General features: G+C 43.0%; 7 protein-coding genes and 5 long non-coding RNA genes across 22 annotated transcripts in view; 7 read left to right on the forward strand and 5 right to left on the reverse strand.

The window, feature by feature from the left end:
- Positions 1–191,041: 191,041 nt before the first annotated feature.
- Positions 191,042–441,119, forward strand: LOC139535600 (cadherin-4-like). Of its 3 annotated transcripts, none has more exons than XM_071335181.1 (17): positions 191,042–191,342; positions 193,571–193,682; positions 306,433–306,456; positions 350,282–350,508; positions 366,246–366,428; positions 380,926–381,081; positions 393,779–393,923; positions 406,769–406,941; positions 414,004–414,141; positions 426,960–427,145; positions 427,378–427,631; positions 430,641–430,792; positions 432,050–432,286; positions 439,873–440,106; positions 440,228–440,367; positions 440,595–440,759; positions 440,899–441,119. In XM_071335181.1, exons 1-17 carry the CDS (start codon positions 191,286–191,288, stop codon positions 441,103–441,105), a joined length of 2,790 nt encoding a protein of 929 aa, XP_071191282.1. In that variant the 5' UTR covers positions 191,042–191,285; the 3' UTR covers positions 441,106–441,119. The 3 variants fall into 3 exon arrangements, with proteins under 3 accessions (XP_071191282.1, XP_071191283.1, XP_071191284.1); XM_071335182.1 differs by having other exon boundaries at positions 430,641–430,783; XM_071335183.1 differs by lacking the exon at positions 306,433–306,456.
- On the reverse strand, positions 418,856–422,390 carry LOC139535601 (uncharacterized). Its single transcript, XM_071335184.1, has 2 exons — positions 419,325–422,390; positions 418,856–418,896 (listed from the first exon to the last, which is right to left on the reverse strand). The coding sequence occupies exon 1, from the start codon at positions 422,368–422,370 to the stop codon at positions 419,740–419,742; it is 2,631 nt and encodes an 876-aa protein (XP_071191285.1). The 5' UTR covers positions 422,371–422,390; the 3' UTR covers positions 418,856–418,896; positions 419,325–419,739.
- On the reverse strand, positions 424,521–425,225 carry LOC139535603 (uncharacterized). The gene is made up of 2 exons (XR_011667160.1): positions 424,990–425,225; positions 424,521–424,561 (listed from the first exon to the last, which is right to left on the reverse strand). It is a non-coding gene; the product is annotated as an uncharacterized lncRNA (long non-coding RNA).
- A 10,324-nt stretch (positions 441,120–451,443) lies between the features above and the next one.
- On the reverse strand, positions 451,444–453,281 carry LOC139536566 (uncharacterized). The gene is made up of 2 exons (XR_011667327.1): positions 453,200–453,281; positions 451,444–452,688 (listed from the first exon to the last, which is right to left on the reverse strand). It is a non-coding gene; the product is annotated as an uncharacterized lncRNA (long non-coding RNA).
- Positions 453,282–469,829: 16,548 nt separating this feature from the next.
- Positions 469,830–473,165, forward strand: LOC139535604 (protein LSM14 homolog B-like). Of its 2 annotated transcripts, none has more exons than XM_071335185.1 (8): positions 469,830–470,056; positions 470,223–470,386; positions 470,507–470,642; positions 470,879–471,067; positions 471,526–471,603; positions 471,683–471,844; positions 472,072–472,210; positions 472,294–473,165. In XM_071335185.1, exons 1-8 carry the CDS (start codon positions 469,936–469,938, stop codon positions 472,451–472,453), a joined length of 1,149 nt encoding a protein of 382 aa, XP_071191286.1. In that variant the 5' UTR covers positions 469,830–469,935; the 3' UTR covers positions 472,454–473,165. The 2 variants fall into 2 exon arrangements, with proteins under 2 accessions (XP_071191286.1, XP_071191287.1); XM_071335186.1 differs by having other exon boundaries at positions 469,855–470,056; positions 470,885–471,067.
- Positions 473,166–473,196: 31 nt separating this feature from the next.
- LOC139535605 (uncharacterized) lies at positions 473,197–473,452 on the forward strand. The gene is made up of 2 exons (XR_011667161.1): positions 473,197–473,278; positions 473,321–473,452. It is a non-coding gene; the product is annotated as an uncharacterized lncRNA (long non-coding RNA).
- A 4,233-nt stretch (positions 473,453–477,685) lies between these two features.
- LOC139535606 (dysbindin-like) lies at positions 477,686–504,997 on the reverse strand. 4 transcript variants are annotated; one of them, XM_071335189.1, is made up of 5 exons: positions 504,612–504,947; positions 499,353–499,427; positions 479,964–480,116; positions 478,832–478,981; positions 477,686–478,663 (listed from the first exon to the last, which is right to left on the reverse strand). In XM_071335189.1, the coding sequence occupies exons 3-5, from the start codon at positions 480,082–480,084 to the stop codon at positions 478,413–478,415; spliced, it is 522 nt and encodes a 173-aa protein (XP_071191290.1). In that variant the 5' UTR covers positions 480,085–480,116; positions 499,353–499,427; positions 504,612–504,947; the 3' UTR covers positions 477,686–478,412. The 4 variants fall into 4 exon arrangements, with proteins under 4 accessions (XP_071191290.1, XP_071191291.1, XP_071191288.1 ...); XM_071335190.1 differs by having other exon boundaries at positions 478,838–478,981; positions 504,612–504,928; XM_071335187.1 differs by lacking the exon at positions 499,353–499,427 and having other exon boundaries at positions 504,612–504,997.
- Positions 489,693–490,655, forward strand: LOC139535607 (uncharacterized). Its single transcript, XR_011667163.1, has 2 exons — positions 489,693–490,024; positions 490,339–490,655. It is a non-coding gene; the product is annotated as an uncharacterized lncRNA (long non-coding RNA).
- Positions 504,998–521,587: 16,590 nt separating the features above from the next.
- LOC139535609 (bone morphogenetic protein 7-like) lies at positions 521,588–545,157 on the reverse strand. Of its 2 annotated transcripts, none has more exons than XM_071335192.1 (7): positions 544,565–545,157; positions 525,467–525,656; positions 523,977–524,125; positions 523,261–523,467; positions 522,932–523,008; positions 522,641–522,751; positions 521,588–522,399 (listed from the first exon to the last, which is right to left on the reverse strand). In XM_071335192.1, exons 1-7 carry the CDS (start codon positions 544,962–544,964, stop codon positions 522,250–522,252), a joined length of 1,284 nt encoding a protein of 427 aa, XP_071191293.1. In that variant the 5' UTR covers positions 544,965–545,157; the 3' UTR covers positions 521,588–522,249. The 2 variants fall into 2 exon arrangements, with proteins under 2 accessions (XP_071191293.1, XP_071191292.1); XM_071335191.1 differs by having other exon boundaries at positions 523,977–524,128.
- A 4,229-nt stretch (positions 545,158–549,386) lies between these two features.
- LOC139535610 (putative nuclease HARBI1) lies at positions 549,387–553,130 on the forward strand. 3 transcript variants are annotated; one of them, XR_011667164.1, is made up of 9 exons: positions 549,387–550,143; positions 550,231–550,407; positions 550,498–550,559; positions 550,642–550,728; positions 550,816–551,100; positions 551,180–551,215; positions 551,314–551,868; positions 552,150–552,261; positions 552,356–553,130. XR_011667164.1 is itself a non-coding variant. In XM_071335194.1 (8 exons), exons 1-5 carry the CDS (start codon positions 550,305–550,307, stop codon positions 551,091–551,093), a joined length of 462 nt encoding a protein of 153 aa, XP_071191295.1. In that variant the 5' UTR covers positions 549,387–550,304; the 3' UTR covers positions 551,094–551,215; positions 551,314–551,868; positions 552,150–552,261; positions 552,356–553,130. The 3 variants fall into 3 exon arrangements, 2 of the variants coding, with proteins under 2 accessions (XP_071191295.1, XP_071191294.1); XM_071335194.1 differs by having other exon boundaries at positions 549,387–550,407; positions 550,816–550,857; positions 550,926–551,215; XM_071335193.1 differs by having other exon boundaries at positions 550,816–551,215.
- A 6,895-nt stretch (positions 553,131–560,025) lies between these two features.
- Positions 560,026–571,741, forward strand: LOC139535226 (uncharacterized). Its single transcript, XR_011667085.1, has 2 exons — positions 560,026–560,225; positions 571,121–571,741. It is a non-coding gene; the product is annotated as an uncharacterized lncRNA (long non-coding RNA).
- Positions 571,742–576,277: 4,536 nt separating this feature from the next.
- Positions 576,278–576,716, forward strand: part of LOC139535611 (RNA-binding protein 38-like) — a 12,846-nt gene continuing 12,407 nt past the window's right edge. The window contains exon 1 of one of the 2 annotated variants that reach the window (XM_071335196.1): positions 576,278–576,716. This exon is cut by the window's right edge and continues 71 nt beyond it. In XM_071335196.1, coding sequence (XP_071191297.1) covers positions 576,575–576,716 — 142 coding nt within the window. In that variant the 5' untranslated portion in view covers positions 576,278–576,574. The other variant, XM_071335197.1, reaches the window with a different exon arrangement.

Here is a 576,716-nt window from a genome sequence, read left to right on the forward strand (position 1 = left end):
AATCTTTCAACAAAATAATGAGGATTTCTATCAACGTAATCGAGTTTCAGATTACATTTCATATTCCAGTGTTCGAACTTGAAAACAAGGCTGCATGGGATTTTTGTGTATGCGACTCCGTGCAGCCAATGGCAATATCCGCTTTAGGTATAATGCCAGCAGTGGCGTGTATTTATTGATACCAAGAGAAGCCAGGCTTCCCCAAAAAATGTACAAAAAAATAAATATGAATAATAATTTATCCTTCATCGCTCTGTGTTTTTATAATTGTCCCTCAATTTGAAGAGGCTGAATGTACCACCCACCACTGCGACCTGTATGCTCTAGTCGGCTGGCCCTCGCTACATATTCGTCGCCAGACCCACTGGCTCCAGGTCGTCTATAAGTCTATGTTAGGTAAAGCTCCGCCTTATCTCAGCTCACTGGTCACGATAACAACACCCACCCGTAGCACGCGCTCCAGCAGGTATATCTCCCTGTTCATCCCCAAAGCCGACACCTCCTTTGGCCGCCTTTCCTTCAAGTTCTCTGCTGCCAGTGACTGGAACGAATTGCAAAAATCGCTGAAGCTGGAGACTTATATTTCCCTCACTAACTTTAAACATCAGTTATCTGAGCAGCTAACCGGTCGCTGCAGCTGTACATAGTCCATCTGTAAATAGCCCACCCAATCTACCTACCTCATCCCCATATTGTTTTTATTAACTTTTCTGCTCTTTTGCACACCAGTATCTCTACTTGCACATCATCATCTGCTCATTTATCACTCCAGTGTTAATCTGCTAAATTGTAATTACTTTGCTACTATGGCCTATTTATTGCCTATCTCCTCACGCCATTTGCACACACTGTATATAGACTTTATTTTTTCTATTGTGTTATTGACTGTACGCTTGTTTATTCCATGTGTAACTCTGTGTTGTTGTTTGTGTCGCACTGCTTTGCTTTATCTTGGCCAGGTCGCAGTTGTAAATGAGAACTTGTTCTCAACTAGCTTACCTGGTTAAATAAAGGTGAAATAAAAATAAAATAAAATAAATAAATCTCACCGGAGAAAGCATCCGGAGAAAGCATCAGAGCAAGTGAAGGCCATCTATCTGATGCGGTCTATGATGCGGTCTAAAAAAGATGTTAACATAAGTTAATTGGTCGGCTAATTGCTCATTAGTTTGAATTTCTAGCCATTTTGGTGTTTCTGTACAGCAGCATGCAGAAGTGTTTTTACTGGGAGAACGTCCCAGTTTTTACTGGGAGAACGTCTCCTTCAATCAGACAGAGCTTTTCTATCACTGTGAGTGTCCAAAAGATCCCTTGTGTTTGGCTAATTGCAGTGAATACAATTATGTTTTTCAAAGAAATTAAGAACTAAACTGACAATTGAGTTTACTTATCTAAAGCAATAATATCAACAAGTGTTGTGTCTTCATTTTCGATCCCATGGAACAGCTTTAAGCAATTTAGAACATAGCTTTGGAATGACTATTACTGGCCCAACACTCTAACCTTATATAATTAATTGAGTGTTGGGCTAGTAACCGAAAGGTCGCTGGTTCGAATACCCGAGCCGACAAGGTGAAACATCTGTTGAGGTGCCCTTGAGCAAGGCACTTAATCCTAATTTGCTCCAGGGGCGCTGTTACTACTATGGCTGATCCTGTCAAACTCATTCCACGGAGGGTCGAGTGTCTGCAGTTTTCGCTCTTCCGTTGTACTTAATTGATGAATTAAGGTAATTAATTAGTAAGGCACTCCCCTCACCTGGTTGTCTAGGGCAGTGGTTCCCAAACTTTTTATAGTACCCCTTCAAACATTCAACCGCCAGCTGCGTACCCACTCTTGCACCAGGGTCAGTGCACTCTCAAATTTTTTGTTGTTGTTGCCATCATTAAGGGTGGCAGGTAGCCTAGTGGTTAGAGTGTTGGACCAGTAACTGCAAGGTTGCTAGATCAAATCCCTGAGCTGACAAGGTAAAAATCTGTCGTTCTGCCCCTGAACAAGGCAGTTAACCCAAATTTCCTAGGTCCTCATTGTAAATAAGAATGTGTTCTTAACTGACTTGTCTAATTAAATCAAAAAATTATAAGCCTGCCACACACTATACGATACAGTTATTAAACATAAGAATGAGTGTGAGTTTTGTCACAACCCGGCTCGTGGGAAGTGACAAAGGCACAAATAATAACATAATAATAATCAATAATTTTGCTCTTTATTTAGCCATCTTACATACAAAACCATATTTGTTCATTAAAAATTGTGAAAATTTCACCACAGGTTAATGAGAAGGGTATGCTTGAAAGGATGCACATTGTATTGGAGAGAGTCTGTCTTCAATAATTTTCCACGCGCAGTCTGTGTCTGTATTTATTTTTCATGCTAGTGAGGGCCAAGAATCCACTCTCACATAGGTACGTGGTTGCAAAGGGAATCAGTGCCTTAACAGCGCGATTTGCCAAGGCAAGGAACTCTGAGCGCAGCTCTATCCAGAAATCTGTTAGTGGCTTCTGATTTAAATTCAATTTTCACAGAAGAGCTTATTACATTTTTGAAGAGGCTCTCTCAGTAAGTGTACTGGAGGCAGGGCATGAAAGGGATAACGAATCCAGTTGTTTGTGTTGTCCATTTCGGGAAAGTACCTGCGTAATTCCGTACCCAGCTCACTCAGGTTCTTCACTACATCTTATTTGACATTGTCCGTAAGCTGGAGTTCATTTGCACACAAAAAAAAATCTAACAATGATGGAAAGACCTGTGTGTTGTCCTTATTAATGCAGACAGAAAAGAGCTCCACTTCTTAATCATAGCCTCAATTTTGTCCCGCACATTGAATATAGTTGCGGAGAGTCCATGTAATCTTAGATTCAGATCATTCAGGAGAGAAAAAACATCACCCAGATAGGCTAGTCGTGTTAGAAACTCGTCATCGTGCAAGCGGTCAGACAACTGAAAATTATGGTCAGTAAAGAAAACGGTAGGCTCGTCTCTCAATTTAAAAAAAACGTGTCAATACTTTGCCCCTTGATAACCAGCGCACTTCTGTATGTTGTAAAAGCGTTACATGGTCGCTGCCCATATCATTGTATAGTGCAGAAAATAAACGAGAGTTCAAGGGCCTTGCTTTAACAAAGTTAACCATTTTCACTGTAGTGTCCAAAACGTCTTTCAAGCTGTCAGGCATTCCTTTGGCAGCAAGTGCCTCTCGGATGCTGCAGTGTACCCAAGTGGGTTGTTTTTTGGCCTTTTCCCCAAGCATTGTCCCAGCCATATCCGCGGCAGCAGGAAGAATGAAGTCTTCCACAATAGTATGGGGCTTGCCTGTCCTAGCCAGCCACTCGGTAGCTCACCATATAAGACACTTCTAGCACCTTCTTACTATTGGTACAGTTGAAGTCGGACGTTTACATACACCTTAGCCAAATACATTTAAACTCAGTTTTTCATAATTCCTGACATTTAATCCTAGTAAAAATTTCCTGTCTTAGGTCAGTTAGCATCCCCACTTTATTTTAAGAATGTGAAATGTCAGAATAATAGTAGAGAGAATGATTTATTTCAGCTTATATTTCTTTCATCACATTCCCAGTGGGTCAGAAGTTTACATAGACTCAAATAGTATTTGGTAGCATTGCCTTGAAATTGTTTAACTTGGGTCAAATGTTTCGGGTAGCCTTCCACAAGCTTTTCGCCCATTCCTCCTTTGTAGGTGTCACGACCTCCGCCGAAGTTGGTCCCTCTCCTTGTTCGGGCGGCGTTCGGCGGTCGTCGGGAGCTGGCATGCAGGGACACCACCCTTACCCTCGACCAGCTGGTGGATTTATCCATCAGGCAGGATAACCTGTTGGCCACCCGCGGACGTCCGGATCAGGTCCCGTCCATTCCATCCCCCAGCACCTCTGATCCTACACCTATGGAGCTCGGAGGTGCTGCTCTGAGGGTGACCGGAGGGGGGGCCATCTCCTGCACCACATGTGGCCGCAGAGGCCACACTGCTGGTCGGTGCTGGGGAGGTTCCCCAGGAAGTTGAGGCAGCAGGCAGGGCACTGGTGGATCGTCCCAGGTGAGTAGGCACCCGACTCACCCAGAGCTCCCTGTTGAGCACATGTGTGTGTGTATAGAATTTCCAGCGTTTTCCCCGCAGTCCCAGCATAAGGCGCTAGTAGATTCAGGCGCACCTGGGAACTTTATTGACCGTTCATTTGCACTTAGATTAGGGATCCCTATTGTTCCTGTTGATGTGCCCTTCCCTGTACATGCCTTAAATAGTTGTCCTTTAGGGCCGGGGCTAATTAGGGAGGCCACTGCTCCACTATGTATGATAACGCAGGAGGGTCATGAGGAGAGAATTAGTCTTTTCCTGATTGATTCTCCTGCGTTTCCCGTGGTGTTGGGCCTTCCCTCGTTGGCCTATCATGACCCCACAATTTCGTGGCAACAGAGGGCTCTCAAGGGATGGTCACGTAAGTGCTTAGGGAGGTGTGTAGGTGTTTCCATCGGTGCTACTACGGTGGAGAGTCCAGACCAGGTCTCTACCGTGCACATCCCCTCTGAATATGCCGATTTGGCTCTCGCCTTCTGTAAGAAGAAGGCAACTCAACTACCACCCCATCGACGGGGGGATTGTGCAATAAATCTCCTGGTAGACGCAGCACTTCCCAGGAGTCACATGTATCGTCTGTCACAGGAGGAGACAGTGGCTATGGAAACATATGTCCCCGAATCTCTGGGGCAGGGATACAGTCGGCCTTCCACTTCACCTGCCTCCTCAAGTTTATTTTCCGTGAATAAGAAGCCCGTCTATTGACTATCGAGGTATCAATCAGATCACTGTGAGGTACAGTTACCCGCTGCCTCTCATAGCCAGTGCGATTGAGTCAATGCACGGGGCGCGCTTCTTCACAAAATTGGATCTCAGGAGAGCTTACAATCTGGTGCGTATCCGGGAGGGGCATGAGTGGAAGACGGCATTTAGTACCACCTCTGGGCACTATGAGTACCTCGTCATGCCGTACGGGTTGATGAATGCTCCATCAGTCTTCCAATCCTTTGTAGACGAGATTTTCCGGGACCTGCACGGGCAGGGTGTAGTGGTGTATATCAACAACATTCTGATATACTCCGCTACACACGCTGAGCATGTGTCCCTGGTGCGCAAGGTGCTTGGTCGACTGTTGGAGCATGACCTGTACGTGAAGGCTGAGAAATGTCTGTTCTTTCAACAGTCCGTCTCCTTCCTAGGGTACCGCCTTTCCACGTCAGGGGTGGAGATGGAAAGTGACCGCATTTCAGCCATGAGTAATTGACCGACTCCAACCACGGTAAAGAAGGTGCAGCGGTTCTTAGGGTTTGCCAACTACTACCGGAGGTTTATCCGGGGCTTTGGTCAGGTAGCGGCTCCCATTACCTCACTGCTGAAGGGGGGACCGGTGCGACTGCAGTGTTCGGCTGGGGCAGACAGGGCTTTTGGTCACCTGAAGGCTCTGTTTACCCAGGCTCCCGTGCTGGCTCATCCCGATCCCTCCTTGGCATTTATAGTGGAGGTGGACGCGTCCGAGGCTGGGATAGGTGCTGTGCTGTCTCAGCGCTCGGGTACGCCACCCAAACTCCGCACCTGTGCTTTCTTTTCGAAGAGGCTCAGCTCGGCGGAGCGTAACTATGATGTGGGGGACCGGGAGCTACTGGCTGTCGTAAAGACTCTGAAAGCGTGGAGGCATTGGCTTGAGGGGGCTAAACACCCTTTCCTCATCTGGACTGACCACCGCAATCTGGAGCACTCCCGGGTGGCGAGGAGACTGAACCCTCGCCAGGCAAGGTGGGCCATGTATTTCACCCGTTTTGTTTTCACCCTATCCTACAGACCAGGTTCCCAGAACACGAAGGCAGACACACTGTCCCGGATGTATGACACAGGGGAGCGGACCATGGATCCCATCTCCCATACTTCCAGCCTCTTGCCTGGTGGCACCGGTGGTATGGGAGCTGGACGTGGACATCGAGCGGGCGTTACGTACAGAGCCCACTCCCACCCAGTGTCCAGCTGGGTGGCTGTACGTTCCGTCTGCTGTCCGCGACCGTTTGCTCTATTGGGTCCACACGTCCCCCTCCTCTGGTCACCCTGGCATCGGTAGGACGGTGCGCTGTCTTAGTGGGAAGTACTTAGCTAAGGACGTGAGGATTTATGTTTCCTCCTGCTCGGGGGGGGGGGGGGGGGGGGGTGCAAGGCACCTAGACACCAGCCCAGAGGGAAATTACAACCCCTACCCGTTCCACAACGGCCGTGGTCACACCTATCGGTGGATTTCTTGACGGATCTTCCTCCGTCACAAGGAAACACCACGATCCTGGTCGTTGTGGATCGGTTTTCTAAGTCCTGCCATCTCCTTCCTTTGCCCGGTCTCCCTACGGCTCTACAGACTGCGGAGGCCCTGTTCACCCACGTCTTCCGGCACTACGGGGTGCCTGAGGATATCGTTTCTGATCGGGGTCCAAAGTTCACGTCCAGGGTCTGGAGGGCGTTTATGGAATGTCTGGGGGTCTCGGTCAGCCTCACATCAGGTTTTCACCCCGAGAGTAACGAGCAGGTGGAGAGAGTTAACCAGGATGTGGGTAGGTTTCTACGGTCCTATTGCCAGGACCGGCCGGGGGAGTGGGCGGCTTTCATCCCTTGGGCAGAGATTTCCCAAAACTCCCTCCGCCACTCCTCCACTAACCTGTCTCCGTTTCAGTGTGTACTAGGTTAACTTCTCTGGGATATGTGGGACGGTAGCGTCCCACTTGGCCAAATGCTAGAAAAAATGTAGCACGCCAAATTCAAATATATTACTATAAAAATCAATATTTCATGAAATCACACATGAAAGACACCAAATTAAAGCTACACATGTTGTGAATCCAGCCAACATGTCTGATTTCAAAAAGGATTTACGTGGAAAGCATAAGATGCTATTATCTGATGATAGCACAACACTAAACAAATAGAGTGTAGCATATTTCAACCCTGCAGGCGCAACACAAAACGCAGAAATAAAATATAAATCATGCCTTACCTTTGACGAGCTTCTTTTGTTGGCACTCCAATATGTCCCATAAACATCACAAATGGTCCTTTTGTTCGATTAATTCCGTCCATATATATCCAAAATGTCCATTTATTTGGCGCGTTTGATCCAGAAAAAAACAGCTTCCAATTTGCGCAACGTCACTACAAAATATCTCAAAAGTTAACGGTAAACTTTGCCAAAACATTTCAAACTACTTTTGTAATACAACTTTAGGTATTTTTAATCATTAATAATCGATCAAATTGAAGACGGGTCTATCTGTTTTCAATACAGGAGGACAACAAACTAACGCTACTTTTCTAGTCTTGCGCAACTCTCAAACAGTAGACATAACGTTACTCTGATTCAAGATGGCTGTACTTCTTCATTGCACAAAGGAATAACCTCAACCAATTTCCAAAGACTGGTGACATCCAGTGGAAGCGGGAGGAACTGCAAACAAGTCCATTAGTAATCTAGTATCCCAATGAAAACTCATTGAACAGACAGTGACCTCAATTTTTTTTATATCTGAATGGTTATTCCTCGGGGTTTTGCCTGCTACATAAGTTATGTTATACTCATAGACATGATTAAAACCGTATTAGAAACTTCAGAGTGTTTTCTATCCAAATCTACTAATAATATGCATATCTTATATTCTGGGGATGAGTAGAAGGAAGTTGAAATTGGGCACGCTATTTATCCAAAAGTGAAATGCTGCACCTATCCCGAAGAAGTTAACAGCCGGTCCTGGCACCGTGGCATCAGAGCCAGATCGAGGCACCTGCTGTGGATGAATGGTTTCGGTGCTCGGAGGAGACATGGGACGCTGCCCATGTGCACCTGCAACGGGCCATTAGGTGGCAGAAGGCGAGCGCCGACCGCCACCGCAGTGAGGACCGGGTCTGGCTCTCGACCCGAAACCTGCCCCTTCGCCAGCCCTGCCGGAAGCTGGGTCCGCGGTTTGTGGGGCCATTTAAAGTCCTGAGGAGACTGAACGAGGTTATTTATACGTAACAGCTCCCCCCTGATTACCGTATTAACTCCTCGTTTCATGTGTCTCTCCTCAGGCCGGTGGTGGCTGGTCCGCTCCAGGAGTCTGAGGTGCGGGAGGTTCCTCCGCCCCCTCTGGACATCGAGGGGGCCCCGGCGTATACTGTTCGAGCCATCATGGACTCAAGGCGTCGGGCGAGGGGCCTTCAGTACCTCGTGGAGTGGGAGGGGTACAGTCCAGAGGAGAGATGCTGGGTGCCGGTGGAGGACATCCTGGACCCGTCGTTACTGCGGGAATTTCAACGTCTACATCCGGATCGTCCTGCGCCTCGTCCTCTGGGTTGGCCCCTAGGCTGGTGTCGGCGCGCTGCTGGAGCCGCGCGTCAAGAGGGGGTACTGTCACGACTTCCGCCGAAGTTGGTCCCTCTCCTTGTTCGGGAGGCATCCGACGTCACCGGTTTTCTAGCCGCCACCGATCCACTTTTCATTTTCCATCATTTGTTTTGTCTTCATTGTACACACCTGGTTTCCATTCCCATAATTATGTTCCTTATTTAACCCTCTGGTTCCCCAGAGGGTTAAGCTGTTGCCACATTTTTGTGAGCTGGATTGTTTTCCCTGCGTGGAATTTATTTTGTTATCGTATTGAGTAAAGTCCGTTATTACTCATCCTCTGTGTCCTTCGCCTGACTCCGTCCCACCTGCTGCACATCGACCCTTGACGGTAGACCTCCGCTTTTTCAGTTCTGCCCACAAATTTTCTATAGAATTGAGGTCAGGGCTTGGTGATGACCACTCCAATACCTTGACTTTGTTGTCCTTAAGCCATTTTGCCACAACTTTGGAAGTATGCTTGGGGTCATTGTCCATTTGGAAGACCCATTTGCGACCAAGCTTTAACTTCCTGACTGATGTCTTGAGATTTTGCTTCAACATATCCACATAATTTTCCTGCCTCATGATGCCATCTATTTTGTGAAGTGCACCAGTCCCTCCTGCAGCAAAGCACAACTATGATGCTGCCACCCCCGTGCTTCACGGTTGGGATGGTGTCCTTTGGCTTGCAAGCCTCCCCTTTTTTCCTCCAAACATAACGATGGTCATTATGGCCAAACAGTTCTATTTTTGTTTCATCAGACCAGAGGATATTTCTCCAGAAAGTATGATCTTTGTCCCCATGTCTCAGTCTGGCTTTTTTATGGCGGTTTTGGAGCAGTGGGTTCTTCCTTGCTGAGCGGCCTTTCAGGTTATGTCGATATAGGACTCGTTTTACTGTGGATATAGATACGTTTGTACCTGTTTCCTCCAGCATCTTCACAAGGTCCTTTGCTGTTGTTCTGGGATTGATTTGCACTTTTCGCACCAAAGTACGTTCATCTCTAGGAGACAAAACACGTCTCCTTCCTGAGCGGTATGACGGCTGCGTGGTCCCATGGTGTTTATACTTGCGTACTATTGTTTGTACAGATGAACGTGGTACCTTCTCCCAAGGATGAACCAGACTTGTGGAGGTCTACAATTGTTTTTCTGAGGTCTAAGCTGATTTCTTTTGATTTTCCCATGATGTCAAGCAAAGAGGCACTAATTTGAAGGTAGGCCTTGAAATACATCCACAGGTACACCTCCAATTAGCTCAAATTATGTCAATTAGCCTATCAGAAGCTTCTAAGGCCATGACATAATTTTCTGGAATTTTCCAAGCTGTTTAAAGGCACAGTAAACTTAGTGTATGTAAACATCTGACCCACTGGAATTGTGGCACAGTGAGTTATAAGTGAAATAATCTGTCTGTAAACAATTGTTGGAAAAATGACTTGTGTCATGCACAAAGTAGATGTCCTAACTGACTTGCCAAAACTATAGTTTGTTAACCTCTAACGAGTCACAAACCCGGATCCGGGATCCCCCCCATCAAAAAAGCTGACTAGCATAGCCTAGCCTAAAGCCACAGGGATATCATATAATAAAATGTTCATGAAATCACAAGTCCAAGACACCAAATGAAAGATACACATCTTGTGAATCTAGCCATCATTTCTGATTTTTAAAGTGTTTTACAGGGAAGACACAATATGTATTTCTATTAGCTAACCACCATAGCAAAAGACACAACTTTTTTTTCCTGCATAGGTAGCTATCACAAATTCGACCAAATAAAGATATAAATAGTCACTAACCAAGAAACAACTTCATCAGATGACAGTCTGATAACATATTTATTGTATAGCATATGTTTTGTTAGAAAAATGTGCATATTTCAGGTATAAATCACAGTTCTACATTGCAGCTGCAATCTGAAATAGCGCCGAAGCAGCCAGAATAATTACAGAGACCAACGTCAAATACCTAAATACTCATCATAAAACATTTCTGAAAAATATATGGTGTACAGCAAATGAAAGACAAACATCTTGTGAATCCAGCCAATATTTCCGATTTTTTAAGTGTTTTACAGCGAAAACACAATATAGCATTATATTAGCTTACCACAATAGCCAGAAACACAAGCCATTTACCAGCAGCAAAGGTTAGCGATCGTAACAAACCAGCAAAAGATATATAATTTTTGACTAACCTTCATAAACTTCATCAGATGACAGTCCTGTAACATCATATTACACAATGCATAAAGGGTTTGTTCGAAAATGTGCATATGTAGCGGCACAAATCGTGGTTATACAATGTGATTAGTAGCCAAACTTCAAGCAATCTGTCCGGCGCCATCTTGGAGAGGCACCTAATCTAATCAATAACTAATCATAAACTTGACTAAAAAATACAGGTTGGACAGCAAATGAAAGATACATTAGTTCTTAATGCAACCGCTGTGTTAGATTTTTTAAATTAACGTTACTACGACATACAGCGTGCGTTAAAGCGAGACCGCACGGAAATTAATGGCGGAATAGTAGTTTTACATTTTTCAACAGAACAACGAATTAACATCATAAATAGTTCTTAATTTTTGATGAGCTTCCATCAGAATCTTGGGCAAGTTGTCCTTTGTCCATAATAATCGTTGCTCGGCTGTAGAATGTCGTCTTCAACCGTGTAATTAGCAGCAAACATTAGCTATGTGGCCCAGACATGCCCAACTCTTCAAAACGCAGGACAAAGAAAATTCAGAAATACTCATATAAACTGATATAACTCAGTTTAAAATAACTACGTTAAGATGTTTCTAACACCTATATCGAATAAAATCAGAGCCGGATATATCTAACGCCGATAACGTGAGCTTTTCAGAATGCCATCCTGAGGTCTGCTTTGCGCCATGACGAACGTTGAAAAGGGTGCACCCCTCGTGCCAAGCCCATTTATACTGCCTCAGATCTACCTAGCAACACCATTCCAATTCTCAACGCTTGCTGACATCCAGGGGAAATCGTATGCAGTGCTTGTCGACCAATAGAATAATTGCAAATTATTTAACTGACCCAGGAACAGAGTTCCCAATTTCAGATTTCTCACTTCCTGACAGGAAGATTGCTCCAACTCGAGTTCTGTTTTACTCACAGATATAATTCAAACGGTTTTAGAAACTAGAGAGTGTTTTCTATCCAATAGTAATAATAATATGCATATTGTACGAGCAAGAATTGAGTACGAGGCAGTTTAATTTGGGAACGAATTTTTTACAAAGTCGAAATGGCCCCCCCTATTGACAAGAAGTTTTAATAAGAAATTTGTGGAGTGGTTGGAAAATTAGTTTTAATGACTCTAACCTAAGTGTATGTAAACATCCGACTTCAACTGTATCTGTTGCTTTTATACATGTCTTACTACTCGAAAGTCGTCTTTATTCTCGCTCAAACTCCAGTGGCTTATTTTTGAAATTGTCATGTTTCTAAATGTCCGCGCAAGAGTGAAGGTTTCCCGCGAGAGAGTAACGGTTAATGTGATTGTATGTTAATTATTTGATTAGGCTACCTGTATTTGATATTGTGTTAATATTTCGCTGAACACTAGATAGTTTATTTGTATTTTTGGCCGTGAAACGAGGCTACTCAGGCGAGAAAAAAACCTAACCCAAATGTATAGCCCCGTTGGAAAATATAAATGTACTGTTCGAAAATGTGAAGAATTATTTATATTTTTAATTTTTTTTAAATTAAAATGTGAATCACATTTTTATTTGGTGTACCGCCGATGGCATTGCGCATACCCCAGTTTCAGAATACCTGATCTAGGGCTTAATTGAAAGGAAAAAACAAAAACCAGCAGACACTAGGCTGTCAATGGAATGAGTTTGACGGCCCTGCTGTAAATCAACACATTTCACTGCACCTATCTGGTGTATGTGACAATAAAACATCTAAAAATAATATTTAGGAGTTTGGAAGATAATAATATTTAATGAAACAGGTGAAGCAGACCAGTGTGTTACTGTGGGTAGAGGATTGACGCTCATCACTAAGGCAACAGGAGAGTTTGGGAAATGTCTCTATCAAGTGGTGGGAATGAATACTGCAAGTGAATAGGATAAATAAACAAATGTAGGCATTGTCAGTGGCATTCCCATTCCCTCTTTGAAGTTTCTGGATTAATGAAATGTTATGATGCTATTTTTGTTACACGTTAGATCTTTTGCCACAGTTGAACAAACAGTAGCACTGATTAATTCAATACCCTGTTTGAGTATAGTGTCTCTGACTACCACAGAGGAGGTGGCTGAGTTGTCTCCTGTTGACCTAAACATTGACAAAGTAGGACTCACCTATCTGTATCACTGTATCACACTATGTTTTATCATTATGTAGTTCTGAGGCCAGCCCAAATGATGCTTTTTTAATCAATCTGTTTCAAAAGTTGCTTCCTTGAATAAGGGAGATAAGGGCAGCACACAGAAATAACATTCATTAAACCACAGGTACTGACTGCACAGATAACAAATGCATCTCGCTCTTTAAAAATGAAAAGAATAGGGATGAAGAGAGGGGGACCCCTAAAAAGAGTAACTACAGTGGGAGATATGAGAGAAGAATTATTCATAGTTTTAGTTCACAGAAAAGTGCAAAAGATAGACACCAGAGTGATTTGTAGACTCAGTTAATCTTTCTAAATGAAGGAGTAGTCAGATCTGTACTGGGGACTGTGTACTAAATTATTCAGCATACTGCAGTTATGTTTCATTCTATTCATCTCTCTATCTCTCTCCCTCTCACTGTCAACTGTCAGGCTCCCTATTCATCCGGGCTGTAGTCGCTTCTCTGCTATGTTACGATGGCTTCACTTTTTACAGGCTAACGCTCATTAGCAATTGAACTTTGGGAATGGGGGGGTGACAAAAAAAGATCACTGTTGATGTCACATCATCCTTTTGCACTCGTTTAAAAGCTACTCTAGAACTAGAACAGAGCCCTGTCCCCCAGGGCTCTGTTCTAGGCCCTCTCCTATTCTCGCTATACACCAAGTCACTTGGCTCTGTCATAACCTCACATGGTCTCTCCTATCACTGCTATGCAGACGACACACAATTAATCTTCTCCTTTCCCCCTTCTGATGACCAGGTGGCGAATCGCATCTCTGCATGTCTGGCAGACATATCAGTGTGGATGACGGATCACCACCTCAAGCTGAACCTCGGCAAGACGGAGCTGCTCTTCCTCCCGGGGAAGGACTGCCCGTTCCATGATCTCGCCATCACGGTTGACAACTCCATTGTGTCCTCCTCCCAGAGCGCTAAGAACCTTGGCGTGATCCTGGACAACACCCTGTCGTTCTCAACTAACATCAAGGCGGTGGCCCGTTCCTGTAGGTTCATGCTCTACAACATCCGCAGAGTACGACCCTGCCTCACACAGGAAGCGGCGCAGGTCCTAATCCAGGCACTTGTCATCTCCCGTCTGGATTACTGCAACTCGCTGTTGGCTGGGCTCCCTGCCTGTGCCATCAAACCCCTACAACTCATCCAGAACGCCGCAGCCCGTCTGGTGTTCAACCTTCCCAAGTTCTCTCACGTCACCCCGCTCCTCCGCTCTCTCCACTGGCTTCCAGTTGAAGCTCGCATCCGCTACAAGACCATGGTGCTTGCCTACGGAGCTGTGAGGGGAACGGCACCTCAGTACCTTCAGGCTCTGATCAGGCCCTACACCCAAACAAGGGCTCTGCGTTCATCCACCTCTGGCCTGCTCGCCTCCCTACCACTGAGGAAGTACAGTTCCCGCTCAGCCCAGTCAAAACTGTTCGCTGCCCTGGCACCCCAATGGTGGAACAAACTCCCTCACGACGCCAGGACAGCGGAGTCAATCACCACCTTCCGGAGACACCTGAAACCCCACCTCTTCAAGGAATACCTAGGATAAAGCAATCCTTCTGCCCCCCCCCCCCCCCCCTCCCTTAAAAGATTTAGATGCACTATTGTAAAGTGGCTGTTCCACTGGATGTCATTAGGTGAATGCACCAATTTGTAAGTCGCTCTGGATAAGAGCGTCTGCTAAATGACTTAAATGTAAATGTAAATGTACTCTCCACTAGAAAAGAGAAGAGAAAAGATGGAACTGGAAAAGAGGTGCATTTTACCATTAAATATATTTGCACATTGATACAGTGCACTCTCTCTTCAATCACTTACAGTACACTGCTAACCAAGAACAATGGCATTTCCATGACTTCATTTGGAGAAAAACAACATCCAGACAGAAGTTTGTCACCAAGGCAAATATGAAATGTTTTCATACCAAGACAAAATGATGAGACCTTGACAACTAAGACAGAACAGAGATGGAGTTTGCTAAGGAATAAGGAATAATAACCTTAGGAGTTGACAGATTTATTCTTTGAGATTACTATTCAGAGATAAAAAGATCATATTGTACAGATGGTTCAGTCACACATCATGATAATATGCATGCATATAATAATACATGTCTATGCCATTTAGCAGATGCTTTCATCCAAAGCGATTTAGTCATGTGTGTATACGTTTTATGTATTGGTGGTTATTTATCCTCTGTTACGAAAGTACAAGTTTGTTGGCTCATGGAGTCACAAATCAATCTGTATCTACCCAAAGCACTCTGGCTACCTATATTTCTCCCTTTTTAATTTCAATACCACTTTATTGTTCGTATCAGACCATTTGTGTAACTGTCTTGTAATAAAGCACCACATAAAGGCTGTGTCACACACTGCAGTACATGAATAAAACAACAAATGATGCTCAACTGACAGGCATGGCCCACACTGCAGACAAACCAAACATGTTAACTTCTTCTGCATGAAACCCAGCTGTGTGACTCATAATGGATTTGGCAGTTTTGCATGCCATCCACTTCAGCATTAAACTGATCTCTCAGTTGTATTATTTTCTCCCCTACCACAAAACCCAGAGACATCTGAATCAAAGTTCTGCCAGAGAGACACAATCATAGTGGAGCCTTACCACCTGCAGAGAAAAGAAAGCTCCAGCTTCACTTTTCTACTAACAAGCCGAGAGACTATCAGCACGCAAAACTGTGAAAAATACACTTCTAAACTATAATTGTGTAACTTTTTTGATAGCTTCGTTTATGCTATTCAAAGCGTCAAAGTTGGCATATCATTGTCTAAACATCTGAAAAAAGACCCAACATTTAAATAACTGACTAAATGGCAGTAAAGGTTGGATGCTACTTGGGTGTTTGTGGGCTGCACTCTTTATTAGCCTGGTAAAAGAGCTTTGGTCGACACATATACCAAAAACATCTGCCCTGAACGAAAATGTATGGATGCTACTTCACATGGATAATTATTTGTTCTGATTAGCTGTGCAGCTTGAAAAAGCGAAGAGCTTGATGCATCATGAATCTTATATACAGTAGCTATTGTGCTTGTTACACTTGGCATTCATAGCATTGAAACAAACTGCTCTATTTCATATGCCAAAAGTTAAGATGATGGCTGAGTATAAATGATGTTGAAATATGGTAATAATAAATACTTGGACATGACTAATTAGCAGAGCATTGTGATGGAGGTATAGGACCCTCTAAGGGTGATTGAGGTATAGAACCCTCTAAGGGTGATTGAATAAAGAACTCATAGCCCAGGAGGTGTACCTGCATTCAGAGCATTGGAATGTTTCATTGATAGTTTATTGTTACACTCTCCTCTGTCTAAACCTCCATAGCTTCGTTCCCACATTCAACATAGCTTTGTTTTTTCATCAGGGGGTTCCCTATCTCTGGCATAACATCAAAGTGAGAGGGATGTTTGGTGGTGCTGTGCCACCAAGGCAATAACATGGTAATTAATAACAGGCTAGTTGATACAGCTGGGCTTTAGTTTCAATAGCGTATATAGATGGGAGAGAACTGCTATCAGATTCTAGATTTCCCTCAGTGGAGGAGAATGCAAGCCATGGGTTTAGCTGATTGCAGGCTTTTCTCTCTGTAACCAAGGGGCGGACGGGGACAAGAATTCAGCCCTGGCATTTTATCCACACCAGCCCACATCACGCCGTGCGACGCCGCCAACAAGCATTTCGCTACACTACAAGCATTTCGCTACACTCACGTTAACATCTGCTAACCATGTTTATGTGACCAATAAAATTTTATTTGAACACCAGGCATACACACACACCCCATCCCCACACATACAGCATCTTCTCTGCTGTCACTCTGTGCTTTTTATTGTTCTCTGTCTGTTTGCCTGTCTGCCTGTCTACTTAACCTTATACATTATAAAAGCCAAGCTAACGACTTAGGCTATATTGCAAATTAGTGCCTGTCATGTTTTCCTCTGAATCAACACCAAGCCTACCATAAGTGTTAATTACCATTACAGGGATCCAGGCTAACGTTTTCCCCTGGTATCACTGGCGCCACTAACTTTTACAGTTGGTGGCATCAGCCCATGATTTGGTCGGACCCAAAATCATGAGTAAAGTAATTCATAGTGCTTTATTTAGAAGTATAATAAATAGACTACTGAGGAATTCAAAAAAGACATTGTTTTATCTAACACGTCTAAGCAGGAATGCATGATTCAAGATATTTTGATGTGCAACCTAATCCAGTGATTGTGATGGATTTTGGGTTGACAATTCAGCTACTACTAAAAATAGAAAGACTCAAAACACCACAATTGTGTAATGAAACCATGAAAAGTATTGCACCTAACCAGAGATCTGGTGTTTGGAGTTTTATATTATGTAAACTTATGATACACAAAAAAGTGTTTTAAAGCAGAATAGAAGTTCTTTGAAACACCCAAAGTGGCTCTTCAATCTGAATATTTGTGCTTTTAAGAGATGTGAAAACACATGTTGGGGTTTCAGTGCATGTAAAAGGCAGCATCAAAACACTTTTTTTTTTACAGACTGTGTCTCTCATACAATCAAATGCAAATAGTTTATCGCCTAAATATTGATTGATGATAAGGGCCTGTGGAGAATATTTCTGGTGGAATTCCACCCTTTTCAATGGTTTATTTAGACAGATTAGAAACGGTCTGGGGATCGGAGGTGTCTGGTGTGAGAGAGGCATGTTGAGGTGGCCAGGGTCGGAGTAGTACAAGCATTTCGCTACACCCGCAACAACATCTGCTAAATATGTGTATGTGACCAATAAAATGTACAATTTGATTTGATTTGATGTCGTATGGTGAGGCAGTGAAGAAGGTAGTGGAGAGTGGATAAGTTGTGAGGGATTCTGAGAGGATCCCTGTGAATAGTAGATCTGTGCCAGAACAGAGGGGTAGGCCAATGAGTGATATATGTTTCAGTAAGGTTGGCTTCTTAGCATTCATAGAAAAGGTTATCCACTGTATCGCAGAGATGGAACATCAATCACAGAAAATAGATGTTGTGGTGGCAGCTGCTGAGAAGTACTTGAAGAGTTACAGGGTGTGTTGAGTGGTAGTGTCCCGTCTGGGGTAGAATCAGATAGGGTTAAAGTAGTGGAATGGGGTAGTGGGTTTTACTGAGTGTTGGGTTAGTTGTTAGGGTAATAAAAAATATATTGTTTTATTTTTATTACATTTTTCCTGTGTTGTATCACAAAGTGTAATGGATTATTACTATAGTTCAGTTGGGGGAGGTAATGCAACATGTTAGATGCCAAATGCCATGAAGAAGAAGATTAGAAACTGGAGGAGACAGATGAATGCACTAATCTTCCAGATCCTAAATGATATTTTAAGAAGAAAATATCCTGATAAAAATAGCCTAAATACAGCGCATTTAGAAAGCATTCAGACCGCTTAATGTTTTCCACATTTTGTTACATTACAGCCTTATTCTAAAATGGATTAAATAAATTGTTTCCCTCATCAATCTACACACAATACCCCATAATGACAAAGCGAAAACAGGTTTTTATAAATGTTTGCAAATGAATAGAAAAAACAGATATCTTATTTACATAAGTATTCAGATCATTTGCTATGAGACTTGAAATTGAGCTCAGGTACATCCTTTTTCTATTGATCATCCTTGAGATGTTTCTACAACTTGATTGAAATCCTCCTGTGGTAAATTCAATTGATTGGACTTGATTTGTAAAGGAATACACCTGTTTATATAAGGCCACACAGTTGAAAGTGCATGTCAGAGCAAAAACCATGCCATGAGGTCGAAGAAATTGTCCATAGAGCGTCGAGACAGGATTGTGTCAAGACAGGATTGTGTTGAGACACAGATCTGGGGAAGGGTACCAAAACATTTCTGCAGCATTGAAGGTCCCCAAGAACACAGTGGCCTCCATCATTCTTAAATGGAAGAAGTTGGCCTCCCGGCCAAACTGAGCAATCAGGGAAGAAGGGCCTTCGTCAGGGAGGTGACCAAGAACCCAAAGGTCACTCTGACAGAGCTCCAGTTCCTTTGTGGAGATGGGAGAACCTTCCAGAAGGACAACCATCTCTGCAGCACTCCACCAATCAGGCCTTTATGGTAGAGTGGCCAGACGGAAACCACTCCTCAGCAAAAGGCACATGACATCCCACTCGGAGTTTGCCAAAAGGCACCTAAAGGACTGACCATGAGAAACAAGATTCTCTGGTCTGATGAAATCAAGATTAAACTCTTTGACCTGAATGCCAAGCGTCACGTCTGGGGGAAACCTGGCACCATCCCTACGGTGAAGCATGGTGGTGGCAGCATTATGCTGTGGGGATGTTTCTCACCGGCAGGGACTGGGAGAGTAGTCAGGATCGTGGGAACGACGAACAGAGCAAAGTACAGAGAGATCCTTGGACTTCAGACTGGGGCAAAGGTTCACCTTCCAACAGGACAACGCCCCTAAGTACACAGCCAAGACAACGCAGGAGTGGCTTCAGGACAATGTCCTTGAGTGACCCAGTCAGAGCCCGGACTTGAACCCGATCGAACATGTCTGGAGAGACCTGAAAATAGCTGTGCAGCGACGTTCCCCATCCAACCTGACAGAGCTTGAGAGTATATGGAGAGAAGAATGGGAGAAACTCCCCAAATACAGGTGTGCCAAGCTTGTAGCGTCATACCCAAGAATACTTGAGGCTGTAATCGCTGCCAAAGTTGCTTCAACAAAGTACTAAATAAAGGGTCTGAATACTGATGTAAATGGGATATTCCAGTTTAATCCATTTGCAAAAACCTGTCTTTACTTTGTCATTATAAGGTATTTTGTGTAGATTGATGATGGAAAAAAACTATTTAATCAATTTTAGAATAAGGCTGTATCGCAACAAAATGTGGAAAAAGTCAAGGTGCCTGAATACTTTCCGAACGCACGGTATCATCTATACATTACTTTTGCTACATATGCATGGCAGCGTTGGATCAGGATCTTTCAAAATATGAATCTCTCTCTCCTCCGTCTGTCTGCCTCTCTGTCTGGCTTGAGCTTTCGCTATAGGCAACCTGCAACACGTGTTTCAGTGCCAATGATACGCTAGGGACAGACACAGCTGTATTTGCATAAGGAATAAGTGTTCAGGTAGCCTATTTTATGACCAGATTTTTCAAATACAGTGAGGAACTATTCACAATGGCTGTAAAACACTACTGACTTTTTGTGTGAGGTGATGAAAAAATACTTTGAGAAGCTGAACAGCTCAAGTGGTGGTGAGTTGATCAGAAATACTATCAGAAAAACAATCATCAGATGGGAACTTTTAGGCCTAAAGGACTACATTTGTGCACTGGCCAGGTAGGCTACTTCTATGTGTGCTCAAGCAAAATATATGTATCAAATAAACATTAACAGAAATGGTAAACAATTCAAACTATTCAATAATGAATGAGCATGAACTAGCAGGAGACAGAGAACACATTCTGGAGAGAGACGCACCTATGCGTCTCCGCCACACACCCCATCCCTTCTTCTTGTCTGGACATTCTAAATTAGGGATGTAATTAATGAAAATACTAAGCTGTAGTGTTGACAACAAATCAAGACTTGAGTTATTCCACATTTTGCTGCTTTACAGCCTGAATTCAAAACAGGTTAAATAGATTTTTCTCTCTCACTCATCTCCATACAATACCCCATAATGACAAAGTGAAAACAAGCTTTGAATTGTTCTTTTTTTCCTTCTTTATTTCACCATTGGCCTCATGGTGAAATCCCTAAGCAGTTTGGAAGGATGCCTGAAATATTTGTAGTGACTGGGTGTATTGATACACCATCCAAAGTGTAATTCATAACTTCACCATGCTCAAAGGGATATTCGGTGTCTGATTTTATCATTATTACCCATCTACCAATAGGTACACTTCTTTGTGAGGCATTGGATAACCTCCCGAGTCTGTGTGGTTTAATCTGTGGTTGAAATTCACTGAGGGACCTTACAGATAATTGTATGTGTGGGGTACAGAGAATCATGTTAAACACTATTATTGCCTGAGTGAGTCCATGCAACTTATTATGTGACTTGTTAAGCAAATATTTACTCCTTGTCACGCCCTGACCTGAGTATTCTTTGTTTTCTTTAAATATTTTGGTTAGGTCAGGGTGTGACGAGGGTGGTTTGTGTGTTTTTGTCTCGTCTAGGGTGTTTATACCGTCTAGTTTTTTTTTGTAGATTTATGGGGTTGTGTTCATTCTAGGTGTTTATGTAAGTCTATGGTTGCCTAGATTGGTTCTCAATTAGAGGCAGGTGTTTATCGTTGTCTCTGATTGGGAACCATATTTAGGCAGCCATGTTCTTTGGGTATTTTGTGGGTGATTGTTTCCTGTGTCAGTGTTTGTGCCACACGGGACTGTTTCGGTTTGTTCACGTCTATTGGTTTTGTATTTGTGTTCATGTTCAGTTTTCCCTATTAAAACATGGACACCTACCACGCTGCGTATTGGTCCGATCCTTGCTACACCTCTTCAGAGGAAGAAGAGGACGACAGTCGTTACACTCCTGAACTTATTTAGGCTTGCCATAACAAAGGGGTTGAATACTTATTGACGCAAGACATTTCAGCACAAATGTTTTATTAATTTGTAAAGATTTCAAAAAACATAATTCGACTTTGAAATTACGGGGTATTGTAGGCCAGTGACAAAAAAACTAAATGTAATCAATTATATATTCAGCCTGTAACAAAACAAAATGTGGAAAAAGTCAAGGGGTGTGAATACTTTCTGAAGGCACTGTACACCTGAAAATGTATGTGAAACATTAACTTTCACTGCCAGACAAGTCAACCTTTTTTGCATTTCTTATCTTCTGGATCCATTTGGGACCGATACAGATCCGACCCAATTTGGATCCGATTCTCTGGTACACCTCAATCTGGTACACTTCGGATCCAAATCGGATCGGGTATCGTTTTAAAAATTATTATGAATCTGTTCTGTCTGTCTCGGATGGGAATTCCCCAGATCCAATTCAGTTCGGATCTCAATTTCAGAATCTGAGAAGACCTCTACTCCATATCTTGGTCGTAAAATAGTTGCTATTGCGCTGAATATTGAGAGCTGAGAAAAAAATATTATACCTACAGAAAGCTGTGTGACAGGGACAAGGGGACGAAGCTTCTAAAGATGTGTTATTCCCGCAACTGCAATGTGAAATGGTATACGATCAGAACACATTTTTCTCTCAAGTGCATTGGGGGAGAAGAGAGTGGCTCGCTCAACACAGCAGCAGTCCCCAGTGAGGGCACAGGCACAGCGGCAGGGCAGACACTTTCATTACAGGAATCATGAAGATACTGCACTTTACTGCTTGACCAAATCCTGGTTTAAAAACAAATAGGACATTTTGAGGTGACAATGTAGAATGTGCTCATTCTACGTTCATAGGCACCCTGTCTGATTTTTACGATCCATGACCTTGGCTGTCTAACTGATGACAGAGTCAGAGCAGGTCTCTTTGCTCATGCCGCATTTGACTTTGAATGTGAGTTTGCGTAACCTTAGCTCAGCCTATCGGAATACCAGGTCAGCCAGCCCCTGCCCACTGATCAGCCAAAGGCTCATTATAGATTAGTATAACAGAGATATTGCGCAAGAAAACAATAATAATATTAACAGCCCCATGGACTGCCGACCAGGTTACCTTTTTCATTGTTTTATTTGTATATAAAAACATTTTTTTAAATTTTCACCCAACTATAAAGTGGTCCAGCCCATCTGGCATTTGCCAGAATTGCCAGATGGCCAATCCGCCCCTGATGTAACCCTATTGTGACTTGCAGACTCAGGGACTTCATGGCTCCCCACTGGCAGAGCAGGGAATGATGAATGATGCCATGCTGAACTAGTTTAAGAGGAGCATCACACAATCGCTCATTTCAAAAGGTAGTGATTCACCAAGACAGCCTAGGGAATGGCATGGAAAGTAATATCCATCAACAGCCAGTGAGGCGATAGCGCTATCAGCAAACACAATTTAGACCTCAGGAACATTATTGTTTTTCTTTACTCTTCTTCCTTCCAGCACAACAATGAACTGAGTGATCTGTGTACAATGAATATGATACTGCTATCAAAGTATTATGAACCTGCTCATCACCCAGGGAATGGCAAATTGGCATCCACTCTGCCAAAACAATTGTCCTTTCTATGATTCCTGCAATTGTATATGTCATGCTATGTCCTGTATATATTTTTGAATATTTTGTGCTTTTTGTGAAGTTGTGATTGGCATACTATCAAATGTCCAACCAACAGTGAATCTTAATGTGTGTGTATGCATAACATGCATTAATAAACAACCCCCCCCCCCCCCCCCACAAACGTATAGTGCAACACACACAGAAACAGGTAGGGGAGACTAGTAGGGGAGACTAGTTGATTTTCTTTGTAAATGTTTGAATTATGGGAATATGCACGAACAATTGTGTTTGTTGAAAAGTGAATGCTATATTCAAACCAAAGCTATACTTCTGAGTACCAAGGTCAAGCAATGTGGTAACTAGCATCTTAATTAGCATTGGGGAGGGGATGGTTGGGGATGATTGTCACATGGAATGTGGGGATGGTTGTCACTATTAACATTGCCACTGCCAGCATGTAATACATTCCAAGCTCTTTTGTTGTTGTGCTATAAAGAGGTCCCTTTGTTGCCTCTCTCTCACACACATCTCACACACATATTTTTTTCTGCCACACACCCACACAAGCATGTGCAAACACACATACACACACAAATGTACTCAAAATGTCATATGTGTGGCTTTCTCATGGATTTCTTCAGCAAAATAACTATGAATAAACTGACCTATTTTCAAATGAATGTAAAAATTCAACATCAAGAGTTCAAAATGTCCACTATTTATGTGTTCATATTTCCTGAAGAAGGCACAGTGATGCTGAAACATTGGTGTTTTATAAATTACTGGGAGTTTACAGTTGAAGTCGGAAGTTTACATACACTTAGGTTGGAGTCATTAAAACTCGTTATTCAACCACTCCACAAATGTCTTGTAAACAAACTATAGTTTTGGCAAGTCGGGTTAGGACATCTACTTTGTGCATGACACAAGTAATTTTTCCAGCAATTGTTTACAGACAGATTATTTGACTTGTAATTCACTGTATCACAATTCCAGTGGGTCAGAAGTTTACATACACTAAGTTGACTGTGCCTTTAACTTCTTGACGCTAGGGGACAGATTTTTTATTTTATTTTTTATAACGTTCCCAAAGTAAACGGACTATTTCTCACTCCCAGATCGTAGAATATACATATAATTTACAGATTAGGATAGAAAACACTCCAAAGTTTCCAAAACTGTCAAAATATTGTCTGTGAGTATAACAAAACTGATTCTGCAGGCGAAAACCTGAGGAAATCCAACCCGGAAGTGCTTTAAAAAAAGAAAAATCCCTGTTCTGTTGCCTGCCCCTCCTCCATTTAAAGGCGTATCAACCAGATTCCTTTTCCAATGGCTTCCTCAGGCTGTGACCAGGCTTCAGACATAGTTTCAGGCTTTTATTTTGAAAAATGTGCGAGATTTTTCAAAACGAGTCAGGTGTCCTTTGATTAGTTCTTGCGCGCGAGAAGGGTAGCTCGACATTCTCTTTCTCTCTTTTATTGAGTAGGTTATCGTCCGGTTGAAATATGATCGATTATGTATGTTAAAAACAACCTGCGGATTGATTATAAAAAACGTTTGACATGTTTCTACGAACATTACGGATACTTTTTGGAATTTGTCTGCCTTTCAGGAACGGAACGAGGCTGTGGTTTTCTGAACATAACGCGCAACCCAAATTGCGTTTTTTTGTTATAAAACTAATATTTATCGAACAAAAAGAACATTTATTGTGTAACTGGGAGTCTCGTGAGTGCAAACATCTGAAGATTATCAAATGTAAGCGATTAATTTTATTGCTTTTCTGACTTTCGTGACCAAGCTAATATAAGGCTAACTGTTCTAGCATTGACTGATACACTCACAAACTCTTGGATTGCTTTCGCTGTAAAACATATTTTCAAAGTCTGACACGATAGGTGGATTAACAACAACCTAAGCTGTGTTTTGGTATATTTCACTTGTGATTCCATGATTATAAATATTTTTAGGATTATTTTTGAATTTGGCGCTCTGCAATTCAGTGGTTGTTTAGGAAAATGATCCCGGTAACGGGATCCGTAGCGCCAAGAAGTTTTAAACAGCTTGGAAAATTCCAGAACATTATGGCTTTAGAAGCTTCTGATAGGCTAATTGACATCATTTCAGTCAATTGGAGGTGTACCTGTGGATGTATTTCAAGGCCTACCTTCAAACTCAGTGCCACTTTGCTTGACATCATGGGAAAATCAAAAGAAATCAGCCAAGACCTCAGAATACAAATTGTAGACCTCCACAAGTCTGGTTCATCCTTGGGAGAAATTTCCAAATGCCTGAAGGTACCACGTTCATCTGTACAAACAATAGTACACAAGTATAAACACCATGGGACCACGCAGCAGTCATACCGCTCATGAAGGAGACGCGTTCTGTCTCCTAGAGATGAACGTACTCCCAGAACAACAGCACAGGACCTTGTGAAGATGCTGGAGGAAACAGGCACAAAAGTATCTATATCCACAGTAAAACGAGTCCTATATCGACATAACCTGAAAGGCCGCTCAGCAAGGAAGAAGCCATTGCTCTAAAACCGCCATAAAAAAGCCAGACTACGGTTTGCCACTGCACATGGGGACAAAGATTGTACTTTTTGGAGAAATGTCCTCTGGTCTGATGAAACCAAAATAGAACTGTTTGGCCATAATGACCACCGTTATGTTTGGAGGAAAAAGGGGGAGGCTTGCAAGTCGAAGAACACCATGAAGCACGGGGGTGGCAGCATCATGTTGTCACAAAATAGAAGAAAAAAAATTAAATTAAAAATGACTTGTGTCATGCTCAAGTAGATGTTCTAACCCGACTTGCCAAAACTATAGTTTGTTAACAAGACAAGACATTTGTGGAGTGGTTGAAAAACGAGTTTTAATGACTTCAACCTAAGTATATGTAAACTTCCGACTTCAACTGTATATTGATGAGGGAAAAAAAACTATTTAAACCTGTTGAGGATGGGGGCGCTGTTGTGGCTATTTATGCTAATCGTGTAATTTTTTGAAACGGCTTCCCACAATGTTCTTGATCGTACAATATGCATATTATTATTATTATTGGATAGAAAACAGTCTATAGTTTCTATAGGAGTTGAAATTTTGTCTCTAAGTGGAACAGAGCCCATTCTACAGCAATTTCCCTGACATGGAGTCTTATTTCAGAAATTTTGGCCACTGTTCTGGAGTCAGTTAAAAGGGCACTGTTATTGCTATGACTATACGGACACTGCTTACGTCTTCCCCTGGATGTCTTTACGTGATGACGATTTGAATGGGGTCGATTGCGCGTTCACAGGCACTATAAATTAAAAAACCCTGAGGCTAGTCACTCTTTTGGAGCTGCGTCATGCGCCTAGAGGACACCGAACCGCACCTGTTCCAAGCATTAGTGGAGGGAGTAATATTACTCTGGTCATGTTTCTACTCGTTATGGGAGTTAAAAACATCATAAGGTAGTTAATTTAAAGCGTTTTATAGCAATTTATATCCGTTTAGTGCGATTTTGGGACATTTATTTCTGAAACGCTGTGAATTGCTGGGCACGCTTCCAGTTCATCCCGAACGCAGTTGGCATTTCCACATGGCAAGAGGACAGCTTTCCACCAAAAGACGATTGGACCCAAGAAAGGATCCTTTGCCCAAGATACTGATGGAAGAACAGCTCAAAGTAGGACATTTTTATTATGATAAATCGTGTTTCTGTCGAAAAATATTAGTGGCTTAGGACGCCATGTTTTTTGACGTAGCTTCGCTTGGCGCAAGCTGTATTGAAAAGTAAGGATAATTTAAAAAATGTAATTCCGCGATTGTATTAAGAATTAAATTGTCTATCAATCCCTGTCCACCCTATATTTTTTAGTCACGTTTATGAGTATTTATGTATAAGAGTAGATCACTGTCTAAGTGGCGCACAGACTTTTTCTGACCAGCTGAGCTACATTTCACATTGTCTAACCATGATTTTGGTGGCTAAATATAAACATTTTCGATCAAACTCTATATGGATTGTGTAATATGATGTTACAGGAGTGTCATCTGAAGAATTCTGAGAAGGTTAGTGAAAAAATTAATATATTTTGGCGATGTTTACTTTTATCGCTCACTTTGGCTAGAATCAATGCTGGGCTGCTATGTGCTATGTGCTATGCTAATATAACGATTTATTGTGTTTTCGCTGTAAGACACTTAGAAAATCTGAAATATTGTCTGTATTCACAGGATCTGTGTCTTTCGATTTGTGTATGCTGTGTATTTTTACGAAATGTTTGATGATTAGTAAGTAGGTAAACACGTTGCTCTAAGTAGTTTTTCTATTCCATTTGTGACGGTGGGTGCAATTGTAACCTATGCCATCTACCTGAAATATGCACTTTTTTCTAACAAAACCTATCCCATACCATAAATATGTTATCAGACTGTCATCTGATGAGTTTTTTTATTGGTTAGGGGCTATAAATATCTTAGTTTAGCCGAATTGGTGATAGCTACTGGTGTTGGTGGACAAATAAAAGATGGTGGATTATGCTAATGTGTTTTTAGGTAATAGATGTACATCTTTACATATTGTGTCTTCCCTGTAAAACATTTTAAAAATCGGACATGTTGACTGGATTCACAAGATCTGTGTCTTTCATTAGCTGTATTGGACTTTAATGTGTGAAAGTTAAATATTTTAAAAAAATATTGTTTTTGAATTTCGCGGCACTGGTTTTTCAGTGGGGGTGGGGGGGGAGTGCCGCTAGCGGCACTCTCATCCTAGACAGGTTAATCAATTTGAGAATAAGAAAGTAACCTAACAGAATGTGGAAAAAGTTAAGGCTTCTGAATACTTTCCGAAGGCACTGTATTTGTTCCGACGAAGAGGTTTTATGCGCTGACTGAATGGAAGCTGATAATTCTGAGTTTTTTTCTCCGCTGGTCTCGGCTGGTCTCTGGAAGAAAGTCCTCACTATCCTAGACCGAGTACAAATGTATCATACATGAGACAAGGCCGAGACACTCAAAACTGGACTCGAGACCCGTCTCGAGTACTACAACACTGCATCACATTAAACTCTAAGTCTAAGCCGTTGATATAATATAGAATTTGTCCTTTACTATTATATATATATAATTTACCCATAGAAACGCATTGAATAACACATTCATAAATGGCCAAAAAGACGGTAAAACTTTTTTATCATAAAGAACAAGGCTCTGGAAATATTTGTTTTTTTGTACACATATTTAACCCCTTATTTGTGTTGGCAAAACTACCTCCATACTTCCATACATTTTTATGGGTCCTCTGGCACTTGTGGGGGTCGTAGACCAAAAAGGAGAACATGAAGTGTTCGTGAGAGTCATCTTTCCATAGAGTGGTCATATTAGTTAGTAGGTCAATCCGTTCGGACACTACAGACGCTTTCGTAAGAAGACCGATTTTCGGGATCTCCTCGTCTGACAAAAAGCACTGTCACTTTCTGTCACTTTCCACCACAGATGTGGAGAGCGACATAGACGGCTGCGGTGGATTGAGACGCAGTCCATGCAAAAAAACATCTCTAGCTTCAACTGACAGGTTTTGATGAGGATATTTTTATATATTGTTCATTAGATTGACACACGGGTGCGTGACCTATGAGGAGAAAAGCATCTACCCAGATGTGATTGCCGAACTGCTAAAACAGAGGGTGACCTTCAACGAGGTGAGATCCGAGCTATGCAAGCTGTGGATTTATCCACCCGGCAAAACTCATCTTGACCTTGGGTGGGTTTCCCTGTGGGTCCTGCTTTTTGTTTCACATCCATGGGCTTACTAACACTAAAGACTACAATTACGTTATTAATAATAATACAAAATTAACTTCTTCAGGCTGCAAGCCCGACATCGGGATCAATATGACAACAGCCTGTCCAAGTGCAGAGCGCGAAATTCAAAATCTATTTTTGTAAAATATTTAACTTTCACACATTAACAAGTCCAATACAGCATTTGAAAGATAAACATCTTGTCAATCCAGCCAACATGTCCGATTTTTTAAATGTTTTACAGAGAAAACACCACATATATTTATGTTAGGTCACCACCAAATAAAAAAAGACAGAAAGACATTTTTCACAGCACAAGTAGGCTGCATTTAGCATGCACAAGCCAACCTAACTAACCTAGAACCAACCTAAATAACCTAGAAAAAACTACCTCAGATGACAGTCCTATAACATGTTACACAATAAATCTATGTTTTGTTCAAAAAAAATGCATATTTTAGCTATAAATCAGTTTTACATTACTGCTACCATCATAGCTACAGTAAGAAATCGCACGGGAGTAGCCAGAGAAAATACAGACACCAACGTCAACTACCTTATTACACTTCAGAAAACATTTCAGAGAAATATATGGTGGATAGCTAATGAAAGAGAAAGATCTTGTGAATACAGACAATATTTCAGATTCTTTAAATGTTTTACAGCGAAAACACCACATATATTCATGTTAGCTCACCACCAAATACAAAAAGAGAGACAGATATTTTTCACAGCACCGGTAGCATGCAGCTAGCATGCAGCTAGCATGCAAAGCCAACCTAACTAACCTAGAACTAACCTAAATAACCTAGAAAAAACTCCCTCAGATGACAGTCCTATAACATGTTACACAATAAATCTATGTTTTGTTCAAAAAAAATGCATATTTTAGCTATAAATCAGTTTTACATTACTGCTACCATCATAGCTACAGTAAGAAATCGCACGGCAGTAGCCAGAGAAAACAGACACCAACGTCTACTTCTAATTTCACATCAGAAAAGATTTCAGAAAAATATATGGTGGATAGCTAATGAAAGAGAAAGATCTTGTGAATACAGACAATATTTCCGATTTCTGAAGTGTTTTACAGCGAAAACACAATATATCGTTATATTAGCTTACTACAATAGCTAACACACAGCAGCATTGATTCTAGTCAAACGCTAGCGATAGCACAGTTCGACAGATATATGAAAAAGCATCCCAAATTGGGTCCTTATCTTTGTTGATTTTCCATCAGAATGTTCTCCAAAGGGTCCTTTGTTCAGAACCGTGTTCATTTGGACCTAGAACGAACGATGTCCCTGTTGAATTAGCATGACACACTGGCCATGCCATGCTAACCTCTCCGTCTTGACAAAATTCTTGCGTCGCATCACGTCTAAAGTCCAGAATAAATTTCAATAATATAATTAAAGTATATTGAAAAAACATACTTTAGGATGATTTTGTGACATGTATCAAAGAAAATCGAAGCTGGAGGTCATATTCACCTATAACGAGTGTTTTCCAGGAGCGCGGTCCAGTTCCTACTTCGCGCCCAGAAAAAATTATAAAGTGCGCACTTATCACTCAAAGAGGTTCCTTTCAGTCCCTGACAGAGATAATCAAGTCCTTTTTTCTCTCACTTCCGCATGACAACCAGGGGAAGATGTGTGACGTGTTTGTACAGTCCCAAGTGCCAAGGCCTTTTATAGAGAGTATCTTGAAGAGAGACATAGCTTCTTGGAAAATTCACTTTTTCCAGAAAATGGGCTGTAAAAAGAGTTATGTTTCACTTAGAGAAATAATTAAACCTGTTTTAGAAACTAGAAGGTGTTTTATATCCAAAGGTAATAAATAATATGCATATTGTACGAGCAAGAATTGAGTACGAGGCCGTTTGAAATGGGCACCTTTTTTCTGGCTACTCAATAATTTCCCTTGCAGCCATAACAGGTTAAACCACAATGGCAACACTAGCTATTCTCTCTTAGAATTAGAAGAGGCGACGTCAACTGCCGAACGCCGCCCGAACAAGGAGAGGGACCGACTTCGGTGGAAGTCGTGACAGTACCGCCCCTGATGCGCGGCTCCAGCAGCGCGTCAACACCGACCTCGGGGACGACCCGGAGGACGAGGCGCAGGGCGATCCGGATGGAGACGGTGGAACTCCCGCAGCAACGAAGGGTCCAAAATGTCCTCCACCGGCACCCAGAATCTCTCCACTGGACCGCACCCCTCCCACTCCACGAGGTACTGAAGGCCCCTCGCTTCGAGTCCAGTATGGCTCGAACAGCATACGCCGGGGCCCCCTCGATGTACAGAGGGGGCGGAGGAACCTCCCGCACCTCAGACTCCTGGAGTGGACCAGCCACCACCGGCCTGAGGAGAGACACATGGAACGAGGGGTTAACACGGTAATCTGGGGGAAGCTGTAACCTGTAGTAAACCTCGTTCAGACTCCTCAGGACTTGGAATGGCGCCACAAACTGCGGGCCAAGGTTCCAACAGGGCAGGCGGAGGGGCAGGTTTCGGGTCAAGAGCCAGACCCGGCCTCACTGCGGTGGCGATCGGCGCTTGCCTTCTGACGCCCTACTGCCCGTTGCAGGTGCACATGAGCAGCATCACAGGTCTCCCCCGAGCGCTTAAACCATTCATCCACCACAGGAGTCTCGATCTGGCTCTGATGCCAAGGTGCCAGAACCAGCTGATACCCCAGTACGCACTGGAAGGGAGAGAGGTTAGTGGAGGAGTGGCGGAGTGAGTTTTGGGCCATCTCTGCCCAGGGGATGAACGCCACCCACTCCCCCGGCCGGTCCTGGCAATAAGACCGCAGAAACCTACCCACATCCTGGTTTACTCTTTCCACCTGCCCTTTACTCTCGGGGTGAAAGCCCGAGGTAAGGCTGACCGAGACCCCCAGATGTTCCATAAATGCCCTCCAGACCCTTGACGTGAACTGGGGACCTTGATCAGACACTATATCCTCAGGCACCCCGTAGTGCCAAAAGACGTGTGTAAACAGGGCCTCTGCAGTCTGTAGGGCCGTAGGGAGACCGGGCAAAGGAAGGAGACAAGGAGACGGCAGGACTTAGAGAACCGATCCACAACGACCAGGATCGTGGAGTTACCCTGTGAGGGAGGAAAATCCGTGAGGAAATCCACCGATCGGTGCGACCACGGCCATTGTGGAACGGGTAAGGGCTGTAACTTCCCTCTGGTTAGGTGCCTAGGGGCCTTGCACTGGGCCCATACCGAGCAGGAGGAAACATAAACCCTCACGTCCTTGGCCAAGGTGGACCACCAGTACTTCCCACTAAGACAACGCACCGTCCGACCAATGCCAGGATGACCAGAGGAGGGTGTGTGGGCCCAATAGATCTAACGGTCACAAGCAGCAGACGGAACGTACAAACGCCCAGCTGGACACTGGAGAGGAGAGGGCTCTGTACGTGACGCCCGCTTAATGTCCGCGTCCAGCTCCCACACCACCGGTGCCACCAGGCAAGAGGTCGGAAGTATGGGAGTGTGATCCATGGACCGCTCCTCTGTGTCATACATCCGGGACAGTGCATCTGCCTTAGCGTTCTGGGAACCTGGTCTGTAGGACAGGGTGAAAACAAATTGGTAAAGAACATGGCCCACCTTTCCTGGCGAGGGTTCAGTCTCCTCACCGCCCGGATGTACTCCAGATTGCGGTGGTCAGTCCAGATGATAAAAGGGTGTTTAGCCCCCTCAAGCCAATGTCTCCACGCCTTCAGAGCCTTGACAACAGCCAACAGCTCCCGGTCCCCCACATCATAGTTTCGCTCCACCGAGCTGAGCCTCTTTGAAAAGAAAGCACAGGGGCGGAGCTTTGGTGGCGTACCCAAGCGCTCTGAGAGCACGGCTCCTATCCCAGCCTCGGACGCGTCCACCTCCACTATGAACGCCAAAGAGGGATCTGGATGAGCCAGCACGGAACCCGAGGTAAACAGAGCCTTCAGGTGACCAAAAGCCCTGTCCGCCTCAGCCAACCACTGCAGTCGCACCGGTCCCCCCTTCAGCAGTGAGGTAATGGGAGCCGCTACCTGACCAAAGCCCCAGATAAACCTCCGGTAGAAGTTGGAAAACCCTAGAAACCGCTGCACTTCCTTTACCGTGGTTGGAGTCGGCCAATTACGCACAGATGAAATGTGGTCACTCTCCATCTCCACCCCTGAAGTGAAAATGCGGTACCCTAGGAAGGAGACGGACTGTTGGAAGAACAGACATTTCTCAGCCTTGACGTACAGGTCATGCTCCAACAGTCGACCAAGCACCCTGCGCACCAGGGACACATGCTCGGCGCGTGTAGCGGAGTATTTCAGAATGTCGTCGATATACACCACTACACCCTGCCGGTGCAGGTCCCGGAAAATCTCGTCTACAAATGCCTGGAAGACTGATGGAGCATTCATCAACCCATACGGCATGACGAGATACTCATAGTGCCCAGAGGTGGTACTAAATGCTGTCTTCCACTCGTCCGCCTCCCGGATACGCACCAGGTTGTAAGCGCTCCTGAGATCCAATTTTGTGAAGAAGCGCGCCCCGTATATTGACTCAATCGCACTGGCTATGAGAGGCAGCGGGTAGCTGTACCGCACAGTGATTTGGTTGATACCTCAATAGTCAATACACGGGCGCAGACCTCCATCCTTCTTCTCCACATAAAATAAACTTGAAGAGGCAGGTGAAGTGGAGGGCCGAATGTACCCCTGCCCCAGGGATTCGGAGACATATGTTTTCATACCCACCGTCTCCTCCGTAATTGAGTCGCCTTCTTCTTACAGAAGGCGAGAGCCAAATCGGCATATTCAGAGGGGAAGCGCACGATGGAGACCTGGTCTGGACTTTCCACCGTAGTAGCACCGACGGAAACCCCTAAACACCTCCCTGAGCACTTTCGTGACCACCCCTTGAGAGACATCTGTTACACGAAATAGTGGGGTCATGACAGGCCAACCAGGGTATGCCCAGCACCACGGGAAACACAGGGGAATCAATAAGGAAAAACGAATTCTCTCCTTGTGACCCTCCTGTGTAACCATGCCCAGTAGAGCGGTGGCCTCCCTAATTAGCCCTGACCCTAATGGTCGACTATCTAGGGTGTGCACAGGGAAGGGCATATCCACAGGAACAATGGGGATCCCTAAACTATGGGCAAATGCTCTGTCAATAAAATTCCCAGCTGCGCCTGAATCTACGAGCACCTTATGCTGGGAATGAGGGGAAAACTCAGGAAATTTTATAAACAAAAACATGTGAGCAACAGGGGGCTCTGAGTGAGCCTGGTGCCGACTCACCTGGGGTGACACGAGAGTGCCCTGCCTGCAGTCTCGACTTCCAGAGGAACCTCCCCTGCACCGACCAGCAGTGTGCCCTCTGCGGCTACAGATGGTACAGGGAACGGCCCCTCTTCCGGTCACCCTAAGCGCAGCACCTCCCAGCTCCATGGGCGTCGGAGCGGAGGTGCTGGGGGATGGGACTGACAGGCCCCGATCCAGACGTCCGCGGGTAGCCAGCAGGTTATCCAGCCGGATGGACAGGTCCACCAGCTGGTCAAACGTCAGAGTGGTATCCCTGCAGGCCAACTCCCAACGGACGTCCTCGCGCAGACTGCACCGGTAGTGATCGATCAGGGCCCTGTCGTTCCATCCCGCACTGGCGGCCAGGGTCCGGAAGTCCAAGGCGAACTCCTATGCGCTCCTCGTCCCCTGCCTCAAGTGGAACAGACGTTCACCCGCCGCTCTACCCTCAGGCGCGTAGTCGAAAACTGCCCGAAAGCGACGGGTGAACTCTGCGTAATGGTCCAACACCGCTTCTCCTTCCCCCCATACGGCATTGGCCCACTCCAGGGCTTTCCCTGAGAAACAGGAGACGAGGGCGGACACGCTCTCACGTCCCGAAGGAGCCGGGTGGATGGTCGCCAGGTAGAGTTCCAGCTGGAGTAGGAACCCCTGGCATCCGGCAGCTGTCCCATCATACTCCCTCGGGAGCACGAGCCGAATCCCACTGGGACCGGGTGAAAGAGGGGTGAACGGTGGTGGCTCTCTCCCATCGGTCCATCGTCTGCAGCACGCGATCCATGGCGGTGCCGAGATGTTGCAACATGGTTGGACACGCTCCTCGACCACCAAAGGTTTTTTTTCTGCTCCTGCTGACTCCATTTAGACGTGAGTGTTTCTGTAAAAGGTATGGGTGTAGCTGGTGCAGGGGAGTCAGGCGCAGGACAGGAGAGATGAGTAATAAAAGTAACTTTACTCAAAATTACCGAATACATGTAGTAATACCAAGCCCACACAAAAGGACCGAAATACATAAAACAAACACGCACAAAAACCATGGGGAAAACAGAGGGTTAAATAATGAACTTGTAATTGGGGAATTGAAACCAGGTGTGTAAAACAAAGACAAAACAAATGGAAAATGAAAAGTGGATCGGCGATGGCTAGAAGGCCGGCGACATCGACCGCCGAACGCCGCCCGAACAAGGAGAGTGACCGACTTCGGCGCAAGTCGTGACACCATAATGGAAAGAAAATTGCCTTTATTAATGTGTACGCTCCAAATTCACATGATCCTATGTTTTTTGATTCTCTAAATAGCATATGTCGCAAGTCACAACTTCACAGGAGAGGCATTTGAAAGTTTATTTAAATTTTTTAATAAAAATTCTTGTTTTTTTGGCAATGTCTTCTGGAACTTTTGAACTTTCATGTGCCTCAATAACAAACTTGTATGCCAGCTGTAAATACGAATAAAGTTGTTCAATTATGAGCCTAGTTGGTTTAGCCACAGAAAAAGACAGGAACCTTCCCGCTGAGATATACACAAGACAAAAAAGTGTGACAATCATACCTTGTCTACCCTAGCCTAAATATAGGCCCCTTGCAGCTGAGGAGTAATTTATTCATTGACTATTTTCCCTTTTTGTCTCATTGAGATGGTGCAGATGTCTCTGAAACTGTAATTTCACAGATGATGGATTTCTAGTTATGTGCACTTGTGCTGCCTTGTTTTTCTGTGTTTGTTATGATTGCATTTATTAAGATGACAAAATCTAAAGAACGTTTTGTGCTCTGTAGTTGCTGGTTTGCATGATTGCAAATGTCACACACAATCTGTAAAATGTGATGCCAAAACCCTGCGTGATACAATCAATGTACTGTACAGGTAACCTATTACCAACATGTTTTACAATATATTACGACAGACACACTTGCAAATTTGAGGTGAACAAAAATGCATATTGTATAATGGGATGTTTGATTCAGTCCCTGGGAAGAGCACACAGGGTTTTCCTTCCAACAGAGAAGGTCTCCCTTTGGATAAAGAGATAGAGATCTGACCGTACTGTAATCCCTTTCGGATTGCTAGGAAGTGTTGTGTTTGAACAGAGAGCGCTGAGGCGTGGGAGAGCCTCCCGGATGGATCGCTCAGATTAAAATCCCCCGATCGCTGCGCTCAGATCTCACCCTGCCTATCAGAGAGGAATTAATTTACTCACACAGAGAAATTGAGCGACTGAGATTTAAAAAGGGGAAGCAAGGGAAGAACTGACAGCAAATGGAAAGTAAAACCTTTCTCGAGGCTTAAAAAAAAATGAAAGCAGTGAACTCCCCACAGACCTGAAGTAAAGTGGACATGGTTCAGTCCCACGTCTTGGGGCCTTGCAGGTAGAAGGCATACACAATTCAATCATATGAACATGCTTCCCCCTCACTGTAACGCAATACATTCTTAATGATAACAAAATTACTGTATGAAAAAAACTAAACGTGATAACGTGAAGGTGTAGCATTCTCTTGACCTGCTGAGCGGTCTGCAATGTCTTCTCAGAGGGAACTCAGGTGGTAGTATAATATAAGATAAGCACACTTTATATACCTGTGTAGGTGTGTCAGTAGAATGTCTGTCATCTCAAGGTATGGTACCAAGTACTCTCAGTAAGTCTGCACACTTGGGAGCCATGTTGTGGCCCTTACAGATACAAAGAGAAAAGTAAACACAGGAGGGATGCCCCTTTCATGTTCTAACTCTAACCCCTGTAATCCGCTGACCTTTTCACACCACTGAGTCTCTCCAGTTGTGGTTCAGCCTAGGCCCTCCACAGTCATCTCCCAGAATGTGCTCCCATTGGACCAATTAATGAATGAGCCAGTCAGACAAAAGGAAGAGAAGTGAGAGGATGGAGGAGATCTATCCTCTCACAGGCCAATGTCATCACAGGGACATCGATCTGAGCTGCTGGGTTAGAATGCCAAAGCACACAGTCCGAGGTGCACATGTGCAATCACAACCTCTTGGTTCATGGCATTCTGATCTTCCTGCTACGCCCCCATGTCTGTGTCAGTTCATCTGACTATTCTATTGACTTATTTCAGCAAGTTTGGGGTTGGTGGGGCATATTACTCTGTTTTAATGTAACTTCTAAATCACTATGATAAATCAAATAGTTTTTCTTGAGTGTACATTTAACAGAGCTGAGATTGACTTTGAAGTGCAAAGTGTAGAAATAAAGGTGAAATCAGTCAATGATACAGATATGATGACGTAGCAGGAAGATTGGAATTCCGTGAACCAAGAGATTGTGAGTTCAAATCTCAGGTGAGAATATGTTGAATAATAATAACAGCATAAATGAACATGCGCAATGCAATCACATACAGTATGTCAAAGTCTGTCAAATATGTAAGTTGAAAGCACTGTGTATGTGCGTGTCCCTAATCTTGCCAACAGACAGGGATCTGTGAATAGATCAGTGGTTCACCAATCATGTCCTTGATGGGCTGGGCAAGAGATGATGTGTAATGACATAACTTTTTTGGGAGAACGTCTTTACGGATGTCCTCGGAACAAGCCGGGAACTAAACAAAAACCTCCAGGGCCATGATCAAGCCGGGAACTAAATAAAAACCTCCAGTGCCACGATCAAGCCGGGAACTAAACAAAAACCTCCAGGGTACCCACTGAACATAGCCTCGTTATTGTTATGTAATCTTATTGTGTTACTTTTATTTTATTTTTTACTTTATTTAGCAAATATTTTCTCAACTCTATTTTCTTAACCGCATTGTTGGTTATGGGCTTGTAAGTAAGCATTTCACGGTAGGGTACCTGTTGTATTCGGCGCATATGACAAATAACATTTGATTTGATTTGAAGTGGATGGATATTTCTACAATGGTCTCAAAGTTATAGTGTGACATTATAACATGATGTTCCAAAAATGTTCCCTGAACATACTTCAGCAATTATGTCTGCATTCTGAAACATTACAGAAAGGTTCTGCAAACGTAGATGGAGACGTCACCCTAAACAACCAAAACAACATGTGGGGAACATTCCCACAAGACTCTCATAAAGTCTTCGTTTGATGTTATAACATGAATGTTCCAATAATGTTTTCTTAACAAACTTCAGCAAATATGTCTGGATTTAATACAAGTGGTTCTGAGAAAACATTACTGGAACGTTCTGCTAATGTTAGAGACAATCTCAAACACCCATGATAACAAACAGGGAATATTCCCACAATATTCATGAAGTTATAGTCTGATGTTACTGATGTTAATGTTCCAATAACATTCTAAGAACATACTTTCACTAGTAAAATTATTCTGAGAAAATATTTGAATTTTTTTATGGAGATGTTTATTAATTACACCTATAACAACAAACATTCCTGCGAATCTTATAAAGTTATTCTGTAATTTTGTGACATGATGTTCCAATAATGTTTTTGGAAATGATAATGGAAGGGGTTCTGAAAATGTTACTGCAATGTTCTGCTAATATTGATGTGCAATATTATTATATGAAGTCGCCAAACTTAGAAATGTATCTTACAAATGGCATTTCAATCGTCTTACGTGATTATATTTTATTAGGGTAAATCTTCATTTCTCTACCATAAATTGCCTCCAACGTTATTTTTTATAATTTCGCAGTACGTCCAACCGGCGTCACAACCGCAGACCACGTGTAACCACGCCAGCCCAGGGCCTCCACATCCGGCCTGTTCACCTGTGGGACCGTCTGAGGAGGGCTATGGGGGGTGCTGAGGAGTATTTCTGTCTGTAAGAAAACCCCTTTGTGGGGAAAAACTCATTATAATTGGCTTGGCCTGGCTTCCCAATGGGTGGGCCTGGCTGCCAAGTGGGTGGGCCTATGCCCTCCCAGGCCTACCCATGGCTGCACCCCTGCCCAGTCATGTGAAATCCATAGATTAGGGACAAAATAATTTATTTCAATTGACTGATTTTCTTATATGAACTGTAACTCAGTACAATCTTTGAAATTGTTGCATGTTGTGTTTATATTTTTGTTCAGTATACATTGCAAATTATGGCTAAATGTCTTAGTAAATATTTGCACCTCACCAAAATCTATTAGGCAATAATGTAAAATTATATGATTTCTGAAATCAGATTTGTAGGGAAAATAAAAGTCGAAACATTGGTGTGATGTTGATGGAATACTCTCCCAACCCTCAGAAAACTGAACACATTAATGTTCTTGCAACGTTCTAATGAAACAGAATGTTTGAAATTGAGGATACATATTTTCTATCCGCATCTATTCAATCCGCATCTTGGAAGATCAGCTTTACAGCATGATTGAAATTTAAAAGCAATGTTCCCGCTTTAGCGGAGACTGCATTCACGGTAAAAGCTGCATATGTCAATTCAATCAGAAATTACCTTTACATTTCTATTGCGGAATCTGTAATACTTCAGCTTTACTGATTGAGTAGAGCCAGAGATAGAACAACGAGACAGATATTTCACCAGATGTATAAATGTGAAGCATGCGGTTGGCGTTTCCACTCACTACCAAATATGAAGCCCAGTGTTCGGGCAGTTGGAGAAGATGGAGTGAGATGGATTCTGCAAATTTTCTCGTCTATGAAACATTTGATCTCAATACAGTTTTCTGTTTCCACAACTAGAACAGAATGGACTGCGTTTTGTGGACTTTATCCTTTGCCTAAAATTGTGTTGTTTAGAAGGAGTGCAAGGGTGAATTGAGTTACTGCACATGCACACTTCACATCGTAGGCGTTCCCTTACGGAAATATGCAAATACATGCTAGAACGTACCAATAGGCTCTCACTAGCTCGTGCTTGGCTCTGCCCACCTCCTTGCTTGTTCAGCCCACTATGATTCCTTTGCTCCCATTGGAAATGACAGGCTGTGGTCTATCTTGGGTTAATTATCAAAAATATTTGATAGAGCCCTAGTTATCCTAATGCTGCAAAGAAAATGTATGAACAGCTTTGTGTTTGTGTCAGTCTGTTTGTGTCAGTCTGTTTGTGTCAGTCTGTTTGTGCCAGTGTTTGTGTCAGGTTTAATCCCTGGATGGAGCTATCAATTTTTGGGGGTAAAACTATGTTTGCATAATAATAATCTGGTAAAATGTCACATTACTATAAATATTTGCCAATATTATAATTTAATAAAATGTCATGTGATTACAAGAAACTGCTGTGTGTTTCTACATGAGTTCTACACCAACAGTAAGATAGCACTAATACATGAAAGAAACACCCATGGACTGTTCAACTTAGTTTTATTGTTCTATGAACATAGGACTAACATTCTAAAAACATTAAGGGAATGCTGGGTATAACCTAAATACAATATTTCTGAAATCTTTAAAGAATACATAAAAATGTATGTGTAACTTCCTGCAACATCGGGGGAACGTTGTGCACCGTTAAAGAAACATTGTATGAATGTCAGCACAACTGGACAGATTTCGTGTTTTGGGAATCTCTTGTAATGTTCCCACACTGTTCCTACAACCTCATGAAATATTTAGGGAAATTTTAAACAGAAAATAACATGTATTTTTTTTTGCAACATTAGGGGAATGTTTTGTGTGTTGCTGTGCTTGACCTTCCTATGTTGAACACAATAAACGGCTCCCTATCCACCGGATGTGTACCAAACTCACTAAAAGTGGCAGTAATAAAGCCTCTCTTGAAAAAGCCAAACCTTGACCCAGAAAATATGAAAAACTATCGGCCTATATCGAATCTCCCATTCTTCTCCAAAAAATGTGAAAAGCAGTTGCGCTGCAACTCACTGCCTTCCTGAAGACAAACAATGTATACAAAACGCTTCAGTCTCCGTTTAGACCCCATCATAGCACTGAGACTGCACCTGTGAAGGTAATAAATTACCTTTTAATGGCGTCAGACTGAGGCTCTGCATCTGTCCTCGTGTTCCTAGACCTTAGTGCTGCTTTTTATACCATCGATCACCACATTCTTTTGGAGAGATTGGAAACCCAAATTGGTCTACACGGACAAGTTCTGGCCTGGTTTAGATCTTATCTGTCGGAAAGATATCAGTTTGTCTCTGTGTATGGTTTGTCCTCTGACAAATCAACTGTAAATGTTGGTGTTCCACAAGGCTTCGTTTTAGGACCACTATTGTTTTCACTATATATTTTACCTCTTGGTGATGTCATTTGGAAACATAATGTTAACTTTCACTGCTATGCAGACAACACAGCTGTACATTTCGATGAAACATGGTGAAGCCCCAAAATTGCCCTCCCTGGAAGCCTGTGTTTCAGACATAAGTAAGTGGATGGCGGCAAGTTTTCTACTTTTAAACTCAGACAAAACAGAGATGCTTGTTCTAGGGCCCAAGAAACAAAGAGATCTTCTGTTGAATCTGACAATTAATATTGATGTTACTCCAGTGCTAGCCTCTCTACACTGGCTTCCTGTCAAGGCAAGGGCTGATTTCAAGGTTTTAAAGCTAACCTACAAAGCATTACATGGGCTTGCTCCTACCTATCTTTCCGATTTGGTCTTGCCGTACATACCTACAAGTACGATACGGCCACAAGACGCTGGCCTCCTTACTGTCCCTAGAATTTCTAAGCAAACAGCTGGAGGCAGGGCTTTCTCCTATAGAGCTCAATTTTTATGGAATGGTCTGCCTATCCATGTGAGAGACGCAGACTCGGTCTCAACCTTTAAGTCTTTATTGAAGACTCATCTCTTCAGTAGGTCCTATGATTGAGTGTAGTCTGGCCCAGGAGTGTGAAGGTGAACTGAAAGGCACTGGAGCAAAGAACCGCCCATGCCGTCTCCGACTGGCCGGTTTCCCTCTCTCCACTGGGATTCTCTGCCTCTAACCCTATTACAGGGGCTGAGTCACTTGCTTACTGGTGCTCTTCCATGCCGTCCCTAGGAGGGGTGCGTCACTTGAGTGGGTTGAGTCACTGACGTGATCTTCCTGTGCGGGTTGGCGCACCCCCTTGGGTTCGTGCCGTGGTGGAGATCTTTGTGGGCTTGTCTCAGGATGGTAAGTTGGTGGATGAAGATATCCCTCTAGTGGTGTGGGGGATGTGCTTTGGCAAAGTGGATAGGTTTATATCCTGCCAGTTTGGCCCTGTCTGGGTGTATTGTGGGACGAGGCGACAGTGTCTCCCGACCCCTCCTGTCTCAGCCTTCAGTATTTATGCTGCAGTAGTTTATGTTTCGGGGGGGCTAGGGTCAGTCTGTTATATCTGGAGTATTTCTCCTGTCTTATCCGGTGTCCTGTGTGAATTTAAGTGTGCTCTCTCTAATTCTCTCTTTCTCTCTTTCTTTCTCTCTCTCGGAGGACCTGAGCCCTAGGACCATGCCTCAGAACTACCTGGCCTGATGACTCCTTGCTGTCCCCAGTCCACCTGGCCGTGCTGCTGCTCCAGTTTCAACTGTTCTGCCTGCGGCTATGGAACCCTGACCTGTTCACCGGACGTGCTACCTGTCCCAGACCTGCTGTTTTCAACTCTCTAGAGACAGCAGGAGTGGTAGAGATACTCTGAATGATTGGCTCTGAAAAGCCAACTGACATTTACTCCTGAGGTGCTGACCTGTTGCACCCTCGACAACCACTGTGATTATTATTATTTGACCCTGCTGGTCATCTATGAACATTTTAACATCTTGTCCATGTTCTGTTAAAGTCTCCACCCGGCACAGCCAGAAGAGGACTGGCCACCCCTCATAGCCTGGTTCCTCTCTAGGTTTCTTTCTAGGTTCTGGTCTTTCTAGGGAGTTTTTCCTAGCCACCGTGCTTCTACACCTGCATTGCTTGCTGTTTGGGGTTTTAGGCTGGTTTTCTGTACATCACTTTGTGACATCAGCTGATGTAAGAAGGGCTTTATATATACATTTGATTGATAAAAACATTAGGGGAATTGCAACATTAGGGGAATATTTTATGCATTATCTTATTAATTAGTCTATTCCGGGGTCAGCATGGAACTTTGGAAGGAAGTAAAGTGCATTCCAACTAGGGCTGTTAAGGTGAACATATTACTGCCACACTGTCGGTCACGATTCATGATGGCAGTCAAATTCCATGTGACTATTTAGCTATGATAATTAGGCTTCTCCAAGCTCTGATGCTGGTGATGTTCATTAGTAGTCTACCAAACTTGCTAACTGCCTGGAACTCAGCACTCTATTGTCCCTCTAATCACTCGACAATGCAAATATAATCTAAAATCTAATCAAACAAGAGAGCCCCATGAGCTCATGTTTTGCGCAACAATTCTGTAGGCTATGCAATTGCGTGAGAAAACAGAGTGAATGCCTCTATTACAAAGAGGAGGATCCCATCAGCTTTTTATAAGCTAGGCCTACTATATTTATTCTCAACCTTCATAATATTAAGCACATTGCTTCTCTTTAAAACAGGAGTACAGCCTACCTGGCTGGCATGAAAATGAACCATGGGAAAGCGTCCTCCATTCGCTATTTAAGTGCATAGATGACATGTATTTTTTCCCCCCACTGCCCCTGTTTTGAGACAGGTGCATGATAATGGTCCATTCTAAATCAAAACAAATTTCCCACATATATTATTTAGTATATGTTAAGACAAGATTAAATCAAGAATAGTCTGATGGGTGACACTATTAGCCTATCACTTGTGAATGATGCCAAACAGCGCATGCTTTTTTTGGTGACTTTTTCAAATCATAGTTGCACAACTCATGTAGCCTAGCCCATAGGCCTATATGTTTTGATAGGGTTGGATCATAACTAAAGCGGACAAATAATTTCTTAAAATGAAGCACATTAACTCGCTTTACAAGGGGTGTAGACCCTAACTGGCATACATATGTAGCGGGTGAGTTTCAAGTTTGGGGAAGATACTTTTCACCATAAAAATGCACCTTTACAATAAAAGCATTACATGCATAATCGTATTTGTGGAATGGAACATTCACGCTTATAGCCTACTACCGTGTGCGCATTGCTGAGGTTATAATGTGAAGAAATAGCCTTAATAGTATATCAACATTTTAGGCTAAATGTTTAGGCTAAACGTTTAGGCTAAGTCTGTTGCCTCAGGCTCATTAAAAACATTTTTTTAAACCACTTTTTCTCCCCAACTTCGTGGTATCCAATTGGTAGTTACAGTCTTGTCTCATCGCTGCAACTCCCATACGGACTTGGGAGAGGCGAAGGTCGAGAGCCGTGCGTCCTCCGAAACACAACCCAACCAAGCCGCACTGCTTCTTGACACAATGCCCACTTAACCCAGAAGCGAGCCAGAGGAGTAGCTAGTGCATGATGGGACAAGGACACCCCTGCCGGCCAAACCCTCCCCTAACCTGGACAACGCTGGGCCAATTGTGTGCCACCCCATGGGTCTCCCAGGTCGCGGCCAGCTGCAACAGAGCCTGGACTCGAACCCAGACTCCAGCCTTAGACCGCTGCGCCACTCAGAAGGCCCTAAAACTGTTTTTTTTAATGCTAGTCAAATTGTGAATGAGAAACTGATGACGTGTGTACAGCCTGCGAAATAAACAAAGCAGAGCTCATGCCTTTCATGCAACTTTTTTCAAATCATCATTAGAGTCTTACCATGCAGCCTTAGAATGTCTTATAAATCTTAACATATAGCCCAACATTTGTATCACAACTAAAGTTACATAAATAACTCTAAATTAAGCATATAGGAGTACCTGTTTTTTTGTTAACTGAATGAATAGCCACAAATCGTTTGGAGAAAATATCCTTTCCATTTTATTCAGCTTTGTTCAATTGTATTCTTCATATTATAAAATAATATAAAATAATGCCACGGAATTCTAAGCAAATCTTGTCAGCTAAATGAGCTAGTGTAGCACACAGCCATATGGCATAGCCAGATCAGGGCCTAACATTAGGACGTATCAGAGTAGGCTATTCATTCTTCTGAAATATACTACATGTTCTTCATATTATACTTCTTTAGACCTGTCTAAAATAATTGTGATGGTGTAGGCTATATTACATGGATTTATTAGACTTTTTCAAATGTAGATTTTCCAAAAGTCTGCATTAGTGGCTTGTAGGCTATGCGTGGAAGCCATCAGATGCTAAATGTGTTTATGTTAATTAACGGTCAATTATCATGAGACTGGCAGTTACTTGCTCGACAATCACCGGCTGACAAAATTTCATGACCGCCACAGTCCTCATTCCAACATTCTTACATGCTTCATCTGTTTTTGTGCCTCCACTCATAGAAGAGAGTAGTTTGCATCTCAACAGTCTTATTGTCACACATGCATCCTTTGAGTGACTCTATTCTCCCCAGACCAAAGCACATAAATCACAGGCCCACTAAAGTAACTTAAGCATTGGATAAAGTACACAGCAAGGGAAACGTTGGGAGTCATCCAGTACACCACAAACATACACAGAGTGGGCTGATCTCTGACAGGGTATAGACCTGCTCTGCTTCTAGGAGGACACAGTGGGTGTGCTGTGTGAAAACAACACTCTCTTCCTGAATAACGTGAGACATATTATTCAGCAGTCTGATTACTCATATGAGATATGAGATTACTCATGATGTTGCCATTTTACAATGCAACAGATCATGAGTTATTGAGAGCTTGTTGAAATCATGAATAATTGAGTGTGTGTAAGCTATTGTACAAAATGAAGGATTTGAATCTATTATTTACACACACATGTACACACACACACTTGAATGCACACAACTAGGCTACGCGCTGAGGCACTCACAGTCACACATTCCCTCCAAGGACCTTTAAAAGATTAACTGCAAAACGCTGCCACATCCCTAGTCTGTTGAATCCAGCATATAGAGTATGGTGCATTTATACAACGGGTGCGTATCATTCTGAATACTGATTGGTTAAAAGCGCATTTCAGCCGGTGTCTATCACACATATTGCCACCGGCTAAATCATGACGGTAAAATGCCTATTTACTCTGTTACATTTGACTGCGCAATCCACTGTCTCATCAGCCCAGCCAGGCAATTTATAAACTTGATCTCCACTATAAAAAGCATCTAGACATTATCTCACATTTCTTTTAGACTAACATTTCGTTTTCCACTGGAGATTTGTATAAAGTTTCCTGTCTGTCTCTCCGACATTTGCAACATTGTTTCAATATTCAAATTCAATCTCCTGCTGTCCCATAGTAATGAACATGTCAGGAATCGGGACGAGACAGAAAGGCAGTCAACGTTTCTCAGCCAGTCAAAATCATGAATCAGCTGGAATCATTTTTATGGATATATACAAAAAAAAGGACAATTGAAAAAGGTAAAATGAAACGCATCTAATTTGCAGTCTTTCCAGCTCCAGTTTGAAGTGATTGTGTTACTGTTGCTGTGTTGTTGGCTAGCTCCTCTGAACAACAGTGTCCTGACGAGTGAGCACATTTTCTATGCCAGGCGAAATCGCGCCTCATAGCTCATTGTTATGGATGTATCCAAATAAATGTCACTAGAAAACAGCTTAAGCAAATGCAAATGCAACTACTTTGCTGTTATTCTGGCTGCACTTTTTGACGTGACTGTAAATTAGTCGTAGCTGGCTAGCTATCAAGCAAGGGATAAGAATATTGCCAGCCACATTTAGAACGAACGACTGGATACAGAACTAAAAGACTGAACGACTGGGTCGCGTCTCTAGCAACCGTAGATTTGTGTTGGGACTATATCTTGTGGAAGGATGAAATAGTATGAATACATTCATCAAAATAACGTTTTTAATTAAAATAACCCGTTGTATGAAAGTGATAATGCCCTCGAAGCCAGTGTTTGGAGGATATATTGGCACGGTTTGCAGGCCCTCGACTAACACCCATGCCAATATGTCCTCCAAACACCGGCTTCTCAGACATTATCACTTAAATATGACCTGTGGTGGTGCTGAAAGGGCCCATTTTTGCTTTTTAATCAATCTCTTGTACATTTTCTGTAGGGATTAATTTATTATTTTTCCCCTGGACAGGCAATTCTCTGAACTTCATATAGGAGAATTTTCACAATGCTGTTCGCAGGTCCCAATGAATCCCAATCTATTGATCTTACTGCTACATTGGGAAAGCAAATCTGAGGCAGCTGCCATGTCAGCACTCTGCAACTACAGAGAGGGAACAAGATGGAGGGAAAACAGGAACCAAGGAAAGAAGATTAAAAAAGAGAAAAATCTATTAATCAATTCCTTTTTTAGCATATATTCAGTTTTATTGTTATTTTGTCTGCACTTTAATTGTAGGTACTAGAGTTTAGGTGTGTAGAAAGGTTTTGTTGAGAATTAAAGCTTTTATGTTCATTTATGGATGTCATTAATTGATAAACGCTTATAAAGCAATGGCCTGTGTGATATGTTTGTGAAAGTCACTAGGCAGAAATGTGCAGGTGTACACCTCCGATAACACTGTGTTGATAATAAAGGCAGTTGGAGGCTCACTTTATGGCATACACTTAAATGTCATCTATACAATTTCCCAAACATACAGCAATAACTCATGTGTAAATTATGGAAGTATTTCCACTGTGAGAAGCATCTTAGCATATATGTTATTTATGCCTTAGTATTGACACAGAACTCACAAAAGTGTCACAACAAAATGTCAGCAGCAAATATTGAGGATCTCCTTATTGATAGGAATGGACAATTATACTTGAACTCATCAAACTGGTTCCAATTCTAATTCTCAGTTTATTTCATTGCTATAATGATGTGTTTAAAATGATTTGATGTTATGTTGTGTTATATTTTTATACACAGATGTGCAGTTTCCCTACCAATCAAGACAATAGAAACATTTGTGTTAATGTGATTGTATCTACTTGATTATCATCATATTATGAATATCTTTTATTTGGCTGATCTCAAGGTTCAAATGAATAGAGTGGATAGTTGGAAGTTTTGTGCGTAGTACAAGGTCCTTGATTAGTTTTGTAAACATTGAAGACGCTTAAGGGTGGCAACAATCAGCTCTGTTTGTGAATGTCTGATTGGTTGTTTGAATAATAACAAACAGACTTGGTTATTATACATATTCTTTGTGAGTGCATGCATAGAGCACACAACATTTTTCTCAGTTAAAGTAATTGTCATCTCTCTTTAATAGCAGATTAATAATGTTGATTTATTGAAACCATGTAAGAGGATTTCCAATTTAAGATGTTATGTTTCATTAGCATTTTAGAAACGTAAGTCAGCATAAGTCATGAATGCGCTCATTAGATGGAGAGATTCTTCAATTCTGTATTCATTCGGGGTTCCTTTTTAAGAATCATTAAGATATAATTTGGCAACCCCCATACTCATGAAGATTGGCACTCCAGATTTTTCACTGATTTCCTCGAAGATTAGGAGAAGATGTGAAAACAGCTGTTCCATGTGAAGGAGCTTGGGGGAGTGGCTCTATGTTTTATTAGAGGACACTTGACATCCATGATTCAACAGACATCAGTGTTCCAAAGGGATGACTACAGTAGTCAGCAGGCAGCCAGGGGTGTGGTGGTAGCTGAACATAGTTGGACAGAGTCCAATCCTCTCCAAGTATTGCATTTGTGTTGTCATATTTGTGATTATATTAGTGCATGTCGAAAACAATCAGGTAACATAATCATTTTTGTATCGATCCTGAAAGGGCTGAGTATGAATGCTGGAATGTAAGCTATATGTCACGCCCTGGCCTTAGTTATCTTTGTTTTCTTTATTATTTTAGTTAGGTCAGGGTGTGACATGGGGGATGTTTGTGTGTTTTTGTCTAGTCTAGGGTGTTTGTATTGTCTAGGGGGTTTTGTAGAGTTCATGGGGTTGTGTTCAGTGTAGGTGTTTATGTAAGTCTATGGTTGCCTGGATTGGTTCTCAATCAGAGACAGCTGTCTATCGTTGTCTCTGATTGGGAGCCATATTTAAGGCAGCCATAGGCATTAGGTAGGTTGTGGGTAATTGTCTATGTGTAGTGTTTAGTGTCAGCACTATTTGTTTATGTAGCTTCACGGTCGTTTGTTGTTTTGTTAGTTTGTAAAAGTGTTTGTTTCGTCTTCATTATAAAGAGAAGATGTATCATTATCACGCTGCGCCTTGGTCCTCTCTTTCACCTAACAACGATCGTGACAGAATTACCCACCATACCAGGACCAAGCAGCGTGATAAGCAGCAGCAGGAGCAGCGAACACAGGATTCATGGACTTGGGAAGAAATACTGGACGGTAAGGGACCTTGGGCACAACCGGGAGAATATCGCCGCCCTCGTGAAGAGCTGGAGGCAGCTAAAGACGAGAGGCGGCGGTATGAGGAGGCAGCACGGAAGCGAGGCTGGAAGCCTGAGAGTCAAGCCCAAAAATTTATTGGGGGGGGATACAAGGGAGTGTGGCGAAGTCAGGTAGGAGACCTGCGCCAACTCCCCGTGCTTACCGTGGAGAGCGAGAGTACGGGCAGACACCGTGTTATGCGGTAGAGCGCACGGTGTCTCCTGTACGTGTGCATAGCCCGGTGCGGTACATTCCAGCTCCTCGTATCGGTCGGGCTAGATTGGGCATTGAGCCAGGTGCCATGAAGCCGGCTCAACGCGTCTGGTCTCCAGTGCGTCTCCTCGGGCCAGCATACATGGCACCAGCCTTACGCATGGTGTCCCCGGTATTCCACCTCCCCGCACTGGTCGGGCTACGGGAAGCATTCAACCAGGTAAGGTTGGGCAGGCTCGGTGCTCAAGGGAGCCAGTACGCCTGCACGGTCCGGTATATCCGGCGCCACCTCCCCGCCCCAGCCCAGTACCACCAGTGCCAACACCACGCACCAGGCTTCCAGTGTGTCTCCAGAGCCCTGTTCCTCCTCCACGCACTCGCCCTGTGGTGCGTGTCTCCAGCCCAGTACCACCAGTTCCGGCACCACGCACCAAGCCTCCTGTGCGTCTCCAGAGTCCTGTGTTGCTGCTCTCCGCACTAGCCTTGAGGTGCGTGTCCTTAGTCCGGTACCTCCAGTTCCGGCACCACGCACCAGTCCTACTGTGCGCCTCAGCCAGCCGAGTCTGCCGTCTGCCCAGCGCTATCTGAGCTGCCTGCCTGCCCAGAGCCATCTGAGCTGCCTGCCTGCCCAGAGCCATCTGAGCTGCCTGCCTGCCCAGAGCCATCTGAGCTGCCTGCCTGCCCAGAGCCATCTGAGCTGCCTGCCTGCCCAGAGCCATCTGAGCCGCCTGCCTGCCCAGCGCAATCTGAGCCGCCCGCCTGCCCAGCGCCGTCTGAGCCGTCCGTCTGTCCCGAGCCGTCAGAGCCGTCCGTCTGTCCCGAGCCGTCAGAGCCGTCCGTCTGTCCCGAGCCGTCAGAGCCGTCCGTCAGTCAGGAGCCGCCAGAGCCGCCCGCCAGTCAGGAGCCGCCAGAGCCGCCCGCCAGTCAGGAACCGCCAGAGCCGTCCGTCTGTCCCGAGCCGTCAGAGCCGTCCGTCAGTCAGGAGCCGCCAGAGCCTCCCGCCAGTCAGGAGCCGCCAGAGCCGCCCGCCAGTCAGGAGCCGCCAGAGCCGCCCGCCAGTCAGGAGCCGCCAGAGCCGCCCGCCAGTCAGGAGCCGCCAGAGCCGCCCGCCAGTCAGGAGCCGCCAGAGCCGCCCGCCAGTCAGGAGCCGCCAGAGCCGCCTGCCAGTCAGGAGCCGCCCCTCAGTCAGGAGCCGCCCTTCAGTCCGGAGCCGCCCCTCAGTCCGGAGCCGCCCCTCAGTCCGGAGCCGCCCCTCAGTCCGGAGCTGCCCCTCAGTCCGGAGCTGCCCCTCCGTCCAGTGGCGCCCTCTGGGATGGTCTTCAGTCCGGGACTCGCTGCAAGGGTCGCCGTTCCAGAGGCAAATGCAGAGCCTCAGTCTGACGCCATTAAAATTTGATTTACCACCTTCACAAGTGCAGTCTCAGTGCTATGATGGGGTCTAAACCCAGACGGAAGCATTTTGTATACATTGTCTTCAGGAAAGCAACAGCTTTTTCATTTATTTTGAGAGGAATGGGAGATTCGATATCTTCTTGTCAATAGGGGGCGCTGTTTTCACTTTGGAAAAAATCGTGCCCAAATTAAACTGCCTCGTACTCTATTCTAGATCGTACAATATGCATATTATTATTACTATTGGATAGAAAACACTCTCAAGTTTCTAAAACTGTTTGAATTATATCTGTGAATAAAACAGAACTCATTTTGCAGCAAACTTCCGTACAGGAAGTGAAAAATCTGAAAACGATGCTCTGTTCCAGGGCCTGCCTATTCAATTGCCTAATATTTATCGATATGCATGCACTTCATACGCCTTCCACTAGATGTCAACAGGCAGTGGAAGGTGGAATGGGGTGTCTAGCTTGATCTGAGGTCGAACAAGAGCCTTTGGAGTGGGAGGTCAGGAATTTCCTTTGTCTACCAAGGCGCGAGGCGGAGCTCGACATTGGCTTCTGAAAAGCGTTCGGTATACACGGCTAATATCTCCGGCTCTGTTTTTATTTGATACATATTAGAAAAACATCATAAAGTAGGTTTTTTTAACCGAGTTTCATCAGTTTATTCAACGTTTATTGGGACTTTTGGAGTTTTCCGTTATTTGCGTCGAGAGAAACTGGGAACGTCATCAACATTGGCTAGCATTATGGCACGAATTCGACAGGAGAAAAGGACATTCTAAAACCAAACGATTTATCCTCGACCTAGGACTCGTTGTACAAGATTCTGATGGAAGCTCAACAAAAGTAAGAACAATTTATGATGTTATTTCGTATTTCTGTGGAAAATGTTATTCCTATTCTCTGCCGTTTTGGCGGGCGCTGTCTTGCAATAACGCAAGCTGTTTGTTATGGAAAAGTTATTTAAAAAAATCTAACACGGCGGTTGCATTAAGAACCAGTGTTTCTTTCATTTGCCATACAACAAGTATTTTTATGTAAAGTTTATGAGTTCTTTGGTCAGATTAGGTGAGTGTCCAAACTAGCTCCGGACATTCTGGTGAATCGATGCTACATATTCACAATGTATAACCACGGTTTGCAACTCTAAATATGCACATTTTCGAACAAAACATAAGTGTATTGTATAACCTGATGTTATAAGACTGTCATCTGATGAAGTTGGTCAAGGTTAGTGATTAATTTGATATCTTTTGCTGGTTTTTGCGAATGCTATATATGCGGTGAATAAATGCGGTTGTGTGTTTGGCTATTGTGGTAAGCTAATATAATGCTATATTGTGTTTTCGCTGTAAAACACTTAAAAAATCTGAAATATTGGCTGGATTCACAAGATGTTTATCTTTCATTTGCTGTACACCATGTATTTTTCATATATGTTTTATGATGAGTATTTAGTTATTTCACGTTGCTCTCTGTAATTATTCTGGCTGCTTTGGTGATATTTTTGATGGTAGCTGCAATGTAAAACTATGATTTATACCTCAAATATGCACATTTTCGAACAAAACATAAATTTATTGTATAACATGTTATAAGACTGTCATCTGATGAAGTTGTTTCTTGGTTAGTGACTAATTATATCTCTATTTGGTCGGTTTTGTGATAGCTACCTATGCGGTACAAACATGGTGAAAATATGCGGTTGAGTCTTTGGCTATTGTGGTTAGCTAATAGAAATACATATTGTGTTTTCGCTGTAAAACATTTTAAAAATCGTAAATGATGGCTGGATTCACAAGATGTTTATCTTTCATTTGCTGTATTGGACTTGTGATTTCATGATATTTATATGCTATTATTTACTTGTGGCGCTATGCTAGGCTATGCTAGTCAGCTTTTACTGATGAGGATGCTCCCGGATCCGGGATGGGTGTTAAGTAGAGGATATAGGCCGATAGTTTTTTATATTTTCTGGGTCAAGGTTTGGCTTTTACAAGAGAGGCTTTATTACTGCCACTTTTAGTGAGTTTGGTACACATCCGGTGGATAGAGAGCCGTTTATTATGTTCAACATAGGAGGGCCAAGCACAGGAAGCAGCTCTTTCAGTAGTTTACTTGGAATAGGGTCCAGTATGCAGCTTGAAGGTTTAGAGGCCATGACTATTTTCATCAATGGGTCAAGAGATATAGTATTAAAAAATGTAGTGTCTCCCTTGATCCTAGGTCCTGGCAGTGTTGTGCAGACTCAGGGCAACAGAGCTTTGGAGAAATATGCCGTTTTAAAGAGGAGTCCATCATTTGCTTTCAAATGATCATGATCTTTTCGTCAAAGAAGTTCATGAATTTATCACTGCTGAAATGAAAGCAATCCTCTCTTGGGGAATGCTGCTTTTTAGTTAGCTTTGCGAAGAAATCAAGTATACATTTTGGATTGTTCTTATTTTCCTCAATTAAGTTGGAAAAATAGGATGATCGAGCAGCAGTGAGGGCTCTTCAATACTGCACGGTACTGTCTTTTCAAGCTAGTCGGAAGACTTCCAGTTTGGTGTAGCATCATTTCTGTTCCAATTTTCTGGAAGCTTGCTTCAAGGCTCGGGTATTTTCTGTATACCAGGGAGCTAGTTTCTTATGACAAATGTTTTTGTTTCTAGGCGTGCGACTGCATCTAGGGTATTACGCAAGGTTAAATTGAGTTCCTCAGTTAGGTGGTTAACTGATTTTGGTACTCTGACATCCTTGGGTAGGTGGAGGGAGTCTGGAAGGGCATCTAGGAATCTTTGGGTTGTCCGAGAATTTATAGCACGGCTTTTGATGATCCTTGGTTGGGGTCTGAGCTGATTGTTTGTTGCGATTGCAAATGTAATGAAGTGGTGGTCCGATAGGTGGTCCGATAGTCCATTGATTAAGAGGAAAGATCCACAACATTTATTCCAGGGAATAAAACTAGGTCCAGAGTATGACTGTGGAAGTGAGTAGGTCTGGAGACATGTTGGACAAAACCCACCGAGTTGATGATGGCTCCGAAAGCCTTTTGGAGTGGGTCTGTGGACTTTTCCATGTGAATATTAAAGTCACAAAAATTTGAATATTATCTCCCATGACTACAAGATCTGATAGGAATTCAGGGAACTCAGTGAGGCACAGGAGGCCTGTAAACAGTAGCTATAACAATTGATTGAATAGGATGCATAGATTTCATGACTAGAAGCTCAAAAGATGAAAACACAGTCGTTTTTTTTGTAAATTGAAATTTGCTATCGTAAATGTTAGCCTTAGCCAGCACCATCTTCAGATTTGCCTTAATAACGTCAGTACCCCTGCCCCCTGGTAAACAGTGTATGATCGCTGGATGATTCATTTTAAGTCTAATACTACGGGCAATGGAGTCGCCAATGACTCGGGTTTTCAATTTGTCCGAGCTAATGGTGGGAGGCTCCGGCGTCTCAGACCCTGTAACGGGAGGAGGAGAGACCAGAGAAGGCTCGGCCTCTGACTCCGACCCGTTGCTTAATGGGGAGAGCGACGCCGGTTGAGCATTCCTACAGCATTCCCTTACAGAAGCCATGAGAAAATTGTCCTGCTGTGAGGACTGTGTGAGGGCATTTATACGAGTATCTGTACTTATTGGTGGAACAAACACTGTTTCCTCCTTTCCTACACTTAAATTACCCTTGCCTAAGGATTGCATCTGAAGCTGGGCTTACAGCACGGCTATCCTCGCTATAAGGCAATCATTCGCCTGTATATTATGAGTATAGTGACTGCAATTAGAAGGCATAACGTTAATGTTTCTACTTAGCTTCGGATGGTGGAGGTCCTGATGAAAGTAATAAAGAATAACCCTTGAATTAATAGGTGTTCTAAAACTTTTGACCGGTAGGTAGTGTGTGAGAATGCTATTCAAAGTCTACAGCTCAGCGTTCAACACCTTAGTGCCCTCAAAGCTCAACAAAAAGCTAAGGACCCTCGGACTAAACACCTCCCTCTGCAACTGGATCGTGGACTTCATGACGGGCTGCCCCCAGGTGGTAAGGTAGGTAACAACACATCTGCCACGCTGATCCCCAACACAGGGGCCCTTCAAGGGTGCGTGCTCAGTCCCCTCCTGTACTCCCTGTTCACTCATGACTGCACGGCCAGGCACGACTCCAACACCATCAATAAGTTTGCTGATGACACAACAGTGTCATAAAAGGGTAAAAATAACCTGTCTCACGACGGTCTAATCCCAGCTCACGTTCCCTATTAGTGGGTGAACAATCCAACGCTGATCACCAACAATGACAAGACAGCCTATAGGGAGGAGGTCAGAGACCTGGCCGTGTGGTGCCAGGACAACAAATCAAATCAAATCAAATCAAATTTTATTAGTCACGTACACATGGTTAGCAGATGTTAATGCGAGTGTAGCGAAATGCTTGTGCTTCTAGTTCCGACAATGCAGTAATAACCAACAGTAATCTAACCTAACAATTCCACAACTACTACCTTACACACACACACAAGTGTAAAGGGATAAAGAATATGTACATAAAGATATATGAATGAGTGGTGGTACAGAACGGCATGGCAGATGCAGTAGATGGTATAGAGTGCGGTATATACATATGAGATGAGTACTGTAGGGTATGTAAACATAAAGTGGCACAGTTTAAAGTGGCTAGTGGTACATGTATTACATAAAGATGGCAAGATGCAGTAGATGATATAGAGTACAGTATATACATATGAGATGGGTAATGTAGGGTATGTAAACATTGTATTAAGTGGCATTGTTTAAAGTGGCTAGTGGTACATTTTTACATAATTTCCATCAATTCCCATTTTTAAAGTGGCTGGAGTTGAGTCAGTATGTTGGCAGCGGCCGCTAAATGTTAGTGGTGGCTGTTTAACAGTCTGATGGCCTTGAGATAGAAGCTGTTTTTCAGTCTCTCGGTCCCTGCTTTGATGCACCTGTACTGACCTCGCCTTCTGGATGATAGCGGGGTGAACAGGCAGTGGCTTGGGTGGTTGTTGTCCTTGATGATCTTTATGGCCTTCCTGTGACATCGGGTGGTGTAGGTGTCCTGGAGGGCAGGTAGTTTGCCCCTGGTGATGCGTTCTGCAGACCTCACTACCCTCTGGAGAGCCTTACGGTTGTGGGCGGAGCAGTTGCCGTACCAGGCGGTGATACAGCCCGACAGGATGCTCTCGATTGTGCATCTGTAGAAGTTTGTGAGTGCTTTTGGTGACAAGCCGAATTTCTTCAGCCTCCTGAGGTTGAAGAGGCGCTGCTGCGCCTTCTTCACAACGCTGTCTGTGTGGGTGGACCAATTCAGTTTGTCCGTGATGTGTACACCGAGGAACTTAAAACTTTCCACCTTCTCCACTACTGACCCGTCGATGTGGATAGGGGGGTGCTCCCTCTGCTGTTTCCTGAAGTCCACAATCATCTCCTTTGTTTTGTTGACGTTGAGTGTGAGGTTATTTTCCTGACACCACACTCCGAGGGCCCTCACCTCCTCCCTGTAGGCCGTCTCGTCGTTGTTGGTAATCAAGCCTACCACTGTAGTGTCATCCGCAAACTTGATGATTGAGTTGGAGGCGTGCATGGCCACGCAGTCGTGGGTGAACAGGGAGTACAGGAGAGGGCTCAGAACGCACCCTTGTGGGGCCCCAGTGTTGAGGATCAGCGGGGTGGAGATGTTGTTACCTACCCTCACCACCTGGGGGCGGCCCGTCAGGAAGTCCAGGACCCAGTTGCACAGGGCGGGGTCGAGACCCAGGGTCTCGAGCTTGATGACGAGTTTGGAGGGTACTATGGTGTTAAATGCTGAGCTGTAATCGATGAACAGCATTCTCACATGGGTATTCCTCTTGTCCAGATGGGTTAGGGCAGTGTGCAGTGTGGTTGCGATTGCGTCGTCTGTGGACCTATTGGGTCGGTAAGCAAATTGGAGTGGGTCTAGGGTGTCCGGTAGGGTGGAGGTGATATGGTCCTTGACTAGTCTCTCAAAGCACTTCATGATGACGGAAGTGAGTGCTACGGGGCGGTAGTCGTTTAGCTCAGTTACCTTAGCTTTCTTGGGAACAGGAACAATGGTGGCCCTCTTGAAGCATGTGGGAACAGCAGACTGGGATAAGGATTGATTGAATATGTCCGTAAACACACCAGCCAGCTGGTCTGCGCATGCTCTGAGGACGCGGCTGGGAATGCCGTCTGGGCCTGCAGCCTTGCGAGGGTTAACACGTTTAAATGTTTTACTCACCTCGGCTGCAGTGAAGGAGAGCCCGCAGGTTTTGGTAGGGGGCCGTGTCAGTGGCACTGTATTGTCCTCAAAGCGGGCAAAAAAGTTGTTTAGCCTGTCTGGGAGCAAGACATCCTGGTCCGCGACGGGGCTGGTTTTCTTTTTGTAATCCGTGATTGACTGTAGACCCTGCCACATACCTCTTGTGTCTGAGCTGTTGAATTGCGACTCGATTTTGTCTCTGTACTGAGACTTAGCCTGTTTGATTGCCTTGCGGAGAGAATAGCTACACTGTTTGTATTCGGTCATGCTTCCGGTCACCTTGCCCTGGTTAAAAGCAGTGGTTCGCGCTTTCAGTTTCACGCGAATGCTGCCGTCAATCCACGGTTTCTGGTTTGGGAATGTTTTTATCGTTGCTGTGGGTACGACATCGTCAATGCACTTCCTAATGAACTCGCTCACCGAATCAGCATATTCGTCAATATTGTTGTTGGACGCGATGCGGAACATATTCCAATCCGCGTGATCGAAGCAGTCTTGAAGCGTGGATTCAGATTGGTCGGACCAGCGTTGAACAGACCTGAGCGCGGGAGCTTGTTGTTTGAGTTTCTGTTTGTAGGCTGGAATCAACAAAATGGAGTCGTGGTCAGCTTTTCCGAAAGGGGGGCGGGGGAGGGCCTTATAAGCGTCGCGGAAATTAGTATAACAATGGTCTAGTGTTTTTCCAGCCCTGGTAGCACAATCGATATGCTGATAGAATTTAGGGAGTTTTGTTTTTAGATTAGCCTTGTTAAAATCCCCAGCTACGATGAATGCAGCCTCAGGGTGTGTGGTTTCCAGTTTACAAAGAGTCAGATAAAGTTCGTTCAGGGCCATCGATGTGTCTGCTTGGGGGGGAATATATACGGCTGTGATTATGATTGAAGAGAATTCCCTTGGTAGATAATGCGGTCGACATTTGATTGTGAGGAGTTCTAGATCAGGTGAACAGAATGACTTGAGTTCCTGTGTGTTGTTATGATGATCACACCACTTCTCGTTAATCATAAGGCATACCCCCCCGCCCCTCTTCTTACCGGAAAGATGTTTGTTTCTGTCGGCGCGATGCATGAAGAAACCAGCTGGCTGCACCGACTCCGTTAGCGTCCCTTGAGTTAGCCATGTTTCCGTGAAGCAGAGCACGTTGCAATCCCTGATGTCTCTCTGGAATGCTACCCGTGCTCGGATTTCATCAACCTTATTGTCAAGAGACTGGACATTGGCGAGTAGTATGCTAGGGAGTGGAGCGCGATGTGCCCGTCTCCGAAGCCTGACCACGAGACCGCCTCGTTTTCCCCTTTTTCGGCGTCGCACAGGGTCGCCGGCTGGGATCAGATCCATTGTATTGGGTGGAAGGCAAAACACTGGATCCGTTTCGGGAAAGTCATATTCCTGGTAGGAACGATGATGAGTTGACGTTAATCGTATATTCAGTAGTTCCTCCCGACTGTATGTAATGAAACCTAAGATTACCTGGGGTACCGATGTAAGAAATAACACGTAAAAAAACAAAATACTGCATATTTTCCAAGGAACGCGAAGCGAGGCGGCCATCTCTTTTCGGCGCCGGAAGTTATTAAGTTACAACTTCTACCTCAACGTGATCAAGACAAAGGAGATGATTGTGGACTACAGGAAAAAGAGGACCGAGCACACCCCCATTCTCATCGACGGGGCTGTAGTGGAGCAGGTTGAGAGCTTCAAGTTCCTTGGTGTCTACACCACCAACAATCTAACATGGTCCAAGCACACCAAGACAGTCATGAAGAGGGCACAACATAACATATTCCCCCTCGGGAGACTGAAAAGACTTGGCATGGGTCCTCAGATCCTCAAAAGGTTCTACAGCTGCACCATCGAGAGCACCCTGACTGGTTGCATCACTGCCTGGTATGGCAACTGCTTGGCCTCCGACCGCAAGGCACTACAGAGGGTAGTGTGTACGGCCCAGTACATCACTGGGGCAAAGCTTCCTGCCATCCAGGACCTCTATACCCCCCCCCCCCTCCCCTTTTACACCGCTGCTACTCTCTGTTGTTATCATCTATGCATAGTCACTTTAATAACTCTACCTACATGTACATATTACCTCAATTACCTCGACTAACCGGTGCCCCCACACTTTGACTCTGTACCGGTACCCCCCTGTATATAGTCTCGCTATTGTTATTTTACTGCTTTGTTACTTGTTACTTTTATTTCCTATTCTTATACGTATTTTTTTTTTAACTGAATTGTTGGTTAGGGGCTCGTAAGTAAGCAATTCACTGTAAGATCTACACCTGCTGTATTCGGCACGTGACTAATAACATTTGATTTGATTTGATTTCAGCTTTGTATAGTCAACAGACAGAACCTTTCCCTGGCCAGGCCAGGCAGAGGAAAACAAACTGACTTGCAGTGTCCAGTCAATCCAACAGAGGCACACGTCAAAGGAGAGCCAAAGTGAAAGGTCTGTCAGGGCCAGTCAAATGATTCCTCTGATGCAGTGTTTGACAGACAGACAGCACCCTCCACCTCACCTCCACCCACCCTCCCACCATCACATTCACATCTGTCCCACCTTTTAACATCCTCTGTCTCCCTGGTAACACTGCAAATGAAGTGATTGTAATGTCAACTATCTGTTCATCGTGTCTACCAGAGGTTTCTATCGATGACACAGTTAAAATTGGCTTTTCATCCCAGACATTACAATTCTCTCCGAACAAATGTCAGGGGTGTCAGTCCTCCCACATGTTTCCATTCTATAGAGGTTACTGAGTTAGACCAGGCCTAAATCCAGACAGAAATGAAAGAGCAGATCAGAGAGAATGCGTTGAATACTAAGGAGTTAGGCCCCACAGTGACATTTGAAAGCTCTCATTTTGTATCGGCCTCCTAGTCATTCAGCAATGACTCATCCGGCCCTGGGTGTCCAAGCTCTATGTCTGCTGAGCGATGTCAACACCTGCTGCAAGCTAGTCAGTCTGACAAAGCTGAGTGGAGGTTCGTCAATACTACAGCGGACATGTGATCGGAAAAGGAGAGAGACAATTGGTTAAAAACTAAAGGCTTCACCCTCAACAAAACAACCAATCAACCTCACATACGGGGGTGCTTTATGGGGTGCCCAGCTAAAATGTAGGTAACACAAAGCTGTAATTACTGTACTAACATTGTAATTATACAGTCATTGCATAGGATGTTCTATCACACAAATGGAATAATGACTGTCATTATAACATCTGGTAAAATGTTACAGTCCTGTAAATATACATGTTTCAATGGCACCATTCCCGTTCACCTCTAGGCTACATGTGTGTGAGAGTGTTGAAGACCAGTCAGTTATTACCATGCACCATACACTGTAAATATATTAGGGACAGTTCATTTTGCCCTGGTTTACATTCACCCGTTTCCTTCGAATAAATGTTAATTAATTAGTTTTACATGTTTTACTATATGCTGTAATTTCTTCCATGCTAGCCACATTTCCTCACCTGCTTGCATGTGCCTCCCCTATCAAGGTGTTTTGGTACTTCCCTTCTGCACTACACTTTTCCGCGCCATGCTTACTATACCACAGGTCAATATTGTCTACCAGTCTAACTGTCTACCCTGCCTTCTATCCACCTTTCATAGAGCGTAACCAGAAATTAAAATGATTTAGATACATTCACATAAAAAGCTGCAGTTCCTCTTTCTCTCCATGTGGGGGCATTCGAGTCATTTGGACCAGTGCCAGCTATCAAAATCCTCCTCCATCTCTCGGTTGCTCAAAGGCTTAAACCAGACAGAATATTAATACATCTCTCACTGCTACTGTAGGCCTATATGTCCACTTATTGCAACATTCAAATGTACAAAAATATATCTGAAATGCATCCATACACATCAACAACCGTCATTTTATATAGCTTAATAATGCAAGATGGATAGCCTATTGGTCTTCACTCCAACATACAAGTGTCAAGTGTATCCGAAATGCAGCTGTACAGTGGGCTACACCATATCAAAACAATTTCACACGTAGGCTATAATATCAGATATAAAGACAAGATGAAATGTGACCAGTTTCAGGAAACTAGGTGTATGCCGCTGGTCACTACTTCACAGGATAGCCGTTTGACCTTAAACATGTTTTTTTAATCAAAATGCATTTTTTGGAAGAAATGTCTTCTCAAACCTATGAACTTTCATGTGCCTTAATAACAAAACTGTATGCCATCTGTAAATACGAATAAAATTGTTAAATTACGAGCCTAGTTGGTTTAGCATCAGAAAAAGCCAGCAACCTTCCCGCTAGCCATGATTGGCTGAGATAATGAGTGGGCGGGACATGCCGAGAGATGAGTTTGGATTGGTCTGCCATATAGCACATTTCTGTCTATTTGAGCTGGTCAGTATGTCTAGGTAATCGTGTCTAACGCAGCTTTTTTTAATGTATCGTGTAGCAAAACTGCATAAGTGTTGCTCTCCACTTTCTGGAGGACCGAGTTTTGAAATCTGTGGAATTCGACTACGATAGCTAAGGAGATGGAGAAAACACCTGTCTCCAGATTACATCTTCAAACTAAGGGCAACCATGGCATCCGACAGGAGAGGCGCCCATCCATGAATGATGTGTGCGGGTAAAATAGTCTCGCTCTGTACATTTTTAGATATTACATGTTTCAAATTTTGACAGAAAGAGCCATTTGCTTGGATAGCTATAGCCTAATGTTAGCAACCTGCTGATTCATGCAGGGTAGTAATGTCATGAGTTGGGATTATGGTTCATTGTAAACCTAGCTAGCTAACGTTACGTTTATGTTCTTTTTATTTATATCTCAGAGCCATTTGCTTGGCTAGCTATAGCCTAATGTTAGCCAGCTAAAATTGAACCTGGTTGGTTAGCGACCTGCAGATTCATGCCACCCGTTGAATATGGCCGGTGTCCGTAAACGTCGGCAAAAAAACATAATTAAATTGTTGCCAGCAGCACAGGTACAGTCACCAACGCGCTGGATAACATGAAAGAAGCCTAACCAGCTCTGCTAGGGCAAGTGAAATGGTCAGAAGGGGGTGTTCTCTCATGTGTGTCTGGAAGTAGCTAGTCATTTAACTTGGGTGCTTGACTGCCGTTGTGAGGTCAGAATGTTCGGATCAACCCTACTCATCGGCCTCTGAACACTCCGAAAGTGAAACGCTCTGAATTTACAAACGGACAATCTGACCGCACAGTTGCAGTCACCAACGCTATGGATAACATAACAGCCTAACCAGCTCTGCTAGGGCGAATAATGTTCAGTGAGCTGTTCTCTCATTTGTGTCTGGAAGTAGCTAGCAAGTTAGCTTATGTGCTTGACTGCTGTTGTTTTTACAGAACGCTCGGATCGACCCCTTAAAGAGATGGGTGGGGCTAAAGCTTAAGAGGGTGTGAACGATGCTGAATGGGTGTAGACAGAGAGGGCTTTCCAATAGCAGTATAAAACATTCAAAGTAGATCAACTTTTAAAGCAGAATTACTTTCCCATTGTTCCTCAACTGTAGTGTATGATATACCATTTTGTAGCTCTTAGTCTCAACTTTTATCCAATGTAAAAAACACCATTTCAAATTTTGCTACATAAGACCGATTTGAGCCGATTGGTCACAAATTGAGAATAGTGAGGTAGAAAACCATGTAAAAAAACGCAGCCCACAATTTTTTGGATCTACAGTATATATTATCGAAAAAGAGGACATCTAGCGGTTTGTAATGTATCTAAGGTTATGAATCAACTGTTAAAATGTAGTTAACTTTTGGCCTGGGGTGGTTTAGTGGTTAGGGCTGCTGCCTTCAGCAAGGATATAGGTCTACTGTGTCGGTGTGGGTTTGATTCCGGTCCACGCACTTCTGGCACAAATAACTCAATCCCCCAATTGACTTAATGTAGATATACATTTAAAATATGGAGAGTCCAGGGTTATTTCACCCCCGATCTTGATAAGAAATGACCATACCAGACACTTATTTCAAAAACAGTTGTATTTAATGGATAACATAAATAGGAAACAAATAAAATACGTTTCCTTTCATACAAAGTGTCGAGTTAATTGCCACAGTAGATGTGACATGGTAAACGAGAAAATACTGTATTTCTATTGTAAGGAATGCTTGTTAAATAGAAATCGCCCTTAGTCTGTTCAAAAATACTAAATTGTTCTGATGATAATACCAACCAGAGGGCGTATATATCTTGAAAGACTTTGTGTCATGGCTGTCTTCCTCTTCTTCCTCTGAAGAGGTGTAACAAGGATCGGACCAATACGTAGCGTGGTAGGTATCCATGTTTTAATATAGAAAACTGAACTATGAACACCAATACAAAACAATAAACGTGAACAAACCGTAACAGGCCCGTGTGGCACAAACACTGACACAGGAAACAATCACCCACAAAATACCCAAAGAACATGGCTGCTTAAATATGGTTCCCAATCAGAGACAACGATAAACACCTGCCTCTAATTGAGAACCAATCTAGGCAACCATAGACTTACATAAACACCTATAATGAACACAACCCCATAACTCTACAAAAAAAACCTAGACAGTACAAACACCCTAGATGAGACAAAAACACACAAACCACCCTCATCACACCCTGACCTAACCAAAATAATAAAGAGAACAAAGATAACTAAGGCCAGGGCGTGACACTTTGGTAGCAAGCAGGACTAAGGTAACACCTACCTCATCTTGTAGGAAGTGGTAATGAGGTGAGATTTGCGGGTGAATTTAGTGCGTATTAATGGTTTAACGAGACATCAGATGATAATCTCATGCCATTGATGGTTTCAATAGGACCCTTGTTATTTTTTTATATTCCAAAACATGATTTATTGATATTATTTATTTAATTGTCATACACCTACCGGTGCCCAGCCCACATGAGCTTACAAGACACTAATACAAATGTCAAATTATTTCGCATACAATAATCATAGCTACCATCTAGCCACACTACACAAACAGTACATTTCTCCTCCAGGCATTGTCAATAAACTGAACAATCTCAAACACACCCTGTCTGAAACAGAACTTTGGATCCCCATGCCCCAGCACCATAGCCCATCACTGGACACACACACAGGATTTATACAGCTGAGAATAAGCACAGTAACCAAGATCTTTACATATTTTAATTTAGTTTAACACTAACCCCAAGGCTCTACCTGCAGAATCTGCCAGTTATCTAATGCCATCTTCAAAGGTCATGTGTTCATCCATAGTGAAACCAAGTTATTTATCAAGCCCAGCGTAGAAAAATGGGATTGTACCAAAACAAAAGTCGTGTGCACTTCTCTGCACACCCTTCTTTCTGAAAGGAACAATCTCGGTATTTTCTTGATTTATCACTCGTCCTCATTTAATACACCATAAATGAACAATATTCAACATACTCTCTGGGTAATCTTCTGTCTCGGCAAGGAGAACCATGTCATCAGCATACAACAAGATGCCCTGGAATATATCCATAACTTCAACACCGAGTTTAGCATGTTAGATTTGTAGGGCAAAATCATTAACATATAGTGCAAATAAAGTGGGCGATAGGACGTCTCTACATTATGTACGCTATCCATTTAGCCAATCCACATAATGAAAGGTGTGAAAACCCATAATACGTTACGGTTTGTTTCCCTGGCTGAGTTGATGAGCTGATTTGGACCATCAGTTGATTGACATACAGTATGTAGGCCTACTGTAGCACAAGAAATCTTCCTCCAGGGTCCATGCCTACCCACGTTTTATAGTTAGGCTATGTATTATTTGTCAATATAGTTATGTTCTTTGGTGTGGATGGCCCTTACAGTAGGTGAGATTTCCATTTTTAAGCTGTTATGCACTGGGTACAGTAGCATAGGCCTACTTTAAGTTTGATGCCGGCGTTTGAAGTCATCCTGGTTGTGGATTGAAAGTCTGTATTGTGTGGCTTTAATACATTTGGTATATCTGTCAGGATGTTTATGCATTTGAGCCTATCCAAAGACGTTGAGCTAAGACACATTTCTTTGATGTGTAAATTATCCGACTATTTGTTTGACTTCTTGAAAGTATTTAAATAAATGCAATTAACTTGTGGGCTTAATGTAGGCTATCTAAATTAATTGAAACAATTTTTGAGCATTTATTGAAGAGATAGAACAGTTTTGGAAAGACAGGGGCCCTTTGAGTCAAAGGGCCAGATTCGAACCCATGCCGACTCTGGCATACGTGTGCTGGGGACTGAGGCTGTAACCACTGGGCCACACAAGCACTGAGGCAACTAATTATTTATTCTGCCTATTGCTTGCCTTGAACAATAAAAAGATTTTCCTTAACAAAAAATATATCTACCCCTTACAAATATGTCCATATATTCACATCAAATCAAATCAAAGTTTATTTGTCACGTGCGCCAAATACAACAGGTGTAGACCTTACTTATCGGCTCTAACCAATAGTGCAAAAAAGGTATTAGGTGAACAATAGGTAAGTAAAGAAATAAAACAACAGTAAAAAGACAGTGAAAAATAACAGTAGCGAGGCCATAAAAGTAGCGAGGCTACATACAGACAGGCTGATTGAGGTAGTATGTACATGTAGATATAGTTTAAGTGACTATGCATACATGATGAACAGAGAGTAGCAGTAGAGTAAAAGATTGGTTGGCGGGTGGTGGGTGGCGGGACACAATGCAGATAGCCCGGTTAGCCAATGTGCGGGAGCACTGGTTGGTCGTGCCAATTTAGGTAGTATGTACATGAATGTATAGCTAAAGTGACTATGCATATATGATAAACAGAGAGTAGCAGCAGCGTAAAAGAGGGGTTTGGGAGGGCACACAATGCAAATAGTCCGGGTAGCCATTTGATTACCTGTTCAGGAGTCTTATGGTTTGGGAGTAAAAACTGTTGAGAAGCCTTTTTGTCCTAGACTTGGCACTCCGGTACCGCTTGCCATGCGGTAGTAGAGAGGCTGGAGTCTTTGACAATTTTTAGGGCCTTCCTCTGACACCGCCTGGTGTAGAGGTCCTGGATGATAATTCACATAAGAATTCACACGAAACACGCTGTAGCCTGCACATAGCCTGCATTTAGCCTGCATAGGCTACTTGAACTGGCGCCCAGTGGACCAGCAGTCTAAGATACAATGTAGGTGCGGTACTGCATTGCATACCAACACTGCTTCCAGCTGTCCCCTGGCAGCAATTCTAAATAGTTCTTCAGATATTCATATCCTCCTGCTGCAGAATTATTTTCCTCCTGCAACGAAGCAGGTCAAATTAAGATCTGACATCTGTAGGTGGATCGTTTGTCCAGATCTACAATAGGCTAACTAGCAACCATACCACACATACAATTATTCAAAGATGCACCAATTTTCTATATAATTTTCTATAAAATAACAAATAGGAATACTGATAGGCATGAAAGAACAGTAAAGACATGAGCCACACAGTTCAAAAAGCTCCCCTGTTGATATTGTTTACGGACAAAAAAAGTATCCAACCTAGACTAGCCTACAACACCACAAGGTAATGAATAATTGCATTATTGTTTTCAAGTGAGTACAAAATTATACTCTAGCCTGTAAACTGCAGTGAAAATGCCATTTGAATAACGACACAAAAAATGGTCTAGAAAGGCACAGTAGCAGGCCAGTCTAGCCATCGCCGTGGGAAGTAGCCAAGCCTTCTATACTGGGTACAAGGTAGAGAGGGATGTATTTTCTGTTTGTCAAGATTGACGGATTGTGGTGTTGAAAACGAAAACCATGTTGTTGAAACGCCCAAAATCGGTAATCATTATGGAGTTATGTTTGCTTATTTGGTTGTGTGGTGCATTGGCACAGAAACCTATTGATGGAAAATTTGTTGCATATATTTTATACAGTATTTATAATTATAAATATAGCATCAAAATGTTGAAAATCTGGGTAACACTTTACTTGACCCCCAGTGTCATAACATGTTATGACACAGTCATAACCAAACAGCTGATATAACTAGTCATAATCTGTCATAATATGGTCGTAACACTGTCATGACCTATATACAGTGCATTCAGAAAGTACTCAGACCCCTTGACTTTTTCCAAATTTTGTTACATTACAGCCATAATCTACACAAAATACTCCATAATGAAAAAGCAAAAACTGGTTTGTAGATATTTTGCACATTTATTAAAAATAAACAACAGAAATAACTTAGTTACATAAATATTCAGACCCTTTGCTATTGATCATCCTTGAGATGTTTCTACAACTTTATTGGAGTCCACCTGTGGTAAATTCAATTGATTGGACATGATTTGGAAAGACACACACCTGTCTATATGAGGTCCCACAGTTGACAGTGCATGTCAGAGCAAAAACCAAGCCATGAGGTCGAAAGAATTGTCCGTTGAGCTCCGAGACAGGATTGTGTCGAGGCACAGATCTGGGGAAGGGTACCAAAATATTTCTGCAGCATTGAAGGTCCCCAAGAACAGAGTGGCCTCCATCATTCTCCAATGGAAGAAGTTTGGAACCACCAAGAGTCTTCCTAGAGCTGGCTGCCCAGCCAAACTGAGCAATCAGGGGAGAAAGGCCTTGGTCAAGGAGGTGACCAAGAACCAGATGGCCACTCTGACAGAGATCCAAAGTTCTTCTGTGGAGATTGGAGAACCTACCAGAAGGACAATTACTCTGCAGGACTCCACCAATCAGGCTTTTATGGTAGAGTGGCCAGACGGAAGCCACTCCACATGACAGCCCACTTGGAGTTTGCCAAAAGGAACCTAAAGACTCTCAGACCATGAGAAACAAGTTTCTCTGGTCTGATGAAACCAAGATTGAACTCTTTGGCCTGAATGCCAAGCTGGAGGAGGTCTGGAGGAAACCTGGCACCATCCCTATGGTGAAGCATGATGGTGGCAGCATCATGCTGTGGGGGTGTTTTTCAGCAGCAGGGACTGGGAGACTAGTCAGGATCGAGGGAAAGTTGAACATAGCAAAATACAGAGAGATTCTTGATGAAAACCTGCTCCAGAGCGGTCAGGAACTCAGACTGGGGGCGAAGGTTCACCTTCCAACAGGACAGCGACCCTAAGTACACAGCCAAGAAAACACAGGATTAGCTTTGGGACTAGTCTCTGAATATCCTTGAGTGGCCCAGCAAGAGCCGGGACTTGAACCCGATTGAACATCTCTGGAGAGACCTGAAAATAGCAGTGCAGCGATGCTCCCCATCCAACCTGACAGAGCTTGAGGGGATCTGCAGAAAAAATGGGAGAAACTCCGCAAATACAGGTGTGCCAAGCTTGTAGTGTCATACCCAAGAAGACTCGAGGCTGTAATTGCTGCCAAAGGTGCTTCAACAAAGTGCTGAGTAAAGGGTCTGAACACTTCTGAAAATGTGATATTTCCTTTATAATTTATTTTGGGGGGGGCAAGAATGTCTAAAAACCTGTTTTTGCTTTGTCATTATGGGTTATTGTGTGTAGATTGATGAGGATTTAAAAAAATCTATTTTATAATAAAGCTGTAACGTAACAAAAAATGAAGGTAAGTGAAAGGCAGATAGGCCTATCACGTACATGCCCTTATATCAGTCATCAGTCAAAAAGAGGGTGTCTTGTCCTGCTCCTGAAATCTGCTCCTGCATTCATTCCAGTCATCAGACACAGAGCATCGGGGTAGGTGCATGTCTGACATTAATGTGTGTGCAATTACAATGACAACTGTATATGGTCAATGCATTCTATTTAAATATATAACATAATTATACTGTTTTATACGTAGGCTATGGTGTAATGGAATGTTTTGCCTTGTGTTGTAGGTTTTGTGGGTTTTGATACTCTTATGTAGGTGTCATAACCAGCCATAAATGTCACAACAGGTCTAAATATATGTCATGATAGTGTTATGACCATATTATAAAAGATTATAAAATGTTATGTCAGCTGTTGTGACATATTATGACATGATTAGGACCGTGACATAACGTGTTATGATGCTGAGTGTGAAGTAAAGTGTTACCAAATTCTGATTTCCCCCTAGCTGATCATTGTCTGCAGCCGGCTCGGATCCTAGTGTAATAAAACAGGCAGGGAGAATGAGCTAGTCCGTGGTGGTCAGCGAACACTCAACCTTCTGGCCCATAGCCCTGTGTGGTACCCCCCCCCCCCCCCCCCCCCGAGCCTTTAAGTCAATCGTACTCTCCCCCCCCCACCTCTTTATACCCCCTCCCTCCCTGTCGCCGGTGCTGTGCTCATATCCATTACACAGCACCACTCCCATGATAAATCTGTCTGTCAGCAGAACATCATAATCAAATTGTTTCAGAGGTCATTTAACATCGCAGAGGAGGGACTTCACTTTAGCCCTGGGAAAATCCGTCTCAAATACAATTTATGTGTCAGAGATGAATTGTGGAACGAAACATTTACTGAGAAAATGAACTGTCCTGCCGTCTGAAATAGCCTTGTTACGGCCAACTGTGTCACTCTATCTGCAATCTTCCATTAAAGGTATTTAGTTGCAGCCTCCAGCTCCTGTTATCTCACCACCACCCACCAGTGGTTTGCATAAATAACCCATCACATTTTAGCCACTTATAAAACTGTACAGAGCCATTGTGGAAAAGTTACCCATTCTACAACTCATACGAACAATGTGTTTATATCAAACTGTACTCATGTGTAATCATGTAGTTTAATTTCCATCATATCTTAACGTTTTACAAAGGAGACAGAGAGTTAACTAACCTCGGGGGTTTGTGGTATATGGTCAATATACCACGGCTGAGGGCTGTATACATGCACTCCGCATTGCGTCGTGCTTAAGAACAGCCCTTAGTCGTGCTATATTGGCCACCTTCTCTGGCCTTATTGTTTCAATGTACCACGCAGGACTAAATAAGATTGTAATTGTAGCTCACGGAACTAACATGCAAGTCACTCCTCCTTAAGTTTATCATAATGTGTTTTCTTCCTCAAATGATTCAATGATTTTGTTTCTGAGGTGAATTAATATTTTCCTTTAAACATAAACACTGGGAACAATAATTAGTATAATGGTTTTGCTGTTAATTTCAAAATAACATCAGTGATTATTATGTTTGTCTTGAATTAAGAATTAAAATGCTCCAAACTAAATTAGTTGAGTTTTAATTAATCAAGAATTTTTAAATAAACTTAATGGATTCCTTTTGCTTTCATTTAGTGTTCAATTAGTGTTCCCTTATGTCGTTACTTGTTAGCTCTATATTAGCAAATATCCATAACACACACTGTGTTAAAACAATTTAATGGAAAATCGAAGAACGCCGCATTAGCCCTTTAACTGGCACACCAAGAAATAATTATATAAATATATTCAAAAAAATATGTGTATTTATCCTTAATAAATTTATCCTTATCCTTAATAAATGAATATTTTTTATTTGCATGACTTAACACATCGCAAACATCCCAACCAGCCGGTTGATTTGCCCAATTTGTATTGGAATTTGCATAGATTATTTTTTATCATCCCCCCAAAAAAGACATTATGTCTGCTTCAGTTACTTATAATGGAAGACAGCCCTAGTTAAATGAGGACTAATATGAATAAAATATGATACATTTGTTTGTTAAATATGAATATAAAAATATACACACTACATGACCAAAAGTATGTGGACACGTGCTCGTCGAACATCTCATTCCAAAATGATGGGCATTAATATAGAGTTGCTCCCCCCTTTGCTGCTATAACAACCTCCACTCTTCTGGGAAGGCTTTCCACTAGATGTTGGAACATTTCTATTCAGCCACAAGAGCATTAGTGAGGTCAAGCACTGATGTTGGGAGATGAGGCCTGGCTTGCAGTCAGCATTCCAATTCATCCCAAATGTCTTCAATGCGGTTGAGGTCAGGGCTCTGTGCAGGCCAGTCAAGTTCTTCCACAGCGATCTCGACAAAACCTTTCTGTATGGACCTCGCTTTGTGTCTGGGGGCATTGTCATGCTGAAACAGGAAAGGCTCTTCCCCAAACTGTTGCCACAAAGCAAGATGGTACCAACAGATAGGGCAGCTCTGCTTCTAGCTCTTAAGCAACTTTGCATTTTTTTTTTTTGTGTGTGTTATTTCTTGCATTATTAGCCCAGGGAATTCATTGTATGCTGTAGTGTTAAGATTTCCCTTCCCTGGAACTAAGGGGCCGAGCCCAAACCATGAAAAAAGCCCCAGACCATTATTCCTCCTCCACCAAACTTTACAGTTGGCACTATGCAGTCGGGCAGGTAGCGTTTCTCCTGGCATCTGCCAAACCCAGATTCGTCCGTCTGCCTGCCAGATGGTGAAGGGTGATTAAGAGAACGCGTTTCATCTGCTCCAGAGTCCAATGATGGCGAGCTTTACACCCCTCCAGGCGACACTTGGCACTGCACATGGTGATCTTAGGCTTGTGTGCGGCTGCTCGGGCCATGAAACCCATTCCATGAAGCTCCCGAATGAACGGTTCTTGTGCTGACGTTGCTTCCAGAGGCAGTTTGGAACAGTTGATTTTTACTCGCTACGCGCTTCAGCAATCGCTGGTCCCGTTCTGTGGGCTTGTGTGGCCTACCAATTCGCAGCTTAGCCGTTGTTGCTCCTATACGTTTCCACTGCACAATAACAACACTTACAGTTGACCGGGGTAGATCTAGAAGGGCAGAAATGTACTAACTGACTTGTTGGAAAGGTGGCATCATATGAAGGTGCCACATTGAAAGTCACTGAGCTCTTCAGTAAGGCCATTCTACTGCCAATCTTTGTCTATGGAGATTGCATGGCTGTGTGCTCAATGTTATACACCTGTCAGCAATGGGTGTGGCTGAAATAGCCAAATCCACTAATTTGAAGGGGTGTCCACATACTTTTGTATATATGTAGTGTATGTAAATTCATGTGTTTACTGTTTATATGCTCATAATACATGTAAAATGACATGTACTGAATAATATTGTAAATCATATTGAAGATAAGAAGCAGACAGTAAATACTGATATGAAAATCAAAAGATTTATTTGCACAGACAAAACAATCCTATAACAATGTTTCTCCATTGTCCATAATAGCTAGCTTTGACTAAATTGCATTCCTTTAATTGGCAACTTGTCACACCCTGACCTTAGAGATCCTTTTTATGTCTCTATTTTGGTTTGGTTGGGAGTTGGGGTGGGCATTCTATGTTTTGTTCTATGTTGTCCTTTTCTATGTGTTTGGCCTGGTATGGTTCCCAATCAGAGGCAGCTGTCAATCGTTGTCTCTGATTGAGAACCATACTTAGGTAGCCTGTTCCCACCTGTGTTTGTGGGTAGTTGTTTTCTGTTTTGTGTGTTCACACCTGACAGGACTGTTTCGTGTCGTTCACTCTCTTTGTTGTTTTTTTTGTCATTCAGTGTTCAGTTTATTTGATTAAATTTACTATGAACACTTACCACGCTGCGTGTTGGTCCGATGATTCCTATTCCTCATCATCAGACGAAGAGGAGGAGCGTTACACAACTCTACCACCTAGTAGAGTATAGTTTTCAAAAGTTCCTAAAATTATAAAACAAAAACATTATAATAATTGAATAACTCCAATGATGTTTTAGAGGTCAACAAACATGTTACAGTCTTGTAATTTCCCGTTTTATACACAATTAGTAATGGGAATGTGTGATTAATGAGATTTGGTTTTGCTAACGTTCACTTCCTGGTTTTAAACAATCTTTGAATGTGTGTCCGATAATGAAAACCATATGATCATTTTACTAAATGGCAATATTTGAGATGATAAAATATGCCAAACTAAATTCATGTGTTTAATTTCATTTAAAATTATTGTCAAAATTTGCTCAACCGCCTGGCTGCCTGTTAAAGGGTTTTAACATGCTGCCCATAGTCCTGTCTGTTTTCCCCAACACCACCACGCCTCTCTTGGGAGGACCCTTTTATTTATATTCTCTTTCAGAAAAAGCCTTGTGGCACGTAGTATGCCTAGGGAAACAACTGTAGCATGACTACACTATCTCTTCACTGCCATCATTGTCACCAAAGTGATTACTCATCTGTCAAGCTGCAAAACCAATGAAAGGGAAAAGGAAGAAATGGAAGTAAGCCAAGCATAGAAAATAAGCCAAGTACACAACAAACTATTACATTGGACTATTTATTGTCCTGACCAATCAATATTTAGGGTGTGCCTGAATGTCTTAGAACCCTAGAGACTCATAAGCTTCTTCCTCTCAAATTGTTGGTGACTGTACTGTGTATGGGTTACTGTAGGAACATTTATCCAACCCTAAGGCCTGTGTCATACTTGTTTTGAAGTGAAATAATCTGTATATTATCTTAGGGATGGAAAATATGCATGTTTGTGATTCTTCAAAGGGAGGCTGGCATACCTAATGCATAAGTAATGTGGTTCACTTTCAAGTGTAAAGTTTCACTTTTGCCTCAGGAATATTAGTCCTCTGTGTTTGTATCGCTCCCATTCTCTGCAAACACATAAAATCAGGATGAAACTAGGAGGGGATGTAAGCCTATAGCACACCAAAAACAGCAGTAAGACACAGAGAACCTAATGTTTATGGGCAGAGACATAAGGAGGCTCAACTGCATGTTGATATTTCATGTTGACATTGCATATTGAGTTTCATTGTTTGCTTGTGTATGTGAAGATATTTATTTTTACACTCAGCCTCTTTTTCAGCTCTTCTCTTTTCAGCCAACAAACTGCATATGCAGTGTATTCTCTAGAGTCCTCTCATGTTGTGTGAAAGTATTTCTGTGAATGGTCAAAGTAAGATTAGCCAAAGTGGCTGGTTCCCTGTGGGCTGAGAGCAGGTGAGAAGGTATGGGGACTTTATGATGAAAATGTAATTTAGCTGAGGAGATTAGATTCAGCTGCTCAACTCCTCAGGTAAAGCGTAGCTCACAGCTAGACACATCTATTTGGACATTCATTGGCTCCAGTGGTTACCTATTTCTTTTAACCTGAATAATAATAAATTGAGTGTGGTCTTTCCTAATCGATGGCATCCTGAGGGCCAGACTAAATGGAAACAGGAAACAATGACAGAGACAATCAAACATACAGGAATAGATTTGTGAGACAGCAGCTTTGTTAAGCGAGTGTGGGGGGGGGGGGGGGGGGCATCGAGCCAGCTGCTGCCAGATTGAGAGCTTTGTGGCACAACAGAGACAGGCTGTAGCCACAGCCCTAACTACTACCCACTCGTATCAACTGATTTAGGATCAGCCATGTGCTTTCATGACTGACTTTAGATGTTGTGAGCCAAACAACATAGCTGGCCTTGATCCATAAGCGGAAAAGACTAACAGTAACCATGCAATAGCTACTTCATGGATAGTAAGCATGGATAGTTACAGTCTGTATCATGCTTGTTTCAGGGCTATGGACAGCTACATTCTGATCCAGGTAAACTTAGCTCTCAGTCTGAACTGGTCAGCTTTAGCTAGAGAGTGGCAAGACACACAGGAGAAGCTAGTTGCCAGAGGTACTGTGTCCCCCACCAAACAGAAGATGCCACAGGTTACTAACTCATGAAGCTGGTTGAGAGAATACCAAGAGTGTGCAAAGCTGTCATCAAGGCAAAGGGTGACTACTTTGAAGAATCTCAAATCTCAAATATATTTAGATTTGTTTAACACTTTTTTGGTTACAACATGATTCCATATGTGTTATTTCATAGTTTTGATGTCTTCACTATTATTCTACAATGTAGAAAATAGTAAAAATAAAGAAAAACCCTTGAATGAGTAGGTGTGTTCAAACTTTTGACTTGTACTGTATATCTGTCTCCCATTAACTTCACATGGATAGACAGTAATAGATTTAGAGCAGAGATAGCCATGCACGGTTTCCCCATGAGTCCTCTTAAACCTCTGGACATTCTGTATAAACCGTGTTACACACATCATTAGCTCAACAATGCATACTGTAAGTGCGGTAACATTTAACATGCCAGTTGATAAAGGGATAGGTGTGAATATGATACTAATGGTTAAGGCCTGAGGCCCAGCCCTAGGCCCAACTCGCTGGATACATTTCTCAGGACTGTGTCCAAAGGCTCACTTGAGGAGCCTCTTTCAGAAATCTATGATGGATTAACTAAAGAAATGCAACTTCCTAGAGGATTTACAGTGTTAGTTTAGATGAAGGTTACTTCTGGCACCAAATAATGTTAGATCTTTAAATCTCATTGTGTTTTTGTCATGAAAAATAGCCTGCCGGAAAACCTATTTTCATATCAGTTATTTGAGCAATTGCCAGCTGGCTGCATAGAGGGATTTTCAGTGAAAATCACAGTATTTCTAATTCCAGGTATTCATAATAAAACGGCAGTGGATTTGGAGCTATATTTATTGTCACTAAATCCAATTGTGGTTCAAGTGAAAGCACACATCAAAGTCATAATGGAAAACTGAGGTTTGAATTACACTGAACAAAAATAGAAAAGCAACATGCAACAATTTCAAAGATTTTATTGAGTTTCAGTTCATATAAGGAAATCAGTCAATTGAAATAAATTCATTAGACCCTAATCTATGAATTTTACATGACTGAGAATACAGATATGCAGAGAACCCATCAGTATACGGTCCGCCACCATTTGAATTATGCAGCGCGACACAGCTCCTGGCCACTGGCACACTTCTCCAGCGTGCCAGTGGCCATCGAAGGTGAGCATTTTCCCACTGAAGTAGGTTACGAGGCCGAACTGGAGTCAGGTCAAGACCACGCAGAGCACGCAGATGAGCTTCCCTGAGATGATTTCTGACAGAGCAGAAATTGTTCGGTTGTGCAAACCCACAGTTTCATCAGCTGTCCGGGTGGCTGGTCTCAGACGATCCCGCAGGTGAAGAAGCCGTATGTGGAGGTCCTGGGCTGGCGTGGTTGCACATGGTCTGCAGTTGTGAATCCAGTTGGACGTACTGACACATTTTCTAAAATGATGTTGGCGGCGGCTTATGGTAGAGAAATGAACAGTAAATTCTCTGGCTACAGTTCTGGTGGAAATTCCTGCAGTCAGAATGCCAATTGCACACTCCCTCAAAACTTGCAACATCTGTAGCCAAAGGTAATGGCTCACAACGTAAAAGCCCTTATGTGATCACAATTCCCGGACTACAATGCTGCAGTAAGGTGCTCAGTCTTTATTTAAATTCAACTTTACACCCATGACAATACTCTATACTAATGTATACGAGAGGGGAAATGTAAAACGATTGAGATGAGAGTGACACAGGAGCTGGCCGAGCGAAGCAGTGTATTTAGCTCTCTAAAGTGAGGCCAGAGAACAAACAGGAGCTTCACAACAACCACACAATGGACACACATGTCTAATCTCTGTTATTCTGGGAAAGTGTCAGTGCATCTCTGTCGCTTCACTCAATAGATCCCTCTCCCTCCAAACTAAAATATCCAAGTGAGATGGTTAGCCGAAAGAATGCATTGAAAGATTGTCAAACAATTTGACATCATTTCATATTTTAAAGTTCTCTTCAAAATGCATTTCAAATAGTTTTGCCCTAACAAAAGAAAACAGATTTTACATATACAATAAACACATACATAAAAACACAAATCATGAAGTTAAAATGTAGCTTATTGTATAACAATCTACTGTTGGAACACAAACGTTTCTGGGTAGACAGACAATGCATAAGCCAGACCGAGACGGTAAGAATGGAGGGGTCGTGGCCCCGGTGAGTTTCCCGCCCATAGGCCTAAGGAGGCCCAGCTCGCTGGTGTCTCTTTCTTATTATATTGTGTTATAATGAGGGGAAGGCTGGGAGGCCATTGAGCTCTGATAACCCTTATTAGTGACTGCCTGCCAAAGCCTAGTAAAGCACTAGTTTTGTGAGAACTTATTATTTAATATCTCCAGTGGTCTATTATTTTCCATATTTTGTTTAAGAAAATATCAATTCCAATGGAAACCCGTTGTCACGCCCTGATCTGTTTCACCTGTCCTTGTGATTGTCTCCACGCCTGCCAGGTGTCGCTGATTTTGAATACAGTGTATTTATCCCTGTGTTTCCTGTCTCTCTGTGCTGGTTCGTCTTGTATGTTTCCAAGTCAACCAGCGTTTGTCCCGTTCTCCTGCTTTTTGCATTCTCCTTTTTCTAGTCCTCCTGGTTTTTACCCTTGCCTGTTTCTGGACTTTGTACCTGCCTGCCTGACCATTCTGCCTGCTCTGACCACGAGCCTGTCTGCCATTCTGTACCTCCTGGACTCTGATATGGTTTTGACCTTTTGCCTGTCCACGACTATTCTCTTGCCTACTCCTTTTGGATTAATAAACATTGTAAGACTCCAACCATCTGCCTCCTGTGTCTGCATCTGGGTCTCGCCTTGTGGCATGATACCCATTTAATGTGAAACCTCATTTGATACCGTTGCACAGCAGAAAGTATTGAACAGTAATTGAAGCGAGACACAGTATTGTATTCATTTTTCTGGTTCAGTTTCTGTTTTCACAAGACCCATTTCAAACACGTAGTTTCATTCCTGATTATGTCCATATAAGGACATATTTCTGTGCCTCTTTTTGTAATTCTGTGATCGGTTAAAAAGAGAAATCAATGAAGACACGTCATGCTGTTAAAAGCTCCCATGCGGTGAGTCCATGAAAAACACAAGGTCATTAATTTACTGTGCTTAAGTCATGACTAGGTTGCCTTTTTTCTCTTCCTGCTTTTCCCTCTTGCTGCAAATTACACGTAGAGTCATTAGTGGGATGAACCGTCCGATGAAACGAAGAGACAACTACAAAAAATGTCTAACAGAAATAGAAGACAATCAAGTCTTAATCATTTATTGAATGCATGTTCAAGCCGGCACTAAACAAGGTAAAGTATCTCTGTCTTTAGAGAATAATGAGTCCTTTGGGATTGGAACATGGAAAAGGTAGATGGATGAATAGATCAAGGTCAGCTCACCTCTTCTCCCTCTCATCTTCTTTCTTAGAATTTCTACATGACGTTACATGGAAACCGAGTGAGTTAAAGGTTTCTTTGTACAAGCCAAACATCAGGCTTTCACAATTCACACAGCTTCCAGACAACCTTTTCTTATTCTTCACTCTCTCCCTGGAGCTTAGCCCAAAGCCAGTCGCACCCCCCCCCCCCCATTTTTTTTTTGTCAATAGCTAAATGCATGATTTTGGTGCACTTTGACATGAACATTGAGAGATTAGATATTTTTCAGGTAACTTGCACCTTCCCACCTGCCACAGCAGAAACTGCCAGTACTCAATTACAGTTGCTATTGTGGGTCTCTCTGCTCTGGAACACTCTCTACTCTCTACTCTGGAACACATAGATCTAAAGCAGTGGTCACCAACCTTTTCTGAGTCAAGATAACTTTCTAAAATCAAAATGCAAGATCTACAGCTCAGATTTGATTTTATACGTGACTTAAAAAATGTAAGCCTATGCGACATTAACCTATTCAAAACAGTAGTGTAGCAATGAGGTTTGTGCAGTAGGCTGTAGGCCCAATACCATAAAAAATTATGTAGTTAAGCTTTCACACCGTTAATAGTTCAATTGTTGTATTACTTGTGAGGCACAGCTTAGTGAGCATACATTTAAATAACTTGGTTTTTATTTGAATTTTACTGTGCTGATGGTGGGAGAGAGAGAGAGCAGCAGACTGAGGGTCTGCCTCTCAATGTCCCTCCATTCTCCCTTTCCTCCACTGACACGGACCAAAAAGGGACACTTCAGTCTTCCAGCTGATGGTGCACTCGAGTCGCACTTAAACAAACTCATTCATAAAAAGTAATGGTTTTAAAAGTTTTGATCTCACAGTATCAACTTTGCTGTAGTTTCTTTACTCCTGCTATGTTACAGCAGACGCGGTAATCTGAGACATCCGATTGGCCAGCACTAGGCCTATAGTGCACTTGACTTGCTCTCTGGGCCTGCCGGGAAGGCAGAGTTTGTACCTTCAGACACATGAAATGGTTCAAAATGGGAACACATTGCCTACCTGGCGCACAGAGCAGCTGCATCAGGTGCACCTACCGCCAACAGCTCCACTCACCCAAGTCATAGACTGCTCTCTCTGCTACTGCACTGCAAGCGGTAGAAAAGTCTCGGTCCAAAAGGCTCCTAACAGCTTCAGTCTGCTGTGTGCTCACCCTTCCTCTGCCTCTCTCCATCACTTTCTCTGTGTTGTCTTTTGCTGTCTCTCGTCTGCCCTCTTCTGCTGCCGTCTCTTAATCTTCTATGTTGTCTCTTTTGTCTACCCTCCTCTCTCGTCCTGTCCTGGTTTGTTTTCATAGTAATTTCACAGGCTTTTTCACCTCACCTGCAAATTCTTTGTAAACCATGTTATACTTTTTCACTGTATGTATTTCACCTGTTATAATCTGTGCACATAAATACAACTAATTAGAATCTATAGAGCAGCTAGAAGTGATACAGTCTACTGTGTACTCAACACACCTCTGTTCTCTCTTCATCTGCCCTCTTCTGTCTCTTTCTCTGTCTTGTCTGTTGCTGTCTCGGGTTATTCTTTGTTGCTGTCTCCTTTGTCTATCCCTTTCTCTTATGGCCTGTTCTGTTCTTCTGGTGTCTTTATACATCATATCCTACTGTTCTGTTCTTCTGGTGTCTTTATCCATCATATCCTACTGTTCTGTTCTTCTGGTGTCTTTATCCATCGTATCCTACTGTTCTGTTCTTCTGGTGTCTTTATACATCATATCCTACTGTTCTGTTCTTCTGGTGTCTTTATACATCATATCCTACTGTTCTGTTCTTCTGGTGTCTTTATCCATCATATCCTACTGTTCTGTTGTTCTGGTGTCTTTATCCATCGTATCCTACTGTTCTGTTCTTCTGGTGTCTTTATACATCGTATCCTACTGTTCTGTTCTTCTGGTGTCTTTATACATCATATCCTACTGTTCTGTTCTTCTGGTGTCTTTATCCATCGTATCCTACTGTTCTGTTCTTCTGGTGTCTTTATCCATCGTATCCTACTGTTCTGTTCTTCTGGTGTCTTTATACATCATATCCTACTGTTCTGTTCTTCTGGTCTCTTTATCCATCATATCCTACTGTTCTGTCTTCTGGTGTCTTTATCCATCATATTCTACTGTTCTGTCTTCTGGTGTCTTTTTCCATCGTATCCTACTGTTCTGTTCTTCTGGTGTCTTTATCCATCGTATCCTATTGTTCTGTCTTATGGTGTCTTTATCCATCGTATCCTATTGTTCTGTCTTATGGTGTCTTTATCCATCGTATCCTATTGTTCTGTCTTATGGTGTCTTTATCCATCGTATCCTACTGTTCTGTTGCGGTCTCTGTGTCCCTCTCCGTCATCTGCTCTTCTGTTGCATCTGCAAGGTAGAGGTGCAACATTTCATGAGTTTGTTTTATATTTACTGTCTACTGACACGACCAGGGCAACTCAACTGTAAAGAAAAATTAAAGTGTCTGCATAACAGAGCAACACAACTGCAAACATGACAGATAAGAAGCAACCCCTAGGCCATATGAATATAAAGAGACCCCAAAAAATACCTGTAGAATGGAATAAGTTATAAGATGTCTATGATTCATTTCATTTAGTCAGTTCTACCACCTCAACATTGCCCATTTTAAACAGGGTTAAATATCTAGTTGTAGTTCAGCTTCAGTCCACAGGGGGGCACGGTGTCATTCTTCAGTCAGAAAAACGTTCTCTCATCTCTTCGGTTTCAGTTAGCTAGTCAGCCAGTAGCTACCAAAGTGGCTAGCCAGCCAAGCTAGCTACACAAACGAAACCCATCAAATATACTCCCTGGAAATAAAACACTTTTCCTAACATGACTTATATCAACATCCTTAGCTTGCTCATTCACTAAATATACTGTTTATTAACTCTGACTGACACCCAATAGTTTAAGGATTTTTAGCACTAACGCTAGCTTGTTAGTATTAACCAACCCTTATGCTGAGGGAGACGACTTAGCTAGTAAGTTATCACCAACCTTACATAAAGCTGTGGCTAACTCTGCTGCTGCTGCTTCATTTGACTTTCTGACTGCTCTTCTCTCTCCACCTCATTCACTGCTGCCTGCTCGTGCACAACCTGCTTGCTTTTTTTCTCTCTCTTTTGGAAGAAGTTCCGGATATCCATATTTGCTCTGTGCTAAGATGCAGACTCTGACTGAGTGACAGGTGTTTTGCTGAGTGATGACAATGACATCTAACCGGCGCTGTAGGGGTGGGGGAGGGTCAAGGGACATGATCGGTCTACTGCCTTGTGAAATCTCGACCAATCACAGCAGGGACTCACTCCAGGGGCTTCCTGCAGTACCTGCTACTGCTTAGCACTGTGTATTGTATTGTTTATTCTTGTCATTCAAATTTGTCAGTAAAAAATAAAATATTATACTGCAGGTGATGCGTGGTTCTGAAAACTCATATCAGACTGAAAAGATATGTTCGTTGAACAGGTGTCCACATACTTTTGATCATGTAGTGTGTATATATATTTATATTCTGATTTTTCAGAGGTGCTCAGCACCCCTACTTCCCACAGCTATGCAGAGGAGAGTGTGTAATAATGATAGGTAATGTGGGAAACGACCATAAATGATGTCACCACTGAAAGCAGAGAGTGTAGGCTGCCAAAGCTGCCATGCATTTAAAGTAGTGCGGCTCTTTGAGTACACACAACACAGCACAAGGTGTAATTGCATTTTGACTGGGTTGTACTTCTGAGTCATTTTACTGGGGGAAGAGACAAAGGCATATGGGTAACCAGCTGGCTGCCTTCACAAAAGTGTGACCCTGTACTGAGAGAAGTGTGACAGGGTAAATTTAAGAGGGACCGCTGCACAGTTTTCACTGAGTAATGAGCCAGTAATTACTCTCTTAATTACAACCTGTGAATACAAACATGACTGAGAATCTACTGATCACTACTGGTCTATTTGGTTTCTTGAGTTTAAAATTAATCTCAGGTGCTAATTTGAAGTAAATGTGGCATTTATGGGATTTGTTTTATTGGGATGTAATGTCAATGTTATTGGGGTGTGGGTGAGATCATACCATTCCTCCTCATCCTCCATACTACTTCTGATGAATTTACCAATAAAGAGAGAAGATGCAGTCCTCTCCTACTATGAATTAATTACCATCTCATAACCAGAGGTTCCCCTTTTGGTGGGATAAGGGTAAGGGTTGAGCCAGAGTTGAACATAAGGCTAGGGTAAGGGTTATACCAATATTAGGGTTAGGGTAAAGGTTAGTAGTATTAGGCTTAGGGTTAAGATTAGGGTTGAACCGGGGTGTGGACATGAAGCTAGGATTAGGGTTAGTACTTTTATCCTAATTTCTATCTTACTCCTTTTTGGACCTGTAAGGTGCTTGAGCTCGGCTCTGATGGGCTCTCTCTTTGACCCGAGGTGCAGGAGCCCAGCTCCGGGTAGTTCCAGCTCATTTGAATCACTGCTTATAACCCTCTTAGACCTATCTGTGGATGGCAGAGGTTTTAATCCAGCTCAATTAAATAGCAGTGAAACAACATACATGAGATGAAAGAACGCAAACTTATCCTCAAATCCATTTCAAACAACTGGATATTCCAGAGAGTTATTTGGTTTTGGTTTGCGACAGCTCTCTGCAAACAGACGAAGAAGACATTGCATAGTGGCTTGGTGTCATTTTCTCACAAAAAAGTATAATGGTGGTGAATTACCTTGAAGAATCATGTGGATGTGGCAGACATGATAAAGTTCTACTCTACTCCTTTGGCTTGGCAGTGAACTGTTAGGGCCTTATTGATTGGAGTTTCATTAGTAGCCCATGACTCGCTGTAAATGCTGGAGGTTAGAATATTAGAGTTCCACCTGGGACCCAGTTTCTGTATGAACTCACACACTGGCTGGCTCAGGAGTCACAGGGAGGATGGAGATGGCATATCTGGAGAAGGGCAAGTCTCCCTAGCATCCCGAGAGAGAGAGAGAGAGAGAGAGAGAGAGAGAGAGAGAGAGAGAGAGAGAGAGAGACACACACACATTGTACTAGAATTTACTTGTTCAGTGAATAGGAATATTTATTTATATATACAACAGAAAGAATGTTAGCTGTTATCCTGTTTATCTCACTCTTAACAACTTATTAGTTAGTAGTTACTGTATTTCTGACTGCTATTCTTTCTTTTGCAACATGAAATCACTATCAGTTAGCATGTGGAACGTTCAGGGCCAAAACTCATCAACCTTTGGACTGAAGAGTTTAGCACTGGAGTTCAACAAAAATCTTAAAGATGTTGACGTCATCATTCTGCAGGAGACATGGTGTAAGGCTGACATTGTCACTCACTGTCCCACAGGCTACAGAGAGGTAATTGTGCCATCACAGAAACACAGCTATGTCAATAGAGGCAGAGACTCTGGAGGATTGATAATTTGGTACAAATCCGAACTACAAAATCTAATTGATCACCTCAAAATTGGTAAATATCACATTTGGTTAAAACTGAAAAAATAACTTGTACTGACAGAAAAATATGTGTTCCTTTGCGCAATATCTATCCCCCCTCAGAATCCCCATATTACTCAGAGGAGATCTTCCCCACCCTTGAGGAAGAGATGTGCCATTTCCAGGCCCAGGGAAATGTGCTCATCTGTGGGGACACAAATGCGCGCACAGGAACACTACCTGATCTAACGAGCACACGAGGGGACAGCTTTATTACAGGCCATACTGTTTCTAACTGTCTTAATCTCCCCCATAGAAACAACAGTGACCGCACCGTCAACAAAAACCGAAGGGATCTTTTGCAGCTCTGTAGAAGCCTGGGTCTGTACTTTGTCAATGGTAGGTTACGGGGGACTCTTTGGGGAGATTCACCTACTGCTCACCTCTTGGCCACAGTACAGTAGACTATATGATCACAGACATTGACCCTTTCTCTCTCAGCTCATTCACTGTCAAGCCACCAACACCTCTGTCTGATCACAGCCGAATTACGTTGTTCCTCAAAAGAACAGACATGGAAACAACCACACATTCACAGCCCAGTAAGCTGTACAACATCAGACATTCATACAGATGGGCCCAAAACAGCACAGAAGAATACCAGAAAACAACCTGTAACCAAAATATCCAAACACTCTTAGATAACTTTCTGGATACCACATTCACTCACAGTAAAGAAGGCATCAATCTAGCAGTACAAAACATCAACTATATATTCCGGCAAACGGCAAAAGAAGCACAATTGAAATTGATAAAAAACAAAACAAAAAAGATCACAGATGACAACTGGTTTGATGCAGATTGTAAAATTATAAGGAAAACAATTAGAACACTATCCAACCAAAAGCACAGAGACCCAAATAATGGTGAATTACGCCTTCATTACTGTGAGACTTTAAAACTCTATAAACGTACACTCAGAACCAAAAAAAGCACAGTACAACAGCAAGCAGGAGTCCATAAACACAAACAACTTCTGGCAAAATTGGAAAAAACTAAAAAAAATCTAAACAAGAGGAATTAGCGATACAAAATGGTGACATATGGACAACCCATTTTAAAACACTCTACAACACCGTTCAAATTGACACAAACGTAGAACAACGCCAAATGCATGAGAGGTTGAATGGATTAGAAAAAGCTATAAAGGACAATCAAAATCCATTGGACTCCCCAATTACTGACCAGGAGCTCTATAAGAAACTTCAGGCTCTCAAATTTCAAAAAGCATGCGGACCTGACGGCATCCTAAATGAGATGCTCAAGCTCACTAGTGCAAAATTTCAATTGGCTATATTAAAACTGTTTAATTTGATCCTGAGTGTAGGTTATTTCCCTGACATCTGGAATCAAGGACTCATAACCCCAATCTTTAAAAACTGAGACAAATTTGACCCTAACAATTACAGAGGCATTTGTGTGAACAGTAACCTGGGGAAGGTTTTCCGTAATATTATAAATGTAAGAGTTCTAAACTTCCTTAATAAGCACAATGTCTTGAGTAAATTGGATTTATACCAAAACATTGCACAACTGATCATATTTACACCCTACACACCCTGATAGATAAACATGTCCACCAAAATAATACCAAAATATACGCTTGCTTTATCGACTTCCAAAAAGCATTTGATTCTATTTGGCATACAGGGCTGTTCTACAACGTTATTGAAAGTGGTGTAGGGGGTAAAACATATGACATAATTAAATCAATGTATACTGGCAATACGTGCAGCATTAAAATTGGCAAGAAAATAACAGAATTCTTTAACCAGGGGCGGGGCCTTCGTTAGGGTTGTAATCTGAGCCCTGCACTCTTCAATATTTACATCAACGAATTGGCCACTATTCTAGAAAAATCCTCAGCCCCTGGTGTCTCCACAATTCAGAGGTTAAATGCCTACTCTTCGCAGATGACCTATGCCTGCTGTCACCCACAGCACATGGCCTACAGCAGAGCCTGGACCTGCTAGAGCAGTACTGCCAGACCTGGGCCCTGGCAGTAAACCCCAAAAAGACTAAAATAATGATTTTCCAGAGAAGATCCAGATCTCAGGGAAGTAGACCAAAGTTCTCAATTGGTACAAAATATATAGAGTACTGCACACACTACAATTACTTAGGTTTAAAAAAAGCTCAACTGGACACCTTAATGAGGCAGTGAATGAACTGAGAGAGAAAGCACACAGGGCATTCTACACCATTTAAAAGCAAATTAAAATTGAAATACCTATTAAAAGTTGGCTAAAACTAATTGAATATGTCATTGAACCAATTGCACTTTATGGCAGCGAGGTGTGGGGTCCACTTGCAAAACAAGATTTCAACAAATGGGACAAACACCCCATTGAAACCCTGCATGCAGAGTTCTGTAAGATTATCCTACATGTCCAGAGGAAAACTACAAACAATGCATGCAGGGCAGAATTAGGCAAATATCCACAAAAAAAAGAGCATTAAGTTTTGGAAACATCTAAAATACAGTGACCCCCTCTCATATCACTACCAAGCCCTGCAATGCCAAGAGCTGAGCAAAGAAAAGAGTCCCCTCATCCAGCTTGTCCTGGGGCTGAGTTCACAAACCTGTTCTACTAACACACTGAAGCCTCAGGACCAGAACAGCCAATCAATCAGGATAAACCAAATTACAACACAGTCAAAACAAAACTATATTGCTTATTGGGAAACACAAGCACAAAGCAGAATGCAGTGCTATCTGGCCCTAAATCGACAGTACACTGTGGCTAAATATTTGACCATGGTTACTGATCAAAACCTTAGAAAAACCTTGACAAAGTACAGGCTCAGTGAGCACAGCCTTGCCATTGAGAAGGGTAGGCACAGGAAAACCTGGCTCCCTGTAGAGGAAAGGCTGTGCAACCTCTGCACAATAGCAGAACCTGAGACGGAACTGCATTTCCTGACAAAATGTCAAAAATATAAAACAATTAGAGTGTCATTTCCCCAAATTTAAAACCCTTATTCAAGGTTTCAAAGACCTCTCTGATGAGAGTAGGCTACCCGTTCTGTTGGGGGAGGACGCAGAGAGCTGTGGTTTGGCAGTGCACTACATTGCTGCCTGCCATAAGTTGAGGGACAGTGTCTGACAAACCAATCAACCTGCACATGTACTCTACTGTATGTTTATTGTTGAATGTATGGTTATTTTGACACTTGGTTATTGTTGTTACTGTTGTCCGGTTGACAATTTCTATTCTCATTTTTACATTGTAAACATCCAAAATAAGCTTTGGCAATATGTACATTGTTACGTCATGCCAATAAAGCAAATTGAATTGACAGAGAGAGACAAAGAGAGACAGAGAGAGAGACAGAGAGAGAGAGAGAGAGAGAGAGAGAGAGAGAGAGAGAGAGAGAGAGAGAGAGAGAGAGAGAGAGAGAGAGAGAGAGAGAGAGAGAGAGAGAGAGAGAGAGAGAGAGAGAGAGAGAGAGAGATACAGCATATGCCCAGGGCCAGTGCATCCTGATGTGTCCACTTTAAAGGAGGGAAATTAGGGAGTTCATGGAGGGGAGATGCCACTCGCCAGGCCATGCAATCTCCTTATCACCAGGAGCAGATTATGGTTGGAGGGGTCCACACAGATGAGAGCAGTTGCAGGTTCAGAGACCACATGGTACAGACTGAGCATCCTCAATGTATGGATAATGTACAACATGTTGGGGGAGGGAAGGGGGGTTCAATAATACAATAGGCTCTAAAGTAGGCTCAACTAAACTCTTAGCTGTTAATGTAAGAAGTCTGACCGATCAGTCTGCTTCTGTTTTGAAAAGTCAAAAGGCTAATTATCTGATTCCAATCTCTTGGGCAGACACCAGGGACTCTATATTATGTTTGCTTCCACCAATTTGTATTTCATGTTGGACTGTGGAGGAATGAGAATCTTTCAGCACTCTCTCCTCTACAGACTGTTTCAGAGTGGGTGTAAGATATTACCACTGGCATTTCAATGCCGAACCAACCTATTTCAACATGCATCTGTTCAATTATACCTGAGAACCTCCAGATAATTACCTTTCTCCCCTCCGGCTCCACTGAATTACTATTGATCCAGGGAACTTAAGAGCCAACCAGAGCACATCTCCACATCCTTATAAGAGAGATGATGCAGTCACAAAACTCTTTCCTGCTTCTCGACTTTCTAATCTCCTGTCTCTGTCACAAACAGAGAGATTATTGAACTACCGGTACCCACTACGTGTGCTTGATACAGGTGAAACTGGTTTAAGTCATTATTGTTGTTACAAAGATTCTCAGATTTTTAAGTAAGGGCTGGATTCAATCAGTAGTGCTGAAGATTTTAAAGGCAATGTTTCCACGTTCGCGGAGACTGCATTCATGGTAAACTATGCATATGTCAGCTCAATCAAAAATTACATTTAAATTTCAATCCCGCTACAACAGCAGATCTTCAGCAAAAATCTGTTGTTCTGCAACCGAGCAATGCAGTTAACTCACTGTTCCACGGGCGCCGATGACGTGGATATCGATTAAGGCAGCGCCCCGCACCTCTCTGATTCAGTTAATGCGTTAAATGCGGAAGACACATTTCAGTTGAATGCATTCAGTTGTACAACTGACTAGGTATCCCCCTTTCCCTTTCCCTAAATCAATCAGGGAAGGGCCTCTATATAATAAACTGCAACTGCAGTTAATCACCTTCAACGTGCACAGCCAGCAGAGAGATCCAAAGAGACAATGCTGTGTTTATATTCTTGTTGGGTACATGGACAGTGGTCAAGCTGTTATGGAGAATGGAGAGGGGTAACATCTATTCTCTTAACAATGCATGTATGTGTTTATCAAGATGAGTGGTCCAGAGCATGGGAAATATACAAACAGGAAAACCCTATTTCAGCAGCTTCACAGAACATCCTCTCATTGCAGAATTAAAGACATGCTCCAGAACTTTGGCGACTAGTAAGCATTTTTTAAACCTCACACTTTGGGCTGGATGTGTCAATGTGTAGTCCATACATGCATAATCTATGAGCAGAATTACTGTTTTACATCAATGAGCCACGAAATCACCTAAAGATGGCGCCAAAGAAAATGGCTGACGTTTTACATTCTCCCAACCAATTGTGCAATTTTGTTATTTGTTTTGCATTTTGTTTAACTTATTTTTTTTTTTACTTATTGTGTACATAATGTTGCTGCTACCATCTCTTATGACCAAAAATACCTTCTGGACATCAGAAAAGTGATTACTCACCGCTGACTGGAAGAAACTTTTTCCTTTAACGAGTCTGACGAGAAGGATATCCTGCTTTCACTGGAACAGGCCCAGATCCACGCCTTTTGCGTGAAGAAAAGACGCCGGAAAAGGGGACGCAGATCGGGGATCCTTCTGAGAAGCCAGAGGCGAGCAAGTAAACTCCCAATGCCTTTCATTCTCTTGTTAACGTGCAATCATTAGAAAATAAAATTGATGACCTACTATTAAGATTATCCTACCAGCAGGACATGAAAAACTGTAACATCTTATGTTTCACGTGGTTGAATGAAGATTTACCACGACAAAGCAAAGCTGGCACTAAGACCGCTCGCAACCAACTCTATATAAGGCCATTAGCAAAGAAGAAAATGCTCACCCAAAAGCGGCGCTCCTAGTGGCCGGGGACTTTAATGCAGGCAAACTTAAATCAGTTTTACCAAATTTTTAACAGCATGTCACATGTGCAACCAGGGAAAAGAAAATCCAAGACCACCTTTACTCCACACACAGAGAAGCATACAAAGCTCTCCCCCGCCCTCCATTTGGCAAATCTGACCACAATTCTATCCTCCTGATTCCTGCTTACAAGCAAAAACTAAAGCAGGAAGTACCAGTGACTCGCTCAATACGGAAGTGGTCAGACTGTTTTGCTAGCAGGACTGTTTTACAGGACTGTTTTGCGAGCACAGACTGGATAATGCTCCGGGATTCATCCAACGGCATTGAGGAATGCATTACCTCAGTCATCGGCTTCATCAATAAGTGCATCGATGACGTCGTCCCCACAGTGACTTTACGTACAGTTGTCGGAAGTTTACATACACTTAAGTTGGAGTCTTTAAACTCATTTTTCACCCACTCCACAAATGTCTTGTTAACAAGCTATAGTTTTGGCAAGTCGGTTAGGACATCTACTTTGTGCATGACACAAGTCATTTTTCCAACGCTTGTTTACAGACAGATTATTTCACTTATAATTCACTGTATCACAATTCCAGTGGGTCAAACGTTTACATACACTAAGTTGACTGTGCCTTTAAACAGCTTGGAAAATTCCAGAAAATTATGTCAAGGCTTAAGAAGCTTCTGACAGGCTACTTGACATAATTTTTGTCGATTTGAGTTGTACCTGCGGATGTATTTCAAGGCCTACCTTCAAACTCAGTGCTTCTTTGAGCGTACTTTGGTGCGAAAAGTGCACATCAATCCCAGAACAACAGCAAAGGACCTTGTGAAGATGCTGGAGGAAAAAGGTACAAAGTATTTATATCCACAGTAAAACAAGTCCTATATCGACATAACCTGAAAGGCCGCTCAGCAAGGAAGAACCCACTGCTCCAAAACCGCCATAAAAAAAGCCAGAAATGTCCTCTGGTCTGATGAAACAAAAATAGAACTATTTGGCCATAATGACCATCGTTATGTTTGGAGGAAAAAGGGGGAGGCTTGCAAGCCGAAGAACACCATCCCAACCGTGAAGAACGGGGGTGGCAGCATCATGTTCTGGGGGTGCTTTGCTGAAGGAGGGTCTGGTGCACTTCACAAAATAGATGGCATCATGAGGCAGGAAAATTATGTGGATATATTGAAGCAACATCTCAAGACATCAGTCAGGAAGTTAAAGCTTGGTTGCAAATGGGTCTTCCAAATGGACAATGACCCCAAGCATACTTCCAAAGATGTGGCAAAATGGCTTAAGGACAACAAAGTCAAGGTATTGGCGTGGCCATCACAAAGCCCTGACCTCAAATCTATAGAAAATGTCTGGGCAAAACTGAAAAAGCGTGTGCGAGCAAGGAGGCCTACAAACCTGACTCAGTTACACCAGCTTTGTCAGGAGGAAAGGGCCAAAATTCACCCAACTTATTGTGGGAAGCTTGTGGAAGGCTACCCAAAATGTTTGACCGAAGTTAAACAATTTAAAGGCAACGCTACCAAAGACTCATTGAGTGTATGTAATTGTCTGACCCGCTGGGAATGTGATGAATGAAATAAAAGCTGAAATAAATCATTCTCTCTACTATTATTCTGACATTTCACATTTTTTAAATAAAGTGGTGATCCTAACTGACCTAAGACAGGGACGTTTTACTAGGATTAAATGTCAGGAATTCTGAAAAACTGAGTTTAAATGTATTTGGCTAAAGTGTATGTAAACTTCCGACTTCAACTGTACATATCCCAACCAGAAGCCATGGATTACAGGCAACATCCGCATCGAGCTAAAGGCTAGAGCTGACACTTTCAAGGAGCGGGAGAGTAATCGGGACGCTTATAAGAAATCCCGCTATGCCCTCAGACGAACCATTAAACAAGCAAAGCGTCAATACAGGATTAAGATAGAATCCTACTACACCAGCTCTGACGCTCGTCGGACGTGGCAGGGCTTGAAAACTGTTGCGGACTACAGAGGGAAATCCAGACGTGAGCTGGCCAGTGACGCGAGCCTACCAGACGAGCTCAATGCCTTTTATGCTCGCTTCAAAGCAAGCAACACTGAAGCATGCACGAGAGCACCAGCTGTTCTGGATGACTGTGTGATAACGCTCTTGGTAGCCGATTTGAACAAAACCTTTAAACAGGTCAACATTCAAAAAGCCGCTTGGCCAGACGAATTACCAGGACGTGTACTCAAAGTATGCGCGGACCAACTGTCAAGTGTCTTCACTGACATTTTCAACCTCTCCCTGACCGAGTCTATAATACCTACATGTTTTAAGCAGACCACAGTAGTCCCTGTGCCCAAGGAAGCGAAGGTAAATCATTACCGCCCCGTGGCAATCACGTCATTAGCCATGAAGTGCTTTGATAGCCTGGTCATGCCTCACATCAACAGCATCCTCCAGGACACCCTAGACCCACTCCAATTTGCATACAGCTACAACAGATCCACAGATGACGCAATCACAATCACACTCCACACTGCCCTTTCTCACCTGGACAAAAGGAACACCTATGTGAGAATGCTGTTCATCGACTACAGCTCAGCGTTCAACACCATAGTGCCCACAAAGCTCATCATTAAGCTAAGGACCCTGGGACTAAATACCTCCCTCTGCACCTGGATCCTGGACTTCCTGACGGAGTAGGCAGTAAGAGTAGGCATCAACATGTCTGCCACGCTGATCCTTAACACTGGGGCCCCTCGGGTGTGTACTTAGTCCCCTCCTGTATTCCCTGTTCACCCACGACTGCGTGGCCAAACACGACTCCAAAACCATCATTAAGTTTGCTGACAACACAACAGTGGTAGGCCTGATCACCGACAACGACGAGACGGCCTATAGGGAGGAGGTCAGAGAACTGTCAGTGTGGTGCCAGGACAACAACCTCTCCCTCAATGTGAGGAAGACAAAGGAGCTGATAGTGGACTACAGGAAAAGGCGGGCCTAACAGGCCCCCATTAACGTCAATGGGGCTGAAGTGGAGCGGATCGAGAGTTTCAAGTTCCTTGGTGTCCACATCACCAACGAACTATCATGGTCCAAACATACCAAGACAGTCATCAAGAGGGCATGACAAAACCATTTCCCCCTCAGGAGACTGAAAAGATTTGGCAAGGGCCCCCAGATACTCAAAAGGTTCGACAGCTGCACCATCAAGAGCATCCTGACCGGTTGCATCACCGCCTGGTATGGTAACTGCTCGGCATCTGACCGTTAGGCGCTACAGAGGGTAGTGCGAACGTCCCTGTACATCACTGGGGCCAAGCTTCCTGCCATCCAGGACCTATATAATAGGCGGTGTCAGAGGAAAACCCATAAAATTGCCAGAGACTCCAGACACCCAAGTTATAGACTGTTTTCTCTGCTACAGCACGGCAAGCGGTGCTGGAGCGCCAAGTCTAGGACCAAAATGCTCCTCAACAGCTTCTACCCCCAAGCCATTAGACTGCTGAACAATTCATAAAAGTCGCCACCGGACAATTTACATTGACAACCCCCCCTCTTGTACACTGCTGCTATTCGTTGTTTGTTTGTTACCTATGCATAGTCACTTCACTCCCACGTACATGTACAGATTACCTCAACTAGCCTGTACTCCTGCATACTGACTTGGTACCGGTGCCCTCTTTATATAGCCTTGTTATTCTTATTCTTATTGTGTTACTTTTTATTATTACTTTTTATTTTAGCCTACTTGGTAAATGTTTTCTTCATCTTGAAATGCACTCTTGGTTAAGGGCTTGTAAGTAAGCATTTCACGGTAAAGTCTACACTTGTTGTTTTCGGCGCATGTGGCAAATGAAGTTTGATTTGAAACCCCTAGTTTGAAAGCGACTGTTTTCTCAAAATTGTGCGACGCCATTGACCCTACATTTTTCCCCACGTGGGACAGCACCTAGCAATTCATGTTTCAGCCAATGAGCTTCAGCACCTCGCCATTTGAGTCACAGTTGTAAATGAGAACTTGTTTTCAACTGGCCTACCTGGTTAAATAAAGGTGAAATAAGAAATCCAAAATGAATGCAGGCATGTGCACACACACACACACACACACACACACACACACACACACACACACACACACACACACACACACACACACACACACACACACACACACACACACACACACACACACACACACACACACACACACACACACACACACACATCCTAAAACAGAGTGCTTTATTCTGACAGTAAATGAAAGAGGAGGTAGAAAATGAAACCTTCTTCTGAGACCATTGTTTTATTTTCTACTTGCCAAGTAAGACAGCCAGAGGACATATTTGTGTCAATTGTCCAACACTTTTAATTAAATCAGTGACGATAGAAGGAAAATATAGTTACATTGTTGGCTTTACAGAACAGATCATCAGATGCTCAGCTTCATCAGATTAATTCATTAATCTGGCAGAACATCATATTTCCCTGGAACCAAATATTTCCTTTTAATTTCTAATGCATTGAATTGGTACACCATCAAACATATGGCCAGTAACCATAGAAACTAAAATAATCTCATCTCACAAATAAAGCTTTTCCGATCATAAGCTGTTCAAAGCGACAAAGACAGAATGTTCCAGTCGAGCAGGAGAATCTTGGGATAATACAATTGCCTTCATGGGGAGAGAGCAGATGCAATGGACCAGTTGCCATAGCACCCTCCCTTGCTGAATGATTTTAATAGTACAGATAGGATCTTAATTTCAAATCAAATCAAATTCTATTCGTGACATGCTTCGTAAACAACAGGTGTAGACTAAGAGTGAAATGTTACTTATTGGCCCTTCCCAACAATGCAGAGAGACAAAATATAGAAAAAGAATAACACAAGGAATAAATACACAATGAATAAAGATAACTTGGCTATATACACGTATATAGCCAAGTACTGAGTCGATGTGCAGGGGTACAAGGTTATTGAGGTACATGTAGTATATACATGTAGGTAGGGGTAAAGTGACTAGGCAACATGATAGATAATTAACAGTAGCAGCAGCATATGTGATGAGTCAAAGTAGTTAGTGCAAGAAGGGTCAATGCAAATAGTCTGGGTAGCTATTTGGTTATCTATTTTAGTAGTCCTATGGCTTGGGGGTAGGAGCTGTTCAGGGTCCAGTTGGTTCCAGACTTGGTGCATCGGTACCGCTTGCCGTGAGGTAGCAGAGAGAACAGCCTATGACTAGGGTGGCTGGAGTCTTTGACAATTTTTAGGGCCTTTCTCTGACATTGTGTGGTATAGAGGTCCTGGATGGCAGGGAGCTCGGCCCCAGTGATATACTGGGCCGTACGCACCACCCTCTGTAGCACCTTGCCATACCAAGCAGTGACGCAGCCAGTCTAGACGCTCTCAGTGGTTTTATTATTATTTTCCTGCTGTAGCAAACTGGCTCAAATAAGATCCTATATCTGTAGGTGATAAGTTGGAAATTGACTGTTGTTGGCGAATAAATAAGTATTTTATGTTTACAGTATATTGTTGTAAATGGCATGAAATGATTGCAATGTTTTGTGTACCGTGCCAAGGTTATTACGAAAGAAATACAAGTGCACTCATATTCGTCTCTGTAAATTACAGGCTCACACAAAGACATGAGGGTCAATGTGGACATTACCAGAGACCCTGTTCAGCTGAGGAACATTTTGTTCCTGCAGAGCCACCATCCTCCAAGGTAACCATAAAAACAAATGTCCTTTTGATAATAGAGTTAGGGTATTATCAGTGACAGCTTTATACTGCTCTAATACAAGACCTGTGCTATGCTGGAGCTACGCCTGCTCATAAAATAAATGCTGTCATTCCTTTAAAACTTTACAACTGTTTAAAATCTTGATAACTTTATCCTGCTAACTCAGGAAGTAGATGTGGGCCTTACAGCTCATATTAGTGTAAATCTCAGAACTAGATACATGGACAGAGTGCGGCAGAGAAAGAATCAGGGAAATAAATCATAGTCAGTCCATTACCTTTTTTCCACGTATCAGAAGCTGTGACATTCCCCTTATGTAAAATCCACATGAATTTCACATGATCACATGTGATCTCGCGTGATCTCATGTGATCCCATGTGATTTAATGTGAAGTTAATGTGATAACATGTGACAACATTTGAGCAGATGTGAAAACATGAAAAAATAAATAAAAATAAAATGGGGATGCAACATTTCAACATGTGATACCATGAAATTACATGTGACATTTGAGCACAGGTGAAAGCCGAGATGTCAAATGTAATTTAGAAAACTTTACTTTAAAAGGCATAATTTACACTAATTCAATTTAAACAGTCATTGTCCCCTGCAGGTTTTGTCTAGTTCCCGGTTTGTTCCAGGGATGTCCCAAGGATATTCTCAGAAAGTTGTGTCATGGTCCCTTGGAGGTTTTTGTCTAGTTGCGGTGAAATTATAGTAAATCTACAAAAAGTTGCTGTATTTTTACATCTGAATTAAGGTGTTAATGTTAAAGGACAGTATGCTGGATACTTGGGACTCAACCTAAATTTGGATTTGAACTCACAACCTCTTGGTTGCTAACTATATGAAGTTCCTGCTGAGCCACAAGGTGTATAGACGTACGGCAGGTTGGCTATATATTTACTGCCAAGAATACATTTCTGCACTTTGCCTAAAGTTGCAGTAAAAATAAAGTAGATATATACAACAACTTGAAAGTGTTATTTCTATAAAAAAGACAGTAAGCTGATTTCAATTACTGTAAAATCTGTACTGTGAACAAAATTGTGACTCAGCCTTAAATAGGATTTGAACTAATAACCCCTCGCAACCTACCAACCTGTAACATGCAGCTACACCACAAGATCTGTGAGTAGAAAAGAGATTATAGGTGGGGTATTGTACTAGTTGGGGCTCATTAGCATATTTGGGGCGTGGTTAAATCTATGTGTATTTGTGCCAACCGTCAGTGGAAGTGTTGGAGCCGTTAAAGCGTCTGATGGTTATGCCTATGCAAGTGGAGCAATGCATTTGACACGGTTCTTCAGACTTGGCAAGGGAACGCGTCAGTAATGAGCTGCATTGTAAAGAGATTATTGTGAGTTTTCCAGTAACTTAATGCCAACTTGTTGATGTGAATTTGTTGTTCTTAATTGGAAGCTAATTGTCAGGAAGTTATTGAAAAGTCAAAATAACTTAGTGGCAAAATGTTGCCAGTAACCTACAAGTGCCAACATGCACATCACTAGCTGATTGGCAGCATACTGTAGCAGCGGCAGCCTATCAGAAGATTGCAGAAGTGACTTACTCAAGCCATGGCTTTGAAGAATCTGTTTTTGTTCTCCTATGAGAGGGAATGTCATCCCAGTTAATGTGCTCTGTTGTATTCTGTTCATAAACATTAAGCTTGTATATTGTCAGTTCCGTAGCCTTGTTAAAGGCTGACATAAGTTAATGCGATACAAGAGAGCCATACAATATTTCATTCATAGCTAGTCACCATGTTATTGTGATACTCACTTAGCTACCAGACCATCAGGTCAGTGAGTGTGACAGGTCAGTAAGTGCATTTTCAAGAACCCACTTCAAACTAATTGATAGTAAGTTATTGAAAATTAAACATTAACTTCCTGTGAACCAGGCCAAATTACAAAATATTTTAGACCATGGGAAGTGGAAATTTATCACATACGACTGAGAAAAATCCACTTGAACAGCCTTTCAACTGGAAATTACTAGTGGGATATGCATCTATCATCCCTGAGCTCTGACTTTTCCCACATACTGACCTCTGACATCACCTACTAAGTGAATGACCTTGGTAACAGTATTTTCGGCAGATAAATGTAACAAGACATTATTTATTAAAAGCAATCTATTAATATGGTTTATAAACTCTATAATGTATTTCAAAGCATGATAGTTTGTAAGGTAACCTAGTGGTTAGAGCATTGGGCCAGTAACTGAAAGGTTGTTGGATCAAATCCCTGAGCTGACAAGGTAAAAATCTGTCATCTGCCCCTGAACAAGGCAGTTAACCAACTGTTCCCCGGTAGGCTGTCATTGTAAATCAGAATTTCTTCTTAACTTGCCTAGTTAAAAACCTCTTGTCAATAGGGGGCGCTGTTTTCACTTTGGAAAAAATCATGCCCATATTAAACGGCCTCGTACTCTGTTCTAGATCATACAATATGCATATTATTATTACTATTGGATAGAAAACACTCTGAAGTTTCTAAAACTGTTTGAATTATATCTGTGAGTAAAACAGAACTCATTTGGCAGCAAACTTCCATACAGGAAGTGAAAAATCTGAAAACGAGGCTCTGTTTCAGGGCCTGCCTATTCAACTGGCTTTTATCTATCGATATGTATGCACTTCATACGCCTTCCACTAGATGTCAACAGGGAGTGGAAGGTTGAATGGGGTGTCTAGCTTGATCTGAGGCCGAATAAGAGCTTTTGGAGTGACAGGTCAGCCATTTTGTCAGTTTTCCACGGCGCGCGAAGGAGCTCCACATTGTCTTCTGAAAAGCGTTCGGTATACACGGCGAATATCTCCGGCTCTGATTTGATTTGATACAGAAAAACATCATAAAGTAGGATTTTTCAACCGAGTTTGATCAGTTTATTCAACGTTTATTGGGACTTTTGGAATTTTCCGTTCTTTGCGCCAAGAGATGATGGGAATGTTCACGCCACAATGCTAGCCAAGGTTGCTAATTCGACAGAAGAAATGGACATTCTAAAACCAAACAATGATTTATTCTGGAAATAGGACTCCTTGCACAACATTCTGATGGAAGCTCAGCAAAAGTAAGACAACATTTATGATGTTATTTCGTATTTCTGTGGAATATGTTCACTCCAACAGGGGGTAGAATATGTGAGCGCTGTCTCACAATAATGCTTTTTGTATGTTGTAGTAAAGTTATTTTAAAAAATCTAACACAGCGGTTGCATTAAGAACCAGTGTATCTTTCATTTGCTGTACAACATGTATTTTTTAGTAAAGTTTATGATGAGTTCTTTGATTAGATTAGGTGACTGTCCAAAATATCTCCGGAGATTTTGGTGAATTGTTGCTACATATTCACAATGTATAACCACGATTTGCAGCTCTAAATATGCACATTTTCGAACAAAACATAAATGTATTGTATAACATGATGTTATAAGACTGTCATCTGATGAAGTTGTCCAAAGGTTAGTGATTAATTTTTTCTATATTGCTGTTTTTGTGAAATCTATGCTGGCGGTGGATAAATAGCATTGTGTGTTTGGCTATTGTGATGAGCTAATATAATTCTATATTGTGTTTTCGCTGTAAAACACATAAAATATCTGAAATATTGGCTGGATTCACAAGATGTTTATCTTTCATTTGCTGTACACCATGTATTTTTCATAAATGTTTTATGATGAGTATTTATTTATTTCACGTTGCTCTCTGTAATTATTCTGGCTGCTTTGGTGCTATTTGTGATGGTGGCTGCAATGTAAAACCAGGATTTGTAGCTATAAATATGCACATTTTCGAACAAAACATAAATGTATTGTATAACATGATGTTATAAGACTGTCATCTGATGAAGTTGTTCAAGGTTAGTGATTAATTATATCTCTATTTGTGGGTTTTGTGAAAGCTACCTATGCGGTGGAAACATGGTGAAAATATGTCGTTGTGTGTTTGGCTATTGTGGTTAGCTAATATAAATACATATTGTGTTTTCGCTGTAAAACATTTTAAAAATCGGAAACGATGGCTGGATTCACAAGATGTTTATCTTTCATTTGCTGTATTGGACTTGTGATTTCATGAAATTATATTATATGATATCCCTGTCCCGTTAGGCTAGGCTATGCTAGTCAGCTTTTTTGATGAGGATGCTCCCGGATCCGGGATGGGTATGAAGTAAAGGTTAAACAAAAAAAGTCTTTCAGTTTGTGGTTGACGCAGCTTGTTGGCTATTAGCCATCCAACTGGTATTTATGACTTCACAACTGATAAATTCCCACCTACCACATGGCTACAAACGCACCATTATGTTGACTATATTGGGTAGAACATTTTACCATTATACTAGATAATCTGCACATGTATCCTGAAAGGTACTGACTTGTACCATCTGAGTTTCTATGTGTACCCCTGAAAGTACCTTATTGACCGTTTTGTACACCAGGGAACAACACTGTACCGTAATCATACTCTTATATTTGAGAGTGTGTGGACATACACTGAGTATACAAAACATGAAGAACACCTGCTCTTTCCATGACATAAGGTAGACTGACCAGGTGAATCCAGATGAAAGCTATGATCCCTTATTAATGTCACTTGTTAAATCCACTCCAATCAGTGTAGATGAATGGGAGGAGACAGGTTAAAGAAGGATTTTTAAGCCTTGAGACAATTGAGACATTTATTGTGTATGTGTGCCATTCAGAGGGTAAATGGGCAAGACTAAAGATTTAAGTGCCTTTGAACGGGGTATGGTAGTAGGTGCCAGGCGCACCGGTTTGTGTCAAGAACTGTAACGCTGCTGGGTTTTTCATTCTCATCAATTTCCTGTGTGTATCGAGAATGGTCCACCACCCAAAGGATATCAGGGGCCAGAATCACTGTGGAACGCTTTCGACACCGTGGAACGCTTTCGAGTTATGCACAGTTAGGGTTAGATTCTGTCAGATCTGCACCACCTATGCGGGTGTCGACAATCGTCTATTTATGCTTGATCTGATTCAATCTAGACCTTAATGTCAAGTGTCCCTTTGCACAGCTACTTTGTTGTTGGTGTTGCCAGAGAATTGCTAAATTATTGACATGACTCCGGGCAACATTTAGCAAAGTGCAAAAATCTATTCTTGCTAATAAATCTGTTGCTGATCACTGTTGCCACATACCTGATAGTTTAGCAGGAAATTCAGGTTGCTGGGATCCAAGAGGTTGCAGGTTGTAATCCTAGCAGTGGTTGCATCCCAAGTGTGCTAACCAGGTCAATTACATTAACGTTCCAATCAATTCAGAACGTGAAGCAAATTCAAATTCCAATTTGAATGGTTGTGTACGTTCTGAATGTAGTTGTTGTACAGTATATTTACTGTAAAAATACAGTTCAGCTGTAGAAATATATATTTTTTAAATCCACTATTTACACTGCAACTCAGTAGCCGGTAACTTACTATAAAATTAGACAACTATCCTTAAAGTTTAAATAAAATTGCAAGTGAGGCGTGCCAAGTTAATTTGCAGGACAGGCCAAAGAATATCCATGTGCATTGCGATTCAGAGTAAATATATAGCAAAACACTATTACTGTAGACATGTACCATAAAATGACAAAAATGTACTGCAAAATGAACAGCAACGGCTAACAGGTTATCACATGCTGAAGCGCATGTTATCACGTGGAAAACCACATGATTTCACACGTGTTTTTAGAACACTTCACATGTGACATTTCACATATAAATCGTATGTTTTTGGAACACTTCATGTGACATTTAACATGTGAAAACGTGTTTTTGGAACACTTGACATGTGACATTTCACATGTGATATTTCACATGTGAAAACATTTGTTTTTGGAGCACTTATCATGACATTTGTGCAAAACATGTGGAAATGTCACAATCGTGATTTTCCACATGTGAAATCATGTGGTTTTTCCATAAGGGTCCATTGGTTCTCTGGTAGAAATATATTGTGTATGTGGACAGCAAGCACCGAGAGTCCATGTAAAAACCTCTATAAGCTATGCAAGACCAGCTCTCTATATCCTGTTATACTGAAAATCGATTTGCACTCTTCAAAATGAACTGTGTCCAATCGCCATAGATATGTTTATTTCATTGACTCCAAATGAGATTATGGACACAAAGGAATGACCCAGAAAACACCTGTAGCAAATTTACTCCATTCAGGCATAGCAGACACAGCTTCAGCCTGTATATGCAGTAACCTCTATAAAACAGCCATAGTCTCATAAAGGGTGAGCTATTTTGTATATGAGGGGACATTTTTGGGGGGGTCACGTCCAACTGTGACCAGCTAGGTATCATATATACAGAGACATATTAATTGGTTATATTATCTTTGAATGCTCCCCGACTACATGGATATCCAGCGTTAAAGAGAAGAACACAGTGTTGAAAACAATGACTTCCACATTCAATGTCATACATTATATATATTGCACATTGGACAGATATTGATTCTCACTCTGGTAAACATTGAGGCCTATAGCTCTGAACACCAAACCATGCCTGGACTACTAGAGTACTCTCTCAATAATGACCTTCTGAAAGATCCCCTGTCATCAATATCCTATTGAAACCCAATATGATTAGTCTTGTATATTGAAGCTGACTTGCTTTATCCTTGCATCCATTATCCATTTTTGTTCTGTAGCCACTGATATTTTTACATTGTTTCCTTGCAATCAATACAACCCACATAACAATATTAGGCATAGGTATACTTGAGCAGAGGATTTTTTCAAAAGATAGCCCAAATCCTCACATACTTAACTACCTGTAATGTTAAAGGTATTGGTCAAAGAAGCAAATCTCTTATCCAAACCCACTCCAACCATTTCAGAGGCAATTTATGGTAAGTCCTGAAGGATGTGTGCTGCCAAACTTCCACTAATGACTTGAAGGCAGACAGACTGAGCCTCTGGCTACTCTGGCAGTAAACACATCCACCTGCATTTCAAATGGCTCTCTGAAAACCAAAGCTCCTAACCAATTTAGAGCAATTTCACATTATATTATGCCATGACCTGAGGCTTTTGTTGTTCTTTTTCATGCATGGAAATCATACTAATAAAGGTACATATATTTGATTGAAAACCAAATTTCATGATAAACATGAGAAGCACTGAGTGGAATCAGATATCTTTGTAAACAACTTGAATGACACGTTGACTAGAGTCTGAAGTCTATAGAATGGTTGAATAGGAACAACTACTCTCTGCCTTCAACCATTGTCGTGGATTGAAACACTTCTTGGATCAATGGTAAAGATTCTTCTGGATGGCTTATGTTTTCAATACAGAAATGCTACCCCCTCCTCCCTCTCCAGTCATGGGTAACTTGACCTTAATGACATGTGACTAAGGTAATAAACATAGCACAAACAGATATACTGCTCATGTGGTTGTAAAGATTGGCGTCAAAACTACATTAAAATCAAACAGGGCCCAGGGATCAATTCTCCCTTATTGAAGACCAATTTCCAGTCCCTCAGAATGATTCAGTTAGCTCCAGGGCAGATCTAAAGGAAAAAGTAATGAGATTCAGCCAGACTTCTCCCTCTTATCTAAAGCCACCACTGACATCGTGGTACATTTATCCTCTCTTCCTCCAACTTACTCCTACATCTTGTTTTTCTTTCCTGCACCACCCAAGAGCATTTCTCTTGTAAATGCTTTCTCTTGAGCTTATAGGTCAACATTGTTAACAAATTGAGAGCTACAGTCACCTCTGGCACCCTTGATAAAGATGAGCAAAAAAGAACGTACAAATAAATCATAAAAATACTTAACTATATTGTACGCACATTTGAAAATTATATAAATTTATACTAATACAATTGCTTTATAATAAGGTAAAATTCTCAAAAATATTTTTATTGCCACCCCTGTTTTCAATACCGGCACCCTCCCCTTGTGAAGATAACGGCAGTGATCCTTTTTCTATAATGTTTAATGAGATTGGAGAACATATATTAGAGCATTGGACTAGTAACCGAAAGGTTGCAAGTTCGAATCCCCGAGCTAACAATGTACAAATCTGTCGTTCTGCCCCTGAACAAGGCAGTTAACCCACTGTTCCTAGGCCGTCATTGAAAATAAGAATTTGTTCTTAACTGACTTGCCTAGTTAAATAAAAAAAATTATACAAGAATTCCTCCAAACAGAATCTTTTCAGATCTTTGATATCCTTCGTTTGCGCTTATGGACTGCGCTTTCAATTCAAACCACAGGTTTTCAATGGGGATCAAGTCCGGAGACTGAGATGGACATTACAAAATGTTTTTTTGTTTATGGTAAATTCAAATGTTTTTGTTGATATGATGTGTGATTGGGGTTATTGTCTTGCTGGAAGATTCACTTGCGGCCAAGTTTCAGCCTCTTGGCAGAGGCAACCAGGTTTTGGGCTAAAATATCCTTGTACTGTGTAAAGTTAATGATGCAATTGACCTTAACAAGGGCCAGGACCAGTGGAAGCAAAATTGCTCCATAACATCAAAGATCCACCACCATATTTTACATTACGTATGAGGTACTTTTCTGCATATGCATCTTTCTGTCGACGCCAAACCCACCACTGGGCCAAAGAGCTCTATTTTCATGTCATCTGACCATAGCACCGGTTCCAATCCAAGTGCCAATGCCATTAACTCGAGGCTTTTACATTTGTTGGATGACATGAAAATAGAGTTCATTGGTAGGTTTGGATAGAGAGAAAAATGCATATGCAGAAAACTACCTCATACCTACTGTAAAATATGGTGGTGGATCTTTGATGTTGCAGGCAATTTCACAGACACTTTGGAAAGCATTCAGTCGTAATTACTTGACCCAGAGCTCTGAAGGTGAGTGCATCCAGCCCACAGTCTCTCTCTGCGTTCCAATGGCACCACAGTATGTGGCGGCAGTGAAGTGGCACAGCTGGGTTAGTGTCACTTGGAGGAGTGTGGAGTGTGTGGTTTGGCTGCTTGAGGAGGGGGAAGAACTGAGCGAGTGTGTGATTACTGAGACCTGCTGTGAGCGCCCCAGTGCACCTGAGGGGTGGCAGGGGACAGATGGCAGGGAGGGACCCAAATGGGAGATGCCAACCATCATTAGACACACCCATTACTCATACACTGTCTTCTGGCTGACAACAAGTGACTGTGCCACAGACGTCTTCATACAAAGGGTTTCTCATTAACAACCTGTACGGAGAAAACACAATGGATGAGAGAGTGAGGTTTTTCTTGTATACTGAGTATATCATGGTCAATTATAATTAATATGCTTTGTTTAACTGATTGTGCAAACTTTCTTTTGTACTTATATTTGTGGTGTTGTTTTCATATAAGCCTTTTTGGGCTTCCAACCTCACCTGCACACCGTTTTTTACCAGTTTTTTTTATCAGTACTGTTTTGTCTTTTAGTTCTTTTCTTTGGTGCCTAAAACCTAAATAAAAGAGAGAGAGAAAGAGAGAGAGTGAGAGAGAGAGTTAGGAGTGGAGTGGAAGGAATGTTAAGGCTTCTGTGTGTCATGATCATCATCAAAATGATCTAGTTCCCCATGAAGAAGCACAAATCCATATGAACTGGAAACAACATGCCGTAACACATTTTACTAGATCATGGATAATTTTTGAAATCATATGTTTCAGAAGTACAAATTATTCTAAATAGTTAACCCTGCAGACTACAATCACATTCCACAGTAAGTGTATTTATTTCCAAGGGTCTATGAACAAACACTTTGTTTCTGACTCTTATCTGTGCTCTGGGAGGTGTTAACTGCGCTCAGTGTTAATTTCCCCTTTTAGAACCCAGCTAATGAAGTCACAAACAGGCTGACCCTCTGGGAGGCGTGGAACCACTGCAGGAGATGGAGGGAAATTTGAGGCCTAATTGGCAGCACACTTGTTTCCAGTGTAATCGCACTTATCTAGCGAGTCACCTTCGAGGGTCATTAAGGCCGCTGGATTAATTGGGCAGAGCGTGGCTTGGCCGCGGCTGGGAGGAGAGGAGCTGGAGACTGGAAAATTTGGCCCATTACTGATAGCAAACTTTCTCTGAGCCTGACACATCTGCTAATGTGGGGACGCTCCCAATGAGCCGGCTAAATCGCTCCTTGACTTTGACTAACAAATGCATGCCAAAGTTAGTATTTTTATAGAATTCTAGCGGTTATCTTTTTTCACAGCGATCTCCCTCAAAGATTCAGATACTCTCTTTATATTGCTCTTTATAATATTACAAGGATGCATTTAATATATTTATAGATAATATGGTAAAGATATTGTACACTGCCAGTTCTGGCAAGGCTTGTCAAGGCTTTGTCAAGGTTTGCTACAATATACAAGATGCCTATTACATATTCCAAAGAGGAAGCAAACAAATGACTATGTGGCTGTGTCAGCCTCTCTCAATGATATTACAGTATGTGCATTTGTGCGATTCTTTCTGCATTAATATCTTCACATTCAGTTCTTTCATCCCATCAAGGACTTAACAGCCAAACCAGAGTAATAGGAAATGTGAAGACATGGTGGATCATGGCAAACAACATCCTCAGGGGAGTGGCTCAAAGGGGTTTTCTGACTCCTTTTAATGATGCAGCCAGGAAGGAAATCATTCTTAAAGCGGCAATCAGCAGTTGAAACAATAACAAAGCGTACTCCCCACACCTGTTTCAGTAAAAAGCTGATTCATAGACAGAGCTATTGATGCAAGGATTGACCATCCATGATAATACAATTATAGTTGTAACCATGTTTTGAGGCCATATAATGTTTGTTTATATTTGCTTTGATTACATACCTTGGAGTAAAACCAAGCTTATATTTTGGGTTCTGATGGGGTACGGCAGTTGAAGTAAGCTCATGAATGAGTACATATCATTAATTTATGAGTCAAAAAATGGATGTAGCAACAGCTAATTGCCCCTTTAAGGTTACGTGTCATAAGGGATGGATATCTATATATAGCCAGCATTTTTCTTGTGCTTTATATATATACACAGCACCAGTCAAAAGTTTGGACACACCTACTCATTCAAGGATTTTTCTTTATTTTTACTATTTTCTACATTGAAGAATAATAGTGAAAACATCAAAACTATTAAATAGCACATATGGAATCATGTAGTAACCAACTATAATAAATATTTTAGATTCTTCAAAGTAGCCACCCTTTGCCTTGATGACAGCTTTGCACACTCTTGGCATTTTCTCAACCAGCTTTACCTGGCATGCTTTTCCAACAGTCTTGAAGGAGTTCCCATATATGCTGAGCACTTTTTGGCTGCTTTTCCTTCACTCTGCGATCTAACTCATCCCAATCCATCTCAATTTGGTTGAAGTCGGGTGATTGTGGGGGCCAAGTCATCAGATGCAGCACTCATTTTACTTTCCTTCTTGGTCAAATAGCCCTTACACAGCCTGGAGGTAGTGTATGTTGGGTCATTGTCCTGTTGAAAAACAAATGATATTCCCACTAAGCGCAAACCGGATGGGATGACGTATCGCTGCAGAATACTGTGGTAGCCATGCTGGTTAAGTGTGCCTTGAATTCTAAATAAATCACAGTGTGTCACCAGCAAAGCACCCCCACACCATCACACCTCCTCCTCCATGCTTCACGGTGGGAACCACACATGCGGAGATCATCCGTTCACCTACTCCGCGTCTCACAAAGACACAGCAGTTGGAACCAAATATCTCAAATTTGGATTCATCAGACCAAAAGACAGATTTCCACTGGTCTAATGTCCATTGCTATCTTGGCCCAATCAAGTCTCTTTTTCGTATTGGTGTCCTTTAGTAGTGGTTACTTTGCAGCAATTCAACCACGAAGGCCTGATTCATGCAGTTTCCTCTGAACAGTTGAAGTTGAGATGTGTCTGTTACTTGAACTCTGTGAAGCATTTATTTGGGCTGCAATCTGAGGTGCAGTTAACTCTAATGAACGTATCCTCTGCAGCAGAGGTAACTCTGGGTCTTCCTTTCCTATTGCGGTCCTCATGAGAGCCAGTTTCATCATTGTGTTTGATGGAGAAGTAATGGCGCCGACAGAGATGGTCGCCACGCTTCGAGTCCTTAGGAAACTATGCATTATTTTGTTTTTTTAATGTATTATTTCTTACACTGTTGCCCCAGGAAATCTTAAGTCTTATTACATAATGTCGGGAAGCGACGTCAACTTACCAACATTACGATCAGGAAAACTACTTTCCTGAAGTGGAAAGTCTCTTGACAACAAGGTAGATGAAATTCGAGCAAGGCTTGCCTTCCAGAGAGACATCAGAGATTGTAACATTTTCTGTTTTACGGAAACATGTCTCTCTCGGGATATGTTGTCGGAATCGGTTCAGCCACCGGGCATCTTCATGTATCACGCCGACAGAGATAAACAACTCTATGGGAAGAAGAAGGGCTGGGGTGTATGCTTCATGATTACTGACTCATGGTGTAATCATAACAACGTACAGGAACTCAAGTCCTTCTGCTTACCCGACCTAGAATTCCTTACAATCAAATGCCGGCCATATTACCGCCCAAGAGAATTCTCGTCAGTTATCGTCACAGCTGTGTATATACCCCCTCAAGCCATAAAGGAACTTCACTGGACTCTATGTAAACTATTGATTGCAGTACTCTAACTTCTGCGATGCATACAAGGCCCTCCCTCGCTTTCCCGTCGGCAAATCCGACCATGACGCCGTCTTGCTCCTACCGTCTTATAGGCAGAAACTCAGACAGGATGTACCCATGATTAGAACCATTCAACGTTGGTCTGACCATTCGGAATCCATGCGGAATCCAAGATTTAATTTGATCACGCGGACTGGGATATGTTCCGGTCAGCATCAGAGAACAACATTGATCTATACGCTGACACGGTGAGTGAGTTTATAAAGAAGTGCATTGGAGATATTGTACTGTGACTATTAAAGCCTACCCTAACCAGAAACTGTGGATGAATGGCGGCATTTCCGCAAAACTGAAAGCGAGAACCACCGCATTTAACCATGGAAAGAGGTCTGGGAATCTGGCTGACTATAAACAGTGTAGTTCTTCCCTCCACAAGGCAATCAAACAAAGTGGAGTCGCAATTCAACTGCTCAGATATGAGACGTATGTACAGGGTCTACAGGAAATCACGTACTACAAAAAAAAACAGCCACGGACACTGACGTCACGCTTCCAGACAAACGAAATACCTTCTTTGCGCGCTTTGAGGATAATACAGTGCCACCGTCGCAGCCCACTAACAAGGACTGCAGCCCCCCCCCCCCTCTCCTTCTCCGTGGCCGAGGTGAGTAAGACATTTAAACGCGTTAACCCTCACAAGGCTGCTGGCCCAGACGGCATCCCTAGCCGCGTCCTCAGAGCATGCGCAGACCAGCTGTCTTCAATCGCTCCCTATCCCAGTCTGCTGTCCCCACATGCTTCAAGATGGCCACCATTGTTCCTGTATCCAAGAAGGCAAAGATAACTAAATGACTACCACCTGGTAGCACTCACTTCTGTCATCATGAAGTGCTTTGAGAGACTAGTCAAGGATCATATCACCTCCACCTTACCGGCCACCCTAGACCCACTTCAGTTTGCATAGCGCCCCAACAGGCCCACAGACGATGCAATCGCCATCACACTGCACACTGCCCTATCCCATCTGGACAAGAGGAATACCTATGCAAGAATGCTGTTCATTGACTACAGCTCAGCATTCAACACCATAGTGCCCTCCAAGCTCATCATCAAGCTGGAGGTCCTGGGTCTCAACTCCAGCCTGTACAATTGAGTCCTGGACTTTCTGACGGGCCGCCCCCAGGTGGTGAAGGTAGGAAACAACATCTCCACTTCGCTGACCCACAACACTGGAGCCCCACAAGGGTGCGTGCTCAGCCCCCTCCTGTACTCCCTGTTTACCCCCGACTGCGTGGCCATGCACGCCTCCAACTCAATCATCAAGTCTGCAGACGACACAACAGTAGTGGACTTGATTACCAACAACGACGAGACAGCCAACAGGGAGGAGGTGAGGACACTCGGAGTGTGGTGTCAGGAAAACAACCTCTCACTCAACGTCAACAAAACAAAGGAGATGATCGTGGAAACAGCAGAGGAAGCGCCCCACTATCCACATCGAAGGGACAGCAGTGGAGAAGGTGAAAAGTTTTTAATTCCTCTGCGTACATATCACAGACAAACTGAAATTGTCCACCCACACAGACAGCGTGGTGAAGAAGGCGCAACAGGCTGAAGAAATTTGGCTTGTCACGTAAAATGCTGACAAACTTTTACAGATGCACAATCAAGAGCATGCTGTCGGGCTGTATCACAGCCTGGTATGGCAACTGCACCGCCCTCAATGGCAAGGCTCTCCAGAGGGTGGTGCGGTCTGCACAACGCATCACCACATCAAACTACCTGCCCTCCATGACACCTACAGCACCCAATGTCACAGGAAGGCCAAAAAGATCATCAAGGACAACACCCACCCGAGCCACTGCCTGTTCACCCTGCTACCATCCAGAAAGCTGGGACAGAGAGACTGAAAAACAGCTTCTATATCAAGGCCATCAGACTGCTAAACAGCAATCACTAACTCAGAGAGGCTGCTGCCTACATTGAGACCCAAATCACTGGCCACTTTAATTAATTGATCACTAGTCACTTTAAACAATGCCACTTTAAATAATGCCACTTTAATAATGTTTACATATCTTACATTATTCATATCATATGTATATACTGTATTTTATACCATCTATTGCACCTTACCTGTGCCACTCGGCAATCGCTCATCATATTCTTATTTACCCTTTTAGATTTGTGTGTATTCAGAAGTTGTTGGGTACTTGTTAGATATTACTGCACTGCCGGAACTAGAAGCACAAGCATTTCGCTACACTCGCATTAACATCTGCTAACCATGTGTATGTGACCAATAATATTTGATTTGATTTGGGTTTTGCGACTGCACTTGAAGAAACGTTCAAAGTTATTGATATTTTCTGCACTGACTGACCTTCATGTGTTAAAGTTATGATGGACTTTTGTTTCTCTTTGCTTATTTGAGCTGTTCTTGCCATAATATGGAATTGGTCTTTTACCAAATAGGGCTATCGTCTGTATACCATCCCTACCATGTCACAACACAACTGATTGGCTCAAACGCATTAAGAAGGAAAGAAATTCCACAAATGAACTTTTAACAAGATGACAAAGGGCTGTGAGACAGAGGTTTAATCCTAGACACATGAAAAGTAGGATGTATACAGAGGGTACGGGGCAACAGAAGAAGAACAGCAGAGGGGCTAAGGATTTTGGAGATTGGGAAAGGGCAAAACGGGGGGACAGTTTGCGGGACTCTACCCGGAGGGGCAGATCCCGAGTGGACAGTCATACCCTCTGCCCGAGATGAAAATGGTGAACCGGGGTCCGGTGGTGGTCCGCCTTTCGTCGATACCTGGAGGTGGTCTTGAGAAGAGCCGATCAGGCACTTTTCCAGGTATGGCAACTGCGGCGGACGGACATCTGGGCTGAGAGTATGCTGACTTCTTCCTCTTCCTCTGGGAAGAACGGGGGCTGATTTCCCAGGGAGCACTCAAAATGCGAGAGACCAGTGGCTGAGCAAGGGAGGGTGTTACGGGCGTATTCTACCCACACAAGCTGCTAGCTCCAGGTGGTGGGTTTAGCGGAGACCAGGCAGCGAAGAGTCGTCTCCATGTCTTGATTGGCTCGCTCCGACTGGCTGTTAGACTGGGGGTGGAACCCGGAGGACAGGCTAGCCGACAACCCAATGAGCGTGCAGAAAGCCTTCCAGAACTGGGACGAGAACTGAGCACCCCGGTCGAAGACCATGTCCACCGGAAATCCATGGATCCGGAAGATGTGCTGCACCATGAGCTGGGCCATCTTCATGGCTGAGGGTAGCTTGGGGAGAAGGATGAAGTGGGCGGCTTTGGAAAACTGGTCCACCACAGTGAGGAAAACCGTGTTGCCATCAGATGGGAGGAGACCAGTGACGAAGTCCAGGGATATATGTGACCAGGGACGGTGAGGGACGGGAAGTGGTTGAAGAAGGCCAGTCAGAGCTTGCAGAGGAGTCTTACCGTCACACACGGTGCAGGCTGTGACAAACGCGGAGACGTCAGGAACCAAGATGGGCCACCAAAAATGTTGTCCTACAAAGTCCAGGGTCCGACGGGAGGCAGGATGGCAGGCCAGTTGAGAGGAATGAGCCCATTCCAGAACCGAGTCCGGGACAAACATCTGGTTAGCCCAGATAACCAGTGCTTCCACTCTAACCAGTGCCTCCAAGTTCCCGGTTACCCATGTCGTAATTCCTTTCTGTTGGGTTGAGACGATGGGAGTGAATTTGTGTTTGAGGTCCAAGAACGCCTGGTCTGTAGCTGGAGACCACGTAAACAGGACCTTGGGAGAGGTGAGTGCTGACAGGGGGGAAGCCCGGGTGCTGTAGCCCCGGATGAACCGGCAGTAGAAATTGGTGAACCCCGGAAGCATTGCAGCTGCACTCTGGTGGTGGGTTGCGGCCAATCCACCGCTGCTCTCATCTTTTCCGGATCCATCTGGATGTTGCCTGCAGCTATGATGTACCCCAGGAAGGAGATGGTGGAGCGATGGAATTCTCATTTTTATGTTTTGACTTACAACTGGTTCTCCAGAAGACGCTGGTGGACTTGTCTGACATGGAGGACATGTTCTTGAGGCGAGTGGGAAAATACGAGGATGTAATCCGATGCGTTGTTGTGCCCGGGAGAAGGTCGATGGCACAGTCATAGGGCCGATGTGGAGGAAGCGCGGTGGGACCTGCCTTGCTGAAAACCTCCCGGAGGTCCATGTACTCCACAGGAAAGGCGGAGAGGTCCGGGGCTTTTCCCAAGCCCGCAGGAAGATGTTCCGGGGCATGCGGCGCCGACTTAAGGCACTGCCCATGGCAAAACGGGCTCCAACCCAGGATAGAACCAGTAGCCCAATCGATCAGGAGATTGTACCTCTGGAGCCAGGAAAACCCCAAAACCACGGGTGCATGGGGGATTCGATGGGCAGGAATGGCATAAACCCACTGTGATTACCCGACACTCAGGTTAATGGGACACGTGGTGTGGGTGACTCTGCCAATAGAGCGCACATCCAACGCTCTGACGTCCATGGGAATGGTAGCGTCCATAAAGCTCTCATCGGCCCCAGAGTCTATGAGCACCGGGAGAGATTTGGACCGATCACCCCACAACACAGTAGCATGGAGAGGGGTAACTCCCCATACGGCTCACCAGCATACTCGTACTAGTACCCCCTTGATGAGCCTGGTTCTTTAATGGGCAGGTAGATTAAAAAAATGTCCCGTAGTGCCACAATACAGTCAGCTCTGGGTGTTAAGTCTGCATAAGCGCTCAGCAGGAGACAATCTAGCCCTGCACAAGTTGCATGGGCTCTGGAGGAGACGACTTGACAGCCCTCGTGACCGGATCGACTCGGAAATGTGGGTTTTGGGGATTTCCGGGATTCCTCCGAGGTGAGGTGGAAATCGAGGACGAACGTCGGTGAAAAGGAACAAACTCCCTCTCCCTCCTTTCTTCCCGTAGCTGCCCATCGATCCATTTAGTCAAGGCTAAGAGGGAGTCAAGGTCCAGGGGCAGCTCCCGGGCCAAGAGCTCGTCTTTAATCACCTCCGACAACCCGTGAAGGAAAGCGCAAACTGGGCTTCCGGGTTCCAGGCACTCTCAGCCTCCAACGTGCGAAAATCCATTGCGTAGTCTGCCATACTACGGAAATCCTGACGTAGTTGGAGCAGCTTACAAACCGCCTCTCTCCTGGAAAACGGAGAATCGAACACTTTCTGTACCTCCTCCACAAACTCCTCCAAACTGAGGCAAATGGTGGATTGTTGCTCCCACACAGCTGTAGCCCATGCAAGAGCCCTCCCGGACATTAGTGTTATCACGTACACTATCCTCAAGCGATCCGAGGGAAAGGAAGAGGGCTGCAGCTCAAAGATAAGAGGACAATGGGAGAGAAACAACCTGGCAGGATCCAGGATCTCCAGCGTAGCACTCAGCATGAGGTAAGCAGGGTTCTTGGGAAGCCGTGGAGAAACGTCGCTTGTAGCGGGGTAATTGCCAGTCTGGGGGGTTACTGTAGTGGTGGGTGGCCTCACAGACAATCCACGGAATTGCTCCAGCAATGTGTTGAAGGCACGGTCCTGGTGTTGCGCCAAGGTCTGGAATCCTTCCATAAGACCTTGAAGTAACTCCTCGTGTCTTCCAATGGTGGCTCCCTGGGAGCTGGTCCGATTCTGCTGGGTCAGTCATGGCCAGTTCGTACTATCCCGACTCAGGATATGACCCAGATGCAGACACGGGAGGCGGATAATACAGTTCTCCTATTATTTATTAGAAACATGGGGCAGGCAAAGGGCAGGACAAGGGCAGGCAAAGAGTCGTGATCAGGTCAGAGTCAGGCAGGTACAGGATGGCAGGCAGGCTCGGGGTCAGGGCAGGCAGAATGATCAGAACCGGGAAAAACTAGGAAATAGAAATAGAGAAACAGGAATGCGGGAAAGAACGCTGGTAAGACCTGACAAGACAAGACGAACTGGCAACAGACAAACAGAGAACACAGGTATAAATACACAGGGGATAATGGGAAGATGGGCGACACCATGAGGGGGGTGGAGATAAGCACAAAGACAGGTGAAACAGATCAGGGTGTGACAAGATATATATTTTGATGACCTGTCAACTCTATTAAAGTCTTAAAGAGATGGCTCCAGGGTTAATAAGCTGGGTCTAAATGCTCAGACCTGGCTTTATAAGTCAATGTCAAGGGTTTCGTTACATCAGCTCTTTACTCGTGATGGCTCAGCATCTAGGACAATGTCCTCACCTGCAGGATTACCAGGTTACTGCTGCAGTATACAGAGCAACTCTCCATCACTTCCATAGTGGCAGGGTAAAAAGGGAATCTACCGTTTTCTTTATTCACGAATTCATGAAAGTGTAACTCATTTGGAGCAGATTGAGGGGCTAAACCCACTTCAGTGGTGACTAATAAATGCGTTTGTGTCTTTCCTTCCTCTCATGGGTGGAGGCTCTGCTGTTTGGATTGCAGATGGATGTTGATGTGCCTGACCTTTCATTTGTGTGCCATACCATGCATGTTCCACAAGCAGAGACTGCACACTGTGTCTCACAATCACTGACAGACATTGTGTGCGTGTGCGTGCGTGCGCGTGTATGTGTGTGTGTACGTTTGTGAGCAAGACTGTAATCTCTTAGTAACACAATCCTTTCTGTCATTGAAAAAAAGGGGAAAGACAGACGAAAAGGGCATTTTGGAATTCTGTCTCATCCAAGAGAAAAACCCCTAAAGGACAAAGCCATGAACAACTGCATTGAGAGAGAGGAGCAGAGCATCATCTAGCCAAATGTCAACATGATAAATCCAACCTTTACAAGCAATCTCTGATGTAAGCGCTCATGTCCCAGAATTAATAATCAGATCTATCAAATTGTTTTGGAATAATTAATGCCAACAGGGCTGTCATATATCTCCACTCCGGGGTATATAAATCCAGCCTTTAAAAATAAGTTATGGCTAATATATACCGCCAGCGCTGCCCTGTGAGCTGCCTTATGGGGAGAAAATGTTTTTTTTTTTATTGGTAGCGAGGATGGCGCTTGTTAAACAAGCTTCGCCAGAGCTCTGCTGCTGTCAGCCCCATGAGAAAGAGAGATCAATCTCTCCTACCCGTGTCAGTACTCTGATTGATGAAGAGGGAGAGGGAGAGGGGGCTGTCATTGTTTCAAATGATTTTACCTCTGTGTCATACTCCACATCCCCCCCATCGCCCCCACTGTGCTACAGTAACACGGTTCAAATGGATTCAGAGGGAAATCTCAGGAGAATGGCTACACATCTACTCTAGTCCAGTATGGGAAATGTCTATGACATGGGCTCAGAGGTGGTTAGGAATACCTGCTTTCTAACCTCTTAAATCAAGAGAAACCCACCAAAGGCTCTATGATTCAAAGCCTTGGGGTCATAGAGCATTGTAGAGTAATCATACAATATGTTGTCAATCTCTTACATCTAACTCAAAACCAATAAGCTCTATATCTTTACGATTCAAGACAAATCAATCAAGTATACAATATTCCACCATCACATTCCTCGTTCAACTATTTCACATGGGACAGTCCAAGGAGACCTCATCTCATACACAATACTCAATATACAATATACTGTGTATTTTAAATGAACACATTAAACAATTGGCTTTTGGTGAAATACAAAATCAGGCACAATCTGAAAATCTGTAGACCAATGTAAGATACTGGTAAATGGTGTCAAACGTAACATGCATGGTTTCTGAGAGAGCAAAATCAATATACGTTGTAATGACTGATCACACTAACTCAGTGTAGAGGGCAAATATTGATGGCTTTTATTGAGATAATGTCACGGCCGTCGTCGGAAGGAACTAGAATGCCCACCCTAGTCACACCCTGGCCTAACCAAAATAGAGAATAAAAGCCTCTCTATGGCCAGGGCGTGACAGATAAAGCATGGCCGGCTCTAGCTTTTTGGGGTCATGCCAAACAGTGTCCTCCTGCCATAAAGTGCCCCCCCCCCGCATCACAGTGGAATTCAATGAGTTCTAGCTTCTGTTGCTAGGGCTGTTGTAGAACAAAATTCTGACCGGATTACGTAATGAACCAAAGCGTCCGTTGCTATGCTGGTTGCTTGGCTCTATTTCACCTTATAAACTCTTTCTCAGTCCACACAAAATTATTACCTCAGAATTGCTCTCCAAGGACGGGGTTTTTGATGGTGACAACCTGCTGCTTCAGAGGACCGAAAATAATGGAAAGAGAACAATCTTTCTTTACCATATATTTGTCTTTATATAAGAAAATATTGTTAAATCATTTAAGCTGTTTTTATATTGACGTTTATATTGACGTTGCTATAAAACACTATAAAGAGTTTATATAATGTGTGATTACATACCTATTTGAAGGTTTGTGTCAAATTTGAATCGGGTTTTTAGGACGGTGCTAAAGTGATCTTCAAAGTAAACAGTTTTTTTGAGAGTCGTGATCGCTTAGTCTAGTTTTTTCATTTCTATGTTGGTCTGGTTATCTCAGATTGGGGATCATATTTAGGCAGCCTTTTCCCACTGGGTTTTTGTGGGATCTTGTCTATGTATAGTTGCCTGCGAGCACTACATTGGCTTCACGTTTCGTTTTTGCGCTTTATTGTTTTCTGTGAGTTTCATCAAATAAACATGTGGAACTCTATGCACGCTGCGCCTTGGTCCATTAATTAAACCAACGTTCGTGACAATCCTCCCCGCCACTGTCAATTTCTTGTTTTTAAACGATGAGAGAAGTGCTACACCTGGTGGAGAGAGATTATAAGACAGAAATAGTAGTTTTATGCGTGCTGTACGTTACGGCATGACACGTCACGATGTAACGGAGGGTCCGTTTTTTCAACTTTTCTCCAATACTATAGAGCCATTACCAATCAACGCTTGAATAGAAACGTAGTTCATACCCCAGATTTTGAAGTCAACACAGTCGCTACAGTCCCATTCATTTTCTTTGCAGCCTCGTTTGAATGTCGCGGTTGCGCACATTTGTACGGAATGGGGTGAGTTTATGTTAACGTTACGCAGTTAACTTCTATTAGATAACTGGACAGATTTAGCTATGTACAACCATATTTCAACAATAATTGTCCATCTAGCTAGTTGGCCATCTACATATTGCTAGCTATACATATAGTTCAGTGGAGGCTGCTGAGGGAAGGATGGCTCATAATAGTGTCTGGAATGGAGTAAATGGAATGGTATTGTCACGAATCCCGCCGAAGGTTGTTCCTCTTCCTGTTCGGGCGGCGCTCGGCGGTCGTCGTCGCCGGTCTACTAGCTGCCACCGATCCCCTTTTCTGTTTCAGTTAGTTTTGTCTGATTTGTTACACCTGTTTCTTGTTTGGGTTTTGATTTAGGCTATTTAAACCAGGTATGCCCGCCTGCTTTTGTGCGGCCTTGTTTTTCTGTTCATGTGTGTGTGTATTCTCGTGGACTATTTTCTCCGGACTGATTTTCTCCGGACTGTTTGGTCCTGCTTTTGGGCTGATTTAAGTGATGCACCATAGTGTTTGGCGTTACCGTTACTTGTTGTTCTGGATTAAAAGATCACGATTGAACTACCTCTGCTCTCTGCGCCTGACTCCTCCACCCACTACTCCTAGAAGTCGTGACAGGTATCAAACACATGGCATGTGGTTGATACCATTCCATTGACTCCATTCCAGCCATTATTATGAGACTCCTTCCATCAGCAGACTCCACTGATATAGTTATATGTCTGTCATATTGAGGTATGTAGCTATAACTTAAATCTAATAAATCAAATGTATAGGTGTAAGCAATTATGGCAAGTCCAAATGCCCTAAACTAGGTGTCTTCGCTAGACAGACACAGAGAGAAATAGGGAGGAGAGAGGAGAAGAAAGTGAGAAAGAAAGGATGAAAGTGTGTGATAGAGAGAGAGAGAGAGAGAGAGTGGGAAGAGTGTTTGTTGATTTCAAAAAGCGTTTGACTCAATTTGGCATGAGGCCCTGCTATACAAATTGATGAAAAGTGGTGTGGGGGAAAAATATATGGCATTATAAAATCCATGTACATAAACAACAAGTGTGTGGTTAAAATAGGCAAAAAACAAACACATTTCTTTCCACAGGGGCGGGGGGTGAGACAGGGATGCAGCTTAAGCCCCACCCTCTTCAACACATATATCAACGAATTGGCAAGGGCACTAGAACAGTCTGCAGCACCCAGCCTCACCCTACTAGAATCTGAAGTCAAATGTCTACTGTTTGCTGATGAACTGGTGCTTCTCTCTCCCACCAAGGAGGATCTACAGCAGCACCTAGATATTCTGCACAGATTCTGTCAGACCTGGGTCCTGACAGTAAATCTCAGTAAAACAAAAATAATGGTGATCCAAAAAAGGTCCAGTAGCCAGGACCACGAATACAAATTCCACCTAGACACCATTGCACTAGAGCACACAAAGAACTACACATACCTCGGCCTTAACATCAGCGCCACAGGTAACTTCCACAAAGCTGTGAACAATCTGAGAGACAAGGCAAGAACGGCCTTCTATGCCATCAAAATGAACATAAAATTTGACATGCCAATTAGGATCTGGCTAAAATGCTTGAATCAGTTATAGAACCCATTGCCTTCTATGTTTGTGAGGTCTGGGGCCCGTTCACCAACCAGGAATTCACAAAATGGGACACACACCAACTTGAGATTCTGCATGCAGAATTCTGCAAAAATATCCCCCGTGTACAATGTAAAACATCAAATAATGCATGCAGAGCAGAATTAGGCCGATACCCGCTAATTATCAATATCCAGAAAATACCCTTTAAACTACAACCACCTAAAATAAAGCGATTCCCAAACCTTCCATAACAAAGCCATCACCTACAGAGAAATTAACCTGGAGAAGAGACGCCTAAGCAAGCTGGTCCTGGGGCTCTGTTCACAAACAGACCCCACAGAGCCCCAAGACAGCAACACAATTAGACTCATCCAAATCATGAAAAACATTTTTTTTTCTCATTATTTGACATATTGGAAAGAATTTACAAAAACTAGAATGCTATTTGGCATTAAGAAGAGAGCAGACAGTGGCAGAATACCTGACCACCGCGACTGACCCGATATAAAGGACATCTTTGATTATGTACAGATTCAGTGAGCATAGCCTTGCAATAGAGAAAGGCCACCGAAGGCCGACCTGGCTCTCAAGAGAAAACAAGCTATGTGCACACTGCCAACAAAATGAGGAGGAAACTGAGCTGCACTTCCTAACCTTCTGTCAAATGTATGCCCATATTAGAGACACATATTTCCCTCAGATTACACAGACACAGAAAGAATTCGAAAACAAATCCAATAATGAGAAACTCCCATATCTATTGGGTGAAATACCACAGCGTGCAATCACAGCAGCAAGATGTGTGACCTGTTGTCACAAGAAAAGGGCTACCAGTGAAGAACAAACACCATTGTAAATACAACCTATATTTATGTTTATTTTTTTCCCCTTTTGTACTTTAACTATTTGCACATCATTACAGCCCTGTGTATAGACATATGACACTTGAAATGTCTTCATTCTTTTGGAAGTGTAATGTTTACTGTTCATTTTTGATTGTTTATTTCACTTTTGTTTATTATCTATTTCACTTGCTTTGGCAAAGTAAACATATGTTTCCCATGCCAATAAAGCCCCTTAAATTGAAATTGAATTGAGTGGAAGACAGACAGAGAGAGACAGATGGAGAGAGAAAAACAGAGACAGAAAGACAGCAGTGCAAATGTACTTAGACTTTATTATTTCAACAACTTTTATCTTCCAACTTGTTAGGCAATCATATGTACCTACGGGGGAACGATGGCCAGCCACACAGGAGGGGGATTTTTACTAAGGAGGAGAAGGAGACCGTTCTGACCGAGATGCATGCTGGCCATTTCGGAGTGAAGCTCATGATTGCCAAAATTAATCTACGCTTCTTCTGATGGGGAATTGTCAAGGAGGTGGACAGCTGGGCAAGTGAAATAACCTTTTGTTTATCAATCATATTATATCTGAAATTTTTATGATTTCAATTAATGTCATATCAGAGAGCACACAATGTTTCAATTTGTCACTTTTGTCTAGCCTGCCAGAAGTTTGAGAGGGCGAAGACTATGGCGTCGGAGTTGAAGCCCATCAAAGTTGCCTCACCATGGTACATGATCGGTAAGTGTCCCAATTCAATTTTTTTCCTGATAACTGGTTTTGTAATGGTTGCTTTATTTGACCACAGCAGAGGTCAACATTATAGCATGTGTGTGTATGTGTCTGTCAGTATCCTTACAAATATGAACATCTGCACACTGTATGACACAGATACAGGTAAAAAATAAAGTCATCTTCTCTCTAACACTTTAAATGTTAGGGGTGGACCTCATTGGACCCTTCACGAAATCCAGGAATGGCAACAGCTGGTGTCTGACGGTGACCAATGACTTTACCAAGTGGGTGGAGGCAATACCCGTTAAGGTCAGTTAAGGAAGAATACATGCTTAACTCTAAATTCCCTTCTGTAACCCATTAAAAAGGGTGCTTAGAACCAAAAATAGATTTTCATTTTGTATGATACCCATTAAGGACGAGACTGGCGAGGCCACCTCCAAGGCGATGATGGACATCTTCAACACCCACAGTTCTCCTGAGGTCATCTTGAGTGACCGAGGTCATGAACGCTGGAACAAGGTACAGATGTTATAAGTTATATTCTGTCACCAATGGTATGTTTTATTACTTTAAAGTACTACTTAAGTAAATGGTGCTGTCTGGTTTGCTTAATATAAGGACGTTTAAACTTTTACTTTTGGTACTTAAGTACATTTGAGAAATTACATTTACTTTTGATACTTAAGTATATTTAAAACCAAATACTTTTATACTTTTACTCAAGTAGTATTTTACTGGGTGACTTTCACTTTTACTTGAGTCATGTTCTATTGAAATATCTTTACCTTTTCAAGTATGAAAATGGAGTACTTTTTCCACCACTGAATATTTCAATATCTTACATTGTCAATAGATATCGCTTTCCTACCCTCTCCTTCAGGTTTGGTGAATGGACCAACCAGACCCTCAAGACTGTCATGGGCAAGTCCCTTGATTGGTACTGTACCAGGAAGGGTGGAAGACCAACCTGAAGGTAATTCTCTTTGCACACAACAGCAGCATCCAGGCCTCCACCGAGTACGGACAGGAGCCGCAGCTGTTTACTGAGGGAAACAATGCAATTGTATATACAATTATTGCATATACTGTAGTCTTTCTCATTTGTGATTGACTTAGTGTTGTTTGTCTATTGCTATTTTTGAATAACGTACTTTCAGATCCCTGAAACCCTACCTGATGTGGTGGAAGTTGTCGAACCAGATCAGAACCCCTTTGAGGACCACCTTCAGGCACGGACTGAGAAGGATGTGGAGGTTTTTGACCAGGTAAAAATTATTGTCCGCTTTTAATAGATTTTTTGGCCCTCAAATAGATACTGTATGTAAGAAATGTGTTTGAAATATGAAATATATTGATAATCGTGTTATCAATAAAGGTGAGACTGAACATCGAAAAGGCACAGGAGAAACAGAAGGAGAGCTAACGGAGCAGAATCAAGAAAGGGAACAAGTGCTACGACATCCTGGCAAATTACCTGGTTTGGAAGAAGGACGAAAGGAAGGCGAGACCTGGGAATCCTCGCTGCTCTTTCGCTCCTAGCTGAGATCACCATCTGTTAAGGTGAATATAAAAAAATCTCAGACATTAACTATTTGCATTGGCACACAAAATAACCTGAAGCTAGTTTCAGTTTCCCTAACACTGATATTTCTCTCTTAGTCTTCCTAGGTTTACCTCGGTGGAAGCCAACAATCTTCTCCAGTTGGAGCAGTTGGATGGTCGACTACTCAAAGCCCTGACGCCCTACACTTCGGTGAAGTCCAATAGACGAAGTATGTTAAGCTTTGGTTGACATTTGAGAAAGCAAGAAATGGTAGTTATGCTGAGCTTGTAAAAATGTATCTCTTCAATTTACCTCTCCAAATGACTTTAGGACCATTGACTGTCCAAGCCACCAAGGAGGTATCCCATCCACCAGAACCAGTGAGTTCGGATCAGTTTGATTCTCTGTGCTCTGAGTCAGAGGGGGACCAGCTTGAGGTAGGCTATACCTCTTAAAAGTGTTGAAAAGTACATACCTCCCATTTATAACTGCACTAATCCATCAAATTTTCTCACAGTAAAGTGTAACCTGTGTGTTTGCTTGTTTACGTCTCTGTCTCCTCCCCTGTTCCCTTTAACTTGGCTCCTGTTCTCCAGGACCTAGGGGGTTCTGCCCAACACCCAGACGTGGATCCACCTGATGTCCTCCATTACCAACCACCCTCCAACTTTTCATTACATCATCTACAGCTACTGTTATTGCCATGTTGTCATTATCTGCTAATAAAGTTTGCTAGCCTTATCATACTGGGCAGAAAATGTGTGAGATACACAGATGAACTAAAAACACTAGCACTGCAAACAGTCAGAACAAAGAGAGCAGCAGTGCATTGACTTCGTAGTCTCTCTCTTGAAGTCCCCCTTCCGAGACTGGCTGCCTGTTGAGAACAAGTGACAAACAGAGCCTCCCACCTACACAGCACCCACCTCCTCTCTATTCCACACACCAGAATTAAGTATTTCAGTCTGATTGCCATGTGAGTGTACAAAAAATTATCTGTGAAAATAAATTAATGACAAACCTGTATCACAAAAAGATAAATGTTTATGTATTAACATTTTAAATATTGGCAGGTTGGTTTTCACAGCTGTTTCACAAGTAAATTGTAAGGTATCCTTTGATGGTGTTTATTTGTTCCACATTATTCACTGTTGTATCCTAGGACCTACAATAGATACATATATATTCAACCACAAGGGTGCACTAAGGAGCTGTGCGAGTTATAAAAAAATGTATCATAAGAGTGGACTATTGAAATCATATTATTTCAGTGTAGATAAGGGAAGGGCAGGTTCAAATAAAAACATACCAGCCAGATAAGCCAGTGTATGAATCAAAAGGATTTGCATATGAATGGAGTGGAAATTAGTTCACTTCGTGATCCTGTAAGGTAAGTTACTATAATGTAGCAAGTAGATTACATGTTTTCTTTTCCATTTGCCGAAACACAGCAACGTTTAAGACATGGATTTCATTTTGTAATGTTAACAAGGTTCCGAAAAGTAGTTTGAATTAATATTTCATTTTATTAGCTAAACAAAATTTGCTTAAACAGTGAAATTGTCACGGAAATCAGCCTTATTTGCATAGCGATGATGAAAAGAACGCCATTTAGGCTGTAATGACCTCAAATTCTAATCATTACGTCATCACACCGTTGATATACCAACGGACTCTAATAGTTTATCGAATCCCATTGTGACGCAGAGGGGAACACTATTTGGCCGGGGGACATTATTTGGCATGACAGGGCCCCGGCCTCCAGGGAACTCAGTCGGGGTCTCAACTTACTATTGCGAGTAAGAACAATAAAATACACAAGGTGCAAATTTTGAAATTTTGTTGTGCATCAGCAGTTTTCTTCTTGTTATGTATGTCACTCAATTAGCTGACAATGAGCTATGTCAATGAACTATTGGTAGTTAGTCTAGCCAGCTATGTAAACTTGTATTAATCATAGCCGAATACCGACCAGGCACGCAGGGCACGTTCTCACTCAGATATTAACATGGCATAACAGGCTGACTACACAGCTCGCGGTGCACCCACACTGCTTGCGCACGCCAATGAGCGTCTGCGTTGCCAAGGGCTAAAATAGAAGTAAGTTCTATTTGTGACTCTGAACGCGGTGAAAGTCCTGCCTCTCCCATCTCCTCATTGGTTTATAGAAGCAGGTACCCACGTGCCATCTCCTCATTGGTTATACCCACGGGGGTGATTGAAAGACGAACGAGGTCAGTGGCGGTAATGCACCTAATTTGTGAAAGTTGCCAATCGCAAAATAAAGTCAAGAGAAGAAAAAGCCTGGAAAGAGGAGAGATGACTAGAAACGATTCGGTTGACCGTTTTATGTGTGGATTAATTGTTGGAGTAGAGGACCTTGTGCATTTCAGGTAAAATAACAACTCAATGTTTTTATCCCAGGACAAATTAGCTAGCAACAGCAAGCTAGCTAAATAGGACAAATTAGCTAGCAAGTGCAAGCTAGCTAGCTAAATTGCCATAAATGTTTAATGCTTTTCTACCTGTCCCCAAATTAATGTAATTGGTTCAGAGTTTGTTTTGATATTTTACCCTGCGTGTTGTGATCGCGTTTGGTGTGGGGGGACAAAATAAATGTATGCACGATGGCGCACGATGGCGTGCGCAGGCACGCAGCCGGTTTGGGTTCCGTGTAAGTCATTGCAAAATGTGTAGAATTGTAGGAACGTAACTTTAAAAGCCACCACCAGAGGGCAATGGTGCCCCAATTTCTACGTATTTCCTGTCCTATAGCGGAAATTCGCATTTAGGGTCCACCTGCTACTACATATTCCTGAATTGGGGGTGGGAACGTTGTGGTGATTTTCACATGGAGTGAAGAAATAACAACAAGTAGGGCACTGTGTCAAGGGCACTGACTATCATGCTAACCTTATCTAGCTAGCTAATGTTATCTGTTATTACGCTACACCGTATTCAAAAAATGTGCCAGCTTTGTCACAGATGGATAGGGGAAACCAGTATATTTGACTACACCATCTAGCGCTAAATTTACGCTAAATTGAGGACGCAAATCCCCCATAGAAATAGAAAGAATAAGATGAAGCTACGGTATTATGCATAGCCTAACTACTGAACGGTTTGGACTCGAGACGCGTTTTTCTACATTGTAATGCACGGGGCAACCTTTGGTAAGCTGCTGGCAGGCTATTTGGCTGCGCTACATCAATGCCAAGTCAGCAAGAGCTCATGCCATGGTTCTCACAGCTGGGGGACGTGAAATGATAGGCTACAATGTCGCTCATGATGCACGCCGCAAATTATATATAACAACAGCCTGAGCACATCAGACACGAAACGAAAAACACCAGTACAAATGTAACAAGATCACAAAATAGATAAATAAGTTTGTGTAATTTTCTTTCACGTTTGCCTTTTCATTATAGGTTAGACACTTGTGATTTCTAAATGTACCAATCAAAGCAGTGGAGCATGGTAAAAATCATTCATCTTGGGGCGACGGGGGGAGCGTGGTCCCAAAATGCAATCATATCACATGCAATTTGACCATTTATAAAATGGTCCTCTATATATATATATATACTTGCTAAACAATTTGTGAAACTTAACAAATTATCCAATGGATTATGATAATTTGCTGGTAAAAAAAGTGGAGGTGCAAAAACACAAGTTTGCACCCCCTACTTTAATTTGCTCCATGGCTCAGGTGGCCAAGTGTACACTAAGGCGAATAACTGTTTTGCTCAGGAAAAGATGATCTATTATATTGCTCAGCTCAATCTCGACTCGCAAACAGGAAGAACTTTGTAGGTGTTTCTGATTAATTAACAATGCCATGCAGGTGGGTGGTTACATTCAAATTAAACCCTGCACTGAAAAGAAACAGACTAAAAACTATTAGCACATCATACAGGAAACACACAGCATTGGCACAGAAAATATCAGAAGTTTCCACTTCGGCTTTCCCAAGACCCAATAAATGTACATCATACTTGAACTAAAACGAGGCCTTATTAACTTAAATTGTTGTGCAACATCATGGTTAAGCTATGGGCATCATCTTTCAGCTGAAAAAATGTTCACTCTTAAAACTGACATTTGTTCTCTTTGCCCCATGGCAAAATGATTAGAATTGTATTAAAACATACATTTTTCTCTCCGCCGTCAAGAGAGGGGCCACTAAAATGTTTTGCCGCAAGGTGTGGGGCCCCCCAACCAAATCTCACTTACGGCCTGTCATGCCAACTAATGTCCCCCTCTACATCACAATGGGATTCGATAAACTATTAGCGTCCGTTGCTATATCAACAGTTTGATGACCTAAAATAAAGCAACCATTAAAGAACAACTTATCAATGCAAAATTTGAATTGACTGCTTATGTCGCTTATGCCTGGAGCCAGCCCTCAGATAAAGGTGATCTTATTACAAAGCCATTAATAAAAAAAAATCTTTAAGTGGAGTAATAATGCTTCCATTAGTGCTGTTAGCTATGACTGATACTTAATCAATGCCTGGTGGACTTCCAAACTTCTGATGCAATCCAAATTTACACAGCATTTATCAAGCATGGAAACGTGCAATCCAGGTGCTCCATACTTATGCATATGAATGTCTGCTGCTAAGCACAAAATGTTTGATAATGTTTATAACTGTCTGTCCCAAAGGCTCTTCAAAGTTGTATTCTGAAGGGAAGCATAATTGAGTCTGCCCATTCCACAGGGAAAAAGAGCTTCTGCTTTTGAACCTGTTTGCTGGTGTAACAGCAGTGTATTTTCAGGAAAGCATTAGCTGAGTTTTTTCCTGCTACTTCAGATCAAGCAACAACTGCAGCTTATCTAAGGGTCTGAATGTATGCGAGTGATAGAGGTTACCTTGAGTCAAGTGAGAATAGATCAGAACACATCTCAGTTTGATAAAAGGCCTGATCTCTTAAGAGATTATGGATTTTTTTCTCTTACAATTTCTTCTGGCATCAAACAGACCAATTCTTATTGGAATAAAAAATATATAACTCTATCACTGAAACGCTTTAGCCATAGGTAGATTTGCCAAATAACTGAAGGGAATTTGAATGGGTAGTAATTTAATGGTTGATGGAGAAAGAAATGTGGTGGGATCCAGTGTGTACTGAAGGTGAGCACTCCATGGGGACAGAGATTCCCAGGAGAACTGCAGGAAGGCAGTGGCTAAGGTGAATGTGTGGAGGGGAAGAGCTAAAATAATGATTATGTTAAAGGTTGCAAAATCGTAATGTATAACAGGGAGCAAGGATCTGTGCAACAGTATGATACAGAGAACACCAACATGGTAGATTTGTTTTCAAATAACTATTTATTCTCAACACCAGCCTCAATTTGTTCTCAACACCAACATGTTTTCCTCTCAGATTTAAGCTTGCGATTTGACTTGATGCTCGCTGTGACTTTGGTATCTTGGCAATGACAGAATGATTGCATGAAACTTCACTCCCAAAGAATGGCAGTGCGTTCATTGCCCTTTTATTCATTAAAGTGTTCTCTTTGTGAGAATGTACTTTGAACACAGCAGAGTGTTTAGAACATTTAGAGTATGAAGAAAAATAACTAGGCCTGTGCTTAAAAATTCTTGGTTGAGAAGTTCTAACATTCTTTTAACCTTTTACTGCGGGGGCTAAATCAGGGTCACACAGAGTGTTTCTTGGTAGTCTTAAACACATATACCTCACACATATGGTTGTGGGCTTAAAACAAGAAGACACCTGTACCATGTTGAAATGTATTACATTTTGAGTTTGCATCCCAATATTACACTTTATATACAGTACATCACAGAAGACTGAAATATAACAAAACCGTTTGACATAGAAATGCTGGATTTTCTGCAGTTTTTTACAAATAATGTTAATTCATTATGAAATTATGAGAAAAAAGACGAATAGGCGGCCGGTACGTTGCAATGAACTTCAATGAACTATTAGCATAATATATTTACATCAGGACGCACAACTGCAACGTGTTTCGATTACTAGAGTCTAGGGGTCACCTTCCCACTGCCGCCTTCTCACTTATGAAATTATGAAAAATATGAATAACGTTCCACCCATGAGGCCACAAGAGGGCAATTTGGTCACTTGACTGCAGGAAAGAGCTACAAGCAACATAAAAGAAACATTTGGATAATTACCCCTCGTGATACAATCATTGCTAAACGTATAATAAAGGTCATGAAGCCTTGGTACAATCTACGAGGGAGTGCGTACAATTCCAGCTCTCTCTGTTATTTCCCTCCACCGTTTTTACATAGATCTCACAGAATAAGAGCTCTTGATACGCTTCCATTATTCCCATCAGGTCATGCAAACCTCTAGCTAAACTTGCTAGGTGCTCTTCCATCACCCTCTCCCATCACTAATAACACAGAACTCAGCTCTGACTAGCACTAATACTATAGAGGAGATGGGGGGCTGTGGTACAGAGATCACCAGTATCTCATTAATGGGCACACAGTAAGCTCTTGTGTTGTTATTGAGTGGGTTAAAGAGTGTGTGGGAGTCACTTATATAACTTTTATACCATAATGGAGCAGTCAATACTTCCATAACAGTAGAGTTGTGCTTTTTAATGACTAGTTGTTAGAGTTCGCTGAAAGAGACTATTGATATTTTTTATTTGAAAATTGAATGGCCTTGAATTTCATATCATACAGTATGTTTGCTGAACCCGCAGGCTTTGACAGTGCTCATACACAATTGGATCAGGCTTGTTGAATACCAGAAATGTCTAATTAAGGCCAACTGTACTTGGACTGAATTAAGATTAGAGAGATAAAAAGTGTCTATTAAAGACACAATCATCTCTTAATTATATTGTCTACGGAGATGCTAGAGTAAGATATGATAGGAAACAATCTTTTCCACTTCCCTGCTCAACTGGTGCCTTATCGTTCATGAACCGTTAGGGTAATTTGCACTGTCAGCCATATCCGGGCTCCATATTTCCCCAACATTAACTGCACGATTAAAAACTCATTCCAGCTGTAATTCTGCAGTTAAGCGCCTTTACCTCTCCCATGTTACAGATTTAGAATCTTAATTTGAGCCAGTTTGCTACAGCAGGAAAATGTAATGTACAAAACATTAGGAACACCTGCTCTTTCCGTGACATAGACTGTCCAGGTGAATCCAGGTGAAAGCTATGACCCCTTGTTGATGTCACTTGTTAATTCCACTTCAATTAGGGTAGATGAAGTCGAGGAGACAGGTTAAAGAAGTATTTTTAAGTGCCTTTGAACGAGGTATGGTAGTAGGTGCCAGGCGCACCGCTTTGAGTTTGTCAAGAACTGCCACGAATCTGCTGCGGTTTGTATTGCTCAACAGTTTCTGGTGTGTGTATCATGAAGTGTGAAGCATTGGGATCAACATGGGCCATCATCCCTGTGGAACGCTTTCGACACCTTGTAGAGTATAATGCGCCGATTAATTGAGGGTGTTCTGATGGCAAAAGGGGGTGCAAGTCAATATTAGGAAGGTGTTTGTAATGTTTTGTACACTCAATGTAATTAACATACATTTTTGTAGGCTTGATAGATTCACTTGATAGATTCCTAAGTGGAAATTACACTTCAGAAACCTTTTAAAACTTCAAATACACTAAGTTTTAAATATCCTGGATTGCAGAAATGATCTCCTGCAACAGGATGATCAGATTAAGATCCTACATCTGTAGATCCTCCTAATCCTTCCTCTGACGTACAGTATGTGTCCACTCTTCTCAAATCGTTCCAACTGATGCACATAATGTTTTAATTAACGAACATATTTTCAGGAAATAAGATATCCTAATATGAGTCCAGCCAGCTGATTTATAGATCATCATTATCTCCTAGTAAGAGGCTTTATCCAATGGAATTCAACTGCCTTTTTATTTCCTCAAAACAGTACAGTATGAATTAGAAAGTAAAGCTTACTGGAGCATCCAAGGTTAAGCATTCCTTATAAACACCCAGCAAAAGAGTTCCCCTGTTCACTGAGAGGGTTGAAAACAAGCCATTCACCAAAACACTGTCATTTATACTGTAATGAATACCAGCGTAATACTGTTAATGTGGATATATAATTAAACAACCATTTTGTACTCTCTCTCTGCTACTGTATGATTCATTTCCTAGTATTTTTCTCACTTCCCCTGTCAGGTTGTAAGCACTGCTGCTCTACATACCGTATGGTTTGAAACTTACCGTAATAGATTTATATTATAATACAGTTAATATACTGTAATAATTAACAGCAACAGATCGAAACTGTTCTAATCAAAAAAAAGCTAGGCATGAAAGCTCAAGCGGATATGAATCAATCTCCACTCTAAACAATTATCACAAATATCATCATGTCTGCCTCTCTCCTGCATGAAGGTAACACATGCAATACACCCTCTGGACTTAAGATGCTATCATTTCATCAGAGATAATGAATGATAATTCAGATTGATTCACACTATGCCGGATCATCAGTCTATGAACTCTATGGCCTTGGACAGGCACTTCTCACTATATTACCTGTTGCGTTCGGGCATCTCTCTCTCTTGCCTTCTCTGCCTGTCTGTCTGTTAATGGCTGTCACTATCCTGCTATGATCATGATAGCACAAAACAAAGTCAACACATGGAACACACCTTCCTGACCAATAATCACTGTGATGAAGTTAAAGACGTCTGAAGCTGAAAGCACTCAAATTTGCTAGCTAGTTTGCCAGCTAGTTTGCCAAGGGTGGTGTGCGGGCAGTTGTCAAGAACCTTACAGTCCTTTGCACTACTCTTCTTGATTGGTGGCACATCCATTGCTAACTTGCTGAACCTATGAGGAAGACTAAGACAGTGATTGTGCAAGTAATTCTGTACTAGCTGGGAAGTATTCTTGGCTTCAAAATATTCACTGACAGTTTTTCAGACAGCCAGAGCTACCCAGCGTTAGCTGATTAGATAAAAACCTGACACAGCAAAAAATGACTAAACTATCAATGTAAAGTAACATGTCCCCCCCACCCCGGTTAGATAGTATCTCACATGGTGCAGGAACCCAATTATTATTTTCCTTTAATCAGCAGCATTAATAGGACTGATGAGAATGGGTAGACTGGGAAGGAGGGAGGAAGAAAGAGGCATGGGTCATTCACTAATCTGCTCTACCTCTTCACCACCCCACTCAACAACTCATTAAATATGAATGCAAACCACCCTTCACCTTTCCTTATTTTAAACACTGTCTTAGAACAAACGGATACTTCTCACTCTTAGCTGATTTATAATGCATTTAGTTAGGGCTCTGGGAGATACTCTAAGCCAAAGTTTGAAATACAAACTCTCTCTCAGATAGAAAAGAAGGGCCAAAGGATCTAGCTAAAGCACCATCCTGTTGCTTGCAGCTACAGTAAAATATCCCCGCAGACCAAGCTGTCAATACCTTCGACCTTCTCCACCATTTGATACGTATGTTGTTTATTGTAAGTCTCGAACATTGCTGGAACTCTCCCATGTATCTGTGCACTCCAAGATTCATTTAAGACTCCTGGACTGTGTGAAGTGTATAGTATCATCAATTGAGCCTGGGACTGTGACGGTGACCTTGAGAAACGCACCGTATCTTGTTTCTCCCTCACTGTCAAAGGCTGGGCTGGGGGTCGATCACTGAGAGGATGTGGGGTAGGGGGATGGTTGGTTTGGTAACATACATTCAGAGAGTCAGAATCAAAAAGTATAAGGATAGAGTTATTGGTCGAACAGAACATTGCTTCTCCATTCTTTGGATGTCTTGGAGATTTATATTCTTTATGCAAATTTTGCCTCCAGTATCGATCCCTCCTACTGTCTGGGTACCACGTGCTCATTCCACTTATCTGTAATAAATCATAGTGTTCAAAAGAGGAACAGCTACGATCACTCATGAAATGTCACTTTTACCCTTCAATGAGGCAAGTGGAGTAGGATAATAGACTAGTGACGACTGGTTTGCTACCGTACTTCATCATTGTTCAAGCTCCACTTCACTAGGCCTACTCTCTGTCGGAAGTTTCAGTTACAAACAGTCTGGCCACTCCAGTGACTTTGTTAACAGTTAGCAAATAATTATGTCATGAAATGGAAACTTCTGGAATCAACAGTCTTTGCTTAGCGTAATGACAAAAGCTGCGTATGAAAATGAAATGCATTAATGTGCCAAAATAGCACCATGCTTCTGCAAGTCATGCAGATATATTGATTTATGAGAAGACCATATTTCCACTGACCTTTATGATTAGGATATCTGAAAAAGGTAACTCGGGAAGCAGAAATACTGGGAAAATGTCTAATTGTCTCAACTCCCAGTAATGCATTATGAAATGGCTCAGTTCAGATCAGGATTCATCATTTGTACCATTTCAAAAAGCACATTTGACATGCCTCAAATGAACCCTTTTCCGTGTTTGATATGCACATGAGATGAAAGTTTGTTTCTTCATTTGTAGATAGCACTAATCAGTGTGGATTATTAGCTTTTCTAATTGCCAAATATTTCTAATTACGAATTGCAGCAGTAACAAGCTTAAAGGATTACATATTTCTCTTTAATTAAGAGCATGAAGGACCCATAAATCTGTTCATTAATTATTGATATTACCTTTCTAAGAGATCTTGGGTGAAACTTGGTGTACAGGTTTACAGCGCTCTCAGATATGGAAAATAGTAGGGAGGGAAACAGTACCCATATTGCACAGGCATGCAGCCTCTGCTGAAAAAACCTCACTGGAAGTGTAAGATCAAATAAATGGGGAGAAAAATAAACAGAAATAATAAAAACAGACACCAGATAAAGCTAATCAGAGGAGCAAAGGATAAATGAAATTCCCTCTCATCCTGTCTGTGGCGTGGCAGGGTTATTAGTGCTCTCTCCCTTCCCCAGATTGACTGTCAGCAACTTTCAAACAAACCCCTATCTCTGTGGAACGCTGCTACAAAAACACTGCTCCTCTGATGTCCAAAATATTCTATTTTGTATGTCATTTTTTGCAGTTTCTGGAAACTAAATTTGCATTTTGGCAAAGGCACTTGAAATGTGGTGTTTTACATATGCTTATTGTATAAGTACAGAGGGGCCATCTAAAGCTTGCATCTTCTAACTGTTATCCCTACTAAAAATAAGGTAAAAATATATATATATAAATAAATAAATAAAAATTAAGTGTTGCTTTGTACAAGTTGGTGTGCATTTCAGAAATGTACAAAGAAAATTAAAAGGGGGTAATTCTACATTTAGGGTGTGTGTGTGTGTGGGGGGGGGGGGGGGGGGGGTAACACAATCACACAATCAATTCATTGTGCAATCACAAACCTCAATGTGTAGTCCCACCAACCACATTGTAAAAATAGTCCATAATTACACTGTACTTACTTACAGTGTGTAATTATTGTGTACTCTACAGGTTGTTGCAAAACATAATCTAAAGTGGCACCTGAAAAGTGTCTGTCAAGGAACAGATGGATACATGTGTTTCAAGAACCCAAACACCATATTATAGATTTCAACAGCAGCACTAAAGCAATTGGACCCATGTTGACCTTGGAAATTCAAGTAATGGCGTTATCTTTGATACAACACTGAAGATGAAAAGCTGACATGATTACAATCAGTATACCTGTCTCTTTCATGCCTCAACTCATTTCCTGTGCTGTTAGATTTGATAATGAAAAAGATTGCGATGTCATCATGCAGCACGGATAGGATCAGATATGACACACTTTTATCAGCTTTTGAAATATCGATGAAGACTGCATGTCACGACGGTGATATGCTATGGTGCTACGGGCTATTGATATACTAAAGGTTGACTGTTGACTGGGATACATTTACAAAAGCTTTGTGCAGGTTGATTCATAATTGATTTGATACCGGAGAGGCTAAGCCATAAGGACAAAGAGAGAATAATAGAGAGCTGGGGGAGTTATAGAGGGTCCCATGTAGCTCAGTTGGTAGAGCATGGCACTTGCAACGCCAGGGTTGTGGGTTTGATTTCCAAGGGGGACCAGTATGAAAATATATATAATAATATAAGTCGCTCTGGATAAGAGTGTCTGCTAAATGACTAAAATGTAAAAATATTAAATGTTATTAGAGTACCGCCATCCTTTTGAGATAGACACAGAGAAGAAGAAATAGAGAGAGGGAGAAAATAAAGCTGCAGAAAGATGATTAATGGAGAGAGAGAGAGAAAGAGAGAGAGAGAGAGAGATAAAGAGAGAGCGAGAGAGAGAGAGAGTAAAGCTGCAGGTTGATGGTTGATGGAGAGAGTGAGAAAGAGAGAGAGAGAGAGAGAGAGAGAGAGAGAGAGAGAGAGAGAGAGAGAGAGAGAGAGAGAGAGAGAGAGAGAGAGAGAGAATCCCTACCCCCTACAGACACACAGAAGCGTGGAGGCGCTCCCTCAGATGATGCCATATGTAAGATAGGGATCAGAGCCGTATTAATCTGGGCTCCTGCAGAGAAAGCCGTGGAGTCTACCCGTCATGTCCTGTCTGGGCAGATGAAGCGCCACCTCGCTCCCATCGCGCTCTACCCCTCTCTCTGCTGGAGATCCCTTTATACCAGATTAACTAGATTTGTGTTTTTGTGTTCCAGGCAATTAAATGTGTGTGTGTGTGCGGAGTTAAACGGGATCAGCAGAAGTAATTACTGACATAGAGCACTCTGCAACCCAATGCCGTTTCAGTAAACGCGTACATCTGGCAGTCGACACCCAGGGCTGAGTGGCAAGAGCATCTTAGACTCGTAAAACTATTTAGTTGAGTTTAATTAAACATTCTCTATATTTGTACGGACATCTGCTTGCTTAAACGTACAGGTAACTGTTATTTTCCTTTGCATATGGGTTTCTCCAGCAATATTTTCCACATTTTCTATAATGGCTGTGCTTATCTTATCTGAAACGTTCAACTTTGCAGCCTACGCATTCCCAGTGTTTTCATCTAAGCCAAGAGGTGCCACTGTGATGAACATCTATAGCCTACTCATCACTATTTATATAATTTAGTGGTGGGTAGTGCTCCACACTTTTAAGTCTTGTACTGTATCTGTCTCTACTGTAGTAGATAGCACAGTATAAAGAGGAATGTTAGGAACTACCTTTTACCCTCTGCACTTTGAAGGTTACACTGTCTGTCTCTAGATCTAAGTACACCACACAGAAACAATCTTTGTCTGCTCTCTATTTATTTTTATACAATGTACCAATGTTATGGGCGGATTCGGCAGTAAATTACTCCTCGCTGCACTGTAAATGCGTGGGGAGATGAACTGTCTGTGTGGAGGGTAGATAAGGGCAGATTTGACACCTTTCACTGCCAGTCCACGATTCTTCCCTAAACTAAGACTTAAATTAAATGGAAATTGACTCTCTAATAAAACAAAATGATCAGCCCATTTCCCTCCACAACAACCCAGGATAGGCATTGTGGAGAGATACCCCCATCATGTTTATGTAGTCAACATTTGGTTCCCTCTGTATCTGCCGCTTCTCTGGGGCTTCTCTGGGGCTTCTCTGGGGGTAGGACCTGGACGTTATGTCTGTCTGCCCTATACGGTGACTCATTCACAATACAGACAATCATTTTAATCTCCAAAATATTTCTGTGCTTTTATGGGCTGTTGATTCTCAGATCTTCAAGTCTGGAATTATACAAATCTTATGGAGAGATATTGTCATAATTTATTAATTAGCAGAGCAGGTATGTACTTGGAAAACATCCCAAAAATCATATGAAAAGGTGATATAGACTGAGTTTACGAAACATCAGGGACACCTGCTCTGTCCATGACATAGACTGACCAGGTGAATCCAGGTGAAAGCTATGATCCCTTATTGATGTCACTTGTTAAAGCCACTTCAATCAGTGTAGATCAGTGGTCAATCTCCAAGCCAATCCTTGTCAATCACCAAACATTTCTGTAAAAAACCCAACAATAAAGCCTTGCGTTCCTCTTTTTATTAATTTCTCGCTATTGACAGTAGGCGCTTTTGATTCAGCAGCGCTAGCACCAGGAAGGCAAGGTGTTCTCGGTACAGTTTCCTTGCGCCATAGACTGGAAAAAGAAGCTTCGAAAGCGCAGCAAAGTTGATAATGTGAGATTTTAAAACGTTTAAAACCATAACTAGAGCGAAGAGCTGCTATTTTTACGAGCCAATTCATGTTGAAGTTTTTATTCAGCACTGTCAAGACTTTGTTCAACAGTTTTATAAGCCATAAAATGCGCATTCCGATAAGCTTTCGTTGTTATTATTTTATTTGCTCGTGTCTTTTTTAAAGTCAAGGAATATTTCACTTTCTCTGGTCATAAGAGTAACAACATGAATTGGTGCATGAGGCAGAAATAATGCAGTGTGACTTACGTTTCACTATCAGCTGGAAGACTGATCCTTTTCTCAGTGGAGGGAGGGAGGAGGGATGGTGAGTCTGGTGAGAGGCAGCCTCACTGCTGCTCCCTCCCCTCAGACTGACCATGTAGGCCATCAGTCCAGTAAAAAAAACATAATTATTATGCTCACTCAGCTGTGCCTCACAAGTAATACAACAAATTATCTTTTACCAGTGTGGTCATATACCTTAAATGTTGAAATATATAATTTCAAAATTGTCTGAGAAGAACAACATTAGCAGGGCAATTCAAGCATAGCCAATATGCAGTGATAATGTATTAGGCCTGTAACTTACTGTACAAACATTGCTTCAGTACTGTTTTTAATTGGTTAATGTTGTATAGGCTTACGTTTTTTAAAGTCTTGTAAATAAAAAATCTGAGTGGTAGACTTCGGCTTGCATTTTGACTCAGAAAGGATTGGTAATCACTGGTGTAGACGAAGTGGAGGAGACAGGTTAAAGAAGGATTGTTAAGCCTTGAGACAATTACGACATGGATTGTGTATTCAGAGGGTGAATGGGCAAGAAAAAGATTTAAGTGCCTTTGAACAGGGTATGGGAGTATGTGCCAGGCGCACCAGTTCGTGTGTCAAGAACTGCAACGCTGTTGGGTTTTTCACGCTCAACAGTTTCCTGTGTGTATCAAGAATGGTCCACCACCTAAAGGACATCCAGCCAACTTGACACAACTGTGGGAAGCATTGGAGTCAACATGGGCCAGCATCTCCGTGGAATGCTTTCTACACCTAGTAGAGTCCATGCCCCAACAAATTGAGGCTGTTTTGAGGGCAAAAGAGAGGTCTAGGCTCAGAGGGATACAACAATAAATTAGGGGGAGGGGGATTCAAGTCTAATTCCCCAGTCTGCCTGTGAGGTGGCGTAGTCCTTAGAATAACAAATGGTCCAACTAAGTCAGCCTGTAGGAGTGGATCGCTGTTTAATATAAGAACAATGTCTGTTCTCTCTGTGACCCACTGCCTCTTATAATAGACCAGTGAAGTCCTCCGTGGAGCGGCGGGCAGCAATGTTAAACTACAGCGTCCGGGTTCTTGAGTATGTATGGACTTTAATCCATCACCAAAAATGCTGAGCTAACATATTTAGTCCCACACATAAACAAAAAACCTGCCAACAGAGAGAGAGAGAAAAAAAATCTCCCTATCATTGATAATGATATGGGGCCATTTAGAATCCCTGGAAATTGATAGGTAGCTCTGGCCATGAGTGAATTAATGTTCTTTAAGCACTGTTGAACTCTAGAGAGTAATTCACTGATAGGACAAGCTGTCGGCTGGGGAGACAAATGTGTGTGCATGATGCTTCAGAACATTAGCGGGTGGATTCCAAGGTATAACCTCTTCTTTATTTAATGTACTCCTCACAGATGGATTGATACTGTGGGGCGCAGAGCGGCACAATTAATATTTTGATTATAACTCCAGGAAAATAATAACCAGTGATCCATCGCCCCTGTCGACTCCTGGCACCAAAGTCTTTCTCAGGGCATATTAATGACATAAGTGATAAACCATGCACTGATGTGCTTCTTCTTGGTCCATAGTTGAATAAGAAGTTGCAAAAACAAAACAAAACTGTCCGCTGGTGTTCAATAAAGATAACAGTGCTGTAGCCTACAAGACAAGCAGTAGGCCTAAAGCTGGAATCAACAATGCAGACTTCTTTGTCTGCATTGTTCTAGTTGGATTTGAGGATGACTATTTCTTATGAAAGTATTGACATAAAATGTGATCATCATCGCACTATCACATCTCTCTTCACCTCCCGGCTAGCTGCTAGCCAGCTAATCCACAATCCAGGCCCCATATCTCACTCTCACCTCGATATAAAACCACACATATTCAAGTGTTTGCCTCCTATGAACACTCAAATTCCCTGTAAAGATTTTAGACTATTACTGATGAAACACTGCATGAAGAAATGTGACTTACCAGAATGTCGCCGGAGAGTCACAGGTGTATTTGTGATAAGTCATTAAGCCTCAGTGCTGTGGCCATGTTGGGAGCGGTGCTCTGGGTCAAATGTAGACAGTGGCTCTATAACTCTGTCGGAGACAGACAGCAATCATAACAGGCCTAATGGCCCAGCCTAATGGTGCAATAGGCTCCAATTACATCTGCCTCTGACAGCTGCTCTCCACAACCATTTCACCTGCTGGACAAGGAGCACATCCAACATCCAATGGTAAGTAACTTAGAGGAGAGTGTTAGCAGAAAGACATCTCTTGAGAATTATGCCAGGGAACAATGGATCACTGCACACAATTAAAGAGACCCAGTGTATATGGAAGGACAATATGGGTCTTAACCAGGGGTGCTGTAAATGGTCCATAGGGATGATACTATACTGTATTGTGGTGAAGATGCTCACCACTAAAGGGTAAGAACACAAGGGAAAGACCCCGAGAGGAGGAGGGATGGAGCCAGAGAGAAGGAATGAGAGAGTGAGATAAAAAGTGAGTTTTAACATAAAATAAGTGAATTATGACATCAAGTAATAAGTGAGTTGGAACTCCTGGATTTCTCTGTCACCACTGTAACGCAACAGAAAAAACTCCCAATTCAGTTACTGCGAGCTAGCTGCTCCTGAGGCGATGCCCTCAACCATCCATCTCCCTCATCTAATGTGCCTGTTTATTTCATTCTCTCTCTCCAACTTTTTCAAAACAAAATAATCCCGGTTGAGGAAAATCATCTTCACAAAGCCAGTGGCAGAAAGATCCCTCACTCCCTCATCCAGAAGACTGCTTGTAATGAATGTTCCCCGGCCGGCAAAACAACTCGTAAATTAACACGGTTTGCACCATCGCTTCTGGCTGTCCTAGCCATCTCCTGCAACCAAGCAGTTACTGTGGTAACTGCATGCGGCATCAGGAGAATGAAAAATAAGATCACCCTTGGCAACCAGACACTGTCGCTGGACATAACGGTTTTATGTAGCATTTAAAAGCCTCAGAGAGATGGGGATGTCAGTCTAGTCTCTACTGTGGAAACAAAAGTCAAACAGGAGGGGATGTTAGTGTGACTCAGTAAGACCTAAAACTGGTTTAAAACTTAAGACTCATCTCGCAAGATTACAGATAGATCCAAATTATTTTCTTCTCCAACTCAATTGAAGGCAATCTATTTGACTGTTGTATCTTGTAAATACTCTGTTTCTACACAGCTGAAGATGTTTCACTCTCCAAGCAATCAAAGGAGAATCTCTGCTACATGTTCAAAATATGTGTTATTTGCCAGAGACAAAGGCAAAAACCCATCCAGATACTGGATGTTTGGAGAGTTGTGTGTTTGATTTTCAGAGTTTAAGTGTATCTATTCCCTATTTCACAACCGCTTACATTCGAACTAAATTGGAGACCCGCACAAAAATTTGCATTAAAAGCAGAATAAATCTTAAAGCTGAGATCCGCATAAGGTGAAATAACATTTGTTATTGTTTTTAATTTGTTTTTGAAACAGGGCAGAGGAGCATCCTGCATCGTGCATCATAGTACATAGTCTGCTGGTCAATCGCACGTGCAATGATGTCCAATGATGCCTGAGTGAAAACAATTGTGTTCACTGTTTGAAGTAATGTCTTTGCTGTCGTAATATCGCAAATGGACGTGACAGTTTCAGCGCTACGGATTCCACCTTTAAGGTCTTTATATTTTTTTGAAGTGAATAGAGAAAGTAAATGTATTCCCTGAATTATTCATGGCGTCACATGAAGAGAAACCACTGTAGCCTTTATTCTTGAGGGTTAAGATCACTCTAAGTCAGATGATTAAACTGCAATATAAGCCACAGAGAACCCAAAGAGTCTTAAGCTGTAGCAATGTGTCCAAAGTAGGAAATCCAGTGACAAAACCTGTGGATGATGGGGGCCATGGGGACTGATCTGCCAGGCTCCAAGCTCAGAAGCCTGGATGTGTTGGCATGAGACGCAAAGGGGGATAGATCTGAGAATGTCCTGGTGGGAGCTTCAGTGCAGCGGCCCCCTGGGTAATACCAGCTCCTAGAAACACATTTACAGACTGTTTACAGCTGGAGACATGGCCAGATGATCTCCCAGTTTTGTGATCTCCCAGTTGTGTTTATTCCAAGGGGGATTGTAGGTTATCTGGCTCAGTCTCACACTGGTTATTGTCGCCAGAGGCCTGGGGGAGTGAGACCTCCATTTCACCTTTCTGAAGACTGTCCACACGCACACAGGCACATACTGTCCATCTGGGATAGTGACCACAGGCCTGCGTCGCTAGGCCCAGTCCACCCCAGGAGGCTTTTTCCCCCCGGGGGCGACTGGCTCTGTTAATTATCTAGACCAACACTCAGCGAGGCCTCCTCTGGCCCAGTGCCTTGGCTGACAGTCACCCTTCCTGCCTCCACCGCCCCACCGCCTGCCCACTGGGGATGGTCATTAAGGAAATCACAGTTTCCAGATCCCAGGCAGCGTGTTGGGATGAGAGGGTCGGCTGGCATGTTCTCCTCCTGCCACAGAGACTGTCCAGGGAGAGAATGGTGCAGGATCTCATTCTTGCACCTCAGAAAGAAGAGGAGAACTTGGTGGCACAGAATGCCAGACAGACATAATAATTATGTTTTAACAGCAGCATGATGAGATGATTGGTTTGGAGTTCATTTGGAGGCATTTACAGAGGTACCAGTGGCGGTATCAGTGGTGGTGTCATATTTGGGCCTCAGTTTCTCTGTAATATTTTCTCCCTGGTCTGATTCGACAAATTCTCAGGCAACCATAATCCTACATTGCAAGATGATATCAAATTCCAACATTTAAAAAATTGTCTCTGTTATCACTCATGTGACTACATGCTGTATGTTGGATGTTAATCTGATCACTTTGAGTTTTAAAAAGGCTTCTTAAGTTTGTCATTTCTACTTTAAAATTTCAGACTTGATTTGCCCTAACGAAAAATGCATCAACCCCTACAAAAATGTCCATTAATTATAATCCACAAAATAATTTACATTTCCTGCTGCTGCAGGTTTATTTTCCTGCTGTAGCACACTGGCTCAAATGAAGATCCTTAATCTGTATCATCAAATACTGTCACATCAAATACCGTGTACTGTCACTCTGATATAAAGTGTGTTACAGTTATTCTAACATGTGCAAAACATACATTTTCAACCTCCACGTGTCAGTTTTGTAGCTTGTTTATGGAGGTTTTTTACTTGCTGCATCCATACTGTGATGTTCTGTCCTCTCTGTTACTGCCTGTTGTGATCAAATAAGAAGGAAGTATGGTAAGTAACAGTCAATATTGCCCCATCTCGCACGTAATGTGGTCGAAGCTTCAGCTCATGGTGACAAGAGAAATATCAAAGAAAGAGGCTCTTTTGAGAGCAATGAATTAGATTTTCAAAGGGATGCATATAGCATCAATTTAAAATCAGTTTACCAGGCCACGCATAGCCCTTCTCTTACCTTTCATCTCAAGAGCCAGATCCAGGAAACTGCTCAATATTGTAATGATTCAAGGCTGATAAGTTCATGCTTTTATTAGGATTTGATATAAATATTGATAGCATTGCTCTTAGCGTCTCCAAATCACAATGGTCTGGACTGAAGCATCTGAAGATAATGGAAAGCTGTCAGTGTCCGATTTATTTTATTAATTTGCTCAGTGAGGGAAGATGAAGAGGCGTCTTATCCATCCCTGTGGTTCCCTTATTTCAATTCTGTTCTTGTATTTCATTGAAGATACAAAGTTTGTGCACATGGATAGCGTGACAGAGGACTCCCATTGGGCACACACTGGTTGAATCAACTTTAAACCCTTTTCATTTTAATGATATTACGTTGAACCAACGTGGAATAGATGTTAAATTGACGTCTGTGCCCAGTGGGTTATGTCGTCTCTTGTTTGGTTTTGTTTTGTTTTTTGACAAAAATAAACAACAACGTTACAATATTCAAGTCAGGCAAGAACACATACCGAATTACAACAACAAAAAACTACACAAACATCTATAAATAATATAAAGTAAAGAAAAGAGATAACAGATTTCATTTCACATTTCATCATACATCAAAGATTGCCTTATAGTATTTTACAGTACAAGTACATTTTCTGTTAATAGGGAATTTAGTAAAGCTACAAATTCATACATGAAGGCTTGACATCTGTGGGTCGTCTTTGAACATGTACATTTATGAACATAGAATTTACTCATTAGTATTATGATGTTTACAATGAAATCTAGCTTCCCATCAATGTTATCAAAATCTAAAATAATGAATTTTTTTCCTCAAGGTTATGTTATGTCCTCTCTTGTATGTACTTTGTATACCCTTCTGACTGTGTCATATTGATAGTAAGTAAATATAACGTTTTCCATGGCCGTAATTTGGAACTTTGGAAAAGTTACTTTTGCATACATACAGTAAGTGTTTTCACAAGGGCACCTTGAACCCTTGGAACATAAGACCACAGTGGTAAACCCTTTGCTATGTGTCTGTAAATAAAATACTCTATGGTTGTCCAGAGCTTTTGGGGCTGCCAAAGACCTGCAAGACAGGATGCATTATTCAACAGAATGAAGAATAGTGTGATGTAGCTCCAACAGCTACAAAAGCCAGCCTCTATTATGATATTAAATGAACTGCCTGTCATGCCATGGCAGAGGACAGACACTTTGCCTTGCACATACTCTTTCCCTGAGAGGACAATTGTTGGAGAAAAAACATCGTATTGTTAGTCTGTCTAGGTTCTGGAGTTATGCTTTTTTTATAAATAAATACTGTACTTGTAAAAAAGAGTCAGAATGTGAATTTACTGGTTGGTGTTCCTACGTCTATATCAATATTATTTTCCTTGGTTTATGACAAACTTAGTGTCCTGTGAGTGTACCGACATGTTTGCTTGACATCTGAAACCCTCAATTGGTTATCTTTCCCAATTTGAGAATATTTAAACATCAAACATGAAAAATGATCATGGAGATGATCAGGTTCTGTCAGGTAATCTAACATTTGGGCCTTTTTGGTCCTCAACCATTTTATTTTGTTAAGATGTTACATGGAATAGGCCTAACTTCACTAATTTGTGACATACTGTAGATGATGCGACACTGCTTACAGTTGTACCTTTCAACCTCTGTCTCTTATGTTCTTCTATTTACTTTATCAAGACAAATACTGAGGCAGAGCCACACGAACACAACAACCATTTGCCTTGCCTGTGGGAATGCATGAAGAAGGCACACTTGGCGGTGGAGGTTTCAGTGAGGAAGCAGACTAAGTTAGCAAGATTACTTTTTTTTACAGGCAGGAATGGGAAATAAGATCCAGCAAACCTATGTAAAGCATGTACAAAGTATTTACACTGAACAAAAATAAAAACGCAACACGCAACAATTTCAAAGATTTTACTGAGTTACAGTTCATATAAGGAAATCAGTCAATTGAAATATATTCATTAGGCCCTAATCTATGGATTTCACATGACTGGAAATACAGATATGCATCTGTTGGTCACTGATACCTTAAAAAAACGTAGGTGCGTGGATCAGAAAACCAGTCAATATCTGATGTGACCACCATTTGCCTCATGCAGAGCGACACATCTCCTTCGCATAGAGTTGATCCGGCTGTTGATTGTGACCTATGGAATGTTGTCCCACTCCTCTTTAATGGCTGTGCGAAGTTGCTGGATATTGGCGGGAACTGGAACTCGCTGTCATAAATGTTGATCCAGAGCCTCCCAGACATGCTCAATGGGTGACATGTCTGGTGAGTGTGCAGGTCATGGAAAAACTGGGACATTTTCAGCTTCCAGGAATTGTGTACAGGTCCTTGCGACACGGGGCCGTGCATTATCATGCTGAAACATGAGGTGATGGCGGCGGATGAATGGCATGACATTGGGCCTCAGGATCTCGTCACAGTATCTCTGTGCATTCAAATTGCCATCGATAAAATGCAATTGTGTTCATTGTCCGTAGCTTATGCCTGCCCATACCATAACCCCAACGTCATCATGGAGCACTCTGTTCACAACGTTGACCTCAACAAATTGCTCGCCCACACAAGGGCATAAACGCTGTCTGCCATCTGCCCGGTACAGTTGAAACCGAGACTCATCCGTGAAGAGCACACTTCTCCAGTGTGTGAGTGGCCATCGAAGGTAAGCATTTCCCCACTGAAGTCGATTACGATGCTGAACTGCAGTCAGGTCAAGACCCTGGTGAGGATGACGAGCACACAGATGAGCTTCCCTGAGACCGTTTCTGACAGTTTGTAGCCAAAGATTTGATTGAAACTGTGGTTTCTGTTCTCAGAACGTTGAAAAAAACTGTTTTACCAGTCGGAACTTATGGCTTCATTCCCAGAACCAATGGGAAGCCAAAAACGTACTTTCCCACAACTTCCAAGGATGCAAATGTTCTAGCTGGGAGGAGAGAGGCAGCACTGAGTTTTGATTAATGCACCAGGTCACTTCTCTCTGTGTCTTATTGAACTACTGCTTGTCTAACAGGTCATCAAAGACCTCAATGTATTTTTTTCTGTTTGCGTTTTGCTGTAGGGCTCCCTATTCCTTATTGACCAGGACACAGGCTTGGCCTTGGTTGAAGAAGTTGATCCCTTTTAGGTCAGTGGGTTATCTGATGGTTCAGTAGGTTCCATTAAGTTCTGAGCCTGCTGCAGTGGTAGCAACTGTAGCACAGTGTGCATACTCTGTAGTCACAGTTCTAGTCGGAGGATAATTGAAACGAGACGTAATCAATATGGATGTTAAGGAGAGATGGGTGCCTCATTTGTCAGTGACATAGGGAGAATATGAATTCCAATATATTGCTCTGAATGTACACTATGGGTAACTCCATTTTAACTCAAACACTTTTGGACCGCACCCCTTTTGATTTGAACAAACCCTTCCATACATATTTGACCATTGTAGAAGAGCTCAGAAAGTGACATTTTGAACCTGAATGCCAAAACATTCAAGAGATTAAGGTGCTCAAAATTGACAGATTTTGCATACCTCACCATACCACGAGACATCCTTGTTTTCATAACTGTAAAAGATAAACGGTTGACAATGATAGAATTTAAAAGCTTGCAAACAGGAAAATGCAAAAACTAATTTGTTTCATATTTGCATACAGTATGTTTTAGTTTAGACCTTATTTTACATCATCTAAGGTTTGGTGTTGTCGGTTGACACAACATGCTCTTGAATACAGTCTAGGTGTCATGTTTTGGCTGATAAATGTACTAAAATGGGAATACATTTGAAATTTCAACTTTCAAATGATACCACAGAGATGGCTGGAAGTCCACACATTAGAGAGTGATGACTTGAATGGGAATATATTTTATACCTTTAATCATCCATAGGAAAAATATTGAAATCATAGAAATTTAGATAATAGAATAGACATTCGGCATTCGACAGTAGGTGGACTGGTGGTCATCTTTGTGGTAGTAATTAGAAGCTAAAATTTAAATTAAAATGTTAATGGTTTACCAGCAAAATTACAGTGGTCTGAAAGGATCATGAATCATGAGGTCCATGAATTATATTTCCATGATTGAAATGACACCCACCCTGTATTCAAGAGCATGCGTCTCAACCGATGACGGGCACAACACAAAAACCTCAGATGATGTGGAATAGGGTCTAAGATACAACATATGTGAATATGAAGAAAAAATACGCAGTTTACACATTCTTAGGTCATTGACGTTTAAAGGATTAAAGCTGTAATATGTCCCTTTTTGGGCAACCTGAAATTCACTTAGAAATGTTAGCTATAGATCTGGCATTGTCATTGAAAGCAAGTATAAGTAGCGGTATATCTGTTCTATGTGCACTATTTTCTATGCTCCCCGTTAAGATTTGTTTTTGCATCTTTTACTTTCGGTTTTGTACACCAGCTTTTAAATATTTTTGTTTACGGAAATTATGTTTCACAGCGGTTTAGATTGTAAGGTTCTGTATTTATTTTCTTAGTCAACCTTGTGTTCTGTTTCGTTGTGTTCTTGAACGTAGCCCTGTCTTTCGTTACTCACCTGGTCTCATCAGCTCCTTATTTAGTTCAGTTCATTCTGTTTGTGCCTTTGTGAGGTGTTGTTCGTTTTGACTCTACTAAGCCTTTTACTAGCTTGTTTGTGAGAACCAGTTATAGCCTTCAGTCCTAGTTTTGATTCACCTGCCTGTTTGCTTACCTGTGTATGACCATTGCCCGCCTGTGCTCACGATTCCTGCAATCGGCGAAGGCTAAATAAACACCTGCCGCACCCTGCGTGTGAATCTACACCTTTTTCCCTCTGAGTATTCATTACATAGATGGTACAGTGCTTCTCCCCACTATACTTGTTTTTTTTGGCACAAACTGAAATTAGACTAACAATTTAGTTTTTTGTTGTAAAATTGTTAGACAACCCTGTTTGTAAGTGTTTATATCAAACTCAACCATTTATATTTTCCAGTGAAGACATGGAATTGTATGGTGGGGTATGTAAAATCAGTAAACTTTTAGCACCTTTATCGGGTCCAAAAAGTAACTTTCTGACCACTTGTTCCATTGGCAAACATGTATAGAAATATATAAACTCGGCAAAAAAGAAACGTCCTCTCACTGTCAACTGCGTTTATTTTCAGCATACTTAACATGTATGAACATAAGATTCAACAACTGAGACATAAACTGAACAAGTTCCACAGACATGTGACGAACAGAATTTAAATAATGAGCTCCTGAACAAATTGGGGGGGGGGTCAAAATCAAAAGTAACCGTCAGTATCTGGTGTGGCCACCAGCTGCATTAAGTGCTGTAGTGCATCTCCTCCTCATGGACTGCACCAGATTTGCCCGTTCTTGCTGTGAGATGTTACCCCACTCTTCCACCAAGGCATCTGCAAGTTCCCAGACATTTCTGGGGGGAATGGCCCTAGCCCTCACCTCCGATCCGGGCTCGTCGCTGGCCATGGCAGAACACTAACATTCCTGTCTTGCAGGAAATCACGCACAGAACGAGCAGTATGGCTGGTGGCATTGTCATGCTGGAGGGTCATGTCAGGATGAGCCTGCAGGAAAGGTACCACATGAGGGAGGAGGATGTCTTCCCTATAACGCACAGCGTTGAGATTGCCTGCAATCACAACAAGCTCAGTCCGATGATGCTGTGACACACTGCCCCAGACCATGACGGACCCTCCACCTACAAATCAATCCTGCTCCAGAGTACAGGCCTCGGTGTAACGCTCATTCCTTCGACGATAAACGCGAATCCGATCATCACCCCTGGTGAGACCAAACCGCAACTCGTCAGTGAAGAGCACTTTTTGCCAGTCCTGTCTGGTCCAGCGATGGTGGGTTGTGCCCATAGGCAAGGTTGTTGTCGGTGATGTCTGGTGAGGACATGCCTTACAACAGGCCTACAAGCCCTCAGTCCAGCCTCTCGCAGCCTATTGCGGACAGTCTGAGCACTGATGTGTGTTCCTGGTGTAACTCGGGCAGTTGTTGTTGCCATTCTGTACCTGTCCCGCAGGTGTGATGTTCGGATGTACCGATGCTGCGCGGGTGTTGTTACATGTGGTCTGCCACTGCGAGGATGATCAACTGTCCATCCTGTCTCCCTTTAGCGCTGTCTTAGGTGTCTCACAATACGGACATTGCAGTTTATTGCCCTGGCCACATCTGCAGTTCTCATGCCTCCTTGCAGCCTGCCTAAGGCACGTTCACACAGATGAGCAGGGACCCTGGGCATCTTTCTTTTGGTGTTTTTCAGAGTCAGAAGAAAGGCCTCTTTAGTGTCCTAAGTTTTCATAACTGTGACCTTAATTGCCTACCGTCTGTAAGCTGTTAGTGTCTTAACGACCGTTCCACAGGTGCATGTTCATTAATTTATGGTTAATTGAACAAGCATGGGAAACGGTGTTTAAACCCTTTACAATGAAGATCTGTGAAGTTATTTTGATTTTTACGAGTTATCTTTGAAAGACAGGGTCCTGAAAAAGGGACATGTATTTTTTTGCTGAGTTATATATTCATTTTGTTTTGTGATATCCAATTGGTAGTTAGTCTTGTCCCATCACTGCAACTCCCGTACAGACTCAGGAGAGGCGAAGGTCGAGAGCCGTGCGTCCTCCAAAACACAACCCAACCAAGCCGGCACTGCTTCTTGACACAATGCTCGCTTAACCCGGAAGCCAGCCACACCAATGCGTTGAAGGAAACACAGTACACTTGAGGACCGTGTCAGCGTGCATTGCACCCAACACAGGAGTCGCTAGAGCACGATGGGACAAGGACAACACGGCCGGCCAAACCCTCCCCTAACCCAGACAATGCTGGGCCAATTTGTGCACCTCCTCATGGGTCTCCTGGTTGCAACACAGCCTGGGATCGAACCAGGATCTGTATTGACGCAGCTAGCACTGCGATGCAGTGCCTAGACCGCTGCGCCACTCAGGAGGCCCGTGTATGGAAAGTATTGGTTAAATCGAAAGGGATGCTGTCAAAAAGTGATGTTAATATGTTAAACACACCCAATCATAATTAATGGTTGTGCTCAGCAAAGAATATTACCTTACAGATGTTTACTCAACATAAGCCAATAATCGCAGAAACCTTCAATTGAGGTGCACTTTATAGGGAATAAAGATTAAGCATCAATCCGAGCCATTTGACCGAAGATTGAATTGATTACCTTCTTACAAGGAGGCATGGTTATTTTTGCCATAACTGACTGGCCATTAACATTACATTGTAGTGCTGACAGAGAGAGGGTCAACACCATCTAGGTCTGCTCACATGGCAGATACATATTCATCTTGTCTATTTGATTATCCCTGTTTTAAAGGAAGAGGCATTCAGAAACGAGAGGGGTTATAATTACACAGCCTGAAAATTACTTCCGTATTTTCTCTGGTCTAAAGTACTGCTTAGGAGCTAATTGGGGTTCATCAATCACCACATAAGTGATTACATTTGATCACATCCTTGTTCATGTTGGTGGGCCTCTCCTCAACATGTTACTGTTAATTAAGGGATCTAAAGGATGCTGCTGTGTTGTCTTGTGGATGGCCACAGGTTACACATAATGGCCTGTGTCTCAATGAGCTTCAGACAAATTCTTTCTCTCTGAATTCCATTGTGTTAGTCCTACACTGTAAAAAAATATGTTGACTCAACAAACATTTGTAAGGCAACTAGCTGCAATAGGATTGTGACTTTTCTCTCCAACATACATTCTCAAGTTGAATTGTATGTTCGCTCAATTTAGAATTTTAGGTTACAATACAATTCAACTGGAGAATTTATTCTACCTTATTTACATATTTCCCAGTGTAAAATTAAACTCTTTATGACCATACATTACATCCCACTGGGCACAGACGTCAATTCAACGTCTATTCCCCGTTGGATCAACGCAATTCCATTGAAATGACATGGAAAAAACGTTGATTCAATCCATGTGTTCTCAGTGGGATAGATCATAAGGCCTTTCTTTGAGGGCCCTAACCCAGTTGTTTGAAACTCCTGGTTTACAGGCCTTGTCAAGCATGCAAGTCACATTATGCTGGCTTGCAAAGTGATGTGTAATTCCTATTGGAATCCATCCAGAGTGAGGATATCCAATAATTTGACATTTTTAATGACCCGCAACCTGCATTGAGAATGACTGGGAAGATTGATTATTGAGACTACCTAAATGGAACAGCCATCTCAGTAACGGGTGCAGTTGTTAATGGGCAGTCAGACAGCACGGAGAGCATGCCCCCATCCACATTGTTGGGGACGCAGTTGAGAGGGTCAAAAGCTCCTTGTTGACAAGTTCTTTGTCATGCACATTCAACCTCAGGAGGCTGAATAAATTTGGCTTGGCCCCTCAGACCCTCACAAACTTCTACAGATTCACCATCGAGAGCATCTTGTCGGGCTGTGTTACCGCATGGTACAGCAATTGCACCACCCACAACCGCAGGGCTCTCCAGAGGGTAGTGCAGCCAGTCTAACACATCATTGGGAGCATGCTGCTTGCCCTCCAGGACATCTACAGCACCCGGTGTCACAGGAAGGCAAAGACAATCATCAAGGACCTTAGCCACAGCCTGTTCACCCCGTTACAATCTAGAAGGCAGAGACCGTACAGGTGCATCAAAGCTGGGACCGAGAGACTGATAAACAGCTTCTACCTCCAGGCCATCAGACTGTTAAATAGTCACCACTAGCCGGCCTCCACCCGGTACCCTGCCCTGAACCTCAGACACTGTCACTAGCCGGCAACCACCCAGTTACTCCACCTTGCCCCTTAGAGACTGCTGCGCTATGTAGGGGAGACCGGGAATGGTTGTAACACTTTTCACCTTTTTGTCAGTTTCTCAGAGATCGTAGTGTGTTCAAATCTTGATAGAAAAAACCTACATCTGTCTTTTAAAAATTGGTTATTATATATGTAAATCAAACTGCAAATGCACGGTGTTGTCTTAAATACAAGGAGTGAATTGTTACAATTTACCCCATGGTCTGGGTTAGTTATAACATTGCTTGATGTGAATTGTAACAGATTGAAAAAGTGCATAAATCATGATATTTTTTAACGCCTTTATTGAGACCATGAGAGCAACATTGCCATGTTTTGTTTGGCAGAAATAATAATAAATACAAATAATAAAATGTTAATTATTTTACCCTCCACCAAATGGTCTTTCTCAACCAAACAACAACTAGGCTAAACTAAACACCTGAACGTTTGTAGTGTGTGTGTCTCTGCGTGTGTGTCTGTGTGTGTGACTGAATGTTGGATATGTCACAGTTGTACAGGCTTGGTGGGCCCATAATTTGCATTCCCAGAACGCTGCACAGAGACCTCCATGGACTTGGAAGTGTTAAAGTGCTCCATGCACACAATGCTGAATTTTCCTCGTTGGAGGAATCTGAATCTTCTGGTTTAATGTGCTTTGTTTTAAAAAAAAATCTCAGACAGAACCGTTTTTAGTTGTTGTTCAGTGTGATTTGTCTTGGCTTGCTTCTTTCCAGTAGTTTGTTTTAGGCAGGGCAGATATTTATTTGCCTTTGACTTTTTATGCTCTTCTTCCAGTGCCTGCTTGACAGGTGTATCTGTCAATCACAGTTTTTCTCCTGTTGTAGTTTTTCTGGGCCCTGCTTTTGGGAAGGGGCATACGTCAACTGGGTTGAAATCAGAAGAGTAATCAGGTGTTTCCCTGCCACAGCCTGATACATGTGGGGAGGTGCCCTGTGAAGTGACTGGAGAGGTTCCCTGTGAAGTAGCTGGAGGTGGCCTGGAAAGCAGCTGGAGAGGTGGCCTGGGAGGCAACTGGAGAGGTGGCCTGGGAGGGAGCTGGAGAGGTGGCCTGGGAGGGAGCTGGAGAGGTGGCCTGGGAGGCAACTGGAGAGGTGGCCTGGGAGGCAACTGGAGAGGTGGCCTGGGAGGCAACTGGAGAGGTGGGCTGGATAGCAGTGGGCAAAGTGGGAATAAATCAGCTTCCCTCTAGAGACACTGACAGCTTCTGCTCCTGCTCATCCATGAAGACCCCGTTTCTACTACGGTAGCCTACGTGAGGAAGCTCTCTCAACCCTTTCTCCAGTAGCTTCTTTCTCGTTTCGAAGAATCTGCGCAGCGTCACATGACATATGCCATACAACTTTGCAGCCGATCTGATTGACTTCCCCTGCTCTGCTACATAATTTGACGCTCTTTTAAAGTGTGAAGAGGTACTCCCTGTCTGGAGAGGTACTCCTTGTCTGGAGAAAACATGTACCAAAAACATCCGGTTTTACTTGTTGTTAGTTGTAACAACTTGTGAAAAAATGTTACACCTGACCCTTGCAGCCATTAGCTAGCTTCCATTTTAGCTAAATGTTAAAACTTTAGCATTGGTCTCTTGTGTAAATATCTCTACACAGACTGGTTATAAACCTGATATAAGTTTGGTGAATGGAACTACAAAGCAGTTGATGCCATCACAAAAACAAAATTTGGTCAAAATAATTACTTTCTTACCTCAATCAGATTTCTGTCAATATATCACAGGGGCTTTTTCACATGAGGGTGCAGGACTAAACTGAGTATGTGCTCAGTGAATCACATGATTCTACCTCACTCCTGATAGGAGGAATTGCAAATGTTACAAGTGTCCCACGTTATAACCATCCCCAGTCTCCCCTACATAGTCACTCAACACTGGTCACTTTAATAATGTTTACATCCTGTTTCATCCACTTTATACAGTATATATTTATATTCTGAACTCTGGTACGGAAGCTAATTTCTTTTAATTCTATCCATTTTGCCATGGGGTTTTGTACTGTGTTTTTAAATACAGTATTTGTGACATAACTCATTCTAACATTTCTACTACTGTACATTACACTGTAGTTACACTGTTTATACACACTGCATATGTTTTTATGCAGTGCATTTGGAAAGTATTCAGCCCCCTTGACTTTTTCCACATTTTATGTTACAGCCTTATTCTAAAATTGAGTAAATTAATTTTCCTTGTAAATGTACACACAATACCCCATAATGACAAAGCAAAAACAGTTTTTTATAAATGTTTGCACATTTATAAAAAACAGAAATACCATATTTACATAAGTATTCAGACCCTTTGCTATGACACTCAAAATTGAACTCAGGTGAATCATGTTTCCAATGATCATCATTGAGCTGTTTCTACAACTTGATTGGAGTCCACCTGTGGTAAATTCAATTTATTTGAGATGATTTGGAAAGGAACACAGCTGTCTATATAAGGTCCTACAGTTGACAGTGCATGTCAGAGCAAAAACCAAGCCATGAGGTCGAAGGAATTGTCCGTAGAGCTCCGAGACAGGATTGTGTCGAGGCACAGATCTGGGGAAGGGTAGCAAAACATTTCTGCAGCATCGAAGGTCCCCAAGAACACAGTGGCCTCCATCATTCTTAAATGGAAGAAGTTTGGAACTGTAAGGTTCTGTATTTATTTTCTTAGTCAACCTTGTGTTCTGTTTCGTTGTGTTCTTGAACGTAGCCCTGTTTCTTTGTGTTCTTGAACATAGCCCTGGTTCTTTCTGTTCTTGAACGTAGCCCTGTCTTTCATTTTTGTTATTTGATTTCACCTGTGTTAGTTACTCACCTGGTCTCACCAGCTCCTTATTTAGTTCAGTTCATTCTGTTTGTGCCTTTGTGAGGTATTGTTCAATTTTGACTCTACTAAGCCTTTTCCTAGCTCGTTTGTGAGAACCAGTTATAGTATTCAGTCCTAGTTTTGATTCACCTGCCTGTTTGCGTACCTATGTATGACCATTGCCTGCCTGTGCTCACGATTCCTGCCTTCTGCGAAGGTGAAATAAACACCTGCCACGCTCTGCGTGTGAATCTATACCTTTTTCTCCCTGAGTATTCATTACAGGAATCACCAAGATTCTTCCTAGAGCCACATGGCCAAACTGAGCAATCGGGGGAGAAGCTCCCTGGTCAGGGAGGTAACCAAGAACCCGATGGTCATTCTGACAGAGCTACAGAGTTCCTCTGAGGAGATTATTTTATTTGTATTTTATTTAACCTTTATTTAACCTGGTAGGCTAGTTGAGAACAAGTTCTCATTAACAACTGCGACCTCTCCAAGATAAAGCAAAGCAGTGCGACACAAACACAGTTACACATGGAATAAACAAGCGTACAGTCAATAACACAATAGAAAAAAGAAAGTCTATATGGAGTGTGTGCAAATGGCGTGCGGAGGTAAGGCAAAAAATAGGCCATAGTAGCAAGTAATTACAATTTAGCAAATTAACACTGGAGTGATAGACGTGCAGATGATGATGTGCAAGTAGAAATACTGGTGTGCAAAAGAGCAGAAAAGTAGATAAAACCAACATGGGGATGAGGTAGGTAGATTGGATGGGCTATTTACAGATGGGCTATGTACAGCTGCAGCGATCGGTTAGCTCCTTGGATAGCTGATGTTTAAAGTTAGTGAGGGAAATATAAGTCTCCAGCTTCAGCGATTTTTGCAATTCGTTCCAGTCATTGGCAGCAGACAACTGGAAGGAAAGGCGGCCAAAGGAGGTGTTGGCTTTGGGGATGACCAGTGAAATATACCTGCTGGAGCGCGTGCCACGGGTGGGTGTTGATATCGTGACCAGTGAGCTGAGATAAGGCGGAGCTTTACCTAGCAAAGACTTATAGATGACCTTGGGTCTGGCGACGAATATGTAGCGAGGGCCAACCGACTAGAGCATACAGGTCGCAGTGGTGGGTGGTATATGGGGATTTGGTGACAAAACGGATGGCACTGTGATAGACTGCATCCAATTTGCTGAGTAGAGTGTTGGAGGCTATTTTGTAAATGACATTGCCGAAGTCGAGGATCGGTAGGATAGTCAGTTTTACTAGGGTATGTTTGGCGGCGTGAGTGAAGGAGGCTTTGTTGCGAAATAGAAAGCCGATTCTAGATTTAATTTTGGATTGGAGATGTTTAATATGAGTCTGGAAGAAGAGTTTACAGTCTAGCCAGACACCTAGGTATTTGTAGTTGTCCACATATTCTAAGTCAGAACCGTCCAGAGTAGTGATGCTAGTCGGGTGGGCGGGATGGGAGAACCTTCAAGAAGGACAACCATCTCTGCAGCACATAAGTCTGAATACTTATGTGAATGTGATACCTGTTTTTGCTTTGTCATTATCAGCTATTGTGTGTAGATTGAAGGGGAAAAAACAATTTAATACATTTTATAATAAGGCTGTAACAGCAAAATGTGGAAAAAGTCAAGGGGTCTGAATACTTTCTGAATGCACTGTATACTGGATTCTTGACAACGCTCAATCTAATATATCTACTGCTGAACATATCATTCTTAGTATATCTTATACTTATTGATTGCATTTGTATTACTGTTACAGTGCTATTTGGGTTGTTAATTCTTTCCGACATTTCTTGATTTATTAAATGTTTATTTGTGCACTTGTTTGACATTATACTGCAATTGTTAGGCACTATTAACATAAGCATTTTCGCTGCACCCGTTATAACATCTGCTAAACTGTGTTTGATTATTTTTTTTATTTTTTTGTATTTAAAAAAAAGATTTTGCCTAAAGTCCAACCACCAACAGAATGGATTAGTTTAGAAAAATGTATGTTATTTTTTTGTGTCAATCAATGCACATGCAAAAACACATGTATTGAAACAAACAATTCAGAAAATCAACCTGCAATGGAGCATGCTGGGAAATATGATAATGATGGACATTTTACTCAACATGCTTGTTCATATTAAGCTCACTTCGAGCAGAGTTTGTTGAGTGAACAAACTTTAACACATTACCTCAAATTATTAAAGTCCACTCAACTTTAATTATACTGATTAAGCAATTGGTTAAGTTAACTTTTTTACAGTGTATATGGGGTAACATTTCTTGACATTTTTATTATTGCCAAAAACATTGAATGCAGGAAACCCTTCTCAGTATGCTAAGGTAGAAATATCTAATGTGTCCTGCCCTATGTGTGATAAATGTCATGCTGTGGAGGGTACACTACTCCACTGTTTTGCCCTATAATCTAACCTGCATGGTTATTGGTGTGGAATTTTTTGGATCCTCTCTGAAGGACGAGGGGGGGTTGATGGAGGGATGGATATGACATCTGCCCTCTACTTTCTGTTTACCTGTCCTTGTTCTGTATATCTTACTTTGTATTATAGATGTTTTACCTATAACTCTGGGTCTTTTTGTATCTGTCTGTTCTTTTATGTTTATATAAGAATTGAATACTTGTATTTTCTACAAAGTACCTATACACCATTCTTGTGTGTGTTCAATAAAAAATATTTCAGAAAGAAATGTAGAATGTTTTGTTTGAAGATTACAGAATACCTCAAGGTTTAGTCACTAACTTGTGTGTTTACTTCTTGTGTATTCAAAGAACTTCACGTGTAGCCCTTTTTTCCTGTAAGTTAACACCATTTTGTACAACAATGTTGTGTTTGCTGAATCAGTTGAAATGAGATATTTACCCCAGTGCTCTGCTCTTATGATGTGGACCGGATCTGAACTTCCAGCTTGTCAAGTGTGTTGTATGCATTCCCCCTCAGCCTGCAGTGCTGTCAGGCTGTGGTGCTTCAGAACCCTGACAGCGTTTCCCCTACCTCACCTTTCAGTGAAGGAGCTCTGAACTCAGCCCCTCTCTCAGGGTAGGAGTGTATTGTGGAGAAATTAAAAGATTATGTTATAATACTGTTATTGCATCAAATGGTTGTTTTATGCAATAGAATAGGGTACTGTTAGTACTCGCTTGTCTGTGTGAACTGAGAGGAGCCTTTGAGGCTCAACGCTGACAATTGATTTATGAATGGTTTGGTGAAAACCTACAGCATGCATTTCATAGAATGAGTTGTTTGTTTAATGTAAAGTACCAGGGAGAGATGGCTCGGGTATGAGAGGAACCTTGTCTTAGAGGCAAAACTATGGTTTCTGTTCAATAAGAACAGTCTTCACGGCAAATTCTATCTGGCTGGGGGATACTCTTTTCTCATATATCAAGTCTCACCTTGTTACCCATTCCACACATCTGTTGTTTGTCATGTAGACTAAAGGGATGTATCGTTTCTATAAAATATCTTTGTATTCTGTGTCAGGGCTCTCAACCCAACAGTCAAGAGTGTTGGGTTGACCAGCCTCGTTATTGCAGAGCAATCGCATCATTCACGTGTGTGTGTGTGTGTGGTGTGATCTGCTTTCCTTATTAATAAGTCAAAGATTTAGTTTAAGTATAACTCTGACTTGTGTGATAAGTTCGTCTCTCATTTGATAGTAAAGAAATAACCACCACAAGTGTGAGAGGTGCTGTGGTAGCGATGTGTGTGTCAGATTCCCTGCTTGGTAGTGATCATCGGCAAATCAGATCATTATCTCGATACTCCTGCTTCCTGCCTACAAGCAGAAGCTCAAACAAGTAACCGTGACTCACTCCGTTTCAGAGGCTATGCTAAAAGACTGCTGTGCTAGTGCTGACTGGAATATGTTCTGGGACTCCGCTGATAGCATCGATGAGGTAACCACCTTCGTAACCAGCTTAATTAGGAACTACATCGCCGACGTCGTACGCACAGTGAAGGTTCACTGCTTCCCCAATCAAAAGCTCTGGATTAACACAGAGGTTGGCGCTAAACTAAACCAGAGGCTATGCTGAGGACACAAACGAGTACAAGAAGTCCTGCTACAACCTCCACAGAGCCATCAAACAAGTAAAAGGAGAATATAGGAACAAGGTGGAATTCTATTACACAGGCTCTGATGCCCAATCCATGTGGCAGGGGCTACAGTCCATAACGGATTACAAAGGAAGACCCAGCCTTGATCTGCCCAGACAAACTCTCTACCAGACAAACGCAATGCATTTTATGCACACTTCGATAAAAACAACACTGAGCCGTGCACAAGGGTCCCCGCTGACCCAGAGGACTGGGTGATCTTGCTCTCCGAGGTCGACGTGAGTAAGGTTTATAATCAGGTGAACACTCGTAAGGCTGCAGGGCTGGAGAGTATTCCAGGCAGCGTTCTCAGAGCATGCGCAGAACAGCTTTGAGGCATTTTCAAGCTCTTCTTGTCCCAGTCTGTAATCCCCACATCTCAAGCTGACCACCATCATTCCTGTTCCTAAGCACTCTACCTGCCACAATGACTACTGCCCTGTAGCACTCACATCTGTTATCTTGAAGTGCTTTGAAAGGCTGGCTATGGCACACATCAACTCCATCATCCCAGACACCCTAGACCCACTCCAATTTGCATACCACCCCAACAGATGCATAGATGATGCAATCTTAATTGCACTCCACACTGCCCCTCAGCCACCTAGGTAAGGTGGAATACATACAGTTGAAGTCAGAAGTTTACATATACTTAGGTTGGAGTCATTAAAACCTGTTTTTCAACCACTATAGATTTGGCAAGTCGGTTAGGACATCTACTATGTACATGACACAAGTAATTTTTCCAACAAATGTTACAGACAGATTATTTCACTTATAATTCACTGTATCACAATTCCAGTGGGTCAGAAGTGAATATACACTAAGTTGACTATGCCTTTAAACAGCTTGGAAAATTCCAGAAAATTATGTCATGGCTTTAGAAGCTTCTGATAGGCTAATTTACATAATTTGAGTCAATTGGAAGTGTACCTGTGGATATATTTCAAGGCCTACCTTCAAACGCAGTGCCTCTTTGCTTGACATCATGGGAAAATCAAAGGAAATCAGCCAAGACCTGAGAAAAAAAATCGTGGAGCTCCACAAGTCTGGTTCATCCTTGGGAGCAATTTCACAATTACCTGAATGGACCACGTTCGTCTATACAAACAATAGTACGCAAGTATAAACACCATGGGACCACGTAACCATCATACCGCTCAGGAAGGAGATGTGTTCTGTCTCCTAGAGATGAATGTACTTTTGTGCGAAAAAGTGCAAATCAATCCCAGAACAATAGCTAAGGACCTTGTGAAGATGCTGGAGGAAACGGGTACAAAAGTATCTATATCCACAGTAAAACGAGTCCCATATCGATATAACCTGAAAGGCCGCTCAGCAAGGAAGAAGCCACTGCTACAAAACCGCCATAAAAAAAGACAGACTATGGTTTGCAACTGCACATGGGGACAAAGATTGTACTTTTTGGAGAAATGTCCTCTGGTCTGATGAAACAAAAATAGAACTGTTTGGCCGTAATGACCATTGATCACCATTCCAACCGTGAAGCACGGGGGGGCAGCATCATGTTGTGGTGGTGCTTTGCTGCAGGAGGGACTGGTGCACTTCACAAAATAGATGTCATCATGAGGAATTGAAAATGATGTGGATATATTGAAGCAACATCTCAAGACATCAGTCAGGCTTGGTCGCAAATGGTTCTTCCAAATGAATAATGACCCCAAGCATACTTCCAAAGTTGTGGCAAAATGGCTTAAGGACAACAAAGTCAAGGTAATAGAGTGGCCATCACAAAGCCCTGACCTCAATCCCATAGAAAATGTGTGAGCAGAACTGAAAAAGCGTGTGCGAGCAAGGAGGCCTACAAACCTGACTCAGTTACACCAGCTCTGTCAGGAGGTACTTATTGTGGGAAGCTTGTGGACGGCTACCAGAAACGTTTGACCCTAGTTAAACAATTTTGAAGGCAACGCTACCAAATACTAATTGAGTGTATGTAAACTTCTGACTCACTGGGAATGTGATGAAATAAATAAATCATTCTCTCTATTATTATTCTGGCATTTCACATGCTTAAAATAAAGTGGTGATCCTAACTGACCTAAGACAGGGAATTTTTACTAGGATTAAATGTCAGGAATTGTGAAAAACTGAATTGAAATGTATTTGGCTAAGGTGTATGTAAACTTCCGACTTCAACTGTATTTGGCTAAGGTGTATGTAAACTTCCGACTTCAACTGTATTTGGCTAAGGTGTATGTAAACTTCCGACTTCCACTGTATGTGAGAATGCTGTTCATTGACTACAACTCAGCATTCAACACCATAGTCCCCTTCAAGCTCATCACCAAGCTTGTGACCCTGGGACTAAACACCTCCCTCTTTAACTAGATCCTGGACTTCCTGACGGGCCGACCAGAGGTGGTGAGGGTAGGCAACATTACCTCCGCCACACCTACCCTCAACACGGGGTCTCCACAAGGGACTGAACACCTCCCTCAACGTTGGTAAGACCAAGGAGCTGATCGTGGACTACAGGATACGGAGGGGCGAGCATGCCCCCATCCATATCGACAGGGCTGTAGTGGAGCGGGTCGAGAGCTTCAAGTTTGTCAGTGTCCAAATCACTAAGGACTTAAAATGGTCCACACACACGCAAACAGTCGTGAAGATGGCGCAACAGCACTTTTTCCCCCTCAGGGGGTTGAAAGGATTTGTCCTGGGCCCTAAATTCCTCAAAAGGTTCTACAGCTGCACCATTGATAGCATCTTGACTTGCTGCATCACTGATTGATATGGCAACTCACCGCCCTCGAGCATGGCGCTACAGAGGGTGGTGCGGACAGCCCAGTACATCACTGGGGCCGAGCTCCCTGCCATTGAGGATATATCTATATCAGGCTGGTGTGAAAGGAAGGCCCGGAAAATTGTTAAAGACTCCAACCACCCAAGTCATAGACTTTTCTCTCTGCTTCTGCACGGCAACCGGTACCGGAGCATCAAGTCTGACACCAACAGGCTCCTGAACAGCTTCTATCCCAAAGCCATGAGACTGCTAAATAGCTAACAAAATGGCTACACGGACTACCTGCATTGACCCTTCTATTGAATTTTTATTCTTGCACACACACAATGCACGTTCTACACACTCACTCACACACATTCATACTGACTCTACACTCACATACAATCTACACTCACATACAATCATCATATACTGTACACTGCTTCTACACTGTATCATGTATCCTTATCATATATCCTGATGCCTAGTCTCCTTAGCCTTTACGTATCTAACCCTACCACTCCAGTATCCCTGCACATTGTAAATATGGTATTGGCACTGACCACCCTGTATATATCTTACCTACTTTCTCATCTTCTTACTATTTATTTTCTCTTGCGTTTTTGTTCTGCTTGACTTTTTTTATTCATTTTTCATAGTACTACTGGTATTGATTACTGCATCGTTGGGAGCAATCAAGAAAGGCATTTCAACAGTACTAGTGCATGTGATAATAAAAGCTTGAAACTTGAAACTTGTTCTCCCATGCCCATCTTATTCCTTGTCTCAATTTTTGTGTTCTGCATACTCTCTAAAGAGACACCAGACCAATGAACTTCAAATTCATGAAAGCCTTCAGCAGAATGTAGCTCGTCAAGTTTCCCCATACTTTCCTCAACTAAGCTGCCTGTTTATTAATACTGGTGGGCTTTAAAGGGCTCCTGAACTCATTTTTGCCTGAGCTTTTTTGCTGCTCATAAAGAAAAATGTGATTTAGGTCTGTGGTTGTGGTTCGATGTGGGTGTGTTATTTTTTTATTTATTTTTATTTCACCTTTATTTAACCAGGTAGGCTAGTTGAGAACAAGTTCTCATTTGCAACTGCGACCTGGCCAAGATAAAGCATAGCAGTGTGAACAGACAACACAGAGTTACACATGGAGTAAACAATAAACAAGTCAATAACATGGTAGAAAAAAAAGAGAATCTATATACAATGTGTGCAAAAGGCATGAGGTAGGCAATAAATCGAATAATTACAATTTAGCAGATTAACACTGGAGTGATAAATCATCAGATGATCATGTGCAAGAAGAGATACTGGTGTGCAAAAGAGCAGAAAAGTAAATAAATAAAAGCAGTATGGGGGGTGAGGTAGGTAAATTGGGTGGGTAGTTTACAGATGGACTATGTACAGCTGCAGCGATCGGTTAGCTGCTCGGATAGCAGATTTTTAAAGTTGTTGAGGGAGATAAAAGTCTCCAACTTCAGAGATTTTTGCAATTCGTTCCAGTCGCAGGCAGCAGAGAACTGGAAGGAAAGGCGTCCAAATGAGGTTTTGGCTTTAGGGATGATCAGTGAGATACACCTGCTGGAGCGCGTGTTGCGGGTGGGTGTAGCCATCGTGACCAGTGAACTGAGATAAGGCGGCACTTTACCTAGCATAGCCTTGTAGATGACCTGGAGCCAGTGGGTCTGACGACGAACATGTAGCGAGGGCCAGCCGACTAGGGCATACAGGTCGCAGTGGTGGGTCGTATAAGGTGCTTTAGTAACAAAACGAATGGCACTGTGATAAACTGCATCCAGTTTGCTGAGTAGAGTATTGGAAGCTATTTTGTAGATGACATCGCCGAAGTCGAGGATCGGTAGGATAGTCAGTTTTACTAGGGTAAGTTTGGCGGCGTGAGTGAAGGAGGCTTTGTTGCGGAATAGAAAGCCGATTCTTGATTTGATTTTGGATTGGAGATGTTTGATATGAGTCTGGAAGGAGAGTTTGCAGTCTAGCCAGACACCTAGGTACTTATAGATGTCCACATATTCTAGGTCGGAACCGTCCAGGGTGGTGATGCTAGTCGGGCGTGCGGGTGCAGGCAGCGAACGGTTGAAAAGCATGCATTTGGTTTTACTAGCGTTTAAGAGCAGTTGGAGGCCACGGAAGGAGTGTTGTATGGCATTGAAGCTCGTTTGGAAGTTAGATAGCACAGTGTCCAAGGAAGGGCCGGAAGTATATAGAATGGTGTCGTCTGCGTAGAGGTGGATCAGGGAATCGCCCGCAGCAAGAGCAACATCATTGATGTATACAGAGAAAAGAGTCGGCCCGAGAATTGAACCCTGTGGTACCCCCATAGAGACTGCCAGAGGACCGGACAACATGCCCTCCGATTTGACACACTGAACTCTGTCTGCAAAGTAGTTGGTGAACCAGGCAAGGCAGTCATTAGAAAAACCGAGGCTACTGAGTCTGCCGATAAGAATATGGTGATTGACAGAGTCGAAAGCCTTGGCCAGGTCGATGAAGACGGCTGCACAGTAATGTCTTTTATCGATGGCGGTTATGATATCGTTTAGTACCTTGAGCGTGGCTGAGGTGCACCCATGACCGGCTCGGAAACCGGATTGCACAGCGGAGAAGGTACGGTGGGATTCGAGATGGTCAGTGATCTGTTTGTTGACTTGGCTTTCGAAGACCTTAGATAGGCAGGGCAGGATGGATATAGGTCTGTAACAGTTTGGGTCCAGGGTGTCTCCCCCTTTGAAGAGGGGGATGACCGCGGCAGCTTTCCAATCCTTGGGGATCTCAGATGATACGAAGGAGAGGTTGAACAGGCTGGTGATAGGGGGTGCGACAATGGCGGCGGACAGTTTCAGAAATAGGGGGTCCAGATTGTCAAGCCCAGCTGATTTGTATGGGTCCAGGTTTTCCAGCTCTTTCAGAACATCTGCTATCTGGATTTGGGTAAAGGAGAAGCTGGGGAGGCTTGGGCGAGTAGCAGCGGGGGGGGCGGGGCTGTTGGCCAAGGTTGGAGTCGCCAGGAGGAAGGTATGGCCAGCCATTGAGAAATGCTTGTTGAAGTCTTCGATTATCACGGATTTATCGGTGGTGACCGTGTTACCTAGCCTCAGTGCAGTGGGCAGCTGGGAGGAGGTGCTCTTGTTCTCCATGGACTTTACAGTATCCCAGAACTTTTTGGAGTTAGAGCTACAGGATGCAAATTTCTGCTTGAAAAAGCTGGCCTTTGCTTTCCTGACTGACTGCGTGTATTGGTTCCTGACTTCCCTGAACAGTTGCATATCGCGGGGGCTCTTCGATGCTATTGCAGTTCGCCACAGGATGTTTTTGTGCTGGTCGAGGGCAGTCAGGTCTGGAGTGAACCAAGGGCTATATCTGTTCTTGGTTCTGCATTTTTTGAACGGAGCATGCTTGTCTAATATGGTGAGGAAGTAACATTTAAAGAATGACCAGGCATCCTCAACTGACGGGATGAGGTCAATATCCTTCCAGGGTACCCGGGCCAGGTCGATTAGAAAGGCCTGCTCGCAGAAGTGTTTTAGGGAGCGTTTGACAGTGATGAGGGGTGGTCAATTGACCGCGGACCCGTGGCGGATACAGGCAATGAGGCAGTGATCGCTGAGATCTTGATTGAAGACAGCAGAGGTGTATTTGGAGGGCAGGTTGGTCAGGATAATGTCTATTAGGGTGCCCATGTTTACGGATTTAGGGTTGTACCTGGTGGGTTCCTTGATGATTTGTGTGAGATTGAGGGCATCAAGCTTGGATTGTAGGACTGCCGGGGTGTTAAGCATATCCCAGTTTAGGTCACCTAACAGAACAAACTCTGAAGCTAGATGGGGAGCGATCAATTCACAGATGGTGTCCAGGGCACAGCTGGGAGCTGAGGGGGGTCGGTAGCAGGCGGCAACAGTGAGAGACTTATTTCTGGAGAGATTAATTTTTAAAATTAGAAGTTCGAACTGTTTGGGCATAGACCTGGAAAGTATGACAGAACTTTGCAGGCTATCTCTGCAGTAGATTGCAACTCCTCCCCCTTTGGCAGTTCTATCTTGACGGAAAGTGTTATAGTTGGGTATGGAAATCTCAGAATTTTTGGTGGCCTTCCTAAACCAGGATTCGGACACGGCAAGGACATCAGGGTTGGCAGAGTGTGCTAAAGCGGTGAGTAAGGCAAACTTAGGGAGGAGGCTTCTGATGTTGACATGCATGAGGCCAAGGCTTTTTCGATCACAGAAGTCAACAAATGAGGGTGACTGGGGACATGCAGGGCCTGGGTTTACCTCCACATCACCCGAGGAACAGAGGAGTAGTAGGATGAGGGTGCGGCTAAAGGCTATCAAAACTGGTCGCCTAGAGCGTTGGGGACAAAGAATAAAAGGAGCAGATTTATGGGCGTGGTAGAATAGATTCTGGGCATAATGTGCAGACAGGGGTATGGTGGGGCGCGGGTACAGCGGAGGCAAGCCCAGGCACTGGGTGATGATAAGAGAGGTTGTATCTCTGGACATGCTGGTCTCAATGGGTGAGGTCACCGCATGTGTGGGGGGTGGGACAAAGGAGGTAACAGAGGTACGGAGAGTGGAACTACAGGGTCCATTGCAAACCAAAACAATGATAATGATAACTAGCCTGAACAACAGTATGCAAGGCATATTGATATATGAGAGAGACATACAATAAGGCATAAAGTGATTGCAGGTCTTGATTGGGAGAGCTAGCTAAAACAACAGGTAAGATAACAGCAGCAATAACAGGGTGCTAGTCTAACACAGCAACAACAGGTAAAAATGGCGACGACTAGGCAGAGAGGGTCGGATTAACTACACACAGATCCTGAGTTAAAGCACAGAGCCGACAGATAAAACACAAATAAACAGAATGGAGTACCGTGAATTAATGGACAGTCAAGCATGCATCAGCTATGTAGCCAAGTGATCATAGTGTCCAGGGGGCAGCCGTAGATGGAGCAGGGAGGCCTCCACTAAGCTAGCACGCGGCGTTTAAAGTTAGTAGCCCGGGGGGTGGTCTGCTCAGACGGAGGGGGTCTGCTCAGACGTGGTCGTGTCGACAGAGAATCCAAGCCGGATGGCGAAAGAGAGGTTGTGAATTGTAGAATTGTGTTTGCTAACTGGTGCTAGCTTCGTGGCAGTGGCGCTAGCTGCGCTAGCTGCAAGCTAGCTGTGAGGATCAGAAGTAGTGGCTCAGGGATTACGGCAGGAATCCGGCGTTGTTGTCGAGAGACAGTCCGATGCTGGTAAATTGGTGAGTAATATCCAGGCTAATAACAGGGCTGGTGTCTGTGCAGAAGGTAGGTCCAGTCCAATTGGCAAAAGAGGTATTGTAGCCCAAGAATTCGCTGGTAGACCTCTTCGGCTAGCCGGCAGATGGGCCTAGCTCGAGGCTAGCTCAAGGCTAACTGGTGCTTGCTTCGGGACAGAGGTGTTAGCCAGTAGTAGCCACTCGGTTGCAGCTAGCTAGCTGTGATGATACGGTGTAATTGTCCAGAGCTTGCGTCAGGAATCCGGTGATGTGGTAGAGAAAAAGCAGTCCTATATGCTCTGGGTTGATATCGCGCTTGCAGACTGGCAGGTATTGGCCCGGTATTGAAGCTGGCTGTGTCCGAGTTGAGGGTGAAGACCGCAGCAGTGGCTAACTGACTACTAGCTAGTAGCTAGTTATCTGGCTAGCTTCTGATTGGGGTTACGGTTCTAAAGTATAAAAAAATAGCAGGTCCGTACCACATTGGGTGAGGCGGAATGTAGGAATGTATATTCAGTTCCTAGATGGAAAGTGAAATTAAAATATATACGAAATGTATACGAAAAATACGAAGACTATTTACACGGGACAAGACAAGACAAAGACACGTCCGACTGCTACGCCATCTTGGATTCGCTATATCGTACCCTGGCAGTTATTGTTGTTTGTCCCTCTTGAGCCACCGTCGCAACAACATAGCCACTACCACATAATTCTCAAAATATAAGATAAATCAAGAAATGTGTAATTCATTTTTACATTTTTGCAGAGGCGGTCCTAGTCGGGCAATTTTACATCTAGCTAAGGTGTTTTGTGCTGTATTTCTGAAGTTAAAACATTTGCATGAAAACCGGGTCAATGGAGACAGCCTCGAGTCAGCTGCTGCGCTCAGCTGACTCAACACTGCTTAGAAACATGCTGTTAGTTCTGATTTCTGAGAACACGTCTACAACTTCATCAGCAAACTGTCAAACTATTGTAAAAAGAAAGAACAAGCTGTTTATCAGTGCCCAGACTGGAGTGATCACTATCAAACACAGCATCCCGTGTTATTGGGCAAGTGGGGATGACTGAAATCAAAACCCAACCCTCAAATATCCAATGGATTTAGGAATGTAATTTCTTCCCTAAATCTTGAAAATCTCAGTTTTGGAAGAAACTAACTCATGATCAAAACTACGCTATACACGTTGTAGTCAATTTTTACGCAGTCCATATTTCTGACTAATATCGATGCAACCATTTTTTTTTAGTTCAGCTGCCCTTTAACATGGATGTATTGGATATCTGAAAAACATCCAGGGTTAGGCCTTCATCATCATCACCTTCATCTAGATAGTTTGAACAGGCAGGTGCACTCAGTGGAAGGTACATGTTGTGATGATTATTGCGCTTGAGAATGGACAAAAAATGTTACATTGCCCCAATTGTTTTACCCCGTAGTCTCTGATTGCTGGTCTCTGATTCTGTCTACACAGCTATCCCTAGTCCCATCCTCAGCCACAGCTCCGTCACCCATCCCTAGTCCCATTCTCAGCCCCAGCTCCGTCACCCATCCCTAGTCCCATCCTCAGCCACAGCTCCGTCACCCATCCCTAGTCCCATTCTCAGCCCCAGCTCCGTCACCCATCCCTAGTCCCATCCTCAGCCACAGCTCCGTCACCCATTCTCAGCCCCAGCTCCGTCACCCATCCCTAGTCCCATTCTCAGCCCCAGATCCGTCACCCACTCTAGTCCCATCCTCAGCCACAGCTCCGTCACCCATCCCTAGTCCCATCCTCAGCCACAGCTCCGTCACCCATCCCTAGTCCCATTCTCAGCCCCAGCTCCGTCACCCATCCCTAGTCCCATCCTCAGCCACAGCTCCGTCACCCATCCCTAGTCCCATCCTCAGCCACAGCTCCACCTGCAGCTCTATTCCTTTCCTGTCCCATCCCTTGTGCTGGCTGACAGGCAGCAAACCCAGGCTGACAATTGGCCAGGCAGTGTCACAGGCTCACCACAGAGAGCTCTGGCTGTCTCTACTCATTTCCTCCATCCTGCTCTCTGACCTGAACCCCTGCCTCTGTCTCTCCCTTTCTCTTCCATTGGAGTTTGTTTTGGATTGTGTCAAAGATTTTTCTATTTTTGTGATGGATGGGTTTATTCACATACTGAAAATACAAATGTATATCTTTGTTTTCTGTGTGTGGGTGTGTGTGTGTGCACAGTAATTGAATTGTATTTGAAAGTCCAAACTTTGTAATAACCCAAACCACATTATCTTTTGTTTTCTGTGTTGAATGGTCACTGAATTGATTCATTTGCTTGGGGATTTGGGGAAAATGTAGTATATTTTTCTCCTTTTGGTGAGATCTCACATTTTTTCTTAGATAGTTTTTTTTCATTTCAACATCATCTAATTCTGAAAAGCAACTCATTATCTCTTTTGATCAGAATCAGAGGGGGTTCTGGTCATTAACACTCAGCTGTCGGCCCATTAGAGTTCTGTAGCTCAATAATGTACCCCTAAAACAACAACATAGCTTGGCTTTCATTTGTTAATGAATACACACAGCAAGTGGCTGTCTGTTTATGCAAAAGCTGTGGTAAGCTGTTAAAATAAAAATGTTAGCTTTATCAAAGCAGACAATCGCTCTGACATCCAATTGTGCTGCTGTGCCTCAGCATACCTCCATTCAATTCCTCCCTTTCAGAGCGCTAGGCTACATTCCTGTGCATTCCTTTGTTTCTGCTCTGGAATGAGACGCTCTGCCCTGCCTCACTGTAATTGCTTTTCATGTAAATGGAGATTGGTCGGCAGATCAACGATTGCTGAGAGAAGATGAGAGGGAGGAAATAAGCCATCCATACCCCTACACACACAAACACATGCGCACACGTGTACACACACACACACACCATTAATGATTAGCGTTGCCATGGAAGTCTTTCTAATGAGGCTCAAGATAGGTGAAAAAAATGCAGAGATTATAATGCATGGCACTAGTGGGTGCCGGACGAGGCGAGGCCAGACTCCATCCCTGGAGAAAAAACACCCTTTGTGTCCGAGAGAGACAGTTAAATGACCCTAAATCAGACTTAATTTGATGTTTGATCTCTCTCACCCCTGAAGCGTAATGGCCATGAATATGTGATCCTTTCAGTTCAGGACATGATGAAAGTATCTTGCCAGCTCAGGCTGTACAAAGGTGTGCCGTTAGCAGGGACATTCACACAGCCGTGAATGTGATGGATGCCCTGCGGCTCTTAGCTTGGCACATCTCTAGAGGGAAGAAACACACTTTTTCCCCCCAATGTTCATTTCAGAGATATATCTGTTTCGAAAACTATGTTTTGGTCATATTGCCATCTTTCACAGACAAACGTCTCCTTAATGGGCATCTCATTGCACACTCTCATCGCTTCTAATGCATAACTTTCTCCAAAACAGGACAAGTTGCTGTGAAAGTAGACTTTGATTTCTGTGCCATGTTTCACATTTAAGCTCTTATCCAGAGCGACTTACACGAGCTCAGTACATTGCTCAAGGGCACGTCGACAGACTTTTCACCTAGTCGGCTCTATGATTCGAACCAGCTACCTTTTGGTTACTGGCCCAATGCTCTTAACAACTAGGCTACCTGCGCCCTGTTTTAATTGCATCTCTGCAATACGACTCCTGGGAGGGATCGTGGCCTCGCTAATGGCACTCATCAGTGCCTGTGAAAGCAATTAACCGAGTAAGTGAATACCCTCTGAGCTGGCCTGTGTGTTTGGGTATCATCAGATGCTTGGAGGATCTGAGCAGCTCTCAATTACTAACTTGGAGGAGGTGCAGTCTGTTGGCTCTGATGCTTGTTTATGCCCAAATATTACCATTAAAGGGCACAGCTTTTTATACTAAGGTTGATGTTCTCTGCTGGTCTAATGAATTAAACACATTAGTATGGCAGCAGGAAAACATTGTTGACCTTTGAATGTTTCCCCCATTTACTCTTAAGAAAATGGAAAACATAAAGAAGTGATCTTTGTTTTTTCTTGTGTACTTACAAATACACCCCCGCATACTGCAAGCCTGCTCATGTGCACATATATTCATGCACATACACACCCAAACTGTTTTCGAACACTTACATTAACCATTCAGTGAAGCACTCTTGTTTGTATATTTGTAAGATGAAATGCAGAAAAGCTATTTTGTCAACTTCAATATGTTGATGCATTTTTTCGTATTGCCTTTTAGGCAACGGTCAAAACAGTGGTGCTCTCTTCACTACATTGCTCTCTCTCAACCCACTCTCTTCTTTTTGTGCACAATCTCAAGCCCTGAAAAAATACATTCTTTTTTTTCTTCTTGCACTCCTCACTAACTCCCTCCTTCCCACTGTGTTTCCTGCTTATATTCACTACCCGTCTCTCTCTCTCTCTCTCTCTCTCTCGCTCTCTCGCTCTCTCTGTGTGTTTAACCTTGGACAGGATTGGGGAGCAGATGGTGGGCCCTTATGTGCGTCCAGCACAGTCCACAGCTAATGAAGTGATGTCTCCATAAACACCTGACAGCAGGTCAGGCCAGCGCAGCCTTGAAGAGTACCAGCTCTGGCTGCACTGAGCAGTCCTCAGAAGGCCCAGGTAATGAACGTTCGCTTTCCTCTCAAAGCTCTTACACTGTACCCTACTGTAGCACCACCCAGGACAGGACAGCCCTCCATTCTGCCTCACATGTTAGACTAAACTCTCACATATTAGCAAGAAAGTTACAGGTATCTTGGCGGCATAGAGTTTTGTTAGAATTTAAGCAAATATCCAGCAATTCTACACCACTTGGCATGGAGCTGAGAGACAGTTTTTCTAGTTTCCAGCAATTCTATGCATTGTGCCGTGCCTCATGCTGTGTTCTGCTGAAACATTATAACAAAATCAATGGGCATGTTCCCTGAATGCCTGTTTTTGTTTTGTTTTTTTGATTCTCCCTGACTGTCTAGCTTTTATTTGACTGTTAGTTCTTAAATATGGTAATATTATAATGTACTGGCTCTATAAATGTTTTTCCATCCTGAAAATTACCACCTATGTACTATACAGAAAAACCCTGTAAATTAGCTCCAATGATTGTAATTTCTTACATATTAAAGGGATAGTTTGAGTTGAAAACCCCCTAGAAACTCTACTTATAGTGTATTAGGAAACTATTCAGGCCCCTTGACTTTTTCCACATTTTGTTACGTTGCAGCCTTATTCTAAAATGGATTAAATGTTTTTTTCCCCCACTCATCAATCTACACACAATAACCCATAATGAAAAAGCAAAAACAGGTTGAGAAATTTTTGCAAATTTATTAAAAATTACAAACTGATATATCACATTTACATAAGTATTCAGAACCTTTACTCAGTACTTTGTTGAAGCACCTTCGGCAGCGATTACAGCCTTGAGTCTTCTTGGGTATGACTCGACAAGCTTGGCACACCTGTATTTGGGGAGTTTCTCCCATTCTTCTCTGCAGATCCTATCAAGCTCTGTCAAGTTGGATGGGGAGCGTCGCTGCAGAGGTCTCTCCAGAGATGCTCGATCGGGTTCAAGCCCGGGCTCTGGCTGGGCCACTAAAGGACATTCAGAGACTTGTCCCGAAGCCCCTCCTGCGTTGTCTTGTCTGTGTGCTTAGGAATGTTGTCCTGTTGGAAGGTGAACCTTCGCTCCTGTCTGAGGTCCTGAGTACTCTGGAGCAAGTTTTCATCAAGGATCTCTCTTCCGTCTGGCGACTCTACCATAAAGGCCTGATTGGTGGAGTGCTGCAGAGATAGTTGTCCTTCTGGAATGTTCTCCCATCTCCCCAGTGGAACTCTAGAGCTCTGGCAGAGTGACCATCGAGTCCTTGTTGACCTCCCTGACCAAGGCCCTTCTCCTCCGATTGGTCAGTTTGGCCGGGCGCCAGCTCTAGGAAGAGTCTGGTGGTTCCAAACTTCTTTCATTTGAGAATGATGGAGGCCACTATGTTCTTGGGGACCTTCAATGCTGCAGACATTTTTTGGTACCCTTCCAAAGATCTGTGCCTCGACACAATCCTGTCTCGGAGCTCTGTGGACAATTTCTTCGACCTCATGGCTTGGTTTTTGCTCTGACATGCACTGTCAACTGTAGGACCTTATATAGACAAGTGTGTGCCTTTCCAAATTATATCCAATCAATTGAATTTACCGCAGGTGAACTCCAATCAAGTTGTTTAAACATCTCAAGGATGATCAATGGAAAAAGGATGCAGCTGTGCTCACTTTTGAGTTTCATAGCAAAAGGTCTGAATACTCATGTAAATAAGGTATTTATGTTTTTTATTTTTAATACATTTGCAAACATTTCTAAAAAACTGTTTTTGCTTTGTCATTATGGGATATTGTGTGTAGATTGAGATCTACGTATTGATATCTATATGTAATCATTTTTAGAATAAGGCTGTAACGTAACAAAATGTGGAAAAAGTCTCAGGGAACTGAATACTTTCCGAATGCATTGTACCAGACATAAAGTCAAATGTGTCCCTCGCTATCAAAGTCTGAATCTGACTTTTGTCCAAACCACGCCATATTCCTGCTGTGTAGACAGTGGTAGATTTCGTGGTAGGAAGTATCGCGTGAGGTGTGTGGCCTACTCCTGATCGAACTCCCTTGGCTGTGAACCTCGCGCAGGTTAGCATTTTTTGTCATGAATCTTGTTCTGGGGGAAGCTCTGGTCACTAGCTGGCACAACCACAAAGTCAAAAAATCTGATTTAAACCTAATCTTAACTTTAACCACACTACTAACCCTAATGCCTAACCCTAACCTTAAACTAACAATATAGCCAATAATTACTTTGCAGCTGGCCTATCTAAGGGGAAATCGCTCAAGTCTGCCTCCATGACAAGACATCAACCTGCGAACTTTGCAGCTCCGCTTACATTGGGTTTTCACCAACAACAAATTCAGCAGGAGAAATGTGCGGGGATTGTGGGAATGTGAGCAGCAAGAACCCTTCCAGCGGAGCGGTAGAAATAGTTGAGCTCTGCTCTACTTTGTGAATGTTTTTGATCAATAGCAGCCATGTTGTTTTAGGTACTAGTCTGGAAAATATTGCAATGAGAGAACTTTGTCCATAAATGCCACATATCAATTTTCGTGCAGATCGGTCATTGGGTGCCAGAAGAATAGTGTTGTAGATAAGTGTTTTCACAAAATTCTAAATGGTGGAAAATCTATCATAGCGGACCTTATGGGTCCCTTAGGCAAATTTCCTCCTTGTGTGGAGAGGGACCTACTGTATGTACCGACATTCATGACTTTAGGTCAAATTGGGTGAGGGGAGTGACCTTTCAAAATTTTATCCAAATCGGGCCAGTGCTTTCTGAGATATTGTGCGAGACTAACATACTAGTGAACGTACGAATGAACTCCCCGACAGTCCCCTCCCCGATTTCATCATATTTTAAGAGGATTTTGTTTATTCCCATCAATTCACCCTTGTATAATTGACATATTCCACAAAAGATTCATAGCCAAGCCGAGATCCATTTCTATCTCCATTAGTTCATCTGTTTCCATATTTAGCCACTTTTCATGTTTTATGTTCTTCTGTCCCTCATTGTGGAAAATCACTGGACACACCCTCTAGTCTACCCTTTCATCTCACATGGGAAACAAAAGCACCATCACAGACAGTTAGCTCTTCAGTAATGTCTCCCTCATTCTAGGTCTATAGATTTACTGTAAATGGAAACATTAATGATAGACCAGGGATCTGTTCTCCCAGAATTGTCACAGACAGGACCACAGCTTCCCCTTGTGTGATGTCTGTGCTTTGGATGGTGAGACTGGATATTTAATCAGAGTTTATTTATGCAGAGGATCATCACAATACATAATTACTGTGTACAATTAAACATCTTGTCATGCATGCCCTCAAAACAGCAACTTTTCACAGAAGTGTATCCCTCTGTTTTCTCCTTCTTATTTTTCCTTGCTTTCTGTGGGATCAATATCATGCCAAATGTATTCGCAAATATGAATCACTTTCCGCAAATATGAATCACTTTCCGCAAATATAAATCACTTTCCGCAAATATAAATCACTTTCCACAAATATAAATCACTTTCCACAAATATAAATCACTTTCCACAAATGTAAATCACCAGTCCACAAATGTAAATCGATTTCCACAAATGTAAATCACCCATCCACAAATGTAAATCATTTCCCACAATTTTAAATCACTTTCCACAAATGTAAATTCCTATCCACACACAAACACCTCTTGATTTATATTTGTAAATCGAGGGCCTTAAGTAAAATGACTGCCATAAAGATTTGCACATAGGAGAGAAATGCGCAAACATGACAGATATGGCAAACCTGCTACTGCATATTTGGAGGCACTTAGGTCACCTGACTTTTGGCAGGGATTTGACGACAAGAAAAAGTCAACCAGTGTGAATTTTTTATTACCTTCATTTACCTAGGCAAGTCAGTTAAGAACAAATTCTTATTTTCAATGACAGCCTAGGAATAGTGGGTTAACTGCCTTGTTCAGGGGCAGAACGACAGATTTTTACCCTGTCAGCTCAGGAATTCGATCTTGCAACCTTTCGGTTACTAATCCAACGCTCTAACCACTAGGCTAACTGCCATCCCATGGCTAGCTAATTTGCAGTGCAAGCTAATAGCGCTTCAATCGGTGACGTCACACGCTCTGAGACCTTGAAGTAGGTGTTTCCCTTTCTCTGCAAGGGCCGCAGTTTTTGTGGAGCGATGGGTAACGATGCTTCAAAGGTGACTTGTCAATGTGTGTAGAGGGTCCCTGGTTCAAGCCCAGGTTGGGGCGAGGAGAGGGACGGAAGCAATACTGTTACAAAGTCTGATCCCATATCCTACACCTTCCCTCTACCTTCTGCATACCTCTCCTGGGGAAACGGTTAGAGTCTTCAGGAATACTTATGTCTCCTTAATGATCATCGTCTGTGCAACTTGAGACAGCGGATGGATTATAATCACTTACAGGGTATGACATATCCTTCACATTTAGTGGTGCTATCACACTGGCCAGCTAATTCAACTATTTGGGTGATGAACGGGTGTACACCGCAATAGTGTTGCAAATATAGAGTAATCTAGGGCTAGAGTTTCGATTATTTACGTTGGACATACTATGGTTACACATATGGTTAACATATTATGCTTATCATAGTATAATTTCTGCAGCCAAGAAAGGCAGGCATCAACATGGCCGAACGAGAGGCTGCCAGCGATTTATAGAAATCGCTTTCTATGGGTACAACCCTTTTTTCTACAACTATCTATCGCTTTCTATAACTTTTTTCTATGTGTGAGAACTTCTTGTCTTTTTCTTGTTGTCAAATCCCTGCCAAAAGTCAGGTGATCTAAGCGCTTCCAAATATGGAGTTGCAGGTTGGCCATATCTGTCATGTTTGCCCATACTGTGGCTTGCAAAACTATTCACCCCCCTTGGCATTTTTCCTATTTTGTTGTCTTACAACCTGGAATTAAAATACATTTTGGGGGTTTGTATCATTTTATTTACACAACATGCCTACCACTTTGAAGATGCAAAATATTTTTTGTGAAACAAACAAGAAATAAGACAAAAAAAAAAGAAAACGAACAGACTGACCATAGCCCCCCGACACACAAACTATTGCAGCATAAATACTGGAGGCTGAGACAGGAGGGGTCGGGAGACACTGTGGCCCCATCCGACGATACCCCTGGACAGGGCCAAACAGGCAGGATATAACCCCACCTACATTGCCAAAGCACAGCCCCCACACCACTAGAGGGATATCTTCAACCACCAACTTACCATCCTGAGACAAGGCCGAGTATAGCCCACGAAGATCTCCCCCACGGCACGAACCCGAGGGGGGACGTCAACCCGGACAGGAAGATCACGTCAGTGACTCAACTCACTCAAGTGACGCACCCCTCCTAGGACGGCATGGAGGAGCACCAGTAAGACAGTGACTCAGCCCCCGTAGTAGGGTTTGAGGCAGAGAATCCCAGTGGAGAGAGGGGAACCGGCCAAGGAAGAGACAGCAAGGGCGGTTCGTTGCTCTAGTGCCTTTCCATTCACCTTCACACTCCTGGGCCAGACTACACTCAATCATAGGACCTACTGAAGAGATGAGTCTTCAATAAAGACTTAAAGGTCAAGACCGAGTCTGCGTCTCTCACATGGATAGGCAGACCATTCCATAAAAATTGAGCTCTATAGGAGAAAGCCCTGCCTCCAGCTGTTTGCTTAGAAATTCTAGGGACAGAAGCGTATGTGTAGGTATGTACGGCAGGACCAAATCAGAAAGATAGGTAGGAGCAAGCCCATGTAATGCTTTGTATGTTAGCAGTAAACCCTTGACAATCAGCCCTAGCCTTAACAGGAAGCCAGTGTAGAGAGGCTAGCACTGGAGTAATATGATCACATTCTTTGGTTCTAGTCAAGATTCTAGCAGCCGTGTTTAGCACTAACTGAACGGAAAGTAGAGCATTGCAGTAGTCTAACGTAGTCTGTGACAAAAGCATGGATACATTTCTTTGCATTCATTTTGAACAGAAAGTTTCTGATTTTTGCAATGTTACGTAGATGGAAAAAAGCTGTCCTTGAAACAGTCTTGATAGGTTCATCAAAAAAGAGATCAGAATCCAGATTAACGCCGAGGTCCTTCACAGTAATATTTGAGACGACTGCATTTGTTACTTGGGCCCCTAGAACAAGCATCTCTGTTTTGTCCGAGTTTAAAAGTAGAACATTGGCGCCATCCACTTCCTTATGTCTGAAACACAGGCTTCCAGGGAGGGCAATTTTGGGGCTTCACCATGATTCATCGAAATGTACAGCTGTGTGTCGTCCACATAGCAGTGAAAGTTAACATTACGTTACCGAATGACACCACCAAGAGGTAAAATATATAGTGAAAACAATAGTGGTCCTAAAACGGAGCCTTGAGGAACACCGAAATTTACAGAGACAAACTGATATATTTTCGACAGATAAGATCTAAATCAGGCCAGAACTTCTCTGTGTAGACCAATTTGGATTTCCAATCTCTCCAAAAGAATGTGGTGATCGATGGTATCAAAAGCAGCACTAAGGTCTAGGAGCACGAGGACAAATGCAGAGCCTCGGTCTGACGCCATTAAAAGGTCATTTACCACCTTCACAAGTGCAGTCTCAGTGCTATGATAGGGTCTAAAACCAGATTGAAGCATTTCGTATATATTGTTTGTCTTCAGGAAGGCAGTGAGACGCTGCGCAACAGATCGGTGGCGGTGGCCCGTTCCTGTAGGTTCATGCTCTACAACATCCGCAGAGTACGACCCTGCCTCACACAGGAAGCGGCGCAGGTCCTAATCCAGGCACTTGTCATCTCCCGTCTGGATTACTGCAACTCGCTGTTGGCTGGGCTCCCTGCCTGTGCCATTAAACCCCTACAACTCATCCAGAACGCCGCAGCCCGTCTGGTGTTCAACCTTCCCAAGTTCTCTCACGTCACCCCGCTCCTCCGCTCTCTCCACTGGCTTCCAGTTGAAGCTCGCATCCGCTACAAGACCATGGTGCTTGCCTACGGAGCTGTGAGGGGAACGGCACCTCAGTACCTCCAGGCTCTGATCAGGCCCTACACCCAAACAAGGGCACTGCGTTCATCCACCTCTGGCCTGCTCGCCTCCCTACCACTGAGGAAGTACAGTTCCCGCTCAGCCCAGTCAAAACTGTTCGCTGCTCTGGCCCCCCAATGGTGGAACAAACTCCCTCACGACGCCAGGACAGCGGAGTCAATCACCACCTTCCGGAGACACCTGAAACCCCACCTCTTTAAGGAATACCTAGGATAGGATAAAGTAATCCTTCTCACCCCCCCCCCCCCTTAAAAGAGTTAGATGCACTATTGTAAAGTGGCTGTTCCACTGGATGTCATAAGGTGAATGCACCAATTTGTAAGTCGCTCTGGATAAGAGCGTCTGCTAAATGACTTAAATGTAAATGTAAAATGTAATCTTTCTAAAACGTGCAGCAATTACAGCTGCAAGTCTCTATAAGCTTGGCACATCTAGCCACTGGGATTTTTGCCCATTCTTCAAGGCAAAACTGCTACAGCTCCTTCAAGTTGGATGGGTTCCGCTGGTGTACAGCAATCTTTAAGTCATACCACAGATTCTCAATTGGATTGAGGTTTGGGCTTTGACTAGGCCATTCCAAGACATTTAAATGTTTCCCCTTAAATCACTTGAGTGTTGCTTTAGCAGTATGCTTAGGGTTATTGTCCTGCTGGAAGTTGAACCTCCGTCCCAGTCTCAAATCTCTGGAAGATAGAAACAGGTTTCCTCAAAAATGTCCCTGTATTTAGCGCCATCCATCCTTCCTTCAATTCTGACCAGTTTCTCAGTCCTTTCCGATGAAAAACATCCCCACAGCATGATGCTGCCACCACCATGCTTCACTGTGGGGACGATGTTCTCGGGGTGATGAGAGGTGTTGGGTTTGCACCAGACATAGCGTGTTCCTTGATGGCCAAAAAGCTCAATTTTAGTCTCATCTGACCAGAGTACCGTCTTCCATATGTTGGGGAGTCTCCCACATGCTTTTTGGCGAACCCTAAATGTGTTTGCTTATTTTTTTATTTTAGCAATTACTTTTTTCTGGCCACACTTCCGTAAAGCCCAGCTCTGTGGAATGTACGGCTTAAAGTGGTCCTATGGACAGATACTTCAATCTCCGCTGTGGAGCTTAGCAGCTCCTTCAATGACATGCTTGGTCTATTTGTTGCCTCTCTGATTAATGCACTTCTTGCCTGGTCTGTGAGTTTTGGTGGGCGGCCCTCTCTTGGTCAGGTTTGTTGTGTTGCCATATTCTTTAAATGTTTTAATAATGGATTTAATTGTGCTCCGTGGGATGTTCAAAGTTTGGGATATATTTTTATAACCCAACCCTGATCTGTACTTCTCCACAATTTTGTCCCTGACCTGTTTGGAGAGCTCCTTGGCCATCATGGTGCCACTTGCTTGGTGGTGCCCCTTGCTTAGTGGTGTTGCAGACTCTGGGGCCTTTCAGAACAGGTGTATATATACTGAGATCATGTGACAAATCATGTGACACTTAGATTGCACACAAGTGGACTTCATTTAACTAATTATGTGACTTCTGAAGGTAACTGGTTGCACCAGATCTTATTTAGGGGCTTCATAGCAAAGAGTGTGAATACATAATGTATGTGCGCACCACTTTTCTGTTTGCTATTTTCTTTTATTTTTTGAAACAAGTAATCTTTTTCATTTCACTTTACCAATTTGGATTTTTTTGTGTACTGTATGTCCATGACATGAAATCCAAATAAAAATCTATTTCAATTACAGGTTGTAATGCAACAAAATAGGAAAAACGCCAAGGGGGTGAATACTTTTGCAAGGCACTGTATCTCTCCTATGTGCAAATCTTTATGGCAGTCATTTTACTTAGAGCCCTCGATTTACAAATACAAAATCAAAAGGTGTTTGTTTGTGGATAGTGAATGCATTTGTGGATAGCGATTTACATTTGTGGAAAGGGATTTTACATTTGTGGAAAGTGATTTTACATTTGTGGAAAGTGATTTTACATTTGTGGAAAGTGATTTTACATTTGTGGAAAGTGATTTTACATTTGTGGAAAGTGATTTACATTTGTGGAAAGTGGTTTTACATTTGTGGAAAGTGATTTTACATTTGTGGAAAGTGATTTTACATTTGTGGAAAGTGATTTACATTTGTGGAAAGTGATTTACATTTGTGGAAAGTGATTTATATTTGTGGAAAGTGATTTACATTTGCGAATACATTTGGCATGATATTGATCCCATACCTTTCACTGCCACTTAGTGGTTTCTTTTGATTGCCTCTGTTTATCATTGTCTATTTATACCTCTATCGCCTTTTCTCTATCTATACCTGTGTTTATGTACTTCATATTGTTGATTTTAACTGCTGTCTATCCCTGCTTTGTGGCTATCATTTTTCTTACTCTCCCGTGCTAACTTGAATCTCCCTCTTGAGTGCCTGCTACTCTCTCTCTCTCGCTCTCTCTCTCACTCTCACCCTACTTTGCTGTGTCAGCACTTTGATAGTGAAATAGCTGAGGGGGGAAATGCGGCTCCAGATGAGAGCAGTCAATATTTCATATCTATACCTGGAAGGAGACACAGAGGGCAGAGCGAATTAAAATAGGGTAAAATGTATACACACATACACGGATAGTTGTAACAGTCTTGCCAATGGGAAATACTGCAGGAGATTCAGCAGCTGACAGCTGCTCACGGGGGCTATAAATCCATTCATTTTAAGATTTGCAAATTGAACACAGTGGCCAAGATGGCAAACACTAGCACAATGGAAACAAGAAAATTGAATGTGAGGACAACAATAAAATGGAGGCAACATTAGCATAAATCAAATTGTCTGGCTTTACATCTTTAAATGTTTTGTGCACACCCTCGTGTAGGCTAAGTTTAGTTGAAAGTTAGAATACTAATATTTGTGAATAATATGAGTGTTTAGGTTTTGCCTGTAATTATACAGTGTCCGTTTCAAAGGTGTGCTGTAATGATAGCCGATGGCTCTGGATGAAAAGGGTCTTCCCTGCTTTACTGCCAAGTCCCATTCTCTCCCTGAACTTGATCAGCCATTCAGCCCATGTACGCTTGAGATTACTGTTAGTTCCTCATATTGAATTCCATGACCCACAGAATCACTCTGCAATCAGTTCACATTTCTCACCATAGCCTTCTCAGGTACACCTGCTCCCACACAACCTGAATAGACATTCTACTCAGGGTTGAAATATTAGTAGCATAGAATGGTGTAGCGTGATCAATTTCACTCCGTAAATGGGAATAATGTGTGCACTCTGAAGGAGATGTTAACAATGTTTTGGCCACTCGACATCCTCTCTATACACTGGCTTATTTCTATGGTAACACAGTTATTATACCCATAACTCATCTCTAATACTTTCTTACCACACACTCATATACAGGATATATACTACATGACCAAAAGTATGTGGACACTCATTCCACATCATGGGCATTAATATGGAGTTGGTCGCCCCTTCGCTGCTATAATAGCCTCCACTCTTCTGGGAAGGTTTTCCACTACATGTTGGAACGTTGCTGCGGGGACTTGCTTCTATTCAGCCACAAGAGGATTAGTGAGGTCGGACACTGATGATGGGCGATTATGCCTGGCTCGCAGTCGGCGTTCCAATTAATCCCAAAGGTGTTCGATGTGGTTGAGATCAGGGCCCTGTGCAGGCCAGTCAAGTTCTTCCACACAATCTCAAAAATACATTTCTGCATGGACCTCGCTTTGTGCATGGGGTAATTGTCATGCTGAAACAGGAAAGGGCCTTCCCAAAACTATTGCCACAAAGTTGGAAGCACAGAACCGTCTAGAATGTCATTGTATGCTGTAGCGTTAAGATTTCCCTTCACTGGAACTAAGGGGCCTAGCCCAAAGCATGAAAAACAGCCCCAGAGCATTATTCCTCCTCCACCAAATTTTACAGTTGGCGCTATGCATTCGGGCAGGTACTGTCTCCTGGCATCCGCCAAACCCGGATTAGTCCGTCGGACTACCAGATGGTGAAGCGTGATTCATCACTCCAGAGAACACGTTTCCACTTGTCCAGAGTCCAATTGTGGCGTGCTTTACACCACTCCAGCCGACACTTGGCAGTGTGTATGGTGATATTAGGCTTGTGTGTAGCTGCTCGGCAATGGAAACCCATTTCATGAAGCTCCCGATGAACAGTTATTGTGCTGACGTTGCTTCCAGAGGCAGTTTGGAACTCGGTAGTGAGTGTTACAACCAAGGACAGATGATTTTTAAGCGCTACGTGCTTCAGCACTCGACGGTCCCATTCTGTGAGCTTGTGTGGCCTACCACTTCGCGGCTGAAACGTTTTGCTCCTAGACGTTTCCACTTCACAATAAGAGCACTTACAGTTGACCGGGGCAGCTCTAGCAGGGCTGAAATTTTGAGAACTGACTTGTTGGAACGGTGTCATCCTATGACAGTGCCATGTTGAAAGTCACTGAGGTCTTCAGTAAGGCCATTCTACAGCCAATGTTTGTCTATCGAGATGGCATGGCTGTGTGCTCGATTTTATACTCCTGGCAGCAACGGGTGTGGCTGAAATAGCTGAATCCACTAATTTGTGTCCACATACTTGTGTGTTGGGCTACAGAAAAAACCCAATGGATGCTGAATGTTTACCCAGCAGACCCTTTGGTAATGATGATGAGTACCATATATTAGTATACCAGTGTCATCCTTAAATCAAGATAATGTTGATTGCCTTTTACAAAGCAACAACCATCGGTAAGGCTAAGGTCAGTCATCAGGTTGGAGCTTGGTGTTAGATACTGTATGCCTACACCATACATCCCTGACCCTCCAACCTTTTCCAATAACATTACAATGCAACATTATATTATAAAACTCAATTTCAGTACCAGCCACGGGGCCCTGTGTGAGGTGGTGGTCCTGTGAGTAGTGTATGATCTCTACAGAGTCCTGCTCTTAGCTTCTCTGTCGGACAAGTTGGGCATAGAGTCGTTTCATTTCGGTTGCCTGCGTTTGTTTGTATAATGCCACACTCTGCATTCGCACAGACATATTTAAATCAAGTCTAATCCACTATTTATGCATTCTGCCTCTGAATTATTCACACTGCAGTTTTGTGCGATGTTGCATTTTTGTAGAGACAGAGAGAAGTTGTGAGGCTGCCTTTATTGAAGTGAACCCCCCTCAAGATTACATATTTTATTAATTAATATGGCCCCATATGAGAGTACACAATGCAGTCATGTAAATGCTGGGTTTGCATTTTTTTTAAACGACTAGGAATTCATATAATTCACACATAAATTGCACAATCAGTACAATTAGTAGCCTGGCTCCTTTTTTATAAAAAGTTTAAGGAACATAACATTCTTTAGAATGTAGAAGTGTGTGAAAAATGGTCAGACGTCTACAGCGGTTCGTCCCTAAAATACAGCGCGCTAAACGTTCGGCAGACGAACGCTAGATCCACATCTGGTGCATGCGTGCCAGCCTTAAAGGGATACTTCAGGATTTTGACAATGAAGTCCTTTATCTACTTCCCCAGATTCAGATGAACCATTTTAATGTCTCTGCTTGCTGTTTAAAGGAAGTTGCTAACTAGCGTTAGCGCAATTGCTTGCTAGTAAATACCTTAGACTTCTAGTCAATGCTAGTGAAACTACCTCTAATTTCCTTCATATTGGATGCAGAGACATAAAAATGGTTTCCATGAGTTTATCTGTCTCCGTGGAAGTATCCCTTTAAAGCTGCTGTAAGGCTTCTCAGCACTCCCAAATAACAAAATGACAATCACAAGAAACATATTAATTTATTTTCATCAAAGTCTGCATAAATGGAATGAGTACATGCACACTCATATACCCAACATCCTCTCAAGGGACCTCTATTAAACAAGTGTCAATTCCAGTGACATTTGCCAGCCGTAGACAATACCGTGCATTTTTGTGAAATACATTGGCTCCGTAGCCACGCTAGTCATTTCCTCCATGTGACTTGGACACGAGGTGAAGTGGAAACAGACAGAGAGGTTAATTAAGCAGAGTAGATCCTGACGTTGCAGTTCAAATGAAAATAAAACGACATCCACAGTCATCCATCACAGTCAGGGGCTCTATACGCCTATCATGCAATCCTTGTATATTGAAAGTGCAGTCAAAAGGTCAGGGAGATACAGGCGGCTCTTGGTCCTCATCCCCTACTGACCTATTAACTAATGATTTCTTCTGGCTGTTTGGGTGTAGAAGACAGCCTTGTGCACAGAGAGGATTGCTCTGTTGTGTTGAAATACAGCGCCTTAAGAAAGTATTTACACCCCTTGAGTTGAGATTTGTAGGTCAGATGTCACTGACCTACACATAACCCCAATATGTTAAGACATTTTTACTAATTAATTGAAATTGAAAAGCTGAAATGTCTTGATTCAATAAGTATTCAACCCTTTTGTTATGGCAAGCCTAAATCATTTCAGGAGTAAAAATGTGCTTAACAAGTCACTCACAATGTGTGCAATAATTGTCACGCCCTGACCTTAGAGAGCCTTTTATTCTCAAATTGGGTTAGGTCGGGGTGTGACTAGGGTGGGTACTCTAGTTTTGTTATTTCTATGTTGGCCTGGTATGGTTCACAATCAGAGGCAGCTGTCTATCGTTGTCTCTGATTGGGGATCATATTTAGGCAGCCTTTTCCCACTGGGTTTTTGTGGGATCGTGTTTGTTGTATAGTTGCCTTGAGCACTGCATAGCTTCACGTTCATTTCTTTCTTCTTTATTGTTTTTTGCCGGTTCATGTTAAATAAAGATGATGAACCCAAACCCCGCTGCATTTTGGTCCGATTCTTACAACAACAGTGTTTAACATTCTTTTTTAATGACTACCTCATCTCTGTACACCACACATACAGATAATTGTAAGGTCCCTCAGTCGAGCAGTGAATTTCAAACAAAGAATCAACAACGAAGACCAGGGAATTTTTCCAATGCCTCACAAAAAAGGAAGCCTATATAGAATATAAATATTTCAAAAACATGCATCCTGTTTGCAATAAGGAACTAAAGTAAAACTGCAAAAATGTGGCAAAGAAATTAACTTTATGTCCTGAATAAAAAGCAGAATGTTTGGGGCTAATCCAACACAATACATTAATAAGTATCACTCTTCATATTTTCAAGCATGGTGGTGGCAGCATCATGTTATGGGCATACTTGTCATCGGCAAGGACTTGGGAGTGTTGTAGGATAAAAGAAAAGGAATAAAGCTAAACACAGGCAAAATCCTAGAGGAAAACCTGGTTCTCTTCTTTACTACAGACACTGGGAGAAAAATGTACCTTTCAGGAGAACAATAACCTAAAACACAAGGCCAAATATACACTGGAGTTGCTTACCAAGATTACATTTAATGTTCCTGAGTGGCCTAGTTACAGTTTGTACTAAAATCAGCTTGAAAATCTATGGCAAGACTTGGAAATGGCTGTCTTAGCAATGATCAACAACCAACTTGACAGAGCTTAAAGAATTTTTTAAATAATAATGTGCAAATATTGTACATTCCAGGTTTGCAAAGAGACTTACCCAGAAAGACTCACATCTGTAATTGCTGCCAAAGCTGATTCTAGCATGCATTGACTCAGGGGGTTGAATACTTGTGTATTTTATTTGTGTAGATTGTTGAAAAAAATTGGACAATTAAATAATGTTTAATCCCTCATTGTAATACAACAAAATGTGTAAAAAGTCAAGGGGTGTGAATACTTTCTGAAGGCACTGTGTCTGCCAAGCATATCGGAACAGTGCACAATGATATAGCACATTATCTAGTCCGTGTTAGATTAAAGAATCAGATCATGGGTGAAATTGCTTTGTTCATAGTATATTTATTTTCAATTTAAAGGGAATGTGTTTTGCTTATTTTTGTTTATCACTCACCACTGGATAATCAGACTATTTGTGACAAAAGATCTCAATCCATTATTTGTGTGTTATTGCTAACTTGACATTCCTCGTGTAATACAGCTAAGCTCCATTACTGTGCAATAATAATACAACTACTCAATGACTATGTAACAACATGTAAATACAACAGTAATGACAGTGTTACTACTCAGGAATGGATCAAGAGAAGTGATCTAATATGACAAACTGAAAAGTGTTATTCCATAACACTTCATTCTATTGGAGTCACACTGATGTCATTAGAAAAATGTAAGCTTTAAGTTAATTCTCAGAGAGTAAGGGGAGAAACTGTGTGTCCAACTCGTTGTATTAGAACAGGCTCTGCAGAGAAACAATTTAGGAAAAACAATTGGAGAATCAAATTTGTTTGAGACAGCAGCAGTCTGTAGAGTCTATGGTATGGTGCTCGTAACTTATTTCCCCCTTTAAAAAGAGAACTGGGACCCATTTGGTGAGATTTGTTTAATAATTCAGCATGGCCTTAAACCAATTCACTTCAAGTGCCCAGATGGTATTTTTATTAGGCAAATGCTCTATAGTGAGTGGAATTATTTACTTGCATTCCAAAACTGGCAGAGTACCTCCGAGCCATGGAATTTACTGAGCAGAGAATCAGTCAGCCTCTGCTTTGGGGTAGTAATTCAGCAAAACAATATTTTTCATGAATAGCATTGTGTTTGTTCTGTGGGATGAGACTGGCAGCTCTGTAGGCCTGTGTTAGAGCCATTAAATCATAATGGGCACAGCAGAAGGCCTGACAGGGAGGTGGTGCACTGGGGTTCCATAACACTGAGAATGTCAGACCCGCGACACGCTGTTCCAGACCAGTGTGAGCTGGTGGGAGGAGCTATAGGAGGACGAGCTCATTGTAAAGGCTGGAATAGAATACATGAAACGGTATCAAACAGAGCATACATATAGAAACCACTTGCTTGACTCCGTTCGATTCATTCCATTCCAGACATTACAATGAGCCCGTCCTCCTAGAGCTAATCCAACCAGCCTCCACTGTTCAAGACGGTGGTGACGATCTAGGAAATTAGAGCCTACAAAAGTGATACAAAGGTAGTCAACCCTTGGATTCAAGTGTTCCAAAGGCTACGGTAGATACCTCGTCGAATTGGGGTCTATCTGGAGATCTGAAGTAACATAAAACGAGGAGAAGTTTGCATTCTCTATTCATACAAAGTTGCGTTTCCTGTCAACAGTCCTGTTCTGTCCAGGAAGTGGAAGTAGGATATAAGCTATGAAGTGAATTATTAAAATCATTGTTTAAAGAACAAGCCAGTGGATTTTAAGTCATTCAACGGTTATTGAGCAGCCTTCCTGCCATGCCTGGCTGGGAGTAATGAAAACACAAGTCACAATGCCCTGTGGTAACATGGAATAATATATGTGCCCAAAACCCCTTTCCACTGGTCAGCCATAAACATATGGTTTAACTTGTGTTTGCACCTGGTCTTTATGTTACAACAATGTAGGCTACTACAGTACAACTTCAGTATTACTATGCAAACAGCAGATTATCATTACATACAGATTATCAGGACATTTTTGGACACATTTTGGGATGCTCATTGATGAAAACATAAATAAAGGAACAAAGTTAATCGCTGTGTCAGGGCCAGAAACTGGGCTGCAATGATTGACGCAGCTGCACTGTCATATTCCTTTTGATGGGATTAAATTGTCATGACCTCTTAGATATGGAAATCCAGGAACCCTCATAGGCTTTATGAAATGTCAGCATTATTAAAATGTAGACCAAGCTAAGGCTCAACTTAGCAACACCTTCTATAGTCTCCAGTGTTACATTATGTTATGAGTCTCAATAACACTATGAAGGATAGACTGCAGCATTGTCTATTTTTTACCGATCTAAATTCTTAGCCTAGTTGTTAATTTTGAGACAGATTGTACAGGTGTGTTATATTTAAGCAATAAGGCCGAGGGGGTGCGGTATATGGCCAATATACCAGGGCTAAGAAGGGCTGTTCTTACGCACGACGCAGTGCGGAGTGCCTGGATACAGCCCTTAGCTGTGGTATATTGGCCATATATCACAAACCCCCGAGGTGCCTTATTGCTATTATAAACTGGTTACCAACGTAATTAGAGCAGTAAAAATAAATGTTTTGTCATACCCGTGGTATATGATCTGATATTCCACGGCTGTCAGCCAATCAGCATTTAACGCTCGAACCACCCAGTTTATAATTGATATCAACATCTTACTCTACAGCAATCACAACACCATATCTGATAAGGAAGAGCAGTATAGGCTACAGAGAGAGAGAGAGAAAAAGAGAGAGAATGAACCATTTGTGATTCAATAATTCTTACAGAAATGACATTAGTCTTGTAAATTGGCATGTATATGGAAATACAGTTTACAGATTACTGGGCAAGAGGGGAAATAACTGTGAGAATGCTGTTCATAGACTACAGCTCAGAATTCAACACCATAGTTACCTCCAAGATCATCACCAAGCTAGGGAACCTGGGACTAAACCCCTCCCTCTGCAACTGCATCCTGGACTTCCTGACACTTCCTGACAGGTCAGCCACTGGTGGTGAGGGTAGGCATCGACACCTCCGCCACGCTGACCCTCAACACGGGGGACGCTCAGCGGTGTGTACTTAGTCCCCTCCACATGACTCGAACACCATCCTCCAGTTTTCTGACGACACGGCGGTGGTAGGCCTGATCAACGACGGCGATGAGTCAGAGTTCAGGGAGGAAGTCAGAGACTTAGCAGTATGGTGCTAGGACAACAGCCTCTCCCTCAACGTTAGTAAGAACAAGGAGCTGATCGTGGACTACAGAAGAAAGAGGGGAGAGCATGCCCCCATCCACATCGAAGGGGCTGTTCCTTGGCGTCCACATCAATAAGGACTTAGCATAGACCAAAAAACGTGAATTGTTGCATCTCGTTGTGTTGTTTTCCTCCGGTAGCTAGCTAGCTAGCTAAAATTGGCCCTTTCCTAAATTAGCAATGGATGGAGATAGAGATTTGGACTTAATTCTCAGTACTGGCCAATGATTAAAACTGTGATTCTGATCCAACCATACATTCATACATTGTGCCTCTGGCCTGAGAGGATGGAAGTTCAATATGAAGCTAGATGTAGTAGGCTAATGTTAACTAGCTGGCTAATCATTTCCCATGGAAGGAAGTTAGGCTAGCGAGCAAGTATTTTAGCCAGGTAGCCTAGGACAACAAAAACTAAAAGTGTGTACTGTATGGCAGAGTCATAGACCGTTTCGGCAACATGGAGGAGGATGGCATTTGCGTTTCTCTACAATTAGCATGAGTCAACATGTCGTTTTTTTAAACTTACACACACGCACACACACACAGAGAAATCAGTACTATGATATTTAGTATTTAGCTTATGTTGATGGGACTAAATAGATTTTGGAATCTTTAATTCGTCACTGTATCAGACTAAGAATAGGCGAATTGATGATGTTGAAGCTGAAATGGTTCTGGAATAGTGGAGGCAGCTCCTGTTTGTTTTTTGGATTTGCAGTAACTCGCCGGTGTTCTAAATCAATAGTTGTTTAGTAGTTCAAAAATGTCGGAAACATTAACTGACCATGCTGTTGGTCATGTAACTGTTTGTTACATGCAATATGCTTTGTGGACTCCACCGGACATATGAACTAACAGGTTATAAAGCAAACAATGCAATTATCACGACACATAGGTTGTCATATGGCTTTTTTTTCTTGGCTTGGCTTCCCCAGTGATTTTACCCACGCACCACCACTGCACTGGGGCCGAGCTCCCTGCCATCCAGAAACTCTATATCAGGTGGTGTCAGAGGAAGGCTTGAAAAAATGCCAAAGACTCCAGCCACCCAAACCATAGACTGTTCACTCTGCTGCCGTCCGGCAAACGGTATCGGAGCATTGGCTCACGGACCAACAGACTCCAAGACAGCTTCTACCCCAAGCCATAAGATTGCTAAATAGCCAACACTGCTAAATAGTCAATTAATGGTACCCAAACTATCTGCACTGACTCTACGCACACTCACTAGACTTTATATACACACCATAATACAGCACACACTCACTCCCACACAAATCCCTCACACATTCAAACACTACATTGAACAAAAATATAAAGGCAACATGCAACAATTTCAAAGACTTTACTGTGTTACAGTTCATATAAGGAAATCAGTCAAGTGAAATAAATTCATTAGGCCCTAATCTATGGAATGATTAGATTTGTTGGTCACAAAAAAGGTAGGGGCGTGGATCAGAAAACCAGTCTGTATCGAATTGCCATCGATAAAATGCAATTGCATTTGTTGTACGTAGCTTATGCCTGCCCATATCATATCCTCACCGCCACCATGGGGCACTCTGTTCACAACGTTGACATCAGCAAACCGCTCGCCCACACGACGCTATACACTCTGTCAGCCATCTGCCCGGTACTGTTGAAACCGTGATTCATCCGTGAAGAGCACACCTCTCCATCGTGCCAGTGGCCAACGAAGGTGAACATTTGCCCACTGAAGTTGGTTTTGACTCCGAACTACAGTCAGGTCAAGACCCTGGTGAGACAATGAGCACGCAGATGAACTTCCCTGAGACGGTTTCTGACAGTTTGTGCAGAAATTATTCGGATGTGCAAACCCACAGTTTCATCAGCTGTCCGGGTGGCTGGTCTCAGAAAATCCCGCAGGTGAAGAAGCTAGATGTGGAGGTCCTGGGCTGACATGGTAACACGTGGTCTGCGGTTGTGAGGTCGGTTGGACCTACTGCCAAATTCTCAAAAACGACATTGGAGGCGGCTTATGGTAGAGAAAGTAACATTAAATTCTCTGGCAACAGCTCTGGTGGACATTGTATTGTATTGTATTGTGTCACAAAACGGCATATTTTAGAGAGGCCTTTTATTGTTCCCAGCACAAGGTGCACCTGTGTAATGATCATGCTGTTTAATCAGCTACTTCATATGCCACACCTGAATACTTTCCGAATGCACTGTACATACGCACACACATACACGCTACACACACGAATACCTACACAACACAAACATCCAGGCACACACGCACACTCATCATTTGCTGCTGGTACTCTGTTCTTTATTTTACTCTTATTATATATCTGGATGCCTAGTCACTTTACCCTGCATTCATGTACATATCTACCTCACGTACCTCATACCTCTCTGCACATTGATCTGGTATTAGTTCTCCCTGTATATAGCTCCATTCTTGTGCATTTTATTTTATTCCTTGTGCATTAGTTACTATGACATTTCGTATTATTTTTAAACTCTGCATCGTTGGGAAAGGTTTGTAAGCAAGCGTTTCACTGTAAAGTCTACACCAGAGTCTACACCAAATGTATTTATATGGCCCTTCTTACATCAGCTGATGCCACAAAGTGCTGTACAGAAATCCAGCCTAAAACCCCAAACAGCGTATTCTGCACATGTAATAAATAAAATTGGATTTGATTTGGAAAATTCCAGTAGCCTATTATTCATATGCTGGCCCATTCTAACCAAACATTTCAGAACTTGCAAAAAGGTAAAATGGTAGTCTAAGCTTTGTCTTCATGCTGACCCATACTGTTGTTTTGAGACTATGACAATACGATTATTATTCTTTCAATGTTCAATTCTATAGCCAACTGCAGTGGTTTGGTCTAGGTGTAAAACATGTACAATGTCATGACAAAATAGTTTATAAATGCGGGTCTCACTCTATTTCACCTTATATCAAGAGAAGAGCAGGTAACTGTGGTGTGAAATAGACTCCCACGTGGTAATGGACACATAAGAATAAGGGTTGATGGATTCACTCAAACCAAGAAGTTTCAAGCAAGAATATTACTCCATAAAGCAAATAATTAATACATAGTCTTATGGGCTACTTTATTCTTTATTACACGGTAGGCCTATTTCTCGTTGACGTGTCTTCCTTGTACACATGTACAAGTTATAATACATCAGAGGATAAAATGTAGTGTTCCCCAACTGTCAGCCTGTGGGCATGGTTTTATTTGCACCCCCGCCAAATGTTTTCTGAGCAAAAAAATGTATTCCCATGCGTAGTAGAGAACCACGTGATCATATACAAATCATTTAAGCAAATGTAATGAAGGTTTGAAATGTTTATGTTTTAGTCAAATATTATATATGTTGGGGCTTCTTGCAGTCAATTTGCAGTCCACAAATTATTTGTAATTATGTTCCACCAATCAAGAAAAAAATCGGCCCGCGGCTGAATCTAGTTGATACCTGTTTTACAGTCACATTAGACTACGGTGCATTCTGTTCGGGTAGGATGGGTTGTAGTGACGTTTCCAACCAATAAGCGAGCGGCTCCTTCGAACAGAAGCAGCATCGGCATCGCTCTCCTCAGCGGCAGTTTTGCTCTAGACAAGTCGGGACAATTTCTCACAGAGCTTCTTATTGCGCTCAGAACTGCATCCAAGAAGAGAGCTCCGGGAATTATACAATTTATTCGAAGAAGGCGAGTCGGGCCAATCTCTGTCCCTTGATTTTACAGCGCTCTGGCAAAGATGAATTTAGGCTCCGTTCTTATACTGACGTGCACCTTACTTGTGGACACATCTTGGGTAAGATATATTTATTTATTTTCGAAATACGTTAGAAGTAGTCTACTGCACTGCTGTGCCCGTTTGGCATACACGAGCTTTGCAGCGCAGTGCATGTGGTGCTGAATTGTGGCGATGAGCGACTTTTCCTTGCAGTAGAATTTTGCGCAATAGGGAACATAATGCGTTTAAATTACGTATAATGTCATGATACTTTCAAACGATTCTTCAAAATTATTTTGTAGGCAGCAGTCATTTCGGGTTTGGTCACGAAAAGCTACATCCGTATTGAATGACAGGTGCCTGAATAAACCAATCGGCTATTAATTTTGAGCGCCTTTTTTACTCATTTAGGTGACTTTAGTCTACTGAATGAACTGCAGTAGTCTACTAGTGTGTTATATGTCAATTGCAGAGGATGCCGAAGCCTTTGGTTTCATAAATTATATAGGCTATACGAGGCTACGAACTTCATTGCCGTTTACAATATGGACTGTCATATTTCTTTTGATTAGATCAGCACTAGCCCATTGCTCGTTATAGCATATTATAGCCTATCTCTCGATATAATATCAAATTCACTATTCTTATAATTTGATTGCATTTACATTTTAAAACTTATCTGAAATGACGGCCAGTTAGATTTTTTTTTTATTCTACTCATGCCTGAAAGATATAAATTTGTCCCCTGGATAGCACCTTTGCTGCAGCAAAGTAGAGAGTGAAGACGGATAAGAAAGAGTAGAAAACTGCAGACACAATCCTGATAATTGTAACAATAAGTTAGACATTTTGTATAGGTTGTCTCTCTTTTTACTATACGCTTACTGCATTGAGACTATGCACATGACCTCAGTAGGTCTATGATCTAATATGCATATTTCTGTTGCCCATCATCATCATCATCATCATCATCATATACACACATGGATTAGGCCTACTCTTCCCCTCTCTCCTCCTTCTCCCTTTCCCCCTTCCCCATAAATCCATTAAGGTTTAAGGTAGCTTACAATGGACAACATTTAAAAAAAGGTGTCCAATGAACCCGCTGGTGTATCTGGTATTGATGATTCACTTGCAAATGTTGGCATTTAAACAGCAAGCTATGGACTGAAGCAAATCAGCAACACCAGTTGGGCGGTATCCAGATGTATATACCTACATACTGTGCCTATGCCATCCCGGGATATACTGTATTACCGACACTGCACACAAGGGTCACAAGTTTTTTTTTTTTTTTTTTAAACGTCACTTACCAGAATGCTTACACAATTCTAACAAGTACTAAGGAATCTCCATAGCGGATGCTAGGTAAATGCTAACACGCACATTCAAACATTTATTTCTAAAACAGACAACCCAGCTCAAAGTTATGCAACTATCCTCAAAATGCAGTTTGCAGAACGCAGAAAACAAATATTAGACATCAGGTATCTTAATCCAGGAGGGATTCTGCTGCTGTTACCCAGAAGCTTGATCTAGCAAGCTAACGTTAGCCACTTACCTAACTTTGGCAAGTTATCAAAACCCAGCTGGAGATAATTTTTTGGGCACATCTTAGATAGTTAACTTAATTGTTATAAAATATATAGCTGGCAAACATTAGTAGTGAATTTCACTACTTGATCACCTCACATAAATTGCGCTGCAGAGGTGACTCATCTCATGAAGCCAGGGGAGAACGATTGAAGCCTCGAAGTTCAAGGCTGCCCGCGGTACTGCAGGCATCTCAAATTATAGTGAATGGAAAAATGTCAATATTCGTGTAAATAAGAAAATGTTTCAAAGACAATCATGGTGACGATAATTGTTCCTAATACACCAGATGTATGTCCTTGAACCGATTATTTTAAAATCGCTCAAAGAAGAAGTTAAGGATAATTTAGTTGCTATTGGCAGTGTGCAGTACCCCGGCCGGCCTTCAATTTGAGTTACTCAATGAGAGGCGTCATCGCTGGCCTAGATGATGAACGTGATCTGCTTTATCTATTACCTAATGCACAAGTTGACTGCAGGTATTTATTTAAGAAGTACAAATATTCAAATGTATTAAAAAAAATTGTATTGACACGATTGGAAAATCTTGAAATACCCAGGGATACGGTATATACAGTATACCGCCCAACCCTACCAGTCGTTAATCTGTCCGAAGGTTCAATATCAGTCTCAACACCTGCAAGATCAGCCTGCGACCCTCTGGCCACAAGTCAATTCTCCAATGCTTATAGACTGTCTTGTTTTCTCCCTAGGCGACCAAGGCAGACCAACCACCTAAACCCCCATGCAGACCAGGCTTTTCCGAGAGCTTCTACACAGTGTTTGTCTCTAGAGATCTACTGCGAGGCCAGAGCATTCTCAAAGGTAAGCACTGTGGTTGTGGTGGCGCTGGATCTCATGTATTGACTGTTTGTCCCCCTCTTCTCCATAGCTACAGTAGATCCCAACCAGAGAGTGATAGAGTGTGTGGGGGGTGGGGGGGGGGGTATATGCAGCATTCCATCATGACGTAAGAAGGTACACTGTGGTATAACATGCAGCTCTGGTGAAACATGCAGAACAAGCATACATGTGTTGATGCAGCTAAAGTTGGTTGGAATGTACACTATGTGGTTTGAGTCTGCATGATAACTAGGGCCGGGTCTATACCAGCATCGTAATACTTGTTAGTATTGTGTCAAGGAAAATCATAAATCATAAACAAATCATAAAGCAGATTTAACGTTTAAAACAGCTGTAATGTTGCAAACAGAAATCATTATTTTGTCATCCAAAGTCACATCTTTTTATTTTCCAAGATATAGCACACCATATTTAACATACAGCAGGTTTTTAAAGGACCAAAGAGTTTGCTTCGTGTTTTCATTTTTGTCATGGAAAAAATATCACGATACTGGTATCGTCCTGGCCCTAAAGATAACTGTTTCTGATTTGATAAGAGGTTTGCAATATACAAATCTATTCATTCTTATCACATGAACAGAATTTCCAAGCAAACAGAAAAGAGTGTTCACATTGAAAACATTGAATTTATCCTTTCCTAAATGATCACTTAAGCATCAGACTTACCAAAGCAGGCTCATTTAAATCACCCATCTATCTCCTGCTGTGTGTGTTTACTGCTGGAAACTCACAGCTTTTATTGTATTCCCTGTATTCAATGTAATACATTTTTCCATTTATTCTCTTTATTTTTCTGAGGAAATATAATTCTCCTTTCATGTGCTCCGTTTATTTTCAGCTCATCACATCTATTGTGAGGTCCCTCTCCAAAAACATGAAATTATGCAGAATTTTTTCAGAATGGCTCATCTTTTTGTCTTGAAGTCACTTCTAATATTGCAAAAACAAACCTCACTGGCAGATTCTTTTCTCATTCTTGTTAATTGACCATTCTAGTTGCTTGTATTGCGTATTCATCTTAGAATTGTAAATTTGATATTGATTAAATGAAAACATCCTGGTTAGGTGTAGTACATTAAGAACTTTGGGAACTCAGCAGGACTTAGGGATGAGGGCAGGGTTTTAACTCCTAAAACTGACCTTACATGCTGACCACACCACTTGCGTTGGTGTACACATACTTATTATTCAATCGTTGCACCCACACTGCTCGTGTGCGTCAACAAGCGTCTGCGCAGCCAGGCGCTAAAATAGAACTTGGTTCTATTTGTGACACTTGACGTGCTGCAAGTCCCGCCTCTCCCATCTCCTCATTGGTTTTTAGGAGCATATACCCACGTGGGTGATTGAAAGATGAACTGAAGTCCACACTCCAGTCCAGTTGGTGGTGGTAATGCACCTTAAAGTTGGTTGCCAACCGCCATATAAAGTCCAAAGAAGAAGAAGAAGAAGCCTGTAGGAGGAGAGATTACATTACTCGAAACAAACTCAGTTTACCCTTTTATCTGGCCGTGACCTGCGCAGTAGCTAGCTTTACATGGTATGGAAATGGAAAGCGTCGCGGTAGCTTTTGATAAAGTATAACATCAAGACGATGCAGCTGCTTTATAAGTGGGATGCACTGTTGAGCGCTACATCCCGAGGGGTTCGTGCTGATTGTACGGAGATTGTGACAGCCGGTTAAATGGCGTCCCTTGAGAAAGCAAGAGAAGTGCAGCATTATCATAAGGAGATGTATACTTGGAATATGGAGGAGGAATGGAGGGAAAAAGAGAGCCAGAGCAGGTGTAAGAGAGAGAGGGAGGAAGACGGTGAGCTTGAGTTGGTTAAAAATGGTGGAAAAAATAAGAAGTTGTCAAAGAAGAATGGTAGAAAGTATAATCAGAGTGAGGAGAAATGGAAGTGAATCAGGTCGAAGTATTGGAGGTGGTGGGTGTGGTGAAGTTCTCGGAGCCCGAGGCTTGCACCGAGGGTCAGGATAAAGATGAGCTCGTTACAGTAGGAGTGAAGTTTTTGGAAAAAGTGGACCCTTGCCTTTTGGGTCACTTTAACTACTGCAGGGATGGAACCAAAGTCGCAGAAAATTGAGGTTGTGGTGGCAGCTGCAGAGAGTTATTTGGGTGTGCGAGACTTGACATCAGAAGAGTTACAGGGTGTCTTAAGTGGTGATGTCCCATCCTTTCAGATTGTTGACCTGAGGTAGGACTAAATAGATTTAAATAGTGGAGCAGGGTGGTGTAATTAAAAATTGTGAGTGTAGTGTTAGATGGTAGGGTATTTGTTTATTTGTTTTTTCAAGTCTAGTAGGTGGCGGTAATGCAACATATATTGGATTCCAACTGCCGTTAAACCTCATCGAAAGAAGTACCCTTTTATCTGTGGATTAATTGTCGGAGTAGAGGACCTTGTGCATTTCAGGTAAAATACCAACCCAATGTTTAAATTCCACGAAATTAGCTAGCAACAGCAAGCTAGCTAGCTAAATTGCCATAAATGTTTAATGCTTTTGGACCTGTCCCCAAATTAATATAGTTGGTTCAGAGCGGTCTAGTCAGCATGTTAGCCCCTATGACTCTTCTCAGTGGTTTAACACCAGAGACAGATGAGCCCGACACTCCCCAGACACGTATCTTTTCTGCAGGCAAAGTTTAGGTTATTTGCTAGGATGAAATGGAGCTCTTGTTTTAATGGTTGTTGGGACATGTCACCAGCTTTAAACGAAAGCAATTTAATTATTGCGGAGGTTATTTAGAAGGACACATTAAGTCAATAGGGAGCTACTTTGCCTGGAGGCTTAGGGTTGAAGGGACCTGGAAATTGGCTGAGGTGTCCTCAGTGACCCTCGCCAAAAACAATGTTGACAGAATCTGATGCATTTGGACAGGTTGTACGACATAGTGGGCCTGTGTGTGTATGTATGTATGTGTGTGTGTTTCTGAGAGAGAAACACTGCTGCCTGCACCTTCAAGTTTCAGCAGAAATCATGCACCACTTGTGCTAGATCATTTGGGTTTGGTCTTTACTGTACAGCATCCATTGCTTCGATACAATATTCTCTCTGTACCCTCTCACTCAGTTTGCTCTGTGAAGATCAATCTTTGAGTCGTGCTGTCCTACTGGCCACTCTGAGGAATATTGTCTAGAGGAGCTTGCTAAGTCCTCTTGCTATGATGAATGTGCTGCATCTGGCCTGACTGAGGGTTTGTTTTCTCCACAACACAATGCAACATGGAGAAAAGGAAGATGACTTTAATACTAACAATACTGTATGTGTAACCCAGAACCATCATCTAATACTTTAATGGTGAGGCAGAGAAGAGGGAGGGGCTGAGGTGCTACAGTGGTAAGGTTGCTGGACAATTTTAAGTTCTATAGCCACTGCATCCTGTGAGAGGAAGACACTGAGTAATAGACCCAGCGTCACAGAATACTGTTTTAGCAACCAGCCAGGTGCAACCTGACAATGGGTTCTATGCTGTTAGCTGGACAGTGAACCTCAGCCATTTCCATGTTCTAATCCCACACCATTCATCCAGTCTTTAAGGTGGTGGGAAGGAAAAGCTGTTAGACAGTATTTGTCATATTGACTATTTGGAGGGTGTGTGGGTAGATCTTAGACCATTGCCTAATGGCACAAATGCAAATTGTTTCTTCTTAGCCTCCCACCTCAGGGCCTTTTTCACGTCTGTGGCCTTAATGCAGGGATCGGCAACAGAGGGACAGTTTTTGTAAGGATTTTAGTGTTTGGTCAAAAAAGTCCATAAAATCACCAGGAATTCAGCAAAAAAATATATATATTTAGGAAATCTGTTCCCAAGTATTCCCACAAATACAAATAGAGATATGTCACCGTGTCTAAATGTAATCAAGGTATGAAGTGATGTTATTTTCAAATACAAGCCTTTTGGGCTTAGTTGTGGTCAATTTGTGAGTACAGCACTCTTCTAGCTGCTATTATCCAGTCTCAGCTGGCCATGCTTCCATTTCCCTATATGTTAAACAGGCTTATATTGGTTTATGGTAACACAAAATACCTTTGTTTATCATCACAAATCTATTGGCTGCCCTAAAGTTGAACAGAGTGAAATAACACATGCTATGTAGCTGATTGTCTCTGTAGAGGAGGAGTTGGAGAGATTATGGCAGTGAGCCTAAAGAGGCATAGCGCTCATTCCATGTAGATTCCTGCTGTGGCCAGAAAGGCCATGAAAAGGGATATTCTGGTGATTGTGCATCGCAGTGTAAACCATCACGTCGGCCTAAGACCTGGAACAGACACCTAGGAACGTGGGCAGGAGCAGGGGCAGACCACAAAATAAATAGATTTGAACTGCAGTTTCTTCAGGATAGTGGCTTTTAAAGTCGCTGTCGGTACATATTCAAAAAGACATCCGTGATGAGTTTCACCCCTCGCTCTTCACCATCCACCACGGCAGGGGTGAGCAGGGCACGGTGGGTTTTGTAGAGTGCATATTTGTGTTTTCTGTTATGGCTCTATGGCTTAATGTGTCAAGCAAAGGTACAATGGCAATTTAATATGAATAGCAATGTTGTTTTGGGATGCTTTTGATTCTCTCTCTAAAGGAATGGAGTCAAGGCAGCTAATAAAAGTATACTGCATGGCGGTTCAGGAGGGACATAATACAATGAAAACGTGGTCTTCAAGGTGACAGCAACACTAGTGTAGTATCAGTTCTGTGGACAAATGCATCTTTAATTGAAGCGTGTGCTTTGTGAACCGCAGCACATACTTCCATCCACTTTCAAACAGAATGGACTTGTTTTGATGTCCAAACTTTGTTTCACATGTATTTTTTGTATTTTCAAGGAATCTGAACCCTCTGCCTTACTATGAGAAACATGGGATTTGATCTCTCCTTTTGTTGCTTACTTGAGTTACCTTTTCACTCCCCTCATATTCTTTCAATATGTGAATCATTCTCTTTGCGGTCCGGCTGTTGATAAACAGGTGGTTTGGCTTCTCCTCCTGCATTTTATACTTTGTTCGATGTCGCTAGATAATATCAGTGTTTCACAGATTCTTATGATTTTATCTGACTGGGAGCTAGGCAAGATGTGTTTCATATAACTTAACCAGATGCCTTCAACTATCAGCACTTTACTGACTGTTAACCCACAACTTTAGAAGTCGCTTGTGTGGAATGACATGTAACCCGAAATGACATTTGAAAATATCTGACAATTATAGTAATATCCCACTGGGCACGTCATCACATAGATTTCTTGTTTGTTTAAATGACATGGAAACAACGTTGATTCGACCAGTTTTTGCTCAGTGGGATCTTGGATTAAACAGCCTGTCTGGTGTGTGCTCTGCTCTGCAGAACCTCAGACACCTCGTCATGCTTCTCTCCAAGTCAGGCAGCTCTGCTTTCATAAGTATGTCCAAACCCAGGGAAAGGGATTACGATTTCAGGCGTTTTGATAAGCAGGATGCCATTTTCCCTCAGACTCACTCCGTCTCTCTTGTCCTCGAGAGCCTTTCTTCTCTCCACACAGGACACAGAGTCTGTGGTGTGCTGATAGAATACAGGTAGTGTGGATGAGCCACATCATTTCTCTTTATCTCCTCTTCCCTTCACACACAACACAAGGTATGGCCCTATATCCCTCAAACCACCTACAACATGACATCCACTGCTAGCCCATTCAACCTAGCCACCCAAGGTACATATATGGTACAATACAATGTTTTCCATTTATTGTTGGTCGTCCCCTCTATAGTGGGTGACGTACTGTAAAGTGCTGTTGGAAGGATAGCAAACTGTTAGCAGAAATAATGGTTGTCAGTGACTGTTACAGTGACTTGTGGGGTTCAGGATCTTTGCGCTTTGACCTTTTGCTCAGTAGATTTTATTTTCATTTGATTTATTTCACCTTTTATTTAAGCAGGTAGGCCAGTCGAGAACAAGTTCTCATTTACAACTGCGACCTGGCCAAGATAAAGCAAAGCAGTGCGACACGAACAACAACACAGAGTTACACACGGGATAGACAAACGTACAGTCAATAACACAATAGAAAAATCTATATACAGTGTGAGCAAATGTAGTAAGATTAGGGAGGTAAGGCAATAAATAGGCCATAGTGGTGGAATAATTACAATTAAGCATTAACACTGGAGTGATAGATGTGCAGATGCTGATGTGCATGTAGAGATACTGGGGTGCAAATGAGCATAAAAAATAACAATATGGGGATAAGGTAGTTGGATGGGCTGTGTACAGGTGCAGTGATTGGTAAGCTGCTCTGACAGCTGATGCTTATAGTTAGTGAGGGAGATATAAGTCTCCAGCTTCAGTGACTTTTGCAATTCGTTCCAGTCATTGGCAGCAGAACTTGAAGGAAAGGCGGCCAAAGTAGGTGTTGGCTTTGGGGATGACCAGTGAAATATACCTGGTGGAGTGCGTGCTACGGGTGGGTGTTGCTATGGTGACCAGTGAGCTGAGATAAGGCGGAGCTTTACCAAGCAAAGACTTATAGATGACCTAGAGCCAGTGGGTTTGGCGACGGATATGTAGCGAGGGCCAGCCAACGAGAGCATACAGGTCACAGTGGTGGGTAGTATATGGGGCTTTAGTGACAAAACAGATGGCACTGTGATAGACTACATCCAACTTGTTGAGTAGAGTGTTGGGCTATTTTGTAAATGACATCGTCGAAGTCAAGGATCGGTAGGATAGTCAGTTTTACGAGGGTATGTTTGGCAGCATGAGTGAAGGAGGCTTTGTTGCGAAATAGGATGCCGATTCTAGATTTAATTTTGGATTGGAGATGCTTAATGTGAGTCTGGAAGGAGAGTTTACAGTCTAGATAACAAACCATGTGTCAATGGTTCAGTCCAATAGGTAGTATAGCGGCCTCTATTGTCTGTGTTTTAGAGTTAAGAGTATGTTAATAGAGTTAAGGATATGTTCCGACCCAACTGCCCTCCATTCATATAGCTAGCTCAGCCTTAGCTGAAGAGAGACAAAGAAACATGTTGCATTGTTCTATCCTGGACTCTTGCTGCAATCCATTTCCAAGCCCTGTGCCTCAGTAGTCGGCCGGGGAAGGTTATGCAATAGACCTAAATGCATTGAAAAATTAAGAGATGAGCAAAAGGTGTCCAAAAGTCTGACCTTCAGAATGGGGTAATCATGATATTATCAGACCTGAGATTGGATATTCTAAAGCCAGCGGCAGCCAACCAGTCAAAGCACTAACAGAAAGGTAAAGGAGCGAGAGAGAAAGGGCATATAATATGTTTTTCTCAAAATAGTCCTGGCCAGGAGATTAATTTGCGGGGACAGAGTTGGTAGAAGTTCACTGTTTTAGTGTGGGATGCCGCATATTGAGAATTTCAGTAAAAAAAATGGCTACGGAAAGCAACCAATTTCAATCATAGTTCCACCAGCTACATAATCCCCATGTAACCCCTGATCTCTTCCAAAGAGAGACATTTGTGTTCTATGAATGCAATTTGCATCGTTAATCAAGATCTTCTCTTAATCAGTCACCCTCTCTTAATCAATATGCTTTAGTGCTTTACATCTTCGTGCTCTCTAATGATTCGAGACCCTGATGAGGATGCTATCTTTTGTTGTGTTTCAGAAATAGGTGATTTTTCTCTGTAGGAAGCCTCAGTTTCACTTTGTAATTGTCTGGTGTAACCCTGCATCAACCAGTTCATTACCAAGGTTTTCTCCCTCCCCTAAGCCCCAGGATATACATGCGTCTGAATACAAATCGGGCTTCTGTGTTCAAGTGAGGTTCAGCTGACTTTAGACTATTCATTCACTTGTTATCTTATTTGTTTGGATCTTTGCTACAGATATGTTTTCATGTCATAACATTTGTTGGGTTATTAAGCAGATTATGATTTTAATTATTAATAGTAGAGCTGGGCGATGATGGACAAAATCCATATTGCGATGAATTACCTGAATTGATCTGATAACGATAAATAGCACAACAAGTTTATAACATTAATGTGCTCCACAGTTGTATTTATTTATTATCATTTAAACTATTACTACTAGTTTGATGGTTGTAGCCACCAGTTGTTCCATTAAGCACCCTAAGGTCGATATCCGCACCCTCGCAGAAATCGAATTAGCATAATACAAAAATCCCCATAAATATCTGTCAGTTTAAGCTAGAGATGTCAGATTTTTTGCATTGGGTGCATCTCAACCGCATACATCTATGGCACACTTCTGCATCAGTGATGAAAGGTGACAGAGCTAGGGGGGTGTTTGTCAGACCATGTGACATCCCGAAAATCGGTCTTCTCACAAAATCGTCTGTAGCGTCCGAACAGTTTGGCCTACAAACTATTATGACCCCTCTATGGAAAGATGAGAGTCTCGCGGACACATATATGTTGGTTGTTTTGCTCTAGGAAAAGACTCGTCTGAAGGTCCCCCAGAACTAGTTGAAAATATTTATGGAAGTAAATGTGAACACTGTTTAGTGCCGAAAATAAAGGGTTAAATACATGTAAAATAAAAATGTTTCCTGATCTTACTTATATCTTTCAGATATAGAACAGACACTTCAGAGCAAACTTCCTTTTAGATTTTTTGAGGGGGGACTATCTGTTGTTCCATGTAGTGAATCTGTTATTCAATGAGGTTGTATGGGCTAATAGCAGTAAGGCCAATATTTATTTTTCATCAAATACATTTTTTGATGTTTAAAAAAAAATAATCTAAAAGCTAAATGATCATTGGTATGACCTTCTTAAAACAATTCCAAATAGCTTAGTAGTGTGCTTGAGATACCTCTTGGAAAACCATTTGGATTATGTCTTACCCTCACTTTCACCTTTTTATAATAGTGGTCTTTCAATGATACTTCTTTGCATGGCTTGAGTATCCTCTCAAGCTTTGAGATGAAATATGAAATCTGCATCCTTGTCTTCTTGTATACCTCCCACCTACCTGTGTGATTGTGTCAGTGTGTTAACCCTGATCTCTCTCAGCTGCAGCCTCCATGGTTAGAAGCCCTCTGGTAGTGCTTTAATTACTGTGTGGACTGAGTGGAGTGGATTAGTTCTGGAGGTCTGTCTCAGCCTGGGGGACGAGGGATGTGATTCAGCCCAGAGTGGCTCCATTCCCTCCCCTCCTCAAGAAAACAGGAGGAGGAGGAGGTCGAGGGAGGAAGAGAAAGTAGTGGGCTTTGTTGCTATACCTGGGCTATGTGCAATTCTTTTTTGAGTAGATGCTTTTCAAATCAGGTCCCACAGCAATGTTGTTTCTAATACTATTGTCACGATACCAGATTTTTTACTTTGATACCGATACCAGGTTTAGTATCATAATACTCAATAATACTCAATTCCAAACCGATACTCGACACCGAAACGATGCCACTGCAAAAAAAACGACAACAACAATGTATTAGCTAAAGTCACATTGAACAATATGTTGATAACTGGTAGAACAAATAAAATAACAAATTCTATATTCAATTTCTTGCTAAAATAAAACAGAATAAATAACAGAATAATACCTTCAAGTGTTCCTTATGAAAAATTATACAACGGATGGGTCTAATCCTGAATGCTGATTGGTTAAAACCGCATTCCAGCCGCTGTCTATTCCAGAAGTTACCACCAGCTAAATATATGATGTTAAAGTGCCCGTTTACTCTGTTCCATATGACTGTGCAATCCACAGTCCCATCAGCCCAGCCAGGAAATGTATGCACTTCATCTCCACTATAAAAAGCATCTAGACATTATCTCACATTTCTTTTACACTAACATTTCATTTTGAACAGCGGAGATTTGTATAAACCTTGCGGTCTGTATCTGCGATATTTGCAACATTGTTTCAATATTCAAATTAGATCTCCAGCTGTCCCATAGTAAGGAACATGTCGGGAGTCACTATGAGACAGACAGGTAGGCAGCTTTTCTCAGCTAGTCGAAATCATGAATCAGCATCATTTTTATTGATATATATATACAAAGAACTATCAATAGAAAACAGGTAAAACAAGACGAAGTGCAGCTAGTTTGAAGTCTTTCCAGCTTCAGTTTGAAGTGATTGTTAGCTGTGTTGTTGGCTCCTCTGAACAACAGTGTCCTGACGAGAGAGCACATTTTCTATGCCAGGTGAAATCATTGAAATAATGTATCCAAATACATGTCATTAGAAAACAGCTTATGCAAACGACTGGGTCGCGTCCATAGATACAGAACAAAAACACTGAACGACTGGGTTGCATCTCTGGCAACCGAACCAGTAGAACGAACGACCAGCCTTCTTCGGGTAGCAATCCTAGATTTGTGTCGGGGCTATAGTATGAATAAATGAATCAAAATAAAGTTTTTAATGAAAATATGTAAATCATTATTTTAATATGTTGGTAACCCGTTGTATAAAGTGATAATGCCCTCGAAGCCGGTGTTTGGAGGATATATTGGCAAGGTTTGCCGGCCCTCGACTTTGGCTCGGGCCTAACAACACCCATGCCAATATATCCTCCAAACACCGGCTTCGAGGGCATTATCACTTAACCATAGTGATAATAAATTGTCTGAGACTCAGAGCAGACAAAATAATTGTACAATTACATCTACAGTAAACTGTTTTAAAATGTAATTTGATACATATCAAGGTTATGGCCATAATATTTGGTCAAATGACATTCATTAGACATATGATTCATTATTCATTACAGCTAAATCATGTAATCTATTAAATTAATAGTTTAGTACCAAAACGACAAAAAACAATTTGAAGCTCATTTTTGAAGTTTCTATATTGCAATAGTATACACACCATAGAAATACAATGGATTTTACACAGCGTACTACGATTCCCAGAGTGCATTTCACTTCCCAGGGTGCAATACTCTGCCCAGAGCTGCTGGCTGGCTACTGCTAGCAAGCCTAGACAAATGTGAAGTATTCTACATATTGTTGTCCTGTAATGAGTGCATTTTGCATTACTTTTGGGTTCTAATAATATTATAATGCTCACATAAATGTCATGCTGAATATATGTTCATTTCACTGTCACGCAAAAATAATTAATTTATTTGCTAGTACAATAATGACAACAATGCAAATGTTATGGTTAAAATAGTTAATGTCGTTTTATGTCGTAAACCTCACTTACATTGCTTTGTAACACCTTTTGCTTAGTTGTTTTGGTGGGCTGGCCCTCATCTTCTCTATAGTCAAAGTATTCCCATAGTTTGCTTCTGCAGCCAGTTTTGGCAACAAGCTGCGGGTGTGGAGGTATGATGTTTTCGTTTGAAGAAGCCATGCTGTCAGCATTTTCTCTCATCTCACTTGCTTCTCAAAGTGGTTTGCGCTGTGTCAGCAGCAATGCTAGTAAAGAAACGTTTTTTCATGTTCTAGTATCAAAAAAGTACTGAAGTTTTGGTATACCGTGCAACACTAATGTGAAATGTGTTCATTTTCTGTGTTGAAATGTGTCTGTGTGTCCTGATCTCTGTTTTTAAAATGTCTGTTTGTACATAATGTTTTCATGTTTATACGTTTACCTGCCCGGGAACTGCAGATGTAAATTAGCTGTCAGCTAATTCTGGTGCACCACGTCACTTCTCATATTCTGAGACTTGTTTTCTTGTATATTGTCCCTGCCAAATAAACGTAGTGATTCTCCTGTACTTTTGTATACTTCACAAGCTAAAAGTGATCCCTGAAAATTGCATACTATGTCACGTGCAGATATGTGCACCACATCATTGCTCTCTCTCTCGCTCCACTGTGGGTGCATCATGTGCATCTTGCTAGCTGTCAGTCATTGGTTGAACTCAATTTGCCAGGGGGCTGGCCCACATAGGGGAAAATGTAGGGAAGATGGTGCAGCACAGCTTTCAGAAAATAGTTGCTTTCAAACCAGGGATTTTGTGGCTAATTGAGGTAAGACAGTAATTCTGCTCATAGATTATGCTTGTATGAACTACACCGCTCAAAGCGGGAGGTTTAAAAAAGACTTAGTAGTCGCCAAAGTTCCCGAGCATGTCTATAATAAAATGAATGAGCAAATGTTGCTTTCCTTTGCCCAACCGAAATTGTTTATCCTCGAAACACAAATACCATGGACTACATGGCTCTTTTATGAAAGGTTTTGTCAGAGCTTTTCCGTCTTCGTCCTTTCTCTACATCCATCAGAATGTTCCAATGTGCATCGGTTTGATTCACTCACTGTGTTGCTAGAGATGCATAGTGCATGCTGTTTGTGTATATTAGTACTACGTATGATGCTACAATATGGCAGTATCTGTACATTTATGTCAAATGCGGTTCCTGGAGAGCTATATCTGTTCGATGAGTAATGGGCGAAATATATCCCCTCCTAAATAAATGTCAGTCAGCCCATCCATTTACTACAGGCCATCATCCTAGTCATTATTCACCATGAATAATCATAATCTGAGGCAGTTAGTCTGAATGATGCTGTTACATTAAGGAGCTTATGGATTGGGACCATTTCACTCCTCCTCACTCTTCCCTCCGTATCTTTCTCTCCCCCTCCTTCCTCTCTCCTGAGCCAGGGACTTTAGATGGCGTCTTACTTTATTGATACGTTATGGTGAAGCGAATTGACCTTGTGCTGCCACTTTAGACCCATGTTCCCCAGTGTTCCTATCCTCAGTCACCATCACTGGACGAGCTGAAAAACATGGTACAATCAAAGTGATTTACGCCATGCTGCGCCCAACTCATATATTCCTCCGAGCCGCAGCTATACACATCTATCTTTAGGGCCCCTGTGTACTGTAGGCTGCATCCATTTCTGTAACCACAGGGTTTCTATCTTTGTAATTAAAAGGTTTCACTTCCGTTTGTGCTTTAAAGTCGAACATCACTAAGGTCCTAGCCACAGAAATCACTGTCTTTTGGTGTCTCATTCAACCATGTTCTTCTGTATCTCTAGTCATGGTACAGTATTTATGTTCCTATGCTCTTACCTCTTTAATTTTGTTTTCCCACATCCTAGCAAGCAGACTGTGTTCTGTGTTGTGGGTGTGTTGGTATATGACTTTTACGGAGTGTGTTTGTGTTTTAATGTTATGTCTCTGTGTGTTTGCTATGTAGAATGTACAGTGCATTCGGAAAGTATTCAGACCCCTTTACTTTTTCCACATTTTGTTACTTTACAGCCTTATTCTAAAATTGATATAAAAAAAGTCTCAATAATCTACACACAATACCCCATGATGACAAAGCAAAAACATGTTTTTAGAATTTTTCTCATTTATATATATTTTTTAAACTGAAATACCTTATTTACATAAGTATTCAGACTCGAAATTGAGTTCAGGTGCATCCTGTTTCCATTGATCATCCTTGAGATGTTTCTACAACTTGATTGGAGTCCACCTGCGGTAAATTCAATTGATTGGACATGATTTGGAAAGGTACACACCTGTCTATATAAGGTCCCACAGTTGACAGTGTATGTCAGAGCAAAAACCAAGCCATGAGGTCGAAGGAATTGTCGGTAGAGCCCCGAGACAGGATTGTGTCAAAGCACAGATCTGGGGAAGGGTACCAAATAAATTCTGCAGCATTGGAGGTCCCCAAGAACACACTGGCCTCCATCATTCTTAAATGGAAGAAGTGTGGAACCACCAAGACTCTTCCTAGAGTTGGCCGTCCAGCCAAACTGACCAATCGGGGGAGAAGGGCCTTGTCAGGGAGATGACCAAGAAACCCATGCTCACTCTGACAGAGTTCTAGAGTTCCTCTGTGAGGATGGGAGAATCTTCCAGAAAGACAACCATCTCTGCAGCACTCCAACAATCAGGTCTTTATGGTAGAGTCGCCAGACGGAAGCCACTTCTCAGTAAGGCACATGACAGCTCGCTTTGATTTTGCAAAAGGCACCTAAATGACTCAGACCATGAGAAACAAGATTCTATGGTCTGGTGAAACCAAGATGGAACTATTTGGCCTGAATGACAAGCGTCACATCTGGAGGAAACCTGGCACCATCCCTACGGTGAAGCATGGTGGTGTTAGCATCATGCTGTGAGGATGTTTTTCAGCGGCAGGGACTGGGAGACTAGTCAGGATCGAGGGAAAGATGAACGGAACAAAGTACAGAGAGATCCTTGATAAAAACCTGCTCCAGAGCACTCAGGACCATAAGCACACAGCCAAGACAACGCAGGAGGAGTGGCTTCGGGACAAGTCTCTGAATGTCCTTGAGTGGCCTAGCCGGAGCCCGGACTTGAACCCGATCGAACATCTCCAGAGAGACCTGAAAGATGCTTCAACAAAGTACTGACTAAAGGGTCTGATATTTATGTTTTTTATTTGTAATATATTTGCAAAAATGTCTAAACCTGTTTTTACTTTGTCATTATTTGTGCTGTGTGTAGTTTGATGAGGGGAAAAAACAATTTAATCAATTTTAGAATAAGGCTGTAAACTAGCAAAATGTGGAATATGTATGTTTGTTTTCCTGTCATGGTGTTTATCTGTAGTGTTAAGTAACTATTATACTACAGCCTGGGGTGTGTGTGTGGGGGGTGGGGGGGGGAAGAGGAGGCACTGCTCCATCCACAGGGTGATTATCTTAAATGGAGAAATTAAAGGATTACAAACCAGCCAAGTAATCCAGCTGTCAATCTCATGGCTCATTAGCAAGCAACAGGATAGGCATGGGTGTGGGTGGGAGACAGGGAAAAAGAGGAAGAGAGGGAGAAGAAAAGACGGAGAGAAAGAGAGTAGATTGAGAGAAACAGACGGGTAGAGACAGAGTAGAGGCAGAGTGGCACTGGGAGGTTTAGGCTCTGTTAAGCTTTTACTTCCTGGGCTTTTGGCGTGGGAAAATGAAATCACTAGCAAACGTGTTTCGAGGTGTCTTGCAATTTCCTTATTAATTAATGGCAACGATTAGTGAATTTAATTGAAGTATCTTCAACAGCTGTAATTTGCTTTTCAGCTGTATGAGTCTGTGATAGTAGTGCAGTACACTGACTTTTCTGTAATCTCAATAGTACAACACTGTATATTAGACAGTAAAATACCGTACGTGTGTTTTACAGCATTAATGTTGTAGATAACACTGCATTATGGGTAAAATGCTGAAAAATACTGTTAGTAACTGTAATTGGAAGCATCCTGTAAAAATTACTCTGACATACTGTTTTTTCTTTACAGTCATAGCTTATGCCTACTGTAGATACAAATTATTTGTTTCGTAGATTTGAATGATCCGTTTCAGATGCCAACCTCATGCTGTCGGGTGAGACACATGAAGCTCAGATATATTTGAGTAAATATCTTCTTGAAGCGGCTGTGAAGTTGAATAATATTTTCAGCAGCTGTTGGGTAGATACCTTGACTTGTTTATAAGTATCTTTATTGCTAGCCAATGTTGAATTACTGTATGCTTTCTTAACCTAGCCAGCTAGCTAGCTTGCTAACGGTTGCTAGCTAGTTAGCCTGTTAGCTAGCTCAAGTTGACACAAGCCATTTCAGTCGTAAATATCTTGGTGTTCAAATTAGAAAAACAATCACTCAGATAATAATTGTCGTGGCTAATAGGCTTCGCTGAACAGCAGCCTCTCAGTGTCATAGAGAATGAACTGAGAGCAAATTCGTAACCATTATGTTTTCACCATTACTACAGAGAAAATGGCTTGTTTCTAGCAGTTCAAAAGATATTACTCATATTTTTCGTATTGACAGGCTGCATTTTATACTGTTACACTGTTAAACTACTCGCGAATGACCAGTGCACCGGTGTTGTATCGAGCCGACCTATAGGGTGCTTGCCACAGGGCAGCTGTACCTCAGTGTGGCTGGTGGTAGCTAGTAAAATTGCCAATTTTTTTCTCTCCCAGGATTATATTTCAAGTAGGATAGCAGCCTACACAATAAATAACTAATGTTGGTAGCTATCAAGATGTCATCGTGGTACAGTCTACTCGATGGGGAGAGCATGAACGGCAACAACACTGTCCTCAGCTGTCACAACCCTGAGTGGTTTGGTTCACTTACCTCTCAGCTGCATGACATACGTCATCGTTTTGCAGGCCCACCTTTGAACCCCCTTACCCGATCCCAATATTAACTCTCTCTCTCCCCCACACCCCACACACACACAGGCACATAATAGTTTTTTAATTATTGTTGTAATGATGCTCTTATTTGGATACATATGGGTTAACTTTTGTTACTTCTATTTTCAATTATGTTGTTTAATTTGTTGTTAATGTTGTTACCAATTTTAATAAATGTATTATAGGTACAAATTTTAAAAATTCTTATATTTAGATCCTGGCACCAGTTACCAGCTTAATACTGTAATTTTGCTTTACAGCAGAGAATCTGTAATATATTTCACATCACTATTTTCCTTACTGTAAAACATTATAGCATCCCTGTAAATTTGAAGCAGGGAGGCCCTAAAATATTTTGTACTAACTCTTTTGACTCATCACATATGCTGCTGCTACTGTTAATTATCTATCATGTTGCCTAAGTCACTTTACCACTACATATATGTATATACTATATCTACCTCAATAACCTCGTACCCCTGCACATCGACTCGGTACTGGTGCCTCGTGCATATAGCCAAGTTATCTTTACTCATTGTGTATTTATTCCTCGTGTTATTATTTTTCTATTATTATTATTTTTTCTCTCTGCATTGCTAAATCAAGTTTTGGAAGTAAACATCAATGACCATGCATGGATCATGTTTTACTCTTCATCCACCAATAATTGGTGAGATTTAACTTAAAACATGTCGGAAATAGCGTAATTAACCTGTAACAAAGATCGCATTTTCCCCTGTCTTTTGATTGCACACACTTCTCTCTCCGAATGCCTCAGAACATAACTGGCATAGCAGCAAATGCTATCGATTTTTCTTTTTTTTCTTTCATTATGTAGCCCGGGCAGAATTTGGCATGTTCTAGCAATGGCCCTAGCAACGGACGCTAATAGCTTCTCGAATCCCATTGTGACACGGGGGGGGGGGGGGGCACATTTTGGCAGGTGGACAATATTTGTCATGAAAGGCCCGTAAGTAAGCATTTCATTGCTAGTCTACACCTGTTGTTTACAACGCACGTGACGAATTAAATTCGATTTGATTTGAAATAGTCATTTGCATTATGCTCACTATACAACGACTGGGCTTTACGGTAAAAGATGGCTGGTGACAACTTAGAGAGACAATTGTCTACAATAGCTCCGTTGCCATGGTCCACGATTTCTCTTTACTGGATCATTATTGAATGCAAACCATTGTACCCTTTGTCAGAGCAGGCACAACGCCCACAGCCTACACCTGAAGGTGGGGAAGTCAATTAGTAGGCTAAATCAGGTGGTAGGCTACTGTAAATATTTAAAGCTAGAGTAAGGTGGTGGAGCTTTACAATGGATTGTGTTGCAACATAACAATAAGGCAATTACTTCTGTGTAAAGCATGCTAGTTTGCCATGGATTGGGGTGACTGTTAAGTATATAAATGAAATTGATGTCACGGTATACAAGCATTTAAGGAAAATTGCACAAGAATAGATACAATACATGGAGGAAAAAATCAATGCACTTCACATTAAACACAGTATCAAATCAAGCTTTATTTATACAGCACATTTCAGACATGGAATGCAACGCAATATGCTTTACAGGAAAAAACAAATAGACAATGAAAATAAAAGCTGAAATATTTACTATACAACAAACATAAGATAAATGACACAAACTTTAAAGCACCCTAAGGAAAAGTAAAGCTCAAAATATATGTTTTAAGATTTCTTTTAAATAATTCCACAGTTTCAGCCCCTCTCAGGTTCTCTGGCAGGCTATTCCAGAGGCTGGGAGCATAATAACTAAAGGCCGCCTCCCCATGCCTCTTGGTCCTAGGCTTTGGGATAGTTAAAAGGCCAGTGCCAGAGGACCTGAGGGACCTACTGGGTACATTACTTAAAATCATGTCTAACATGTATTGGGGTACACAGTCGTGGATTGATTTAAAAACCAATTGAATAATCTTAAAATGAATTCTAAAACTCACAGGCAGCCAGTGCAGAGACCTTAAACCTGATGTAATGTGTGCTCTTCGTCTGGTCTTGGTCAGTACCCGTGCTGCAGCATTCTGTATGTTTTGCAGTTGACCAATGGCTTTCTTGGGTAGCAGACCAGACAGGAGACCATTATAGTAGTCAAGCCTGCTTGTAATAAAAGCATGGATGAGTCTCTCTGTATCAGCCTGAGAGAGAAACGGCCGCACCTCAGAATCTAAAATAACACTTATGTTTTTTACCTGGTGTTTTATCTTTATTGCCCGTGAATTAAAATGTGTGGCCAGATTCTCTCTCTGTGCTTTGTCTCCAACAAGAAGTACCTCGGTCTATAGTGGTTTACCCCCATAATGACTATGCATGTGGCGGTCTTATCAGGCTCTGATCAGGCCCTAAACCCAAACAAGGGCACTGCGTTCATCCACCTCTGGCCTGCTCGCCTCCCTACCTCTGAGGAAGTACAGCTCCCGCTCAGCCCAGTCAAAACTGTTCGCTGCTCTGGCACCCCAATGGTGGAACAAACTCCCCCACGACGGCAGGTCAGCGGAGTCAATCACCACCTTCCGGAAACACCTGAAACCCCACCTCTTTAAGGAATACCTAGGATAGGATAAAGTAATCCTTCTAACCCCCCCCCCCCCCCCTTAAAAGAGTTAGATGCACTATTGTAAAGTGGTTGTTCCACTGGATATCATAAGGTGAATGCACCAACTTGTAAGTCGCTCTGGATAAGAGCGTCTGCTAAATGACTTAAATGTAAATGTAAATGTCTTATCCCCCATAAACTACTGATTTCTCTCCACTGCAGCTCCAGATTTGAGCAAATTACATATTTGAGATATTCAATTAGTTGATTTCACAATTACAGCAGCTGTTGGTGTTGGCCAGCATTCTTATATAATCAGATCAGCCTTGATGTTCAAAGAAACGCCACTCATCTCCCAGTGTCTTACTGAGCCTTTAGGAGCATAAAATAACTATTTTGGGTGAATAGTAGGACCATAAAATAAGGAAATTGCATCTCCCATAGCTATGTGTTTTTGGGATTTGATTGTATCCATTCGCGGTCTATTCTAAGTTTTTAAAGCAGGCCGTGTGTTATTTGCTCACATACTTGGCAGGCAGGGAGTGGAATGTGGATGCCCACTGCTGAGAACAATTTCTTGGACTTCTCGTCGCTCACCGTTAAATTTGAATCTCTCTTCCTCTCTTCTGCATTATTCATGTGCTCTGCTCCGCCCATTGATGTGTACTGTTTGGTTTGGGCTTTCTTTAGTCACCATCCAAAGCTCCAATTTGGATTTAGAAGGAGCAGGTGGTTTTAATCTTGATATGGTCACATGTTGGAAACGTTTTATAAAAAAAAAAAGTGTTCAGAATTGTACGTGAAGAATAATACCAGAACATTTAGCAGTGTGTAGAAGATACAATTGTATCCCTTGTAAAATACAGTATATCTTTCATAGACAAACATTTGTACAGCGGCTTTTTTTCGCAGCATTCTGCATTCAGACGTTCATTGGTTGTTTTTCTATTGGCGGCAGAAGTTCTATCAGTTACTGAGTGGAATGTGTGGGGAGATGAGTTCTTTGGTAGCCTTCAGTGTCTGAATGCTTTTCTCATACTTGACCCCTTCTTTTTCTGTTCCAATCTAACTCAATAATTGTGTCCTTTCACCCACGCAGACACCTCTCTCTCTCCCTCTCTCCCTCTCTCTCCCTTTCGTTCACTCACACAAACACTGGATGGAGTGATAATAACACATTCCTCATTAATTCTCTTTGTTTGTTTGATTTAGAATTGGTCTGAGCCCTTTACTCTATCCCTGACTCCCATGCTCCCATGTGAAGCTATTTCCTTGACTAAATGAGAGCCAAACAAACCATAGCCGACTGATGTATTTACGTGAAAAACACTTTGCCTCACCCATTTCACACACTGTGCAGTACATACAGTACACCGAGGTTACACATGGGATCAGTAGCCCCTTTGGTACAGTATTCCAATGTTAAATATCAGAATATACTGTGTGGCTTTGTCCTCCAAATGGGCTTCCTCTGGTGATCATCTTCTTGTTCAATTCCATATTGTTGCTCACAACCAAACAACAATGCTGCAGATTAAGATTTGTTTGTGATTGTGGCTCCTATTTTCTGGTGCGTCTTAACATATTTGCATTTGATCACCCTGTTGCAGGAGAACTTTGCAGGATATTTAAAACCTGTAGTGTATTTGAGGTTTAAAAAGGCTTCTGACATTTGGAATTTGCAATTAAAATGTATATTTCACACTTGGTTTTCCCTTATGAAAAATGTATCAACCCATACAAAAATGGCCATTAATTATAATAATGCACATGTCCTGTAGCTGCAGGATTATTTTCCTACTGTGGCAAGGTGGCTCACATTAAGACCCTACATCTGTACTGGAACAGCAAACAAAGAGATTTTACACGGAAACAGCATTACCTTCTGGTATTATACTTACTCTAAAATGTCTATTCTAGTCTACTGAGCTATTTACTTTATGTTCGTATTCTTATCTTTTCTTATTTCTTATTGTTGTGGCATTGTCAAGAAGGAACCTGCAAGTAAGCATTTAGTTGGACAGTGTATATTATGTCTGTCCTGTTCATACGACTAACAAAACTTGAAACCATGCGAAAGATTCCCCCATTCCCATTCAAACATACATGTATTTATCAGATGTGCTAGAAGATGGGTATTAGCTTTCTTTCTTTAATATTCTTAGGCTTGACATTTGTCATTAATGTCTTTTATTTAGTCAATCATTGTACACACAGACAAACAACACAAGTTCCTAGGGTACGGTAGCTACCCCATGACAGAAATATTGGAGAGAATCAATACAGCCCTCCACAATGCTGGGAGTATAACACAGACACTGACTGCTAGCATTGAGCACATCTTCAGAAGAATCACGTACGTTTTCATTTTCTGCTTCAACCACTGCTTCAATCTCTCTCTCCCTCTCCACACTGTATGTAACCATGTTTTTTCAGATATAAATAATAGCTATGGGAATCAGAGGGGTATGTACGGGGGCCTGGCACTGTTTGCTCTCTGTGTCGCAACCTAACAATAAGACAATGAGAGGGATGCAGTCTGGGTTTGTGTTGCCTCTGGGAATACAACCCTTCTTATTGCCATAAACAGCTATTTTGGTCAGTGGAAAAACCCCACAGGCGGTCATATCCATTTCACCATGATTACAGCTACTGAACCACAGGGCAGTGGTGAAGAGAGGAATAGTTTTTGTGTAGTGTACTCATACTGAAATGGAGAGTGATTTTATGATATTGTAGCGACTCTGGTTTATAAGCGCGGATATCAACTCTGCCACTAGAGCGTGCTTTTGTGGCACATTCAATGGCGTGCTGTGCTTCAGGCCAGAAGGTGGAGGGTTTGAGCCGCACTCTATGCCTGTTTGATTTCAATATATATATATATATATATACAGTATATAACCTCTTTTCATATGATTACAGGTCAACATCTCAGTTTAGTGAAGCATGGTTCACGAACCACAACATAGAAATAACACGTCTTTATACTGGTGGTAGTGCTCAGGTTTGCCATGTCATCTTTTTCAAACAGCTTTCCTGTGATTTGGTATGCACCAACTTATTCTCACCAGAAGGAATGGTGAGACTTAGTATTTCATTATGAAGACACTAGTTTCTTGCTAGTTGAACGATGGCTCCTGCCCTCCGTCTCATAGGTCTGTTGTGCAGCGTTTACCTGCTATTGATATTTATAACCAACTACTCCATGACAACCTAATGGGATTTGTGAAGTTCTACTATGGTGATTCACAAACCGACATGTGTGTTACAGCAATTTGCGATTCTACTGGTCCTCTGACATCTCCAACACACTGTTTGAAATATTCGGTGATCCCTTGACCTTTGTGTTGGACTGTTATTTTGAACTGATGGGTCTTCATGATGAGCCAGGGCCTCTCTTCATTGCTGTAGAGCTGAAAAGGATATTGGCAACCAGTTAAACATCTCCATCACTTCACAGGCCTAGAGGTTCTGTTTGCCTAATATGTGAGGAGGATGGAAAGGATGTCTGTTCTCACAATTCTGTGTTTGTGAGTGAAAATACAGTACATAGTCATTTTCATATCAGCTTTGTTTGTTGGAATATGGTGCCACTTTTTAATTCAATTTAATTTATTTCACCTTTATTTAACCAGGTAGGCCAGTTGAGAACAAGTTCTCATTTACAACTGCGACCTGGCCAAGATTAAGCAAAATAGTGCGACACAAACAACAACACAGAGTTACACATGGAATAAACAAGCGTAAAGTTAATAACACAATAGAAAAAAAGTCTATATACAGTGTGTGCAAATGGCGTGAGGAGGTAAGGCAATAAATAGGCCATAGTAGCGAAGTATTTACAATTTAGCAAATGAACACTGGAGTGATAGATGAGCAGATGATGATGTGCAAGTAGAAATACTGGTGTGCAAAAGAGCAGAAAAGTTCAGAAAAACAATATGGGGATGAGGTAGGTAGATTGGGTGGGCTATTTACAGATGGACTATGTACAGCTGCAGCGATCGGTTAGCTGCTCGGATAGCTGATGTTTAAAGTAAGTGGGGGAAATATAAGTCTCCAGCTTCACCGATTTTGGCAAGTCGTTCCAGAGGTTGTTGCAGAGGTTGTGAGTTCTATACTCGCAGGCATCGTTAATGCTCACAGTAGGTGTGTTTGGTCGCTTCCCGAATGAATGAATGAATGGTTAGAATATACTGTATACGATTGTAAGGAACGTGAACCATATAGAAATATTGGAATATGTTCAGTCGTAAAGTGTTTCTGTGCATCAGTGGAGATCACAATGAGAAACAAGCCGCTATTCATGGTAGTCATTAGAGGTCGACCGATTAATCGGAATGGCCGATTAATCGGGGCCGATTTCAAGTTTTCATAACAATCGGAAATCTGTATTTTTGGGCGCCGATTTGCCTATTTATTTATTATTATTATTATTTATTTTTTTACACCTTTATTTAATCTTTATTTAACTAGGCAAGTCAGTTAAGAACACATTCTTATTTTCAATGACGGCCTAGGATTTTTAACCTTGTCAGCTCGGGGGATCCAATCTTGCAACCTTACAGTTAACTAGTCCAATGCTCTAACACCTGATTACATTGCACTCCACGAGGAGCCTGCCTGTTGGCGAATGCAGTAAGCTAAGGTAAGTTGCTAGCTAGCATTAAACTTGTCTTATAAAAAACAATCAATCAATGACTGTCATTGCTCCAATGTGTACTTAACCATAAACATCAATGCCTTTCTTAAAATCAATACACAAGTATATATTTTTAAACCTGCATATTTAGCTAATAGAAATCCAGGTTAGCAGGCAATATTAACCAGGTGAAATTGTGTCATTTCTCTTGCGTTCATTGCATGCAGAGTCAGGGTATATGCAACAGTTTGGGCCGCCTGGCTCTTTGTGAACTAATTTGCCAGAATTTTACGTAATTATGACAACATTGAAGGTTGTGCAATGTAACAGGAATATTTAGACTCATGGATGCCACCCGTTAGATAAAATACGGAACGGAATAAACGTTTTGTTTTCGAGGTGATAGTTTCCGGATTAGTCAAAGGTATATGGTTTAGAGAGAAATAGTCGACGCGTTATAATTCCTGTAATAACTTGCGGCTGAATTTGAAAGGGGTTCCTTCGGTATTTTACCGTTCATGTCTTCCATAGAGAATGTCTTGATCTACTTCAAATAAGGTCTGTGTTTCGTGCAGGCTTAAACCGCCTCGACGTTTTGATACCCGTGTAAATCTCACTAGGATAAGGTAACGTTTGTCAACATATTTTCATAAATCCACTCTACATTTTTTTTTAAATCTTCGCTTATATTTAGCCAATATTGATCAGAGTTACCTTGTCCTATGGATATCTACACAGTTATAAAATTGGCACGGTGATGTAAGCCTACACGAAACACAGACCTTATTTTAAGTGAATCTAAAAATATCCTATGCAATAAATGAAGGAACCGCTTTTCAGATTTTGCTAGGTGTCATGGGAATTATGACTCGCACTTTGGTTGTCAATTCTTACCATGCCCATTATTAAAATAGGATTTCCTGCATATAGAAATTAAGGTTTTTGTTTTCAACATTCATCACAGGTAACTTAAACTCTATTTTTATTCAAACAGTTGAGAGTATTTTTCTCCTAAGCAGACTCTTCAGTATCATTGTCACTTCAGAGCTGTGTGCGTGTGTGTGTATTTATGTATTATATTAAGTTAAAATAAAAGTGTCCATTGTTCATTCAGTATTGTTGCAATTGTCATTTTTACAAAAATGTGTGTGTGTATGATATATATATATTAAAAATATATATCTTTTTTAAATAAATCGGCCGATTAATCGGTATCGGCTTTTTTTGTCCTCCAATAATCGGTATCGGCATTGAAAAATCCTAATCGGTCGACCTCTAGACTAGTCATGAATATCATTTTGACCTATTCCACATAAACGCTAATACCAGTTAAACGGAGTATTCAATAGCTGTGGCATGTTTCCGTATATAACAGATGGGATCTTAAGTGTTAAGTTGCAGTTCACTTCGAATATCTTTGAGTTTATGCTGCCGTTTTTTATTCTCTATATACTATTTATATTTTTCTAAATGTATGTTATACTGTATTTTCCCTATACTAAATTGCCTCATGAATTATTAAGTCACCATTGAAAGCCACAGGCTATTTTAGTTTAGTTCACAGCTGCTATGTGTTGCACAGTATTGTCAGTCTGTCTTCCCTCCAGCCATACAGATGTTCTCTTCTCAAGATGCCACAACCGATGGTTGTTCTTGTTCACTTGTGTGAAAATGATTATAGTGTGATATTGAAATATTCCTCAAAATCTAAGCGTTGTTACTGTTCTGTAACGCTGCTTATGTCCAAGTATTTGACAGTTTGAGAGTCTTTCATTGAGATGGGCCTCACCATAGGACACCTGTTTTTGTGCCCACACATACACCCACATTCTGTGTAGTCTAGGTAATCCCAGACCTTGGAGCTACAAGTACGTAAGCCTATATAGGCAGCGGCACAAGGTCTGGGGAGAATGTCAGCTTCTCTCTGACATTTTGAAAAGGGGGGGGGAAATCTGGGGAGGCTCCTCAACTCTCTGACTAAATCACGAATTTGGGTAGGTGGGACTAAAAATGCAGGCGGAAATTGTGGTCATGTTTAGCTAAGGTGGCAAGCGGATACGGCAGTGATGTTACCGGTGACACGCTTCCCATTTCCCGCATGTCCCCACATCCGTACTTACGCCGAAACTGGTACAGCCATTTTAAACTGTTGCATTCAAAGATTGCTGAAAGTAAGACGTCTGACTCAAGAGACTGGTCTAGCGGTAATGCTGCAGCCTCCGGCACATGGGGTCGGCATACAGTAGGTTGGAATCCGGCCTACTGCCCTTTGACACAACCTCTGTCTATCTTTTCCCACTTTCATTCTCTTTCTCTGTCTGTTCAATAAAGTCAGAAAGACCTTGGAAATATATATATTATTTTTTAAATACACCAATATTCCATCTCTCTCCAAACAGTAGATGGTGAGTCACAGGGCTGTATTGGCCCTAATAGGAGAGATCATTTCATTTGTTGGTGTAATGCCATAAAAGACGACATCATCAGGATGGGGTTACACGGATCACTCGCCTTGTGCTCTCTCTATTTCTCTTTCTCTTTTTTTCTCTCTCTCTCTCTTTCACTCTCTCTCTTTCTATTTCGATCTCTCTTTCACTCTCTCTCTTTCTATTTCGATCTCTCTTTCACTCTCTCTCTTTCTATTTCGATCTCTCTTTCTCTTTCTCTCTTTCTCTTTTTTTTCTTCTCCCCCCTGGGCCCCCTCCCATCCTCTGTTTTTATTTCTCTTTTTTTTTTCTTGGAAGACTTTTAGATCCAATTTGCAGTCCTCTCCGGTCTCTGTCTGTGGATCTGGCAGCCTTTTGCTGTGTGTGAACTCATTTTCACACTCAGTGGACTTTATCTGGTGTTCAGTAAGCATGGGGGAAAAGATGGCTGCCCTTCTCTTCTATCATGTTTTCATAGCGGATTTGTAAATGTTATGAAATGTTGTTGTTTTTCTGAGGAATCCTACCTATTGTAGCTCAAGCCAACACAACTCAAAGACTCAAGGACCTCACAATCTGAATTCTAAACACACTCAAGGCTGGAAGCAATGCAACATGAATTTATATGAATTATTCAATAGGATTATTTATTTACTTCCTCAGCACCCTAAACCGCCTAACTGGTAAATCTACATTGCATTTCTTGAACTTTTGTCACATTTTGATACATAATTTACTTATAATGCTGAGTATTTTCATAAGCATGTCAGGTTTAGACTATTCTCTCTAAATCGTAAACCTTGGGGAAACAAACCGGCAGAATTCAAATGCTATTCCCCACTGACTGGCGATAAGAGTTTAGTACTGTACATCAATCTCAGACTAGACGGTTTTATTTTAAGGTTTTACACTGTATGAATTCATTCGGGTATTACCTTTATGTTAGGAACATATCACCAATGACAGTAAATGGAGGTTGTAGTTGATGACATTGTGTAGAGTGGATCCTGTACGGGATGTGCTGAGGCCGTATACTCTCTCTCTGTGTGTGTGTGTGTGTGTGTGTGTGTGTGTGTGTTGGCTGTGGGAGAATGGGATGAATAAGATAGCAGAGGTCTGACTGCCTGCAGATGAGCCGTCCATCCGTTAAGATGAAGAACATTGTGCTAGCATCCCAAGCAGATTTCTGAGAGAATGGCTCTGTGTAATCAGGAAGGCTTTTTCACAGTCACTACTCCGTACAGTACATCACATTCTACATATCTTACTCAGCGCACTGCATCTCATAACCTCAATACTGCAGTGGCTGTCAACACAGTGATGTCTAAAGCGATAGGTTGTTTGAGAATGAGATGCAGTACTGTATCAAGCCATGTGATGTGTGTGTTCCTTTGTCAATGCTGTGATATTATTCCTGAAATGTTTGTCTTTACAGTGTATGGATTTTCAATCAGATGGTTTAATTTTGTGTGTGTGTGTGTGTGTAATGCTGATGGAAAAACAGGAGAATGGGGAGAATACTAGCGATACAGATGATGGTAAATATCATTATATATTTCTATTAAATACGACTTGGATTGCTAATTGCACCATAACCATTCCCCATAGTGGATGTGTGATAAAACTGGGGGACTATAAGTATTTGGTATAAGCCTCTCATCTGCAAATAATTGGACCCTGGAGGCGTAATCAATGCCGTTAAGTATTATTACTCTGCTGCGTGTACAGGTTGTTCTAACACCTAACTCTCTCAGAAGTCCTCCTGACTTCAGAGTCTGGAAGGCTCTTTGATGATGTCGGCACAATGCGCCAATAATGAATGGGGTTGTGCTTTTACTGGTTGGCTCTCCTCTGTCTTTTTCACTCTTAACACCCACACACACACATCCACACACAGCTCCCGAGCACCGCCCCCTTCCATTACGATGGTTAGATTTTCAAATCCAAACGACGAGGGGCCTCAACATTTTGAGAGAACCAATCAAACTCGTTGCACAATTTCTGAGCAAATATTGAATTAGCAAACGGCGTCCTTTCCAGACCAGTGTGGTCACAGCTCTCCGTGCGTTGTGAGTCACGTGGGTAGTGTCAGCCAGGCTCCTGGGGAGCAGCTCTGGGCTTTAGATGGCAGTAGGATTGCACAGCGGTTGCACACACATCCAGTTTTGTATCCTTTCCCTAAGCTCATTTGATTGCACAGACGTCAGCTCAAGAAGGAAAATGTTATGGTGTACTTACTCAGAATCTATTCTGACTGACAACCGATATTGGCACTGTATTTGTACACTTCTCATCTGAATGGAAACGCACGACACCAGACACAGATCCTCAGCACGATCTGACTGTCAAGGAGAAAGTTCAACTGAATTCTCTGCTTACAGCCTTGACCCTGAGGTCAAATTAGAAAGAGACTGAAATTCCCGATCCTGATTGAGGAAAATACATATGATTAAAGCAATAGGAATTCCTGAACCTGTATCGCTGCAGAATGCTGTGGTAGCCATGCTGGATAAGTGTGCCTTGAATTCTAAATAAATCGCAGACAGTGTCACCAGCAAAGCACCCCCACACCATAACACATCCTCCTCCATGCTTCACGGTGGGAACCACACATGCGGAGATCATCCGTTCACCTACTCTGCATCTCAAAAAGACACGGCGGTTGGAACCAAAAATAAATAATATGGACTCATCAGACCAAAGTACAGATTTCAACCGGTCTAATGTCCATTGCTCGTGTTTCTTGGCACCAGCAAGTCTCTTCTTATTATTGGTGTCCTTTAGTAGTGGTTTCTTTGTATCAATTCGTCCATGAAGGGCTGATTCACGCAGTCTCCTCTCAACAGTTGATGTTGAGATGTGTCTGTTAATTTAACTTTTTTAAGCATTTATTTGAGCTGCAATTCATGAGGCAGTTAACTCTAATGAACTTATCCTCTGCAACAGAGGTAACTCTGGGTATTAATTTCCTGTGGCGGTCCTCATGAGAGCCAGTTTCATCATAGCGCTTGATGGTTTTTGCAAATGCACGTTAAGAAACTTGAAATGTTCCGTATTGACTGACCTTCATGTCTTAAAGTAATGATGGACTATCGTCTCCCTTTGCTTATTTGAGCTGTTCTTGCCATAATATGAACTTGGTCTTTTACCAAATAGGGCTATCTTCTGTATACCACCCCTACCATGTCACAACACAACTGATTGGCTCAAATGCATTAAGAAGGAAAGAAATTCCACAAATTAACTTTTTTAACAAGGCACACCTGTTAATTGAAATGCATTCCAGGAGACTACCTCATGAAGCTGGTTGAGAGAATGCCAAGAGTGTGTAAAGTTGTGATCAAGGTAAAGGGTGGCTATTTGAAGAATCTAAAATCTAAAATATATTAAGATTTGTTTAACACTTTTTTTGGTTACTACATGATTCCATATGTGTTAATTCATAGTTTTGATGTCTTCACTATTATGCTACAATGTAGAAAAAAGTAAAAAATTAAGAAAATCCCTTGAATGAGTAGCTGTGTCCAAACTTCTGACTGGTACTGTATGTTTCACATTAGTGGAGCCTGTGCTATAGGAGGACGGGCTCTTTATAATGGTTGCAATGGAATGAATGGAACAAACGTGGTTTCCATATGTTTGATGTGTTTGATATCGTTCCATTCCAGCCATTACAATGAGTCTGTCCTCCTATAGCTCCTCCCACCAACCTCCACTTTTTCAGCTTCTGTGTCACAAACCTTCCTCTATCTTTCATCACCTTCTCCAGAAACCCAGGCATTTGCCATCCACCACCACCATATTCTGTAGAGGATGAAGTAAAATGAAACCATGGGAAGTTGTTCACTTGGTTCCCTGGCCCTGTACTGCTCTCTGATGAATGCAGGGTGCGTTCCAGCACTGACTCCCTCAGGGGCTCTATCTCAAGGCAGGGAGATCCTGGATGGGAAGGTTAAGTGTTGACAGGCACACGTAATGTGTTCCCCAGGTTATGTGGAGAAGGAAGGAGGCCTTAGCTCCAGCCTGGCTAAGTGATACGTATTGTACTGTATGAGGAGAGTGAAAGGATGGTTCCCACATGCCCCCTCAGTTATCACATTTATTTATCCAGGTAAGTTGACTGAGAACACATTCTCATTTACAGCAACAACCTGGGGAATAGTTACAGGGGAGATGAATGAGCCAATTGTATACTGGTGATTATTAGGTGACCGTGATGGTATGAGGGCCAGATTTGGATTTTAGCCAGGACACCAGGGTTAACACTCTTACAATAAGTGCAATGGGATCTTTAGTGACCACAGAGAGTCAGATCATCCGTTTAACATCCCACCCGGAAGCACCCTACAGATGGCAATGTCCCCAATCACTGCCCTGGGGAATTTTTTATTTTTTATTTTTTTAGAGTGTCTCCTACTGGCCCTCCAACACCACTTCCAGCAGCATCTGGTCTTACATCGAGGGACCAACCAGCACAAACCCTGTTTAGCTTCAGAAGCAAGCCAGCAGATGGATGCAGGGTGGTATGTTTTCATGGCCCTACTCAGTTATCTCATGGCCCTACTCAGTTATCTCATGGCCCTACTCAGTTATCTCATGGCCCTACTCCTCAGCACTCACAGCAGGGGCTAACCAGGACACTGCTGCTCCTTTGATGACACGCTGTCGATAGGACAGGCGGCAAGAGGGGAGAGGAGAGGAAAGAGGATCTCAGTAAAGTTAACTTCCTCAGACAGCAGAGCAGTGCTGTGCCTCTTTGGCTTTCCTCTCGCCCTCCAATCTCCCTCTCTCTCTGTCTCTTTCCCTCGATCAGTTCTCTGTCCGTCTCGCTCAACCTCTCGCGTTTCTCTTTCAAGCTCTCTGTTTTTCCCTCTCTCATGCTCTGTGGTGTGGTCTCATGTCTCGGCTTTAGAGGGCCTGCATGCGTTGTTTCTGCTTGTTATTTTTTTTTATTTTTTTATTGAATCAAGGTCACAGCAGCCTGTGTTGACAGCCCTCTCCATCATGCTTGGGCCTGTGATTGATCTGAGATGGGCTCAGTTGGCTTGTTTTAGCTTCAAGGAGGCTCCAAAACAAACATGTACACAATACAGAGTGGGCACACAGTACTTACACACATATATACACACACACACACACACACACACACACACACACACACACACACACACACACCACACACACACACACACATACAGACACGCACACATACTTGGCTTGTGTTAATGTGTCAAGCCCTGCCCATGGCAAAATTCAGATTTTTTTTTTACCCAACATTCAATTATAATGGAACACATTTTCGGCACATCTCCCTGATTTAGATTTGCACACGTACAGTAAATCTCTCTTATCCATACTTATTTAGATTAGCCTCCATCCGCCAATTAGCACGGCTGCTGTGGCCCTTGGCAGAAACTCTGCTCCTGACATCCAACTCAATCATTTAGGCTGGGCCTGCCAGTACCCAGTACCCAGGACAGAGGGATGGCAGCCACTCGGGCTAAAGCATGGTTGCCAGCCCTGCAGCACTCTAAACATGTTGGACTGAATATATGTCTTATTGTGATGCAACACATTAATACAATTCATGAACAGATGTCCGTGTAGTATACATGTTCCTGTTACAACTTGGTTAATGTCCATACATGTTGAGTGCTGTTTTTATTAGAGTTCGAATGGGATACAATAAGATACGAACATAAACCTTACTGCTGCTCGATAGACATGTCACAGTGTGATTTACATTCCACTCTACACTAATACTACTGGTACTGTACAATCCATTCCTAAGGAGGCTAGCCTAAACTGAAATGACTGGGCAGTACTATGTTATAGATCTCAATGTGGCACAACCATCATGCAGGGCTGGAGTTAAAGTTGCTTTGGACCTGAGAGTGAGAAGAGGGTGCATCATAGCTCCAGAGTCCGTCCTAAACACCCCACTGAGGTACTCTGGTTGGGGAGGCAGTGGGGGACGTATGGTACTCTGGTTGGGGAGGCAGGGGGGACGTATGGTACTCTGGTTGGGGAAGCAGGGGGGACGTATGGTACTCTGGTTGGGGAGGCAGGGGGGACGTATGGTACTCTGGTTGGGGAGGCAGGGGGGGACGTATGGCCAACAGATCAACAGATGCAGATGAGGGGTGTTATTTCTGCTGATTACTGCCCCCTCCTCTAAGAGCACTGGGCCTGTATCTCTCTATCTATCTCTATCTCTATTGTTCTCCTTCTATATGAGATATTTAGAATAAACATGTTACTGTGTAAGGGGGTAAATAGATGACTCAAGGCAGTATGGTCAACAGTTGGGTTTGCATTATGCTACTTCGGTACTGTGTAATTTTCTCTGAATAGTATGGAATATTTATATGTCCTTATTTGAACTACTATATTATACTGTGCTATTGTTTATGATTTACATATGCAGTGTTATCCATCCTAAATTGCTTAGGAATCCGGTGTGTAAGCCACAAAGTGTGTCAATTATGGCTTAACTGGCATGTGTTGTGATTCGCTTCAACAGCAACAGTAATTCTCAGGATCCTCACTGCACATGTTGATGCTATCTATCACTCATATTGACCTCTAACTCAGCGAGAAGCATCACATCAGCACACTACTGCTATGTGTGAAACCTCAATTACACTGTGCACAGAGACAGAATGTCCTGGGTTACTGCAACTCTAAATCATTACACTCTAATTGGATGTGAGTTGTACTGTTTTTCTTGGTTATTTGCTGAAACAACTGAATCACTTCTCATCAGCCTGAGTATGTTGGCCAGTGAGTGAGTGAATGGAATTCCAGCGCTGCTTGTCCTCCACTCGAAACGTTAATGAGTGAGCGGAATTCGCCTGTCACTCTGGAATTGGAGCACGCACAGAACAATGGCCTCTCCCAGACGAGCTCGGAGCAGGGGGCCTTCAATTTCCCTCCTCTCCCGTGGAGCTTGGCATTCAGCAGAGCGTTCCTTATTCAGCAAAAGCATTCACAACTAAACTATGTACACTACCATCTGCTTCATCTCTCCGACTTCCCCGCCACAAATCAGATGATTATCAACTGGAGTCTGCTCTGCTGCTCCACTTCAGGGGCACAACCATGCTTCCCCAGATGCTGCAAACTGTCAACCGTTTGAATGGAGAAAGTTTAGAGTAGTTATACAGATCTCTTGCTGGCTCCAACCTTATGTTCTCTCCTAGTTTAGCAAACAAGCATTGGCTATCAATCATTTGTGACCCACCCCCTGGATTCGGTCCTATGTAGCAAAACAAATATTATTGTGTTTTTTACATTGGTACAGACTCATAGCTACAAAATGGTCTATCGTACACTGCAGTTGAGGAGCAACAGGAAAGTAACTCAGCTTTGGAAGTTGATAAACTTGTAATCCGACTTTTGAGAAAATGGCACTTGAATGTTTTGGTACACCTACTGGAGAGCTCTTTGTCTACACCCATTCAGCATCGTTTACACCCTCTTAAGCCTTAGCCCCACCCATCTCTTTAAGGATTCACATGTGAGGCCATGTGCTAAACAGAGTGAGTAGTGTAGTAAGATTTCAAGACTAAAAGTAGTAGCTTACAATAAGAAAAATAGGTAAAAATACCCTTTCAATAGGTAAAAATACCCTTTCTCTGGTCCTTGGCCTATATCCTAATCTGACTTTGGTGCAGGTCATGTTGTTCTTCACTTTACCATCTCTGGTAAACACACACTATATAAAATCTAAGTTTATTTGTCACATGCACAGGATACAGAAGGTGTAAACGGTAGAGTGAAATGGTTACTTGCATAGTATCAATATCAAAAACAGGAAGTGTCCAGATATATATATTTTATAGTTATTAGATGACGCTTACCCAGACACACTTGTATAAATTGATGGGTCATGTGAAAGAAATGCAATAACTACCCCCCAGCCACATCTAGCTAAGTGGATGGTCACTATTATCTAGACATGTACACATGTTCATCAAATACAGTAGTTGGCAGTAATCACCCCCAGACACTCCTGGCTAACTGGATGGGTCATGTAATCATCTGGCGAAGTGGGGTCTTTTGTTTGGACATGTAGCTAGCTAGCTAAACAATGAACGAGCATAATCCCAACTCATACTACTACCAATACAAACATTGTCATAGCTGTAGTATGAATCTGCAGGTTGTTAAAGCTAACCAACTAGGTTCAATGTTACAGTAGCTAGGTAACATTAGGCTATAACTAGCAATGCAAATGGTTTTCTGATTCAAATAATATTACTACACAGATCATACATGTAACGTTAGCTAGCGAGCCAGCAAGCTAACGTTGGTTAGCTAGGTAACAGTACGCTTTAACTTGCAATGAAAACGGCTTTCTGACAAAGTTAGAAACTTATAATATCTGAAAATGTAGCTAGACTCTTACCTGTATACATGGATGAACGCTTTACGGCAGACTGCAACCATTTAAGTCTGTTTTTGTTCTAGCTATTTGTTTGGCCAGCTTTGTGTCAAGTTATTCCAGTTCAAACTGACTGTGGCGTGTGCAGAAAGTAGCCCATCACACCTTTTTCCTGATCTGTCAACAGCGCCTGCTAAATTCAGGGCATCAATGTTTTTGAGAAAAGTAGACAACTTCTGTAGTTCTCGATGGCTAACATAATATCTTTCAAAAACGCAGCGGTCGAAAGGACTATCAACACCTACTCACATTATAGGCAGAAGCATGCTACATGGTAGACCAATCCAAACTCATCTCCCGGCATGTCCAGCCCATCTATTATCTCAGCCAATCATGACTAGCGGGAAGGTTCCTCTCATTTTCCGTGGCTAAACCAACTAGGCTCTTAATTCAATCTTTTTTTTTTTTTTACAGATGGAATACAAGTTTATTTTTAAGGCACATGAAAGTTCACATGTTCCAGAAGGCATTTCTGCCCCAAAAAACATGTTGTGTTCTCTCCTGGTTAGGCCAGTTTAAAGTCATCCTATTTCACTCTCTCCTGTTATAACCATACTTTTCAACACTTACAAAGTGATATCTTCAGAAAACCGAACCGTCATATTCTGTCTGACACATTATGTTCAATGAAAATCTCCCTTTGTCAGATTTTCTTCCTAGTCTGCCCACATACTGTATCTCATTGCATTCACTCCCTATTAGTATAATACCCTTCATAGCTACAAGGACAGGGCCACGACTAAGCCAGACAGAGGCCATGCGTCAGAATCAGACACTGCCACTTCCTTGGCTAAATGAATCTCTCTCTTTCTCTCGCTCTATCTCTGTCACTCTCTCTTCTCACACTCTGTCTTTCTCTCTCTCCCCTATCACCCCACTCTCTCTCTGTATTTCTTTCTCTACCTCACTCTCGCTCTCGTTCTCTCACTCTTGTGCTTTGCAAATATGAAATACGTCTCCTTTGAGGTCTCAGTGAAATCATTTATATTCTGTAAAATTAGACCCATTCTCTTTGCTCATCACGGAGCGAAGAGAACTATGCGTCTTTGCAATTGCACACAATGTCCACCATATCCCCAAGGTGTTATCACTAAGGAAATAGTTCCCCCACCCTAATCCGATTTACAGCCTATTTATGTGCCTTCATGTAAGTGTTAAGGCTGCTGTTTGGCATGGCTTGCTGGATAACCTTCCCTGCACACCCGATCTCTGAGACCAGGAGATAAGATCATTGGATAGGCAGACCAACAGAGAGATGAGCTCTGCTGAGTATCTCATCCCAGTCATCCTCTCGGCTGTATTATTCCAACATGTCCATGGTTGGCTTAGCTCTGTCCCTAATTTCTCTCCACTGTGTTGAGATGACGCAAAACGCTGCAACAAACAATACCACGCAACGAACAATACCACGCAACGAACAATACCACGCAACGAACAATACCACGCAACGAACAATACCACGCAACGAACAATACCACGCAACGAACAATACCACGGAACGAACAATACCACGCAACGAACAATACCACGCAACGAACAATACCACGCAACGAACAATACCACGCAACGAACAATACCACGCAACGAACAATACCACGCAACGAACAATACCACGCAACGAACAATACCACGCAACGAACAATACCACGCAACGAACAATACCACGCAACGAACAATACCACGCAACAAACAATACCACGTAACACAAATAAAACATACCAGGGATTTTCCAGCAAATCAATTAACAGTGTTTCCATCCGTCTACAGTTCCAGTGTTCTCACAACTGTCAGGCTTGATTGTGCCGAGAGGTGAGAGACAGGGATTAGGCACTACAGCGTAGAACAAGACAGAGTGAAATGAGTGATGACCACCACCTGAAAAGGGGAGTGTTAAGAGATAAGTCACGAACAGGGAAGGAACATCAACAATATTCAGGCCCCTCTCACAGACAGTCCCCTCCTTCAGTGAGCGCTTCCTTTAATACCCCTTTAGGTCCTATTGTATGTGCCACTGTGGCGGTTAAGTTGATAACTGCAGATTAAATTAGGCTCTTCAGGTAAGGCTTTGTGTGGAAGCTCAGCACAGCTTATAACTAGCCTTTCTGTCATTAGCAGCAGAAGGGATTGAGAGGTGAGAGGTAGAGTAGCTGAACCATGGGGGCCTCTGCACTGCGGCTTTTTGATGCCACTCCAACTCTTTTAACAGGCTATGTGCGTGTGTGTGTGTGTGTGTGTAATGGTGCCACAGTGCCATTTTGCAGGGGATTTACATTCATTAACAGTTGATAGTAGAGAAGGTAATTAAAAGCTTGCTGTGTTTGTAATTACCCGCCAGTACCTGTCCTGCTAATGTACTGCTAGTTGAATGGTCTCACCACTCAACCCCTTTCTCATTTGTCGTGAAGAGGGCACAACAAAACCTATTCCCCCTCAGGAGACTGAAAAGATTTGGCAGATCCTCAAAAGGTTTTACAGCGGCACCATCGAGAGCATCCTGACGGGTTGCATCACTGCCTGGTATGGCAACTGCTCGGCCTCCGACCGCAAGGCACTACAGAGGGTAGTGAGTACGGCCTAGTACATCACCGGGTTCAAGCTTCCTGCCATCCAGGACCTCTATACCAGGCGGTGTCAAAGGAAGCCCCTAAAAATTGTCAAAGACTCCAGCCACCCTAGTCATAGACGCGTGGCAAGCGGTACCAGAGTTTGCAAGAAGTCTAGGTCCAAGAGGCTCCTTAACAGCTTCTACCCCCAAGCCATAAGACTCCTGAACATCTATTCAAATGGAACGCTGCTGCTACTCTGTTATTATCTATGCATGGTCACTTTAATAACTCTACCTACATGTACATATTACCTCAATTACCTCGACACTGTTGCCCCCGCACATTGACTCTGTACCGGCACCCCCTGTATACAGCCCCGCTATTGTTATTCACTGCTGCTCTTTAATCATTTGTTATTCTCATCTATTACTTTTTTTTAAGGTATTAAAACTGCATTGTTGGTTAAGGGCTTGTAAGCAAGCATTTCACTGTAAGGTCTACACCTGTTGTATTCGGCGCATGTGACAAATACAATTTGATTTCCCCTAAGACAGGCTACAAGGGCATGGGTTATACTTTCAAATTGGGTTTGGGTGAGATGATTTACCAATTTAGAGAGTATAGTAATCCGATTGAGAGACTGGGAGATTGAGAAAAAGAGATAGTGATTGTAAGTAAGGATCTAGACACACATCTCTCTTGCTAAATCCAGAGATGGCTCTTACCGACCCTTTGGCTACCCTTTGGCTATGTGCATGTGTGTGTTTCTCACTGAAAAGAACCTCTGATACATGGCGACACCTTTAATGTGTTCTGTGTGAAGAAGTGCAGCACCTTAAGGTGGGCCCTGGGAGGGGAGTCAGGAAGGCAGGCATAGAGAGAGAGGGATTGGTGGCCAGAGCCGTTGAGTCAGCAGCTGGCGAGGAACAAAGAGAAAGAGATAAGCTGAGAGACAGCGTTTCATTAGCTTAGTCATTACCCCCACTTTTATTACTCTCTGCTTCAACCCCTCTGTCTCTCTCTCTGGGCTCTTGTCAAATACACAGAGGCAAGGAAGGGGTAGAGGAGGTCAGGGGTTAGGAGAGGTAGGAAGAGGAAGGTGTCATGGAGGGGGAAGGTGATTAAGAGTAGGGTTAGGAGAGGTAAGGAGGTTAGAATGAGAGTAGAAGGTTTATTAGATGTAAGAAGGGGAACGTTAGATCTGGGAGGAGAGGGGGTGGTTTAGAGGGGGGGAGAGGTGAGGAGAGGAGGCATTGAACGATTGAATTCTTTAACAGAAACGTATAGGTCAGAGGTCAACGGCGTAATGACTGTTTGACGCAATTAACGGCAAAGTAATGGTTCTCACCTCCCACCTCTCCTCGTCTGATGGCTTTTCAGAGGGATGATTTGGTAATGATACTTGTTTCATTTTCGCCTGAGAAAGCATTTCAGTCGACGGTCAAACATGATTATACGGTATTGTGATTATTTTATCTACCCTAAAGCTAGGTTTGTTGATTTACTTAGATTCTCAAGGCCTCTTTGTTACATTTGAAGCTCCTCAAGCCATTTGCCTCATTTTGCAATAGCTAATTTAAAACCAAAGGACAGGTGGTTTTTGTATTCAGATCAGCATTCAATACATCCCCAGAGCAATTATCTCTTTATGAAGTATTATCTTTCCAAAGGCATTCAAATAAACTGAATGGTGGTCTAAGTAGCTCTACGATGTGGCACATAAATGAGGTCAGCAGTTTAGCACCCCCTGGCTTCCCTGTGTCTGACTAGACAACAGTCTGTTTGCTATATATGCGTGTTGTCCTGGGAGACAGTGGAGAGCTTTGTTTCAGCTGAGAGCGGCCCCATGGGAGGGTGGATGGTGAATCATAGTGAGTGTTGTGTTTTTATAGTGATGAATAGAAAAATATACAAATGCAACAAGTGTGACCCATCTTTGAACCTGGGCACGTTTGTGTCCTGGGATGATGGGAGAAGGTTATGAGAGGTTCTCTGGGATTGGGAGAGTGGACGAGGCGGGGTGATGCAGGGTCCCAGTACACACAAAGCCCCCATTATTTCAGTCTCTATAGTCTGGGAGACTTGAATGAGGCTTTCCAGGAGCAGGGCTCCTCAGTCAAGGCAACTCTGTTCAGCTATTCATTTATTTGAATAACAAGTGAATGGGAAAGAAAAAATAAACAGAATCAGTTGATGGGACTGTCTCTGTAAGTCTTTGGACTAGGGTTGCAAAATTCTCTGGTTTTCCAGAATACCTGGTTGGAGGATTCCCGGAATCAGGAGGGAATAAGCAGAGAACCCTCCAGCCAGGATTTCTGGAAAATCAGGGAATAAATTGAAAGTTCCCAGAATTTTGCAACCCTACTTAAGACCCCTTTATTCACTCACTCACTCACTCACTCACTCACTCACTCACTCACTCACTCACTCACTCACTCACTCACTCACTCACTCACTCACTCACTCACTCACTCACTCACTCACTCACTCACTCACTCACTCACTCACTCACTCACACACAACACCATATTACTCATTGGGTGACATGGAGGGTACGCACCCACCTAGTGCAGGCCAGGGTACAGATGTGTGACTGAGGGAGAGGAGCATCCAGCAGTAATCCTGTTGTGAGTCTGCAGGATGTGATGTAAGAGGTTTCCTCTGCACTCATCTTTTACTGGAGATCCCGTTGATGTTGCAAATTGTTTTAGCCTCCTGGCTCAACTAGTCCCTCTAGTCTCCTGGCTCAGCTAGTCTCGCTAGTCTCCTGGCTCAGCTAGTCCCGCTAGTCTCCTGGCTCAGCTAGTCCCTCTAGTCTCCTGGCTCAGCTAGTCCCTCTAGTCTCCTGGCTCAGCTAGTCCCTCTAGTCTCCTGGCTCAGCTAGTCCCTCTAGTCTCCTGGCTCAGCTAGTCCCTCTAGTCTCCTGGCTCAGCTAGTCCCACTAGTCTCCTGGCTCAGCTAGTCCCACTAGTCTCCTGGCTCAGCTAGTCCCTCTAGTCTCCTGGCTCAGCTAGTCTAGTCTCCTGGCTCAGCTAGTCCCTCTAGTCTCCTGGCTCAGCTAGTCCCTCTAGTCTCCTGGCTCAGCTAGTCTCCTGGCTCAGCTAGTCCCTCTAGTCTCCTGGCTCAGCTAGTCCCGCTAGTCTCCTGGCTCAGCTAGTCCCTCTAGTCTCCTGGCTCAGCTAGTCCCTCTAGTCTCCTGGCTCAGCTAGTCCCTCTAGTCTCCTGGCTCAGCTAGTCCCGCTAGTCTCCTGGCTCAGCTAGTCCCTCTAGTCTCCTGGCTCAGCTAGTCCCGCTAGTCTCCTGGCTCAGCTAGTCCCTCTAGTCTCCTGGCTCAGCTAGTCCCTCTAGTCTCCTGGCTCAGCTAGTCCCACTAGTCTCCTGGCTCAGCTAGTCCCTCTTGTCTCCTGGCTCAGCTAGTCCCTCTATACTCCTGGCTCAGCTAGTCCCTCTAGTCTCCTGGCTCAGCTAGTACCGCTAGTCTCCTGGCTCAGCTAGTCCCGCTAGTCTCCTGGCTCAGCTAGTCCCTCTAGTCTCCTGGCTCAGCTAGTCCCTCTAGTCTCCTGGCTCAGCTAGTCCCGCTAGTCTCCTGGCTCAGCTAGTCCCTCTAGTCTCCTGGTGCAGCTAGTCCCTCTAGTCTCCTGGCTCAGCTAGTCCCTCTAGTCTCCTGGCTCAGCTAGTCCCGCTAGTCTCCTGGCTCAGCTAGTCCCGCTAGTCTCCTGGCTCAGCTAGTCCCTCTAGTCTCCTGGCTCAGCTAGTCCCGCTAGTCTCCTGGCTCAGCTAGTCCCGCTAGTCTCCTGGCTCAGCTAGTCCCTCTAGTCTCCTGGCTCAGCTAGTCCCTCTAGTCTCCTGGCTCAGCTAGTCCCGCTAGTCTCCTGGCTCAGCTAGTCCCTCTAGTCTCCTGGTGCAGCTAGTCCCTCTAGTCTCCTGGCTCAGCTAGTCCCTCTAGTCTCCTGGCTCAGCTAGTCCCGCTAGTCTCCTGGCTCAGCTAGTCCCTCTAGTCTCCTGGCTCAGCTAGTCCCTCTAGTCTCCTGGCTCAGCTAGTCCCGCTAGTCTCCTGGCTCAGCTAGTCCCGCTAGTCTCCTGGCTCAGCTAGTCCCTCTAGTCTCCTGGCTCAGCTAGTCCCTCTAGTCTCCTGGTGCAGCCGCCGCATTGCTCTAACAGCTGTTCCCTTCACCATCCTCATCCTCCACACACTGACTCCTCCACCTTCACACTATCCATGTGATTTGGATGATTCTTTGTCTGCCATGACCTTATTAGTAGCATTATTTTTAAAGCTTTGCTAGCGTTCCTTTTGAAACCCCTCTTCTTTTTTTTTTTGTTAAGCAGATCCCACGGGAGCGCTTGGTTAAACCTAGGTGAAATAGATGAGTTATTCTCTCTCCAACTCCTTAACATCAAAGAGCATTTTATCAATTACTTTTGAATAACTTCTGGCCATGTGTTTAATGAACCCCACAGCCACTCACACATCACAGACAGACAGGACTTCATGAGATCATCCTGTCATTCCAGCTGCATTATTCGTGGTGCTCCATGCTACGGGTAGGAAGTGGTTAACTCATAAAGCCTCATATTCAGCCTTCTCTCCACTCTACCTGGCCTGGTCCACTGTTTGTACACAGGCTGGGAACAAGCTCCCAAGTCCACCTAAGAACAGGTGATACTTCACAGATGGAAGTGGCTGCTCCTGTGGGACTTCATGCTCTATCGTTTGCATCTTTGCCTCATAAATCTTTTATAAAGGATGTCAGTTTTGCTTACACAGCGGGAAGGCAAATGCCCCTCAGGACGGGATGAAATACAGGTATTAAAAGGCTTCCTCCAGCTGTACTCGGTTCATGTGGCCTTGTTCATGTTTCTCTGTGTTGAAAAGTTTTTGCATATTATTTGTGTATCAATTCATGCGAGCCTGTTATTTGTTTCAGCGTACTTACCATGCTAATGTGGACAAGTATTTTCGAGCAGAGAGAGGGATTTTTATAGAATAACAAGCAAGGAAAGTGTTTGAGTAGATGTGCCAGGAACTTGTGGAACTATTAAAATGCAAATTCCTATTGTTGTTGCTTGTAACATCATTCTTAGATTTAAGCCTCAATATAGCCCACAGAAGATTACCAAATGTGTAGCGTCTGCACTGTTTTGGCTACAAACTAATCTCCCCTTTCCTACGGTGGAAAGGGGAGATTCTCACAAACACAATGGTGTTCTCTGTTTTGCTCTATGACCCCCACAAGTGTCACAGGACTGGTCTGAAGGTAACATGTACCGGTAAAAAAAAGTACCAGTCAAAAGTTTGGACACAGCTACTCATTCCAGGGTTTTTCTTTTCTTTTTTACTATTTTCTACATTGTAGAATAATAGTGAAGCCCTCAAAACTATGAAATAACACATATGGAATCATGTAGTAACCAAAAAAGTGTTAAACAAATCTTAATATATTTTTATATTTGAGATTCTTCAAAGTAGCCACCCTTTGCCTTGATGACAGCTTTGCACACTCTTGGCATTCTCGAGGACCAGCTGAAAACATTGCTGAAGAAGTGAAACATCAAACCCACAGACCCTGGAGGACGCTGCTGCCGACCGTCCCACCTGGTGGCAGCTCTGTCAGAGCGGTGTACAGAGGTGGGAGGAGGAGAGGAACACAATGAGACAGCAAGCTCAGGAGTCACACAACCATGCCTGCCCCACCAACACAGGCTACACATGCCCCACCTGCAATACACTTTGTGGATCTCGGATTGGACTCTACAGCCACCAAATAGTTCACTGTTATCTCAGAAGTAGAAGTCCTCATCGGATATGATGGACTACCATAAGCAAGTGTGTGTGTGTCAGTCACCAGATCTCCACCCAATTTAACATTTATGGGAGATTCTGGAGTGGCGCCTGAGACAATGTTTTCCACCATATCACCAAATTATGGAATTTCTTGTGGAAGGAAGGTTTCACATCCCTCCAATAGAGTTCCAGACACTTGTAGAATCTATACCAAGGAGCATTGAAGATGTTCTGGCTTGTGGTGGCCCAACGCCCTATTAAGACACTTTATGTTAGTGTTTCCTTTATTTTGGCAGTTACATGTATGTAATACAAACATTTAAACACACAGCAAATAGATCTATGTAAAGTACATGTAGGCCTACATCTGTATGCTCTATGCCTATCAATATATTTAGAAGACTGTTATGCAGTGTGATGCAAAGCAAGCACTGTGCAAACCCAAACGCTGTTAAGGAAGTGTTGGTTCATGGGGCTCTGCTCTGCTCTGTCGTAGCTCAGGGTGCCTGCGAGATCAGCTCTGTTGCCTTTGATCTCTCCGGCTCTGGCAAATGGGTTTTCTGAAGCACTCCGAGGAAATGTTACACAGTCCGTTTTGAGTGCAGTGTAGTAGTCAGTGGCATTAGGGATCCTCAGAGAGATGCAGTGTGCACCTGCAGACTGTTCGTCCTTCATCTCAGTTGTTAATGCACCTCTGTTTAGCAAGTCAATCTGCAGTAATCACTTTTGTTGTCCTTGTTTTTCATCTAGTGTCTTTCAGTGTCTCTTTCAGTTTCAGCTGAGCGTAGTCATACAATAGTGAGAAATACTACATTGTAGCATTGAGGATAAAACAAACGTATAGCCTGGATTGCTCTAAATGTCAATAAGCATTTAAGATACCATGGTGTACATCGGCCTGTTACGCTTTACTGCAGTGGTGTAAAGTACTTAAGTAAAGATACTTTAAAGTGCTACTTTAGTTTTTTGGGGTATCTGTACTTTATTATTTATATTTTTGACAACTTTTACTTCACTACATTACGAAAGAAAATAATGTACTTTTTACCCTGACAACCAAATTACTAGTTACATTTTGAATGCTTAGCAGGACAGAAAATGGTCCAATTCACACATTTGTCAAGAGAACATCCCTGGTCATTCCTAATGCCTCCTATCTGGTGGACTCACGAAACACAAATGCTTTGTTTTGTAAATAATGTGTTGGAGTGTGCCCCTGGCTATCCATACGTTTACAAAACAAGAAAATTGTGCTGTCTGGTTTGCTTAATAAAATTAATTTTTTATTATTCATACTTTCACTTTTACTTTTGACACTTAAGTATATTTTAGCAATTACATTAACTTTTCATACTTAAGTATATTTAAAACCAAATACTTTTAGACTTTTACTCAATTAGTATTTTACTGGGTGACTTTCACTTTAACTTGAGTCATTTTCTATTAAGGTATCTTTTTATTTATTTATTTTTTACCCAATTTCGTGGTATCCAATTGGTAGTTACAGTCTTGTGTCATCGCTGCAACTCCCGTACGGACTCGGGAGAGGCGAAGGTCGAGAGCCACGCGTCCTCCAAAACACAACCCAACCAAGCCTGCACTGCTTCTTGACACAATGCCCACTTAACCCGGAAGCCAGCCGCACCAATGCGTCGGAGGAAACACCCTGCACCTGGCGACCATGTCAGCGTGCACTGCACCCGGCCCGCCACAGGAGTCGCTAGTGCGCGATGGGACAAGGACATCCCTGCTGGCCAAACCCTCCCCTAACCCGGGCGACGCTGAGCCAATTGTGCGCCGCTCCCATGGGTCTCCCGGTTGCGGCAAGCTGCGACAGTTCCTGGACTCGAACACAGGATCTCTTGTGGCACAGCTAGCAGTGCGAAACAGTGCCTTAGACCGCTGCACCACTCGGGAGGCCCGCGGTATCTTTACTTTTAGTATGACAATTTGTTACTTTTTCCTCTACTGCAGTTGGCAGGTACTTATTTCACGTTGCCATCACAGTGGTAACATATTTCCTCCAATCATGAAGTCATTGTCGCCGCGTAATTATATTTGTGCTACTTACTTGTTTGCTGGAGGAATGATGCTGGGTTTCAAATAGAATTAGGCCATTTTTCGCTGCTAATGAGTGATTTAATGATGTAGTGTTTTGGACTCTGGCCAACCACGGCCATATGGAGACGACGTCTCACTCAGGCTCCTCACTGTAATGTCTGCGAGCCAAATGAACACCATTATTGGCCGTGTGCTGGTTGAGTGGAGATGACAAGCAGGAATGAATCACACAGTCATCTTCAGCAGGCCAGCTTTCTCGGTCCTCCTCACTCCATCGCTACCTCTCTCTTTCACTCTTTTCTCATTGTCTTCATGTTTCCTCTCCCTCTCTGCTTCTATTCCTTCTCCCCTCTCACTCCTCCCACTCTATCCCTCTTGTTTTCCTGTCCTTCACTCCCTCAGTATTATTCTCTTCGCAGCCTCTCTTCCTCAGTTCCTCCTCTCTCTCTCTCTCTCTCTCTCTCTCTCTCTCTCTCTCTGTCTCTCTGTCTCTCTCTCTCTCTCTGTCTCTCTCTCTCTCTGTCTCTCTCTCTCTCTGTCTCTCTCTCTCTCTGTCTCTCTCTCTCTGTCTCTCTCTCTCTGTCTCTCTCTCTGTCTCTCTCTCTGTCTCTCTCTCTGTCTCTCTCTCTCTCTCTCTGTCTCTCTCTGTCTCTCTCTGTCTCTCTCTGTCTCTCTCTGTCTCTCTCTCTCTCTCTCTCTGTCGTTGTGTCCAGGCGAGATGTCACTGTGTCTTGGCTGTGGTGTGATGTGATTCAGCTCCACAGGGTCCCAGGGCCACCTCTCTCTCTCTCTCTCTCTCTCTCTCTCTCTCTCTCTACCTGTCCTTTATCTAGAAAACAGAATGTCCAGGCTACCTTCATCCTCCATCCATCCATCCTGGTTATCCAATTCAGGCCCGCTGCCCCTGTGGCGTAGGGGACGGGAAGAGACAGAATGAGAATAAATTATCTGAATTAGAGACAGGCATTTGTTATCAGAATATTACACCCCAAACACAGTAAACAAACTGGCATCAGTTGAGAAGAGGTAATGGTACAATTGTGATATCTCCCCTCGCTCCTTCTCTCATTTTGCTCCAGCAAACCTGTATTAAATACACGCTGAGATAATATCAAAGGGGACATCAGTTGGTAATTCTTGTTTTCGGTTGCAAGACAGGTTTCAGTAATAGAACAGGCTATTGAAATCAGTCCTATAGTATGCCCATTTGCCATACAAGGTTGGCCTAGCTTACAACTAGAATAACATTTGAATGGATAGATACCAAACAAGGCATTTACAAAACTCTTCCATCAAACCTGAACAATATGAAAAAGGCTCACCAAGGCTCACTTTTTTTCTCCAAGCCATTCTCCAGAAATGGAGTGAGAGTAAATGACTATTGATTGGCCAGTTGGAGAGCTGGGGTCTGTGGCCTGCTAACTGCTAGCCTGGTGCGTGGCTATTATTAGCGCCAGTCAGTATGTCATCCACAGCGAAGGTAAGTGGCTGTGCCTGACAAATGCTGTTTGCCAGGCTGGTCCATTATCTCTTGGGAGCAGGCAGACTGCTGGGCCTCAGTGCTAATATATGCAAGGAGATGGTTATCAGTTCAAATTAAGAGGAGCACTGAGAGAGACCAGAGGAGGTAATTGTTTTTGACAATCCATGGCCCACTGTGATGAACCCTCCAGAGAGGAAATGGATGCAATGCTCCCTTCAGGGGATTGGGGGGATCTGGTTAGAGACTCTTCTCCTTGCATTCTGATTGGTTGGCTGTAACGGGGTTATATGTGAAATGCAGCCCCCTCTTGGAAACTAAGTGAATTGCAACAGGATTTACCCTGAATTCAAACACCTCTTCCCCCTCCTGGCTGTATTCCCCATCCCCTCTACCCAACCCCTCCTTAAATTTAGCTTGTGGTTCTTTTTACTTTTGTCTTTGTAAATATTTTTGGTCATTGAAAATATTTATCACAGCGATTTAAATGGTACAATGATTCCCTACACTATATATTGGTTGTTTTCTCAGAAACTGAAATGAAGCGAACATTGTAATGTAATTACAGAGCGAAATGTACTGTCCATGTCTCCTATTGTTGATTCTGCTCATGAGGAGATGATCACGCCTCTGAGTGACGCTGATGGAAGAGAGAAAAGGTGCAGCTTTCCCATTTTACAACAGAAAGACCGTCTTTTGTTGTTAAATAGGAAGGCTGCATTATTAAAGTGAGATTTTGTATAGGCCCAATGTAATTTTGTTGTGAAAACATATTGTGAAACACTATCATTCCACTATTACTGCAGATCCAGTGTCTTCAGAAAGTATTCACACCCCTTGACTTATTCCACATTTTGTTGTTACAGCCTGAATTCGAAATAGATTTAAAAAAAATCATCTACACAATACCCTATAATGACAAAGTGAAAACATATTGTTTGACATTTTTGCAAATCTATTAATAATGAAATACAGAAATATCTCATTTACATAAGTATTCACACCCTTTCACAGCGATTACAGCTGTGAGTCTTTCTGGGTAAGTCTCTTAAAGAGCTTTCCATACCTGGATTGTGAAAAATGTTCCCATTTATTATTTTTGAAATTCTTCAAGCTCTGTCAAATTGGTTGTGGATCATTGTTAGACAACCATTTTCAGGTCTTGCCACATATTTTCAAGTAGATTTTAAGTCAAACTGTAACTTGGCCACTCAGGGAATATTCACTGTCTTCTTGGTAAGCAACTCCAGTGTAGATTTGGCCTTGTGTTTTAGGTTATTGTCCTGCTGAAAGGTGAATTAATCTCCCAGTGTCTGGTGGAAAGCAGACTGAACCAGGTTAACCTCTAGGATTTTGCCTGTGCATTACTCCATTCTGTTTCTTTTTTAACGATTTTTAACGAGTCCTTAACGATTACAAACATACCCATAACATGATGCAGCCACCACTTTGCTTGAAAATATGGAGAGTGGTTCTCAGTAATGTGTTGTATTGGATTTGCCTCAAACATAACACTTTGTATTCAAGACGAAAAGTTAATTGTTTTGCCATGTTTTTTGCAGTATTACTTTAGTGCCTTGTTGCAAACAGGATGCATGTTTTGGAATATTTGTATTCTGTACAGGCTTCCTTATTTTCACTCTGTCAGTTAGGGTAGTATTGAGTAATAACTACAAACATCTCAGTTTTCTCCTATCACAGCCATTAAACTATGTAACTGTTTTAAAGTTACCATTGGCCTCACAGTAAAATCCCTGAGTGGTTTCCTTTCTTTCTGGCAACTGAGTTAGAAAGGACGCCTATATCTTTGTAGGGACTGGGTGTATTGATACACCATCCAAAGTGTAACGAATAACTTATTTTATTTTTACCCATCTACCAATAGGTTCCCTGCTTTGCGAGGCGTTGGAAAACCTCCCTGGTCTTTGTGGTTGAATCTGTGTTTGAAATTCACTGCTTGATTGAGGGACCTTACAATTATCTGTATGTGTGGGGGTACAGAGATGTGGTAGTCATTCAAAAATCCTGTTAAACAATATAATTGTGACTCACCACCTGGATTCGGTCGTATATAGCAACATTTGAATTTCAGTTTTTTTTTTTACATTGGATAAAAGTAGAGACTCAGAGCCACAAAATGGTACATCATACACTGCATTTGAGGAAACAACGGGAAAGTAATTCTGCTATGAAAGTTGATCAACTTGTAAACTCACTTTTGAGAAAACTGTCTTTCATGTTTTGGTACTACTATTGGAGAGCCCTTCTTTTTCTACACCCATTCAGCATCGTTCCCACCCTCTTAAGCCTTAGCCCCACCCATCTCTTTAAGGGTTGATCCAACCGTTCTGTACTAACTTGCCAGCTACTTCCAGACATCTGAGAGAGAAAAGCTCACTGAACATTTTATTAATTTATTTATTTCACCTTTATTTAACCAGGTAGGCTAGTTGAGAACAAGTTCTCATATACAACTGCGACCTGGCCAAGATAAAGCAAAGCAGTGCGACACAAACAACAACACAGAGTTACACATGGAAAAAACAAACACACTGTCAATAATTTTTTCATTTTTTATTTTACCTTTATTTAACTAGGCAAGTCAGTTAAGAACAAATTCTTATTTTCAATGACGGCCTAGGAACAGTGGGTTAACTGCCTGTTCAGGGGCAAAACGACAGATTTGTACCTTGTCAGCTCGGGGATTTGAACTTGCAACCTTTCGGTTACTAGTCCAACGCTCTAACCACTAGGCTACCCTGCCGCCCCAATAATACAATAGAAGTCTGTATACAGTGTCTGCAAATGAGGTAGGGTAAGGGAGGTAAGGCAATAAATTGGCCATAGTGGTGGAATAATTACAAAATAGCAATTAAACACTGGAGTGATAGATGTGCAGAAGATCAGTGTGCAAGTAGAGATACTGGGTGCAAAGGAGCTAAGTAAATAACAGTATGGGGATGAGGTAGTTGGTTGGGCTATGTACAGGTGCAGTGATCTGTGAGCTGCTCTGACAGCTGGTGCTTAAAGTTAGTGAGGGAGATATGAGTCTCCAGCTTCAGTGATTTTTGCAGTTCGTTCCAGTCATTGGCAGCAGAGAACTTGAAGGAAAGGCGGCCAACGGAGGAATTGGCTTTGGGTGTGACCAGTGAAATATACCTGCTGGAGCGTGTGCTGCTATGGTGACCAGTGAGCTGAGATAAGGCGGGGCTTTACCTAGCAAAGACTTATAGATGACCTGGAGCCAGTGGGTTTGGCAACGAATATGAAGCGAGGGCCAGCCAACGAGAGCATACAGGTCACAGTGGTGGGTAGTACATGGGGCTTTGGTGACAAAACGGATGGCACTGTGATAGACTGCATCCAATTTGTTGAGTAGAGTGTTGGAGGCTATTTTGTAAATGACATCGCCAAAGTCAAGGATTGGTAGGATAGTCAGTTTTACGAGGGTATGTTTGGGAGCATGAGTGAAGGATGCTTTGTTGCGAAATAGGAAGCCGATTCTAGATTTAATTTTGGATTGGAGATGCTTAATGTGAGTCTGGAAGGAGAGTTTACAGTCTAACCAGACACCTAGGTATTTGTAGTTGTCCACATATTCTAAGTCAGAACCGTCCAGAGTAGTGATGCTAGGCGGGCGGGCAGGTGTGGGCAGCGATCTGTTGAAGAGCATGCATTTAGTTTTACTTGCATTTAAGAGCAGTTGGAGGCCACGGAAGGAGAGTTGTATGACAGTGTCCAAAGAAGGGCCCGAAGTATACAGAATGGTGTCGTCTGCGTAGAGGTGGATCAGAGAATCACCAGCAGCAAGAGTGACATCATTGATGTATACAGAGAAGAGAGTCGGCCCGAGTATTGAACCCTGTGGCACCCCCATAGAGACTGCCAGAGGTCCGGACAACAGGCCCTCCGATTTGACACACTGAACTCTGTCTAAGAAGTAGTTGGTGAACCAGGCGAGAAACTAATTTGAGAAACCAAGGCTGTTGAGTCTGCCGATAAGAATGTGGTGATTGACAGAGTTGAAAGCCTTGGCCACGTCGATGATACAGCTGCACAGTATTGTTTCTTATCGATGGCGGTTAGGATATCGTTTCGGACCTTGAGCGTGGCTGAGGTGCACCCATGACCAGCTCGGAAACCAGATTGCATAGTGGAGAAGGTACGGTGGGATTCGAAATGGTCGGTGATCTGTTTGTTAATTTGGCTTTCGAAGACCTTAGAAAGCTAGGGTAGGATAGATATAGGTCTGTAGCAGTTTGGGTCTAGAGTGTCTCCCCCTTTGAAGAGGGGTATGACTGGCAGATTTCCAATCTTTAGGGATCTCAGACGATACAAAAGAGGTTGAACAGGCTAATAATAGTGGTTGCAACAATTTCGGCAGATAATTTTAGAAAGAGAGGATCCAGATTGTCTAGCCCGGCTGATTTGTAGGGGTCTTTCAGAACATCAGCTATCTGGATTTGGGTGAAGGAGAAATGGGGGAGGCTTGGGTAAGTTGCTGTGGGGGGTGCAGGGCTGTAGACTGGGGTAGGGGCAACCATGTGGAAAGCATGGCCAGCCATAGAAAAATGCTTATTGAAATTCTCAATTATCGTGGGTTTATCGGTGGTGACAGTGTTTCCTAGCCTCAGTGCAGTGGGCAGCTGGGAGAAGGTGCTCTTATTCTCCATGAACTTTACAGTGTCCCAGAACTTTTTGGAATTTGTGCTACAGCATGCAATTTTCTGTTTGAAAAAGCTAGCTTTTGCTTTCCTAACTGCATGTGTATGTTGCTTTCTAACTTCCCTGAAAAGTTGCATATCGTGGGGGCTATTCGATGCTAATGCAGTACGCCACAGGATGTTTTTGTACTGGTCAAGGGCAGTCAGTTCTGGAGTGAACCAAGGGCTATATCTGTGAACCAAGGGCTATACATTTCTCACCCTATCGCTCTATCTGTGGTTTCGAGTTCAGAGCGCACACTGGACGCTCTGGCCAATATGTAGGATTGTTTCGAAAGCTCTGACCTCACAACTACAGTCAAGCACCCAAGCTAACATTGACAGCTACTTCCAGACACATAATGAGAGAACACCCCACTCTGACCATTTTACTCGCCCTAGCAGAGCTAGTTAGGCTTTTTTCATGTTTTGAAATTACAATGCAAAAATTCAGAATAAGGATCTCCTTTAAGGATCATGCTAGTTGGACTGAGGAAAGTGGTGCTTTATCTGATACAGAAACACTTACATGTCTGGGGAATGACATCTCCCATTTTGATCGTTCAGGAGCATAATATTGTAAATTGGGCGTTCGTTTTGACAATTGGATTGTTAGACTCCAATTTGTGTCTGAAATTATAATATTTGGAGTCTTCTCTGCTTGGACAGAGATGTTTGTTATAGAGGAATTCTTAGTTTTGTACAGAGCTACTGCCTCACTCTCTGAAAATGAATGTCTGATTTGTCAATTCATGAGGAACAAAACTGAAAATTACCTATAATTTCACACAGACATGTTTATGCATTAGTCAGAGCTAGTGGAGCGGATCAATGCCACGTCTGCCCTGTGAATATATCTCCATTTTAAATACCCACTGGAATGTTTCTGTGGGTGGTAACCACTGCAGTTTGAATGCTACTGCGCGCATAATTGTTGTTGGAAAAATGTTTTTTTTATATATATATATATAGATTACATTTCCGCAGGTCAGCATAATATGCATAATATTGACACTAATGTATATTTATTAACTTTGAAGGTTAGGTTTTAATGACCAAATTGTTGATCTGCTGTACTGTTAATCTGGATGAATTAAGGCTTCAAGGATTTAAAACATTAACACTGAAAGCTTTTTTCTACTTATTACACACATTATCACAATCATTCAAAATGTTTTGTTTCTAGTTTGACACGACTGTCTTCATAATATTCCAAACATCCTCTGTTAGGACAACCTTTGATGTGACAGATCTATGTGGGTATCTCTGTAGATTGTGTGTCCTAGTGTGTGCGGACAGCAGCATACAGCTTCTTGTGCCCCTGCCAGACCTGTCTGGCCTCATAATGGACTAGAGAACTGATCACAGATCTGACTGCAGGAGCACACCCCCCTGAGACTGACAGTCAGAGATCACTATGCATTCATGTGCATGTGGGAGGATACTGATACACACGAGTTATGTACACACACACACACACCCACACAGACAAACACACACATGCACACACATGCACATACGCGCACACACACACATGCATGTACATTGCCAACACACTGTCACAGTAGCACAGATATCTGGTGGATAGGCTTGAGTACATCTGAGTCCTCCTGGGCCCTAAGGGAAATGGGTTTACTAATTGTTGGCTTTTACTGGCCATTTTACGCTCTGTCAGAGTGTATTTATAGCGGGGGGGGGGTTGGAGACAGTCTAAGCCAATGTCAGAGCTGCAGCCTTGGAATTACAAAAGAGAGAGAGAGAGAGAAAGAGGAGGAAAGAACAAAGAGAAAGGAGAGGGAGTGGGAGAGATGCTGATGGTGAACATGACTTTAACACACTCTGACCACCTCTGCTGCTTATGTTAGAGTGTAGAGCTGAGGTGATTCATCCAAAGGGCAGCAGTGAGTGGAACTATGGAACTATAATATAAAATGTGTCCCCAAAAGCAGTCTTTCTGCTAGGACAGTATTATGTTGACTGTATTGTATGCATCTCAGAATGCAGTCATTAGAGTCTGCTGGCGGATTGTTCTCCGCTCTCCATGCCAGAAAAACAGACCCAGCTTTTTCCTGGAAATGTTTGTTGAAGCTGCTGGTACTTTTAACGGTTGGGCTTGGGACAATCTGCTCAAACTGAACATGAATGCAAAAGTTAGGTATCCAGAGATGACATTAAGAGTGTGGGTATGTTTAAAGTTGAGAACAGGGAGGCCTTCAGTTGTTTTGGAGGAAGTGTTTATTTCAGAACCGTTTACTGCACTGACTGGTTTTCACTGTATTACACAATCATGTGATTTTTATACAGTGTTTACCTGTTGAGTCATCTAATATAGATAATGATAAGATTTCCATCGATTTGGAAACTACCGCCCTTTTATGGCTTTGAGACAGAATGATTGGTCAATCCAGTTACACTGTACTCTTCTCTGCTCTCTTCATGTTTTGAAGTTTTATTTTTCAAATGGTGACTGAGTTCAGTGGAAATAGTATTTGATGATGATGCTTCGCGATTTATTTGTCGTTGCGTTTTATAATGAACACATGAGTTTCTTTCCAAAACACTATATATCCTTTTTCAGAAATGTTGGTAAATTAGCTTTTATTGTTATTATAGAGATGAGTATATTTTTCACTATCTAATCTTAAAATTCAAAAGGCACTCGCACATCTGAGCTATCTTTGTTGCAGGTGCGTAATAACATGAGAAGAAATTATAAACCGGCACACTGTGCTTGCTAGTATCACTGCCCTTCATTAAGCTTTACGTATCGGCCTCAAAGCCTTTGTCACAGTGTTTTTAATTTGCACCCTTATGTAGACATTGCTCCACCCACATCCGTTCAATGCATCAAATGGGGTGGGAGTCGAGGGAAAATAAACGTGTTACCGACTATAACTATGTGCATTTCGTAAGTATTCAAATAATGTGTGTACATAAAACGTATTAAAAACGTCTGTAAAACCACAATGAGGACATCGTCCTATCAAGTCAGTTTTCATAATTCATTAGGTACAGAGCAATAAAAAACATCAGAGTATCATGACACAAGGCGAGACCCAAATGCAGACACAGGAGGCAGATGGTTGGAGTTTAAGATGTTTAATAAATCCAAAGGGAATAGGCAAGAGAATGGTCGTGGACAGGCAAGAAGTTATAACCAGATCAGAGTCCAGGAGGTACAGAGTGGCAGGCAGGCTCGTGGCCAGGGCAGGCAGAATGGTCAGGCAGGCGGGTACAAAGTCCAGAAGCAAAGCAGGAAAACGGGAAAAAACGCTGGTAGGCTTAGACATACAAGACGCACTGGCATAGAGAGCCAGGAAACACAGGGATAAATACACTGGGGAAAACAAGCGACACCTGGAGGGGGTGGGGACATTAACGAGGACAGGTGAAACGGATCAGGGTGTGACGAGTAGGCTGAAGTGGTGACATTAATTCATGTTAACATTTCCAACATTACATGCATGGGCATTTATTTCATCAGTAAGACCTTTGGGGAATAATGTCTGGAGGGTGAAAATCCCAAAACATTATCTTTTGCTCAGATTATTATTTATATCCCCTCCCCTCCCCTGTCTGATATCTTGACTTTCCCTATGCCACAAAATCTAAAAGGTAAAAATGTCATGTTTTTGGTCATTGTTGTTTCTCGTGATTTGAACTTTTATGTTCCCTAATTCTCTGTTTGAGAGTACAAGAGGTTTTCTCTACATAACACAGCCCACATGGACATTTAATCATGTAGATAACATGGGTGGAGGAGCGTGCAATAATGTGGGTGGAGACTGAATTCAGTGGAAATAGGATTTGATGATGACGATGATATAGTGTTTTTCTTTCCAAAAAACTATATATCCCTTTTCAGGAATGTTGGTTAAATGAGCTTTTATTATTATTATGGAGCTGACTGTGTTTTTTTCACAATCTAATCTTGGAATGGGGTTGTACAATGACAGACATGTATCCCGTGATGGTTTAATTTCATAGAGACAAATAATCATGTTTTTTTGCAAAACAATATAGTGTATGTATATCCGCCTCACTCTCATAGAGATAAGTAGTACTGCTAGGCTTTACGCAGTCAAATGTAACAAACACCAAAATACATTTATAAAGAACTGTACAAATGATACATTTGTGACATCAATAAATAAATACATAAATTAATCAATACAGTATCATTAGATCTGTATGTAAAACATTTACATTTGACATTTTAGTAATTTAGCAGATGCTCTCATCCAGAGCGACTCACAGCATTAGTTACATCTTATAAAAGCCTGTCATGTCTAATAATCCAATGGAGCAGCTACAATTCACACTCAATCAGCTTTGAAAAAGGCACGTTCCTTTTGTCTATAATTGAAAAATGCTCCATTGAAACAGTTTAATGTACAGTGTAGCGCCAATATTTAACCTTCATGCCTTACCCAATCTATTTATTGGCACCTATTCTATTCCTTTCTTTTGAAAGTGCGATGTAGTGCCAGAGAAAGTCTTTAGTATAATTTCTCCATTTGAGATGGGGCTGGACGATGTATCAAATTAATTAGAATTAATGTTTTCGTGTGATATTCAAAATGCTCGTATCACAAGAATGAAGGTGTTTACATTTTTTCGTTTTTCTGTTAGCGTTAATGTCCGCTTGTTCTCATGTTGTCTTTTTGGGATCGTCTCCTTTGCTACTTCTGTGTTGTATCCACCTTCCCATTTACACACACATATACTGTACCAAGCCCCTCCCCCTGCCACTCACAACAACAAAGATGAGATATCACTTCTTCTGCTCTGACAAGCGGTTTCAACTCGCTATTTGCATTTGAGTTTTGGTCCAACAGAATCGGTCATACGGACACCAAAACACATTGAGACATTATATTACTGTAATAGACGAGAACTTAACCTTTCTGACGAAACCTTTTTTAAACTTCTCAAATTGTGTCAATGAACATCAATTCTGTAAAATGAGTGCTCAGTTTGTCGCTCACGCATTGCCGTACCACATAATGCTAGCAGCATTTTAGCAAAAGACTGTTAGACTAGCTGTCTAGTCTGTGTTTTATAAATGTGCAGTACGCATAAAACATAATTATATAAGGAATTGGCAACTGGTTGTCATTCTGAGAAATAAAGTAGTTCACTTGATTTCAACATCTGAACAAAGTGGACAGGCTAGCAGGCTGTTCAAACAGTTGGAGACGGACAGAAGTGTGTGTGTGCATAACAATCAGCTGGTCTACCTTGTTAGCTAGCAAATAGATCCAAGTTAGCTAAACTTGAAATATAAAGATTAGCTGGCTACTTACTAGCACGTGGGTTTGTGCTTGAGAGATTGTGTATGAGACTTGTGTTAACTTTCTATAATGCCTGCTGCAAGCAGTTAGTCATTATTAGTGAATGTTCATAATGCATGGTTCTGGTTAAATTTGTAACAGAAAGGGCATTTTCATAGACAGACTATTAATCACTGGTTTTCAAATCAGTGAGTATTGCCTAAAAAAGCAAGTTAAACTATTTTGAAAAAAGTATTTCATTATTAGTGGCTTGTGGTTGTGGAAGGCTTATACAGGTATCATTTCACAAGCCCTGAATGTATTAGATTATTGCTGACTGTTTGACAGATTTTGTTTTAGAGATTTATTTTACAATATAGGTACAGTGGGGAGAATAAGTATTTGATACACTGCCAATTTTGCAGGCTTTCCTACTTACAAAGCATGTGGAGGTCTGTAATTCTTATCATAGGTACACTTCAACTGTGAGAGACGGAATCTAAAACAAAAATCCAGAAAATCACATTGTATGATTTTTAAGTAATTAATTTGCATTTTATTGCATGACATAAGTATTTGATACATCAGAAAAGCAGAACTTAATATTTGGTACAGAAACCTTTGTTTGCAATTACAGAGATCATACGTTTCCTTTAGTTCTTGACCAGGTTTGCACACACTGCAGCAGGGATTTTGTCCCACTCCTCCATACAGACCTTCTCCAGATCCTTCAGGTTTCGGGGCTGTCGCTGGGCAATACGGACTTTCAGCTCCCTCCAAAGATTTTCTATTGGGTTCAGGTCTGGAGACTGGCTAGGCCACTCCAGGACTTTGAGATGCTTCTTACGTTTCCACTCCTTAGTTGCCCTGGCTGTGTGTTTCGGGTCGTTGTCATGCTGGAAGACCCAGCCACGACCCATCTTCAATGCTCTTACTGAGGGAAGGAGGTTGTTGGCCAAGATCTCGCGATACATGGCCCCATCCATCCTCCCCTCAATACGGTGCAGTCGTCCTGTGCCCTTTGCAGAAAAGCATCCCCAAAGAATGATGTTTCCACCTCCATGCTTCACGGTTGGGATGGTGTTCTTGGGGTTGTACTCATCCTTCTTCTTCCTCCAAACACAGCGAGTGGAGTTTAGACCAAAAAGCTCTATTGTCTCATCAGACCACATGACCTTCTCCCATTCCTCCTCTGGATCATCCAGATGGTCATTGGCAAACTTCAGACGGGCCTGGACATGCGCTGGCTTGAGCAGGGGGACCTTGCGTGCGCTGCAGGATTTTAATCCAAGACGGCGTAGTGTGTTACTAATGGTTTTCTTTGAGACTGTGGTCCCTGCTCTCTTCAGGTCATTGACCAGGTCCTGCTGTGTAGTTCTGGGCTGATCCCTCACCTTCCTCATGATCATTGATGCCCCACGAGGTGAGATCTTGCATGGAGCCCCAGACCGAGGGTGATTGACCGTCATCTTGAACTTCTTCCATTTTCTAATAATTGCGCCAACAGTTGTTGCCTTCTCACCAAGCTGCTTGCCTATTGTCCTGTAGCCCATCCCAGCCTTGTGCAGGTCTACAATTTTAGCCCTGATGTCCTTACACAGCTCTCTGGTCTTGGCCATTGTGGAGAGGTTGGAGTCTGTTTGATTGAGTGTGTGGACAGGTGTCTTTTATACAGGTAACGAGTTCAAACAAGTGCAGTTAATACAGGTAATGAGTGGAGAATAGGAGGGCTTCTTAGAGAAAAACTAACAGGTCTGTGAGAGCTGGAATTCTTACTGGTTGGTAGGTGATCAAATACTTATGTCATGCAATAAAATGCAAATTAATTACTTAAAAATCATACAATGTGATTTTCTGGATTTTTCCGTCTCTCACAGTTGAAGTGTACCTATGATAAAAATTACAGACCTCTACATGCTTTGTAAGTAGGAAAACCTGCAAAATCGTCAGGGTATCAAATACTTGTTCTCCCCACTGTATATATCGTGAATTGGCCAGAAGTTTGAAAAATATTGAGATATGATTTTTAGGCCATATCATCCAGCCCTAATTTGAGATGCAGATCACGTCTGCATGGTTTCGATGCTGCTGCTGAGCAGCGTTGCGAGATCTGACCCGGATGGCTCTCTCATTTCATCTATTTGTTCAGCTTCCCATCATTCCTCTCTCTCTCCTGGGCCTATCACAACCATTTATTTAATGGCTGTTCCTGTCCATGCATGTCGGTGTCATTAACAGACAAATCTTCCATTCAAAGGGAGAGAGACGAAAAGTGAGGAGCTTGTACCTGCTAACGGACCAATTTCATCCCTGGAAGGCTGAGAGTGACGAGAGCTTAGCAGCTAGCAGAGACGTACTCAAGCGGAGCAACTGCCCATGTGTGTCTACATAAAATAACTACAGAAATATTTTACCGTATGTAGACATCCCTGTCAGAGAGGAGTAAGGGATGATGACACTGAGACACTCTTTTCATCCTTCTTGTTGAACCAGACTAGACAGCATATAGACTTGCTCGATCAGGAAAAATTATTCTCTACACTGAAAATGGCCAGTGTAATTGACTAACGGGGGGGGTTGTATTGTACATTTGGACAACCATGGCAAGCATTCTCTCACCCTTGACCAACACCTAGGCCTGCTACTCTAATTCTTCAATGGATAAAAGTTGATTGGTGACTGAAGTTCACCCATGACCATTGCATGGCCTGCCCGAGTTAGACTGTAACCGTCCTCCTGCTTCTCTGAAGTGGAGTTTGAGGCCTAAAGGGACAAACTTAGAAGGTCAGAAAATGTGAAGTGCACACAGGCAGAAAAATGAAAAGAGAATGAGACGTAGCGCAAGGAATTATCACCTGCTCTGACCTGCCTTTAGCCTCCCCGACGGAGGGAGAATAGGTTACAGTTTAAGTGGCTGTCATGTTGATGTCTGCTCCAGACGGATAGAAGGGACATGCTGTACTGTAGGGGAAACCACCAAATAAAACCTGACAAAGAAATGTCACGTATGTAGCCATGGTGATTGACATATTTTTCTCAATCTTTGGTATAGTTTGATAGTCCGTTCAATGGGTCGGATGTGACATACTGTATGAATTCATCAGTGTTGCATTTGGGTTAAACAGTCCAAATCCAAAGTAGAACAATAGTACTGTACACTTGTGTCACTAGTTGAAGTAACCCTGTCTATGGATTGTCCCATGTTTTACTTGCAATCTGCAAATACATTGATGATTAGTGATGCATTGGAGTCATGGTGGACTAATCACCTATTTTCTCTTTAGTCTGAAGATTCACTCTTTTATCGGCTGGTCCAATGGGGTATTGGGCTTTGTGCGACATTAACACATTTAATTGGAAGAATATGTGATTCTAAATGTTAAACAATGAAGTGTTAGGGATTTTAATTGGTCCATCTGACCATTTTTTCTCAAGGTGCAACAGCACTGTCTCATCTGCTACATACAGTACAAGTGATAATTGGTGTGAAGCTAAGTGTTGTGACCCAAGGTTTATACAGTGTAATTACATATATAAATATTTTTCTGTAAATAAGTATATAGTACCAGTCAAAAGTTTGGACACACCTACTCATTCCAGGGATTTTCTTTATTTTTACTATTTTCTACTTTGTAGAATAAAAGTGAAGACATCAAAACTATGAAATAACACATATGGAATCATGTAGTAACCAATAAAGTGTTAAACAAATCAAAATATATTGTATATTTGCGTTTCTTCAAAGTAGGCGATCTTTGCCTTGATGACAGCTTTGCACACTCTTGGCATTCTCTCAACCAGCTTCATGAGATGGTCACCTGCAATGGAATTTCAATTAACATTTGTACCATGTTTGTAAAATGTATATGTAAAATGTATGTACAGTTGAAGTCGGAAGTTTACATACACTTATGTTGGAGTCATTAAAACTTGTTTTTCTAATTGACATCAGGTCCGGCTTAGAACAGAAACTATACAGGAACCTCTTTATTGACATCATTTGAGTCAATTGGTGGTGTACCTGTGGATGTATTTCAAGGCCTACCTTCAAACTCAGTGCCTCTTTGCTTGACATCATGGGAAAATCAAAAGAAATCAGCCAAGACCTCAGAAAACAAATTGTAGACCTCCACAAGTCTGGTTCATCCTTGAGAGCAATTTCCAAACGCCTGAAGGTACCACGTTCATCTGTACAAACAATAGTACGCAATTATAAACCCCATGGAACCACGCAGCCGTTATACCGCTCAGGAAGGAGACGCATTCTGTCTCCTAGAGATGAACGTACTTTGGTGCGAAAAGTGCAAATCAATCCCAGAACAACAGCAAAGGACCTTGTGAAGATTCTGGAGGAAACAGGTACAGAAGTATCTATATCCACAGTAAAACGAGTCCTATATCGACATAACCTCAAAGGCCGCGCTGCAAGGAAGAACCCACTGCTCCAAAACCGCCATAAAAAAGCCGGACTACGGTTTGTAACTGCACATGGGGACAAAGATCGTACTTTTTGGAGAAATGTCCTCTGGTCTGATGAAACAAAAATAGAACTGTTTGGCCATAATGACCATCGTTATGTTTGGAGGAAAAAGGGGGAGGCTTGCAAGCCGAAGTACACTATCCCAACCGTGAAGCACGGGGGTGGCAGCATCATGTTGTGGGGGTGCTTTGCTGCAGGAGGGTCTGGTGCACTTCACAAAATAGATGGCATCATGAGGTAGGAAAATTATGTGGATATATTGAAGCAATATCTGAAGACATCAGTCAGGAAGTTATAGCTTGGTTGCAAATGGGTCTTACAAATGGACTGACCCCAAGCAAACTTCCAAAGTTGTGGCAAAATGGCTTAAGGACAACAAAGTCAAGGTATTGGAATGGACATTACAAAGCCCTGACCTCAATCCTATAGAATATTTGTGGGCAGAACTGAAAAAGCGTGTGCGAGCAAGGAGGCCTACAAACCTGATTCAGTTACACCAGCTCTGTCAGAAGGAATGGGCCAAAATTCACCCAACTTATTGTGGGAAGCTTGTGGAAGGAAACATTTGACCAAAGTTAAGGCAATGCTACAAAATACTAATTGAGTGTATGTAAACTTCTGACCCACTGGGAATGTGATGAAAGAAATAAAAGCTGAAATAAATCATTCTCTCTACTATTATTCTGACATTTCACATTCTTAAAATAAAGTGGTGAACCTAACTGACCTAAGACAGGGAATGTTTACTAGGATTAAATGTCAGGAATTGTGAAAAACTGAGGTTAAATGTATTTGGCTAAGGTGTATGTAAACTTCTGACTTCAACTGTATATGTAGCAGAAAAGCTCAAACGCATTCCTTCTGAATGTGTTTGAGCCAATCAGTTGTGTTGTGACATGGGGGAGGGGGGGTGTATACAGAAGATTGCCCTATCTGGTGAAAGACCACGTCCATGTCATGGCAGGAACAGCTCATATAAGTAAAGAGAAATGACAGTCCATAATTTCTTTAAGACATGAAGGTCAGTCAATGCGGGACATTTCAAGAACTTTGAGCGTTTCAAGTGCAGTCGCAAAAACCATCAAGGGCTATGATGAAACTGGCTCTCATGAGGAAAGGAAGACCCAGAGAAGACCCTCTGCTGCAGAAGATAAGAAAAGGAGTAAAGGACATTAGACCGGAGAAAATCTGTCCTTCTGTCTGATTAGTCCGAATTAGAGAATTTTGGTTCCAACCGTTGTGTCTCTGTGAGACGCAGAGTAGGTGAACGGATGATCTCCCCATGTGTGGTTCCCACCATGAAGCATGGAGGAGGAGGTGTGATGGTGTAGGGGTGCTTTGCTGGTGACACTGTCTGTGATTTATTTAAAATTCAAGGCACACTTAACCAGCCATCACAGCACACTTAACCAGCATTCTGCAGTGATACGCCATCCCATCTGGTTTGCGCTTAGTGGGACTATTATTTGTTTTTCAACAGGACAATGACCCAACACACCTCCAGGCTGTGTAAGGGCTATTTGACCAAGAAAGAGAGTGATGGAGTGCTGCATCAGATGACCTGGCCTCCACAATCACCCGACCTCAACTCAATTGAGATGGTTTGGGATGAGTTGGACTACAGAGTGAAGGAAAAGCAGCCAACAAGTGCTCACCATATGTGGGAACTCCTTCAAGACTGTTGGAAAAGCATTACTCATGAAGCTGCTTGAGAGAATGCCAAGAGTGTGCAAAGCTGTCATCAAGTCAAAGGGTGGCTACTTTGAAGAATCGAAAATCGATTTTTGACCGGTACTGCATGTCTCTCTTTCTCTCCTCGTTTTCACATGCACACAGAGAGAGCGAGAGTGTGAGGGAGAGAGAGAGTCAGTCCAGAGAGATCCATATGTATGCTTTCGCCGCCTGCCTAAGGCTTTAATGTTCGTTTACCTCCGTCTTCCCTGTCTAAATTAAAATCAAAGACCAATCTTCAACCTCTCCTCCTGACCTGCAGGCTCTCCTCTCCACGGCTGGAATTAACTCAGGGAAAGAGAGGAGGCCGGGAGAGGACAAGCACACCCCCTGAAACCCCTCCGTCTCCTCTCCCCTTTTCTGCCTCAGTCTCTCTCTCCCTCTGCCTGTCCACTCATGGATGAAATGAGGTAGCCCCCGCTGTGCAGACGGATAACTGTTCAAGTTAAACAGCCTGACAGACTCTAATATTCTGCCCAGTACCCAGGCTGGTGGAGGTCTAGGGGCTAGGGAGAGGCTGGGTGATAAGGAGAGGAGTTTCCTGAAGCCAGTGATATTTCTCTTGGCCTTTACCTCACACTGCATCTTAAAGCTGGGGAGCTGGGCATGGGGTAATGGGTCTGGTTAATTCAAAGCTATTCTCAGCAGGGCCTCTGTGCTGGTAGCTTTAAAAGGTTTCAACTGTGCTGGTTAATTGGGGATCTGTGACTGCCACTGTAGGAGATGTACTCTGAGCTTATTACATATGACCCCTGTGTTGTGAGTCCTAATGTACTGTTGGAATTATACTGGCTGTATATTAATGCTTTGGGTGGAGTGTATGACCTGGTGCCTCTGCTTTCCTTTCCAGGAGAGAACCATGTCCGCGTGTTAGTGCTGCTGACATGATCAATGGCACAGTCATCACCGCCTCGCTGGAGGGAGCACCACCACAATTCACTCTGATTGTTCTCAAATTGCCCGGCTGGGAGAATCACCACTTCTGCTCAACACTTTAAAGTGCTTCTGATTCCACCGGGACAAGCGGGCCCTGACTCTCACCGATTTTACATTTTTATTTGATCCCTTCTTGCTATATTTATTTTAGGTGGTAGAGAGTATAGTATACCATTGGAATATCTATTCGGAAGCAGCCAATGAAAAAGAAAGAGCTGGATCAGAACTAGCCAGGGTTCTGTTGTAATCCTATAGTGTGTGTGTGTGTGTAGATTCATCCATCTTAACCAGTGGGACTCCTGATGTTAGCATGCTGCTGCTGCTGATGTAGCTAACCCCATGCTGATAGACCCTGTGAGAAGGATCAGATGTAGCCTGTGGCCCCATCACACTGGGGCTCTGTGGAGTCTGAGCTAGCTGCAGTCTGGAAGTAGTGGAGACACTTAAATTAGGAAATCTAGCCACATACCGAACAGTCTGTCTTATAGGGCTGGCATTAGGAGAGGGAAAAAATGAGAAATTAAGTGGTATTTTATCCAAATGAGGAGTTAAGACAGATGTCCTTTTTAGAACACTTCAGTCAGATCAGGTGTTTATGCACAAATCAACATTGAGTTGACTTCAAATGATAGCTCGATATAGATGGAATTCATAGACGGGTCCATTGAAGAAAAAACCCTGTTCTGACCTCAAAGGGATCACCTACCATGCAGATCACCTTCATATCAAAGATGAATACTTAACTTTACATAGTATCTTAACTGATCTTCTCTTGATTTTCATGTTCAACATCTCTATCTGCATCCCTTGCTTGTGGTTTCACCATTGTTAAAAGAGTGGCAGAATTGTGAGAGGTTGAGTTCCGTGTGTTTTCAGACTGATATCATTGTCTGTGATGAGGGTGTGCTGTATCGTCAGAGCTGAAACTTTGACAGGTCTGCCATTACCTGAAAGTGAATTCTCTGATATAGACAGCCATAATTACAGGTGGAGGAGGCACATTGCCTATACCATGCCCTAGCCTCGCAAAGCCGCCTGATTCTGCAAGCATACATGAATGTTGCTGCACGGATGAACCAGTCTGGTATTTACGAGGCTAACCATGCCAACACTCTTAATTGAAAACACAAACAGATTGGCATGCTAGTTTAAATCAGTGCATATCTGCCTATGAAGATTTTATTGAAAAAGCAATATGCTTTGTTTATTTCTTCCTCAGCGCTGAGCTGACGTTGATGTTGATTTGTTTGTGGATCTGAATGCATTATTTCATATTGGCTTCGATTATGCAGTATGCATCCATCTTATAAAAATTGGTGGGGAAATTACTTGATATTCTTTTCTGGTTTTCTGACAGTGACAACACCTATAAAACGTGTGTATGTTTCTGCCACTGTGTGCACTTCACCTTACACGTATGTGCATATAGGTCTGTCTTTGACCTTTGTGGTACCTTTTGAACCCATTATCTCTGACAACACAGTTGCATGCATGCCCTTCTCACAGGGATTATCACTGTGCCTCGCCACCTGTCCAATTTGTCTGGGAGATGGACGACTTCAATGTCCCCAGCCCAGAATGACCTTTACCCTGTGAGGCAGAGCAGGACCTGAGCTGGGCTTTGAAGGATGTCCCAGGCTAATCCTGCCACATTGATGTGTTTATCAGCCGCTGCAGGTTAGAAGGGGACGACTCGGCACACAGGAACATAATAAATCAATATGCTCTGCGTCAATTTGCCCAGTGCACTTTTACAGCAGTTTTCTTTTTTTTAGCTGATTATGGTTATTAATTGATGTCAACCTTTGTCACTTTCAATTTGATCTTTAGTGCTTTATCTAAAGAGTGTGATATGTAATCTGCTTTGCGACATCGCTCCCTCCACTAGCATTCCATTCCAAATGGGAAGTTGCACCAATAAATGATAAGCCCAGGCCAGATGTCAGGTAAAAGTGGACTGGGTTTCAATAGAACAGCCTCAGTGGTTTGAGAGGGCACCTTTACCTTAACTTTATTCTTCTCGCTCACGCCAGAGTACTTTGTATGACATTGAGCTGAGGCAGAGGCACTGCAGCAGTGTACTGTACGGTGTTGTACTGTATGAGTCTGTGCTATAGCTGCTGACAGGGCAGGACTCTGCTGAGGCTGCTGCCTGCCTGTCTGTTTATATTGCCTCAGCCGATAAGACACACTACATGATGAGCTATCAGATATTTAAGACTATTGAATTTCACCGCCGAATAAAAGGGAAGAGCTGTTCTTGTATCTATTGAACCCCATCGAGCTTTACAGATTTTTGTATCGGCCATTATCCCACCGCAGTCTGAAGGGAATTACAATACATTACTAGCATGGGAGGAAGATGGTCTGAAGGGAATTACAATACATTACTAGCATGGGAGGAAGATGGTCTGAAGGGAATTACAATACATTACTAGCATGGGAGGAAGATGGTCTGAAGGGAATTACAATACATTACTAGCATGGGAGGAAGATGGTCTGAAGGGAATTACAATACATTACTAGCATGGGAGGAAGATGGTCTGAAGGGAATTACAATACATTACTAGCATGGGAGGAAGATGGTCTGAAGGGAATTACAATACATTACTAGCATGGGAGGAAGATGGTCTGAAGGGAATTACAATACATTACTAGCATGGGAGGAAGATGGTCTGAAGGGAATTACAATACATTACTAGCATGGGAGGAAGATGGTCTGAAGGGAATTACAATACATTACTAGCATGGGAGGAAGATGGTCTGAAGGGAATTACAATACATTACTAGCATGGGAGGAAGATGGTCTGAAGGGAATTACAATACATTACTAGCATGGGAGGAAGATGGTCTGAAGGGAATTACAATACATTACTAGCATGGGAGGAAGATGGTCTGAAGGGAATTACAATACATTACTAGCATGGGAGGAAGATGGTCTGAAGGGAATTACAATACATTACTAGCATGGGAGGAAGATGGTCTGAAGGGAATTACAATACATTACTAGCATGGGAGGAAGATGGTCTGAAGGGAATTACAATACATTACTAGCATGGGAGGAAGATGGTCTGAAGGGAATTACAATACATTACTAGCATGGGAGGAAGATGGTCTGAAGGGAATTACAATACATTACTAGCATGGGAGGAAGATGGTCTGAAGGGAATTACAATACATTACTAGCATGGGAGGAAGATGGTCTGAAGGGAATTACAATACATTACTAGCATGGGAGGAAGATGGTCTGAAGGGAATTACAATACATTACTAGCATGGGAGGAAGATGGTCTGAAGGGAATTACAATACATTACTAGCATGGGAGGAAGATGGTCTGAAGGGAATTACAATACATTACTAGCATGGGAGGAAGATGGTCTGAAGGGAATTACAATACATTACTAGCATGGGAGGAAGATGGTCTGAAGGGAATTACAATACATTACTAGCATGGGAGGAAGATGGTCTGAAGGGAATTACAATACATTACTAGCATGGGAGGAAGATGGTCTGAAGGGAATTACAATACATTACTAGCATGGGAGGAAGATGGTCTGAAGGGAATTACAATACATTACTAGCATGGGAGGAAGATGGTCTGAAGGGAATTACAATACATTACTAGCATGGGAGGAAGATGGTCTGAAGGGAATTACAATACATTACTAGCATGGGAGGAAGATGGTCTGAAGGGAATTACAATACATTACTAGCATGGGAGGAAGATGGTCTGAAGGGAATTACAATACATTACTAGCATGGGAGGAAGATGGTCTGAAGGGAATTACAATACATTACTAGCATGGGAGGAAGATGGTCTGAAATGAGCGCTGTTTTTAGATGGAGATGTTCTCCCTTTTTTTGACACATTATCGTCACCAGGCTTTTGTTGGAGCTTTTGTTCTGATTCCAATAGAGGAAAAACCTCTCTTTCCCCTCTAGGCACTGAGGAGCAGTCTGTATGGGGAAATGGTACATGGCTGAACTTAACAAGAGGGGAGAGCGGGGGGGCCTTTTCTTCAGAAGCTCCCCATGGGTTGTCTGCCTTGACGTGGCCAGTGAGAATGGATGCTTTTGTAAACACCCACTGTTTTGACCTGATAAAATAGCCCATATTTAAGAAGACTCAAGTTTGAATTTAGGTTCCTTAACTATTGTTACTCCCAAAGTGGATTCAGACCGTTTAAATCGCTGCCTTCCACAACACAGACATTACATGTGTTTGCTTCAATGCTGAACTTAGTCGCCCCCCCCCGTCCCCCCCGTTACACACAGAACATTTTGATTTCTTTCCTCTGTAATTGCTTACCACCATTTTCGTTGTTGGTTTGTGTACATTGATTGTGCTCCTTCAAAGAAAATGCCTGTTGTGCTGTGAGTTTTAGCAAATACAGCCAGTGTTGTTTTCCATGGATGGTAGATTGCACAGAGCTACAGGTAACAACCAAAATAAATGAACACTTGAGTAAATGAGGGATACAAAGTATATTGAAAATCAGTGCTTCCACACCGGTGTGGTTCCTGAGTTAATTAAGCAATTAACATCCAATCATGCTTAGGGTCATGTATAAAAATACCCAGTTGCCCATTGTTTTGGCTACCATGGCTAGAAGAGATCCCACTGACTTTAAGAGGGGTCTCAAAGGAGCATAGGGGTTTAAAGGGTGTGTGTGTGTGTGTCAGTCACCAGATCTTAACCCAATTGAACAATTATGGGAGATTCTGGAGTGGTGCCTGAGACAGCCTTTTCCACCACCATCAACAAAACACCAAATAATGGAATTCTTTGTGGAAGAATTGTATCACATCCCTCCAATAGAGTTCCAGACACTTGTAGAATCTATACCAAGGAGCATTGAAGCTGTTCTGGCTTGTGGTGGCCCAACGCCCTATTAAGACACTTTATGTTTGCGTTTCCTTTATTTTGGCAATTACCTGTATGCCAGTCTCACATGGAAGAGTTGGCTTTTAACAATACAGCTGATATACAGCTGATTATATTATCAAGGTGAAAAGGAAGCATTGTTGGTATATGTGAGAAAGAGGCACATGTATTGTGTGTCTGCATGTTTTGTTTTGGTAAGGAGATGTTACTCTCTTTACCCACAGAGTAACATAAGTCTGAGTGGTTCTCTAAACCTCCTAATCTATCACAAAAAGCCATTCAAAATTATCATTCACTTTGTCTTATAATAGTAATCTTTCTTAAATCCTTCCAATAGAAGTGGTATTGTGTCAGAAATGTCCACTGTTATTTGACTTTTATACAGATTATGAAGGTAAATTGATGGCCAGTATGAATGTAAAGAGGTTTCTGTTCTAAGCCGGACCTGATGAAAAGCAGGCCTGTGTCTCCTCTCCTGCAGCCTCTCATTGTGGGTCTTTAATAAGCCCTGCAATGCAGGCAGGCTCCAAAAGAGAGGTCCAATTTAAACCAATCTGGAGGAGCAGGGACAATGATTTACGACATGGGACCAACTGCAGCGCTGCCTGGCTCTGGCAGACCCCCCGCTGTAGCCAATCACATGCTTACACTGCACACTTCCTGCCTCAGCATGCAGCAGTTGACGGGGGTATTGGCGTTTTTCATTTACAGTATTTCCAATCTATTTGAGTGATTATCTGCTCTATTCTTACATTATTTTATGTTCTATAAATTTTTCCGTTCTGTGCTTTCATTCTCTCAAGAGAGTTAATGTTGTAAGATGTATTCAACCTCTTTTCTATTCCACATGTGTTCTGTTTGTTGCATGCTCATTGGCTGGGCAATGTTGAGTATGGTCCACTATGCTATGGCTAAGCCATACATTTTATTTACTCATGTCGCTCAGATTGATTGAAGGCTGGGGGAGTACTGAAAGGTCTTGGCTGTATATATCACTCTCTTGGAGATCCCACCCCGTGTCACTCGTATTGATGTAATGGACTGCACTCCAATGAAAGAGGCTTTAATTCTCTGCACACAGGATATTCTCTCTCTGTCAATTAAACCAGCCGGTGGAGAGACCCAAAAACCCCTTGAGCCTTAGATCCATGCAAAAATACTCTGATTTAAATCACTGTCCCAGTTAGCACATTTAGTTCCTTGGAAGTTGTGATATGTTTTTTTGTTTTTTTTTACATTGGTTGTGGAAACGAAGCCATTTCCTGACCAGTAAAACAAGCACTCATTAAGATCAGGTGTGGCCAATTAGTGTGCGTGGCCAGCACACCTGAACACACTTAACAAGAGAGGATAGAGAGAGTTTTGTAGATGCTGAGAACAGAATGTATATGTTTTTAAATAACATTCTTAGAATGTTCTCTGAACGTTACAAATTGTTTCTTGTGGTTTTGATGGAATGTTTTCTTAACGTTCTCAGAACAATTTGAGAACATGACTTTAAATAGAACCATGAAGAAACCTGTAGGAAACTTTATGCTGAAGCACTGAAATTCCCACAGATGAATGTTGTTTCTTAACGTTCTTGGAACAATTTGAGAACATTCCCTTATCAAACCAGTTGTAAAACATTCCTAGAACATTACCAAATAACACAACCACAATCTCATCAAGCTCTAAGAAACATATAGTTTTCAGAACATTATGTGCTAGCTGGTGTGTGTGTGTTTGTCTATTTCCTATACACAGAAAATGTCCTATTGATTGGTCTATATTTCACTTTCTAATTATTGTTTTCTCTCTCTTTCTTTCCATGTTCTCCGGTCCTGCTGTACAACCTCCTCATAACAGGTAATAATCTTTATCTTCATTGTTCCTATCACCCAAATGCTCCATATTTCAGCTTTCTCTAGATGTAGCACTGACCACCTTCTGTAGCGCTATGATCTTCTCACACCCACCTCATGTAGCTCCCTGCATCTGAGGTGATGCACTACAGAGGTGTATACTATAGTAGGAAAGCCATTGGAGATAACAGAGAGAAGGATGCAGGACCTGTGACCTGTGAGGACACTACGTGACTTTTCCCTCTCGAAAAACATTTAGTCTTTTGTCTGTATAGCCTTTTTCGTTATGCGTCAGACCGCAGTAAGACTAGCTGCCACCATTGGCAACGGCTGATGGGGATCCGAATAAAATCTAATAAAATCTGTTGGGTTGACACAAATGACATCCTCATTGTGCCATTGTAGGTAGAGGCCCTGTTATCAGGCTAGCAGAGGAAGTCCGCCACATAACACACCGAACATTCACTTCAGTCTGAACTGGGCTTCCACTATCTCTCTCTCTTTTCCCTTTAAACACCCAGTTGGAGATTGACAAGTTTGGATCCTGAAGTTTCAGAGTCTATATCATCGATGGAATTACAATTTCAAAGATTTTATTGAGTTACAGTTCATAAGGAAATCAGTCAATATGTTGGTCACAGATACCTTTAAAAATGGATCAGTTAGTATCTGGTGTGACCACCATTTGCCAAATTTTTATGCCTCATGCATTTGCCTCATTTGCCTCATGCAGCGCGACACATCTTCACATAGAGTTTGATCAGGCTGTTGATTGTGGCCTGTAGAATGTTGTCCCACACCTCTTCAATGGGTGTGTGAAGTTGCTGGATGTTGGCTAAAACTGGAACACACTATCACAAATGTCGATCCAGAGCATCCCAAACATGCTCAATGGGTGACATATCTGGTGCCTATGCAGGCCATGGAAGAACTGTGACATTTTCAGCTTCCAGGAATTGTGTACAGATCTTGGGGCCGGGCATTGTCATGCTGAAACATGAGATGATGGCGGCGGAAGAATGGACCTCAGGATCTTGCAATGATATCTCTGTGCATTCAAATTGTCATCTATAAAATGCAATTGTGTTCATTGTCCGTAGCTTATGCCTTCTCAAACCATAATCCCACTGCCATCATGAAGCACTCTGTTCACAACATTGACATCAGAAAACCGCTCGCCCACACAACGCTTTACACGCTTTCTGCCATCTGCCTGGTAAAGTAGAATCCATCTGCCCAGTACAGTTGAAACTGGGATTCATCCATGAAGAGCACACTTCTCCAGTGTGCCATTGGCCATCGAAGGTGAGCATTTGCCCACTGAAGTCGGTTACGATGCCAAACTGCAGTAAGGTCAAGACCCTGGTGAGGACGACAGGCACGCAGTTGAGCTTCCCTGAGATGGTTTCTGACAGTTTTGTACAGAAATTCTTTGGTTGTGCAAACCAACATATCATCAGTTGTCCAGGTGTCTGGTCTCAGACGATCCTGCAGGTGAAAAATCCGGATGTGGAGGTCCTGGGCTGGCATGATTACACATGGTCTGCGGTTGTGGGCCGGTTGGACTTACTGCCAAATTTTCTAAAACGACATTGGAGGTGGCTTATGGTAGAGAAATGAACATTCAATTCTCTGCCAACAGCTCTGGTGGATATTCCTGCAGTCAGAATGCCAATTGCATCCCTCCTACAGACATCACTTCCTGTTGAACGAGGAAGAGCTCGGTTTTGTTTGTTTGAATAGTTTGCTGTTTGAAAGTGTATTGGGAAATTCTTGGTAGCTAGCTAGCTTCTTAGTTTGGATCCCACGATGCACGATCCCACTGTTTTTTTCCAGTGATCCTGCCGACCAAGGATGGGTCTGAGGAGCTATTTGGCGTCGCAGCTAGCTGCATATTAAGCTAGCAGGGTTTTCTTGAACGCAGCCCAGGTTTGTGGCTGTCTAGATCCCTGCTGTTTGTTGTTTTCAATTTTCCCCGTGACCTGCCCTGTCTGGAACTGCGAGGAGTAACAGGGTAACCAACGTTGCTAGCTACCATGACAAAGACTCGGGTCAGGTCGTCCATTCTTTTATTAGTAGAATCCACAAGTATTTGGAAAAAACACTTGAAGCTATTTTATTGTTGTGGTAACAACTGCATGTAGGTCTCTTTTTGTTTGTTTGAAAGATCCTTCACATGTGATAGAGAGACACCACTGTCCTCAACGGTTCTCTCGCCGGCTTTGGTCTATGTCATGGTAGCTAGCGACGTAGGTTATGCTATATCGACATAACCTGAAAGGCCGCTCAGCAAGGAAGAAACAACAGCTCCAAAACCGTCATAAAAAAGCCAGACTACGGTTTGCACATGGGGACAAATATCATACTTTTTGGAGAAATGTAGTGTATAAGAGATCATACAAAATATTTTGCTGTGACTCTTATGTGGACGATGTTAAAAATATTTGTTGGTCTGATGTGATTAACGAGAAGCATCCTGACGCTGCACTTGATGAATTTATGAAATTGCTTCTTTCAATTACTGATAAACATGCACCTGTTAATTAAGAACCTGACTGTTAGAACTGTTAAGGCTCCATGGATTGATGAGGAATTGAAAAATTGTATAGTTGAAAGAGATGGGGCAAAAGGAGTTGCTAATAAGTCTGGCTGCACATCTGACATGCTTACTTACTGCAAATTGAGAAATTATGTGAGTAAACTCAGCAAAAAGAATAAGATACTTTATTATGAAGCCAAGATCAATGATATAAAGAATGATGGAAAAAACTTTGGAGTACTTTAAATGAAATTATGGGCAGAAAGACAAATTCAACTCCATCTTTCATCAAATCAGATGGCTAATTCATCACAAAACCATTTGATGTTGCCAATTATTTTCATGATTATTTCATTGGCAAAGTGGGCTAACTTAGGCAGGAAATGCCAACAACGAACAGTGAGCAATTGTATTCCAGCATAAAAAAACGAATAATGAAAGTTTAAATTTTGTAAAGTTAGTATGGGAGAGGTGGGAAAATTATTGTTATCGATCAATAATAACAAATCTCCTGGCATTGACAACTTAGGTGGAAAGCTACTGAGGATGGTAGCTGACTCTATAGCCACTCCTATCTGTCATTTTTAATCTGAGCCTAGAGGAAAGTCTTTGTTCTCAGGACTGGAGGGAAGCAAGTAAATCCGCTACCCAAGAGTGGTAAAACAGCCTTTACTGGTTCTAACAGCAGACCTATAAGCTTGCTGACAGCTCTTAGCAAACTGTTGGAAACAATTGTGTTTGACCAAATACAATGCTATTTCTCTGTAAACAAATTAACAGACTTTCAGTATACTTATAGAGAAGGGCACTCAACATGTACCTGCACTGACACAAATGACTGATGATTGGTTGAAAGACATTGATAATAAGAAGATTGTGGGAGCTGTACTGTTACATTTCAGTGATAAACTGTTGTTGAAAAAACTTATGTGCCATGGCTTTTCAAACTCTGCCAAATCGTGGATTCAGAGCTATCTAATAGAACTCAGAGTTTTCTTTAATGGAAGCTTCTCTAATAACAAACATGTAAAGTGTGGTGTACTGCAGGGCAGCTCTCTAGGCCCTCTAATCTTTTCTATTTTTACCTATGACCTGCCACTGGCATTAAACAAAGCATGTGTGTCCGTGTATGCTGATAATTCAACCATATACGCATCGGCATCCACAGCTAATGAAGTCACCGAAACTCTTAACAAAGAGTTGCAATCTGTTTTGGAATGGATGGCCAGTAATAAACTGGTCCTGAACATCTCTAAAACTAAGAACATTGTATTCGGTACAAATCATTCCTTAAGTGCTAGACCTCAGCTGAATCTGGTAATGAATGGTGTGGCTGTTGAACTTATTGAGGAGACTAAATTACTTGGCATTTCCTTAGATTGTAAACTGTCATAGTCAAAACATATAGATTCAATGGTTGTAAAGATGGGGAGAGGTCTAGCCCGAAATAGAGATGCTCTGCTTTTTTGACACCACTCCAAAAAGCAAGTTCTGCAGGCTCTGGTTTAGTCTAATCTTGATTATGGTCCAGTCCTGTGGTCCAGTGCTGCAAGGAAATACCTAGTTAAGGTACAGCTGGCCCAGAACAGAGCGACACATTTTGTTCTTAATTGTAATCATACTATGCATGCCAGTCTCTCTTGGCTAATAGTTGAGGAGAGACTGACTGCAACCCGAACTACGCTGGGCCAATTGTGCGCCGCCCTATGGGACTCCAAATCACAGCCAGTTCTGATACAGCCTGGAATCAAACCAGGATCTGTAATGATGCGTCTAGCACTGAGATCCAGTGCTTTAGACCGCTGCGCCACTAGGGAGCACCATCAGCTTCTTGATATGCCACACCTGTCAGGTGGATGGATTATCTTGGCAATGGAGAAATGCTCACTAATTGGTTTACATGGATGCAAACAAATTTGTAAACAAAATTTGACAGCTTTTTGTGCATATGAACAATTTCTGGCATCTTTTATTTCAGGTCATGAAACATGGAACCAACACTTTACATGTTGCGTTTATAGATTTGTGCTGTTTGATGCACTTAACCAACATAACCCACACTAATCAAATATGTGCTATTCTATTCTACCAGCTAGCACCATGAGAGAGACTGTACTATACCCTCTGGTTGTGATCTACTGTGATGTAGACTCAGAGCAGAGAACCATTTAGTCCTGATGACTGGAGTGAGTCGCTGTCGTTCTCCAATGACGTCTAAGCCTAACTGTGGTCTCTTGACTCAGGTCTTTAACAGTGGGAAGGCACTCACACATGAAAGGAGCTGTATTAAAATGCTTCTTTAAAAAAATGAAACAAACTCACTCAGCGTCTGATGTCTTAAGCGGATTGAGAGAAAATCCATATCCCTTAATTTCAGCTCCACTGTCTATTACAGAGCCGTGGAGGGCTGGGGGTTTGGCAAGGAGATCTTTGGGCTCAATACTGAGCATAAAAAAGCAATTGAGTTATTAAGAGATTGTTTGCATTGAGAAGGGAAGGATAGTTAGGGTCATTTTAGGGGACTTTCAAGTACTCATTCAGATAGTAGGGATATTCTACTGACAGACTAAAACATTCTAGGAGAGAAGGGAGTTGCAGTGGAATATGCAGTTTAGGAACTGGTAATGTAATCAGTACAGACGTCACGTTAGAGCCATTTTTCCTTGAGCTTGTTTCCATCGTTGCATATTAAAATGCCTATGAAGAATGTGTCACTTTGTTTGGAGACGTCACACATGAGCCCATCCCTTTCTCGTGTGTGTGTGTATGTGAGAAACAGACAGACAGCGAGAGCTCTGTAAATCCAGCCTTCAGGCAGCACACAATGCTGTGTGTTTGTGTTTTCATATCTGACACTGAAGTGTGGATACAAAGCGGCTTACACATTTCAGTGTCATACCATAAATATGTGTGACCGAACACGAAAAAACAACGTTCAGCGCTTTTATGCAAGAATGCATAATGATTTGTTGTACATAGTACATAAAATTACTTGTATGGTGTCTCTCGTATCTTCTAAGATACATTATCCCCTCAAGAAATGTAGAAGAATGCATTTGAGAATACAGAAACTAGAAATGTCTAATTCAGAAATGTTCAGTCGCAGTAATGTCTGCCTCGGGTCCTGTCTGACCTCAAGGGCAATGTATTCCTCTGAAGTCGGCATAATGCATTGCCAATATAATATGTCAATTTTGTTAAAGTAAATGTAATTCAACATTTCCCTTGTTGATTGCTTTTAGTGAAACCACAAAATGATAGTGATTTAATCAACTTGCCGAATGTAATTAATATAAATCAAGTAACAGATTAGTCCTCCACCATTGTAATATATTATGCAAATATCATTAAATTCTCTCATTAATTAGAATGCCAATAAGTCTCTCTATCTTAAGTGGTAGAAAATGGAACCCAGTGCCTTAATGACTGTTTAGAGAACGCAGTGCACAATGACTGTTTAGAGAACGCAGTGCACAATGACTGTTCAGAGAATGCAGTGCAGTGCACAATGACTGTTTAGAGAACGCAGTGCAGTGCACAATGACTGTTTAGAGAACGCAGTGCAGTGCACAATGACTGTTAAGAGAACGCAGTGCAGTGCACAATGACTGTTTAGAGAACGCAGTGCAGTGCACAATGACTGTTTAGAGAACGCAGTGCAGTGCACAATGACTGTTTAGAGAACGCAGTGCACAATGACTGTTTAGAGAACGCAGTGCACAATGACTGTTCAGAGAACACAGTGCAGTGCACAATGACTGTTCAGAGAATGCAGTGCAGTGCACAATGACTGTTTAGAGAATGCAGTGCAGTGCACAATGACTGTTTAGAGAACGCAGTGCAGTGCACAATGACTGTTTAGAGAACGCAGTGCACAATGACTGTTTAGAGAACGCAGTGCACAATGACTGTTCAGAGAACACAGTGCAGTGCACAATGACTGTTTAGAGAACGCAGTGCAGTGCACAATGACTGTTTAGAGAACGCAGTGCACAATGACTGTTTAGAGAATGCAGTGCACAATGACTGTTTAGAGAACGCAGTGCACAATGACTGTTTAGAGAACGCAGTGCACAATGACTGTATAGAAAACGCAGTGCAGGGCACAATGACTGTTTAGAGAATGCAGTGCACAATGACTGTATAGAAAACGCAGTGCAGTGCACAATGACTGTTTAGAGAACGCAGTGCACAATGACTGTTCAGAGAACACAGTGCAGTGCACAATGACTGTTCAGAGAATGCAGTGCAGTGCACAATGACTGTTTAGAGAATGCAGTGCAGTGCACAATGACTGTTTAGAGAACGCAGTGCAGTGCACAATGACTGTTTAGAGAACGCAGTGCACAATGACTGTTTAGAGAACGCAGTGCACAATGACTGTTCAGAGAACACAGTGCAGTGCACAATGACTGTTTAGAGAACGCAGTGCAGTGCACAATGACTGTTTAGAGAACGCAGTGCACAATGACTGTTTAGAGAATGCAGTGCACAATGACTGTTTAGAGAACGCAGTGCACAATGACTGTTTAGAGAACGCAGTGCACAATGACTGTATAGAAAACGCAGTGCAGGGCACAATGACTGTTTAGAGAATGCAGTGCACAATGACTGTATAGAAAACGCAGTGCAGTGCACAATGACTGTTTAGAGAACGCGGTGCACTATGACTGTGGTTCTGTGCGTTTCTGCACTATTACTGTATCATGAAGAGTTTCAATGTTGTTTTGCATTGAGGCTGAATCTGCATTTGTCAGACATTGTATTATAAGAAATCAATAGAAATGAATTCCAATAAACAAATGGTTAAGGAAAAGAGCAGCGCGTTATCACCTTGATGCTGTAATCGTTTGGTCGTGTAATGCGTGTTAATGTTGGCTGGGCATAGAGAGTGGTGTTCTACACAGTGCTCCATTCCCCCGGGAGGACAGAATTATTTCTGCCATCTTGTGCACAATCTGTTGTACTCTAGCGATTTATGTTTTTCATTAGTTATGACCACACTTCTTTTTTCCTCCTTCCCTCCAACCTCCCGCTGTGTCTGACAAAATCTAACAATGGGTCGGGGCGATTAAAAGAAATGTCAGTGCATTCATTAAGAAATCTGCAGAGCCTAGCTGGGCTTGCTGTGCCTATTCAGTTATATCGGGCATCTTCTAACCTCCACTATGCCAATATAGCACACACCATAACTGTGTGTGTGTGTGTGTGTGTGGCCATGTTAATCTTACCAATCTATTCATTTCACATCCTCAAGGACAGACATGGAATATGGACAAAGAACATCCGTAAGAATGTGGGAAAATAGATTGTCTATTGGTCAGTCGTGTGCGTGTCTCTCTTTCTGTTTCTCTGTTTCTCCTTCTCTCTCTCTTTCCATACATCTCCCTTGCCTAGGGGGGAGGCCACAGCTGGTCAGACGGCTAGGCAGGGCTATGCCTGAGGCGAACACATGCAGCTGGCAGCTAGCGAGGCCAGGGGTGGGCGAGTTGGGAGGGGTGGTTGCAGCACAGTCCTACAGGGCTGCTTTGATCAGCCACTGGGTAGTTGGTGGGTCCAATGTATTTCCATTCATGTTTCATGGCAATATGTATGAATTGGAAAACTAGACAAAACAAATCTTCTTTGGCGTACAGTTGTCACCTTTCCAACAATGCTACATATGACGGACCAGTGTATGTATGGTGGGTAAAGCTGTCCAGGTAAGATAGCAGTACTCATTCAAAACACTATACATGTGTACTGTACTCTATATAGTGGTGCAGCAAACCCTTTCTATATTCAACATTCCTTATGTATACCACATTATGTACAGTGCACTACATTTTTCCTCTTAGTGGCCCTATTTTTGAGAGAGCCGATATGTTCTTTCCATTTAGTTTCCTTCCTCACTGGCACATCCCTATCAGATTTTAATGAAACACTTCTCCGTGTGCTGTGAAGCTGAGAGGTAGCTCGCTACACATTCATGTATTTTTCAATTCTGAAGTCCTAGCAACGGCAATGACCGTCCAATGACAGAGTGGGAAAAACAACATCAACGTCAGCAGCTAGTAGTGGTCATTAGAGAAACAGTGTGGGTCAATGCAGAAGCACGGCCATAACACAGACAATAATCACCTGTTTCGTCAATTGAAAACGTCCAGCGCATTACATTCATGTCTTCTTCGCTTGATCTAAATGTCACAAATGCATGCTTAAGTACGTTATACCCATCAAGAATATTATACTAGCCTACTTCTCACTAGTAGTATATAAGAATTAACAGTAGTAGTAGTACTACTAGTAGTAGTAGTATATAAGAATTAACAGTAGTAGTAGTACTAGTAGTAGTAGTAGTATATAAGATTTAACAGTAGTAGTAGTACTACTAGTAGCAGTAGTATATAAGAATTAACAGTAGTAGTATGTATTGAGTAATATGGCTTACATTGCACATTAGTAGTAGCTGGTGGTTCTATGGTGCTCGTAGTTACAGAGCTCATGGTGGTTGTTGTGGAAAACAGACAGCATTAGCTCATTTAAAATGATTACACAAATTGATTCAGAAAATAGCTTGAAAGAGAAATACTGGGAACTGGGATTCCAATACTCAATGCTATTTAGACATGTTGAAATGTCACAGTATACGCCACATGCATAAAAAGCTAATAAAGTAGTATTTGCATGTATTTTACCTGCCATGTTTCACCTGCCGGGGGTGTGTGCGTGTGTGTGGAGGTGGCAGGGGCCCAGAGGACCATGCATTCTCTCTGATGCTCACACTTTGTCCCTGTTGTAGGACAGAGAGCGAGCAGCGTCACAGAAAGGCTTTGTTCACCGCTGCTACGCTCTCTCAGCTGGAATTCCATTTGTTCCTTCACTGGAATGAAATGGCATTGATTGTTGACTCAGATGTCTGGGAGAAGGGGAAAAAAGAAAAGAAGAGCGTGAAAGAGAGAGAGAGTGACAAAGGGAGGAAAAGCACTTGGTGGTGCTCAGGCAGGCTTCTCTGGATCAACGACGGGTTTAAAGGGAAAACATTTTTTTTTGGGGGGGGGGTAATAAAGTGAAGCTGTTTGACTTTGTGATGCATGAGGGAGTCGTGTTGATAGTGTCAATGCCAGATGGAATCCCTTACATCTCTCTTATGGCAGAGTTCACCAACTGGAGGTGATGTTATTTGCCCCCCCCCCCTTCCCCAAGTTTCCCCGAAAAATATATATACTGAACAAAAATATAAACGCAACGATTTCAAAGATTCTACTGAGCTACAGTTCATATAAGGAAATCAGTCAATTTAAATAAATTCAAAAAGACCTAATCTAAAGATTTCACATAACTGGGAATACAGATGTGCATCAGTTGGTCACAGATACCTTTAAAAAAAGGTAGAGTCATGGATCAGAAAACCAGTCAGTATCTGGTGTGAACACCATTTTCAGCGCAACACGTCTCCTTCGCATAGAGTTCATCCGCCTGTTGATTGTGGCCTGTGGAATGTTGTCCCACTGATCTTCAATGGCTGTGCGAAGTTGCTGGATATTGGTGGGAACTGGAACACGCTGTCGTACACGTTGATCCAGAGAATCCCAAACATGCTCAATGGGTGACATGTCTGGTGAGTATGCAGGCCATGGAAGAACTGGGACATTTCCAGCTTCCAGGAATTGTTTACAGATCCTTGCGACATGAGGCCGTGCATTATCATGGTGATGGCGGTGGATAAATGACACGACAATGGGCCTCAGGATCTCGTCACGGTATCTCTGTGTATTCAATTGCCATCGATAAAATACAGTTGTTCGTTGTCCATAGCTTATGCCTGCCCATACCATAACCACACCGCCACCATGGGGCACTCTGTTCGCACTCTGTTGACAACGCCATACACGCTGTCTTCCATCTGCCTGGTACAATTAAAACCGGGATTTATCTGTGAAGAACACACTTCTCCAGTGTGCCAGTGGCCATCGAAGGTGAGCATTTGCCCTTTTGAAGTCGGTTACGACGCCGAACTGCAGTCAGGTCAAGACCCTGGTGAGGACGACGAGTACGCAGATGAGCTTCCCTGAGATGATTTCTGACAGTTTGTGCGGGAATTCTTTGGTTGTGCAAACCCACAGTTTCATCAGCTGTCCGGGTGGCTAGTCTCAGACGATCCTGCAGGTGAAAAAGCTGGATGTGGAGATCCTAGGCTGGCGTGGTTACACCTGGTCTGCGGTTGTGAGGCCGGTTGGACGTACTGCCAAATTCTCTAAAACAGAGTTGGAGAAATTATATTTTTGTGCGTATGGAACATTTCTGGGATCTCTTATTTCAGCTTATTTAACATGGGACCAACACTTTACATGTTGCCTTTATATTTTTGTTTAGTGTACAGTGTACATATATATGATCGTATACAAATGTAAGGTTTGAAATTATTCTGTTTTAGTCAAATATATCTGTTTTGGGATTCTGTTGGTCAATTTGCAGTCTACAAATTATTTGTAATTATTTTCCGTCCCCCTGACCATCCGCTCAAGAAATAAATCGTTGCAGAGCTGAATCTAGTTGATGATCCCTGCCTTATGGTGTGCCACATAATCAGCTGACATACTGTGTTATTACACACCCAACAAGCATTTAAGGAATTCACTCTGGGCATCCATGTCTCAGTGCATTCATGTACACTGAGTTTACAAAACATTAGGAACGCATTCCTAATATTGAGTTGCACCCCCTTTTGCCCTCAGAACTAGAGGCCTTCATGGGTACAAAAGCGGGACCCGTTCCAAAATGGACCTGGGGCTTTCCCATCTGGACCCGATATACAGTTGAAGTCGGAAGTTTACCTACACTTAGGTTGGAGTCATTAAAACTCGTTTTTCAACCACTCCACAAATTTCTTGTTAACAAACTATAGTTTTGGCAAGTCGGTTAGGACATCTACTTTGTGCATGACACAAGTAATTTTTCCAACAATTGTTTTCAGACAGATTATTTCACTTATAATTCACTGTATCACAATTCCAGTGGGTCAGAAGTTTGCAAATAGTAAGTTGACTGTGCCTTTAAACAGCTTTGAAAATTCCAGAAAATTATGTCATGGCTTTAGAAGCTTTTGATGGGCTAATTGGAATCATTTGAGTCAATTGGAGGTGTACCTGTGGATGTATTTCAAGGCCTACCTTCCAACTCACTGCCTCTTTGCTTGACATCATGGGAAATTCAAAAGAAATCAGCCAAAAAATTGTAGACCTCCACCAGTCTGGTTCATCCTTGGGAGCAATTTCCAAACGCCTGAAGGTACCACGTTCACCTGTACAAACAATAGTACGCAAGTATAAACACCATGGGACCACGCAGCGTTCATACCTCAGAAAGGTGACGCGTTCTGTCTTCTAGAGATGAACGTACTTTGGTGCGAAAAGTGCAAATCAATCCCAGAACAGCAGCAAATGACCTTGTGAAGATGCTGGAGGAAACAGGTACAAAAGTATCTATATCCACAGTAAAACGAGTCCTATATCAACATAAACTGAAAGGCCGCTCAGCAAGGAAGAAGCCACTGCTCCAAAACCGCCATAAAAAAGCCAGACTACGGTTTGCAACTGCACATGGGGACAAAGATCGTACTTTTTGGAGAAATTTCCTCTGGTCTGATGAAACAGAAATAGAACTGTTTGGCCATATTGACCATCGTCATGTTTGGAGGAAAAAGGGGGAGGCTTGCAAGCCGAAGAACACCATCCCAACCGTGAAGCACGGGGGTGGCAGCATCATGTTGTGGGGGTGCTTTGCTGCAGGAGGGACTGGTGCACTTCACAAAATAGATGTCACCAAGAGGAATTTAAAATTATGTGGATATATTGAAGCAACATCTCAAGACATCAGTCAGGAAGACGCAAATGGTCGCAAATGGGTCTTACAAATGGACTGACCCAAATCATACTTCCAAAGTTGTGGCAAAATGGCTTAAGGACAACAAAGTCAAGCTATTGGAGTGGCCATCACAAAGCCCTGACCTCAATCCCAGAAAATGTGTGGGCAGAACTGAAACGGCGTGTGCGAGCAAGGAGGCCTACAAACCTGACTCAGTTACACCAGCTCTGTCAGGAGGTACTTATTGTGGGAAGCTTGTGGAAGGCTACCCGAAACGTTTGACCCAAGTTAAACAATTTTAAAGGTAATGCTACCAAATACTAATTGAGTGTATGTACACTTCTCACCCACTGGTAATGTGATGAAAGAAATAAAAGCTGAAATAAATCATTCTCTCTACTATTATTCTGACATTTCACATTCTTAAAATAAAGTGGTGATCCTAACTGATCTAAGACAGGGAATTTTTACTGGGATTAAATGTCAGGAATTGTGAAACTGAGTTTAAATGTATTTGGCTAAGGTGTATGTAAACTTCTGACTTCAACTGTACATAGTTTTTGCATTTTTTATATATATAGAGAGAGACCCGTTCCAAACATACCCGAGTACAACTAGACCCGCTCTGTATAGACCTGGTCGGATCCAGACCCAGTCCAATCCGATCCTAGTGAGGGAAGCAGCAGAAAAGTCAATTTTTAAGCTATTTTATTAACCAGAGTTGATATAACACAAAGGAGAGGAGGTAGAGAGAGGTGACGCTCTAGCAGAGGCTGTGCTGTGTTTGTAGGCTAGTGTGAGTGTGAGTGAGTGACACAGGGAGGAGGGAGGCAGAGAAGAGGGACAGCAACCAACCAAGCCGACTAGCGTTATGGTAGACTAATCGCTTCCATAGCTGGGTTATTTATCATCCAATATGATTATGTAGTACCTGTTTCGACTTGGAGAAGCTAACTAAGCTAGCAAAAAAAATCTCTACTCAGAACAGCCTCAAGTCGTCCGGTCTCATGGACTCTACAAGGTGTCGAAAGCATTCCACAGAGATGCTGGCCCATGTTGACTCCAATGCTTCCCACAGTTGGGTCAAGTTGGCTGGATGTCCTTTGGGTGGTGGACCATTCTTGATACACACGGGAAACTGTTGCGTGTGGTAGTAGGGGTAGTAGTGGTGGTGGTGGTGGTGGGGGTGTGGGTTTACTTATGACTAAATTACTGCCCCTCTGTCCCAAGAGCGATGGTTGTCATGGACATGGTGTTCCCTGGCTGGTTCAGTCCTATTTTTTAGCAGACAGAGGCGGCAGGGAAATTGTTCTGCACATCATGGGGGTCATCTCAATCTTCCTTTCTACAGCAGGTCTGAGCGATATGAAATGGACATTTTGGATTTCAATCTATGGGAGGATTCACATTTCCTCTTATGTGATAAGACAGGGGATGCTGTTTTCTTGGACAACTACAGTATGTCCATTAAGACATTATAGCACAGTAACACACACTACACATCCACAGTACTTCCAGCCAATCTGTGTGTGTGTGTATATATTTGCACTGTATACTGTGTGTTTGGAAATTCAACGTTGCTAGACGTTGATCTTAATTATCTTCAGTCCCACCCAAAGTCCCACTGATTTAAGCCTACCTACCTACCAGTTCCCCCCTTACCTACCAACAGCACAAAGCCAGCCAGACACTGTGTAGGTGGACCAGCAGGAGCGGAGATCACCTGTGTGGCGGCTCTACATAGATAATTAAAGAGAGAGTGATTTCCTGATGGTGCCACCGTGAATGAGAGGGAAGCATTTTGCCCCGTTGGATTCGCGCCTGGGACCGGATTAATAATGAATTGCTACATTCTGAATTCTGATGACTCATTGAAATACAGTACAGAGGCAAGGCAAACATTGCAGCTGCGGCAGTCTGGTGTACAGAACGGACCTCTTTCCACAAAAGCCCTGTTCTTGGGTGTGCGGCATGGGAATGGAGAGAATAAAAGGAGAGAAAGAGGGAGGTGAGGTTATTACAGGGTCAATTCCATCAAGAATCACTCCCAGTGAACGCATGGCTCAGTCCCCCTCGGCCTGTGTGCTGTTCTGATCCATCCATCATGTTCCTTATGTGTCGGACGGTTCACTGCAAACCAAAGGAAGCTCATTTGATTATCTCCACATTTATGTTGTGATTGACTGACAGCTCAGCTGCAGCGGAGGTAGATAGGAACCAAACACAGCATGCTCAGATCAGACATCGTGTTGTATGGCTTCCCCAGAGACACTTCTCAGTCTCCATCTGATTTGAGTGAGAGAGGAAGAAATGATTGTAAGAGAACAGAGACAAAGAATAGGATGCATACTTCCTTTCTTTGTTAACGTGTTCACCCTAATACCATCTTTCTGTTCCTGTTTACAAGGGTGAGTGTGTATTCCCCTACTCTGTGTTAATCCCTATTCCCTTTAGTTTAGAGTTTTAACTTTGATGTCTAATAACAACGTGGCTCTTCTCATCGTCTCAAACTCAGCCTATTGGTTACTTTTCTGTACGGAATAGTTTTGTGATGTTTTTTCAATGACCCAGCACTATCGGTGTCTTATCGGCAGTGTTCTCCAATTGTCCGCCGACCGTAGCGAGAGAGACTCCAGGGGAAACGACAGGCTCTCCAACGGCCAATTAGACGTTTAATTGCTTATCAGATCCAATTTATAAACCCAGTAAATGCAACAAAGTGTCGTCTCTGTAATGTGTGGGTACTGTGCTCTCCTGTCATCCTCAATCAGTGCAATTGAGACACTTAATTGCTGAGCTCCTGGTCATTCGCCTCTCAAAACAGCCATTGTCTGTCCACACACACACACACGTACTCTCCTCTCACTCTCACACACACCAATTCATCCACATGTCACTTTGAGTTCTGAGTCAATTTCTGCCTAGCAATCCACCCAATGAACCCAGACCCCATAGCGACCCTGGCCCTACCCCCTCCGCTGCACCCTCTCCTCATTTCCCCCTCTGGAAAACAAAAAAATGCTCCCTGTGCCACGGTGGGAGGTAATTAATGCGGAACATTGAATATTTCACATCCTGTCATCTCTGAACATTACTGACATCTCCCTTATTGGATCAAGGCTTTAAAAAGAGCCCTCTTCTCAGTCTCCAGCCTCCTGAGCCTTATGCTCTTATTGATTGCCTTCATCCTCCATCTCTACACATGCACCCTGCTACTTAATGAACCAAATGAAGATGAAGCTAATTTTGGAGAAATGGAGAAGTCCTGCCTGGATGCTCAAAAAAAAATGTAAAAAAAAATGTTTTGGTCATGTGCTGTATACAACAGGTGTAGACTTCCCAATGATTCAGAGTTAAAAAATAATAATACAAAATAAAAATAGTAACACAAAAGGAATAAAATACACAAGAATGAAGCTACAGTTGAAGTTGGAAGTTTACATACACTTAGGTTGGAGTCATTAAAACTCGTTTTTCAACCACTCCACACATTTCTTGTTAACAAACTATAGTTTTGGCAAGTCGGTTAGGACATCTACTTTGTGCATGACACAAGTAATTTTTCCAACAATTGTTTACAGACAGATTATTTCACTGATAATTCACTGTATCACAATTCCAGTGGGTCAGAAGTTTACATACACTGAGTTGACTGTACCTTTAAACAGCTTGGAAAATTCCAGAAAATTATGTCATGGCTTTAGAAGCTTCTGATAGGCCAATTGACATCATTTGAGTCAATTGGAGGTGTACCTGTGGATGTATTTCAAGGCCTACCTTCCAACTCACTGTTTCTTTGCTTGACATCATGGGGGGGGGCTGGGGGGGGGGGATTATCCAAGACCTCAGAAAAAACGTTATAGACCTCCACAAGTCTGGTTCATCCTTGGGAGCAATTTCCAAATGCCTGAAAGTACCACGTTCATCTGTACAAACAATAGTACGCAAGTATAAACACCATGGGACCACGCAGCCTTCATACCACTCAGGAAGGAGACGCGTTCTGTCTCCTAGAGATGAACGTACTTTGGTGCGAAAAGTGCAAATCAATCCCAGAACAACAGCAAATGACCTTGTGAAGATGCTGGAGGAAACAGGTACAAAAGTATCTATATCCACAGTAAAACGAGTCCTATATCAACATAATCTGAAAGGCCGCTCGGCAAGGAAGAAGCCACTGCTCCAAAACCGCCATAAAAAAGCCAGACTACGGTTTGCAACTGCACATGGGGACAAAGATCGTACTTTTTGGAGAAATGTCCTCTGGTCTGATGAAACAAAAATAGAACTGTTTGGTCATAATGACCATCGTTATGTTTGGAGGAAAAAGGGGGATGCTTGCAAGCCGAAGAACACCATGGCAGTATCATGTTGTGGGGGTGCTTTGCTGCATAAAAAGCCAGACTATGGTTCTCAACTGCACATGGGGACAAAGAGTAGCAGTGACCGAGTGTATTGCCCACGCGAGTGCTGCAATCAAAATGCTGATAGAAATTAGGTAGCCGTGTCCTCAAATTTGCTTTGTTAAAATCACCAGCTACAATAAATGCAGCCTCAGGATATATGGTTTCCAGTTTACAGTCCAGTGAAGTTCCATGAGGGCCGTCGTGGTGTCTGCTTGAGGAGGTATATACACAGCTGTGACGATAACCAATGAGAATTCTCTTGGCAGATAATATTGCCGGCATTTGATTGTAAGGAATTCTAAGTTGGGTGAGCAGAAGGACTTGAGTTCCTGTATGTTGTTATGATTACACTGTGAGTCATTAATCATGAAGCATACACCCCCGCCCTTCTTCTTCCCAGAGAGGTGTTTATCTCTGACCTCCTCCCTGTAGGCTGTCTCATCGCCGTCGGTGATCAGGCCTACCACCGTCGTGTCGTCAGCACAAGCTTCGTGATGAGCTTGGAGGGGACTATGGTGTTGAACGCTGAGCTGTTGTCTATGAACTGCATTCTCACATTTTTCCCTCTCTTGTTCAGGTGGGAGAGGGCACTGTGAAGTGCAATTGAGATTGCGTCATCTGTGGATCTGTTGGTGGTATCGGAATTGGAGTCCAGGGTGTCAGGAATGAGCACTTCAAAATTACAGATGTGAGTCCTACAGGGTGATAGCCATTTAGGCAGGTTACCCTGGAGTTTTTGGGAACAGGGACAATGGCGGTCAGCTTGAAACATGTTGGGAATACATACTGGGACAGTAATCCGTTATCGTCTGCTAGCCCTTCCACATCCGACAAGTGTGTGAGCCGGTGTGATAGGTTTCCACTTCCTCCTATATTGTGCTTTTACATGTTTAATATCTCGTCAGAGGTCTTAGCGGGCATTCAAGGTGTGTGGTTTCTTGTTTGTTTATGGCCCCATACAGTTAATTGAGTGCCAAAGTTGTGTTGGCTTGTGTAGAGATGTAAACAGGCATGATCATTTTGGATGAGAACTCTCTTGGTAGACAAACATTTCTGCAGCTTACCATGAGGTATATCAGGTGATCAAAAGCTCAATATTTCTTTCCAACTGGAAGCAGCACACCAGTTGTTGTTTACAATGAGACACACCCCTTCCCCTTCGGACTTGCCTGTGGCTACCGCCGTCTGATCGTGTCTCTCCATGGAGAAACCACAGAGTTCTATGTTCATAGATTGAGCCAGCCAAGTTTCTGCAAGGCATATAATATTGCAGCTTTTCTAGTCTCTCTGATAGGTGACTCTCAAACGAAGCTCATCCATCTTCTTCTCAAGTGACTGGACATTTGCCAATAAAATTTTATCTTTGTCTTGGCCCTCTTTTCTATTTTTATCAATGACCTGCCACTGGCATTAAACAAAGCACGTGTGTCCATGTATGCTGATGATTCAACCATATACACATCAGCAACCACAGCTAATGAAGTCACTGAATCCCTTAACAAAGAGTTGCAGTTAGTTTAGGAATGGGTGGCCAGGCATAAACTGGTTCTGTACATCTATAAAACTAAGAGCATTGTATTTGGCACAAATTATTCCATAAAATCTAGACCTCAGCTGAATCTGACAATGAATGGTGTGGCTGCTGAACAAGTTGAGGAGACTAAATTACTTGGTGTTGTCACGATCGTGTGGAAGAGATTCGGACCAAAACGCAGCATGAGGAAAATAAGCCATCTTCTTTTAATAAATGACCGAAGATGAACATGAAACGAAAACACTATACAAACAAACAAAAAACAACAAATGATCGTGAAGCTAAATAACGCAAGTGCACAGACAAGCAACAAACGTTAAACAAGACAACTACCCACAAATGCCTACTGCCTATGGCTACCTTAAATATGGCTCCCAATCAGAGACAAATGAATGACAGCTGTCTCTGATTGAGACCCAATCTAGGCAGCCATAGACATAACTAGACAACCTCACAATTATCTATCCCATACACAATACAACACCCATAGACTAAACAAAACACACACAACATACAATGCCCACCCCAACTCACGCCCTGACCAACTAAACATAATCAAAATAACATAAAAATAGGTCAGGAACGTGACAGGTGTTACCTTAGATTGTACATTTTCATGGTCAAAACATATAGATTCAATGGTTGTAAAAATGGGGATGGGTCTGCCCTTAATAAAGAGATGCTCTGTTTTTTTGACACATCACTCCACAAAGAAAGTCCCGCATATCTTATCGTGATTGTGGTCCAGTCATATGAAGTATTCAGACCCTTTATTCAGTACTTTGTTGAAGCACCTTTGGCAGTGATTACAGCCTCCAGTCTTCTTGGGTATGACGCTACAAGCTTGGCACACCTGTATTTGGCCATTCTTCTCTGCAGATCCTCTCAAGCTCTGTCAGGTTGGATGGGGAGCGTTGCTGTACAGCTATTTTCAGGTCTCTCCAGACATGTTTGATCAGGTTCAAGTCCGGGTTCTGGCTGGGCAACTCAAGGACATTCAGAGACGTGTCCCGAAGCCACACCTGTGTTGTCTTGGCTGTGTGCTTAGAGTCGTTATCCTGTTGGAAGGTGAACCTTCGCCCCAGTCTGAGGTCCTGAGCGCTCTGGAACAGGTTTTCATCAAGGATCTCCATGCACTTTGCTCGGTTCATCTTTCCCTCGATCCTGACTAGTCTCCCGGTCCCTGCCTCTGAAATACATTCCCACAGCACGATGCTGCCAACGCCATGCTTCACCGTAGGGATGATGCCAGGGTTTCTCCAGACGTGACGGTTGGCATTCAGGCCAAAGAGTTCAATCCTGGTTTCATCAGACCAGAGAATCTTGTTACTCATTGTCTGAGAGTACTTTAGGTGCCTTTTGGCATACTTCAAGCGGTCGATCATGTGCCTTTTACTGAGAAGTGGCTTCTGTCTTGCCAGTCTACCGTAAAGGCCTGATTGGTAGAGTGCTGCAGAGATAGTTGTCCTTCTGGAAGTTCTCTAATCTCCACAGAGGAACTCTGGAGCTCTGTCAGAGTGACCATCGGGTTCTTGGTCACCTCCCTGACCAAGGCCCTGCTCCCCCGATTGCTCAGTTTGGCCGGGCTGCCAATTCTAGGAGAGTCTCAGTGGTTCCAAACTTCTTCAATTTAAGAATGATGGAGGCCACTGTGTTTTTTGGGACCTTCAATGCTGCAGAAATGTTTTGGTACCTTTCCGCAGATCTATGCCTCGACACAATACTGTCTCGGAGCTCTACGGGCAATTCCTTTGACCTCATGGCTTTGTTTTTGCTCTGACATGCATTGTCAACTGTGGGACATTATGTGCCTTTCCAAACCATTCCAAACCATTTCCAAACCAGGTGTGTGCCTTTCCAAACCATTTCCAACCAATTGAATTTAACACAATCAAGTTGTAGAAACATCTCAAGGGTGATACATGGAAACAGGATGCACCTGAGCTCAATTTCGAATCTCATAGCAAAGGGTCTGAATACTTATGTAAATAAGGTATTTGTGTTTTTATTTGTAGTACATTTTTCAAAATGTTATAACCTGTTTTTGCGTTGTCATTTTGGGGTATGTTGTGTGTAGATTTATGAGGGAAATGTTTTCATTTAATCTACGTCTGCAGCGTTTTGGTAGCCCGTGAAACAAAGGAATATAGCGTCCAGTGTGAAGGGAAAAGCCGAGTCAGAGTTGAAGTCAGATTTGATATCGAGGTTAGTAATTGTCGATCTGACGTTAGTAACTGTCGATGGCCAAAAGTGCTTGGCAGTCACTGTACAGAAAAAGTCACTTAATAGCAAAGTCGGGTTGGAACTCGCAAGATGTCAGCCTTCTCTATCAGTAATCTGCACCAATAGAGTCAGTGCTACAAACGGTTCCCACCTGTCATTTCCCCTCATGTCTCCTAACAACGAACAACAAGCATACTGTTGTATAGGGTGTTTCATTACCTGCTAATGCCAGGTTCAGGGTGAACATGGTGCATTGAGAATTGGTTGTGTAATTTTTTATAGAGTTACCGATTTGATTTATTTCTTAGCGAAAGTGAATCGATGGAAATCTCATTAAGAGAGACGGTAAAAGTCACAGCAGATGTGTAAACACATGCCCTGTTGGTTTTAACTCCATCTCAGGATAATGCAAGAGGCCTGTATGAACTAGTCCCTCTCCCAACACTCACTACTCCCACCAACCACATGAAAATGCGAACCTAGACTCAGAGATGGAGTTGTCCTTGTTTAATGAAAAGGACCTGATATTCTGTACAGATAGCAACTTGAAAAAGAAACCCCTCTCACAATATTCCCCAAATTGAAAATAATAATTGCTCTCTGAAAACGGTCTTGATCTGAAGAGGGATAGACAGCTCATATTGATCAGGTCATAAAACAATCAATATCTGCACAGTTGCTCACTCTTTTTATATATATATATATACATACATACATACATACATACATACATACATACATACATACATACATACAGGGCATTCGGAAACTATTCACACCCTTTGACTTTTTCCTCATTTTGTTACGTTAGTCTTATTCTAAAATTGATTAAATTAATTGTTGTCCTTACCAATCTACACACAATATCCTATAATGACAAAGCAAAAACAGGTTTTTAGAAATGTTTGCAAATGTATTAATAATAAAAAACAGATACCTTATTTACATAAGTATTCAGACCCTTTTGCTGTGAGACTCAAAGTTTTGCTCCCATTGTTTCCATTGATCATGCTTGAGATGTTTCTACAACTTGATTGGAGTCCACTTGTGGTAAATTCAATTGATTGGACATGATTTGGAAAGGCACACACCTGTCTATATAAGGTCCCACATTTGACAGTGCATTTCAGAGCAAAAACTAAGCCGCGAGGTCGAAGGAATTGTCCGTAGAGCTCCGAGACAGGATTATGTTGAGGCACAGATCTGGGGACGCATACCAAAAAGGGAGGTGACCAAGAACCCGATGGTCACTCTGACAGAGCTCCAGAGTTCCTCTGTGGAGATGGGAGAACCTTCCAGAAGGACAACCATCTCTGCAACACTCCACCAATCAGGCCTTTATGGTAGAGTGGCCAGACAGAAGGCACTCCTCAGTAAAATGCACAACAGCCCGCTTGGAGTTTGCAAAGAGGCACCTAAAGGACTCTGACCATGAGAAACAAGATTCTCCTCCCTGATGTTACCAATATTGAATGCGAAGCGTCACGTCTGGAGGAAAACTGGCACTATCCCTACGGTGAAGCATGGTGGTGGCAGCATCATGTTTTTCAGCGGCAGGGACTTAGAGACTAGTCAGGATCGAGGCTAAGATGAACAGAGCAAAGTACAGAGATCCTTGTTGAAATCCTGCTCCAGAGTGCTCAGAACCTCAGACTGGGGCGAAGGTTCACCTTCCAAAAGGACAACGACCCTAAGTACACAGCCAAGACAACGCAGGAGTGGCTTCGGGACAAGTCTCTGAATGTCCTTGAGTAGCCTAGCCAGAGCCCGGACTTGAACGCCGATCGAACATGTCTGGAGAGACCTGAAAATAGCTGTGCAGCAACGCTCCCCATCCAAGCTGAAAGATCTTGAGAGGATCTGCAGAGAAGAATGGGTGAACCTCCCCAAATACAGGTGTGCCAAGCTTGTAGCATCATACCTAAGAAGACTCGAGGCTGTCATCACTGCCAAAGGTGCTTCAACAATGTACTGAGTAAAGGGTCTGAATACATACTGTATGTAAATGTCATATTTCATATTTTTATTTTTTGCTTTGTCCTTAAGGGGTATTTTGTATAGATGAGGGGCGGAACATGATTTAATCAATTTTAGAATAAGGCTATAATGTAACAAAATGTGGGAAAAGTAAAATGGTCTGAATACTTTCCGAACTCACTGTATATGCACAATGCTTATTGTTATAATCAGTGGTTTTCTATTAATTTCCTTGACCAAAATGTGACTATTTCACACAGTTTGATGGAGTGTGTCTGATGGAGCAGGTCACCTCCGCCCTGGTAAAGACCCAGTGTTGTTCTCCAGGGAGACCAATGTATTGCAGACTGTTAAAGTCAAGGCCCCCAATGGCTCCAGAGTGCAGGTGCCTGGGGCTCCATCAATTCCCTCTTCTCTCAATGTCTCTCTCCCTCTGATGACAAGGTGAAAATCAAATTCATTAACACTTTTACTGAAAACAACACTGTCTTGACTACAGGAATACACGGTGTGGGTGTAGTGCGTGTGTCCGTCCATGGTTGTGTGAGTGTGTAGCAGAGGGGAACAGAAAGGGACAGACAGAGACAGTAGTTGAGGTTAATGTCTCTCTAACATAAATGACCGTGCTGTACATTAATAACCACAGTGAACGCAAACACATGTAAGTGGTATTATGTCTCTCTAACATAAATGACCGTGCTGTACATTAATAACCACAGTGAACGCAGACACATGTAAGTGGTATTATGTCTCTCTAACATAAATGACCGTGCTGTACATTAGTAACCACAGTGAACGCAGACACATGTAAGTGGTATTATGTCTCTCTAACATAAATGACCGTGCTGTACATTAATAACCACAGTGAACGCAGACACATGTAAGTGGTATTATGTCTCTCTAACATAAATGACCGTGCTGTACATTAATAACCACAGTGAACGCAGACACATGTAAGTGGGTTGATGTCTCTCTGATGGCTACAAATAATGACATGGTCCCTGATCACGTAGAGAAGACTGTTATGTGCCGCAGGGTGGAGGCACACACACATGCAAGCGCACACACACACCTGCACGCGCTCACACACACACCTGCACGCGCACATACACCCCTCACACTTAAGAATTCTCCCATCTAGTACCTCCCCTGCTCATGTCTGAGTTTCGGCCCCAAGGGCTTGATTTAGATGAAATGTCAGTTTTAATGGAAAATGTGATGGAAACAAAACAACAGCTTGGAATATTGCTTGTGTAAGTAGGAAAGAGGAGGCAAGTGCGAGGGTGGTGGCCGTGGTGGGGGTTGTTTCTCTTTTGATTGTACTTGTTAGGAATTCATTGGTTTCCTGTGTGATATTAGGGTTGTAGTGAATGTAGAACCTAGGCAGTGGGTCGTGGCCTGCTCTTTCTAGATGTTCATGCCAAGTGGGAGCTCATTGGTTGCCTGGCAGGCCGGGCAACTGTGGACACGGAACAACCTGGAGGTGACAGCAGCAGCTGATTGAGAAGGCAGAGGCTCTCTTTTTTTCTCTCTTGTTTTTTCTCTCGCTCTCTCTCTCACCAGAAGTATCCCTCACACTGTGAGTCACATTCCCGTTAGAAAGGAGTGACCATCAGCATCACATTAGGTCTATTGATGTGTATTTTTATAATGACGTCTATGCAACTCAGCCCTGCTGTGTTTCTACATTTCCTCCATCTCAGGGCTGCTTAATGTGTTGTGCGCCATGGGCTACTCAAGCATGTTGGGGATCACTTGCAGTAACTCCGGTGTTGATACCTCGCCGAGCGCTTACTGTTTGTTTCTGTAGTAATTTCAGCTCCACAGCTACTCAGAGGCAGAATCCCCATTTGGCTCCATGGTAATTAATTTATCCATATTGATCTCTTGTATTCCTCAAGCGGTTGAACGGCGTGGTCTGAAAGCTGAAAGTGGGCTGTTGATTAAATGCAGTCTATCTGCTAATGCAATCGCAAACCAGTTCCTATAGAGGAGCTGGCTGGGAACGGACCAGGCTGTGTCCTTTATGCCATACTCATTCAGTTTATTGTGTAAGAGAAGCGGTTGCAATTTCAGGTTTCAGTTACAGGGCAACAAACCCTCCCTCCTCAAAGTCATGGACAGACTGTCACAATAGGAAATATAGAAACAGGAGTGATTTACTCTTGGCACTGTTTTTGGACTGCATTTGAAACGTGGTTTCTGATGTATACTATGTTAGTGTACATGAAGGAAGAGACAACACAGTAGTAAATGTGTTCATTCATTTAATGAGTGAGATAAAATACAATTAGATTTTATTTGACCCTTCCAGCATCTACCACAGTCTGATATTTATTCCGATTTCTTTCAAGAACATTTTCCCAAGGACCAGCTATATTTTCCCTCAGTTTTCCAGGTAAAACGTTCCCTCTCTTACCCCTCCTGGAATAAGAAGCTCGTCATCCATAGAGATGAAAAGGAGAAAGCCGCATGCATTTCACTGAACACCATTAGGCTGCAGAGCAGCGTGATCGGTCTGGCCCAGGCCTAACACAGTGTTGGCATAATCACAAGACAACATATTCATTACTCAGTTAATAATTCATCAGTGAAATCTTGTTGATGAATTGCCTCTGAGAGTTTGGCATGCCTCCAAAAAGGATCCAATCTTTTTAGGAAAATATGCACTTTAGATTCCACCGACAATGGTTTCTGTGGGCTAGCTTAACGCTGGGTTATGTTGTTGAGAAGCAAAGAAAATGGAGACATTTTAGGGTGGGAAAAAGGTTAGTAGTAGTCGTGGATTAAAAAAATAATCGTTTAAAAGCAGGGGAAAAGGGAAAGTGATAATAGCTTACCTGCTGTCAGTGTGCGTGACAGGGAAGTTTGGACTTTGTGGTCACCATGGAAACAGAATTTGGCAATGTAGTGAGGCGGGGGTCTTTTTGACCTTCCTTCAGACGACAGTGCACACCGATAAAGATGTCATTATGAAGAATAACATCTGGGCCTCACATCAGAGCGCTGGAGTGGTGAAATTGCTCCTGTACAGGGTTTTTGTCATGTGCAGCCCTCTGAGAATTCAAACTGATGTTTTCCAGTCTCATGTGTTTATCTCAATGTTATAAATATCCCTCAGGACCTGTTTAAGAAAGCATAATAAGACAGTGCTGGGACCAAGCCGTGACACTCCTGTGTTTAGTGGCAGGTTTTTGTTTTGTAGATTTTCATTTTCAATATGTATTCCTTTTTTTGGTACTTTTACCACTTTTTGTGATATCCGATTGGTAGTTACAGTCTTGTCCCATCACTGCAACTCCCCAACGGACTCGGGAGAGGCGAAGGTCGAGAGCCATGCATCCTCCGAAACACGACCCTGCCAAGCCACACTGCTTCTTGACACACTGATCGCTTAACCCGTAAGCCACCCGCACCAATGTGTCGGAGAAAACACCGTCGACCTGGCGACCGAAGTCAGTTTGCAGACGTCCGGCCCGCCACAAGGAGCTGATAGAGCGCGATGGGACACTCGGGAGGTCCCTCAATATGAATTTCTGAAGAAGAAAAAACATGAGTTTGAGGCAAATCCAGCAGCACCACCTCAAAAATGTTGAATGTTTACCTTGGCTTTGAACCGTTTCTGTTCTCATGCTGATCAAAATTGGATTAGCATTACGTATCACTGTAATGCCTGCTACCCAAAAATACAGTACATCTTAAATATTCTGTGTTTTATATTACCAGCAGTTGTGTGCTGTCTGGTGTAATGGTTTAGTAAAGTACATCCTACAGACAAAGAACCATATATGGGTGGTCCTATAAATAAATGGGGCCAATGTGTGACATTGGGATCAAAATGGCAAAATGGTTTGAACCAAAAATAAAAAAGGATTTCCATGCAGTTCCATATGTGTATGTAGAGGAATAAGTGAATATATGCAAATTGACCCATAACTGCACCTACTGTATACAACAACATAGCCCTAGGACTAAACATCCTTTAAGCAGGGTTCATAGAGACATTGGCAAGTCACATTCAAGGACTTTCAGGGACTTTCTCAAGCACTTCATTGTCATTTTCAATGACCTCAATGTTATACTTTTATTTTTTTTAAGCATGCAAAAAGTGTCAAATGTAGCTCACTACCACATTAACATTTTAAGAATAATACATTTTCAGGCCTTGCCAATGCATTGAAATTCATTATTATTACATTCTAAAATATGTGAGAACAATGTGGACACTGCCTGATGAATAGATTGGATCCGCTGTAAATTGGCATGCCAACCAAAAAACAGGTTTCTTTTTTAATGTAAGGATTTGTATGGAAAGCCAAGTTGAAAGCAGCATTAGATGTTGTCGTCCTTATAATAACCACAAATGGTTTTACAGCAACAGAGTAGTGCAACACCCTTCAATGGAAGCGGTGGGAAACACAAATCACGGATAATTATAATGGAGCCTGATAACTTCTAAATTGGCTGCAATATTTACAAGGACATTTCAAGCACCAAATTGAGGACATTTTCAAGGTAGGAGTTTCAAAGTAGGCCTATACCAGTACTTGAATTTCTGAGCCTCAAATTCAAGTATGCTACTTCAAGCACCTTGCATTGTTTAAAATTGCAGGTGTAACATGGAAAGCAAAATGTATTTGTCATGTTATTTCATTACCAGATCATGTTGTGAATAAGCCCACTAGGCTATGTAATTTGTCATTATATCCAGAATAATTAATAGGAATAAAGTTGGGTGTTGCGCAATAGTTTATCCTATACAGTTGTTCACAGTAGACTGTGTCCAATCCGAGGCACAAAAACATATGAAAACATGAACTCATTACCTCAATGATTTCTCTGTTAAATCTAACGAGACCCTGCTGTAAATCAAGCAGACAACAACAGATGATCAATTGGCTAGGGATATTAGATCCAACGAGGATCCAGGCACAACTGTCTTCACCAGTGTAATGAATGAGACACCAAAATATTGTGGACATTCCTCGTTGTTGCATTGCATGCGCTGTCACAACAGCTGTTCGTCACTTGACTGTTATTCTGAAAATTCCTTCCTGGATCAGATGATGGTATGTGCAAATATAACAGCATAGCTAATCAGCTGGACACCAAATGTGCATATAACAAGTATTATGCAATAAACCACATTAATGACAGTATCGATTTAGGTTTTAAGTATCAAGGTAAGGTGACTCTTTCGGTTAGAAGCATTCAATTTTGCAATCGCATACATCATTTTGGATTTGTGTGCGCATGAATTTTTTTTCCACCCCATATAAACATAAGGAGTCACGAAATGTTACGTAGTTACACTGCATTTCTGAGATCTCTATACAAAAAACTGTCAGACAGCTAGATCCAGGATTTATACAGGTTTTAAATCAACTCGTGAATTTTATTGAATATACTGTAGCTATGACCCCCCCCCCCCATACTGTATGTTAAAGTATAGTATGACAGTTTATAGAAAGAACCATATGTGCATTTTGAAAAATTAATTGACTTCACGAATCTTGATAACAAGTAAGGAACAGAAGTACGAAATCAAAAAGTAGCAAGTATAATTGAAGGACAGAAGTGTGATGTCACGCTCGTTCAATGTTGACACTTGATGGTGGAATAGTCTACACATTCCCAAAGAAAATATAAATATTGGACAATATCAGAATTTTTCAAAACGCACATATATGGTTCTTCCTTGCAGGTGTTCAAATGGTAATGTACGTTCCGGCTGAACAGTTTGTTTGCTGGAGGTGAAAGTGCTGTATAGTCCTTGGCTTTTTTAATTAAAAGCCAGCCGTATCTCTCCCCAACATTGGGAGGTGTGATCATAGCCTGTCATATCAGTTCAGCACAAACATGTTTATTTTTGGCCAGATTTATTTAATGGGCTTGTCAGAACTGATGGAAATTAAACCTGGCATAACTGGCAGATAAGTCTGTGTGTTTTTAGATGGGCTTTGTTTGCCTTGCTTATTTGGTCCTGCACTCGCTGCGGATGCATATTGCTGTGTGCTGCTAGCACCCACGATGGGGGTGTTCTAAGAAAATATGATTTTTTCTATCAAATTTGTTTAAACATTTCTTATGCCTCCCGAGTGGCACAGTGGTCGAAGGCACTGCTAGCTGTGCCACAAGAGATTCTGGGTTCGAGTCCAGGCTCTGCCGCAGCCGGCCACGACCGGGAGACCCATGGGGCGGCGCACAATTGGCCCAGCGTCGACTGGGTTAGGGAAGGGTTTGGTCAGCGGGGATGTCCCATCGCGTAATAGCGACTCCTGTGGTGGGCCAGGTGCAGTGCACACTGACATGGTCGCCAGGTGTTCGGTGTTTCCTCCGACACATTGGTGCGGCTGGCTTCCGGGTTAAGAGGGCATTGTGTCAAGAAGCAGTACAGCTTGGTTGGGTTGTGTTTTGGAGGACGCATGGCTCTCGACCTTCACCTCTCCAGAGTCTGTACGGGAGTTGCAGCGATGACACAAGACTGTAACTACCAATTGGATACCACGAAATTGGGGAGAAAAAGGGGTAAAAATAAATAAATAAAATGTTTCTTGACACACAAATCAACTCAAATATTATTTGTCACATGCGCCGAATACAACAGGTGTAGAACTTACTGTGAAATTCTTACTTACAAATCCTTAACTTCTCTGGGATATGTGGGACGCTAACGTCCCACTTGGCCAAAAGCCAGTAAAAATGCAGAGTGCCAAATTCAAATAAATTACTATAAAAATCTAACTTTCATGAAATCACACATGAAAGACACAAAATTAAAGCTACACTTGTTGTGAATCCAGCCAACATGTCTGATTTCAAAAAGGATTTACGGCGAAAGCACACCTTGCGATTATGTTAGGTCAGTACATAGCCACAGAAAAACACAGCCATTTGTGTTGAGTAACAAAAAGCAGAAATAGAGATAAAATGAATCACTAACCGTTGATGATCTTCATCAGATGACACTCATAGGACTTCATGTTACACAATACATGTATGTTTTGTTCGGTAAAGTTCATATTTATATCCAAAAATCTGAGTTTAGGCGGGGCGCTACTGTCTCACTTGGCCAAAAGCCAGAGAAAATGCATAGCGCCAAATTCAAATAAATTACTATAAAAATCAAACTTTCATTAAATCACACATGGAAGATACCAAATTAAAGCTACACTGGTTGTGAATCCAGCCAACATGTCAGAATTCAAATAGGCTTTTCGGCGAAAGGAAACGATGCTATTATCTGAGTTAGCACCATAGTAAACAAAGAGAGAAAAGCATATTTCAACCCTGCAGGCGCGACACAAAACGCAGAAATAAAATATAATTCATGCCTTACCTTTGACGAGCTTCTGTTGTTGGCACTCCAATATGTCCCATAAACATCACAAATGGTCCTTTTGTTCGATTAATTCCGTCGATATATATCCAAAATGTACATTTATTTGGCGCGTTTGATCCAGAAAAACACCGGTTCCAACTTGTGAAACGTGACTACAAAATATCTCAAAAGTTACCTGTAAACTTTGCCAAAACATTTCAAACTACTTTTGTAATACAACTTTAGGTATTTTTTTACGTAAATAATCGATAAAATTGAAGACGGGATGATCTATGTTCAATACAGGATTAGGCTTTCTGGTCACGCGCCTCTAACAGGACACTTCCAGTGACCCTCGTTCAAGATGGCCGTACTTCTTCATTACACAAAGGAAAAACCTCAACCAATTTCTAAAGACTGTTGACTTCCAGTGGAAGCGGTAGGAACTGCAAGAAGGTCAATTAGAAATCTGTATTCCCAATGAAAACACATTGAAAAAAGAGTGACCTCAAAAAAAAAAGATCTGAATGGTTTGTCCTCGGGGTTTCACCTGCTAAATAAGTTCTGTTATACTCACAGACATAATTCAAACAGTTTTAGAAACTTCAGAGTGTTTTCTATCCAAATATACTAACGATATGCATATCTTATCTTTTGGGGATGAGTAGCTGGCAGTTGAATTTGGGTATGCTTTTCATCCAAACGTGAAAATGCTGCCCCCTATCCGAGAGAAGTTAACCAACAATGCAGTTTTACGAAAGTACCACCCCAAAAGTAAGAGATAAGAAAAACGAATAATTGAAGAGCAGCAGTAAATAACAGCGGGGCTATATACAGGGGGTACCGGTACAGAGTCAATTGAGGTAATTATGTACAGTTGAAGTCGGAAGTTTACATACACCTTAGCCAAATACATTTAAACTCAGTGATGATGATGCGGCCACCCCCGTGCTTCAAGGTTGGGATTGTGTTCTTCAGCTTGTAAGCCTCCCCCTTTTTACTACAAACATAACAATGGTCATTATGGCCAAACAGTTCTATTTTTGTTTCATCAGACCAGAGGACATTTCTCCAAAAAGTTAAATCTTTGTCCCCATCTGCAGTTACAAACCATAGTCTGGCTTTTTTATGGCGGTTTTGGAGCTGTGGCTTCTTCCTTGCTGTGCGACCTTTCAGGTTATGTCAATATAGGACTCGTTTTACTGTGGATATAGATACTTTTGTATCTGTTTCCTTCAGCATCTTCACAAGGTCCTGTGCTGTTGTTCTGGGATTGATTTGCACTTTTCGCACCAAAGTACGTTCATCTCTAGGAAACAGAATGCGTCTCCTTCATGAGCGGTATGACGGCTGCGTGGTCCCATGGTGTTTATACTTGCGTACTATTGTTTGTACAGATGAAAATGGTACCTTCAAGTCGTTTGGAAATTGCTCAAGGATGAACCAGAATTGTGGAGGTCTACCATTTTTTTTTCTGAGGTCTTGGCTGATTTCTTTTGATTTTCCCACGATGTCAAGCAAAGAGGCACTGAGTTTGAAGGTACGCCTTGAAATACATCCACAGGTACACCTCCAATTGACTCAAATGATGTCAATTAGCCTATCAGAAGCTTTTAAGGCCATGACATAATTTTCTGGAATTTTCCAAGCTGTTTAAAGGCACAGTCAACTTAGTGTATGTAAGCTTCTGACCCACTGGAATTGTGATACAGTGAAATAATCTGTCTGTAAACAATTGTTTGAAAAATGACTTGTGTCATGCGCAAAGTAGATGTCCTAACCGACTTGCCAAAACTATAGCTTTTTAACAAGAAATTTGTTCAGTGGTTGAAAAACAAGTTTTAATGACTCCAACCTAAGTGTATGTAAACTTCCGACTTCAACTGTACATGTACGTAGAGTTACTAAAGTGGCCATGCATAGATAATAACAGAGAGTAGCAGCAGCGTGGGGGGCAATGCAAATAGTGTGGGTAGCCATTTGATTAGATGTTCAGGAGTCTTATGGCTTGGAGGTAGAAGCTGTCTCTTGGACCTAGACTTAGCACTCCGGTACCACTTGCCGTGCGGTAGCATAGAGAACTATCTATGACTGGGGTGGCTGTGGTCTTTGACATTTTTTAGGGCCTTCCTCTGACACTGCCTGGTATAGAGGTCCTGGATGGCAGGAAGCTTGGCCCCGGTGATGTACTGGGCCGTACACACTACCCTCTGTAGTGCCTTGCTGTCGGAGGCCGAGCAGTTGCCATACCAGGCAGTGATGCAACCCGTCAGGATGCTCTCGATGGTGCAGCTGTAGAACCTTTTGAGGATCTGAGGATCCATGCCAAATCTTTTCAGTCTCCTGAGGGGGAATAGGTTTTGTCATGCCCTCTTCACAACTGTCTTGGTGTGCTTAGACCATGTTAGTTTGTTCGTGATGTGGACACCAAGGAACTTGAAGCTCCCAACCCGCTCCACTACAGCCCCATCGATGAGAATGTCCTTTTGAGAAGAAAATGTTTTTCATCAAATCCCTGTCAAACTAACTTGAAGGAAAGCTTATTAAACCAATTCACCATAATTTCAACTCTATAAACATCACAATTAAAAATATTAAAAATACATTGTGTGACATCCTGAATGAGTGACGTGTGTCTGTCAGTGTGTTTCCCAGGCTCCATCAGTGGAGTTGGATGGTAATAATACAGGGTTTCATTTAGATTTTACCAGTGGTGGAAAAAGTACTGTATTGTCATAATTGAGTAAAAGTAAAGATACCTTTATAGAAAATGACTCAAGTAAAAGTGAAAGTCATGCAGTAAAATTCTACTTGAGTGAAAGTCTAAAAGTATTTGGTTTTAAATATACATAAATATAAAAAATAAATGTATTTGCTAAAATATACTTAAGTATCAAAGTATGTATAATAAAAAAATCCTTATACTAAGCAAACCAGATGGCACCATTTTCTTGTTTTTTAATTGTATGGATAGCCAGGGGCACACTTCAACACTTAGACATAATTTACAATCAAAGCCTTTGTGTTTAGTGAGTCCGCCAGATCTGAGGCAGAAAGGATGACCAGGGATGGGATGTTCTCTTGATAAGTGCGTGAATTGGACAATTTTGTCTGTCCTTTTGGGTGTCAGGGAAAATGTATGGAGTAAAAAGTACATTATTTTCTTTCAGGATGTAATGAAGCAAAAGAGTTGTCAAATATAAATAGTTAAGTAAATTACATATACCCCTCCCCCCCCCCAAAAAAAAAACCAACTTAAGTACTTTATACCACTGGATTTCACATCCCTTCTCGTTTTTTCTAATCATTTAAATCTATTTGAATCACAGAGGGTGGTTTTATGTAAACCTCTTTGCAGGGGTTATCCAGACAGACCTCAATATATCATGTGCAGCATCACCATCTGCTCGTTACCCAGGCTTTACTAGATGTGGGAATTGTACCGTTGTTTTGTTTTCCTTGTTTGAGTCAATTGTCATCTCATTAACATGTAAATATAGAGCTTATGAAACATGGCAGAGCAAGAGGGAGAGAAGCATCATACAATATGGGGAGGGAGGGGGGTGGGCTACTGTAGTGAAAGAGAAAGTGGGAGATGAGGGGGAGAAAGATGGGGAGAGGGGTCCAAAGTGTTTTCCCAGAACAGTGACACTTACTTCACAGCCACAAGTGCTCTCCCCTTTCAGCAAGGTGATGTCCTTGGACTGCCCCTCTCCTAGCTGGCCGCCACCCTCTCAACACACAATCCATGCCACTCCTCTATTGTCCTCTTAAGCACGCAAGTTTACATTTATTTTCATGAATCTTGCCCTGGAGGCAGAACTGAATTTCGCTACATGGGCCTGCTGCAAAGTCAAATTTTCTATATCGTAAAAATAAATAAAAACAAAAATGTGCTTTTTTTTGTCTTAGGTTAGGTTTAGGCATTTGGGTTAGCGGTGTGGTTAAGGTTAGGGTTAAGGTTAGGTTTAAAACCAGATTTTCTGACTTTGTGGCTGAGCTGCCTCCAGGGCAAGATTCATGACAATAAATGCCAACCAGCCTGGAATACACCTCTCATCTCCCCCATTCTCTTCAGATCTCATTGTTGTCCCTTCATTTTAGGGACACTCACAGAGCATCCCAAACATACACCTCCATTGGAGTGTGGTGTAGCAGCGGTCTTCATAAGAGCACTTCTAAGTGTTGTTTCTCTTCTCATTTCATGTCTTTGATGGTTTGAGAGCCATCTCTGACCTCTACAAGGTCTTTACACAGTGTTGAGCTCATCACCTCCCTTGTCATCCATTTATTGTTCCCTAATCTCCCCCATTGCCTTTGTTGCTTCCCATTTCCCTTTAATAACTGTTACCAGAGATGGTCTCTGTGAGTGTGACTACAAAAAAAAATCAATGGAGGGTCTGGAACGGGAATGAGATCCTGCCTCTGTACTTTGAGTGATAACAATCCTCCCAGGCCCAGCCTCCTTTTGCTGTATCATCTGGCCTCTCATTGGTCCACGCGAAGGGAAGCCCACAGCACAGCCCTCTTCATTAGAACAGTCTGTGTGAGAACAGAGTCTATAGGGAGCCTGGAGTCAGGAAGGAATCACAACCAATTATTTGCTAAATTTAAAGCCCCAGTTTGAAATATGTTGAATATGTTGTTCAATGTTTTCATGGAGATATGGATATGCCATGTTCACTCACATGGACATCTGCACCTAGTCAGTCAGTGGTGGATGGTTCTCTTAGCCAACACCAAAGTATTGCCACAAGAGGAAATGTCCGTCAATTTAAACATTATCTCTACGTGATTGGGTTCTTTTCAGTAGAGATTGGCTACTCTGTAGATGTATGTATCACTGATGAGTCACAGACAAGCACTCTTTCAGTTAAACATACTGACTGCAACTTCTATCTACGTGACTAAATCCCATCAGTTATCAGTGTTGGAGAGTAGTGAACTACATGTAGTTCAACTAGTAATTAAACTACATTTTGGAGTAGATTGGTGGTAGTTGAACTAAATTCAAATCTAGGTAGTGTTTTCAGTAGTTAATAAAAAAAAATTGCCATGTAGCGGTATAGCTAACTACTGGAACTACACACTACTTTTACAATATAATATGGGTGACGTAGGCAATAATTGTGTTTTTCTTTTTCGGCATCAGACCTGCCTAATTCTCACTTGAAACGTAGTTTTTTGTGTTTAGTAGACTAAATTACACATTCTGTTGACATACCATTGTTCCTGTACCCAAGAAAGCTAAGGTAACTGAGCTAAATGACTATCGCCCCGTAGCATTCACTTCCGTCATCATGAAGTGCTTTGAAAGACTAGTCAAGGACCATATCACCTCCACCCTACCTGACACCCTAGACCCACTCCAATTTGCTTACCGCCGTAATAGGTCCACAGACGACGCAATCGCAATCACACTGCACACTGCCCTAACCCACCTGGACAAGAGGAATACCTATGTAAGAATACTGTTCATTGACTACAGCTCAGCATTTAACACCATAGTACCCTCCAAACTCGTCATTAAGCTCGAGACCCCGCCCTGTGCAACTGGGTCCTGGACTTCCTGATGGGCTGCCCCCAGGTGGTGAGGGTAGGAAACATCTCCACCCCGCTGATCCTCAACACTGGGGCCTCACAAGGGTGCGTTCTCAGTACTCCCTGTTCACCCATGACTGCATGGCCATGCACGCCTCGCCTCCAACTCAATCATCAAGTTTGCAGACGACACTACAGTGGTAGGCTTGATTACCAACAACGGCGAGACGGCCTACAGGGAGGAGGTGAGGGCCCTCAGAGTGTGGTGTCAGGAAAATAACCTCACACTCAATGTCAACAAAACAAAGGAGATGATCGTGGACTTCAGGAAACAGCAGAGGGAGCAGCCCCCTATCCACATCGACGGGACAATAGTGGAGAAGGTGGAAAGTTTTAAGTTCCTCGGCGTACACATCACGGACAAACTGAAATGGTTCACCCACACAGACAGCGTGGTGAAGAAGGCGCAGCAGCGTCTCTTCAACCTCCTGAGGCTGAAGAAATGTGGTTTATTACCAAAAACACTCGAGAGCATCCTGCATCACAATCGAGAGCATCCTGTCGGGCTGTATCACCGTCTGGTACGGCAACTGCTCCGCCCACAACCGTAAGACTCTCCAGAGGGTAGTGAGGTCTGCACAACGCATCACCGGGGGCAAACTACCTGCCCTCCAGGACACCTACACCACCCGATGTCACAGGAAGGCCAAAACGATCATCAAGGACAACAATCACCCGAGCCACTGCCTGTTCACCCCGCTACCATCCAGAAGGCAAGGTCAGTACAGGTGCATCAAAGCTGGGACCGAGAGACTGAAAAACAGCTTCTATCTCAAGGCCATCAGACTGTTAAACAGCCATCACTAACATTGTGTGGCTGCTGCCAACATACTGACTCAAATCTCTAGCCACTTTAATAATTATAAATTGGATGTAATAAAGCCACTTTATATAATGTTTACATACCCTACATTACTCATCTCATATGTATATACTGTACTCTATACCATCTACTGCATCTTGCCTACGCCGTTCGGCCATCGCTCATCCATATATTTTTATGTACATATTCTTATTCATTACTTTACAATTGTGTGTATAAGGTAGTTGTTGTGAAATTGTTAAATTACTTGTTAGATATTACTGCATGGTCGGAACTAGAAGCACAAGCATTTCGCTATACTCGTATTAACATCTGCTAACCATGTGTATGTGACAAATAAAATTTGATTTGATTTATGACCCAAATGTGATCTGTTCTTGCAATTTGTAGTCTACGACGTTTCAGATATGCATGTGATCATTTTTCACGAGGGAGGTTAGATGTAGTGAACTACTTTTTCAAAGTAACTATATTTTTATTACGGGTAGCTTTAGTTTAGCTTAACTTGTGTGAAGTAGCTTGGTCAACTATATTTTCAGAGTAGCCTCCACGACACTGTCAGTTAACTGGTACAGAGCATCTTTGAGACACACTTTCACTCTAATGGACCTCCGAGAAACTGCCAAAGCAGCATGGCAGGTTAGACCAGCCCCAGCGGAGGGGAGAGTTCCATGTCACGATCAGGAATGGACACCTGGGGGATTGATGACAGCCCTTAGCTCCTCTATTAGACACATGGTGGATGAATATTACTGCTCTGCTGCTGAGATAAGTCCCCGGGGGATTGACACAGTACTCGTTTGCTGGTTTTGCATGGAGCCCATGGGGTGTAGAAGAGCACTCCTGTCTAGACCTGGAGTAGACGGCAGCTGGGTGTGCACTGCGTTCTGAGACTGTCTTTGTTGTCACTGTGGTCTTTGTGGGGAAAGCTGCACTCGGTGGGCTAAAAAAGGGATAGGGACTAGGATCTGCTGACACAGTGCAGGAAGACTGCCAGCCTGATACAAAATACCTCTAGCAGAGATGCACTTTTCTCCTTTCCTACACGTTTCTAGTTTCCATTGCTTTCCCCCCTCTATTTCTCTATTTCTCTCCTCTCTCTCTCAAACACACATACGCTCACGTATACATATACACATACATGCCGTGCGCACACACATATTCAGGTTTACCTCACCCTGGCTTTGGCCTTGTTTATCTGCAGAGGAAGTGTGGAGCAGGAGAGACTGTGGAGTACACGCTCAGATAGAGAGAGGATGGAAGGTGTGTTCTCCCTCACTGTCTACACATACCTCTGCCTCCCTCCCTCCCATCCCTGCCTGTTCTTCTGTTTCTCTCACTATGTCCTTCCATGGATGTGGTGTGACCAGGGGACCTTTCTCCTCCTTCCATTTCACCCCTTACTCCCGCCACTCTCCAGCAGCCATAATGACAAACATTTATTTAATACGAGCTGGTGGGAAAATGAGATTTAGGGTGTGGACAGTGAGAGGAAAATGGAGAGAGAGAGCGTGTGAGAGGGGAAAATGGAGAGCGAGAGAAAGACGGTAAGAGGAAGAAAGAAGTGAGAGTGAGGGAGAGCGAGAGGAAAATGGAGAGAGAGAGCGAGAGACAGCGACACACAGAGAGAGTATCTCCCTGAGGCTGTGTAGTAGAATCATAGAGACGCGGGGTTAGTCATCATTCCTCTCATCTTCATCACCACAGCTAATGACATCCAGTCTGAATGAGGAGGATGATGATGATTCTGATGATGATATGAACTAGAGGTTGTCTAGTAGGCTAACCATTTTAACTTTATACTCCTCATTACAGTGTCTCTGCTAAAGGAGAGAGTGTCACCCAACCAGAGCAACATGCCTCAGAATGAACATGCTTCTGTTGAGGGTGAAGCATTGACTCAGTAATGGGCCTTCCACTAGCCCTCCAGTCCTTGTTCTTTGATGTCATCCTCCTTCTGTAGAGTAAGCAGCGATGGGAGACATTTGCCTAGACATATGCTCTCTTTACCTCTCTCTGCTCTCCCCCGCTCTGCCTTAAGTGATCTGGGGTGTTTATGGAGGAACACTTGGCTGCCTGAAACCGGAGGGGAAGCTGGGAGCGCGCGTCTCCCCCCTCCCTGAGCTCCACTTTGGGCTTTCTGCATTTTAACAAAACATCTGACTCTGTCAGAACCAGTTAATCACAGCTGGGTCTTTAACACACTCTGGTCTCTCACTGTGCATTGGAGTGAATGTGGTCTGGTATCTGTGAGAAGCTATCCGATACGTCATAGCTATTACTTTAGAGTTGTCTGGACATGTGTCTATGTGCATTGCATACGTGGTAATAAATATGCACACATATGCTTCGTCATCAATGGACAAATGTACGCACATGCATGAACTCATGTCATAATGGATATTGTCAAATATGTATCACAGCTATTCCAGTGACTCCTGTCCCTGCCGTCGACTGGAGAAGGCTTAGAAATGCAATTCATTCAATCCATTGGTGCTGAACCAGTGATCCAGCAGACCTGTCATTGGGTTTCTCTCTCTGAGCCTGAAATTCTCTGGTTTCCTGTCTAAGAGGAAGCCCAGCTGGGGAAATCACTGAATCAGCTGCTGATTGGCACACTGATGGAGACCATTTGGAAGCCAACGTTGCTGGAGGAAATTAAATTACAGTCACAATTTGTTGGCTTTTTTTTCTTCTCTACACAACAGCTTAAGGGATGAATAAGATGGAGAGACGATGCCGCGTGTGTGTGTGTTAGGGCTGCACAATCGAATTCACATCGAAATCGCAATATTGGCATGTGCAATAGGCCGATCCATATCTCAAGAGATCCATATCGCATGCAATATTTTGAAATGTCACTCAGTCGCTTGTAACGTCCGTTTTGATAGTTTACTCCGTTTATCGTTTATCTCCCTCTTTCGACTTTAGGGATGCAAAAGGAGGGTATATTACTGTTAACTTTTTATGTTTACCAGTAAACTACCAGAACTTTGGTAACTTTATTTAATTTTTTATCACATGACATCTAGTGGCCTATTTGGCCATTACATGGCTGTAATTATCTCTGGACCTCTGATAAATAAAAACATTTGAATGGCAAAGCTGTAAAAAGGATCCTAAATATAAACCATGAACTTAGTGAATTCCTGAATTCCGTTGGTGTTTAATATAAGGGTTTCAGCATGAAATATCCTTTATATATTTTTGATACACTTTCATTCATCCAGTACAGTCTATGATGCTGCGGAAGCATGGGGGTCTTGGTAGGACATTGTAGAAGAGCTGTTGCATGGACGTGATTATTCGGGAGGTCTGCTTATTGCTGTGGCCCACTGGAGAGCCCTATTATCTGTGCTGTACACAGAGCACAGGCAAGGGTCTACCACTGTGCTCACAACAACCTCCATATTCTGGGGATGTACAGCATAGGAGATGGAGAGAGAGACACAGAAGGATGGAGAGAGAGAGAGGGAGAGGGAGAGAGAGAGAGAGAGAGAGAGAGAGATCAGGGATGGGAAGAGTAAAACTGAGAGAGAACAAGTGAGAAAGATAGATGGGAAGAGAAAGACAAAGGAACAGAGAGGGATGGAGGGAGAAAAAGAGAGAAGGGGAGAGAGAGAGAGGGAGAGAGAGAGAGATAATCAATGAGAGTTGACAAGACCATCCCTCTCCAGCATCAGCAGCCTAGGAGAGCAGTGTTTATTCCCCAGTAACAATGGATTCTGTTTCAGAGATCACTCAGTACATAACCCATCATCAGAGAGGTTTAGAACTGCTAGATTACATGTCGCGTGCTGACTGAGTACATACTGTAAACAGATACATATCTCCACATCAACCAACCAGACATCAACACGTTTAGACATGTTGTATCCTATGTACTGGAAGTGGTCTTCACTGTACTTGACAGCCCTGATTCTCTCCTCTAGGGCCTTATTACCATATTAGAAGACATGTAAATGTTTCCCCTCATTGTGCTTCTATTCAGCCACTTTAGTACACCAATCAACACACAGCGCACAACAATAAGGCTTTTATTTTCCGTATGAATCAGACAACTCATTAGGCAGTAATGAACTAACTCCTTTGTTGCTCTTCTTGTTTGGGGGGGAGGTTGGGAGCGTGGTGAGTGAACATGCGCACACACACACACACACACACACACACACACACACACACACACACACACACACACACACACACACACTCCCACACATACACCACCCGGCTATCCTGTAGTCCCACTCCAATTATGGCAGCATCTCACCCGGGAAAGGAGCCCACTTACCCAGCATTCACTTGATGAATAATTGATTGTTTATGCGAGTATTTTGTTTGTAAATACACTTTTGGTGTCTGATTAATTGTTTTCTAGACATATTCATTTGCTAAATTTGATTAGATTTTTTAATTCATCTATTAGCTGAACACTCTCTGGCAATTAGGCAACACTAGGGTTTTGAAGGGTTTCTGTCAAACCCAGATTTGTTACGCATGAGGAAACACACACACACTGACACAGGGCACCAGGTGCTAGCTCCCATGTGCTAACCCATTTGCCCTAGTGGTTTAGGGATATATGGTGTGGAGAAGCTTCCAGTGAAGCAGACAACCTGTTATCTTCTGTGTCAGTGGGATGTCAGTCAAGCTTTCAAGTAATATACTGTAGTACATCAGGGTAGTAGAGTTGTAGAGGTCCTCTCTCTTTAGTGAGAACTGAATGGTGCTTTTTTTCCGTCACTCAAGAGCCGCTGCTCTGCATCCTCACAGTTCACACCTGTTATTAATCCCAGGCACATTCACTCTGCCCAAGTCTTTGGGTGGCCATCAACCTCTCCGACCAACCATGCACAGACAGGAAATCACACAGCAAATGCACATGCAATCCTTTCAGAGAGGCACAAAGGTGTGTGTCTATAATTGAGGAGGAAATGAACAACTGTGACATTTTTCCCTAGAGCTGTAATGAGAGGAAGTGTGCCTAATTCCTTCCTTACATAGAGGACAGGCAGCCCTGGACTCACTCTGGGAGACTGAGAGCAGGACAGTCAGTATTAGTGTTGTCGTGGGGAGGGCTACAAGGCCCACAGAGGAGAGAGAGTGGTGCTAGGCTGCTGCACGTGTGCCAAATGTGAGTCTGCCTGCCAATTTGTGGGGATACTGGCAAGTGCAGCGCAGGCTGAATCCTTGACATAGGGAGATGAATTATTGAAACATTGCTCGCCGTTGTGTAGGGGGCGGATCGAGAGATTCCTTTACTTGCACTCGAGGCATTCCAAGACGCTTAAAATATTGACGGGTTTGTACTGTGTTTGGATGTTGTTGCTTATTGGGTTCTACAGAAATACCATATAGCAATATGTTCTACAGATTTAGAATGGGAGTTAACAGACAGTATTGAAGAAGTGAATAGTAATTCTTATGCTTCGTCTGCTACCCGTGTTAATGCGTTAACTTATTTGATGCTTACTCTGCGCAAAGTCAATAGATGGTCTGCAAATCATTTCCCCAAGTATTTAGAAACAACCTGACAAACGAAGTGAGAGAGAGAAAGTACAGTATATTATGGGCCATGTTTTCCCCTCAGCTAAGACAGTGACTTTTTGGGGGGCCCTCCGAGAGAGCCTGGCAACCTTCGCTCTCTCTGAGGCTCGTTCAGATTCTGCACACATGCCTGACTCAGTTACCAGTGTGCTCCATTGTGCTACAAAGTGGTTTGCTGTGATAGAACAGCAATTTGAGGGTCATGTTGGTGAGCAGGGGGGGTGACTTGGCAGGGGGTGTTGTTGTCAACGTTCGACTTCCTGTGACGCCCGGTGCCGAAATGAGGGCAATGAATGTTAAACGGAGCCATTGAAATGGTCTCTCATCAAATCTGTGTGCAGCGTCTCCGTTCGATGGCGTTGGAGGGGTAGGTGGCACCGAGAGCAGCTGTCTCTAGAAACACAAAGTCCTTGCTGCTTCGCTCCTTATCCAGCTGTGATACTTCTATCTAAATAAGGATGTACATAAACATAGCGTTGTGCAGAGTTCATTCCGTTTGAGCAATATTGCATTATAGACATCACAACAACTGGGGTGTGTTCCAGTTAAAGCATCTAAGTGCTTGAGGCAAAATGTACGGAAAGGGGAGAGTAGCGAGAACTGTTCCAGTTGAATTGCAGTGTGTGCAGTACACAACAGACTATAATCAATGCACAACTGCTCTCTGTATTTGAAGAGATGTAGAATATTTTAACAAGGTCATGTTCTTCTGCTGTCGAACAAGAACGTCTTTCTTTGGAGAGGATGACAGTATGTGAACGCCTTTTTCTTTACTCGTGATAGAGGTGATAGAGGTCTGCTCAGCAACTTACTAAGTAGAATATGTGTTTGTTTTTATTGTGTGATCACATTTCCTCAGTTATTTCTGTTTTCCTTAATCACTCTCTATTGTTAAGTGACAAAAGTCTTGTATGGCAGCTTGAGAGCTTGCATGTTGTGTTCTAATCGTTGTATTCTCCCTCCCTCCCTCCCTCCCTCCCTCCCTCCCTCCCTCCCTCTCTATCTCGCTCCCTCCCTCTCTCCCTGACAGACACCACCCTGTCGAGTGAACGTGGTAAGTACTGCAGAGGCACGTTTCCCTGATTTAGAGACGGCTGATTTGACTGAGCCAGATTGGAGATGTTTGTGTGGATGAGTGTGTAGAGAGTCATCTCAGATGTTTGTCTCAGGGGGAGTTTGATGCCATGAGCACAGAACGTCGTTTGCATCAGCCACGAAGCTATTTTCCTCTTCACCACATTTCATATCACAGCAATGTTGGAAAGGGAAAAACATCTACCCAATGTAATTACCAAAACAGCATCACTGGACCCATGTGGCCAATCAGAGTTTGAATTTGGCGTATATTGTATATATTCACTCTGTCCTATTTAGCCAATTGGCCCTCTGTGTCTCTAATGATATCATATTTATAGTAGCCTGCTGTATCTCCTGCCCACTGTCTATTTGTCTTCATACAGCTGACTATAATGGGCTTCAGTTCATCTCCACATGGCCCATAGAAGGAGCAGATGAACCAAGTCTTCTCCAGAGCCTGTCTCTCGATTTTCATTTTACATTTGACTCCCCACATAGGCTTCCTCTGTGCTGCTGTTTCGTGCTTGGAGGAGCATGGTGATCACCCATTTCCACTCAAATCAAGATATAAAATCATCTGAGGTACGGTCTATGTACGGGCTGTAATAAGAGCCTATTGAGTCTGGACTGCTCTACCTGCAGATCCCAGGGACCAGGCAGGCATGCATAAAACACCTGTGCCCTACTGTGGTGCAGTCTGTTGCATCTGCTTAGAGCTGCCTTCTCTCACTCTGCAAACAGCCTCAAACAGCCTGGCTGCGTTATCAGAGATGGGTTTAGGACGGGTGAACAGACAAAGCAGCAATGATAAAGCTTTGTGTTTGAAGGATGCATGCACAGGTCTTTGATGTGTGGGGAAACCACATTCTGTCAATGCACCAGCATTTGTTTGTGGAACTCATACAGTATGTGCATCCCATGAATGGTCAAATCATACCCTGTAGGTTGAGGTGACATTGGGGGGGATATATGGAGGGAAATATTGTAGTGCTCGTAAATGAGACATGGAATTATTACTTATTATTAGTAAGTAGTAATACGGTGTCATGCTAGCCATGTAATCTCTGAGAGGGGGAGGAAGACAAAGGGGATAGGGCATGCATTCTCTCTTGTCTTTCCATCACCCATCACTACTAGGTCCTATGTTGGAAAATCATGACATAATGTGAATGCTATTTCAGAGGGGGGGAGTGTGAAGTAAGGAGTGAAAGGCAGATGAATAAGTGAGATGAGGGAGAGTTAGTGCAAGGTCTCTGTGCCCTTGCCCCTTTGTACACTACTGCTAGGAGGCGGGGGGGGGGGGGGGCTGCGCTTATCACAGTTTATAATGACTAAAGCACATACCCTACCGCAGACTCTTATCCGGGCAATAATTGGGCAAACGATCAGAATTGGGCTGCATTTGTAAACGCAGCCAATGTGTGTAATAAAAAAAGAAAATGGGGTTACAGTCACCCCCCTTTCACCCTGTCCTCAAAAAGGCTCTTTCAGCCCCGTGTTCTGGTGTGCCAGATAGCACCCTCAATGTCAAGTGGCTGGGAGCTTTCTCTCTCGGCTTAATTGTCTGTACCTGAGACAGGATGCCTAGGTGTAATTGCGATAAGAGAAAATGCTGTGCCTGGCTGGTTTTAGTGCCTTTATCTGTAATCTCCGGATTGATTATGGTTTTTCTGCCAGTCAAGCAAATTGTTCAGCCCCATCAATTGCACTGGAAACTGCCTTAACTGTGTCAGGACCAAATAGGGGAGCAGAACACATCGGCAAACGCATAAAATATGGAGTCATATATTGCTTATTGCAATACAAAACAGCCGAGAGGCTACATTTATTCCCCTCTCAGTTACCTGTATGTTCTCTAAGTGCTTGATGTTCAGCTATAAAGGCCATACAGTACATTGAGATACATTAGAAATTCCTTAGTAATTGTCTTTTATTTGGAGAGTAATGCAAGGGATGTTGAACACTGCAAATATTCTTTCCCGGCTGATGCAATACATGAACGTAACATTATGACTATAGCTACTGTTCCCTGAAGGAGGGAAACGATGTACAACATACTATGGGGATTTGCACTCTCGCGACTTAAGTTGAAAGATCTACAATCACGCCTGACAAGGCCATTGAAATCCTCGCCCACTGAAAACCCCAGAATCCACAGGTGATAAGTGTGAGGCTCTTATTCATTCCTTCAATTGGACGCAGCCTCACCTTAGAGTCGCCTGGGGCGAACTGAGTACCGAATAATGTGTGGACATCCCCAACACCTTAAGCTGAGGCCGAAACCATTAGCAGGGGGTCTTGTAGGAGAGGATCATCAGATCCACCAACTCCAGTGGCTCAAAGGGAGTGGAACACAGTGGCTCCAAAACCTGTGCCAAGTCCCATGTGGGCCCAATAGGTTTGGAGGCTGGTCTAAGACGATGTACACCTTTCAGGACCCGCACACCCATGGGGTGGGGCCCCGGTGAGGCTCCGTCAATTTCCATATGAAACACTGAGATAGCGGCCATGTACACTTTTAATGCGGAAAATGCCTGCCCCTGCTCGAAAAGCTCTTGTAGGAACATAAGGATGTCCCACACAGAGCACTGAAAGGAACAAGTCCTTTATCTTGGCATCAGAGCTCAAACGCATACAGCCCTCTCGTGGAGGGCGCCCTAGCCTACTGAATGGTAGCAATAACATTTGGAGGTTAACCTCTAGCCTTCAGATTGGCCTTCTAAGGGGCCAGGCCGTGCGCCTGGGACAACAGGTCCCTGCCAATGGGAGTTGCCACGGGTCCCCATCTAAAAGGCAAATGATCTCTGCGTACCAAGGTTGCCTGGGCCAACGAGGAGCCAAAAGAATCAACGATAAGCCCTCCCGGCTCGCCCTCTCCATGGGCTGAATCAGAACCACTGACAGAAATGCATAAAGGAGGGCCCGATGCCAATGGTGCGCCAGAGCGTCTGTTCCCAACAGGGCACTCGGGTGCCTCATCGAGAAAAATAAACGACACTGCAATGCGTCAACATCTACGTCGGCCCTGCTGAAAATGTCCCATCCCTGGAGACCACCCAGGGGTGTAGCCTCCACTCTTGAGAGAGAGGGTCCCAGCTGGATAAAATATCTCGCACTGCTTCCCAGCAATAGGGAGCGAGCCAAGGTTAGGAGGGAGAGAGACGGTCTCCCCGTTTGTTGATACACGCCATCACCGACATAATGTCAGTTCTGACCTGCACAAGCTGGCCCGACAAAAGCAGGGGGAAGTGCCTGAGTACCAGATACAGTTAGGAGCTCCGGCTAATTGATATGAGGTGCGCTTCGCACCAGTGTCCATACCCCCCAAATTGGGGGATGCTCCTGTCGTGGTAACCTTGCGGCATACAACTCAGCCCAGTGGAGCCCCAACTCAGCCCCATGGCCCATAGGCCTGACAGGGACACCCAATGCGACTGGCTTAGGTTGCGAGATGCGTCCAGGTGAGTGTCTAGCACTCAGCCCTGGAAGGGCCTCATAAACAATAGCCCCACGGGAACGACTTCCATCACAGAAGCCATCAGCTCCAATAGGCGTAGTCAAAAATACACTGTGTGACCCAGCCGAAAGCAGAGTCGGAACCCTGACAACCTCCGTGTGGATATAAAAGAGCGATAAGCAAGTGAATCTAGCTCGAAACACAGAAACAAAATGGGCTGAGATGGAGTAAGACAGCTCTTTTTCTGGTTTCTTAGAGTTTGTAGACTCTGAGGTGCTTGCTGAGGGTATGTACAGAAGGTCTAGAATGGGATGCAAAGTCCCGTTCCTTTTCGGAGCCAGAAAATACCGACTGTTCCAGCCATCCTGGATCTTTGAAATAGGAACCACTCAGATTGTCTGCTTCTGGAGACTAGAGGATATTCCCTCCCTCAAAACGGGTGCTGAGGCCTCAGGAACAGTCAAAGTGATGACGCTGCAGAAGCGTGCGGGAAGCACAACAAAAGGTAGCCTGTACCCTGATGCTGTACCCTGATGCCACTGTTCGCATGATCCCGGGCAACACTGCGCATGCGCTCCATTGGTCGGAGCAGACAGCAAACCCCGTGAGGTGCCATCTGAAGGGGCAGGGAGAGGTTGGTTCTTCTTTAATTTCCACCACCCTTGACAACCGTGTGTCTGAACGTGGAGAAGCGACACTTTTTATTGAAATCCCAAGCGGGAGATACAACACTTTTGACACCCCGTGAACAATGTGGATCTTGGGGTTGAAAAAAAACGGTGTTTATGTGCCAAGGTTTGCCTAAAGCCCGGCCCACTCTTGGTACAAGGCTCAAAAGGCTCCTGAACAGCTTCTACCCGCAAAGCCGTAAGACTGCTGAACAGTTATTCAAATGACTCTTGTACCGGCTCTATTCACAATCACTGATACTCTGACAAACACACACACACACACAGACATACTAGATACGCTCACACACAAAAAACACAAATGCATATTGACCACACACATACACTCACACACAGACACACTTTCACAGTCTTCACAGACACTGCTGCTATTCTGTTTATTATCTATCCTGATTGCCTAATTCACTTTTACCCCTACCTACATGTACATATAACGTCAATTACCTCAACTACCTCGTACCACTACACATTGACTCAGTACTGGTATTGTTATTTTATTGAGTTACTACTTCCTTTGACATTTTATGCACATTTTTCTTACTTTTTAACTATGCATTGTTGGGAAAGGGCTCATAAGTAAGCTTTTCACGGCAAACTCTATACCTGTTGTATTCGGCGCATGTGACAAATACAATTTGATTTTGTTTGAAAAGCAACTCCGCGGTGGGGAGGCAGGAATAGCCAGTAGTAGCTATCTTTCCTCGGCTAGTTAGCTAACCCCACTAGCACGTTATACAACGCGCGTTAGCTAGCCTGGTCTTGAAAGTCTACGTAGGAGCGGATTGCCGAAGTAGGACGCGTACCCTTCTGAGAAGAGAGGCAAGCGGTGCTCAAACAAGGACGACACAGGTGGCGGGGGGATACACACAGAACCTGGTCTCCCTCTGTCTTCGAGTAGCCTCCCGTTACCGGAGACCGAGCACACAGGAGCCGGGAGACATTTGACCCGACCAATTACCCAAATCATCTCTGCGTCCCACAACTCAGACAGAGGTACGGGCACCCGGGAGAGGGAGCCACTATCGGAAACACCTAAAGAATGCTACACGATTGTCAAGAGAACATGTGCCCCAGACTAGTAGGAGAACAGTGCCAGCTGTCCCCTAGTCTCGCAAACAAACTGATTCGAGCGAGGGCAGCCTGAGCATGCACCGACCTGAGATATACAAGACAACCAACTTGAGTTACTTTTAATTCATTGGGGCATTGTAGCGAACCCGAACCCGGCTTGTTAGCCTTCGTCATTTCGGTCACGTTAGCCATCTTACTTATTGCTAAAGCCAGGCCAAGCAATTAAAATAATTGTCTAATTGTTCATGGTTAGGAAACTTATGAGAACTAGACAAACTTCAGCACACAACGACCAGAGGTGAGCATGCTCTACCACTAAGGGACAATTTAGTTGGCGCAACTTAAAACAGTCTCATGTTTCAGTTGTTTGTTTTAGTAGCATGAATTGTTCCTGTTCAAACCGAGGTGAAGAGCGGAATATTTGAAGGAATGAATCCGAGCCTCACGCTTATCACCTGTGGAAGGCAGGGCCTCCAGAGAGGCGTGGATTTCATTGGCCTTGTCAGGCGGGATTGTAGATCCTTTGAGAGTGCGACTCCACATATTATGTTGTACCGAAGTTGACTGACCGAAAGGGGACTATCCATTTTCAAAATTAAACAGTATTGTGTCGTGATTAAAGGTGTTGCTGTATTGCACCGATTTTCCCCAAGGCTCCCTGCTTAATTCTGTATGTATCCTTGAGAGCAATGTGGAATCATTTGAACACAGAAATTCTCTTTCATCAGCTCCTCAACAGCCTTGAAAGTTCTGTTCTTCTCACTGTAGCTTTGAGTAGCGGTTTGGGCTGAAAGAGCAGCTAATGGGCTGAGAAATGTCTGTAAACCTACTGCAAAAACATAAGCTAATGTCTGCAGACACACGGCACAACACAATGTCCAGGAGCCGATGCACTGAAAGGAGAAAACCCCTGGTCCTGCTTTACCTTCATGTCTCAGGAAGGCCATTTCTGTCAGCCTAATTGAGGCGCTGCTTTGCTCTCCAAGTGGCCTGCTGAAATAGCCTTATTGCCTGCTTGAGGGTACTACAGTAGCTCCAGGTTGCTGGCTCAGGGCCCTGCTGTGAAAAACAGGTTGGTGGATCTCTAATAGAGCTCTCTAGTGATTTAGAAGTACTATAACTACCTCCAGAGCAGAGTGCAGGGATTTTTTTATATACACACTTTTAACACACACATGTTCTAAATGCACACTGTAATGACACTCTTTACATTTTATTTTGGTTTGAACATTTCGCAGTGCATATCTCACACTGACTATGGGTTTGTGTGGGCTGTCTTTTGGCACTCTCCAAGCAGAGGATACATTGCTTGATCTTTTGCGCAGGCTTTCTCTGAAATGTGGTGGATTGGGAGGCCTTCTGCCCCTCTTCCCCCTCAATGCCAATTAAAAGTGTTTTTTTCAAGCATGATTTGGAGCTCCTGAAGACAGTTGAAGTGAAGTCACTCAAGACATATGGCAGATGGTTACCCAGCTAGCACATCATGTTCTGAGAACCATATGTTTCTTAGAGGTTGGTGAGAGCATGGTTGTCCTATGGTTATTTTGCATATAAGCTTGCCACAATGTTCTGGGAACGGTGCAGGATACCCAGCTAGCAGATACCATTCTGAGAACCATATGTTTTGTAGGTGGGAATTTCAGTACTTCAGCATAACGCTTTATACAGGTTTCCTCATGGTCCTTTTTAAAGTATTATTCTCAGAAGGTTAAGAAACAATGTTCTTCTGTGGGAATTTCAGTACTTTAGCATAATGTTTTCTGCAGGTTTCCTCAAGGTTCTATTTAAAGTCATGTTCTCAGAACATTAAGAAAACTGTCCATAAAAACACATTAGTAACGTTCAAAGAACGTTCCAAGAATGTTATTTAACAACATATTCCAGGGGTAGGCAACCCTGGCCCTGGAGTTACGCAGTTTTCTATTTAATCGACCAGGAAGACCAGGTGTGTTGAATTTATGCAATCACTGAACTGATCAATTAGTTCAGTTGGTCAGGTGTGGTGCCTAGTTGGTCAGGTGTGGTGCCTAGTTGGTCAGGTGTGGTGCCCTGCAGAAAAAAATCCTGCAGTACCTGCAGCACTCCAGGAACAGGGTTGCCTACCCCTGACACACAAATTCCATTCTCAGCCTCAACAAAACTCTCTCTATCCTCTATCTTGTTTAGTGTGATCAGGTGTTGGCCGCACCCACTAATTTGCCACCTTAATGAGTGCCTGTTTCCCAGGGTCTGTTTGAATAGACTAAAATGAGCAGCTTTGTATGAGCTAAAAAAACAAACAAGCATAGCATGCTAGCTCCATCCTGGTGGCTCAGTGGACTAATTCCATGGAGAGGGAGCAGAAGAATATAGGTTTGAATCTCGCTGACGCCGTGCCACAATAAAAAAAGAAATGTGTTTGCATGATTAATGCCTAAGCAAATTAATTTCCATGTGTCCAATCTGAGCTTGGAGTTCAAAGCAGTTAAACTAAGCTGTTCTCAGAATGTTATTTAAATACCTTCAAATCACCTATAATTTCCGTTCTCAGAACGTTAATTAAACCTCCCAGGAAAACATTCAGGAACCATAGTAAAATGTTCTCACAACCTCCCTGTAACCTAACAATTAATGTTCCTTGAACAGGTGAAATTTTCACTTCCATCGTTTAAAAAAAAACATTCCGTTTTACCGGTCAGGAAACTTATGGCTTCATTCCCAGAACCAATGGGAAACCAAAAATCTACGTTCCCACTTCTAAGGAACCAAATGTGCTAGCTGGGTAGGCTTGGAATTTGCAAATAGAAATGACAACAATGGAAAGCACCTATTTCCAGCCCAATTTAAAATGTAACCTAGTTAAATAAAGGTTAAGTAAATAAAATGTAACATACTGTCAAACCTCCAGCCATAGGTTCTTCAGAGGCATAAGATATGGTGCTGAAAATGCCATATAGGTTTTCCACCCATCAATCCCCCCTATAAAAGTATTGAGACAATACAAAGCATTTCTACGAGAAAAGCTGCAGCGTCAACTTGATCCCATAGCTTAGCCCTCAACTCTCAGCTCTGGGTCCTCACTGAAAAGGGATCAGCTGTACTATGGGTCCATTGACAAAGACAGGAGACTCAAAGAGAGGTGAGACACATGAGGAGAAAGCCGAATGGCTGCAAGCTTCAACACCCCAGCAGGCTGGCAGTATTAAATTGGACCCAGAGAAGTTTGATCAGTTTTCCAAGAAGTGTGTAACCCCCTTTTTTTATTCAGACGAGAGAGGACAGGAGATCGGGAGGACTAGGACATTCTCTCAGCCATGTGGATTTGTCTCTAGGTTCAAATCATAAAGAGAGATCACACACAAACCAGAAACACAACAAATCCTCCACAGTGGCTATTCCTATTGCACTATATTCATGTGAATATAAAACCAGTTTCCCCTCATAAGTAGTGTAAAGTACGTATGTCAAAATACTTTAAAGTACTACTTAAGTTGTTTTTTGGGATGTCTGTACTTTACTAATTATATTTACATTTCCTTCACTACATTCCTAAAGTAAATAAGGTACTTTTTATTCCATACATTTTCCATGACACCCAAAAGTGCTTGTTACATTTTGAATGCTTAGCAGGACAGGAAAATTGTCCAATTCATGCACTTATCAAGAAAACATCCCTGGTCAAATCTCAATGTTAACACCTTTAATTTCCTCCCCTCCCTTTTATCTCCCACTATGATCCGATCTCCCTCTCATCCTGTCCTCCTCTCTTCCTTCTCCTCCTATTCTCTTCTCTCCTCTCTTCTCCCACCCTGAATCATTTGAAAGGCACTGTAGCATTACGGGCCCACTGAGACGGCCTCATCCAGGCAAATCCCTACTCAAATTAAAGTGTAGAGACATTATTAAAGCCAATCGCTCCTTGTAGTTCCCCAACAGTTAAATTACAACCTTTCCCGTCCTGCTCATGTCTCTAGAACAAAAAGAAACCCCCTTTTTTATGACCCTCTTTTCCCACCACGATCGAGCGGAGCAACGGAACGTAGAGCTTTAAAGCCATGTCGTTTCCCTAGATTGGGTGTGGAATTATGATGTGTTCGGGAGGAGCTGCCACTCATGGGAGGCAGGCCCTGCTAGAGGCTGGCTCATGATCGGCATCGAGTTTCACTAACACAAAGAGGATTAAGTTCCCCAATTTGAAAAGCTTATTTTTCACACACTTCGTCTCGACACTCCAGCTTGTCAGAGGCATCCACAATCCTCCAAGTTTGCTTTCATGTTTGAACCTTCCGAAGCAATTTCTCTGCTTTACTATAAATTCTCCTGCTTTTCAATGCTTTTGTCTGTCAAATGGGTAAAGCAGCGGGAGTGCTTTCCCTGTCAATCAAAACTCCTGCTCAGAATGTGTTCCCTATACTCACAGATTACTGTTCTGCTGTATGCTACGGAGGTGTTGGACTGTGTGTGTGCAACTGCTCTACTGTTGTTTGTGTAATCTGTCATTTATTTGACATTACAGTGAGGGCTGATTTCATGCAGTGCATGTCAGGGTCCTAGCTGTCAGAAGCTGAGAGAACTGTGTCCCGTGAAGACTGGAGCCCTCCCGCCATGGTCTAATATCACATTAATTGACCCTAAATTGGCACATTAATGTCAGTTAAACTGCACTAATACATCATTTTCATTCTTAAGAAAATATGTAGAACAGTGTAAGTCTCAGAGGGACATGTTCTATTACAATAAATAACATGGATCTTTAGTTACTGCTCCATTTCACTTAATCTTGAAGGCTTTGTCACCAAAATAGATTCAGAATTATAATAATGTGAAACGTTGTTAAATAGTACCATGTTAAAAATAGAAGCAGGCTTGTGAAATGCTGCTGGCTGCAGTCACCGCACATCCGGATTGATTCTAGAAAAACATCCTGCATCTTAATTCAGCTCCTGTGAAGTCTGAGAAACAGAGAAACAATGTTCTCCTCACCTTAGTCTGCCTTTTCTCTCCCCAGTCACGCACAACTAGCAGCATCACACCATTCTGCCTGAATTACCATCGCCATTTTCGGCAATCCTCATTTCTGAAAGCGGCCTCACTACTGCAGTGTATTGTACAGGCAGGCAGCAGGCTACCGTATGACACACAGGAAGATCATGGTGATATAATGTGATCTGATTATAGAGATGAGCCTTATGAGTTTGATGTTTATCACGTTCTCTGAATTGTACCACTTTCAACAAATGGCTGAATCTACAGTATGTGAGTGTTTTTTTTAATGTTCTGAATTGAACTCAATGAGGCCATGTACTGAAGATGATGACAGATTATAGAGCACTCCACTCCTTTCGCTCCACTGTCAAGATCATGAAAAAAGCCAGTGATGAGAACATGTCATTTGGCAGGATGGTTACCATGCATTATGTCAGGTAGACATAATAGCCTACTGCCTGTTTTGGATGCCAAGCAGGAGTAAAGTAGAATGCTCTGAATGTTTGACCTCTCCTTTATCACAGTGGTTGTATCAAATATGTTCTTCATCCCCCCCACTCACACCCTACCTCTTTTGGCCTGTTCTGTAATAGCAGTGGAATGATGCTGGAGGAATCAAACATTAATCAGCTGCTGTTTTTATAAGGCAGGCAGGGTGACCCCCTTCCTCTTCTCCCACCTGGTCTACCTCCAGATGTTAATGTGGCTGCCTAGGCCTACCCCTGCAGGTGGAGGGCGTGTGTGCCAGGACAGCCAGGAGTGGCAGGGCCAACCTCTTAAACAGTGAGCTGGTCTCTGGTATTGTCCGTGCTGTGGTTGGTTCTGATACACTTCTGCTCCTAGAGGAAGGACCTCCACCATACATCATCCTGACCCCCTTCCTGTCCCTGGTCTCTCACAGTCCAACGCTGTTTATTAGACGAGTTGACGCTCATAACTAGGGTGACGTATGCTACACTACATTACATTAGCTCTACGATCAGCTGTAGGGGGATATTGCCATTGAGATGGTGACCGGAGGGTCACTTGTCCAGATAATACAAAATTCTATGTGCTATTAGATGTCACATTTTTATGGTGAATGGAAAATATCACATAATAGATCTAGATGTAATACAGCATAGATCTACCTCAATTGTCACTTGGGTAAGTACCTTCTCTGAAGCCTACTGCAGTTAGTGGTTCAACTAAGGCCAGAGCAGAGAGAGCAATTACAGCCATTCTGTTTCTGCGTCCTGGCGTCATGGAGGAGAAGTGCTCCCTCCCACGCTAGGTGAGGAGGATGGCGAGCACTGTGTGAAGAGTAGCTGTAAGACGAGGTGTGTGTCAAGGCTCTAAAGGTGGTGCTAAGTGTGAAGTCGTTGATGTTACAGGATCCCACACTGAGTCACGCAACCCTGTAGCCCAGTTGATTGTGTGGTGTTCCTGCCTCAGCTACTCTCTCTCAGAAGGTCTTTCACGTGCACTGGGGATAGTGAGAGGAGAAGCTCCCCTGACACTAGTATGCCTCAGGGTTTCCATGCGTGTTTCATTTGTTGCTGAGAAGTGCAGGAACGATCACACATGGCACTCTGTGCTATGCTGTATGGCCGTGTTTCTCACGTGCTAATCTCGGTTGCTCTTCTGCTGAGAGCGACACAAACGTTCACCATTCTGAGCACAGAAGGCCTTCCAACAACTTTTTTACTCTTAATATTTTAACCTAATCAGTAAACAGTAACGTGCAGCGGCAGCATTGTTGTACGTTTTGGGAGAGCTTAAGTGGTGCCTCAAGGCTTAAGATACAATAGGTTTGAACCATCATTAGGTTTGAACCATCATTAGGTTTGAACCATCATCAGGTTTGAACCATCATTAGGTTTGAACCATCATAAGGTTTGAACCATCATTAGGTTTGAACCATCATTAGGTTTGCTCATTGCCTTTTTTGCAAACTACTGCCCACGCAGTAGATGCACTTATTAATGAAGCCGGGGACTGATGTGGTAAACTCAATGCCATCAGATGAATCCCAGAACATATTCCAGTCTGAGCTAGCGAAACAGTCCTGTAGCTTAGCATCCGCTTCATCGTTCACTTCCGAATTGAACGTGTCACTGGTACTTCCTGTTTGAGTTTTTGCTTGTAAGCAGGAATCAGGAGGATAAGAGTTCTGGTCAGATTTGCCAAATGGAGGACGAGGGAGCGCTTTGTATACGTCTCTGTGTGTGGAGTAAAGATGATCTAGAGCAGCCCCCCCACCACACACACACACACAGCGGATTCAAATTATCAAAGCTTGATGATGAGTTAGTTATTTTTATCTGCTGTGTAGTTCTAGAGCAAAAACCTGAAATGTGCACCCAGGGGGGCCCCCAGGACCGAATTTGGTAAACCCTGATCTAAAGGTTTTTTCCCCTCTAGTTGCCCAGGTGACATGCTGGTAGAAATGAGGTAAGATGGATTTCAGTTTTCCTGCATTATCACTAGCTACTAGAAGCGCTGGTGCATGATGGGTAGGAGTTAGTGAAGCCCCGTTAAACAGTACGGTGCTGTGGTGCTCCTGTCAGCCTGACGTCTGCTCTGTGTTAACTCTCCTCAATGTCATGAATTTTAAAAAACAGATAATGAACCCCAAGGGCACTTATTCAGCATAACTGCGCTTAATAAGGAAATTCAAAACCTATACCCTCTGTTTTAATAATCACAAATAGCTCAAGATGAATATCTTACCCTTTGATTACACCCTTACACCCTTATTGCTTGGCTGACTGGTGGTCTGCTTTATATCCATGGGGAAATAGGGAAATCAGCACTAAAGTATTTGCCCCGGCTTAACTCTAGAGATGTGTCTGTCCTTAAACGCACCAAAGGAGGCATTTTGAGACCAATTTTTTACGGAGCCAGAGGTGGGCCCAAACTCTTCTCTGTTGTAAGTGGCCCTGACAGCCCAGCTATAGAAGTTACCATTACAGGACATACCCTCCTGGGAGATGTTCCCCTGAGATGTGAGCAGGCTCCTCTGCTCTCCAGTCTTTGGTCTGTGTGTTGGTCCCTCAGGTGTCTGGTGGAGAGAAAGGTCTGGTCGATGCTATCCTCTATCATGTCCTTGAGTGATAGACCAAGGCTGAGCCGTGGCCCAGACAGCCCCATGGTGATCCGGAAAATCCTCCATTAGAAATCAATGGCCATTTGCAGACCCTTTCATTCAAGCCCCCCGTGTGGTGTGTCTTTATCAGTGTTGCGAGGGAGATAGGCTGTGTGCATATTGAGGACCTCTCCTCACCTCCCAGATTCCTCGCAGCTCCTCAAGGGAAGCCAGGCGTTAATACTACATTGAGTGTCTCCACTTCATTATGGGAAACGGAGCCCTCTGCTCAACCTTGATGCTTTGAAGTGGTGCAAATGTTCACCTGCATCCATTGACAGTGTCTGTTTGTTCTTAGCCCCCCTGTGCTTGTGCGTGCGCGTGTGTGTGAATGTGGGTGTGTAAATGTAAATTAAAGAGTGTGTGTATTAAAAGTGCTCGACAGCACTTCTTATTATCCTCCTTACAGATAGGGAGTCAGAGGAGAAAAGATTTCCCAGTGGAGCTTCTCAAATTCCAAGAGAGTCAACACAGTAATCGGCATCCACCCCAGTGCATGATGGGTAGGAGCTAGCAGAGCCCTGTTAAACAGTACGGTGCTGCGGTGCTCCTGTCAGCCTGACGTCTGCTCTGTGTTAACTCTCCCCAATGTCATGCATTTTAAAGAACAGATAATGAACCCCAAAGGCACTTATTCAGCATAACTGCGCTTAATAAGGAAATTCCAAACCTATACCCTCTGTTTAATCACAAATAGCTCAAGATTAGTATCTTCCCCTTTGATTACGCCCTTATTTCATTGCTTGACTGGTGCCCTAAATGGCTGCTTTATATCCATGAGGAACACTGGAGTCTGTTGATTGGGAGAACGGCTCTTAATAATGGCCAGAACGTAGCAATTGGAATGGCATCAAACACCTGGAAACCATGTATTTGATACCATTCCACCTATTCTGCTCCAGTCATTACCACAAGCCCGTTCTCCCCAATTAAGGTGCCATCAACCTCCTGTGATGAGGAAATAGGGAAATCAGCACTAAACTATTTGCCCCGGCTTAACTCTAGAGATGTGTCTGTCCTTAAACGCACCAAAGGAGGCATTTTGAGACCAATTTTACGGAGCCAGAGGTGGGCCCAAACTCTTCTCTGTTGTAAGTGGCCCTGACAGCCCAGCTATAGAAGTTACCATTACAGGACTGGCTGTTTAAAGCTTTTGCAGGATGGTAGAGTGGGGTACAGTTACGATTTACCTGGTACATATCCCGCTGTTCAAACAGGTGGCATGCTAGCCCCACGATTCGCCTTGGAAAAGGACACCTTTACAAGCTCATAAATAACAATGGTGAATGGGAGGGCCATGCAGACACATGGGGGTCACCTCTGTACAAGTAGGCCATGCCTCCCTCCCGCCACAGAGGTCTAGGCTTACTGATGCACCCTCACTACTATAAGTGGCTGCTGCTGGCATCAGCAGTTTTTTTTGGGAGGGGTGAAAGTGTGTGATAAATATTGAGGATGAGGAGCATCTGCTGCGCTGCATCTCGTTTTCCCTCAGGCCTTTTCTCTCCTCTGTCTATTGGCAGCGTGGCGACAGGTGTCTTTTCCAGGGAGGACGTGATAAATGAATCTGTGTTTGTCTGAAGCAGGAAATAAAGCACACCCTAAAGGATAACAAATATAAACAGGAGTTACAGCCGTCTCAGATCTGATTAATCAAACAGCAAATGGCCGCCTCTCGAGGCTCACGCTGCCTCAACGGCCACTGCTGAAACGCAGGCAGCCACGATTTATTGAACGACAATCAGAGTACACACAATGACATCAGCATTGCTAGGCTTGGACTGCTGTCAAGTTTGTAACCAGAATGTAGATTGTATTAGGTCCGATACGGTAGTGTAGATTCAATTCCTGTACTGTACTCATAATGTATACCAGTGCGATTGCTTTTAAACACCGGCAGCTACTTACTGTTTGAAAAATGTCTCCCGTGCCAATTGAAGATTCTCAGCTTTAATTAAGATGATAAGAGACTTCTTGTCCGCCTTGTTTCTTTATACTGTTTGTGTTGACATAGAAATATGAGTTGACATTTATTGTAATCCCACATAATGATGTCACTTAGCCTCATTATGCTGCCGTTGTTGCCATTAGCCATGTTAATGTATGAATTAATGATGCTGAGAGTGGAAGCACTGCTCTGGGTCTAGTTAAGGGACGGCTCGACATGCACCTGCCATCTCCTGAGACACTCATTAGAACAACAGCATGCACTAGGATGCATCAGCCGTACACAACTCTTAGACACCGCACTGAGACTATGGAGACCAAAACTACACATGCACATACACATAGTTGCGCGCACACACACACACACACACACACATAAACTTGTAAAATTGTAAAAGACATATGTGTTCTGTCACCTGTTCAGTCAGCTGTTCATTCATACCTTTTGGGTCCAGAAATATCTCTCCAAGCTCTGGGTGTGTTTCTAACCCCAAGCATGTCATCTCAAACTTTCAATGATGAGATCATTAGCAGTGTCTGCCAATTAGCTGCTGTAGCATTTGGCTAATCTCCAGCTCATCGCAGCAGTAGGATATGCTATATGACATGTGAGCGCAGCATACGCCTGTGTGCTCAGTGGTGTGCAGTGTTGCGCTAATAACTTAACAGGCCCACTGAGAGGAGATACTCACTGGGAGTCTTCTATCCACACAGTTGGGAGAGAGAGAGAGAGAGAGAGAGGGAGAGACAGGAGAAGGGAGGGATGGAGAGAGATGGATAGAAATGAGAATTTCTGTGTGTGTGTTCACGAAGGATGACTGTGGCAGAACCAGGTCACTCTGTTCCAGGTGTGTGTGTGTGTGTGTGTGTGTGTGTGTGTGTGTGTGTGTGTGTGTGTGTGTGTGTGTGTGTGTGTGTGTGTGTGTGTGTGTGTGTGTGTGTGTGTGTGTGTGTGTGTGTGTGTGTGTGTGGAATAGGAAAGCATTGGCGACCTTTCCAACAACAAGATGGCGTAGCAGTCGGACGTGTGTTTGTCTTTGTCTTATCCCGTTTAAATAGTCTGTTTTTGTCGTATATATTTTAATCTCACTTTCTATCTACGAACTAAATATGCTTTCCTGCAACCCGCCTCACCCAATGTGGTACGGATCTGCTATTTTTATTCCTTATAAATGGAACCTCCATCAGGAGCTAGCCAACAAACTAGCTACTAGCTATCAGTCTTTGTTAGCCACGGCTAGCGGTCTCCACCTTTTATAGCTCGGACACCAGCCAGCTTTAGCTCGGACAATACCTACCAGTCTGCACAGCGCGATATCAACCCAGAGCATATCGGACTGCTTCTCTCTACCACATCACCGGATTACTGACGCAAGCTCTGGACGATTACACCGGATCATCGCAGCTAGCTAGCTGCAATCGAGTGACTACTCTTAGCTAACGCCTCTGTCACGAAGCAAGCACCAGTTAGCCTTGTGCTAGCCTCGAGCTAGGCCCATATACCAGCTAACTTCTTGGGCTACAGTACCTCTTTTGCCAATTGGCCTGGACCCTTTATTGTCGACACGGAGCCCCGCCGATTCATCATGACTGGTCTTCCGACGTAATCGTCCGATGTGGTTTCAACTGGCTTTTCCGTTGCGATGTTGCCGAAGACCCATCCGCTAGCCCCGGCCCACTAGCTTTCTGAACGCCATTGTCTCCCGCTCGCCTAGCGTAGTAACGACTACCAAACAGCTCCCTGACTCACCTATTGCTGCTCATTGGACCCTGTGATCATTCGGCTACACAGCTGATGCCTGCTGGACTGTTCACTAACGCGGTACCTCTTTTTGTTTATCTGTCGGCCCCAGCATCGAACTCAGGTCCTGTGCGTACCTAACTGAACCTCTCTGCCCTTTCATCGCCATTTACCCGTTGTTGTCTTAGCTCTCCCGATCAACACCCGTGATTGCTTTATGCTTCTCTCTAATGTCAATATGCCTTGTCTACTGCTGTCTCAGTTAGTACTTCTTATTTTATTTCACTGTAGAGCCCCTAGTCCCGCTCAGGGTGCCACAGGGTTCAATTCTCAGGCCGACTCTTTAATCTGTATACGTCAATGATGTCTCTCTTGCTGCTGGTGATTCTCTGATCCACCTCTACGGAGACGACACCATTCTGTATACTTCGGGCCCTTCTTTGGACACTGTGTTAACTAACCTCCAAACGAGCTTCAATGCAATATAACACTCATTCCGTGGCCTCCAACTGCTCTTAAATGCAAGTAAAACTAAATGCATGCTCTTCAACCGATCGCTCCCCGCACCCGCCCGCCCGACTAGCATCACTACTCTGGACGGTTCTGACTTAGAATATGTGGACAACTACAAATACCTAGGTGTCTGGTTAGGCTGTAAACTCTCCTTCCAGACTCACATTAAGCATCTCCAATCCAAAATTAAATCTAGAATCGGCTTCCTATTTCGCAACCAAGCCTCCTTCATTCATGTTGCTTAACATACCCTCGTAAAACTGACTATCCTACCGATCCTTGACTTTGGCGATGTCATTTACAAAATAGCTTCCAACACTCTACTCAGCAAATTGAATGCAGTCTATCACAGTGCCATCCGTTTTGTCACCAAAGCCCCATATACTACCCACCTGCTATATATACTACCCAGCCCCATATATTACCCACTATACTACCCACTGCTCTCGTTGGCTGGCCCTTGCTTAATACTCGTTGCCAAACCCACTGGCTCCAGGTCATCTATAAGTCTCTGCTGGGTTAAGCCCCGCCTTATCTCAGCTCACTGGTCACCATAGCAGCACCCACCCGTAGCACGTGCTCCAGCAGGTATATTTCACTGGTCATCCCCAAAGCCAACACCTCCTTTGGCCGCCTTTCCTTCCAGTTCTCTGCTGCCAATGACTGGAACGAATTGCAAAAATCACTGAAGCTGGAGACGTATATCTCCCTCACTAACTTTAAGCATCAGCTGTCAGAGCAGCTTACCGATCACTGCATCTGTACACAGCCCATCTGTAGATAGCCCACCCAACTACCTCATCCCCATATTGTTATTTATTTTTGCTCTTTTGCACCCCAGTATCCCTACTTGCACATCATCATCTGCACATCACCCCAGAGTTATTGCTAAATTGTAATTATTTCGCCCCTATGGCCTATTAATTGCCTTACCTCCCTATTCTTACTACATTTGCACACAGATATTTTAATTTTTTATTTTTCTATTGTGTTATTGACTGTACATTTTGTCCCATGTGTAACTCTGTGTTGTTGTTTTGTCAAAGTGCTTTGCTTTATCTTTGCCAGGTCGCAGTTGTAAATTAGAACTTGTTCTCAACTGGCCTACCTGGTTAAATACAGTTGAATTTTTTTTGTGTGGAAATGTATTGTAGGGTTTGATTCAATGACAAAGAATGAGACTTACAGTGCAGGGGAACCACTTGAAACGTTTCCTGTATGACAGCTGAGTGTCTCCTTAAGTCTCAAGGCTCTGCCAGTGACCACAAAGCAACGTGTGTAATGTCCGCTACACAAGAATGTTTAGTATCAGACACATACTTAGACATAACTCATGGTGTACTGCACATGAAGTACCCTTCAAAATTGTACGTTCATTGCATGCCACCTGGACATTCAGAGCATTCTCCTGTGAATCATTTTGTGAATGTAGACGTTAAATACTGTCTTTGAAGTGAGACAGGGTTTGTTTCTTTGTTTACTTTGTTTGCTTCTGTGATAGAGAGGGTTCATTCTTCTGAAGTGTGACATTGCAGGTGCATCTGAAGTGATTGTCACTGTACTGCATATTGCTACTTGTTAGAGCTAGAGGAGCACTCCATGTTGTTTATCTCAGTCTTTCATCCCTCCCTCCCTTAGCATGTAACACCCCCCCCTCTCACTTTCTCATTCTTTCCCATTTATTTCATTTTTCTCCTCTCTCTCTCTCTATACCTCGCTTCTCATTCTGTCTCTTGTTTTCTCTGTCTCCCAAAACACTGTAACGTGCCGTACAGCAGGCTCCTGATAGTTTCTTGCATTAATAACGATGACCTATTAACTGACAGTGATGTCTCAGAGGAGAACCACTTGTCAGTAAATTATACATGCTGTCGCTCCCTCTTGCCCTGTCAGGGAATGAAAGCAGTAGTGGCAGACAGGCAGTGTCCCTGTCCCTGACTGGGTTGTCTCTCTCCTGTTAAGGTCACGTTATTGCTTTATTAAAAGGTTATGCTGGAGAAAAAGCAACAGGGGGAGAAAATGGACACTGACATTCGTACATATTAGAGGAACATTTCACAGAGCTGGATGTCAATGTGTCTGAGAGGAAAACTGCTGTCTCCACTGCTGTCTCCATTGGCCCAGCAGCATCACCCGTTCCCTTGGCATTTACAGGTATTTTAGTTGCAATTACGTTTGAGTGCTCAGTTATTGAATGGTGGTTTCAGAAAAACCTCCAGCAGTGCACCAGTGCATCTGCATAATGTGCCAGTGTGATTCAACATAAGTGTTTACCAACCCTGAGGTGAGCACGCAACTCTCCAAAATGTTCAGTGGTTTTGATTCCCTTTGAATTAGAACCATTTAATGGGTCTACATCAATGGTTTGTATTATGCAGGCCCATAGCACAGACACAACCTCCATTTTACAATTCTCCTCAATGCACTATTTACTTTATTTTGCTTAGCAGAGGTCAACAGCAGTCTCTGTGCCATTCTACATTACATTTCCAGGATAAACAACATCAGCTATCTCTCCAATATTTTTTGGTGATTTCAACAGGCCACACAAAGCCTTGGTCTGATCTACTACTAGATGGATTCACAGGCTCATTCAATTTACATGCCTAAACCATGTGTATCTATCCCGCAAATAAGATGTGCACTGGGGAGACGGGCTAGGAGATGAAGCTCAATGTGTTATTCCAATACTGTGCAAGTAGATTATTTCCACAAATCCGCTGGAGCCTGTTGTATTACAGCACAGAATCCCATTCATATGGGGCTTATGCAGTTTTACACTGGCTTACGCCACGAAAGTCAATAACAGGGAAGGAGAACATATAGCGTGGTACGTATGGCTTCCCCCATAATGTGACTTAAATAGTAGTTTGAGGACATGTTGCTGTACAGTGCTTAGTGAAAGTCTACACACCCCTCTGCAAATGTACAAATCCCACTCCACATTTCCAAAGTGCAAGAACAATTATAGAAAGGTTTTCCAAATGAATGAAAATAAAAAACAAAGATGTCTTGTTTTTTTGTCAAAAGCAATTTTGACAAAAACAATGGATAAATGTTGCGCTAAGAGTTGTGCAAAGTTGGTAGAATCTTATTCAAAATGATTGCCAAATCAGCTTCCAACAAGTATTAACTCTGGGGCGTGAAGAAATGCGCAATCAAGACATTTATTTATTTATTTATTGTGGAAAATATTTGTCATTTTTTAAATGTCAAGTAGGTTGTATAGATCGGTACAGGGGAAATCTATTTTGTATTCTCTTTTTAAGATCGAATTTTAAGGCAACAAAATGTGAAGACTGTGCAAGGGGTGTGTAGACTAGCGACCGTATATGGATGTTCTATATACACGGATGTTCTGTATGTAAACACATACAAAACTCACATTTTACTCAACTTTGTCCTGACCACTTTTGTACTCAATGATCTGAGGTACAGTGCCTTCGGAAAGTATTCAGACCCCTTGACTTAAAATAGATTAAATCGTTTTTTTCCCTCATCAATCTACGCACAATACCGCATTATGACAAAGCAAAAACAACAGCAGACCACGTGTATGGCGTTGTGTGGGCGACCAGTTTGCTGATGTCAACGTTGTGAACAGAGTGCCCCATGATGGAGGTGGGGTTATGGTATGGGCAGGCATAAGCTACAGACAACGAACACAATTTCATTTTATTGATGACAATTTGAATGCACATAAATACCATGACGAGATCCTGATGCCCATTGTGAGGCCCATTTCTTTTAAGGTATCTGTGACCAACAGATGCAAATCTGTATTCCCAGTAATGTGAAATCCATATTATAGAGCCTAATTCATTTATTTAAATTGACTGATTTCCTAATATGAACTGTAACTCAGTAAAATCATATTAAATGCATCCCTTCACCATGCTGACATTTCCTGGTAATTCAGGCTTCTCTGTTTATTGTACTCATCACTCTCACCACCTCTGCAGCTACAGCACGCATGGAAGCCATGGGTACGAGGCTCCTTTCCACCTCAGTCAAAATGCCATGTCTGCTCTTTTCATCAGAGGAACCTGCATGTTTAATGAGTCCGTAACACAACAGAATGAAAAGCAGGAATGGTGCTCAGACCGTCAAGTCAATTCCAATATCCCTGTATCTCTCTTTCACACTGTTCTCCTCGTGTCTTCCTCTTTTCCTCCCTCCCCTCCTTTCCTCGTTCACTCTGCAGAAAGTAAAAGAATGAGAAAGAAAGCTAAAGCTAAGTCTGTCATGTGTCAGGGATGTTGAGAAATCCTGGGGAACACATAAGTTACGAGGGAATTCTTCTCCTTGTTTACAAAAGCAAAACTGGACATAAACTTTCTCTCATGTCTATATCTGGCTGAGGGCATCAGAGACAAGGGGAGAGAGTGTGGAGACTGAGGAGTTGACACAGTTAGTCATAGTCTTGCAGTGAGAGGGGGGTAGAAGGGACTGAGGCTCAGCGCTTAAAGGATTGGGGCCTGGCTCTGACAGCTCTCTCCTGCATTCTGACAGCTCTTTGTTTAGGGTCTCACTGGAGGAGCTCCAGGGGTTCACTGTGTTCTCCAATGCTGCTGCAGACACACAAGCCTGCCCTCAGTATACGGCTATGCACTAGCTGCCTCCTTCTCACTCTCGTGTTTGTGCACTCTATGTCTTGATAGATGCGTGAACAACACTGGGTCTGCATGTGTCAGTGTGTTTTTCATCCACTAGGCTGGCTCTGATGCTCTGTGCTGTATATTGGCTTTGAAGCCGCTTCTCTGCAGCCTCCTGATTTTCGAGCTTTGCCCTGCATATTGACTCTGATATATTGTAGCTGTAAACATCATTCTGTCTCTCTCATTTCTCTCTTCCTCTCTTCCACTTTCCCTTTCTCTCGCTCTCTCTGTCTGTCACTCCATCATGTCTCTTATATGTCTCTCTCGGTGTCTCTCTTTTTTGCTTTTCCTCTCCATCTCCCTCCTTCCTCTCTCTCGCTCCACTGCTGCACTTAAAAAAAAAAAGATGAGCAAACATGGAGGCTGCCTCCAGAATTCATATTCCGAGCCTTTCCATCTCTCCATCTCTCCTTCCGCCAGCATTATTCCTCCCCCAGAGCCCTGGCACAGGATTAGAGTTAAATGAGAAATGTATTGTTTCCTTTATTCAGTAAAGTCAAAGAGTAATGGAGTTAATCTGTCTTCTTTCAGTCTTTTGAGGAGGGAGAGCGATTAGGGCCTCTGTTAGGAGAAATGGAATCGCTGCCTTAAAAGATGGAAATAAAAATGTCAGTGTATCTTTAATGACAGTCGACTTGACATTTCCTACCAATCTTTTTCATCGGAAATACTCATCCCGAATGTTTATTATTCTCCTGAGTCCACCAGAGAAAAATGCCATGTCATTCTACTGTGTGATGCTATAGTGTGCTCTGGTTCCACTTTTATCATATTTATATTGACTGGTTTAGAAAGAGTGGTTCCGTCCTTTCACCGCATTTTTTTGTGGTTTAAAACTGTTTATTTATTAACCTTTTGAAGGTCTGAAAAGAGATTTACCAACACGATTTTGATCAAATGAGATTTGGATGAGAAACAGATTGAATATGATAGCAGATATCTAAGACCCTTAGCAGATTCTCCTCTGGGAAAGTGAGATGACTGAGGAGGGAAGTGTGTGTAACCTGAGAAAGGCCAGGCTTGTTGTATTGAGCCCTAACTTATGAGGGTGGTATTATGTCTTTTCACATTTGACAACCTTGCAAATTTCAGTCTCATATAAGCGGGAATTTGCTTAGCCTCCTAAACAGTTACCATGCCAGCACAGCAATCGTGCCTAATGGATTTTCTGTACCCGGTTATTGCTGAACACACAAATAGTTATGGCAGGAACAAAGGCTTTTTTCTTACACAGTGGGGAGTGAAAGGGAAGTTTTACAGAGTTGAGAAGGAAAATGCTACTGTTTACGTTCTCACACACATACATTTTTATAAGGGTCTATTGCTCCATTTCTGAATTAGATTCTGGTTCCAAGCAAATAGGCCACGGCCTTCCAGTCTCTTTGTGAAGCGTATTACGAGTATAGGCTACCCTGATCCTGCCATCTGATTCTGATTTTTGTTTACCTTTTTGTATTTGATTTCAAGCAGGTGGGTGGGACTTTATAAATAAAGCCAATGAGTGACTAGCAGGGGTGTATGAAACTACTAGTTGTGAATCTCTATTATAGATATGTAGAGCCCCTGTGAGACCACAGTGTTTGGCATGAATGTTTTCACGGGAGCCATCCACTATGATGCCACCTGAATCAACATATCTTTGGATTAGAAGGGATTGTTTCCCCTGGAAGCTCACTTGGTGAGCTCAGTTGATTAGCAGATTCCGATGGGATGTCTGGAGGGAAAGGAGAGGTTCTGGATAGGAGTTCTGAATACTGCCTTCCTTTTGAACCCTCAAAACAAGGCTACTTTTACAGTAAAACAAAATGAGAGCCTATGTGAGATAGAAGGTGTGTGAATCCACACCCTGACTGCATTCCTTTCCTAAATGTTCTCTCCTTTGAGCTTTTGAAGCGTTCAGAGTTTGAGGTGTGCTGAACAGTGCTGACAAAGCCAAAAGGCTGTGCACTCGGGTGGCTGGATCGATGCAGTACCACGGCGGCATGGCCTGCGGGAACTGCTGCCACCATCCCTCATAACGTACTCTATGTCCTCATCTACCTCTCTGTCAAATCTCGGCCCGATGCAGGAGAAAGATTTATGCATAGCCATTCTACATGAGACATACTGCAGATGGAGCTGAGGCAGACTTATTGCCTATTGCGATGCTCAATGCTGTATGGTTGTATTTGTTCTTGCAGATTACGGCCGTAGTTTTGTTAACGGTTCAAAGTGCATGTTGATATTAAAGTGCATGTTGATATTAAAGTGCATGTTGATATTAAAGCCATGACACTACAGTAATGAGCATTCTAAGTTCATGACTATGTACCATCAGATACAAAAACACCAAGCAATTGCTTAGTATTGGTCGTATGACAAGCATAACCTTCCGAACTTGACCTGATCCCTTTGACTTCACCAATCATTAGTAGCTAATATATTTATTTTTATCAGGTCTACAAAAGTGATTTCTTATCAGTTAGAGAGAGAGAGAGAGAGAGAGAGAGAGCTTCTGTCACCAACCAAGGAGGGCCTACAGCAGCACCTAGATCTTCTGCACAGATTCTGTCAGACCTGGGCCCTGACAGTAAATCTCAGTAAGACCAAAATAATGGTGTTCCAAAAAAGGTCCAGTCACCAGGACCACAAATTCCATCTAGACACCGTTGCCCTAGAGCACACAAAAAACTATACATACCTCGGCCTAAACATCAGCACCACAGGTAACTTCCACAAAGCTGTGAACGATCTGAGAGACAAGGCAAGAAGGGCCTTCTATGCCATCAAAAGGAACATAAATTTCAACATACCAATTAGGATCTGGCTAAAAATACTTGAATCAGTCATAGAGCCCATTGCCCTTTATGGTTGTGAGGTCTGGGGTCCGCTCACCAACCAAGATTTCACAAAATGGGACAAACACCAAATTGAGACTCTGCATGCAGAATTCTGCAAAAATATCCTCCGTGTACAACGTAGAACACCAAATAATGCATGCAGAGCAGAATTAGGCCGATACCCACTAATTATCAAAATCCAGAAAAGAGCCGTTAAATTCTACAACCACCTAAAAGGAAGCGATTCCCAAACCTTCCATAACAAAGCCATCACCTACAGAGAGATGAACCTGGAGAAGAGTCCCCTAAGCAAGCTGGTCCTAGGGCTCTGTTCACAAACACAAACACACCCCACAGAGCCCCAGGACAACAGCACAATTAGACCCAACCAAATCATGAGAAAACAAAAAGATAATTACTTGACACATTGGAAAGAATTAACAAAAAAACAGAGCAAACTAGAATGCTATTTGGCCCTAAACAGAGAGTACACAGTGGCAGAATACCTGACCACTGTGACTGACCCAAACTTAAGGAAAGCTTTGACTATGTACAGACTCAGTGAGCATAGCCTTGCTATTGAGAAAGGCCGCCGTAGGCAGACATGGCTCTCAAGAGAAGACAGGCTATGTGCACACTGCCCACAAAATGAGGTGGAAACTGAGCTGCACTTCCTAACCTCCTGCCCAATGTATGACCATATTAGAGAGACATATTTCCCTCAGATTACACAGATCCACAAAGAATTCGAAAACAAATCCAATTTTGATAAACTCCCATATCTACTGGGTGAAATTCCACAGTGTGCCATCACAGCAGCAAGATTTGTGACCTGTTGCCACAAGAAAAGGGCAACCAGTGAAGAACAAACACCACTGTAAATACAACCCATATTTATGTTTATTTATTTTAACTTGTGTGCTTTAACCATTTGTACATTGTTACAACACTGCATATATATAATATGACATTTGTAATGTCTTTATTGTTTTGAAACTTCTGTATGTGTAATGTTTACTGTTCATTTTTATTGTTTATTTGACTTTTGTATATTACCTACCTCACTTGCTTTGGCAATGTTAACACATGTTTCCCATGCCAATAAAGCCCCTTGAATTGAAATTGAATTGAATTGAATTGAATTGAAATTGAATTGAGAGAGAGAGAGAGAGAGCACACACACAGATACACACGTTTGACCTTTTGAAGGGTTTTCCATACTGCGGTAAGAGTCCAGTGGTGATAAGAATATTGGTTTTGGCGCCATAGCCCAGGGAGACAGGTCTCCTATTCCCAGGCAGGAGATAGCTGACCAGAGGAGCCAAGCCCCTCCTATTGTGCCTGTGCATTTGAAGAAGAAAATAAGCCACACTGCAGACCAGAGCACTGAGGGGAAAACACACACCAGCACACAGGAGTGTATCAGATCATTATGATAATAGACTGGGAGGTGGGTTGGCTCTCATGGGAGAGAAGGGGAACCGGGTTTGGAGGGTAAGGAATGATTGAAGGAGATCATACTCTATTAATGTCACAGGGAAATTGGTTTGCCTCCATAGCCATGACATGCATAATAAAGACATGCATAGGAATATATTAAAGACTATGCTTTCTGTACCGCATTAAATTCAGTACCTGGGTTCTATGCTTTTAAAGCTGGTCTGAGATGGCTTGTGATATGTGAACGGCTAAAAGAGCAGTGTAACATTGCATTCCATTGATAACTTTCACTTGAGACACAAAAGTGAACTTAGAAGAGGGCCTTGTCGAAATCCTCTCCTTTCATTATCTCTGTGATCTCAACATTTTCTCAGTGTTTGTCAGAGGGAGAGATCAAACACTCTGAAGAAGATATGTAGAAAGCACGCTGCAAATGTATTAGTCTGGATTTTCTGGAACGGTCCTCATTGACTTCAAAGTAAATTGATGTAAAAATAAATTCAGATTTTTTGCTGCGAGTCAAGTACTTTGTATGACCATTTTTTTTCTTCTTAAAATGTCAGTTTACGTGATCAAATATCTGCTTATACAGACCGAGATTAAGGGTTGTTTAAGGGTAGTTTAGACAGTCAGCTAGTGTTAAGAGTAAAATGGTATGACTCTATTGAATGTTGTTAGATTCATCTAGCCATCACATTAAAAGGGTAGTTTGGGATTTTGGTCAGATAACCTCGTGGATTCCATTTGTATGTCTCTGCGTCCAGTCCGGTATAAAGGAAGTTAGAGGTAGTTTTGCAAGACAATGCTAACATCATGCTAGCTGTTCCCATAGACTTCCAGTCATTATGCTAATGCTAGTTAGCAATTGCACTAACACTACTTAGCAACTTCCTTCAAACTTCAAAATAGCCTTCATTTCTCAGAACAAGAATAGACTGATGAGTTTCAGAAGAAAGGTCTTTGTTTCTGGCCATTTTGAGCCTGTAATTGAACCCACAAATGCTGATGCTCCAGATACTCAAATAGTCTAAAGAAAGACAGTTTTATTGCTTCTTTAATCAGGACAACAGTTTTCAGCAGTGCTAACATAATTGAAAAATAGTTTTCTAATGATCAATTAGCCTTTTAAAATGATAATCTTCGATTAGCTAACACAACGTGCCGTTGGAACACAGGCGTGATGGTTGCTGATAATGGGCCTCTGTATGCCTATGTAGATATTCCATAATCTGCCATTTCTAGCTACAGTAGTCATCTACAACATTAACAATGTCTACACTGTATTTCTGATCAATTTGATGTTATGGACAAAAAATTTGCTTTTCTTTCAAAAACAAGGACATTTCTAAGTGATCCCAAACTTGTATGTTGTTACCTTGTCCCTGGCTGTGACATTGTACATAGTTCTATTTGTTTAGACCATAATCTGGTCCATTTCATTCGGTGTTATGTGTGTGCACGTGCATGACTGCATGTCTTTGTCCACTTTAATGTATACACTACAAGGCTGGCTCTGAATGTAAAAAACCTTTTCATCGGGTGAAGATCAGTCCGCATCGATTCCTGCTTTTACTTGAACAAAGCTTACCGGTTCAATACCACTGGTTAGAGTGTAATTATCCTTATAATGGCAACGTCTGCAACCGGCTTCCAACAATCTATGTCCATATTGTCTCTGTATATTTGTGGTGCCTACATAAGCACATGTAATGGTTGTCTGTAGACTAGACATCCTGGGGGGGACCTCTTTGTGTGCCCATTAAAGACTGTACCAGGATCATGAGGATAATAATGATACACTGAATCAATGGGGTGACATGTATTGTGAGCATCTAGATGGGAACTCCAAATGACAAAAGGACGTGTGAATCGCAGGGAAATATTACTTTGACATTCATTTGCACAAGTGTCACTTTCCTCCACAGACCTGATGCACTTCCGCTGGGAGAGAGTGACACAAAGCAAATTGAGTCCCCTTGATGTAATATCATCAGTTACATCCTTAAGACAAAGAAACATACAATGGGGACAGTTGTAGGTAATGTCAATGACAAGTAGTCAATTTGCTGTAGGTGACTCCAGGTGGCCTTGATTTCCTTGAATGCAGAATACAAACAACTGTCTCTCCTCGTCCAGTCCAGAGCAAGGGGTTTCAGACAAATAGTTGGCCCGTGTCTATGGGTTGCCCTGGGGGACCAGTGGAGGATTAGAGCATAATGGATGAGAGTGAGGGATAATGAAGGAGATCTGTCTTAAGTCTAATCACTGGTTTAAGGAGACATGATCTGGTCAGAGAGAGAGAGAGAGAGAGAGAGAGAGAGAGAGAGAGAGAGAGAGAGAGGGCTGTCTGCCTGGTCTGATTACTCTACTCACAGCCAGTCACTATTCATCAGATACTGCGCAGGTACTGTACATCGTAACAGTGATACCCAGTAGATATTCTACAGCTCAACATAGGAACCCACTTCCTAGTACATACTGTAGGTGCTCAGATATTCTACAATCATTCACTCAAACAAAATCAAAATCATTCACTCAATATTTCCAGGGGTTAGTGTTGCTGAGGACATAGTCCCACCCATGGCATTGCAATCTGCTACTGCGGTCATGTTCGGTATACCCCACCTGTATGTTGCTGTTGTTTCTAGATTTATGCACCACCGTAGTTGCACACATCATGATTCATCGGTTATGCATTTATTCATTTCCTCTCTACGTTATTTGCCTTTCATTTTAATATGTTCTTCAATGAATACAGACATTTTTGTTTCTCTGTCTCAGTGGGTATTTGTAATGCTAATTAGGCTAATTGTACAAAATCAAATCAAGATGCTGAACACGGCAGCTAAACAATCACCAGGGATGTCTGGGAACACGTCATGCTAATAATCAGAGACTGAGAAAAGGCTGTTGGGTTTCAGGGAGAGGAGGGGGTAGAGAGGGTTAAGCACTACGGTAGTAAGAGAGGGATGGAGAGAAAATGAAAGAGAAACACAGAGATGCTGATTACCTTCTAAAGACTGTTCCAGTTCCCCTGAGGGAGGGAGAAGAGACCATTTTTAGTCTTCTAGTATTTATTAAGCCTGCCTCCAGGGTAATCAGGATTGGCTAAAAATACCCATTGGAGGAGGACTAGACAATAACACTATACACTTTCTAGTCTGTGCTGATGTCTTCCTGATGTCTTCCTTCATGCACATTGGCCAACATCTTTATAGCCAATAAGGAACGTTAAATGCTGATTGTACCTTTTTGTACACTGTATCTGCATCTTACGTTAGAAAGGTGGCGTCACATTGGTGGCTGTTTGCACTACAGATAGTCAACTTTTTATCTGTAAATGTATCTCAGTTCCTCTCTCTGTTTCCCCTGATCACCCCCCCCCCCCTCCCAGTCTGTTCCTAGTGTATAGCTGATGGCTATGTGATATTATTATATTGTACTTTGAGATAACAGACAGTGTGATGTAGCCTTGAGGTAGTTATGTGCTCTGTCTTCTTAAGGAAGATATTGCTCTGATAAAGCACTTCTCTGTGCTGCTGAATTGAAGGGGAAGCCTTGGAGGCAAGTTCTGTGGGAGTCAGATGAAAGGAATAAAAGAACAGTTCTGTTTGTCCAGTATGCACTGTGTCAGAGGGGAATGCATGTCTTAAGATAGCATTTTAAAGGGACTCTCAGTCCAATCAGGGCAGCTCTTTCCGTTGGTTACTTCCCTAATGCAAATACGATGCCAAATTCACTTGACACAGACTGAAATTAGGGTGGAGTTTGTAAAACCACATTCAGTTATATCTAGTGTTAATTCTCAGTTGTGATGCTCAGTCTGACCTGAGAGCTATACGAGTCTCACAAATGTAGATAATTCATGGATGTAGGATCCAGTGGGTGCAGGTTAATATTGTCATCATGTTCGTTAGGGACTTGGGGGGGGGGGGGGAAATAATACTGGTACTACTGTGCATCTATTTTCCTAAGATTCCCTTCTGGTTCTATCTTAATTGGACCATAAATACCAGCGAATGGGATTGATAAACGGTGTGTGTATTTTCAGCAGGTTGGGGTCAGGTTCAAGTTGGATTTTGCAGTGCTTGAAGTTGGTCCAGGCAGAGGTAGATCATTCTTTTGAACTGTCGGGCTGGGTGTGGGGCATCAGTAGTTCTTAGCATAACCTTGAAGATGTCACTAATGCGCCTGATGGATAGTGTGTGTATGGGCCCAGGAGACACACTGACGCCCCCTAGCTGTGGATGGCTCATAAGAGACAACACACACAAACACAAACACACACACACACACGCACACACACAAACACAATCACAATCACACACTCAGAAAGGTCCCTGGGCTGAATGGAGGTGTATAAATCACATTGACGCTTCGCACTGTGATCTGTGACCCAGTCTTTTAATTGCATCCGTTCTGCCTTCCTCCCATACTCATTCTTTACCTCGTTCCCCGAATTTCGTCCAGCCGTACCCATGAGAGGCTCTAATGCAGAGATAAGAGAGGAGACTAGATCTGTGGACCTTTACCACTCTGCCCGAAGGCCCGGTGAAGACGCCTCCTGATAGGCCGGCAGCACAGACTGAACGAACTCTGCTGAAACACACTTTGATTAATGACACCGTCTGTGTCCACTCAGGCACTGTGTCAATCCTGACACTCAGTATGGTGACACAATGGTTTTGGTGCCTTCATAGAACACTCTGGAATCTTGCCAATATGAATAACATGTTCGATTGGGAGCAATATGGGATATGATCTCAGATGCTTTAAACTTTCTGTCTGCTCTCTACATTCCATTTCTGTTAAAGGTGCTGTTGACAGAAAGTTCTGGTTATATCACATACTGTACATCTCCCATAACAATACCGCACTCAAGCATACACACACATACATACATATACACACACATACATACACAGGTACATACACAGATGCATACATACATACATACATACATACACATACATGCACACACATATCAGCTTGCCAAAGCTCTTGAGTCACAGTTGGTTCCATTGTCATGGGCAGAGCTGTCAGAGGGGAAAGTGTGAGCTTTTAGTTAAGCAATAGGGAACGAGAGGCAGAGGAATTTTATTTCATTTCCTAAGGCAACGCAAAACACTTTGAGAAAAGTCACATTGCAAAGGTACCTGCAGTGCCTAAACACAGCAGCATGTAAATGGAAGGGATTTAACCTCCCCTTTAGCACAATACATCATTCTGATCAAAGTAGATTCAGATGGATTCAACTCTGGTGGGTTGTAGAAGGGAGGCGAAGGATTTAGAAACATAATTTCATGAGATGCATTCTTCAGGATGCACCAACTCTGCCATCAAACACAGTGCCAAACACTGCGGGAGGACAGATAGATATGTTGTGTCTCCAGCCATGCACTTTCCCTCTTCAAGTCTGACCATACTAAGTGCTGTAGCTCCAGTACAAGCCTTATGGTGTTAACCTGCAACTCCGCCCTCCCAGTTCAACTAATCCCACTACTGTTAATGTGTTGCATTGGTCACAGTGTGTCTGATTAATCACCAGGCCTTGTGTTGTTCTCCTTCTCCTCTGTTCTCAGCCAGTCAAACACTGTTATTTGCAAATTTAGTGGGAGGCGCTGATTGGCCTGTTGGGTTGAAGGAAGCGGCAGGGTGGCAGACGAAATGTTAACTTAGCTCCGCTCCACCACCGAGATAAACACAGCCCAAACAAAGGAGCGCAAGGCTGGATTTGAGGCTTTTCTCAGGCCTTCTCTATACCCCTCAGACACCAGAACATGCCATGGTTGGCTCAACTAGGGCTGCAACCTGGGACTACCGTCTGGCTGCAGCATCACGCTGGTCTCACCCTGCTTCCTGTGTGACCCTGGTTTACCGTCTAACATCTGAAGGACTGGGAGACACAGGAAGAATCCTGTTACATCTCTGGGATAAGATGCCCTCTAGTACATTGCGATGGAAAGATACCCTGCTTTACCATCTAACATCTGAAAGACTGGGAGGCACAGGAAGGATCCTGTTACATCTCTGGGATAAGATGCCCTCTAGTACATTGAGATGGAAAGGGACCTATTTGTGTGTTAGTGGTTGGGTGTGAGCTGTGAAGAGAGAATCTAACGTAGCTGCCGTTTGTGGCTGGCTAATGCCTTTGTCCTGCCAGCCTGTTTGCATTAAAGCATGTCTGAGCGGCAGTGACAGTCAGTCTGTGGGGAAAAGGAGAGGAGGATAGGGGGATGTGGGGTTAATTATGTAGGCGAGGGATAGGAGAGGGAGATGTGGCTAAGAGAAGGGAATAGGAGAGGAGAAAAAAGCGAGGGAGGGTATAGCAGAATGCAGCAGAGTGGATGAGGGAGAGGGAGGACAGGGAAGGTTGTGTTGAGGTGAAAACAAACACACAACAGCAGCCTGAGCAGTGTTAGCACATGCCACTAACATTATGTACGTCTAATATGATGTATGTCTAATATTATGTACATCTAATATTATGTACATCTAACAGTGTGTACATCTAATATTAAGTACATAGATTAAGTACATCTAATATTATGTACATATATTATGTACATCTAACATTATGTACATCTAACATTATGTATGTCTAACATTATGTACATCTATGTACATCTAACATTATGTACGTCTAATATTATGTACATATATGTACATCTAATATTATGTATGTCTAATATTATGTATGTCTAATATTATGTACATCCATTATGTACATAATATTAAGTACATATATTATGTACGTCTAATATTAAGTACATATATTATGTATGTCTAATATTATGTACATATATTATGTATGTCTAATATTATGTACATATATGATGTATGTCTAATATTATGTACATATATTATGTATGTCTAATACTATGTACATATATTATGTATGTCTAATACTATGTACATATATTATGTATGTCTAATATTAAGTACATATTATGTACGTCTAATATTAAGTACATATATTATGTATGTCTAATATTATGTACATATATTATGTATGTCTAATATTATGTACATACAGTGGGGAGAACAAGTATTTGATACACTGCCGATTTTGCAGGTTTTCCTACTTACAAAGCATGTAGAGGTCTGTAATTTTTATCATAGGTACACTTCAACTATGAGAGACGGAATCTAAAACAAAAATCCAGAAAATCACATTGTATGATTTTTAAGTAATTAATTTGCATTTTATTGCAAGACATAAGTATTTGATCACCTTCCAACCAGTAAGAATTCCGGCTCTCACAGACCTGTTAGTTTTTCTTTAAGAAGCCCTCCTGTTCTCCACTCATTACCTGTATTAACTGCACCTGTTTGAACTCGTTACCTGTATAAAAGACACCTGTCCACACACTCAATCAAACAGACTCCAACCTCTCCACAATGGCCAAGACCAGAGAGCTGTGTAAGGACATCAGGGATAAAATTGTAGACCTGCACAAGGCTGGGATGGGCTACAGGACAATAGGCAAGCAGCTTGGTGAGAAGGCAACAACTGTTGGCGCAATTATTAGAAAATGGAAGAAGTTCAAGATGACGGTCAATCACCCTCGGTCTGGGGCTCCATGCAAGATCTCACCTCGTGGGGCATCAATGATCATGAGGAAGGTGAGGGATCAGCCCAGAACTACACGGCAGGAACTGGTCAATGACCTGAAGAGAGCTGGGACCACAGTCTCAAAGAAAACCATTAGTAACACACTACGCCGTCATGGATTAAAATCCTGCAGCGCACGCAAGGTCCCGCTGCTCAAGCCAGGGCATGTCCAGGCCCGTCTGAAGTTTGCCAATGACCATCTGGATGATCCAGAGGAAGAATGGGAGAAGGTCATGTGGTCTGATGAGACAAAAATTGAGCTTTTTGGTCTAAACTCCACTCGACGTGTTTGGAGGAAGAAGAAGGATGAGTACAACCCCAAGAACACGATCCCAACCGTGAAGCATGGAGGTGGAAACATCATTCTTTGGGGATGCTTTTCTGCAAAGGGGACAGGACGACTGCACCGTATTGAGGGGAGGATGGATGGGGCCATGTATTGCGAGATCTTGGCCAACAACCTCCTTCCCTCAGTAAGAGCATTGAAGATGGGTCGTGGCTGGGTCTTCCAGCATGACAACGACCCGAAACACACAGCCAGGGAAACTAAGGAGTGGCTCCGTAAGAAGCATCTCAAGGTTCAAGGTTCTGGAGGAGGGCGCTGAAAGTCCGTATTGCCCAGCGACAGCCCCGAAACCTGAAGGATCTGGAGAAGGTCTGTATGGAGGAGTGGGACAAAATCCCTGCTGCAGTGTGTGCAAACCTGGTCAAGAACTCCAGGAAACGTATGATCTCTGTAATTGCAAACAAAGGTTTCTGTACCAAATATTAAGTTCTGCTTTTCTGATGTATCAAATACTTATGTCATGCAATAAAATGCAAATTAATTACTTAAAAATCATACAATGTGATTTTCTGGATTTTTGTTTTAGATTCCGTGTCTCACAGTTGAAGTGTACCTATGATAAATATTACAGACCTCTACATGCTTTGTAAGTAGGAAAACCTGCAAAATCGGCAGTGTATCAAATACTTGTTCTCCCCACTGTATATGATGTATGTCTAATATTATGTACATATATTATGTATGTCTAATATTAAGTACATATATTATGTATGTCTAATATTATGTACATATATTATGTATGTCTAATATTATGTACATATATAATGAATGTCTAATATTATGTACATATATTATGTATGTCTAATATTAAGTACATATATTATGTATGTCTAATATTATGTACATATATAATGTATGTCTAATATTATGTACATATATTATGTATGTCTAATATTAAGTACATATTATGTACGTCTAATATTAAGTACATATATTATGTGCGTCTAATATTAAGTACATATATGATGTATGTCTAATATTATGTACATATATTATGCACGTCTAATATTATGTACATATATTATGTATGTCTAATATTAAGTACATATATTATGTACGTCTAATATTAAGTACATATATTATGTATGTCTAATATTAAGTACATATATTATGTATGTCTAATATTATGTACATATATTATGTATGTCTAATATTATATGCGTCTAATATTGTGTACGTATAATATTATGTACGTATAATATTATGTACATCTATTATGTACATCTATTCTGTACGTCTAATATTATGTACATCTAATAATATGTACATCTATTATTTACGTCTAATATTATGTATGTCTAATATTATGTACATCTATTATGTACATCTAATATTATATGCGTCTAATATTGTGTACGTATAATATTATGTACGTATAATATTATGTACATCTATTATGTACATCTATTCTGTACGTCTAATATTATGTACATCTAATAATATGTACATCTATTATGTACATCTAATATAATGTAAGTCTAATATTATATACATCTATTATGTACATCTAATATTATGTACGTCTAATATTTTGTACGTCTATGTACGTCTAATATGATGTACATCTATTATGTACGTCTAATATTATGTACATCTAATAGTATGTACATTTAATGTTATGTACGTCTAATATTATGTACGTCTAATATTATGTACATATATTATGCACGTCTAATATTATGTACATATATTATGTATGTCTAATATTATGTACATCTATTATGTACGTCTAATATTATGTACACCTATTATGTACGTCTAACATTATGTACGTCTGACATTATGTACATATATTATGTACATCTAACAGTATGTGCGTCTAATATTATGTACGTCTAATATTATGTACGTCTAATATTATGTACGTCTAATATTATGTACATCTAACATTATGTACATATAATATTATGTACGTCTAATATTATGTACATCTAATATTATGTACATATATTATGTACATCTAACATTATGTACGTCTAATATTATGTACATCTATGTACATCTAACATTATGTACATCTAACATTATGTACATCTAATATTATGTACATCTAATATAATGTAAGTCTAATATTATATACATCTATTATGTACATCTAATATTATGTACGTCTAATATTTTGTACGTCTATGTACGTCTAATATGATGTACATCTATTATGTACGTCTAATATTATGTACATCTAATAGTATGTACATTTAATGTTATGTACGTCTAATATTATGTACAGTGGGGAGAACAAGTATTTGATACACTGCCGATTTTGCAGGTTTTCCTACTTACAAAGCACGTAGAGGTCTGTCATTTTTATCATAGGTACACTTCTACTGTGAGAGTCGGAATCTAAAACAAAAATCCAGAAAATCACATTGTATGATTTTTAAGTAATTAATTTGCATTTTATTGCATGACATAAGTATTTGATACATCAGAAAAGCAGAACTTAATATTTGGTACAGAAACCTTTGTTTGCAATTACAGAGATCATACGTTTCCTGTAGTTCTTGACCAGGTTTGCACACACTGCAGCAGGGATTTTGGCCCACTCCTCCATACAGACCTTCTCCAGATCTTTCAGGTTTCGGGGCTGTCGCTGGGCAATACGGACTTTCAGCTCCCTCCAAAGATTTTCTATTGGGTTCAGGTCTGGAGACTGGCTAGGCCACTCCAGGACCTTGAGATGCTTCTTACGGAGCCACTCCTTAGTTGCCCTGGCTGTGTGTTTCGGGTCGTTGTCATGCTGGAAGATCCAGCCACGACCCATCTTCAATGCTCTTACTGAGGGTAGGAGGTTGTTGGCCAAGATCTCGCGATACATGGCCCCATCCATCCTCCACTCAATACGGTAGAGTCGTCCTGTCCCCTTTGCAGAAAAGCATCCCCAAAGAATGATGTTTCCACCTCCATGCTTCACGGTTGGGATGGTGTTCTTGGGGTTGTACTCATCCTTCTTCTTCCTCCAAACACGGCGAGTGGAGTTTAGACCAAAAAGCTCTATTTTTGTCTCATCAGACCACATGACCTTCTCCCATTCCTCCTCTGGATCATCCAGATCGTCATTGGCAAACTTCAGACGGGCCTGGACATGCGCTGGCTTGAGCAGGGGGACCTTGCGTGCGCTGCAGGATTTTAATCCATGACGGCGTAGTGTGTTACTAATGGTTTTCTTTGAGACTGTGGTCCCAGCTCTCTTCCGGTCATTGACCAGGTCCTGCCGTGTAGTTCTGGGCTGATCCCTCACCTTCCTCATGATCATTGATGCCCCACGAGGTGAGATCTTGCAGGGAGCCCCAGACCGAGGGTGATTGACCGTCATCTTGAACTTCTTCCATTTTCTAATAATTGCGCCAACAGTTGTTGCCTTCTCACCAAGCTGCTTGCCTATTGTCCTGTAGCCCATCCCAGCCTTGTGTAGGTCTACAATTGTATCCCTGATGTACTTACACAGCTCTCTGGTCTTGGCCATTGTGGAGAGGTTGGAGTCTGTTTGATTGAGTGTGTGGACAGGTGTCTTTTATACAGGTAACGAGTTCAAACAGGTGCAGTTAATACAGGTAATGAGTGGAGAACAGGAGGGCTTCTTAAAGAAAAACTAACAGGTCTGTGAGAGCCGGAATTCTTACTGGTTGGTAGGTGATCAAATACTTATGTCATGCAATAAAATGCAAATTAATTACTTAAAAATCATACAATGTGATTTTCTGGATTTTTGTTTTAGATTCTGTCTCTCACAGTTGAAGTGTACCTATGATAAAAATTACAGACCTCTACATGCTTTGTAAGTAGGAAAACCTGCAAAATCGGCAGTGTATCAAATACTTGTTCTCCCCACTGTACATATATTATGCACGTCTAATATTATGTACATATATTATGTATGTCTAATATTATGTACATCTATTATGTACGTCTAATATTATGTACATCTATTATGTACGTCTAACAGTATGTGCGTCTAATATTATGTACGTCTATTATGTACGTCTAATATTATGTACGTCTAATATTATGTAAGTCTAATATTATGTACATCTAACATTATGTACATATAATATTATGTACGTCTAATATTATGTACATCTAATATTATGTACATATATTATGTACATCTAACATTATGTACGTCTATTATGTACGTCTAATATTATGTACATCAATGTACATCTAACATTATGTACATCTAACATTATGTACATCTAATATTATGTACATCTAACATTATGTACGTCTAATATTCCATACGGGGGCAGTTTTGTGACCCCCAGGGTGCTGTGTATATACACTACCGTTCAAAATAAATGTCCTTGTTTTTGAAAGAAAAGCACATTTTTGGTCCATTAAAATAACATCAAATTGATCAGAAATACAGTGTAGACATTGTTAATGTTGTAAATGACTATTGCAGCTGGAAATGGCAGATTTGTTATGGAGGCCCATTATCACCAACCATAACTCCTGTGTTCTAGTGGCACGTTGTGTTAGCTAATCCAAGTTTATCATTTTAAAAGGCTAATTGATCATTAGAAAACCATTTTGCAATTATGTTAGCACAGCTGAAAACTGTTGTCCTGATTAAAGAAGCAATAAAACTGGTCTTCTTTAGACTATTTGAGTATCTGGAGCATCAGCATATGTGGATTCGATTACAGGCTCAAAATGGCCAGAAACAAAGTACTTTCTTCTGAAACTCAACAGTCTATTCTTATTCTGAGAAATGAAGGCTATTCCATGCGAGAAAGATGAGTGGGAGGCCCTGGTGCACAACTGAGCAAGAGGACAAGTACAATAGTGTCTAGTTTGAGAAAGAGCCTGACGCTCCAGATACTCAACTAGTCTAAAGAAGGACAGTTTTATTGCTTCTTTAATCAGGATAACAGTTTTCAGCTGTGCTAACATATTTGCAAAGTGGTTTTCTAATTATCAATTAGCCTTTTATAATGATCAACTTGAGTTAGCTAACACAACGTGCCATTGGAACACAGGAGTGATGGTTGCTTTGAAAACAAGGACATTTCTAAGTGACCCCAAACCTTTGAACGGTAGTGTATATCAGGTAGTGCATAACAGTGTTTCAGTGTGGTATAGAACGGATCGCTCCACAGAGCGTGACTGCCATTGTCAGTGGTGACAGACTACTCCAGAGGTCAGGGGGGTTTGGGGGGTCACGGCTGCCTGCGCCCTCTGTCCTGTCCTGCCGTTGTGACACACTGGCCGCTCTGTCTGTCGGACAGAATGTTCAGTGCCGGTTCACACCGTGAGCATCAGAGCAGAATGGCACTGCCCCCGCAGCACCAGCCCTCCATACCCTGCCAAACGTCCTAGTCTATGTGAAGACACACACACACACACAAATATACATGTAGATGCTGCACTGTGCCCAGGAGTTATACTTGGCGCAAACCCAATGAACCTCTACATGCACACATGTGCGTGCGAACACGTCCAAATCTGAGCAGACCGTGGCTCAATAGCCCTAAAGGCCCTGCTCCATCGACCCGAGCCAAACGTAGCCAGTGCAGGTGGAGCCTGTCAAGTGTGAGGTGACTGGTGGAGACTTGGACATACACCATGATGTCTACCGGGGCTTAGCGGAGCAGCAACCATGGCGATGCCCTTCGTCCTCAGATGCATACTGTACTGTACATGTCATACTGATAGAGAAGAACAACCCTGACAGCAGCCAGCTGGGAACTCACTGAGATCAACATCAAAGAACCAGGTGCATACAGTAGGCCCTACATACTGAGATAACAGAGCCCTGCAGAATGGGCAGACATGGACTATGGTATATCTCATCTCGTTGGCTTTTATGCTGTTGTATAGGTTCCACACAGTGAGTTCATGCCCCTCAGCTTCTGGCTAAGTCATTCTCCCTCTTTAATCAGATTAACAGTGTGCGTGATAAAGTGGGGCCGGAGGCAGCATTGATTAAACCTGAGGGACGGCAGGGTTTTAATAAAGGCAGCTCCGGCCTCTGGAGAGCATGGGGTTCACTGACCTTCAGGGACGTCTGCTGAGAAAACAAACACTTGAGTCCTGTCTTCATTCATTCTGAACGTGAACGCTCTGAAAGGTTTTAAAGCACACCTGGCAGCAGCTCAATTCACACCTTGGCTAGGCCAGCCACAGATGCTTTTGCCTCTCATGCACCAACTCTCTCTCCCCTCCTCTCTCTCCCCCTCCTCTCTCTCTCGCTATCTCTCTCTCTCTCCCCTCCTCTTTCTCTCTCCCCTCCTCTCTATCTCTTTCTCTCTCCCCTCCTCTCTATCTCTCTCTCCCCTCTTTCTCTCTCCCCTCCTCTCTCCTCCTCTTTCTCTCTCCCCTCTCTATCTCTCTCTCTCTCCCCTCTTTCTCTCTCCCCTCCTCTCTATCTCTCTCTCTCTCTCTCCCCTCTTTCTCTCTCTCCCCCTCTCTCTCTCCCTCTCCCCCCTCCTCACTCTCCCCACCCTCTCTCTCTCCACTCCTCTCGCTCGCTCTCTCTCTCTCTTTCTCTTTCTCTCCCCCCTCCCCACTCTCCCCATCCTCTCTCTCTTGCTCCATTACTCTCTCTCTCTATCTTTCTCTCTCCTCATCTTTCTCTCTCTCCTCCTCCCTCTCTCTCTCTCACTCTTTGTCTCTCAAGCTCACTTTTTTCACTGTTTTATTTCTCTCATCATCCTTGTATCTCTTTTCCCCCCACAGCTTGATGTATTAGTAAATTAGCACTGTCTCCACTATGGTGTGATGGCATGAGGCGCATTGGTGGTTATTCCATTGTATCTGACTGTGTTCCAGATCTGTTACACTGTACCTGGATTATTTCCGTCACAGTTGAATGGATGGTATTTGTAGCGTTTCCTGCTAACTGGATGTGTCAGTAAACACAGCGTGTCCCCTCCTCTCTGGTATGTCAGCAGGTGGGCAGAGAGCTGGCCCAGTGCCCTCAGAGACCAAGCCTGCCTGTCACAACGACACGCCACAGCGCCACCGCCAAGGCCATGCGTGTGTTCCCATGCCAACCACCCCGCTGTCACAGGGGCACAGGGCCACGGGTACAGACGTGCCCTCAGAACCCTGTGCCTTTTCTTATACTAACGCACACACACAGTCTCAGAACACACACCCCTACAGTGAGCCTCACAAGTCACACGCCACAAGAAACTCGCTTAAATCACAACATTTAGTCTGTTCTGTTTAAGCACATTGCAGCCATTGGCACAATACAGCCTGTTCTTTGCTGTGGCACCAAACTGGTTGTTTTTCACATAGAAGCATGTTGTTTCTGTCTGAGTGTTACTGCAAACTGTGAGACGTTGCTCACGTTGCTGATCTTACATTTGAAACCTCAAAATAGTGAAGGAGTGAACAGTTAATCATTTCTTGGTTGGATATGAATTTCTCCACATGGAAGAGACTTGCTGTGCTCTGCATAGCTTCCTTCCAGGGTAGAGAAGGTGGATTGGATTATGTTTGTCTGTTACTGTAAGATTGATGCACACATTGTCAAAATGATGTTTGCCGTTCCTCCATTACACGTACAATTACTCCCTGGGTGAAATAGCAGCCTAATTTGTGTGATGGGTGCCGCAGTTGTTTAAAATATTTTGTGCTGTATTAGTCTGTTGTTTGGTGCATCTTTTGACAGGAAGCTGGGCGATAAATTGGATAGATGGCTTGATAAAAACCTTGTTGTGCAGAATCCTTCACGGTGGATTTAGAAAAATGACATCTCCCCAGCTCATAACAGACGATTTGTTCCCTGGGTGATTTATGAAATCAATGTGTCTTGTTATCAGCAGCAGGAGTGTGACTGAGAGATAAGATCGGTGCACAGCCTTTTTAAACATAAGGAGAAGGGGATGGAAGCTGTGTGCACCCTGTGTGTGCACCCTGTGTGTGCACCCTGTGTGTGCGCATGTATATTTTTCCTATATGATAACTTGAGATAATCCTGCAACAGCGCAGCACTAGGACTGAGTAGGGAAATACAACAGACAATGAAATGTCTAAATTGATTCATCCAGAGTCCACAGTTTCTAAAATGCTGCTTATTATCCCCAGCAATGTGCAGACATCATAATGATCATAAAAGCCATTCCACCAGGAGTAATGTTACAGTAGTAAATAAAGACAACCAGTTATTTGGACCAACAGTAATTATAAGTCAGAGCCTGGTTAACCTTGGTGATTTACAGACACTTAATTCCCTTCTTAAGACCTTGTTATTGCATTTATTGTGTGTGTATGTGTGCATGTCTTTTCTGTTGGTGTTATATCAGTTACTTCGGCAGCGTTCACACCTCCATTCTCAGACAAAGTGCTACAGATTGGTCATACCATACGATGAATGCTGCTGTGAGACCCGGTTTCTTTTCCTGCTTGCTTCTTATCCCTCTCTGGGCTCCACTAAACAGACCTGGGCTCTAGAAGCATCCCTCAGGTGTCAGTGATGGCACCATCTGCTAACTAGAGTTGCCTAGACATTCGTCAGTGGCACGGCCACAGGAGAGAATGTTTTCATTCCCTCCATCTCTGACAAGCCACTACCTACATGACTCACTCTGTTGGGACACTTGGCGATGACAGAATGCTTCAGCACTCAATTCTGGAGGTGGCATATGCCAAGTCCGTGTGAGCAGCAACAAGATGTTGAAAAGTAAAGATACTTGACATTAATGTCCGAGTGTTTTGCCTGAAATTCTCAAATCTAAAATAAAGTATAAAAGCTTTGATTATTCCTCTGAATGAAAAGATAAGGTATTGATAGTGAATGTTCAGTCTGCATAGCTTTGGAGTTTTCCCTCAGATTTGATGTGGTTGAGCTGGCAACTTGATGTCATCTGTCATCGCAGTGTCTATATCAAAGTGCTCCATGCCATCTTCACCCCTTCTCTCTCTCTCTCTCTCTCTCTCTCTCTCTCTCTCTCTCTCTCTCTCTCTCTCTCTCTCTCTCTCTCTCTCTCTCTCTCTCTCTCTCTCTCTCTCTCTCTCTCTCTCTCTCTCTCTCTCTCTCTCTCTCTCTCTCTCTCTTTCTCTCTTTCTCTCTCGGAATCAGTGGAGGCTGGCGGGAGGAGCTATTGCTCATTGTAATTGCTTGAATGGGGAAACTTGACTGAGAGACAAAGCGCTTCAGAGTGTGCTGCACTAATTTGACATAGCTTCCATGTACCCCTGTCTCTCCTCAAAAACGCAAGGAAATAAGGATTTGTTTCATACATCTATTTTGGTTTCGCTGGAGATTAAAAGTTGCCTTCACCTCAGAAGACAAGATGAGGAGAGATGTGTCTTTAGGGAGGTGGAAAAGCTATGCCAGTATTTCACAGCAGTCACGTCACCAGATTTGTCACCTCATCCTCTGTCTCTTTATCCCTACCTACCTCCCTCTCTCTCTCGCTCCCTCTCTCTCTCTGTCTCTCTCTCTCTGTGTCTCTCTAGTGAAGTTTGATGACTGTCAGCACAGCAAGGCTGTGGACTTCGAGAGCAGTGACCCTAACTTCAGTGTGCGTCCTGACGGCTCGGTGTACGCGGAGCAGGAGGTGGCCAACCTGTCTGAACCAGTCCAGTTCATGGTGACCGCCCGCGGAGGTCATGACCCTCATATCTGGGAGACCACGGTCAAGCTGGCCTTGGCTGGCCACCCGCCTTCTGTTCCTGTGAGTCAGGTAAACATATATACACTGCTAAAGTTATAAAGTTTGCCTTAGGTATAGACACACCAACACACCCCTGCTACTGACAGACTGTACTGAACCTCAGTTGTACAATTGCATGGAGACACGTACATTATTTATACACTTGAAAACCTCTAGCCTCTCAGGTAAGATCAGTTTTCAATGATCCTCAAGTACATTATATAAAACCACATTTTAGGTTCTGCTTTTCAAATAAGATGTTGAATAGTAGGAGGCTTAATGCTTCCTCCAGGTCATGCTTTTAATCATAGAAAACGTCCAAGAATTGTGTAAAGCAATTGCAGAGCTGGGATTAAAATTCTGCCCACTCCTCCCAGCACAATAATGGAGGGCATGAAATAATTGACATTGATTGAGCTAATGTTCCACTCTGAGGCATGCAGGAACCAGGTGATGTGGTAACAGCACTTTGTAATTATGTTCCCACGTCGTGGGAGCAAGAGATTCAATAATAGAACAAGAAATAATTATGTTTGAGCAATCAAATGAAAATGTTAAAACCAGTTACATGTTTTAAATTGATACATTTTTGTTGGGAATCGCTTACAACTTATGTTAGGTACTTTCCGGACACTTTTCTTCCCGGCAGCAGTGTGTAATTTTGGTCAGCAGGTGATTCCAAAGTGGAAAATTGCTGTTATCCCCTGTAGAAAAGTTGTCATAAGTAATTTAAATTGTTTCATTAAATGTGTAGCCATGAAAAACTAAATTGTGGAAATGTATAATTCAGGATAAGGGATTTCTCCAACACTAAAATGTTTTCAGAAACAAAAAAAGACATGCAGCAAATGGTCATACTCATTCTTTTTCTGGCCTGCTCCATATATTTTAACCCTTTACAACCCTAAACCCATGGCTATTTGATGTCGGTTAGCCACTGTATTTGGTCATACAGACTAATTCCAAGAAAAGCTAGGTGAATGGTTACTGAAGGGTAGAGAGAGAGCATGTATGTGTGCGTGTCCTTCCTGCTGGCATTAGTGTTTCCTCCTCCTACCGTGTGACCCAAACAGCACTGCAGACAGGCAGGGGCTCACGGGACACACGGATGTGGCCTAGAAGAGCCCTGTACTGTCCTCCTATACAGGGCCCTCCTAATGTCCTGTCCTCCTATACAGGGCCCTCCTAATGTCCTGTCCTCCTATACATTGCCCTCCTAATGTCCTGTCCTCCTATACAGGGCCCTCCTAATGTCCTGTCCTCCTATACAGGGCCCTCCTAATGTCCTGTCCTCCTATACAGGGCCCTCCTAATGTCCTGTCCTCCTATACAGGGCCCTCCTAATGTCCTGTCCTCCTATACAGGGCCCTCCTAATGTCCTGTCCTCCTATACAGGGCCCTCCTAATGTCCTGTCCTCCTATACAGGGCCCTCCTAATGTCCTGTCCTCCTATACAGGGCCCTCCTAATGTCCTGTCCTCCTATACAGGGCCCTCCTAATGTCCTGTCCTCCTATACAGGGCCCTCCTAATGTCCTGTCCTCCTATACAGGGCCCTCCTAATGTCCTGTCCTCCTATACAGGGCCCTCCTAATGTCCTGTCCTCCTATACAGGGCCCTCCTAATGTCCTGTCCTCCTATACAGGGCCCTCCTAATGTCCTGTCCTCCTATACAGGGCCCTCCTAATGTCCTGTCCTCCTATACAGGGCCCTCCTAATGTCCTGTCCTCCTATACAGGGCCCTCCTAATGTCCTGTCCTCCTATACAGGGCCCTCCTAATGTCCTGTCCTCCTATACAGGGCCCTCCTAATGTCCTGTCCTCACACACCTGGCCCTCCTAATGTCCTGTCCTCCTATACAGGGCCCTCCTAATGTCCTGTCCTCCTATACAGGGCCCTCCTAATGTCCTGTCCTCCTATACAGGGCCCTCCTAATGTCCTGTCCTCCTATACAGGGCCCTCCTAATGTCCTGTCCTCCTATACAGGGCCCTCCTAATGTCCTGTCCTCCTATACAGGGCCCTCCTAATGTCCTGTCCTCCTATACAGGGCCCTCCTAATGTCCTGTCCTCCTATACAGGGCCCTCCTAATGTCCTGTCCTCCTATACAGGGCCCTCCTAATGTCCTGTCCTCCTATACAGGGCCCTCCTAATGTCCTGTCCTCCTATACAGGGCCCTCCTAATGTCCTGTCCTCCTATACAGGGCCCTCCTAATGTCCTGTCCTCCTATACAGGGCCCTCCTAATGTCCTGTCCTCCTATACAGGGCCCTCCTAATGTCCTGTCCTCCTATACAGGGCCCTCCTAATGTCCTGTCCTCCTATACAGGGCCCTCCTAATGTCCTGTCCTCCTATACAGGGCCCTCCTAATGTCCTGTCCTCCTATACAGGGCCCTCCTAATGTCCTGTCCTCCTATACAGGGCCCTCCTAATGTCCTGTCCTCCTATACAGGGCCCTCCTAATGTCCTGTCCTCCTATACAGGGCCCTCCTAATGTCCTGTCCTCCTATACAGGGCCCTCCTAATGTCCTGTCCTCCTATACAGGGCCCTCCTAATGTCCTGTCCTCCTATACAGGGCCCTCCTAATGTCCTGTCCTCCTATACAGGGCCCTCCTAATGTCCTGTCCTCCTATACAGGGCCCTCCTAATGTCCTGTCCTCCTATACAGGGCCCTCCTAATGTCCTGTCCTCCTATACAGGGCCCTCCTAATGTCCTGTCCTCCTATACAGGGCCCTCCTAATGTCCTGTCCTCCTATACAGGGCCCTCCTAATGTCCTGTCCTCACATCCCTGGCCCTCCTAATGTCCTGTCCTCCTATACAGGGCCCTCCTAATGTCCTGTCCTCCTATACAGGGCCCTCCTAATGTCCTGTCCTCCTATACAGGGCCCTCCTAATGTCCTGTCTTCACACACCTGGCCCTCCTAATGTCCTGTCCTCCTATACAGGGCCCTCCTAATGTCCTGTCCTCCTATACAGGGCCCTCCTAATGTCCTGTCCTCCTATACAGGGCCCTCCTAATGTCCTGTCCTCCTATACAGGGCCCTCCTAATGTCCTGTCCTCCTATACAGGGCCCTCCTAATGTCCTGTCCTCCTATACAGGGCCCTCCTAATGTCCTGTCCTCCTATACAGGGCCCTCCTAATGTCCTGTCCTCCTATACAGGGCCATCCTAATGTCCTGTCCTCCTATACAGGGCCCTCCTAATGTCCTGTCCTCCTATACAGGGCCCTCCTAATGTCCTGTCCTCCTATACAGGGCCCTCCTAATGTCCTGTCCTCCTATACAGGGCCCTCCTAATGTCCTGTCCTCCTATACAGGGCCCTCCTAATGTCCTGTCCTCCTATACAGGGCCCTCCTAATGTCCTGTCCTCCTATACAGGGCCCTCCTAATGTCCTGTCTTCACACACCTGGCCCTCCTTTTTATTTATTTTTTATTTATTTAACCTTTATTTAACCAGGTAGGCAAATTGAGAACACGTTCTCATTTACAATTGCGACCTGGCCAAGATAAAGCAAAGCAGTTCGACACATACAACAACACATAGTTACACATGGAGTAAAACAAACATATAGTCAATGATACAGTGAAAAAAAATAAGTCTATATACAATGTGAGCAAGTGAGGTGAGATAAGGGAGGTGAAGGCAAACAAATATATGTATAAATAAATAAAAATATAAAAAGGCCATGGTGGCGAAGTAAATACAACACAGCAAGTAAAATAAAAACTAAAAAACACTGGAATGGTTGGTTTGAAGTGGAATAAAGCGCAAAGTAGAGACAGAAATAATGGGGTGCAAAGGAGCAAAATAAATAAATAAATACAGTAGGTAAAGAGGTAGTTGTTTGGGCTAAATTATAGATGGGCTATGTACAGGTGCAGTAATCTATGAGCTGCTCTGACAGCTGGTGCTTAAAGCTAGTGAGGGAGATAAGTGTTTCCAGTTTCAGAGATTTTTGTAGTTCGTTCCAGTCATTGGCAGCAGAGAACTGGAAGGAGAGGCGGCCAAAGGAAGAATTGGTTTTGGGGGTGACCAGAGAGATATACCTGCTGGAGCGCGTGCTACAGGTAGGTGTTGCTATGGTGACCAGCGAGCTGAGATAAGGGGGGACTTTACCTAGCAGGGTCTTGTAGATGACCTGGAACCAGTGGGTTTGGCGACGAGTATGAAGCGAGGGCCAGCCAACGAGAGTGTACAGGTCGCAGTGGTGGGTAGTATATGGGGCTTTGGTGACAAAACGGATGGCACTGTGATAGACTGCATCCAATTTATTGAGTAGGGTTTTGGAGGCTATTTTGTAAATGACATCACCGAAGTCGAGGATTGGTAGGATGGTCAGTTTTACAAGGGTATGTTTGGCAGCATGAGTGAAGGATGCTTTGTTGCGGAATAGGAAGCCAATTCTAGATTTAACTTTGGATTGGAGATGTTTGATGTGAGTCTGGAAGGAGAGTTTACAGTCTAACCAGACACCTAGGTATTTGTAGTTGTCCACATATTCTAAGTCAGAGCCGTCCAGAGTAGTGATGTTGGACAGGCGGGCAGGTGCAGGCAGCGATCGGTTGAAGAGCATGCATTTAGTTTTACTTGTATTTAAGAGCAATTGGAGGCCACGGAAGGAGAGTTGTATGGAATTGAAGCTCGCCTGGAGGGTTGTTAACACAGTGTCAAAAGAAGGGCCAGAAGTATACAGAATAGTGTCGTCTGCGTAGAGGTGGATCAGAGAATCACCAGCAGCAAGAGCGACATCATTGATGTATACAGAGAAGAGAGTCGGTCCAAGAATTGAACCCTGTGGCACCCCCATGGAGACTGCCAGAGGCCCGGACAACAGACCCTCCGATTTGACACACTGAACTCGATCAGAGAAGTAGTTGGTGAACCAGGCGAGGCAATCATTAGAGAAACCAAGGCTGTCGAGTCTGCCGATGAGGATGTGGTGATTGACAGAGTCAAAAGCCTTGGCCAGGTCAATGAATACGGCTGCACAGTATTGTTTCCTATCGATGGCGGTTAAGATATCGTTTATGACCTTGAGCGTGGCTGAGGTGCACCCATGACCAGCTCTGAAACCAGATTGCATAGCGGAGAAGGTATGGTGGGATTCGAAATGGTCGGTAATCTGTTTGTTGACTTGGCTTTCGAAGACCTTAGAAAGGCAGGGTAGGATAGATATAGGTCTGTAGCTGTTAGGGTCAAGAGTGTCCCCCCCTTTGAAGAGGGGGATAACCGCAGCTGCTTTCCAATCTTTGGGAATCTCAGACGACACGAAAGAGAGGTTGAAAAGGCTAGTAATAGGGGTGGCAACAATTTCAGCAGATAGTTTTAGAAAGAAAGGGTCCAGATTATCTAGCCCGGCTGATTTGTAAGGGTCCAGATTTTGCAGCTCTTTTAGAACATCAGCTGACTGTATTTGGGAGAAAGAGAAATGGGGAAGGCTTGGGCGAGTAGCAGAGGGGAGGGCAGTGCTGTTGTCCGGGGTAGGGGTAGCCAGGTGGAAAGCATGGCCAGCCGTAGAAAAATGCTTATTGAAATTCTCAATTATAGTGGATTTGTCGGTGGTGACAGTGTTTCCTATCTTCAGAGCAGTTGGAAGCTGGGAGGAGGTGTTCTTATTCTCCATGGACTTTACAGTGTCCCAGAACTTTTTTGAATTTGTGTTGCAGGAAGCAAATTTCTGCTTGAAAAAGCTAGCCTTGGCTTTTCTAACTGCCTGTGTATATTGGTTTCTAGCTTCCCTGAAAAGTTGCATATCACGGGGGCTGTTCGATGCTAATGCAGAACGCCATAGGATGTTTTTCTGTTGGTTAAGGGCAGTCAGGTCAGGAGAGAACCAAGGGCTATATCTGTTCCTGGTTCTAAATTTCTTGAATGGGGCATGCTTATTCAAGATGGTGAGGAAGGCATTTTTAAAAAATGTCCAGGCATCCTCTACTGACGGGATGAGATCAATATCCTTCCAGGATACCTCGGCCAGGTCGATTAGAAAGGCCTGCTCGCTGAAGTGTTTCAGGGAGCGTTTGACAGTGATGAGTGGAGGTCGTTTGACCGCTGACCCATTACGGATGCAGGCAATGAGGCAGTGATCGCTGAGATCTTGGTTGAAAACAGCAGAGGTGTATTTGGAGGGCAAGTTTGTTAGGATGATATCTATGAGGGTACCCGTGTTTACGGAATTGGGGTGGTACCTGGTAGGTTCATTGATAATTTGTGTGAGATTGAGGGCATCAAGCTTAGATTGTAGGGTGGCTGGGGTGTTAAGCATGTTCAAATTTAGGTCGCCTAGCAGCACGAGCTCTGAAGATAGATGGGGGGCAATCAGTTCACATATAGTGTCCAGAGCACAGCTGGGGGCAGAGGGTGGTCTATAGCAGGCGGCAACGGTGAGAGACTTGTTTTTAGAGAGGTGGATTTTTAAAAGTAGAAGTTCAAATTGTTTGGGAACAGACCTGGATAGTAAAACAGAACTCTGCAGGCAATCTTTGCAGTAGATTGCAACACCGCCCCCTTTGGCCGTTCTATCTTGTCTGAAAATCTTGTAGTTGGGGATGAAAATGTCAGAATTTTTGGTGGTCTTTCTAAGCCAGGATTCAGACACGGCTAAAACATCCGGGTTGGCAGAGTGTGCTAAAGCAGTGAACAAAACAAACTTAGGGAGGAGGCTTCTAATGTTAACATGCATGAAGCCAAGGCTATTACGGTTACAGAAGTCATCAAAAGAGAGCGCCTGGGGAATAGGAGTGGAGCTAGGTACTGCAGGGCCTGGATTCACCTCTACATCACCAGAGGAACAGAGGAGGAGTAGGATAAGGGTACGGCTAAAAGCTATGAGAATTGGTCGTCTAGAACTTCTAGAGCAGAGAGTAAAAGGAAGTTTCTGGGGGCGATAAAATAGCTTAAAGGAATAATGTACAGACAAAGGTATGGTAGGATGTGAATACAGTGGAGGTAAACCTAGGTATTGAGTGATGATGAGAGAGATATTCTCTAGAAACATCATTGAAACCAGGTGATGTCATCGCATATGTGGGTGGTGGAACTGAGAGGTTGGATATGGTATAGTGAGCAGGGCTAGAGGCTCTACAGTGAAATAAGCCAATAAACACTAACCAGAACAGCAATGGACAAGGCATATTTACATTAAGGAGAGGCATGCTTAATCGAGTGATCAATAAGGGTCCAGTGAGTAGAGGTTGGTTGGGGTCACGGCGATCGAGACAGCTGGCCGGGTAGATGGCTATCGGTAGCAAGATAGCATAGGGTGGAGGTCTATTTGTAGATACCTCGTGCGTTTCCGTCGGTAGGTTAGTGGGGTTCCGTGTGGTAGAGGGGATCAATCCAAATTGGCAAAATAGATATAGTGACCCAAGAAAAAGAAAAAAAGAAAATAAATAAATAATAATCATAATTGTCCGATATACTTATTCAGATAGCAGCCGATAAGACAGCTAACGATTAGCGGGCCCCAGATGAGCGTTCAGGTAACATCGGGACGGAGGTGCCAGTTGGATAACTCCCTCGGGCAGATAACGTCGGCAGTCAGTCGTGAAGGCCCGGTGGGGCTCCGTATCTGCGGCAAAAAATAAAAAACGGGTCCGGATAGGTGACTGTAGCCCAGGAATGGCTGATGGAACTCCTCAGCTGGCTAGCTCCGGAATGATTTGAGTTTGCTCCGGGATCGACGTAAGCCAATAGTCACACGGTTTGCAGCTAGCTAGCTGCAAAATCAAGGTGCAAATGTCCAGAGCCTGCGGCTGAAATCCGGGGAAACTGAGAGAAAAAAAATAAAATAAAAATAAAAAAAGTCCCGGAATGCTCCGGTCCGAGTCGCGTTGCACAAAAGTGCCGGTAGATTATCGAGCTAAAGGAATAGCTGATGACCACAAAACGTGGGCAGCTGAAACACCAACGCTAGCCAGCAAACCGGCTAATTTCTGGGCAGCTACAGATTAGCTTCTGGCTAGCTATCGGATAGCTTCTGGTTAGCTTTCTGGCTAGCTTCTGAATTAGCCCCTGGCTAGCTTCCACGGTGGATTTTCAGATTTGAGGTAAATAATACTTTTTTGTAATTGGTGAAGCGGGTTGCAGGAAAGCTTTTGCAGGAAAGCTTTTGTAGTTGAGTTCTTGGATAATAAAATATATAAAAGATATGCGAAGAAAGGTGTAAATATATATATATACAGGACACGACAATACGAAACAGAAATGACGTCTGAACTGCTAAGCCATCTTGGAACCAATGTCCTAATGTCCTGTCCTCACATCCCTGTCCAGGCACGGCGCCAGGATGTTTTTTCTCCTGGGGCTAAGGGGGGGCTTGACCAATGTGGGGGTGCTAAGAAAATTGTTGATTTTCATGACTTATTTATAAGGAAGTTCTCATTTTTTCAATAAAAGCAGAAATAGCTATCACAACGTCAGAAATGACATTATTAATATCCTAAGTGCAGCCACAACGAGAAGTGCAATGCATTTAGCCTATGCCTGTTAACTGTGCACCCACTTGTAAAACGAACTGGCTATCATCACAATCTTAGTGATTATATTTCTATTGCAAACAAAAATTACTTGTAGGCCGACGATATACATGCGTCCTGCTGTGCATTGGTTATAATGTTACGCATGAAATGTCTATCACAACGTCAGAAATGAAAGGAATAATATCTACACTGCAGCCACATCGAGAAGTGCGTTTACCATATGCCTGTCACCTGTGCACACATGGTGTAAAACGAGCTGGCTATCATCACAATCTTAGCCATTATATTTCTATTGCAAAAATACTTGTAGGCCGACAATATGCATGCGTCTTCTTGTTCCGTCCACATCAGCGAGATTGATTCATGTTCCCACCACCGGACAGGCGCTCTGTCAATAAATATAAGGCCTTTCAGTTACTCACCAAGTGTTGTTTTATAGAAGGACGATGCGTCTGTTGTGGTTCAGTGCAAATTAGTCTATAATCTTCTGGACATCCAGGGCCTTGGTTCTTTCTGCGTGTGTAGACAGGAAGGAAAGGTTGCTGAGTTGAGAGTTTGCCCAGTGTTTCGGTCTGTATATCATGATGCGTGTACTTAACTGTTTTGTCGAATTTGCCTATGACCTGTAAAAGTTCAAGGAAGTTTCCTTGGTTGACAGCCGTGTCGTTTTCTCTGTCTCCTCTCTGTGAAAGTCCCTGGTATGCAGTGTAACACAATGACTCCACAACTACTCTCATATACTCTCTGTTCTCTCAGACTAATTTTTTAATGTCCATCACTTAGAGCGTTGCATATTGTTGAGCCAGACTCTTTCTGAACAGTCCACTCATTCCACGCTGTCATTGTATATTTATAATCCACACTAGCATTGTGTGTCTTGAACGAACTTGTGGCCTTCTTCCAGTTCTGGTAGCCATCGTGGGTAAATGCCGCCTTCTCTCCACCATGATTTCCTGGACGTTGAAAGTGGCAGCATGCAAAGCAGAAAGCACGGTCCTTTGAAATAGAATATTCCAGCCATTTGTAATCCTCATACCATCTACGATTGAAGTAGCGATCCTGCTGTCCAACTTTTGTGGCTGGATAACGGCGAAGAAGAAGGCGCCTTGGTTCTTCAACAGGTGACTGGCTTAAATCAGAGGGAGCGGTGGCTGTGCTAACAGTGGAGCTAACGGTGGCTGTGGAGCAGCTAGCAGCGACAAACTGCTCTGGTGCTCCCTCACGTCGTGGCTCACGAGTTTCTCTCTCCGACTCATCTTTCTTATCTTCCTCTTCTTCTTTGGCCCCCTCGGAGACAGGGTCTGGATTTTCGATTCCTACCCGCACTCTTCCCTTGATCAGAAAACGGTCCATTGCAACTGGGCGAGATGGGCGACTAGCTATCTAGAAGTTAGCTCACATAACATAGCCTAACGTGCGCGAGCACACACACCAGACTTCCCTCCCACCACCACCACAAACACACACACACGTCATAGGGTACACACCCACGCAGCCAGGGATCTGATTGGGAACAAAATGGCTGGTTATTAACTTTTTCATATTTCTTTATGTAAAAATGTAAAAATACTAACGCTTGAGGGGGCTTAACTGGGGCTACGCAGATGTGACGGGGCTATAGCCGTCCTAGCCCCGATGTAGCGCCGTGCATGTCCCTGGCCGTCCTAATGTCCTGTCCTCACATCCCTGGCCGTCCTAATGTCCTGTCCTCACATCCCTGTTCCACCTAATGCCCTGTCCTCACATCCCTGGCCCTCCTAATGTCCTGTCCTCACATCCCTGGCCCTCCTAATGTCCTGTCCTCACATCCCTGTTCCTCCTAATGTCCTGTCCTCACATCCCTGGCCCTCCTAATGTCCTGTCCTCACATCCCTGTTCCTCCTAATGTCCTGTCCTCACATCCCTGGCCCTCCTAATGTCCTGTCCTCACATCCCTGGCCCTCCTAATGTCCTGTCCTCACATCCCTCACTCCCTCCTCTGTTTCCTTTGGAGAGGTAAAGCAATTCTCAAAACTCAAATTCACCAACAACAACAAAGCCACTGTGGAACAGCATTCTACCCCAGCATTCTACCCCAACTGTTTTCTCATTTCATTTGGGGATGCTGTTGTTCAATAGCAGGGGTATTCAACTATTACCCTATGAGGTCCAGAGCCTGCTGGTTTTCTGTTCTTCCTGATAATGAATTACACCCACCTGGTGTCCTATGTCTAAATCAGTCACTGCTGAGAGGGGAACAAAGAAAAAACGAAATGAGTGGAACTGGCTTCGAGGTCCAGAGGTGAGTTTGAGGGTTCTGTAGTATTGATTAAAAGATTATTGTATACGGAACGATAATACAGAATTGCTTGCTCCCAGTTTCAAAAATAGATGTCTCCTACTCAGTGAGGAGCAGATTGAGGTTATAGAATTATTGACTGAAACAGAGGAATGTTGTGAGGGCACAGACATTGAAATGTGTGAAATGCTGTGGCGGAGTTGTGTCATTTGAGCCACTATCTCTGAGTCAATAGTGTTGAAATGGAGAGGGAAGAACAATCAGATTACACCAAAATATAATCAACATGTAATGACAACAGTACAATTTTAAAAGGTGCTTAACCAGCCAAAAGATATTAGGTGATTTAAAAGATAGACGGCTCCATTACCAGGTAATTGCATATATTACGTTTCAGAGCAGACATATGTACAGGGACTCATTGGACTCCTATTATTATGTTCTATTAATAGTTGGCTTGATTTACCTCTTCCTAGATGAACTGTGCATCGTGCTTGGTATGTGTTGGTGTGTGCATTAGAGCGTATCTATTTATATTGGATGTACATTTATATCTGTGAACATAGTTTGTCTACCTCCTGTTTAAGAGTATGAGGCATTAGTAGTGTCACTCTGGCTGCCAGGTACTCAGGCTATGGTGCCCTACATGTACACTGAGTCTGTATGCACATACCCCCTGCTAATTTCATGCTGCTCTGGTCTGCCTTCTCCTGCAGCTTAGAGGCAGAGAGTCCGTTATGCACCAGTACACTGAGTCTGTATGCACATACCCCCTGCTAATTTCATGCTGCTCTGGTCTGCCTTCTCCTGCAGCTTAGAGGCAGAGAGTCCGTTATGCACCAGTACACTGAGTCTGTATGCACATACCCCCTGCTAATTTCATGCTGCTCTGGTCTGCCTTCTCCTGCAGCTTAGAGGCAGAGAGTCCGTTATGCACCAGTACACTGAGTCTGTATGCACATACCCCCTGCTAATTTCATGCTGCTCTGGTCTGCCTTCTCCTGCAGCTTAGAGGCAGAGAGTCCGTTATGCACCAGTACACTGAGTCTGTATGCACATACCCCCTGCTAATTTCATGCTGCTCTGGTCTGCCTTCTCCTGCAGCTTAGAGGCAGAGAGTCCGTTATGCACCAGTACACTGAGTCTTACTTTTATCCCCCCTTCACCAGAATACCTGTTTATGTTAGATTAGAGAGCAGAGACCCATACAGTAGTGGGGAGGGGTTTAGGACCTAGGGTCTTATTGGTCGGTGAGGTGGCAATACAGGGTCTGAGAGTGAGGTCATGATGACTAGTCTATGTTGTGATTGCAGCCCAGTTCTACATCCACAAGAGGAGTGCATCAATAGTCATAGCAGCCTTCTTTAATTCCCTTGATTCTATAAGAGGTCAGATTTGTGATACCTGTCTTCTCTTGATTGTCCTGCCCCCCCCCCCCTGTTCACCACAGACCACTGCTCTGATCAGGCCTCGTCAGTGAGAATAAGCGTGGGAGAATGAAGGAGCGATAGAACAGCTCAAGATCAACAGTGAATGGAGGATGGGAAACAATCACATACTTGATATTGTGTAATTGAAAGGCCCTGTTTAGTGTTGCCTCCTGCTCTTCAGAATGACAACCTCCAGATGTCAGCTCCAGGGCTGCGGGGCTGACTGATGCCCCAGCGACATGCAGCCTGGCTGGGAGGAGAGAGCAGCCAGCTGGCCAGCCCGCTAGCTCTGGGCCTAGGGAGCTCCGGGTGGTTCTGGGACTGATTTCACACTCAAAGATCCCTGCTTACACACACACACACACACACACACACACACACACACACACACACACACACACACACACACACACACACACACACACACACACACACACAACATACCTTTCTCACAGCACAAAGAGCCTGTTCCAGTTTCCCGTTTTTTCTTTGTAATTGTGGTGATGTTTGTCATTGTGCCAGCTTCGCAGGGCTATAATTTGCCATGCTGTTTGGAGTGTGAGTCACGTGGACACACTGCAGTGGTATCATCCATAGACAGGCTCTTTGCTCTGTTGTGGCTGCCTGGCACAGCGTTTGGAGGAATGTGGGAGTTTGCCAATGCAACAGCGATCAGATGCATCGACCCCATTATCAGCGGCCCTGATGTCCTGCATTCGTCAGCAGACTAAGGTTCTGATAATGATGGCGAGCAGCAGTACTGTGTGAGTTATTCAACAGATATCAGAGGTGCCGATAAGGACTTTATCAGGGAGGGAGCACATGGGGTAGAAACAGAGGTTCTATGCAGAGGCAGGGAAGCCTTTGAGCATCATGGGTACCATCCTTACTCATCCTCACATATCAGCATCTTTACATATCAACTCCACCCTGTCTGCTTTCTATCAATATAGGATCTCACATTTTATTTCTTTTTTCTCTGTTTTTCTCTTCCCCCTATTTCCTTTCTCTTTGTTTATGTCAAACACACAAATTCACGCATGCACGCACACACACTACTTCCACCTGCCACCCATGGAAGTACTGGCACGCTCCCATCTCGCACCACTGCCCCTGTGCTGGTACCTGTGAGTGTTGTGGATGAGCGGAGCTGAAGCGAGAGTTATCTTATCTGGGCACCACATCTGGTCCCCTATCCCTCACTCTCTCCCCTCTCTCCTGCCCGGCTACCTTCATCACTGCTGCTATCAGGAGGCCTGCTGTAAAGCCCTGTAGTCAAATCCACTAAGCCGTGAAGAATTAAAACAAAGGGGGGGAAATATACAGTATGTTTGCTCTGGTTTAGCTTGCATCTGTCTCTCTGTCTGACAAACCGTATGTGTATGGATAGGCTAACCTGCCCGCCGGTGATTAAAGTTTGAGTTGGGTATGTGCGTGTCCTCTGAGTAGGTTTAACAGAAGGATTTCTGCTTGGATTCAAGTCTACAGCAGCATGAATGTCTCTGTTTGTGGGGAGCAGGAGAAACAGCAGGATCACTGGATTACACAAACACTACCATCTCAGGCATGAGGACACATCAACCCTCACTGGATAGATACCATATACACTTTCCAGAGGTCTACCAATGTATGCAGTATGTCTTATAAACACATAGGGACAGATTTACAATGTGTTTACACCAGTGTGCGATGTACCTGTTAACATGAGGAGATAAAACATGAAAGAAAAAATCCCAAAAGTCAAATGAGGGATTAAGATTAGGGAAAGATGGCAAGGGGTAATGTATACTGAACAAAAATATGAACGCAACATGTAAAGTCTTGGTCCAATGTTTCATGATCTGAAATCAAATATCCCAGAAAGGTTTCATACCCAAAAACCTTATGTCTCTCAAATGTTGTGCAGAAATGTGTTTACATCCCTGTTAATGAGCCTTTCTATGCCAAGATAATCCATCCATCTGACAGGTGTGGAATATCAAGAATCTGATTAAACAGCATGGTCATCCCCCCTTGTGCTGGGGACAGTAAAAGGCCACTCTAAAATGTGGAGTTTTGTCACACAACACACTGCCACAGATGTCTTAAGTTTTGTGGGAGCGTGCAATTATTATTATTTTTTAAATGTAACCTATTTTTAACTAGGCAGTCAGTTAAGAACAAATTCTTATTTACAATGATGGCCTACTGGGGAACAGTGGGTTAACTGCCTTGTTCAAGGGGAGAACGACACATTTTCACCTTGTCAGCTCGGCGGATTTGATCCAGCAACCTTTCGGTTACTGGCCCAACGCTCTAACCACTAGGCTACCTGCCGCCCCAATTGGCATGCTTACTGCAGGAATGTCCACCAGAGCTGTTGCCAGAGAATTTAATGATACTTTCTCTACCATAAGCCACCTCCAACGTCGTTTTAGAGAATTTGTTATTACGTCCAACCGACCTCACAACCACAGACCAGGTGTAACCACGCCAGCCCAGGACCTCCACATCCAGCTTCTTCACCTGTGGGATCATCTGAGACCAGCCACCCGGACAGCTGATGAAACTGAGGAGTATTTCTGTCTGTAATAAAGCTCTTTTGTGGTGGAAAACTCATTTTGATTGGCTGGGCCTGGCTCCCCAGTGAGTGTGCTTGGCCTTTGCCCTCCCAGGCCCAACCATAACTGTGCTCCCATCCATGCATGCAAAATCCACAGATTAGGGCCTAATGAATTTAAATTGACTGATTTGCTCATATGATCTGTAACTCAGTAGAATAATAAAAAATGTTGCATGTTGCGTTTATATTTTTGTTCAGTATAATTAAAAACATGTTTATGTTTTCAGTTTTTGTATTTTATTCTCCTCTTTTGTCTAACAGTATTTACATACGTACATGCTCTGGGAAACTAGTCTTTGCTCATAATAGCAGTGAATGGCAATGATCTCACACTGCAGGATCACTGTTGGTCCTCCTAACATTCTGATCTTGCTGTTATTGAAGTGATATTTCATCAAGCCCTTTTCATTTGGAGTAAGGCCTCTTTCAGGGGGATATGTCACGGAATGCGTCACACGGAGCAGCATAGTTCTGAGACTCAGAAGGTCAAGTTGGAGACATCCAACTGTGATTTTTCAGACTGAGAAGGTTTTTGCTGGATAAAGACATAGAAGTCAACCTCTGTGGACTGTGCAGAGGCAATTGGTAAGCTTTCTGCAAGACTAATGCCTGAAATTCATGCTAAGGCTGGGTCCTCTTAGGTGATTAACGCCAAGTGTGTTAAGGTGAAGAGTCAAAAGCGTGGATTATATTTGAATTGGAAATCTTTTTATTTTCATTCATTTTTGTATTATCTTCAAGAAACAGTGAATAGGTGTTTTATTCTGTTCCTTGTCATCTGACAAGGTTGATTTTCATGACGGATTAGTCACCTGTACTTTCCATACTCTACACTTTTAGAAGATGAACAAATAATTAATTGACACACTACTCCTTTCTATTGAGACTTTACATTGTGTAGTTGGCTCTCAAGTTATTGTTGAATACTGTAGGTCAGCCAATGTACAGTATGTGTTGATTTCTTGTCTTTTCAGATTGGAGTGGAGGATATGATTGCAAGGGCCTGGGACTCTAATCCCAGGGTTATCAAGTTTCCACGGAAACATCAAAGAAGCTCTTCTGCCAATGGTCTGAGACGACAGAAGCGAGACTGGGTCATCCCACCAATCAATGTGCCCGAAAACTCTAGAGGACCCTTCCCACAAATGCTTGTCAGAGTGAGTGACAGTTATCACACTTATCAAGAACTACTGATGTGCAGTTAAGTCGAAGTTCTCTTTTTGAAATGTTAAAAAGCTACTGTATATATCATCCTATTTTCAGTTGGTAGTTGCTTATGCCTGTGTTGTAAACTAGAAATTAGTTCATCGTCAATTCTGATAACAACAACTCGATCTTGCTCTGTTTTCGCTCCCGCGGATCATAAGGCTTTTTACTTTTATTTGAGCCAAAGCCGGAGACATCTTCAAGCCAGACATCCCACGTTTGTCTAAGGGTCACTCACCTAGGCAACTGAAGAGAAGGGTAGAATAGATCTCATACAATCACTATGAAGGGCTGAACAGAACACCACACTGGTAGTTTCTATCAAGGACCTTCAGCAGGTAAAGAGAATGATTTGAGTGGTGATGCAGCGCCAAGTGATTGCTCTGGTACGCCTTAAAACTCTACACAGACAGAAACCCAGACAAGAGGATACAGACAGATGGACACACACACAGCGCTGCTTCACCAGTTGTTCAATGAATTTAGGAGTGTTTAGCACACTTTCAGTTGCTTGTGTGTGTGTATGCAGCCATGCAGGAGTTGTTTAAATGACGTAAACTAGCTCATTAGACAGCAGGGATTTTACTATAACTGTCTTAGAAGTGACAAACCAACTCCATTCCTGTTGGCATTATATGGCAGCTCTGCCAGTGTGGTTAGTTTTCTGTTAGCTCCATGGTTCCAGGATGCTCCTGGAAACTGTGCTGCCTCTGTTCAGACATCCAGGCCAGGGATAGCTTTCTCTGGGCCAACACAGAGCTCCCTCACGCCCATTTGTATCGCGCGGCTTACACTCCCGGATTACTGAAATCGCCTTTCACCAACGAGTCGGCAAGAGGGCAGATTTTCCACCAAAGCAAAAAACACTCATTCACTCACCCACACAAACACACAGACTACAGGAGCAGGGTGGATGAGGGGAGGCGTAGGATTGTACCACCCTGCTGGAGAAATGAACACCCCTTCATCTCCTTTCATCTCCTTCATATTCAGCGTCAGATGGTTGGGTTTACTGACACCCCGGCGGTTCCTTTGTGTGTGTGTGTGTGTGTGTGTGTGTGTGTGTGTGTGTGTGTGTGTGTGTGTGTGTGTGTGTGTGTGTGTGTGTGTGTGTGTGTGTGTGTGTGTGTGTGTGTGTGTGTGTGTGTGTAAGCGCGTGTGTGTGTGTGTGTGTAAGCGCATGCTTCGGTTATAGCCTTTAGCTGTAGTAAAAGAGCTCTGTTCCTTAACCATGGGGGGGGGTGCATCACATCTGTGGCCCAGTGCGGTATTAAATGCCCTCTTCTCCCTGCAACACCGCTTGGCCTACTGGGCCGTTCCATTGTGACAGCTAGCCAGTGAAGAGAGAAGAAGGGATTTAGTTCTTTATCTCTCTTGTCTTAGGGGGTTTTCACATATAGTCCTCTTTAAAATAACCGATCTCAGTCCTCTTTAAAGTGAACTCTGGGGTAAAAAAAAAAGCTAAATAACTCAGTTATCTTTGTATTCACACTGCCCTTGCATTTGAATTAGGACTCAGCTCTTTTGCCAGTTCACTTCACCTATTTTGTGGTCTGCGTTCTCTTTGCATTCGCATTTCTATGTTTAGAAAGGATCCAGGATATTTTTCCAACATTCATTCAATGTACTCTGCGTTTTTACAAAGTACAGGACAAGCCATTACATCAGAACAGCTAGATATACCTATACACTTAGTAAAAAAATTGCTATCTACAACCTAAAAGGTTCCCTTTGAAGAAGCATTTTTGGTTCCAGGTCGAACCCCTTTGGTTCCAGGTAGAACTCTTTTAGGTTCCATGTAGAACCCTTTGCACAGAGGGTTCTATATGGAACCCAAAAGGGTTCAACCTGAATCCAAAAATGATTCTACCTGGAACCAAAAGGGTTCTCCTATGCGGACCCTTTTGGAAACCTTTTTTCTAGGAGTGTACTTACGTTTTGGAAGCTAATAGATTGCATTTAGTTAAAAGATTTGACCTAATAATTGTAATCAGAAGATACTATTAACATGTACATCAATATTATTGGTAACAGAATAAATAGCAGAAGAAGAACTACAGATTAAATAATGCTGTAATTGAATATTGTACTCCCAACGTAGGCTACTGCCCCTTTAAGACCTAGAATAGATTTTCTACCCTATGTTATGATTCTCACCCAATATGTTGGTGTCTTCTCACACTATTCAAACCCCACTATCAAATAAACTGCTTATGAAGTGCTCTTAGCCTGTAGATCACATATTGCAAACAAATAATATGAACATAAAATGCACACATATTTGAACATTTCTGTGCATGTTTGACAATCTCTAAATCAATATCCAAAAAAGGTTTTTCCGCAAACCTGAACCTTATCATCTTTTCTCTTTTGTGGCACCAATATGAGGGTTATGGGAGGGGAAACGGTGTTGCAGTCCCCAAGCCTGGGGAGCGTTGTGTTCACATTGCCTTAAAAAAGGGAACCGGACTGAGGAATTCCAGCGAACTGAACTCAAACCACTTCAGTTTGGTTCGCTTCGGTGGCCCTTTTGAAGGGTCTGAGTTCCTTTGGAGTGTTCACACTGCACAAAAATTGGCTGAGTGTGCTCTGGACCAAGTGTGAAAACACCCTTAGAGGTGGCCGAGAACAACCTCTGTGGCTACAGCAGCACACTGATTCCCCCATACGTCCAGAGCTGTAGAAACTCTCCGACTATCTCTCTAGCTCTTTTATGAGGTGAGACAGTCCCACACAGCCAGATTCACCAGGGTTCACAACTTAAAGTAATTCCCTGTTTTCATCTGAGAAACCTTCACCAGGTTGGCCGGTTTGATTTAGTTGACCACATGGAGAAATGTTTCCATCAACACAAGTCATATGAGGCCGCAGGAGGTAAATGTGCCTGAGTTATTGTTTGTGGTTTGTTTAACCCCAATTACATCTAAAACAGAGTCTGGATAATAAACAATAAACACACAACATTCATGATCAGCCAGTTGGTTTCCAATTAGGGACTGTTCTCTGTTTTAAGTCCATTAGTGCTGGCCTGGAGTGGAGGGAGTCTGATGTCCACTTTAATCATCTGATTTTACTGTTCTTTCCAGGGATGTCTGGCTCCGGCCATATCCTTATTATCCTCACCTACCACCACCACCCACCACCACCACCACCCTCCACCATTCAGTTCTGCCCACACATTTTCAATAGGATTAAGGTCAGGACTTTTTGATGGCCACTCCAATACCTTGACTTTGTTGTCCTTAAGCCATTTTGCAACAACTTTGGAAGTATGCTTGAGGTCAATGTCCATTTGGAAGACCCATTTGCAACAAAGCTTTAAATTCCTGACTGATGTCTTGAGATGTTGCTTAAATATATCCACATAATTTTCCTCCCTCATGATGCCATCTATTTTGTGAAGTGCACCAGTCCCTCCTGCAGCAAAGAACCCCCACAACATGATGCTGCCACCCCCCGTGCTTCACGGTTGGGATGGTGTTCTTCGGTTTGCAAGAACACCTTTTTCCTCCAGACATAACGATGGTCATTATGGCCAAACAGTTCTATTTTTGTTTCGTCAGACCAGAAGACATTTCTCCAAAAACGACGATCTTTGTCCCCATGTGCAGTTGCAAAACGTAGTCTGGCATTTTTTATGGAGGTTTTGGAGCAGTGGCTTCTTCCTTGCTGAGCGGCCTTTCAGGTTATGTTCATATTGCTGTGGATGTAGATACTTTTGTACCCGTTTCCTCCAGCATCTTCACAAGGTCCTTTGCTGTTGTTCTGGGGTTGATTTGCACTTTGCACCAAAGTACGTTCATCTCTAGGAGACAGAACACGTCTCTTTCCTGAGCGGTATGATGGCTGCGAGGTCCATTGTGTTTATACATGCGTACTATTGTTTGTACAGATGAACGTGGTACCTTCAGGCGTTTGGAAATTGCTCCCAAGGATGAACCAGACTTGTGGAGGTCTACAATTGTTTTTCTGAGGTCTTGGCTGATTTCTTTTGATTTGCCCATGATGTCAAGCAAAGAGGCACTGAGTTTGAAGGTAGGCCTTGAAATACATCCACAGGTACACCTCCAATTGACTCAAATTATGTCAATTAGCCTATCAGAAGCTTCTATTTTCCTAGCTGTTTAAAGGCACAGTCAACTTAGTGTATGTAAACTTCTGACCCCCTGGAATTGTGATACAGTGAATTATGAGTTAACTAATCTGTCTGTAAACAATTTTTGGAAACATGACTTGTGTCATGCACAAAGTAGATGTCCTAACAGACTTGCCAAAACTATAGTTTGTTAACAAGAAATTGGTGGAGTGGTTGAAAAACGAGTTTTAATGACTCCAACCTAAGTTTATGTAAACTTCCAACTTCAACTGTAGTTATGTCCTTGAGCTGTTATTGTCTATTGATGTTCTGTATTATGTCATTCTGTATTATGTCATGTTTTGTGTGGACCCCAGGAAGAGTAGCTGCTGCTTTTGCAACAGCTAATGGGGATCCTAATAAAATACCAAATACCACCACCATTACAACCCACCACTACCACCACCCACCCACCACCACCACCTCCACCACACACCACCACTCACCACCACCATCACATCCCACCACCCACCACCACCATCACCACCTCCACCACACACCACCACCCACCACCGCAACCCATCACCTCCACCACCACCATCACATCCCACCACCCACCACCACCATCACCACCTCCAACACACACCACCACCCACCCCCGCCACCCATCACCTCCACCACCCACCACCACCCACCATCACCATTCACCATCTCCTCTCTTTCTCTCTCTCCCCTGTGCAGTGCTGAAAATCCTAGACAGTCCAGCTGCTGCTGCAGTGGTGTGTTGGTCCAGGATCGGTTTATTAAACACGTTTATAAGGGACATTACTGCATGACACATTGAGTAAACCCCTTCCCCTTATGAACAGAGGGGAAATTATCAGAGTGAAACTAACAGCCCCAGCATTCCACTGCAGAGGTTTTATGTGCAATTCACTCATGATCAATCTCAAGAAGTGTTGCTTTGGTGGCAATGGTTTACCATTGTGGTAGAATGCAATATGCTTCCGATGCCTTCACTGTCAAATACATTTTTTGCTCATGACAGAGGGAAGAGGAATAGAAATAGAGATTGAAAAACAGCTAGGCCTAAATAGATAGCAGATAGAGGGGGCAGATAAATGAAAGAGAGAAAAGGGGACAGTTGAGATAGGAGGAGAGAGGGAGATATAAGCCATTTGAAGAGCATAGTAAATCTATGAGGTGAGAGAGAGCAGCATTAGTTTCAGGCCATTTGTGGCAGTCGCATGTCAACTGTCTCCTCCAGCACCTAAGACTGGACCCAATGAGCCACATCTGATGGAAACCAGTCCAAACGAGGTAAGATGAGCCTCTCTGCTTCGCTCTCTCCTCTCCACCAAGCCTCACCACTGACTGCCAGTCAGACAGACACACCAAAGAACAAAATCATGATAAAAGAAGGGATGGAAATAGGAGGTAAGGTTGTAAAAACACAGTCCTTGGGCAAAGCAGAAGAATGGAATGAGAGGGCCTTTGATTGAAGTCCTGGTATGTGAAGGCGAACGCCCACTCTGAAGTGGGTTGGAGCTGTAATCTGGACGGTGTGCTTTGGAAAGTTATGACATTCTTTTCACCATGTCAAGGACAATGAGGCAGACACCAATCAGACTAGGCTCATGTTGTTCCTTTACTAAAGACAACCAATGATCCCTAATATGAGACCTCACCTCAGGATAGGTGTTATGGAGTTATCAAGTTCAGTAGCGGTGCGTGGGTAAAATCCCTGAGGAAGCCAAGCAAAGCCAGTAAAAAGCCATATTACAAATCAAACGTTATTTGTCACATGCGCCGAATACAACAGGTGTAGACCTTCATCCTGCTTGTAGACTAGTTGAACGTCAATGCCATCCTCCTCTCTTTCATGTTGGCAAAATGGGTCTATGGCTCTGTCATACAGTACAATTTTAGTTTTTGTTGTCATAGGCTACCTAGCTAAAATGCTTGCTAGACTGACTTCCTCCCATGGGCAACAATGAACCAGCTAAGTTAGCTAGCTAGCTGGTTAATGTGAGCCTACTAGGCTACATATTGAACTTCAATCGTCTCAGGCCAGTGGCACAACATATTCATTTATGGTTAGATCAGAATCGCCATCAAAACTACAAGTCCAAATCCCCATCTCCATCCATGGCTTAGGAAAGGGACGATTTAGCACACTAGCTACTGCAGGACATCAACACAAGCAGACCAGAAACGGAGAAGTTTTTCTGAAAATGATGTTTTGCCAAGGAAGTGAGTTGAGTGATCTGAAGCCAAATCCAAACTGGCCAAATGCTTGCTGGGATCGATCAATCAAATGCTACGGCGGCAACATGTTGTACTCTTTTGGTCCAGACAGCAACAGATACATGGGCTACACATACTGAGACAGAGGGCGCTGTTTCCCTCGCTCTGATGATTTCTCCGGTGAGATTCAGCACTTACAAATTCGTAACATATTGTACGAAATTTGAATTCGTAACATATGTTACGAATTGCAGGAAACTAAAATGTACGTCTTTGCAGGACGTTACATATCATGAGAAATGGATGACGTTGTACACAACTGTGCACCATTTCCAGGAACCCGTTTTGGCACTAAATGAAACCCTGTTGTCTCTCGACTCAATAAACCTGGTGTTCAGTTCAGCAGCTGGAGTTGGTGTATGTGTGGGAGAGAATAATCTCTATGGCATGGTAATGCTGTTTATTCAGAACTAGATGGGAACACTTTATTGGTTTATTAATACATTCATATTCCACTGTTATTTTAGTCTAGCATAATGTCTCTATGTTACCGCTAGTTTTTATTAAAAACGTAACATTAAAATGCATTAGGAAACTTGTATAGGATGTGTGTGTGTGTGTGTGTGTGTGTGTGTGTGTGTGTGTGTGTGTGTGTGTGTGTGTGTGTGTGTGTGTGTGTGTGTGTGTGTGTGTGTGTGTGTGTGTGTGTGTGTGTGTGTGTGTGTGTGTGTGTGTGTGTGTGTGTGTGTGTGTGTGTGTGTGTCCCCGCTTGAGCCCGCACGTTTGTGTCCTAAGTGCTTGTGCCTGTATTTGCAGCATCCCAGTTGGACAATTAGAGGGTGACAGTCCCATTACAGCGGACCTAGCTGTACAAAGGCATTGCCTCCACTGACTGACAGAGAGCTCTGCCCCTCACTAAATAACTGTCAGCCTGCAGTCCTCAGCCTTGACCCCTCTGGCAGCCTCCCTCAGAGACACACAATGCCACTCCTGAGCCCTCATTGGCAGGCCTCGCACCTCCCACAGCCAAACCAAAAAATCCATTCAGCTCCTGGCTCCACCTGATTCGCCAGGCTTTGGTTGCCCACAGCTTGCCAATAGGGCGCTAATGTAGCCTCAGGGTGTTGGTGATTGGCCGGATTGGAAGTGTTGGTGAGATTGAGTCGTGGAAGTAGATTGGGCAATAGAAGGGAGGGAGGTTAGCAAGCAGCGGTGGAGGAAAACTGCAGCAGCAGCACAAACCCAACCTGCCCCCCCCTCCCACTCCTCTTCCCCTTCCTCCTCCTCCTCCCCCACCAAACGGCAGCAGCCACATCTTTACTCTAATTATACATAGTGTGTTTCCCTGTACGGCCGTCTCCTGGGATCTGCCTATTGTCCTTGTGTTAAGAAACCTCAGGGACCGGGAAGAAAGCAGCCATTTAACGAGTCATCTGTCTCCAGGGCCCTCTGTCTTTATGGGGTGGAGAAAAAAGCAGTGTTGCCCTCTGCCTCATCCATTCAGCCTGGAGAGCAAGGGAATGTGGCTGGCTTTATACTGCAGTCTGACTTGCAGGCAGAATGTGTGGCTGTTTCTACTCTATTCTTCCTGGATGGGGATGATTGTTAATGCAGAGAGGCCACTGGTCTATTTCAACAAATCCTTGCTGGCTTCTCTGAGCTTTGATCTAAATTGGCCGGCTAATGTAATAATTGGGGTTGTTAGTCTGTTTTTAATTTCCATTAATATTTGTACTCTTTCTAATTATCCCCTCTACCCCACGTGCTGCACCTCCGTCAGGGTAATAATATGTTTGTGTGCATGTGCTTGCGTGCATATGTGTGTCCGTGTGTTTTTGTGCCTGCGATACAATGGCCAAACCACCAATTTGTAGAATATTTCAGAGTAAGACCAGGTGTGGAAAAAATGTATGTGTCAAGAAATCTGTTTGCAACAAGGTTACTCTCAAGCTCAGAGCCTCTCGGTGAAGACATGAAGTCTCTCTGAAAGCATGTCTTTAATGTGATGCTGTTTGTATTGGGAAAGTGGTGCTGGCGCTGTAAAGCGTAAATGTAGCCTGTTTATGTGATATGACTATGAGGTTGGAGATGTGTCTCTGCAGATGTATATTTATTTTCTCTGGAGTTGTTTTCTCTCCTGTTACTTCACCTCTTTGTTTTCTTACCTAACACTATCTCCCTAGTGGTTAGTGTGTTGGGTCAGTAACCGAAATGTCACTGGTTTGAATACCCGAGCCGACAAGTAGAAAAACCTGTTGATGTGCCATTGAGCAAGGCGCTTAACCCCAATTTGTTCCAAGGACGCCGTACTACTATGGCTGACCCTGTAAAACAACATATTTCACTGCACCTATCTGGTGTTTGTGACAATACATATTTGTTGCTGTATTTTGGGGTATTTCTTCTCTTCTCTTACCCCGGATCAAAGCATCTCTTAGGGAGAGCAGTTGAACACACAAAGAAGTAGGCCTATGCATCATGTCCCCACATATCTTTCACATATTCTTCAACTTTTCACTGAGATAAAGTAATGGATATTTGGCCAATTATTGCAGTAGAGGATTAGGCCAAGTTGCTCCGTGGGCTGAGAGGATTTAGCTCAATAGGACATTGTGTATGGAGTAGAATGGAGTAGAATGTCTGAGTGTGAATGTCAATAGCAGCCCAGGAATACTTCCTCCTCAGGTGGCTACTACTGCTCATTTATATTGATGGAGCTCCTCTCTGTGGTACCTGTTCAGGGAATGACAGCGCGGGAGGGAAGAGAGAGAGGGAGAGAGAGCGGGGGCAGAGAGGGAACAGAGGGGAGAGAGAGGAGAGGGGGTAACGAAGGAGAGGGAGCAGAAACTAAAATCCATATTTCAGTGCCCTGGCACTGTGCTTTGTTCATTTCCCATTCAGCTTCCGATCCATAATGGAGTACCCTGTGTGCAGAGCCGCAGACACAGCTGTTCTTTATGGGATCAGGGATAACTGTGTGCGACTGTGGCTGTCAGTGGCTCTCACTTGAGAGATATTAAACCTGAGCTCAGTGCAGCTTCTTCTCCAGGCATACCTCCACTGTGACTATTTTAAAAAATATCTCAACAATTCATTTTGTTTTCCAGTGCCACTAAACTGGCATGTTTTTATATGCTTGCATTCTTGCATGTAAGGTTGTTATTTTATTTTGTATGAGGACGGAAAACTTTGAAGGCTGGAAAAACTTGAGCTTTGAATATCGCCTAGTTGGTATTTTATTTCAGTCTGTTCAGTCTCTCTCTCTCTCTCTCTCTCTCTCTCTCTCTCTCTCTCTCTCTCTCTCTCTCTCTCTCTCTCTCTCTCTCTCTCTCTCTCTCTCTCTCTCTCTCTCTCTCTCTCTCTCTCTCTCTCTCTCTCTCTCTCTCTCTCTCTCTCTCTCTCTCTCTCTCTCTCTCTCTCTCTCTCTCTCTCTCTCTCTCTCTCTCTCTCTCTCTCTCTCTCTCTCTCTCTCTCTATCACTTTGTTTGTAATAAATGCCCTATGCTAGAATCTGAATTTCTCTATCATCAAAACCAGATATATCTTTTCTGTCAGCTCTTTGAAGACAGACAAGCATACAGCAGGAAAGATCACAGCAAGACAACACTTACATTTAGGGGGAGTCAAACAAAGCATGTACTTTTGCCATTTCCCTGATGTTGAACAAAAGGAACAAAGATACTGAATGAAAAAAGGATGCATCATCAGAATGAAATGGCTTCGCACAAAACAGAGAGGATTCAGAGATTCCTGTGCTTCTCTGGGATTTCATTTTTCTCATACTCTATACTGTCTTTGAATATCACTTCAATCATGTAGCCTCTTGTTATCAAAGACACTAAACGCCCCTATGAGGAAGTATCCATCCTGATCACTGCCCTGTATGATCGCCTGTAGCGCCCCCTAAAGGAAAGCCTGTGAACAGCAATCTTATTCTCACTATTCTGACTGCTGACACATCTATTTAGCAAGTACTTTAGACATTGGTTTGTGTGTGCATGTGCATCTAAGAGAGCGGCAGAGTCCTGCAGAGAGACAGAGGGGAGTTGAGAAAATAAGGGGGAAAAGGGAAAGAGAGCGTTAACTTACCAGTCAGACATTGAGAATAAATGGTGGTGTCGCATATAATTCCCATTAAAGCCATGCAGATATTTGCAGAGAGCTCTTAATTAGGGGTGACAGTTGTGACGGCTGCAGTGTGGCAGAGAGGTTCCCAGAAGGCTTAGTCATCTCCTGTCTCCTGATTGGCTGGCATTGCCCGATCTGTCTGTCATCACCCCCTCTTACTATCCAACGCACGGTCACAATGTCTCAGGGCTGATGGTAACTGTTTCTTATCCCTCTGACTCTCTCTACATGTACTGTTGAGGTGCCACCTCAGACTAGTGCTACTTCATCTTTCTCCACGGTAGAGAGTGGTACAAAGTAGTGGCCTTTTTAATGACAATGTTAGCTAGTAAGGGTTACAACTATCTCCCTACTATTTACACTTTACACCAGGGTTTCCCAAACTCGGTTCTCCCCCCCCCCACAACCTTTATTTAACTAGGCAAGTCAGTTAAGAACAAATTCTCATTTACAATGACGGCCTACAAAAATAAGGAGAGAGACGTCATAGAATGAAGGAATTTGTGCGGCCTGGCCTTGAACCATTTTTTTTTTAAACTATCAAAGTGTGTAAACCTCAGATTCCCATTTATATATGAGCCTGTAGCACACCTTACTAAATATATCTGTCCACAAGGTCTTTCTTTGTTGATTTATTTATTTCTGGGTTCTTGCGAATAATTTGAGGATGGAAAAATCCAATGTTGAACGAGAAAGAAATAAGATGACCAACATCAACTAAACATCAAATTACTCCCTATCAGTGTAGACATCAAATTACTCCCTATCAGTGTAGATATCAAATTACTCCCTATCAGTGTAGACATCAAATTACTCCCTATCAGTGTAGACATCAAATTACTCCCTATCAGTGTAGACATCAAATTACTCCCTATCAGTGTAGACATCAAATTACTCCCTATCAGTGTAGACATCAAATTACTCCCTATCAGTGTAGACATCAAATTACTCCCTATCAGTGTAGACATCAAATTACTCCCTATCAGTGTAAACATCAAATTACTCCCTATCAGTGTAGACATCAAATTACTCCCTATCAGTGTAGACATCAAATTACTCCCTATCAGTGTAGACATCAAATTACTCCCTATCAGTGTAGACATCAAATTACTCCCTATCAGTGTAGACATCAAATTACTCCCTATCAGTGTAGACATCAAATTACTCCCTATCAGTGTAGACATCAAATTACTCCCTATCAGTGTAGACATCAAATGGACAGGCGCAATCAAAAACACTTGAATCAATTAAATGGACCGACTGAAAGGTCCCACTAGTGAACTAATTAGAGGCACAGCAGTGCTAAATAAATGGAAATGTATTCCTTTAGATTCTGTCTGTGTTTTGCTGCCTCTCCCTCTCTTTCTCCCCGGAGAGTTAAACAGAATGCTAATTTATCATCTGATTCTTCCTCTGTCCACGGTTGACAGTAATTAAGGCAGCCACTCTTAAAGAACTACAAATGTGTCACTTATCAGATATCTGTTCTGTCAGACACAGAACCAACCCGTCCTTTACATCTTCTAGTCTATCCCATCTAGGGGAGGGAGGGAGAGAGCGAGACGGAAGGATAGAAAAGCTGCCTTTCATCATTAGCACTCCATTCAAACAACTCAATTGAGCAGTCGTCACTCAGGGGAGTCCCAGGACTCTGAGATTCCGCACCTCTTCATTTATTCAATTTATCGATACAACGAGTGTTCATTAAGAGACACTCCAAGAATGTGACATCTGGTCTCAAGTGGCCTTAAAGTGGAATTCTAAGCAGCTAGAAGCAGAGGCGAAGTGACATGTGAAAGCTTCCTTCCTCTTGGGTCTATTAAACTTAACATGTCATCAACACAGCGTGGCTTTGATGTTCTATGAAGAGACCGCATGCCTGGGTGTGGAATCTGGATGCGGATCCAAGGCATGTGGAAATTTCAGATGTGTATTTTCCACATGGCGGCCTCCTGAATGATTCAACTGAAATAGTCATTTTGATGCACACGTTAGAGCTCGCAGAGTGAATCCTTTACCTGTCAAACATTTCAGTACACACAGACATGGGTGCCTACAGGAGCTGCCTCATTTGTACACAGGGGGAAAATACTGTTGTATGTAGACATTCCCGCTCTGTTAAAGAATTCTGTACCTTTCCGCAACTAGAATGTGTGTTTTACTAATATATTTGACTCTACATTTTTTGGGATAGGGAAGAATATACAGCCTCCGCATGTTTCTCAACTCTTAATAGAGGTGATATTAATTCAAGGAAGCAGTATGTGTGAGCAATCTGTTATTCTACATGACCTCTCTCTGAAACGCATTTGAGATTGAAATTCCAGTGTTGCGTAGCCACATCCAGTCAGTGTGACTAGAGATGTGGGTCTGTGGGTGGAGAGGAATACGTCTGATTAGATGGAGAGAGTAATCATCACAGAACAGTGCTTCCAGTCAGTCAGTCACACTGATCAGAGTTGCCTGAGTGCTTTGATAGATAACGTCTGCGATAAAATGCCCTACTGCCCACACACGATCTCAGAAAGATTGAAGTGTTACACACAACACATGTACAGGTAACTGCCAAAATAATGGAAACACTTGAGTAAATGTGGGATGCAAGGTATATTGAAAGCAAATGCTTCCACACAGGTGTGGTTCCTGAGATAGTAAGCAATTAACATCCCATCATGTATAAAAATGCCGGATGAGCATGAAAACAATGTAAACCATATGCCAATGGCCGTCTCAGTCACCAGATCTCAACAAAATTGAACACTTATAGGAGATTCTATGGAACAGCATTTTCCACCACCATTAAACACCAAACGTTGGAATTTATATTGGAAGAATGGTGTCACATCCCTCCAATAGTGTTCCAGACACTTGTAGAATCTATACCAAGGTGCATTGAAGATGTTCTGGCTCGTGGTGGCCCAACAGCCTATTAAGACACTTTATGTTGGTGTTTCCTTTATTTTGGCAGTTACCTGTATATTAGCCATTATGTCTCCTATTTGAATTGATTGCAAATGGGAAAGACGACAGTCGAAGCTCATGGAAAAGAGATTGCTGTGGCAGGTAGTGAGTGAGTTTAGGATGGATGTGTAGGAAATTAAGAGAAGGGTATCATGTTCAAACAGAGAAATGTTTTATGCAAAAGCCAGTTGCCGGTCGTCGGATGAAGTAATTTCATTTTCACGCATGATTTCCAGCCCCACAGCCCAGGAAAATTGCATAGGAGGGAGAGAGAGGATTTATTTTTACAATTTGAATGTGTGATTACTCCTCCCGACTTGTTACCGTGGAGATGGTTCAATCCCCTCAGAGACAAAAAATGATTCTCTAAAGGTAAAAACACAAACAGTTTGCCCTAAAAAAAACATATGCAAATTGAGAGAAAATTGTCTAAACTTTCCACCACTTAAAAGTAAATGAAATCTAATCTTCAATCTGCCATCTCACTTGCGCTACACCTCTCAGAACCAATTATCACAAGCAGACAGATTTCTCTTTTGCACTTTAGCTCTAACTTGCACATTTACCAACTCTTCCTTTGAGTTCAGTCCTCAAAGGGCTTCTTTGTAAGAAAGTGTTAGGCTGATCAGAGCAGATGCATGTGCCTCACCGTACATCTTCTTTAGTATCATACATTTCATCATATTCCCTGTCAAGTGCTCTTGACAGTTTTAGATTGTGACTCACTTGAATCTTCATGACCAACCTTGGAACCTTAAGGCTCTCATTCAATCTAAACTGTCGGATAAGTCAAAACAACACAGGGTGATATTCTATGACGTGCTGCAGATGCTTTTATCCAATGTGACTTACAGTCATGTGTGCAAACATTCTACGTATGGGTTGTCCCGGGAATCGATCCCACTACCCTGGCATTACAAGCAAAAGGCTCTGCCAACTGAGCTACAAAGGACCACAAATATCGCCCTGTACCCTTTCTGAGCCGTGCTTGTCTCATACAACGTGTAATACATAGTGTTTATATCTCCCTCTGCCAGATCCGCTCGGACCAGGACCTGGAGAAAGGGATCCGCTACAGCATCACTGGAGCAGGGGCGGACCAGCCTCCCATTGACGTGTACAACATCGACCCTGTGCACGGCAAGATGTTTGTCACCAGACCCCTGGACAGAGAGGAGAGGGCCTCCTACCATGTGAGTTACAGTGCTTGTTACTGTCCCTCCACACATCTGTCTGTCCGTCCGTCTGTCTGTGCAGGGTGGCAGCCGTAATTCACAGTGACACAGTAATGGCAGGCAAACACTACACAGTTTTGCCACGAATTCACCACATTTTTTGCCACTGCAAAACAAATGTTCCAACAAATGTTCTATGAACTTGGGCTAGGATCAGTACATCGGGACTCGTGTAGTTTTAGCGGGTCAAGGACACACCGATGATGGCTGTTCCGTTCTCCAGACTCCTGTCGGATATCTGGCATGTCCAATATGTTGATATTTTGGTCATGCATCTTGTAGTATGAGCAGTTCTACCACGCGATTGGGCAAGGACTGCTGCCAATCGCCAATGAGTGTTCAGCACGTTAGACCAAAACAATGATGGCGAAGAGGAAAGCGACAACAACATGCACCGTGTGGACCGAGGTGATGGAAGACATATTGGTGGTGCTGCGGAGAGAACGCAGCTGCCTTTTCAATGGGCGAGTTCCTTTTTGAATATTTTAGACCATTCCATTGGTCCTTAATTGAAATCGGCACACACCAGGGGCACCGGGCCATGCAAAACAAACTCCACCAATATTACATCTGCATCCTACCAGAACTCCTACCATGACAGAAACCAAAAAGATAATTTCATGTTATCATTATTATTTCATATTAAGTCCATATTCTGCGCCTCCGTCTCTTTTTTGATGTTTCGACACATAATAATGTAAACACTAATGAAGCAGCTCACTGTTTGCGTACCGGAATTTCTTTCCTACAGCAACCAGGAAATGCAGGGCAGGATCAACTAGGGCATCATCGTGTCATGTGAGCACCCACTTCCTGGGGTTGAGGATGGACGGAATGAAAGATTTGGGACAAGGAAATTGCGAAATGTGAGCGATTTTAGAAGTCGTGAAGTGCATATTCTCAGCAAAAGACTGGGAATCACGAGTACTGCTGTCTCAGATTCCGAGTACTGCCCTTTACCAACACAGTCTTGTTTGGGTCAGACTTTCCTTTCTGTGCGAAATGAAAGAAAAATTGCCTTGACAAAGCACAGATTTCTGCAGCCACTCAAGCTGTCAATTAGGCTAGATTGAGGTTTTTCAGCAGAGAGAGAGACGGCTTGGAAAAGGAGTGTGTTTGTCTTCCACTGCTAATGAACAGGCGGTGTTCTGGGTGTTCTGTTTGAGGATCACACAAATTGTCTACAGTTGCCTGTTTACCCCCATCAGACTTACCCCGTGAACTCTTACTGCACAATTCAGACATGCTCACAACATCTCATAACAATGCCACTACCACATCACGTTCTGATAGCCCTACTGTAAACATGATTATATTACATGATTTGATTTACATTTTTGTTTGTTCCCAGTCCATATGGGCTTATTTATTTATTCAACTAGGCAAGTCAGTTAAGAACAAATTCTTATTTACAATGACAGCCTACCGGAGAACAGTGCCTTGTTCAGGGGCAGAACGACAGATTTTTATCTTGCCAGCTCGGGATTCGATCTAGCAACCTTTCGGTAACTGGCCCAACGCTCTAACCACTAGGCTACCTTCCACCCTATATAACACAATACAATATCAAGTTTGTGTTACCTTAGTAAACCAGCTCATAAAAAAAATTGTTAATCCTAAATACAGATTTAGCTGTATAACAAACACTTAAAACACACAGTTCTCCATAACAGATTAGCAGCCAACTCTAAGATACTGTCAGTCAGTAAGTCCAAGGCCCTCTCTCATCTCTCCTTGGCCTGACTCACTCATCTCTCAGGGTTCCTGTTGGTCCACTTAGTTCCAGATGAGGTCCTGTCTGTCATTACTCCGACAGTATCAGTCACTATTCCAGAGCCTCTCATCTGTTGGAGGTGGAGGTCTAACCTGGCCAGGCTGGCCCCGTGGTGTCTGGTCTCTTTATGAGGCTGGTGGATGTTAGTACACCTGCTGCTACACCTCTTGGCATGGGAGGGATCAATAAGGTATACATGTCCTTGGGTGCTTGTTAAGGTCTAGTGGACTGGACCGGCAACTGTAAACAACTATAAACAACCCTGAGCCTGAGAGGAGCCTGGTGTTAGAGCCTGGTGTTAGAGCCTGGTGTTAGAGCCTGGTGTTACCACTTGAGAGGAGCCTGGTGTAAGACCCTGAGAGGAGCCAGATGTTAGAGCCTGGTGTTAGAGCCTGGTGTTACAACCTGGTGTTAGAGCCTGGTGTTAGACCCTGAGAGGAGCCTGGTGTTAGAGCCTGAGAGGAGCCAGATGTTAGAGCCTGGTGTTAGAACCTGAGAGGAGCCTGATGTTAAAGCATGAGAGGAGCGTAGTGTTAGAACCTGGTGTTAGAGCCTGAGAGGAGCCTAGTGTTAGAGCCTGGTGTTAGTGCCTGAGAGTAGCCTGGTGTTAAAGCCTGAGAGGAGCCTGATGTTAGAGCCTGGTGTTAGAACCTGGTGTTAGAGCCTGCGAGGAGTCTGGTGTTAGAGCCTGAGAGGAGCCTAATGTTAGAGCCTGGTGTTAGAGCCTGAGAGAAGACTGGTGTTAGAACCTGGTGTTAGAGCCTGAGAGGAGCCTAATGTTAGAGCCTGGTGTTAGAACCTGGTGTTAGAGCCTGCGAGGAGTCTGGTGTTAGAGCCTGAGAGGAGCCTAATGTTAGAGCCTGGTGTTAGAACCTGGTGTTAGAGCCTGCGAGGAGTCTGGTGTTAGAGCCTGAGAGGAGCCTAATGTTAGAGCCTGGTGTTAGAGCCTGGTGTTAGAGCCTGCGAGGAGTCTGGTGTTAGAGCCTGAGAGGAGCCTAATGTTAGAGCCTGGTGTTAGAGCCTGGTGTTAGAGCCTGAGAGGAGCCTAATGTTAGAGCCTGGTGTTAGAGCCTGGTGTTAGAGCCTGGTGTTAGAGCCTAATGTTAGAGCCTGGTGTTAAAGCCTGAGAGGAGCCTAATGTTAGAGCCTGGTGTTAGAACCTGGTGTTAGAGCCTGCGAGGAGTCTGGTGTTAGAGCCTGAGAGGAGCCTAATGTTAGAGCCTGGTGTTAGAGCCTGAGAGAAGACTGGTGTTAGAACCTGGTGTTAGAGCCTGAGAGGAGCCTAATGTTAGAGCCTGGTGTTAAAGCCTGAGAGGAGCCTGGTGTTAGAGCCTGGTGTTAGAGAATGAGTGGAGCCTGGTGTTAGAGCCTGAGAGGAGCCTAATGTTAGAGTCTGAGAGGAGCCTAATGTTAGAGCCTGGTGTTAGAGCCTGAGAGGAGCCTGGTGTTAGAGCCTGAGAGGAGCCTAATGTTAGAGCCTGGTGTTAGAGCATGAGTGGAGCCTGGTGTTAAAGCCTGAGAGGAGCCTGGTGTTAGAGCCTGAGAGGAGCCTAATGTTAGAACCTGGTATTAGAGCCAGAGTGGAGCCTGGGGTTAGAGCCTGAGAGGAGCCTGGTGTTAAAACCTGGTGTTAAAACCTGGTGTTAGAGCCTGGTGTTAGAGCCTGAGAGGAGCCTAATGTTAGAGCCTGGTGTTAAAGCCTGATAGGAGCCTGGTGTTAAAGCCTGAGAGGAGCCTGATGTTAGAGCCTGGTGTTAGAGCCTGATGTTAGAGCCTGGTGTTAGAACCTGGTGTTAGAGCCTGGTGTTAGAGCCTGAGAGGAGCCTGGTGTTAGAGCCTGAGAGGAGCCTGCTGTTAAAGTCTGGGAGGAGCCTAATGTTAGAGCCTGGTGTTTGTGCCTGAGAGGAGCCTGGTGTTAGAACCGGGTATTGAAGCCTGGTGATAGAGCCTGAAAGGAGCCTGATGTTAAAGTTTGGGAGGAGCCTAATGTTAGAGCCTGGTGTTTGTGCCTGAGAGGAGCCTGGTGTTAGAACCTGGTATTGGAGCCTGGTGTTAGAGCCTGAAAGGAGCCTGATGTTATAGTCTGAGAGGAGCTTGGTGTTAGAGACTGGTGTTAGAGCCTGAGAGGAGCCTGGTGTTAGAGACTGGTGTTAGAGCCTGATTGGATCCTGGTGTTAGATCCGGGTGTTAGATCCTGGTGTTAGATCCTGGTGTTAGATCCTGGTGTTAGAGGATGATTGGAGCCTGACGTTAGAGCCTGACGTTAGAGCCTGCCGTTGGAACCTGGTGTTGGAGCCTGGTGTTGGAGCCTGAGAGGAGCCTGGTGTTAGAGCCTGAGAGGAGCCTGGTGTTAGATCCTGAGAGGAGCGTAGTGTTAGAACCTGGTATTAGAGCCTGAGAGGAGCCTGGTGTTAGAGCCTGGTGTTAGAACCTGGTGTAAGAGCCTTGTGTTAGAGCCTGAGAGGAGCCTAATGTTAGAGCCTGGTGTTAGCCTGAGAGGAGCCTAATGTTAGAGCCTGGTGTTAGAACCTGAGAGGAGCCTGGTGTTAGAACCTGGTATTGGAGCCTGAAAGGAGCCTGATGTTAAAGTCTGAGAGGAGCCTGATGTTAAAGTCTGAGATGAGCCTAGTGTTAGAGCCTGGTATTGGAGCCTGGTATTAGAGCCTGAGAGGAGCCTGGTGTTAAAGTCAGAGAGGAGCCTAATGTTAGAGCCTTGTGTTAGAGCCTGAGAAGTGCCTAATATTAGAGCCTGAGAGTAGAGTAGTGTTAGAACCTGATATTAAGCCTGAGAGGAGCCTAATGTTAGAGCCTAATGTTAGAGCCTGGTGTTAGAACCTGAGAGGAGCCTAATGTTGGAGCCTGAGAGGAGCCTGGTGTTAGAACCTGAGAGGAGCCTGGTGTTAAAGCCTGGAGTTAAAGCCTGAGAGGAGCCTAGTGTTAGAGCCTGAGAGGAGCCTAGTGTTAGAGCCTGGTGTTAGTGCCTGAGAGGAGCCTGGTGTTTGATCCTGGTATTGGAGCCTAGTGTTAGAACCTGGTGTTAGAGCCTGAGAGGAGCCTAATGTTAGAGCCTGGTGTTAGAGCCTGAGAGAAGACTGGTGTTAGAACCTGGTGTTAGAGCCTGAGAGGAGCCTAATGTTAGAGCCTGGTGTTAAAGCCTGAGAGGAGCCTGGTGTTAGAGCCTGGTGTTAGAGAATGAGTGGAGCCTGGTGTTAGAGCCTGAGAGGAGCCTAATGTTAGAGCCTGGTGTTAGAGCCTGAGAGGAGCCTGATGTTAGAGCCTGGTGTTAAAGCCTGATAGGAGCATAATGTTAGAGCCTGAGTGGAGCCTAATGTTAGAGCCTGGTGTTAGAGCTTGAGAGGAGCCTGATGTTAGAGCCTGAGTGGAGCCTAATGTTAGAGCCTGGTGTTAGAGCCTGGTGTTAGAGGCTGAGAGGAGCCTGATGTTAGAGCCTGGTGTTAAAGCCTGAGAGGAGCCTGATGTTAGAGCCTGAGTGGAGCCTAATGTTAGAGCCTGGTGTTAGAGCCTGGTGTTAGAGCCTGAGTGGAGCCTAATGTTAGAGCCTGGTGTTAGAGCCTGAGAGGAGCCTGATGTTAGAGCCTGGTGTTAGAGAATGAGTGGAGCCTGGTGTTAGAGCCTGAGAGGAGCCTGGTGTTAGAGCGTGAGAGGAGCCTAATGTTAGAGCCTGGTGTTAGAATCTGAGAGGAGCCTAATGTTAGAGCCTGGTGTTAGAGCCTGAGAGAAGACTGGTGTTAGAACCTGGTGTTAGAGCCTGAGAGGAGCCTAATGTTAGAGCCTGGTGTTAGAGCCTGAGAGAAGACTGGTGTTAGAACCTGGTGTTAGAGCCTGAGAGGAGCCTAATGTTAGAGCCTGGTGTTAAAGCCTGAGTGGAGCCTGGTGTTAGAGCCTGAGAGGAGCCTAATGTTAGAGCCTGGTGTTAGAGGCTGAGAGGAGCCTGGTGTTAGAGCCTGAGAGGAGCCTAATGTTAGAGCCTGGTGTTAGAGCCTGAGAGGAGCCTGGTGTTAAAGTCTGGGAGGAGCCTAATGTTAGAGCCTGGTATTAGGGCCTGAGAGGAGCCTGGTGTTAGAGACTGGTGTTAGAGCCTGGTGTTAGAGCCTAATTGGATCCTGGTGTTAGATCATGGTGTTAGATCCTGGTGTTAGAGGCTGATTGGAGCCTGACGTTAGAGCCTGACGTTAGAGCCTGACGTTAGAGCCTGACGTTAGAGCCTGACGTTAGAGCCTGACGTTGGAACCTGGTGTTAGAGCCTGAGAGGAGCCTGGTGTTAGAGCCTGAGAGGAGCCTGCTGTTAAAGTCTGAGAGGAGCGTAGTGTTAGAACCTGGTATTAGAGCCTGAGAGGAGCCTGGTGTTAAAGCCTGAGAGGAGCCTGGTGTTAGAACCTGGTGTAAGAGCCTTGTGTTAGAGCCTGAGAGGAGCCTAATGTTAGAGCCTGGTGTTAGAACCTGGTATTGGAGCCTGGTGTTAGAGGCTGAAAGGAGCCTGATGTTAAAGTCTGAGAGGAGCTTGGTGTTAGAGTCTGGTATTAGGGCATGAGAGGAGCCTGATGTTAGAGCCTGGTGTTAAAGCCTGAGAGGAGCATAATGTTAGAGCCTGGTGTTAGAGAATGAGTGGAGCCTGGTGTTAGAGCCTGAGAGGAGCCTGGTGTTAGAGCGTGAGAGGAGCCTAATGTTAGAGCCTGGTGTTAGAATCTGAGAGGAGCCTAATGTTAGAGCCTGGTGTTAGAGCCTGAGAGAAGACTGGTGTTAGAACCTGGTGTTAGAGCCTGAGAGGAGCCTAATGTTAGAGCCTGGTGTTAGAGCCTGAGAGAAGACTGGTGTTAGAACCTGGTGTTAGAGCCTGAGAGGAGCCTAATGTTAGAGCCTGGTGTTAAAGCCTGAGTGGAGCCTGGTGTTAGAGCCTGAGAGGAGCCTAATGTTAGAGCCTGGTGTTAGAGGCTGAGAGGAGCCTGGTGTTAGAGCCTGAGAGGAGCCTAATGTTAGAGCCTGGTGTTAGAGCCTGAGAGGAGCCTGGTGTTAAAGTCTGGGAGGAGCCTAATGTTAGAGCCTGGTATTAGGGCCTGAGAGGAGCCTGGTGTTAAAGTCTGGGAGGAGCCTAATGTTAGAGCCTGGTATTAGGGCCTGAGAGGAGCCTGGTGTTAGAGACTGGTGTTAGAGCCTGGTGTTAGAGCCTAATTGGATCCTGGTGTTAGATCATGGTGTTAGATCCTGGTGTTAGAGGCTGATTGGAGCCTGACGTTAGAGCCTGACGTTAGAGCCTGACGTTAGAGCCTGACGTTAGAGCCTGACGTTGGAACCTGGTGTTAGAGCCTGAGAGGAGCCTGACGTTGGAGCCTGGTGTTAGAGCCTGAGAGGAGCCTGCTGTTAAAGTCTGAGAGGAGCGTAGTGTTAGAACCTGGTGTTAGAACCTGGTGTAAGAGCCTTGTGTTAGAGCCTGAGAGGAGCCTGCTGTTAAAGTCTGAGAGGAGCGTAGTGTTAGAACCTGGTATTAGAGCCTGAGAGGAGCCTGGTGTTAAAGCCTGAGAGGAGCCTAATGTTAGAGCCTGGTGTTAGAACCTGGTGTAAGAGCCTTGTGTTAGAGCCTGAGAGGAGCCTAATGTTAGAGCCTGGTGTTAGAACCTGGTATTGGAGCCTGGTGTTAGAGGCTGAAAGGAGCCTGATGTTAAAGTCTGAGAGGAGCTTGGTGTTAGAGTCTGGTATTAGGGCATGAGAGGAGCCTGGTGTTAGAGCCTGGTGTTGGAACCTGGTGTTGGAACCTGGTGTTGGAACCTGGTGTTGGAGCCTGGTGTTGGAGCCTGGTGTTGGAGCCTGGTGTTGGAGCCTAATGTTAGAGCCTGGTGTTAGAACCTGGTGTAAGAGCCTTGTGTTAGAGCCTGAGAGGAGCCTAATGTTAGAGCCTGGTGTTAGAACCTGGTATTGGAGCCTGGTGTTAGAGGCTGAAAGGAGCCTGATGTTAAAGTCTGAGAGGAGCTTGGTGTTAGAGTCTGGTATTAGGGCATGAGAGGAGCCTGGTGTTAGAGCCTGGTGTTGGAACCTGGTGTTGGAACCTGGTGTTGGAGCCTGGTGTTGGAGCCTGGTGTTGGAGCCTGGTGTTGGAGCCTAATGTTAGAGCCTGGTGTTAGAACCTGGTGTAAGAGCCTTGTGTTAGAGCCTGAGAGGAGCCTAATGTTAGAGCCTGGTGTTAGAACCTGGTATTGGAGCCTGGTGTTAGAGGCTGAAAGGAGCCTGATGTTAAAGTCTGAGAGGAGCTTGGTGTTAGAGTCTGGTATTAGGGCCTGAGAGGAGCCTGGTGTTAGAGACTGGTGTTGCAGCCTGGTGTTGCAGCCTGGTGTTGGAGCCTGGTGTTGGAGCCTGGTGTTGGAGCCTGAGAAGATCCTTGTGTTAGTCACCTACCCGTTAAGAAAGAGAGAGCATCTTCACTCACAGTCAGTGTTAAGTCAATTAGCACTAGACTCTCACTTGATGAGTTACCTGTTGAGAACCTTCTCTGCTCTTGGGTTTTACTGCTCATGGTTGACGAAGATAACTTTATATGAACTGGTCTGTTATTCAACAAGAAAGACATGACTGGTGTTTTTGACAGACTTCCACCAGAGGAAGATGAACTCTGAGGTTAGCGTGTGGGTGAAGTTGAGTTTTTCTCCACAGACAGCTGTAGGGAGAGAGCAGCTGGGAGCCAGCCTGGAGAAGTGTATGTGTGCATGTGTGTGTGCATGTGTGATGAAGGGTATATTACTGGAATCTTTCGAAGTTTACCAGTAAACTACCAGAATGTTGGTAACTTAGAAGTAAAAAAAATTATAACATGACGTCTAGTGGCCTTTTGGGGTACTTCAGATTATAAAAGGTGTCTGTAGTTATATCCGTCCATCTGTGTGGCCTTATCACATGGAGACTATAAAAAGTAACCAAATAAGATATATGTATATATATATATATTTATATATATTTTTTTAAATGCACTACCGTTAAAAAGTTTTGGGTCACTTAGAAATATCCTTGTTTTTGAAAGAAAAGCACATTTTCTGTCTATTAAAATAACATCAAATTGATCAGAAATACAGTGTAGACATTGTTAATGTTGTAAATTACTATTGTGTCTGGAAACGGCAGATGTTTTATGGAATATCTACATAGGCGTACAGAGGCCCATTATCAGCAACCATCACTCCTGTGTTCCAATTGCAAGTTGTGTTAGCTAATCCAAGTTTATCATTTTAAAAGGCTAATTGACCATTATAAAACCCTTTTGCAATTATGTTAGCACAGCTGAAAACTGTTGTGCTGATTAAAGAAGCAATAAAACTGTCCTTTAGACTAGTTGAGTATCTTGAGCATCAGCATTTGTGGGTTCGATTACAGGCCAGAAAGAAAGACCTTTCTTCTGAAACTCGTCAGTCTATTCTTGATCTGAGAAATTAAGGCTAATCCATGAGAAAAATTGCCAAGAAACTGAAGATCTCGTACAATGCTGTGTACTACTCCCTTCATAGAACAGCGCAAACTGGCTCTAACCAGAAGAGAGGGAGGCCCCGGTGCACAACTGAGCAAGAGGACAAGTACATTAGAGTGTCTAGTTTGAGAAACAGATGCCTCACAAGTCCTCAACTGGCAACTTCATTAAATAGTACCCGCAAAACACCAGTCTCAACGTCAACAGTGAAGAGGCGATTCCGGGATGCTGATCTTCAGTTTATTGGCAATTTCTCGCATGGAATAGCCTTCCTTTCTCAGTACAAGAATAGACTGACAAGTTTCAGAAGAAAGTTCTTTGTTTCTGGACATTTTGAGCATGTAATCGAACCCACATATGCTGATGCTCCAGATACTCAACTAGTCTAAAGAAGGCCCGTTTTATTGCTTCTTTAAATCAGGACAACAGTTTTCAGCTGTGCTAACATAATTGCAAAAGGGTTTTCTAATGATCAATTAGCCTTTTAAAATTATAAACTTGGATTAGCTAACACAACGTGCCATTGGAACACAGGAGTGATGGTTGCTGATAATGGGCCTCGGTACGTCTATGTAGATATTCCATATAATATCTGCCATTTCCAGCTACAATAGTCATTTACAACATTAACAATGTCTACACTGTATTTCTGATCAATTTTATGTTATTTTAATGGACAGAAAATGCGTTCTGCTTTCAAAAACAAGGACATTTCTATGTGCCCCCAAACTTTTGAACGGTAGTGTATTTAATGATAAAGCTGTGAAACATTATCCTAAATATAAATCAGCAACTTAGTGAATACCATTGGTGTTTAATACGAGCGTTACAGCATGACATATCCTTCATAGTTTTTACACACTTTAATTTATTTGACTACGTCAATTTGTCTTTGTTGTAAATGTTTTTGGCGACAAACTGTTGGCAGTTGTTAAAAAGTTTAGTGTTATTTAAAAATAAAGCCATTGTTGATTAGATGCTTTGTTCATTAGTTAGGCTAGTTTCTCTTGAACCATATGGTCTATCCACTAGAAACTCATGGTCAATGTAGACACGTATATCCAAAATGAATACTATATATGTTTAAACCAAAAAAATATTGTTCAAGTATAAATTACCAAAGTTATAGATTGCCTTCGATTACCTGTTAGTTACCTAAATTACCAAAGATTCTGATAACTTTGGTAAATTACCAGTAGCTTTGCAACCCGGTAGCTGTGTGTCTGCGTACGTAACATGTTTCTACATGCGAGTTTGTGTGTGTGTCTGGACAGACCCCATCAGTGGTTGCTGTGGTGGTTCTGGTAGAGTTTTCTCCCCGCCCTCCAGCATGCTAATGACAGGCCCAAAACCACACATTAGCAGTCCACACACACTGCTCACACACTCTTCACACACTCCTCCAGGCTCTCAGATCAAATTTCCATTGGCTCTGTCAGCCCCCACCCCCCCTTTCCCCACTCACCATGCAGAGCCCACAGCTGAGAAAACAGATTGGGCTTGTTTGTTTGTTTGTGTTTCTCTCTATGTTTGTTTGTTGTGCTCTGGCCTATGGAAACTCATCGTCTGGGGGAATATTAAGTGGCTGAAGCAACAGGGTTTGAATGCGTTTATACAGTGTGAGTACGTGTGTGTGTGTGGGTATGTGTGTGGGTGTGTGTGTGTGTGTTTCCACACTATACGGAAGCGACTCAAAAGCAAGATGAGTCATTTTTTTCAGGAAGGCAGGTATCGATGCTGTAGCTTGAGGCTCCTCTGTACCATTCAGTCCTCGAATGAACATTGCCTCTTACATTTACATTTACATTTACATTTAAGTCATTTAGCAGACGCTCTTATCCAGAGCGACTTACAAATTGGTGCATTCACCTTATGATATCCAGTGGAACAACCACTTTACAATAGTGCATCTAACTCTTTTAAGGGGGGGGGGTTAGAAGGATTACTTTATCCTATCCTAGGTATTCCTTAAAGAGGTGGGGTTTCAGGTGTCTCCGGAAGGTGGTGATTGACTCCGCTGACCTGGCGTCGTGAGGGAGTTTGTTCCACCATTGGGGTGCCAGAGCAGCGAACAGTTTTGACTGGGCTGAGCGGGAACTGTACTTCCTCAGAGGTAGGGAGGCGAGCAGGCCAGAGGTGGATGAACGCAGTGCCCTTGTTTGGGTGTAGGGCCTGATCAGAGCCTGAAGGTACGGAGGTGCCGTTCCCCTCACAGCTCCGTAGGCAAGCACCATGGTCTTGTAGCGGATGCGAGCTTCAACTGGAAGCCAGTGGAGAGAGCGGAGGAGCGGGGTGACGTGAGAGAACTTGGGAAAGTTGACTCTTCCTGTGAATAGTACAGAGATTCTATTAGTCAATGTTGTACTCAGTGTAATATAAGGGTCCACTGCCCACATGTCTGTGAAGGTGTATGAGAACGACAACCTCCAACTCCAGGCTCTCTGTCCAGGTTTTTATGTTATGTTTTTACAGAGCCATTGGGAGAGACAATGATGGTGTTCTTTGCCTTTCAAAGCTTCTCTCCAACATAATGTTGTCTGGAGCTGTGAGACATCTTTAGTCAACATGGGTATATTCAGACATGGGATTGTTACAGCCGGGTTGGAGAAGAAGTCCTAGCAGTGTATGTATTGATTGTCACTCTTTCCTCTTAGGGTCCCCCACTGTTTCTTTGTGATTCTCTCTGTGTATCTGACTCATTACTGGTATTACACGAGGCATGCTCCTTCCATCTCTCTCGCTCTCCTTTTCTCACACTGTGATTCACAGGGAATTTTTGTGGAATGGCTTATCTGCTTATCTCAGTAAAAGACATTGTGGCCAATCAGTGGCGTTGTTGCACAAACCAACCAGGACAGTCATTTTCCCTAGGAGAACAAAAGCCAGACACCACATGAGTTGTGTTGAATAGAATAGAGCCTATAGGTGTTCTCTGGGGCTCTTGCTGTGTGAGCTGAGCAGCACACACCTCAGGCTGTATCTGTGTTTGGACACAACACCTTATATTCTCTTTCTCTTATTGGCAATTATCAGCACAGGCACTCCAGCAGGCTCTCTCTGTCACGACAAATAAAAGACTGGAATTACTGCTTCAGTCGTGGAGCTTCCAATTAACAAACCTCTCACAACCAGCAATCAAAATCAAGGTTGCATGGCAGGAATTCAATGGTCAGAGATAGTGGATTTTCATGGACTCTCTAGTGTGCAATTAGTGTGAAAGAGATCTGCAATGACAGAAATAATTGCAGTTACAGGATGAATTCCAGCCTGTATGCGTTGTCTGCTGTCATGTTTGTGTCAATTTGCCTTATGTGATGTTTCATGTCGATCAGTGCTGCATTATATATGGTCAAAGTTACTGTGGCATTTACAGGACGTACAATGCTCGTATGGTTTCGTTGTTTTGTTTGCAGCTGCGGGCCCATGCTGTGGACATGAACGGGAACAAGGTGGAAAGCCCCATAGACCTGTACATCTACGTCATCGACATGAATGACAACCGGCCAGAGTTCCAAAACCAGGTCTACAACGGCTCTGTGGCTGAAGGCTCTAAACCAGGTACATTCACTATGACTGAATACAGTGTATTGCTTCTTCAAGTGTATCTGAGAACACCTAGTGAACAGAAGCATGGTCATTTTAAAGGCAGAGGGAGCAACGTATCATTGTTGGAGGAACACTTGTTTTACCAGTCAGACATCGATGTTTGTTTACTTTGTGTTCAGACAATGTTCTGCTGCAAAGTTTAATCTCAGGAGAATTTCGAAACAACGCAGGCGAGAGACAGAGAGAGGGAGAAGAGCACACACACCCACACACACACACATTGCAACAATGGTCTCTCCTCAGTGGAGCGTGGATCTGTTGTCTGTTTTAGACCAAACTCTGCTAATTAACGAGAAGAACCAAACATATTTGAAAAGTCTGCCTTTTCAACTGACTGGTACTCTCTTATAAAAACCTGTTATTTTTAGTATACGAGGACAAAGTGTGTGTTGGGGTTACGACACTGTCAATTGTGTTGAAGAAGAAAACGTAGGTCGCACAGCTTATTAGCTAATTATTCTGATATTGTCTCATATAGCTAGCTAGTGGAATATGAACCCAATGTCCCACTATTGTATGATGGAGTTAACACACTGACAAGTACTTTTACATAGACCATAGAGCTTTTCCCTCTCCCTTCTCTGTCTATCTATTCCCCTCTATTGTATGCAATCATGAATTTTAAATGAGAGAGTGTGCCGCTTAGCTATGGTTGCCTAATTGGCTATTTAAGGAAATGAGAGTGGGGCCATTTTTCATCACTGGTGTATGTTCCGTGGGACGGTTTTACTTTTCTGGGCCATTTAAGACACAAAGAAGTTCAGCGCCATTTTTATCCAACTTATCACTTAAAGTCTAAGCTGCTTTCTTTAGGCTGGTAATGAGAATGGGCCTCCCGTAACTCTTTTGGTTCCATCAGACCGAATGTTTTTCTAACTGCTCAGAGCAAAGGGAGATGTGATGTGTTCATCTCTAGTGTATCTAGAAGACTCTGATATCAATGTGTCTCTGAAGTATTGCGGCTTATCCTCCATCTACTCTGGCTGCTATATAAAAGCATTGAAAGAGACAGACCTGCGGGGAGTTGCCCTTATCGCTGTTGCCAGATGCAACATTGTGTATCAAATCAATCCATCAGTGGAACTGGGTTTGAAATGTCATGCTTGCCATCCGCCACCACTGGCGTTCTTCCATCGGGAGACACAGAGACAAGCATGTAATTGAATTGGATCGGTCTTACATGTAAGTAATGATGCAATTAGAGAATGAACTAATCCAATTGTTATTGTGATTCAGACAGGGAACAAATGTGATCTGACCAGTGTTGTATCCATCCATGTGTCATCATTAGGGTATTCTGGGAGCTTGCTGAACACTTCAAGTTATTGGATGGTTATTGTAAACTGATAAGTTTCATTGACGAATTGGTGAACCCATGAATTGTATTTAAAAGAAGGAGATGAAGAAGAACCCCCGAACCCTCACCACCACCCCTCTCTCCTCGTGCATAAGAGATCACAGAGAAAACACCCACGTGATGGAGCCGGGGATGTAAAAAGATTTCTCTATTTTATTGTATAATGAAGCCCTCCTTCCTCAGAGCGTAGTTCTATACTCTATCCCTCTTTCTCCCTCTGTGGCGGACAGACAGGAAGTAGTTCCTTTTCATGGCCCTTTTAGAGAGACACTCTGAAATGAGAGCGAAAGACAAATCCAGCGGAGTGCTTTCTCATACACTCAATTTGTCATCTCAAGGGGGGGGGGGGGGGGTTCTGTCCTGAAGAGTTTGCTAACAGTCATAGAAAGATTTAAAAGAGTTTCCACTTCCTCCTGGCCTGGGGGGCTTATTAGACCCCAACGTCTGTACACAGGTGAGGAGAGATGGAGGGATGGAGGAACGCAGGGATGTTTCAATCAGTGTAATGGACCCAGAATTTGTGACTGACTGCTCGTTCTGTGCTGTGTGCAGGAGAATACATTTTCCTGGGTGATACTTTACAGAGGATTTAAGACCAAATAGATGGAGTCTCAGAGCTGGGGAGGGTATTTAGCAGGAAAGGCCACCCAGAGATGGAGGACCTTCAGACAGCAGTGAGTGCTTTGGTTGGTTACAAATTCTGCTGCCTTACATTCACAAATACACACCCGGGTATGAATATCGTAAACAAGTTGTGGTTCCTTAGGGACTTCATCAAGTTTGCAAGCCAGAGATACAGTATACCCTTTTACACACTTTGTTACCTTACAGCTATATTCTAAAATGGATTAAATAAATAAACATCCTCATTAATCTACACACAATACCCCATAATGACAAAGTGAAAACAGTTTTTAGAAATGTTTGAAAAGTTATTAAAAAACAAAAACAGAAATAACTTATTTATATAAGTATTCAGACCCTTTGCTAAGAGACTTGACATTGAGCTCAGGTTTATCATGTTTCCGTTGATCATCCTTGATATCTTTCTACAACTTGATTGGAGTCCAACTGTGGTAAATTCAAATGATTGGACATGATTTTGGTAAGCCACACACCTGTCTATATAAGGTCCCACAGTTGACAGTGTATGGCAGAGCAAAAACCAAGCCATGAGGTCAAAGGAATTGTCCGTAGAGCTCAGAGACAGGATTGTGTCGAGGCACAGATTTGAGGAAGGGTACCAAAATGTCTGCAGCATTGAAGGTCCCCAAGAACACAGTGGCCTCAATCATTCTTAAATGGTAGGAGTTTTGAACCATCAAGACTCTTTCAAGAGCTGTCCGTCCAGCCAAACTGAACAATCAGGGGATGTTCACTCTGACAGAGCTCCAGAGTTCCTCTGTGGAGATGGGAGAACTTTCCAGAAGGACAACCATCTCTGCAGCACTCCACCAATCAGGCCATTATGGTAGTTGCCAGATGGAAGCCTCTTCTCAGTAAAAGGCACATGACAGCCCTCCTGGAGTTTGCCAAAAGGCACCTAAAGGACTCTCATACCATGAGAAACAAGATTCTCTGGTCTGATGAAACCAAGATTGAACTCTTTGGCCTGAATGCCAAGCGTCACATCTGGAGGAAACCTGGCAGCATCCCTACGGTGAAGCATGGTGGTGGCAGCATCATGCTGTGGGGATGTTTTTCAGCGGCAGCGGACTGGGAGAATAGTCAGGATCGAGGGAAAGATGAATGGAGCAAAGTACAAAGAGATCCTTGATGAAAACCTGCTCGAGTGCTCAGGACCTCAGACTGGGGTGAAGGTTCACCTTCCAACAGGACAACAACCCTAAGCACACAGCCAAGACAACGCAGGAGTGGCTTTGGGACAAGTCTCTGAATGTCCTTGAGTAGCCCAGCCAGAGCCCGGACCTGAACCCGATTGAACATGTCTGGAGATACCTAAAAATAGCTGTGCAGCGACTCTCCCCATCCAACCTGATAGAGCTTGAGAGGATCTGTAGAGAACAATGGGAGAAACTCCCCAAATACACGTGTGCCAAGCTTGTAGCGCCATACCCAAGAAGATTCGAGGCTGTAATCGCTACTAAAGGGCAATCAACAAATGACTTAGTAAAGGCTCTGAATACTTATGTAAATGTTATACTTCACAAATTATTATTATTAATTTTTTTATCCTAAAAAAATCTAAAAACCTGTCTTTGCATTGTCATAATGGGGTATTTTGTGTAGATTCATGTGGGGGAAAAAACTATTTAATCCATTTTAGAATAAGGCTGTAACGTAACAAAATGTGAGAAAAGTCAAGGTGTCTGAATACTTTCCGAATGCACTGTATATACAAAAGTATGTGGACACCCTTTCAAATGAGTGGATTCAGCTATTTCAGCCACACCCATTTCTGACAGGTGTATAAAATCAAGCAAACAGCCATGCAATGTCCATAGACAAACATTGGCAGTAGAATGGGCTGTACTGAAGAGCTCAGTGACTTTCAACGTGGCACCGTCATAGGATGCCACCTTTCCAACAAGTCAATTCGTCAAATTTTTGCCCTGCTAGAGCTGCCCCGGTCAACTGTAAGTGCTGTTATTGTGAAGTGGAAACATCTAGGAGCAACAACGGCTCAGTCGCAAAGTGGTAGGCCACACAAGCTCACAGAACAGGACCGCAGAGTGCTGAAGCGTGTAGCGCATAAAAATCGTCTGTAACGCTCAATACCGAGTTCCAAACTGACTCTGGAAGCAACGTAAGCACAAGAACGTCGGGAGCTTCATAAAATGTGTTTCCATGGCCGAGCAGCCGCACACAAGCATAGGAAGATCACCATGCACAATGCCAAGCATTGGCTGGAGTGGTGTAAAGTTCGCTGCCATTGGACTCTGAATCAGTTAACGCGGTCTGTGGAGTGATGAATCACGCTTCATCCATCTGGCAGTCCGACGGATGAATCTGGGATTGGCGGATGCCAGGAAAACACTACCTGCCCCAATGCATAGTGCCAACTGTAAAGTTTGGTGGAGGATGAATAATGGTCTGGGGCTGTTTTTCATGGTTTGGACTAGGCCCCTTAGTTCCAGTGAAGGGAAATCTTAATGCTACAGCATACAATGACATTCTTAACAAACTCTGTGCAACAGTTTGGGGAAGGCCCTTTCCTGTTTCAGCATGACAATTCCCCTGTGCACAAAGCGAGTCCATACAGTAATGGTTTATCGAGATCGGTGTGGAAGAACTTGACTGGCCTGCACAGAGCCCTGACCTCATCAAACACCTTTGTGATGAATTGGAACGCCAACTGCGAGCCAGGCCTAATCGCCCAACATCAGTGCCCCACCTCACTAATGCTCTGGTGGCTGAATGGAAGCAAGTCCCCGCAGCAATATTCCAAAATTCAGCCAACATCCGTCCAACTCCAACATCCATCCAACTTCCCAGAAGAGTGGAGGCTGTTATAGCATCAAAGGGGGGGACCAACTCTATATTAATGCCACTGATTTTGGAATGAGATGTGTCCACATACTTTTGTTCATGTAGTGTATAAAATAGATTTCTTCTCCCTCAAGTCTGTCCTTCTCTAATAATTCCTTCAGCATGTGAAGTTGTGAAGACATGTGAAGAGACATTGCAGTAAATTGTTCTGATTGCCCATGCATTTAGGTGTGAATGCGCTCAGATTTGGAGGTAATTTTCTGGCGGCTGGTTTTCATTGGTCCCTCCCGGGCATGGCAGGGTGGTGTATGGTGGTGGGTGGAGCTGCAGTGTGGTCTGTTAAAAGCCAGTAGTGCCATTAGAGCCAACTTTGTGTGACCGCAGTGATTTGTGTCCCCTTTATCACTATCACACTTTGTGTCCCCAGACACACACACACACACAGAGTGACTGCCACATCCCTCTCCTTCTCACCTCTCCTCCTTGGCCTCATACTTCTCCTCCTGCCCTTCCACACAGTCTCTCACCCACCACTACTCTCACCCACCTCCCCTCTCACTACTCTACTTTACCTGTTCCTCTCTCAATGCCTGTTTTTATCCTCCTCTTGCCCTCATTTTCTTGTCCTTTCCTCTTCCAACCCCTATCTCACTCCCTCTTGCCACCCATTTTAGTGCCCTTTCCAGCCTTGTCTTCTCTCTCCCTTCCCTTTTCATCCACGGAAATGTCTTGCCATGCTATCTTTCTGCATCTGTGCTTTAGATTAGATGATTCGATGAGTTTATTAATCACATTCACAGCGTCGCAGATGTAGTCACAAGGACAGTGAAATTCTTATGCTCTGAGCTCCAACAGTAATAATACTTGTGTCCATCTCTCTCTTGTTCTGCCCCTTTTCCTCTCTTCCACATCCTCCAGTGGTGTGTATTCATGGCTGCCAGGCTTCCCCCAAGAAAAAAACATACAAAATCATTTATCTTTCATCTTTCTGTGTATCATAAATGTCGTTCAATTTGTATGAGGCTGAATGTATCTCACCGGAGAAAGCAACCAAGTGAACAAAACACCGCCCTCTGTATTTGTAGCCCATCTATCTGATGCTGTCTGGTCAAAAAGAGTATGACATTGTTGCCGCCCGTAGTATTGAATGAAAGGGAAGCCAGGGAGCATTTGGCTTCCCTTGATTAAAAAATAATAATAATAATAGCCAATCAGCGTTGAACTAAACAGAACACAGCTGTGAATGGTCCTTGCACCCCCCCCAAAAAAAGTGTCAAGGGAAGCCAGTGTGGATTTGCCTTCAAACCAGTCATATCACATTAGAAGCCAAACATCATTGACAGAACTTGATTTGTTGCATCTCATTGTGTCGTTGTTCTCCGGTGGCTAGCTAGCTAGCTAAAATTGTCCCTTTCCTAAAGTAGCCATGGATGGAGATAGGGATTTGGACTTGTGGTTTTACTTCAATCTCCGTGTTGGCCAATGATTATAACGGCAATTCTGAGCCAACCATAAATTCATACATTGTGCCCCTGGACTGAGAGGATGGAAGTTCAACATGTAGCTAGATATAGTTGACTGGCTAATGTTAAAAAGCTGGCCTGGCGCATCGTTGCCCATGAAAGGAAATTAAGCTAGCAAGCAAGCATTTTAGCCAGGTAGCCTAGGACAAAAACAAAAAGCTTGTACTGTATGACAGTCATAGATCATTCAGGCAACATGAAAGAGGAGAATGGCATTGGCATTTCTCTACAAGTAGGGTTAGTCGACATGTTTTTCCTACTTGCATGCACATACGCACGCCCGCCCGCACGCGCACACACACACACACACACACACACACACACACAGAGAAATCAGTACCATGGACAGACACATCATATTTACCTTATGTTGATTGGACTAAATCGTTTTTGCTATCTTTTAGTTGTCCCTGTATTAGGGCTCACGAGTGTCGCAACGGTGTAAGGCACTGCATCTCAGTGCAAGAGTCCCTGGTTGAAATCCAGGCTTTATCACATCCGGCCGTGATTGGGAGTCCCATAGGGCGGCACACAATTGGCCCATCGTCGTTTGGGTTTGGCCGGGGTAGGCTGTCATTGTAAATAAGAATGTGTTCTTAACTGACTTGCCTAGTTAAATAAAGGTTCAATAAATGTTTTTGACTAAGCATATGTGATTAGATAATGTTGACGTTGAAATGGTGCTGGAATAGTGGAGGCAGCGCCTGTTTTCTTTGCGACTTGCGGTGACTCTAAATCAATAGTTGTTTAGTAGTCCAAAAATGTGCTTGACCATGCTGTAGGTCGTATAACTGTTTGTTACATGCAATATGTTTTGTGGACCTCACTGGACAGAGGTTGCTCTCTGGTTTTATGATGAAACAAAGGTGTGGTTGAATTTATTCTGCAACTGTGCCGCCTTATTGTCCCGGCCTTAGGCTTATATACAGTATCACGGTGTCAAGGCAAATGAACTAACAGGTTATAGAGCAAAAAATGCAATTATCACAACACAGAGGTTGTAATATATATTTTTTTTTCCTGGCTTGGTTTCCCCAGTGATTTTACCCTCACACCGCTACTATAATCTGTAATTCATCTGTAATTGGAAGGCAGCCCAGCTAGCACATAACGTTCTGAAAACCATATGTTTCTTAGAGCTCGGTGAGAGCGTGTTTGTCCTATGGTTATTCTGCATACAACCTTTCCACAACGTGGAAACATTAAGAAAACATTCCATAAAAACCACAAGAAAACATTAGTAACGTTCAAATAATTTTTGTAAGATTGTTATTTCGCTCTCAGTGTCTGTTTTGAACAGCTTTGAATGAGTAAAACAAACATGGCGTGCTAGCTCAATTCTGGTGACGCAGTGGACTCATTTAATGACTAGAGATCAGACGATTGTAGGTTTGAATCTCACTGACGCCGTGCCAAAATAAAAAACAAATGTGTTTGCATGATTAACACCTAAGCAAATTAATTTCCATGTGTCCAATCTGTGCTTGGAGTTCAAAACAGTTAACCCAAACTAAGCTAGCAGTGTTATTAAAAGTCTTATTGAAACATTCAGTGAAATTTTAAGGAAGTTCTTCAAAACCTCAAAATCACCTATAATTTCTGTTCTATGAACGTTAACTTCTTATGGCTGAAGTGCAGGGCGCCAAATTCAAAAAACAGAAATCTCATAATTAAAATTCCTCAGACATTCATGTGTCTTATATCATTTTAAAGGTAATCTTGTTGTTAATCCCACCAAAGTGTCCGATTTCAAATAGGTTTTACAGCGAAAGCACTACAAACGATTATGTTAGGTCACCACAAAACCACTATAAGCATAGCCATTTTTTCCAGCTAAAGATAGCTTCACAAAAAACAGAATAGAGATAAAATTAATCACTAACCTTCGATTATTTTCATCAGATGACACTCATAGGACTTTGTTACACAATACATGCATGTTTTGTTTGATTAAATTCATATTTATATAAAAAAATCTGAGTTTACATTGAGGCGACTAGATTCACTAGTTGCAAAAACATCAAGTGACTTTGCATAGCCCATCGTTTCAACAGAAATACTCATCATAAATATAGATGATAATACAAGTTATACACATTGAATTATAGATATACCTCTCCTTAATGCAACCGCTGTATCAGATTTCAAAAAAACTTTACGGAAAAAGAAATGCACGCTATAATCTGAGACGGCGCTCAAAAGTAACATACTACAGCTGCAAAGATGACGTCACCATAAACAAGAAAATACATTATAAATATTCCCTTACCTTTGATGATCCACATCAGAAAGCACACCAGGAATCCCAGGTCTACAATAAATGTTTGTTTTGTTCGAAAAAATCCGTTATTTATGTCCAATTGTTAGCGCGTTTGGTAAACATGTCCAAACGCTAATTCTGGTCAGCTTTATATCGGACAAAAACTTCAAAATGTGATATTACCGGTCGAAGAAACATTTCAAACTAAGTACTGAATCAATCATTAGGATGTTTTTAACATATAGCTTCAATAAAGTTCCAACCAGAGTATTCGTTCTTGTCTGTGTGAGCAATGGAACGTAGGTGACTTCCATGAAAAAAAAGCATGATCAGAAAATGGCTGCTTGATGGACACCTGACTGATTCTGCTATCATTCTCTCCCACAACATCATAGAAGTCTCATTGTAATTTCTATTGATGGTTGACATCTAGTGGAACCCCTAGGCAGTGCAACATCATTCATAACTCAAGTGGATTTCTTAAGGGACTCTGGTGAATACATACATTCTCAGATTTCTGACTTCCTGTTTTGATTTCAACTCAGGATTTTGCCTGCCAATATGAGTTATGTTAATCTCACAGACATAATTCAAACAGTTTTAGAAACTTTAGAGTGTTTTCTATCCAATACTAATAATAATATGCAAATATTAGGAACTATGACTGAGGAGCAGGCCGTTTGATATGGGCACCTTTCATCCAAGCTACTCAATACTGCCCCTTCAGCCATAAGAAGTGAATAAAACCTCCCAGGAAAACTTTCAGGAACCATAGCAAAATGTTCTCAGAACCTCCCTGTAACCTAATAATTAACCTTCCCAGAACATGTGAAATGTTCACTTCCATTCTCAGAATGTTTGAAAAACATTCCGTTTTACTGGTCAGGAAGCGTATGGCTTCGTTCCCAGAACCAATGGAAAATCTAAAACTTACGTTCCCACAACTTCCAAGGAGCCACATGTGCTAGCTGGGAGCTGTTGACCCCCAGCTCAGTAATGTTTAGTCAGTGGATGGAGCCCAGCAGGGATCTCAACTTTCCGCTCTCTTTCCCATGTAACCAAATGGCCAACATGCCTGCCTTGCCTGCCACCAGTGAAATTTTCAGCTCCAGCGGTTTTGGCGGAAAAGCAATTAGGATTTAGAATTCATTTTCAAATTAAAGAAGAATTAAACAGGCTCAGAGGTTAACTCTTTCAGGCATGCCCACACTCTTAGACAAAGAGCACTCTTTAAGCTTATTAAGGATTCCCTATTATTGAAATTAAAAGTGGCAGAGTTGACATACGATTCTCTACATTACCCCCCCCCCCCCCCCCATCGGACTGAAAATTTGATCAAATGTTGATGCTCTCCTCTGTAATAAGGGTCATTGTTTTTCTCCTCGCTCCCTTCCATGGCTCTCTCTCTCTCCCTGTTGTTTTCTCTCCATGGACAAAGTGACAACTCCTGCTTTGAAACTTAATGAAGTTTGAAATAGAATTCTCAGCTACAATTATTCTGTTGATTCTGGCTGTCACGGGAATTATGGTGCTATCTCTGCCCAATTATGAGAGCCAGCAGAACAGACACCTGTAGCTGCGAGGACCCACTCTGTGTCTCTTCTCCTGTCTGTCTGAAATTCAACATGTTTCTATACTAGCTAATCCTATCTAATACTATCCATGCGCCTTCTTCTGATCTACAGCAAAACTGACCCTAGATCAACTCTAATGTCTCTCACTCCTCCCTGTTTTCTCTCTCTCTCTCTCTCTCTCTCTCTCTCTCTCTCTCTCTCTCTCTCTCTCTCTCTCTCTCTCTCTCTCTCTCTCTCTCTCTCTCTGTCTCTGTCTCTGTCTCTCTCTCTCTCTCTACACTCCTCTCTGTCTCTCTATATATGCTTCTCTCTTCTCCTCTTCCTCTCTCCCCCTGTCTCTTTCTCTTTGTTTCTACCTCCTTATACAGTACAACAACCCTAGCATGTGTGTTCTCCTGCGTCTCTCCCCCTAAGCTGACAAGACCCTAGCTTTCCTGCTGCAGCAGCAGTAGCAGCCTTTAAATGGTCGCCTGATGGAGAGTGACATTTTCCCTGAGCTGGGGAGAGGAACGAGGAGATCTCTCCCTTTTCCTGGACAGAGTGCTCCTAATTGCCTGGTCACATTTGTGAGCCTGGCTGACAAGCTCTTACAAATCAATAATTCTGCTAGGGGAGATGGGGGCACAGGCCTTTCACCCCCCATCCCCTCCACCTCTATACACACGTACACAGGCACACACCACCCCCACCATCATTCTTAAATGGCTGTGTTTTTTGCCCATGATTCCAAGACAAATAGGGAGAGAGCATCGGAGCATTAAGGGCAGCAGCCGTTCCGCTGAAGGCTGAAATAATGGATGGTGGAAATGGCAGAAGAGCCAGTGCTGCTCATTACTAAATGGACTCTGTAGGGGGGAACTTTACCCTGCCTGCCAGCCTGCCAGCCTAGTATATACAGGGATGGGATGAATGGGGGCTTTTTCACAGAGTTTGTTGTCTGCTTATTTTCCCCTTGAATTTTCCCTTAGCTGAAGACATAGATGCAGGGAATGGGTTTGAAATACGTTTTGAAGTGTGTGTGTGTATACTGTGTACTGTATGTTAAATATGCGTTTGTGTATGATGGTGGGACACACATGTTAACTCTCTTGGTGTTTGTGTATAATGGTGGGACACATATGTTAACTCTCTTGGTGTTTGTGTATAATGGTGGGACACATATGTTAACTCTCTTGGTGTTTGTGTATGATGGTGGGACACATATGTTAACTCTCTTGGTGTTTGTGTATAATGGTGGGACACATATGTTAACTCTCTTGGTGTTTGTGTATGATGGTGGGACACATATGTTAACTCTCTTGGTGTTTGTGTATAATGGTGGGACACATATGTTAACTCTCTTGGTGTTTGTGTATAATGGTGGGACACATATGTTAACTCTCTTGGTGTTTGTGTATAATGGTGGGACACACATGTTAACTCTCTTGGTGTTTGTGTATGATGGTGGGACACATATGTTAACTCTCTTGGTGTTTGTGTATAATGGTGGGACACATATGTTAACTCTCTTGGTGTTTGTGTATGATGGTGGGACACATATGTTAACTCTCTTGGTGTTTGTGTATGATGGTGGGACACATATGTTAACTCTCTTGGTGTTTGTGTATGATGGTGGGACACATATGTTAACTCTCTTGGTGTTTGTGTATGATGGTGGGACACATATGTTAACTCTCTTGGTGTTTGTGTATGATGGTGGGACACATATGTTAACTCTCTTGGTGTTTGTGTATGATGGTGGGACACACATGTTAACTCTCTTGGTGTTTGTGTATGATGGTGGGACACATATGTTAACTCTCCTGGTGTTTGTGTATGATGGTGGGACACATATGTTAACTCTCCTGGTGTTTGTGTATGATGGTGGGACACACATGTTAACTCTCTTGGTGTTTGTGTATGATGGTGGGACACATATGTTAACTCTCTTGGTGTTTGTGTATGATGGTGGGACACATATGTTAACTCTCTTGGTGTTTGTGTATGATGGTGGGACACACATGTTAACTCTCTTGGTGTTTGTGTATGATGGTGGGACACATATGTTAACTCTCCTGGTGTTTGTGTATGATGGTGGGACACATATGTTAACTCTCCTGGTGTTTGTGTATGATGGTGGGACACACATGTTAACTCTCTTGGTGTTTGTGTATAATGGTGGGACACATATGTTAACTCTCTTGGTGTTTGTGTATGATGGTGGGACACATATGTTAACTCTCTTGGTGTTTGTGTATGATGGTGGGACACATATGTTAACTCTCCTGGTGTTTGTGTATGATGGTGGGACACACATGTTAACTCTCTTGGTGTTTGTGTATGATGGTGGGACACATATGTTAACTCTCTTGGTGTTTGTGTATGATGGTGGGACACATATGTTAACTCTCCTGGTGTTTGTGTATGATGGTGGGACACATATGTTAACTCTTGGTGTTTGTGTATGATGGTGGGACACATATGTTAACTCTCTTGGTGTTTGTGTATGATGGTGGGACACATATGTTAACTCTCTTGGTATTTGTGTGCCTGTTCATGGCTCTGTCTTTGCCAGGAGGAGGTGTTTCCTGTGCTGTGTGATTCACATTGTGTTTCTGTAACTGTTGCTGGCTCTGCCTCCTCCCTGTTGGCAGGCACGTTAGTGATGCAGGTGACCGCCAACGACTCAGATGACGACACCACAGCCAATGGGATGGTGCGGTACCGGATCCTATCCCAGACCCCCCACATGCCAATCCCCAATATGTTCACCATCAACAGCGAGACGGGAGACATCTTCACGGTGGCCGCCGGCTTGGACAGGGAGGTCAGTAGCACAAGAAGGTCACACTGTCTGTCAGGGGGCACAGGGGGGGAACAGTGGGGAGGAAGGGGCATTGACATCCTGTTGGATCAGTGTTCATGTCAGCCTGTTACTGCACATCCACAGGGTTATGGTATGTGATGGTGTCTACTGTGTCACCTCACATCTCATGGCAGGGGTACCATGTCAAACTAAGTCGTTATATTAAATATAGTCTGACACTGGGTGTTGTTCCCATTCCTATAGGTCACCACTCCTGTACACCAGTCAGTCACCTTCTGCCCTTAATAACGAACTCAGGATTCCCTCTCTCCCTAGACTAAACCTTATGAGCAACATAGTCATATAGGGTTGATTCCTATCTATATTCCAGTCTATTCAGGAACTGAATTGAATTATTCATGTGTAGAGACTTTTCATGTCCAATTCAGTTGACAGGAGTTGAAATGGAATCGACCCTGACCCTGCGAACAGCACTGCTAATGGCTATAAAATACCAACACGTGCTGGCCCTCCTTAAGGGGGTCATGGGAATGGATTTCACCTGGTTTATCCTCTACCCTCCTTGTGTCGCACTCCCGCAGGTGTTGTGCCCCCCCCTTCTTAGATCACTAATGAGGGAGGTCACGGTGAGTCAACTCTGTTTATCCCATAATGCATTAGTAAGCTGCCAGCAGAGTCTTATGAGAAGCTGTGCTCACCCTGCAGTCAGCCTCTTACAGTCAGCCTCTCAGACCCACACTCCTAACAGTCCTCTGTGGCCTGACATTCAGAGGGAAATACGACCGCCAGTCCTACTCCTATTGTTCCAAAGACACAAATTTATAACATGCTGTATCATTATGATATTATTAGTCTGGTGATTTTACCACAGACATAAAAGCACAAGTGCTGAGTCTAAACCTTTGAGCTCTGGCAACACGAGTCAGTCTCATCACATTTATATTCGCAGATTTCCCAATAGTCCCACTTGGCAATAGCTCCATCCTGACCATCCTGTGGAAACCAGACGGATTTGACCTATATTGGAAACAAAAGACTGGTATGGCTACCAGGTTTAGTTGTTTAATATCTGATTTGTGTGTGAATATTGAGGAAAATAAACAATCACAATTGCATCCAGGTTCTGTATGCATGTATGCATGCACTTTACTCATTCAAGTATGCATGTTAAACAGTAAAGGGTTGACAGTAGAAATCATCTGCAGTTAATGCAGGGGCCTGTTTCACTGTCCCCTGGTCTCCCCCACAGCTGAATGGATGGGAGTCAACCTCATTAATCTAGGTAGAGCAACAACTCCAGCAGCCCAGTCCCACCTGCCTCTCTCCCTCTGATCATTCCCCTAAAACTGGGACACACCTGGGTGTTCACCCACCTACGCTCAAGGTCACGCGCATAAGTACACTCTCAGGCATTAACACACATGTTTGCATGCACACACACACACACACACACACACACACACACACACACACACACACACACACACACACACACACACACACACACACACACGCACACTGCGATGCAGCAGCTAATCCTCTTCATCAGTTGCACTGGAGACTAAATTGAATATTCATGTGTTAATTAAGGGGTGAGTGAGCCTCTTCAGTGTGGAGAAGAGCAGGGGAACAGCAAGGGCACTTCAGTGTCACCCAGCCCTGAACACTCCTGAATGCCAATTACCCTGCCACTCACTGCATCCCTGACCTCACCTCTTCTGTGCCCTCGTGCCACTGCATGTTTCAGCACACTGGTTAACAAGCAGGGCTAAGCTGTCTCTGGGTCCCTCGTTCTCTGCCTGAGAAACAGAGGTACTGTACATAAACAAGCCACTGTGTCTTTCTCTTGTGCTGGTGGCTAATGGGCAGCATTTGTTAGTCCTGGTCCTGAGCGTGTAGCGGTGAGGTACAGTATGAGGTAGCCTGCTGGGTGTCAGAGCTGCTGAGTGTAAGAGTCATGGTGTCCTGTACTGTGTGCCACAGATGGACTGGGCTGTCTCAGTGCTCTCTAGGCCTGGCTGGAGTGGCAGCTCCATTGCTTTTCATTCCCCCAGGCTACTGCAGCCTCTCTGGAGCCTGGCTGTGCACGGTGCTGGGCACGATGCTGGGCGGCATGGCTGACTCGTGTCAGCTCCAGGTTGGACCATGTAAGCTCTGCTCTGCCTGATTAGGGCATTGATCTGACACTGTAGTCAGTGTTTCTGAGTGCCTACAGACTGTCCACATGGGGGAGAAGAGGCTGGGCAGGGGATAAAGTAGGGCACTGGGCATCTACAGGGGCTTGGAGGTGCCATCTCCAGGGGACTGAGAATTACTCCTTCAAGCTGGGGAAGTGGTTAACCATTATGGGCTCCCTCTGGAGAAAAGTTTGTTTTTGGCATGTCTGGGGGGCAAGTGTCTGTGCATATGGGTGTATCTGAGTGTTTGTGTGACAGTATTTCATGTGTCATGAGTATATCATATTGGTCTGGGTGTGTATGTATATTGTATGTCCATGTGCCTTTGTGTTTCATACAGTGTATTTAGCAGGAGCGCTGTGCTCCATCTTCCTCAGAAAGCTGCAGTGAATGGGAGAGAGGGAGTCTCTCTGGGTTAAATGTGAGTCAGTGGCTGTTTGAGGTAGATTGTTTGTGACAGGGTAATCACTGTGGTCAGTACCAAACTGACAGGCCGGAACACAAACCACAGAGCAAATACGGAAAGTGCTAGTTCAGTGCTCATTCACGCTTGCTTTGTCTTCGTCACATGTTCAGTCTGCCCAACACACAAAGCACAAACACACACAGCTCGGATTCAAGGCATTCTCCATTAAAGGGATTCTCCGGTACTTTTGTATATTTTTTTTGCCAGTAGTGGTCCCCAAAAATTGCGTACTATGTCACATACAGTGTGTGCAACACATCATTGCTCTCTCTCTCTCGCTCTGCTGTGAGTGCATCATGTGCATCTTGCTAGCTGTCACTCATATGGCGAGGCGCTGGAGCTCATTGTTTGAACTCGAATTGCTAGGGTGTTGGCCCACGTGGGGGAAAATGTAATGGGAAATGGCGCAGCACAGCTTACAGAAAAACTGTTGCTTTCAAACTAGGGATTTTGTGGCTAATTGAGGTAAGACAGTAATTCTACTCATAGATTATGCTTGTATGAACTACACATTGACACATCCAGACCAAAGTGGGAGGTTTAAAAAACACTTAGTAGTATCCAAAGTTCCGGAGCATGTCTTTAATGTTTTGTAAGTAAAAAATGTACCTTGCATTTTTCCTATAAATGTCAGTAATGTCTTTCCCCATCTTTTTTTTAACTAAGATTTGAAAACAAACTCCACTCCAAACTCCAAACAGTGACTATTAGGCAACCATTTCAAGATGTAATTTGACCTTTTTGGTTTAAAAGGAGTACTGGCTATAGAGTTCTGTTAGCCTGTAGCCTTTTGTGCTTTCTGTACTCTCTGGTCTCGTTCAGTTCCTGTGTAAAGGATCTCATTTTACCTCAGAGTTTGCAGCAGTGTTCTGTTCTTATGGCCCTAGATGCCTTTCAACCCTTCCCATTAAAGTCCAAGAGCTTAGGCCCGTGGGAAAAGCGCTGCTTTTGTTCTGTTTGGTGAAAGAAGAAGGCGTATTTCCTTTCTAGAGTTGGGCTCTAATCTAACAGAGATACTTCTTTTCAAAGATCTATAGGACTCATTAGAGACACCATTAATGGCTTGTTAGGGCAGACACACTGACGGGAGGAAGTAGCTAGAAGAGTGTGTGTATGTGTGTGCTGGGTTAAACTTCTATCAACTCTCAGGTTTGGAACAAAGTGCTGCAGGACAGCATGTCTCATTCCCCCTACTGTGTCAGAGTGCCACCTGCTGTTGGGCTTAACACACCTTTCCATGCTTGATCAGACTATGCACGTCTGCTACTCAGAGTCAGGCTAGCCACAGGACAGCAACTATCCAGGACTACTGTTACCCTGATGTAGCTGAATAAAGGGTCTATTTACTGCAGTGCACTATGGTAAGAGATGGTATTGATATTTCATTATGACTGTAATAAAGCGCAGCCCATATTGAGTTTTCATTCATAGAGCTGGTCTAGTTCAAATTAACATGTGGAGCGAGTCCTAATGACTCTGCAGAACTTTAAATGACTCTGGGTGAGTTTAAGTGTTTTAAAAAGCCTCGCTGGATCAACTGACCTGACTATTAAACACACTGCTCCTTGAGCAGAGAGAGAGAGAGACGGAGAGAGAGAGACAGAGAGAGAGAGACGGAGAGAGAGCGAGATGGAGAAAGAAAAATAGAAAGAGCACTGATCTTTCCCCAGCATTTTACTGGCCTCCGTCAAGGTTCATTAGTCAGCTACCTGGGTTCCACCCTAAATGCGTCTGAGATTCAGGTCCTGACCTCAGAGCTGTTATAGGCCGTGTTATCGAGGTCAACCGTGCAGAACTGGCCCAGGCATAGCAGATAGCAGGGCTGCTGAATGGTGAAAGGCTTGAAAAGAGGCCCTTTCAGCTGAACACAGGGTAACACTTTATTTGAATAGTCTACCTACAGAATATCAGTAACATTTCAAATCAAATTTATTTATAAAGCCCTTCTTACATCAGCTGATATCTCAAAGTGCTATACAGAAACCCAACCCAGCCCAGCAGGCAATGCAGGTGTAGGAGCACGGTGGCTAGGAAAAACTCCCTAGAAAGGCCAGAACCTAGGAAGAGGGTGCAACAGGTCACCACCTCAGGAGTAAATGTCAGTTGGCTTTTCATAGCTGATCATTCAGAGTATCTCTACCGCTCCTGCTGTCTCTAGAGAGTTGAAAACAGCAGGTCTGGGACAGGTAGCACGTCCGGTGAACAGGTCAGGGTTCCATAGCCGCAGGCAGAACAGTTGAAACTGGACTGGGGACAGCAAGGAGCCAGGTAGTCCTGAGGCATGGTCCTAGGGCTCAGGTAGAGAGAGAGGTGGAGAGGTGGAGAGAGAGGTGGAGAGAGAGGTGGAGAGAGAGGTAGAGAGAGAGGTAGAGAGAGAGGTAGAGAGAGAGGTAGAGAGAGAGGTAGAGAGAGAGGTAGAGAGAGAGAGAGAGGGGTAGAGGTAGAGGTAGAGGTAGAGGTAGAGAGAGAGAGGTAGAGAGAGAGAGGTAGAGAGAGAGAGAGGTCGAAAGAGAGAGAGAGAGAGAGAGAGGTCAAGAGAGGTCGAGACAGAGAGAGAGAGAGAGAGCATAGCCCCCCCCCCCCGACGCATAAATACTGGAGGCTGAGACATGAGGGGTCGGGAGACACTGTGGCCCCATCCGACATTACCCCCAGGATACAGCCCCCACACCACTAGAGGGATATCTTCAACCAGCAACTTACCATCCTGAGACAAGGCCGAGTATAGCCCACAGAGATCTCCGCCACGGCACAACCCAAGGGGGGGGGCGCCAACCCAGACAGGAAGATCACATCAGTGACTCAACCCACTCAAGTGATGCACCCCTCTTAGGGACGGCATGGAAGAGCACCAGTAAGCCAGTGACTCAGCCCCTGTAATAGGGTTAGAGGCAGAGAATCCCAGTGGAGAGAGGGGAACCGGCCAGGCAGAGACAGCAAGGGCGGTTCTTGCTCCAGTGCCTTTCCGTTCACCTTCACACTCCTGGGCCAGACTACACTCAATCATAGGACCTACTGAAGAGATGAGTCTTCAATAAAGACTTAAAGGTTGAGATCGAGTCTGCGTCTCTCACATGGGTAGGCATGTTTTATTCCATAAAACTGGAGCTCTATAGGAGAAAGCCCTGCCTCCAGCTGTTTGCTTAGAAATTCTATGGACAGTTAGGAGGCCTGCGTCTTGTGACTGTAGCGTACGTGTAGGTATGTACGGCAGGACCAAATTGGAAAGATAGGTAGGAGGAAGCCCATGTAATGCTTTGTAGGTTAGCAGTAAAACCTTGAAATCAGCCCATTTCAGGTAACTACTAACCCTAACCCTAGCTCTAACCTTATCCTAACCCTAAACTTAGCCCTTACCCTACCCGTTATTTTAAACCTCGCCCTAACCTTAACTCTTACCCTTATTCTAAACCTAACCATAACCATAGCAAGCAGTTGCTTATCAACAGATAGTTTGTTGATATTATGACCATCTGTAGAGCATCTACCGATGGAAAATCCAGACTATCCAAATATGGTGTGACCGAACATGGCAGGAGACTAGGCTGGGCTTCCCTCTCCTCTTCACACTGACTGACCTGTCCTTGACATCCATTTTTGACACCAGCACAATAGGAGGTTTAGCCAAACGGATTAATGAGAGCATAGAGGAGCGGCGACTCTGAGAGGCTTACCGGGAGAGACCAGGGGAGAGCCTGTGAGACTGGAGAGAGAGAGATGGACTGGCGAGAGGGGCGAATCTATCGCTGCACTGTTTGGACACAGTGAACTTTCAGCACCATGGACAGCAGCAAAGTGTCAATGAGTTTTGTTTTTGAGTCAAAATAATATATAATGCAGTGTGTGCATCTGTGTGCAGTGTGTGTGCAGTGTGTGGATCTGTGCGTGTTGTGAGAGGGAAGGAGGGAGAGATGAAAAGAGAGGAGAAGACAGTGTCTCTGCCGTATCTTCTCAGTGTGAATGCATGTTATACCGTCTGACGTCATGATTGACTGTTCTTTCAATGGTGGTCTGTACGGCAGCACCGCCTCTAGCTACTCTCTCCCATCTAACTGGCCTAAATAATGTCCATTCACTCTCTTTAATATTTGCAGCATAGTGGTTCTTCTTAAAGTGATGGCACCTCCATTAGAGTGAGTGATGATGAGGGTTGCTCAGAGAGCTAAAAGCAGGGACTTGTAGGCTATAATGGATGAGCCTTTCACTCGCGCCCGTTGCGCCCTCACTTCCTAAGCCTTTGTGTGTGTGTGTGTGTTCATGAGTTTGCACATAAGTGTGTGTGTCAGGTTCAGAGCTATTTGTGCTAGTTATTTATTTGTTTGTTTGTCAGTCAGCCCACCTAGCTATAGTATGCTCAGAACTATCTTCACCCTCTATGACGTCTTATTTAACTAACGTGAATGTGGTTTGTCTTTCCAGAAAGTGTCCCAGTACAGCATCATCGTCCAGGCCACGGACATGGAGGGGAACCTGAACTTTGGCCTGTCCAACACGGCCACCGCCCTCATCTCTGTGACCGACATCAACGACAACCCTCCCGAGCTGACCGCCAGGACGGTGAGTCTCCTCTCCACCCCAGGGCTGACCTCTACTGTAGGGCCACACATCTGTATTCATGACAGGATAACATCAGCTGATGGATATTCACCAGGGCAGTGCCCCAACTCTGTTGTAGATGCAGTCCATGTGTCTGATGCTATCTTAGAGAACACGATTTCATGGCTCTTTGACAGGAGGCTAGAGAGCTGGACAGAGGAGCGGGACAGAGACATGTGGAGAGATAAACAGCAGGCGAGGACAAATAGGAGGACCAAAAACACGGAGAAGAAAGGGGTCAGAGGGAAACAGGGAGCTACTGAAGTAAAGGGAGAGTGTGTCGGAGCGACATATGGAGGGACAGAAAAAGAGGGATGAGAGAGAAAGATCATAGGCTGTTTGGTGATGGGAGCAGCCCTCCCTCCACTCTTTCTGCCAGCAGCCTCTCTGGTGACCATGGTTTGTCTGCAGGCATCTGGCCCCAGTCCCATACACATCCGCACTGGAGGCAGCCTGACTTCTTCTGGCCCACTTTAGTGCGTGTGTGCGTGCATCACGAGGGAGGAGTAGTCTCTCCCTTCATTGGTCTTTCCTTCTCTCTCTCTTTCTCTCTCCCTCTCTCCTTTTTCTGTATGTCCATCCATCTGCAGAGAGAGGAGTGTGTCCACGTCACACGCTGCCTCCTCTGATGTGTGATCCATCTCTTGGTGGCACGGCGGTATCATCACTGTGTGTGCCAGGCAGGCAGCTGTGTAGTTCCAGCCGGTTGCTCTGATAAGAGGCCCCAGCTGTCAGAGACTAACCCACTGAACAACGCCTCTCCTCAGACTGCTCTGTCCTGTCTCTGTCACTCCTCTCTCACAGGGGAACACTCAAACCTCCACACAGCCACACTCCTCTCTGCTCTACTCTATGTCTCTACTCTCTCCACTGTTCAGTCTCTGTATGCTGTTTGCTGGTGTATCAGACATGGTGTTGGGCAGTGGTGGGAAAAGTACCCAATTGTCATACTTGAGTTAAAGTAAAGATACCTTAATATAAAATAACTCAAGTGAAAGTCACCAGGGTAAAATACTACTTGAGTAAAAGTCTAAAGGTACAGTTGAAGTCGGAAGTTTACATACACCTTAGCCAAATACATTTAAATTCAGTTTTTCACAATTCCTGACATTTCATCCTCGTACAAATTCCCTGTTTTAGGTCAGTTAGGATCACCACTTTATTTTAAGAATGTGAAATGTCAGAATAATAGTTGAGAGAATTATTTATTTCAGCTTTTATTTCTTTCATCACATTCCCAGTGGGTCAGATGTTTATATACACTCAATTAGTATTTGGTAGCATTGCCTTTCAATTGTTTGACTTGGGTCAAACGTTTTGGGTAGTCTTCCACAAGCTTCCCACAATAAGTTGGGTGAATTTTGGTCCATTCCTCCTGACAGAGCTGGTGTAACTGAGTCAGGTTTGTAGGCCTCCTTGTTCACACATGCTTTTTCAGTTCTGCCCATACATTTTCTATAGGATTGAGGTCGCGGCTTTGTGATGGCCACTCCAATACCTTGACTTTGTTGTCCTTAAGCCATTTTGACACAACTTTGGAAGTATGCTTGGGGTCATTGTCCATTTGGAAGACCCATTTGCAACCAAGCTTTAACTTTCTGACTGATGTCTTGAGATGTTGCTTCAATATATCCACATAATTTTCCTACCTCTTGATGCCATCTATTTTGTGAAGTGCACCAGTCCCTCCTGCAGCAAAGCACCCCCACAACATGATGCTGCAACCTTCGTGCTTCACGGTTGGGATGGTGTTCTTCGGCTTGCAAGCATCTCCCTTTTTCCACCAAACATAACGATAGTCACTATGGCCAAACAGTCCTATTTTTGTTTCATCAGACCAGAGGACATTTCTCCAAAAAGTACGATCTTTGTCCCTATGTGCAGTTGCAAACCATAGTCTGGCTTTTTTATGGCGGTTTTGGAGCAGTGACTTCCTCCTTGCTGAGCGGCCTTTCAGGTTATGTCAATATAGGACTTGTTTTACTGTGGATATACTTTTGTACCTGTTTCCTCCAGCATCTTCACAATGTCCTTTGCTGCTGTTGTCGCGAACCAGGGACCTTCTGCACACATCAACAACTGACGCCCACGAAGCATCGTTACCCATCACTCCACAAAAGCCGCGGCCCTTGCAGAGCAAGGGGAAACACTACTTCTAGGTTTCAGAGCAACTGACGTAACTGATTGAAACGCTATTAGCGCGTACCCGCTAACTAGCTAGCCATTTCACATCCGTTACACTGTTCTGGGATTGATTTGCACTTTTCGCACCAAAGTACGTTTATCTCTAGGAGACAGAACGTGTCTTCTTCCTGGGCGGTATGACGGCTGCGTGGTCCCATGGTGTTTATACTTGCGTACTATTGTTTGTACTGATGAACGTGGTACCTTCAGGCGTTTGGAAATTGCTCCCAAGGATGAACCAGACTTGTGGAAGTCTACAATATTTTCTTGGCTGATTTCTTTAGATTTTCCCATGATGTCAAGCAAAGAGGCACTGAGTTTGAAGGTAGGCCTTGAAATACATCCACAGGTACACCTCCAATTGACTCAAATTATGTCAATTAGCCTATCAGAAGCTGCTAAAGCCATGACATAATTTTCAGGAATTTTTCCAAGCTGTTTAAAGGTACAGTCAACTTAGTGTATGTAAACTTCTGACCCCCTGGAAGTGTGACACAGTGAATTATAAGTGAAATAATCTGTCTGTAAACAATTGTTGTAAAAATGACTTGTGTCATGCACAAAGTATATGTCCTAACAGACTTGTCAAAACTATAGTTTGTTAACAAGAAATTTGTGGAGTGGTTGAAAAAATTTGTTTTAATGACTCCAACCTAAGTGTATGTAAACTTCCGACTTCAACTGTATGTGGTTTTAAATGTAAAAGTATAAATCATTTCAAATTCCTTATTTCAAGCAAACCAGACGGCACAATTTTACTTTTTTCTTTATTTACGGATAGCCAGGGGCACACTCCAACACTTAGACATAATTTACAAATGAAGCATTTGTGTTTAGTGAGTCAACCAGATCAGAGGCAGTAGGATGTTTTATTGATAAGTGTGTGAATTGGACCATTTTCCTGTCCTGCTAAGCATTCAAATGTAAGAGTTGCTTTTAAGGGCATTTTTATTCCCACTTCTTGCTAACATTATTGCCCTTTTGTTGTTGTTGTTGTTATTATCAACCAAAACTATGCTTCTATTGGAAACAGTAAAAGAGTACTTTTGGTTGTCAGGGAAAATGTATGGAGTAAAAAGTACAATATTTTCTTCTGGAATTTTGTGAAGAAAAAGTAAAATTTGACAAAAATATAAATAGTACTTTAATATATTTTTACTTAAATACTTTAAGGCACTGGTGTGGAGGGAGAGTGTTGAGTATCCTCACTGCCTCAGTTTAGAACCATGTGGCATTGCAGGAGAGATAATGAATTATACCAGCTATAGAACAACCAGGATGACAGAAGGAGAAGAGAAAAGCTCTGGCAACATGGTTTGGAACACATGGTTTGGAACACATGGTTTGGAACACAAGAGTCAAACTACGTGTTCCAACAGTAACAGATGGATGGGCCTCTGTTGTGGAGGGACAGTGGTTATGGTGGTGCAGAGGACAGGAGAGGGAGGAAGAGATGATGAATGGGGAAAGGAGAGGACATGTTAGTCATATTGAGGCAGCTGTCTTAGTATCTTACTGCTGTGTATTCGACACACACACACACACACATACAGCTTTACCCGCAGGCGCACACATACACATTATCCTATAAGATTGCAGTATTATCCAGTTTCTCTGTTGCTTTGTTTGTCAATTCCTTTTCTTCTTTTCCCACACAGCAAACTCCACTCGGAGCAGTTCAGTAATTATTTGTGTATGACAGACGCAGGAAAGCATGTGCATCTCTCAACGGGAGATGGAGAGAAAACATAAGCACACTAATTAAGTAAAATTGCTTGCAGGGGTGTAAACCAAGCAGATATATTGCTTCTAATTTTCCAAAAATTAAAAAAGCCAAATGTTTTATTCATTTGAGAACATGGGCATGAATATGAGAGTGTGATGTTCGTCATTATGTGAAAAACAAAAAGACAATGGTACTTGCCACAACTCATTAGGCTGCATTCAGCGACTGTATAATCTCACTCTCCTAGGGTTATGGTAATGAGATCTAATCAAGTGCATCACACTCAAACTAAACTCTATACTCCTGCCGACGTTTTCAATTCACATCCACATTGATCGGTGTTTGGAGCAGTAGTCTGTAGTTTCATATGTTCAAATATCAGCCAGCTGGATTCCAGTAGGCCTTAATAGCATGCTATTCCTGGTCTACCTGAAGAGTGTCTGTGTGTAGCAGACTAGTTGTCTCTCATACATTGTAGAGTTTTGCTGAGGCTTATTACTGAAGAACAGTCAGGGGCATACAGATGTAGGATCTTAATTTGACCTACGTATATTGTCACAGCAAAATACTCCTGTAGCAACAGGATTTGAACGTTTAGTCCATAATGTTTCTTGGTCGGTTGTTAGGCTATTAGTTGGCCAAAAGTAGGCTACATGAAAAGTGCCATACAGTTAATATAACTATTCTGCCCTTGAGTTGCGTTCCCATGCAAAACTAGACAGATAGCTAACAACTAAGTCTTCAATAAAACTCCCAAGGCGTAACTTTTCTTGAATGAATATATTGTAAACGTTTATGTTGTAAAACTGCAAAACACAGAAAAGAATATACTTTAGTATTCAATTCACACCAACATACTGTAGCTGTACATTATACATTTGAAGTTGCATGAATACAAAGCACGTGCTACGGTACCATGCATCTGGCATGATGCCAAACCATATAGCTAATTGCTTTCTCATATGGTAATTGACTAACTCCTTTCATTACTCTAATAATGTACAACCATCTATGTAGAATAACAAGGCATATTACACTAGAAACAGTAACAAAAATACAGTATTGTATATTTTACAATTCGTTTGCATGACGCACGAGCAAAGTAATACAGCTAACATCATACATGAAAGGCATTGCAATTTGTGAGTAAATGCAACCAACCAACATTGATATGTAAGAAACTCTATCAATAACAAGATTATCATCATTAGCTAAATGCTTGAATCGAACTTACAAACAAATATTTTCCAAGGCTGAAGCGTGACAAGAAATAACTACACTGAAAGACCTGCACCGTAGCGTTGTTTTTAGCTGCTTCTAAGCGTGCAGAACGAATTCTCTACTTCCTGTTTGTGTACACTCTAAGTACCAGAAAGCTCCACTAGGGGGCAAATAACATCATGGAACACAATGAAAATCCATTTTAACTATTGTAATAAAATAATCTGTTACCTTCTAACAGGATGGCAGCACACTCCCCGCCTGGTATAATGAAATTGTGCCACTATGAAATAAAACATATCAAGAAACAAATAATGTCCTTTCTATTATTATCTTTTGTCTCTAGGATGCTTCAGAAAGAAGAACAACAATCTCTGAGATTGGTCTCAGAAACACCTTAGCAGCTCCTTGCTTGACAATGTTTAGTTCTACTTTCCTAACCTTTTTGTCAGTACTGGGAAAGGTTTTTTGAGTGTACTTTGTTTTGGGAACTCTTTTCCTTTTTCAAGGCATTTGAATTCTTCTCTGAAGGCTTCATGTTGCACACAGTGAATGATTGCTGTTTTGGCTTGTGACAACTCACTTGTACCGCATGGTTTATTACAGTCATGCCAGCCTCTGCAGCTGGTGTTGTCCGCACCTTCATGGAAGGATCTGGCAACATGAATGAGTCGTGCTGTGGCTCGATTGAGAGCTTTCCAGCTTGAGAACCTCTCAAAGCGATGAGAGCCGAGTTGAGCTCCAGAAACCTTAGAGGCGAAGACAGTGACGTCTGGTCGAATCTCTGCGTCTGCGTGAGGCTCTACAAGGTCAAAATTTATGTTCTCAGGCTCACTTGAGTTTGTTTGGGTCAGGAAAGGTGGACCTGAGAACCAACTGGTGTACTTTAAGAGCGCAGCAAATATAGGCCTGGTTGCATGGTCTGCTGGATTGCTGTCAGTGTTTACATAACACCACTGATCTGGATGGGTAGACTTCCTGATGCGAGTTACCCTATTGGCAACATACACATAGAATCTTTTGGTGACATTGTGGATGTAACCGAGAACTATCTTACTGTCTGTGTAGAACTTGGCCACATTTACATCAATGTCAATTTCGTCTCTGATCAGTTCATACATCTCAACAGCTAGCAAAGCCGCACACAGTTCTAGGCGTGGGATAGTGTGGGCCGGACGAGGGGCCAATTTTGATTTCCCCATGACAAATCCAACATGGCATTGACCTTCCGAGTCAATAACTCTCAGGTAGGCTACCGCTCCTATGGCTACTGTAGAGGCATCCGAGAAGATGTGTAGCTCTCTTCTTTGAGTGGTAGACAAGGAGACTGGGATGTAGGTCCGCTGAATATACATATGTTCCAACTCCATCAAAGAATCCTTCCACATTTTCCATTTCTCTTCTTTTTCTGGGGGAAGAGGGGCATCCCACTCACTCTGATCAGAAGAGAGTTCTCTGATTAAGGCTTTACCTTGCATTGTTATTGGAGCCACGAACCCAAGGGGGTCATAAAGACTATTCACTGTGGACAGGATGCCTCTCCGCGTAAAAGGCTTCTCATTGTGGGACACCTGGAATGAGAAGCTGTCTGTTTCCAGGTTCCAGGAAAGTCCCAGACTCCGTTGAAAGGGGAGAGGATCCACTCCTAGGTCCAGATCTTTTAAGTCTTTTGCACGGTCCTCCATAGGGAAGGCTTCCATAACTGTTTTGCTATTGGATGCAATCTTGTGTAGTTTCATGTTGGACTCCGCCAACATTGCTTGTGTTTTTCTTAGAATGTTGATAGCTTCTTCTGTTGTAGCTACTGATGTCAGCCCATCATCGACGTAGAAGTTCCTCACTACATATTGCTTGGGTTCTGATCCATGTTCCTTCTCACCCTGTAGCGCTGCTCGTCTCATGCAGTAGATGGCTACGGCTGGTGAAGGGCTGTTCCCAAATACATGGACTTTCATCCTGTACTCAGTTATGTTTCTATCTGGATTGTTGTCTTCATACCAGAGAAACCTTAAGTAATCTCTGTGATCCTCACGTACACCAAAACAGTAAAACATTTGTTGCACATCTGCTGTTAGTGCAATGCAATCCTTGCGGAAGCGCATTAGGACACCCAAGAGTGTGTTGTTTAAGTCTGGACCACTGAGCAGAACATCGTTAAGTGACACGCCTTGACACTTAGCACTGGAGTCAAATACTACTCTTATTTGTTCAGGCTTTTGTGGATGGTAAACACCAAATATGGGTAGATACCAACATTCTTTGTCTCCCTCTAGTGGCGGTGAAGGTTCGGCTTGGTCGTTATCCAGCATCTTTTGCATGAAGTCAATAAAATGACGCTTCATGTCAGGCTTTTTGTCTAAAGTCCTGCGAAGTGATGTGAGACGGTTTATGGCCTGCTCCCTGTTATTAGGAAGGCGACGTCGAGTGGGGCGAAAAGGTAGTGGAGCCACCCAGTTGTTTCCATCATCCTGGAAAACCTGTTTGTCCATAATGTCCAAAAAGGCTTTGTCCTCCACTGATGGTGCTGGTTTATCATCGTCTTGTGTTTTGTCGAACACGGAACATCCCAGGTTGTCTGTGTTCACAGTTGTGTTTGGATCTCTCGAGTGCATTGTAGAGGGAGAGATGTGTTTCTGAGCTACACTGTTGTAGTTCTCTTTTACCTGGATGATGTCAGGGCAAGGGCTCAGATAGGATGTGCGACCATTCTGAAGTATGTTTGTCCTGAACACGTTAACATTGGCTGGTCGGTGAGCCGTTCCCAGACAGACCTCACCCACGATGACCCACCCGAGGTCGAGTCGCTGTGCATAAGGAGTGTCGTGGGGCCCATTGATTTGCTCTCGTACCTTGTGTACCCTTAAGATGTCTCGTCCTAAGAGCAGGAGGATGGGAGCGTCTGGGTCCACAGCTGGAATTTTGTCCATAACTGGTTGCAGATGGGGATGATGATACGCAATGTCGGGGGAGGGAATCTCCGTCCTATCGTCTGGCATCATATCACACTCTATCAGAGTAGGGAGAGATAGCTGCATGTGTCCGTCTATAGACTCCACCATGAAGTTGACGGCTCTCCTGCCTGAAGTCTGTTACCCCAGAACAGGTCTTCATGGTGTATGGAGCAGAGTTGTCGTTGATGTTGAAGAGATTGAAAAACTCTGTCTTGGCCAGAGATTTGTTACTCTGTTCATCAAGCACTACATACATTTTGACAGCTTTCTCTCTTTTCCCAGCCAGATAAGCTTTAACTAGGCATATTTTTGAACATGATCTTGGATTGACTGCCTCACCACAGATCTCCGTACACTTTGAGGTGACAGATAGAAGAGCATCGTCACCTTGCTCCCCGCCATGCTCTTTCTCTGCTGTAGCAGTGTCTGTATTTGAAGGGGCTGGACCTGGATGCAGAGCAGCAAGATGTCTGTCGCTGTCGCACTCAGAGCACTTGATTGACACCTTACAGTCTTTAGCTCTGTGCTGAGTTGACCCACAACATCGGAAACAAATTCCATTCTCTTTGAGATATGATTTGCGCTCATCTAGAGTTTTGTACCTAAACCCACGACACTTTTTAAGAGGATGAGGTTTGTTATGTATCGGGCAGTGATGGTCAGGGTTTTCAATCTTTGTCTTACTGGGTTTGGTTTGGTGGTCTGAGGGCTCAGATGACACATCGGTTTTGTATACAGTCACAGGTGTCTTGCTGCTGTACCTGGCAGGTTTCTCACTTTTCATAGACACCTGGTTAGTTGAGGTGTAGAGGGTGAAACTGGGGTCGTTTCTAGTTTTCGCCTGGTTCCTGATGAATCTCGAGAAGAACGAGAATGGTGGGAATGCTACCCGATAGTCCTCCTTGTATTTGGATCCCTGTGCAATCCATTTTTCTTGTAAACTGAATGGAAGTTTCTCTACTATAGGGTTTACCCCCCGAGATGTGTCCAGATAAGCGAGGCCTGGAAGGTACCCTTCTACTTTAGCACACTCCAGTTCGAGAAGAATGTCACCTAGTTCTCTTAGTTTGTGATTGTCTTTGTTAGCCAGTTTTGGAAAATCATCAATTTTCTTCAACAGTGCATTCTCGATCACTTCAGGTGTACCATAGCACTCTTCTAGTCGTTGCCAGACCATGTTAAGCCCTGCTGTTGCGTTGAAAATATGGACAGATCTAATTCTGTTTGCTTGCTCAGACGACTCTGCCCCTAGCCACTTGGTAATTAGATCTAACTCTTCCCTGGCTGATAAATTCAAGTCTCTGGTCGCATTGAGAAAGGATGCTTTCCATGCCCAATAATTTTCAGGGCGATCATCAAACTTCAGGAGTCCGGAACTCACCATCTCACGGCGTAGGAGGTACTTGATGAGGTCTGGTGCCACTTGTGACTCAGGGACGCTTTGTGTGTGTGACTGGAAGTGGGCTTGTTTTCCATTTACACCATGCTGCTGTTCATTTCTTTTGAACGGAGAGTCTCTGCTCATGTTCTGTTGTTTGCTACTTTCTGGATTATAGTATGTAGCTGGGTCAACACTAAGCTCTTGTTTCTCCACTTCAAATGGAAGTTCAGCAAAGTAGGGCCTAGCATGTTGTTGCACATACTCACAGGTACGCTGGACTGGACTTAAGGGCTGTGTCCCTGTGTCTAGTTCTTTGTGAAGTTCTCTGCGTTCTGATCCTACAGCTTCTTCAAAGGCTGCAGCTTCAGCCAACGCAGCAGCAGCTGTTCTCTCAACTTGGAGAACATATAAACTTGCCTCGAGGTCAGCTTTTTGCTTCAACAAGCTGGCCTCTATTTCTGCCTTTTGTTTCATCACAGAAGCTTCCTTCTCAGCATAGGAGACTTGTGCACGCGCTGCGTCTGCCTTGGCGCGTGCTTTGATGGCTGCAGAACTCACCGTTGAGGATCTGCTTGACTGTTTTGATGACCTTGATCTTGTAGATTGAGACTTGGTCCCAATGTGCTGAAGAGGCTCCTCCATCTCTCTCTGTCGAACTCTTGGCTCTGGTTGTTGTACCGTAGACTGCTGGTCTTCCATAGGAACAGAGGCTTTGTTGGCTGATGAATGTAGAAACAAACCACCGTGTGTGGTTATTCTTGAGCTTGAGCCCGCCGTGATGATGTTTTTTTACTATTCTGCCCTTGAGTTGCGTTCCCATGCAAAACTAGACAGATAGCTAACAACTAAGTCTTCAATAAAACTCCCAAGGCGTAACTTTTCTTGAATGAATATATTGTAAACGTTTATGTTGTAAAACTGCAAAACACAGAAAAGAATATACTTTAGTATTCAATTCACACCAACATACTGTAGCTGTACATTATACATTTGAAGTTGCATGAATACAAAGCACGTGCTACGGTACCATGCATCTGGCATGATGCCAAACCATATAGCTAATTGCTTTCTCATATGGTAATTGACTAACTCCTTTCATTACTCTAATAATGTACAACCATCTATGTAGAATAACAAGGCATATTACACTAGAAACAGTAACAAAAATACAGTATTGTATATTTTACAATTCGTTTGCATGACGCACGAGCAAAGTAATACAGCTAACATCATACATGAAAGGCATTGCAATTTGTGAGTAAATGCAACCAACCAACATTGATATGTAAGAAACTCTATCAATAACAAGATTATCATCATTAGCTAAATGCTTGAATCGAACTTACAAACAAATATTTTCCAAGGCTGAAGCGTGACAAGAAATAACTACACTGAAAGACCTGCACCGTAGCGTTGTTTTTAGCTGCTTCTAAGCGTGCAGAACGAATTCTCTACTTCCTGTTTGTGTACACTCTAAGTACCAGAAAGCTCCACTAGGGGGCAAATAACATCATGGAACACAATGAAAATCCATTTTAACTATTGTAATAAAATAATCTGTTACCTTCTAACAGGATGGCAGCACAATAACCATGTTTTAGTGTGGGTTTTCAGTGAATTTATGTCAATCGCAAAGGTCATCTGCATTTCCTGCGGTGCAGGAAAATTCTCAGCAACAATTTAGTGATCAAATTAAGACGCTATATCTGTTGGCACAGCAGACTTCATTAGCTGTAAGTGATAGTAGATGTGCCACTGCATGTGGCACTAGTGTGACATGTAAAAGGCTGAAATGATGTGGGTTGCCAATGCCTAGGGCTCCATCACCATCACAAAGAGGATATAATAACACCCTTAAAACTGATTTAACTGTTCACCCTTCTACTCAGAGAGAAACATTGTGAGAGTTATTTTTAAGGGCATTTTTATTTCCACTTCTTGCTAGCATTATTGCCCTTTTGTTGTTGTTGTTGTTTTCAACCAAGACTATGCTTCTATTGAGAACAGTAAAATATCCCATAGAGCCATGTTGAGTTGTGTAGCTGATTCTCTTTCCCTCTCGCTCGTCGTGAGAGAGGGAAAACAGAATGCAGTGCTATCTAAAACGCTGCATCATCACAGGGCTCAATTCTTATATTATTCCGTTAGTCTCAATATAATCTCCAATTCGGTGGTTAGTAGCAGTTCAGTGGAATGAATTCACAGTAAGGATCTGGATCTGAGTCCTCTTGACTTTCAAAGTCAAACGTTGATGCATTAATGAAATTGGAGTTTACCATATTCTGAATTGAACCTGTCCTTGGTCATTTTTCAATCAGAACCCATTGATGGGCACTCCAGCTCCCTAACCAGTAACCAGCATAGGCTCCCATCAGGCTCTCTTGTTGCTTATCAGACGGACTACCTGTTACTTTCAAGGGTGGGGACATCTTCCCAGAGCCCATTATCCAGTTAGAACCGTTCCATAAGGTTTTTAAAAAACCTCATTCTGCCTCTCTCCCAACGTTGCCATACAAGCTTGGAAGTTTTTTTTTCCTGTCTGTGTTGAAGCTCGGAGTGAAAATAAAATAGAGGAGCCGACACACCACAGAGAATGTGCATATTTAATTTGTTCTGTGCTTATCGGCGTGGCGATGCTGCAGGGGACAGGGGCTGGGGAGGAGAAGGAGGAGGAGGAGAGGGGGGTTTGGATGCAGCCCCAGCACCATGATGAAGCCATTAGAGTGAACAGCAGCTGGCAGACACACACCATAAACCGGTTAACGCATCACAAGAGGAAGCAGGGATTACTGTCTGACAATAAAAGCTGTGGTGTGTGTGTGTGTGTATTGTGTGTGTGTGTGTATTGTGTGTGTGTGTGTGTCTTGAATATGAAAGAGACCGCTGCAGAATGTGTTCACTTTGTTTGCACTAAATTCCTGTACAGTAGGTTTTTGTGTATGCCGCTTTTGCTCTGACTATACCTCTGAGTTTTCTGTATCATTGAGTGAGACTGAATAGTTTTAGATTGGAATATAATGAAGATCATTACCCAAAGATGGTTCGTGCCATCCATTTAATTACAGTACTTATTTAATTTCTTAATTGGTAAATGTGCAGCATTAGATGTAAATGGATAAACACTTCATTGAACAAATCCATTGGTTTGTATAAAGACTTCCACACATTGACATTCAGCAGTATAAGGAAAGGCATTACAATTATAAAAACGGTTTCTCTATTATCTAAAGTCATAGAAATATCTCACTTTCTCTCACTCCCTCCCTCCTTCTCTCTCTCCTTCCTTCCTTCCTTACCTCCCTCCCGCTCTCTCTAGTTTTCGGGGGAGGTCCCAGAGAACAGGGTGAATGTGGTGGTGGCCAATCTGACAGTGATTGACAGGGATCAGCCTCACAGCCCCAACTGGGCTGCCCAGTACCGCATCGCCAGCGGAGACCCCCAGGGTCACTTCCTCATCCGCACCAACCCTGTCAACAATGACGGCATGGTCACTGTGGTCAAGGTAGGGGACTACTTTACTGTTTAAATAAACAACTCCAAGTGCTAAATTATGATTAACTTTTGTTCCATATTGATATGGGTGCATTTGAGTTGTTTCATTTCTCTTTCCTTTCTCTTTCATCTTTCTCTCTCTCTGTCTCTCTCTCTCTCCCTCTTTCTCCCTCCCTCCCTCCCTCACTATCTTTCTCCCTCCCTCCCTATATATCTTCCTCCCCACCCCTCTCTCCCTGCAGCCAGTGGACTATGAGCAGAACAGGGCCTTCATGCTGACGGTGATAGTCTCTAACAAAGCCCCTCTGGCCAGTGGGATCCAGTCTTCTCTCCAGTCTTCAGCGGGGGTCACCATCTCCGTACAGGATGTCAACGAACCCCCTGTCTTCCCTTCCAACCCCAAGTCCATCCGTTTCGAGGAGGGTGTCCCTGCAGGCACCACACTCACCGTGTTTGCTGCCCAAGACCCTGACCTCTTCATCCATCAGACTGTCCGGTATGTTAGGAACTACAGACTGTTAGGAACTACAGGCTTCATTTCAGATAGACGCTGATTGTATTTTGCATGGATTTGCGCCGTCATGAGGCTGAACTGCCTTCTGTGACATTCTTAACTGACCTGCTCCCAAAACCAAAGTCCATTAATTTCCCTGTTGCCTAGCGACGAAGGAGGAAAGGTTACATCGTAATAAGCTGGACTGTGTGTCCAGCTACTCTTTCCCTCTCTCCCCCTCTCCCACATACTCACTGGGTCAAAGGTCATTGAGCCACTCCATCCCCAGATTCAGCACCAATCAATTCCACTCTCAATTCAGTCGGACACCCGTTAAAGAATCGATGCAGTGCAGGCAAACAAATAAACTCTAAAACCAAAGTTCTTCTCATAAATGGATTCACTCAAACTTACTCTTTCACTGTTGTTTTGTCTTCTGAGAGCCACAGAACTGCTCTTTCTCTCTCGCTAGCCTCTCACTCCTTTCACTCTCTCTGTCTCTTCTTTCTCCTTCATTGATGGGAATTCAGCCCTTTCGTCTTCTCCAGAGATGTCATGGCGGCCGACAGGCAGCTCATGTTTGGACAGCCTGATCACCACTGGCTGATTCACTTTAGTGACCTTGCCGACAGATGACGTGAGGAGCTGCAGTGTGTGTGTACCAGAAGACTGCTCTTCCTTCCCTGTCACTCCTCCCCCCTGCTTTCTCATGTGGAGGGGGAAGAAGAGCGGTGGAGAGGAGAGAGGAGAAGAAAGGGGGTAGACAGGGTCTGATTTGCCAGCTGGTTTTACTGTCAGACTTGGGGGAAGTGGTAGCGTGCATGGGTGGATCGTAGAACTGCACCACAAGCTGTGTGCCCTTCTGCATGTGCCAGCCTTTGCCAGCTGGGTGTCAGAGAGAGGCGTGAGTGCCCCCGGGCTGCCACCGTGGCATGGAGAGAGATGACAGAGACTCTCACAACAACTAGAGACCTCTGTTTCACCTGCCAAGGGACATCAAATCCAAACTGACACCCAAGTCTGTTGGCGTGACGTTCTGACTCTCATTTTCTTGTTATTTTGTCTTCTAATCGGTTGATTTCCCCACGACGAAACGCCACATCGATACCTCAATATATTTCTCAGTCTTTACCTCCCTCCGTCCCTTGGAGTCTAAATGTTGCAGAGTGTTTCATTAAGGGGAGATAGATTTAGCTGCTTAGCTGCCATTATCTCCCACACATCTCATTGGCACTCGCTAACTTGTGTCATCCTCCAGCGTGTTCTCTAATTAGACCTATTCTCATCATCATCAGCAGCAGCATCAAACCTCCTCCCACCAGGCATCTGATCTCGCTATACCTCTGTCACTCTCTCGCTCGCTCTCGCTCTCTCTCTATATATATATATATGTATATACATATATACTGTATATCCATCTCTCCACACAGTGACAAACACATTTTAACTGAGTAATCACGTTGATTTACATTGTTTTATTGAGAAGAATATACACCAAAACTTAGGAACACCTTAAGTTGCATTCGCGTGTCAGTGTTGCCTGCATGAAGGTTAGGTCCTTTACCTGTAATTAACCTCTCCACTCTCCACTTAAATACTCATTTGTTTCCTTTCTGCAAATTGCATTTCATTTGGATCAGTTTACTCTTGTCAACTGTTTACATGACAAAACCAAGCTGCAAGAATACCATACTGTTTCTTGTTGCAGGGGAGATGGTTGCGAAGGTGACCCTATCTGGAAGTTAAGATTAAATACAGGGTATTAAGGCGTTATTACCAATGTTCCCTCTAATCTGCGTGCATGTGGGGGTGTGCTGTAGCCCCAAGACTGCCTTGCAGCTCCCCGGGACTGCCGCGCAGAGCACAGAACAACTATCAGCCCATGGAGAGAAGCACGAGATTGAACCTTCTAGATTTTTCCCTGTTAGTTAACAACACTGTCAATGTTTCCCTTTACTGTGGCAATTGTGATCGAATTAACGCAATATTAGCCACTTTCAATGCAACATACAGTACCGTAACAAAACAAACTATGCAAGAGATTTTGTTGTAGGCAGAACACATTGGAGTAGGATTCTATTATGCATGACTCAGCCCATACTCTTCACAGACCGGTGCGGTATAACCAATCAGAGCTGCAGTAGGCTTATATGCAAATAGCCATTGCCATATATGGATCTGTGCCATTTACTTTGAATTGCACTGTGTTTACAGCTGTGGTCATGAGTAGATGCGCTTGTTTTGAGATCAAAGCAAAAGCTGCATGTAGCTACGTGTGCACATTTTGTTAATATCCTTTGCTAGTTAGTGAGTTATTATCCCAGTTATAGATCATTTGTAGTTAGCTATTGGGGAGTGATTGCTTCCTACAAGTGCACAAAACGTACATTTCTAGACATCTTTAAAAAAGCCAGTCAGGTAAAGAGCAGTTTTTGTCTTAAAGGGGCAGTGTTGTATTTTGAGACAGGCTTGAATAAGTTGAGTAGCCAATAGGCAGAGGGTAGCATAATTTGTCTGATTCTCTGTAATAATGGTATGGGAATAATAATGCATTTTATTTTGTAAAGTGGTTTCTTGCATCAAACACAACATTTTCAGTCACCTCCTCTGAAGGACAAGTGGATAAACAGGTTAATGTCAAGCCCTGCATGTTTTTTTCCAAAAGTCTCATGGAATGTTGGCATACATTGAACACCACACATTGGCTGCTACTGCAGGCTGAATGATAGAACAGCTATTTCCATGTTAAAATGTTATGGGATGCATTTTTGGTAGGCCTGCATTGTGATCAAATAGTCACAGTAGTTTACTTGGCCACTGTTCAAACTTTAAGTTAAAGCGGGTACAGCCTCAGTGTTCACAGTAAACTCGTGCTGGAAGTTGCACAGAATTTTCACAACATTCAAGTTTGCTCTCAGCAGACCTGAAATTTGCTTAGTGCCGAAATAATTAGATGTAACATTGGTTATCACTATGATATATGTTGTAACAGTTTCTACTGTGTGTCTCCAGGTACTCGAAGTTGTCTGACCCAGGTAACTGGCTGAGGATCAACAGGACCAACGGTCAGATCACCACCATGGCCGTGCTGGACAGGGAGTCCATGTACGTCAGGAACAACATCTATGAGGCCACCTTCCTGGCTGCCGACAATGGTAAGTCTGGTAAGTGAGTGAGTGAGTGAGTGAGTGAGTGAGTGAGTGAGTGAGTGAGTGAGTGAGTGAGTGAGTGAGTGTGTGTGTGTGTGTGTTGCCTGCTCAATGCATCCCTTGTGTACTGTGGAGAGAAGTGAAATATCTGTCTAAATGTGCCAAAGGTGTGTGCTCTCAAAGCTGCTGTAGCGATCGGTGAAGTACTCTAAAACCAATCGACCCAAACCATTACAAATAGAGGTGTGTGTGCTCTCTCTGTTTGAGAGGGAGGGCCCAGGTGGTGTTGTACCTCAGAGATATGAAGGATTGGATTGCGGGAATGAGGTGGGTTGCTCTCGAGCATGCAGAGTTTCGGCCAACAAGCTGTTGACGGCCTATTGATTTCAAACACCAGTCGACACTGGGATATATTCCACTTTGATTGAGTTTTGCTTTTATTTATTCTGCTCCACCAAGGAGGGAGCTCAACAAAGCGCCAAGCCAATCATTACAGACAAGCAGTCGATTGGGGTGCTCTGCTGTGCTGAGGCAGTAGAGCTTCACATACTGGAGCTGTAACTTGTGCATTGTGTTACTCTCTAATAGGAGAAACAGTTGGATCTGTTGGCTGAACTCCATTCATGCAGACAGTGCAGCATCCGTTACTTAGCAGAAAATACTACATTGTAATCAGTCAGCTATACAAGACTGTTAGTCTGTTGGTCACGGACTGTAGGTTAGGGTGCGTTGTTATAGTGTCAGAGTCTGACTGTACATTAGGATGTGTTTGTTGTCATAGTATATCGTAGGTTTTAGGTATGTTTCTCCTCATTTTAACAACAGCCTCTGTGTGCTGTGTGAGGGAGATATGTGGTGCTTTCCAGTAAAGTCATTTCATAACTGTGTCCTTTGAGAGTGCTGAGCTCTAGACTCACACAGAGTGGAATATTTATGTGCCGTTTCATTTGTTATGGCTGTCATCACTGGGAGCATTCACAACAAATGTATGCTGTATTCTTCCATCACTCTCAAACCCTCCCTCAATATTCTCTCAGCTCCTTCATTTCCCATCCCTCTGTCCCTTTGCTGTATTCCATTTTTATTATATTTCCTCCCTTCAGATGAAAGTGTTTTTAGGTACTGTATACGCATGAAGTTACCCTCTTCCTCGGATTGATTACATTTGTCTCTCCCTTCTCCCCTCTCTATTTCTCTCCTCCCACCTCACCCACCCCTCCCCTATCTGTCTCTCTTTCTCTCTCCTCTGCCACCCCCTTCACCCTCTCTCAGGCTCTCCCCCAGCCAGTGGGACAGGTACTCTACAGATACATCTGATAGATGTGAATGACAACGCTCCAGTGCTGTTGCCCAAGGAGGCCCAGGTGTGTGAACGGGCCAGCCCCCGCTCCAGGGTCAACATCACAGCCTCCGACGCCGACGCTGACCCTCACGTGGGGCCTTTTGTGTTCGAGCTGCCCTCCTACCCTCCTAGCGTCCGACGCAACTGGACCGCCTCCCGCATAAGCGGTAAGACACGGCTAGCCTGGGTCACTATTAAGAGATCTCCACCAGAGGTGTAATGTGTCAGAGTTCAAATACGGAAGCCCCTTCTCCACACAGTCCCAGTATAATGCTTTCTGTTGTTTCATATTGTCTGTGTGTGTGCGGATGCTCGCTCCCTGTGTGTTTGCTGCTGTGTGACAGATGACAATGGTGTGGTCTCAGGCTGATGGACTGTGGTATAATGGAGGTCTTACAGTAAATGACACTATTCTCCCAGAATGGCTCTGTCTCATGTTGACGTATGAGCTGTGTGCTTTGTGACGGATCACATCCATTCATTTCTCTGCACTGATAGACAAGATGCCACCCCTACAGATTAATCTATGACACTATTTATTTTAACAATCCGATACTACTGAGGGCTATGTTTTCCAGTATGCGACCGTGAGGTCTAGGTGATCCGTTTGGCATTCCCTTTCTTTACACAAAATATGCCTCTTAAATAGAAAAGAACTCGACTCTGAAGTCGAGAAATAACTGCATGTTATGGCAAATACTAGATCAAGAAATGGAGACAAACAAACACAGTGAAACGACGTGACCGTGGACCAAGTAGCTGACGACTCGACTTAAGTGAGCTTAGAGACACTACTAACAGAAATTCGCACCGGCAATGGCAAACTGTCCAAGAAGATGAAGAAAATATCAGATGATGTCAAAAACTCTAAGCTGATATGACTTAACTGGCCAACGTGTGGCGAAGGCCGAAACCGGGTTAGCCCTGGAGAAAATCATAATTATGGGGCTTAATGAACAGGACGGAGGACTTCAGACGCCGTTCAAGTCTTTGTTTCGTATATTTCCCCGAAAGCCGTGCAACAACCGGAATGGAAGAATTCCTGGAAAAGGTAATACCACAACTACTGGGCCAGGAGAACTTCACACGGGCTCCCACAATTGAACGAGCACATCGAACAGGCGGCCCGAGAGAGGACACGAGCAGCAAACCAAGGGGCATCATCACAAAGTTCCTTAACTATAGGGTCAAAGATAAAGCTGTACGGCTGACCATCCAAGCCAAAAAGTGGAGTAGTCGGACCTTTATCAACGCCGACATGAGCAGAGACCTCTACATGAAACGCTGAGAATTTGACCCTATAAAGAAAAGCTATGGGAAAAACGATGACCCCGCACAACTACGGATAAAACGGAAGGAACGAGACATCACACTGAAATCAGCAAAAGAAGCTACCTGATTCCTGGATAACCTGGACAAGGAGAACAGTGGAAATGGCAATGAATGAAATGTATGGACTACAGGACAGCCTCTACAACAGATGATGTATGACAGATGGGGCACTGGACTATTGAACTTTTGATGCTACTGAAATGAGGTGAACGATGGACTTTTACACCCCACCACATCAAAGACACAAAAGAGAACAGTATGTGTTGTTAAGGCCTTCACTCACATGCCTATTGGAAAGAAAAGCACAGCACCGCTCAGGCCATCTGTCTAAATGAATAACACTTTTATGACAATTGACTACGCAGCATGAATGGCAAACCATTAATTGGTAGGCTGTAGCCATGAACTATTTGTTTAAAAAAGGAACTGACAAGGGAACAAGGCAACATGATGATTGCTATGATCTGGACACTTATTTTTGGTCCCCAGCCGATAGGCTGAGTGGGTGGGAAGAAATTAAATGTCCCGTATGTGGAAAAAAGACTGGGAGAGATTAAATATCATATAGCCGAAGACACTGAAATTGTAAGCGCACAATACTTTTATTTCCGTTGCTCTCTCCCTTCCTTTTTTTTTAACACGTTTAATTTACTTTTGCCCGAATTTAGGCATCATAACGGGGAAGTTGATATGCAAATTTGGAAAATGTCTTATCAATGTGGGCAACATGATACCATCACGTGTCGATTATCCTTTTCTTTTTTCTTTTCCCATAGAAAGTGCAATGAATAATGTTAATGAATTGGTTGAATGAATGTGATAGAAACATGGACAATTGCTGAGATTATAAAAGAGAGTGACAAACAAGCAGGCTATGCGCACCAAGCCCACAATTATGCACCTTTCAATCATTATTTCCAGCTCTTTGTTGGACAATTATATCGAAATGAATTCATTAACTGGAATGTACAAGAAATGTAGCTAGGCCAACTGAACATGTAGCTGATAAACTCTGAAAAAACAAGTGAATAATTGGCACTCGCTTTGCCTCTACCAGTGCCCAGAGCTCTGTGCCCCGGTGGGTCAAGACAAGTGAGCCCCACATGTGGTTCTGTGCAGTACAACGGAACTGCAGGCTACTCCAGTGGTTATAGGCCTGCATTTATTTAACAGCTTCTACCCCCAAGCCATAAGACTGCTGAACAATTAATCAAATGGCCACCCGGACTATTTGCATTGACCACCCCACCTCTTGTTTGTACACTGCCGCTACTCACTGTTTATTATCAATGCATTGTCATTTTACCTCTATCTACATGTACATATTACCTCAAGTACCTCAACTAACTTGTACCCCCACACATTGACTCTGTACCGGTACCCCCTGTATATAGTCTCGTTAATGTTCTTTTATTGTGTTACTTTTTTTACTTCAGTTTAACTCTTATTTTCTTAAAACAGCGTTGTTGGTTAAGGGCTTGTAAGAAAGCATTTCACGGTAAGGTCTACACCTGTTGTATTTGACGCATGTGACAAATAAAATTTGATTTGATGTGATTTGATATATTTTCTTTGTAATGCATAGAGACATAGTCACTGACCAATAACCTGCATTAAAGGAAATGGCCACTACGGCGGCACCAATAAGGTCGCTCTCTCACCTGAGCAACAGTACAGGACAGATTCATGTGGGAAGCATCAAAGGGGAAAGGGGAGGAGGGGAAAAAGCATCATGCGGGATTTATTGTAAAAATATATATTTTTAAAAAATGATGTCTTATGAATACATGCCCATTAAGAAGCTTGAGGATTGTTTAACAATATTATCATTGTAGCTGTTTATGTATCAACACCTTACATAATGTATGGAGTCACTATGAGACCAAAAATATGTAAAGACCCATCTCAATATCACGTGTTGTGGATGATACTTAACATGTGTGACATGGAATGTCAATGTAATTGTGCAGCCAGCCAAAATAATTAAGTTATTTTCATATTTGAAAAAGAATAACGCCAACATCTGTTTTTTACAAGAAACTCACTTATCAGCAAAAGGAAGTGAAAGGTTTGTGCGAGCTTGGGATGGGTTGGCATTCTCCTCCACCTCCTTCGCAAGATCCAGAGTGGTATCAATTCTCATTGCTAAAAAAGTCCCATTTAACTCTACAGAAATGATTACAGACCAGATGGATGTTTTATGGTAAAAGGAAATTCACTTTACTGAATTGTTATTGCCCACATGAAGACGACCCAAAGTTCATTAATGACCTTATACTAAAACTATTTAAATGTCATCAACTAAACTATATCCTCTTTCTAACATGTGTAAGGTATTAAACCACAGCATCAAAGAGATGGGTCTATGTGAACTGTGGAGATATAAACATCCAACTGAAAGAGAATACTCCTATTACTCTCACGTCCACAACTCATATTCAAGAATTGACTTTTTTTAATAGTTAACTTTACTTTAATTGCGTGTGTTTCTGGATGTAAATACCTTCCTAGAATAATTACGGTTAATATACCTAAAATACCTTCCTATTAATAATTACGTATGCCAATAGCAAAAACATGGCAATTCAACACAATGTTTATTTTTATTTTTTTAAATAAATGTTATCCCCTTTTCTCCCCAATTTTCGTGGTATCCAATCGCTAGTAATTACTATCTTGTCTCATTGCTACAACTCCCGTACGGGCTCGGGAGAGACGAAGGTCGAAAGCCACGCGTCCTCCAAAGCACAACCCAACCAAGCCGCACTGCTTCTTAACACAGCGCGCCTCCAACCCGGAAGCCAGCCGCACCAATGTGTCGGAGGAAACACCGTGCACCTGGCCCCCTTGGTTAGCGCGTACTGCGCCCGGCCCGCCACAGGAGTCGCTGGAGCGTGATGAGACAAGGATATCCCTACCGGCCAAACCCTCCCTAACCCGGACGACGCTAGCCCAATTGTGCGTCGCCCCACGGACCTCCCGGTCGCGGCCGGCTGCGACAGAGCCTGGGCTCCGGTGACTCTGGTGGCGCAGCTAGCACTGCGATGCAGTGCCCTAGACCACTGCGCCACCCGGGAGGCCCAATTCAACACAATGTTACTTGGAGATAAGAAGTTTACCTCATAGCTCAACACAGATATACTTGTTTTTGGAAATACATTTAAATAATGAAGTATGCCCAACTGTTGTCTGGGAAGCTCTTAAAGCATATACGAGAGGTTGTCTTACTCTTCACATAAGAAAAAATAATTAGAAATACGAGAACAGAAACATTTTAACACAAAATTTTAACACCATTCAACAGTTGAACACTTTGAAGCTCGAATGTAACACAATAAACACCCGATCTGCAGAGATTGCTGCCATGAAATCCAAGCAACAATATGTTGAGCAAGGTGAAAGTGCAGGGAAAATACTTGTTGGTAAATTAAGTAAGAGGAAGAGATACATACAGTATCAAAACAAAGTTCACCTTACAGTGAAATGCTTACTTACAGGCTTTAACCAATAGTGCAAAAAAGTTATTAGGTGAACAATAGTAGAGAAATAAAACAACAGTAAAAAGACATGCTATATACAGTAGTGAGGCTATAAAAGTAGCGAGGCTACATACAGACACCGGTTAGTAAGGCTGATTGAGGTAGTATGTACATGTAGATATGGTTAAAGTAACTATGCATATATGATGAACAGAGAGTAGCAGTAGTGTAAAAGAGGGGTTGCCGGGTGGTGGGTGGCGGGTGGCGGGACACAATGCAGATAGCCCGGTTAGCCGATGTGTGGGAGCACTGGTTGGTCGGCCCAATTGAGGTAGTATGTACATGAATGTATAGTTAAAGTAACTATGCATATATGATAAACAGAGAGTAGCAGCAGCGTAAAAAGAGGGGTCGGGGGGGCACACAATGTAAATACTCCGGGTAGCCATTTGATTACCTGTTCAGGAGTCTTATGGCTTGGGGGTAAAAAACTTTTTGTCCTAGACTTGGCACTCTGATACCGCTTGCCATGCGGTAGTAGAGAGAACAGTCTATGACTGGGGTGGCTGGGATCTTTGACAATTTGTAGGCCCTTCCTCTGACACCGCCTGGTATAGAGGTCCTGGATGGCATGCAGCTTAGCCCCAGTGATGTACTGGGCCGTACGCACTACCCTCTGTAGTGCCTTGCGGTCAGAGGCCGAGCAATTGCCGTACCAGGCAGTGATGCAACCAGTCAGGATGCTCTCGATGTTGCAGCTGTAGAACCTTTTGAGGATCTCAGGATCCATGCCAAATCTTTTTAGTTTCCTGAGGGGGAATAGGCTTCATCCATAGCATTCAAACCCCAGGTAGCATAACAATGGATCCTTCTGAAATCCACTCAGTCTTTAAAACATTTGATCACAAACTGTATCAATCCTAAAACAAAAGTTAAAAGGAGGATATAGACAATTTCCTTAATAAGGCCATTTTACCAATTATAAGTGAATCAGAGAAAATGAATATGGATAGAAACATTACCCCAGGTGAATTGTTGGAGTCCATCAATAATCTAAAAAATAGGAAATCTCCTGGTAATGATGGATTCCCAGTGAAATATATCGACACTTCCGTTCCAAATGACTGAAGCCTATATTACTTATGCTCACAGCAGATCTAGAGAAAAACATACTTCCCCAGTCTCTATGTTTGGCCACATTTACCCTATTTAAACAGAAAGATAAGGATCCATTGTCATGCGGATCTGTCTGCCTATTATCACTCATGAATGTGGATCACAAAATCATTGCTAAAGTATTGGGTTTTCGCATAGAAACAGTAACACACAAGTTGATTTACTCAGGGGGTATACAGAACAGGATTTCTTCAGACAATCTCCAATATTTTTTCTATACAATTCATCATACCAAGAACTTGAACGCTCCAAAAGTGGCAGTATCAATAGATGCTGAAAAAGCAGTCGATAGGGTGGAATGGGCATATTTGGTGACTGTCTTAAAAATAGTTTGATTTTGATCTGTTATTTATTTCCTGGATTGAGCTATTGTACAAATCCCCCAAAGCAACTATATGAACAAATTGACAGATCTATGCATCATTTCCGTTATCAAGAGGGACAAGACAGGGATGCCCTTTGTCTAGTTATTTATTTTCTTTAGACACAGAACCCCTAGCATCTGTAATTAGAACTCATGGCTCAATCTGGGGCATAGAGATTGGTGGAGATCAACATGTAATGTCATTGTATGCGGATTACATTTCACTTTATTTATCTGTCTTTTGTTTTACTACTGTTGGACACATATGGTGCTGTATTTAAAGTGAATTGGGAGAAAACTGAAATAATGCCCATTTCTAATTATACTTCTCAAGCTTAGAAAGTACATTTAAGTGGAAATAGACAAAGACACATATGAAATACCTGGGTGTACTGATACCATGCAAATATAAAATCAATTACTTTCCTTTAATAGATACGATTGAATTCAATGTTCAGAGATGGAAATCTCTCCCAATATCTATGTTACATGTAGGTAGAGTCAACACAATAAAAATGTATATATTACCAAGATTGATGTATTTATTCCAGGCCCTGACAGTTTCAATTTCATCCAACCTTTTTAATAAATTAAATGGCCTGGGGGTCTTGGACTACCTCATATGAAAATGTATTACTGTGCAACACATCTGTATTCACTTAAACAATGGACAGCAGACTATCCTTGTGCATGGAGGAGTATTGAAACAAAAATGTAATACCTTATGATTATTTAAGATAATTCATAGGACTGCACTCATGTAATGTCACATTTTGGTTGGAGATGCAAAAAGCACAAAGGAACCCTATTACATATGCTGTGGTTCTGTGATAAACTGACACCGTTCTGGGATAATGTATGTGCTATCATTTCATTGTGTCTAGGAATTTATATACATTTCTGTCTGTTGGGAAATGTAAATATTGGTGATCAATATCAGAGAAAGTTTTGTAATCTAGGTCTAATTGCTGCAAAAAAATGTATAGCCATGAATTAGTAAACCTCATATTCACCCTCAATAAGAAACTGGAGGACTGAACTACCTGGCTACATACTGTTGGATTTTATATATTATAAAGCGAAATAAAAACCAGAAGTGTTTGACGAAATTTGGAAACCATATGTTGATCACCTCGGGGAATGTGTTGTATATTGTGCGTTTTGTGTTTTTGTGTTGTGAGGTGCTGTGGAAAAACAATTAAAAAACATAACTGATACTCTGGTTTTAGGTTGACTGGATATCCTGTGCTGTAGCTGCGTGTGTATTTAGCTACAGTAACTGCCTGTGTATTATTCAGTATGCATTTGCATGTATTGTATCTCTGCAGTACTGCTCACATGGCCATAGATGACTACAGTAAAACTCCAGAATGGTCAACTCTTTATATTTGATTATGTGCAGGTGACTATGCCCAGCTGAGACTGAGGATTCCCTACCTGGATGCAGGGGTGTATGATGTTCCCATCATAGTGTCGGACTCTGGGAACCCGCCCCTCTCTAACAGGTCTATGATAAAGGTCAAGGTGTGTCCGTGTGACGACAACGGAGACTGTACTACCACCGGAGCTGTAGCTGCCGCTGGACTGGGGACCGGAGCGATCATAGCCATACTCATCTGTATCATCATACTGCTTAGTGAGTATAATACACACTTATACACACACACACACCTGTGCTGTAGGTGTCATTGTCTGTGTCAACATACTACTCCCAGCCCTCCTCTGTCTACCCTGCTGATGTGCTGTGTCTGTTGCAGCAATGGTACTGGTGTTTGTGATGTGGATGAAGCGGAGGGAGAAGGAGCGTCAGGCCAAGCCCCTGCTGATTGACCCAGAGGACGACGTCAGAGACAACATCCTGAAATACGATGAGGAGGGAGGAGGAGAGGAGGACCAGGTCAGTGATATACACATTACACATGCACTAGGATTTCGTTTAACAACGCAGCCATACTTATAGCCTGATGATGACCACACCGAGGATGATGAAGCCGACGATAATGATGATGATGACGACAACAATGATGAAGATGTAATGTTTAAAAAATACTGTGATTGGACTCAGACACTTTCTCCGCCATTCTTACACTTACACTGAGTCCCCTTCCTTGTCTGGTGTTGCAGGACTATGACCTAAGCCAGCTGCAGCAGCCCGAGGCTCTGGACCACATCATCTGTAAACCAACGGGGGTGCGCAGAGTGGACGAGAGGCCTGTCATCGCTGAGTCCCAGTACCCCGTCAGACCCAGCCTGCCTCATCCCGGAGATATCGGAGACTTCATCAACGACGTATGTTAACTATTAGACATTGTTCATCTCGAAAGATCATACAAGTGTGTTAATGTTCACATCCCTGTACTTATCAGTGATAGCTTTTCAAAAGTTTTCTCTCCTCAGTGTTAACTAATCCTTTGTCTTTCTCTCTCAGGGTCTGAGGGCAGCAGACAACGACCCCACAGCTCCGCCCTATGACTCCCTGCTGGTGTTTGACTACGAGGGCAGCGGCTCCACGGCCGGCTCCGTCAGCTCCCTCAACTCCTCAAGCTCAGGGGACCAGGACTACGACTACCTCAACGACTGGGGCCCCCGCTTCAAGAAGCTGGCTGACCTCTACGGCGGAGGAGACGACGACTGAGAAAGGGGTGGGGTACGGAGGGGGTCCGGGGGGAGGGTTTGGGGTTGGGGTCAGATGGTCCTCGAAACCACAGGCAGGGCCCAAGCAGTACCACATTAGATATTTCCATAGTAGACCAGTGAGGACAGAACGGACGTTAGAGACTGTTCTAGAACACGGCCTGTGACCTCACCAGGTTCTGCTGCTACTCTATTCTGGCTTTTTTAGTGGCAAGTTTTTAGTGTGTTTTGCTTCTCACTCTACTGAACCTCAAGCTATCTGGGGACACAAGGCACTTCTGAGAGACAGGAGTGATTACGCTCGTTTGGCTTGGATGATAAAAAGGAACAGGACAAACCCGTCTCTTTTTGGCTTAACGCTGAACAGAGTGTACAGAAAGACACTTTCTCTCTCAACTTGAATTTCCTTAGAACAGAAGCACTGTCGTTTTATAAAGTGCCTTTTGTGGTGTGTTTTGTATTGGACTCCTGCTATCTCAGGGTTGTTTGCCATTGGAGTGGTTTCGAGCGGCACACTCCCTTGTAACCCCCATGCCCCCAACCTTCATATGGCTCCCTCTCCTCTTCTCTCTGGTGTAGAAAGAACTACTGTACCCAGCAGCAACACAGAGAAGTGATCCTCACAACGAGGGCTGGCTGCAGGTTAAGATCAGTTGAATTCTGACCTTTTGGAGCATTTTGGGGAAGTACTACTAAAGCAACCCTCTGTCAGTGAGACCTGATACACACTAGGGTGATCGAAGACTTTCCCAAGCATCATCCGGTCAACACAACAACACACTGACATTGGGTGTGTGAGTGTATGTGGTTGTTTTTATAAATGTGGGGGTTTTCTAACAAACAGAGAATGCCTGCCTTTCCTCTGTGAACTCAGTCTAGGAGCATTTACGTTTGGACGCTTGCCTGCCCTGTACGGTTTTGTGTTGCTTTCCACACTGTAAAACTTATATAGGCATGATCTGAGTAGTGAGACAGTATGAGACAGTACGACTTTAAATGGCTTGGAAAGAAGGCACTGAAAAATAAGCGTTATAAGGATTTTTTTGCCTTGAACATTCCCATTTTTTAGGTCAACAAAACTATTAAAAGGTGCATGATTTTTTTTCAAAATGTTTTACTCAACGCACTTGTTCTTATGTGGTGAGAATGTAAAAAATAGTAAGCTGAAAATATATGAATATACTCTGTAAAAAGACATTCAAAAAAGAAAATGCTGTAAGATACCTATTTTTTGAAGTATTAACAACCAAAAGGTTGATGCTCTTCAATGGGCTGAATGACATTTTGGCCCGGCCATTTTCAATGTGTGCGTGTGTTTCTTTTCTAATTTTGGTCAAGATGCTGTAGGTTTCTTTCAGTTTATCTTTATCTTTTTCCCACAAAAAAATAGTTGGTTCTTTTTTAAGAATTAAGAAAGCTTTGTTATAGTTCAGTTTTTTTAATATGTCAAATGCAGCCCTCCCTCTTCTCATGTGTCTTTGACGAACGCATTTCTGTCGGCCTCTGAAGTTGGAACTGTTCAAGGGTTAAACAGCCAAGCCTGCTGATAGTTGTTCTATTATTCAGTGTATCTGAATTATTTTCTTCATTGATCTGGATATGTGCTTTAGAAAATAAATGAGAGATGTTTTAAAAATGTGGCACCTTACTTATTTCTACCCTGTTCAACCATCAGTGTTCTTCACTCCAACTTTCTGAGATTACACCCTCCTGGAATATATACTCTTGATACTATTTTTATCTTAAACTTGGCCATTGGTTATTTTGCACCCTCGCTAAATGACTGACTGTACTATTCTCTGTTTGTGTTTTTGCTGGATGTCAAGGCCTGATGGTTCTAACTCCCTGTACACTGCAGAGCTGGGTCACAACGTGTATTTGGGTCCATCCCTGTGATTTCAATTAGTCAGCTGAGGCCCCAAAAAGCGGCGGGGGAATGGAAGGATTTTAATCCTCCCCGGCTGTGTGTCTATCAATTAGCCACACCATTAATCCCCAGGACCTAATCTCATTAGATAGAGAGCCTTTAATGAGACACCCAGAGAGAGAAATTATATATATATATTATTTTTTTAACCTGTTTTAGACCCAGGTCCACTCAGACCCAACGAGAGAGAGAGAGAGAGAGAGAGAGAGAGAGAGAGAGAGAGAGAGAGAGAGAGAGAGAGAGAGAGAGAGAGAGAGAGAGAGAGAGAGAGAGAGAGAGAGAGAGAGAGAGAGAGAGAGAGAGAGAGAGAGAGAGAGAGAGAGAGAGAGAGAGAGAGAGAGAGAGAGAGAGAGAGAGAGAGAGAGAGAGAGAGAGAGAGAGAGAGAGAGAGAGAGAGAGAGAGAGAGAAATTTAATAAGGAATCCTTCCATTCATACAGTGAAGCACAGCAACCATACTAACAAGAAGATTCCATCACCTGTGAATGGCATTGCTTTTGCACAAGTAACTATTAAAAAGTAATAATTGTCTTCAGATGATGATGCAAATGGAGGGTTACTTCGGTTTCTTCAAGGGTTAGGCCACTTTGATATATTGGCAAACAGTTCCTGTGGCCCTGGCCTGCACACTTTGAGTCCCACAATCACACCGGCGTGATTTAGTTCTTCCAACTCCTTAAACAGTGTGTGTTTGAGCTACAGACTTCTTTTTTTGCATTGGTTTTGTCTATTTCTGTTCTTCTGCTTCAGCTGATACCAACCATTATTATGTGTGATTAACAGGGGGTGAGCTAGAGCGGATTGTGAGATAAGGCCGGATCCCGAAAACGGTTCTTCTCACAAAAATGTATGTAAAATCCATACGGTTTGAGCTACATACTATTATTAGCCCACTATGAATAGCGGAGACTCTCACAAATGCGCATGTTTGCTCAATGTTTTGTTCGATGACGTTCACAAGTCAAACAAGTCATTAGAAGGTAAGGTTTCTTCGAGATAGAATATCATAGGTGCTGTCACAAACAACACACAGTTGTCACTAACTAGTTGGATATTCATTTTCTACTGAGCAAACTATTTCTGTACTTACAGCATTCTTATAAATTAATTTTCTATTTGGTTTTTGCTTGACATTTGTGACTCGTTTCAAGAACCTAGGTGTATGTCGCAGGTCACTACTTCACAGGAGAGCCATTTTTTAAATACAAATGCATGTGACCTTTCATGTGCCTTAATAACAAACTAGTATGCCATATGTAAATACTAATAGAATTGTTAAATTACGAGCCTAGTTGGTTTAGCCACAGAAAAGTCAGCAACCTTCCCCCTAGCCATGATTGGCTGAGATAATGAGTGGGCTGGACATGCCGAGAGATGAGTTTGGATTGGTCTGCCATATAGCATACTTCTGTCTATTTGAGCTGGTCAGTATGTGTAGGAAATCATGTTTAACGCGGCTTTTTATAAAAATGTATCGCGTAGTAAAACTGGATAAGTGTTGCTCTCCACTTTCTGGAGGACCGAGTTTTGAAATCAGTGGAATTTGAGTATCATAGCTAAGGAGATGGAGAAAACACCAGTCTCTGGATTACATCTTCAAACTAAGGGCAACCATGGCATCCGTGACAGAGAGGGAGAAGTGTCCATCCTTGATGTATATGTGTAAGATAGTCTAGCGAGCTACATTTTCAGAGATTACACGTTTCTAATTTTGACAGAAAGTGGTCTCATTTCAAGTTAGTGTACTGTTTGCTAGCTAACGTTAGCTGGCTGGCTCGCTAGCTAACGTTACGTGTATGATCTTATTATTCGTATCGCAGAGCCATTTGCTTTGCTAGTTATAGTCTAATGTTAGCTAGCTAACATTGAACCTGGTTGGTTAGCTACCTGCAGATTCATGCAGGGTAGTAACATCTGAGTTGGGATGATAGTAAATTGTTTACCTAGCTAGCTAGCTACATGTCTTAACAAAAGATTCCACTATGCAAGTAACCATTTCGGGTTTGTTCGTAAATTCAGTCTGGCCATCTACTCCGATTTCAGAGCACTCTCATCTGAGTGTGCCAGAGTGCAGAATAACTGATGAATTTACGAATGCTCAACACCCGTTGAATATGGCCAGTGTCAGCAAACGCCGTCAAAAAAGCGTAATTACATTGTTGCCAGCAGCACAGTTAGTCACCAACGCTAGGGCGAGTAAAATGGTCAGAGTTTGGGTGGGGGCTAAAGCTTAAGAGGGTGTGAACGATGCTGAATGGGTGTGGGCAAAGAGCTCTCCAGTAGGTACCAAAAATTCAAAGGCCATTTTGAGGTTTGAGGTTACAAGTTTATCAACTTTCAAAGCAGAATTACTTTCCCATTGTTCCTCAAATGCAGTGTATGATATACCATTTTGTAGCTCTGTGTGTCTGCTTTTATCCAATGTAAAATTAAAAAAACACAATTTGAAATGTTGCTACATAAGACCAAATCAAGGCAGTCGGTCACATTTGTCAATAAAACTCAATGTTTTATGTTAAATATTAAATCGTTTTGTGTTCTACTTGTAGCCCTGGTTGTCCTGAAAATAAAATGGTGAAACACTTCATTGTGAGGCTAAATATAAGGGCGAGACATGCAGATAAATTAATGTAGTGAAAAAAATCTGATTATTTTGTTGGGAGTCCCTAGGACTGATAAGGTTTAAAGAGTTAAAGAGAGAGAAAAGCAAACTTGATGTAGCTTATTGATAAATGGTGTATAGGCTACTGAGCAATAGTTTAGCAGTTGGCCAGCGGCCAGCCCCTTATGTGTTGTAAATAAAGTTCTCCTTTTCAAATGCGCTCAGCTCAGCTCTTTAATTTCCTCCCTAAAAAAAAGGCCTAGTCTCTTGGGCCGGCAGAGGGAACAATCCAATCTGAGAAAGACTTGGACCGCCGGGTGTTGGTGATGCCCTGGTAACTGACTGTTTACAATTTAGTGCTGATGGGGCTGCTTCGGTGTGGTCAGTGCCCTGGGAGGGACTTGTATACCGGGTCTGTTGTGCTGACACAGTGGGGCTCTCCTGCTATTTTAAGATCAGGTCGTGAATGAGATCAAGGCTGCGATTCAATCAGATTAAGCGTTAACCGACAATAGCCGACACCCGCATAGCTGGTGTTTTGGTGGTGTCGGAGGTGTAACTGCATTAAGAGCTGTCAAATCGGTGAGCGGCTGCTCGTGTGTTTATCACGAAGCTACACCCCTCCCACTCGTGTTAGAAGTTCGGAACGAGAAAGTGTAGGCTGTATATCCTATCGAAATAATGACTGTCAAATTTAAAATCATTAAACGAAGCAATAAAGATTTATATCAGTTATCGAGGTGTAGAGGCTGTATGGGATTATTACTAATACGACTCGCTGCATCCAATGGCAGTGTCCGCAATAGCCTACTGCACAGGGCTGCTTGTGGATTTGACAACTCTAATGCAGTTCCACCTCTGACATCGCCAAAACAACCGCTATACAGATTTTGGCAAAAGCGGATCTGATTGAATTGGGCCCCAAAGCAGGAGAATCAACTGCGTTGCACTAAAATACCTTGTTGAATAACTGACTTGCAGCATCTACCCTTCCCAATGTGGTGTTAGTGCCTTATCTGGTCCTGTCAGAGTGCAGTGATTGTGAGCAAGCCCACTTTGAAGGGTTTGGAAGCCATCATCCATGGCTAATGTAGACTGGGGTGGAGAGTATGGTGAGAATGAGAGACTCCTGCTCTGTCTTCTATTTCCATTCAATCCCATTTCCATTCGTCAGCATCAGTACAGGCATGCAGACCAGTGCTTCACATGAATAATAGATTGGAAGCAGAGTGATTAGTATAAATAAGTAATCAGCCACCATGTGTACTAGCATTAACTGTGTATGTGTAATGATATTACAGTAACATGATGAAGAGTAATGCCAACCTATCTGACTATGTACCTGCTGAACCCGTTTTCTCGATGTATTGTAGTGTCTGTCGACAAATTTCGAATTAAAGGTACATCGTTTTTAAAGGGATGGCTTAAGATAAATGTACTGAAACCCCTATTGAATGAAAACTCCAATCAGAAAATCTGTTGGCTATCAAGTAGAAGGGATTTCGGCTCTTACTTTTATTCAGTGCGCGCAAGGTAGCCACACCTGTAGAACACATTACGCGCTTGCATTAGGTTAGTCTGAATACCAACTACTGAGAAGTGCGCAGGAAAGGTGTACTTTTCCTAAGTCTGAATCGGCCCCCAGGTGATGAGCCTGAGAGACACTGCCTAAGGGACTAGTCAGCAGCATGACACTGTGATGTGTGTGTGTGTGTGTGTGTGTGTGTGTGTGTGTGTGTGTGTGTGTGTGTGTGTGTGTGTGTGTGTGTGTGTGTGTGTGTGTGGCCTGCAGCAGTGGGCTGGTCTAAATGAGGCCCATTAAAGAGGCCAACAGGCTATTAATCCCAGATTCAATACTTCACAGGTTCAGCAGCGGTTATGAGCCCATTCCAGCGGCAGTCATAAACACTGGGCTCATTTCCAGGGCAGAGCAGACCGCTTCACTCGACCCCAATACTCATTAACCCACTCTGGAACAGTAAAAGACATGAATGAGAAAGACCCCAATAAGTTAGTGTAAATAAAGAATAAGGGCTCTATTCAATATGTATCGTGGAAATTCAGCGCTAAAGCCCAATTGAAATTTAAAGGCAATGTTTAGCGTTGGCGGAGACTGCATTCCCGGTAAATGCTGTATATGTCGGCTCAATCAGAAATGACCTTTACATTTCTATAGCGCAGTCTGTAACGGTTAGGCGATACAGATTGAATAGAGCCCTAGGTGTTTTTCCTCTTCATGGAGATCAAGGCCAGCTGCTAGATGATCTCTGACTTGTTACTTCAAACGGTAAAGACTCCTCTTAACCTCCCGCTGACCTCTGGTCCTCTAGGACTGAGCCTCCTCTTGATTTGAACCATGGTTAACCTTTAACCATCATGGCCTTTCAAGAGCATGTCCATCTGAAAAGGTAAACAAGGGGAAGGTACTTTGGCTTGACCTCTTCCTTTCACCACCAGCTTTTGGAACTTCTCAATCCATATTTAGAATCCTTCATGTGCTGCCTCAACAATAGACACGCCCGCACGCATACACACACACAATTTTTTACTATCCTAGTGGGGACCCAAAATTGATTTCCATTAAATATCCTATTTTCCCTAACCCCTAACCCTTACCATAACCCTAAACCTAATCATAATTCCTTACTCTAAACCTAACCCCCAATTCTAACCCTAACCTGAACCACTAAGCCTAAAATATCCCACGAGGGAGAATTTTCCTTGTTTTACCATCCTTGTGGGGACTTGGGGATTTCCGGTATCCACGGGTATAGTAATACAAACACACACAACCCCCCCCCCCCCCCCCAGTGTCATGCTGCTGTTCCCACTTGGGGGCAGATTCAGACTTAGGAAATGTCCACCTTCCCTACACACTTCTCAGTAGTTGGTATTCAGACTTACCTAATGTAGGCACGTAAATGCACTCTACAGGTGTGGCTACAGTTGAAGTCTTAGGTTGGAGTCATTAAAACTCGTTTTTCAACCACTCCACAAATTTCTTGTTAACAAACTATAGTTTTGACAAGTCTGTTAGGACATCTACTTTGTGCATGACACAAGTCATTTTTCCAACAATTGTTTACAGACAGATTATTTCACTGATAATTCACTGTGTCACACTTCCAGGGGGTCAGAAGTTTACATACACTAAGTTGACTGTACCTTTAAACAGCTTCGAAAATTCCAGAAAATGATGTCATGGCGTTAGAAGCTTCTGACAGGCTAATTGACATAATTTCAGTCAATTGGAGGTGTACCTGTGGATGTATTTCAAGGCCTACCTTCAAACTCAGTGCCTCTTTGCTTGACATCATGGGATCAAAATAAATCAGCCAAAAAATTGTAGACCTCCACAAGTCTGGTTCATCCTTGGGAGCAATTTCCAAACGCCTGAAGGTACCACGTTCATCTGTACAAACAATAGTACACAAGTATAAACACCATGGGACCACGCAGCCGTCATACCGCTCAGGAAGGAGACGCGTTCTATGTCCTAGAGATGAACGTATTTTGGTGCGAAAAGTGCAAATCAATCCTAGAACAACAACAAAGGACATTGTGAAGATGCTGGAGGAAACAGGTACAAAAGTATCTATATCCACAGTAAAACGAGTCATATACCGACATAAACTGAAAGGCCGCTCAGCAAGGAAGAAGCCACTGTTCCAAAACCGCCATAAAAAAACTGACTACGGTTTGCAACTGCACATGGGGACAAAGATCATGCTTTTTGGAGAAATGTCCTCTGGTCTGATGAAACAAAAATAGAACTGTTTGGCCATAATGACCATCATTATGTTTGGAGGAAAAAGGGGGAAGCTTGCAAGCCAAAGAACACCATCCCAACCTTGAAGCACAGGGTGTCAGCATCATGTTGTGGGGGTGCTTTGCTGCAGGAGGGACTGGTGCACTTCACAAAATAGATGGCATCATGAGGGAGGAAAATTACATGGATATATTGAAACAACATCTCAAGACATCAGTCAGGAAGTTAAAGCTTGGTCGCAAATGGGCCTTCCAAATGGACAATGACCCCAAGCATACTTCCAAAGTTGGCAAAATGGCTTAAGGACAACAAAGTCAAGGTATTGGAGTGGCCATCACAAAGCCCAGACCTCAATCCTATATAACATTTGTGGGCAGAACTGAAAATGCGTGTGCGAGCAAAAAGGCCTACAAACCTGACTCAGTTACACCAGCTGGGTCAGGAGGAAAGGGCCAAAATTCACCCAACTTATTGTGGGAAGCTTGTGGAAGGCTACCTGAAACGTTTGACCCAAGTTAAACAATTTAAAGGTAATGCTACCAAATACTAATTGAGTGTATGTAAACTTCTGACCTACTGGTAATGTGATGAAAGAAATAAAAGCTGAAATAAATAATTCTCTCTACTATTATTCTAACATTTCACATTCTTAAAATAAAGTGGTGATCCTAACTGACAATAGGATTAGATGTCAGGAATTGTGAAAAACTGAATTTAAATGTATTTGGCTACGGTGTATGTAAACTTCCGACTTCAACTGCGCACTGAATAAAAGTAAGTAAACCGCTGGAACCTTCCCACTTTCTGGCCAACAGATTTTCTCATGGAGTTTTTATTCAGTACATTTATCTTAAGCCATCCCTTTAAATACGATGTACCTTTCATTCGTATTTTGTCGACATACTAGAATACATAGAGAAAACGCGTTCAGAATATAGGGCTCAATAAGAAAAAGCCATCTAAGTATATGCATATTCATCTCCGTTTCAGCACCAACTGGTAGGTTTTAGGGTTAGGAAAGTATGAATCATAAAAAAACAGGTTTGAAGGGCCTTTACGCACTAAATATATTGACTAATCAAAAATACAGTGGTATATGTTAAAGATCAGATGATATTTACTAGAAGAGAGAGACCAAGTTGAGACGCTAGACCAGGTGGATAAGGTATGATATTTAAGGCAGTTTAATAAGTTGCAAAGATATCTGACAACACGTGCACGGGCTCGTCCATTTAGCTCAGAGGGAGCTAGCAGGAGGAGCCCCGACTCATATTGTGCAATACATTTTATACAGTGAAATGACGTAGTTAGATTCTAGTAGTTCTGCTCTCCTGACTGGTCGCTGTGAGTGGAGGGCGGTCCCCTTCAGGCTGATATCAATGTTCCATTGGTTCTCAGTAGTGTTCTTTGTCCTTGGAACTCCCGCCTGAAACAGGGGTTTGTGTGTGTGTGTGTGTATATGCATGCGCATGCTCGTTGAGTGCCATGCCGGTCTGGGTTGTCTCTTGTATTGACAAGATGTTGAAGCAGACACCAGCAACTGGCGCCTGAGGTCAGAGCGCCCCCCTGCCTTATCAGTGCTCATAAATGGTTTGTGTCAGCCATCTCTCTCTGTGTGTGTGTGGGAGTAAGGTTAGTATCTGGCACAGGCAGAACTGGTTCATCTGTGGGGTGCAGCAAAGTGTTACAACCACGTCTGCTTTAATAATGAAGGCATTATAACAATATTATAGCTAACAAATCCCCCTCTTCACGTCTTAAAAGACGTGACCACAGTAAAATCTGTCAGCAAACAATTTTTTTTATTATTCCCCCTCTTCACGTCTCACCAGAGACGTGACAATAGTAAATCCTCTAGCCATCACTAGTCATCAAATTGATACCCAGGCTCAGCTTCCTCAATAGCAAGGAGTGGGTACATCTGACCCCTATCGGTCTGCTTTGGGTCTATAGCAGATAGGGTATCAGAGTGCGAGCACATGGAATGCAACAGCAACCACAAAGCACAAGTATCGCGGCAAAAACAGAAATTGAGACAAGGATAGAGGAAACAAGCATTTTATAATTGCCAAAAGCATCCATCCAAGAATCCCACATAGTAGTGTCCACTCCGGAGTGCTGTTTCATCTTCCCATTAAGCGTGCGAAGACCCTCTAGGGCGGCGGTAAGACTTCCATCATTCGCTGTATTTTTGGGAATGAAAGTACAACATTGCTCCCCAAACATGGCACAAACACCTCCGCGCTCAGCCAACAACATATCTACTGCGATTCTATTCTGAAATGCCATCAGGGATGTAGCGGCCAATTGGCCATGGACCGCCTCGAAGCCTTGTTGAGTCCAAAATCCCACATTATTAACCAAAAAACGAGAAAATGAATGTTAAACCCTCAGGTCCATCCCTCTATACAACCTGTACCAGGTGGGCTCGTCGCCACCCGGGAACTTCAAACCTTCACAACAGGGAGGACAAACATCACTTTTTATTCATTCGACAACATCAATTGCAGCAAACCAAGGGTCCTCCTCTGTCAGGCCTCTCCTGCGAAAGCTTGATTCCGTATCAGCCTCTCCAACTGGAGCATCAAGCAACGGCATCATACCAGAGGTCCTTGCCACATCTGTAACAGACTTCTTCAAACAAGGTATGATACAGGCAGCACAGCACATGAGCATAAGAAAAACAACAACTAGGGACACCGAAATCCAGTATTCATCATTGTAGTGTACTTACCAAACCAACCACCCAGCCAGGGGAACAGTCCACTCTCCTCCACACCTGCAAGACCCTCCATCTCCACCGATAACCTTACCAACCCACTCAGAGCTTTTTTTTAAATGCTCCCATCCGGACTAGTATTGTTAGGGACAAACTTGCAATACTGTTCTCCAATCATTTTACATACACCTCCCTGGTTGGCCAGTATCATGTCTAGTGCTAGCCTATTCTGTCTAGCAGTTCGAGAGGTGGCATCCAATTGTTCAGCCATCCCCCTAAGTGCAGTGTGGGTGTAGTTGACAAATCATTGTTGATTATAGTAGATATAATTGATCCAGGCATTTTGTTTAGTATCAACAATAGCTGGACCAAGAATGGTGGGCATCAGATGCCACAGACCATCATTTCTGTTTAATGCCTGGAATTCGTGGGGGGACCCCTATTAGGACCCCCAAGAGGTTGGTGTGGATGTTATCTGTACCCTCGGACCAAGTAGCGTCTCGGCTCTGCCGTCTCCTGGGTTGGTTCCGAGCCTCTGTGTCATGTGCAGCTCCCAGAAGTTGATTAGCTGTAACCTCAATAATAGGCAATGGTGTTATCAGACTGGCCAAAACACATGTGCAACGACAATTTCCTTTCAAAATGGGGGTCAACTGCCTGGCAGGTCCACACATCCACCATACATCAGCAACACCTCTAGTTAATAGTGACATTAGTGATGCAGGCAGTAGTAGGGAGCCTCACATAGTCTATACCCCTACCTGTACCAGTGATACAGCTGTAATATCCCCCATATGCCTTAACTCCCCACGGTACCTTCTGGGGAGGGACTTCTGGGAACACAAGACTCAGAGTTTTACACAGGGTTGAATTTGGCTTAAACTTTCCAATGTACACATCCAACCTTCCCCATTACTTAGGGCAAATGGGTGAGCAGCCAGAATAGGTCTGGCATGTCCACATACGACACAGTCCTTTCTATTTATTGTTTTGTAGGCCAACCACATATTCTCCCTTTCCTCATATTCAGTTTAAGTCCCCAATTGGTCACTATCTGAGATGTCTTTTACATTTATTACCTGTACCAGATTGGAGAGCTTAGGTGGTGGTGTGGGAGTTGGTCTTGAAGTGGTGGAGGAGGCCGGCTGAATCCCTGGTCTGTTGGAACTGGTGGTTGTTCTGGCAGTACTGCGATGGTAACATCCCCATCGTATCCTAATCGGACAGCTCAGGACTACAAGCAGTCCTGTAAAACCCCACCCTCTCCCAGAGAACACATCATCAGCCAGAGATCAAGCAACACTTTCACTTCTATGAACGTTCACAGTGATGACAGGTCGGGGTCAGGGAATTCTTCATTAAGGAGTTGACCCCTGAGCTTTATTAGCAACAGTTCTTCTCCCTAACTCTGTGATCATTCGGCAGTGCCAGTGTGTCTCACCCTCCAAGTGCGATATGCCCCCAGGTCAAGTGAATCACCTTCTCCTTTAATTCATCTGTAACGCATAAAATCCTGGACATACAGGTTCGGTTAACCACCAGTTTCTCATTTGTTTTATCTGATTATATATTTAACTTCTATACCTATTTGTTAGCTATAATTATTATTATTATTTATTTTTTAATTATTATTATTATTTATTTTTTAATTATTATTATTTATTTTTTTATAATTAGTTTATTATCCAATAGGCCCCATCCTATCCTAGACCACAATGTACCCATCCCCCTCTTGATACCTGGCTCTAGCCAGGTAACAACCTTACCTATTCTAAATAATGACTTAGGTAAGAATAGTAAAATATTCTTATGTTCTACATTATCATTGTAGGAGCGCCCCTTTCATGTCTCCATTCAGTAACTGTTATCTACCCATTCTGTTATCCATGTCCTGGCGCCCCTTCCGAAACTCCCCTCTCTGCTCTCAAACCTTCAAGGTCTCAGCAGTGTAGGGAGGGCCTGTCTGTCTGCCCTTTCCCTTATCTGTCTGTAACAACTGTTTTGTTTCCAAATTTTAACTAAATGTCTCACTGTTTGGCTTCATCTAAACTCATGGATTTTTAGAAAAACATGTCTATGGTGGCAATTTCTAGAGTCCTTACATATTAATTTACCTCAAAACCAGTATACCAAATGACCACAAATGCATTATCTACATGGCCCTCCCCCGAAGCTGATCAGACTTCAAGAGACAGCCATGATGCAGGTCAAAGGTTACAACACCCCCTTACATTCGTGTTCCATACCATGTCTAGACCTATTAAAGAACCCCTTATCTTTAAAAATTAAAAATTTCCTTGTCTAATTAAAACTCAGAAAATAAAACTCTGAATATTCCATATATGAGTGTGCCCCTTTAAGATACCTTGTCTCTGGGAACATGTAAATCCCCTTAACCCAAACGTTTACTACAAACAAAACATAATTACATAGTTATACCTGTCACAAGAATTTAAAACATGGCCAAGAGGATTAAGTCCTCACCACATTAAAGCTCAGGCTTGGACTTAGGTACCGAGCGGCGACCAGTTAAAAAATAGTTATTAACCTTACCCGGATTTGCCAATTCAGCACGAGCTCCCGAATGATCAAGCTCAGTTTAATTCCGATGCTACCTAGAAGGGTGTCCGAGGCGTGTACGAGGTTGCCAACAACTTACATCTTCAACTTACACTAACTTCTAGTCCCGGACACTGATACAACTTGAACAGACACTTCAACCGTGCAGGATCCTTCTAGTTCTAGCAACTAGGCCCGCTTCTACGGTGGTCAATCATTTCTCATTACTCATTTCATCTCTTTTCATTCTTAGACTATATGACAAATATCTTTGCATCAATGCCTCAGTATGCAACTTATATAATAAATTTAACGGAAATTCATACTCACACTCAGTCACTGATCTTAAATTTGGTTATCTCTATATTACAATATGCAGATTTTTGATTTAACCGGCTCTGCTTACCTTTTGTTTAGTCGACTTTTAGATCAGATTCCTGAGGTGAGATGAATCCCCGGCAGCTCCTTTTCAGGTCACCCGTCTCTCGATTTGTCTCCAACTTCTCTCTCTCTTCTCATCATCCTCCTATGGACCGAATTCAGGTTCTTAGAAAACCATCCTCTGCTACCATGTTAAAGATCAGATGATATTTACTAGAAGAGAGAGACCAAGTTGAGACGCTAGACCAGGTGGATAAGGTATGATATTTAAGGCAGTTTAATAAGTTGCAAAGATATCTGACAACACGTGCACGGGCTCGTCCATTTAGCTCAGAGGGAGCTAGCAGGAGGAGCCCCGACTCATATTGTGCAATACATTTTATACAGTGAAATGACGTAGTTAGATTCTAGTAGTTCTGCTCTCCTGACTGGTCGCTGTGAGTGGAGGGCGGTCCCCTTCAGGCTGATATCAATGTTCCATTGGTTCTCAGTAGTGTTCTTTGTCCTTGGAACTCCCGCCTGAAACAGGGGTTTGTGTGTGTGTGTGTGTATATGCATGCGCATGCTCGTTGAGTGCCATGCCGGTCTGGGTTGTCTCTTGTATTGACAAGATGTTGAAGCAGACACCAGCAACTGGCGCCTGAGGTCAGAGCGCCCCCCTGCCTTATCAGTGCTCATAAATGGTTTGTGTCAGCCATCTCTCTCTGTGTGTGTGTGGGAGTAAGGTTAGTATCTGGCACAGGCAGAACTGGTTCATCTGTGGGGTGCAGCAAAGTGTTACAACCACGTCTGCTTTAATAATGAAGGCATTATAACAATATTATAGCTAACATATATATACAATATACAAGCTCAGTCCATGAAACATTGGAAGTTGAAGTATGTGTAAAATAGTCCTATAAATGTTCCCTAATTCTCACTAATCATGGAACTGCATGCCAACGGTCCAGTCGTCGTGAAACTGGCTACGTGTGGTCTGAGTTCCATAATGATTCAAATAGGCTACATGTCCCAAATTAACATTAGGCTTATATGATCCACTAATGCTAGCAACCCTCAGGAACAACTACATGTGCGTGACAGAGGAAAGAAAGGTAAACAATTAAGGAAACTAAAACTTAATTGACAGTTATGAATGTATGTGGGTATTAATGACCGTGGCTCCCGATGGTGGCTAATATTTAACATGATACAAATTGTAAAATAAAACTGAGAAAAGCCTGGGCATATAATTAAAACGTCCTACAGAAGATGCCTATAGCTTGGGTCTCCAAATTGAACACCGCAAGTTATGAGGGCATACAATAAAAATTCTAAATAAAGGCACAGCTATTTATAGCCTACTTCACTGTTGAAAAGGGGCCGCAATACATGTTGATATGATTTTCAGTTGACTTCCATATGACTGGTTTCACATTCGTCACCAGGGATCAGAAGGAAAAATAATCCCAAAAATTGCTATGTGTATTTACAACCCCCTTTTCCAAATGGATTACTAATTTACCTAGCTCTTATCAATAGCTCTTATCTATTTATAAATTACAGTGCATGGAGAATGCTGTTATTTCTATCGGAAAAAAATGAAGTAGATGCTTATTCCACTTGGAACCGACAGGTTCCTCTCGCGTGGTGGAAGTATTAGGTAAATAAACTAAGGTTAGAATAGACACACCCTCCGCCACACCTTCATTTCTTTGATCTCCACCTCAAACGCATACCTTGCTGGCACTGGCAATTTCCCCATGCTTAAATTCAAGGTCAGAATACAGGTAGAGAGATAAGCGCATATAAAGGGAATAGTTCCATTTAGGAATGCATAACTCAGGTCTGAATTTCCGTGCTGGAGAACAGCAGTATGACATCAATTAAAATGTAACAAATAAGAGATGCAAACAAACATGTTATATGACACCTATCACAGGAAGCAGAGTGATGTCACTTCTCCCCCTGGAAGGCTCAAAGTGTTTACCCACCACCTCTAGGTGCACTCACTGAGATGTCGCTAGGCAACCACAGTCATCGTTCTGCTTCTGACACTCAAGTGGGAGCTTATGTGGACTTAACTCTGAAAGAGCAGCCATGTCGTGCAGTAGAGGGGGAATTACCAGGGAAAATATTGGATTGGGCCGAAGCACAAAGGGCAGGTGAGCCTGACACACCAGAGCTGTATTCAGATGCCCTGTCTGTCTGGCACAAAGGAAGCAACTAACGCTAGCCTCGTCTATACCTGGAGCTGACATGCGACCTTTGTCCTGATCTTGTCCACATTCTGATTGTGCCCACATGGAAGTTATGGATACTGTAAACATCACTATTCAATGAAAATCTAGCAAAATGCACAGCAAGGGCATCCATGATATTATGCTATTATGCTTTTGAGTGACACAGTGAGCACTAACCCCACCCTCAGGCTGCTTTAGATTGGAGATTGAACTGAGTAAACTGCACTATTTGAGTTGAGAGGACAAGGGATTCATCAAATCAGAGCGCCACGTAGGCCTACATTTCATAATGAAGTCCATATTGAGAAGATCTTGCTCTGCTGAGGTTAGCTGGACACATGTACCTGTCAATAGCACAAGTTCTACTGCCATCTTGTGGAGATCAACAGCATGACCACTGAACAGAGTGGAAATGGAAATAGAATAGATTAGTATTGAAAGCTGCAACTGTCCATTATATTAATTGTTCTGCATGCATGTTGAAGCTGGTCACAATAAATATAACATCAGGCCTATGTCCCAACAGGCATGCAGAATGGTGCTATTGTCCCACAGTTAGCATCTGATGTAGCATCTGTTTCCTGTCTTTTGACGATAATAGTGGACGACTGAACCGAGCCGGCCCGACATAGAACAGAGGACAGACGGTTAGCAGACGGACACAGTAGCCGAGCTGATGACGATGCACCCATTGTGTTTGGTGTGCTGCTGCTGTATGTTCATGTGGAGATGTCTGTCTGTCTGTTCTGCTGAGAATAGAGCTAGGGGACAGATGTTGATGATGATGACAGATGTTGGGTGTACATTTGCTAGTAGACAGCGCCACCGTGTGCATGTCCATTATGGTGGCAAAATTGCAAAATTATGTTATAATACTGTTATTGCATCAAATGGTTGTTTTATTTAACAAAATAGAGGGTTCTTAACTATTGTGTGTGTGTGTGTGTGTGTGTGTGTGTGTGTGTGTGTGTGTGTGTGTGTGTGTGTGTGTGTTCTACTGAGGATGGGCCTCTGGGAGATAACACTGACAGGAGATTTACCATGTCTTTTGGGTGATAAAACCTAAAGAGCATTCCAGAGCATGAGTTAATGTTTCTGTTCTATACCGTACCAGGGAGAGATGGTTCCAGTTTGGAGTCGGAGGGACAGACACTGGTCTCTATACAATGAAAACTGTTGACACAGCAGATACTGTCTGCTATGTATTATAGGTATCTTTCATACAAATCTTAACCTTGTGACCCATTCTATGTATCTGTTGTTCGTCATATAGGTTGAAAGGGGTGTATCTTGGCTATAAAAGACCTTTGTACTTTTGTCTCGCCGCTCTCAACGGATCATCAGAAACGGTGATTCGTCGACCAGCCATTGCTATTGCAAAGCTCTCACTATTAAAGATTTAGTTTAAGTATAACTCTGACTTGTGTGATAAGTTTGTCTCTCCTCATTTGATAGTAAAGAAATGAACCACCACACCACCAACGGGAAATGGATCAGGGGAACGAGAGAATATCTCAATTCTATTGGTTCAATCAGACAATTAGGAATACCTAAATGTCTGTTATGACGTTTTATAAAAATGTGCTACTATGTTAATTCAGTACAGCATATTGCCATTGACAGCTCTACTATAGCATTGGTTATCCAAGACCTGCAATAACCAAATCTATATTACAATACGCTAAGCAATCTAAGCTGCGGAGGATCTCGGTTTTCTGTTCTATGTGTGTTATTTCTATGCTTCCTGTTCTTAAGTTTAGTTTTTGTAGACCAGCTTCAAAAAGCTGACAAAATATTTTTGGTTATTGAAAATACATTTCACGGTGGTTTAGATCATACAATGATTCTCTTCACTATGCTTGTTTTGTCACATAAACTGAAATAATGCAAACTATTAGAATTTTAGAAAGCAGGAAATGACAGAGCGATTTCTGAATTTTACAGCTTTAAACAAGCACCATTTGCCCAAAGATTGTCTATTATATTGATAAGATAGTCAAGCGACCGCTCTAACAATGGAAATACGTGTGGTCAAAGATGGAAGGCAGGCAGGCAGGTGGAGGCGATATCAGGTGGGACCATTCTAGCCAATGAGGGGCAGATACAGATACGAAAAGGCCATAGAGCTATATAGAGGACTCATCTTTGTATCTGTGCCATCATATGCCATTATAGTGTCTACATTTTAAAGTAGTCCATTTTCTCCCAACTCATAGGTATCCCCACCCAGTTCAATATTTATGTTCCAGACCAGTAGATCTACTACGGTTGTCAGTCATTTCATACAATGCCATTCAGCACCATAACTCCTGGCTCCATTCAGTGTCTTATATAGGCACTATATAAGTCTTGCATGTACATACAGTACATTCAGAAGTATTCAGACTCTTTGATTTTTTCCACATTTTGTTACGTTACGCCCTTATTCTAAAATGGATTAAATAGTTTTTTCCCCCTTATTCAATCTACACACAATACCACATAACAACAAAGCAAAAATGGAATTATAGATATCTTTGCATAAAAATAAATAAATGAAATGCAACATTTACATAAGTATTCAGACCCTTTAATCAGTACTTTGTTGTAGCACCTTTGGCAGCGATTACATCTTTGAGTCTTCTTGGGTATGAAGCTACAAGCTTGGCACACCTGTAATTGAGGAGGTTCTCTCATTCTTCTCTGCAGATCCTCTCAAGCTCTGTCAGATTGTGTGGGGAGCGTTGCTGCACATCTATTTTCAGGTCTCTCCAGAGACTTTCGATCGGGTTCAAGTCTGGCCTCTGGCTGGGCCACTCAAGGACATTCAGAGACTTGTCCCAAAGTCACTCCTGTGTTGTCTTGGCTGTGTGCTTAGGGTTGTTGTCTTGTTGGAAGGAAGACTTCTGCCCCAGTCTGAGGTCCTGAGCGCTCTAGAGCAGGTTTTCATCAAGGATCTCTCTGTTCATCAAGGATCTCACTGGATCTCTCTGTATCAAGGATCTCTCTGTGCTCCGTTAATCTTTCTCTGGATCCTGACTAGTCTCCCAGTCCCTGACGCTGAAAAACATCCCCACAGCATGATGCTGCCACCACCATGCTTCACCGTAGGGATGGTGCCAGGTTTCCTCCAGATGTGACACTTGGCATTCAGGCCAAAGAGTTCAATCTTGGTTTTATCAGACCAGATAATCTTGTTCCTCATGGTGTGAGTCCTTTAGGTGCCTTTTGGCAAACTCCAAGTGGCCTGTCATGTGCCTTTTACTGAGGGGTGGCTTCCGTCTGGCCACTCTACCATAAAGGCCTGATTGGTGGAGTGCTTCAGAGATGGTTGTCCTTCGGGAAGGTTCTCCCATTTCCAGAGGAACTCTGGAGCTCTGTCAGAGTGACAATGGGGTTCTTGGTCACCTCCCTGACCATGGCCCTTCTCCCCCGATTGCTCAGTTTGGCCATGCGGCCAGCTCTAGGAAGTGTCTTGTGGTGGTTCCAAACTTCTTCCATTTAAGAATGATGGAAGCCACTGTGTTCTTGGGGACCTTCAATGCTGCAGACATTTTTTGGTACCCTTCCCTAGATCTGTGCCTCGACACAATCCTGCTCTGACAACAATCCTACTCAACTGCGGGACCTTATATACAGAGGCGTGTGCCTTTCCAAATCATGTGCAATCAATTGAATTTACCACAGGTGGACTCCAATCAAGTTGTAGAAACATCTCAAGGATGATCAATGGAAACAGGATGCACCTGAGCTCAATTTCGAGTCTCATAGCAAAGGGTCTGAATACTTATGCAAATAAGGCATTTCCATTTTTTTATTTAAAAAAAATCCTGTCTTTGCTTTGTCATTATGGGGTATTGGGTGTAGATTGATGAGGAAATGTTTTTATTTAATACATTTTAGAATAAGGCTTTAACGTAACAAAATGTGTAAAAAGGGAATGGGTCTGAATACTTTCCAAATGCATTGTATATAGGTATTATATGTACATAGGCAGGGAGCTCCTGCACATTTTGTAAATATTTATATAATTAATAAATGTTTATGGCATTTTTGTTTTAAGGATGAACAGTTAATGTCATCAGAGTGCACTATGGAGTTTAAAGACTAAAGCTGGCAAGTAATGTGTTCGTTTGGCTAGCTAGCTAATGTCAGCTGGCTAGCTGGCAATTGTTTTGATTCAAATGCCAGGCATGTGTCCAGAGGTCGAGGATGGAGAGAAGCCCAAAATAAATACAGCTGAGGTGTGCAGTGATGAGGATTGTAGGGAGGACTGGGTTACAAGGCTACTCTTGAATTATTATTGAAATGTGGTGTGCTTTCTGGTGCCACGTGACTGCCGTAGCTTCACCCAAGTGGGTGCTTCATTTTGGTAGTAGTGAAGGACTAGCTAGCTTTACCTACTGTGGAGTCCACGAACTGTGGTGCAGGAGTTCAAACTTCATCCAAGTCCTACTACAGTATGGAGAAGCCACACAGACAGCGAGCCACCTTGGTCCTTGATGACACCGTGCTGCCTGCCTGCCCCCAGACTTGCTCCAGAGACCGTATTTGCTTGCTTTCCCCCTTTGACCACCTCCCTCCAATGATCACTCAAGCCATGAACATTCCAACCTTCTTATGACCTTCCATCTCATGATGTTTTTCATTTCTAAAATGCTTGTCTTTTTCTGTTGCTAAAGTGCTTTTAGATTCTAAATGATTATGATTACTTTAAAATGGTGGAAGCCCTCAATGGCAATGTCCATGCAAAAACAGGGTCACTTTGGGGTCACATGGTAACAGAATGTGTAATTTTGCCTATTAAACCAAAAAACTTTGTTCAAATTGAGAATTAGGCAGGTCTTTCGTAAAAAACGAAAGGAATTTATTACCTACTTCTCTTATTATTGGTGTCCGAAAAAAGTGTTCCGATTGTATAACATTTTAAAATCCAATTGCAGGGAGACCACTGCTATCCCATTATCACAGTTGGAGAGAGGAGATTCTCAGTTTTCTGTAGATATACTTTTTATTTCTCAGCTCTCAATTTTGAGCTCAATAGCAACTATTTTACAAACTAGATATTTTATATGGCTATGATCCTTTATTGATGTCACTTGTTAAATCCACTTCAAATAAGTGGAGAAGACAGGTTAAAGAAGGATTTTTAAGCCTTGGGACAACTGAGACATGGATTGTGTATGTGTACCATTCAGAGATTTAAGTGCTTTTAAACGGGGTATGGCGGCAGGTGCCATACCCTCCATCAACTGCTGTTTTCAGCTCTAGCCATAGGTTATGGATGTGATTGAGATCTGGACTCGTCGCTGGCGTTTCTTCTTAAACCATTCCAGGTTGCTTTTGATGTATATTTGGGGTTGTCCTGCTGGAAGATCCATAACCTTCAACAGAGACACAGTTTTTGGACACTGGGTTGAACATTGCATTCCAAAATACCTTGATAATCTGCTGATTGCATGATGGCTGGCACACATTCAAGTCCAACCCAGTACCAGAGGCAGCAAAGCAACCACACAACATTATTGAACCTCTCCCATGTTTGACTGTAGGGAGGGTGTTATTTTCTTTGAATGCTTCATTTGGTCATTGGTAAACATAGGAAGACACCACTGCTGAAGGAGACACAAGAGACTGATTTAACTTAAACCCACATAAACAAGCCTAAATCATGGGGGAAATGTTCTGTGGACCAATGAAACAAAATGCCTATCTTTGGCAATACAGATCAGTGCTGCGTTTACTTTCGACCAAATGAATAATTAATTGAAAATAACACCCTCCCTACAATCAAAGATGCAGAGGTTTGATAATGCTGCAGGGTTACTTTGATGCCTCTGGTACTTGAACGTGCGCAAGACATGAAATCAGCAGATTATCAGGTGTTTGAGTCCAATGTTCAACTCAGTATCCAAAAACTGAGTCTCCATTGAAGGTTGTGGGTCTTACAGAAGAACAACAACTCCGAACACACATCAAAAAGCACCCATAAATAGTTCAAGAAGAGATGCTGGACTGTTCTGGTGTGACCAGCGAAGAGTCCAGACCTGAATCCCATCCAAAACCTATGGCAAGAGCTGAAAACAGCAACATTGAATAATTAGAGCAGTTTGCTGCTGAAAATTGGGCAAAACTTCAAGTAGAAAGGTGCAGCAAGCTCATTGATGGCTACAAGAAGCTTTTGTCTGCAGTCATCTTGCAACCAAGTACTAGCTCCAGGGTGCCAATAATTTGGTCCATGCCATGTCATTATTTTCAAAATTAAAATTGTGAAATTAATTTTACAAAAACAAAATTGGTTCTGCAATGTTGAATATCCAATAAGGTGTGGTGACAACGTTTTTTTGAAATGCAAACTTATTTTAGAAGAAATGTATGGAATGATTTAAGAAAAGTGACAGGCTGCTCATATATTTGTCCAGCACTGTATGGAGGGGTGTATATATATTGGTAGAGTCCAATTAGGGCAGGCTGGCCCTATTTGCTGATGACAGACTGGAGGTTTGGTCTGATGGCTGGGGCTTCAGGGTGCGCGATTGGGCTACCCAGTACCACCGTGATGAGATTGGGGGTGGGGGCAGAGGCCTGTTATTGGAGACCACTCTGCTGGATGAAGGCTGCAGAGTCTGGGGTGAGCTGCCACAAAGCAGGGAGGCTCCTCTGGAGTACAGAAAGACACAGACTGAAAGGCAGACATTAGAAACAGTGCAGTAATATGGTAATTGGTCAGAATGGTTGGAGTTTGGTGAGAGCAAACTGGTGGTGGTGCTGAAGACTGGGTCATGACTTGGTTTTGTTTATTGATTGGTGCGCAGGAGGATTCCTAACCTTGAGGAAATGCACAAGGTAAAGCTGAGGTGAGAAGTTTTGCTCTCTGTATAACCTGCTGGTGAAGTCCTCGGCTTCAATTTCCCCCTCCTGTTGGAAAAAGATAAACACCATCAGAGTTCCTAAGAAATAGCCAAATATACATTATCAGTCAAAAGTTTGGACACACCTACTCATTCAAGGGTTTTTCTTTATTTTTACTATTTTCTACATTGTAGAATAATAAAGACATAAAAACTATGAAATAACATATGGAATCATGTAGTAACCAAAAGTGTTAAACAAATCAAAATATATATTTTAAATTTCAGATTTGTTTAAGCAGCCACCCTTTGCCTTGATGGCAGCTTTGCACACTCTTGGCATTCTCTCAACCAGCTTCATGAGGTAGTAACCTGGAATGCATTTCAATTAACAGGTGTGCCTTGTTAAAAGTTAATTTGTGGAATTTCTTTCCTTCTTAATGCGTCTGAGCCAATCAGTTGTGTTGTGACAAGGTAGGGTTGGTATACACAAGATAGCCCTATTTGGTAAAAGATCAAGTCCATATTATGGCAAGAACAGCTCAAATAAGCAAAGAGAAACGACAGCCCATCATTACTTTAAGACATGGTCAGTCGATACAGAAAATTTCATGAATGTTGAAAGTTTCTTCAAGTGCAGTCGCTAAAACCATAAAGCACTATGATGAAACTGGCCCTCATGAGGACCGCCACAGGAATGGAAGATCCAGAGTTACCTCTGCTGCAGAGGATAAGTTCATTAGAGAAATTGCAGCCCAAATAAATGCTACAGAGTTCAAGTAACCGACATATCAACTTCAACTGTTCAGAGGAGACTTCATTGTCAAATTGCTGCAAAGAAACCACTACTAAAAGGACACCAATAATAAGAAGAGACTTGCTTGGGTCAAGAAACACGAGCAATGGTCATTTGTCCTTTAGTCTGGAGCCAAAATTTGAGATTTTTTGTTACGACCGCTGTGTCTTTGTGAGACACGGTGTGGGTGAACGGATGATCTACATATGTGTAATTCCCACCGTAAAGCATGGAGGAGGAGGTGTTATGATGCTTTGCTGGTGGCACTGATTTATTTAGAATTCAAGGCACACTACAGCATTCTGCAGCGATACACCATCCCATCTGGTTTGGGCTTAGTGGGACTATCATTTGTTTTTCAACAGGACAATGACCCAACACCCCTCCAGCCTGTGTAAGGGCTATTTTACCAAGGAGAGTGATGGAGTGCTGCATCAGATGACCTGGCCTCCACAATCCCCCGACCTCAACCAAATTGAGATGGTTGGGATGAGTCGGAGGGTGAAGGAAAAGCAGCCAACAAGTGCTCAGCATATGTGGGAACTCCTTCAAGACTGTTGGAAAAGCATTCCAGGTGACCTGGTTGAGAGAATGCCAAGTGTGCAAAGCTGTCATCAAGGCAAAGGGTGGCTATTTGAATTATCTCAAATATATTTTGATTTGTTTAATACCTCCTATGAATCAAATCCCATTAACAGGATAGATTTGACAACATCTGGTGAAATTGCAGAGCGCAAAATTCAAATGACAGAAATAGTAATATTTAACTTTCATGAAAATACAAGTGTCATACATCAAAATAAAGGTTAACTTCTTGTTAATCCAGACGCTGTGTCAGATTTCAAAAAGGCTTTACGGCGAAAGCCCACCATGCGATTATCTGAGGACAGCGCCGCGCACACAAAAGCATTAAAAAGATTTTTCACCATGGTAGGTGCGCCACGAAAGTCAGAAATAGCGATAAAATAAATGCCCTACCTTTGAAGATCTTCTTCTGTTGGCACGCCAAAAGGTCCCAGCTACATCACAAATGGTCCTTTTGTTCGATAATGTCCTTCTTTATATCCCCAAAAACTCAGTTAACTGGCGCGCTTCATTCAATTACCCACCGGTTTCCCTCCTTCAAAATGCATACAAAATGAATCCCAAACGTTACCAATAAACTTCTCCAAACAAGTCAAACAACGTTTATAATCAAACCTCAGGTACCCTAATACGTAAATAAATTATAAAATTTAAGACAGAGAATCGTTATTGTCTTTACCGGAGATAAACAAAGAACGCGCTCTCATCCACGCGCATGAAAACACTACAGCCAAAATGGGAGCCACTTAGAAAAACTACAAATTCTAGCTAATTTTTCCAAAAACAAGCCTGAAACTCTTTCTAAAGACTGTTGACATCTAGTGGAAGCCCTAGAAACTGTAATCTGGGAGGCTTTCGCCTCATAATTAACATGACAGCCATTGGAAACAGTGGTAGGCTGAACTGATCAGTTCTGTTATACTCACAGACAATATTTTAACAGTTGTAGAAACTTTAGAGTGTTTTCTATCCAAATCTACCAATTATATGCACATCCTAGCTTCTGGGCCTGAGTAACAGGCAGTTTACTTTGGGCACGCTTTTCATCCGGACGTCAAAATACAGCCTCCTAGCCCAAAGAGGTTTTTAACACTTCTTTGGTTACTACATGATTCAAAGTGTTATTTCATAGTAATGATGTCTTCACTATTATAATACAATGTAGAAAATAGTAAAAATAAAGAAAACCTATGAATGAGTAAGTGTTCTAAAACTTTTGACTAGTAGTGTATATAAACTCAGCAAAGAAAATAAAACGTCCTCTCACTGTCAAATGTGTTTATTTATTTTCAGCAAACTTAACATGTGTAAATGCATTTGAGCCAATCAGTTGTGTTGTGACAAGGTAGGGTGGGGTATACAGAAGATCCCCCTCTCCCCTGTAACTATTCCCCAGGGCATTGCTGTAAATGAGAACGTGTTCTCAGTCAACTTACCTGGTAAAATAAAATAAAAAATATTTGTATGAATATTACAAGACTCAACAACTGAGACATAAACTGAACAAGTTCCACATAAACTGAACAAGTTCCCTGAACAAAGGGGGGGAGGGGGGGGGGGGGGGGTCAAAATCAAAAGTAACAGTCAGTATCTGGTGTGGCCACCAGCTGCATTAAGTATTGCAGTGCATCTCTTCCTCATGGACTGCACCAGATTTGCCAGTTCTTGCTGTGAGATGTTGCCCCACTCTTCCACCAAGGCACCGGCAAGTTCCCGGACATTTCTGGGGGGGAACGGCCCTAGCCCTCACCTTCCGATCCAACAGGTCCCTGACGTGCTCAATGGGATTGAGATCTGGGCTCTTCGCTGGCCATGGCAGAACACTGACATTTCTGTCTTGCAGGAAATCACGCACAGAACGAGCAGTATGGCTGGTGGCATTGTCATGCTGGTGTGTCGTGTCAGGATGAGCCTGCAGGAAGGGTACCACATGAGGGAGGATATCTTCCTTGTAACGCACAGCGTTGAGATTGCCTGCAATGACAACAAGCTCAGTCCGATGATACTGTGACACACCGCCCCAGAACATGACGGACCCTCCACCTCCAAATCGATCCCGCTCCAGAGTACAGGCCTAAGTGTAACACTCATTCCTTCGACGATAAACACAAATCCGACCATCACCCCTGGCGAGACAAAACCACAACTCTTCAGTGAAGAGCACTTTTTGCCAGTCCTGTCTGGTCCAGCGACGGTGGGTTTGTGCCCATAGGCGACGTTGTTGCCAGTGATGTCTGGTGAGGACCTGCCTTTCAGCTGGCCTACAAGCCCTCAGTGCAGCCTCTCTTAGCCTATCTGAGCACTGATGGAGGGATTGTGCGTTCCTGGTGTAACTCGGGCAGTTGTTTCCATGCTGTACCTGTCCCGCAGGTGTGATGTTCGGATGTACCGATCCGGTGCAATTGTTGTTACAGGTGGTCTGCCACTGCGAGGACGATCAGCTGTCCGTCCTGTCTCCCTGTAACGCTGTCTTAGGCGTCTCACAGTACGGACATTGCAATTTATTGCCTTGGCCACATCTGCAGTCCTCATGCCTCCTTGCAGCATGCCTAAGGCAAGTTCATGCAGATGAGCAGGGACCCTGGGCATCTTCCTTTTGGTGTTTTTCAGAGACAGTAGAAAAGCCTCTTTAGTGTCCTAAGTTTTCATAACTGTGACCTTAATTGCCTACTGTCTGTAAGCTGTTAGTGTCTTAATGAACATACACCTGTGGAACGCCGTTAATCATCTATGGTTCATTGAACAAGCATGGGAAACAGTGTTTAAACCCTTTACAATGAAGATCTGTGAAGTTATTTGGATTTTTACAAATTATCTTTTAAAGACAGGGTCCTGAAAAAAAAACGATTCTTTTTTTGCTGAGTTTATTTGAACAATATTATGTTTTTGTAAACGATTTAATATCAAAGACAAACAATTTAACGTACCTGGGGAAGCTGGATGTTCTGAAAGTTGGGCTGATTCAGGAATGGTTGGGGGAGCCGAGGGGCCAACACCTGTGGCGTGATGGCTTGAATCCGTCACGTCCCATTGTTCAATAGCGTAGCGTATGCCTATGCCCGGCGCAATTGTGAAAGCTTAACCCGCAACATTGACAGCCAAAGTCAATCCCGTATTAGAGCTCCCATTCAACGCAATATCCGATCCCCCCGTTTGCTCTGCTGGACATTAGCATTAGCTGCCCCCTGTCCCGGAACTGTGTTTAGCAACTGTCTGGGTTCCCGTGACCTGAGCTCGGACTCAAGAGACCCCACAAGATCACAAACGACTTTCTCGTCCACCTTAGTGTCCGACTATCATGACCAGGATGTACTGGGTGGAACTACAGGGAATAAATAGAGTTGGGGAAATGGTGGAATAAACTGGATAGTACAAATTGTATTTAGCGTATTTCCATTCATATTCTAGATTTGCTCTATGCTACTGTATATATTAGATTATGAAATTATGTTTAGCGACAGAATTCGGACCATACATTTATGCAAATTCCCCGTTGTTGCGCATCTGGGTCTCGAGCTTCAACAGCTTCCGCTGTTTTTGTTCAGGAAGTTTGGACGACACTTTAGAAATGCATTTGAGGGCGGCGTGGCCAAACCTTCTCTGCCAACAACATTTTAGAACGCTGTCAAAACCACATGGGGACTGTCAACATATAGGAAAAGTTGTTTTCGGTGTGAAATAAATGTATGGAATTGATCAATGATAAACTATTTAGAGAATGTTCTGTTTTTGATGGCATAGGTTTGTAGCCTATCCTTTTTTTTTCCGGATTCGCCTACTGCCGAAAAAAAACCGCTTACAGACAATGGAGAAAAATGTGCTAAATGTATGCCTCAAATAAAAAATATATTAATACAACAATTGAAACAAATAAAAGCACAAATACTATGATAATAGGGCCAGTTTCCCATACAAATAAGAAGATTTTTAGTTCATATTTTATTTATATTTTTGCCCACAAATAGACTATTCAGAATTTTGGGGGAAAATGCACCCAAAATAAATGTAACAGATTGGGTTGGTTTTTGCATGAACGACTGAAAAAAATCTGACATTACATAGTGCATCGGACACTTGACGCATGACGTCCCATCAATGATAGGCCTATGCAATATGGATAGCCTAAATGTGTAGGTCAATCGAGAAATCAGTTTCGAGTTGTCAGAAAACGTTTCGGCTATTCCTTAAATCCAACTAAAACATTGCTCTATTAAAGGGACTCGTTGCAGTGACACGATAATACTTTCATTTCACTCAAGCAGCAGGCTTGGCTAATGGAGGCTTGTCGCCAATTGGTTTTGTAATATAACGCACCTGTTTTCACAAATTGTGCACCTGCAGATACATTATAAATTCGAATTTGGTGTCAGCCTTCGGGGAATGCGGAAACAACGATGACTTGTTTTGAGAATTCGAAATAAAATACTACTGTAACAGCAACAATGAGCACCGGAACACCTTATATTGGAAGTAAAATAAGTCTAATCTCCAAGGCCGGGATTCGTTATGAGGGCATTTTGTATACAATCGACACGGATAACGCAACGGTGGCTTTGGCAAAGGGTGAGCTTTCCCTCAATTGAGGAGTTTCAGCATTAGGTTTAGCCCGGAATTTTGATGCTCCACGTTTGGAATGAACTACTCTGGCACGCTGTGTTTGGACCTACAGGCCTACATGCCTTGGGTAATAATCCTATCCAAAGGTACAATCTTGTCCTTTCTTTTTCAGTTAAATCATTCGGGACAGAAGGACGGCCTACAGACAGACCAGTGCCACCCAAAGATGACATTTATGAATACATAATTTTCAGAGGGAGTGACATCAAGGACATAACGGTGTGTGAGCCGCTTAAACCACACCATGGTTTACCTCAGGACCCTGCCATTGTACAGGTAGGAGACAAGGGCTAGTACATTAACTTTGCTAAGAAAAAACATCACAGAATTGGCTTCCATGCATATGATGAAGCACACAGCCATCATAAGACTTAAGCATTTGTTTGCTTTTTGTAGTCGTCCATTGGGAGGTCCTTGTCCACATACCCATCCCAGGCCTCATACAGTCCCTACCGGAGTATGGTGCCTTCCTATAACCAACTGGCTGCCAGCTCTCTACTCAACCAGCAGTATGCTGCTTCCCTGGGTCTGGGTGAGTGAAATGGTCTTGGAGACCCTTGTAAACACACAGCCACCTTCATGATGTACTGTATTTCAAGATTGTCTTAATAGCCCCTAAACTGCTGAGGCCCTAATGCTTAACTGCTATTTAGCACATTTTCTTGAACTTTGTTTCCATGTAGTGTCTTATCTCAAGAATTCTGGGAAACATTCTGGGAAACATCAATGTCTTAACTCTTTCTCCATGTTTTCCGTGGCCTTCCTTAGGAGCAGGACTTCACAGCCTTCCAGCAAGACGAGGACCGATGGTAGAGCAGGCTGTCCAGACTGTACCAGCTGAGAATGCTGCTGAAAAAAGGGTCCAGTTAGCCTCCCAACAGCAAGGCAGAGAGTCTGGTTGGCTTTCCCAGCACTCTGGCAGAGATGGCCCTCCGTCTCAGAGGACTGCTTCCAGTGGTAAGCTCAGACAACTGGGATCAGGGCTTCTTGTACAGCGTGGGACATAGTTGGAGTACTCAACAGGAACACCTTTGTATTCATTAGTTGGATTCCGTTGCGAAACATTTAATCTCTTGCAGAATGTTTTGCAACGGAAACTTTACTATATGAAGCAAACTGAAAATAACCAGCGGGACCTACCTGAATTTGTCATAGAAACAGGTTTTGTTGCAAAATATTGAGTAAATGTTTTCTGTTGCTAAATGTTTTGCGACAGTATTCAACTAATGCTTACACCCATGTTCTGAAGTGTTTTTACTCCTGCTTTATGCATTCTCATCAATTGAGGGCGCAAGAGAACTTTAACTTGCACTTGTGTTATGAGTAATGCGACCGCATGACACTATAGTTGGCAATGCTGTCGTGATCTTAAAACAGACGTTGTGGTGCCCCCCTCATCCCTTCTCCATTTTTAGGTCAAACACTGCATGGCACAGCCCAGGAACAAAGGCAAGGTAATGATGAGAACCGCAGACCACAGAGACGAAGACAAGGTAATTAGCAATGTCATTGTCTATTGTAGAGATTTGCTTTTATATTTGTTAATGTCTAAATGTATCAATATGCTCACAGGCAATCGTAGGGCAAGGAACCGTGGGAGAGGTCAGCTTCTTGTAGGAAACTCAAAAGCCGGAACCTTACAATTTGAGTCTGACTTTGATTTTGAAACTGCCAATGCTCAGTTCCACAAAGATGAACTTGAGAAGGAGCTTCAGGAAAAGTTGACCATTAAAGGTACCTGCATACAAAGTGAATTCTCAAGTATTCCAAATTTGAAACCCAACTGATGCTCAGTGAAATGACAACCAATGGTATACATGCAGTAATCTAAACACTAAGTTGCTTAACTGCAGAGATAGAAATATAATGTCAATTTAACCACACCTAAAATGATTTGGAGTTGGTAGCCTTTCTCTTTTAATCCCTGTATAAGAATATGACCCTACGTTGTTCTCATTCAGACCCAGAGGAGAAGGTGGAGTCTGGGGTTAGTGAGGGCCAGAACACTGAGGGCACAGTGGAGGATCCTCCTGGGGAGAAGTTCTACTACGACAAAACAAAGTGCTTCTTTGACAATGTCTCATCTGAGATGACGTCTAGGTAGTAAATATGTACCTTATTAAAATTGTAAATAGTAGTGAATTAACAGGTGTTCTGATTCTGTCCCGCCCTGTGTCTCTCAGTAGGACCACCTGGGCAGAGGAGAGGAAGCTGAATGTGGAGACGTTTGGCGTTCCGGGCCGATTCCTGAGGGGCAGAGGATTCCGAGGGGACAATCGTGGGAGACGAGCTGGGAGGGCCAACCAGCGCCCCATGCCCAAAGTAGACAGTGCAAGGGTGTGAACAGGTGTGCAGTTACTTACCTCTTACTTACTGTAATAATGTTAGCTTTTATTTGCGTTTTAGTTCCCTAGATGCTTTCCTACTACCATCACTTGGCATCAGTCTATTTTTGTTTTATCTTTTACTGGTATTTATGTAAGAGTTGATACTGAAGTGTACTATGATTCCTTCCCTTCCTCTTGAAAGACTTGTTCTTGGCCCTGGAGCCCTTCAATCCAAATGACGGTTAAGATTTTAAGTTGCGGTTTCTTTTCATTTTTCATTTGTGCCTTGTCAAATTTGTGTACGGAACTTCACTATTTGCGCAGGAATTGCAATTGTGTACATGGTTTGTGTTCAGAATCCATTTGCATTCATGGTAGTGCAATTTCTGTAAATATTAGAACATCATTCTTGATTTTGCCTTGTTTAAAAAAATCTGCAGGCATAATTCTTTAGGAAACGTTTATTTGGATTGGACCAAAGCGATGTACTTAAATTATTTCTTTTATATTATTTCTTGTAAATAAACTAAGTTGGCACGTCTATTGACTGGCCAAATATGTACACATGGCTCTTAAAGGGTGATTTTTTCCCACATGTTACATTTATGGAAATTGGTAATAGTTGTACAAAAGCAAAACTTTTTTTTTCTCTCTGTACTGAAAATGTAATTGCAACTGTGGGAAACTTGTATAGTTACTAATCCAGTAATAAACTACATGAGAAATTGCTTGTGGCCTGATTTAGCGTAACCTGCAAACGGTAAAATCAACATTGAAATCTTTAATTTACATATTTTGATATGCTGTTCAAACTACTGTGTAGAATTAACCCTTAGCATAGGTTGGTGTGCATATAAGCCAGTTTGTTGAATCTGGGGCCCAGGTTGTCCAACTCTCTCAGGTCAAGGATCTTGTACCTGGTGATGGCAGCTGTTTGTAATTGTGTACTTGTCCTCTAAGGTTCATAGTGGAAAACGTAGCATATAGGTATGAAATAAAGACCAAGCTAAAATGAGGCCTGTGTACTCTATATAATTGTGAAGTGGATCATTTTAAATGACACGTAATTACTGTATATATTGAGATGGCAAATACTGTTCCCCTTGATCACAACTTAGACTTATGAATCATTGGCCTAACCTGTACAATTGGTGAGGAATAGTGATTCATCCCCAAAAGTTTGTTAAACAGTTTCTTATTGCCCAATCATAACTGTAGCCTCAATCTATCCATTGGATTTGTTGCATTCCTCCAATGTGATAACATCACTGATTAGTGGGTTTCTCATTTTCTTTAGGCAGCACTGGTAGCATATTGTGTACCTTGGCATTAAATTACATTGTCAACAAATAGTTAACTATAGTTGCGCTTTACTAAATTGTCAAGCCATACAAAATATTAATGCTTGTACATTCATAGGACTTCAGTTTAAGTATTACAACCTCAGTTCCTGTTTTCTCAATGTTTGAGTGAAGCAGGACATCGCCAGAGTTGTCCACCAGCCATGTTGACTGCATCTCTCACAAGAGACTAAACCCCAGCAGGAAGAGGAGTCCGATACAAATGTTAATTGACGTCTTTTCCAATAAATAAAAGCAGTACCACACATGGAGGCGATTATGACACATATGGTCCCATTGGGTGACAGTTACTCGTCCCTTCTCTGGTGGCAGGTGGGCAGGAAAGAACAGTGAGGGGTTGTACAAGGAGAATGTATTGGCTTGCATACACAGGTTCACAGTGAAACCTTATGTAAGACAGACCTGTTGCTCAACACATTGAGGGACACTTCACAGATGACATTGAGTTGAACTTTTGTCAGATTAGGGGTGTTTTTTGCCAAGGATTTAGTTGTCTCAAACTTAAGGGGCATATTAAATGGAAGAATTTACCATATTAAGGGTCCATTACCCATTTTCCAAGCAGCTCAAATTGGAAGGGTCCTCTATATGGCTCTTGGTCCAGGTCAGAGGCTGCAATGTTGGCCCTGGTTGGCCCATCAGACATGTCCAGTCTGCTCTCAGATGTGGGACGTTATCATTCTGGTCCTTCACGTGGATCCTCAGGGTCCCTTAGCCTGTCATCAGTGGCTCACCTGTCCATTACGAAGTGAAGTTAATGTGCAAATACCATAGCGGGTGAAATTATATGTCTTGCATTTTGGCACAGAATCAAACTCGTATATAAAACAACTTTCTGATTACCAATGATTGTATTCATGTTTTTTCCATTGTCAACTGCATAGAGTGACTGTGTATACATAGTTGATCATGGAAGGTGACTCCAGTCTCTTGGCTGAAGTGACAAGACTTGTATGAGGTTCCACTGTCATCCAGTCATCCGATCGTCACCCTTCACATACCTGAAGGCAGAAGTGTGGAAGCATATGTCAAGCAAAATCAGTGACTGATTAATGACTGATAGTTGTCAGCACCATAAAAGTATAACAAATTACCTGCATACCTATCAATGGATAGGTCAAACTATTCTTACAAAAAAAATATGGAAATTCCTTATGCCTAGCATCATGGTCAATGGCAGTAAGTATCTCTACAGGGTGTCCAATCTCTGTTTTCTCTTCCATCATGACATCTTGGAAAGAGTCCAGAAACACTGGTGGGTTGGCATCCTCTACTTGAATGCATTTCTTAGAAGTGGGCTTTGGTCCGTCTCCTGACTCAGCATCGCTTCACACTACCATGCTGTGTGACTCACCTCCGGTGGTGTCAACAATCCAAAGCCCTGAGGCTGTTCTCTCCTTTACTGTACTGAACAAAAATATAAACACAACATGCAACAATTTCAAAGATTTTACTGAGAGTTCATATAAGGAAATCAGTCAATTGAAATATGTCCATTATGCCCTAATCTATGGATTTCACATGACTGGGAATACAGATACCATATGTTGGTCACAGATAATCTTTAAACAAAGGTAGGGGCATGGATCAGAAAACCAGTCAGTATCTGGTGTGACAACCATTTGCCTGGTGCAGTGCGACACATGTGCTTCACATAGAGTTGATCAGGCTGTTGATTGTGGTCAGTGGAATGTTGTCCCACTCCTCTTCAATGGCTGTGTGAAGTTGCTGGATATTGGCGGGACTCACTGTCATACACGTCAATCCAGAGTATCCCAAACATGTTCAATGGGTAACATGTCTGGTGAGTATGCAGGTAATGGAAGAACTGGGACATTTTCAGCTTCCAGGAATTGTGTACAGATCCTTGAGACATGGGGCCGTGCATTATCATGCTGAAACATGAAGTGATGGCGGCGGATGAATAGCATGTCAATGGGCCTCAGGATCTCGTCAAGGTATCTCTGTGCATTCAAATTGCCATCGATAAAATGCAATGATGTTTGTTGCCCGTAGCTTATGCCTGCCTATACCATAAACCCACCGTCAGCATGGGGCACTCTGTTCAAAACGTTGACATCAGCAAACCGCATACCCACACAACGCCATACATGTGGTCTGCGGTTGTGAGGCCGGATGGACGTCCTGCAAAATTCTCTAAAATGGCGTTGGAGACGGCTTATGGTAAAGAAATAAACTTTCAATGCTCTGGTGGACATTCCTGCAATCAGCATGCCAATTGCATGCTCCCTCAAAAACTTTGGCATCTGTGGCATTTGTGTGACAAAACTGCACATTTTAGAGCGGAATTTCATTGCCCCCAGCACAAGGTGCAGCTGTGTACTGTTCATGCTGTTTAATCAGCTTCTTGATATGCCACACCTGTCAGGTGGATAGATTATCTTGGCAAAGGATAAATGCTCATTAAATGTAAATGTAAACACATTTCTGCACAGCATTTGAGAGAAATAATATTTTTGTGTATGAAACATTTCTGAGATATTTTATTTCAGCTCATGAAAGCAACACTTTTAAATGTTGTGTTTATTTACAGTTGAAGTCAGAAGTTTACATACTCTTAGGTTGGAGTCATTAAAACTCACTTATCAACCACTCCACAAATTTCTTGTTAACAAACTATAGTTTTGGCAAGTCAGGTTAGGACATCTAGTGGCCCCAAACTTTTGTACGGTAGTGTATATGTCTGCATTTATTGAAAGCATTAATTGAACTCCACTCAATATACTCTGAACATTTCATGACTCATGGACCAAGAATATTGTCTGAAGTTTCATAATTATATTTGTTTGTTAATGGGAAAATATGGGATTTTTTTTATTTATTGAAAAGTTTATGTTTTGGAGATAATAGGTTTTCATCCAGGATTAATGTGTTTGGGGATGGATGTGTGCTCATGTCAGTTCAATAGAGTGGTGAAAGAAGTTGAACGGCATTCCTTCTTATGAATACATTTTTCAGATATAATCTGCCTAAGGTAATGTATGAGTGGTGAACAATAAAACTAGCATGTCAAGCTGTCTCACATTCAATGAGTTTGTTTTGTATGTGCACATTTGCATTGATGTTTTGGGTGAAAAATAATACCTTTTTTTTTTAAAGCAGAGGTATTAAGTCTAACAGGTCCTGGTGGTAGGATGACCTGTGAACAGTGCACATCTAGCTTACAAGCAAGCCCAGTAGCAGGGTTCATAAATTACTTTGCCTGCCAAAATGTCTAGATTCACAGGGGAGCCACTGGAACAAACACTGGATGTGTGGACAGGTGATTAGAAGTCAGGTGATTGGGATCTGGAGAGTGAGCTGCGTTCGGGGGACCTAGGTGTTTGAGAGTGTGAGCTGGAAAGTGGGCTGGAAAGTGAGCTGCGTTCAGGGGATCTACGTGTTTGAGGGTGTGAGTTGGAAGCAGATGTTACAGTATTGTGTGAAAATGTTGTGCGAAAGTATTTTTACTGTATGTCATTATCACACACTATTTAGTTCAGTGCTTTGCACCCCATCACTGTGAGGTATTGTTTGATTTGTGACACGTCTTTTGGAGCTCTGAGTTTCCCGTGATTTTAAGCCTCCCGTGTCTCACTAATGACGCCTTTTGCCTATTCCCTACCTGTACTTTAGCCTATCAGATTTCCTGTTATCTACCTATTGCCTCATCTCCCAGACTAGCCTTTTCCTTGCCTGTACTGTTGCCTTTTTGGACCCCCTGTGTATGACCTTCTGCCTGCCCCTGGACCCAGCTACCTGCCTCCTCCTGTGGTACTTTGCAATAAACACCTGCAGCGCCCTGCGCTTGAAACCAGCTCTCTGTCTCCCCTCGTGTTCATTACAAATACCTCCACACACACACAAAAAAGGAACAAAAATAATTGTTTGCAGGGAAACAAATGTTATTTTTTTATTCCTATTTATAGTTAAAATAAATAAACCTTAAGTCAGAGAATAAGAGGAGACTAAGAGAAAGATACAACAAATTAAAGCACCACTAAGCACTATGTACAATATGTCCTTATTTGTGGCAGGTGTTTTGGGTTGGTTGAACATTTTTGGGTTGGTTGAACATTTTAGGGCCAGATTTACAAAGCATGGCAAAGTTGTGCACAGTTTATATGTTTCTCTCTAAAGAAAAAAAGTTCACCTGTCTTTATTTACATCTTACATAAAAAAATATTAATTCTCTACATCTTTATTTTATAAATTATTCAACCTTTATTTCAACCTGGTTAATACAGATGCTTACTTTTTACTAACACTCAGTTGTTCCGATCTGTAGTATAGTAAAGCATGCTTACACACAAAAATGTCCTTCCCAAAAGAGTACCACACACTGCCAGATCTTAATAGGATGCTAAATGAGGAAATAAAAAGAAATGTCCTGTCATCTACATTCCAGAAGTATAAATGGAGATAAGCAAGCTTGGAGAAGATTTGGCTTTATATGTACAGTTCAGGCAAAACAAAATGAAGAGTAAAGAAAAAGCTGTGGAAAGTGGCAGTTGTCTTGCCAGTCCACAGAAGTTTGTGTGTCCAGTTTAAGTGATACTTGTAAGCATCAGTAAGTCCAAACTGTTACTGAATATTGGAAGTGAAGGAAGGCGCCTAGGAAGAGAGGATAGACCGATCCTTCTTCTCATCTTTCCCTGGGGGTGATCCCATCAGCAAGACTGTGTCGACATGCACATCTTCATCATCTGATTGGACGACTTGGGTGTCCCGTCCGTCCTCATTGGTGTTCTGGCTGTTAGTGGAGGAGGTGGAGGACATGCGGAACTTCCCATCACAACCGTCAGTGTAGTGGAGAGAGCGTCCCTGGTTGATTACCTTATCGTTGTTGTTGTTTCCATGAACTACTGTAGGTGAAATGAAGGGGATATTAGACAAAAGATTTTCAGTGCTACGCTCAATATTGCAGTTAGTGTTGCCAGCTAGTATAGGGGAGGGTAAAAGCCTCGACTCTCTGCCAAATACTACACTATCAACATAGGATGGCCTCAGACTGGCGTCTCCCCTCCACTCACCTTTACCTGGCAGAGGGGAGGCCAGCACCCCCTCATCCCCCCCAGAGCCGAGGAAGACATCCAGTGCTTCCTGGTCAGAGATGTCCATGAGGTCCATCTGCTCCAGCATGTCCACATTAACCTCCATGGACGAGACACTGCCAATGGGAGCTAACAACAACCCAAGAGACAACCGTGAGTTGATTAGAGGCATATAATGTCAGCTTCACTTCTCATAGGAAATGTTTAGCAACATTTAGAAACTTTCACGTGTGCATATTGAACAAAAATATAAATGCAACATGCAACAATTTCAAAGATTTTACTGAATTACAGTTCATATAAGCAGATCAGTCAATTGAAATTGATAAGGCCCCAATCTATGGATTTCACATGGCTGGGCAGGGGTACAGGCCCAGCGAATCAGAATGAGTTTTTCCCCACAAAATGGCTTTTTTACAGACAGAAATACCACCCCCCTCCCCTCAGACGATCACGAAGGTGAAGAAGCCTGATGTGCAGGTCCTGAGCTGGCGTGGTTACATGCGGTTGTGAGGCTGGTTGGACGTACTGCCAAATTCTCTAAAACAACATTGGAGGCGGATTATGGTAGAGAAATATACATTAAATTATCTTGCATCAGCATGCGAATTGCACACTCCCTCAAAACTTGAGGCATCTGCGGCATTGTGTTGTGTAACAAAGATGCACATTTTAGAGTGGCCTTTTATTGTCCCCAGCACAAGGTGCACCTGTATAATTATCATGCTGTTTAATGAGCTTTTTTTAGGCAACACCTGTCAGGTAAGGATGGATTATCTTGGCTAAAGGAGAAATGCTCACTAACAGGGATGTTAACAATTTGTGCACAAAATGTGAGAGAAATAAGCTTTTTGTGAGTATGGAACATTTCTGGGATACTTATTTATTTTTGTTCAGTGTAATATGGCGAGTGGTAGAAAGTGAGTACTTGAATTGTGTGGACTTGGATATAGGGTTATGGATAGGGTTTGGGTTGAGCCATGGTTTGGACATTAATCTAGGGTTAGTGTTAGGGTTTAGCCAGGGTGTGGACATGAATCTAGTGTTAGAGTAATGGCTAAGGTAAGGGTTGTGCTTGGGTATGGACATGTGTGATGCTGACTGCACTCACGTCTCTTATAGTCATGAATCTGCAAGTGAGCAGAGGACAGGTAGACATCCACATCGTGCTGAAAGACCTCCTCAAAGAAGCGCTGTCGCTCTCTTAGTTTCATCTGCTGGGCTGCGTCCATTCCTGGGACCCTCTGAGCATGCTCGGTCTCCGCTGGCACAGAGAACAACAGAACATATCTGTCAGAAACTCTGGTCAAACAGGTCTGCAAGATCAACACTCCCCAAAGCTGCAACAAACAAAGTGATGGCCAGAAAGAGGTAACACTGAACCATAGGAACAAGAAATGACAGGAAAACTCAGCCTTTACTGTAATCTCAGGTTTTGGGGCTGTGAATTTTTGGCTTTTCATATCCTCTTGCAGACTTGTTTTCCTTGGTACCTCTCAGTAGCAGACACTTTTAGCATAATGTAGATAGAGCATGCATGTGCAACATTTCTTACTAATGCTTTACGGTGAAATATGATTGATCCTGTAAAACATATCATACATTCTCTCCTTTGTTTTATTCATGAAACAACAAGTTTTAGGAACTCAGTTGGGGTATCAACTTACTATTGAGAGTAAGAATAGTAGAATAACCCGGGTGCAATTTAGAAATGTGGTTTTGCATCAGCAGTTGTGCATTTTCTCATGTTATGTCAGTCACTGACAGTCAATCAATTAGCCATGTCAGCTAACAATTTTTAGATTGGTAAATTAGTCTAGCCAGCCATCTAAACTTGTAGTAATCATGGCCGAATCACGACCAAGAACACGAGAAGTAAGCAAGCTACAGAGCATTCGGAAAGTATTCAGACCACTTCCCTTTTTCCACATTTTGTTACGTTACACAGTCTTATTCCAACATGGATTAAATACAATGTTTTCCTCATCAATCTGGACACTATAACCCATAATGACAAAGCAAAAAACATAACTTTTTTTCAAATGTATTAAAAATAAAAAACATAAATACCTTAATTACAAAAGTATTCAGACCCTTTGCTATGAGAATCGAAATTGAACTCAGGTGCATCCTGTTTCCATTGATCATCCTTGAGATGTTTCTACAACTTGATTGGAGTCCACCTGTGGTAAATTAAATTGATTGGACATGATTTGGAAAGGCACACACCTGTCTATATAAGGTCCCACAGTTGACAGTGCATGTCAGAGCAAAAACCAAGGCTTGAGGTAGAAGGAATTGTCCGTAAAGCTCAGAGACAGGATTTTGTCGAGGCACAGATCTGGGGAAGGGTACCAAAGAATGTCTGTAAAATTGAAGGTCCCCAAGAACACAGTGGCCTCCATCATTCTTAAATGGAAGAAGTTTGGAACCAACAAGACACTTCCTAGAGCTGGCCGCCCAATCAAACTGACCAACCGGGGGAGAAGAGCCTTGGTCGGGGAGGTGACCAAGAACCCGATGGTAACTCTGACAGAGCTCTAGAGTTCCTTTGTGGAGATGGGAGAACCTTTCAGAAGGACAACCATATCTGCAGCACTCCACCAATCAGGCCTTATGGTAGAGTGGCCAGACGGAAGCCACTCCTCAGTAAAAGGCACATGACAGCCCGCTTGGAGTTTGCTAAAAGGCCTCTAAAGACTCTCAGACCATGAGAAACAAGATTCTATGGTCTGATAAAACAAAGATTGAACTCTATGGCCTCAATGCCAAGCGTCACGTCTGGAGGAAACCTGGCACCATCCCTATGGTGAAGCATAGTGGTGGCAACATCATGCTGTGGGGATGTTTTTCAGCAGCAGGGACTGGGAGACTAGTCAGGATCAAGGGAAAGATGAACAGAGCAAAGTACAGAGAGATCCGTGATTAAAACCTGCTCCAGAGCGCTCAGGACCACCCAGGGGGCAGGCTTCTCCCCCATACCTGAACCTGGCTTCACCTTTAACCCCAACACTTGTCACAAGTAAGGAGAGAGAGAGAGGTTTAGGGTAGGGCTGTTATGGTGATGGTAATACGTGACCGTTTAGTCACGGTAACTAGGCTTCTCCAAAACTGCACTCTGATGGTGCATATGGTCATTAGTAGAGTACCAAACTTGTTAACTGCCAGTTGCTAATGTTCTGGAACTCCGCACTCTGTCTCTCTAATCACACTGACATCAATGCAAATGTAATTAAAAATCTAATCAAACACTTCATGAGTGCCCATGAGCTCATGTTGCGCAACATTTCTATAGGCGTGATAAAACATGGCCTCTTTTAAAAAGAGGATCCAATCAGCTTCTATAGGCTAGGCCTACTATATTTATTTCTCAACTTTCCAAATATTAAGCACATTGCTTCGCTTTACAACAGGAGTATAGCCTACCTGGCTGGCATGAAAATAAACCACGGGGAAAAGCTCACCTATTCCGACAGGTGCATGATAATGGTCCATTCAAAATCATAACACATTTCACACATATATTATTTAGTATATGTAAAGACAAGATTACAATAGTCTGAGTGACAATATTATCATTTGTGAATGATGTATTATCACTTAATGACGCCCTGCATGTGCAGTAAGGTTCACCTTCCAACAAGACAATGACCCTAAGCACACAGCCAAGACAACGCAGAAGTGGCTTCGGGACAAGTCTCTGATTGTCCTTGAGTGGCTCAGCCAGAGCCTTGACTTGAACCCGATCGAACATCTCTGGAGAGACTTGAAAATAGCTGTGCAGCAACGCTCCCCATCCAACCTGACAGAGCTTGAGAGGATCTGCAGAGAAGAATGGGAGAAATTCCCCAAATACAGGTGTGCCAAGCTTGTAGCATCATACCCAAGAAGACTCGAGGCTGTAATAGTTGCTTATTAAGGTGCTTCAACAAAGTACTGAGTAAAGGGTCTGAATACTTATGTAAATGTGATGTTTCAGTTTTTTGTTTTTAATAAATTAGCAACAATTTCTAAAAACCTGTTTTTGCATGGTCTTTATGTGATTTTGTGTGTAGATTGATGAGGGGAAAAACCAATTTAATCAATTTCAGAATGAGGCTGTAACCTAACAAAATGTGGGGAAAGTCAAGGGGTCTGAATTGTATATACAGGGTCAGTTCGAATAGCATATTTACAATGTGCAGGGATACTGGAGTGATAGAGGTAGATAATGTATGAATAAGGGTATATGATAAACAGAGTAGCAGCAGCATATATGATGATTGTATGTGAGTGGGTGTGTAGAGTCATTATAAATGTGTGTGCATGTTGTGTGTGAGAGCAAATAAAGCGAGTGTGTGTGTGTGTGTGTGTGTGTGTGTGTGTGTGTGTGTGTGTGTGTGTGTGTGTGTGTGTGTGTGTGTGTGTGTGTGTGTGTGTGTGTGTGTGTGTGTGTGTGTGTGTGTGTGTGTGTGTGTGTGTGTGTGTGTGTGTGTGTTGGAGTATCAGTGTGCTTGAGTGTGTAGAGTCTTGTGAGTGTGCATAGAGAGTGCAAAAATAAAATACAACAGTCAACTCAGATAGCACGTGTAGCCATTTTGTTAATCTATTTAGCAGTCTTGTGGCTTGGGGATAGAAGCAGTTCAGGAGCCTGTTGGTGTCAGACTTGATGCACTGGTAGAGCTTGCTGTGTGGAACCAGATGGAATACTCTATGGCTTGGGTTTCTGGAGTCTTGAACAAATTTCCCAGACCTTCCTTTCACACTGTCTGATAGAGGTCCTGGATGGCACGGAGCTCGGCCCAAGTGATGTACTGGGCTGTCCTCACCATCATCTGTAGCACCATACGATCGAGGGCAGTGCTGTTGCCATACCAAACAGTGATGCAGCCAGTCAAGATGCTCTCATTGGTGCAGCTGTACTTTTTAAGGATTTGAGGGCCCATGCCAAACATTTTCAACCTCCTGAGGGGGAAGAGGTGATGTCACGCCTTCTTCACGACTGTGCGGGAGTGTGTGGACCGTTTTAAGTTCTTAGTGATTTGGACACTGAGGAACCTGTAGCTCTCGGCTCGCTCCACTGCAGCCCAGGTGATGTGGATGGGGGCGTGCTCACCCCTCCGTTTCCTGTACTCCATGATCAGCTCCTTTGTTTTACTGACATTGAGGGAGAGGTTGTTGTCCTGGCACTAAGCATAAACCCCTTTGGAGTCCCCATGTTGAGGATCAGCGTTGCAGAGGTAATGTTGCCTACCCTCACCACCTGGGGTCGATCCGTCAGAAAGTCCAGGAACCAGTTGCAGAGGGAGGTGTTCAATCCCAGGGTCCTAAGCTTGGTGACGTGCTTGGAGGGGACAATGGTGTTGAATGCTAAGCTGTAGTCAATGAACAGCCTTCTCACATACAGTTGAAGTCGGAAGTTTACATCCACTTAGGTTGGAGTCATTAAAACAAATTGTTCTACCGCTCCACAAATTTCTTGTTAACAAACTATAGTTTTGGCAAGTCGGAAGGACATCTACTTTGTGCATGACATAAGTCATTTTTCCAACAAATGTTTACAGACAGATTATTTCATTTATAATTCACTGTATCACAATTACAGTTGACTGTGCCTTTAAACAGCTTGGAAAATTCCAGAAAATTATGTCAGGGCTTTAGCAGCTTCTGATAGGCTAATTGACATAATTTGAGTCAATTGGAGGTGTACCTGTGGATGTATTTCAAGGCCTACCTTCAAACTCAGTGCGTCTTTGGTTGACATCATGGGAAAATCAAAAGAAATCAGCCAAGACCTCAGAACATTTTTGTAGACCTCCACAAGTCTGGTTCATCCTTGGGAGCAATTTCCAAACGCCTGAAGGTACCATGTTCATCTGTACAAACAATAGTGCGCAAGTATAAACACCATGGGACCACGCAGCCTTCATACCTCTCAGGAAGGAGACGCGTTCTGTCTCCTAGAGATGAACGTACTTTGGTGCGAGAAGTGCAAATCAATCCCAGAACAACAGCAAAGGAACTTGTGAAGATGCTGGAGGAAACAGGTACAAAAGTATCTATATCCAAAGTAAAACGAGTCCTATATCGACATAACCTGAAAGGCCGCTCAACAAGGAAGAAGCCACTGCTCCAACACCGCCATAAAAAAACTGACTACGGTTTGCAACTGCACATGGGGACAAAGAACATACTTTTTGGAGAAATGTCCTCTGGTCTAATGAAACAAAAATAGAACTGTTTGGCCATAATGAGGAAAAAGGGGGAGGCTTGCAAGCCAAAGAACACCATCCCAACGATAAGGCACGGGGGTGTTGTGGGGGTGCTTTGCTGAAGGAGGGACTTGTGCACTTCACAAAATAGATGGCACCAATGGGAAGGAAAATGATGTGGATATATTGAAGCAACATCTCAAGACATCAGTCAGGAAGTTAAAGCTTGGTCACAAATGGGTCTTCCAAATGGACAATGACCCCAAGCATATTTCCAAGTTGTGGCAAAATGGCTTAAGGATAACAAAGTCAAGGTATTGGAGTGGCCATCACAAAGCCCTGACATCAATCCTTCAGAAAATTTGTGGGCAGAACTGAAAAAGCGTGTGCGAGCAAGGAAGCCTACAAACCTGACTCAGTTACACCAGCTCTGTATGGAGGAATGGGCCAAAATTCACCCAACTTATTGTGGGAAGCTTGTAGAAGGCTACCCAAAACTTTTGACCCAAGTTAAACAATTTAAAGGCAATGCTACCAAATACTAATTGAGTGTATGTAAACTTCTGACCCACTGGGAATGTGATGACAGAAATAAAAGCTGAAATAAATCATTCTCTCTACTATTATTCTGACATTTTACATTCTTAAAATAAAGTGGTGATCCTAACTGACCATAAACAGGGAATTTTTACTAGGATTAAATGTCAGGAATTGTGAAAAACTGAATTGAAATGTATTTGGCTAAGGTGTATGTAAACTTACGACTTCAATTGTAGGTATTCCTCTTATCTAGGTGGGTGAGGGCCAGTGTGGAGTGCAATTGAGATTGTATATGGATCTGTTGGGGTGGCAAATTGGAGTGGGTCTAGGGTGTCTGGTATGATGGAGTTGATGTGTACCATAGCCAGCCTTTCAGAGCACTTCATGATTACAGATGTGTGCTACAGGGCGCTAGTTATAGTGGCACGAAGCCTTAGAGTTCTCGGCAACAGGAAGGATGGTGGTCAGTTTAAGACGTGGGGGTTACAGACCCGAACAAATAGAGGTTCAAAATGACTGTGAATATGTCTGCCAGCTGTTCTGCGCGTTCTCTGAGAACGCGGACCTGTATACCATCCAGCCTTGCTGTCTTGCGAGTGTTGACCTAATTAAAGACCTTACTGTCGGCCTCTGAGAGCGAGATCCCTCAGTCCTCTGGGTTGGTGGGGGCTTTCACGCATGGCATGGTTGTTATTGTTGAAGCGTGCATAAAATGCATTGATTTCGTCTGGTAGAGAGACATCGTTGGGCAGATCCACACTGTAGGCAGATCTCCACCGTCAATAGGGGGGCCACTAAAATGTTTTGCTGCGAGGTGTGGGGCCACCCAATCAAATCTCGCATAGGGCCCCCAAAATGCTAGAGCCGGCCCATTCTACATAAAGCTAATGCTTTTACTGTTGCAGACCCATAAATGTCCTGACCAGTGTGGACGGCTTGAGAAATCAAAACATACAATATTCACACAGTACCACAGTGTACTGTATTAATCACTCAACACCCACCAATTGCTTTGCAAATGTCAACTGTCAATTCCCTAAGTTAATCTTGTTTGGGATACAATGCAATCACATTTCCCACCTCATCAGCACCATTGTAATAAAGCAAAGTGCTGCTAGAGCCAGGGGAGGGGACAGCACACAAGTGTGATACGCAGGAGACAGGAAAGAGAAATGCAGGAACCCAGAATAACCTGAGGAATGCCAGTGTGTTCATGGCTCAGAGTAAATCAGGTTACATCACCTTTTATGGTGGGCTCCCTGAACACATCACGTATACAGACTGACCAAACATCTTCTTCCACTGTCAACATACAACTCAACCTGTAAACACAGTCACTCATGGATTAGCGATGGAATATGGACATCGTAAAGTGACATGTACACACATTTGAGCAGACAGCAGATTGATATACATTGGAGATTTCAACACAGCTCTGTAAAAGTGTTGCCCTCGCTCTCTCCTCTCACCACATCCATATATTGACCCCCTACTCTGAAAAAAAGTGTCTAGGGATTTAGGCATAATGAGAAGCTACAGGCAGGGAGTGCGCTAATTGGATGAGGTTTTTAAATTGGGAATAATGTAAATATTATCTGGCTTGTGCTGCGAGCACTGATCACACACAAGCAGTGGTGCTATTAGCAGCACAGTACTTAGGCTCCGAGCAGCTGAGGACAGAGAGGGATCAGGATAGAAACAATAACAAAGGAAAGAGGAACTAGGCCTTCGACCACAGGACTGCAAGCTCCAAATGGGTGTATGATTGTATTTTCACATCGTCTTCATAAAATGTTTTTTCTATCCTTGCTGAGTCATGGAATCACATGAAGCAGTGTTGCTTCTGTTTGTGTATGCCCATGCTTCTCAGTAAGCAAATGGTACAGTATAATGATAATACCAATGGTGTTCCTGGTTTTCCTTTGTATGCAGAATGATTCAAGGCCATCTGAAAAGGGCAACAGGCTCCCCCCAGTCCAGTCTGCTGTGTCAGCCCCAGCCTCCCTGTGGGTCTTGTGGAGTCCTCTGTCTAGTGATAGCAGGAGGCAGGCCTGTCACAGCAACTTACTGTCTCCTTCAGTCTGACAGCCCTGTCCTGGGGCTTCGGGTCAGCCGGGGAGGAGAGGGGAGACGCCTCACTCACCCCCTGGGCCTGTCTGTCTGTCTGTGTCTGTCTGCACCACTGGGCATCCGTGGGTAAACACTAAGACACTGAGCCGTGTGATGGAGAGCCTCTGACACCAGCCCAAGAAAACTCTCAGAGCTCCAGAGGCACAAAACCAAAACGACACAGCAATAATACAGAGCTGGTGAGATGTCTACTGCGTCCTGCCAAACATTAAATTAGTTATGTTCATAACATTGGTATTCTGTGTGCTCTATGGGTTACAAGTTAGCAGTCATGGAATTAGGCCACAACTGTGCTTCATCTTAGATTCTATTGCCCCTGATTCAGTTGCACTTTCTTTGAACCCACCCTCGTGAAGTCAACTTTACCCACAACATATCAGATCTCATTAGCTGTCACAACTGCTCTGTGTATGCACATGATGTAACTCGTTACATTGAGCAACATCATTTCATCTGTCACTTCTATTTCCTAACATAACTTGCAATGGTGTGCAGGCTAACAGCTATCTGACCAACTAAGCTAAACTGAGGCATGTAACAAGCCGATATAATTAGAGATATGTCTTTCACTCCTGAAGCAGTCTCTACTCTCCTCTCCTTTCTTGTCTTCTCTTCTCTTATCATCCCCTTTTCTCTCCCCTCGTGGTCATTGTTAACATCAAGTGATGAAAAATCATTACCCAGCCTTTAGAACTTTTTTCATTGTCATTTCCAACTCTGTATTTTCTAAAGGTCAAGTCTCCCAGAGCTGCTTTTTATGTAATCAACAGAGAGAGAGGATAGTGTCACTCTTTTTACTCCCCCGCAGAAAGCAAAGCATGGTGTGAGTGGTGGAGTTACGATTACGTCATGAAGTCGTACGACTGAGCCCACTGAAACACTCTCGCCATGCAGGCTGCTCTTCTTTCAGCCTCAATCTGGGAGATCATGTGAACTCATGGTGTGGGTCTACAGACATATACAATAGAAAACTCAATGGAAATCTAATACATCATCTGATTTCTCAAATTTCTCAATGCTAGGCTGAAAAATAAGCCTATTGTGATGTTTACTGCATCACTAGTGTGCACGGAACCCAAACGCATCATAATGTGATGTCATAAAGTTATTACCTGTAATGCATCATTGGTTTCTATGGAGACCTACAGATGTCGGATCTTAACTTGATCACTCTTTTGTCGCTCATTGGGATCAAGGCTTGCAATCAAAATCATTTTCTCTCTCACTTGCTCAAATGCTAGGCCTAGGTCCTATTACTGCAACATTCAAATGTACAAAAATGTATCTGAAATGCAGCCATACACATCGACAACCGTCATTTTATAAAGCTTAATAATACAAGATAGACATTGGTCTCCACGACATAAAAGGATCTAGTGGATCCTAAGGGTACGAATGGAGTTTAATTGGGTGGTCTAGCGGTTAAGGCCAGCATGCACATATAGGCCTACTGTATCAGTGTGGGTTTGATTCGGGCCCACGCCTTTCTGGCACAAATAACTCGATGTAGTTACACATCTCAAATATGGACAGTCCAGGGTTATTGTACCCCCGAGCTTGACAAGAGATGCCCATACCAAGCACTTTTGGATAACACAAATAGGAAACAAAATAATAACAATCAGTCGGTTACACCAACATTAGTTCCCATTCAGACAAAGCGTTGGGTAAATTGCAATCGTAGATTTGCCGTGATAAACAAGAAAATACTTTATTTCTACTGTACGGAATGCTTGTCAAACAGATAAAAAGCCCTTAGTCTGTTCAAAAAGGACAAATATGTTGAGATGACAATACCAACTAGAGGGCGAACATATCTTGAAAGACGTTGGTTGCAAGTAGGACACCGACATAGGCGGTGTTCGAGACGATCAAAACCATAATGTACCATGGGTAAATTGTGACTCACTGATTGATCTACAAATAATAATACTAATAATAATGTCTAGTTATTTGTGATGCAAGGTTCTTTGTAGATTAGTCAGTCGGCAGTTGCCTGCACTGTCGGCTGCAATGTCGAACAAGCCCATCATCTTTTAAGAAGCGACAATGAGGTGAACACTAATGGTTGCAACAGCTGTACGGGTGAATTTAGCACAATACAGTTTAACGAGACATCAGCTGGCAATAATAAGGGTGCTGCCTTTTGAGGCAGAATTTGTAGGCAGTACGTCAAAATTGGCATGTCCCAATCCTGTGTATCCTTTGACGGGGAGGCTATCCCATAACACCTTGCGGTGAATTAATGGTTGGCAGAAGTCCACCGCTTGGGAAAACATTTTCCAGAACAATAAGGAATAACTTTTGAAATGTAAGTATAACATTTATTTACCAAATGATGTTCAATAAATTGCTTTCATATAAATTTGGAATTTAAATGTTGAGTAACTGGTGTTTTGCCAAGCGAACTAACTAGCTAACACGTCGGACATGATAGCTAACTAGCAGGCAATCTCATCCTGCCTGTTGGCTGTTTTAGAGATGAACAATTAAACTAACTCATTGTAGCATCAGAAATGTGTCAATTGTGAAGACCCAGACAGTTTTTTTAAATTATGAATTGGTGAACTTGCTATTCAGTTAAAGACTTGTAGCAAATTCGTTTTTCCCCCCAATTGTTTTCAGGGACTAAAGTGGACAACTGATCGCATTTCCCTCCATTGCATTGGCTTGGCAGGAAAAAACAGTCCTGCCCGATTCTTTTGGAGGCAAGACATTTTAACGGCTGATGAAAAACGTAGGAAATGCAGCCAGCGGCGTTCGGTTCAATCTAGGCTTGTTAGCCAGCTGATGAGTCTATTTTGCTAGCTAGCTGCAGGCAGTGTCTGTCTACCTAGATGTAAACAACTTAACCAAGACAAAAAATATACAGAACTGTTGACAAAACAATTGAATATTAATAAAGGTAGTTGTGCCTTCAGCAACTTGAATCAGCACTGAAATTTGAGTAGTGAGGTTCATTTCTTCTCCCTTGTCTGCTTGTTCCAGGTGGAAGGACATGACACCCTGCAGATGTAAAGAACTTGTGAACCTCCCAACCACCATGATAGTCACCAATGGATGTAGCTTACATTAGGATGAAGTAGCCTAGGCCTTCTAATCTAGTTTCCATCATATCACCTTTCAATATTACTTACCAACGAATATAAAAGCATATCTTCAACATCGGTCTAATTTAATAATATACATGGGTGTGATAGTTGTATGAATTAATCCCAGTGCAAGCCTACTCATTATTTAAAAAAAAAGCATGATTAGCTCTAATGCAATATTAGCTTCACAGTGAAACCACCACTATTCTGGCTATTAATCATTCTTAAACAGTCAGTAAAATAGATTATTTAGCCATCTCAAAAAATTGTAGCCTGTATGATATCATGCATGCAAGCTTACCTGGCATGTCCACAACGATGCAGCAGCAGACCAAGCAATATGCTAGAGGACCCTATACTGTAGGATAATTATTCTGGTAGGTGTCAACATTCATTCATTAGGTACCAGGAGATCGATATTGTTACTTGTTTACTTGTTATTCATGTCAGATATTTCCATTTTGGGATAGTTGTTCACTGAATTGCTCATCCTGCTACAGTGGCTACAAACAATGTGGATGGAGAAGGAAATGCATTGTCAATGGCCAAGGTGTACCCTTTCCATGCATACTAAATGTTTTTTTTGGGGGGGGGGATTCTTATGACATTGCCAGCAGTAAGATTTGAGTTCAATATCCAAAAATACAAGGGCTGTCACTTTCTATTTTCTGACAACAAAAAACAGCTGTGCCCTAAACAACTCCTCAGGCTTTAACAGGGATCCAACATCTGTGACACATCATAATGGTTACATCCATATAAAAGCCCATTGCTTTCAAAGCTTCGCTCACATTGCTTTCAGAGAGCGTCTCAGGAGTGTTTGTCTATTGCATTTCGTTGTACAAAAACTCAAGACCGACACGATTGATAGCCGAATCTACTAAGATAGGTCAATCCCAGAGTGACCCGACTGCCCCTGAAGGGCAAACTGATCAGGAAAAAGATAGGGTAAAATTAAAATATAAGAAGAGCAGTTTATTCATGTCTTCCAGTCTACTGCTGACCTGCTGTGGGGTTGGCTCTGGCAAGAAGGAAAAAACAACCAGGATCAAACTCCTCTGAACATAGAAATCTAAATGACAACCACAGTAGACCAACATCGTCTGTTTCACATTGTAGGTCTATATTTGCCTCGTGAAGATGAAACAGAAAAAAGCCACCCAACCAGACCTCAAGACCCCAGAACCTGACGATTTAAAAAGAATGAAAGATGCTAAGGACCAAGAATGCTGACCAAACTCCTACAAATCAACCAGATCTGCCTCATTCAGAGGAAGTGGGAAAAGAAAGATCCAGATCAAGCCTCTACAACCTACACACCAGACCTTGACTATGACACAGCCAATAACAAAGATCTATGGACTGAAAATCTGCCAGATCTCTGACACAGCACATCAAAGACTCCCATCAAGGAGATCAGGATTCTTCCAAACTGGTCTCCTTGTCCTGTGGTCACTGTCCTCACTTTTCTCACAGCCTTACGCCAAAGTAACCCGGATACTTCCAGAGTCAACTACAACTCCAACCTCCTCACAGTCATGGACTCACAACTGTCAATCCTGCTCCTCACCATCATTCCTGAGGAACAGCAAAGGTCCCCAGGAATCTCTATTGGGCTGGCAGCTGCTTGGTGTGCCATCTCCATCACCTACTCCTTCGGTCGACAAAAGAACCAAGACCACTGAGGAGAAACCATCTGGCAGCCCTGACAGTGGACATGAAGTGGAGAGAGTTTCTTCAGCGAGAAGTTCCATGACGCCTGACATCACAACCAGGGCTGAGACACCGGCGCTTAACAGCAATACAGACAACTGCATCTCTACGGCAACATAAACACATGATCAGACCCCAATCTCTGTTACGCCTAGTAATTTTAACCTTTGTAATTTATAAATAAATGCATATTATCATAACAATATAAGATAAGGGTAAGATAAAATAGGCACAACAATACAAACTAAATGTTAGCTCAAGCTCTTAACATTTGTCAAAAAAAAGAAAAAAAGAAACCTCAGTGGATCAGGGTCTCTTTACAATGTCCCCCGTCAGGTATAGATGGCATTCAACAAGGTCACTGGAGAGGTCTGCATGCTCAGACCAGAGCTATTCAGTGTAGGCATGGGGAAAGAGAGTGACTCCTTTTTCTCTTCTCACAGTCTTACACAACCAGATATGCCACTGTGTTCTCTCATAAGGGCACAGTGGGAGCCATGCTGACAAAGCAAGATGCCAGACAAAATTGAGGCCAGGCATCTGAGGAGGATGTCCAACATGAACTTTAATTCGTTTTGATTTCTGGAATATCAAAACATGCCATGGTGCATCTCAAAATTCTGGTGAAATGACCAATGTCTGAGGGCTCTTTTTTAAAATGTCTTAGATGTAAAGTCCCCTGTTTTGGGGACCTGCGTGGTTATGGTTCCAGTTCCAACTGACATTTCACTTATATATTGATATGTGGTCACCATAGATCAAAATGGCTTGCAATGAGCGGTAACTCTAATTTTCACAGGAGTATGTTTCTTCTGTCTGTGTGAAGTCCATCAACTCCTGGCTGAACCCTACATCGCAGCATATCCTTACATTGTAATATGGTTTCGCCACTGTAGCACATTCAGAGATCGATTTATAGCCAGTAATCTAAAAATTATTTATGGATTTTAAACAAAAAACACTTTCTGTTTGTCTTAGACGAACATGATTAATATGAGATGAAAGGCAAGTTCCTAACAAGTTCAGGAAGCCAAGTTCTGTGAGACGTTCACAGCGATGGGGGCAGATGTTTTGATCAAGAAACCTTTAGAAAATATGCACATTTTCTCTGAAACTAAATATACGAGGTGTAATCTACTAGTTAGTCATTTTATAAATTGATTATACTATATTTAGAAGTAATTTTAAGCCTTATTCATAAACTCAGCAAAAAAAGAAACGTCCTCTCACTGTCAACTGCGTTTATTTTCAGCAAACTTAACATGTGTAAATATTTGTATGAACATAACAAGATTCAACAACTGAGACATGAACTGAAAAAGTTCCACAGACATGTGACTAACAGAAATGGAATAATGTGTCCCTGAACAAAGGGGAGGGGTCAAAATAAAAAATAACAGTCAGTATCTGGTGTGGCCACCAGCTGCATTAAGTACTGCAGTGCATCTCCTCCTCATGGACTGCACCAGATTTGCCAGTTCTTGCTGTAAGATGTTGCCCCACTCTTCCACCAAGGCACCTGCAAGTTCCCAGACATTTCTGGGGGGAATGGACCAAGGCCTCACCCTCAGATCCAACAGGTCCCAGACGTGCTCAATGGGATTGAGATCTGGGCTCTTCGCTGGCCATGGCAGAACACTGACATTCCTGTCTTGCAGGAAATCACGCACAGAATGAGCAGCATGGCTGGTGGCATTGTCATGCTGGAGGGTCATGTCAGGATGAGCCTGCAGGAAGGGTACCACATGAGGGAGGAGGATGTCTTCCATGTAACGCACAGTGTTGAGATTGCTTGCAATGACAACAAGCTCAGTCCGATGATGCTGTGACACACCACCCCAGACCATGACGGACCCTCCACCTCCAAATCGGTCCCACTCCAGAGTACAGGCCTCGGTGTAACACTCATTCCTTCGACGATAAACGCGAATTCGACCATCACCCCTGGCGATACAAAACCGCGAATCGTCAGTGAAGAGCACTTTTTGCCAGTCCTGTCTGGTCCAGCGACGGTGGGTTTGTGCCCATAGGCGACGTTGTTGCCGGTGATGTCTGGTGAGGACCTGTCTTACAACAGGCCTACAAGCCCTCAGTCCAGCCTCTCTAAGCCTATTGCGGACAGTCTGAGCACTGATGTGTGTTCCTGGTGTAACTCGGGCAGTTGTTGTTGCCATCCTGGACCTGTCCCGCAGGTGTGATGTTCGGATGTACCGATCCTGTGCAGGTGTTGTTACACGTGGTCTGCCAGTGCGAGGACGATCAGCTGTCCATCCTGTCTCCCTGTAGCGCTGTCTTAGGCGTCTCACAGTTCGGACATTGCAATTTATTGCCCTGACCACATCTGCAGTCCTCATGCCTCCTTGCAGCATGCCTAAGGCACGTTCACACAGATGAGCAGGCACCATGGTTATCTTTCTTTTGCTGTTTTTCAGAGACAGTAGAAAGGCCTCTTAAGTGTCCTAATTTTTCATAACTGTGACCTTAATTGCCTACCGTCTGTAAGCTGTTAGTGTCTTAACGACGTTCCACAGGTGCATGTTCATTAATTGCTTATGGTTCATTGAACAAGCATGGGAAACAGTGTTTAAACCCTTTACAATGAAGATCTGTTCAATTATTTGGATTTTTTACGAATTATCTTTGAAAGACAGGGTCCTGAAAAGGGACATTTCTTTTTTTGCTGAGTTTAGTTTGTTGAATAGGAAATACATAATATAAAATTTTATATTCTCATATTTGTATTATATTTGTACTGTGTACAAAAGTGACTACACCTCAGCCATTTATAAATATTTTTACCAGAATGTGAAATTTTAACAGAATTACTGGTTATTGTTTATGGCCCTCTCATGATAAATAATTACTTTTGGGGATTAAATAGATAACATTTTTGATTACATATATTTAAATTTAAGAGGTTTAAAAAGGTCCAATGCAACTATTTTTAATCACAATATCAAATAATTTCTGGGTAACAATTAAGTACCTTACTGCAAGAACTTTGCTAGGACTGTCTGGGAGTAGTCTGAGTGGGGAAGAGAACTGAAAATATGCTGTTATTGGCAGAGGTTTGGAGAAAAAAAAATATTGGTCTATTAGCTCATTTACACCCTGGTGATGTCAAACTCCATCCCACCAAAACAGGCTGAAATTTCTTTTCAAACAGCTTTTACACTGAAAGTCCGTTATCATAATTTTCAAAATGTCTGAGTATTATTCCTACCTCATAGCGTGGAAGATATATATTTTTTTTTAAATGAAAATCAAATTTTTGACTGCACAGGCCTTTAAAAAACCTAATGCAATGGTAAATCTTAGCGATGGCAATAGCGCTATAGGTCTGGGTGTGTCAAAAATATTTTGGGTAATTTCACAATGGGAATTATGGGCGCAAATAGCTGATAGCCCAAAAGGGCTGGGTTTTGATGAGTAAATAAGTTGTAGGTGTGTTGAAGCGTGGCCCTTCACTGGTCAATAAGAACATGCTCCATGGCTAAATATGTGCTTGCTTGAAGTTTTGTATCTACAGTCTTTTGTTATCAGTTCCAATTTGAATGTTTCTCTGTTCTACACTGAGTGTACAAAAGATTTGGAACACCTTCTTAATATTGAGTTGCACTCCCCTTTGCCCTCAGAACAGCCTAAATTTGTTGGGGCAGGAACTCTACAAGTTGTTGAAAGTGTGCCACAGGGATGCTGGCCCATGTTGACTCCAATGCTTCCCACAGTTGTGTCAAGTTGGCTGGATTGCCTTTGGGTGGTGGACCATTCTTTATACACACAGGAAACTGTTTAGTGTGAAAAACCCAGCAGAGTTGCAGTTCTTGCCACACTCAAAGCAGTGCACTTGGCACTTACTACCATTCTCTTTCAAAGGCACTTACATCTGTGTCTTGCCCATTCACCCTCTGAATGGTACACATACACAATCCATGTCTCAATTGTCTTAAGTCTTAAAAATCTTTCTTTAACCTGTCTTCTCCCCTTCATCTACGCTGATTGAAGTGGATTTAACAGGTGACATCAATAAAGGACCATAGCCTTCATAGCTTATGTCATGGAAAGAGCAGTTGTTCCTAATGTTTTGTACACTCAGTGGAAATAGCCAACAGAAACAAAATAACAAAATGTAGGCCTATCCCATGTTTGCTAAATATGTTGAACATGTTTGCAGTCCACATTGTTGTAAGTAATTGCAATAAGAAAAATAATATTTTTAAAACACAGCATTAGCACTGATACAGGCCTACTGTACTCTAAATTGTAATTATGTCTGACACGGAACCCAAACCGGCTGCGTGCGTGTACCATCGTGCGCCATCGTGCATAAATTTATTTTGTCCCCCCACATCAAACGCGATCACGACACGCAGGTTAAAATATCAAAACAAACTCTGAACCAATTATATTAATTTGGGGACAGGTCAAAAAGCATTAAACATTTATGGCAATTTAGCTGGCTAGCTTGCACTTGCTAGCTAATTTGTCCTGTTTAGCTAGCTTGCTGTTGCTAGCTAATTTGTCCTGGGATATAAACATTGAGTTGTTATTTTACCTGAAATGCACAACGTCCTCTACTCCACCAATTAATCCACACATAAAACGGTCAACCGAATCGTTTATAGTCATCTTTCCTCCTTCCAGGCTTTTTCTTCTCTTGACTTTATATTGCGATTGGCAACTTTCACAAATTACGTGCATTACTGCCACCGACCTATTTCGTCTTTCAGTCACCCACGTGGGTATAACCAATGAGGAGATGGCACGTGGGTACCTGCTTCTATAAACCAATGAGGAGATGGGAGAGGCAGGACTTGCAGAGCGATCTGCGTCAGAAATAGAACTGACTTCTATTTTAGCACTTGGCAACGCAGACGCTCGTTGGTGCACGCGAGCAGTGTAGTCAGCCTGTGAGCCATGGACATGCTAAGCGTTGACAATAAGCACGATTAAATTCACTTATGACAAGACCTAAAAAGATGATGAATAATTATAATAAAATGAAACTTCTTTTAATTAAGCTATGTCTAAATACAGTGACAGGCATCGTAATTGCTCCCCATGGGCATATGATATTGAGACAACGTAGGCTATAGAGGGTTTAATGAATATCTAAAAGCTGGAAAATAGTCAATATAAAGAGAAAAGGGGAATGTCCACTCACCGTTCTACTGCTTCCAACTGTTTCTGTCTCATATCGTGGAGACTGCATTCACGGTAAATGCTGCATATGTCGGCTCATTCGTAAATTACCATTCATTTCAATCGCTTCAGCTATGAAATTGAATATGACCCGCCACGCTAGTGTAGTAGATCCTACAACCTGGTTGACATTGATGCATTGATGTATTTTTCTTAGAGGCCTGGGACCTGGCTTATACATGAGCTAAAGGGAGAGTAGTTAAATATGCTTTTCTATCTATTCCATTTTGTTACCATTTAGTCACCTTAATCAATAAGGTCTGGGAAACTCACAACTGACCTTTTTAACCTCTGATCAGTTTCCTAGGTCACACAATGATGTGATCACAAATGTCTTGGATTGATGAGATCACTTTTCCGGTCAGTCATTCTCCATCCCCCCCCCCCCCCCCCCCAGTTCACACCACAAGCGATCCAGTGTGACAGCCAGCAGGCAACACAGAGTGGCTATTCAGGAGGGAGGAAGAGGAGGGTGGGCAATGAGAGAGGACTGGGACAAAAAGGATGAAGGCAGATTGTCAGACTTTCTTACAGAAATGTTTTTTCACAGTTTTTACTCACTCCCTCCCTCTCAGTGAATGCAGTGGGAGTTGTGGGAAGGACAGAGCATAGGATTAGGGCTCAGTACCAGCTGGATGTGTGAAATGGGTCGGATTCAGAAAGAGCCGGACATGTCAGCGTGCCAACTCTACCTTCCCACACAAAGACAAACACAGATCTGACAGTAAAAACAGAAAGAGACCTTTCAGAAATACAAAATCAGGGATGTGAGGGAGTGGGCCTGGGCCTGATTCTGAAGACCTGATGCGAGTGAGAGAAAGTTATTTTACTCCATGGGCATTTAGGGAAGGGTAGGAAGGGGTATCCCATTACATCAACAACGCGCTGTCCCTCCCTGTATTCATCCTCACATTAGACCTTAGTGCTAGCCAGATACTGAGATACTGAGAGGGTGATGACCGGAAGAGCCTCAGAACAACAAACAGTGTTTGGGAACAAAACATGGATGATTAGCTTTCCAGATGATCCAGATGCTTTTGGGTTTTAGATCTTTCACTCGCGCTGCTGGTTTGTGGCCCTGCTAGAGCAGCTCTGAAACTAAAACCCTTATGGGAATGGCCACTTCCTTCTGTGCAAACTGATTATAGACTAGTTTGCCAGACTCTCATTTTGAGGGAATTCTCTGCCATACAGCAAATTAAACCAGTGTTAAACCAAAACCACAGGCATCATTCTCATATCTCCCAGCATGCTCTATTGCAGGTAGATTTTTGACATTGTTTCAATAACCACATTTTTGATTAATTAATGTTATGCTACTTATGTATAACATACATTTTGCTAAACTAATCCAATCTGTTACTTGGATTTATTGCACCCATTACTGAAATGGTTGTTCCAGTTTTCATGCTTTAGGTAGTCTCATATCTTAGTCTTTCCAACCCGGCAGTCATTCTAAATTTGGAAAGAAAATTCAAAATGTTGGAATTACACATCACTTTGCAAGTCTCTCACCCTCTCTCTTTCTCTCTCCCTCTTGCCCTCCCTCCCTTCACCAGGCAGTGACTCCTGACCAGATGCATCAGGACCAACAAGACGTGATGTAATGCTGTTTGGGGAGATGAGACTGACCTTTTAATGTTGCTGAGGGTGTGGGAGGGCGACAGGAAACATTTTATTTTAACATGGACCATCTCATCACTTGTTCTGGAGTTTGAGAGGAGTGAAGTCAGGAGGGAAAGTGGACAAAACACAGAGAGGAGTGAGAAAGGTCAGCTAAAGAGTAAATGTTTCAATAGAAGTACAAAGAAGGTGGGAGAAAGAAGGAATGTAATTTTACATTTTTAAATGTAACCTTTATTTTACCAGGTAAGTTGACTGAGAACTGGGGAGGATTAGGTGGCCATGATGGTATGAGGGCCAGTTTGGGATTTTAGCCTGGATACCAGGGTTAACACTCTTACAATAAGTGCCATGGAATCTTTAGTGACCACAGAGAGTCAGGACACCCGTTTAACATCCCATCCGAAAGACGGCACTCTACTGAGGGTAATGTCCCCAATCACTGCCCTGGGGCATTGAGATATTTTTTGGGGGACCAGAGGAAAGAGTGCCTCCTACTAGTAATCCAACACCACTTCCAGCAGCTTCTGATCTCCCATCCAGGGACCGACCAGGACCAACCCTGCTTAGCTTCAGAGGAAAGCCAGCAGTAGAATTTAAAAGAGAAGCAAAAGGATTTGGTGTGGAATAGACAGGGAGAGCCGAGAGAAAATATATGACAACTCTGATTGGGGCTCATTAGCTGAGGATGTCTTGCTGTTTTGACAGGATGTATTTTCTGCTGCTCTCATCATGACATTCCACTCTCAGCAGTCTAGTAGCTGGCTAAAGCTGGCACTATGGAGATCACCAGCTGGCCATGACTGCCTGTAACTGGAAATTCACTGGATAAACTGCTGCGAATCAGGGGGCAACATTTAAACAGCTTCAGAAAAACAAGCTTTACCATCAGATTATATGAAGCCCTGTGCAATTACTTAGTTCATTGAAGAGGTTTGGTAGGTGGTAAACTGACCTCAGTGGCAGGCAGCAGCCTCCCTTTCATAAAACAGAAGATGCCTCGTCGTTTTTTCTTTACGCTGCTTATTTTGGGTAATTTTTTTGTATCTTCCTGCTCTCTCTCCGGAATCTCCCATTTGGGCTTGGTTCCAATTGCAAAGAGAGTGAATTATTGATGGTGAGAGTTGAGCAGTGTGTGTGTTTGTTTGGATCGTGTGTGTGGGGGAAGCTTTTTGCAATGGGTTGAATCACAGCCTGGCACCACCACATACCCCACTCTGTAAACACCACAATGACATTATGAATCCCCTCCTTCCCCCAGCACAAACATACACACCCCAGACAATAGGGCCGTTTATGGGTCAGTCAGCCTCAGCCACATAGTGCCCTCTTGTGGTCCATGAGCAGACTACTGGTCCACAATGGACCCAAGCAGCTGACATCTGAGAAATGTCTCCATTGGACTACACTCACTCACCATGAATGTACAGGTTTTGCCAGGAGTGTTGTGAGGGAGTGGATGTATGTGTCGGTCAACTGAACTCCCTCCATCGTGAGTTGAAGACTCCTAGTCATAATCACATGATAACTCATTACCAGCCCTTTAGCAACACATAAACTATCCCATTGTTCATCTTCCCTGGTGTTCCTGGAACCTATTTGTTGTGGATCCTCTTTTTGTGAGGAATAGTTTACATTGCTATTTTCATATCAGTGGGCAGTGTCACTGAAATGTTTGGCTAAATGCAATAGAATAGTTCTGGCCTTGCACTGATCTATTCTGTTGTTGTTAGTATTTCTCAAATCTTGTGCTGTCATGAGCCTGCCCAGCTAGCACATAACGTTCTGAGAACCACATGTTTCTTATAACTTGTTGAGAGCTTGGTTGTCCTATGGTTATTTTGCATACAACCTTTTCACAATGTTCTGGGAATGGTGCAGTATACCCAGCTAGCACATAATGTTCTGAGAACCATAGGTGGGAATTTAGGTACTTCAGCATAATGTTTTCTACAGGTTTCCTCATGGTTCTATTTAAAGTTATGTTCTTTGAACATTAAGAAAACTTTCCATGAAAACCACAAGAAAACATTAGTATTGTTCAAAGAATCATATTATTTTAAAACATACAGTACCATTCAAAAGTTTGGGGTCACTTAGAAATGTCCTTGTTTTTGAAAGAAAAACACTTTTTTTGTCTATTAAAATAGCATCAAATTGATCAGAAATACAGTGTAGACATTGTTAATGTTGTAGCTGGAAACGGCAGATTTTTTAAGGAATATTTACATAGGCGCACAGAGGCCCATTATCAGCAACCATCACTCCTGCGTTCCAATGGCACGTTGTGTTAGCTAATCCAAGTTTATCATTTTAAAAGGCTAATTGACCATAAGAAATCCCTTTTGCAATTATGTTAGCACAGCTGAAAACTGTTTTTCTGATTAAAGAAGCAATAAAACTGGCCTTCTTTAGACTATTTGAGTATCTGGAGCATCAGCATTTGTGGGTTCGATTCCAGGCTCAAAATGGCCAGAAACAAAGAACTTTCTTCTGAAACTCATCAGTCTACTGTTGTTCTGAGAAATGAAGGCTATTCCATGCGAGAAATTGCCAAGAAACTGAAGATCTCATACAATGCTGTGTACTACACCCTTCACAGAACAGCGCAAACTTGCTCTAACCAAGTTTGCGCTGATTTATGAATAATGAATAATAACTGTATTGTTGTATTTAATTAGCTGAAGGCCGTGAGGCCGATACGTAAGCTTATTAAATTTCAGAGATACTATCAAGAGCAGTGTGCGGTTTCCTTTTTCCTTCATCTTGTTCAACTGTTGCCATGCACCTGCAAAAAAGATTGCTCAGATGTGCGAGTGCCTGTTGAATGTTGTATTTAATTAGCTACAATATGCCTATAGGCATTAATATGTACCTAGTCTGAATCCGGGGTTGTTTTTCACCAAGCAGAAGGTGGGATTTTTAAATATTTTTTATTTCACCTTTATTTCACCATTTAGGCCAGTTGAGAACAAGTTCTCATTTACAACTGCGACCTGGCCAAGATAAAGCAAAAGCAGTGCGACAAAAACAACATCACAGAGTTACACATGGGATAAAAAAAAACAGTCAATAACACAATAGAAAAATCTGTATACAATGTGTGCAAATTAAGTAAGGAGGTAAGGCAATAAATAGGCCATATTGGCAAAGTGATTACAATTTAGCAATTAACACTGGAGTGATAGATGTGCAGATGAGGATATGCAAGTAGAAATACTGGGGTGCAAAAGAGCAGATAAACAAAAACAAATATGGGATGAGGTAGGTAGTTGGTTGGATGGGCTATTTACAGATGGGCTGTGTACAGGTGCAGCGATCGGTAAGCTGCTCTGACAGCTGATGCTTAAAGTTAGTAAGGGAGATATAAGTCTCCAACCAGTGATTTTTGCAATTAATTTCAGTCATTGGCAGCAGAGAACGGGAAGGAAAGGCGGCCAAAGTAGGTGTTGGCTTTGGGGATGACCACTGAAATATACCTGCTGGAGCGTGGGCTACAGGTGGGTGTTGCTATGGTGACCAGTGAGCTGAGATAAGGCGGAGCTTTACCTAGCAAAGACTTATAGATGACCTGGAGCCAGTGGGTTTGGCGACGAGAGCATACAGGTCGCAGTGGTGGGTAGTATATGGGGCTTTGGTGACAAAACGGATTGCACTGTGATAGACTGCATCCAATTTGCTGAGTAGAGTGTTGGAGGCTATTTTGTAAATGACATTGCCAAAGTCAAGGATTGGTAGGATAGTCAGTTTGACGGATGATGGAAGATTTGTTCAAAACTAATTAGGAGGACTTGGTCTTTGATCTGAGGGCTGCATAGATGAAAGGATCTGAGTGGAAATACACATGTGCACGTACATTAATACATATAGATACACCCCCCCTCATAGCAATCAAGTTGTTCTCTCACCTAACCTCGTCCCCAGGCTAATTGCTACCGAATAGCATTAGAAAGATAAATATCTGGCTGATCAAGTTGTTGGTCAGGTATGCTTGGGGAAAAACTACAGTATCTACACTGCAGCTGTAGCAGTCAAAGTTAAATGAGTACAGGTGAACTAAAAACACAGACTTGTGTTGTGACTATCTCTCCATCCTACAGTGGGCTGTGTCACTATGAGGACAATACCAGGCTGTGTCTGCCTCGGTGGGAGGCTGGCTCCGTTTTAAAGGAGCACTCTGGCAGCAACCATCCTGTCTGTGACCATTCAATACCAACTGCGCACTCACTTCATAATTCTCAGCCCGTCACCTAACTTTTCAACAGTGTGACAACAGCTGTTCAGTCCTCCAAGCCAACACAAACCACAAACCTCCAAACATAACATTCCCACACAATGCAGTCCATACAGGCAGGACACTGGGCACCGGGACTGATCAACGCAACAGATGGAAGATGTCTTCTCTCACAGTCATGTTCTGATCCAATTTAGCCCCAGACACCACTGACTGACTGACAAATTAAATGACCCCTATCTGGGTTTCTCTGTGAGAGCACCGTCTATAGGACAGTCTGTAGCCCTATGTCACTGCAGTCAATCTGTTCCCATGAAAGATAGACACACAATCTCATTAGGAGTTAAAGATTTATGTCAGTGAAACCAATGGATGCCTTTGTGGCCCCAAACCAAAATGAGAATATATCCCTTTAAGAACCCTCAGTGGCTTGAGCAGAGTCCCACTGATTACAGCGGGACAGTATATATGGTGACGATTCAACATTCTTGTCTTTATTTGGTCAGGAAAGCATGTATAGTATGTCAGCCTTAGTAATATCACAAACTGCAGGTCCTTACCACATCGGCTGAACATTCAAAACAGCCAACACCGACACTGACACACCAACACATTCTTTGCATTAAATGCTCAAACATCACCACCACCAACAACACCAACATCAACAACAACAACATCAACCACAACAACAGCAATCCGTATTTCACCCATAATTACTTCAACAGGTTCTGTTGATTGTGGCTTGATTTATGTTTCTCTTCCCTAAATATTGAATGTGTTTGTCTGTCTGTAAAAGCTAAAGCAGATAACCAAATATGGACAGGAATTTTTTCTATGTATCTTTCTGCTCAGCAATAGGGGGATTACAGTAAATGAACCTATGTAGAAGGTTAATAAAAACAGTACAGTACAGAATAAATGACAAAAATGATCTGTAATAACCTATGGCGTATTCACACAGTGACACAGTCTTTCCAACTCCTACACATTCAAGCAGTTGTTGAGAGAGCTAAAGAAGCTGTAAAGTTACTCACAGGGTAGACGCTTGTTGTGGAGGTTTGCCCCAGATGAGCTCATGGTGCTGGCAGCTTCGGACAGAGAGCTGCAGAATCAGATTAGATGTGCTGTTGAGGAGGACTGGAGGGTCAGGTCACACAGTCAGGCACAGAGATGCGATGAGGTGGGGAACAATCAGCCCTGCAGAGCTTTAGCAGGACAGCTCATCGCCCTCCTCCTCTCCTGGGACAGAGAGACAGAGTCAAAGCACTCCCAAGAAAGTCACTGGCTCTCTCAAGCACACGCTCTCTCTTCTACAGGACCCTTCTCCCTTAGTGTACTCACTCAGTCAACTAAAGTATTTGGATGAGGACAGCAGGTTATGGCTTGTGGAGCATACCAAGTGGTCATTCACAGAGGGAGGAGCTTAGTGTGAGAGGGGTGGATAGGCTATAGCGCAGGGTCTTTTATGTAACAGTGGAAAATACCAAGTCAGTAGACAGACACTCGCTTTTATTTTTGTCATCCTCGCCCTCTCTCGCTCTTCTTTCTCCTCCGTGTCCCTCTCAATTCAAGTGTCAATTGATGTGCACAAAATGTAATGCGTCAGGATACGAGATCTCCTTGCCATTAATGGAATAGCATTGATGTTATTGAACAAATCAAAGGCTTGCCCTTTTGACAGAGCATGCACTGTTCTTCAGAACAGAGGCTTTATGTATAATTCAGTTCATGGCATAGGTTCCATTTTTCTCACAAAAAAATGTAATTAGAAGCCAACACCTCTAAAATATCCTATTGTGTTTAGCTAGACTGCAAAATATTTATTATAGGAATTTACTTTAAATAAATCTTTGTAGCCGTAAAAGCATACAATTACACTGAGTGTACAAAACATTAGGAACACCTTCCTAATATTGAGTTCCACCCCCTTTTGCCCTCAGAACAGCCTCAATTGAAAGTGTTACACAGGGATGCTGGCCCATGTTGAATCCAATGATTCCCACATTTGTGTCAAGTTGTCTGAATGTCCTTTGGGTGGTGGACCATTCTTGATACACACGGGAAACTGTTGAGTGTGAAAAACGCAGCAGAGTTGCAGTTCTTGACACAAACTGGTGTGCCTGGTATCTACTACCATACCCTGTTCAAAGGCACTTAAATCTTTCATCTTGCCCATTCACCCTCTGAGTTGCACACGTACACAATCAATGTCTCAATTGTCTCAAGGCTTAAAAGTCCTTCATTAACCTGTCTTCTCCCCTTTATATACACTAATTTAATAGGATTTAACAAGTGACATCAATAAGGAATCATAGCTTTCCCCTGGATTCACCTGGTCAGTCTATGTCATTGAAAGAGCAGGTGTTGCTAATGTTAATTGCAAGGCAGTTTTGATACCATACTATACTGATACTGCAAAAAGTATAATGTAAAAGTAGGTATTTTTGATGTAAGGGTAGTACAGTCCCAGCAAATGTGTATGTTGCCTGGGACAATGTTAATGATAATTCATGATTGCCTGCAAGTACATAAATAATGATCACTCAGCAAAACAGCATTATGTGAATATCAAAGTTATTGACACCATCTAGTGGTGAAAATATATACGCTTTCTTTTCCTTGCAACCTGAGCTGTTGGAAATAGATCATTATTATTCCAGCATCCAAATAGCTCATATGAAATGTTTTATTAGCTTGATGTGAATAGGCCTTATATATGGTATATAAACGGTCATGTCCATGGGGTTTTATTGTATTCAATGTTTTCCTGTGAGGTAGCTTTCAACTGAAAGCACACACACACACATGATAACACCCAGAGAGAGACATAAAGAGAAAGAAATGGAGAGAGGAGAAGTACATATGAATAACTCTGTCTTTGTATACAAGTGGAAACCTTAACAATAACAAGTCTTGGCATCCATGAATGGGTGCAGATGTAAGCTACTGACTGCAGATGCATGCATAACGCTAATGGCATGTCCTGTACTGTCTGAGAAAGTGTGTGTGGGCAGAGGAAGCATGATGTGACACAAAATGAGAAGCTCTTGTCACCTCTCTCGAATGTTTTTGTGGGCTTTATCATGATTGGGGTTTCACCCTGCAGAGAATGGAGCATCTGCAGCTAAATGTGAATCAGATCAGGCCATCATCACTTTTTAGTCTGTAGAATGAGAGAGTAGAGCTGAATAGAATGTAATATCAGAATATAAAGAGAGGAGAACGAAGGAAAGTAAAAGAAGGAACATATATTTTAGTGTCATGAGTTCAAAATAATGTCTGTTCTGAATGTATCTCGGTATAAATGCTGATCTTTTTAACTGTTCAATAGAAAGTAATTATGGCTCATAATTTTCTAACTTTACTGACATTCACACTGTCTGGCGTTCTGTTCATTGGATCGGATGTATTGGGTGTCTCTCAAAGGTATGCAGCAGTGAGAGAGTTAAGAAAAGCTGTTGGTGTTCACAGTAATAGAGTGATAGATATGTGGGAAGTGAGAATTGGCTGTGGGAATTTTCAACAACTGAGAATTGCTATAACTGTGAAGCAGATGCACACTACATGACCAAAAGTATGTGGACACCTGCTCGTCGTACATCTCATTCCAAAATCATGGGAATTAATATGGAGTTGGTCCCCCCTTTTCTGCTATAACAGCCTCAACCCTTCTGGGAAGGCTTTCCACTAGATGTTGGAACATTGCTGCAGGGACTTGCTTCCATTCAGCTACAAGAGCATTAGTGAGGACGGTCACTGATGTTGGGCGAATACGCCTGACTCGCAGTCTGCGTTCCAATTCATCCCAAAGGTGTTCGATGGTTGTTGAGGTCAGGGCTCTGTGCAGGCCAGTCAAGTTCTTCCACGCCGATCTTGACAAACCATTTCTTTATGGACCTCGCTTTGTGCACTTGGGCATTGTCATGCTGGAACAGGAAAGGGCCTTTCTCAAACTGTTGCCACAAAGTTGGAAGCACAGAATCATCTAGAATGTCTTTATATGCTGTAGAGTTAAGATTTCCCTTCACTGGAACTAAGGGGCCTAGCCCAAACCATGAAAAACAGCCCTAGACCATTATCCCTCCTCCACCAAACTTTACAGTTAGCACTATGCATTGGGGCAGGTAGCGTTCTCCTGGCATCCGCCAAACCCAGATTTGTCCGTCGGACAACCTGTCTCCTCCCCTTTATCGACACTGATTGAAGTGGATTTAACAAGTGACATCAATAAGGGATCATAGCTTTCACCTGAATTCACCTGTTCAGTCTACAGTGGGGAGAACAAGTATTTGATACACTGACAATTTTGCAGGTTTTCCTACTTACAAAGCATGTAGAGGTCTGTAATTTTTATCATAGGTACACTTCAACTGTGAGAGAAGGAATCTAAAACAAAAATCCAGAAAATCACATTGTATGATTTTTAAGTAATTAATTTGCATTTTATTGCATGACATAAGTATTTGATACATCAGAAAAGCAGAACTGAATATTTGGTACAGAAACCTTAGTTTGCAATTACAGAGATCATACGTTTCCTGTAGTTCTTGACCAGGTTTGCACACACTGCAGCAGGGATTTTGGCCCACTCCTCCATACAGACCTTCTCCAGATCCTTCAGGTTTCGGGGCTGTCGCTGGGCAATACGGACTTTCGGCTCCCTCCAAAGATTTTCTATTGGGTTCAGGTCTGGAGACTGGCTAGGCCACTCCAGGACCTTGAGATGCTTCTTACGGAGCCACTCCTTAGTTGCCCTGGCTGTGTGTTTCGGGTTGTTGTCATGCTGGAAGACCCAGCCACGACCCATCTTCAATGCTCTTACTGAGGGAAGGAGGTTGTTGGTCAAGATCTCGCAATACATGGCCCCATCCATCCTCCCCTCAATACGGTGCAGTCGTCCTGTCCCCTTTGCAGAAAAGCATCCCCAAAGAATGATGTTTCCACCTCCATGCTTCACGGTTGGGATGGTGTTCTTGGGGTTGTACTCATCCTTCTATTCCTCCAAACACGGCGAGTGGAGTTTAGAGCAAAAAGCTCTATTTTTGTCTCATCAGACCACATGACCTTCTCCCATTCCTCCTCTGGATCATCCAGATGGTCATTGGCAAACTTCAGACGGGCCTGGACATGCGCTGGCTTGAGCAGGGGGACCTTGCGTGCGCTGCAGGATTTTAATCCATGACGGCGTAGTGTGTTACTAATGGTTTTCTTTGAGACTGTGGTCCCAGCTCTCTTCAGGTCATTGACCAGGTCCTGCCGTGTAGTTCTGGGCTGATCCCTCACATTCCTCATGATCATTGATGCCCCACGAGGTGAGATCTTGCATGGAGCCCCAGACCGAGGGTGATTGACCGTCATCTTGAACTTCTTCCATTTTCTAATAATTGTGCCAACAGTTGTTGCCTTCTCACCAAGCTGCTTGGCTATTGTCCTGTAGCCCATCCCAGCCTTGTACAGGTCTACAATTTATCCCTGATGTCCTTACACAGCTCTCTGGTCTTGGCCATTGTGGAGAGGTTGGAGTCTGTTTGATTGAGTGTGTGGACAGGTGTCTTTTATACAGGTAACGAGTTCAAACAGGTGCAGTTAATACAGGTAATGAGTGGAGAACAGGAGGGCTTCTTAAAGAAAAACTAACAGGTCTGTGAGAGCCGGAATTCTTACTGGTTGGTAGGTGATCAAATACTTATGTCATGCAATAAAATGCAAATTAATTACTTAAAAATCATACAATGTGATTTTCTGGATTTTTGTTTTAGATTCCGTCTCTCACAGTTGAAGTGTACCTATGATAAAAATGACAGACCTCTACATGCTTTGTAAGTAGGAAAACCTGCAAAATTGGCAGTGTATCAAATACTTGTTCTCCCCACTGTATGTCATGGAAAGAGCCGGTGTTCCTAATGTTTTGTACACTCAGTGTATAGTCCATAGGAAAGTTTTGCATTCCACCTGGTTGAACACTCAAGAAAGCTAAAGGTGTGTAATGCCCGGAGCTATCGAAGCTATAGTTTCCCGCCTTCACCAGAGTGCCACGCCCATCAGGCAGCTATACCCCAACTATCAGCTGACAAGTCTCACAGCAGTCATGTCTGTTCATACACCCAGAGAGAGGGAGAGGGAGAGGGAGGGAGAGAGGGGTAGGGAGGGAGAGAGAGAGAAGGAAGGAAGGAAATAGGGAAAGAGAAAAGGAGATTCGGAAAGAAGAAGGGAGGGAGATGGAGTGAAGACATAGCTAGAAACATAGAGAGAGAGACAGAGCCAGAGAGAGGGAAAGTGGGAAATATTATAGAGAGGTTGAGAGGGCTAGAGATGGTGGCCCATCTTGCACACAACGTTCTGACAACAATATGTTTCTTAGAGCTTGGTGAGAGAGTGGTTGTCCTCAGGTTATTTTGCATACAACCTTCCCACAACATTCTGGGAATGGTGCAGGATACCCAGCTAGCACATAACATTCTGCACAGGGTGCACCTGTATAATGAACATGCTGTTTAATCAGCTTCTTGATATGCCACACCTGTCAGGTGGATGGATTATCTTGGCAAAGGATAAACGCTCACTAACAGGGATGTAAACAAATTTGTGGAGAACATTTGAGAGAAATAAGCTTTTTGTGCGTATGGAGCATTTCTGGGATATTTTATTTCAGCTCATGAAATATGGGACTAACACTTTACATGTTCTGTTTATATGTTTGTTCAGTGTATTTAAAGTCATGTTCTCAGAACATTAAGAAAACTTTCCATAAAAAACGCAAGAAAACCTTAGTAACGTTCAAAGAACGTTCTAAGAATGTTATTTAAAAACATACACATTCTGTTCTCAGCGCAAACAAAACTCTCTCTAGCCTCTATCTTGTTAAGATCTTAATGACAGCTTGTTTCCTTTGAAATGGAGTCTGTTTGAATATAATGAAAAAAAACAGCTTTGTATGAGTTTAAAAAAACGTTATTTAATTACCTTCAAGTTACCTAGAATTTCCATTCTCAGAATGTTAATTTAACCTCCCAAGAAAATGTTTAGGGAACCATAATAAAACGTTCTCAGATGCATGCTCTATAGAGGTCACGCCACTCTATAATAAAACGTTCTCAGATGCATGCTCTATAGAGGTCACGCCACTCTATAATAAAACGTTCTCAGATGCATGCTCTATAGAGGTCACGCCACTCTATAATAAAACGTTCTCAGATGCATGCTCTATTTTTCCTCCCACTCTCTTTTACCGAGGGGTTAAAGAGGGTGGGAGGAAAAATCGAGCATGCATCTGTCTGATAGACACAGTGACGCTGTCTGGATGTTCATTCACTCTGCAACATGCTTTACTAAGGACTCATACCTTTACCAGAAGAGAGAGGTAAGGCATCAAGTATTCACATGTGTATGTGATAATAACCATGTCTGAATGTGTGTGGGAGGAAGGTATTCATGTTAACATCGCCCTTGTAGTCATTAGATATACATGCTATTTATTGTATGTTTTGCCTGAAGTGTTACATTTACACCAAGTGGTAAAAACTCAACAGCAATACTGTATTGCATCAGTGTAACTCATCTAGATCATTAGGTTTCACATCAATCAGAATTTACGTATTGTGATATGATTTGTTTTGTGGTGTAACTTAGTAGCTTGGCAATGTTTTGTTTGTGACAAAAGTTCTCTGCACATATATAATGATAACCAATAAACATTATATGTCAGGACTTTCATACCAATTACTATTCCACTAATAGTAACACAGTTGAGTACATACAGCACAGTTGTCCCCCACAATGAAATCGGGGAAGGAACTGTGGATCTGTCTCCGTCCATTCGTAGGTTTGTATATTAGTCACACGCAATATCTCAGACAGCACTGGCCCAATTTGCATTAAACTTGTGTGAGTGATGCTTCTTGCCATAGAGATCCGGCACTTACAAAATGACACTGATTGGCCAGATTGTGGCGCTATGACAAGAGACTGAAAATACAAACTTTGAGAGGTCACGCCCCTCAACCCGTTTGACTTTATGTCATGAAATGATGTACATAGGTCCCTCTCCTCACGAGGAACTAATTTGCCTCAGTGACTTATAAGGTCCACCATGATAGATTTCCCGCCATTTAGAATTTTATGAAAAACACTTAAAACGCTACTCTTCTGGCAAAGAATGACCGATCTTCATGAAACTTGATATGTGGCATCTTTGGACAAAGGTCTCTCAATTAGGGCTGGTGTGGTGACCGTATTACCACCAAAACAGGGGTCATGAAGGCGATCAAATTACACGTTACCGTTTAGTCAAGGTAATTAAACTTCTCCAAGATCTGATGCTGTTGATGGTCATACGTAGCCTACCCAACTTGATAACTGCCTGGTACTCAGCACTCTATTGTCCCTCTAATCAAATCAAATTTTATTTTATTAGTCACATGCGCCAAATTACAGTGAAATGCTTACTTATGAGCCCCTAACCAACAATGCAGATTAAAAAAATACGGATAAGAATAAGAAATAAAAGTAACAAGTAATTAAGAGCAGCAGTAAAATAACAATAACGAGACTACATAAAGGGCTCTGACTATATAATCACTCTGACATCAATGCAAAAATCGAATCAAACACTTCATGAGAGCCCATGAACTCATGTTGCGCATAATTTCTATAAGCTATGCAATTGTGTGAGAAAAGAGAGTGATGGCCTCTATTAAAAAGAGGAGAATCCCTTCATCTTTCTATATGCTAGGTCTAATATATTTATTTCTAACCTTTTTCTAATATTTAGCACATTGCTTATCTTTAAAACAAGATTATATCCTACCTGGCTGGCATGAAAATTAACCATGGGAAAAGCATCCTCCGTTCGCTATTTAAGTGCATAGATGACATGTATTTTTCCCACTGTCCTTGTTTCGAGACAGATGCATGATAATGGTCCATTCTAAATCAAAACAAATTTCACAAGTATATTATTTATTATATGTAAAGACAAGATTAAATCAAGGATAGTCTGATTGTTGATAATATTAGCCTATCACTTGTGAATGATATATTGTCACCTGTGAATGATGCCCAGCATGAGGCAAGAAACTATGCACTTTCTTTGCACACCTCATGTAGCCTAGCCCATAGGCCAATATGTTTTGATAAGGTTTGCATCACAACTAAAGTGGCAAAAAACGTCTTAAAATTAAGCACATTAATCCGCTTTACAAGGGGTGTAGAGCCTACATAAGCAGCGCATGAGTTTCAAGTTTGGGGAAGATAATTTTCACCATAGAAATGCACATAATGCAAATAATAAATGCATTATATGTATAATCCCATTTGTGGTCACTTTTGTTAATGGTGTTGTCCCGCTAATGGAACATTCGCACTTATAGCCTACTGCTATGTGCGCATTCCTTCCCTTATAATGTGAAGAAATAGACTAATAGTTTAGCAACATTTTAAGATAAACATTCTAATCTGTTTAGTCAACCACATTGCGTAAAGAAGTTTTTTGAAACTAGTGGTTGTATTAATTAATATGCCCAACTGTCCCAGACTATGTTTGGAATATTAATTTCTCACATAGAATAGAATAGGTCAACTTTTGTACTATGGGGGAGAGTAGATTGACATAGGCTAGTGCTTTTGCTGTTCGTTAGGCCTACTCATCTTGTTGGCTGATGAAAAGTAAATGTGGACAATAGCTTCAATATGCACCTTGGAATTGGATAAGGACGCAGGCAGTTGCGTCCCCGATGTGTCTGTCTTCACTTGTAGCCTGTGAGAAAGACCCGATCACGTGATGGAGAGCCATGTGAGTGAGAGGTGTGATGGAGAGCCATGTGAGTGAGAGATGCTTTGGAACGCGCAGCACTCAGGGAGAAGGGGACAACGCAGCACTCCGGGGCAAGGGCACAACGGCCACTGGCCGTAAAAGGAATGGATTTTTTTAGGGTGCATTACGCCCACACAAAGGGGATGCTGCCGTGAAATTCAAGACATTATCAAGTGCTTGTCAAATTGTGAATGCGAGACTGATGAAGTGTGTACAGCATGGAACAAACAACAAAGCAGAGCTCATGCCTTTCAAGCAACTTTTTTCAAATCATCATTAGAGTCGCATCATGCAGCCTTACAATGTATTAAAAATCAAAACATATAGCCCAACGTTTGTAGAACAAGTAAAGTTACATTAATAACTCTAAATTAAGCATATAGGAATACCTATTTCTTTGTTAACCGCTCAACACAGAATAGCCACATGTGCGCACTCCCTCAAATCGTTTGGAGAAAATATTGTTTCTATTTTATTCAGCTTTGTTCAATTTTATTCTTCATACTATAAAATAATATAAAAATAATGCCACGGAATTCTAAGCAAATCTTGTCTGCTAAATGAACTAATGCAGCCCACAGCCATTTGGCATACCCTGATCAGGAAGTAACACCTTGGAATTGGATGAAATATACTATATTTAATTAATTTAATGCAGCTTAAGACCTGTCTAAAATAAATAATGGATTTATTGTGAAGGTGTAGGCTATATTACATGAATTTATTAAACTTTTTAAAATGTAGATGTTCCTACGGTCTGCATCAGTCGCTTGTAGTTGTGGATGCCAGGAGATGCTAAATGTGTTTATGTTAATTAACGGTTAATTACCGTGAGAACGACAGGTATTTGCTTGACAATCACCGGCTGACGAAATTTTGTGACCGCCACAGCCCTACTCTCAATGCAATATTTTCCAGACAAGTACCTAAAACAACATGGTTGATGGGTTGGTTGTTTAGCAACAAAAGCAACACGTGTGCAAATATGGGGCAAAACTGACAGGGTTGGCTTAGATTGTTGACAACATGTAAACTATATTTAGTTATCAATGTTAATTCAAAACATACATTTGCACAATGAGCTGTCACGTTCGTCGTTTGGATGAAGAGAGGAGGACCAAGGCGCAGCGTGATAAGAATACATTCTTCTATTTATTTAACGAAACAAAGAACACTTAAACAAACTATGCAAAACAACAAACGAACGTGAAGCTATATATTAAACAAGTGCATCCCCCATGTCACACCCTGACCTAACCAAAATAATAAAGAAAACAAAGATAACTAAGGTCAGGGCGTGACAGTACCCCCCCAAAGGTGCGGACTCCGGCTGCAAAACCTGACACAGAAGGGGAGGGTCCGGGTGGGCCTTCTTACGGCGGCGGCTCGGGTGCGGGACGTGGACCCCACTTCACCATAGTCATTACCCGCTTTGGTGGCGGCTCTGGAGCGGGGACCCTTGCAGCGAGTCACGGACTGAAGACCATCGTAGAGGGCGCCACTGGACTGAGTGGTAGCTCCGGACTGAGGGGCAGCTCAGGACTGAGGGGCAGCTCAGGACTGAGGGGCAGCTCAGGACTGAGGGGCAGCTCAGGACTGAGGGGCAGCTCTGGACTGAGGGGCAGCTCAGGACTGAGGGGTAGCTCAGGACTGAGAGGCAGCTCAGGACTGAGGGGCAGCTCCGCACTGACGGGCAGCTCCGGACTTACGGGCAGCTCCGGACTGACGGGCAGCTCCGGACTGAGGGGCAGCTCAGGACTGAGGGGCAGCTCAGGACTGAGGGGCAGCTCAGGACTGAGGGGCAGCTCAGGACTGAGGGGCAGCTCAGGACTGAGGGGCAGCTCCGGACTGAGGGGCAGCTCAGGACTGACGGGCAGCTCCGGACTGACGGGCAGCTCCGGACTGACGGGCAGCTCCGGACTGACGGGCAGCTCCGGACTGAAGGACAGCTCAGGACTGAGGGGTAACTCAGGACTGATGGGCGGCTCCGGACTGGCGGGCGGCACTGGCGGCTCCTGACTGACGGGCGGTCTGGCGGCTCCTGACTGGCGGGCGGCTCTGGCGGCTCCTGACTGGCGGGCGGCTCTGGCGGCTCCTGACTGGCGGGCGGCTCTGACGGCTCAGGACAGACGGGCGGCTCAGGCGGCGCTGGACAGACGGGCGGCTCATGCGACAGACGGGCAGCTCAGGCGGCGCTGGACAGACGGGCAGCTCAGGCGGCGCTGGACAGACGGGCAGCTCAGGCGGCGCTGGACAGACAGGCAGCTCAGGCGGCGCTGGACAGATGGGCAGCTCAGGCGGCGCTGTACATACGGGAGCAGGAACAGGGCATACTGGACCCTGGAGGGGCACAGTAGGCCTGGTGTGTGGTGCCGGAACTGGTGGTACCGGGCTGGGAACACGCACCTCAAGGCTAGTGCGGGGAGCAGGAACAGGGCATACTGGACCCTGGAGACGCACTGGATGCCTGGTGCGTGGTACCGGCACTGGTGGTACCGGGCTGAGGACACGCACCTCAGTGCGAGTGCGGGGAGGAGAAACAGGGTGTACAGGGCTCTGGAAGCCTGGCGCGTGGTGTTGGCACTGGTGGTACTGGGCTGGGGACACGCACCTCAAGGCGAGTGCGGGGTGCTGGAACTGGAGGCCTGGTTCGTGGCGCCGGCACCGGAGGACTGGTGCGAGGGGCTGCCACAGGAGAGCTGGTGCGTGGGGTTGCCACAGGAGAGCTAGTACGTGGGGCTGCCACAGGAGGTGCAGGACTAGGGAGGCGCACAGGAGGCCTGGTGCGTGGGACTGGCACTGTCATTACCAGACGGTTAGCACGCACCTCAGGACGAGTATGGAGAGCTGACTCAGGTAACATCAAATCCCGGACACGCTCCGTCGGGCGGATGCACCAACACAGCAACTCCCTCATTTCACTCTCCTCCAGTTACCCCATTAATTCCTTCACAGTCTCTGCTTCACTCCCCTTGCTCACCTCCAATTCCACCCCGACTGGCTCTGCTTCCATCTTCAGCTCCTCACGGTAAGCACGGGAAGTTGGCGCAGGTCTCCTACCTGAACTCGCCCCCCCAAGAAATTTTTGGGGCTGCCTCTCAGGCTTCCAGCCGCGCTGCCGCGCTAGCTCCTCATAATGCCGCCTCTTGGCTTTCGCTGCCTCCAGCTCTGCCTTGGGGCGGCGATATTCACCCGGCTGTTCCCATGGTCCCTTGCCGTCTAATATTTCCTCCCAAGTCCATTGCTCCACAAAGCGCTGTTCCTTCCTTTCAAGCTGCTTGGTCCGGTTGTGGTGGGTTATTCTGTCACGTTTGTCGTTTGGAGGAAGAGAGGAGGACCAAGGCGCAGCGTGATAAGAATACATTCTTCTATTTATTTAACGAAACGAAGAACACTTAAACAAACTATGCAAAACAACAAACGAGCGTGAAGCTATATATTAAACAAGTGCATACACAGGCAACTGCGCCGAATACAACAGTGAAGCGCTTACTTACGAGCCCCTAACCAACTGTGCGGTTTCAAAAAATACAGATAAGAATAAGAAATAAAAGTAACACGTAATTAAGAACAGCAGGGTGCCGGTACAGAGTCAATGTGCGGGGGCACCGGTTATTTGAGGTAGTATGTACATGTAGGTAGAGTTAATTAAAGTGACTATGCATAGATGACAACAGAGAGTGGCAGTGATGTGGAGAGGGGAGGGGAGGGAGTGCAATGCAAATAGTCTGGGTAGCCATTTAACTAGATGTTCAGGAGTCCTATGGCTTGGGGGTAGAAGCTGTTTAGAAGCCTCGTGGACCTAAACTTGGCGCTCCGGTACCGCTTGCCGTGTGGTAACAGAGAGAACAGTCTATGACTAGGGTGGCTGGAGTCTTTGGCAATTTTTAGGGCCTTCCTCTGACACCGCCTGGTATAGAGGTCCTGGATGGCATGAAGCTTGGCCCCGGTGATGTATTGGGCCGTTCGCACTACCCTCTGTAGTGCCCCCTCGGTCGGAGGCAGAGCAGTTGCCATACCAGGCAGTGATGCAACCAGTCAGGATGCTCTCGATGGTGCAGCTGTAGAACCTTTTGAGGATCTGATGATAATCAACCTCCCTGCAACCTAAAACCTCCCTGCAACCTAAAAATGTAAGTTTCCAGAACAGGCACATTTTTCACTTCCGTTCTTAGAACATTTCAAAAACATTCAATTTTACTTGTCAGGAAATGTATGGCTTCATTCCCAGAACCGAATGTCCAGGCTGGGCAGTGTTGGAAAGCACAGCACCCCTGTGCAACACCTCCCCTTATCTACCCTTTTCTCACAGTATGCACATGTACAGTAATACACTGATTAACCATAGTAACGTCTTCTGAGGGAGATCTGGTAAAATTGAAGTGTTCTACTAATCCAGACTTCAGCTGTCAATCACACTCTCAATGCAGCAGTCTATGGTTTGAATGTCTCCAATTTCGAGGCAATGGAGAAATTAGTGATGAGACTTCGAGGTTCATAGTTACCATCTGTTACTCCACAGGGGTCTAAGAGAGCGAGGGAGAACGGGCAGAGAAAGTCTCTGTCTATCACTAATGAAGTAGAAGTTAGAGGGAGGGAGAGAGAGAGAAAGAGGGATAAGAGAGAGAGAGGTGTTATGAGTACATAGGGAAGTATGGTTTAAGAAATCATCAAAAGCCATGTGACTAGAAGCTGAAAATCCTGTAATGTGAGGCTATAAAATGTATAAAATGATCTTAGTGCTTTTGACATAAATTATATGGAAATGTAAGAATTGGTTAAATTATAATATATGTCAAACAAATACCTTCCTGTCTTTTTTCAGACTGGAGCATTGAAACTGAGACCCCTTGTGACCTCTCTGTCAGTGATGCTTCACCAGGGAGTGACAGGATCCCTCTTTCACAGGAGTCTTATTTGACCTTTCCACAACAACCTGTAGGCCGGAGAAGAGAAGTGACAGTATATATGACGACTGGAGGAACCAATGAGCACCACACCAACCCCAGACCCAGACAGAGAGAGCCTCCCGCCCAAAAAGAGGGACCCCAGACCAGGCCTCTCAGAGCAGCTTGCTGCTGTCACATTCAAGGTCCCCTTCCCCTACAAGAGCCATAATGTAGTAAAGCCCTACAATGCATCCCACTCACACTTGCTCCCACCTACACATGCATCTGTTCCCCCGCTATACCAGCCCTGGACCCGGTCCCCCACCACAGCCTCCACCACCAGAGCCAACCATCTCTCCTCTCTTATCAGGGATAGCCATGGCTGGGCTGAGTGGAGGGAGCACTATTACAGAGGTTGGGCTGCAGTGCCGCCAGGCTGGCATATTCCCTACATTTTCAATCACCGCTCCACATATCCCTCAGAACACCCACGCCGCCACTCTATCTGCAGAAATATGGCCCAGCCTACAGAGGAGCCCAGTGGGGAGAATGGAGGGTACAGTTGGCACTTTAATAAAAAAATGAGGGAGAAGTTAAGTCTACACACCGAACAGCAAAACAGACAGAGGGGCCCGTATATGAGAAGAGAGAAACAGGGAGTACACCAGCCACAGAGCCACAGCTCAGAGGCAGGTTCTGCCCCCCTGAACATTGCTCTTTCTCCTACGGCCTCCAAAGACCTACACCACCACCCTGAACTGGTCTACACACACCACTCCACAGCCCCCAAGTATCCTGATTCAGGGCAAAGTCCTTTGGCGTTTGCAGAACAATCTCCCATAAGACCATCACTTACTGTTCAGTCAACAGAGAAAAACTGGACTGTGGGAGTAACAGAAAAAGTAGACGTGTCTACCCCTCTCTCCACCCATCACTCTTCTTACCCCTCCACCTCTTCCGACCAGCTGCCCTGGTTGCTCCCTCACTTTGCTGCAGGCTCTCTAATCGAGCTCAGTGACGGGCGACTGAGGAGGGTGGAGGATTTGCAGACAGAAGACTTCCTGATCGGCGCAGAGGCCTGTCCAGCACTACATCTGAGCTGCTGCACTGTGCAGCACATCTCCCCCTCCACAGACCCCTCCCTCTCCCGCCTCCTCATCCTCCTACATGAGGAACACTCTCAGGTGAGCTGGTCCTGATCCTGCTGAGTCTACTACATCATTACATCACACAAGCTCATAACAGGGTCAGTGTGTTTTTGGCTTCTTACATTTCCATAATTTATAACATGGAATTCAATATACAAGATATCATACATATTTGCAAATAGTACACTTCTTGATCAGTCTACATCATAAAGTAAGGTAAATAAAATGCTAATGATTTACATTCCTAAAGTATCCCTCATCATGACACGATGCACGTATTGATGCCAATCCCCAATTCCAGAACCCTACCACCACTTAGAGGACAAAGAGAGGTACTGCATTGTCATGACTAACAGTATCTCTCATCACAGGAGTTTCTGGATGTGTATGTGGAGTACCCGTTCTTTGTGTGCGGACGTGGCTGGTCCTCTTGCTGCCCCCCGAGAACAGCCCGTCTGTGTGGCCTCCGCTGCCATCAGCTCAGTGTTGGTGATGTCTGCCTGGCTCTTATACCTACATCACCCTCTGCCCCCCTAGCCACCCAGCCCCAGGAGCCTGGCACCCCAGCCCGAGGGACACATGGAGGGCCTAAGACCCTACAAACGTCCTGTCCCCATTCTCCCCTTCCCGCTGCTCCAGACAGGCCAATAAAAGGGCAGGGAGGGGGGCTGGGCCCAGCACGGAAGAGGCATTGATCAGCCCCTGAGCTGCGTGGCCCAGGCACCAACTGCCCTTACTGACAATGATAAACACCGTTACCATTATGGAGAGGGAGCCAACAAAGCCAAGCCAAGCCTAACTTTTGTTTTATTATCTTTATCTCAACCTCACATTCTTTCCATCCCTTTCTTCGTGACTGTCTGTCTCTGTTTTGTATAAAGAATAACAATGATAAAAGAGGAAAGAAATGTAATTTTGACTCTCAGGATTCTGTAGGGATAGTAAGCAAAGGACAGTTGCAGGTACTGGTGTAAAAGCCATGGATTATCAGAGATGTGAGAGACAGAATATGTCAGGCACAACATATTACCTTTAGCCAACTTTAGAATTTTATCAATTAGATCATTCAGGGGGAATATATTTTATTCTTCGCTACCTCCTATATAAACCATTTTAATTGACAACTGTTTTCTGTATGTATAACAGTGAATGTTGTAGTATGTCTCAGTGAGTGTGAATGTCTCTCTGTGTGCTGTCTAGCTGACAGTTGTTGGCATTACCTTATACACCGGTGTCTTTTCTTTGGTGTTTGTCTGTTCTTACTTCTTGCTACAGTATGACAATATTTTTGTTCTGAAATGATAACTCAATCAAATTTATGAAGCCCTTTTTACGTCAGCCAATGTCACAAAGCACTATACAGAAACCCAGCCTAAAACCCCAAACAGCAAGCGATGCAGATGTAGAAGCATGGTAAGGTAAATAACTGCAACTGATTTAGGAAATGTTTGTGTTGATTAAGAATAGTAAATGTTTAAAGTATATTTTCTATGCTTTACCTCACCAGATGATGTTTACAATATGTATATCATAGGCTCATAGAGCCTATGATATATCATGTATAAAGCCATCAGTGTTTTCAGTTACCATGTTTTGGCTGTCACTGTGTGAGAAAATGCTTTTCTGGCCAAATGATATAAATGTATTGCACCTGCTATGTCTGACAGTTCTGGTATATTTTGTTGCTGTATTCTGACATTTAGTTTTGACAGAAAATACAGCCTCGATTCGCCCACCTGCAGATCTGGAAGGACATCAAAAGGCAGCTGAAACTGAATGATAGCTCAGAGTTCTCTCGCTCTGTCTCTTGTGGGCAAAAACCTTGGCATCTCTGAGACCACATGCCTCTGTTGTGTTGTGCAGAGCTTAGTGATGTACAGTATGTCTGTGCCCCCTCCTTCAGGAAACTGACAGGGCCTGCTCTGTTAATCCCGCGCAGTCTCGTATTTAACGTCAGCCCTGTCATCCCTCACAGCAGCAGCCTCTGAGTCTGCATACAGACAGCCTTACACCTGACCTCCACTCTGCAAACTACACCATCACCTACCTGTTGTTCAAAGGGAAAATATACCGCCATTTTGTTCTCATTGAAATCTAAGTAAACCCAGCTGCTTGTGAAAATAATGTATGCCGTAAAATAAATAATCATGTGTCAAAGTAAACACATTTTTATAGACCGTTTAATGCAATCATATGCAATGTTTTTACACAGAGACGCTGAGTGCACACAGCAGAACTTATCTTTTTAAAAGACACTGTAAAATGTCTGCTCATGGACAAACAAACAATTGCTCAATTCTAAATTTGTATCAGTTATTGAGCATCTCTAACATTTCATTTGAGTCTCATGCCTCTGTCCTAGGGGCGGACTTTTTGTATTCATCAACACTTTCCTTACTTTGATCACTGAAATAAAATGAGCTTATAAATAAATTGACGACAGTTCAGTGTCTGATGTTTCATTCCTCCATGGTATTGACTGGGAATTCTATTATGGTCTCTAGATGAGCATTCTTGATCCTGTGTGTAATGCACCATGTAGTGTATACAGTCCAGATGCCAAAGATCCTCTTTGCAGTTGCACTAAGGCAATATGGCTCTACTTGTTTCAATGCACCAAGGCAATAAAGTAGAACATCTTTGCCAGTACTTTATGTACTTGTCAGTTTGCAGCCAATAATAAAGGAAGTTGGTCTTCCTGCAAGTCCTGAAGCAACAGGTCCTTATAGATCAGGCAGTAAATTAGTTTCCCTGCACCATCCCCTCTTCCTTATCTTCCTCTACTAGCCCCTGTGTATCCTGGGAGGGGGAGGACTGATGGTGGTCAGTGACAGCCGCAGGTTCTGACCACCATGTTGCGGTACTTCTTCAGGATGACGTTGGAGCTGTCGTCAAAGTAGAGGACTGAGATGCCATGGAGCTGGGTGGGGGCACAACAGGGTTTGGGCACTGTCTCTGGGTTTATGAAGTGGACCTGGGGGGGAATAGAATATAACACCAGTATCAGGGAAATCATCATTTTTCTCACAGGATGTGGGACATCAAAGAGCGCTTTGATTTCACAAAATGAATATAAGAATTTCAATCAGCTGCTGAATGGTTAAATTTACAATGAAGCTAGAAACCCTACAGTGAAACCCTGAGTAAATGCCATATTCAACCCCCTCAGAAATGTACATGATGATATGACTCATGAAAACCATGAATATTCTTACCAGAGTCTGCACAATGGCATGATTGGTGGCGTTCATGTAGGAGTTCAGAGGAAAGGCACATTCGCCCTGGCAGTAGTATGCTGCGTAGCCCTCTGGTGCAATGATCCAGTCCTGAGAGGACAAGTGATATGACTCATATAACAATAGTACATCCAAAAAACGGAGATGCAGATGTCATTGAATCTAGTGAAGTCAAACACCTATCTAAGTGGGTGAACAGAGAAAGAGGAGGATGTGCTCAGATCAGTACAGAACAGAACTGGTGTAATAGAATGAGTCGTAGTACTGTACCTGCCATCCCAGATCTCTGAAGCTGACATACAGCTCATGCTTCTTACATCCCTGTTTCGGGTCTGTGCTGAGGTTCTCTGAAAGACAAAGGGTCATATGAACAACATACAGATGAATCAACACAATCAACTGTGAGCACTGTATCTTGGTATATGCTATCTATTATCCATAGCCTGAATGCTTTTATCAACACAAAGTACTCTAACATGTCAAAGGAGCAGCCATTTTTCTATCATTATATTACAAGTTTATCAGATAATGTCTGTGTATAGATCTAGTGACTAGATGACTGATTCCTTGTGCTCCAAGTGGGTGCTCCGTTTGTGTACCTGCTGCAGCCTCAGCAACCTTCAGTGCATCCTGGGGAGTCTTGGGTTTTTTGGAGCGGTTGGGGTTGCGCCCCTTGTGGCCGTGGGCAGAACGGACGCTGCGGAGGCGAACCTCGGTTGCCTTGAAGAAGGCCACCATGAAGGGCTGCTTGTCCTGGGGCCCACTGCCCTCCAGCAGCCCCACTAGTCTGGGGTTCACACTCTGACCTGTAGGGGGAGACAGAAAGACATGCACACTTCAGTCCAGGGTACATATTGGGCAGAGAGGGAGAGGTGAAGCCAGAGGATTTACTCCGGCCAAAATCTGTGTGAGATAAGCCCTTTTTATGGAGGTCTATGAGAGAGTGTCGAATTACCTGAGGCTTATTTGATCGAATAGCAGTTTAGGCTGTTACAAATGTACTGATACAAGTGGATGCACGTGGCATTCCGGCAACTTTGAGAGAAACAACTTAATCGCGCCTGTTGTTCACACGAATATCTGCCCTCTCATTGGATAGAATGGTTCCATCTGATCTCGCCTGCCTTCCATCGTTGAGGACATATATTTCCATTGTTAGAGCGGTCACTTGAATATCTTGTCAAAAAAATACATCGTCTTTGATATTGTTATGCTTCAGTTCAATCTTATGTGGTGGGTATGTACCAGCCATAGAGCTCTATCTCCGTTGGACCAGTGGACATACAGCACCCTTATAACTCTGACAGTGACTCACCGTCCATACTCTCCAGAGCCAGCTGTAGGCCCAGGTTCTGGTCCGGGTTCACCACCCACTGGTTACTGGTGGCCGTGATGTCAAACACAAGCCAGCCCTCCTCTGCAGCCCACACCACCCGCGTGTCCAGAAGGAACAGGTAGTCGTCACTACTACGGGGCACGCAGACTACTAACATTAGATACACAGCACATGCAGTCTAAAAGTTAGATACACAACAAAGAGTTTCCGACCTAGGAAGTGTGCTCTAAATTCTAACATTGGTTGACTAAAATCTGCATAACTGTATAGCCTGGCCACTTCACATTGCAATTCAAACCCCTCTCCTCAGTAGCAGGTGTGATGCTATCTAGTGCAGTATGTAAAAGTAAAGCAGTTATATAAAAGTTGATCTAGATGGTAGATTCATATTCTAATAACAGTAAAGATTAGCCACCCAGAGAGAACACAGGATACATGAAATCCAAAACAAGAGACAACTGGCAGTGTTGATCTAACCCTACCGATAGCTCTTTTAATAATGGCTCTCTCTTTATCACAGATGAAAATTCCCAGACTGATTGGGGCATATCTCACAGACAATGGCTTTGTTTACAGATTGAGTTTCAGGCCCCCAGGCTTACTCCTCAGACTGTCTCTTTGTCTTGCTGCCTTGTCTGTATGAAAGGCAAACGTGTCTCTGAATAACAATGCTTTTGTTCTCAGCACCTTCATAGCCTCACCGTCACCGCTGTGGGACAGGCCATGCCTACACACGACTTGGCTCTGATGTCACAGAGCATGACAAGCTGTGTGTATGTGTGTGTTGGAGAGAAGGGGGTGTTTTTACTAGTTGGAGAAATCCAACTATTGTTCACTACAATCAAAACGTCTAGTGTGGTCTGTTCTCCAGGAAGAGTGGGGTTGGGTTAAGGGAGGGGTGTTAGGTAATGGAGAAGGGGGATTAAGTGAATGGTGGAGGTGTGGGCATTGAGGGTGGTGTTTGTGGGGGTGTGGGCATTGAGGGTGGTGTTTGTGGGGGTGTGGGCATTGAGGGTGGTGTTTGTGGGGGTGTGGGCATTGAGGGTGGTGTTTGTGGGGGGGTGGGCATTGAGGGTGGTGTGTGTGGGGGTGTGGGCATTGAGGGTGGTGTTTGTGGAGGTGTGGGCATTGAGGGTAGTGTTTGTGGGGGTGTGGGCATTGAGGGTGGTGTTTGTGGGGGGGTGGGCATTGAGGGTGGTGTGTGGGCATTGAGGGTGGTGTTTGTGGAGGTGTGGGCATTGAGGGTAGTGTTTGTGGGGGGGTGGGCATTGAGGGTGGTGTTTGTGGGGGGGGGGCATTGAGGGTGGTGTTTGTGGGGGTGTGGGCATTGAGGGTGGTGTTTGTGGGGGTGCTCTATTTGTTCAAGGTGGCGTCTCTGCTGTTTCAGGGAGTAGTTTATAGTTTTATAAGGCCACACACACACACACACACACATACACACACACAAAGATTAATGGAAGAGGCGTCACCTGTCAGAGGTCTCCTGTAGCACCTGGTACACGCTCACGTGGAAGGTCTCATTCTCAGAGCGTTCTCTGATGTAGTCCTTATAGATTCGGAACTCTGCAGCGGAGACAGCTTCTCCCTCTGGGATCCGGGACAAGTCAAAGCGGAATTCCCTGTTGTGCTGAGACGACAGGACATCCTGATCCAGCTTAGCTGATGAAAGGAGATGGGGAAGAGAAGAGGTTACTCACTACTGATACCAACTCATCCCGGATCAGCTTTTTCCAATGGCTAACCTCGCCCATTATGAGCTGTACAACTAACACAGACGCTGGATGGTTAAAGGCACCTCCCTTTTCTCGCCACATCCCCTGGTCTTTTGAAACAGTGGGGGTGCATGTGTCCCAACACACTCACTGCTGTGAATACAATCAGATCGGAATCCAGTCCATGGTTTAATTCTGTCAAAACTGTCGCTGAATCAAAGTCTTCTGATCCACATTGCTCAGCCCACATATAGGAAGCACTGTGTCAAAAATAGGAAACTCCTGCTTCCATGAGAGAGCTGATTGATCTAAACATCAGTCTGCATAATGTGCCAATGTGGGAGGAAAACCACACTCAAGGCTCAATTTGGCTCTATGTTTAAATTGCACACATGTGCTGACCACAAGAAAAGCACTGACTGGAAAACCACAGCAGCCAATCCAATGCACATGCAGACATACACCCTACAGAAACACTATGGTCATAATGTCATCATCTTCAATACACTGATAATACAAGACATGCTCTTTCCATGACATAGACTGACCAGGTGAATTCAGGTGAAAGCTATGATCACTTATTGATGTCACCTTGATGTCAATACTCTTCAATTAGTGTAGATGAAGGATTAAAGAAGGATTTTTAAGCCTTGAGACAATTGAGACATGGATTGTGTACGTGTGCAATTCAGAGGGTGAATGGGAAAGACAAAATAATTGAGTGCCTTTGAACGGGGTATGGTAGTAGGTGCGAGGCGCACCGATTTATGTGTCAAGAACAGCAACGCTGCTGGGTATTTCACACTCAACAGTTTCCCGTGTGTATCAACAATGGTCCACCACCCAAAGGACATCCAGCCAACTTGACACAACTATGGGAAGCATTGGAGTCAACATGGGCCAGTATCCCGGTAGAACGCTTTCGACACCTTGCAGAGTCCATGCCCCGACAAATTGAGGCTGTTCTGAGGGCAAAGGGGACGCAACTCAATATTAGGAAAGTGTTGCTACTGTGTTGTACATTCAGTGTACAGTATGTTTTCCATAATCCACCGTACTATAGGAGAATACATTTAACTATACGTAAAGTACTATACTCTGGAGGTAATGATAAAGCTATAAAATAGCATTTATATGAATGGGCTTTCTGAGAGTATGCTTGATAAATCCCAACAGTTGAAATGAACCTTTTGAAGGGCCACCACTGAGATCCACGATATCCCACCCTGCCCTGAAACAGCTGAGCTACTCTCAGAGTTTCCAAAATAATGGTGGTGGGGCAGAGCCAAAGATTTCCTGGAGGTTTCCAACACCGTGTTTTTACAGTGTTACCCAATGTGTTTGTCCTTGGAAAGCTTGGTGGAGGTCTCCGGAGCAATGGGGGACTTCCCACACTGGAGGTGTGCAGAGTGGAGCGATGATTACCCACCTTAAACACATCCTGCCCACTGGCAGCCGCCATGACATCATACGTCTGTCTCACTCATGCCTTGGTATTGTTTCAGTGCCGGATAACACACACACACACACACACACACACACACACACACACACACACACACACACACACACACACACACACACACACACACACACACACACACACACACACACACACACACACACACACAATAGCATAAACCCTCTTACAGCAGACACACAACTTAATGCAGCACACATGCACCAAAATGCTTTAAACCCCTTAAAACGACTTCTAACCGCACACACATGCACACACACACATACGCCATAAAGAAGAGCATTCTGAACCCTGCTAGTCATTTGTTTGACCGCAATTAAACGCTGGAAAGAAACCAGGGGCGTTTTTATGAAGGCAATAATTGCTTGTAAGGACTTGGTGTGTTTACGTTAGGGACCATTAGCTCCAGAGATCAGCCCTCAGATATGCAAACTTCTCTTTGTGAGGCATTTCAACACTTTTCTTTGCTCATGACGAAGGGTTCAACTTGCCGTGCTGGCGTTAATAATTTTCAGCTGCCAATCAAAAGATATGGGTGAAGTTTATGAATATCCTACATCAGAGGCACAACTAAACCCTAGAAAATCTACTTGTTATAAAATAAAGTAAGCTGAAACACAGACCGACTGGCAGACAGCCAGCTGTGTAATGTACTTAAGTAAAAATACTTGAAAGTACTACTTCAAGAGTTTTTGGGGGCATCTGTACTTTACTATTTATATTTTTGACAACTTTCACTTTTACTTGACTACATTCTTAAATAAAATAATGTACTTTTTATTCAATACATTTTCCCTGACACCCAAAAGTTCTCGTTACATTTTCAATGCTTAGCAGGACAGGACAATTGTCAAATTCAACACTTACCAAGAGAACATCCCTGGTCATCCCTACTGCCTCTGATCTGGCGAACTCATTAAACACACATGCTTAGTTTGTAAATGATGTCTGAGTGTTGGAGTGTGCCCTTGGCTATCCGTAAATAAATACAAAAACAAGAAAAGTGTCCATTCTGGTTTGCTTAATATAAGCAATTTGAAATTATTTATACTTTTACTTTTGATATTTATGTATCTTTAAAACCAAATACTTTTAGACTTTTACTCAAGTAGTATTTTACTGGGTTACTTTCACTTTTACTTTAGTTATTTTCCATTAAACTATGACAATTGGGTACTTCCACCAATGCAGACAGCATGCCTGTTGTCTAATGAAAAACACTTGCTTAAAACCCCCTAGAGTCTGTTGACGCACCGGTGTGTCAATCGAAGTAACAATAAAAAAATCTCCATCAAAATCCCTCAGTTCAAGCTAGAGAGATTTTTTTACAATGGCTGAATCTCAATCCGCCGCATTCACCTATGTCGCCCTTCCGCATCTGCGGTGGAAAGTGGCAGAGTTACAGCGCTGTCTGTCAGACCAGGAGACATCCCGAAAATATGTCTTCTCACAAAAACATCTGTAGCATCCGAACAGTTTGGCCACAAGCCCCATGGCCTCGTCTAAAAGTAACCCATACAAATGAATGGAAGAAATAAATAAAAAATTGCCACAAAACTACAAGGGGTTAAATGTGTGAACAAAATATATATATATTTCCTTTCTTATATCTCCTAGATAAAGGACAGACACTTCAAAACCTTATTCCTTATGATACATTTTTTGGGCTGTCTTATTTGCCATTTATGAATGTGTTATTCAATGCATTTCTATACAGAAGTAAAGGCCAAATTCTATATTTTATCAAATAATAAAAAATAGAAAAGAAATTGGATACCTAAATCAAATTGCAAAATGATCCATGGTATGACCTTGAAACAATTCCATGGCACCTGAAACAGGGGTAAACCTACATGAATTTGTCCAATAGAAACTTTTGTTTGCAACTGTTTGGACTAATGATTCCACCCTAGATCAGCTAGATGAAGGCAAGAGTGTGCAAGACTGTGTCACTGAATGTGTCACTGTCTGTCACCTTGATTACTCAAATTTGTTTCTTGACATGTGAACCTACATACATTATAAACGTTCATTCGTAGAATAGGTTGTAGCAACCTGGGTATCGGGAAAATTTGAGTATTATGTACAATGCTACATTGTACATAATGACAGTCATCCAATATGCTGTAATAGAAATAAGGCCATGCTAAAAAATATATATATATTGTCCTCCCTAATCATAAACAGCACTGAACGCCACTGGTGGAAGTTTGACAAAATTCAGTGGTTTATGTTCAAAAACCCTTTTTCTTGGATCAGATTATTTTATCCACCAAAACAACCTTACACCTTGCTTGGCATCTCAGCTAAAACCGTGTCCAGCGTTAAAATAAAGCAATCTTTCAAAAAGGGATGAAAAAATAATTGGAGGAATTATAGTATTTTGAGTATAGAGAATAAATCCCTGGTGTAATCTCCTTATTCCCCTCCAAATCAGATTACCATGATAAACAGTCAGCTTTCAATTTAACCTGTTGGGTTCACACACTGGCGGACTTACCACTAGGCAATTGCCTCACATCATCAAGGGGCCTCATGAGCTTTTCTTTTTCTCGCCCTCCTGGTTTTGACCCTCGCCTCTCCCATCTCTGTACCCTCCTGCCTGCCCCTGACCCTGCCTGCTGACCTGTACCCTTGTCCCTTTGCTGGATTATTGACCCTTGCCTGCCTTGTCCTGTCTCTTGCCTGCCCCTTGGACTATTAAACCATTGTTTATTCAACGTGTCTGCATCTGGGTCTTACCTTGATTTCTGATAGTATGAACTGGCCATGACTGACCCAGCAGACACGGCCCAGCTGTGCAACACCATCTCCACCCAGGGAGCCACCCTCGGTAGGCACGAGGAATTGCTTCGTGGCCTTGGAGAGGGGGTCCAAATGTTGGCTGATCACCATGACTGGGCGTTGGCCAGTTTGCTGGAGAAATTCCACGGATTGTCGGGGAGGCCGCCTAGCACGGTGGTAACCCCACAGCTCCACAGCTACTAGCAGTGCCGGCTCATCGGTCACTCCACCTTCTGCCTGGTCTCCGTCAACCCCACCACCTGGAGCCAGCAGCTTGTGTGGGTCGAATATGCCCGCAACACCCTTCCCTGCTCTGCCACGGGCCTATCTCCCTTCGAGTGTTCCCTGGGGTATCAGCCCCCGCTCTTCCCTGAGCAGGAAGAGGAGGTCGGCATACCTTCTGCCCAGATGTTTGTTTGCTGCTGTCATCATACCTGGAAGACAGCACGGTCAGCCCTCCTCAAGACCACCTCCAGGTATCGACGACAAGCGGATCGCCATCGGACCACGGCTCCCTGGTATCGTCTCGAGCAGAAGGTAGGTCTCGCAAATTGTCCCCCTGGTTCATCGGCCCTTTCCCCATCTCCAAGGTCATTAGCCCCTCTGCTGTTCGTCATCTGTTGCCCCGTACCCTTCGTACCCCATACCCCACCTTTCATGTGTCCCATATTAAGCCTGTGTCTCACAGTCCTTTGTCTTCCTTTTCCAGGCCCACCCCTCCTCCCCGTGTCGTTGATGGCCATCCGGCGTACACGGTGAGACGCCTTCTGAGGGTTTGACCACGGGGCAGGGGTTTCCAGTACCTGGTTGACTGAGAGGGTTATGGCCCGGAGGAGAGGTGCTGGGTCCCCGCTAGAGACATCCTGGACCCAGCCCTCATCGCCGACTTCCACCGCCGGCACCCCGGTCAATCTGGTATGCGCCTAGGTAGGACGCCAGGTGGCGCCCCTAGAGGGAAGGTACTGTCACGCCCTGATCTGTTTCACTTGTCTTTGTGATTGTCTCCACCCCACTCCAGTTGTCGCCCATCTTCCCCATTATCCTCTGTGTATATATACTTGTGTTCTCTGTTTGTCTGTTGCCAGCTCATCTTGTTTGTCAAGCTTACCAGCGTTTGTCCTGTCAGCTCCTGTTTTTTTCCAGCCTATCTTTTTCTCGCCCTCCTGGTTTTGACCCTAGCCTCTTCCTGTCTTTGTACCCGCCTACCCAACCACTCTGCCTGCCCCTGACCGCTGACCTGTACCATTGCCCCTTCTCTGGATTTTTTAGCCTTGCCTGCATTGACCTGTCTCTTGCCTGTCCCTTGGTCTAATAAACCATTGTTTATTCAACGTGTCTGCATCTGGGTCTTACCTTGATTTCTGATACAACTAGTCTAAAGAAGGCCAGTTTTATTGCTTCTTTAATCAGGACAACAGCTTCCAGCTGTGCTAACATAATTGCTAAAGGGTTTTCAAATGATCAATTAGCCTTTTAAAATGATAAACTTGGATTAGCTAACACAACGTGCCATTGGAACGCAGGAGTGATGGTTGCTGATAATGGGCCTCTGTACGCCTATGTAGATATTCCATTAAAAATCAGACGTTTCCAGCTACAATAGTCATTTACAACATTAACAATGTCTACACTGTATTTCTGATCAATTAGAAGTTATTTTAATGGACAAAAAAATGTGCTTTTCTTTCAAAAACAAGGACATTTCTATGAGCCCCAAACTTTGGAACGGTAGTGTATTTTCTGTATCCTATCTTATTCTACTGTATCGTACTCTATGCCGCTCTGACATTGGTCGTCCAAATATTTATATATTCTTAATTCCATCCCTTTACTTTAGATTTGTGTGTATTGTGTGTATTGTTGTGAAATTGTTAGATATTACTTGTTAGATATTACTGCGCCGTTGGAGCAAGAAACACAAGCATTTCACGCCACCCGCAATAACATCTGCTAAACACGTGTATGTGACAAATAACATTTGATATGAATTGATTAGGGAAATCTGTTCTCGACGAGGTAGTAGAAATCCAGCCCCAGGACCTTAGACTCTAGGGTGAAGAATGACGCCGGAGGGGATGGCTGCCGGTTTACGGGCTCCGAACCAATTGTGCTATTTTGTGTGTTTTTTTGCATTGTTTGAAACTTATGTCCAATCCAAGATGGCGCAGCAGTCGGATGTGTCTTTGTCCTGTCTGTCCCGTGTAAATAGTATTCGTATTTTTCGTATACATTTCGTATATATTTTAATTTCACTTTCCATCTAGGAACTGAATATACATTCCTACATTCCGCCTCACCCAATGTGGTACTATTTATACTTTAGAACCGTAACCCCAATCAGAAGCTAGCCAGATAACTAGCTACTAGCTAGTAGTCAGTTAGCCACTGCTGCGGTCTTCGCCCTTAACTCGGACACAGCCAGCTTCAATACCGGGCCAATACCTGCCAGTCTGCAAGCGCGATATCAACCCAGAGCATATAGGACTGCTTTTTCTCTACCACATCACCGGATTCCTGACGCAAGCTCTGGACAATTACACCGTATTATCACAGCTAGCTAGCTGCAACCGAGTGGCTACTACTGGCTAACACCTCTGTCCCGAAGCAAGCACCAGTTAGCCTTGAGCTAGCCTCGAGCTAGGCCCATCTGCCGGCTAGCCGAAGAGGTCTACCAGCGAATTCTTGGGCTACAATACCTCTTTTGCCAATTGGACTGGACCTTTTTTTGCCGACACAGAGCCCTGCCAATCCATCACAACTGGTCTAAATCAGCTACAAGCTAATTTAGCAATTTTTTTGCCGCTGCTAGTAGCTTTTACCTTCTGCACAGACACCAGCCCTGTTATTAGCCTGGATATTACTCACCAATTTACCAGCATCGGACTGTCTCTCGACAACAACGCCGGATTCCTGCCGTAATCCCTGAGCCACTACTTCTGATCCTCACAGCTAGCTTGCAGCTAGCGCAGTTAGCGCCACTGCCACGAAGCTAGCACCAGTTAGCAAACACAATTCTACAATTCACAACCTCTCTTTCGCCATTCGGCTTGGATTCTCTGGATTCTCTGTCGACACGACCACGTCTGAGCAGACCCCCTCCGTCTGAGCAGACCACCCCCCGGGCTACTAACTTTAAACGCCGCGTGCTAGCTTAGTGGAGGCCTCCCTGCTCCATCTACGGCTGCCCCCTGGACACTATGATCACTTGGCTACATAGCTGATGCATGCTTGACTGTCCATTAATTCACGGTACTCCATTCTGTTTATTTGTGTTTTATCTGTCGGCTCTGTGCTTTAACTCAGGATCTGTGTGTAGTTAATCCGACCCTCTCTGCCTAGTCGTCGCCATTTTTACCTGTTGTTGCTGTGTTAGACTAGCACCCTGTTATTGCTGCTGTTATCTTACCTGTTGTTTTAGCTAGCTCTCCCAATCAAGACCTGCAATCACTTTATGCCTTATTGTATGTCTCTCTCAAATATCAATATGCCTTGCATACTGTTGTTCAGGCTAGTTTTCATTATCATTGTTTTGGTTTGCAATGGACCCTGTAGTTCCACTCTCCGTACCTCTGATACCCCCTTTGTCCCACCCCCCACACATGCGGTGACCTCACCCATTGAGACCAGCATGTCCAGAGATACAACCTCTCTTATCATCACCCAGTGCCTGGGCTTGCCTCCGCTGTACCCGCGCCCCTCCATACCCCTGTCTGCACATTATGCCCAGAATCTATTCTACCACGCCCATAAATCTGCTCCTTTTATTCTTTGTCCCCAACGCTCTAGGCGACCAGTTTTGATAGCTTTTAGCCGCACCCTCATCCTACTACTCCTCTGTTCCTCGGGTGATGTGGAGGTAAACCCAGGCCCTGCATGTCCCCAGTCACCCTCATTTGCTGACTTCTGTGATCGAAAAAGCCTTGGCCTCATGCATGTCAACATCAGAAGCCTCCTCCCTAAGTTTGCCTTACTCACCGCTTTAGCACACTCTGCCAATCCTGATGTCCTTGCCGTGTCCGAATCCTGGCTTAGGAAGGCCACCAAAAATTCTGAGATTTCCATACCCAACTATAACACTTTCCGTCAAGATAGAACTGCCAAAGGGGGAGGAGTTGCAATCTACTGCAGAGATAGCCTGCAAAGTTCTGTCATACTTTCCAGGTCTATGCCCAAACAGTTCGAACTTCTAATTTTAAAAATTAATCTCTCCAGAAATAAGTCTCTCACTGTTGCCGCCTGCTACCGACCCCCCTCAGCTCCCAGCTGTGCCCTGGACACCATCTGTGAATTGATCGCTCCCCATCTAGCTTCAGAGTTTGTTCTGTTAGGTGACCTAAACTGGGATATGCTTAACACCCCGGCAGTCCTACAATCCAAGCTTGATGCCCTCAATCTCACACAAATCATCAAGGAACCCACCAGGTACAACCCTAAATCCGTAAACATGGGCACCCTAATAGACATTATCCTGACCAACCTGCCCTCCAAATACACCTCTGCTGTCTTCAATCAAGATCTCAGCGATCACTGCCTCATTGCCTGTATCCGCCACGGGTCCGCGGTCAAACGACCACCCCTCATCACTGTCAAACGCTCCCTAAAACACTTCTGCGAGCAGGCCTTTCTAATCGACCTGGCCCGGGTACCCTGGAAGGATATTGACCTCATCCCGTCAGTTGAGGATGCCTGGTCATTCTTTAAATGTTACTTCCTCACCATATTAGACAAGCATGCTCCGTTCAAAAAATGCAGAACCAAGAACAGATATAGCCCTTGGTTCACTCCAGACCTGACTGCCCTCGACCAGCACAAAAACATCCTGTGGCGAACTGCAATAGCATCGAAGAGCCCCCGCGATATGCAACTGTTCAGGGAAGTCAGGAACCAATACACGCAGTCAGTCAGGAAAGCAAAGGCCAGCTTTTTCAAGCAGAAATTCGCATCCTGTAGCTCTAACTCCAAAAAGTTCTGGGATACTGTAAAGTCCATGGAGAACAAGAGCACCTCCTCCCAGCTGCCCACTGCACTGAGGCTAGGTAACACGGTCACCACCGATAAATCCGTGATAATCGAAGACTTCAACAAGCATTTCTCAATGGCTGGCCATGCCTTCCTCCTGGCGACTCCAACCTTGGCCAACAGCCCCGCCCCCCCCGCTGCTACTCGCCCAAGCCTCCCCAGCTTCTCCTTTACCCAAATCCAGATAGCAGATGTTCTGAAAGAGCTGGAAAACCTGGACCCATACAAATCAGCTGGGCTTGACAATCTGGACCCCCTATTTCTGAAACTGTCCGCCGCCATTGTCGCACCCCCTATTACCAGCCTATTCAACCTCTCCTTCGTATCATCTGAGATCCCCAAGGATTGGAAAGCTGCCGCGGTCATCCCCCTCTTCAAAGGGGGAGACACCCTGGACCCAAACTGTTACAGACCTATATCCATCCTGCCCTGCCTATCTAAGGTCTTCGAAAGCCAAGTCAACAAACAGATCACTGACCATCTCGAATCCCACCGTACCTTCTCCGCTGTGCAATCCGGTTTCCGAGCCGGTCACGGGTGCACCTCAGCCACGCTCAAGGTACTAAACGATATCATAACCGCCATCGATAAAAGACATTACTGTGCAGCCGTCTTCATCGACCTGGCCAAGGCTTTCGACTCTGTCAATCACCATATTCTTATCGGCAGACTCAGTAGCCTCGGTTTTTCTAATGACTGCCTTGCCTGGTTCACCAACTACTTTGCAGACAGAGTTCAGTGTGTCAAATCGGAGGGCATGTTGTCCGGTCCTCTGGCAGTCTCTATGGGGGTACCACAGGGTTCAATTCTCGGGCCGACTCTTTTCTCTGTATACATCAATGATGTTGCTCTTGCTGCGGGCGATTCCCTGATCCACCTCTACGCAGACGACACCATTCTATATACTTCCGGCCCTTCCTTGGACACTGTGCTATCTAACCTCCAAACGAGCTTCAATGCCATACAACACTCCTTCCGTGGCCTCCAACTGCTCTTAAACGCTAGTAAAACCAAATGCATGCTTTTCAACCGTTCGCTGCCTGCACCCGCACGCCCGACTAGCATCACCACCCTGGACGGTTCCGACCTAGAATATGTGGACATCTATAAGTACCTAGGTGTCTGGCTAGACTGCAAACTCTCCTTCCAGACTCATATCAAACATCTCCAATCCAAAATCAAATCAAGAATCGGCTTTCTATTCCGCAACAAAGCCTCCTTCACTCACGCCGCCAAACTTACCCTAGTAAAACTGACTATCCTACCGATCCTCGACTTCGGCGATGTCATCTACAAAATAGCTTCCAACACTCTACTCAGCAAACTGGATGCAGTTTATCACAGTGCCATTCGTTTTGTTACTAAAGCACCTTATACGACCCACCACTGCGACCTGTATGCCCTAGTCGGCTGGCCCTCGCTACATGTTCGTCGTCAGACCCACTGGCTCCAGGTCATCTACAAGGCTATGCTAGGTAAAGTGCCGCCTTATCTCAGTTCACTGGTCACGATGGCTACACCCACCCGCAGCACGCGCTCCAGCAGGTGTATCTCACTGATCATCCCTAAAGCTAAAACCTCATTTGGACGCCTTTCCTTCCAGTTCTCTGCTGCCTGCGACTGGAACGAATTGCAAAAATCTCTGAAGTTGGAGACTTTTATCTCCATCAACAACTTTAAAAATCTGCTATCCGATCAGCTAACCGATCGCTGCAGCTGTACATAGTCCATCTGTAAACTACCCACCCAATTTACCTACCTCACCCCCCATACTGCTTTTATTTATTTACTTTTCTGCTCTTTTGCACACCAGTATCTCTTCTTGCACATGATCATCTGATGATTTATCACTCCAGTGTAAATCTGCTAAATTGTAATTATTCGATTTATTGCCTACCTCATGCCTTTTGCACACATTGTATATAGATTCTCTTTTTTTCTACCATGTTATTGACTTGTTTATTGTTTACTCCATGTGTAACTCTGTGTTGTCTGTTCACACTGCTATGCTTTATCTTGGCCAGGTCGCAGTTGCAAATGAGAACTTGTTCTCAACTAGCCTACCTGGTTAAATAAAGGTGAAATAAAAAATAAAAAAATAAAATTTTGTACATAATGTTGATGCTACCATCTCTTATGACCAAAAGGATCTTCTGGATATCAGAACAGCGATTACTCACCTCGAACTGGAAGAAGATTTTTTCTTTAATGAGTCTGACGCGAAGGATATAATTTTGCCCAAAAGGCCCAAATCCCTGTCATTCCGATGAAGGAAATAAGGAAATACAGGGGTCACAGATCAGTGTGCCTTGTGAGAATTACTCGGCAAGTGGGTAACCCGCCTCTACCATCCGTTCTATTGGCCAATGTGCAATCACTAGAGAATAAATGAGAATATCCTACCAACGGGACATTAAAAACTGTAATATCTTATGTTTAACCGAGTTGTGGCTGAACGACGACACGGATAATATACAGTTGGCTGGGTTTTCCATGCATCGGCAGGACAGAGCAGCTACATCCGGTAAGATGAGGGATGGGGGTGTGTGTATTGTCAATAACAGCTGGTGTGCGATGTCTAATATTAAGGTAGTCTTGAGGTATTGCTTGCATGAGGTAGAGTACCTCATGATAACCTGTAGACTACACTATCGACCAAGAGAGTTTTCATCTATATTTTTCATAGCCGCCTTTTTACCACCACAAACCGACGCTGGCACTAAGACCGCACTCAACGAGATGTATAAGGCTATAAACAAACAAGAAAATGCTAATCCAGAAGCAGCTCTCTTAGTGGCCAGGGACTTTAATGCAGGGAAACTTAAATCTGTTTTACCTCATTTCTACCAGCATGTCACATGTGCAACCAGAGGAAAAAAACCTCAAGACCACCTTTACTCCACACACAGAGACGTGTACAAAGCTCTTACTCGCCCTCCATTTGGCAAATCTGACCATAATTATATCTTCCTGATTTCTGCTTACAAGCAAAGACTAAAGCAGGAAGTACCAGTGACTCGCTCAATACGGAAGTGGTCAGATGACGCTGATGCTATGATCCAGGACTGTTTTGCTAGCACAGACTGAAATATGTTCTGGAATTCATCTAATGGCATTGAGGAATATACCACCTCAGTCACCCGCTTCATCAATAAGTGCATATACAACGACGATGTCCCCAAAGTGACCGTATGTACACATCCCAACCAGAAGCCATGGTTTACGGGCAACATCCGCACCAAGCTAAAGGCTTGAGCTGCCGCTTTCAAGGAGCGGGAAACTAATCCGGATGCTTGTAAGAAATCCTGCTATGCCCTTAGACGAACCATCTAACAGGACTAAGATTGAATCCTACGCTCGTCAGATGTGGCAGGGCTTGCCAACTATTATGGACTACAAAGGGAAACCCAGCCGCAAGCTGCCCAGTTAGGCGAGTCTACCAGATGGGCTAAATGCCTTTTATGCTCGCTTCAAGACAAGCAACACTGAAGCATGCATGAGAGCACCAGCTGTTCCGGACGACAGTGTTATCACGTTCTCCATAGCCGATGTGAGCAAGACCTTTAAAAAGGTCAACATTCACAAGGCCGCGGGGCCAGAAAGATTAGCAGGACGTGTACTCAGAGCATGCGCAGACCAACTGGCAAGTATCTTCACTGACATTTTCAACCTCTCCCTGACCGAGTCTGTAATACCTACATGTTTTAAGCACCTGTGCCCAAGAAAGCAAAGGTAACCTGCGTAAATGACTACCGCCCCGTAGCACTCACGTCAGTGGCGATGAAGTGCTTTGAAAGGCTGGTCATGGCTCACATCGACACCGTCATCCCGGAAACCCTACACCCACTCCAGTTCGCATACCGCCAACAGATCCACAAATGACGCAATCTCAATCGCACTCCACACTGCCCTTTACCACCTGGACAAAAGGAACAACTATGTGAGAATGCTGCTCATTGACTACAGTTTAGCATTCAACACCATAGTGCCGAAAGCTCATCACTAGGACTTCCTGACGGGCCGCCCCCAGGTGGTAAGGGTAGGCAACAACACATCTGCCACGCTGCTCCTCAACATGGGGGCTCCTCAAGAGTGCGTGCTTAGTCGCCTCCTGTACTCCCTGTTCACCCACGACTGCGTGGCCAAGCACGACACCAACACCACCACTAAGTTCGCTGACGACAAAACGGTGGTAGGCCTGATCACCGACAACGATAAGACAGCCAGTAGGGAGGATGTCAGAGACCTGGCAGTGTTGTGCCTGGACAACAACCTCTCCCTCAATGTGAGCAGGACAAAGGAGATGATCATGGACAACAGGAAAAGGAGGGCCGAACACGCCCACATTCACATCGACAGGGCTGTAGTGGAGCGGGTTAAGAGATTCAAGTTCCTTGGTGTCCACATCACCAACAAACTATCATGGTCCAAACACACCAAGAAAGTCGTGAAGAGGGCACGACAATGCCTTTTCTCCCTCAGGAGAGTGAAAAGATTTGGCATGGGTCTGCAGATCCTCAAAAGGTTCTACAGCTACACCATCAAGAGCATCCTGACCGGTTGCATCACCACCAGGCATGGCAACTGCTCGGCATCTGACCGTAAGGCGCTACAGAGGGTAGTGCGTACGGCCCAGTACATCACTAGGGCCAAGCTTTCCGCCATCCAGGACCTATATACTAGGTGGTGTCAGAGGAAGAACCCAAATATTGTCAAAGACTCCAGTCACCGAAGTCATAGACTGTTCTCTCTGCTACCGCACGGCAAGCGGTACCGGAGCGCCAAGCCTAGGTCCAAAAGGCTCCTTAACAACAATTAATCAAATGGCCACCTGTACTATTTGCATTGACCCCCACCCCTTTGTTTTTACACTGCTGCTACTCACTGTCTATTATCTATGCATAGTCACTTTACCCCTACCTACATGTACAAATTACCTTGACTAACCTGTACCCCCACACATTGACTCAGTACCGGTTCCCCATGTACATGGCCTCATTATTGTTATTTTATTGTCTTACTTTTTTCTTTTTTACTTTAGTTTATTTACTAAATATTTTCTTAACTCTATTTTCTTAGAACTGCATTGTTGGGCTTGTAAGTGAGCATTTTGCTGTAAGGTCTACACCTGTTGTATTTGGCGCATGTGAGAAAAACAATTTGATTTGTTACAAAACGCATTTCTTTAGTAAAAAGACAGGTGCCGCAGATAATACTGCCATTGTCGTTAAGGCAGAGGACATGCATGTGTAGCCCATGTATCTGATGCTGTCTGGCCAAAAACAGTATGGCATTTTTTGGCCAGACAGCATCAGACACATATAGTTAGACAGAGGGGCACTGTTTTGCTTGCTCGGATCCTTTCTCCAGTGAGATAGTTTCAACCTCCTGCGAATTGAAGGAAGGTTGGTGGGTGCACAACGCGCTGTTCAGATGCTGGAATTATTTTGGATGAATGTGTGAAGGTAGCCTACTTTTTGAAGTGATTTGTTTGACAATCAGATGAAAACACAATGAATGGTTGTTTTCATGCCACATTTAAAAGGTAATACATTTTTACAGTTACATTATGTCTATACGTACTATAAAACCCTTTTTTTAATCCCAAAACTGTTATAAGTCAAACTTTAACTATACAGCATCATCTTCTTTATTTCATTTCACATGGAGAGCTGTGAAAGATGACGGATAGGCCTGTCTCCTATTCCCATATGCTGCAGGTGTGTTCTCATGGGAACAAGAACATCCCAGAGACATCTGTATCAGCCTATGGCAGACTCCCAGCAAGAAGCACTAGCAGTGCAGGAATGCAGGTCAACTCAGTCCAACCAGGAACCATGCAGTCAGAATATAGTCAGACTGCTAAAGCAGGCCTGAGCTCTGTATTCAGCATCGCTATAGCTCTATTATAATCACACAGATGGGCAGGCAAGCTACAGATGCGTGCAGTCAAACTGCATCTGTTTGGTCAGATGTGTTGCATGGACATGAGATGAATACATATTGGTAGTGGGCAGACTGGATGGTGGTTGGAGATTCTAACACCCCTGAGTCTGTGGGCATGTGCATACACACCATGGCCAAAAGTATGTGGACACCTGCTCGTCGAGCATCTCATTCCAAAATAATGGGCATTGGAAGCCAAAGCTTTTCCACCGTTAATTTGTTTAGAAAATGAAAGGCACATAACAAATAAAACTGAACAGATTCCATAATTTCCAAGAAGCGTCAACGTTGGCCACCTATATACCTGCACATACAGTAGAGAGAGGGGGGAAGAGTAGCTCTCTTTCCCTCACTGGAAGCTGTGGTTTGTCGAGGGGAAATGCCTTAATCCAGTTTGGCTTTAAGCGATCACTCCAGAGACCACCATGACTGGCTCTTTACAAAATGGTGGGAAAACAGACTACCAATCAACAGGAGAGTGGCCATTGGTTCGTGAGAGGATTGGGGCACTGTGTTTCCTTCTCTTTCTTTCTCTTTTCTCTGCACCTCATATGTAAACTCAGCAAAAAAAGAGATGTCCTCTCACTGTCAACTGCGTTTATTTTCAGCAAACTTAACATGTGTAAATATGTGTATGAACATAAGATTCAACAACTGAGACATGAACTGAAAAAGTTCCACAGACATGTGACTAACAGAAATTGAATAATGTGTCCCTGAACAAAGGGGAGGTGTCAAAATAAAAAATAACTGTCAGTATCTGGTGTGGCCACCAGCTGCATTAAGTACTGCAGTGCATCTCCTCCTCATGGACTGCACCAGATTTGCCAGTTCTTGCTGTGAGATGTTGCCCCACTCTTCCACCAAGGCACCTGCAAGTTCCCAGACATTTCTGGGGTGAATGGACCAAGCCCTCACCCTCAGATCCAACAGGTCCCAGACGTGCTCAATGGGATTGAGATCTGGGCTCTTCACTGGCCATGGCAGAACACTAACATTCCTGTCTTGCAGGAAATCACACACAGAACGAGCAGTATGGCTGGTGGCATTGTCATGCTGGAGGGTCATGTCAGGATGAGCCTGCAGGAAGGGTACCATATGAGGGAGGAGGATGTCTTCCCTGTAACGCACAGTGTTGAGATTGCCTGCAATGACAACAAGTTCAGTCCGATGATGCTGTGACACACCACCCCAGACCATTACGGACCCTCCACCTACAAATCAATCCTGCTCCAGAGTACAGGCCTCGGTGTAACGCTCATTCCTTCGACGATAAACGCGAATCTGACCATCACCCCTGGTGAGACAAAACCGCGACTAGTCAGTGAAGAGCACTTTTTGCCAGTCCTGTCTGGTCAAGCGACGGTGGGTTTGTGCCCATAAGCGACGTCGTTGCCGGTGATGTCTGGTGAGGACCTGCCTTACAACAGGCCTATAAGCCCTCAGTCCAGCCTCTCTCAGCCTATTGTGGACAGTCTGAGCACTGATTGTGCGTTCCTGGTGTAACTCGGGTAGTTGTTGTTGCCATCCTGGACCTGTCCCGCAGGTGTGATGTTCGGATGTACCGATCCTGTGCAGGTGTTGTTACACGTGGTCTGCCACTGCGAGGATGATCAGCTGTCCGTCCTGTCTCCCTGTAGCACTGTCTTATGCGTCTCACAGTAGGGTATTGCAATGTATTGCCCTGGCCACATCTGCAGTCCTCATGCCTCCTTGCAGCATGACTAAGGCACATTCACGCAGATGAGCAGGAACCCTGTGCATCTTTCTTTTGGTGTTTTTCAGAGTCAGTAGAAAGGTCTCTTTAGTGTACTGAATTTTCATAACTGTGACCTTAATTGCCTACCGTCTGTAAGCTGTTAGTGTCTTAACGACCGTTCCACAGGTGCATGTTCATTAATTGTTTATGGTTCATTGAACAAGCATGGGAAACAGTGTTTAAACTCTTTACAATGAAGATCTGTGAAGTTATTTGGATTTTTACTAATTATCTTTGAAAGACAGGGTCCTAAAAAAGGGACGTTTCTTTTTTTGCTGAGTTTATGCACTTACTTCTTCCCCTTCTCTCTAACAAGGTCACTCCGTACATTCTCATATGAATTGGAATAAAAGTGTAAAAGTGCCACATCTATTCCTGATGATAAACTGACATCCTAACACATACAGTGGTCCCGTTTTGGCTCAGTTGGTAGAGCATGGTGCTTGCAACGCCAGGCTTGTAGGTTTGATTCCCATGGGGGACCAGTATGAAACTATATGCTCTCACTACTGTGAGTTTCTCTGGATAAGAGTGTCTGCTAAATGACTGAAATGTAAATGTAAAGCAGGCCATGAAGCCCAACCTGTAAGCCCTGAGCCAGGACAATGAAGGGGGAAATGGTTGTCTTTGGAAGAAAAGCCACATCTGGGTGGGAGTCACAGGCACCATTCCGTCTACTGTTTCACTTTAGTGATATCAAACCCATAGTGAGATCTCCAAAGGAAACAAAAGCAGGATTTGGGTTTTAGAAACGCAATAATGTCCAAGGAAGCACCCCCCCCTTGATTTACACACACACTGCCAGCTGTCTCCAGTAAAGAGTATTTAGATGCAGTACCTGAGTCTTTATCTCCCTGTCAACTTGTCCTGCCCTCCCCAGGGTACTGAAATGCCTGTTCAAATCCTAGTCATGCGAAACAAAGCCTTGCTGAAGCAGGTCTCCCAGAGCTTTAACAGGATTCAGGGGAAATCGGATACAGCCATGTTGTCATAACATTTACAACTCGGAATGCAGAACAGTCTTAGAGCAGTCTTATCTGAAGCACAGAGAAAGTTACCTTAAAGCCTCCACATTTAGGAGCTGTACACAAATCGAACGTTATACACACAGACAAACACTTAGCTAATGCACTCGGGTTCAACAGTGCTGTCCTTTCTGCAAAGTGCCTTTAGGCAACAAAAAGGCATTGAAGAAAGCTTTCACTCTTTAATCCTTATGCCAACAGGTAAACTGGGAGTAAGCCTGCCTTCTCAGTCAACTCCTGTGCTATAAGGCAAGGTTAAGCCCATAGAGATTCTTGTCTGGAGCACCACTGGATCCTCAGCAGTGCTCTGTCTGAGCAGTAAAACACACCCACACTTCACCTTGCCTGACCTCTGCTCTCCTAGTCAGCAGACCTACAGACCAGACAGGTCCACAGAGAACCCCGGTGAGAAGTGTTTTTCAAAACTATTTCCCAATGAAATGTAGGCCACCCTAGCGATGAGACATTAAGTCACTGAATGAGTCAAAGCAAGCATTAAGAGTGTTTCGTAAACTATCAGCATGACAGTGCCAGTATCAGATATCACAAAGTAAACACAAACAGCTGTTTAGGTAACGTCTAGGTAATGTTCATGTGAGATGTGTTGAGTAAAAAACAGTTTAAAGAGATTAAGATAAGAGCCTGTGTTAAGACTGCGTCGTCTCTTGCGCAAAGGTGAACAAAAATGATTTTTGCTTTTAAAAAATAAAGTAAGATATATGGGGAAAGCTGTTTTATGCTACAGCATTAATGAGATCATGTAGACTAAATAATAACTTCTCAATTCATATCCATCGAAATGAATTGATACGTCTCTGGATAGGGTGATGATAAGGACATACCAATATTGACAAAGCTCATCACCATATCCGCGTCATTGAGGAAACTGCTGTCTTGGGGGGTCACCATCGGGGGTCCCTGGGTAGTGAAGACGGGTTTATAATATGAGAAGCCGGCGGGTTGTTGTCCATACGTGGAAATAGCGTTGTACAAATTCAGCATAAACATCGGGGCTGCGTTTTGTTTGGTGTAGATGTGCGGCCGGGGCCGGTGGGGCAGCCCCAGGATGGAGAGGATTTCTCGCTGCATCTCCCGGCGCTCCTGGTTCCGCAGACGGCGCTGGATGAAGCTGGATTGAACTTCGTTATCCAGAGTGAAGTTAGAAAAAGTTGTCTCGGCCAAAATACAATAACCCCATGCAAGAACCATCGCCGACGCACGTAGATGCAATAAAACCACCATTATCAAATTAATCCGTGTAATTGATTCATATAAGGGTAGAGATAGGCTATCTAAAATTATTGTCTCAAATCCGCATGCATTGGAGGACGAGTTTAGACCCTGATTTTACTTTAGAAACTGAATCAAACATCAGCCACACATCATCTGCACACCACTCGGGATTGCTGTTGGAGTGTGCTCGCGCTGCTGCTGCTGCGATGTCAAGCAGCTCCCCTGCCATCGGACTTTATTGAGTTGCAGTATCTGAGGGGAGGGGTCAGTGGGCTTTGGGATGGGATTTCCCCATGGGGGATCAGGGTGGGGGCGGGGGGTCAATTTCGTCGCTGGTTGTGTATGCACCTCTGTCTGGGTAAACGTTTAAAACCTAATTGTCCTGTCCTATCAATCCTTTGTTTGGACATGATTGCAACTAGTGCATCAGTTGATAAACTGGTGCCATATAGCTACTAAGTAACTTAGACAAGAATTCAGTAGATTCTGCTAAATTGTGCACCTGATAAACTTGCAGGTGTGCAAATAGTATAACCACAAGTTTATCATTATCACAGTTTATCTCATTTGAGATTTTCCTATAGGGACAACATTTACTCATACAGTTTTTACTAGCTTGCATGCTGGCATGTGCGCGCGCACACACACACACACACATACAAAATACCAATATAGATTACAAGAGCTGAAAGCACCTGTTTCCAATAGGTCTATCCAGACTCAAAGGTTCCACTCCAGCCTAATTTTGAACTGCAAGTGAAGCATGTGACAGTTAGGGACAGTTGATTACTTCTTGGCACAGCATTGACTCCTGCTGTGTCAGGGCCTCCCTTTCCCATTACTGTAACTACAGAGGCTTCAGGCCTGGCATTCCCCCCGCTGTGTGGCCGTCCCAGGATTCCTCACTCCTCTGCTCCTGAGCTCAAAGGTAAAAAATATCCCAACACAGTTCCTCAGCTGAAAGGTTAAATTGGTATCTGATCAACATCTCGTTTCAATAACCCTCTGGAAAGTTTAGAGCATGCTTTTCAGCCTATGACGTCAATAAATCACAAATTCCAATAGTGTTTTGCTAGGGCACAAGCAACCGTGTTCTACATTACCGATTGTTGCATGAGTGTTCCCACTACTCCCCTGTGGTCAATCAAAAGGTAATGGGTAATGAGGGATAATCCTCTAATCCCTCTTTCACACCAGCAGACACCTTTGAACCTAAACAATGAGTCAGGGTCCACCCTTGTTGTGTGTGAATGATCAACAGCAGCCCTGTGGAGACACATGAAAAGGGAGGTGCTAATGTAGCCACTGAATTACAGGACAAGGTGCGAAGTTCCCCACGGCCAGGGTTCTTCTTTTTGTGTGAGAGGAGGGTGGGGATGGGCCCAGAATCTTTGGCATCACCCACACACAACACACATACACACAGCCTACTCCTGTGGAGGTTTTCTATTGTTCAGAAGAAGAAAAAAAGAGATTGGACCACACTACAGAGCATTAAGAATGTAGTGGGCCTATAAATAACTTCTGAAAATCCTCACCTGAAAGGTAAAATACCCACTAAGCACCGAATGACGACGATGTCTTTTGGACGTCTTTTTTTTATAGTGTATAGACCGGCCTTGACTATGGTTCAGTATGGACAGCACAGTACAGTACAGAAGCGTACAGTACATTACAGTACAGTAAAGAAAAATTGTGTATAGTACAGTGCAGTATAGTTCAGTACAGTAGAGTACAGTACAGTACAGAGAATTAAACTCTACTGTACTCTGCTGAATTAAACTTTACTGTACTGTACCATACTGTACTCTACTCAACTGTGCCATACTTTACTGGGATTTTCATACTTGTGAAAAATTGCCTAGACGTCAATGGTCTGGAATGACCACATTTTTTACTTGTTTGTGGGGTGAGCTCATTAGTATAATACCCAGTATGCTTTGCAAGTGTTTTGTTTTATATTTAGAATTTGGTCATTCGGTAGACGCTCTTATCTAGAGCGACTTTCGGTCAGTGCATTCAACTACAGTAGATAAACAACAACATATCACAGTCATAGTAAGAACAATTATTCTGTAATAATTCTGTAGTGAGAATGTTATGGTAGTTGAAGTGTTCTGTTGATTTCTTGTGTAGGTTGGCCTACTATGAACATCATTGCTGCTGTTTTTTTTGTTTATTTTATTCATATTTTTTTAGATTTTTTAGTGTATTTTTATTTATTTTGAAAGCTAACATAAGTGAATGTGACAGATGGGAGCAATAGAACATATTCTATGTTGGCTCCACTTTTTTTTATATTAAATGGATTTAAAAGTTAATATTGTGATACGATGTTAACTTCATTGAGAATGTATGTGCAGTTGACATTTGGCCATTGAGTAAATTACCAAAAAAGATGTATTTTCAACACTCATTCAGAACTGAAAATGAACCTGATTTCAACATCCATAAAATACTTTTTTTCAACATGTTTAAAATACTAATAATACGTCTTTTAGATGTCTTTTCAATGTCATTTTACTCACTGGGTAACTACATTTGCTGTCCTTGAGCCACCAAACCGAAATATTCTCCTGGCTATAAATTTGGTGTTATTATAATGAAGATCTATTTAAGTAACATGCATACACACATTCATATCCCTTCATTTTTTTGTCAAAGGTATGTGTGCAGTGTGTGTGTGTGTGTGTGTGTGGGGGGAGACCTCATGCCAAGAACAAAGCCAGTTGTTTAACCCACATCAAACTGCCTCAATCAAAACCATGTCCCACTCAGAAATTGTGTCTCGGTGGGTTTGGGGTGGAAATAATCCATTCTTCATACTGCTGGATTCATCTAAAGGAAACTATCAAAGGACATGGTTTTCACATGTGGGCAACCTCACATCTTACCCTATAACAAACCAAAATTAACTTTAATATTAACTACACATAAAAGATTTAACTAAAACTGACAACATTATAATGAGTACAACATCATTTTCTTCAGCTTAGTCATTTTAATAGGGGGCATAATTCAACCACTTTTTGTTGGGAAGAAGATGCTGTGGAAGTTATATATTTTATTGCTGTTGAGAACAACCATGGAAAACAACGAAATCCCCTAAACCCTTACATCTGCAGCATTCTACTGTTGCGTACACAGCCACATGCTGCCCTCTTGTGTATCAATGTGGTAATGGACCACGTGAACAGAGACATCAGCATATAGTAGTAGAGTACCTTTCCTCCTCAATTATGACCTAATAAAAAAGTTGTATAATGCTCGATAAATAGGTTTTTGCAATAAACTCACAATGTGAGTAAACTAGTCAGTAGGCATATATAGATTATTCAAATTATTTGGTTAATTTACAACAATTAACATTTGTTGAATAAAATACAAACACTACCCCTTGAAAATTCTAGTTGGGCAATTCCACAGCATGATTGCAAAGTTAATCAAACCATAAATCTTCATGCACAAGGACTACTTTGAACAATAACAAAGTACATGTTGTGCATAGAGTTGTAGGGTTTGCAATCATTGGTTTTAGTTTGTCATACATTTTAAAGTGAAAAATCTGAGTTCTGAGACACCAAGACTTCTCCATGGTTATTCTAAATATTTCAAAGTTCCCATAAAGGAGTCGAATAATGGAACACCCAATACTACCCACAGTAGGGATTGTAATGAAACAATATATATAGGAAAACAATAAAATACAACAATTGATGAAGAAATAAACCACAACTACACTATACCAATCAAGATAGGGAATGTTGTAAAATAATTAGTATTCAACTTTCTATATATAGTAGTTTATAAACAGATAAGTCAGCATTAGAAGAAAGGATAATTAGCAAACTAATACATCTTCAAATATAACGAATTGGAACACAAAAGTACTCAAAATCAACATGGTTGTCACGCCCTGGCCATAGAGAGGGTTTTAGTCTCTATTTTGGTTCGGCCAGGGTGTGATTAGGGTGGGCATTCTATGTGTTATATTTCTTTGTTTTTGGCCGACTGTGGTTCCCAATCAGAGGCATCTGTCTATCGTTGTCTCTGATTGTGAATCATACTTAGGCAGCCTTTTCCCACCTGTGTTTTGTGGGTAGTTGTTGTTTAGTGTCTGCACCTTACAGAACTGTTTCGTTTCTCACTTTGTTATTTTGCTTGAGTGTTTTTGGTTAATAAATTATCATGAACATGTACCACGCTGCGCTGTGGTCCACTTCTTCAGACGATCGTTACAATGGTAGAGATAAAAACACAGCAAACAGAAGACATAGAAAGCACATTATGTGAGTATGTGCGGGTGTATTGTGATGGAAGGTGGGGTGTGTGTTTTTGCGTTTGGAAAAGTGTGGAGTTTATTTTTTCTCAAAAAAAAAATTCACCTTTATTTAACCAGGTAGGCCAGTTGAGAACAAGATCTCATTTACAACTGCGACCTGGGGCCTGTTGCACAAAAGTAGAATTAAGACATCCGGGATAAATGACTCAGCTGAGCTCAATGAAGCCAAAACATGTGCGTCCAGGCTTAATTGGTTGCACAAAGACCAAGCCAGGATGAGCAGACACGGATTCATTAAGCCAGGTGAAACCAATCCTGGATAGGTGCGCGCTCACGGCTCACTCAAATAGACCCCGCCACAGATCACAGATTAACTGATTTACCATGGCAACTAGAGCCGCGTACTTTTCCCCGTCGGAAGCACAAATCCTCATGGAGGCATACGAGGAGGTAAAAGATATAATTAAGAAGAAAGGCAACACCGCCACAGTGATAAAGCAAAGAGAAAAAGCGTGGCAAAGTATTGCAGACCGCCTGAATGCGTAAGTAGTGCACAATTACACACTCACCGCTCCGCTGAAACATCACAATTACAATTCAAATATTTAATTCACATCTCCAAAAATGCAGTTGTACTGTAATTATGAAACGGTTAAATTTTTAATTGAAATGCACTGCAGATATGAGTGAAATTGTGTAAAGTAACTCCATCACACTGTATAAAGCTATGATAAATTCTTTGATATTTTTACTGAAAACAAGACAAAAATACCAAGTAATTTTTTGCAGTGTGACTCCATTAAATGTGTGTGTGTGTGTGTGTGTGTGTGTGTAGATTAAACATGAACGGGCCAAAACGGACATGGCAGCAGGTCAAAATCAAATACAAGAACATTCTGCAGAATGGTATGGTCCCTGACTAATATTTAACAAAGCACAAGCATATATTGTACCCAGAAGGTGCCTGCTCACACATTGTCTGTACTGTTTTAGCAGTGAAAAAGAATACCCACAGACAAGGCACGGGTGGTGGGTCACCAAAGGCTGACCTTACCCCAGCAGAGGACATGGCCTTGGAGCTAAATAAAGGCAGGCCCGTCTTAGAGGGGATCCCTGGGGGGAAAGAGACGAGCATAGGTTCCTCCCAAGATGCCACCCGCTTCATTCAAGGTATGTCCTTCCATCTCTACATGGGATACAACCACATTCATATTGAATCAATTTGGACTGTCTGACTTTGGTTTACCTATTGCCTTGCAGTGTCTGGCAGCACTGTGTTCCTGTTAGAGCCACCAGCACAAGCACCAGACGATGCTGATCCAGTGAGTACTCCATCAAAGGCATACTGTAGGCCTGGCATGTCTTGTCTACTAGCTTCAATATGAATCCGATTAAATGTGATAGGGTGAAGGCCCCAGTGCAGCAGCAACAGCACATGATGGAGACGATGATGAGGAGGAGACCATCTCTCTGGATTCCAGAAGGCATGAGGTATCATGTTAAGACTGTGAAAGTACTATTTACTCTACAATGGTGAGGAGTCCTCATCAAAATCAAAAAATCTAATTTCTTTTACAGGACCCAGATGCTATACAGTGGGAAAACCAGCCTGGCAACATAGTGCGTATTAATAAAAGGACACCACATCCTGCCAAATTCCAGCTGCGCTAATTGTATTGTGTTCACAGAGCTCACAAGCTATCAGAAAGTTGTATGGCAACCACCTCCGGCGCCAAATAGAACTGGCAGACATAGACATTCAGTACAAGAAGAAAAAGATGGAAAATCTTGCACTGGAGTCCGAAATAAAAAAGAGGACAATTAGGAAACTGGACCTTGAAATTAAAAAAACTTGAGAGGGAGGTGAGATATGCCTTCAATGTACACTGTATGCTAACTGTAACACAAATGTATTAATCATTATTTTTCTTTCCTCCCCCAGCTCCAAGAAGATGACACAGCTCAAAATAAAAATTAGGTATATTCTCGTAAAGTCAAGTGAGCCATGACATATGAGCTCTTATTGTGAGCACACAGGACGGTGGCATCTTTCTAAGGTTTTTTTTATTTTCCCAGCAATCAGTACAACCAAGTCATCGTTATAAGGCATCGCCCTCTTTTGCCCACCCCCCCAGCACCAGGTGTGGCCACTAGCCTATATGAAGGCCCAAAATTGTGTGTTCCTTTCTGCTCTGACAATGGCATGCCCATTCGTGCGAGATGTGGTGGATGAAGAAGCACTTGTGCTGAGGAGAGCCTTCAGGCGAGAAAGGGTCTTCAGGGACCGGTTGGACCCACTGGCCTTCCCTGATGACCATCTATATGAAAGATACAGGTTTTCTGCAGATGGCATCAGGTATCTATGCAGACTACTGGGTCCCAGGATTAAGCACCGCACTGCACGGAGCCATGCACTGAGTGTGGAGCAAATGGTTTGTGTGGCCTTGCGCTTTTTTGCTAGTGGAGCCTTCCTGTACTCAGTGGGGGATGCAGAACAGCTGAACAAGGCCACAATTTGCCGCACAATAAGGAGTGTGTGTCTGGCTATCAAAGCATTAGCAGATGTCTTCATCTCCTTCCCTGGCCACAGAAGACTCTGTGACATCAAAGAGGAGTTCTATAGGATTGCAGGTAAGAGGATCTACAAATTACAGGACAACTGTTAACACATAGTAGGATACTCATTACTTTGTGTGACAGGTTTCCCCAATGTCATTGGTGCAGTGGACTGCACACAAATAAGGATAAAAGCCCCCTCAGGTGCCCATGAGGCCGATTTTGTGAATAGGAAATCCTTTCACAGCATTAATGTTCAGGTGAACATAACTTTTTGATATTGTCCATTGACGAACACTCTGCATTGCCAGTGATGTGCATTGATTGGTGTAATATTCCTCATCTTATGATTTCAGATGGTCTGCAATGCTGACTGTGTGATCAGCAATGTTGTGGCAAAATGGCCTGGCTCAGTCCATGACTCCAGAATCTTTCGGGCCTCTGAAATCTATCAGTGCCTATCACAAGGTAAGCCACACAACCCCTATTTATAACCATCATGGCTGTGTCAAGAATATCACTGTGTTTATGAGGCAGTAATGATGAGATTTTGTGTTGACAGGTGAATTCTCTGGTGTGTTGCTGGGAGACAGGGGGTATGGCTGCCAGCCTTTTCTCCTGACACCTTTCACAGACCCCCAGGAAGCACAGCAGGCCTACAACCATGCCCATGCCAGGACCAGGGCCAGAGTTGAAATGACCTTTGGCCTCCTGAAGGCACGCTTTCACTGCCTTCACAAATTAAGGGTCAGCCCTGTTAGGGCATGTGATATTACTGTCGCTTGTGCTGTCCTCCACAATGTGGCCTGCCTGAGGAAGGAGAGGGCCCCCAGAGTGCCACCAGCCATGGACTGGGACAATCCGGCAATCTTCCCTGATGACGACAGTGGTCGGCTGCTGAGGGACCAATATGTGTTGAATTATTTTAGTTAGTATGTGTGCTTTCAATTTTGGTTAAATATGTCCTGCGGTGGCAGAGGAATTTGGGTTTTTTTGGGTTCGTTTTTTGACGAATTTGGCCTCTTATGATGTTTGTGCGGTATACTGTGTGTAATACAAGGCTGCAGGGAGGCTACTGCATCCATTCATTTGTCTGTTCAGTTGATGTGTATGGATTTGTCCTGCATTTATTTTAGTGTGCAGACATGCAGGGTGTGTTATATACAGACCTTTGAATGTGTATGTATCATTTTGTATAATATGCTTGGATTCTGTGCTTTCCATCTTGTAGAGTCACTGTGACTTCAGTTTCGAAAGGAGCTGATGGTTTACCTGCTTTGTTTTGTCCTTATTCAATAAAGGAACATAATGTTACACATTGTGTTTTTATATTCATATGGAATGTGTATTTGTTTATATGACAGAGTACTAGGGCCACACTGAAGAAAAAGGATAAAGTCATAAATTTATGAGGCTGGTTCTTTCTGCAGAAAAGCTACATATTGTTTTTACAGTTTTGATACTTATGACAATGTGATACTTAATATTCTGGCACATCAGCATGTCTTTGTTTATGAAACCATACTGAAGTACAATTTCACGAAATGCCCCACATCTGTCATTTTAACAACTGTCCTCCTTTAAAACAACTGGTTACAATATTATGACTTGTGTTTTTTTTCCCCTCTGTGGCCCTAATATTCTATCATTTTATATATAGCCTTATAGTCTATGGGAAACTGTAAATTATCTAATGATAGCAACATCATCTAAAAATCATTTTTTATCCAAAATCATTGAAATTAATGATCACAAACGTTTAAATAATAACAGTGGGTCTAGTTATATGTGATAACAATGTATAGTGAGCAGTGAAATAACTATTGGTTTCCATTTGTGGTGACTGCTGACTGACATTAGGGATGAGATTAAATAGATCCTGGAATTTAGCCTGGTCTGGAGCAGGCTAGCTCCACAGAATAAATCTCCATGGTAATTTATACCATAACATATCCTCCTGCCCCCTATCCATCTTTAGTGCAACCGGATTACGGATCAATTGAGCCAGGATCACCAAGATATCCTGGCTTAATCCCTTATCCTAGTTTTGTGCAACAGGCCCCTGGTCAAGATAAAGCAAAGCAGTGCGACACAAACAACAACACAGAGTTACACATGGGATAAACAAACATACATCAATAGAGAAAAAAGTCTATATACAGTGTGTGCAAATTAGGTAAGTTAATGGAGGTAAGGCAATAAATAGGCCATAGTGGCGAAATAATGACAATTTAGCAATTAAACAGTGGAGTGATAGATGTGCAAAAGATGAATGTGCAAGTAGAGATACTGGGGTGCAAAGGAGCAAAAAAAATAATAACAGTATGGGGATGAGGTAGTTGGATGGGCTATTTACTATTTACAGATGGGCTATGTACAGCTGCAGTGATCTGTGAGCTGCTCTGACAGCTGGTGCTTAAAGTTAGTGAGGAAGATATGGGTCTCCAGCTTCAGTGATTTTTGCAATTCGTTCCAGTCATTGGCAGCAGATAACTGGAAGGAAAGGCAGCCAAAGGAGGAATTGGCTTTGGGGGTGACCAATGATTTATACCTGCTGGAGCGGCTGCTACAGGTGGGTGCTGCTATGGTGACCCGTGAGCTGAGATTAGGTGGAGCTTTACCTAGCAAAGACTTATAGATGACCTGGAGCCAGTGGGTTTGGCGACGAATATGAAGCGAGGGCCAGCCAACGAGAGCATACAGGTCACAGTGGTGGGTAGTATATGGGGCTTTGGTGACAAAACTGAGTTAAGTCAATGAAAAAGGAAAATGGTTGCGAATACAAGAGCCCATGTATGTCTGTGAGCAGGGGTTGTCAGAGAGAGCTTTCAATTGTGTGCAGATATGGGATATACATTTTAAAATAAATAATAAAGATAGTTTAGTTATTTATTGTCCTATCATGGTGGAACGGTCCCCAACCCTATACCCTAGACACCCACCTGAGCGACCCATACACTAAGGAGAAGTCCTTATCTGTTTTATGGACTACTGTAAGTAGCCTATACACAGTCAAAACAGAAAGATAAATGAGGTCAGAAACCCACTAAAGCAGCACGGCCCCCTCAAGGTTCTGAGCCTGCCTGGCAGGGTTGGTCCTACAAAGCCAAAGCACCCTGATTAGGTAAGCATAATATGCAAGGAATTTCTTAAAGCTGTTTATGAGAACCTTGATGACCTTATACCTAGCAGGTGGGGATTCCGGTGGGGTGCCCCCACCCAGTTAGTGGCGGTGCTGGCAACACTAGCTGCAGTAACCCATTGGAGAGGGGGGTCACACTCAGACATTCAGAGAGGGGGAAAATTACTGTGGCCCTAGTGGCACAGAATGATCAAAGGTCTGACTGCACAGAGATGCTTGACAAGATGGTCACAACGGGGGACCAGCGTGTGTGTGTTTCCAACATCTAGGACTTGACATTAGTTAATCAAATATCCCAATTTTTTTCATTTTTTTTGCAACATTTTGCATGCCTTCTCAAACAGCTGCAACTGTATATGCATTCACACATCAAGTCCTTTCTTGAGTTGGGTATGGAACAACTGTTGAACGTCTGAGCTTGTGGTTGTTTGTGGGGGAAATGGGTCGAGTGTGTATGTGTGTGTGTGTGTGTGTGTGTGTGTGTGTGTGTGTGTGTGTGTGTGTGTGTGTGTGTGTGTGTGTGTGTGTGTGTGTGTGTGTGTGTGTGTGTGTGTATACCACATCTGTTGCTATGGGGTCATAATGTTAGGGACAATATAGGATGAATGACAATAATTGTTTGCTAAAATAATAGTTGCTTGCAAAAAATGTAATCTTTGTAATGTCAATACCGGTTAGAAGTAACAATCCTTCACATGAACTGCCTACAGTACATACGCATATTTTTTGTGAATTGTGGAAATTAAGATATGCAAGATTTTATATACGGTATATGTATGTTTTGATAACTATATATAATACAAGTCTAAGTGGAAATGGTTTTGGGGGTTGATCTGCTTCTGTTCTGTGGGTGGCACTATGTGCTCTTTTCGAAAGATGGGACCCGGTCTCTCGGGGTCCCTGTGATCTGGAGGGACAGAAGTGGTCTGCCAGTCACTGGAATGACAACTCAACTTGGGATCGGGGGAAAGGGGGGGACGGGGAACGACGACAATTGGAGGTTTACTCAGTAGCAATGCAAATATCATAGTACAGCTATATGGACACTCAATTACTATAGCACTTTTGAATGGTAAGTTTACAGACATATATTATGATTAATATAATTGAAACTTGTATCTCATTATGGTAAATGGTGAAATAAGTATAGCCAACTATAATTGTAATGGCTTAGTAGATAATAAGAAACGACGATCAGTATTTACCTGGCTAAAAGAGAAGGAATATAATATATATTGTTAACAGGAAACTCAGTCAACAATGTTAGATGAAGTTGTGTGGAAAAAGGACTGGGGGGGCGAAATATACTTCTCCCATTGGCAAAGAAATTCAAAAGGGGTGATGATATTAATTAACAATCATTTTGATCCGAATGTGCAAATTGTCCAAACAGATCCGCAAGGTAGATGGATGATTTTAAGTATGTTATTAAACAGATATGGCTCATTAATCTATACGCTCCAAATAATGATGATCCACGCTTCTTTGAAAATATATATAATAATTTAGCAAACATACAAGCAATACAAGACTCTATTATGGTGGGAGATTATAATTGTCACACACTGATCAGTTTCACCTGTCCTCGTTATTGTCTCCACCCCCTCCAGGCGTCGCTTGTTTTCCCCAGTGTTTTCCTCAGTGTATTTATGTTTCCTGTCTCTCTGTGTCAGTTCGTCTTTTATGTTTCCAAATCAACCAGTGTTTTTCCTGTTCTCCTGCTTTTTGCATTCTCCTTTTTCTAGTCCTCCTGGTTTTGACCCTTGCCTGTTTCTGGACTTTGTACCCGCCTGCCTGACCATTCTGCCTGCCTTGACCACGAGCCTGTCTGCCACTCTGTAACTCCTGGACTCTGATCTGTTTTTTTTCCTTTTTGCCTGTCCACAACCATTCTCTTGCCTACCCCTTTGGATTAATAAACATTGTAGACTCCAACCATCTGCCTCCTGTGTCTGCATTTGGGTCTCGCCTTGTGCCTTGATAATAATACCTCAATGGACCATAAAGGAAATCACACTACAAACTATCACCCTCATACACTTAAGGAAATCACAAATGTCATGGATATTGGAACTAGTGGATGTATAGAGGCTTAAATATCCTGACCTAGTGAGATATACGTGAAGGAGGCTCAATCAAACTAGTAGTCTTGACTACTTTCTTATGCCATTCTCGCTGGCACCAAAAGTTTAAAAAGTGTTGATAGCGGACAGAATGCGGTCCAACCATCAATTAATTGGCATATATATTACTCATACATCATCAGACTTCATTATTGCTGAAACAGGATAGAAGTGGTGAATAAAAGATCCAGTCCATTTGGCTCCCGAGTGGCGCAGCAGTCTAAGGCACTACATCTCAGTGCTTGAGGCATCACTACAGACACCCTGGTTTGATTCCAGGCTATGATTGGGAGTCCCATAGGGCAGCGCACAATTGGCCCAGCGTTGTCCGGGTTTGTCTGGTGTAGGCTGTCATTGTAAATACGAATTTGTTCTTAACTGACTTGGCTAGTTAAATAAAGGTTTTTAAAAAAGTAAATAATTACATTTGAAAAATTTGAGGCCCCTTACACTTCATGGTTGTGATGCAAAAATTCTAGCAAAATGCATAGCCCATAAAGACATTGTCGGATATAATTCATCCTAATCAGAGAGATTGTTTACATGGATGATACATTGCAGATAATATAAGTCAAGTACTGGAAACAATAGAACACTATGAAAAATCTGGGAAACCAGGCCTGGTATTCATAGCTGACTTTGAAAAGGCTTTTGATAAAGTACGACTGGAATTTATATATAAATGCCTGGAATATTTCAATTTTGGAGAATCTCTTATAAAATGGGTTAAAGTTACAGTGGGGCAAAAAGGTATTTAGTCAGCCACCAATTGTGCAAGTTCTCCCACTTAAAAAGATGAGAGAGGCCTGTAATTTTCATCATAGGTACACTTCAACTATGACAGACAAAATGAGAAAAGAAAATCCAGAAAATCACATTGTAGGATTTTTAATGAATTTATTTGCAAATTATGGTGGAAAATAAGTATTTGGTCACCTACAAACAAGCAACATTTCTGGCTCTCACAGACCTGTAAACTTCTTCTTTAAGAGGCTCCTCTGTCCCCCACTCGTTACCTGTATTAATGGCACCTGTTTGAACTTGTTATCAGTATAAAAGACACCTGTCCACAACCTCAAACAGTCACACTCCAAACTCCACTATGGCCAAGACCAAAGAGCTGTCAAAGGACACCAGAAACAAAATTGTAGACCTGCACCAGGCTGGGAAGACTGAATCTGCAATATGTAAGCAGCTTGGTTTGAAGAAATCAACTGTGGGAGCAATTATTAGGAAATGGAAGACATACAAGACCACTGATAATCTCCCTCGATCTGGGGCTCCACGCAAGATCTCACCCCGTCGGGTCAAAATGATCACAAGAACGGTGAGCAAAAATCCCAGAACCACACGGGGGGACCTAGTGAATGACCTGCAGAGAGCTGGGACCAAAGTAACAAAGCCTACCATCAGTAACACACTACGCCGCCAGGGACTCAAATCCTGCAGTGCCAGACGTGTCCCCCTGCTTAAGCCAGTACATGTCCAGGCCCGTCAGTAAATCCAAACTGGTTCTCTATCAGATTAGTAAGAATGTCTCACCCCATGTTCAAGAATGGCCTTTTTCTCTTTATTCAGATTACAACCTCTCACTTTCGGTTATTTGTAAATTCAAATAATCTCCAAAATATTGCTATTTTAAAAACAAGCCATAGAAACTTGGTTGCAATTTCAGTTTAATCCACCAGAAAAGACTGAACAAATATTTAAAAAATATAATCTTTGTATATGCTATCATAAACAGGACATAAACAGGACTGCTGGGGTTATGTCACACATGCAGCTAACGAAAATATATGGAAATGTCTGCTCTACCCAAAATTACAGCCAACTAATTGCAGCATTACCGCAGAAAAAGTGGCAAGTGGAAGGGGGAAAAGTAAGGAACTTGTCTGTCGGCCCTGCATTAAAGACCAAAATTGGTTAAAGAAATTTGTGATAAATAAATAAATAAATATACCAGTTTAATTTAAGGACCAAAAAATGGATAGCTGTAAGATTTTCGATGTACCGATTCCATGGCACATGGTTTATGAACTGATGCGCAAAACGACGCCGGATTCAAACTTAGAAATGTTTCAATTTAAATTATTATACAAAACATTCTTGCAATCATCAGAATGTTATATATGTGGGGGATACAACCTTCCCAACTTTGCATATTTTGCTGTAAAGACACAGAACAATTAGATAATTTGTTTTGGTACTGTCCATACTATATGTAGCTTGTTTTTGGTCTCAGGTCCAGGAATGGCTGAAGAATTGCAACATTTACCTGGAGCTAACCCTGCAGAGAGCAATACTGGGTGATTTGAAATGTCATAGTCAATCGATCAATAATATTATAATAATTTAAGCAAACATTTTCATTTTTAATTTACAATTTGTAACTATGAAACTATGAGAATAGAAAGGTTCAGAATTGTTTTGAAGCACCACAGCACAGTTAAATATATATATGGCAAATAGAGATAGATGGGAGGAGTTGAACGGAGCTGAAGGGTGGGACTAATAACAACAAGATAACAACTGTAAAATACTCTGTCTGTAAAATGTATATAGGTTCAGAACTTTTGTGAAACAGCACAGTTAAAAATGTATGGCAAAATAGAAATCAAACTGGATGAGCTTCACTATTATTCTACAGTGTAGAAAATAGTAAAAATAAAGAAAAACGCTTGAATGAGTAGGTGTGTCCAAACCTTTGACTGGTACTGTACATAGATATTTTTTTAATATATTTATTTTATTATTTTCCGCTAACCCTACCACCACTCTGTCACGACTTCCGCCGAAGTTGGTCCCTCTCCTTGTTCGGGCGGCGTTCGGCGGGCGACGTCACCGGCGTTCTAGTCGCCACCGATCCATGTTTCATTTTCGTTTGGTTTTGTCTTCATTATTACACACCTGATTTCTATTCCATTAATTATGTTCCTTATTTAACCCCCTGGTTTCCCTCTCTGTTTTGTGCGTTATTGTTTGTCACGTGGGTTCGTGTTATTTGTGTTTTGGATTTTGTGTTCCGTATTGGAACATTATTCTCTCATTTTTTGAGTAAACTATCGGACTAAACTCATCTCTGTGTCCTGCGCCTGACTCCACCTTTCTCCATTTCACCATTTCACCAACACCCTAACACACTCCCCTAATTGGAGTAAGACATGAAGGTCAGTGCAAAGTTGTCATCAAGGCAAAGGGTGTCTACTTTGAAGAATCAAAAATATATTTGTATTTGTGTAACACTTTTTCGGTAACTACATGATTCCATATGTGTTATTTCATAATTTTGATGTCTTCACTATTATTATACAATGTAGAAAATAGTAAAAAAATCTAGAAAAACCCTTGAATGAGTAGGTGTGTCAACTTTTGACTGGTACTGTGTATATATATATATATATATATACATTTTTGGGGGGTAAATAATGGGGTGTCAAGTAAAATCTTCCTAGTGTAACTACCAATCATGTATATAGAAACCCTGGATTGCTAATGCTATGCATTCTGCCCTATAAAGGCAAAATGCAGTAACTACGCTTTTGGTCAAAATTGAGTTGAGACTGAAATTAGGCTTTGTGGTATCTGTTATCTTGTGACAGTGTCCAGGTTCAATTATGTTCTGTTTCAGAGAAAATTGATTGTAAAATTTGCAGTAACTATAAAATCCAAGTAAAAACCAATGTAAACAAACATTTTGGCTTTGTTCCACCAGGTTTTGAATGCAGTTACCCGCTCTGCCATAGAAAGGCAAAGAGCAGTAACTACACAAACAGTGAAACTGAGAAAAATGGCTATAAGATTTATTTGCTGTCCAGCCAAATATGTTGTAGGTAGATAAGTGATAATGCACTGATGTATTAATGTCTTATTATTAAGTCATGTTTTATGCATATCAACCATGATTTGACCTAAAATAAATTACCATATTAAGTCAAACAGAAAAACGACAAGAAAGTTGGATAAACACTTAGATTGTAGATACTGCACAAAGTCAAATATTTTTTTAGAGTCTAAACAATCTGAGTGATGAAATAGTCCTCATGGCGAAAACATGCTTGAGTGTTACTACAATACAAGATGAAAACATAACTATAACTGAACAAAAATATTAACGCAAAGTGTTGGTCCCATGTTTCATGAGCTAAAATAAAAGATACCAGACATTTTCCATAAGCACAAAAAGCTTATTTCTCTCAAATTTTGTGCACAAATTTGTTTATATCCCTGTTAGTAAGCATTTATCCTTTGCCAAGATAATCCATCCACCTGACAGGTGTGGCATATGAAAAAGATGATTAAACAGCATGATCATTACACAGATGCACCTTGTGCTGGGGACGACAAAAGGCCAGTTTAAAATGTGCCGTTTTGTCACACAACATAATGCCACAGAGGTCTCATGTTTTGATGGAGCGTGTAATTGGCATGCTGACTGCAGGAATGTTCACCAGAGCTGTTGCCAGAGAATTGAATGTTAATTTCTCTACCATAAGCTGCCTCTAACGTTGTTTTAGAGAATTTGGCAGTAGGTCCAAATTTGAGAGAAATAAGCTTTTTGTGCAAAGGGAAGATGGCAGAAAGTGTGTATGGCATCGTGTGGGCGAGTGGTTTGTTGATGTCAACATTGTGAACAGAGTGAACCATGGAGGCAGTAGCGTTATGGTATGAGTAGGCATAAGCTACGGACAACAAACACAATTGCATTTTATCGATGGCAATTTGAATGCACAGAGATACTGTGACGCGATCCTGAGGCCCATTGTCGTGCCATTCATCACCTCCATCACCTCATGTTTCAGCATGATAATGCACAGCCCCATGTCGCAAGGATCTGTAAATAATTCCTGGATGCTGAAAATGTCCCAGTTCTTCCATGGCCTGCAAACACACCAGACATGTCACCGATTTAGCATGTTTGGGATACTCTGGATCGATGTGTACGACAGCATGTTCCAGTTCCTGCCAATATCCAGCAACTTCGCACAACCATTGAAGAGGAGTGGGACAACATTCCACAGGCCACAATCAACAGCCCGATCAAAGCCTGCGAAGGAGATGTGTCGCACGGCATGAGGCAAATGGTGGTCACACCAGATGCTGACTGATTTTCTGATCCACGCCCCTTTTTTAAGGTATCTGTGACTACAGATGCTTATCTGTATTCCCAGTTGTGTGAAATCCATAGATTAGGACCTAATTAAATTATTTAAATTGACTGATTTCCTTATTAACTATAACTCAGTAAAATCTTTGAAATTGTTGCATTTGCGTTTATATTTTTGTTCAGTATATAATTGTGTCCTTTACATTTATTGAAATACTGTAGAATTGCACTCATTCCTATGGATGACTGCTCCTTCTGAGGAGTGCCAATATGTCCGCCGGTGGCTTCAAAGGCTCTAATTGCAGGTATGGGTAGCTGTAGCCCAATATGTTGACCTGAGTAAGGGTGAGTGGGTGTGTCGAAAAGGAATGGGTGTGTGGAAAGCGAATCAGCTAATTGGGCAGATTTGTTGCCACTCAATACCATTTTGTGTGGCTGATTGGGCTGCATGACGAGTCGATAAAGCTTATCATATGCTTCCCAGTTGAAACAATTTGCGCATATGTTATGACTACATGTTGTGACGTTTGTTTTGTCTTCGACAGGTTTTTTTGTGTCTTTTTGCACAACATTTTTTTTTATTGACATCGAAGTTAGATAGCTGAAGTCTACGCCCCTTTGCCGGTGATTACTACTCCAATACTACTCCTAGTAGGAGTGGGAACATGAAGTGTTTGTCATTCAACGAGAGACGACTAGTTATCATGCGCAGGAAGCAAGTACAGGGAGTGAATAATTTAAGAAATAAACATGGACCAAAACAAGAGTAGTGCAGTGACATGGAACACAGAGTCCAAATGGAGTGGCAGTTATAGGGAAGGTAATCAGGAAGGTGATGGAGTCCAGTTGAGTCTGATGAGGAGCGTAACGATGGTGACAGGTGTGCATAATAATAAGTAGACTGGAGACCTTGAGCGCCGGAGAGGGAGTATATATGAAAATCTTAGTATGTAAAATTGTGCGACTGAGACCTCTGCAAAAACGTCAAACTGAATGACAGATTTCTTTATTTAACTTAGATTAATTCAGACTACTTCGCCTAGCTGAGGTGCCTGCCGCTGGGCAGCTGTATCATGGTGTCACCGGCAATTTTAGGATAGCAGCCTACACAAGAAATAACTATTATTGATAACCATCTAGATGTCACCTTGATGCATACATACAGTCTACTCAATGGGAGGACATGAATGGCAACAACACCAGGACACTGTCCTTCTCTCCCGCTTGCCAAGCACTACTGTCCCGCAACGACTTGGGAGGTAGCTACTGAATAGCCAATATGAGGGTCACAGTAATAGGCTCTGACTACAAAAAGAAAACCAGCCACATCACGGACACCGACGTCACGCTTCCAGACAAACTAAACACCTTCTTTGCCCGCTTTGAGGATAATACAGTGCCACCATCGCGGCCCGCTAACAAGGACTGTGCCCCCTCTCCTTCTCCGTGGCCGACATAAAACATTCAAACATGTTAACCCTCACAAGGCTGCTGGCCCAGATGGCGTCCTCAGAGCATGCGCAGACCAGCTAGCAGGTGTGTTTACGGACATATTCAATTGCTCCCTATCCTAGTCTGCTGTCCCCACATGCTTCAAGATGGCCACCATTGTTGCTGTACCCAAGAAGGCAAAGATAACGGAACTAAATGACTAGTAGTTTGCAGCTCCTTCAGGTTTATCTTTGGTCTCTTTGTTCCCTCTGTGATTAATGCCCTTCTTGCCTGGTCCGTGAGTTTTGGTGGGCGGCCTTCTCTTGGTAGGTTTGTTGTGGTACCATGTTCTTAAACATTTTTAATAATGGATTTAATGGTGCTCCGAAGGATGTTCAAAGTTTCGGATATTTTTTTATAACCCAACCCTGATCTGTACTTCTCCACAACTTTGTCTCTGATCTGTTTGGAGAGCTCCTTGGTCTTCATAGTGCTGCTTGCTTAGTGGTGTTGCAGACTCTGGGGCCTTTCAGAACAGGTGTAAATATACTGAGATCATGTGACACTTAGATTGCACACAGGTGGACTTTATTTAACTAATTATGTGACTTCTGAAGGTAATTGTTTGCACCAGATCTTATTTTGAGGCTTCATAGCAAAGGGGGTGAATACATATGCACCCACCACTTTTCCGTTTTTTATTTTGTATAATTTTTTTAAACAAGTAATTTTTTTCCATTTTACTTCACCAATTTGGACTATTTTGTGTTTGTCCACTACATGAAATCCAAATAAAAATCAATTTAAAATTGCAGGTTGTAATGCAACAAAATAGGAAAAATGCCAAGGGGGGTGAATACTTTTGCAAGGCACTGTACTCTCCAAGCTCATAATCAAGCTGGAGGCCCTGGGTTTCAACCCCATCCTGTGCAATTGGGTCCTGGACTTTCTGACGGGCCTCCCCCAGCTGGTGAAGTTAGGAAACAACATCTCCACTTTGCTGACCCTCAACACTAGGGCCCCACAAGGGTGAGTGCTCAGTCCCCTACTGTACTCCCTGTTCACCCACGAATGCGTGGCCATGCACGCCTCTAACTCAATCATCAAGTTGGCAGACAACACAACAGTAGTGGGCTTGATTACCAACAACGACGAGACAGCCTACAGGCAGGAGGTGAGGGCCCTCGGAGTGTCGTGCCATGAAAACAACCTCTCACTCAACGTCAACAAAACAAAGGAGATGATCGTGGACTTCAGGAAACAGCAGAGGGAGCACACCCTATCCACATCAAAAGGGACAGCAGTGGAGAAGGTGGAAAGTTCCTCGGCGTACACATCACAGACAAACTGGAATGGTCCACCCACACAGACAGTGTGGTGAAGAAGGCACAGGAGCGAATCTTCAACCTCAGGAGGCTGAAGAAATTTGGCATGTCACCCAAAACCCTGACAAACTTTTACAGATGCACAATCAAGAGCATCACCGCCTGTATCACCGCCTGGTACGCAACTGCATCGCACTCAATGGCAAGGCTCTCCAGAGGGTGGTGCGGTCTGCACAATGCATCACCGGGGGCAAACTACCTGCCCTCCATAACACCGACGGCACCCAATGTCACAGGAAGGCCAAAAAGATCATCAAGGACAACATCCACCCGAGCCACTGCTTGTTCACCCCGCTACCATCCAGAAAGCTGGGACAGAGAGACAGAAGCTGTTTTTCAATCTCAAGTCCATCAGACGGCTAAACTGCAATCACTAACTCAGAGGCTGCTGCCAACATTGAGACCCAATCACTGGCCACTTTAATAAATGGATCACTATTCACCTTAAACAATGGCACTTTAAATAATGCCACTTTAATAAAGTTTGCTTATCTTACATTACTCATCATATGTATATACTGTATTTTATACCATCTATTGCACCTTGCCGCTCGGCCATCGCTCATCCATATATATATATATATATATATATATATACAGTGGGGAAAACACGAATGCGTATATACAGTGGGGAAAACAAGTATTTGACACACTGACGATTTTGCAGGTTTTCCTACTTACAAAGCATGTAGAGGTCTGTAATTTTTATCATAGGTACACTTCAACTGTGAGAGACGGAATCTAAAACAAAAATCCAGAAAATCACATTGTATGATTTTTAAGTAATTAATTTCCATTTTATTGCATGATATAAGTATTTGATCACCTACCAACCAGTAAGAATTCCGGCTCTCACAGACCTGTTAGTTTTTCTTTAAGAAGCCCTCCTGTTCTCCACTCATTACCTGTATTAACTGCACCTGTCCACACACTCAATCAAACAGACTCCAACCTCTCCACAATGGCCAAGACCAGAGAGCTGTGTAAGGACATCAGGGATAAAATTGTAGACCTGCACAAGGCAGGGATGGGCTACAGGACAATAGGCAAGCAGCTTGGTGAGAAGGCAACAACTGTTGGCGCCATTATTAGAAAATGGAAGAAGTTCAAGATGACGGTCAATCACCCTCGGTCTGGGGCTCCATGCAAGATCTCACCTCGTGGGGCATCAATGATCATGAGGAAGGTGAGGGATCAGCCTAGAACTACACGGCAGGACCTAAAAATTACAGACCTCTACATGCTTTGTAAGTAGGAAACACTGCCAATTTTGCAGGTTATCAAATACTTCTCCCCACTGTATATACTGTACATGTATATGTGTGTGTAGTTGTTGGGGAAATGTTAGATTACTTGTTAGATATTACTGCACTGTCGGAACTAGAAGCACAAGCATTTCGCTACACTCACATTAACATCTGCTAACCATGTGTATGTGATCAATAAACATTTTTTTAATTTTAATTTGAAGGTAGAGCAGCGCATTATTATGGACAATATGTTTTGACCATAACAGTTGACAATCCAGGGTTACTCCAAGCAGTTTAGTCACCTCAACTAGCTCAATTTCCACATTATTTATTACAAAATTTAGTGGAGGTTTAGTGAATGATTTGTCCCAAATTCAATGATTTTAGTTTCAGAAATATTTAGGACTAACTTATTCTTTGCCACCCACTCTGAAACTAACCTCAACTCTTTGTTAAGTGTTGCAGTCATTTCAGTCAATGTAATAGCTGACCTTTATAGTATTGAATCATCCGCATACATACACACTGGCTTTACTCAAAGCCGGTGGCATGTCATTAGTACAGATTTTCAAAAGTAAGAGGCCTAGACAGCTGCCCTGGGGAATTCCTGATTCTACCTAGATTATGTTGGAGAGGCTTGCATTAAAGAACACCCTCTGTGTTCTGTTAGACAGGTAACTCTTGATCCACAATGTAGCAGGGGGTGTAAAGCCATAACACAAGTTTTTCCAGCAGCAGACTATGATCGATAATGTCAAAGCCGCACTGAAGTCTCACAAAACAGCCCCCGCAATCTTTTTATCGTCAATTTCTCTGAGCCAATCATTAGTCATTTGTGTAAGTGCTGTGCTTGTTGAATGTCCTTCCCTATAATCATGCTGAAAGTTTGTCAATTTGTTTACTATAAAATAGCATTGTATCTGGTCAAACACAATTTTCCCCAAAAGTTTACTAATGGTTGGTAACAGGCTGATTGGTCGGCTATTTGAGCCAGTAAAGGGGACTTTACTATTCTTAGGTAGCGGAATGACTTTAGCTTCCCTCCAAGCCTGGGGGCACACACTTTCTAGTAGGCTTAAATTGAAAATATGGCAAATAGGAGTGGCAATATCATCCGCTATTATCCTCAGTAATAGTAGTTGAGAATATCAGTTAGTTTTGTGATTTAATGAGCCATCTGATTCAATGAATCATGGAGCTGAGTTTGCCTTTTTTCCCAAAATGTAATTTAAGGTACCCAAAGCTTTTTACTATCAATTCGTTATGTCATTTATCTTTGTTTCATAGTGTAGTTTATTTTTATTCAGTTTAGTCACTTGATTTCTCATTTCGCAGCACATTTGTCAATCGGTTGTGCAGCCAGACTTATTTGCCATTCCTTTTGCCTCATCCCTCTCAACCATACAATTTTTCAATTCCTCATCGAACCACAGAGATTTAACAGTTTTTACAGTCATTTTCTTAATGGGTGTATGCTTATTAGTAACTGGAATAAGCAATTTCATAAATGTATCTAGTGCAGCGTCTGTTTGCTCCTCATTACACACCACGAACCAACAAATACTCTTTACATCAACAACATAGGAATCACTACAAAACGTATTATATAACCTCTTATACACTATATTAGGCCCAGCCTTTGGCGCTTCGGTTTTCCTAGATATGGCTACTATATTGTGATCACTACTTTCAATGGATCTGGATACTGCTTTCAAGCTAATTTATGCAGCATTAGTAAAGATGTGATCAATACATGTTGATGATTTAATTTCTGTGCTGTTTGTAACTACCCTGGTAGGTTGACTGATAACCTGAACCAGGTTGCAGGCACTGGTTACAGTTTGAAGCTTTTTCTTGAGTGGACAGCTTGATGTAAGCCAGTCAATATTTAAATCACCCAGAAAATATACCTCTCTGTTGATATCACATACATTATCAAGAATTTCACATATGTTATCCAGATACTGACTGTTAGCACTTAATGGTCTATAGCAGCTTCCCACCAGAATGGGCATTAGCTGAGGCAAATGAACCTGTAGCCAGATTACTTCAACAGTATTTAACATGATCCTCTCTAATCTTTACAGGAATGTGGTTCTGAATATAAACAGCAACACCTCCACCTTTGGCATTTCTATATTTTATGTAAATATTATAACCTTGTATTGCTACCACTGTATCATAAAAGGTATTATCTAAGTGAGTTTCAGAATATGAATGCCATCTGTTACTTGCAAATTATTGATTTCATGAATCTTGTTTCTTAAGCTACATATGGTAACGTGGGCTATTTTGATCACTTTTCTTCTGGGATGCTTACTTGTTTTCATTGCTTTACTAGGAAGCTTAGCAGAAGTAGATATGCTCATGTCATTTATGTTAGTGCAGGGTGAGTTGCACACAGTGGACTTCCTACTAGGGCACACCGCCTCAGTGCTAACAGTACAAATCTGGTTCATAGGCACAATTACTACATACAATAGCTGTAGGATCAGCAGAGGCATTCAGGGAAGTTAGAGGAACATAAATTATGTTACTTACATTGTGTCTACCAACGCTCCTGGTGTAATGTACATTTGCAGAAGCATTATGACAACTCTGCGTCACAATGGTTGGGGTTATGTGAGCTGGGCTTGGGTCATTGATAAGTTATTGTCTCAATTGTTCAGAGCTGCCTGTCATAATGTCATTAAAACCCACATGGACTACAACAGAATCGATTTAGTACATTCGGGAGCAGCTTAGTAATGTCATTTACTCGCGCTCCGGGATAGGACACTGTTTTGCACCAGGTCACATTTCTTACCATGGAGCTGCCCAAAATCACGGCTGGCGAGAAGGACGAGGAAATCCGCCTACTCCCACATTTCACAGGATTCGGGAAACCCTTTATGGACGGGCGAGAGGCAGGATAACTTGAGCCCGACAGATGGAGAAGCCCCGCTCGATCCATAGCAGGTACGTAAGGTTGCCGACGTCGACTTCGAAATCGTAGTAATAGGCACTGCGGCCACAGGCACCCCCAGCAACGAAGGTGCAGGAAGATCAGGCTCCAGGAGGGCGAAACTATTTGTTGTTTGTATCTGCTCCGGGCCTCTCGTTGGGAGTGTAGACTGCTTTGCGGGAGGCCGATGTCTTTGGCTTCCACGGCTCGTGACATGCGACCATCGTTGATTGCCTTGCTCCTCTTGTGGTGCTCTTTCGACTCTGCTATCAGATGGGGGCACTCCAGGCAACAACGGGCAGTCGGCTAATGACAAATGACAAGGCGGAGATGCATCCAACAAGCGCGAACGCCGTCCAGCAACCGGTGTAGAAAATTTTAACATTCCACTCTGCGTTTTCCGCAGCTTCTTACATAGGCTGGCGACCTACGTGATCAAGGAAGCCACCTCAAGCCTGTAATCCTCAGTTAGCAAACAATGGCCACATTGGAACTCTGAGTGATCCGGTTTGTCCCGAAACAAAGCCGCTACACCGCTGGAACCTTTCATTTATTTCTCCAGACAAAGAGGGCTTCATTGCAAAACTCATCTGGAACCAACTTCGTTAGCTTGATGGCTAGCAGCTTAGCATCTCTGTCAAGCAGGCTTCAACCTTGGGGACAATGTTGCCAAAGGGGGCTGCCCCCCCATCCTCACTACCGTTGTAAAGAGCTTGGGACAAAAGTTTATATTTACAAAAGATGATTCTTGGCGATAATTGGCTTTAAAGTTCCGAACCCTCATTGGTTTGAGTGGTGTCAGCCATTTTTATCTTGTATTCTTTTAAATTTAACAACATGAATTGGGGTATTGAGAGTACTATATACACTGAGAGTACTGTACACAAATATAAGGAACACCTGCTCATCCCATGACATAGACTGACCAGGTGAATCCAGGTGAAAGCTATGATCCCTTATTGATGTCACTTGTTAAATCCACTTCGGTGTAGATGAAGGGGAAGAGACAGGTTAAAGAAGGATTTTTAAGCCTTGAGACATTTATTGTGTATGTGTGCCATTCAGAGGTTGAATGGGAAAGACAAAACATGTAAGTGCCTTTTGAATGGGGTATGCTAGTAGGTGACAGGAGCACCGGTTTGTGTCAAGAACTGCAACACTGCTGTATTTCCCATGTGTATCAAGAATGGTCCACTACCTACAGGACATCCAGCCCACTTGACATGACTGTTGGAAGCATTGGAGTCAACATGGACCAGCATCCCTATGGAATGTTTTTGACACCTTGTGCAAGTCAATATTAGTAAGGTGTACTCAGTGTTGAGAGAACATTGAACAGAACAAAGCTATATGTCAATAACTCAATTTTGAAAAAGATGCAGATTGAACCTTATAGTTCCAAGCTCATCACTTCCTGGTGCCTTTATCAGCATCCCATGATTATTTGAATGCAGGGATGTGGGCTGTCAGGAGTTTGGCTGTTTTGAGAGTAGTGTGATAGCGCTACACAGCAGCACTGAAAACTTCTAAGTTTGCAGTGACAGTTGTACTGACTTGAAGTCAGGCTGTCAGTTTAGGTTTAAACTATTCTATGCTGTGCATATAGGCTTCCTTATCCCTTGATAGGTGAGTGATTTCCTCAAGGCTCGTTTTGAGAAGGTTTTACTTTGACACAACTCCTGAATTTGGGGGAAAGATAAGGATTTGTATTGTATTTCTTTTCACATTCAGAAATTAAGAACTTTTTGATGTATTGAATCAGAGTAGATAACTATTTTTCAGTGTTTCATCTGTATGTAATTAAGGGAAAACATTCATTTGAAATTAATTATGCAATATTATTTTACAAATATTTTGTGCGTGGCTGGTTTAGAAACTTTTATGTTCTGTGGCAAAAAGGGACACAAACACATGACTGAGATGACTGACTGCTCTCTCCTGTCTTTAGATCCGTTGAGTCCCATCTGTTGAGGACCTGCTGCTTTAGTGTGCGCAAACGCTGAAGAGAGAGAGAGACACCTTCCTCTTGGCAAACACCTGGACCTATGGCATGGTGTTGCAAACTATGCATGGACCAATCAGAGGAGACGACCGGCCCAGTACTGATGACAGCTGCTTGACTATTGGTCTTATGAGGTCATAATGGGGGATGGGTTATTGTCGGTCATGGTCGTGTTCCCCTGCTTAGACATTGCATGCATCAACCAATGGTTGCGTGCCACGTCATCGACAGTGCCGTCGGGCACCAGATTGCAAAAACATATGATGCGGTTGCTGATACCTATCACGGCGTTGTAAGATATGGCATGCAGCAGCAACGTCTGAGCAGGGGAATGCGACCATGTTGTTGTTTTATGTCATTCATATGTGCAGCTCTTTATTTTTACACTGCCTTCCAAAGACATTACGTTCTCATTTGATTTGGTGTCACTCCGTGGTGTAGCTCGTTTACCACATATCAAATATGAAATAAATATATTTACACTGGATACTCCCCAAATTTCCCCCCACATTTCTGTTCCATTTTGAGAAACACCTGCATAAAATAAAGTTTATTCTGTTTGGTGCATTGGTTGACTGAATTTGGATTCTCACGTCCACAGTATGTGCAGCATGCATTACTATGGAATTAACCAGGTTCCCGTATGACCATGTTTCTTAATGTTGACCTGTTTACTTTTATCAGTGCTTTGTAAATAAATGTGTATAGCTACGATTACAGAATGAATATACAGTTGAAGTCTGAAGTTTACATACATTAAAACTCATTTTTCAACCACTCCACAAATTTCTTGTCAACAAACTATAGTTTTGGCAAGTCGGTTAGGACATCTACTTTGTGCATGACACAAGTAATTTTTCCAACAATTGTTTACAGACAGATTATTTCACTTATAATTCACTGTATCACAATTCCAGTGGGTCAGAAGTTTACATACACTAAGCTGACTGTGCCTTTAAACAGCTTGGAAAATTCCAGAAAATGATGTCATGGCTTTAGAAGCTTCTGAAAGGCTAATTGACATCATTTGAATCAATTGGAGGTTTACCTGTGGATGTATTTCAAGGCCTATCTTCAAACTCAGTGCCTCTTTGCTTGACATCATGGGAAAATCAAAAGAAATCCACCAAGACCTCAAAAAAAAAATTGTAGACCTCCACAAGTCAGGTTCATCCTTGGGAGCAATTTCCAAATGCCTGAAGGTGCCACGTTCATCTGTACAAGCAATAGTACGCAAGTATAAACACCATGGGACCACACAGCCGTCATACCGCTCAGGAAGGAAACGTGTTTTGTCTCCTAGAGATGAACGTACTTTGGTGCGAAAATTGCAAATCATTCCCAGAACAACAGCAAAGGACACTGAAGGTGCTGGAGGAAACAGGTACAAAAGTATCTATATCCACAGTAAAACGAATCCTATATCAACATAACCTGATAGGCAGCTCAGCACGGAAGAAGCCACTGCACCAAAACCGCCATAAAAAAAGCCAGACTACGGTTTGCAACTGCACATGGGGACAAAGGTTGTACTTTTTGGAGAAATGTCCTCTGGTCTGATGAAACAAAATAGAACTGTTTGGCCATAATGACCATCATTATGTTTGGAGGAAAAAGGGGGATGCTTGCAAGCCGAAGAACACCATCTCAACCATGAAGCACAGGGGTGGCAGCATCATGTTGTGGGGGTGCTTTGCTGCAGGAGGGACTGGTGCACTTCACAAAATAGATAGCATCATGAGGGAGGAAAATTATCTGGATATATTGAAGCAACATCTGAACATCTCAAATGGGTCTTCCAAACGGACAATGATCCCAAGCATATTTCCCAAAGTTGTGGCAAAATAGCTCAAGGACAACAATGTCAAGGTATTGGAGTGGCCATCACAAAGCCCTGACCTCAATCCTATAGAAAATTTGTGGGCAGAACTGAAAAAGCGTGTGCGAGCAAGGAGGCCTACAAACCTGACTCAGTTACACCAGCTCTGTCAGGAGGAATGGTCCAAAATTCACCCAACTTATTGTGGGAAGCTTGTGGAAAGCTACCCGAAACTTTTGACCCAAGTTAAACAATTGAAAGGCAATGCTACCAAATACTAATTGAGTGTATGTAAACTTCTGACCCACTGGGAATGTGATGAAAGAAATAAAAGCTGAAATAAATCATTCTCTCTGCTATTATTCTGACATTTCACATTCTTAAAATAAAGTGGTGACCCTAACTGACCTAAAACATGGACATTTTACTGGGATTATATGTCAGGAATTGTGAAAAACTGAGTTTAAATGTATTTGGCTAAAGTGTATGTAAACTTCCAACTTCAACTGTATCAACTTCAAATTGGAGCTAACATGACCATGATGCTCTTTAATTGGCCACTAGGTGGTATGTTTTGTCTTTCAGTTAGCCCCTGCGCCTGCGGTGACACAGACAGAGAGAGAAAGGTTGGGAGGTCAGTTGAGGATCAACGCAGTGCAGTTTGATTCATCAGGTGAGTCTTGAATTGGAGTGGGAAAGGAGTCTGATATTGGGGATTTATCAGTAGGATATGAAGAAGGGGTGGTGGGGAGCTACAAAAGCCATGTGTGAATAGATGCTGGTCATGGAGAAGGTGTGACTGAAATGCCTTATATTGTGGTCATTAGTGTCTTGCTGCCAGCCAGGGCCTGGGTACTTAGCAGATGTGCTCCAAAGCACCAAGGATTGGAAGTTAGTGTTACTGTCCACTGGCTCCTCACAAACGGTGCTGTGCTTTCATCAAAAAGGCCTTGTCAATTTAAACAAACCAATATTTCCAGCCACACAGGTCACAATCCATCATTTGAAACCCAATATTTTATTACCTCTACCCTCTCCACGCCATATTTTCATAAATGATGTGGTTGTCAGTGTGTCAAGTTGTTTAATAGTAGACCAGCTAACACTGTACCATGCTGTACCATGCTCCTGTAGTAAGTAGAGTCCTATGAATGTCTTATTCAGGAGTAATGGTGGTGACCCACAATTCTGGTACTTGCCCTGGCATGTTCTCCAGACCCTACTCAGCCCTAACTGATGTTCCTCCGAACAATTAACCAATAATTTATATACTACTGGAGGTCACTGTGAACATGGCAACCAGTGTAACATTAAGCCGTGGCTTAAACCGTTAGTGATAAATTCAGAGGGTAGGTTATTCCAAAAAGAAAGACTTGACTGTTTTTGAGCAATAACTTAACCCCAATAACCTTTCTTTTACGGGATAGCTCTACTCCCCTCCCTATCCTCCTGATAATTGTTTGGGGGGGATTATTTAAAAAAAAATTTTTTTTTAGGGAGTTGGGAAAGGTTACCAAGAAAAAAATAGACAAAACATTGTTATTTATCTTTTATTGTAAGTGCAAAATGGTCCGCCATAGTGGTAAATACATATGAAAGGAAGTAAATATGAAAAATTAACATTACAGTTAATGGGTACAGTAGGTGAAAAACATAGTTGCAGCATCCGGTGTCCACTACAGAGGACATTTCTTGATAAGCTCTTATTTAGCTCTTATTTAATGTGAAAATTATTACACAGTCCTGACAACTCACTTAACTATTCCTGAGATATTCACTTACTAGAAACAATTTGAATATCAAACTCACAAAAATGATGATTAATAATTACACACACTACTTTTAAAATGTCCATCAAATGTGCTAATTTTGATGACAAACATTTTTGTATGAACCAGGAAGATAAAGTTGTCAAGGTCACACCCCTACACGTGATATCAATGAAAAGCCTGCAGAATGTCCTCTGAAAAGGGACAACAGGACTTAATACAGTGGCCTGTATGGCCTCAGAGATACGGACCAAGAACTGATGTCCACTAGAGGACAAAAATGAATTGCTGAGTCTCAGGATGATATACTTGCATATGGTGCTTTCAAGACAACTGGGAACTCTGAAAAAATGAGGTCAAATCGTGATGTCAGTGATCTTCAGGTCGGAAAGTCAGAGCTCTAGAAAGATGCCCAAGTTTCCGACTTGGAATTCCTAGTTGGATAACCGTTAAACGATTTTTTCCAGTCGGAGCTCTTTTTTGTTGTCGAGTTCCCAATTGTCTTGTGCGCATTGAAGTCGGAAGTCGGAGATTTCCGAGTACCCAGTTGTTTTGAACGTGGCGTTATAGCCTACAATCTTGTCTGACAGACACACACCATTTACGAGTCTGTGAACTCCCTCTGAATCATATAACGGCAATGTTTAAGTAAACAGAGTTATGCGGTATTTGCACGCTGTTATCACTCTTGTAATCAATGTGAGCCAAGCATTTGTTTTATGATGGGCGCTGGCAAAAATACCTTGTTATTAATAACCTAAAGGGCGCTCGTCTTTGGCGGGCCTATTATAATGCTATGTATCATCCTCGTTATATGAATGGGTTGACCGGAAAACACGGCCGTCTGTAACCCATTGCTACTGAGGTGTACAATTTGGCTTATAGGCTATCATTATTGTGGTATATACTAACCTTGAAGGTGAAATCCATGTAATTCGTATATTGGAATCACATGTGTTTGTGCCACTTATATTGAGAACCCCTTGTAGGCTAAGTCTAAAAACTGAAATTACAATTTAGAATTTATGACAGTGAGAAGAATGACAAGATGAACTATAAGACACATGTGTAATGCGTTTTAGCAGGCATAGTCAAAATAGCGTCACAGTGGAGGTGTCAGTATTGTGACGCATACTGTGGTACACTATTGTTGAGCCATTACAATCATTAGGCATATCACATGTGCAGCATATGGTTATAGAAAATTGCAAAACAAAATCAAAATGAAGTCAACAAATGTATCTTTAAGGTACAACAGACGAGATAGAGAGTTGTTTCTCTATTACTACGAGAGTGATAAAATGTAACATGTGCGTGAGGCGGGCTGTAGACCTACAGTTATTACTTGTCTTTGTGTAGTAAAGGACAAAAGCAGGTGCAAGAAGAACGCGTGGGGGCGGGCTTTACTGCGTTAGAAAAAAATGGTCATCCAGAATCATTGCCCATAGGCCAGTCATCTAAAATGGGCGTGATCAGGTTCGGCGACTATATAAACTCTCCCGGAACACTTTCAATATAGAGGCAACTGAAGGAACTATTTAGAAAGCGCAAAAACTATTTCAAGCAGTAGCCTATACGGAAACGCAGTGAACTTGGCAACAAGAAGTTCAAGGTCTGAATCAAGGAAGAAAAAACATAAAATTGAGAAGCAAGCGAGAACAGACCCCTGTTGGATATTTCAAAACATCTCGAGTCGAGCAGCTAATAGCCTTTTGATGCTGGACATATCAATAGTTGGTTAACCAACTAGGCTACCTTTAGTTAACTGTTCACTAGTCTTTAGCCTAGCTCTCTTACCGGCTCGGCTTGTCAATGCTTTTGCATCAGTTCGGGAACGGAGGCCTGGAAGTGATGCATTCTACAGCAATTCAAAAAGACACTACTTTTACCAAAATTTTCGTGGGCGGTTTGCCCTACCACACTAACGATGCTTCCTTGAGAAAGTATTTTGAGG

Source organism: Salvelinus alpinus, chromosome 12 (assembly GCF_045679555.1).
Source record: "Salvelinus alpinus chromosome 12, SLU_Salpinus.1, whole genome shotgun sequence".
NCBI lineage: Eukaryota > Metazoa > Chordata > Actinopteri > Salmoniformes > Salmonidae > Salvelinus > Salvelinus alpinus.

Excerpts from the sequence above, each read along its gene's own strand:
- LOC139535601 (XM_071335184.1), bottom strand. The coding sequence starts at position 422,370 with ATGGTGGAGTCTATAGACGGACACATGCAGCTATCTCTCCCTACTCTG.
- LOC139535604 (XM_071335185.1), top strand. The coding sequence starts at position 469,936 with ATGAGCACCGGAACACCTTATATTGGAAGTAAAATAAGTCTAATCTCC. Across the intron at positions 470,643-470,878 it reads TGCTGCTTCCCTGGGTCTGG|GAGCAGGACTTCACAGCCTT; the intron begins GTGAGTGAAATG and ends GGCCTTCCTTAG. Across the intron at positions 472,211-472,293 it reads TCATCTGAGATGACGTCTAG|TAGGACCACCTGGGCAGAGG; the intron begins GTAGTAAATATG and ends TGTGTCTCTCAG.
- LOC139535600 (XM_071335181.1), top strand. The coding sequence starts at position 191,286 with ATGAATTTAGGCTCCGTTCTTATACTGACGTGCACCTTACTTGTGGAC. Across the intron at positions 350,509-366,245 it reads CTTCTGTTCCTGTGAGTCAG|ATTGGAGTGGAGGATATGAT; the intron begins GTAAACATATAT and ends TTGTCTTTTCAG. Across the intron at positions 432,287-439,872 it reads GACCGCCTCCCGCATAAGCG|GTGACTATGCCCAGCTGAGA; the intron begins GTAAGACACGGC and ends GATTATGTGCAG.
- LOC139535610 (XM_071335193.1), top strand. The coding sequence starts at position 551,800 with ATGTCTTCATCTCCTTCCCTGGCCACAGAAGACTCTGTGACATCAAAG. Across the intron at positions 551,869-552,149 it reads GGAGTTCTATAGGATTGCAG|ATGGTCTGCAATGCTGACTG; the intron begins GTAAGAGGATCT and ends TTATGATTTCAG. Across the intron at positions 552,262-552,355 it reads CTATCAGTGCCTATCACAAG|GTGAATTCTCTGGTGTGTTG; the intron begins GTAAGCCACACA and ends TTGTGTTGACAG.
- LOC139535609 (XM_071335191.1), bottom strand. The coding sequence starts at position 544,964 with ATGGTGGTTTTATTGCATCTACGTGCGTCGGCGATGGTTCTTGCATGG. Across the intron at positions 525,657-544,564 it reads GATGAGCTTTGTCAATATTG|CTAAGCTGGATCAGGATGTC; the intron begins GTATGTCCTTAT and ends TCCTTTCATCAG. Across the intron at positions 524,129-525,466 it reads CTACAGGAGACCTCTGACAG|TAGTGACGACTACCTGTTCC; the intron begins GTGACGCCTCTT and ends CGTGCCCCGTAG.
- LOC139535606 (XM_071335187.1), bottom strand. The coding sequence starts at position 504,654 with ATGAGCTCATCTGGGGCAAACCTCCACAACAAGCGTCTACCCT. Across the intron at positions 480,117-504,611 it reads CCACAACAAGCGTCTACCCT|CGGAGACCGAGCATGCTCAG; the intron begins GTGAGTAACTTT and ends TCTCTGTGCCAG. Across the intron at positions 478,664-478,831 it reads CTCCCCTCTGCCAGGTAAAG|TAGTTCATGGAAACAACAAC; the intron begins GTGAGTGGAGGG and ends TTTCACCTACAG.